This window comes from Gorilla gorilla, chromosome 4 (assembly GCF_029281585.2).
Source record: "Gorilla gorilla gorilla isolate KB3781 chromosome 4, NHGRI_mGorGor1-v2.1_pri, whole genome shotgun sequence".
Classification (NCBI taxonomy): domain Eukaryota; kingdom Metazoa; phylum Chordata; class Mammalia; order Primates; family Hominidae; genus Gorilla; species Gorilla gorilla.
The window spans coordinates 84,574,334-85,053,398 of NC_073228.2; the positions used below are offsets into that span (position 1 = coordinate 84,574,334).

The 479,065-nt window shown below is 40.3% G+C and overlaps 5 protein-coding genes, 2 long non-coding RNA genes and 3 pseudogenes across 17 annotated transcripts; 4 read left to right on the plus strand and 6 right to left on the minus strand.

Moving 5' to 3' along the window:
• Positions 1 to 683: 683 nt before the first annotated feature.
• On the minus strand, positions 684 to 13,005 carry LOC115934568 (envoplakin-like; annotated as a pseudogene).
• An 11,752-nt stretch (positions 13,006 to 24,757) lies between these two features.
• Positions 24,758 to 28,015, minus strand: LOC129533381 (signal recognition particle subunit SRP68-like; annotated as a pseudogene).
• Positions 28,016 to 39,037: 11,022 nt separating this feature from the next.
• LOC101126875 (putative coiled-coil domain-containing protein 144C) lies at positions 39,038 to 51,347 on the plus strand. Its single transcript, XM_031010932.3, has 5 exons — positions 39,038 to 39,337; positions 39,932 to 40,152; positions 41,587 to 41,797; positions 49,592 to 49,634; positions 51,118 to 51,347. Exons 1-5 carry the CDS (start codon positions 39,038 to 39,040, stop codon positions 51,282 to 51,284), a joined length of 942 nt encoding a protein of 313 aa, XP_030866792.3. The 3' UTR covers positions 51,285 to 51,347.
• Positions 51,348 to 60,322: 8,975 nt separating this feature from the next.
• On the plus strand, positions 60,323 to 69,678 carry LOC129533382 (uncharacterized). Of its 2 annotated transcripts, none has more exons than XR_010133873.1 (3): positions 60,323 to 61,321; positions 64,566 to 64,740; positions 69,456 to 69,678. It is a non-coding gene; the product is annotated as an uncharacterized lncRNA (long non-coding RNA). The 2 variants fall into 2 exon arrangements; XR_010133874.1 differs by lacking the exon at positions 60,323 to 61,321 and adding an exon at positions 62,057 to 62,098.
• On the plus strand, positions 66,512 to 67,021 carry LOC115934569 (protein FAM106C). The gene has a single exon (XM_031010748.2). It carries the CDS (start codon positions 66,512 to 66,514, stop codon positions 67,019 to 67,021), a length of 510 nt encoding a protein of 169 aa, XP_030866608.2.
• Positions 69,679 to 71,469: 1,791 nt separating the features above from the next.
• On the minus strand, positions 71,470 to 84,983 carry ANKRD34B (ankyrin repeat domain 34B). 4 transcript variants are annotated; one of them, XM_004058640.5, is made up of 5 exons: positions 84,870 to 84,983; positions 83,677 to 83,824; positions 81,411 to 81,496; positions 78,459 to 78,539; positions 71,470 to 74,757 (listed from the first exon to the last, which is right to left on the minus strand). In XM_004058640.5, the coding sequence occupies exon 5, from the start codon at positions 74,732 to 74,734 to the stop codon at positions 73,190 to 73,192; it is 1,545 nt and encodes a 514-aa protein (XP_004058688.4). In that variant the 5' UTR covers positions 74,735 to 74,757; positions 78,459 to 78,539; positions 81,411 to 81,496; positions 83,677 to 83,824; positions 84,870 to 84,983; the 3' UTR covers positions 71,470 to 73,189. The 4 variants fall into 4 exon arrangements, with proteins under 4 accessions (XP_004058688.4, XP_018868575.4, XP_063562714.1 ...); XM_019013030.4 differs by having other exon boundaries at positions 71,471 to 74,757; positions 81,411 to 81,493; positions 84,870 to 84,978; XM_063706644.1 differs by having other exon boundaries at positions 71,477 to 74,757; positions 78,459 to 80,548.
• A 55,039-nt stretch (positions 84,984 to 140,022) lies between these two features.
• On the minus strand, positions 140,023 to 166,079 carry DHFR (dihydrofolate reductase). Of its 2 annotated transcripts, XM_004058628.5 has the most exons (6): positions 165,769 to 166,079; positions 165,354 to 165,403; positions 163,111 to 163,216; positions 151,623 to 151,749; positions 147,651 to 147,766; positions 140,023 to 142,951 (listed from the first exon to the last, which is right to left on the minus strand). In XM_004058628.5, the coding sequence occupies exons 1-6, from the start codon at positions 166,077 to 166,079 to the stop codon at positions 142,873 to 142,875; spliced, it is 789 nt and encodes a 262-aa protein (XP_004058676.2). In that variant the 3' UTR covers positions 140,023 to 142,872. The 2 variants fall into 2 exon arrangements, with proteins under 2 accessions (XP_004058676.2, XP_055242140.2); XM_055386165.2 differs by lacking the exons at positions 165,354 to 165,403; positions 165,769 to 166,079 and adding an exon at positions 165,466 to 165,747.
• Positions 166,080 to 166,091: 12 nt separating this feature from the next.
• Positions 166,092 to 391,418, plus strand: MSH3 (mutS homolog 3). 6 transcript variants are annotated; one of them, XM_055386149.2, is made up of 25 exons: positions 166,092 to 166,301; positions 167,727 to 167,847; positions 176,468 to 176,688; positions 180,417 to 180,629; positions 182,579 to 182,695; positions 183,076 to 183,193; positions 185,315 to 185,460; positions 189,253 to 189,419; positions 234,997 to 235,109; positions 238,397 to 238,511; positions 250,979 to 251,063; positions 253,711 to 253,820; positions 270,769 to 270,901; positions 277,076 to 277,263; positions 277,978 to 278,146; positions 284,845 to 284,909; positions 287,890 to 288,006; positions 296,697 to 296,804; positions 301,894 to 302,005; positions 322,714 to 322,871; positions 368,758 to 368,944; positions 379,438 to 379,567; positions 386,776 to 386,838; positions 387,716 to 387,887; positions 390,353 to 391,418. In XM_055386149.2, exons 1-25 carry the CDS (start codon positions 166,092 to 166,094, stop codon positions 390,462 to 390,464), a joined length of 3,450 nt encoding a protein of 1,149 aa, XP_055242124.2. In that variant the 3' UTR covers positions 390,465 to 391,418. The 6 variants fall into 6 exon arrangements, with proteins under 6 accessions (XP_055242124.2, XP_055242125.2, XP_063562716.1 ...); XM_055386152.2 differs by having other exon boundaries at positions 166,170 to 166,305; XM_063706645.1 differs by lacking the exon at positions 166,092 to 166,301 and adding an exon at positions 166,444 to 166,565.
• Positions 255,540 to 256,022, minus strand: LOC101125199 (S-phase kinase-associated protein 1-like; annotated as a pseudogene).
• Positions 391,419 to 465,933: 74,515 nt separating the features above from the next.
• Positions 465,934 to 471,822, minus strand: LOC109026997 (uncharacterized). Its single transcript, XR_002006094.3, has 4 exons — positions 471,515 to 471,822; positions 469,829 to 470,016; positions 468,389 to 468,464; positions 465,934 to 468,054 (listed from the first exon to the last, which is right to left on the minus strand). It is a non-coding gene; the product is annotated as an uncharacterized lncRNA (long non-coding RNA).
• Between the last annotated feature and the right edge of the window lie 7,243 nt (positions 471,823 to 479,065).

A 479,065-nucleotide genomic window follows, 5' to 3' on the forward strand; every position in this document is an offset into this window, starting at 1 on the left:
GGATTGTGCATGTGTCTGTACCCACTGTCCTGCCTCTCTCACCCTGTGTTCGTCCTAATGTCCGGGACCCAGGGCCCAATCCGTGCTGACTTAGCCATCTGCAGCGCCCGAGTCTGTGGGGAGACAAACACCAGCACCTGCGCTGGAAGCAGCAGCAACACTGGGCAAGGGCGTGGTCCTGATACCAGAAGTTCCCAGTGGGGCCTCCAAACTCCTCATCTATGACAGCAGTCGTCAGCCCACAGCAGGTGAACACTGCCTTCCTGAGCATTTCTGGGCTCCTCATCCCAAGGATGAAGCTGATTATCCGTGCTCAGCTTGGGACAGGGACATCAAGCTCATGCAGTGCTGCAGGCACTGAGACTAAAACATGTGGCACACACAGTGAGATGTTCTCCCTGTGCAGCCCCCAGCCCTCGGCCAAGTCAGCGGCTTAGCCCCGGCGGGTTCTTTCTTTCTCTTTTTTGTGTTTTTGCTCAAAGTTTAGAGATTTAGACCCACCGCAGTGAATATGGTCTAGAAACTGTGTCTCCTTCCTCTCAATTCTACCCACACATCCAGCCCTGACAGGAACACATTGTCATATTGTCCCGTATTAAGAAATATTTCTCAATACCAGGGTCAGGCTGCCCTGAGAATCTGATGGCTCAGGACAGAACCAAAGACAGAGTCCACTGTCCACAGAGTGACACAGGATAGTTTATTCCCAGAGCTCTAAGCACCTACTGTGTGCCAGCTTCAAGTCAAGGGGCTCAGGACACAAGAAGAACAAAACAGGAAGGCTCACTCTTCTTCTTGGCCAAGGGTTAGCCAAGAAGCTTACATCATCTGGTAGAAGAGGTAAGACTAACAAGTACATATGTCAATGCAATTAGAGAAAATTACCTGTGAGGAGAGGAGCACTCGGTGGGCAGGGGGCGGGGGAGAGGAGCCATTAGAAGGTTAGACTGGGACGACACAAGATCTGAGTTCAGTTGGTGCAGAAAAGTTTAGATTTCTCAGAGAAGATGGACAAGGAAGTGGGAAGTGTGAAGGCTGTGGGACCAGCTTGGGTCACTGGAGAGAATGGTGGGATTCAGCATGTGTTTGGGGGAGGGAGGAGGGACTGAAGCCTGGGTGAGGAGAGAGGGCTCAAGGCTGGCTGCCTTAGGACCAGGACGGGGCATACTGAGCCTCCTGCTGGGAAGCCTTCATGGGCAAGGGGAGTTGGGGAGGCCCTGAGCTCATCGCCACAATGGAAACATTGAAAACTGCCTCCTAGCATCATTCAAAGGTGTCACAGGAACTTTTCCTTTTAGATGGCAAAAGCAGAATCTCCCTCTGAGACTTAATCTGAGATGTCCCTTCTCCATGTCCTTTCCTGTCCCCTGGCTGAATTCCCATGGGAACAAAATACCTCTGCCGTCCTGGGAATCACATTTGGATACAAACCCTCCAGAATGATTAAGACCTGGAGTCCCTGACCTACTGATCAGGAATCCTGGCCTTCAGGACAACTTGTCTAGATCACTCACATCGTCTCCCCTGACACCATCATAGTGACTGGGAGTGGACACTCAGATTGGTTGGATAATGTATGGCCTGTCCCTGGAGCTGCAGCTGGGGTTAGACATATGCTAACCACATGGCTGGGTGATTTGTGGTCCTGACAGGAGAGGAAAACAACAGAAGATTTGCCTAAGTGGCCCAGTATGTGTATCACTGTGGCCCACACCTGCCCCCTTAGCTCATGATGAGTGTTGTCCTGTGGATGCTGGGACGTGGGAAGGGACACAGGCCAGGCTGTTTCTGTCACAGAAAGTTACAGTTCTGGCTTCACGACCTTTCCAATATTCCTTCAACAGCAACCAGGTCAAGGCACAGCCACTCCCATGTACAAAACATCAATCTGAAATTCAGTCAGTCTTGGGAAACAAGGGAAAAAATACCCTTGTGATGGCCTTCTCATCCCAGAGGGGAAAGAAAGGAAAAGAAGTTCAAGGAGTTACAGGAGTGGCCACTGCCCACCATCATCTGGGTACCTGCCCTCCACTTGCCCCTCCCTCAGGTGAAGACCAGGTTCACAGGCCAGCACCTGCACCTCTTCCTGTGTCCACGTGCTCCACATGGGGGCTCTTCCTCCTCCCATTCTAAGACGACTGCTCCCCCAGGTCACCTCTGTGTCATTGCTGAGAGTCCTGGTCACAGGGATCTGGGTCAGTGTCAGCCTGACTCTGATTCAGCTGGGTGACTGCCCCTTCAGGACACAAAACCAATTACTGGAGCCCTGAGTGAACTCCCCTGGATTTCCCACACCCTGAACTCCCATTCTCAGTGTTCTCCTAGGATGTTCTGCCTCTACCCAGTAATGTCATGTTACGTTCTCAGACCTGCAGCCATTTATGTTCCCAATTTCTACACTGTCTCATGTTCTCATCCCATTTCATGGCTCATTTTCTAGTAATCATCCAATGACTCCAAACATTCATCTACAGCTCACTGTCACATGAGCTGGGCAACATGGCAAAACCCCATCTCTACCAAAAAAATTAGCTGGGCTCAGTGTTACACCTGTGGTCCCAACTACTTGGGAGGCCGAGGTGGGAGGATCACTCAAGCCTGGGAGGTGGAGGTTGCAGTGAGCTGAGATTATACCACTGCACACCACTGCACTCCAGCCTGGGTGACAAAGTGAGACCCCATCTCAAGAAACAGACCAGGCGCAGTGGCTCACGCCTGTAATCCCAGCACTCAGGGAGGCCAAGATGGGTGGATCACTTGAGGTCAGGAGTTCGACATCAGCCTGGCCAACATGGTGAAACCCCGTCTCTACTAAAAATACAAAAATTAGTTGGGCATGGTGGTGTGCACCTGTAATCCCAGCTACTCCGGAGATTGAGGCAGGAGAATTACTTGAACCTGGGAGGCAGAAGTTGCAGTGAGCCGAGATCGCGCCACTGCACTCCAGCCTGGGTGATGCAGAGAGACTTTGTCTCAAGAAAATAAAAGAAACTAGTTTGGAAGGATAACCCAGACTGTGGCCCAGTGTGGGTTTCACTTTGAGCACTTTTGGGAGTGTTGAGTCCACGTGGCAGAGAGCTTGCTGTTCTTGGGTAAGGAGTTTACACAATGCAGCAACCTCCCCAGGAAGGCTGCCCCTTGCAGCCAGGGGACATTTCTTCCTAAGGTTCTGCAGGCTTCCTTGCTATTTCAGGAGCTTCGCCAGAATACCTCCTGGAGTTGTTGACATTGGGCCCTACTGGAACCTTCCTGAATGATCAGGTGAGCTGGGCATTATTACATCTGCTTCAGGGATGAGGAAACCAAGGCCCAGAAAGTTATGTAGTCTAAGATCACAGAGCTGGTCAGTGGAGGAGCCAGGAGGGGAACCAGCTTGTCTGAGCCCGGGTCTGTCCACACCCTTCTCCGCCTCCGTCCCAGCCACTGCTCCTGCGCTTGCCTCACCTCCCTCAAGTGTGAGCACCAGGGCTGGGCCGCTTCTCATCGCAGCCGCCTCTTTCCGCCGCTCACCCACCTCGTGGCTGTGGATGTGGCCCTCCAGGTCCTCCAGGGGCGTGGTGCGGCTCAGCTGGGCCTGCGCCCAGGCCAGCACCTGCCTCTCTATCTGTCCCAGGTCTCCATCCAGCCAGGTCATCTGTGTCAGGAGCTTCTGGGCCTGTGGGTTGGCCAGGGCCAAGCCAGATGCAGCTGGGGGCAGAGGTGCTGGTGAGGGCCCAGGGCCCATCTCCAGACTGCCAGATGGGTACCCCCACCAGGTGCCCACAGAGGGTCCTGTCGGGGTAGGGTGGAGGGGATGGGCAGGGCCACCCCAGAGATGAAATCCCCAGAGTGATGGTCCCTAACCCAAGGCGACCCCTGCCCATCACAGACCAGTCGGAAGTCAGAATCTACTCCTTCCAGCCCCACAGCCACCCCTCCCCGGGCCACCCTGGGTACCCTGCTGGCTGGGCTTGAACAGACTCCACAGTGCTGGCCTTCAGGCGGCTCTGGACTGTGGCCCATTTCTGCTTCAGGGCCTGCAGCTCCGAGGCCAGCCTAGAACGAAGAGGCGATCGGAGAAAGAGGTCCTTACTCTGCCTCTCACCCTCCCCAGCCCCAGTAGACGCAGCTTCAGGTGAAGGCCGGCCTTTCAGCAGGGGTCTGCCGGGCCATGGGCTTGGACAGCACAGGGCCGGCCTGCTCTGCCCACAGCCTGCCCCTGAGTATCCCGACACAGACCTACCGGGAGGCACTGGCCACGGCATCAGGGTATGGTGCTGGGATGTAGAAGCCGGCGGCGGGAGCACACTTGTTCTCCCCACCAGGGCCCTGCACGACCCAGGTGTGCGGGTCAGTGTTATCTATCAGCTTATACAGCTCACCCCGCAGCAGCTGCACCTGCGGGCACAGAAAGGGAGCGGCTGCTGCGGGCTCAGGGGCAGGGGTCCAAGGCCAGGGCAGAGTAGGGGCTGGGGACAGAGACAGATGGGGACAGCAGCTGGAACAGGGACAAGAGTAGAGTGGGAGGTGCTGGGGTAGAAAAGAGGCAGGACGGGACTTGGAGAGAGGAGGGTCTGCGTCAAGGGAAGGAGTAGGGCAAAAGTGGGTGCAGGAGACAGCTGGGGATGGAGCAGGGATGGGCTTGGGCAGGGGCAGGGCATGGGCTAGGTGGGGCTGGATGGTGGCAGGGGTGAGGTGGGGGAGTTCGCACTTCTCCTGGGTCCCAGTCACAGATGCTGTCCACGTGCAGGGGCTGCTAAGGCAGGTTTCTTCGCTGTGGCAGGGGGACCACATCCCGGCTTCGCCGCTGCAGGTCCCCAGTGGCCCTCTCAATGACGGCCAGCTGTTTCTCCTCTGCCTGCTGGGGGCCCAGGCAGAGGGGACTCAGACCAGGCTGCACTGGAGGCTGGCCACACCATACCCGTCCTTCAAAAGGACTAGAGGCTGGCCTTCAAGAAGGCAGGGGTCTCTAAATCAGCAAAGTAAAAGGAGCCCCTCTCTGGGGGCCTAGGATCCTGGGATCTGCTAGTTGCAGGGAGGGGGATGGCACAGCATCACCCAGGCCTCCGAGCAGAAGCTAGACGGGCCACAGAGCTCTCCCAGGCTGCCCTTGTCCCACTGCAAATGAGGAAACTGATGTCCAGAGGTGGGAGGAGCTTGCTGGTACCTGGCCAGCCTCCTGCTAAAGCAGACCCCCCGCCAGCACCCAGGCCAGGGCTTGGGACAGGACTAGGTACCTAGGCAGAAGGGCTGAGGCCCAGAAAGATGGACAGGACCAATTCCCAGAGGTGGGGTGCAGATGGCCTGGTGGGGCTGTCTCACCTCCAGCTGTTGCAGCAGCTCTGTGGGGGTGCCAGGGGGGCCCCTAGGTGCAGGGCTGGACTTGGCATCCAAGTTGGAGTTGAGCTTATCCAGGGTCTGGCTGACTGAGTCGGCCTCTTCCTGGAACTAAGTTCACTGGGTGGTCAAGGGCAGAGCCTGGGGCAACCTGCTGCCCACTAACTCTACAAACCAGCTGAACTTAAGCCAGCTAAACCTAAACCACCTAAACACACAGCAGCTAAACCTAAACCAGAAAAACCTAAACCAGGTAAACCTAAACCAGCTAAACACACAACAGCTAAACCTAAACCAGAAAAACCTAAACCAGCTAAACCTAAACCAGCTAAACACAAACCAGATAAACCTAAACAAGATAAACCTAAACCAGTTAAACTTAAACCAGCTAAACCTAAACTGTCACTCTCCCCTACTCTGGTCGGTCTTTCTTTTCCCTACCCAGGCAGCAGGACCTTTTATCACTGGTGTGCTCTTGCAAATGGGGTCTTATTCATGCACTGAACTTAATTTTTTTAAGTGGGTCATAAAACACTTGGTCTTCATCCTTCCTGCACAAATGAAGGGCACCGTCACCTGCCTCCCTCCAGCACCTGAAGTCTTTCTTGCTGGGACAGAGGGTATTGGAGCTGCACTTGTCCCAGCCCCGGAGAAGAAGCTATGCTTTAAAGAAGCATTCCAAGTGTTTTTACGGAATTTTTGTCAGTGCGTGATCATAGTTTGTGGTTCTATAGGAAAATGTATGAAACATTATCTGCCCCCAAATCCCAGTTGTATATTATATCAGGGTTTCTCAACCGTTTTTTTCATTATTATTCTCCTAAACAGCCTTTTAAGAAATCTTTTCTTTATTTCCCCCCCACCTCATCCCCATAAAATTTTATTTACTTATTTATTTTGATAGAGATTTATCTGTTTGTATAGAGACAGGGTCTCACTATGTTGCCCAGGCTGGTCTGGAACTACTGGGGTCAAGCAATTATCCTGGCTCAGCCTCCCAAAGTGCTGGAATTACAGGTGTGAGCCACCACACCTGGCCCCCACGAAATTTTTATACCACAGATAATGCTGTATACAGCTTAGGTGCTGTATGTGGATGTGTACTTCATGCATAAGAAGAGTTATTTTTCTGCCATTAAGAACCAATTTTCACCCCCCTGGGAACCGCTTCACCCTGCTGAGAATGTGCCCATGCCTTTCCTTCCCTCTGGGACCAAGTGGCAACCACACACCTCTATTTTATTTTATTTTTGAGGTGGAGTCTCTCTTTGTCACCCAGGCTAGAATGCAGTGGACCAATCTCGGCCCACTGCAACCTCCACGTCCTGGGTTCAAGCGATTCTCCTGCCTCAGCTTCCTGAGCAGCTGGGATTACAGGCGCGCGCCACCACGTCTGGCTAATTTTGGTATTTTTAGTAGAGACAGGGTTTCACCATGTTGGCCAGGCTGATCTCGAACTCCTGACCTCAAGTGATCCGCCAGCCTCGGCCTCCCAAAGTGCTGGGATTACAGGTGTGAGCCACTGCGCCCTGCCAGCTCTGTCTAGTTGAGAGGTGCAGTGCCTCTCCTGTGGGCAGGAGTGCTGTGGGACCTCCCGCCCCTGCCGTCCCTGCCGTCCCTGCCGTCCCTGCCGTCCCTGCCGTCCGTGCCGTCCCTGCCGCCCCTGCCGCCTGCCCGAGGGCTCACCGGGCTGTAGTCCTCCACGTGCTGCAGCTGGGTCTCCTGGCAGATACACAGGTTCAGGAAGTTCTGCCACTCCATCTTCAGGGCCTCCTGGTGGGCCTGGGTACCGCAACACGGAGCCCTCGGACCACGCCCCGCCCCCCAACCCACGTCCACCCCACCTCCCCGCCTTCCCCGCCCACCACGTCCCTTCTCACTCTCGCCCTGCCCCCAGCGCTCCTGGATGGGCCCCACCGCGGGGTGCCGCAGCTCCACCACGCGCTCGCCGTCGTCCTCCAGCTGGTTTACGCTCTGCTCCTGGCTCAGCAGCTCGTGCTGCTTGAAGTGCTGGGGGCGAGTCGGGTGAGAAGCGGCGGTGAGGACCAGGATGGCCCTTGTCGCCCCCACCTGGCCCCAACCTCTGCCAGCCGACCTCGTACTCCCGCCGCACGCCCGCAGGGTCGGCCATGAGGTCGCTCCAGTCCTGCTGCAGGATGCGGCGCTGCTGCTCCGCCAGGGCGCTCAGCTGCCGCGTGCAGCCCTGCAGGTGCGTGTACCGGCTGCCCAGGCTCTGCCCGCGCCACGACGCCGCCCTCTGTGCTCAGGACCCGCCGCCAGCAGCAGGGTGGGGAGAGAGACAGTGGGGGGCAAAAGGCGCCATTGGGCCGCGCTCAGGAACACTGGCCCCGGGCAGGGTCCAGGCGGCCACCCAGGCCCACCCGCAGCCACCCTGCCCGACCCTCCCTCCTGCTCACCAGTAGGTCTCGGTATTGGCTCCGGATGGTGGCTGCATCCTGCCTCGACCAAGGGGAGAAACAAGCCCGTGAGAGGTGGGGCGCAGGGAGACGGCCCCCTAAGATCTGGACCAGCCATACCCCACCCACCCCTATCCCCAGGGCCCAGCCCATCTAGCTCCGGCTCTGACTGGAAAAACAGGGGCTGGGGCTGGCCCCGGATGTGACATCCTCCCGGCTCACCCACCGGCCCCACGAGGCTCCCCAGCTGCTCTGCTTGGTCGTCGATCTCGTTCTGCAGGATGTTGAGCTCCGCGATCTGTTCCTCCAGCTCCGCCATGCCCGGCCCGTACTGGCCTGCGCAGACCTGCTTCTGCAGGAGAGCCGGCGGCTCAGTCACCACAGGACCGCGGTGGAGAGCCAGAAAACCCCACACGTCTCCCACCCGGAGAAGTGGACTTGGTCATTTGGGCAGAGCGTGGACGAGCCTGGGAGCCGCCCGGGTGCACGCCCTGCAGCTCACCCAGGGTGAGCCATTCTGCTCTGCAGGGTGGCCACTGCAGAGGCCATTCTGCAGTGGCCCCTGAGTCCCACTGGTTCCCAGACGCTGGGCTCAGCCTCTGAGAAGTCTCCAGCTCCATCCTGCCTTGTCTGTGACCCAGCCTCAGTGCTTCCTGTCTGGACACCTCCAGCCAAGCTCTAGGGCCCTCAGAACGCCCTGCTCCACCCGGGCCCTTCCCCACTGTCCCCCTATTGTCATGATGACACCCCTTCTGTGTGGCATCAAAGCACAACTCCTCACCCAGGGATCAGAATGCCCCATGACCTGGCTCTGCCCATCTGCCCAGAAATCCCCAAGTCCCATCGAACCGTAGGCTTCCTCCTGGCAGGTGCCTTTGCTCCTTCTTTCTGGAATTGTCCTCTCCTCACTACTTCACCCTGATCCAACCGAGCCCTCTCACCCCTCTAAGGTCTCTTCATGTGCCTCCTCCTGCAGGAAGTCTTCCCTGACTGCACTGTCTCCTCTGCTGTCTCCCTGCCCAGACCCCTGAGCCACCCCTACACCCTGACTGTTCAAGCCTACAGTCAGGTCCTGGGTTAAATGCAGTTCCGTATCGCTCTCTGATCACACTGGGGTGTGACTTTGAGCTCCTGACCTGTTTCTGCTCCAGCACGTGTGCCCAGTTGACCCTGGGTCCCACGTCTGGGCGGCAGCACCATCTTCTCGTACAGGGCACGGTACTCGGCACACTCCTGGGTCACCTGCTCGTGCAGCTGCTCGATGCTGTCAAGAAGGTGGCCGGCAGGTCAGGGCTGGGCTTGGGTCTTCCCCAGGGACCCCCAGCCCTGCCGCAGCCCCACTTACTCCTCCTCAGTCTCCTCAGCCTGCGGGTGCTTGAGCCGCTGGGCCTTGTCCTCGTCCAGGAAGAGGTCCTTGAGCAGCACCTCGGCCTACTTCAGGCTGTGGCCCGTCTCCTGCTGGTGCTGCAGGGCCTGGCTCTGCTCACTGTTCAGCCGGTCCTGTGGGCAGGGGATAGGCAGACTCGCCAGGGCCCAGAGCCCCCACACCCCTGCTGCCCATCACTGTGGGCCTGAGCCCCACCTTTGGGACCCCAGCTATGCTGGCCAACCTCGAGGCCCACGCCAGGCACAGGGTCAGGCCCAGGGCGTCCGTGGGGCAGGTGACAAGGACACAGGGGAGCCCAGCAAAAAAGGAAGCTGAGCCCTCTCTCCCACCGTGTGTTAGGGGACAGGCGGTGCAGGACAAATGTCATCTGTCCCATCTTCACCATCACTAGGGGGCACTCAGGGAGTGCCAGGCCTGATGATGGGCCTCCCATGCCACCCAGCCTGCCCACGCCCTGCCAACTGCTGCCATGCCCGGGGCCTCACCTGCTGCAGCCTCTTCTGTGTCTCCAGGATGTCCCGCTCCACCTGGTCGGGGTTGGCTTGCATGCGGGAGATGAGCAGGGCCAGCTCCTGGGTGGCAGCCCTGGTGGGTGGAGGGGACAGTGGGCAGCTCGGTGGAAGAGGCCCCTCTGTGCCCCATCCAGGTGGCATCCCCTGCCCTCCCTCCACCCCATACTGCCCCCACAGCCTAGCTCACTGCCCTGACTTTGGGGTCTCTCTCTGCAGGAGGCTCTGTGAGGTAGACCTGGTTGGGGGTGTTAGCACTGCCCCGCCACATGAGGGGTCAAAAGGTGAGGGTCTCAGGTCTGTGTGGTGCTGGGGGGCAGGTGGCCTTGGTGTCCCAGCCTCAGCCAGCTGTGCTGGCAGTGAGTTCCCGACCCCACCCAGCTGCCTGCCACTTCCACCCCGCGAGCCGGTGAATCACCGGCTCAGCCACTAGTACCTGAGCCAGCCTGGCTGGGCCCTGGGAGGGGCAGTTGGGCTGGCTGGGGCAGGGAGGCAGCAGCATGTCCCCCACCCCCACCTCCTCCCACTCCAGCCCTGTGTTCCCCTATACCTCCTCCACCCCGGGGAGCTTTGCCAGAGTGCTGGCTTCAGTAGCCGTCTAGAGGAGCCTCACACTGTCGGAGCCGGGGAGCGGGGGCAGGCGCAAGAGACTGCTGGGCACCCTAACATTCTCCAGAGTTGAGGGTTCAAAGCCCAGATTGGGCCCTGACTTGCTCTGAGTTACGTGGTCAGGGACGGAGGGGAAACCTTGCTTCCACCCCAGGGCTTTTTCTGTGCAGTCGCCCTGCAGCCTCCATAGAGCACCTGCTGTGTGCATGCAGTCACTCTGTGGAGGTCACGAGGTCAAGCAGACCTAAAAGAGGGCAGATTGGTCCAAGCCTCATGAGCACAGTGCCTTATGGGGGATCATTATCCTGGGGCAGGGGAAGCCTTGAACTGGGTCAAAGGATGGCCCCCCCCCCCACCCCCCAGGCAAAGGGACAGTGCTGGTGAAGGCACAGCAGTCTGGAAGAACTCTGTGGCCAAGACAGCCTGGTTTCATCTTTCTCCATCATTAATGCTGTGTGACCTTGGAAAAGTTACTCAACCTCTCTGTGCCTGAGGTTCCTCACTTGTAAAGCAGGATTTTAATAAAAATATCTATGCCTTAGGGCTATTGTGAGCATTAATTGAATTTATCCATCTGAAACATCCAGTGCAGGCCTGGTGCAGGGTCGGCACCCAGCACGTGTTAGTTTTTATCCCACTAGAGGGCTAGTGCCTTGAAGGCAGGGGCCTGTTGGTTCTGTCTACAGCGACATCTCCAGTGCCTAGAACAGTCCTGGCATGCAGTAAGTGCTCAGTAAGTTCATGTCAAACGAGTGGATCGCACGTGAGGTGATCCAGCGCCAACAGGGCCCTGAGGACCGAGCTGCCCCAGGCCAGGAGCGCACTGCTGGGGAGCCTGCCTGGACAGTGGGAGCTGTAGGTGCTGGGCTCCGGGCGCTCCTGCTCAGGTCCCGCCTCCTGGGATGGCTGCTCCCACCAGGAGCTGCACACTCTATCCTGGGTGGGGCTCAGGTGCCCCAGGGAGGACAGGTCACTCAGCGAGAGTGTTAGCTGAGAGTCTTAACCACTGTCTTTCCCATCCGCCCAGACGCCCAGCCTCGGTGTCTCTTGGTGCCTTGATCCCTATCGGGGTAATGGTCACCCCCACTCCCACACCAGCCTTTCATCTCTGAGCTTATCTCGACACCCTGGACCCAGGCGGGCTGCCGCCTCCTCTGCAGACGAGCTGAAGCCAGTGAGTGGGAAGAGCACCACCCAATCCATCCACAGAGAGCTGGGGCTGGGCCCCAGAGAACCGGGTGGTCCAAGGGAGACCCAGTGCCCCCTGCACCACACCCACTGGAAAAGGAAGCCCCAGCTCTATTTTGTTTTGTTTTTAACAGACAAGGTCTTGCTCTGTCACCCAGGCTAGAGTGCAGTAGAGTGATCACAGCTCACTGCAGCCTCGACTTCCCGGGCTCAAGTGATCCTCTCACCTCAGCCTCCCAAGTAGCTCTGACTACAGGCATGCACCACTATATCCAGATAATTTTTGTATATTTTTTATAGAGATGGGATTTCGTCATATTGCCCAGGCTGGTCTCCAACTCCTGGGCTCAAGTCATCCACCCGCCTCGGCCTCCCAAAGTGGTAGGATTGCAGGCGTGAGGTATTGCACCAGGATTTTTTTTTTTTTAAAGACAGAGTCTCAGTCTGTCACCCAGGCGGGAGTGCAGTGGTGTGATCATGGCTCACTGCAGCCTCAAACTCCTGGGCTCAAGCAATAGGCACGAGCCACCATGCCTGGCTAATTTTTACTTTTATTTTTTTATAGAAACAAGATCTCCCTATGTTGCCCAGGCTGGTCTCGAACTCCTGGGCTCAAGGAATCCTCCCACATTGGCCTCCTGAAGTTCAGGGATTATAGGCATGAGCTACCACGCCCAGCCATGAACCCCTAACTCTTCAATACAACAAGTCCCTGGGTGAGAACTCTGGGGAGGGCTCTGGCTTAGGCAGAAGGCAGCACAGCCCCTGAGTCCCTACCCCAGGGATCCCACCCCGCCCGCTCAGTCCTCATGCCCTGCACCCAGGCTCCAGGGGTCATTCCAGCCAAGGAGAGCCTTGGGGCAGAGCTGCAGTCACACAGCCAGGCTCTCCTGTGTCCCAGCCTCTGGCAGAGGAGGGCATCGGTGCAGGCTCCTGTCCAGCACTTCTCCCGCTGAGCGGCCTCAATCCGTGGCCCGCAGGCCCCCTTAGAGGATGTAGGGAGCCCCAGGCCATCCCCTGCCTCCTGCCACGGCTGAAGTTCGGCCTGGGCCTGCGGCTCCCAAGGCAAGGAGAGAGTCCACCCCTGGGCCCTTTGGCCTCGGGACATCAAATGCCAGCACGGGGCTGGTCCTGGGCTCTGGGCCACCACCAGGTGGCTCAAGGACCTGGGCTTGGCACCACCCCCACCCCAGCTCCCCGGCTCCCCATCCCCCAGTCCCACTCACCGGCTGTGCTTGCTGGGGGAGCCTTTGGGGGACCCCTTGGCTGGGGAGCCCTTGGGGGACCCCTTCCCCTGGGAGCCTTTGCTCAGCCCCTTGAACGTGGTTGTTAAAGGCAGGTGCTGGCTCAGGTTGGGCTTGGCTGGCGATGGAGGGCAGGAGGGCAGGTGGGAGGCAGCGGGCATCCTTGCTGGCTGGTCACCTAAGTCTGGCAAGGTGGGGCGGCTGGGCACTGGGGAAGGGAGTTTCTGGGAGGCCCCTCCTTGCAGGTGAGGCAGCAGGCGGCCAGGCCCCAGGCCTGCCGCGCATGCACCCACAACGACCACACTCATGCCTGCTCTTGCATAACCAATCTGAGAGGAAAGGGCACAGCCTTGAGGGTGGGGCCGAGCCTGCCCGACTCCCACAGAAGGTTTGGACTTGTTACATCCACATGCCCAGGGGAGTGCGGCGGTGATCACACCCAGATAGGCAAGGAGCTGGGCCAGGACAGACGGGGCTGGAGACAGACGTGCACATGCAGGCGCAGGCTCAGCGGAGAGGCCCCAGCCCTGGAGCTCAGGATTAATAAACATCTCCAGCCAGCTCAGAGGCCCTGCTGCCAGGCTGGCCCCCACCCACAGCTCTCAATCCCCAAGGAGAGGAGGGGGTGTCCTCCCAGCCCAGGGCCTGGCTCTCTGCTCTCCACTGACATGATGGGGCAGCCAGGGGACGTTCACTCCAGACAACTGGCACAACGTCCATTTTTTTTTTCTTTAAGAGACAAAGTCTCGCTCAGTCACTGGAGTACAATGGCATGATCTCAGCTCACTGCAACCTCTGCCTCCTGGGTTCAAGCGATTCTCCTGCCTCAGCCTTCCGAGTAGCTGGGATTACAGGTGCCCGTCACCACGCCCAGAAAATTTTTGTATTTTTAGCAGAGAAGGGGTTTCATCTTGTTGGCCAGGCTGGTCTCGAACTCCTGACCTCAAGTGATCCACCCGCCTTGGCCTCCCAAAATGCTGGGATCACAGGCATGAGCCACTGTGCCCGGCCCCATTTTATAAAGTGTGCACAGTGCAGCAGCACCAGGGCTGGCTTCAGGTGCCACTAAGCCTAGGCTCTGGCTGAGGCCCGGGAGCCCGATGCACTTGGCTTTTCCTACCTGCCTCTTCCCCCACCCAGAAATGGCCCCTGGTGGCTTTTATGAAGTCAGATTGAGTGGCAGAGAGTGATGCCAGCTTATTGGTCTTTTCCTCACACTGGGGACCAGGGCTGCTGCCTTTTCCTTCTGTGGTGGCCCTGAGCATCTTCAAGAAAGGGGCAATGGCAACCCCCTTTCCAGGCGCTCATTTCACGGGCCCAGCGTGACGGGCCCCTCCTGCGGAGGTGGCGTCGCTTTCCAGGTCATTCCTGAAATCCCCGTGGTTTTAGTGGAAGGAGGGCTTGAGGGGGAGCCAGGGGATGGAACAGGCTGACTGGGTGACATCACCTGGTCATCCTGGCAGGCCTCACTAGGACAAAACACAGCCTGGCAGGAGAGAAAGGTCCCAGCAGACGGGGGAGACCAGGGACCGATGCCTGATACTGGCCTCAGGCCCCCATGGGATAGAAAAGGCCTGTGCCCTTTTTGGCTGAATCTCATGGGAAGCCCCTGAGCTTGGCCGTGGAGAGGGGATGCAGGAAACCCCCATTCCTAGAGGTGGAGGAGCTGACAGGGGCAGTGGGGGTGGGGAGGGCAGCAGAGGCCCCTGACAGCAATAAGGAAACAAAGTGGTCTCCAGTGTCCTCAGCTCCCGGCCCATGTCTTGAGTGAGATGCCACCAGAGATGACTGGCCACTCAGCCTCTGCCCCAGCCTGCTCCCACTTTATTCCTGGTGACACTTGTCTTCTAACCACTCATTGTACGCCTGCAATCAATTGCCTTCAGAAAGGAGCCGTTTGTGTGAATGACTACGGGGGCCAACGCCAGCCTCACCCCTGGCCTCCCTGACTCACCTTTTCTTTTCTTTTTTTTTTTTTTTTTTGAGATGGAGTCTCATTCTGTCTCCCAGGCTGGAGTGCAGTGGCACCATCTCAGCTCAGTGCAACCCCTGCCTCCCAGGTTCAAGCGATTCTCCTCTCTCAGCCTCCTGAGTAGCTGGGACTACAGGTGCACGCCACCACACCCAGTTAATTTTTGTATTTTTAGTATAGATGGGGTTTCACCATGTTGGCCAGGCTGGTCTCAAACTCCTGACCTCAGGTGATTCGCCCACCTCAGCCCCCCAAAGTGCTGGGATTACAGGCGGCAGCCACTGAGCCCGGCTGCTTCACCTTTGAGCTTGGCCTCTCCCTGGGAGGTGGCAGTCATTGGAAGTGGGGCCCTGGGGAGAGGCGTCCAGACTCCAGACAGAGAGCAGCCAGGCGAGGCCCCTGAGCTGTGCAGGGGGAGGTGCCCTGGGCGGAGGGCAGTGAGTCTGAGGTCTGGAACACTGGAGCTTCGACCTCTCTGCAGAAGCCCTCCAGGAAGGAAATGAGCACTGCAGGGGGCCCCCCACACGCCTGGGAGATTAAGGGCTAACTGATTTACTGCAAGAAAAACAAGAGCTGACTTCCTGGCGTGATCTTCTCATGCCAGATCAAATCAGGCCCAGCTCCTCCGACAAGGGCTGCCAGGCGGCAGGCAGGAATACCCCGAGCCCCGAGGCAGTCTGTCACGTGGGATGCTCCTGTCCAATGGCAGCAACCCTGGCCCCAGAAGAAAGCAGGAAAGGACAGGGACACAGAGTGGGGCATGGCTGTCTTTGGGCTTCACCTCTGGCCTCACACTTTGGAGAGAAAGGAGCCCTTTATCTAAAAGGTCAAGATGGGGCTGACTGCCTGGATCTAGACCCTCAGCATCTGTTTCTGCAACCACAAGTCCTGCTGTGTGTGGCTGTAGTGCATTTGAAGGTGCCCGGGCTGAAGTGAGATGTGTTATACGTGCAAAATTCGCACCAGATTTCAAAGACGTACTGTGGAAAAAGAATGTAAAATGGCCGGCTGCGGTGGCTCATGCCTGTAATCCCAGCACTTTGGGAGGCTGAGGTGGGCGGATCATGAGGTCAGGAGTTCAAGACCAGCCTGACCAACATGGTGAAACCTCGTCTCTACTAAAAATAAAAAAATTAGCTGGGCATGGTGGCACATGCCTGTAGTCCCAGCTACTCGGGAGGCTGAGGCAGAAGAATCACTTGAATCTGGGAGGCGGAGGTTGCAGTGAGCTGAGATTGTGTCACTGCACTCCAGTCTAGGAGACAGAGCGAAAGTCGGTCTCAAAAAAAAAAAAAAAAAAAAAAGAATGTAAAGCATCTCATTAATTTTTTCTATTGATTGCATATTGAAATATTTTGGACATGTTGAATTAAATGAAATGTATTTTTAGTTTTATTTATTTTTTTGAGACAGAGTCTTGCTCTGTTGCCCAGGCTGGAGTGCAGTGGCACAATCTCGGCTCACTGCAACCTCCACCTCCCGGGTTCAAGTGATTCTCCTACCTCAGCCTCCCGAGTAGCTGGGACTACAGTCTGGCGCCACCACGCCCGGCTAATTTTTGTGTTTTTAGTGGAGACGAGGTTTCACCATGTTGGTCAGGCTGATCTTGAACTCCTGACCTCATGATCCGGGACTACAGGCATATTTTAAATTTTGACCTGTTGCTTTTTACTCTTTAAAATGTGGCTACCAATAAATCTAAAGTGACAAATGAGGCTTGCATTTGGGGCTTATCAGGATTCCTTCAGACAGCTCTGGCCTGGAAGTTAGATAGGATGCCCCGACCTTCAACCCTCCTAAGCCCTGGCTTCTGCCATGTCTTTTCGCTTGCAGTTAAAAAAAAATTTTTTTGGCCAGATAGGCTGGCTCACGCCTGTAATCCCAGCACTTTGGGAGGCCAAGGCGGGCAAATCACCTGAGGTCAGGAGTTTGAGACCAGCCTGACCAACATGGAGAAACCCCGTCTCTACTAAAAATACAAAATAACAAAACCAGGCATGGGCGTGGTGGCGCATGCCTGTAATCCCAGCTACTTGGGAGGCTGAGGCAGGAAAATCACTTGAACCCAGTAGGTGGAGGTTGCAGTGAGTCAAAATTCTGCCACTACGCTCCAGCCTGGGTGACGTGGGTGACAGAGTGAGACTTCATCTCAAAAAAAAAAAAAAAAAGCAAAACCCTGTTTCTACTAAAAATACAAAAACAACAAAATTAGCCAGGCGTTGTGGTGGGTGCCTGTAGTCCCAGCTACTCGGGAGGCTGAGGCAGGAGGATCGCTTGAACCCAGGAGGTAGAGGGAGGTTGCAGTGAGCCGAGATTGAGTCACTGCACTCCAGCCTGGATGACAGAAGAGACTCCATCTCAAAAAAAAAAATTTGTTTTTGGCCAGGCACGGTGGCTCATGCTTATAATCCCAGCACTTTGGGAGGCCAAGGTGGGTGGATCATGAGGTCAAGAGTTCAAGACCAGCCTGACCAACATGGTGAAACCTCGTCTCTACTGAAAATACAAAAATTAGCTGGGCTTGGTGGCACGCACCTGAGGCAGGAGAATCACTTCAACCCGGGAGGTGGAAGTTGCAGTGAACCAAGATCTCATCACTGAACTCCAGCCTGGGTGACAGAGCGAGACTCTGGCTCAAAAAAAAAAAAAAAAAAAAAAACAAAAATTTTTTTAAAGGCATGCATACAAAGATAGCATCTGCCCACTTTGAAGGGCCTGGTGAGTCCTTCCCCTCGCCTGGCCCTGGCTTGTGCCTTGGTGGATTGAGAGGTTAGAGATGAAATGATCCCTGGGGCTGCTCAACCCTCTGCCAGCCATGACTTTGCGTGGCAGCTTACTCACTCCTTGTGCCTGGAGCTCCACGCTGATGTGGGCAGCTGGCAGCTCACCCGGCCTAGGACCTAAGCAAGAGGCCTGATCAGACCAAACACAGTGAGACTTTCAGCTCCGAGACTGCCAGACACAGCTGGACACATGTGCAGCCCAGCCACAGGGTGGCCGCTTGGCAAGTGTGCCAGCAGTTAAGCCCTCTGGTGCCCACTCTCTCCTCCAGCTCCGGGGCTCCTGTGGGGAGGCATTCTTCTCCCTGCTGAGGCTGATGGTAGTAATTGCCTCCTTTGCCCCAGGAGCCATAAGCTACCAGGCGCCCATGTGTTCCTGATGAGGTGAGGCTTTGCTGTCTCAGGAAATTGCCCTGTTTGTACAAAAGCTCTGCTGCCAGACCCTTTGACCGAAGTTGAGTGATGACCTCTTCCCTTCACTCCCTTGGCCCGCTGAGCAAAGCAGAGGCACCCTCCTCCAGCTGGGCCTAGAGGAGCAGAGTCAGGTGGACTAGGGGTCCAAGTGACCAGCCTCCTTCCATTGTCTGCAGGTATAGGGTTGAGGAGTAGAGGCTGTGGCCCAGGAATCTGCAGGGCCACCAGGAGGAGGCTCTTTTGGCTGTGAGTCTGCCTAGCAAGTCCGATAAAAAGAACTGAAACGCCAAGGTCAGCCTAGAGAGAAGCAAAAGGTGGCACAGCTTGCTTAACCAGACAAGAGTAGGGAGGAACAGGTGCTAGTGATTCCTTTTGGGACTTTTACGGGGAAGGTTTAGAGGAAGCAACTACAAAAACTCCAAAAAACAGAAAACAACCAAATCTTGTGTGTGTTAAGAGAGCAGGCAGGATTCCTCATACTAAATGGCAAGAAAGAGAACATAGAGGGAACCCCTGGAATCCTCAAAACCAAGGCTGCCTTAGGCTAACTGTCCCTCCCTCTGAACCATCCCCTTTCCCTGGAAGAAAGGGGACCCACAGCACCAGCCCCAGTTCAGCTGTAGGACTGGTGCTGGTGCAGCCCACTCCCCAGCCCCTGCAGCCACCTGGTGCATGAGCCATCCCTGCATTCCAGAAGTCTGCAGCCCAGCCAGTCTTACTCAGGAACTGATAGGCCCAAGAGCCCTGGGCCTCTCTGCCACCTTGAAGATAATAGCTGTCCTTACTAGCTAGGTCTGGGGACCTGCAGCCCTATTTTGGAGAGGTGCAGATGTGACGGAGGCAGCCAGCTAACTGTGCACGCCGGGATAACGACCCGTGTGTCCGCTTGAGAAAATGTTCCACCGGCTGCACCACAGCAGCAGGGGTCTGTGGCATCTGGCACTGTTCACTGGTCAGAGGGAGAAAAAGGTTTATAAAACAGACAAACATGAAAACGAAGGAACAAGCAGTTCTTATAGCTGCCTGATTTGTCTCTATTGTCAGGAAGCTGGAAAGGGGAGGTTAAACCACGCAGCACAGACAGCAGTTCGTCAGACCCAAACTATTGTCTGAATGGCATTGCATAGACTTAGGAGGACTTCCTGGGAAGGGGAAGACAAGGACGCAGGCTGGTTGAGTGGAAGGCCCTGTCAGCTATGCGTGCCCATCGACTCAGGGTACAGCAGCCCACACTGTCTTGGGGTCTAGGCTCAGAACATTTTGGGGGAACCTCCTCACTGTCTCCTCCCAGCAACTTTGAGATGCAGCCGCCCCTGTTGTACAGGAGCTGGAGCGTGCTCAGAGGCCATGGACTAGTAAGTGTGGGGCAGGGATCCACCAGCTCGGAGGACCCTGAGCACCTGCTCTCTCTCTGCCTCACACCTCTTCTTAGGCAGCATGAGAGGCACTGCCTGGCGAGGCCTTTGCACAGCCACACCCGTCTCCATTCCACAGATGAGCCACAGCTAACGTTACTCAGCTTTCACTGGCCCAGGTACCTGCCCATCACAGCTGGATTGCTAGGTCAGAAGATCCCTGGGGAAGCACTTTGGGAGGCCGAGGCTGCAGATCACCTGAGGTCAGGAGTTCGAGACCAGCCTATCCAACATGGTGAAACCTCATCTCTACTAAAAATACAAAAATTAGCTGGGCTTGGTGGCGCATGCCTGTAATCCCAGCTACTCAGGAGGCTAAGGCAGGAGAATCACTTGAACCCAGGAGGCGGAGGTTGTGGTGAGCCGAGATTGTGCCATTGCACTCCAGCCTGGGCAACAAGAGTGAAACCTCATCTCAGAATAATAATAATAATAATACCTCTAGTGGACGCTTGTAGAGCCCCTCACTCTGTGCCAGATGGTGCTTAGAGCAGAGGGTGGACCCAGAGGCCAAGGCCTATCTAATGTGTGCAACCTGCACAGCCTGCCACCACAGCTGGTCCTGGGCAGTGCCCCCAGCCACGGCCCCTCCCAGGTCCTGCTCCCAAGTGTCTCTAATATCTAACAGAATAACAGGTTGGATTCTTCCAGTTGGTGTTGTCAGGATGCAGATAATTTCCAATTTATTCTCTTTGCTTTGGAACATCGATAAATTTTACAGCTAAATCTGCTTTCCACCTCCTCTGTAGCAACAAGTGTCTTCAAACAAAAAATTAGAACCAACACGTATTTTTGCTATCTTCGGATACTTTCCCAGACCTCTAAATGTCCCAAGCTTTTCAAGGCTGCAGACAGAATTGTGCTGTTTAGAATTCTGTGATCAGTTAGCTGTTTTGTGTGTGACTACCGACACCTCGTATGTGAAAAATTAGCACTGCCACAGCGATGACAGTGAGCGGAGCACAGTCCCACCCTCAAAGCCCCTGGTGTCGGCCTTCCTCTCCTAGGGGGGTGAAGCCTCTGCCTCGGCTTTTGGGAGGAAAGTCCCGGCTCTGACCCAGGGCCGCTATGGGTTGAGGGTGCCCTGTCATCACAGGCTGTCACCTTGTGGTCGTGGTGACAGGCTCAGGTTGCCACCAGGGGAAGGGGTTGGCACAAAGCCCGGCACTGTTTCATTCCAAAGAGGGAATCTGAGAGTTCTCACTGATTTAATGTAAAACCAGAGAGGAGACAGCACATCCAAACAACATTTGGGAAGAGAGGAACAGGCCAGGAGACCCAGCAGCGAAGGCCAGTGCCATCCTCAGCCACCTCGAGCTCCTGACCCTCACCCAGAAGGCCTGGTGGGGCTTGCCTGGAACAGAGAATAGAAACCATGATCACATAAGCCAGGCGTGGTGGCTCACACCTGTAACCCCAGCACTTTGGGAGGCCGAGGCGGGTGGATCACGAAGTCAGGCATTTGAGACCAATCTGGCCAACATAGTAAAACCCCATCTCTACTAAAAATACAAAAAATCAGCTAGGCGTGGTGGCGCATGCCTGTAATCCCAGCTACTCAGAAGGCTGAGGCAGGAGAATCGCTTGAATGAGAGGCGGAGGTTGCAGTCAGCAGAGATCACGCCACTGCGCTCCAGCCTGGGCGACAGTGTCAGACTCCATCTCAAAAAAAAAAAAAAAAAAAAGGCCAGGTGCGGTGGCTCATACCTGTAATCCCAGCACTTTGGGAGGCTGAGGCGGGTAGATCATGAGGTCAGGAGTTTGAGACCAGCCTGGCCAAGATGGTGAAACCCCCTTCTCTACTAAAAACACAAAAATTAGCTGAGCGTGGTGGTGGCCACCTGTAATCCCAGCTACTCAGGAGGCTGAGGCAGGAGAATTGCTTGAACCTGGAAGGTGGAGTGAGCCAAGATTATGTCACTGCACTCCAACCTGGGTGACAGAGCGAGACTCCGCTCAAAAAAAAAAAAAAAAAAAAAAGGAAAGAAACCACGATCACAACCACAACAGACCAACAGACCTCGGGCAGGCTTTAAAAGTATGAGACTGGGCCAGGCGTGGTGACTCACCCCTGTAATCCCAGCACTTTGGAAGGTCGAGGCAGGTGGATCACTTGAGGCCAGGAGTTTGAGACCAGCCTGCCCAACACGGTGAAACTCCGCCACTACTAAAAATACAAATATTAGCTGGGCATGACAGCACGCACCTGTAGTCCCAGCTACTTGGGAGATTGAGGCAGGAGAATCGCTTGAACCTGGGAGGCAGAGGCTGCAGTGAGCTGAGATCATGCCATTGCACTCCAGCCTGGGTGACAGAGTGAGACTCTCTAAATAAATAAATAAATAAATAAATAAATAAATAAATAAAAGTATGAGGGACTGAATGGAGCTCTCTTCGTCCTCTCTTGATGTCGGAGACAGAAGCCTCCTCCAGGGTCAGAGCTTGCTGACAACACCAGAGTCCATTCTGGAGGAGGGACCAGAGCCAGCACAGCACGGGAACACCCACTTGGAACAGACCCATTCGCGGCCCCCGGGGCCTCATCTGCAGGTGCTGCTACGTGGGAAGGCAGGACTGTGTGGCCTCCGAAGTGTCTTTCTGTGAAAACCCCCAGCGAACAGCCTTCAGGGCCCAGGGGCAGTGAGGTCCTGACTTGAAACCTGCTCCCATCAGAGGCAGAGCCACTTCCCAGGAGGACAGGAGGGGGTCCTGCTTCTGGTGCTCTGTCCCCCACAACACAGCCTGCTTAATGTCCAGGAATCCCACGTGAAGGGATGTGAGAGCTCGCCAGAGACTTTGGCCCTGCCAGATCTGTCTTCTTATGTAAACACCTGCTTTTAATACTAAACAGCATCACTGGCCATTAACAGCCAATGCTGCTCAGAGCGCCTGGCAGGAGCACTGGGAGGAATGGAATTTGTAGTGTGGCTGCGAGACAAAGCATTAGGCAACCTGAGAAGGAAAAGGTGCAGCTGGGATTCACCTCCATCTGTAGTTTATAGGTCCTGGGTCCCCACTGAGGCCAGCACCCTAGAGTGGGAGGGGCTGGGAGGGCTGTGGGAAGGACAAAGGGACATCTTCCAGGAGGATGAGCAGTTCCCCATGCCCGTCCCCCTCACGATGCTGCAGGCAACGGCCTGAGGCAGGCCTGAGACTGCAGTACAGCAGGGCCTGCAATTGGATTCTTGGAGCTGGAGGACAGCGTGGCTGTCAGCACAGAGACGAGACAAGGGAGGTGCAGAATCTTGGCCCATGGCCCTGGGAGGAGGATGAGGACATGGATGAAGACCCCCTAACCCCCAAACCGTGGTTCCTCAGCCTGCAGGGACACTGACCTGATCAAAACCCAGGACCTCAACCTGAGACCAGTCATCTGTGCTATATATATTTTTCTTTTAAAAAAGTTTTTTTGGTAGAGACAAGGTCTTGCCACGTTGCCCAGGCTGGTCTCGAACTTCTGGCCTCCAGTGATCTGCCTGCCTCGGCCTCCCAAAGTGCTGAGATTACAGGCATGAGCCAGTGTGTCCAGCCTATCTGTGCTATATTTCCAGAAGGAGGGGTGAGGATAGTTCTAAATTTGTATGGCATAGATGATGAAACTTTCAATTAAAAAAAAAAAACCCAGCTTCCTGAGGCTCTCCAACCCAAAACAAACCCCAGGGGATCAGGGCCCCTCTGCGAGCATCTCAAGGTTCTAAGCCACCACACCATTCTAACAAGAAGTCTGATTTGTGTCTCACCATCTTTTCTAGCTCTTAGGCTTCCCTCCCTGCAACTTACTGGGAAAATGAAAGGCACAGCCAAGCCCACAGTGGCATTCTAAAACCACCTTTACAAAAATTCTAACGGTGAGATTATTAGAGTGAAAAAGGTCTAGCCTAACCCACTCCATCTTGCTTCTAACCTCCAAGCTGTCCTTGTTCATTCCTGGGAATAAGCCGAACTCACTTTGGGAGAAGCTTACAGTTTAACTGTTTAACTTTGAAACAAAGATGGTAACAGCACTTTCCGGAAATAAACCGCCTTCTTGCCTGGGGACCAGACTGCCTTTGTAGGACTAACAAATTAGCCGCAAGAATCGAAATTATGGTTTAGGAGTCATGCAGCCAGAGGCCCAAGATTCTGAACCTTCCCAGTTGCTCCTAGGGATGACACCGCTATTGTAAAACCTAAGAATGGTGCTCAAGATATTTTTCAGACCCTGCACTTTATGGATCGGCTGGCACCATCCATCCCAACTGGCTCATCTGGTCTTGTGGCCCCCACCCAGGAAACCGACTCAGCACAAGAGGCCAGCTTCAACTGCCTATGACTTCATCACCAACTCCCTATGACTTCATCTCCAACCTGACCAATCAGCACTCCCCACTTCCTGACCCCCTACCCACCAAATTATCCTTAAAATTCCCAGTCTCTGAATTTTCAGGGAGACCAATTTGAGTAATAAACTCCAGTCTCCTGTTTAGCCGGCTCTGTGTGAATTAAACTTTCTCTCTATTGCAATTATTCTGTTTTGATGAATCAGCTCTATCTGGGCAGCGGGCAAGAACCCTCAGGGGGTTACAATGCCATCCTGAAACAATGCTTTTGGATTTTTAACCAGTTGGCCTTTTCTTCAAGCCACCGGGTTTGCTCAAAAACTGAAAACATCTAAGCCAACATTTCTCGTGGCAAATTTTCTTTCCTATGTGACGGTGAGTTTTGATTTCCAAAGGGAATCATAAGTGTCAGGTACATGTTTAAATCACTTTTATTTCTTGCTTTCTTACATTGTTTCTGTGACTTCTATTATTGATGTTATAATAGAAGTGAAAAGGGAAGACTAAGAAAAAACGGGGGGTAACGAAGGGGATTAAAATGTAATAGCATCTAAAAATTACACATTGGGAAGTCCTGAAAAATAGTGCCTCTAACATGTGTATCCGGCATCAGTCTCACCTAGTTGCCAGTAAGTCAGGTTACACTTGACCTCACCAGCTTCACACAACCAGGCTCCCAAGGAGAGAACGGGGACTGGACATAAGGGAGGGCACATAAGAAATGGGCACATTCTCTGTCATCTTTGCCTTTTAATATAAGATTTGGTTTCATCATTTCTGAGTGTAACATATTTCTTCTAAAAATAGAGCTCTCTGCTTGTCTGAAACTTCTTAGCGTTCACTGGGAGGTGAAGGGGAATAAGGCTGACCATAATTCTGGGGTGACGTTGCCAGTTTCATAGTCATAAGTAAACTTTCCAAGGGATCCTGGATGCTCACAGCAAGGATGAGTTCATTTCAAATCATGACATGACATGACATGACATGACATGAAGCATGACAAAGCGTTTCAAGGCCCCATCTGTGCCTGGTGTGGACTCCTGAACACATTACTGACCAAAGGCAATCAATCACAGCTCACAGGGCACCAGAGAGCAGCGGCCCCTCTCCCAGGAGGTACAGGAGACAGGATTACCCCGCACACACTTACCAGAAGACAACAGGCTGCTCTCCTAACTCACTGCTTAAGAATGTGTACAGACACAGGCTGTAGGAATGCAGGGCTGAAGATGTTAAACTCTTGCCCCGGGCCAATGCAGACCTGGATTTAATATCATGGAACTTGCTGGGATTTTCTCACAATACAAATTAACAGTCAGAATCTCCCCTGCCCCCGAGGAAGAGCCTGGTTAGCTCCTGAATCCAAAGATGCCCTTGATGTATCCAGTGAGGCCACTCTTGGTCTTCTGTTCCAACTTGTCCTCAAGGGGTGGGAAAGCCACATGGTTGAGGGCCAGGTCAAAGAACAAAGGCTTGCAGGGGATGGGCTGGAAGCCTGGTGGGAAGTGCACAAGGTTGGCTTGCTTGGTGACAAGGGAAGGGTCCAGGCAGAATGTCTCAAACCGTTCAACCAGAGGCTGGAAGTCAAATCAAAGAGACGTATGTAGCATCGGTCACAGAACACCCTTGGTGAACATTCCTGAGTGCCGACTGCTTGGTTCAGAGCTTTACAGGGGCCATCTCCCTCAATCACTCAATCCCGGCAGCCTCCTATGAGGAGGGGCTACCACACCCCTGCCTTGTAGTCAGAGTCACTGAAACCCAGAGAGGCTAAGAGAGGGCCAGGGTAAGACTGGGGTGCAGGTCTATTGGCCATGTTATGAGTTAGAGCTCTTACCCACGGAAGCTACTCTGCGCAGCAACAGGTTCCTCAACCCTCTTCCCAGGGATGATCTGACATCCAGGAAGCTTTGTGCAGGAAGCTTTGAGGTTGGGTAAGAGAAGGGAGGGAGGTGGGGGGTTTCCTTAGAAATTTAGGGTCCACTGCTCTACAATGAGCATGCATTCCTACTTTGTTGCTAATCCTGCTTCGTATTCGTCAAAAACCATGGCCCAGACTTACCTTATTGTCCTTGACTTGGGAGGAGGAGGTCTCTGTTTGGTGAGCATCATTTGCATCTGAAAGTTTCACAGGGAATCAGTAAGAACAAGGATTTACAATAGCACACTAGTCACAAATGAGGCCTATCACACAGGTGGCCCCTACATCCCAAAAGCAAAAGGAGCCAGCATGTGGGGAAGCCAGTCCTGTCTCCTGCTGAAAAGTGGTGGAGATAAACAGATCAATCCCAGATCCAACGCCGTCGGCCCAGTGAAGCCAGCACAGTTGCATGAGGACAGTAACAGGGAGAAGGGCCAGTGTAACAGCGTATCTCGAAATGCTTCTATACGATCTGATGCCCAGCTGGCACAAGTAAAGGCCAGGAACATCTTACAGATGAACCGAGACAACCCTTTCAACCTTAAAACAGTAGTGTGGGGTGTGAGAGAGAAGGGGAGTGGCAGGAAGGGAAGTCTGGGGATACAAAGGCCAGGCAGGGGGCTCACCAAGGATGGCTGCGGCCTACAGGGAGCACTTCTCTGACCACACTTGAGTGATGAGCTCTTGCATGTCAGGCAGGTCCTGTAAGATTCAGAAAACATGTACTCCCGAGCCAGGGCCAGGTCAGAGAAGCACACCAAGCTAACCTGAGTTAAGCGAACCCACTGGTATTTTCACTGGACTTTAGACTTTCTAAATGGTTCTCCGTATTAGAAAAAAACAAAACAAAACAAAACAAAACAAAACAAAACACTAGCCTATTTCAAATTGGAAAAGCTATGCCACGGCTTAAGTAATAATGCCTGGAAATAAAGATGATGTTGATAATATTAATAAATTTATCATACACAAAACAGTGTGCCAGGCATTGCTCTAAGCAGGTTACATAATCACTAGCTTAACCTTCTCAATAATCCTGAGGCAGTTTGCACTCCCATTTTACAGATGAGAAAATGGAAGCATGGAGAGGTTAAGCAATGTGCGGGCCATGCCCCCAAGCGGCAGCGGGCTGGGGTAAAGGGCTGGGCCATCTGGCTCAAGGGCATAAGCCCTTGGTCATTACATCTCACTGCTTCATCGAGGGTGATGAATTTTCCTGGCCTCGGTCTCTTGCTTGGCATACTGGGAATGACCCGAGAAGGTCTGGATGCCACAGAATCCGTCATGCCTCCGTTCTCTGACACTTCCTCCACAAAACAATTCAGCACATAAAATCAGGTCCACAGTGATTTGCACCGCCTCCCAAGATGATATTCCACGGTGGTGATGCTGCCACGCCCGTCACCCCCACCTGCCCACATCCCTCTGCTCTTTCCTAGCTCTGCCTTTGCTTAGGGTCTCTTTTACTTCTTCTGCATCCATAGGTGGGCTCCTGCATGCCAGTCTGTGGCTACAACAAAACTACAAGCTCTCTGAAGGCAGAGAGCTTCTTCTCTACCCCTCTGAGCTTCCATTCTTACTTTCTTTGTGTTTTACACTTTTCCTTTCAAGTTCCTAGGAAACACCTAGACTCCATGGGACTAATCTTTGTGCTGTCATTCCATTCTCCAAGTGGAGTAGTTTTCTCTATTTTTTCCCTGGTGAGCTCCTCTTATATTTTGCCTCTTCTGTAATGCCTTCCTTGTGCTAAAATATAACTTTCCATATATCAACTCTTAAACTACACATTGTATCATAATTGCATATTACCTAGTTTTTGAGGCAGGAAATATATATTTCTTTATATGTTGATAATTCATAACTGTGTTTTTTGAATTAATGAATTGAGATGGGGAAGAGTTGGAATTTTACAAAATTTTTTTTATTTGTTATCAGTAGAATTATTATAAAACATTGGCTTTTTGTAGATTTTTTAAAGTTGTGGTTCTGCGTTACATATGAAGGAAGTAAAGAAAAATGAAAATAAAAAATGTACCTCAAAATAATCTCTGATTACGCCAGTGTTTGAGAAGGCTAATTTAGTAACTTGTGGTCTGCTACAAGGAGATGATGACAGCAGTTTAAGTGAAATAGATGAGGTTGAAAGAAGTTAAAATGTATAAGTTCTTTATTTCTCTGAGAAGGAATATTCCCAGTGGTTACTTTTTCTGGAAATAGAAAATAGTGTAGTCTGCCAAAGCTAGAGAATACTCAACTATATCAATGCTGAAAGACTGATTATGATGAGGGCTGGTAACTTTGACAAGGAGCAGTTTCAATAAATAATTGCTGTGGAATCCTGACTGTAGTGGATAAGCATAGATACCCCTTGAGGAAACCGTTACTGGGAAAGGCAACAGAGAAATGAGTGATAACTGAAGAAGAACGTGGGATTCAAGGGAATTTTCTTTCTTTTTTATTTCAAAATAGAAGCTTTTAGAGTGTGTTTGTATGCTGCTGGGAATGATAGGGACAAGGATAACATGTTTATGAGATTTAATTTTGTATGTCTAAGTGTTTGAAAGCTCGATTCATTATCTTTTGTAGGTTTTTAGCAAACTAATTGTCCTTAAAGTGTTTATTCATGTAGAGTTTTATGGTAAGAGTTTGTTCCTTCAGCATTGGTTCAGAAATGTAACATATTAGCATAACTGAACCTGTGAATGGTGACCTAAAATTTAAACTATCATATGCAGATTGTTTTTAATTGTGAAATAATAAACATGCAAACACTTAGGCCATACTGAATAGAATTTAAACATCCCTGATGAATAGGTATGATCTGCTGAGGTACTCTAAAATGTCAGGAGTATCAACTTTATAGTTGTTTAGATTATGGGGAGAAGGGGAGGGTTTTGTTTAAGTACTTTAGAAAAGCTAACTGTTGACAATCTATCAGATTATTACTTCTGGATTATAAAGTGTTTTGTTTTTTTTTGTTTTTGAGACAGAGTCTTGCTCTTTCACCCAGGCTAGAGTGCAGTGGCACAATCTTAGCTCACTGCAACCTCCACTTCCCAGGTTCAAGCGATTCTCCTGTCTCAGCCTCCTGAGTAGCTGGGATTACAGGCGCCCGCCACCGTGCCCAGCTAATTTTTGTATTTTTAGTAGAGACGGGGTTTCATCATCTTGGGAAAGCTGGTCTTGAACTCCTGACCTCGTGATCCATCCACCTCGGCCTCCCAAAGTGCTGAGATTACAGGCATGAGCCACTGCACCTGGCCTATAAAGTTTTTTTAAAAAATATTTAATCAAGTTGACCTACAATGGATTATAAAGTTCTGAAGTATCAAAACCATGTTTCCCTGGACCAACATTGCCATCAGCATGTATTGTGTGCTCAATGAGTATTTATTTGTTGAGTGCGTGAATGAATGGGTGAATACATGAATGAATACCTGTTGATGGATTTCATTAAAAATACCTTTTAGTTTTTTGAAAGTAGGTTTCTAAACTTGCCTCTGTATAAAGTTTTTTTATTAGAAAAAAATTGCAAGATTCTGACATTATTTATAGTTGTAGTCAGAATGGAATGACAATGTGGGTTCATCTGCTATCATCTGTCTTTAAAACACTTGAAAATAAATGTTACCTTCACAGCATATCATGAAGCACATGTTTTTGAGGCAGAATTCTTGGGTTCGAGTTCTGGGTCTGCTGCTGACCAGCTGTATGGGCTGAGGACAGTCACTTGGCCCTTCTGTGCCTATTTTCTTTCTTTATAAAATTCTTAATATGTTACTGACCTCACAGAATTGTTATGAGGATTATATGAGTTTGACACATGGACAGTGCTCAGAATGATGCACAGTACCTGCATAGTAAGTCCAGAAAAAGCTTACTAATATCATCATTAAAAAAGGGTTTCCCTTATATAAGAATGTGAGTAATATTTTCCAAATAGGTTTTAGTGCCCGTAAAAGCTTGTTTTTATTGAGAAGGACGACAATGAGAAGACCCTGGTATATTTATTTTTATCACATGATGCAGGTAACATGTTTTTTTCTTTTGGTTTTACTATGAGAAATCTTGACCTAAATTTAATTCTTTGTAATTATATTAGTAGTAGTAAATTTCTTTATCCCTTAATGTTGCTGTTTCTGTTTATAGTTTAATGTCCGTTGTAGAAAATTACTGCATTTTACATTACCTGTAAAAAAATTACCTATACACTTGATGAATAGAAGTAACACAAATGCAGACATTTTATATGATAAAACAGTGGTGTTGGATATTCTTTGTATTTTACATCTTTGCTAGTTTTCTAAAAGGAATTGTTTTTTTTTTTCAGGCCTGCAGATAAAACATCTAATGAAAAGAACGAGGTATGGTAAAAAAGGAAATGATCTTAAATATTGTTTTTAAAAAACAAGTTCTAAAAGGTAAAAATGAAAAAAACAAGATGTTTTGTTGTAAGGCTGTTTGCTTAGAAAAAGTGATGAAGAAACAGTAGCCGTTGATAATGGTACCTTTTAAGAACAATCTGTTGCTTTAAGAAGTACCTGTATTTTTGCTCATACAAAAAAAATGGAGAAATACCGCTTCTGTACCTTTAGTATATGCTATAAATCTTTCGAGGACATTTTGAAACAGTATTATTTATCTTATAGGTCAAAAACCAAATATATCCTGAGGCTGACTTTGCTGACTCAATGGAGCCATCTGAAATAGCCTCAGAGGATTGTGAATTGTCTCACTCTGTTTATGAGAATTTTATGTTGCTGATTGAACAACTTAGAATGGAGTATAAAGGTAGGACCACTGCATAAATGCAAGGCCTTTTGATGTATCCTGCAGTAATGTGTGTATACATTGCTGAGAACTGACGTGTAATAGTGAAGCTCATCTCAGAAATACGCTCAGTGTTAAAATAGAGAACTAACTTATACTCTACGCCAAAGAGCTATGATAACTCCACTGTACTTTTCTCAGTGTGAGTGGCATTCCCAGTCTTTTTGTTGACTCTTTCTCTCCTATTCCTTCCCCCAATGTCAGGTTACCATTTTTTTCTCCACCTGGAATGCTGCGAGAATCTTAGGAATCTTAGAACTGTTTTCCCAAATACCCCACCTCCTAAAACCATGGTCTACTCTGCAATCATAATGATAAATTTTTAAAAATTTGGATCTGATCATGTTACTCCTTTGCTTATAACTCAGCTACTACTTCTTATTGCTATAAGGTTAGAGATCTGAATCCTCTAGCTTTATCCTGCATCGTTTTTACTCTTCTCTTTCTCTGTGTCCCACTCTGTGTCTTATATGTTTATTCCAGCACTGATAGCTTCAGTGAGGTATAACTGATATATGATAGACTGCACGTATATAAAATATACAATCGTGTGCACATTTGAAACCACCATAATCAAGAGAGTTAACATGTTCATCATCCATAAAAGTCTCTTCTTGTCCCTTTGTCTTTCTTTATTAAGAAACTGCTAAATTGTTTTCCAAAGTATTTGTATTGATTTTGCATTCCAACCAGAGGTATACGACATTTCTTGTTGTTCTGTATCATCACAAGCTCTTATTATTGCTGTTTTTAAATTTTGAAATTTTAGCCATTCTGATGGGTGTGTATTATGCATATCATTATGGTTTTAATGTGCATTACCCTAAGGACTAATAATGTTGAGCATCTTGTATATGCTTATTTGCCACCTGTGAACTGTCTTTTCCAATCTGGGTAGCTTATGAACATTTAAAATTGAGATTCGATTCAATCAGCTTTTTTACATACACCAAAGATAGTCAAACCTTTTCATTTTCAAACTGTTATCTTACTAAACATAGTAAATATTTTAAACTTGTGACAAAATGGTCTCTGTCACAGCCAATCAACTCTGCCATTGTAGTATGAGACCAGCCATAGACAATACATATGTTAAAAAACACAGCTGCATTCCATTAAAACTTTATTTGCAAAAATAAGAAGCTGCCCCGCAGGTTGGATTTTACCCATCCCTATTATGTGATCATGACTGTGAATAAAGACAGTTTTACTTCTTCTTTTCAACTCAGGTAGCTTTTATTTCCTTTTCTTTCCTAACTGCACTGGCTTCAGTGCAATGCTGACTAAAATAGTGAAAGGAGACATTCCTGTATTGTTCCCGATCTTACAGGGAAAGCATTCAGTTTTTCATCATGACACATGTTAGTTGTAGGTTTATTAGAGATGCTCTTTATCATGCTGATGGCGTTCCCTTGTATTCTTTGGTTACTGAGAGGGATTTTTTTTTTTTTAAATCAGGAATGAATGTTGTATTTTATCAAATCCTTCTATCTACTGAGATGATCATATGGTTCTTCTCTTTTAGTTTTTTAATGTGGTGAATACTTATATTTTAATTTCAAACAAACCGTGTATTTAGGGATAAACCCCACTTGCTTATGATGTATTATCCTTCTAATGTATCATTGGATTTGATTTGCCAAAGCTTTATTTAGAGCGTTTTAAAAGACTATTTTTTAGAGTAGTTTTAGCTTCACAGCAAAATTGAAAGTAAGGCACAGAGATTATCCCTGTACTCCCTGCCCCCACACGTGCATAGCCTCCACAATTATCAATATCCTCACCGGAGTGCTACACTTGATCTCATTGATATTCCTGAATTGATAATCATAATCACCCAAAGTCCATAGTTTATATTAGGGTTCAGTCTCGGTGTCTTATATTCTGTGAATTTGGACAAAAGTATAAGGACATGTATTTATCATTGTAGTATTATCCAAAGTAATTTCAGAGCTTTAAAACTCCTTTGTGCTTCATCTGTTCATCTTTTCCCAACTTCCCTCCCCAACTCTTGGCAACCACTGACTTTTTTTACTGTGTCTATAGTGCAGGTTCATTTCGATGTTTCTTTGTTGATTTTCTGTTTAGATGATCCCTTCAATGCTGAAAGTCAGACTATGGAGTCCCCATCTATTATTGTACTGGAGGCTATCTGTCTCTTTAGTTTCAGTGATGTTTGCCTTATATATCTGTGTGCTCAGGTATTGAGTATATATACCTTTATGACTGTTGTATCCTCTTGCTGAATTGATCCTGTTATTATTATATAATGCCCTTCTCTTTCTCTTTTATGTTTTTTTTTTTTTTTTACTTAAGATCTATTTTGTCTGATATAAATATAGCTACTCCTGTGTGCTTTTGGTTTCCATTTGCATGGAATATCCTTCCATCCTTTCACTTGCAGTCTATGTGTCTTTACAGGTAAAGTGAGTTTCTTGTAGGCAGTGTATTATTTGGTCTTTTTTTGTAATCCATTCATTCTATCTATATCTTTAATTGGGGAATTTAAATCATGTATATTCAAAGTTTTTATGATAGGTGAGGACTTACTCCTTTCATTTATTAATTGTTTAGTGATTGTTTTGTCTATCATTTGTTCCTATCTTCCTCTTTTATTGTTTACCTCTACAATTTGCTGGTTTTCTGTAGTGATAATGTTTGATTCCTTTCTCTTTTTCAGTTCTGTACCTGCTCTACCAGTGAGTCTTACAGTTTTTTGATTTTCATGGTGGTAGACATTGTCTTTTTGCTTCCAGATTGAGGACTCCTATAAGCATTTCTTGTAGGATCAGTCTAGTGGTGATGCATTCCTTCAGGTTTTGCTTGTCTGAGACGTTATTTCTTTTTCAGTTTTATTTATTTATTTACTGGAGACAGAGTCTCACTCTGTTGCCCTGGCTGGAGTTCAGTGGCATGATCTCAGCTTACTGCAACCTCTGCCTCCCAGGTTCAAGCAATTCTTGTGCCTCAGCCTCCTGAGTAGCTGGGACTACAGGCATGAGCCACCATGCCTGGCTAATTTTGTATATTTTTAGTAGAGACAGGGTTTTGCCAAATTGCCCAGGCTGGTCTTGAACTCCTGAGCTCAAGCAATCCCCCCACCTTGGCCTCCCAAAGTGCTAGGATTACAGGGATGAACCACTGCACCTGGCCCCTCTTTTTCAGTTTTAAAGGATAGCTTTGCTAGGTATAATATTCTTGACAGGCAGTCTTTTTCTTCCCACATATTAAATATATCATGTCATTCTCTCCTATCCTCTAAGGTTTCTGCTGACAAATATGCTATTTGACATGGATTCCCTTGTATGTGACTTGGTGTTTTTCTCTTGCTCTTTGTCTTTGACTTTTGACATTTGACTCTGATGTGCCGCACAGAAGACATTTTTTATTGTATTTCTTTGGGGATCTTTGAGACATCTGTATCCAGATGTTTACATCTCTCACAAGACTTGGTAGTTTTTCAGCTATTATTTCATTAGATAGGTTTTCTGTGCCTTTTCCCATCTCTTCTATTTCTGCAACTCCCAATATCCGAAAAAATTTTGGCTCATGATGGCCCATATATCACATACACTGTCTTCATTCTTTTTATTTTCTTTTTTTTCTTTTTGCTTTTTGTTTGCCTGGCCTCATATAAAGACCTCTCTTCAAGTTCAGAAATTCATTCTTCTCCTTGATCTAGTCTATTGCCAACATTCTCAGTTGTTTTCATTTTATGTATTGAATTCTCAGTTCCAGGATTTCTGTTTGGTTCCTTTTAATGCTATCTTTTTCATTGTTGAATTTCTTATTTAGATCATAAATTGTTTTCCTGATTCATTTGTATTACCTATCTTTCCTATCAGAAATGTTTCCTGATTCCTTTGTATTATTGTGTATCTCACTATGTTTCCTTAAGATCATTATTTTGAATTTTATAGGTTTTGTTTTCTTTGGGATCTGTTACTGGAGAATTACTCTGTTCCTTTGGAGGTGTCATGTTTCTTTGATTTTTCATACTTCTTGTGTCCTTAATGTTGATAACTGTGCAGCTGGTGTAACAGTCACTTCATCTAGTTTTAGGGGTTGACTTTTTTCTGTAGATGTATCTATGTTGTTGGTTGAATATGGTGCTCTGGCATTGATGATGGGTGGGTGCATTGGTGTGGTCTCCATATACTTATGCTTTCTTCTGCTGTAATCAACATCAGCATCTGTAAGTTCCTCAGTGGCTTACGGTGTGGTTGTTAGTAGCAGGGGATGCTGTGGTGAGGCCTTGATGGTGATGGGGAGGACAGCAGGCCAGTCCTCAGGCACATTGATGGCATACACAAGGATGTATGTGTGATTGGCAGCACCAGGCCATGCTTCCCAGTTTTTGGTGGCAGTGGGTTACCTGAGTGGGCTGGCCCTTGGGCCTCCAGGTGGTGTGTGCTGGGATCAGAGGTGGCAATAGCAGGCCAGGCCAAAGGACCTTGGTGACACTTGTGGCACTGGAGATGATAGTAGCAGCTGGGGGCCGGACCTTGGATCCCTTGGTAGCATGCATGGGCACTGGTGGTGGTGAAAGCAGGCTGTGTGGGCATTTCTCTGGCCCCCTATGAGGAACATTTAGGTGGGTACCTAAGGCAGTGTGTGGAGCAGGCTTGTCCACAGGTTAACTGAAGACACGTGCAGGAGCCTTTGCCAGTGGCTGGTGAGGCAGCCCTGTCTTTATGCTCCTGGATGCCACGTGCAGGTGCCGGTGGGGCAGTAGGACTCTCCTTGGTATTAGTGGTAGACGGGGCCTGGGTAAAGGCACAGAGGCCTGGGTGGGGTGGGCTGCTCCTCAGGGTCCTGGACAGTGTATGTGAGCACTGATAGCAACAATAGCAGCAGCAAGCAAGTGGCCTTGTCTTCAGGCTCTCATATGGCTCACATGGGCGACACCCCTGGTGGGTTTGACAGGCTTGTTCTCAGGCTCCTGCATGGTACACTTGAGTGGGCCAGTCCTCCGGCCTCCTAAAGGTATGTACAGGTACGCACAGCACTGCCCCTGAAGGGGATAGGGCTGCTGGTGGTGGCAGTGGTGTCAGTCAGGTGGCTCCTAGGCTCTAGACAGCACACACTTAGGATCCCTTTGACCTAGAGTAGTTTCCCTGGTGGGCTATTAGGTGACCACCTATTTCCACAGGTATATGGTGCTGTGGGGCTAGGGATTTGGGGGAATCGGTCCTGGTTTTGAGATGATCCTGGCTGGGCTGGCTACCTCAGTTCCCTTTCCTTCTGTCATCAGAGGATCCCTATCAATTTCCTGCTGAATTCCAGTATACTCTCTTTGATGTTTTCCTCAAGGTGTGGTTACCTACTTGCTGTTTTGGTTTTTCTTTTTGAAAGAAGTGAGTGCTGGGTATTCCCAGTCAGCCATCTCGATGATGTCTCTGTCTATGCTGTGCATATTAAGGAATGTATAGACATGTTTTAAAACCTGCACAATTGACCCTATAACTATAATTTAAAAGATTTCTGCCACTTGAAAAACACACTAATTTCTAATTATTACCTCTCACCCCACACACAGGTTTTATTTAATATGGCAGCAGACTCAGGCTTAAAGTGCAAGATCCTAACCTCCCACCACACACACACAAGTTTCATTTAATATGGCAGCAAGCTCAGGCTTGAAGTGCAAGATCCTACCATCTTTATCACAGCCGGTAGGGATGCACCCTGGGTTGTGGTTTCTGCGGTATAACCCCTTGAGTGCATTTCTTGTCAACACAAAGACGTAAGAACTAAAGAGACAACTTGTCTACCACTCACCCACCCAGCATTCTCCTAAACTGCCAGAGACCCTCCTATTGAACAGAGAGAAAATGGGAGTCACAAAGGGAATATTAGACCATAGAAATTCTGAAATACAGCCTGATGTGTGCTTCCACTTACTTGATTTGGACTTCATGGGAACCATCCTCTGTGGCTTTTTGTGGTACCTTCTTGGCTCTTTGTTGTATCCTTTTCATAAGCAATGACCTGTGTTTTCAGCTAAGTAGTTTCTTCAGCCAGCTTCCTCCCTGTAGAAGCTCTTAGGTCCTAAGGCCTCTTTTCATTTTTACTGTCTTGTTGTCTTTTAAGCCAAGCTAGCAAACAGTGCTATTGTTACTATAATTCTCTTAGAGTCTCTTGTGAATTTTACTTGAGTTCTTGTCATTGGAAAAACCACTTGTCCCAATCTCTTTGAGATAAGCACTTCACCTTGTGCTTCCTGTGAAGGAAGCACACTGTTCTGTGTAGTAGGACAGTGCCTTAAGATGCTTATACCCTTAAGATCTTTAAGGGAATTTGAGGCACCACCTTAAATCTTTCTAAGGCCTTAAAATAGGGCCTTACACTGACAGTCTTGGCTTCACCTTCAGACTTTCTCCTGGCAGCACCCTGGATTTGATCTTATCTCAGAGGCCATTTATCTCAGCAATACAGATGCTCCTCAGATTAGGATGGGTTTATGTCTGGATGGCATTTGCATTTGTTATGTCTGATATTTGCAATTTATAGGCCATCATAAATTGCAAATATCAGAAGTTATGGGTGGGTTTTCCATTTACGCTAATTTCCATTTACAGTGACTTTATCCTGATGTAACCACCCCTGTAAGCCAAAAGGCTTACACATATCATTTCATTACTCAACACATATCATTTTCACAGTATTATAAAAAGTCAGAAAATGGTGAGTCGAACCATGCTAAGTCAAGGACTGTCTATATTTGGGAATCTGACATGTGGAGAGGCTATAAAAAGGATACTGAACCTAGAAAGTCCTGGTTCTTTTATATGTAGTAGTCTTTCTTTAGCTTATCTCTTGCATTGGTTTTACTTTCAGCGGCTGTGTAGTAACAGTGCCCTTTCCTTCAGGTTCCCATATCGTTTTCTTCACTATCCTTGAAGCCCTTCCTACCAGCTTCTTCGAGGCCCATCAGGCTTCCACTAACAGTCTCTTTAAAACTCTTCTTGTTTTTGTGCTTACTCTTCTGTAGGTCCTTTCAGCTTCTGATTAGCTCCTGGTCCAATGGTAATCGTACATGTTTTAGTAGTTTTTGTTGTGTTGTTGTTGTGCAATCTATATGTAGTGTCAATATCTGTATCAGTTATTTCTTGGTATATAACAAAATGCAGTGTCTCAAAACAACATCTATTTTGTTCACAATCTGCAGTTTTAGGCAAGGCTCAGTGGGGCCAACTCACTTTCTCTTTACTTGGCATCAGCTGAGGTGACTTAAAGCTGGGGACTAGAATCATCTAAAGGCTTGTTTATCTACCTGTGCGGCATTCAAAGCTGGCTTTTGGCTGGGACGTTAGGTAGGGAAGTCAGCTCGAACACCTACCTACATGAGGATTCACGGTGTGGTTTGGGCTTTCTCACGGCATGTTGGCTGCATTTTAAGGACAAGCGTCCCTAGAGAGAGAGAGTCAGGTAGAAGCTGTGTGACTTTTTGTAACCAACTTTAGAAGTCACACAGCAGTTCTGCCACATTGTGTTCCGGAGAAACCGGTTGTCAATGCCAGCTTGTATTCAGGAGAGGGAATGTCATGGGAGAAGTGGCAAGCGATTTGTAGATGTTTTAAAACCACCACTTCACTTACCTTTATAAAATAAAAAACAATCATAATTATTTCCTCTAAAGGAAAGCAGTTATTTCCAACTCAGCACCACTGAAATTTCAGTGCAATTTTTTGTTGTCATTCTTTAATGTGCTCCCTTATTTTGTGTAAAGTAACAATGAATTACAAGATTGTGCTACTGAATTAAGGCATTTTTCTTCAGAAAAATGGTATGGATCATGCCACTGAACTTTTATACTGGGAGATGTGATTGCTTCTTAACTCCAAGTATCATTACTCTTTGAAATGTAACTCAAATTAGCGTAAGACATTTGCAAATGGCAAAAGGCTTATGGTATTGGAATCCTTTTTTTCTTTTTTTCAAAATGTATTAATTAGAGTCTTATTTTCAGAGTCTTATTATGGGAGCCATTTATTGACTCAGGCCCAAATAATTCAATATGATGCCCCTAAAACTTCTCTGCAAATTATGGAGAATGATAGTGGGTTAAAGGAATAAGAGACTTTGTGCTAAAGGGGTAACTTAGAGCCATTTTAAGGAGGAAAGCCATGAAACAGTCATAGGAAAACAGAAGTCTAAGATCAAGTCCAAATGTTGTGTGGCAAAGATGATGAAAGTAAAGGATGTATTTTTGTGAATTCTGGTGGTTTTAACTTTGTTTTTAATTTTCTGAGTAATCCAAGGGTCTGTATTTTATGAATCTACAACAGTATAGGTAACATTTTATTGCAACTGAATTTAGTTAAAAAATTATTAGTTTTGGCTGGGCGCGGTGGTTCACGTCTGTAATCTCAGCACTTTGGGAGGCCGAGGCGAGTGGATCATGAGGTCAGGAGATCGAGACCATCCTGGCTAACACGGTGAAACCCCATCTACTAAAAATAAAAAATAAATCAAAAAAATTTAGCCAGGGGTGGTGGTGGTCGCCTGTAGTCCCAGCTACTCCAGCTACGCAGGAGAATGGCCTGAACCCGGGAGGCAGAGGTTGTAGTGAGCCGAGATCCCGTCACTGTACTCCAGCCTGGGCGACAGAGCGAGACTCCATCTCAAAAAAAAAAAAAAAAAAAAATTATTAGTTTTTTGTTAGACCGTTCTCAGTCTGCCTTCTTCATTACCAAACTATATTGTTTTACTCATGCAGATTGACCTTACAGAAGCACAGGAAACTGTACCTTCACGATATCTACATCTGGATGCAGAGAATGAAGTTCTTCAACTTCAACAGACATTATTCTCTATGAAAGCAATACAAAAGCAATGTGAAACACTACAGAAGAATAAGAAGCAGCTGAAACAAGAAGTAGTAAACCTCAAAAGTTATATGGAAAGAAATAGGTTAGAACGTGGTGAAGCTGAACGGCATAAACTGTTGATTGAAGAAAGAGCAAGGAAGGAGATAGAAGAAAAATTAAACGAAGCCATTCTCACCTTGCAGGTTGGTTTATTTATCTGTAATGTGCTTTCATTCATTTCGCTGCAAATTTTATTTTGGATGTATACATTGTACATGTTTTCTCTACTTTCCTTACAGCAATTTGTTTGGTAGACTTCTAGAAGGAAGGTGATATTTGTTTCTCCATTTAAATATTTTTGTTTCCATCATTCTTATAACTAAATTGATCTTCCATAAGAATAATTCTCACTAGAGAATCATTTAATTACTAAAGCCAGTTGGCATAAAACAAGACTAATAGAAAAAGTAAAAAAAAAATTGTGATTTAGAAATTATACCATACTCTTGAACTGCTTTTAAGTTACGTTGTTCCACTTTTAAAATTTTAACTTGGTTCTGTCATTCTTTGGAGAATTGTTCAACAATTCAGATTCAGTTATTAATTCAGTTGGTACTGGTGATAAATATGTTGAGCTTGAGCTTCTTTCTTTCTTCACATTTTTCTTAAAATTGTTCTCTGAATCACATACTTAAAATTGTTCTCTGAATCACTGACTCCAAACAAAAGGAAACAAATACACAGTAATTATTCAGGTTATAATTACTTTTAAAATGTTCCCTTTTAATTTATTTTAGAAACAAGCAGCAGTATCTCATGAACAGTTAGTACAGTTAAGGGAGGATAATACTACTTCAATAAAAACTCAGATGGAACTCAGAATCAAAGATCTGGAATCTGAAATCTCCAGAATAAAAACTTCGCAAGCCAACTTTAATAAAACCGAATTGGAAAGATATAAGGAACTCTACCTAGAAGAAGTAAAAGTTAGAGAATCCTTGTCAAATGAACTCAGTAGGTAAGTCAATATGCAGAATCATAGAAAATAAGTTAAGCTCATTAATTTGCCTTCAAAAGCATGACTTTTAGTGAGACAGGTTCATGAGATTTGTGGGAAGTGAAAGCTAACTAGATCATACAATTTTGGAAAATTGTAAATTATAAATAGTAAATGAACTTAACCTTTAAGTAAAATTGAAAATAGTAAATGAACGTAACCTTTAAAATCTTAGTCCAGGACAGTTCCTGTCTCTCCTGTTTTTGGTTTTATGTGGCTTCCCCCCACCCCTTAATATTCTTATATAGTTAACCTGATCTATTAGGGTTTCAGCTAAATATTTATGAAGCTTCATAATTTAGACAGTGATACCATTATAAAAATTGCTTGTCAGTATTCCCTTAATTCAAAATATTAATGAATTTAATTAATTTCTGGAAGACGACAGCTGAAAACCGAAAGGGTCAAGTACGACTACTCTGGACACATTCTGGCACTCAGTAAATTCACTTTGCTTGATTGTGATCATTAGAGGGTGCCTTGAGAAGAAGTGTCCTGTATAGTTTTTCCAATCCACATAAAGGCACACCTGTGAAGCAGAGAATGATCAACTAGGGTTGAAGGGAAGTATAACTTACTAAGTGATAAAAAATAACACCTTGGTCAGCCTGAGGGGGTATATGGAAGACAGAAAGGGCAGGTCCCACCTCTGATACATGGGCCGCAGTGTTAGGAGCTGATTGTCCTCGATGCTGCTTTAGTTCTCTTTGATTTCAGCAGTCTTACTCTCCCCAAGGAAAAGTCGCCGTGAATGATTCCTCAGTGCCAAATGCTCAATTTTTTCCAGATAATGGGTGAAATATACAAGGGTGGTGAAAACAATTGTTTGAAAATGTCTTTGAGGGAGAGTTTTTTAGACAATCTCTAACAACATGTATTGTTTACTAAATACAAGTATTTCTAGCTTTTATTTTTACTTTTAGTTTTTTCTTGTATATATTTAAGGAGTACAACTTGATGTTTTGATATATTTATACGCAGTGAAATGGTTATTTTGTCAAGCAAATTAATATCTTCATCATTTCACATAGTTACCCTTGGAATACAAGTAATTCTAATAGCATCCTTGAGAATCGTATAAGTAGAGTCATTCCAGATGGGCAACAAGTGTTAACTATGAAGCCATACGTCATTGATAGTCTTTTCTGTCCCCTCCCTCTCTTTGAACTACTTGTTTGTTAGAAATCCCTCTAGAAATAGATGTACTTCTTTAGAACAATGTTAAAACTATAATTGGATACAGTAGGCATGCTCTAACACATTTTCAGAGTTAAAACACAGCTTATGGTATATTCCATTTACTCTTAATGGCAACTTTTAGAACAATCGCAGTCATTTAGGAATCATTTAGGAAAAAATGAAATACTAAGCATTTGTCTTTTGCAATCTTCATAGAGCTAATGAGATGATAGCAGAGGTCAGTACGCAACTTACTGTGGAGAAAGAGCAGACCAGATCCAGATCTCTATTCACTGCTTATGCTACAAGGCCAGTCCTAGAGTCACCTTGCGTTGGAAATCTTAATGCTAGTGAAGGTCTCAACAGAAAACATATTCCAAGAAAAAAGAGGTCTGCTCTTAAGGACATGGAGAGCTACTTGTTGAAGGTTAGCTATCTTTTTTCCTTTGGCGTTCAGATTTCTGATATAATTCTTGTATGTTATTTGGTAAAATACTCAGTTACTTAATTGTCTTGTGTATGGTAAGTAAAAGTAATAATTACCTGTGTTAATAAAGAGAGGAGACAGAAATTTTACAGTTATTTTTAAGTCTCTGGAGCTCTCATTCATAAGAGATTACTCCTTTGTTAACTTTATTTAATAAATGTAACCAAACTGACACATTTTAAATTTTTTTAAAAACTGCATTTAAGTTAGATTTTAACCAAAGGTTTACTTTGATGTGCTTTGTCTTACTAATTGATTTTAGTTTGTCTGGGGTTCACTTTTAATGGGTTTAGTGTGCCTGGGGTCACTTTTAAAGTTTTTCTGCATCATCTCAGGTTTTCTACCCGTCGTCATATGTGAATGATTGGTGTCCAAACACTAACCACCCATGGATGTTTATTATTTAAAAGGACCCAAGGTGAATACTTTTATATGTTATATAAACCTGCAACACTTGATTAATCTGTTCTTTAAGTTAAAAGTTTTGTGATTTTCTTACATGAGTACATCTGTAATTGCTATTGCACTTAATAGTGTTTTAATCCCAATTTTAGTAAAATGTGTCTGTTGCTATGCAATAGCACAGTGGTTTTGAAATAGTTAAATCAAATAAATATTTGAATTTTTAAAGTAAAGCTCACATAAGTTTTGTCTCTCTACCTGGCCATAACTTTAGTAATTGATGACTAAGATGGCAATGGTATCTAGAGTCCTTCAATAGCAAATGTGACCAAACAGAATCAGTTCTATTCTTAATACCCCAAATTCCATGTAAAGCTGCACATGAACATCTCCCCTGGACATGTAACAGGAACCTTTTAGTTCAACCGTGTGGTTTCACTCAGAGTAAGAGTCTATTTCTGGGGATTTCAAAATGGATCCAAAAATGACGAGCTGTATCAACTATAGAGTTGGTAAGGAAAAAAAAAACAAAACGTAGTTCAACTATGCTTGACCCAGATTAAGGTATTTGTCTAACATTTGTCCATTTTTCAACTGAGGGAAAATTACAAAAACTGGGCACAGTGGCACACACCTGTAGTCCCAGCTGCTCCTGAGGCTGAGGCAGGAAGATCACTTGAACCCAGGAGTTCAAATCTGCAGTGCGCAATGATTATTCCTGTGAGTAGCTACGGCACTGCAGCATTCCAATCTGGGCAACATAGCAAGATTCTGTCTCTTAAAAAAATTACAAAATCCATAAAACATTTGTTTGAACAACAATAAATAAATAGTTTTCTTTGTGTATATTGTTGTTTTTAAAATTTTCAATCGATGCACATTGGCTTATAGTTTTGATGTTTTTATGATCTCCTTAGCGCACAGAAAAGTAGCGCAGGCCCACATGGAATGAACCTCAACCTTGTTGTGTTTACCTGGCTATTTCGTGTCCTAACAAATCATAGAAGAGCAAATCTAAGGTTTCTTAGATAGCATTGTGGCCAAATAGCTTAAAAGGGAATGCATTAAATGATTGTTTTAATACATAGATTACAAGAGCCCAGCTAGCTGATATTTTTAATCATATTGTTCGCTTAGGTTTTATTTTTCTGAAAAAAATGAGATTTCAGCGTCCAAATGCCTCAGTCACGAAATTGTACCACTGGGTACTAATGGGAAATGAATGTTAAATACGTCTGTAAATGGTTAAGCAAGATGCAAATATAATGTTCTTATTAGTACTATGAACCCCCAAAATTTGAGACAAGTCTCAATTAATTTAGAAAGTTTATTTTGCCGAGGTTGAGGACACACATCCGTGACACAGCCTCAGGAAGTCCTGATGACGTGTCCAAGGTGGTTGGGGCACAGCTTGGTTTTATACATTTTAGGGAGACATGAGACATCAATCAATATATTTAAGAAGTACATTGGTTCACTCTGGAAAGGCGGGACAATTTGAAGCAAAGGGAGGAAGACTGGTAGCGGGGAGGGGGCTTCCAGGTCACAGATAGGTGAGAGACAAACAGTTGCACTCTTTTGAGTTTCTCATTAGCCTTTCCAAAGGAGACAGTCAGATCTGCATTTATCTTAGTGAGCAGAGAGGTAACTTTGAATAGAATGGGAGGCAGGTTTGCCCTAAGCAGTTTCCAGCCTGAGCTTTCCTTTTAGCTTAGTGATTTTGGAGGCCCAAGATATTTTCCTTTCACAATACTTACCAGAAAAACAAGGTAATGTATCATTTTACAAGATGGTGCTGAGAGAGTATAAAAAGCAGATGTAGGCCGGGCACTGTAGCTCAAACCTATAATCCCAACACTTTGGGAGGCCAAGGTGGGTGGATCACCTGAGGTCAGGAGTTCGAGACCAACCTCCAACATGGTGAAACCCCGTCCCTAATAAAAATACAAAAATTAGCTGGGCATGGTGGTGTGCGCCTGCAGTCCCAGTTACTTGGGAGGCTGAGGCAGGAGAATCGCTTGAACCTGGGAGGCAAAGGTTGCAGTGAGCTGAGATTGCGCTGCTGCACTCCAACCTGGGCGACAGAGCAAGACTCCATCTCATGGGTGGGGGAAAAAAATAAATAAAATAAATAAAAGCAGATGTGATGCAAGGGAAGATTTTTGAGGAACTTTTTTTTCTTAATTTCTGTTTTGTGGGGAAGGGGGTGTTCATTTTTTAGTATTTCTAGATAAGTAGAAAATTTGTTTGTTTTAAAGTTAATGTTAATGTAGTAGTTCCAAGGCATACCTAGTTTCCTTGTGGGGCATTTTTTGCCCAATCATGTTAGATTTACTAAAAGAGATTTAAAAGCATGATTATATCAAGATGTGAGTGCTGGGTGCGGAGGCTCACACCTGTAATCCCAGCACTTTGGGAGGCCGAGGCGAGTGGGTCACTTGAGGTCAGGAATTCGAGACCAGCCTGGACAACATGGTGAAACCCTGTCTCTGCTAAAAATACAAAAATTAGCCTGGCGTGGTGGTGGGCGCCTATAATCCTAGCTACTCGGGAGGCTGAGGCAGGAGAATCGCTTGAACCCAGGAGGCAGAGGTTGCAGTGAGCCAAGATTGTGCCACTGCACTGCAGCCCAGGTGACAGAGCAAGACTCCATCTCAAAAAAAAAAAAGATGCAAAGGCATGTCTCCATAATCACACCTTGGAAGAGTTCTTATACAGCTGTTGTCTACAGAATTTTGAGAGTTACAGAAAGAAGGTGCCTTCTAGAGTTGCTAGGAACTTAAGTATTTCCTATAGGAAAACATCAGCTAATACAAGGAGGAGGAGGTAACATACCATCTAAACTGAGATTTACAAAAAAAGGTAGGGGGTGGGGCGGGTTTCTGGGTGGGGCGGGTTTCTGGGTGGGGCATTACAAAACAGGATATTTAGAAATTTTTAGCTACGATTTTCAAAAGCAAAATGTTAAAAATAGCACTAATATTGGATCTGTTTATACATCTCCTTTATTTGCAAGATTTTAACACTTTGGACTATTCCTACTGTGAAGTGCTATCGTACTCAGCATTTTCTCTAACCTCAAGAAAAATGGTTATAATTTTGTATGAAATCACACACCAGAGAAATAATATAACTGGTTGTTGAAACAAGTTTTCTCTACATTCATGACAGTTAGTATTTATTGCATCTCTCACCCCATTATATGAAGTCTAGAGTCTGACTGTTCCCAGACCAAACTGAGAGTCGGGCTGCTATTTATCATGGTCCAGTAATGAGATGCAGATGAATTGGGAAGAGAGGTTTTATTTTCTGCAACCGGTTACAGGGTTACAAGGAAGGCCTGGAAATTATTACCACACCAATTCAAAATTACAAAGTTTTCCAGAGCTTATATACCTTCTAAGCTATATATCTACATGTAAGTGTGCATTCGTCTGTAGACATAAGTGATTAACTTCTTTTAATCTATAACTAAGATCTAAGTCCCGCAGACCTTCCTCTGGAGCTTCAGTAAATTTATTTAATCTAAATGGGTCCAGGTGCTGGGGCGGTTACCCTTATCTTGTCTCCTGCTAAATCATGGAGGTTTGGGAGTTCCATTAGACCCCCAATAAACTTATTTGTGGAGGCCTGGGGGGTTTCTTCAGATCCCCAATAAAACTTGTTTAATACCAAACAGGTCCTATTAAGAATTCCTTCATTATTTTGTCATACTTTAAGGCCCAGGGAAGGCCTAGGCAAGATTCTTGGTGGGCTTTTGTTACATTCCAGCCTGTATAAAGGCACTGGCTCTTTCAGCTTTTAATGTTTAACTTAACTACTCAGTCAGTGCCAAAGCAGTTGTTATGGAGGCCTGCATTAGTGAGACCTGGCCTGCCACATAGCCTTGCCACTTAACACCATTGTAGTGATAATAGATTGCTATGCCTATGTTTTACTGATTTTTACTTATAGGTTTCACATTCTAGATTAACCCTGGGATCCTTTGTCCTGTATATCAGAAGTACTTTTTATAGTTTTATTGGCTCCTTATTTTCCAGCCTGTAATCTCAAGTATAATTTAGCAGTAGCCTGTCAATAAGTTATTGCTGAAGAGTGAACTTTGTATTTATTGGACTTTGCCATTGGTACTGATTTCACTATATTTCTTTAAAAAAATTTTCTAACTCCTCCCCTCTTTAAAGTGGAGGTAGTTGTGAAGAATGTATGGTAAGATTAGAAAAGTCAAGGAAGAAGAAACTATTTCTATAAGTGTTATACAGTCATCTTTCTTGTTCAGGCTGTGGTGGATAGGCAGCAAATGGTGCTCCTCCTTCCCTTCTGAGTTCAGAACACAGGAGTCAGATAGATGGACATCAACACACTAGCTCTATTGCAGACTCATGATAACTAATGGGAGGATGTGGCTCAGATGTGCAGCCACAGTATTTTATGCCAGATTAGGCACTAACCCACAGAGTTTTAAGTGGAGAAAACAAATGCTTGACACCCATCGCAGGTGCATGCTGCTTACTGCAGAGATGACAGCAGACCTGAACTCATGTCACTGTGGGCAGACACACCTTTTGAAAGAGACCCTGAGCCAAGCAAGCACACTGTGTGCTTTGCCCAAATTCACCCATTAGGTAGATCTGATATCCTCTCAAGAGGAAGCTATAGGTAGAGAGAGTCTAAGTCTTCATTTGAAACCTGAGGCCAGGAAAATGAAGGTTCTCCTATCATTTATGGCTGGATTTAAGTGATAATTGAAATTAATCCCATGTCTTTGTATGTACAAATTAATGATGAGAAGTTGGACAGACGTATGCTAGACGGTAAAGAGAAATCTGTTTTGTGTTTTCAGTTTTTCTATAAATAACTCACAACATGGATAATTGACTTGATTGATTTTCCTAAACCACGTCTTATTTGGAGGAGAATGAATAGTTCTTTTAAGGAACAGTTTTCTTAATTTCTGCTTGCTTGGTTCAACTAAAGATTTTCTCCTTCAAGTTTTCTGTTCTGCGGTTTGAAAAATGGGTTCTTTATAAATTGAGTGTCTTGCCTGGTACTAGCCAGAAGTTATGATATTAATTGTTCTTTAAATTTGATTCATAACTTACAAATTTGGAGAGCTACTATTTTTTGTCTCATGCTTAAACATTATAGAGCATCATGACAGTTTATAGATGCATTTTCTCTTTTTTGTTGTTGTTGTTGTTTTTGAGACAGAGACTCACTCTGTCTCCCAGGCTGGAGTGCAGTGGCGTGATCTCTGCTCACTGCAACCTCTGCCTGCCGGATTCAAGCGATTCTCCTGCCTCAGCCTCCTGAGTAGCTGGGACTACAGGTGCACACCACCACGCCTGGCTAATTTTTACATTTTTAGTAGAGACGGGGTTTCACCATATTGTCCAGGCTGGTCTTGAACTCCTAACCTTGTGATCCACCCAATTCGGCCTCCCAAAGTGCTGAGATTATAGGCGTGAGCCACCACACCTGGACTGTATGAGTTATTTTTTTATTTTTATTATTATTATTTTTTTTGATGTGGAGTCTCACTCTGTCACCCAGGCTGGAGTGCAGTGGCACGATCTCGGCTCACTGCAAGCTCCGCCTCCTGGGTTCATGCCATTCTCCTACCTCAGCCTCCTGAGTAGCTGGGACTACAGGCGCCCGCCACCATGCCTGGCTAATTTTGTGTATTTTTAGTAGAGACGGGGTTTCATTGTGTTAGCCAGGATGGTCTTGATCTTCTGACCTTGTGATCCTCCCGCCTCGGCCTCCCAAAGTGCTGGGATTACAGGTGTGAGCCACCGCGCCCAGCCTGAGTTATTTTTAAAAATCTGTATTTCTTTTCTGAATATGAAGGAAGGTGCTGGCATAGAATAACTCCAGGCTCAGTGAAAGATCTGAAGCCCACTCCTACCTTGTAACTAATTGGTTTTGTGACCTCAGGCAAGCTGCAGTCTCTCTGAGCCTGTTTTGTTTCTTATGTAAAATTAAGGACTTTGACTAAATCAGTGACATTCATACGTTTAAGTAAATCTCTTTTTTTTTAAGAATGGAACATTTTTACATTGCATAAAACCACATTATAGAAAACAAGTAGTGCTGTCTGACTAAAGGAAGGATCAGTGCTCTGAAGCTATGACTTTCTTATCCCTTAATCCTTCAGCATCCTCTGTGGAACCTTAGATTTCTGTGGGACATAGCTTGAAAAGGATCATTTCTTGAATTATTACTTTTATAAGGCCTGGATGGTAATGCTGTTGTCATGTTACCTACTCTATAAAGCCTATCTATAATGTTTTTGTCACAGAAATGTTATGGAAAGGAGTCTCAAAATATTGGTAAACCTGTTAGTAAAACAAAAAAATCGACTTGACACCTAAAATTTGTAAAGGCATTAGATATCATTACCTTTATCACCACAAACTATCTCAGACCCTGTTCTAGGCATTTAGTGAGAGAATACCTATTCTAAAAAAAAATTAAATAAGAGCACTCTAGATAGGGACACTGGCAATAAGTTTGAAATATTCCCACACCTTTCATAATTAAGTAGCTAACTGTAACTTGTCAGATGCTTAAAAAATGGGTACTAATTTCTGAAAAGAAATCAAAGTTGCAGTTAAATAACTCTAAATTGTTTTCGTAGTTTTTAATTCTAGACACTCATGAATCAAAGAAACTAAGATTGAAAACTGGCTCTAACCTGTATTTATCCTTGTTTTTATGTAAATTTTCTGAAATCTTTGTGTCCATATGAATGAAGAAATGTTAATCATAATAGCATAATATTTTTAATCTTTTGCCAGTGGAACTTTCACATGGCATCACAACAAGACTGCTTTCTTCAAGTATGTATTAAAGATTCTGTGCTGAATTAATAGCAAAGAACATACTTTGAAATTATTATTTTCTGAAAGTGGAGAATGGAGAGTTCATTGTAAGGAACTATTCATTAAAGTGAAAAACTGGTTAGACCTTGATAAAGGGCAGAGTTTTGATAAGAATGGGAAAGTAATGCATTCGTTGCAGAATATGACTTGAATTGTGTAACCTCTGTACTAATAAGGGAAAACATCACACTTTTGAAATGACATAGATCCAACAGACCAATATTAATTGTACTTTTGTGAGATTAATCTAAACAGCATAACACATATATGTTCTCCATTATCTAAACTTAAAATAGGTAGGAATTTATATGATATTTTTAATTTAAGCAATCTTCAAGTTAGGTCTAGTCTGTAAAAGTATTATTTAAAGGCCACATTTTGTAATTAATGCTCCTTACCATGATAATGTCTCTCTTAAACGTTATAAATAATATTTGACTTATTTCAGATGCAGCAGAAGTTGCAAAATGATCTAACTGCAGAAGTAGCAGGTATGTTACCAAAATTTAAGAATTAAATTTAGATTAAGTAATATATATCTGAAATAAACTGCAAACGACATCCCTTTCCGTTCTTGGGCTAGTAGATACTACGTTAAATATTCTTTCATATACATTTAATGAAAGATGTGAAAACTTGAACATGTATAATGAAGAGCATACTTATGCCTCATGAATTCATCACGTTCCATAGCTTGAAAAAAATAGCTCAAGAAGTCTGGCTCTACTCTTCACTTCTGCCATCCCTATGGAATTGTCAGCCAGCACACAGAAACGGTTCTCAGAAAACAGAGGCATCATCAACTTCTCAGGGTTATGGTAGTGATTTTTAAGGCCAAAACATCCCAGTCTCATCTAGTAACCTATTCAAGCAGTTACAGTTTATAAGCAGTCGCTTGAGAGGTAACACTTTAAATCTGCAGTCATTTACAGCGTCATTGGTTTACTTTTGCCCTCAGAAAAAGTTCCAAATTCCTTAACATGTAATATAAACACCCACATTCATTTGGTTCTTGTCAAGTTACTCAGGCTTATCTCTCACCACTTACTTTACTCTGCCCCTTTGCTCTAGGATCCAGCCAAACTGGACTGCACAGAATTCCACAGTGCTCGTCCTTCTCCTCCAGCTCTTTGCACTTGCTTCTTTGCTCTATCTGCCAACCTTTTTTTCTCATCCTTCAGCTATCCACTAACCATGCCTCCACCGAAAAGCCTACAATATCGAGACAAAACTGGGATAGGTGTCCCTCTTGCATTCCAATAGTGCCCTGTTTTATACCTGTCAGGGTATCTATGACTTGGTATGGAAATTGCCTATTTGTCTGCTTTTTCAGGTTATAGCATATGATTGCTGAGGGGTGGACTGTATCATCTTCATCTTGTAACTCCAGGGCATAGTCTAGTACCTTAGCATGTGGTTGTTGAATAAATGAATGAAGAATGAGAAAACCAGAAGCTGTGATACACAACCACAATGATCATTTAGTGTGCAACTATGGGCAGATTCTTATCTAATAATAAGTTAGCATTGTAGTCATACATACTTTTCATTCTTGTTAACACTGAAAAAGCTCTCAACTCTTTTTTACTGATTTGCACTTAGTTAACTATGAAATATATAGAATATAATTCTTTGGCCAGGCATGTTGGCTCAAGTTTGTAGTCCCAGCACTTTGGGAGCCTGAGGCAGGCAGATCACTGGAGCCCAGGAGTTTGAGAGCAGCCTGTGCCAACATGACGAAACCCTGCCCCTATAAAAAATACAAAAGCTTGCCAGGCACAGTGGCTCATGCCTGCAGTTCCAAGTACTTGGGGCTGAGGCAGGAGAATTGCTTAAGCCTGGGAGGACGAGACTGCAGTGACCTGTGATCACACCACGGCACTCCAGCATAGGTGAAAGAGTGAGACCCTATCTTAAAATAATAACAACATTAATAATAATAATAATAATAAAATTCTTGCTTTTTGTTTTCAGCTGCTACTAAATATGGATCCTATATAGCTTCTTCTCTAGGATTTACACACAAGGAAAATCTGAATCAAGATCCAGTTTTGGAAGTAACAAAAGAATATGCACAGATTTTTAAGAAGAAAATACATACTCTGAAAGATAAGGCAATTTTATTTGGGCTATTCACATGATATTTTGTTTCCCATTAAATATATGATGTGAACATTTTTACTAAAGGGAAATATTCTATATTATACATGTCTGATGAAAGTTTATATAGTATTTTAAATAATGTTTCTTGGCCTCTTCAGCTAACTTTTAAGTGGATTTTGCAAATGAAAACCAGTATTACTGAGTTTTACATACTCGAACTGCCCAAATGTTAGCTGTTTAAACAGCCAAATAATCAAGTTGCCATTAATAATTTAGTGGAGCCAATTGATGGCTTGTTTGTATTTTATAATTTTATCTTTATACATAGTGATGGATTTTAGTTTAGATAGACATCATTTTGGTATACTGGTACTGTGGTCATTGTCAATGTTTGGATGTATTACAATTGTTATAGTGCAATCAAACTTAGATAATTTTAATTTTAAGCACTGATTTATTTAGATCTTTCCTTGTGGAAAAATAAGGTTTGCCTAAGGCTTTTTGCTTTTTTATTTATTGTTTCATTTCTTTATTAGATTAACTTTTGGGAAACAGTCTTAAAATTGGAGAAAATTTCCACATTTTAGGAAAAACAACTTTCCCCCTGTGGGCCATTTGAGAGTAAATTGCTGACATTATGCCATCACATCTGGTATGTGGGTATTCCCACAAGTCAGGACATTTTATATAACTACTTCATAATCAGAAAGTTAACATCAATACATTTGATCATTTAATTCTCAGTTTCTTTTCAAGTTTTCTTAATTGTCTATAATGTTCTTTGTAGCAGAAGGATCCCATTCAGGTCCGTGAATTTCATTTAGTTGTCATGACTCTTTCAGTCTGGAACAGTTCCTCAGTTTTTCTTTGACCTTTGTGACCTTAAATCTTTTGAAGAGTAAAGTCCAATAATACAGAATGTCCCTCCATTGGATTTCTCTGAATTTTTTTTATGATAAGATTTAGATGATAATTTTTTTTTGGCAAGAGTATCACAGAAGTTATCCCATGATCTTCTCACTGCATTCTATCAGGTGACCTGCAATTATTATTATTTTTTATTTTCGTCTTTTAAGTTCAGGGGTACATGTGCAGGATGTGCAGGATGTCCAGGTTTGTTACATAGGTAAATATGTGCCATGGTGGTTTGCTGCACAGATCATCCCATCACCTAGGTATTAATAATAGCCCAGCATCCATTAGCTGTTCTTCACGATGCTCTCCCTTCTCTCACCCGCTACCATCCCACATGCCCCTGTGTGTGTTGTTCCCCGCCATGTGTCCATGTGTTCTCATTATTCAGCTCCCACTTGTAAGTGAGAGCATGCAGTATTTCATTTTCTATTTCTGCGTTGGTTTGCTGAGGATAATGTTCTGCAGCTCCACCCATGTCCCTGCAAAGGACATGTCTCATTCCTTTTCATGGCTGCATAGTATTCCATGGTGTATATGTACCACATTTTCTTTATCCAATTTATCATTGATGGGCTTTTAGGTTGATTCTTTGTCTTTGCTATTGTGAATAGTGCTGCAATGAACATACGTGTGCATGTATCTTTATACTAGAATTAGTTATATTCCTTTGGGTATATACCAAGTAATGGGATTGCTGGGTTAAATGGTATTTCAAGTTCTAGATCTTTGAGGAATCACCACACTGTCTTCCACACTGGTTGAACTAATTTACACTCCTATCAACAGTGTAAAAGCATTCCTGTTTCTCCATAATCTTGCCAGCATCTTTTCATTTTTTTGATTTATAGCCATTCTGACTGTTGTGAGATGGTGTCTCATTGTGGTTTTGATTTGCATTTCTCAGATGATCAGTGATGTTGAGGTTTTTTTGTTTGTTGGCTGCATGTATGCCTTCTTTTGAAAAGTGTCTGTTTGTGTCCTTTGACCACTTTCTAATGGGGTTGAGTTTTTTTTTCTTGTAAATTTGTTTAAGTTCCTTGTAGATGCTGGATATTAGACTTTTGTCAGATGGATAGAGTGCAAAAATTTTCTCCCATTCTGTAGGTTGTCGGTTTACTTTGTTGATAGGTTCTTAATGCTGTGCAGAATCTCTTTAGTTTAATTAGATCCCATTAGTCAATTTTGGCTTTTGTTGCAATTGCTTTTGGCATCTTCGTCATGAAATCTTTGCCCTTGCCTGTGTCCTGAATGGCATTGCCTAGGTTTTCTTCCAGGATTTTTATAGTTTTGGGTTGTAGATTTAAGTCTTTAATCCATCTTGAGTTAACTTTTGTATATGGGTTAAGGAAGGGGTCCAGTTTCAATTTGCTGCATATGGCTAGCCAGTTCTCCCAGCACCATTTATTAAATAGGGAATCTTTTCCCCATTGCTTCCTTTTGTCAGGTTTGTCAAAGATCCCATGGTTGTAGGTGTGTGGTCTTATTTCTGGGTTCTCTATTCTGTTCCATTGGTCTATGTGTCAGTTCTTGTACCAGCACCATGCTGTTTTGGTTACTGTAGTCTTGTAGTATATTTTGAAGCTGGGTAGCATGATGCCTCTAGCTTTGCTCTTCTTGCTTAGGATTGTCTTGGCTATTTGGGCTCTTTTTTGGTTCCATATGAATTTTAAAATAGCTTTTTCTAGGTCTGTAAAGAATGTCAATAGTAGTTTAATGGGCCTAGCATTTAATTTACAGATTGCCTTGGGCAGTGTGGTCATTTTCACGATATTGATCCTTCCTGTCTGTGAGCATATGTTTTTCCATTTGTTTGTGTCATCTCTGATTTCTTTGAATAATGGTTTATAGTTATCCTTGAAAAGGTCCTTCACTTTTCTTGTTAGCTGTATTCCTAGGTATTATACTCTTCTTGTGGCAATTGTGAATGGGAGTTAATTCATGATTTTTCTCTCGGCTTGCCTGTTGTTGGTGTATAGGAATGCTAGTGACTTTTGCACATTGATTTTGTATCCTGAGACTTTGCTGAAGTTGCTTATCAGCTAAGAAGTTTTTGAGCGGAGATGATGGAGTTTTCTAGATATAGGATCATATCATCTGCAAACAAAGATAGTTTGACTTCCTGTCTTCCTATTTGAATAGCTTTTCTTTCTTTCTCTTGCCTGATTGCCTTGGTGAGAATTTCTAATACTGTGTTGAATAGGAGCGGTGAGAGAAGGCATCTTTGTCTTGTGTCAGTTTTCAAGGGAATGCTTCCAGGTTTTCAGGTACTCAGGCAACAAATAGTGTTACGAATAGAATAGTACCTCACATCTCAAAGCTAATGTTGAACGTAAATGGCCTAAATGCTCCACTTAAAAGATATATAATGGCAGAATGGGTAAGAATTCACCAACCAAGTTGCTGCTGTCTTCAGGAGACTCACCTAACACATACGGACCCACATAAACTTAAGGCAAAGGGTTGGAAAAAGACACTTCATCTAAATGGACACATCAAAAGCGAGCAGGAGTAGCTGTTCTTATATCAGACAAAACGGACTTTAAGACAACAGCAGTTTTAAAAAGACAAAGAGGGACATTATATAATGATAAAAAGACTAGTTCAACAGGAAAATATCACAGTCCTAAATATATATGCACCTAATACTGGAGATCCCAAATTTATAAAACAATTACTACTAGACAGAAGAAATGAGGTAGTTGGCAACACAATAATAGTGGGGGATGTTAATACTCTGCTGGCAGCACTAGGCAGATCACCAAGACAGAAAGTCAACAAAGAAACAATGGACTTAAACTATACCCTAGAACAAATGGACTTAACAGATGCTTACAGAACATTCTACCCAACAAGCATAGAATATACATTGTATACATCAGAACACGGGACATTCTCCAAAATAGACCATATGATAGGGCACAAAACAAGTCTCAGTAAATTTAAGAAAATCAGAATTATATCAAGTACTCTCTCAGACCACAGTGGAATAAAATTGGAAATTAATTCCAAAAGGAACACTCAAAAGCATGCAAATACATGGTAATTAAATAACCTACTCCTGAATGATTGTTGGGTCAACAATGATATCAAGAGGGAAATTTAAAAATTCTTTGAACTGAACAATAATAGTGACACAACCTATCAAAAACTCTGGGATACAGCAAAAGTGGAGCTAAGAAGAAAATTCATAGCATTAAATGCCTATATCAAAAAGTCTGAAAGAGCACAAATAAACAATCTAAGGTCACACCTCACAGAATTGGAGAAACTAGAACAGTCCAAATCCAAACCCAGCAGAAGAAAAGAAATAAGAAAATCAGAACAAAACTAAATGAAATTGAAACAAAAAAAATACAACAGATAAATGAAACAAAAAGCTGGTTCTTTGAAAAGATAAATAAAATTGATAAGCATTAGCAAGATTAATCAAGAAAAGAAGAGAGAAGATCCAAATAAGCTCTATTAGAAATGAAATGGGAGATATTACCACTGATACCACAGAAATACAAAAGATTATTCAAGACTACTATGAACATCTTCACATCCATAAACTAGAAAACCTACAGGAGATCGATAAATTCCTGGAAATATACAACCCTCCTGGATTAAATTAGGAAGATATAGAAACTCTGAACAGACCAATCAGAAGCAGCAAGATTGAAAATGGTAATTTAAAAATTGCCAACAACAAAAAAGTCCAGGACCAGATGGATTCACACCTGAATTCTATCAGACATTCAAAGAATTGGTACCCATCCTATTAACACTATTTCACAGGATAGAGAAAGAGAAATCTTCCCTAAATCATTTGATGAAACAAAAATCACCATGATATGGTTTGGCTCTGTGTCCCCACCCAAATCTCATCTTTTAGCTCCCATAATTCCCACATGTTGTGAGAAGGACCCAGTAGGAGATGATTGAATCATGAGGGCGGGTCTTTTCCATGCTGTTCTCATGACAGTGAGTGAGTGTCACAAGGTCTGATGGTTTTAAAAACAGGACTTTCTCTACACAAGCTCTTTCTTTTTGCCTGCTGCCATCCACGTAGGATGTGACTTGCTCTTCCTTGACTCCACCATGACTTTGAGGCCTCCCCAAATATGTGGAACTGTAAGTCAAATAAACCTCTTTCTTTTGTAAATTGCCCAGTCTCAGGTATGTCTTTATCAGCAGTGTGAAAATGGACTAATACACACCCTAATACTGAAACAGACTAATGGACACCCTAATACCAAAAGCAAGGAAGGACATAATGAGAAAAGAAAGCTACAGACCAACATCCCTGATGAACAGAGATGCAGTAATCCTCAAAAAAATACTAGCTAGCTGAATCTAACAACATATCAAAAAGATAATCCATCATGATCAAGTGGGTTTCATACCAGGGATGCAGAGATGGTTTAACATCTACAAGTCAATAAATGCGACACACTACATAAACAGAATTAAAAAACAAAAGTCACATGATCATCTCAATAGATGCAGAAAAACCACTTGAGAAAATCCAGCATCCTTATTTTATTAAGACCCTCAGCAAAATCAGCATAGAAGGGATATACATTAAGGTAATAAAAGCCATCTATGACAACCCACAGCCAGCATTATACTGAACAGGGAAAAGTTGAAAGCATTCCTCCTGAAAACTGGAAGAAGACAAGATTGCCCACTTTCTCCATTTCTATTCAACATGGTACTGGAAGTTCTAGCCAGAGCAATCAGACAAGAGAAAGAAATCAAGGGCATCCAAAGTGGTAAAGAAGAAGTCTGCCTATTGCTGTTTCCCAATGATATGATTGTATACCTAGAAAACCCTAAAGACTCATCCAAAAAGCTTCTAGAACTGGTAAATGCATTCAGCAAAGTTTCAGGATACAAAGTTACACACAAGTGTGCACAAATCCGTAGCTGTGCTATACACCTTCAGTGACCAAGCCAAGAATCAAATCAATAACTCAACCCTTTTTACAATAGCTACAAATAATAATAATAACAATAAAATACTTAGGAATATTCCTAACCAAGGAGGTGAAAGATCTCTGCATGGAAAACTACAAAACACTACTGAAAGAAATCACAGATGACACAAACAAATGGCAGCACATCCCATGCTCATGGATGGGTAGAATCAATATTGTGAAAATGACCATACTGCCAAAAGCAATCTACAAATTTAATCCAATTCCCATCAAAATACCACCATCATTCTTTACAAAATGATGAAAAATAATCCCTAAATTCATATGGAACCAAAAAAGAGCCTACATAAACAAAGGAAGACTAACCAAAAAGAATAAATCTGGTGACATCACATTACCTAACTTCAAACTATTCTGTAACACCATAGTCACTAAAACAGCATGATACTGGTATAAAAATAGGCACATAGACCGATGGAACAGAATAGAGAACCCAGAATTAAAGCCAAATACTTACAGCCAGCTGATCTTCAACAAAGTGAGGAAAGGACACCCTATTCAACAAATAGTGCTGGGATAATTGGCTAGCCACATTTAGGAGAATGAAACTGGATCCTTATCTCTCACCTTATACAAAAATCAACTCAAGATGGATCAAGAACTTAAGACCTGAAACCTTAAAAATTCTAGAAGATAACATTGGAAAAACCCTTCTAGACATTGGCTTAGGCAAAGACTTCATTACCAAGAAGCTCAAAACAAATGCAACAAAAACAAAAGATAAATAGATGGGACTTAACTAAACTAAAAAGCTTTTGCACAGCAAAAGAAATAATTAGCAGAGTTAACAGACAACACACAGAGTGGGAGAAAATCTTCACAACCTACACATCCAACAAAGGACTAATATTCAGAATCTACAAAGAACTCAAATCAGTAAGAAAAAAACCAATCCCATAAAAAAGTGGGCTAAGGACACGAATAGACAATTCTCAAAAGAAAATATACAAATGGCCAACAAGCATATGGAAAAATGCTCAACATCACTAATGATCAGGGAAATGCAAATCAAAACCACAACGCGGTATCACCTCATTCCTGTAAGAATGGCAATATTAAAAAAATTAAAAAAATAATAGATGTCGGCATGGATGTGGTGGAAAGGGAACACTTTTATAGTGTTGATGCTAATGTAAACTAGTACAACCACTATGGAAAACGGTGTGGAGATTGCTTAAAGAACTAAAAGTAGATCTACCATTTGATCCAACAACCCCATTCCTCAGTATCTACCCAGAGGAAAAGAAGTCATTATACAAAAAAGATACTTGTACACACGTTTATAGCAGCAAAATTCATAATTGTGAAAATATGGAACCAGCCTGAATGCCCATCAATCAATGAGTGGATAAAGAAAATGTGATATGTACACACACACACCATGGAATACTACTCAGCCATAAAAAGGAGCAAACTGGATGGAATTGGAGACCATTCTTCTAATTGCAGCAACCTGGATGGAATTGGAGACCATTCTTCTAAGTGAAGTAGCTCAAGAATGGAAAACCAAACATCATATGTTCTCATATGTGGGAACTAAGCTATGAGAATGTAAAGGCATAAGAATGATACAGTGGACTTTGGGGACTCAGGGGAAATGGTGGGAAGGGAGTGAGAAATAAAAGACTACACATTGAGTACAGTGTACACTGCTCGGGTGAGGGATGCACCAAAATCTCAAAAATCACCACTAAAGAACTTATTTATATAACCAAACACCACCTGTTCCTTAAAAACCTATTGAAATAAAAAGTAAATTTAAAAAAACCTCCTGGATTCATTGATTTTTTTGAAGGTTTTTTTGTGTCTCTATTTCAGTTCAGCTCTGATCTTGGTTATTTCTTGTCTTCTGCTAGCTTGGGAGTTTGTTTCCTCTTGGTTCTCTAGTCCTTTTAGTTGTAATATTAGGTTGTTAACTTGAGATCTTTCTCTCTTTTTGATGTGGGCATTTAGTGCTATAAATTTTCCTCTTAACACTGCTTTAGCCGAGTCCTGGAGATTCTGTTATGTTGTATCTTTGTTCTAATTAGTTTTGAAACACTTCTTGATCTCTGCCATAATTTTATTATTTACCCCAAAGTCATTCAGGAGCAGATTGTTCAACTTCCATATAGTTGTGTGGTTTTAAATGAATTTCTTAATCTTGAGTTCTAATTTGATTGTGCTGTGGTCTGAGAGACTCTTTGTTATGATTTCAGTTATTTTTCATTTGCTGAGGAGTGTTTTTCTTCCTAATTTATGATTAGTTTTAGGGTAAGCGTCATGTGGCTATGAGAAGAATGTATATTCGCTTGTTTTTTGTTGGAGAGTTCTGTAGATATCTATCATGTCTACTTGATCCACAGCTGAGTTCAGGTCCTGAATATCTTTGTTAATTTTCTGTCTCCATGATGTGTCTAATATTGTCATTGCGGTGTTAAAGTCTCCCACTATTATTGTGTGGGAGTCTAAGTCTCTTTGAAGGTCTCCAATAACTTGCTTTATGAACCTGGGTGCTCTTGTGTAGGGTGCATATATATTTAGGATAGTTAACTCTTCTGGTTAAATTGAACCCTTTACCAACAGGTAGTGCTCTTCTTTGTCTTTTTTGATCTTTGTTAATTTAAAGTCTGTTTTGTTAGAAACTAGGATTGCAAGCTCTGTTTTTTTCTGCTTTCTGTTTGCTTGGTAAATTTTCCTCCATCCCTTTATTTTTAGCCTATGTGTTTCTTTGTGTATGAGATGGGTCTCTTGAATACAGCATGCTGATGGGTCTTGGTTCTTTATCTAGCTTGCCATTCTGTGTCTTTCATTGGAGAACACATTGAGATTTAAGGTTAGTAGTATTATATGTGGATTTGATCTCATCGTCATGATGCTAGCTGGCTATTTTGCTAGCTTGTTTATGTGGTTGCTTCACAGTGTCACTGTTCTTTGTACTTTAGTGTGTTTTTCTGGTGCCTGGTAATGGTTTTTCCTTTTCATATTTACTGCTTCCTTCAGGAGCTCTTGCAAGACAGGTCTGGTAGTAACAAGTTCCCTCAGCATTTGCTTGTCCGAAAAGCATCTTATTTATCCTTTGCTTATGAAGCTTGGTTTGGCCAGATGTGAAGTTCTGGGTTGGAAATTCTTTTCTTTAAGAATGTCGAATATTGGTTCCCAGTATCTACTGACTTGTAGGGTTTCCACTGAGAGGTCGGCTATTCATCTGATGGGGTTCCCTTTGTAGGTGACCTGGCCTTTCTGTCTGACTGCCCTTAACATTTTTTCTTTCATTTAGAGTTTGGAGAATCTGATGATTATGTGTCTCGGGGATGATCTCCTTGTGGAGTATCTCACTGGCGTTCTCTGGATTTCTTGAATTTGAGTGTTGGCCTGTCTTGCTAGAACTAACTTGGGGAAGTTAGTTCTCTTGGATCCTATGCTGAAGTATGTTTTCCAACTTGGTTCCATTCTCCTTGTCTTTTTCAGGTACCCCAATCCATCATAGATTCGTTCTCTTTATGTAATCCCATATTTTTTGATGGTATCGTTCATTCCTTTTCATTCTTTTATCTCTATTCTTGTCTGCCTGTCTTATTTCAGAAAGATAGTCTTCAAGCTCTGAGATTCTTTTCTTGGCCTATTCTGCTGTTAATAATTGTGATTTCATTGTGAAGTTCTTGTAGTGTGTTTTTCAGCTCTAAAAGGTGAGTTATGTTTTTCTCTAGACCGGCTATTTTGGCTGTCCGCTCCTGTATTGTTTTGTCATGATTCTTAGTTTCTTTGCATTGGGTTACAAGATGCTCCTTTAGGTCATTGAAGTTCACTGTTATTCACATTCTGAAGCCTACTCTGTCATTTCAGCCATCTCAGGCTCAACCCAGTTCTGAGCCCTTGCTGGAGAGGTGTTGCAGGGATACTCTGGCTTTTTGAGTCCTCAGGATTTTGGGGTTATTTCTCATCTCTGTGGGTCTATCTTAAACTTTGACCTTGAGGATGGGATTTTTGTGGCTTTTTAAATTGTTATTGTTGTTGTTTCCTGCTTGTTTTTCTTTTAACAGTCTGGCCACTCTTCTGCAGGGCTGCTGCAGTTTGCTGGGGGTTCGCACTATACCCTAGTTGCCTCGGTTTTTCCCATAGCTGGAGGTATCATCAGTGAAGTCTGTGAAACAGCAAAGATGGCTGCCTGCCACTTCCTCTGGAAGCTCCAGCCCAGCAGGGTACTGACCTATTGCTGGCTCGAAAGTGCCTGTAGGAGGTGGCTGGAGACCCCAGTTGGGAGGTCTCCTCCAGTCAGGAGAAATGGGATAAGGGACCTGCTTAAAGAATGATTCTGGCTACTTTTTGGTAGACCAGCTGTGCTGTGTTGGGGATCCCTTCAGTTCCCATTCAGTTTGGGCTGTCCAAAGGCCCACAGGCTGAACTGGCTGAGAAGCTTGAAAGGCCTAGGTGGCAGCCTGCCCCACCCCTCAGGCACTCCATCCCGGGAAGAAATTAGAGCTCTGTTAGCCCCATAGAACATGAGTGACCTACAATTTTGATTTGCCCTTTTACTGGTGATGTTGGCATTGATCACAAACAGTGGTGTCTGCTAGCTTTCTCCTCTGTAATGTTACTTTTTCACCTTGTAATTAATTAGTATTAATATTTTGTGGGGAGGTAATTTGAGACTATGTAGATATCTCTGTTCTTCATCAAACTCAATTTATTCATTTACTTGATTTGATATTTACTTGTGGTTTATTTCATTTAATAGGTTATAACTTGACAATTTTTTTAACAATTTTTTTCTTTTTAGAAATGTTTTATTTTGACAATTTTAGACTTATAGAAAAATAGTAAGAAAACTACAAAACATTCTTGGATACTATTCCCCAAATGTGAACATTTTACTGTATTTGCTTTATCCTTTCTCCCCCTTTTCCTCTTCTCTTTCTAGGTAAATATAAATGTGGGTGCATAATATAGACTTTTTCTGAATGGTTTATAAGTTGCAGGTATGATGCCTCTTTACTTCTAAATAATTTTATGTGTGTCTCCTAAAAACAAGGCATTATCTTGCATAATTATAGTATAACTATCAAAATCAGGAAATTAAAAATGGTTTACTGTTAATGTCTCATCCATAAACCTTATTTTACTTTTTTCAGTTGTCTCAATAATATTTTTTATAGCCAAATAATTTAAGATGGGTGATTTTACAGTCCATGATGTTGACTTTCATAATCCATGATGTTGAGAGGTTTCATCATTTTTACATTGATTCTTTCTCATCTCTGTGGGCCTATCTACCTTTGATGTTTGAGGTTGCTGACCTTTGGAGGAGGTCGATCTGTGTCAAATTATTCTGTCTTTTTAGTCTCTTTTAGTCCAGGATGATTCCTGAGTCTTTCCTTGATTTTCATGGCATTTATGTGTTTGAAGAGTATGGGTCAGTTTTTTGTGGATTTTCTCTCAGTTTGGGTTCATAGGATGTTTCTTCATGATTCAGTTCAGGTTATACCATTCAGGCAGGAAGGTCACACAAGTGAGGCTGAGTTCTTCCCAATGCAGCATATCTGGAGGCATATGCTGTTACTTGGCTCCATTACTGGCCAATGTTGACTTTGGTTGAGAATCTGCCAGGTCTGTCCATGATAAAGTGACTATCTACCCTTTGTTTTTCACCAATGTCTTATGTGAACATAGTTTGAGGCTGTGTAAGTATCTGGTTACTCTCAACATCTCACCCACTAGATTTAGCATCTCATTGATTATTTTTGTTGGGTCAATTATTATTATGGTGGTTGCCAAATCATGATTGTCTTCATCTTTCATTCCTTCTACGTGGATAAGTAAAACAAAACAAAACCAACCAACAAATAGGGGAGAAGGGAAAATTTATTGTTTTGCTGTTCAGGTTCCCTCCGCTTTGACCAGTGGTAGCCATTTCAAGCTGAGTTCATGTCTTTTTGAACTGTCCTTATTGTTCTTTGAATACTTCCTTACTTTCTGGCATAAGCTGTTTCAACCATACTTTGTATTTTCTCTGCCCCAGCCCTTGAATCAGCCATTTTCATTTTTTTCCAGAAGCCCTGACTCTCTTTAGGGGACAGTAATTAGAAACCAATATCTGGGCAGTAATTGTGGTAGATACGTATGGCTATTGGAGTTGTCATTGCTCATAGGCTTCCTCAGTGAACAGAGCAGAAAAATACAGCTAGATGGATAAATATACAAACATACATGCTTATATTCATCGATATTTCTATATTAGAATATACTGAAAACCATGAGTTCTTCCTGGTGATTCTAATTCCAGTTGAATCACACATGGCTCATTTTAGGTTTTTTTTCCCTTTCAGTACTCTTGACCTTTGAACAATGTGGAAGTTAGAGGGGCTGAACCCCACACAGCCGAAAATTTGCCTAAATTTTGACTTCCCTGTAATGTAACTGCTGACTGACCTGATTAACTACTGTTGACCAGAAACCTTACCCATAACAAAGTTGATTAATATATATGCTGTATATTCTATGTATTATACACTCTATTCTTATAAAAGTAAGCTAGAATTGCCTTAGCTGTTCCAGCTGTTTTGGGGTTCGATATAAATTTTAAAATAGTTTATCCTAATTCTGTGAAGAATGTCATTGGTAGTTTGGTAGCTGACTTCAAACTATACTACAAACCTGCAGTAACAGAAATAGCATGGTACTGTTACAACAGCAGACACATATACCAATGGAACAGAATAGAGAGCTAAGAAATAATGCAGCACACCCACAACCATCCAACCTTCAACAACTCCACTTAAAAAAAGCAATGGGGAAAGCAATGGGACTTCTGGGTCAAATGGCAATTCTAAGTTCTTTGAGAAATCGCCAAACTGCTTTCCGCAATGACTAAACAAGTTTAAATTCCCACCAGAAGTGCATAAACATCCCCTTTTCTCCACAACCTTGCCAGCTTCTGTTAGTTTTTGACCTTTTAATAATAGTCATTCTGACTGGTGTGAGATGGTGTCTCACTGTGGTTTTGATTTGCATTTCTCTAATGATTAGTGAGTTTGAGCATTTTTTTCATAGCCTTGTTGGCCACATGTTATGTCTTCTTTTGAAAAGTATCTGTTCATGTCCTTTGCCCACTTTTGATGGGGTTGTTTGTTTTTTTTCTTATAAATTTAAGTTCCTTGCAGATGCTGGATATTAGACCTTTGTCAGATGGCTAGGTTGCAAATATTTTCTCCCTTTCTGTGAGCTGTTTACTCTGTTGATAGTTTCTTTTGCCGTAAAGAAGCTCTTTAGTTTAATTAGGTCCCATTTGCCAATTTTTGTTTTTCTTGCAATTACTTTTGGCATCTTTGTCATGAAGATCATTTCCAGGTCCTATGTCCGCAATGGTATTTCCTAGGTTATCGTCCAAGGTTTTAATATGTTTTCATTTTAGATTTAAGTTTTTAATCCTGCCTTTGCCTCTCAAAGTGCTGGGATTACAAGCGTGAGCTACCACACCCAGCGAGGAAGCCAAGTTTAACGTGTGTGCTCCACTCCTCCAACCTGGCCAAAGGGCAGTCATCATCACTGGCCACTACTGACCACAGCCTTTAGAAACTCCCCTTGAACGTGCTGGGCTGACCTTCCTCTGATCACAGGCAAGGTAACCATACACTCAAGGCCAATGATCCCATCTGCTGTGGGCTGGGTCATGCTCCCAATGCTTACAGAACCTGGGAGGCAGAGGAAAACTCTGCCCATCCCATGGGACATTACCTGTAAGCTTTGAACACCAGAATCTTGAGGCCTATCTCTTTCTGGAAGGCTTTGTCTTCCTCTAAACCAGGAAGCTGGAGCAATTCCACCAGATTCTGTGCAACAGATGCAACAAGAAAATTCATGAAGAGTAGATCTTAGGTTGAATTTTTCACAGAAGACCTTGTAAGAACAGACAATGGTGAGAAAAAAAAAGCCCGAGGTCAATACAATGGGGAAAAGCCTGTGAAGTGACCTGGCAGCAGCCACACCTGCTGTCGCCTCCATTCCCCTCTCATCTTGGAAACAGATTTGCCCTTTACAACTCAACTCATAGCTCACCCGCCTTCAGAGACTTCTTGGCCCATCTTAGCTGGAAGGGATCTGTTCCAGCGCTGAGCTTTTATTTTGCTTAGCATCTACTCAGATGCCTTGACTGTGTGTGTCTCACAGTCCTACTGACTGACAAACTCCCTGGGGGCCGAGATGGCATGGATTCGGGTCTCAGATGCTCTATGGCACCTGGGAGCATCTTACACAGGTGAAGTGCTCAGTGATGATCTGGGGTCACTATTCTCTGCAGATCAGCATGTCTGAGAGGTAGGGGCTCACAGACTGTGGAACTGGTGTAAGACCTTTGTCTTTTCCCAGCTACTAACAGGTCCTGCTTGTCACAGCCCTTCCATGATACAAAGTTAAGTCATTTTGTATCTGACACAGGCAAAGGAAAACGACAGGCCCTTGCCTTCCCGGTCCTCAAGGGTCAGCTGTAAGATTATGTCATAAAGCCGGATCAGGTCCTGGGGCCGGGGGAAGCACTTGCTGTCATCCTCTGGCTGCTGCTGCAGCAGAGCCCTCTGCAGACCTTTGGCCATGCTCTCATTATGCTTGATTGCCATTGACAGCTTGATGTAAGTCAGGTAGGGGGAATGCACCACACGTCAGCTCAAGTTATACTCAGAGAAGCAGAGGAACTGGGAGGACTGGACTACGAGTTGGGGCTGACCCAGAGGAAGTGGGGGGGTGCGTTGGGGCAAGGCCACAGCAGGGCCATTTGGCCTGGGCTTCAAGGGACCCTGTAATCCCAACTACTTGGCAGGCTGAGGCAGGAGAATCACTTGAATCCGGGAGGTGGAGGTTTCAGTGAGCCGAGATAGTGCCACTTCACTGCAGCCTGGGCGACAAGAGTGAAACTCCGTCTCAAAGAAAACTAAAATAGGCTGGGTGCAGTGACTCACGGCTGTAATCCCAGCACTTTGGGAGGCCGAGATGGGTGGATCACCTGAGGCTGGGAGTTCAAGACCAGCCTGACCAACATGGAGAAACCCCATCTCTACTAAAAATACAAAATTAGCTGGGCGTGGTGGCTCATGCCTGTAATCCCAGCTACTCAGGAGGCTGAGGCAGGAGAATTGCTTGAACCTGAGAGGCGGAGGTTGTAGTGAGCTGGGATTGCTCCATTGCACTCCAGCCTGGGCAACAAGAGCGAACCTCCGTCTCAAAAAATAAATAAATAAATAAAATAAATACGTAAAATAAATAAATACATAAATAAAATAGATATGTATTTATGCAAACCATAGAAAAATGTTTGGCAACCATCGCAAGATACCTGACAATGTGAAATAGTTTTATTACAACTGGCCTGACCTTCAAAGGCCTTCACAGCTCCTGCCTTCATGTTACCGTCTACCATGTTCCTCGTGCACCTTCCACTCAGCACAAACAGGCTGCACTGCCTCCGAAACACATCACTGGAATCCTGCCTCTGTTCCTTTGTCCATCTGAATCACCCTCTCCACATTTCTGACCCTGTAATCCTGATCTCACTTCATGAGGCAGTTCGCTTCTCTTTTGCATTTAGCTTTCCCCGGGGTACACTGTCAATAGCCTACTGTCTGATGTCATCAGTCAGCACTTCATCAGAGGCAATTATGTCTACAGAGCTTTTGGCTAATTACTGTCACTCCTCCTTACATGTGTGCATATGCATATCATCTTTCCCTAATGAGACTGGAAATCATGATTCATTCCCTGGAGCAGTGGTTTCCATAAGTGACCAACCCACAGACCAGTGCAAACTGGCTGCAAAAGAGCTTCCTCTGAGGAACTTATTAGAATGCAGATTCTTTGACTGCATGGGAGAGGAGGATCTCATAAATCTGGGTGTGATAGGCACAGAACGTTAGGTGTAATATGGGCGGGACTCTGGACTCAGCATATCCAACAAGCTGCTGGCTGATTCCGACGATGCCGATGAATTGCCAGGTTGGGAACTGCTGCCCCCAGAGAACCTAGCAGAGAGCTCTGTACGTGGTAGGTGCTCACTCCCCTATTGTTTGGGTGTATGCCTCCTGATAATGAACTTGATCGTAACATTATTGTTGCGTTATGCCTGTATTGTTTCCTTAAGTGAAGGAAGAATGCTTTTGAATACCTAATAGGTGGCAAGCTCTGTGCCTACTTACATATATGAACTATTCCTTTTAATAACCTTTGGAAATAAAGTGGCATTTCCATTGGGCATTAGAAATCTGAAGACTTTAGTTTACAACTGTTGCAACAGCAGAACTAGAATTCGACCTCCGACATTTCTGCTCACCAGAGGGCATGAACTGCTGGTTTGTACCTGGCTTGCAGATACCTTCTTTGGGCAGCACAATGTTCAAAATTAAAGAAACTACCAACACTTCTAAACTGGATACTTTGTATCAATATCTGGGTTTCTGGCTTCTCTTCATGGGAAACAAAGAAACAAAAAAAAAGGTTTGGTGAACTCTGGGGCCCACATTCCTGCAGGGCAACAGTCACATGGAGGCTTTAGATGGGCACGTGCCCAGAACACACTAGAGTCCCCATCGCTCCCCATTCTCTTACATTCTATTCCCAACTAGGTTCTTATAGGCCTGAGTTTGTGCCTGTTGCACACTTATCTACTCTCTTGCTTCCCACTGGTCAGGAAGTCTGGCAAACTTAAAAGGCCTCTTTTTGTTGCTCTCTCCTGTATGGATCTCTCATCATAGAGGTGTGTGCATTTCTGACTTTGTGATTTCAATACTAAGGAAGCTGTCGGCACATTATCAAGGAAAACGGGGATCGCTGCTCCCCAACGTACACATTCTGGTGTGCCCCAGTAAAATTCTATATTCAGCCTCCAAACTAGCTGGGAAAAATGTGGCAAATCATCTACTTGCTCCAATTCAATGGTGTTTAGAAGTAGGAAGTCACTGTGAGCAATGCCACCAAGTGGTGGAGAGACTCCATGCAGAATCGCCACCTTCAGCCAGAGAGGCTGGGAGGCCGAAGACCTCTCTCAATGCACAGGGCCATTCAGAAACTAGAAACAAAATGCTTGCTCATCTCCCTAGGCCACTCCTTCTGAGGCTTTTTGAGACAAGGTCTCACTGTCACCCAGGCCGGAGTGCAGTGGCACAATCAAGGCTCACTGCAACCTCAACCTTCTGGGTTCAAGCGATCCTCCCACTTCAGCCTTTCGAGTAGCTGGGATGACTACAGGCATGGGCCACCACACCCAGCTGATTTTTTTTTTTTTTTTTTTTTTTTTTTAGTAGAAATGAGGTCTCGCCGTATTGCTCAGACTGGTCTTGAACCAACACATTTTTAGCTTTTTAAAAGACAGCCTTGGCCAGCCATGGCAGCTCACACTTGTAATCACTGCACTTTGGGAAGCTGAGGTGGGCAGATAGCTTGAGCCGAGGAGTTCAAGACCAGCCTGGGCAACATGGTGAAACCCCATCTCTACAAAAAATACAAAAATTAGCTGGGTGTGATGGTGCACATCTGTGGTCCCAGCTACTGGGGAGGCTGAGGTGGGAGGATTGCTTGAGCCTGGGAGGTCAAGGCTGCAGTGAGCCGTGATTACCTCACTGCATTCCAGCCTGGGCAACAGAGAACCTGTCTCTATTTAAAAAAAGAAAAGAAAAGAAAAGAAACCTAAAAACAGACTGGCACTTAAAAGAGTTGTGCTTCATTTTTTGACTTTCTGTATTAATTTTGTTTGTTCCTTTCCTTAAACAAGCTGCCACTGCTGCTGATTCAACATGTTTCATTTTATACTTTTTTTTTTTTTTTTTTGAGACAGAGTTTCACTCTTGTTGCCCAGGCTGGAGTGCAATGGCATGATCTCGGCTCACTGCAACCTCTGCCTCCCGGGTTCAAGCAATTCTCCTGCCTCAGTCTCCCAAGTAGCTGGGTTTACAGGCATGCACCACCACACCCGGCTAATTTTGTATTTTTAGTAGAGATGGGGTTTCTCCATGTTGGTCAGGCTGGTCTGGAACTCTCATCCTTAGGTGATCTGCCTGCCTTGGCCTTCCAAAGTGCTGGGATTACAGGCGTAAGCCACTGGGCCTGGCCCATTTTATACATTTTTAATGTGTATTCTTGCTTTTGGAAAATGTGAACAGAGGACTATTAAACTCTTTTAGCGTCAGTATAGCAAGGAGGTAAAAAAACAAACAACAAAACAAACAAAAAAAAACCCTTTTTGTAAAATAGGATTGAGTATCATTGGATTGAGCACTTACCAAGCAACTGTGCCAGGCATTTGTGTCCTTCATTTAATTCTTACAAGCCTGAGTGTTCAGTATTTTACTTTCATAGGTGAACAAATAGAAGCTGAGGGTGAAGGACCTACAGCTGTCACCTTCATCTCTTCTCAACACGGCCAACCGTCCCCTTGGATCTCCCAGACAGACAACAAGGGACATCTCTGGTTTCTCGGTGCCCCCTAGAAACCTCGGGTCATTTCAAGGCATTATGCAAATGAGAAGCTTTCCTTCTCTTCACCTCATCTCCTGATCTGCACAAAAGTGACTGTAGGACCCAGTGTAGGTACCGATGTAGGCACCAATCCTCAGTTTACCACCTGCTCTCTACTTGCTTCCCTGCCATAACTTTCTACAAGGGATGTGAGCCATGTTTAAAGTCACCTGGTCACTGGAGGGATCTTGTTCTACCCTCTGTAGTAGTACCTCTGTAGGGTAGTACCCACTGTAGGAATCTTGTTCTACATCAGTGGTTGCCAACCTTTTTGGCACCAGGGACTGGTGTTGTGGAAGACAATTTTTTGTGGCTTGGCTGGTGTGTTTCCAGCCAAGAATATGCCAGGCAGTTGTTTACCCCTTCCCTGGGCACCGCTTGGATGGGCACTGTCAACACCTTTCTCAGTAACTGGAGTTGCCCTTTGTCCTCGACAAAAGGACTCTGTACTCATTGGAAATCCTGGTCCCAAGTAACTAAGAATCGTACCTGTGAAACGAATAAATAAAATGTCATTATACCTGTAAGTTAAATCATACTCTTAAATGAAGTTAAAATATAACAAAAATGTATTTAAAAATATGTGCGTATATACATGCCTAACTGCTGTTGCAAACATCTATAGGACCCACCATTGGGATCACAATGGTGTATTTTACTTAATGGGGTGAAAAGTCTCACTAGATGGCTTTACTACCAGACTCAAACACCATAAGTGTTCTTAGGATTGCTAGTAGGTTTAAAATTCTTCCAAATATGGCCAAATTTTTTTTCTTTCTTTCTTTTTTTTTTGAGATGCAGTCTCACTCTGTCGCCCAGGCTGGAGTGCAGCGGTGCGATCTAGGCTTACTGCAAGCTCCGCCTCCTGGGTTCACGCCATTCTCCTGCCTTAGCCTCCCAAGTAGCTGGGACTACAGGCACCCACCACCAAGCCCGCTATTTTTTTTTTTTTTTTTTTTGTATTTTTAGTAGAGACGGGGTTTCACTGTGTTAGCCAGGATGGTTTCGATCTTCTGAACTCGTGATCCCTCCTCGGGCTCCCAAAGTCAAAAAAAATTATTAATTTTTTTTAAGACGGAACCTTGCTCTGTCGCCCAGGCTGGAGTGGAGTGTCACGATCTCGGCTCACTGCAACCTCCACCTCCTGGGTTCAAGTGATTCTTGTGCCTCAGCCTTCTGAGTATCTGGGATTACAGATTACAGGCGCGCACCACCATGCCTGGCTAATTTTTTTTTCTTTTTTTGTTTGTTTGTTTCCGAGACAGAGCCTTGCTCTGTCACCCGGGCTGGAGTACAGTGGCGCAATCTTGACTCACTGCAACCTCCGCCTCCCGGGTTCAAGCAATTCTCCTGCCTCAGCCTCCCAAGTAGCTTGGATTACGGGCACGTGCCACCACCTCCAGCTAATTTTTGTATTTTTACTAGAGATGGAGCTTTACCATGTTGGCCAGGCTGGTCTCGAACTCCTGACCTCATGAGGATCCACCAGCCTCAGCCTCCCAAAGTGCTGGGATTACAGGCGTGAGCCACCGTGCCCAGCATAATTTTTTGTATTTTTAGTAGACACAGGGTTTCACCGTGTTGCCCAGGCTGGTCTGGAACTCCTGACCTCAAGTGATCCGCCTGCCTCGGCCTCCCAAAGTGCCGGGATTATAGGCATGAACCACCGAGTCTGGCCAAAAAACATTTTTAAAATGCTGTTAAATATCTTTTTCATGTTGGTTTGAGAATAGCAACAAAAGTTATTCTTTCTTAGTTTTCTATTTATTCAAAGTAGCATGTGGCACAATTGCTCTTGAAATTATGTTGAAATATCATTAGTATTTGAAAGATAAATAAAAATCAGTAACCAAAATGATATTTAAAATCTTTATTGATACCATTTTGTTTATGAACTAATCTATTTACATACCCTTCCAAATTGTATCCTTACAACTTGAAGTCAAGTACTTTTCTCAATATTAAACTTGCAGAAAGCATTTAAATACCTATAAATATCAGGTACAATTCTAAGTTCTGAATCAAAAAATACTTCTAGTGTAATTAATATTAATGTTGTTCAAGACATGAAATGGAAAAACCTCTAATTACTTTTTAAAATAAAAGCCACAAGTAATTAAATAATTACTATGTACATTACAACTTGCTTATATCAAATTACCAAGAAAAGCATCATGCCAATTGTTAGGATCACCTCTACTAGGAAGGCAAAGAAAGTTGTACGTGACAATCATCAAATTAATACACTTAGGTTTTGTATAGTCTGATTTATCCTTTGTTGTTAAGCTGCTAGACTGAAATAAGGATTCTTTGTATAAACATCATACTTTGAAGTTATATAGATGATATAATTATTACTTTATAATATTTTATAATACTAATATGGTATTCATTAATTTTGTTGGAAGTTATTCACAGGTCCTAAAATACTAAATGATTGGAATGTCACACTAAGGAAGTTATCCTTAATATATAAATGTCTAATAACTACATATCAGAAATAAAAAGGCATTGTTTAACATTGCCAAATATTTAGTACATTTTGTGATTAAGTTTCTACTGCCTCTATTAATTTTAGCTAACCTAATTTAATCATCAGTTTTTCTTTTTAAAAGAAGGCAAGCGCTTAGTTTTTATCCATGATGAATTTTTTTTTGGTTCTTTTTGAAAGACAAGAATAATTTGATATAAGTAAAGAGGAATGCTTTTTAACTTTTATATCATCTTGTCTTTGGAAACTTATGGATAAGCTTCCAAAACTAATAACAGGAATTAAAAGATATGGAGAAAGAATAATTCCTTAAAAGATATGGAGAAAGAATAATTCCGTAAGATAACTTTACAGGTAAGTCTGTTTAAAAACCAAAACAAAGCAAAGCAAAACACAGTGCACAAACAACAAGACCCGGCATAGATTACTAGTAGGTTGTAAAACTCTGACTTGCCAGTTTGACACTAATTAAACTGACACCACGAATATTTTAGTTGCCCATTCTAATACAGTGTTTAACCTTTTAAATTTTTAATTAGAGTTTTATCTATCTTCAGTCAACATTTGTAAAGAATTAGTTCATTCTTTCTTTGTAGCTCGAGTTTTTTTATCTTAGAACATTTTATAGCTGTCAGTGTTTTCTTTTATGGTTTGGAGATCATAAAAAATTTCAATCTCATTTATTAACATGAAATGTTAAAAAAATTATTGACTTGAAAACTGTTTCCTAATAAAATATTTAGCCAATCTGAAAATTTTAAAAAATTACCCCAACATACGTGGCCTTCTTTCTTTGCTGATTTTTTTTTTTAATGACAAATTTGGACTACACGGAGATTGTTAAATATTAGAAGCATTGAGAAAAATAGCTTTCCTTTTGTTTGAGAGAATTCCCTTAACAGAAACTATGTATTATTTTTTATGCTCATGACGCCTAGTACAAATCACATTACATTTTAATCCATCTAGCCATTATGGACTAACCAATCACGAGATTTAAAAGAATGAACATTTAAGATTTCTTCTCCAGTTCTTTGTTTCTCTGATATAAACATTTGAAGAAAATGTGTTTTATACCCATCTCCTAGAAGTTTACTAATTGCTTAATTTGTTCAGTTTGCAATGATTGTCTCCTTAACAACATTTTCTTACTTTTGAATTCTTTAGGGAAAATTGGAACTGTTGGCATAAGCACTTTTTGACCACAAGAAAGAAGGCTGCAAATCTTGTTGCTGACATTGATATCTGAGATGGGAGGGTGAGAATTTACATTTAAGGGTGGGAGAAACCCTTGTCTGGTTTGGGTAGCACTGTGATCTAAAGGGAAAGCTCCTGAACCTCGCCTTTCTAAAACTGCATGATTTCTCCTGCTCAGGGGACCTGGGGGGATATTCTCCAACAATTCTTTGGACTCTGACAATTGGGAAGGAGATGGTGAGAGGATCTTTTTCTTTCCTATAAGTGCTTTGCCATCTTCTAAAGTTGGAGGGGTAAGGCCAGCTGAGAGCTGGGAATCAGAGCTGTAGTGATTTGCCCCCAAGTTTCTTTTTTGAACTATACTTCTTAAGGTGGAAGCAAATATCGTCTGGTTAGAATCTGGGTCCTGGTCAACAGGGACTTCAATGCATTGCTGATTTCCTTCTGAAAGATAAGATTGACAATTTATTTCATCATATGACATCTTCCTTGAGCTGGCCTGATCAAAGGCTCTTAGCAAATGTGCAGTGTCTTTTACATCAATGCTTTGGTGCCTAGTGATGAACCGCTTGGAAAGTGCCAGCCCATTGGTTTTATAGGATAATTCTTCCTCTGGTGTAATATCCTGGAGCTCCTCTTGCAATGAAGCCACTCTGTTCTGGTGCATTAATGATGGCGGACTCTTGACCCAGGGTGGAGCGTGGGGGAGCTTGGGCCCCTTAGGGGCCAATGCAGGTTTCCTCACAGGGGAACCTGGGTCCCAGGTATCATCATTGCTTCCAGCGAGCTCAAGATCTTTAAAGCCAAAAAGCGTCAGTTCCGTTTCAGAAGAATGTGAAAGTGGCGATGAGGCAGTTTTGATGTCTATTTCTGAAGGAGTGGTGCAGGTAGCTGGGGAATGACACCCATCTTTATCCACAGGAGGCATATTGAAGTACTGTTTAGTAGTATGCTTCCCACAGGGCGACTTTGCTGTTTTGATGATGATGACCTCTTTCCCTTTTGCCTTGCAAGCACTAAGAAGAACTTTCAGGGTCTCTGTATCTTCTGAATTTATAGCATAAACAAGAGCTGAGTAACTAGAATGGTCTTGCAAGCTGAGGTCAGCCCCACTCTTGAGGAGCAAGGAAACAACTTCAGGGCCAGCTTTTTCTAAGCAAGCATGCATCAGAGCCGTTTTCCCAGATTTGTCCTGTATGTTGGGATCGGCATTGTTCTCTAACAGGTATTTCACCATTTTGGCTTTACTGACACTCTGGTGATCGACATGTTTGGTCTTACAAGCGATCATTAAAGGGGTTTCCCCACGGTCGTTGCTCTCATTAATGTAAGCACCGCCTTCTAGCAAAAGTCTTGTGAGGCGAAGCCGGCTCTGATGGACTGCTTTGATCAAGGAATTTCCTTCACTTGAAATTTCCATACCTTCATCCATCTTCGGAGGTTAGAAATCAATACCTGGTTATCAAAGATGGCAAAGACCAAAAGATTAGCCAGAATCAGCATCTCAACTTATATTCATTTTGTCAGAATTAATTTTGAAAATATGTAGGGGACATAAATGGGATTATGCTATTAATAAATGCAGAACAAAATAGTGAATTGCAAAATAAAGTAAATTTTTGAATAATAATGACCTTTAGGAAATTACAAATTAAAATTTATTTTCAAAATCTTCATTGAATATTTATAGCACCAACATAGTACTTTCCTAAGTCCCACATTAATTAAAAAATAATTTACCTGTGAAAAATAATTTTTAAGTTAATAATATTAAAAAGCAAATTTAGGACAAGTACAGTGGCTCACATCTGTAATCCCAGGACTTTGGGAGGTTGAAGCAGGAGGATTACTTGAGGCCAGGAATTTGAGACCAGCCTGGGCAATGTGTAGTGAGACTCCATCTCTACCAAAAATAAGTTTTAAAATTAGCTGGGCATGGTGGTGTGACCTGTAGTTCCAGCTACTCAGGAGACTGAGGCAGGAGGATCACTTGAGCCCATGAGTTTGAGGTTACAGTGAGATATGATCATCCCACTGGCACTCAGCCTGGGTGATAGAGTGACAACCTGTCTCTAAAAAAAATTAATTAAAATGTAAATTTTAAAAAGTAAACTTAAGCCAAAAAGCCAAAATTCTGTTGTCATTGCAACTGAATCAATTAAAATATTGGTAGCTTAATGTAAAAACTTTAGTATTACATTACTTAAACATGCTCTTCAATTAAGTAATGCAAGTGATATCTAGATTTTCAATTTGAGGGACATTTTTATGTTTCTTTTGAAGGATGAAATATTGTTTGGGCTACAACATGTTAAAATAACTGACATAATATCTGAAATTCACACTGAGATTGGAATGGTGAGCATGTGATTACGCATTTCTCTTGATTCTATTATTTAAATAATATACTGACCACATAACGAGGTTAGCAAGAACTATAGGGTTAAATTTTGACAACAGTATATCTGCTCTGAAAAAGGAGTTTCATAGGCAAGAAACCTGAAAGGAGCCATACAGACTTTGTAAACATTTTAATTTTTGTTATTGAAACTAAAAAATATTTATGTTTAATTTATTTAAATATTTTAGATTCAGATTCCTTCAACAGATAATTCCATTAAGTGGTAAGAATTATGTCTTCATCGAGGACTAAGAAAATTTTTGTCTTTTAACAGTCCTTAGAGTTGGGAGGGGGGAGAATCAGATGAATGTATATATAATATTTACATCTGTTTCATTGATTCAGTAGTTTTTGGAAATTGAAAACTATTGTTTATTCTACCTATTTACTTTTAAAATTAAGATTATGGGAAATAGATTTCTATTTGATAATAGAATAGATAACAAATCTAATAACCAAAAGAAAGAAGAGATGAAGAGAGCAGAAAGAAAGTGAAGAAAAAAGAGAAAAGTAAGCATGCAGGCAGAAATTTCATTGTTAAACATCTACAAGCTCCTGACATGTGCTGGGCATTGAGCTACAAAGATACAAGCCCTATCTCTGAGGAGCTCACAGTCTTTTGGGAGAGATACTGTATAAGCAGCTGGTTACAGAGTCAGGAGAGCACAGAAGCTTTAACATCCTGGGGACCAAAAGGGGCTTCACAGAAGCCAACTATTTGAGTTGGGTCTTGAAGACTTTGTAAGAATCTGGAAGGCAGACAAAGGAGGAGGGAGAAATAGATAATACTCCTTTTGCAAAGACCTAGAGGCCTAAAATAGAGGTTATTTATAAGGAAACAGGCTTTATTTACTTGGTTACAACCAAACTTCAGGAAAATATTTTAGCAGATAGTTAGGGTTAATATGGCAGAACAAACACATCTAATTTTGCTTCTTCCTGAAAAATCCTTAAAACCAAAGAATTTTGTCAAAGACAAAATTAAAGACAGAGGGAAGAGGAGAAGATGGCAGCAACAAAATTTTGGAAGCCAGAAAGCAGATGAGCCAGTAGTAACTGACTCAGCGTATGTGTGTGTGTGTTTGTGTGTGTGTGTGTGTGTGTGTGTGTGTGTGTGTGTGTGAAGAATACAGCTAAAATAAGGAGGAGTAGGTGAAAAGCTGTCAGATAAGCAGTTAGATTCCTAGGTCCTTGCTACTTGAAGTGTGATCCTACTCTGGCATCACCACCACCAGAAAACTCTTTTATATGCAGAATGTCAGCTCCACCCCAGAGCTACTGAATCAGAGCCTATATTTTAACAAGATCCCCAGGTGATTTGTATGCACATTAAAGTTTGAGAAGTGCTGCCTTAGGTCACTCCTCCAACTCCACTAGGCAGTCACTAGGAGATAGAAGACTGCCCCTCCCGCTCTCTGGGATGTCCAGAGGTTTATTCTCAGGAAATGATGAAACAAAGCATCTCTGGACTGGGAGACACCAGGCATGTTTGAGAACAAGAAAACAGGGGAGTAAGTGATTGCTTGCTGACCACGGCTGAAGGGTCCCACAGCCTGCTTCTCCAGCTTGGCTTCGAGGAGGCCGGCAGCCACACCCTCAGCCCTCAGGGATAAATTGCTATAGTGTTCTCTCAAGAATCTGACATGCCACCCAGGTCGTACTTAAATTTGGTGCCACCGCGCCCAGCCTGTTCACTCACTTTTTAACATTTAGTAGAGAACTTTTGAAATTGTCTAAACATTAAACTTGTCAGGGAAAAAAGGTGTCAGATACTTTATTCTCCAAATGTACCACACATGTTTAGGTTCTTTCTGTAATCAGTACCTGAAATGAGGCTGAATACACAAGCCTCATTTGTGTGTTTAAGCCTTCTCATCAGCTTTTAATCCCAACCGTTTAATCATGAGCAGCCACAACAAAAATTTAAAAACAAACAAAAATGCCTCTTACGTTAAAGATAGAGACTAGAACAAATTGAAAAAAGCAACTTGGAGGAAACATATTAGTCAGAAAAACAAAAAGATGAAAAATTGAAAAAGATGAAAAATGAAAAGCTTTTGTCATACACTGGCAATATTGTCCTTTCTTTATTCATCTAATTTTGTACCTGCTACTAAGTTTTTTAAAAATAAATAATTACTTTACTTAGGAATCAAATATAAAGGGGAACCTGAAAAATTTTTTTTAAAGCAAAGGGAATGATTAATACAAACATCAAGAGACAGCTACTCCTTGGTAGAGATTAGGAGAACAATGCTGTTTGGGAGGGACAGAGAGAGGCCCGAAGGTTCAGGTGATGTTCTATTTCCCAGTCTGGGTGGTGCATAGGTGGGTGTCCATTCTATTCTTCTTCTTTAAACAGTACGCATTTCACATACTCTTCTATATATCACTTTTATTTACTTATTGTAAAATAGAATGTGTGTGCAGAAAAGAGCATAGCATATATGTGAGATATACTTCATTATTAAAATTTACAAAGAGTCCTATTAGGTCTTCCTTTTAAAAGAGTCGTTCAGTTCTCATGACATTATCTATGACATTTGTGCCTTGACTTTCACTGGAGTTTCAACAACTAAGCTCCTGAAAGGCAGTATTCAAAAGGACATAGTGTTCATCTCCACTGCAGTATCATTCATGATGCAAAGCAAAGAACTACTCAATATATACATACATAAATGCAATGAGAGTGAATGCTTTGATTTTATGTCCCCTGTGACATACTCTATAAAGGCTATCTTGGAGCCAGACATACCTGCAAGTCAGGAACTTAGGAATTTGGGATCAGTTGACAGCTTGGGTCCCAACTCAGAGGTCTATTCTGAATGCAAAGCATCTGAAAAGAGCTCACATGAGACAGTGATCACAAAAGGATCATTTTAAAAGCATTTTTCATATATAAATGGGCTTAATAGATCATAGAAATGTAGAAAAATGAGCTGGAATGTAATATCAAATATAGAAACTACTTAGTAATTGCAATTCAATTGCTATACAGTATCAGTCATTTAAAAAAATTATTTGACCAAAAGTAGCATTTGAGAAGCAGATATTCAAATGAGAACAAGTTGCCAGATACCAGATTTCAATATTATACTCTCTTATAGTTTCTAGTGTTTAGGTCAATCTTGTTTTTAGTTTTTAAAGTCTTAGCAGAATCTTTAGGGGAAGGTATTTTACTTAAAACATTTTTTAAAATATTTTATTTTATTTTTTGGCACAGGTTCTTGCTATATTGTCCAGGCTGGTCTTGATCTCCTGGCCTCAAACGATCCTCCCACCTCAGCCTCCCAAAATGTTGGGGTTACAGGTGTGAGCCGCCATGCCCAGCCAAGACTTTCTACTTTTCAGCCATCCTCAAGTAAAGGCCTTTCTCCACAACACTAAACCTGAGCACTTACTGTCACAGCTTTTCTTTCACCAAGGTTGGTGTCAGGAGGTTCTGGGAGAAGACGAGGAGCTGGTACTATGCTGGCGACGGCCATGCCTAAGGAGGACAGTGGCCCCATCACAGTCTTGTGGAAAAAGAGGGTGCTGTGGGCTCCAGGGTCTCAGAGAAGTTGAGCAGTGGAACCAGCTCGCTGCCTAATCCACCTGCAATGTGGACATAGGCAGACCCTCTCCTCTGAGGACTGGGGGAGTGTCCAGCAAAACCAACCCCATGAGGTTGACTCTTTCCTCATTATAAAGACTTTTAAAACCCTCTTTGTTTGCTCACTTCTTTTTTTTTTTTTTTTTTTTGAGATGGTGTTTCGCTGTTGTTGCTCAGGCTGGAGTGCAATGGCACAATCTCGGCTCACTGTAACCTGCGCCTCCTGGGTTCAAGTGATTCTCCTGCCTCAGCCTCCAGAGTAGCTGGGATTACAGGCGTGTGCCACCACACCCAGCTAATTTTGTATTTTTAGTAGAGATGGGGTTTCTTCATGTCGGTCAGGCTGATCCCGAATTCCCAACCTCAGGTGATCTGCCTGCCTCAGCCTCCCAAAGTGCTGGGATTACAGGCGTGCGCCACTGCGCCCAGCCTGTTTGCTCACTTTTTAACATTTAGTAGAGAACTTTTGAAATTGCCTAAACATTAAACTTGTCAGAGAAAAAAGGTGTCAGATACTTTATTCTCCAAATGTACAATACATGTTCAGGTTCTTTCTGTAATCAGTGCCTGAATGGAAGAATCCCCTTCTCTTTAGCCCTTCTTCCTTTTCCAGGGGTTCTTTTATCTTGCCTTCTCCATTTGTACATCAAAAACACTGATATTTATGTCTGACATATTTCCTTTTCATAGAATTGAACTTTACTTTTGACGAAGACCACTTCTCTTGCCTAGAACATTCTTTCCTCCTTGGAGCATCCTGATTGGACACTGAGTGCTGATAGCATACTAACATCCAGTCAATCCCTTTGTTATGTCTAGACTATAAGCAATCCCCAAATTCAGTTGTACCTTCGATACAGATAATAGTTCAACTGCAGAAAGTTCAGGCATCTGACAGGTGTCAATCGTGACTCTCACACTTATTGGCTATGTGCCCTGATCAAGTCTCTCAGCCTCTAGGAGTCTTGAGTTCCTCATGTGTGGAATGACAATCATAGAACATGCATTCCATGGGGATGTGGTAATGAAATCAGACACTGTCTAGAGAAAGACTTTCTTGTTTTGTCTTCACACTCACTGCATTCTTCTTTTTAAAATGTTTATCTCAGAATTAGCTTTTTGAAATGTTTATCATGTCTCCAATCCATAGCCTATTTAAAATAACAGATAAAATATTGGAAATGTTGTTTTTTTAAGGATCTCATATTTCTAAGATGCTATGCTTCTTCTCATTTTGTAAACATCAGTGGAATCTAATAAGCAAAACATGGAAAGAGCATATCCTTTAAGTATACTTTCCTTACAATTTCCAAATACTATCATTTCAACATTATTACAAGATATTAATTATTAAGCAGCTGGATAAACTGCTTTTCATTCAAAAATTGCAGTGTCTTTAATATCATTTGCACCTCATCATGGCATATTTACGATGCTCCTTTAGTTCCTCCCTCTATGCCCAAGATGCCACCAAAATTATAAGCATTGAGTTATTTTTAAAAAATATTTTAAATATGTATATTTTTAAGAACAAAGAAAATTGGAGGAGAGATACCATTAGATGAGCAATTTCAAACAAGCTCTGGAAACGGGGGGATGGTGGAGTGGCAAATGGCCTTAGCATAGCAGGGGAGGCTGCAGGACATAGACCCAGGGAGGCTGCTTACCCACAGGACCTGTGACATTTAGGACTTAGAGGTCCCAAGTGCCATAGAAAATGGCAATGAGTATCAGGGCTTAGAACAAGAAGATGATTGAAGGTCTGTGAACAGAACGACTGGACCCCTACATATTTTATCCCACCCCAAGTATCAGACAACCACTTTCCTAGGCAAGAAAACGAAGATTTATTTTCTAAATTGATCAGAAAGGCTCCAAACTTAGAGGCAGCTTGCTGAAAACAGGGATTCAGTGAGCATGTGCAGGCCAAACGTTGAAGTCCGCAGCTCCTTGCCCTGCTACGAGGGGACTGGAAGCCAGGAAAAGGAAGTAAGACACATTGCATCTTGGAAAGATGAGCCCTATTAAAAATATCTGTCGATACATGAAAGAAATTCAAACCATAACTGCATTCACCCTTCCAGACACCCACTCTAAATGGAAATAGAAAGTTACCTGAAAACATTATTCAAAATTTCACACTTCACTTTTGTCTCTTCTCTCCCTGGATAAGTTTTCTGTCAGCCAGCTGTCAGTTCCTACTGAAGGAAATCAAAGCTATTCAGAGTTACATAAACACCAATAATTTGTTACATGCATCTTTCCCATTTGGAGTCTAGTTTTTAAATTCCTTATTAAGAAATCCCCCAATGTTTGCTCAGTTAGTCATATCTCACTGATTATGAGTTTGTAAAGTGTCTGGAGATTCTATGCACAGCAACCCCGTGTGTGTCTGCCTGCAGGGCTGAGTCTGCCATGCGAGGACTGCTGGGGTTGGAAGGGCCTCGGCACTCACTTGGTGCAGATCAGGAGGCTGAGAAAGGAAAGGTGAGGGCACTCTCCCAAAGCCAATCATCTTACTCACCTGTTTGCCAGAGGTCAATTACATGTTTGTGTCCTTTATCTCAATATCACCTTGCTTCTTGGATGAGCTTCGCACGGAGTAGGACTCTGTTTTGAGGGCCTGATTTGTGTGTTATCTCACATGGCAGTGCTGCATGAGCTGAGGTGCTTGCAAAGCCGTCTTGGAGACTATAGGCCAGGCCTTTCCTGTGGCTTTTTGTCCCCATGCCACCCCCAGTTTTCCTTTCATTAAGGCAGAAAAGTGGCCGGGCATGGTGGCTCATGCCTGTAATCCCAACACTTTGGGAGGCCGAGGGGGAGCGGATCAACTGAGGTCAAGAGTTTGAGACCAGCCTGGCCAGCATGGTGAAACTCCATCTCTACTAAAAATACAAAAATTAGCCGGGCATTGTGGCGGGTGCCTGTAATCCCAGCTACTCAGGAGGCTGAGGCAGGAGAATCACTTGAACTCGGGAAGCGGAGGTTGCAGTGAGCCGAGATTGCGCCACTGCACTCCAGCCCGGGTGACAAAAGCAAGACTCCGTCTCAAAAAAAAAAAAAAGAAAAGAAAAGAAAGAAAAGTTATTTTCTTTTGAGCCTTTCACTCTACCTCCGAATAGGATCCACGCTTCCTCTCATAAAGTTCATCATCTGGCCGTGGGGAAGAACTTAACAAATGGGTTTGAACTCAAATTCAGCCCGTCGCCCTTGCCCCAGTCCCTGCCTATGTGCTGCCCCAAAGGGGATTAGAGACTGCTCAGATGAGGCAGCAGGGTGCATATCAGGGACCTGGGCTCCGGCTCTCTCCAAGTTATCAACCTCTGGGAGGTCATTCTTCTGAGCCTTAGTTTCCTTACCCCTGAAATGGGGATAATATCTACTTTACAGTAGATGATTGTGAGGATTTTAAAAGATCCGAACACACTTGCTACTTAGGAATTCAATAAATGTCCATTTACAAACATGCGTCACCAAATACAGGCACTGCATACAGGAATCCTCAGGACTGATGGGGTCTGACAATGGGATGCTAAGTTCCCTATACCAATGGGTTCTTCTTTTGTGGTCATAAGAAACACATGGAGTGCCTGTTAAAAAGAAAATTCTAGGCTCCACTCCCACATATTCCATGGGAGGTGCTTCTAATGCACACTTGGAGAAAATCTGAGGCAAACTCTTCATTCCTCATTCCAGGCCACTTCCTGTTTGCTATGGACCCCTGCCTCAGATTCACACAGAGCTGTCTCCGTCATTACTTCCAAGTGGTGTGATGCTCGGCTCCCCTGCAGGAGTGAAAGGCAGAGATAGATGGCTGCCACAGCCTAGAGACGGGTCCAGGGAGCTCACAGGTCCCAGAGAAGAGGACAGCCTTGAATTAGTAGAATGGGCCAGGAGCTGGAGGTTTGCTGCCCTGCCTTTCCTAGACCGGTTTGAAAAAACCCAGAGCCCTAGTGGGCAGCCGAAGGCCAGGAGGGAGGCCAGCTACACTGGAATAAGGCAAGCCTGCCTGCCACAAGCAAATGTGTACCTCCTCCCACCCAAGGAAAGGGGCAGAGACAGAATAAAAGATGCATCTGAGGTCGTCCTGGAAAATGGAATGACTGGCCAGAAAAAGATTCTTCCCTGGTATTGACTTGCAAGAAATATTTAGAAACTGTCCAAGGAGACGCGTAGCTGGTAAGGTTTGCTGTGTTTCCCACACATACCCGCAAAGGGCTGCCGTGTTCTCCTAGTTACTTCGGCTGTCCCCCAGGCCTTTGGGGCATGTATGCCCCAACCTCTGTTACTGATTCACCTCCCCCCAAAACACACACACACACACACACACACACACACACACACACGAGAGAGAGAGAGAGAGAGAGAGAGAGAGGCCAACCTAGTCCTCCAAGTCTCAGGGAACCAAGGTGATGGGATTTCCAAGCTGTTGAGGATGCTGGCAGCGTCTCCACGGTCCCCGCCGACCCCTGGAACCAGGCGCGTTTCCTCAGTTTTTCCTGAGAGCAGGAGGAAGCGAGCTCAAGGCGCTGTCGGAGAAGGGCAAAGGAAGGTGACTGGGGCGACAGCGCCAGGGCACCGATGGGGGTGGGGTGCGCGTTTCGTCGCCTCATCTCTGAGCCAGGGCAGGCAGCTGGCGGGCTAAGGCGATCACCATCCACGAAAACGGGTTCTGCCCACAGCCGCTGCGGAGCGGTCCCTGAGCCGCTCGCCCGCCGGCCGGACGCGGCCCTCCCTTGGGAAATGGTGTGTCTGAGGGGCGCAGCCACTGCCCCCATCCCGGAGCAGGCGCACCTCTGCACCCGGCTCTCTGCTAAGGGGGTCCGGTATCCTGGTGCCAAGGCTGTGCGCACCTGAGAAGGGCGGGAACCGGCTGCCCGCCCCTGTGTGGCTCCTGGAAGCAGGAGCTCCTGGAAGCTGCAAAGGGCTCCGCAGTCCCCAGCCCGCCCCCAGCGCCCAGCCGGCACCTCCTGCTGCCCAGCTGCCGAGGCACCTGCGGAGACGCGCCCAAGTCAGCCCCTCCGGAGACGCGCCCAGGTCAGCCCCTCCGACCCGCGCGCTCTTGCGGCCCAGCGCGCGCCGCTCCCGCTGCTGCGCCGACCTTCGCCCATCAGGCCCCCGCCCCTCATCCTCCTCGACACTCCGCGGCCGGGCAGCCCTCGCCGGTTCCCGCCGCTCGGCGAGGCTGAGAAGGAGGCGGAACCCGCATCCCCGCGGAGTCCAAGCCCCAGCGGCCGCAAAACTGGAACCGAGAACCAGCGGGAACGGCAGGAGGCGCGAGGGTGAGCTCGCGTGGAGCGCGCCCCGGGGTGGCGGGGCAGAGTCTCTCGGGAGGCCCCTGCAGCCCGGCGGCCCTCGGCTGGCCCTGGGTCTCTCATCCTGCTCGGGGCACTGCAATATCAGTGTGAGCGGGAGGTGCGGGCTTCAGGGGCTTGCGCGCACCGGGCAGGGAGCACCGAGGCCGTGCGGGCCGCTGGGTCCCACGCTGCGCCCTCGATGTCCTCCTCCTGGCAGCCGCCACTGCAAGCTAAAGTTTCCCAAGTGCAGCCGGCAGGGACGGCGCCTCACACTGACCTGGGACGCGCTGTCGAGTTGGCGGCGGCGCTTTCAAACCTCTCTCCGGCACTGCCCGACCCTCTGTGCGGCCCTAGGGCGCCGTCCGAGCTGAGCTGTGGTCTTCGGCTCCTCGGCGGCTCGAATCGCAGATCTCGGTAGATGCCGCCCAGTCCCCGCCCTGCTCGGCGGAAAGAGGCGGGCGACTGCCGCGAAGCGCTGGAGCTGGGTCCCGGAGCGCGCACCTCGCCAGACGCCCGGGCAGCGCGGCGCTTCCGCTGGGGGTGACGCGTCGGCTCCAGGTTCTGCGCAGGTGAGGGCGGCAAGGCCACTCTGGACCCAGGGGGGCCAGCAGCTGCTGGAAACTCCGCCTTCTGTCCCCGTAAGTCCCACCCCCGTCCCCCGCTTCGGCCACCGCGCTTCGGCCACGGCGACTTGGCCAACAACAGCGGCAGCAGGGTCTCCCCATTGAGGGAAGCACGCACCCCTACATCACGGGCTTTGGCTCCTCCAGTCCGTATCCCTCCCCTCAGCTCACATCCACCCGCTGGTCCATGAGTCCATCTGTCCCCACCGGTCCTTCCACCCCTCCGCATCCCTGTACCCACTTCAGGTAAAGCCAGAGCCACACTTCAGGTTGGGGTGTTAGTGGGAACAACCGTTCTTATTTATGTCTTTAGGAATTTATAAGGTTATTATGCTATTATTAAAACATGAATAAACATATTAACAAAATTTCGAAAAATACATTTCATATGTTAAACTCTACTGAGAGATGAAAAGGAAATGAAGCAGAAGCAACTTTTTTTGTCGTTTTTAGTTTTTGGTTTTTTTGAGACGGAGTCTCATTCTGTCACGCAGGCTGGAGTGCAGTGGTGTGATCTCGGCTCACTGCAACCTCTGCCTCCTGGGTTCAACCGATTCTCATGAGCCAGCCTCTGGAGTAGCAGGGATGACAGGTGTGCACCATCACGCCTGGCCAATTTTTGTATTTTTAGTAGAGATGGGGTTTCACCATGTTGCCCAGGCTGGTCTCGAACTCCTGACCTCAAGTGATCCGCCCACCTCGGCCTCCCAAAGTGCCGGGATTACAGGTGTGAGCCACAACGCCAGGCCAGAAGCAAAGTTTTTAACTCTTCATTTATCTTGGAGGGTCTGGTGGAGAAAGGCCATCACTATTTTTGTTATTCAGATAATGTCAATCAAAACTTGTTTATAGTTTTGAGTTCTCGGGAAAAGTAGATTTATCTCTGGTCAGGCTTCCTTTATTAAAGAAAAGATCCCTCTGAAATGAGGACCTAAAGCGTCCTCATTTAGTAAACATATGCAAAGCAAGTGCACAGGGCGCTTTACCCCAAAGTTAGGCTCTAGGGAGTTTGAATCCTATATCTGGGCTGCCCTTTGCCTACAGCTGTTTGTTTGGAGGTTACCAGGAAGACTGAGCCAATTTGCATGAAGGCACGGGGCTCCTCCCCCTTACCACCTCCGACTGTTCTCTTAAAAAAATTTCATCAATGTGCAGTGTACCTATTAAAAGGCAGATATTTTGGCTGAGTGCTGTGGCTCATGCCTGTAATCCCAGCACTTTGGGAGGCCAAGGAGGGTGAATCACTTCCAGGTCAGGAGTTCAAGACCAGCCTGGCCAACGTGATGAAACCCCATCTCTACAAAAATACAAAAATTAGCCAGGTGTTGTGGTTTATGCCTGTAATCCCAGCTACTGGGGAGGCTTGGGCAGGAGAATCACTTGAACCCAGGAGGCAGCAATTGCAGTGAGCCGAGATAGTGCCACTGCACTCCAGCCTGGGCCACAGGGCCAGACTTCTTCTCAAAAAAAAAGACGCACATTTCACAAGTCCGATGATTTTGCACAAAATGAGCATCATCCAGATCAAGAAGCAGAACATTACCAGTTCCCTCACAACACTCCCTCTTCAGATTTCTCATTGGAGGGAGTGGTGGCTTCAAACAGCATAGAGTAGTTTTGTTTGTTTTTGTACTTTATAGTGATTGAATCACTCTGTTGACTGGCCTCTTTCGCTAATAGTATGATTAACAGATGCGTACTGTGTGTGGCTGTAGTCTGTTTATTCTTTGTGCTGTATAGTATTCCGTTTTGTGATTGTGCCTCAATTGCTTATTCATTTTACTACTGATAGACATTTGGGTAATTCTCAGGTTTGGGACATTACAAATAATGCTCCTATGAACATTAAAATAGATGTCTTTTGGTGACCATATATACTTATTTCTGTTGGGTACATACCTAGGAGTGGAATTGTGAGTCATGATGTAGGCATATGTTCAGCTTCTGGAGATGCCACCAAACAGCTTTTCAAAGCAGGTGATCCAATTTTCACTTCTACTTTATTAGTTTTCTATTGCTGCTTGTTACCACAAACAAAATCACCGCAAACTTATTGTGGCTTAAAGAACACAGATTTATTCTCTTACAGTTTGGGAGGTCAGAAGTCCAAGTTGAGTTTTATGTGGCTAAAACCAGAGTCTCAGCAAGATTGCATTACTTTTGGGGGTTCCAGGGGACAATCTGTTTCCTTGCCCTTTCTAGCTTTTAGAGGCCATCTGCATTCCTTGGCTGGTGGCCCCTTCCTCCATCTTCAATATGTGTCTCTCCCTCTCTCTCCCTCCCTGCCCCCCTCTCCCCACTGCCACGCTTCTGTTGTTACATGTCTCTCTCTCCCTCTGCTTCCTTCTCTCCCTCTGACTCTCCTGCCTCACTCTGGAGGACCTTTGTGATGACACTGGACCCACCTGGATGATCTTCCATTTCAAAATCCTTCATTTAATCACAGCTGCAAGATTAATTTGGCCTGTAGGGTAACATATTCATAGATTCTAGAGATTAGGACATTAAACTCTACGGTGGTTCATTACTCAACCCACCACACTTATCAGCAGGATATTGGAACATGTTGCATGAATGGAGGATGGACTGAAAAAACAGAGGACAATGAATTTACAATTTACATTGTATCCCAGATACAATTTACCTGTAGGATTTTTACTGTTGACCTCGGTGCTGTGCCAGGACTGGTGGGCAGGAGAGGGAGGCTGATGCTGGAACACCACTTCTAGCCACCACCAACCTGCTGGCACTATGTGATTTGTGCCTGGGGGCACCCATGCTGAGTGACATGTTAGAGAAGGCAGGTCCTCCTTCATGGGAGTTGGTAACAGCAGTTAAACAGTGGTGAACACATCACATTTTATAGTGGGAAAGGCCCTGTGGTCAGTGGACAGTGTCCCATCACATGCCACAATGGTGGAATTATGAGGACTGACTTCCACAGCAGGAGAGTTAAGGGGAGGTCTGGATTAGACTACAAAGCTCATCTGCTAATCTGGGCAGGCCAGTCCGTGCCATCGTTGTAATTTGAATGTTAAAGGGAGATGATTTTAACATTCAAAGTCTGAGAATGAGAATTTCTAGATTATACCTACTTCTGATCTCAGTTTAGTCCAGCAACTACACCCCTGAAGGAGAGAGGACAGATGTTTTTATCCTCATTTTAGCAAAGGGACTGCCAGGGCTCCAGGAAGCTCCATGATTCACCTAAGAAGCCTCAGGAGAGGAAACAGGAACAGAAGGAGCCTCCCAGCTCTTCCCGCTGTCCTTTGTGTGGCTCCACCTCCCTGGAGTGTAGATTCACTACGACCTGAGGTCATGGAAGCTGAGGACCCAGAACCGACCCAAGCCATTCAAACCAAATTGGATACATCCTACTTTGTGAGTGATAGACTGGGATTCTCTGGAATGTGAGACTCCCTGTCCTCATGGTTTTATGCCATCAAAAAATATATTTTAGAAACAAGTAGAAGTAGATGCTTGGGCCAGGCGTGGTGGCTCATGCCTGTAATCCCAGCACTTTGGGAGGCCAAAGCGGGTGGATCATCTGAAGTCGGGAGTTCGAGACCAGCCTGGCCAACATGGTGAAACCCCATCTCTATTAAAAAAGAAAAATACAAAAAATTAGCTGGGCATGGTGGTATCCACCTGTAATCCCAACTGCTTGGGAGACTGAGGCAGGAGAATTGCTTGAACCCAGGAGGCAGAGGTTGCAGTGAGCTGAGACTGCACCACTGCACTCCAGCCTGGGCAACAGAATGAGACTCAATCTCAAAGAAAAAAAAAAGTAGATGCATGTGTTTGATAAACATTTTCATCAGAAACCCCTCCATCTACTTTCTGTCTTCTAGAAATCAGCTGAAAATTCTAGTCTACTGATGAAATCACCCCAGTTCTCTTCACAATTGTGGTTTATACTATTTTACAATTCAGTTACTGCCAATTTAATTTAATCCAGCCTTTAGTGTAACCATTACCCAAAAAATGTACATTGCACCTATTGAGTAATTTCTCATCCCTCACCTGGACAGATAAACGTGTGGTTAGTCTGACATCTTGAATTTAAAATCCCATGGTTGAGCTAAGTAATGTGTAGACATGGACATAGAGTATAGAATAATAGACTTTGAAGACTTAGAAGAGTGTGAGGGTATGGGAGAGGGGTGAGGAATGAGAAATTACTCAGTGGGTGCAATGTACATTTTTGGGGTAATAGTTACACTAGGGGCTTAGACTTCACCACTACCCAGCATTTCCATGTAACAGAACTGCACTTGCGCCCTTAAATTTATACAATTTTTTTTAAAGTTCCATGGTTATCAGTATCGTAGTTATCATTTCATTAATATTTTATTAAAGAAAACAGAATTCTAAGCTTGCAGCGGAGACAGCTTAAAACCATCCAGCCGACAATCCAGAAGCCCTAAAATGCTCAGAAATTGGTAGCATTATTATCTTAGAACTAGGGGTAAAAAGGCAACTAAAATAAGAACTGATTAAAATTCTGTTTTTCCCAAGGTGGGCATCATACTTAATGCTGAAAGACTGAAAGCTTTCTCCCTAAGATTAGGAACAAGACAGGGATTTCCACTCTCACTACTTCTATTCAACTTTGTAACCACCAGGGCAATTAGGTAAGAAGATGAAATAAAAGGGATTCAGATTGGAAAGAAAGAAATAAAACTATATCTACTTGCAGAAGACATGATCTTGTGTTCAGAAAATCCCAAGATTCTATGTACAATTAGAACTAATAAATGAGTTCAGCAAGGTTGCAAGACACAAGATCAATATACAAAAAAAAAACCAATTATACTCCTATATGGTAACAATAAATGATATGAAATGTAATTCTAAAAACAATTTTATTTACAATAGCATCCAAAAGAATACAACACTTTGAAAGAAATTTAACAAAAGAAGGGGAAAACATATTTTGGAAACCAAATAATTGCTCAAAGACATTAAAGAAGTTATGTCAAAGAAGTCAAAGACATTAAATAAATGGAAAGACATCCCATATACATGGATCAGAAGATTCAATGTTATTAAGATGGCAGTACTCCTCACATTGATCTACAGATACAGCACAATTCTTATCAAAATCCCAGCTGGCTTTTTGGGGGACTCGTATTTCCTGATACCAAAACTTACTTACAAAGCCATGTTAATCAAGACAGTGTGATACTGGCATGAGGACAAAAAGATAGATCAATGGAATAGAATGCAGGGTCCAGACATAAATCCTTATATTTATGGTCAACAGATTTTCAACATAGGTGCTAAGACAATTCAATGAGGGAAAGAACACTCTTCAAAAAAGTGGGGTTGGGACAACTGGATATCCATGTGCAAAAGAATTTTAAACCTCTACCTCATTCCATATACAAAAATTAACTCAAAAGGATTAAAGACCTTAATGTAAGAGATAAAACTATAAAACTCTTAGAAGATAACATAGGCATAAATCTTCTTGACCATGGATTAGCCAATGGTTTCCTAGATATAACACCCAAAGTAAAAGCAATAACATAAAAAATAGATACTTGGGCTAAATAAAAATGAAAAACTTTTGTGCTTCAAAGGACACCAAGAAGAAAATGGAAAGACAACAAAATGGGAGAAGATTTTTATAAATCATATATCTGATAAGGGGCTTGTGTTAAAATGGGCAAAGGATCTGAGCAGACATTTCTCCAGGGAAGGTATATAAATGGTCAATAAGCACAAGAAAAGATGCTCAGCCAGGCACAGTGGCTCACACCTGTAATCCCAGCACTTTGAGAGGCCGAGGTGGGCAGATCACTTGAGCTCAGAAGTTTGAGACAAGGCTGGGCAACACGGCAAAACCCCGTCTCCACAAAAAATACAAAAATTAGTCAGGTGTCGTGGTGTGCACCTGTAGTCCCAGCTAGTCAGAAGGCTGAGGTGGGAGGATTGCTTGAACCCAGGAGGTGGAGGTTGCAGTGACCGGAGATCGTGCCACTGCACTCTAGCCTGGGCGATAGAGCCAGACCTTGTCTCAAAAAAAAAAAAAAAATGCTCATGATTAGTCATTTAGGGAAAGGCAAGTCAAAACTACAAAGAGATATTACTTCACACCAACTAGGATGGCTATAATAAAAAAAAACAGACAATAACATATGTTGATGAGCATGTGGAGAAATTAAAACACTCATAAATTGCTGATGGGAAAGTAAAATGGTGCAGGTGCTTTGAAAAATATTTTGGTTTAAGCCTCAAAGGCTTAAACAGAGAGTTACCATATGACTCAGAGGTTCTGCTCCTAGCTATACCCCAAGTAAATGAAGCTATATGTACACACACAAAATTGCACATCAATGTTCATAGTCCAAAAAAGGAAACCTAAATGTCCATCAGCTGATGAATGAAGAAATGAAATGTGATATATTAAGACAATGACATATTATTTGGCAACAAAAGGAAATGAAGTCCTCATACATACTACAACAAGGATAAACTTCGAAAAACATTATGTTAAGGCCGTACATGGTGGCTCACGCCTGTAATCCCAGCACTTTGGGAGGCCGAGGTGGGTGGACCACCTGAGGTCAGGAGTTCAAGACCAGCCTGGCCAACATGGCAAAACCCTGTCTCTACAAAAAATACAAAAATTAGCCGGTTGTGGTGGTGGACGCCTGTAATCCCAGCTACTTGGGAGGCTGAGGCAGGAGAATCGCTTGAACCTGGGAGGCAGAGGTTGCAGTGAGCCGAGATCGCGCCATTGCACTCCACACTGGGTGACGAGCAAAACTCCGTCTCAAAAAAAAAGAAAGAAAAAGTGAAAACATTATGTTAAGTGAAAGAAACCAGTCACAAAAGAACACACACAATCACATTATCCAATATATATGAAATGTCCAGGATAGGCAAATCCATAAACTAAAAGCAGATTGGTGGTTGCCTAGGGCTGAGGGAGGAGAGGACATTTGGGAGGAGGGGAAAGTTGGGACTAGCTGCTAATTGGTATAGGGTTTCTTTTGGGCGTGAAGAAATGTTTGAAATTTATTGTGGTGATAGTTGTACGACTGTGAATAAGCTAAAGCCCCTGAATTGAACACTTTAAATGGATGATAACATGGTATGTGAGATGCATTTGAATAAAGTTGTCACACTTTTTTTAGTCTGTTTGAGAAGCAGTGATGTTCCCACTTCCTCTACCCTACTCCTCTCAGTAATGTGACTGCCGCGTGCCATCCCAGCAGAAAATGGCAGTTTTTTCCTCTGGAGAGGAAAACGGAAGGTCTCTGAGCACACCAGGTAGAGTCGAGGTGAAGGTACCATCCTGACTACATGGGAATGTCATGAATGCTGGGGATGGGATTTCCCCCGCCCTCGTGCTCCATTCCCAGATAGCTTGAAGCCAGACCTGTCAGGGACTGTCTCCAAATGCTCAGATTAGCTTCCAGTGAAGTTTCCTGTCCAAATGTCCCAGCCACATGCTCAGAGCTGCCAAACATCTTTTTAGTCCCTCACTCTCAAATATGAGCTGACCATCAAATAGGTGACATTTGAGGGAAGCTTTTAATGTGAAAGATTAAAACTAAACAAATAAACAGAAGTATCAAAATCTGAAGGAAACAGACAATGTAAGGAGAAAAAAATAAAAAACTATCATTCAATATAATAGGTGCAATATTTCAACCACATAATAAGAACAGGATTTTTTCTTCTTTTTTTGGGGGGGTGGGGGGGAGGATGGAGTCTCACTCTGTCACCCAGGCTAGAGTGCAGTGGCGCGATCTCAGCTCACTGCAACCTCCGCTTCCCGGGTTCAAGCAATTCTCCTGCCTCAGCCTCCTGAGTAGCTGGGATTACAGGTGCCCGCCACTATGCCCAGCCAATTTTTTGTATTTGTAGTAGAGACAGGGTTTCACCATGTTGGCCAGGCTGATCTCAAACTCCTGACCTCGTGATTGGCCCGCCTCGGCCTCCCAAAGTGCTGGGATTACAGGCATGAGCCACTGCACCCACCCTAAGAACAAGATATTATAAAAGAGATACCATCAGGCTGGGTGCAGTGGCTCATGCCTGTAATCCCAGCACTTTGGGAGGCAGATATGGGTGGATCACTTGAGGTCAGGAGTTTGAGACCAGCCCTAATACAAAAATTAGCCGGCCATGGTGATGCATGCCTGTAATCCCAGATACTCAGGAGGCTGAGGCAGGAGAATCACTTGAACTCAGGAGGCAGAGGTTGCAGTGAGCCGAAATCATGCCACGGCGCTCCAGCCTGGGCGATAGAGTGAGGGAGACTCAGTCTCTAAAAAGAAAAGAAACAATCAGAGAACAAGAAAAGGCCTTTGAAATTTTAAAATTTAGAGCAGATATGAGAAACTTGAAGTAGATAACCTCAAAAGAAGAGTTAGATAATAAAAATAAAGCTGTCTTTGAGTAAGTACAGCCCTCTCCACAAAAGAGGGAGAAAACAATGAGAAAAAATAAGAAACATAAAGGATGGATTTAAAATATCTAACAGGTATGGTGAGTCACATTGGTGAAGAAAGAAGGAAGGAAAGAAAGAAAGATGAAAAAGAGAAAGAAGAAAGAAAGAGAGAGGGAGAGAGAGAGCGGGAGGGAGGGAGGAAAGAAGGAAGGAAGGAAGGAAAGAAGGAAGGAAAGGAGAAGCAAAGAGAGAAAGAAGGGAGGGAAGGAAGGAAAGGAAGGAAGAAGAAAGAAGGAAGGAAGGGAGGGAGAGAAAGGAAAGGAAAGAAAGGAAGAAAGGAAGAAAGAGAGAAAGAAGGAAGGAATAAAGAAAAGAAAGAAAGAAAGAGAGAAAGAAAGAGGACGAGGTCTAACGTCAGACCGAGATAAGTTTCAGAAAGAGAGGACAGTGGGACTATAGGAGGAAATCATCCAGAAAACAATCCAAGAAAATTTCCCCAAACTGAACAACATGAGTTTCCATATGTAAAGAGCTAACTAAGTACCTAGAACATTACATAAAAATAGACTCAGAGCAAGGCAAATAATAGTGAAATTCTAGACTACCATAGAAAAAGAATAAATCCCATATGTTTCTAAAGAGAGGAGGTGGGAAATGTCACAAATAAAACCCAGGGATCAGGATGGCTTCAGATTTTCTCTCAATAACTCTGGGAACTAGAAAACAGGAGAAATGCCTTCAGATTTTTGAAGGATAGTTAGTTTCAATTTAGAATTCCATACCCAAAAAACTATCAAACAAGTGTTAGTTACAATAAAGCCATCGTCAGATATGTAAGAACTAGAAAATTTGCCTTCTGCATATGCTTTCTCCTTTCTTAAGCGATGCACACCAACAGATAGAGGAAGTGAAGAGTAAGATTTGGGATGTGACACGTACAGCTGAGTCCCTCAGGAGAATCACGGAATAAGGTCTCAGACTACAGGAGAGCAGCATTCCCAGCAAGTAGACAATCAGAATTAGAACAGAGGAGGTAAAAGGGGATTACAAAGATTTGATGCTATCCTTAGGAATTTAGAACAACTTAAGTAAGCAAAAAAGGCAGATAAACTTCACAGGGGTGAAAGGGAAGACGAAAATGCCCCGGTTGGGGAAAAGGCTGTTCAAAAAGGAAAACAGTTATTTATTTATTTTTTGTTATTATACTTTAAGTTCTAGGGTACGTGTGCACAACATGCAGGTTTGTTACATATGTATACATGTGCCATGTTGGTGTTCTGCACCCATTAACTCGTCATTTACATTAGGTATATCTCCTAATGCTATCCCTCCCCATTCCCCCCACCCCACGACAGGCCCCGGTGTGTGATGTTCCCCACCCTGTGTCCAAGTGATCTCATTGTTCAATTCCCACCTATGAGTGAGAACATGTGGTGTTTGGTTTTCTGTCCTTGCAACAGTTTGCTCACAATGATGGTTTCTAGCTTCATTCCTGTCCCTACAAAGGACATGAACTCATCCTTTTTTATGGCTGCATGGTATTCCATGGTGTATATGTGCCACATTTTCTTAATCCAGTCTATCATTGATGGACATTTGGGTTGGTTCCAAGTCTTTGCTATGTGAATAGTGCTGCAATAAACATAAGTGTGCATGTGTCTTTATAGCAGCATGATTTATAATCCTTTGGGTATATACCCAGTAATGGGATGGCTGGGTCAGATGGTATTTCTAGTTCTAGATCCTTGAGGAATCGCCACGCTGACTTCCACAATGGTTGAACTAGTTTACAGTCCCACCAACAGTGTAAAAATGTGTCTATTTCTCCACATCCTCTCCAGCACCTGTTGTTTCCTGACTTTTTAATGATCGTCATTCTAACTGATGTGAGATGGTATCTCATTGTGGTTTTGATTTGCATTTCTCTGATGGCCAGTGATGATGAGCATTTTTTCATGTGTCTGTTGGCTGCATAAAAATCTTATTTTGAGAAGTGTCTGTTCATATACTTTGCCCACTTTTTGATGGGGTTGTTTGATTTTTTTCTTGTAAATTTGTTTAAGTTCTTTGTAGATTCTGGGTATTAGCCCTTTGTCAGATGGGTAGATTGTAAAAATTTTCTCCCATTCTGTAGGTTGCCTGTTCACTCAGATGGTAGTTTCTTTTGCTGTGCAGAAGCTCTTTAGTTTAATTAGATCCCATTTGTCAATTTTGGCTTTTCTTGCCATTGCTTTTGGTGTTTTAGACATGAAGTCCTTGCCCATGCCTATGTCCTGAATGGTATTGCCTAGGTTTTCTTCTAGGGTTTTTATGGTTTTAGGTCTAACATTTAAGTCTTTAGTCCATCTTGAATTAATTTTTGTATAAGGTGTTTAAGGAAGGGATCCAGTTTCAGCTTTCTACATATGGCTAGCCAGTTTTCCCAGCACCATTTATTAAATAGGGAATCCTTTCCCCATTTCTTGTTTTTGTCAGGTTTGTCAAAGATCAGATGGTTGTAGATGTGTGGTATTATTTCTGAGGCCTCTGTTCTGTTCCATTGGTCTATATCTCTGTTTTGGTACCAGTACCATGTGTTTTGGTTACTGTAGCCTTATAGTATAGTTTGAAGTCAGGTAGCGTGATGCCTCCAGCTTTGTTCTTTTGGCTTAGGATTGACTTGGCAATGCAGGCTCTTTTTTGGTTCCATATGAACTTTAAAGTAGTTTTTTCCAATTCTGTGAAGAAAGTCATTGGGGCTGACTTTCTTCCCCATAGCTTGATGGGGATGGCACTGGATCTACAAATTACCTTGGGCAGTATGGCCATTGTCACAATATTGATTTTTCCTATCCATGAGCATGGAATGCTCTTCCATTTGTGTCCTCTTTTATTTTGTTGAGCAGTGGTTTGTAGTTCTACTTGAAGAGGTCCTTCACATCCTTTGTAAGTTGGATTCCTAGGTATTTTATTCTCCTTGAAGCAATTGTGAATGGGAGTTCACTCATGATTTGGGTCTCTGGGAAAACAGTTATTATACAGTGTAACAAACAATGTATACACAGTCACAGTGGTATAAATACTTGATTTTAACTGTAGAGACAAAGCGTAGAAGACTTAATCATGATTACAGAAGAGAATATCTTTTATCAATCTTAATGACATAAAAATAAAAGTACACATGACAGCAGGTGGTCTCTAGGGTCCTCTTCTTACAAAGAAGGGGGTGGTGATAAAGAGATGCTATCCACATTGTCACCAACACTTACACCAATTTTCTCTCTTTTTTTAAAAAATAGCCATCCTAGGTGGGTGTGAACCAAGCTTTTTTTTTTTTTTTTTTTTTTTTTTGAGACAGAGTCTCACTCTATCACCCAGGTTGAAGTGCCATGGGGCAATCTCAGCTCACTGCAACCTCCACCTCCCAGGTTCAGGTGATTCTCCTGCCTCAGCCTCCCTAGTAGCTGGGATTACAGGCACTTGCCACCATGCTCGGCTCATTTTTGTATTTTTACTAGAGACAGGGTTTCACCATGTTGGCCAGGCTGGTCTTGAACTCCTGACCGCAAGTGATCCACCCACCTTGGCCTCCCAAAGTGCTGGGATTCCAGGGGTAAGCCACCATGCCTGGCCTCTAATAATTTTTTTTGTTTTTTTTTTTGAGACGGAGTCTCGCTCTGTTGCCCAGGCTGGAGTGCAGTGGTGTAGTTTCAGCTCACTGCAACTTCCACCTCCGAGGTTCAAGCAATTATCCTGCCTCAGTCTCCCAAGTAGTTGGGATTACAGGCGCCTGCCACCACACCCAGCTAATTTTTTGTGTTTTTATTAGAGACAGGGTTTCACCATGTTGGCCAGCATGGTCTCGAACTCCTGACCTTGTAATCCACCCGCCTTGGCCTCCCAAAGTGCTGGGATTACAGGCGTGAGCCACCGCACCTAGCCAAGCGTCTAATAACTTTTAAGCATCGTTTTAATATTTGAGATACTGAGATAACAGTATCTTTCCATATAGCTGTTGAAAAGTGGCTATTTTGGAAGAATGTGCTGTTTTCTCTCCATCCTTACCTTGGGAGGCTTTCTGGATGGTACGAATGAGCTACGTCCTCATCTGTCATTGCAGGAAGTCATGGAATAAATGTCTAAAATCAGTAATTCATAAAATAACAGTATAAGCACATTGTTAGGAATATGGTGTCATGATAAGAAGAACTAAAAATAGACATAATTAAAAGAGTTTAAATGATTCCATCTGGGGAGTGGTGCTGGGGTGGAGAGGGGTAGTGCCAGGGCTAGATTCTTCAGTACAAGCCCTTCCGGAAGGCAATTATTTAATTTTTTAAAAAATGTATACACTTATTACTTTAATAAATTTAAATGCTAATTTTAAGATCAATGGTAGCTAATGCTCAACTATATACACACACGCGTGCACGTGCGTACACACACACACACACACACACCTGTCACCCCTTGATATTTGCAGGGGATGGGTTCCAGAACCCTGCGTATACCAAAATCCATTCAAAATACTCAAGTTCCTGGGTTGGTCCTGCAGAACCAGGCTATACAGGAAAAAAGTTGGCTCTCTGTATAGGTAAGTTTAGAATCCCACCAATGCTGTATTTTATCAGGCTTTGGTTGAAAAAATCTGCATGTAAATGGACTCAGGTAGCTTGAACCCTTGTTGTTTAAGAGTTAACATATATACGGGGGAGAGAAGGAAAGGGATAAAGAGTGGTAAAATGTTAACATTTGGGGAATCTGGGTAGAAGTACATGAGAATTCTTTCTACTTTTTTTTTTTTTTTTTTTTGAGACAGAGTCTCACTTTTTCGCCCAGGCTGGAGTGAAGTGGCACTATCTCATCTCACTGCAACCTCCGCCTCCCAGGTTCAAGCAATTCTCATGCCTCAGCCTCCCGAATAGATGGGATTACAGGCATGCACCAACATGCCTGGCTAATTTTTGTATTTTTAGTAGAGATGGGTTTCTCCATGTTGGCCAGGCTGGTCTCAAACTCCTGGCCTCATGTGATCAGCCTACCTCAGCCTCCCAAAATGCTAGGATTATAGGCATGAGCCACCACGCCTGGCCCCAAAATAAAAAGTTTAAGTAAAACTAATGGTGTTCAGTGCTTAAAACCACGTGTTTGGCACAAGTAAGCATGTTACATACATCACCTCATATAGTCCTCACAATTCTTGTTATCCCTACATTACTGGGGAAGAAACTGAGGCTCAGAAAATTCAGGTGATGTGCCTAAGGTCACACAACTGGTAAAAATGTGGTTGGATTTGACCTCCAGTCATCTGTTGAGTTGTCTCTCAGTCTCTGGATCCAATGCTGTTTTCCACTTTGCTTCCAAAAGTAAAGTGGGAAGAGGAGGAGGCTGGTTGGAAAGGATCACAGCCTCTCCTCTTCTCACTTCCAAGCAGGGGGATGTGATTGACTGTCCGAGCGCTACCTAACATACCCTTTGCCTTCACTAATGACCTTCAGTCTGTCCTGCCTCCTTCTCCAAGCCTCTGATGCATTGGTGATACGGTTTGGCTCTGTTCCTCACCCAAATCTCATGTCAAATTGCAATCCCCATATGTCAGGGGGGGCATCTGGTGGGAGGTGATTGGATCATGGGGGCAGATTTCCAATCCTCCATGCTGTTCTCATGATAGTGCGTGAGTTCTCACGAGATCTGATGGTTTAAAAATGTGGCACTTTCCCCCTCGTTCTCTCTCTCTCCTGCTCCACTGTGATGAGACTTGCTTGCTTCTCCTTTGCTTCTGCCATGACTGTAAGTTTCCTGAGGCCTCTCAGTCTGATTCCTGTACAACCTGTGGAACTGTGAGTCAATTAAACCTCTTGTCTTCATAAATTACCCAGTCTCAAGTAGTTCTAAATAGCAGTGTGGAAACAGACCAATACAACTGGGGAACCCACCCCAGAATGTCTGCTCTCTGCTTGACTGAGGCCTCATCACCTCTCTGGTCACTCCCAGAAGCCTGTGTGTACAGTGAGGGTTTGGAGGTGAGAGTGGTAAGGGGGAGGAGGCCTTGTGGGAAGGGGTTCAGCTGTCACCCCTCCCACCTGATTTGAAGAGGACCATAAAATGTCTTCATCTTGGAAGTGATAGAGGGAAAGTTTATATTTTGAGTAATTGTATTAGAAAGACTGAGATAGAAGTTACCCATTGTCCTGAATATCCCAGAGTTGATTTTTGCCTTAGCTCCTTAGCAGGCTTGATTTTTATTCTGATTTCATGTGATAGAGCATAAATATATAAAAGAAGTAGTTATTCGAATACATGGTAGGTTTTTTTTTTTTTTTTTTTTTTGAGGTGGAGTTTTGCTCTTGTTGCCCAGGCTGGAGTGCAATGGCATGATCTCGGCTCACCGCAACCTCCACCTCCTGGGTTCAAGCGATTCTCCTGCCTCAGCCTCCCGAGTAGCTGGGGTTACAGGCGTGCGCCACCACCCCTGGTTAATTTTGTCAAATATGTGTTTTTAATGTTAAGTATGTTTTCTTCTTATGAAAGTAATATATGATCACTATAGACTATTTGTAAAACTGGAAATATAAAAAAGAAAAAATGGTTTATTTCCTTCCAATCTTGTCTCTGTCCAGATATATTTTTAACAAAATGTGGATGACAATGAACAATTTGTATCTTGCTTTTTTCACTTTTTAGATTTCAAATATATTGTATTCTTTAAAATATTTTTTAAATGCATTAATGACTACATAATATTCCATCCCAGGGATAGAGAGTAATAGTGATAGTATCATGCCTATTACCCATATCATGCTAAATATTTATGATTAATGTTAATCACAAAAGGGGCTGTGAGTTTGATCTCTCTGTCTCTCTCTCTCTGTTTAACTGAAGTAGTGACTCGATTTGTCACCCAGGCTGGAGTGCAGTTGCGTGACCATGGCTCATTGCAGCCCAGATATCCCAGACTCAAGCAATCCTCCCACCTCAGCCTCCTGAGTAGCTGGAACTACAGGCATGCAAACCACCACACCCAGCTAATTTTTGTATTTTTTGTAGAGATGTGGTGTTACTATGTTGCCCAGGCTGATCTCAAACTCCTGGGCTCAAGCGATCCTCCTTCCTTGGCCTCCCAAAGTGCTGGGATTACAGGCATGAGCCACCCACTGCACCCGGCCTCATCTTTCAAATACAGGACAATATTTCGTCTCAGCTCTTGAGATGTAAATGCATTTTCAAGGTCTTTTTCATTTCAGAAAAGATTCAAATACAGTGAATATTATCTTTTCTGGAGGAGGTTCTCTTTAGGACAGGAAAGGCAGTGGCAACAGGTTAAACATAGCTTCTAGTCGCACTGAACAAAACAGAGGCTGTTTTGCTTCATATATTCATGATGTTTTTCCACCTGGTTTCTTTGCACTCGTTTCCTCATGTCTCCCCCTTTCTGTTCACTGTCTTGATGTTCTGGATGAACGTTTCCCCAACATTTTCTCAAACAGCTTAACACGGGGATGGGCTGCGGTTTCCAGGCTGCCAGCAGTTTTCTGATTCATCTTTGGGAGATAATTGCATCCCTTTTCTGGGAAAGAAAAAAAAATGCTCTGATGTCCTAGAAAGATCAAAAGTGAGGGTTAATGCCTCCATTTGAAAGTCCACACTTAAAATCCATGAGCCTCAGACCTGGATGTGCTCAGTCTTCCAAAAACCCCAACCGCCTATGCACCTTGGTCCCACATGCGTCCACCACACACTTACTGATGGGAGGAAAGAGAAGCTGACATGAAACAGGCGCTTCATAATAGCCTTTGGAAGCTTCCCAGAGGGCAATAAAATATAAATTGTATGTCCAATCCTTGGTCCTTAGGCCATAATCATTAAGCCAGGCCATCTTCCCTAGGGTAGGAGCTGGGCCTCTATATCTCAATATTACACAGCAGGTGAGTATTAATATGACTCTTTTGGATTGAAAACTAAGTCCTTCAGAGTTGAGAGGCCTATTTCTTGGTCCCCCAGTGACTGGCCTCTTGGACTTTATAAAAAGGCTGTGGGCTTGTTGCAGTGGCTGGCTCATTCCTGTAATCCCAATATTTTAGGAGGCTGAGGTGGGAGGATCACTTGAGGCAAGGAGTTCGAGACCAGCCTGGGCAACATATTGATACCTCGTCACTACAAATATTAAAAATAACGAGCTTGGTGTGGTGGTGCACACCTGTCGTCCCAACTATTCAGGGTGCTGTGGAGGAAGGATCGATTGCTTGAGCCCAGCCGTTCAAGAATGCAGTGAGCACCACTGCACTCCAATATGGGTGACAGAGACCCTGTTTCAAAAAAAAGAGGCTGCAATTTTCCAAAATTTAGATGTGTATAATTCTTTTCTTGGCCTTTGTAAATGGCTTTGTACATATAACCACAGGGGCAGCAGTGAAATTGGCTTACCCAGTTTCATGACTGCTTCCCTCAGCGTGTAAATGGCGAGATCCAAAATCCTACTCCGGAATGCGGAAGTTCAAGACCATGAGGAGCTGGATTGCTGTGCATCATGACAGGAAAAGATGGCATTGGGGCCTGATGCAGAGAGTGAGTCTTTGACACGGGACAGGTCCAGTGACAGAGAGGACAGTAGAGATACCCCTAAAGGGGGCCAATTGGCCTATGGACTTTGGGGTGATCAGGACCAGGATCTATATCTAAATACCAGTTACAACAGCTTTAGGCAAATTTTAGTGTTTAACTTAATGAGACTATATATATAATATTTTCACATAACAGAAAGTCCAGGGCTAATGTAGCTGGCTCCTTCTTTCCCATTCAGTCCTCTTTAGAATTGTAGCTTTGATCTTACGATCACAAAATGCTCTTATCCATATTACAGACCAGAAGGGCAAAGGTCAAAAGGCAAAAGATGCATGCCATTTGTATTTCTTCTAATGTATCAGAAGAACAATAGCTTTCTTTGGTGCCTGGCCCAGTGATTCCCACTTTTAGTCACTGGCCTGAAGTGAGTCACATGGCTATCTTTACCCGTAAAAAAGAATTTTTTACTGAGCTGACTGATATTACAGTGAAATCAGGCTTCTGTCAGTAAAAAAGGTGAATAGCATAGGTTTCTAGTTGTGACACTAGGCAACTACTTAACCTCTCTTTGTTCTTTCTGACTTTCTCATCTATAAAATGGACACTGGACAGTAATGGTGCGTGCATCAGAGGATTGCTGTGAATATTTTTTTTGAAACAGGGTTCTCGCTGTTGCCCAGGCTGAAGTGCAGTGGTGTACTCATAGCTCACTGCAGCCTTGACCTCCTGGTCTCAAGCAATCCTCCCACCTCAGCCTCCCATGTAGCTAGGACCACAGGTACACACTACCATGCCCAAGTAATTTTTAATTTAATTTAATTTAATTTTTTATAGAGACAGGTTCTCTCTATGTTGCCCAGGCTGGTCTCAAACTCCTGGGCTCAAGCGATCCTCCCACCTCAGCCCCCTAAAGTGCTGGGATTACAGGGCATGAGCCACTGTGCCTGGCCTGACTTCATTTTTATAAAGCACAAAGAACACAGCAGGATAAAAGTGTTTGTTAAATTAATAAAGGGAAGAGTATTCGCTAGGCAGGCCTAGATAGGGCCTTCCATTAAGCATGGCTATTCTGCATGGTAATTCTCTTACAGTAACAGTCGTTTAAACATTACAACCTGATATTAGCTGTACTTCAGGGGATTAAGAGAAGGGCTGCCTTTATTTGGCAGAGGCACGTGGCAGCAGCCTGGAAAAGTGTTGTAAGGTGACCTGTAGAGAGCGGGCCAGGCCTAAGGAACTCACCTCCTTAAAGTAACAGGGCACAACCACAAGAGCAGTGGCAGACTTGTAGCTGGGATATGGCTATATTTCCCAGATTGCCCTCAACTAGTGCGGCCATGCGACTAAGCTTTTGCCAATAGACAGTGAGTAGAAGTGGATTGTGCTTAGGAGAAAATCTCTGACTTTTTGCCTTCTACTCCTTCCCCCAACCAATGGCAAGAGCAACAATGACTGAAGATATTTTGTGACAATGGCAGAGCTGCCAGGAAGCCTGGATCCCTCAATGACTGCCTGGTACAGAGCCACCCACTGACCTGGAACACCTATGTGAAAAGAAAGAAATTTCTATTCTGTTTAAGCTTTTGCATTTTGTAACTCTTCACTGTAGCCTTTTACCTCAACTAATACAATTACTTCCATAATTTAAAATAGGATGTGTTAAAACATCTGCTGATACTATGCATAAAATATTTCTGAAAGGATATTTAGGAAGTGATAAGAACATAGGCTACCTGGAGAAGGGGGAACTGAGAGCCTGGGAGATAGTGGTGGGAAGGAGTCTCATTTGTTTTGTTTTCACTGTATAACTATGTATAATTGTTGAAATCTGAACCATATAGATGTAATGTTCATTCAAAAAATACAGGGGCTGGGTGCAGTGGCTCACACCTGTAATCCCAGCGCTTTGGGAGGCTGATGCCAAAAGATTGCTTGAGGTCAGGAGTTTGAGACCAACCTGGCCAACATGGTGAAACCCTGTCTCTATTAAAAATACTAAGAAAAAAAAAATAGCTGGGTGTGGTGGTGGACGCCTGTAACCCCAGCTACTCAGAAGGCTGAGGCAAGAGAAGCACTGGCAATGCGGAGGCAGAAGTTGCAGTGAGCTGAGATCATACCACTGCACTCCAGCCTGGGCAACAGAGCCAGATTCTGTCTCAAAAAAAAAAAAAAGAAAGAAAGAAAAAGAAAGAAAAGAAATATGAATAAGGGCAGGTGTAGTGGCTCATGCCTGTAATCCCAGCACCTTAGGAGGCCGAGACAGGAGGATCACTTAAGCCCAGGAGTTCGAGACCAACCTAGGCAACATAACAAGACCCTGTTTCTACAAAAAATTTTAAAAAATTGACCAGGCACCATGGCTTACGCCTGTAATCCCAGCACTTTGGGAGGCCAAGGTGGGCAGATCACGAGGTCAGGAGTTCGAGACCAGCCTGGCCAATATGGTGAAACCCCGTATCTACTAAAAATACAAAATTTAGCCAGGTGTGGTGGTGTGCGCCTATAGTCCCAGCTACTCAAGAGGCTGAGGCAGAAGAATTGCTTGAACCCGGGAGGCAGAAGTTGCAGTGAGCCGAGATCATACCACTGCACTCCAGGCTGGGCGACAGAGTGAGACTCTGTCTCAAAAAAAAAAAAAAAAAAAATTAGCCAGGCATGGTGGCACACACCTGAAGTCCCAGCTACTCAGGAGGCTGAGACACTGCACTCCAGCCTGGGTGACAGAGTGAGACCCCGTCTCAAAAACAAAAACAAAACACAAACAAATTAATGAAAGCGTTGATCTTGCACCACTGTAGTTTGTTCAAAGTCATTACTGATTGGCACTCAGCCTGCATGTGAGCATCTTGTCTGCTAATCTGTGATCAGGGCAAGGAGAAAGGTGATGGAAGAAGCTGGCACAGAGGAGTCCACTGGGTGAATGACCGGGTGGAGGGAGAGCTGCAGGGCTCCACCTGAGCATCCACCCAACACAGCTCAACTGGATGCCTGCGACCCGACTGCTCACCCCCATAGGAGAGCATGTGTCAGCGTGAGGGAGGTGATCACTGCATGCAGATTAGTGTCTCTCCATTTCCTAAGCATCCTGTCCCAGGACAATATCGTTTTACATGAGGCACTCAGAGATTTGTCCTGAATTTTTGGTTGAGTGAGCAACATGACATTTTGTAACTAACTGAAGGGAAATTCGGTGTTCATTCTTGTAACTCATTGATTTTTCCTGCCTCCTGTATTTTTTGTTGAGATGAGTGATTTGTTATTTTCCTATTCATGATTTTCAACAAGACTCCCATTCCAAAGCCAAAAGATAAGGGACAATATAATATTTAGTCATTTTCTCCTGAAGCACAAAATGGGGGTTTCTGATTCAATATGGATTGAGGGAGGGCATTGTGTGATTGATAGGAGTTCAGAGTTTGCCCAAAATCTAACGAATATTTGAAATTATTTTATTCTTGCTTTCATACAATGGAAAAATGATCGCCCCGATAAACCATTAACTGCCTTTTTCAGCAGTCACCGATGACTCCCCTCTTCCACTTTCTTGGACTCAATCCATTTTTTCTAGAAGACTTTTCCAGGTGGATAGTTTGGTATGTTAATAATAGAAAAAGATTCAAATGGCTTCAGAAACCACTTTTTATTGTTTTGAAAGTTAGAACATTAAACCACTGATACACTGTTGGGAGCGCCCAGTTCAATTATCCCCATTGGTTCTCAGTTGCCCACCAGACAATGATTCATGCTGGCCCCCGAGGGCCCTTCCATGGCTGGACAACTGCCTTTCCAGCCTTCTCATAGCTCCCTGTGGGATTCGCCTGCATGCGCAGGCACTTGACTCACTTCACAGCTCTCAGATGCCACCAAAAGGGAATAAAGAAAAGAACCAAAGGTAGAGAGTCTTCTCTGCCAAAAATGTGCTATCTAACAGGGGTTGGCTGTTAACTATAGCCTGTGGGCCAAGTTCACCCGCTGCCTGTTTTCACAAAGTCCATGAGCAAAGAATGTGTTTACATTTTTAAATGGTTAAAAAAAGAATGGTTAAAAGAAGAATAATACTTCATGATGTGTGAAAATCATATAAAATTCAAATTTCACTGTCCATAAGTAAAGTTTTATTGAAACACAGCCATACCCATTCCTTTACACATTGTCTGTTGTGGCTTTTGCACTGCCAGAGCAGAGTTTCATAGTTGGCAACAGTGATCGTATGGCCTAAAATATTAATTATCTGTCACTTTACAAGAAAAATTTGCTGACCCCTGTTCCTATAATACGCTAAGGTCCTTCTGATGGAAATATCTGTTCTTGTTCTCTTCCAAATCTTCAGTCATACTAGGGATATTAACAGTTACTATCTCACTTATTTTTTACACTATTTACTCTTTTGAAATCTTCTGGGCAACAGCCCTTTGTTTGATAAACCGGAAATATTCAATTCCTGTGATCCTCAAGAACATTCCACAAACTAAGTACCTGTGATAGGAATGTGAGAGGAAAGCTCTCTGGAGCTATGGTAAGGAGCAAGATAAACACAGCCTTCCCCTGTTGTTGCTAATTCTAATGGGAAAAATTAAGCAATCTGTAACCAAAAGTATGGTAATTTTTTTCATAGAGAAGATAGAAGGTGTCCAGAGACTAGAGAGTGGGAATACCTTAGCTTATGTAGGTGATATCAAGGGAGGGCTTCTCCGAGGAGGTGGATTTCCAGTGAGACCTGAAGGATAAGTAGGTATTATATCAGTGAAGAACAAGGTGACATTTACATGGAGAGAAACAAACTTCTGTGCTATTTAAGTTGTTATTTGGGGGTCTTTGTTACATTCATCCAAGCCTTTTTTTTTTTTTGTCACTCTGTTGCCCAATGTGGTGGTGTGATCCCAGCTCACTGAAGCCTCGACCTCCTGAGCTCCAGGATCCTCCACCACAGCCTTCTGAGTAGACAGGACTACAGGCATGCAGCACTATGCCTGCCTAATTTTTAAAATTTTAGTTTTTTGTAGAGACAGGATCTCACTATGTTGCTCCAGCTGGTCTCAAACTCCAGCCTTTAGTGATCCTTCCGTCTTGGCCTCTCAGAGTGCTGGAATTACAGGCATGGCCACTGCACTTGTCCCTAATGCGTTCTTTGTAGCAAAACTGCACGACCTGCTTCCTCCTGTGGAGCTGGGAGTCAGAGCCTCTGTGTGGACTGGTTTGAGGAGGAGCTTGAAGTTCCAAGGGGCAAGGACTCTGGGTTGCTGGCTGTTTTTTTCTCTTTGGGGGAGTTTTTTTGGTTGGCCCCTAAATGTCTTAAAAATGAAAACAAAGGCCTTTTATGCAATGATGCCCCTACCCTTCTTCAGCCAAGCTGCTCTCTGTGAGCTTAACTTTTACTCTGAAAGACTCTTTTAACTCGAGCTCCTTGACATAACAACACACGATTTGGTGGGAATCTTCTTGCCAGTTTTGTTTTTAGGGTAGAAGAATTGTTTCCGAGGTTTAGTGAATATACTCTGAGAAGAGACTGAGAGGATTTCGCTCTGATATCTCTTCTGACATCTGTCATCTAACTTCCAGGTAATTTAGACATCCCTGCTGACCTATATATAAAACTAGCACAATACATTGTCTTAGGAAAATAACATCAGCTTTGCAAAGAACTTTCTTCCATGACTAAATACTAGGCACTATTTTCACTTTAAAAGTCAATGGGCTGGGCACAGTGGCTCACGCCTGTAATCCCAGCACTTTGGGAGGGCAAAGCGGGTGGATCATCTGAGGTCAGGAGTTCGAGACCAGCCTGGCCAACATGGTGAAACCCCGTCTCTACTAAAAATACAAAATCAGCTGGGAGTAGTGGTGCATGCCTGTAATCCCAGCTACTCAGGAGGCTGAGGCACGAGAATCGCTTGAACCCGGGAGGCAGAGGTTACAGTGAGCCGAGATCACACCACTGCACTCCAGCCTGGGCAACATGAGTGAATCTCTGTCTCAAAAAAAAAAAAAAAAAAAAGTCAATGACAGGCTGGGCATAGTGGCTCATGCCTGTAATCCCAGCACTTTGGGAGGCTGAGGCCTGCGGATCACCTGAGGTCAGGAGTTTGAGACCACCCTGACCAGCATGGCGAAACCCTGTCTCTACTAAAAATAAAAAAATTAGCCTGGTGTGGTGGTGTGCACCTGTAACCCCAGCTACTCCGGAGGCTGAGGCAGGAGAATCGCCAACCTCCCGGGAGGCAGAGGTTGCAGTGAGCTGAGGTCGCACCATTGCACTACTGCCTGAGCAACAAGAGCAAAACTCCGTCTCAAAAAAAAAAAAAAAAAAAAGTCAATGATAGCCTGTGCTCAGAATGAAGATGTGGTTTTTTTTTTTTTCCCCAGTGATTCAATATTCACTCTTAAACACTCATTTTGTCATGCAGAGGAGTCATGCACATAAGAAAAGCCAGCCCAAGAAATTAGTCAGTATACTGATGAATATGTTTTCATTAGCTGGATACTGATTCATGTAAATCAATGAAGAGATAAAGTAATGTTGGAATAATTGACCAGATATAAACCTGCCCATAATATAATGAAACCTCTTACAGATGCCTTCAGGATGTGTTACGTTTATAATCATAAGTGAGAAAACTGTAGTGAACATTTGTCATTTTTGGTTGTCCAGCATCCAAACACCCTTTCTATTTTGGCAAGTATAAGGTCAGTGAAGGCCAGGATCTTACTTCCCAATCTGGAAGCTGGAGAGGAGCAAGAATCTCCCTCCAGATTCTAGAATAATTGCAACATCCCTCCACTTCACTCCAGCCTCGGTGACAGAGCGAGGCTCTGTGTGTGGACATTTGAGCGGGGCTCTGTGTGTGGACATTTGACCAATGCTCTGCCAATCACATGTTCTTCCCTGAGGCTTTGGATCTTCAGGGAGTGATACCAAGGCCAGAGAGAGCAGAGACTATTCAGAGTGGCTGCTGGATGGAATTGAGATGTCAGTGGATGTTGACAAGTGTCTGGAGCTGATGATGTTAGGGCTGGCACCCTTTGCAGACTAAATCTCTGGTGGGATCCTTATTGTGCCCTGTGTACCTGAGTTCCTGTTTCCAAGGTTAATTCTCCATTCTTCCTGACTCTTTTTTTTGTTTTTGAGACAGAGTCTCGCTCTGTCACCCAGGCTGGAGTAAAGTGGTGTGATCATGGCTCACTGCAGCCCTGACCTCCTAGGCTTAAGTGGTCCTCCTGCATTGGCCTCCCAAAGTGCTGGGATTACAGGTATGAACCACTGCACCCAGCCTGTTCATGACCTCTGTTTTTTTTTTTTTGAGACAGAGTCTCGCTCTGTCACCCAGGCTGGATGGAGTGCAGTGGCGTGATCTCGGCTCACTGCAAGCTCCACCTCCCAGGTTCACACCATTCTCCTGCTAATTTTTTGTATTTTTAGTGGAAACGGGGTTTCACCGTTTTAGCCAGGATGGTCTCAATCTCCTGACCTTGTGATTGCCCGCCTCGGCCTCCCAAAGTGCTAGGATTACAGGCGTGAGCCACCACGCCCGGCCCTTCATGACATTTTTAAGACACCCAGTATCCTTTAATAAATTTATTTTCTGCATATGTTAGCCAGTATTGGTTTCCTCATTTTCAAGAATACTGGTTGTTTCATAATCTATGTAAGAATAAGATATACAGTGTTATGTAAGAAGAAAATTTTATTCTATATATGGTCCAATTCTAGACTGGGAATGATTAATCTAAAAATTACAGTTACTTTAAGGATGAATTGACAGGAAAGCATATATTTTTACAAAGAATATGTTGTAACATGTTTGTTTGGTGCACTTAATTGCTACTCACCCTTTCTATGGACAAAAGACTAATCAGGGACAGCCACAGTCTCTAAGAGCCTGACAGAGAGGCAGTGGTATGCTAGAATTCAAAGAGACCTTTGAAACGATTTCATCCAAACACTTCATTTTACATGCAAGAAAACTGAGGTTCTGACTGGCTGAATTATTTACCCTAAATTGCACAGCCAATTAGTGAAAGAGCAGGAATTCTAATCAGACATCACTCCTGGGGAACTGTGTTATTTGACAGGAAAGACGAGCAGGGTAGGGAAGCGAGTGGCAGTGACTGGTATCTTGCTTGCAGAACTGAGATCACCAAGTGTCCGTTTGGTTAAGAGGCCTGGGCAGTGACAGAATCCGGTCTTGAGGTCAGAGCATGGCCACACAGCAAGGCAGGCAGGTGTGGCCGTGCTGCTGGACAATAGGGTCGGATAAGAAAAGGACAGTCTCAGAGCCAGGGCCAAACCTAAAGTTTTCCTCTTATCCCCAGAGTTGTGTGGATAAGAAGCCTAAGCATTTAAACACTCCTCAGCCCGCTCCCACCTTTTCGGTTGTTGTTGAGACAGGGTCTCACTCTGTCACCCAGGCTGGAGTACAGTGGCGCCATCATAGCTCACTGCAGCCTCGAACTCCGGGGCTCAAGGGATCCTCCTGCTTCAGCCTCCTGAGTAGCTGGGATTATGGGCAAACGCAACCATGCCCAGACAATTTTTTAATTTTCCGAGAGAGATTGGGATCTCATTTTGTTGCCGAGGTCAGTCTCAAACTCCTGGGCTCAAGCAATCCACTTGCCTCAGCCTCCCAAAATGCTGGGATTAGAGGTATGAGCCACTGCACCCGGCTTCCTTCCTTTTTTAAAAATTATTATTATTTTTTTCCCTCATGGGAACGTCTCACCTTTCTAAAACTCATGAATCTAGCTGTAATTTCTGGAACTTATGTTTCCTGTTCCTTTGGTCTGAATATTGACATGCCTCATAGAATTGGGTTGCAACTGGGCACATCACCAGTTGTGCCTCTATCTGTTTTTTAGAATTATTCCCTCAGTTGGAGCTGTTTACTTTATATGCTGGGCAGATATTAGTTATATGGACCCCTCAAGAGAACTAATACATCATTCAGAAGGAGGGAATTCGACTAGTTTAAACTGCTTTCTCAGGCATCATCATGACTTTCATGTGATGTTAGTGCCAGATGGATCTGTTGAAAGCACTGATATGCCTCAGGATACTCGTCTCTCCTGCAGGCTGTTGCCATTTAGAGTTGATTTTTATTTATCATTTGATTTATGCCCAGTAGAGATCTTCTTACTATTTTTTAAGGTTTCCTGGGTGAGCAGAGGAACTGCAGGGAGAAGGAAACTGTCTCCAAACCAGGCTGGGTACTATGTAGGGAACGGGGGTGTCACAGAATGGAGAAGACAAGAGGAAATTCAGGCCAAATGGAGACTGGCCTTAGTGGGGAAAGTCTAGTATCTTACTATAGGAAAAAGAGAAATTCAAATAGCAACTGTTCTATAAGGCTGAGCTTGTAGCTCCTACCTAGCAAACATGTAGAAGGAAGAAAGAAAACTAAGAAGTGATTACCTGGTGATATGGTTTGGCTGTGTCCCCACCCAAAATCTCATCCTGAATTGTCATCCCCATAATCACCACGTGTCAAGGGCGGGCCCAGGTAGAGGTAATTGAATCACAGGGCGGATTCTCCCGTGCTGTTCTCATGATAGTGAGTGAGTCTCACGAGATCTGATGGTTTTATAAGCGTCTGGCATTTCCCCTACTGGCACCCATTCCATCCTGCCGCCCTGTGAGGAAGGTGCCTGCTTCTCCTTTGCCTTCCACAATGATTGTAAGTTTCCTGAGGCCTCCCTAGCCACCTGGAACTGTGAGTCAATTAAATCTCTTTCCTTTATAAATTACCCAGTCTCAGGTATTTCTTCATAGCAGCGTGACCGTGGACTAATCCGCCTGGCTAAGGTACAAAAACAAAACTATATATTTTTAAAACTTTGAAAATATTTTGTGAGTGTTTTTACATCATAGTGTGATGAAAACAATAAATTGTTATAATCTGTATTGAATTATTATTTAGGCGATGATAACGATTCATTGTATAATAGGATAATTTGATGCTTTATGGGTTTAAGTTGGGGATGTCCTATTTCTTTGAGATTGTGGAGGTTAAGAACTAGAACATTAATAATGTAACTTTCAGGTTTGTTTCCAATTCAAAGAAAACCATTTTAAGAGTGAAGTGTTAAAATGTATTATGAGGCCTTCATATCAATGTAATATCCATAAGTTCTGAGGAAAAATATCTATGTGTTAAGGCTCCTTGGGGGAAAGCACCTTTCTTTGTTATTAGAGCCTCTTTCTGGTGACTAAATTTTACATTCTTTGATTCTAATGAAGATTGATTACACCTGTGACCATGCACGAGCATTCACTCAGGATATTAGCAAGGCCATATTCTGTGCGGTTTTCAAGATCTTATGCAAAGTACAGCAATGACTGAATTATAGTTTAAAAAGAACAGGAAGGCATTTTCTTCTTTTTTTTTTTTTTTTTTTTTTTTTTTTTTGAGACAGGGTCTCACTCTGTCACCCAGGCTGGAGTGCAGTCATGCGATCTCTGCTCACTGCAAACTCTGCCTGGCGGGTTCAGTGATTCTCCTGCCTCAGCTTCCCGAGTAGCTGCGATTACAGGTGCATGCCACCATGCCTGGCTAATTTTTGTATTTTCAATAGAGACGGGATTTCACCATGTTGACCAGGCTGGTCTCGAACTCCTGACCTCAAGCTTGACCACACACCTTGGCCTCCCAAAGTCGTGGGATCACAGGCATGAACCACCACTCAAGGCCAGGAAAATATTTTCAACATCCTGATAGACTCTGGCTTGCCATGCTGACCAACATTCAGCAGGGAGTGAATCAGTGTGGGCGGAGCCACTGTCTTCACAGGTCTAGTCATTTCCAATACTGGAAATGGACTGGACACATTCCTTCCTCTGATTTTTGGTTTGCTCTGATGAAGCCTTTCCTGCCGACTCCTCTCTCTGCTTTTCTAACTCTCACACCTCCTTAGAAGCCCACCTCAACTCTGTGGAGCCTCTGCTAAGCATCCCAACCATCACGGCATATCCCTTTTGTGAGCTTCTATAATACATGGTAGCAGTCACTGGGTTTTTAGTTTGAATTTAGACTTTTCTTTGTATCCTTTGCCTTCTTAGCAAAAGTCTCAGCTCTTTGAGGTCCAGGATCATGTCTTCTATCCTTGAATTGTTGAGAGTACCCATCTCAGTACAGGCAGAGAGCATTGGATGACTGGTTGTCAGCCTCCACTAAAGCTGGAGATGCAGGAGGGCCCTGAGGGTTGCAATGGGAGAGGGTGGTAGATGTGGTAGATGTGTTATGGGGATGAGGAACATGGCTATACCCTAAAAGAACCAAAACAGCCACTAGCCAATTTGCAGTGCAGCTTTTTTTTTTTTTTTTTTTTTTTTTTTTTTTTGAGACAGAGTCTCGCTCTGTTACTAGGCTGGAGTGCAGTGGTGCGATCCCGGCTCACTGCAACCTCTGCCTCCTGGGTTCAAGCAATTCTCCTGCCTCAGCCTCCTGAGTAGCTGGGACTACAGGCAAGTGCCACCCCCCCCCCCCCCCCCAGCTATTTTTGGTATTTTTAGTAGAGACAGGGTTTCACCATGTTGGCCAGGCTGATCACAAACTCCCAATGTCAAGTGATCTGCCCGCCTTGGCCTCCCAAAATGCTGGGATTACAGGCGTGAGCCACCACGCCCGACCACAGTGCAGCATTTATAATAACAACAATATGGCCGGGCACAGTGGCTCACACCTGTAATCTCAGCACTTTGGGAAGCCGAGGTGGGTGGATTACCTGAAGTCAGGAGTTCAAGACCAGCCTGGCCGATATGGTGAAACCCTGTCTCTACTAAAAATACAAAAATTAGCTGGATGTGGTGGCATGTGCCTGTAGTCCCAGCTACTCAGGAGGCTGAGGCAGGAGAATCCCTTCAACCCAGGAGGCAGAGGCTGCAGTGAGCCAAGATCATGCCACCACACTCCAGCCTGGGTGACAGAGTGCGACTCCCTCTCAAAAAAAAAATTAATCATATTAATAATATACAAATAATAAAAATATAATAAATATATATTTATATGTTATATATTAATATATATTATATTAATATATTATATTAATATATAATATATAATAAAAATAAATGTATTTATATAATATATAATATAATTAAATATAATTATATAATATAAATATATATTTAAATATATAAATATATAATATATATTTATATATAATATATAAGTATATATTAATATATACTTATATAATATAAATATATATTAATATATACTTATATAATATATATATTATAAATATATATAATAAATATATATACATATATACTTATATAATATATATAACTATTAGGTAATAGTTATATATAACTATATTATATATAACTATATATAATAGTTATATATAACTATATAATATATATAACATATATAGTTATATATAACTATATTATATATAACTATTATATAATAGTTATATGTATAACCATATAATATATAACTATATATATAACTATATAACTATATATAAGTTATATATACTATATAATATATATATTATATAATAGTTATATATAACTATTATATATAACTATATATAATAGTTATATATAACTAATATATATAACTATATATAATAGTTATATATATCATATAGATATATAAATATATATTTATATATACATATATATTTACATATATAATATATGTAATATAATATATAATATATATTATTACATATATATTATATATATATGTAAAATATCCCAATCACTGCTAGTAAGCAAAGGCAGTTATCTGGCCAGCTTTAAAATCTCTGAACTCCCTTAACCTGGGCAGTCATTGATTTTGTGTATTCTGTGTGTATTTTTCTGGGGACAGAGCCCAGTTCCCTTCTACCTACCTTTTCACCAAGTGGTTCTTCACTGTCATTCTCTGCACAGGCTCCTCTTCTGGGCTTTCCCATTTCCCACCTCCTTCTCCCCTTGGTTAACAAAAGCTATTGTCCTTTGAGACCCATCTGAACACCATAGTTTCTGCATACAGTGTTGGACAAGATGATTTTGGTTGCTAGTGACAGAATCTCAACTCAAACTAGCTCAGGCAGAAAAGAGGGGTTAGGCCAGGCATGGTGGCTTATGCCTGTAATCCCAGCACTTTGGGAGGCCAAGTTGGGCAGATCACCTGAGGTCAGGAGTTTGAGACCAGCCTGGCCAACATAGTGAAGCCCCATCTCTACTGAAAATACTAAAATTAGCTGGTGTGGTTGTTCATGCCTGTAATCCCAGCTACTCAGGAGGCTGGGGCAGGAGAATTGTTTGAACATGGGAGGTGGAGGTTACAGTGAGCCAAGATCATGCCACTGTACTCCAGCCTGGGTAACAGAGTGAGACTCCATTTCAAAAAAAAAAAAAAAAAAAAGGGTTATTGTGTCACAAAGTTTTGGAAGGACAGGATGCAACTGGCCTTCTGGGTTATCTACAAGCAGCAACTCAGCCTCCTCTCTCCATTTCTCATCCCCGAAACCCTGGCTTGATGGCTCATTTTAAACCTTGCAGAGGCCAGGCGCGGTGGCTCACACCTGTAATCCCAGCACTTTGGGAGGCCGAGGCGGGAAGATCACGAGGTCAGGAGTTTGAGACCAGTCTGGCCAACATAGTGAAACCCTGTCTCTACTAAAAATACACAAAAAATTAGCCTGGTGTGGTGGTGTGCACCTGTAATCCCAGCTACTCAGGAGGCTGAGGCAGGAGAATCACGTGAACCCGGGAGGCAGAGGTTGCAGTGAGCCAAGATTGTGCCACTGCACTCCAGTCTGGGTGACAGAATGAGACTCCATCTCAAAAAAAAAACAAAAAACCAAAAACCGAAAAACAAAACAAAAAAACCTTGCAGAGAAAAATGAAAGCGGCATGCAGAGAAGAGGGTCATCTTCAGATTTTGGAGTCCAGACTCAGCCTAAAGCTCATTTTGGGGTTCCTGAGAATCCACAGGCTCATAATAACCTATTAGATTAAGCTACCATGAGAAGGCTTCTGTTACACATGGACCTGACAAAATGAAATGAGGTCCTGGAATGTAATTGTAAAAGGAAAAGTACAATTCCTCCTCAGATGATCTTTGATGCTATCACTGATTGGAGCAGGAAGACTTGGGAAGCCACTGGGATGGATTAAACAATTCAGAAAACTCACTGAGAGTCTTCTGAGTGTAGAGCAGGATTCTAGGTCTGTGAGCCTCGCCGATGCTTTTGGTGCCTTACATCACATCCCCACCTCTGTTTTCACCCAGGCCCCTGTCACCTTTAATCGTGACCCTGAGAATGCATCCTTTAAAGGCCCTTTTCTCCTCTCCTGCTTTACTCTCTGTGTTCCTTAATTTCTGCTTCCTAGGATTGCATTCCAAATAAACTACATGTTCCCAGACCTTGTCTAAATTCTTCTTTAAGAGAAACTCAAACCAATATAGAGATATATATATAAAATATGGTATTTGCCCATAGGGGACTTATAAGTTTAGTTGGAGTATTTGAACAAATATTATTGGAAAGCAATAAAATGAAAAAGCAGGTTTCAATTAAATAACACATGAGTGGTACAGATTCCAGTCCATATAGTTGCTATAGATTTTATTAAATTTTAGTAATAATTCTTCCAGTTCTGATAACTCTAACCAGGAAGATCTAGTTCTTCCAGAATTATTATTTCATTTGATATTTCATTAATCTTGTATCTCATGGAAGCACTCTGTTCTCAGCTAAGTATGAAGAGGTGGGATTGGGTACACTTTGTACCATATCCTTAGTGATCTGTAATTATATCCTGTCATTCAAATGCTATTCTATTCAACTTTAAAGAACTTTTAAACATCCTTAACATTTTACTTTTTCTTTTTAAACAGAACACTTAGGTCTTCACAAAATCATCCTGGAACATGTCGTGAGAGTAAACAAAGTTATTTTGTACTTGGGACCAATTATTTTAAAGAAAAAATAAAGGAATTTAATTTTTGTTTTAAAGTAACAAATACATTTTTAATTGATCTAAGATAAAAACTATTTGGAGAAGATTAGTGATCATTTTAGCCCTTAATCTGTTAGAACTGTATCCTGAACAGCCTTGAGAAACTGGGTTTACTGTTTATATTCACTATTTCACATCATCCACAGTATAAGGGAAAAAAAGGCATTGTATCAGTTTAGGTTAAATGCATGGCTGGCAACCAAATCCAATCTCTTATATTCTGTATTTTTTTATTTAGCTCTTCTACTTTGTCGATATCAGCTTTCACAGCATCTTCCTTGGCAGTGTCTTTCAGCTCATTCCAGCATCCTGCTTTGCCTTGCCTTTGAGGTCTAACATCCTGGGCCATTCTGTATTTAAGTCAAGCACAGTCGCTTGTTTGCAGCGGCTGTACATGAACATCCTCTCATCATCTGCTGGCTTGGTCTCAAGGTGCTTAATATCCTTGGCAGCTTTCTCAAACAGCCTGAGACATACTGGCAGTTGTTGCAAGGATTCCTGGGAGCCCACTGAGAAGGTACGGAGCAGGAAGCTATTGGAACTTAATTTTTCAATTGCAAAACTAATATAGCAATATTAAGAACATTTTTGAGTAAACAGAAACATACTATTAAGACTTATTTTAACTTTGTGATTGTTATGGTTGGCCATTTTATAGATATATTTGTTATGCATTGTAGCATTGGTAAAATTTTGTATCCAGTCCTCTTTCAAGAAAATTTTGGAGTGTTAGGAAGTCATCCTGAAAGATTTGCTAGTCCCATGAAGTATTCCAGGATTATATACCAGCCAACTGGTGCTATGGTTAGAATATGTAAACCTCCAGAATTCAAGTGTCATTCATACTAAGAGATAGGGCCTTTAAGAGATGATTAGGAGATGTAGGCTCCTTCTTCATTAATGGGATTAAGGCCCCTATAAAAGAGGCTTCACGGCTGGGTGCGGTGGCTCACACCTGTAATCCTAGCTCCTAGCACTTTGGGAGGCTGAGGTGGGTGGATCGCCTGAGGTCAGGAGTTCGAGACCAGCCTGGCCAACATGGCAAAACCCCATCTCTACTAAAAATACAAAAAATTAGCTGGGCATGGTGGCAGCCGCCTGTAATCCCAGCAATTTGGGAGGCTGAGGCAGCAGAATCGCTTGAACCCAGTAGGCGGAGGTTGCAGTGAGCCAAGATCGCACCACTGTACTCCAGCCTGGGCAACAAGGGCAAAACTCCATCTCAAAGAAGAAGAAGAAAAAAAAAAGAGGCTTCACACAGCACGCAGCTTGTCCTTCAGCCTTCTGCCATGTCAGAATGCAGCAGGAAGGCTCTCACCAAACCAAATGCTGGTCCCTCGGTCTTGGACTTTCCAGCTTCCAGAATTGTGAGAAGTAAACTTCTGTTCCTTATAAATTACCTAGTCTCAAGTACTCTGTTATAGCAGCACAAAATAAACTAAGACAGTTGGCCTTCACCATCCACTATGCAGAAATATAAAGGAGGCTGTTTTCCCAATTCCTTTTCTCTACTAGGCCCATTTAAACCAGGAATTCTGGTTGCCATATTCATGAAAGAAGGCACTAGAGAATTCCTTAAAATATCAAGCTCTCTTAATGTATCTTATGGATTTTTCACCTCTAATTATTGAAGAGTAATATGTATTATGAAGGCAGAGCATTGTTTGTATTTGCATTTCAGAGTTGGGGCAAGACACTTCTTTACTTCTATATTTTGGTTTTTACTTTCTTCCAAGTCCTATGATAATAAGAATTTATCTTGAGAGACAATGATGATGTGTCTTTTATTTTGCTATGCTTTCAGTGGTAAAACCTTATAGTATAAATACTCCTATTTTTCAATTCTAGGAATTTTCCTTGTATTACTTCTTTGACAATTTATTTGCTTTCATTTTCTCTGTTCTTTCTTTCTGGGCCTCCTAGTTTTAGCATGTTAATCCTCCTGGATTAATCATATATTTATATTATAAATACACGTATGTGAATATAATAGATACACATATATGTGTATTATATGTGTATATATGATATGATCTATCTCTTTTTATTGATCTTTTTTTTGTTCTACTTTTGGTAAGATTTCCTCAAATTTGTCTTTCAACTTCATAACTTTTTATTGCTAACATCCTATTTTTAAATTTCTAACAACTCTTACTTGGTATCTGAATTTTTTCTACAGCATCATTCTCTTGTTTCATAGATGTATCTTTCATCTCTCTAAGGCTATTAATAAGATTATTTTGAAGCTTATTTTCTTTTCATTATTCCTAAGTTGATATTTTCTGCATCACATTTTCAGGACTTTATTTTTAAAATTCCTCCTTTTAAGTCGGAACATTCTCCCAACTTTAAATCTAGTAAGTCTTCAAAATTTTAAGGAAAAATCCCTAGAGTTTAATCTAATTAGCTCTGATTGGCTCAACTTGGGTCATTTGCTCATTCTTGAACCAGGCACTGTGTAGGGAGACCACAGTGTTCCAGTTGGTTGAGAGTGGATCAACATTCCTCCCCTAGAACTAGATAGAAAGTCAGCTCCATCAGAATTTCTGAGTGGGGGAAGAGTGGGCCTTCAGAGAAAAATAGGCGGCTGTTACTAGGAAAAGAGCAAAGGGATATTGGATGGCCAGAAAAGAACATACATGCTTAATATAGTACCTTGTCCAGGGGTTTTCTCTGCAGGAACCTGGCCTAGCAGTTGAAAAGGCAGTGTCTGAATTCCTGTAGTGACCAGTTACTCACAATTTTAAGGAAATTCAGTCTATCCCCAGATAGCACCACCTTATAGGAAAGTCTTGTATTATGCCAATGTCTAGCTTTCTTTGGCTGTCACCTGTGACCCTAGTTTTGCTCTTGGGTATACCCCTGAGATATGTGAAGGCCATTCTCAAGTTCTCAGGTCCTTTCTTTTCAGACTCAATACCTGTTGCTATGTCTTTTCCTAATCTGAAAACATTTTTAGTCCTTTCTCTATTTTTGACCCTATTTTTTCTAAGTTTAGGCATTTTTGTTTAGCATGAGAGATCCAGATCACAGAGTACCAAAATGCTTTATACTTTCAAAATTGATTCATACTAAGCTGTTTAAGTTTCTGTATATAATCTAAGAATATGTATAGAGTTCGTTTGTTTACTCAAGTAGTATGTATTGAGCCTCTACTACAATAATTCTTAAACCTTTGTTGCACATTAGAATAATCACAGAAACAAAAAACCAAACACCTCATGTTCTCACTCATAGGTGGGACTTGAACAATGAGAACACCTGGACACAGGAAGGGGAACATCACACTCTGGGGACCGTTGTGGGGTGGGGGGGAGAGGGGAGGGATAGCATTAGGAGATATACCTAATGCTAAATGACGAGTTAATGGGTGCAGCACACCAACATGGCACATGTATACATATGTAACAAACTGCACGTTGTGCACATGTATCCTAAAACTTAAAGTATTAATAATAATAATAATAATATTTTTTATAAAAGAAAAAAAAAGAATAATCACAAAAACTTAAAAATCCTGATGCCTGGCCTACACCCCAAACCAAAATTGGACTCTCTAGGATAGGGAGGGGATAGGAACTCAGACACCAGTATTTTTTTTTTTTTTTTTTTTTAAACAGAGTCTCGCTCTGTCGCCCAGGCTGGAGTGCAGTGGAGCGATCTCAGCTCACTGCAAGCTCCGCCTTCCGGGTTCATGCCGTTCTCCTGCCTCTGCCTCTCCGAGTAGCTGGGACTACAGGTGCCCGCCACCACGCCCGGCTAATTTTTTGTATTTTTAGTAGAGATGGGGTTTCACCGTGGTCTCAATATCCTGACCTCCTGATCCGCCCGCCTCGGTCTCCCAAAATGCTGGGATTACAGGCGTGAGCCACCGCGCCCAGCCAGGCACCAGTATTTTAAGCTCCCCAGGTGAGGCTAATGTATAGCTGAAGTGGAAAACCTCTGCTCTACTAAGCAGTAGGCCTCCTTCAAAATACAATGTCAATGGGTATAGGTTTCCTTAAGGTAGGTTTTTCAGAAAATGAATTTGAGGCATGTCTCCATCGTTTGCCTCTGTCTGACCTTGGGCAACTTCTGTGTAGGATTATTCATCAAGTCACATCAGAGAAAGCAACCTGGGGCAAGCCAGCTATTTAGCCATGGATAATTATCAAGGTTTCTGAGAAAAAGTACTTGTATTAATATTCAGTTAAAAACTTGCTTTTATATACTTTTCTCAGTTTGGTTGATAATTCCTGGAGGATGATGGTATCTGAATTTATTAAACTGACCTCATGCAGAATCAAAAGTAGCATTATGTTCTGGTGGGAACTTAAGAGCTTCTTGAAATTATTTTCAACCAAAAAAATGTAGTCCTGTCTTTTATGACTATGAATTAGAGGCCATCTGTGAAGCTGCTGAGTTTTATAGAAAAGCCTGCATTTAGACTGACATTTATCTTGTAATGTGGCAGTAAAAAATTCTGAAACATTTATAGAACAAAGGTTAAGGCCAAACTTTATCAGCATAATGTTTATAGAGACTAAATCTGCACAAAAAAGGGGTAGATTTATTATTTGTGTTTAACTACAGTGTCTATTGTGTGTTTAAAAGTCCATATTAAATGAAGTAGATTCACTGAAGTAGGAAGGGAGACAAGTTGAGAATCAGGAAAGGAGAAAGTCTAGTGAACTTCTTTAAGAGCCACTTTTGAACTGTCTTCTGGCACTTGCTGACTTTGAATCATTTTTCCCAATTTTTATTGTGAATATTTTCAAACATATAGAAAAGCTTAATAATATGATGACATCTGTATATTCTTGCATATTAGTCAGGGTTCTCCAGAGAAACAGAACCAATAGGATTGATTGATTTGAATTGGCTCATGCAATTATGGAGTCTGACAAGTCCTGAGTTCTTCAGGGTGAAATCAGCAAGCCAGACACCCAGGAGAGCCAATGGTTCAGTTCCAATCTGAGTCCAAAGACCTGAGAACCAGTAGAGTCAACAGTGTAGCTTCTGTCTAAAGGCCAACAGGCTCAAGAGCCAGGAAGTGCAGATGTTTCAGTTTGAGTCAAAAGGGAGAAAAATAAGCCAATGTCCCAGGTCAAAGGCAGTCAGGCAGGAAGAATTCTGTTACTTGGGTGAGGGTCAGCTTTTTAATTCTATTCAGGCTTTCAACTGATTTGATGAGGCCCATCCACATTAGGAAGGACAATTTTCTTTACTCAGGCTATTGATTTAAATGTTAATTTCATCAAAAAACATCATCACAAGGCTGGGAGCAGTGGCTCACACCTGTAATCCTTGTACTTTGGGAGGCTGTGGTGGGAAGATGGCTTGAGCCTAGAAGTTTGAGGCCATAGTGAGCTATGATCACACCATAGGATTCCAACCTGGGCAACAGAGCAAGACCGTGTCCCTGAAACAAAAATAAAAACAAAAACAATGAAACCCAAATGAAACAAACAAAAAACACCTTCACAGAAACACCCAGAATAATGTTTAAGTATCTGGGCACCCAGTCAAGTTGACTCATAAAATTAACCATCACATCTTGTATTAGCTTTCTATTGCTGTACAATAATATTACCACACATTTAGCAGCTTAAAACAACATATATTTATTATCTTACACTTTCTGTGGCTCAAGATGCTGGCTATGGTTTAGCTGGATCCTGTTCTTAAGGTTTCACAAGACTGTACAAGATGCCAGCCAGGGCTGTGGTCTCATCAGATGCTTGACTGGGGAAAAAGTAACTTCTAAGCTCACTCACATTATAGGCATAATTCAGGTCTTTGCATCTATAAGATTGAGGTCTTCCATTTCTTGCTGGCTGTCAGCTGGAAGCTACCCTCACCCCATAGAGGCCATGTTACTTCCTTGTTGGGATTGCCCAAGATGTTCACTTGCTTCCTCAAAGCTAATAAAGGAAAAAGAGAGAACTTAGATAATCATGTATATCCTGTCACCTTTGCCATATGTTATTGTCCAGAAGCAAGTCACAATTCTTGCTTACAAGAAGGGAGAGGGAGAGGTGTCACATAAGAGTATGAACACCAGGAGTCGGAATCATGGGAACCACTGTAAGCCTGTGTACCACAAGTCTCCATTTAGATTCAAGAATTGTTAACATTTTGCACATCTGCTTTGTCTCTCTCTCTTTCTACACACACACTTTTGATGAATATTTGTCGTGATTATTTCTCTAAATACATTCATCTCCTAAGAACAGTACACTTCTATATAATTACAACACAATAATCAAAGTATTTTAAAGAAAATTAACAATATTTTCATTCAATCATTTAATGTTCAGATCATGTTCAAATTTCTTTCATTGTAGGAGCAAACCTCTTATACATTTAAAAAAATCAAGATCCAATCAGGTTTCATGCATTACATTTGGTTATGTCATTTTAGTCTCTTTAGTTTAACTCAGTTTTGTCACTAAATTAAAACAACTTAAGTATATTATACATACAGAGAAGTATAAATATCATTGGAGATCGTAGCCAGCATTATAAGTAAACATCATCATGTACAAAGAAAATCCAAAAGAATCCATAAGCTATTAGAATAAATGAATTTAGCAAGGCCTCTTGATACAGTCATTATGCAAAAATCATTTCTATATGCTAGAGACAAAAAATAAAAGTAAAACTTAAACAATTCAATTATAACATCAAAAAGCACCAAATTCTCACAAATAAATCTAAGATGTCTAAGACCTTCCCTCTATACTGAAAATTATATAATATTGATGACAAATTAAAGAAGAGCTAAATTAATGGAGAGATATTAACTCCTGAAAATTAATCTCTAGCTTCAGCCCAGGGTGGAGGCTTACACGTGTAATCCTAGCACTTTGGGAGGCTGAAGTGGGAGGACTGCTTGAGGCCAGGAGTTTCAGACTAGCCTGGTCAACATAATAAGACCCTGCCTCTACAAAAAATAAAAAAGCTTAGCTAGGCAGGGTGATGCATGCCTATAGTCCTGATCCCAGGAGTTCAAGGCTACAGTGAGCTGTGATCATGCCACTGTACTCCAGCTTGGGTGACAGAGCAAGACCCTGTCTAAAAGAGCAAAAGAAACAAAATTAATCTCTGGATTCAATGTAATCCCAATCAAAACCCCAGCAAATCCTTGTGTGAAAATTGACAAGTTGATTCTAAAATTTATATGGCACTGCAAAGCACGTAGAATAGGCAAGGCAATGTGGAATAAGAACAAATATGGGGGACTTATACAATAAGATTTCAAGATTTGCCATAAAGTTAGAATAATTGAGATAGTGTGGTATTAGCTCCAGGGAAGACAAAAGATCAAGGGAACAAAACAGAGTCCAGAAATAGATCCAAACATATATAGTCACTTAACATATGACAAAAGCACCACTGTAATCCAAAGGAGGAAAATATACCCTTTTCAATAGATGGCCCTGGAGCAATGGGATATTGATATGAGTATTATAATTTGGATGTTTGTCCCCCAAGCCTCATGTTGAAATCTGATCCCCAGTGTTGGAGGTAGGGCCTAATGGGAGGTGTTTGGGTCATGGGAGAGGATCCCTTATGAATGGCTTCGTGCTGTCATTGAGGTAATGAGTGAGTTCTTGCTTTATTAGTACCCAACAGAGTTGGTCCTTAAAAAGGGCCTGGCACCTCCACCACCACCTCCTACTCTTTATTTTCTCTCTCTTGCCCTGAGATCTCCACACATGCAGGCTCTGTTTTACTTTCTGTCATGAATAGAAGCATCCTGAGACTCTCACCAGAAGCAGATGTTGGTGCCATGCTGCTTGTACAGCCTGCAGAACGGTGAGTCAAAGAAACCTCTCTTCTTTATAAACTAAAATATATTGTATTCAGAAAAATACAGCTTAGATTCAAGAATTGTTAACATTTTGCACATCTGCTTTCTCTGTCTCTTTTTACATCTGCCCCCACCCCCACCCTGGCCTCCCCTCCCATACACAGACACACACAGTGTGTTGCTATAAAGGAATACCCAGCCTCAGGTGTTCCTTTATAGCAACACCAATAGACTAAGACATTGGGGGAAAAAGCATGACTCCTATCTCAGATCATATACAAAAATTAAGGTGGATCATAGACTTAGATATGTGAAGTAAAATAACATTTCTGAAAGAAAATTTAGAAGAATATCTTCCTGACTTATGGAGGCAAATAATTCTAAAATGGGAAATAAGAAAACATTAACCTAAAAAAAAACTAATAAATTGAAGTTCATTAAAATAATGTCTGTTCATCAAAAGACAAAATAATGTCTGTTTAGCATAAGACACATTTAAGACAAAGCCACTGGCTGAGAAGATAGCTTCTGCATTTATATTTGTGAAAGTTCTCAGATATCCAGAATATGTATAGAACTCCTACAAATCCATAAAAAAAAGACAACCCAAGTGTTTAAAAAAGTGGTAAAAGACTTAACAGGTACTCCACAAGAAAAGCATATTAGGCCATTCTTGCATTGCTATAAAGAAACACCTGAGACTAGGCAATTTATAAAGAAAAGAGGTTTAATCGCCTCACAGTTCTGTAAGCATTCCAGGAAGCATGGTGCCAACATCTGCTAAACTTCTGGGGAAGCCTCAGGAAGCTTACAGTCATGGCATAAGGCAAAGGGGGCACAGGCATGTCACATAGCAAAAGTAGGAACGAGAGAGAGAGTATGTTTGTGTGTTGGGGGTGTCATATACTTTTAAATAACCAGATCTCACAAGAACTAACTATTGCAAAGACAGTACCAAGCCATGAGGGATCCATCCCCATGACCCAAAAATCTCCCACCAGGCCCCACCTACAGCACTGGGGATTGCAATTCAACATGAGATTTGGGTAGGGACAAATATACAAACTATGTTGAAAAGATATCCAAATGGCTAATAAGCATATGAAAATGTATTCAATATCATTAGTCATAAGAGAAATACAAATTAAAACCACAATGAAATATACACCTATCAAAATGGCTAAAATTAGAAATGAGAAATTCAAGTTGATGAGGTTACAAAAATATTGAAACTCTCATATATTACTGGTAGGAGTAAAGTTGGTTTAATCACTTTGGAAAACTGGTACTATCTACTGAAGCTAAATATATGCCTACCCAGAGGCTCAGCAAGTCCATTTTCAGGTTAATAACCAAAGAGAAATGAGTGGCTATATCTATCAAAACACATGTACAAGAATTATTCATAGTTCGAAACTGGAAAAAACCCAAATATCCATCAACAGAAGAATAAGCATAATGTGCTATATTTCATACAATGGACTAATACATGAAAATTTTTTTATTTATTTTTTTGAGACAGAGTCTTGTTCTATTGTCCAGGCTGGAGTGCAGTGGCATGGTAACTCAGCTCACTGCAACCTCTGCCTCCCAGGCTCAAGTGATCCTCCTGTCTCAGCCTCCTGAGTAGCTAGGACTACAGGCACTCACCACCACACCCGGCCAATTTTTGTATTTTTAGTAGAGACAGGGTTTCACTATGTTGGTCAGGCTGGTCTCGAACTCCTGACATCAGTTGATCTGCCCACCTCGGCCTCCCAAAGTGCTGGGATTACAGGTGTGAGCCACTGTGCCCGGCCGACAATTAAGAAAACACACAAATCATTGATACATGCAACATAAGAATGAATCTCATAGGCATTATGCTGAGCCAAAAAGGTCGGACATGAGCAAATCAGACATGGAAGTCTGATGAAGTTCAGCACAGAAAAAACTAATCAAATATGATAGAAGTCAGAAAAGTGGTGTGCATATATATACATATGGAGTGGGGGTTGATATAGACTGGGATGGAGTATCATGGAACGTTCTGGGGTGCTGAAGATGTTTTATATCTTGATCTGGGTAGTGGTTGCAGGGTGCATATAAATGTTCAATATCATCTAACTGTACTTTTAAAGATTATTATACTTTATGCATGTCACTGTATGTGTTACACCACACCAAAGTTTAAAAAGGAAGAAAAGTTTCACAAATCCCATTTACAACTCTACGAATTTTCACAAATTGAACAGCCCATTTCCTTCTTATCACTATCCCTCTAAGTGAAACCACTATCCTGGCTTCTAACACCATAGATTAATTTCTTCTGTTTATGAACTTTATGTAAATGCAACTCAAGAGTATTGTTTCTTTTACTCAACCTCATATTTGTAAAATTATTCTGTTATTTGTAATTTAAGCATTCCATTGTATGACTGTTATTATTCCACTGTTGGTAGGCATTTGGATCATTTCAAGTTTATGACCTTAACATTTGTAAGGGTCCGGGCTAGCTGTCTTTTTTTCTTTTTCTTTTTCTTTTCTTTTTTTTTTTTTGAGACAGAGTCTCTTGTTGCCCAGGCTGGAGTTGCAATGGTGCAATCTTGGCTCACCGCAACCTCTCCCTCATGGGTTCAAGTGATTCTCCTGCCTCAGCCTCCTGAGTAGCTGGATATTACAGGCACATGCTACCAAACCTGGTTAATTTTGTATTTTTAGTAGAGACGGGGTTTCTCCACATTGGTCAGGCTGGTCTCGAACTCCCGACCTCAGGTAATCAACCCGCCCTGGCCTGCCAAAGTGCTGGGATTATAGGTGTGAGCCACCGCACAGGCTAGCTTTCTTTAAAAAAAAAAAAAAAAAAAAAAAAAAGTCTTAACATTCTGGGTTTGTGATGGTACTATTTGACTTCCTCCTTTATGTCCGTGTCTTTCCTATAAATTGAAATTTGAGTTCAGAGGCTTAATTCAGATTAAACTTTTTGGCAAAAAGACTACATAAGTAGTGCTGTGTACTTCATTTTGCCAAATTTCCCTTCACAGTGGTTATACCTGAGAATGACGTCAAGCTTTGAGTTTTATGGTGCAGTTCTAATTGGCATTTATTTAATTTTAGTGATGTTAAGCAGCCTTTCATATGCTTAAGAGCCATTTCTGTTTAAGGGCTATTTTGTGACCTTCATATCATTTGCTCATTTGTTCTATCAGCTTTTGTTCTTTTTCTTCTCTGTTTTTCAACTTTTAATATATTATGGAGACTGAAACTTCTAAAAAAAAAATGTACTTGCTTGTGTAAACCTCAACAATTGTGTTTTCTCTTAGCATTCTCTATGAATTATTCTGGGTTTATAAGAAAAAATGATGACTTTCCCAGGTCCTTTTTTACTGAAAAGCAGGAATATGTGAGATGTTGTCCTTCACTTTCATCCCCAAATATAGATTACCTTGACAGGTATAATATATACGCTTTATGGTCTAAGCATGTGTTGCCCTGACCTTTACATATCTATAGTCCTTGGCCAGCTCCATCTCACATTGGCTGCCAGTTCTGGAGCTCACATTCTTCAAGCATGTGCTCCTCCTCCTCAGAGAGCCTTGTTCCATCTCTCCATATTCATGGATGTCCAAAGAAAACAGTCCATTTTCTGTTGCTTATAACAGAATACCTGAAAACTGTGTAGTTTACAAAGTAAAGGCATTTATTTCTTACAGTTATGGAGGCTGAGAGTCCAAGGTTGAGGAGCCTCATCTGGTGAGAGCCTTCTTGCTGGTGGGGACTCTCTGCGGAGTCCCTGAGGAGGCACAGAACATCACATGGCAAGGGGGCTGAGCATGCTAGCTCAGGTCTGTTTTCCTCTTCTTATGAAGCCATCCATTAGTTTATTAACCCACTAATCTATTAATTCATTAATTCATGAGTAGATTAATCCATTGGTATATATATGAATATATATACATGAAAGAGACCCCAACTGACTCCCAGCAGGGTCCCTGGGCCATGGGGCCTTCACATTCAGGTTTTGGTTTGTGTGTGTATCTTGACACTCAACACCCTGTCCCGCCCAATCACATGAGGTGATTCTAGTGTTTGTTCCTTGCAACTAGTGATTTTAATGAACATTCCAAGGGGGACCCAGAATTGAAACCCAAGCCTTCTCTCTCTGAGGCCAGTGCTCTTTCCACCATTTCAGGGCAAGGGATATGTCTTTGTGCAGATTTTGATGGCGGTCCATGTGGAAAAAAGGGCACATATTACATGTATTTTATGACAATGAAAAACATGTAATTGTAAATGTGAGTGGGCAGAGACAGCCAGCAAGGGAAACCAAATCCCCTCTCAATTCAATGGAGACCAGTAGGAGGGTCTCAAGAAACTGAAAAGAGGCCCTGATTACAATGCCTGTGTGTACAAGGCGTCCGCCTTCTCTGCTCTCTCTCTACCCAAATCCAGGGGAGTCTCGGCTGCCCCCTCCCACCACCTCCACCTGCCAGCGCTTGCCCGCGGGGCTACAGAGGAAGACAGCAGCCACGCCTGCATATGGGCTTCTGCACTGCTAGCCTCAAGGCTGCCAGAGTGCAAAGAATGCTAGGATAATGGCTTTATCCACGTGTGGCCTTTTGACACATAAGCTAATGACTATATTCCAGGTACAAATCGTTCTTTCCCACGAGCTGTTTCTGCAGGTCTCCAAACAGACAATTACCCGGTTCCACTAAACAGAGTGACTCAAGGACGGATCTGAGGGCTGGCTCATGTGAACGCGGGCTGTTGTCCTGCCCTCTCCCAGCTCTAACATTGTGCTGAAAAGTTAAAATACAAAACGCCAAAGCTCCCCAATCCCATCCCACGCCCCTGCCTGCGCAGCCTTTCATGCATTGAATGGGCAGCTTCATGATGCTGCTGCCACAATAGCGACAATAGCGGGGGCAGAGGAGTTTGCTCACCCTCTTGCTTCTCTGAAAAGATGCCTTCTGCCTGACAGTTACCTACCCTGGGGGTCACCTTTTGAAACCGACTGAAAAGAGCTTATCTTATAATCAACATTTCCCAGAAATCACTCACAAGCCACAGGCTATGAAAAGAAACAGATTTTGAGAAACTGCATTCAATGGACATCATTGTTCAAAGTTTGCAGAGCTGAAGGCCGGCTGTTGGAATATTTTCGGATTTGATGTTCCAGAAGGATGCTTTTTAAAGCTGCAAATACCTGCAAGCACTGATAAAAAAGCAAGAGTGGGATGTCCTATTTGAGCTGGAATTTCAGGAGCATAGGGGAGATAATCTTCAAAGTTCGAGTTCACTTTTCATTTTTGATCTAAGCTTGAAAAATCACCGAACTATGGGGAAGGAGGTGACAATTAAGACCCAACCACAAATCAACAACCTGTGGAATGTGGTTGTCATTTTGCTTAGACTGAACCACAAACTCTTAAGCATACTGATAGATCAACAAATGTGACTTCAGTACTTAAAGAGAATGTTGCCTTTTTCCCAAGACACTTTCTGATGTGAAAATGGAATAACTCCAAGGAGGCATATAGCACAATTGCATTTTGTCACTTTGATTGCTGTGATGGTTAGTTTTCTCTGCTGACTTGGCCAGGCTTTAGTACTCAGTGATGTAAACAATCATGAATCTAGGTGTTGCTATGAAAGTATTTTGTAGATATAGTTAACACCTATGTAGGTATGGAAAGGGATGATACCTTTTCCTAACCATTATAAGAGTCATGGTTGACATTTCTGTAATAAAAGCCAAGTTAACAAGAGAAAAGCATAACAAACATATTGAATCCTAGTTTTATGCAACACAGGAGCCTTCAGAATGAAGACTGAAAGACCCCAGAAAAACTGTCTATTTTTATGCTTAGATTCAATGAAGAATGGATGGCCATGTAGAACTGTGATTGAACAAAAGGGTGTGACTTAATGGCACCAGAGAGGGGGCAACCCAGCAAGATTCATCTGTGCAGATTCTTCTTGGCCCCTCTGCAGCACTCATTCCTCCAGGGTATAGGGCAGGACCTTTCCTAGAATGGGAGGCTTATGACCTACAATCAAACAAGGTAGGTCAGAGAATTTATGGCCCATTTTTATACAGAAATGGGGGAAGGTTAGAGTAATATGTTTAGTTTTTATGGCTAGCTTTGGGGAAAATAGGTTCTGGTTAAAATAAATCTTTATATATTCTATTGGTTCTATTCTCTCTATAATATATATATATATATATATATTCTATTGGTTCTGTTTCTGTGGAAAACTCTGAGCAATACGATTAAGTACCAGAGTAAAAGCGAATTTTTTTTTTTTTTTGAGACGGAATTTCGCTTTTGTTGCTCAGGCTAGAGTGCAATGGCGTGATCTCGGCTCACCGCAACCTTCGCCTCCCAGGTTCAAGCCATTCTCCTGCCTCAGCCTCCCGAGTAGTTGGGATTACAGGCATGAGCCACCACACCCAGCCAAAGCTAAAGTTTTTACGCTGGAAATGCAGAACTGTTCAATCTGAATAAGCATGTCTTCTGCTCCTCTCTGAGTTCATATTAAGCAAATTGATAACATTCTTAATTTCAACCAGAATGCCACAAAGTCCTGCAGAGCTGGGAAGTGAGAAAAATGTTTGAGTTGTCACACAGCCCGAGGGTGAGCATGGGAGAACACTGGGTGGTGAAGCCCAGCAGAGAACATTCACCAGTGAAGGCCACATGGTTCATATTTGCCTCTCCCTTACATCCGGGAACAAAGATCTTCCAGCGTTGAGTTTTGAGGACAGAATGTGGAGAAGTCTATGTTACTAATGGCCTGTTAGGCAAGGACAGGCTTCCTAGTCTAGATGGAAAGGATAAATGAGAATAGCATATCCCACAACAGAACACTTTTTACCAAATATAATGACATAGGCAATGAAAATATAGGTAATATAGAACTAAAACCCAAGCCCAATGTGTAATGTAGGAAAAGGCTCTATATGATAAAATTATCTCCACATGCCAGCCAAGCATGGTACTCATTCCTTTTTTTTGAGACAAGGTCTCACTCCATCACCCAGGCTGGAGTGCAGTGGCACAATCTCAGCTCACTGCAGCCTTGACTTCCTGGGCTCAAGTGATCCTCCCACCTCAGCCTCCAGAGTAGCTGGGACCACAGGCGTGGGTGCCATCATGCCTGGCTAAATTTTTTATTTTTTTTTAGAAATGGGGTCTTGCTATGTTGCCCAGGCTGTTCTTGAACTCCTGGGCTCAAGTGATCCTCCTGCCTTGGCCTCCTAAAGTGCTGGGTTTACAGGTGAAAGCCACTGCACCTGGCTTTCATTGCATTTTTACAAGGGAGATAATGCAACATCTGTCTCTGCTCATAAATGAGTGACTTTCCTAAAATATGGAATTCTTTTCTAAGGAGAGCTGAACTCTGCTTTTATTTCTCACAACCATTAAAGAATAATTAGCATTAACTCCTTTGAGTCTTCTGGTTTTAAACACCTCAAGGACCCTCACTACAAGCAAGATGCATTTCCAAACCATCCACCCAAATCTCTTAATTCCAAAACAAAGATCCAAAAAATTGAAAAATGTGGGGAAGTGGGAGTCAAGTTGTAAGCCTGGTATGTCTTTTTCCTTTTATAGGTATGGCAGAGCCTGGCTAGTTGTTCACCAAGCCTGTGTCGCCTTCCTCCTGGTTCAGAGCTAGACTACATTTCCCAGTCTCCTTGCAGTTGGTATGGTTACATGATGAAGTTTTGGCCAGAAGAATGTGGGTAAAAGTAGTATATGCAACTTCCCAGCCCGCCCTCCTTGCCAAACCTTCCACATGTGGTCCTCCATACACTTTCCTCTTTGGCAACAACCTTGGAAATCCCTTCTTGAAGATACAAGCCACAAGATGGAAGGAGCCTGGATCCCTAAGTCACTACCTGGAGGGCTGCCTGTTGATCAGAAACACCTGTGGTAAGCTGGGCATGGTGGCTGCTTGGGAGGCTGAGGTAAGAGGATTGCTTGAGGCCAGGAGTTTGAGACCAGCCTGGGCAACAAAGTAAGACAGAAAAAGCAAAACAAAAAGAAAAAAAACACCTATTTTGGACTTCAGGTGCATAAGAAATAAACTTCCCTTGTGCTAAGTCATTGCAATTTGGGGTTTTATCTGCCAAGGCAGCTAGCGAGTCCTTTACTGACACAGTGGGTGAACAGCATTGCTTTTCACTTTTAAGATAAGACAGGGAAAGTGAACAAATTTGTTTAATCAATTGGGAATGTAATTTATAGCAATGTGGCTAATATAATGAAATGCCAGATAAATTCCAAATGTGGATGTCACATAGAATTTATTATCATGAATTTGAATATATGGTAGCAGTTAAATATGACATTTCAATTCTAGATTGGTCACAGGATTTTTTCCCCCAGGCACTGTGCTAGCATGTCACGAGACTGTGTGTCTGTGTGTCACACGGTCTGAAATTTTTTATTACAGGAAGAGACTGGAATCTGTAGTAACCTGGGAGGAAAGCAGATAGTAGGATGGCTGGAGAGGAAGCTGAAGATTTCCTTTCTAGGTATTTTGCCCATACTTTGGGCACATTACACAGTAAGTAAGAGATAAGTTAGCATGGTTTTCTATTCAGTTATCATAGAATAAAACCAACATACAAACACATCATTAAAGGAACTAAGTATTGGCCAGGCATGGTGGCTCAAGCCTATAATCCCAACACTTTGGGAGGCTGAGGCAGGTGGATCACCTGAGGTCAGGAGTTCGAGACCAGCCTGGCCAACATAGCGAAACCCCATCTCTACCAAAAATACAAAAATTAGCTGGGCGTGGTGGCGCGGGCCTGCAGTCTCAGCTACTCGGGAGGCTGAGGCAGGAGAATCAGTTGAACCTGGGAGGCAGAGGTTGTAGTGAGCCGAGATCAAGCCACTGTACTCTAGACTGGGTGACAAGAATGAAACTTCGTCTCAACAAACAAACAAACAAAAAACTATGGATTTTTTTTAAAAAACAAATAGTTCATTTGTAAATTGGTTAAGACTTGAAGCCAATTCTCCTAATGAATCAATGTTATACAGGTTATGAGATTCCAAAGACAATATGCAAAATTACATTTAACCCATATTGCAATATATATATCAATATCTGTCTACCTAATCTCCAACATTTTTGAATTCTAGACATCTTGCAGGAAGACAAAAGTAAATAAGATGTGGTTTCTGCCCTGAAATAGCTGGCCATATGACAGGGTAGATAAAAGTAAACATGGTTAATTGTATTCTCTCCATTCTCCATTTTTTTTCTTGCCAAGAGACCCTCATTTTGTTTGTTGGGGAGCAATATGCCAGACCCAGATGATGAATCAAGGTTGGTTTTAAGCCAGTGCTCCTAAATTCTGATGTGCATAAATTAGAATTAGACTCTCTGGGGGTGAAGCCAGACGTTGAAGAATCCCTCAGTGGTTCTGTGTGCAGCCAGGGTTAAGAACCACTGATGTGAATGAGTCAGTGACTACAATCCTTGTTCCACATTCTTAGCCTGCCTTGCAGTGAGGAGTGGCCACGTGCCTCAGTTCTAGCCGCTGAAATATAAGGGGAGAGTTTGCTTGGGGAAGGAGGCAAGTTTTGCTTTCTAGACAAAAAGGAAATATGTGCCTGACACTATATTTCTTCTTCCTACTGTGAACATGGGCCTGCTCTCTGGAGCAGTAGCAGCCATCTTGCAATGCCAAGTTTGGTTTGATTTTTTGAGGGCAAATCAATCCATCAATCAATCAGAGTCAGCAAAATCCCAATTTGTTTTAGTTACTGTAAGTTAGATTTTCTAGCACTCGCAGCTGAAAACATTCCTCATTGATAAAGGAGAGGAGATGAGAATAACAAACAGCTGTAAGGAAAAAAACAGTATTTAAGGGCTGAAATAGGTAGTGCTGCATGGTTCAGAAGAGGGTGAGAAGGCAGGCTTCATGACAGGTTCAATTTGGGATTTGGGTTGGGCTTTGAGGAACAGGTAGGATTTGCATTGGAGGATGTGAGGAGGGAGGAATTATAGGCAGAGAGAGTGGCATAAAGAAGAGCATGGGAGTGGCAAAGCTGGGGTCTGTCTGGGGATTTGTGAAGAGCCGAGGTAGCTTGTGTACAACATGTAGGGAGTGAAAATGGTAGATGGTAAATCTGGAGAGTTTGGTTAATGCCACTGTAAAGGGCCTTAAAGACCAAAGTGGAGTTTCGCCTTAGCCGGGGGAGCATTAAGGAGGCAAGAAAGAAAGTGATATAATCAGAGATGCTGTTCAGAAGGATTGTCTTGGGCCAGGCACGGTGGCTTACGCCTATAATCCCAGCACTTTGGGAGCCCGAGGCAGGTGGATCACTTGAGGTCAGGTGTTCGAGACCAGTCTGGCCAACATCATGAAACCCCATCTCTACTAAAAATGCAAAAAATTACCCAGGCGTGGTGGCAGGCACCTGTAATCCCAGCTACTCGGAAGGCTGAGGCAGGAGAATTGCTTGAACCCAGGAGGTGGAGGTTGCAGTGAGCCAAGATCACGCCACTGCACTCCAGCCTTGGCGACAGAGTGAGACTCCATCTCAAAAAAAAAAAAAAAAAAAAAAAAAGATTGTCTTTGTGGCCATGTTTATGAGAGACTGTTGGAGACGGAGATCAGAGATTGAGAAACTACCAGTTTAGTTTTCTCCAGCCGTCTAAGTAAGAGACAAAAAGACGTGAACTAGATGCGGTTATGAAAGAGAACAGATTGAAAGGCACAGCAAAGGTGGAGTACTTGGTGGAGGTGGGGCCTGGATAAGGTTTGGCTATGTCTCCACCCAAATCTCATCTCAAATTGTAATTCGAATTGTAATCCCCACCTGTCAAGGGAAGGACCTGGTTGGTGGGAGGTGATTGGATTGTGGAGGTGGTTTCCTCCATGCTGTTCTCATGATAGGGAGCAAGTTCTCACGAGATCTGGTGGTTTTATAAGGGGCTCTTCCCCTTTTGCTCTCTTCTCTCTTGCCTGTGCCATGTAAGACATGCCTGCTTCCTCTTCTGCCATGATTATAAGTTTCCTGAAGCCTTCCAAACCATGCAGAACTGTAAGTCAGTTAAACCTCTTTTCTGGCCGGGCACGGTGGCTCATGCCTGCAATCCCAGCACTTTGGGAGGCCGAGACAGGTGGATCATGAGGTCAGGAGATCAAGACCATCCTGGCTAACATGGTGAAACCCTGTCTCTACTAAAAATACAAAAAAAATTAGCCTGGCATGGTGGCGGGCACCTGTAGTCCCAGCTACTTGGGAGGCTGAGGCAGGAGAATGGCGTGAACCTGGGAGGCAGAGCTTGCAGTGAGCTGAGATCGCGCCACTGCGCTCCAGCCTGGGTGACAGAGCAACACTCCAACTCAAAACAAACAAACAAACAAAAAAACAAACAAAAAAAAACCAACAAAAAAACCCTATTTTCTTTATAAGTTACCAAGTCTCAGGCAGTTGTTCATAGCAGTGTGAAAACGGACTAATATAGGCCTAACAACTCACCCACCCTTGCTAAGGGCTTGTCCTGGGTTTTAGAATCTGGAGATGAAGTTTCTTCATGGCTTTCCCTCTGCCTGGAATATGTATCTGTTCTTGTCCTGACCCTTAGTCATTGCTTTTCTAGCCTCTTCAAGGCCAGTCTTGAGTCCCACCTTAAAATCAAGAGAAGAATGGATAAACTGGTGCATCTGTACAATGGAATATTACCGTTAGAATAAGAGAAAATGGGGACCAGGACTGTAAATCTCTTGAGCAGACAAAGCCAGTTAAGCCTTGGACACAAACTTGACCTTGATAAGCTAAACTTAACTTGGGCTATTTTTTTTTTGTAAATACCTGCATTAAAGCAAAATGAAGTTTAAGTTCAATCAGTAGCCACCAACTGACTTATATAACAAGGGACTTGGGGGGGAAGACCAAATAAGGCAACTACACAGTCATAACCAAGCCATTATTTTCTTTGCCTTGCTTCCAAGTTACAAAAGCCTTTTCCTTGCATTCTCTTGGTAGAGCCCTGAACCACTTTTGGTTTGGAGCTGCCCAGTTTGTGAATTGCTGTTTGCTCAAACCCTTTAAAACATTTAATAGGACTTATCTTTTAACACTACGTAGTAATAAAAAGGAACAAACCACTGATACATGGAACAACTTGGGTGAAACTCAAATCATGCTGCAATAAGCCAGATCAAAAGAGTGCATCCTATATGATTCTATTCATATGAAGTTCAGAAACAGGAAAAACTAATCTATAATGAGAAAAAAAAATAGTGGTTACCTCTGGGGGTTGGGGTTGAGGACTGACTGGAAAGGGGTAAGAGGGAGTTTTCTAGGGTGATAAGAGATTGGGTTATAGAAAGGTATATGTCATTATCAAAACCTGTAGGATGTTATCCTTAAGATCTGCATTTCATTATGTAAATTTTAACAAAAAAGTGAACTACAGTTAATAGGCAAGCTGAAGAATGTAGGCATGAAGAATACTGATATCTGTAACTTTAAAATGCATCAAAATATAGGATGGATAGATGGATGGCTCCATATGTGATAAAGCAGAGATAGCGAAGTGTTAATGATAGGATCTAGGTGATAGGTAAATGGGTGCTTACTGTACAATTCTGTCAACCTTTCCGTGTGCTTGAATTAGTCATAAAATGTTGAGGGGTATGGCATGGTGGGGGAGGGGGAGGAATCCCTAGTCTAAGTTTTGCCAATTCACATATCAAAAGTAAAGACAACTGGCAGTGAGAAGTCAACCTGTGGACAGTGATGGTCAACTAGAAGCCTCCTAACTCCTTGTCTCTGGCCTTTTGAAGGGGACCATGACTAGGCACTGAAAAAGAGGCAGTCTAATTCAGGATCCCTTTCCCTAATTACTTTAGCTGGTAGGTGCTGAAAAAAATCTCTCTTCCCCCCAGGTTTTCCTAACTTCCAGCACCGTGAAGTCTTTTCCTCTTTGCAGACGAAACTCTGTCCCTTTAGGCTTTGTCTTGTGTTTGTCTTTGTTAGGGCTCCTAGGCAAAGTAGAGACCATCTAGTTTTTTCTTCTAATTAGATTTCACATTTGATTATCTACTACAAAGCTATTTGAAATATCACACACCAATGTGTTTTGTCTTTTTTTTTTTTTTTAAGAAAAACTTTCAACAGAAATGTCACTGTATTTACAGAGTAACTTCCTGGTACACATGAGGTCAGCTGGGGAACAGAAAGGACAGGAGCAGATGATTAGAAACGGTCATTAAAGTAATTCCCCCGGGTAACAGGAACAGCACTTCATGTGGCTTATAGGCCTCCTTTCTTCTGTTTGGCCAGGGGCTTTATTCCCCTTTATCCCTGTGACGGCGGGGGCCTGTAATAATATCTTGGGCCAGGTGCAGTAGCTCATGCCTGTAATTCCAACACTTTGGGAGGCGGAGGCAGGCAGATCACTTGAGGCCAGAAGTTGATCATTTGAGACCAGCAGTTGATCATTTGAGACCAGCCTGGCCAACATGGTGAAACCCTGTCTCTACTAAAAATACAAAAATTGGCCAAGCGTGGTGGCTCAGGCCTGTAACCCCAGCACTTTGGGAGGCCGAGGTGGGTGGATCACTTGAGGTCAGGAGTTTGAGACCAGCTTGGCCAACATGGCAAAAACCTGTCTCTACTAAAAATACAAAAATTAGCTGGGGGTGGTGGTACACACCTGTAATCCCAACTACTGGGGAGGCTGAAGGTGAATTGCTTGAACCCTGGAGTCGGAGGTTGCCGTGAGCCAAGATTGCGCCACTGCACGCCAGCCTGGGCGACAGAGGGACTGTCTCAAAAAAAAAAAAAAAAAAAAAAAAATTAGCTAGGCTTGATGGCACACACCTGTAATCCCAGCTACAGGGAGGCCGAGGCAGAATTGCTTGAACCTAGGAGGCAGAGGTTGCAGTGAGTCGAGACTGCCATCACTACATTCCAGGCTGGGCAACAGAGTGAGACTCTCAAAAACAAAAAGTATTCTCCTTAGAGTCTCTAATTCTATTCCCATTAGTCATTTAATCATGCACTTCTTTTCTTTCTCCCCGCTGGAACATTTTTAATTACAAGGTTCAATCTTTCATAGATAACTATTTGTCTGAATCCTTTCAACAGCTGGCCAGCCAATCTTTTCCTCACAGTCATGTTGCCTAATTAGGCCATTAACTTTACAGTTTTTAGTTTACTACCTGTGTAAGAAAAGCATCTTGCTAAGGGAAATCTAGTTTGTTTACTCGTTCTCTTGGAGTTACTGATATTAAATAGTTTTATATGTATTTGCATTACACATTTAAGAACGTCTTGTTCTTAAAATAGATCAGCAACAAGGAAATCTTTTTGAGACAGGGTTTTGGTCTGTCACCCAGGCTGCTGGAGTGATGACACGATTTTGGTTTACTGCAGCCTCCACCTCCTGGGCTCAAGGGATCCTCCTACTTCAGCCTCCCAAGTAGCTGGGCCTACAGGCACACACCACCATACTCAGCTAATTTTTTTGGTATTTTTTGTAGAGACGTGGTTTTGCCATGTTCCCAGGCTGAGGAAATCTAATCTTTACAACTTTGCCTTCTGAAATCTTACATATACTAACTTATAATTTGCTTTCCTGTTTTGCTTCACTGAGATGTTCTAGAGACGGGAATTAAAACTTGTTTTTTTCTTCCTTAGAGTGCAAAAGCAGTGCCTTACAAACTTAAGCAGGCTTCAGATTATCTGAGATGTTTAAAAGGCAGATTCTGGGACCCATCCCTGATTCAGGAATAGCAGGTACAACATTTTCAGAAACATTGCCTTTAAGGAAGCGGGTATGTCACACACAATTTTAATCTCACAGAAACATAAAATGTGCTAACCTGAATATTTAAAACATATGTTTTATTATTTACATGTTTGCCCCAAGTTATCACCTTACAGTGCTGTTCCATAAGCCAATCTGGAAAAAGTGAGACTTGATTTTGATTGTTTCCTAACAACTGATCTTTGTTTTGTGTGACTCTTGGCTAACTCTATGTTTTCCTTTCTCTATTTTTAAGCTGACCATGGAGATATATTGCCATCAAAGTTTCTTTGAAATTTTGTGTGGGGTGTACAAAGAACAACAGGAGGCCAGCACTTATGAACAAGTGTAACTCTTTATTAAGATGGAATTGTTCTTATTAAAGAAATAGATGAAAATGGTTAAGTACAATTAAATTGCTCCAGAAGTCTTACAATGAAAACAACAGTCCTGCCAGTTGTTCTTTCCAGAGGCAAATACTTTTCATTCTCTTAGTTTTTCCTTCCGTTAGTTACCTTCATGGGTTTTTCCAAATTATTGTTTTTTTTTTTAGTTTTTCAAGTGAATGCATATATTAATACATACAATTTTAAAAAGGCTTTTCAGTTTATAATGCATCCTAACAGTCCCCTGCCCCATCCCTCCTAATTCTCCAGAGCAATGACTCTTTTAGCAATGTCTTCTGTTTTTTTCCTCACATAACTTAGTCATTTCATTATTATATATTATATAGTGATTTCTGGATATGACAGATGAGGATTTAGCTCTTACACCATCACAATCTTCACTTTTCCTCCCATACTGTCCCAGAGTAGTTACCATATTTAGGGGCTAAGCAGTCACATCATTATGACTGTGTACATACTGCTCCTTGTTGAGAAAAACAGTGTATTATGCTCTTCCTATCCTGTACTTCTTTCTGCCCTAGAATGATTGCCTAACCAACCCTTTCCCCTTGTTTTTTTTTTTTTTTTTACTTTTGCTTTATCTTCAATGAACTTCTTTCCAAATGCCCCAAATCAGGCAATAAGTTATTATTTTTAAGAGAAGGGATCTCACTAAGGTGGCCAGGCTGGTCTGGAACTCTTGGGCTCAAGTCGTCCTGCTGCTGAGCCTCCTGAGTAGCTGGGACTACAGGCATGGGCCATTCCACCCAGCTAACCTATTAATATTTTTACTGTTCCTTTTTAAAGCTAGCTCCATAGCTGGAATATTGCCTGTGTTGGATCCTATTTGCTGGATCCATGTCATTCTCTGGTTTGCGTACTCCTTCATTTTGCTGGAGTATTTCTCCAACAGCTTCCCTAAAAAGGGTACATGGAGGTAACCCCTGAGTCTTTGCTTGTCTAAAAATGTGTTATTTTACCTTCACCCTTGATTATTTGGGTGAATATAGATTTATCAGTTGAAAATAACTTTCTAGAATTATGAAGGCATGGTTCCATTGTTTTCAGATTCCTTTTCGAGACAAGGTCTCTTCTGTCACCCCGGCTGGAGTGCAGTGGCACAATCACGACTCACTGCAGCCTTGAATTTGTGGGCTCAATTAATTCTTCCATCTCAGCTCCCTGAGTAGATGGGAATACAGGTGTGCGCCACAATGCCCAGCTAATTTTTGTGTTTTTTGTAAAGATGGGGCTTTGCCATGTTGCCCAAGCTGGTCTCAAGTGATCTGCCTGCCTTAGCCTCCCAAAGCGCTGGGATTACAGGTGTGAGCCACTGTGCCTGGCTAGTTTTTCTTTTATTTTCTCTCTACTTCATTCATTTCTCAAAGGCATCTGAAACTCCGTGGACCCAAAACCAAAGTCAAACTCCATCAGAATATCCTGCTACTTATAACTTTAAAATATATCTTAAATCACAATTTCTTACTACATACAACCCTTTGGTTCAAGCAACCATCATCCCTCACTTGAACTTAGAATTGGTTTTCCTGCTTCTGTATTTTTTTAAATTATAAAATACTTCAAATAAACCATGTGTGGCCTTATACTTTTTACTACATAAAAAGAATGAAGATGTGCCGAGTGTGGTGGCTCAAGCCGGTAATCCCAGCACTTTGGGAGGCTGAGGTGGGTGAATCGCTTGCGGTCACGAGTTCGAGACTAGCCTGACCAACATGGTGAAACCCCATCTCTACTAAAAATACAAAATACAAAAATTAGCCGGGCATGGTGGCGCACACCTGGTCCTAGCTACTTGGGAGCCTGAGGCAGGAGAATCGCTTGAATCTGGGAAGGTGGAGGTTGCAGTAAGTCGAGGTCACACCATTGCATGCTAGCCTGGGCAACAAGAGCGAAACGCTGTCTAAAAAAAAAAGAACTTACATACTTAAACATCGAATTGCTTTAAGTGTTTGGCATTCACTGTTCCCGTGCATACCAGCAGCTTCTTACTGCAAACACCTGAGACTTACTATAGAGCAGCTGGAGTATGTTCTGCCCACACACAGGACAGGGAGCTGACAACCAAGGAGGGGGGCGGGATCAATACTCCAGCTTTCTCCCCTCCATTTCCCTGTATCTCAGCAGTATGGAGCTTGTTACCAATGAGAACCTGCTCGCTGACTTTAAATTGCTTTTCTTACCTTCTCAGTTCAGTTTCTCCATACCTCAACTGATGATTTCTGGTATGACCTAGCAAATAAACTGCTTTCACTGAAATTTCAGTCTTGGAATCTGCTTTGGGTTCCCCAATCTAAGACAGAAACATACTCATTTTCCCATCACTGGACTTCCAGGTTGTTTTCAATTTTTCACTGTTACGAACAAGGCGGCAACATTTATCTACAAACCTCTGGATATGCACGTAGGAAGCTTTTGGTATTTCCACTAGTGAAACTGCTCAGTTGAAGGGTATGTGGATCTTCATCTTTAATAAATATTACCAACATGTGAAAAGCCCGACAATGTCTAGGACTGGCAAGAGTGCCACATGTGATGGGTGTGGAATGGCAGCTCACTGTAGCAGGTGCTGGGGACTCAGTTGGGGTCTTGGAGAAGCACTTAGTTATAGCAAGAATGTCTCATAAATGGTATCTGATAGAGACAAGAGTAGTGGGGAATAAAAACAAGTTGCTTAGAAATAATTATAGATCTAAAGTCAACAAAAGACCTTTTCTAATGTAAAAATACATACTTTTTTCAGAGGGAGGGGGAACAACTTAAACCAGAAAACACCTTTATATTAATCATTCTTCTCATATACTTCAAATTTGTACTTAATGCCTTTCTCCTCCTGGACATCAGAGAGAACACCTGGGTATCTGTAAGAAAAAAATATATAATTAAATTATGTGTCCATTAAAAACATAGCTTCCCCGATTCTCAGTTTAAATGCATCAATAGTGCATAAAGCAAATAAAAGGTTTCCCTTCTTTTTTCTTCACAATGGTAAGCCACTGTCAAGTTGGATAAATATCATGCCAATATACTACATATGCAAATGGTAAGAAAAAAACTGTAAACTATATAGAAAGTTAGAAAACAAAAAGTGTAATTTCTCCTTTTTTGTTTCCTTTGGATTCCTCATTCTCTCAAAAACCAGTCAGCAGTTTCCCTTGTATCTTTCCACTCTATCACCCAGCTAACAGGAAATTTCTTAAGAACTTTTTGCAAGACTTACATTTGGTATCACATTTCTTGTGTAAGCAAAAGACAAAAATACAATCTGAAGCTGTTTAGAACATAACTGAAATTATGTGCCCTGGACAGTGACAGGTTCTCTGCTTCTGTTTGATTGATGGAGACCACACTGCTCTAATTCCACAATGTGTGGCAGATTGTAATTCCTTTATTAGGATCTGCTATTCCTGTTCCCTAACTCTTACTTAAGCCTGTGTTCTCTCCAGCTTCCCATCCAAACCCAGCTTCTCCATTGAGGAATCTTCTGACCATTCCAGCCTCCAATGAACCCCAATCTTTGGTTATTTCTTCAGTACTATGCAGGCTGCACCCCAGTATGCTCCAGGTGGTCAGGAACGCCTGCTTGAATCAGACTGGGCTTCACTCTGGTTCTGCTGTGTGACATGCCTCTGAGCCTGGCTGTCAATAAAGTCTTCATCCTTATAAAAAAGGTAGCATTGTTGGCTAGGTGCAGTGGCTCACGCCTGTAATCCCAGCACTTTGGAAGGCCAAGGTGAGTGGATCACTTGAGGTCAGGAGTTCGAGACCAGCCTGGCCAACATGGGGAAACCTTGTCTCTAATAAAAATACAAAAATTACCCGGGCATGGTGGCGGGTGCCTGTAATCCCAGCTACTCAGGAGGCCGAGGCAGGATAATTGCTTGAACCTGGGAGGCAGGGGTTGCAGTGAGCCAAGATGGCGCCACTGCACTCCAGCTTCAGTGACAGAGCAGGACTCCACCCCCATCCCCCAAAACCAAAAAAGAATGTAGCATTGTGCCTAACATATCAAGTGTTCTATAAATGGTGCCTACTAGTATTATTGGTTTGTTTCATTTCTCTTTTTTTTTTCTTTGAGACGGAGTCTCGCTCTGTAGCCCAGGCTAGAGTTCAGTGGTGCAATCTCGGCTCACTGCAAGCTCCGCCTTCCGGGTTCATGCCATTCTCCTGCCTCAGCCTCCCGAGTAGCTGGGACTACAGGTACCCGCCACCATGCCCAGCTAATTTTTTGTATTTTTAGTAGAGATGGGGTTTCACCGTGTTAGCCAGGATGTTCTCGATCTCCTGACCTCGTGATCTGCCCGCCTCGTTTCTCTATTTTTTAAACTCATTGTAGGCAGGGACAACACAGTAAACTTTTAAGTCTCATGATATTCAATACATTGCTGAGTAATAATAGACATTAACCTTTGCTGACTAATTAGAGATTATGCATTTTTGGTAAAAAAAAAAAAAAACATACAATGTAACAAAATTATAGGGAAAATAAGATACTTTCTGGAATAATTTATATTTCAGGGGAAGAAGCAATGTTTCTATTAACCATTTTCTATTATAATTTTAGTCTCTCTGGAATGAGTCATGAAAAGTAACATCTACATACATTTTTTGTGCAAAATTCTCAAGTGTCAAGATTGTCAGTTCATAAGACAAAAGCAACATATCAAGAAGTTTCTGGGCCATGTGCGGTGGCTCACGCCTCCAATCCCAGCACTCTGGGAGGCTGAGGCCAAGGCGGGCGGATCATCTGAGGTCAGGAGTTCGAGACAAGCCTGGCCAACATGGTGAAACCCTGTCTCTACTAAAAATACAAAAATTAGCTGGGCATGGTGGCATGTTCCTGTAATCCCAGCTACTTGGGAGGCTGAGGCAGGAGAATCGCTGAACCTGGGAGGTGGAGGTTGCAACGAGCCAAGATCGTGCCACTGCACTCCAGCCTGGGCAACGGAGCAAGACTCCATCTCAAAAACAAAAAATAAACCAAAAAACCAAAACACAACTAAAATCAAGACTCTACAGGAAGCACAGGCTCAGGAGCAAAGGGATATCCGAGTCATGTGGACGAGTATGCCAGCATCCTGACAGGAAGTTTTAGGGTCAGAAGAAGAAACATCAGCCCATCCAAAACCTACTTCAAGGTGTCCACTGATAAGGGGTATCTGTCCCAGCTCTGGAGCCAACTACTGCCTCCACAGGCCTCTTTTAATCTGTCTTCTCTTTGACTACGTGGTCACACAGAAGATTGTTAACTAGAAATAAAAGCCTGTTTGGGGCTCATTAAGTAGAAAACTGCCAATATAAAATATCTGGGCCTGCTGGTTTGGTTGGGGTCTAGTGTGAAATAGTCTGAGAAGGATTTCTTCCAGGCAAGATGAATGAGAGCAGAGCCCTAGAGGATAGGCTGGCACAGTGCTGTTGAAAAATCGACTGCACAATGACCTACAGAGCTGACGGCAGACACAAAGTTAAACCACCTTACTTTATTAATATGACCGTCTGCTCTGGCTCCCATCACTTGTGGCTCCTTCCACATTCTAATTGTATTCTCTTCTTGCCTCACAAGTTCTCTCTTTCATCTGTATTTCACTATATTAGTCTGTTTATTTTTTAAATCGGGAAGAATGGTGTTAATAAAAGACTTTATGTTTGAACAGAAACCTATATAACCACAAGAGGTTAACTGATAGAGACAACGGGACTTAAACTAAGTGAGTAGCTGTGGGGAAAGGGATAGGGGAGGTGAAGAATGACCAAAGTTTATATTTGGACAGTAGAAAGCAAATCTAAGTTCCCCAGCGCACAGAGATCTGGAGAGAAAGCCGCTCCAGAACTGAGCAATGTTAGTTTTCCAGGGACAAAGTATATTCACTTTATCTTCACAGGTTTCCTTTTTCTCCATAGAATGAAGGACTGACTTACTCTAGGTCTCCCGTTAGAGAATTCCCTCCATTCCATTAAAGAGGCTGTTATGATGTTATGTTAGTACATGCCTGAAAGTACAAATGACCATCAAATGTTGCAATGGAAGAGTTTTTTGCTTTCTCCCATAGCCTTGTTTAGAATCTCCACTTTGGAGCAATTTCCGTATTCCTATCTCAATTGATTCACTATTAAAATTTTCTAAGACATTTAAGAAGTACTAACAATCTGTCACAAACTCTTTCAAAAAAACAGAAGGGAAGAGAACATCTCCTAACTCACTCTATGAGGTCACTTTTATCCTGATAACAAAACCAGGGGAAGGCATTAAAACAAAAAAAAACTATAAATCATCCCTTCTGAATATAAATGCAAAAATCTTCAACAAAATACTAGCAACCTAAGCCCAGTAACATATAAAAAGGATTATATACCATTACCAAGTAGAATTTATCCCAGAAACATTAGTTTAACCTGAAAATCAATGTGATATACCATATTAATAGTACATTAAAATATTAGTATAAAAGACAAAAACCACATGATCATCTCAATAGACTCAGAAAAAGCATGTCACAAAATGTATAATACTCTCATGATAAAAAATACTAAATAAACTGGAAACAGAAGGGATCTTCCTCAATGTGATAAAGGCACTCACAGCTTAAATCACACTTGATGAGAGAGAAAAGCTTCCCTTCTAAGATTAGGAACAAGATAAGTAAGTCTGCTCTTGCTATCTTTTAGTCAACACTGTACTGGCAGGTCTAGCCATGGCAATTAGGCAAAGAAAAAATCCAGATTAAAAAGGAAGAAGTAAACCTATATTTGCAGATGACATTATACTGTGTAGAGAAAATCCTAAGGAATCTATTGACAGAATTACTAAATGAGTTCAGCAAGGTTGCAAGATACAAGATCAATAAACAAAAATCATTTGCATTTCTGTAACTAGCAATAAACAGTCTGAAACTAAAGAAAATACCATTTACAACAGCATCAAAAGGAATAGAATACATAAGAATGAAATTAACACTGAAAGGTATAAAACATCGCTGAACGAAATAGGACCTAAACAAGGGGAAAGACATCACATGCTCAGGGGCTAAAATACTTAATATTTTTGTTTGTTTTTGAGACGGTCTTGCTCTGTTGCCCAGGCTGGAGTGCAATGGCGTGATCTTGGCTTACTACGACCTCTGCCTCCCAGGAACAAGCAGTTCTCCTGCCTGAGCCTCCCAAATAGCTGGGATTACAGGCATGCACCACCACGCCCAGCTAATTTGTTGTATTTTTAGTAGAGACAGGGTTTCACCATGTTGGCCAGGCTGGTCTTGAACTCCTGACCTCAGGTGATCTGCCCCTCCTCGACCTCCCAAAGTGCTGGGATTACAGGCATGAGTCACTGTGCCAAGCTTTTTTTTTTTTTTTTAATTTATTATTTCCATAGGTTTTTGGGGAACAGGTTGTATTTGGTTACATGAGTAAGTTCTTTAGTAGTGATCTGTGAGATTTTGGTGCACCCATCATCCAAACAGTACACAGTGAACCCAATTTGTAGTCTGAAAAGACATGTTATTTTCTATAGTCTTAAGCAGGAAATCCAAAGTGCTTCAGACTAATTAATAACCTTATACTTACTCTGGCAGAAGTTTATATTTCTCCAAATCAATTTCTGGAAAAAACGTGTCACTTTCAAAGTCTTGCATGATCCTTGTCACAAATAGTTTAAGATGGCCTGGGTGATTCATGGCTTCCTTTGAAATAAAACAACATCAGTTTTCTTAATGTGTGTCAAAAGACAAAGAAACTCTAAGATTTATGTTAAGTTTATACTAGGTATTAAAAATATGCTTGGTGCTGCCAAAGCATATTATTAAAATATACTATTCTTTCATCTGGGGTGCTGCAAAGTATGCCTTAGTCATATTGAGAATGACACTAACCATTATCAATAATTATGACAGACTGAGTTTAAATATAGTCTGGCCTCCAGTTTGCTTACAAGAACCTTTTAATTTAAGCATTCTCTTTTATTGTTTTCCCTTTGGCTGTTTAGAGTTAAGAGCCCCAAATTATCTAGTTGCTCTCCATAGAAAAATTTACATAAACATGTATGAATAAGATAGTACAATTTAATGAGACCTTGACTATGGAAAACCCCAAGAGCATACTTAATACATATACATAAAATTTAGTAATGCTTCCAATTCTCAGAAGATAATTACAATGCTAGTAGATAGGTAATTTTTCTGCTTCTTGGTGCTAACAATTGTATTAACATTTGGCTTTATATTGTACATGACTTTTCTAACTACTGCCTAAAATATGGTTGATAATTTCTAAAGAAAAAGTTGCCCTAGAATGAGTGTATTAAAATTCTCATTCATAAAAAGTATGTCTTAATTGCAATTCTAAGAAAGCAGTAATTCTTGATCTCAAATAGTTTATAGAAAAGAAAAATACACACACACACACACACACACACAACAAATCCAAGTGTTTATTTTTAAAATTCCAAATAAGGGTACAGAACAAATTTCACTTTTTATTTTCAATATATCATTTTATATTAAATCATTTATTATCTTTGCTACAACCAAATAGATGCTCTACTAATTCTTACTGTATCAAAAATTTAAAAAGTGGAATGCAGAGTCCCCCCTTATCTGCAGTTTCACTTTCCAGTTTGTTATCTGTGGTCAACTGTGGTCTGAAAATATTAACGGGAAAATTCCAGAAATAATTCATAAGATTTAAATGACATGCTGTTCTAAGTAGTGTGAAGAAATCTTGAGCCATTCTGCTCTGTCCTGCCTAGGGCGTGAATTATCCCTTTGTCCTGCACATGCTGTCTATGTTACCTGCCCCTTAGTCACTTAGGAGCTGTCTGGATTATTAGATTGACTGTGGTGGTGAAGTTCTGCATTGAAATTGATTATAAGCCGGGTGCAGTGGCTCATGCCTGTAATCCCAGCACTTTGGGAGGCCGAGGCAGGGGGATCACCTGAAGTCAGGAGTTTGAGACCAGCCCGACCAACGTGGAGAAACTCTGTCTCTACTAAAAATACAAAATTAGCTGGGCGTGTTGGCGCATGCCTGTAATCCCAGCTACTTGGGAGGCTGAGGCAGGAGAATCGCTTGAACCCGGGAGGCGGAGGTTGCGGTGAGCCAAGACTGCGCCATTGCACTCCAGCCTGGGCAAAAAGAGCGAAACTCTGTCTCAAAAAAAAAAAAAAAAAAAAGTTGATTATACAAGGCAAACCTTCTGTAAAGGGAGTGATGGTAAATATTTTAGGCTCTGAGGGCCATAGGGTTTCCTACCTTTGCAGGCCACAGACAGAACTGAATGAATGGGTGGGGCTGTGTTCCACTGAAACTTTCTTTACAAAAATAGGCTGGGAGGTCCGATTTGGCCCATAGGAAGATAAGCCTGAATGGTATCTACAAGCTGTTGTGATGTGAGGCAGGTGTAAAAATACCATTCGAAGGTTCTACTTCCTATTTATCTGTATGTAGATTTATCATATTATATAAATGCATTTACGTACTTATATTGCTTAAAGAATACATTTTCAAGTGACTATGGTAATGAATCATTCAAAGTGTGGTAGGCACTGAACAAAATAAATAACTTGTTTTCTTAGAAGAAATTCATACTTGGATAAAAATATCAAGGAAAAAATGTCCCTTTTCTTCTATTACAAATGGGGAAAATAAGAGGTTCTAGAAACAGGACCCCAAGAAACAGAGTTTTTTTTTTTTTTGAGACAGAGTCTCACTCTGTTACCCAGGCTGGAGTGCAGTGGCACGATCTCAGCTTACTGCAACCTCTGCCCCCCATGTTCAAGTGATTTTCCCACCTCAGCCTCCCAAGTAGCTGGGACTACAGGGGCCTGCGCCCACACACAACTAATTTTTGTATTTTTAGGAGAGATGGAGTTTCACCATCTTGGCCAAGCTGGTTTTTAGATCCTGACCTCAAGCAATCCACCCGCCTTGGCCTCCCAAAGTGCTGGGATTACAGGCATCGGCCTACCTCTTCTTTCTAAAATAATTTCACTGTATATATCTTACCACAAGACCACCCACATGGCAGAAACTAGATTTTTCTTCCTCCTCATAAATGTTAATTTTTCATTGGTGTTTTAAAAGGCAAATAATTCTATTTGTTATCCTCAAAAATTTTAAAGCTGGAAGTCATTTGGTATTAAAAAAGAGGTATATTGGCCGGGCGCAGTGGGTCACGCCTGTAATCCCAACACTTTGGGAGGCCAAGGTGCGTGGATCAGCAGGTCAGGAGATTGAGACCATCCTGGCTAACACAGTGAAACCCCGTCTCTACTAAAAATACAAAAAAATTAGCCAGGTGTGGTGGCATGCGCCTGTAGTCCCAGCTGCTACTCAGGAGGCTGAGGCAGGAGAATGGCGTCAATCCAGCAGGTGGAGCCTGCAGTGAGCCGAAGATCATGTCACTGCACTCCAGCCTGGGCGACCGAGTCTTGACAGAGTGAGACTCCGTCTCAAAAAAACAAAAACAAAACAAAACAAAATTGGTTGAAGAAGTTTTCTGCTTGTAATAAATTCATATACACCTAGTTAGTGTATATCAACTGAGAGCCCCAACCCTTTCTCAGTAAGAGATATATTTATCCTGAAAGACAAAGGGATAACTCAGTGTATCTAGGGTACCTTCAGGGAGTAGAAACCAGTGCAATGCAAGTACAATTCTCAGGAAAAGATTTAGAATGGATTTTAAACATCAATTATTCTTTGATTTGAAAGTAGACTGGGAGATGTTGGTCACAGGATACAAAATTTCAGTTACATAGGAGGAGTAAGTTCAAGAGATCTATTGTACAACATCTATTATTTTAGTTAATAACAAATGTATTCTTGAAAATTGCTAAGAGAGTAGACTTTAAGTGTTCTTACCACATAAAATAAGTGGGTAATACATGTTAATTAGCTCCATTTAGCCATTCTACAATGTATACACATTTCAAAACAACATGTTGTACATAATATATATATATATATATATATATATGCAATTATTTGCCAATTAAAAAGATAAATAGGCTGGGTGTGGTGGTTCACGCCTGTAATCCCAGCACATTGGGAGGTCAATTGCCTGAACCCAGGAGTTCGAGACCGGCCTGGGCAACATGGCAAAATCCTGACTCTACAAAATATACAAAAATTAGCCGGGCACGATGGTGTGTGCCTATAACCCCAGCTACCTGGGAGGAAAGGTGGGAGGATCGCTTGGGCCTTGGAGCTCGAGGCTACAGTGAGACAGTGCCACTGCACACTAGCCTGGGTGACAAAGCAAGACCCTGTCTCAAAAATAAATGAATAAAAAAGGCTGATACAGACTAAAATATTTTTGCATTTCTATTTAGTTTGTATAGTATCAAACAACAAATAATTTGAACTAATAACAAATAATTTACAGTACAGATAATATGCTGCTTCCTATACTCATGGCTTAATTTTTTAAAGGTTCAGACAATGAGTTATACCTGTTTCTTCCACTTCCTTTAAATGGCAAGGAAGCTGAAAGTAAGTAGAATAGAACATTTGTTTTTATTTACCAACAACTACACTTACCTTATAAACAGAACTGCCACCAACTATCCAGACCATGTCTACTTTATTTGCTAATTCTGGTTGTTCAGTAAGTTTTAAGGCATCATCTAGACTTCTGGAAAGAAAATGAGCTCCTTGTGGAGGTTCCCTAAGGTTAAAAAAAGAATTCCACAAAATGTTTGTAAAATCCATCCATACTAGTCAAATAATCTGACTAAGAAGCAGTGACTATAGAACTAAAATCATCATAAATATGAATCCTTTCAACAAAAAGCACTTAACATCAGTATGGCCTCTGACCAATAATTTAACCTACATTTGTACTTCTGTGGTTCACAATGAATCATAAAACCATGTGATATCTTGTGATATCTCTGGTGGAAAAACATCAGAATAGTAATTATTTCTGGAGGGGTGGGATAAAGATTAACTTGGACAGGGCAGGAGAGAACTTTCTGGGAGTGATAGGTAATATTCTATATCTTTGATAGGGCTGGGGTTACACAGGTGTATACATTTATCAAAACTTAGCAAATGTACATTTAAGACTTGTGTCTCATGTAATATTTACTTCAGAAAAAAACTGTAAAGAAAGACTGAATCATTTTATTTATTTATTTATGAATGAGACGGAGTCTTGCTCTGTAGCCCAGGCTGGAGTGCAGTGGCGCGATCTCAGCTCACTGCAAGCTCCGCCTCCCAGGTTCATGCCATTCTCCTGCCTTAGCTTCCCGAGTAGCTGGGACTACAGGTGCCTGCCACCACGCCCGGCTAATTTTTTGTATTTTTAGAAGAGACGGAGTTTCACCGTGTTAGCCATGATGGTCTCAATCTCCTAACCTGCTGATCTGCCCGCCTTGGCCTCCCAGAGTTCTGGGATTACAGGCGTGAGCCACGGCACCCGGCCAAGACTGAATCATTAATGGTATGAATGATGAAGTATTTAGGTGGAAATATACTAATGTCTTCAGTTTATTATGAAATGCAAAAATGAACAAGACCAATTGATGGATGAAATGTGATGAAACTAGTAGAGTAAAATGTTAATGGTAGACCTAGGTGGTGAGTTTACTGTAAAGTTCTTTCTGTATGTGTGAAGATTTTCCTATTATTAGAAAAAGAGTGATATGTTTGAATGACTGCAGAAAAGCTTGGAATGACATTCAGACTGTTAATATGTTGTTACCTTTGGGAATGGGGATTTATGTTTCAAACAATACAGGAATGGGTGAAGTATTAAAAAATGAGCTTATTATTACTCATGTAATTAAAATCCAAAAGGGAAGAAGTTAATTAATTTCAGTGTTTACTTAGGGGTGGTCCAATACTTTGGCTTTTCTTGACCACATTGGAAGAAGAATTGTTTTGGGCCACACATACAATACACAAACATTAACAATAGCTGATGAGCTTTAAAAAAAAAAAAAAAAAAAAAGATCTGTGCATAATGTTTTAAGAAAATTTACTAATTTGTGTTGGGCAGCATTCAAAGCCATCCTGGGCCACACTGAGGCCTGTGGGCCGCGGGCTGGACAAGCTTGGTTTACACTGACTAGCTTAGTCCCTCCCAATCTCTGAAACTACTTTGTTGGTCATGGTGGGGGTTGCAATTCCCTTTATAAATGATGAAACAGGTAGAACTAGGCTTTCATAGTAATTAGATACACAACAGAAATTACAATTCCATGTCAAGTTTTTAGCCTGGTGCTTTAACAAGATTATATAATTGCCCTTGAACTCATAGTTATAATAAGGATTAATCAAGAATAGGGACTATTCATTCTCTTGATTGCCTCCTCCCTCTCCCTCCTTATATAAATTTTACTTATTTTACTCTGTCATTCTTAAAAGAATTAGGTTACAGCAAAGAATATACTTTGACTCAGGCTGGAAAAAGATATGGTGGCCAGGGAGAAGTTAAATAAGCCCAGGTATCTCCTAAGGTATCAGGGCAGTTGCAGGGACCAGGTTGGATTAGGCTCTTCAGGGAGAGAACTGAATCTAGAAGAAACAAATATTTGGAGTTGGGAGAGAAGAGAGTTTAGTTAATAAACAGATGATGGCCAAAACAGAGCCGTGACGGCATTAGTAATTGCAGCTGTGAAGACTTCCTTGCCCTTTTTTGTAGTGAGTCCGGAAAAGAAAGTGAAGAACAGATTAGCCAGGCATGGTGGCTCACGCCTGTAATCCCAGCACTTTGGGAGGCTGAGATGGGCAGATCACGGGAGGTCAGGAGTTCCAGACCAGCCTGGCCAACAAAGTGAAACCCCGTCTCTATTAAAAATAGAAAAATTAGCTGGGCGTGGTGGCACGTGCCTGTAATCTCAGGTACTTGGGAGGCTCAGACAGGAGAATCGCTTGAATCCAGGAGACAGAGTTTGCAGTGAGTCGAGATTGTGCCACTGCACTCCAGCCTGGGCGAGACAGCGAGACTCTGTCTCAAAAAAAAACCAACTCCACTCCCCCCTTCCCCCAAAAAAACCCAAGTGAAACATAGCGCAAAGTTAGAGATTTAAGTTAGAGCAAAGGTATGAAGAATATGCTTCCGTAAAATGTGGCTATTTAGCAGTTTAGAGGTAAGTATCACAGGAAACACTGGACCTCCAGGTGGGTAAAAAAGAACATGCAAAAAGCTGAGCTACTGTTTGAGTTCATCAGCCCTTACATGGCACAAGCGCTAGAAATACAGTAAATGACAAATAGCAAGCATCCAATATAGTCACATATTTCACTGCTGAATTTCTTTCCTATAATTATTTTAAACCAATCTAGATTGGATTCCCTGACAAAGGAGAGTTGGTATGTAGTAGCATATGTATTCTTTGTTAAGAAATGTGTGGACATTTCTTTGTGATTGAGTCTTGAAGGTTTGCATGAAGACTAAATGAGATAATGTACACACTGCATTTAACTGGCAATTGTACGTGGTACTATCATTCCCTTTTTATAGATGAGGAAACTGAGGCTGAATGGTTAAGAAACTACTGGTCACACAGCCGGGAAATGATGGACCTCCGAGTTGAACTCCAGCAGATTGGACTTTGAAACTTGAGCTGCAATTTGTTACATGGACAAAAGACTTCAGTTGGTGCCTGTGGGCTACAGGGTCCTCCGATTCAGGGGCCCTTAAACATCAGGATGGTGGGGCTTAGATTAGGCAGAACCCTTTGACTCTTGTCTTCTGGCCTTATCTGATTATCCCGGGTGCCATATAAACATTATCCTTTTTCACTGTTCCTGATGTGAGGACTGCCGATGGAATTCTTGCTCAATTTCCCCGAGGAGTGTTGGGAAACCACTTAAAAACAAAAAACCCTGAAATGGAATAGTGTCTTAACCAGAAGGCAAAAATACATCCTCAATTTAAGACCCTTCATACTGAGCCTTTAAAAATGGGGTTCCCTACTAAGCCATACCTCATTTTACTGTGCTTCACAGATATGAAGGTGTTTTTCTTTTTTACAAATTGAAGGTTTGTGCCAACCCTGCACTGAGCAGGTCTATTGGTGAAGTTTTTCCAACAGCATGTGTTCACTTTGTATCTCTGTTACCTTTTGGTAATTTCCACAATATTTCAGGCTTTTTAATTATTAAAATACGTTTTGGGGATCTTGCTGTTACTGTTCCAAGTAACTGTTATGGGGTGCCATAAATCATACCCTTTTAAGATGGTGAATCGATACATGTTATGTGTTCTGACAGCTCCACTAACTGGCTATTCCTGTTTCTCTCCCCCTCTTCTGGCCTCCCAATTCCCTGAGACACAACAATATTGAAATGAGGCCAATTAATAACCCTACAATGACCTCTAAGCGTACGAGTGAAAGGAAGAGTCGCATATTTCTCATGTAAAATCAAAAGCTAGAAATGATTATACTTAGTGAAGGAGGCACATCAAAGCCAAGACAGGCCAAAAGCCATGCCTCTTGCATCTAACAGCCAAGTTGTAAATACAAAAGAAAAGCTCTTGAAGGAAATTGGAAGTGCTATTCCAGTGAAAATGTGAATGGTAAGAAAGCAAACAGCCTGGCCAGGCGCGGTGGGTCACGCCCATAATCCCAGCACTTTGGGAGGCCAAGGTGGGCGGATCACAAGGTCAGGAGATCGAGACCATCCTGCCTAACACAGTGAAACCCTGTCTCTACTAAAAATACGAAAAAGTGTATGCCTGGCTAGGCATGGTGGCAGGTACCTGTAGTCCCAGCTACTTGGGGGGCTGAGGCAGGCAAATGGCGTGAACCCAGGAGGCGGAGCTTGCAGTGAGCTGAGATCACGCCACTGCACTCTCCAGCCTGAGCGAAAGAGCGAGACTCCGTCTCAAACAAAAACAAAAACAAAAAAGCAAACAGCCTTATTGCTGATGTAGAGAAAGCTGAGTGGTCTGGATAGATCAAACCAGCCACAGTACCTTATGCCAAAGCCCAATCTAGAACAAGGCTTTAACCCTCTTTAATTCTGTAAAGGCTGAGAGAGGTGAGAAAGCTATAGAAGAAAAGTTTGAAACTAGCAAGGGTTTGGTTCATGACGTTTAAGGAAAAAGCTGTCTCCATAAGAAAAAAGTGCAAGGTGAAGCAGCAAGTGCTAATGTAGAAGCTGCATCAAGTTTATCCAGAAGATCTGGCTAAGATCATTGATGAAGGTGGCTACACTAAGAACAGATTTTCAATGGAGACAAAATAGCCTGCTATTCAAGGAAGATGCCATCTAGGACTTCATAGCTATAAAGGAGAAGTCAATGCCTAGTTTCAAAGAACAGGCTGATTCTCTTGTTAGGAGCTAATGCAAGCTGATGACTTTCAGTGGAAGCCAATGCTCATTTACCATTCTGAAAATCCCAGGGCCTTTAAGAATTACGCTAAATATACTCTGCCTGTGTATTAGAAATGGAACAACAAAGTTTGGATGACAGCACATCTGTTTATAGCATGGTTCACTAAATATTTAAAGCCTCCTGTTGAGACCTACTTCTCAGGAAGGAAGATTCCTTTCAAAATATTCCTGCTCATTCTGCAGCCCATGGATCAAGGAGTAATTTTGATTTTCAAGTCTTACTATTTAAGAAATACATTTTGTAAGGCCGTAGCTGCAATAGCCTCTGATGGATCTGGGCAAAGTAAATGGAAAACCTTCTAAAAAGGATTCACTATTCTAGATGGCATTAACAACATTCATGATTCATAGGAGATCAAAATATCAACATTAACAGGAGTTTGGAGTTAGTTGATTCCAACCCTCATGATGGCTTTGAGGGGTTTAAGACTTCAGGGGTGGAAATAACTGCAGATGTGGTGGAAATGGCAAGAGAACTAGAATTAGAAGTGGAGCCTGGGCTGGGCGTGGTGGCTAATGCCTGTAATCCCAGCACTTTGGGAGGCCAAGGTGGACGGATCACGAGGTCAGGAGATAGAGACCATCCTGGCTAACATGGTGAGACCCTGTCTCTACTAAAAAATACAGAAAACTAGCAGGCGTGGTGCCGGGCACCTGTAGTCCCAGCTACTAGGGAGGCTGAGGCAGGAGAACGGTGTGAACCTGGGAGGCGGAGCTTGCAGTGAGCTGAGATCGGGCCACTGCACTCCAGCCTGGGCCACAGGCAAGACTCCGTCTCAAAAAAAAAAAAAAAGTGGGGCCTGAAGATGGGATGGAATTGCTGGAATCTCATGATAAAATGTCAATGGATAAGGAATTACTTCTTATGGATGAGCAAAGAAACTGGCTTCTTGAGATGAAACCTACCCCCAGTGAAGATGCTGTGAACTTTGTTGACCACGAAAGATTTAGAATACTACGCAAACTAAGTTAATAAAGCAACAGCAAGGTTTGAGAGGATTCATTCCCATTTTGAAAGAAATTCTGTTGTGGGTAAAATCCTATAAAATAGCATCACATGCTCCAGAAAAATCTTTCATGAAAGGAAGAGTCTATCAATGTGGCAAACTTCATTCTTGTTTTAAGAAATTGCCACAGCCACCCCAGCCTTCAGCAATCATCACCTTTATCAGTCAGCAACCATCAATATCAAGGCAAGACACTCCATAGTGAGAAGATTATGACCCACTGAAGGCTCGGATGATTGTTAGCATTTTCCAGTCATATTTTAACTAAGGTACATACATTTTTTAAAGATATACTATTGCACATCTATTAGACTATCAGTATAGTGTAAATATAACTTTTATATGCACTGAGAAAAAATTTATGTGACTACCTATATTGTGATATGCTTTATTTATTGCAGTGGTCTGGAACTGAACCTGCAGTGTCTCCGAGGTATGCTTATATTAAAAATTGGGTATGATCCAGCCTCATAATGGAATACTATGCAGCCACTAAAAATATTTACAGGACTTTATTTTCTAATATATTGAGGGAAAAAGAGGTGGGTTACAAAGTGGTACTATGTGGGATGGTTCTATTTTTATACATCACCTACGTACTATTCATTCTGTGATTTTTGAATCCCTACTTTGCTAGGGGTTATGCTAGATTCTGGGGATAGAGATAAAATATGCAGTCCCTGAACTCAAAGAGCTTGTGATAGCAGTCAGAAATATCTCAGCAGTGACTATAATGTATGAAAGGACATACAACGAAGACATGCAGAGGACGCTATACAGGAACGCAGGGCCAGGGTGATGAGGGAGAATACTCCTCAGGGCATGATTCCTTAACTGAGTGTCAAAGGAGATAAAAACATGTGCAAAGGCACAGGCATGACAGACTACAATCGAAGTGTAGTATAGAATTTTATTTTAATCATACTAAAGTTATTTAATACAAGAAAGCTCTGAGAAAGTTGAGGGTAGAAGAAAAGTAAACTATGGTGAAGTTTAAAACAGGGTAGGCCGAACGCGGTGGCTCACGCCTGTAATCCCAGCACTTTGGGAGGCTGAGGTGGGCAGATCACCTGAGGTCAGGAGTTCAAGACCAGCCTGGCCAACATGGAGAAACCCCATTTCTACTAAAAAACACAAAAATTAGCTGGGCATGGTGGCACATGCCTGTTATCCCAGCTACTTAGGAGGCTGAGGCAGGAGAATTGCTTGAGCCAGGGAGGTGGAGGCTGCAGTGAGCCGCGATCACACCACTGCCCTCTGGCCTGGGTGACAGTGGGTCATTCTTGTCATACCCAACTAAATCAGAGTTGAGGGGCCAGGGGAAAAAAGCACTCAGGGTATAAAACATTGCTCCAAGAATGTAATTCTCTGTGAGCCTGACTGCTGGAACTGCTTGTTGTAACCTGAAACCAGTTTTATCTATAGCTTCTGAGATAACTTGCTGCAACTCTAGAACTGATTTTGCCCACCACTCACTGCTCGCCAGTTGGAGCTTGCTAGCTCCCCCAAACCTTAGTAGTGCCAATGAACTTTCTCAAAGAGCAGTAACATTTCTCCTTTTAAATAAAACCTCTAACCTTCCCTTTGTTCTTCAGACATATGGAAGGTCACTTGTCTGCATGTATGCCCTAAACTGCAATTTTTTCTTCCCAAACAAAATGTTAAATTTAGAGATTCATCGCAACATTTTTATTTTGCCTTTGATAATACTAAAAGGTTGGGACAGCAGAGCAAGGTGAAGATAGAAAAAAAAGGAATCCAGAATCAAGTCAGGGGAGATGAGAGAGTTGATTTAGGTGGCAGTGGATTTTTGTCTCAAGATGGAGGGAAACAAGAACAAAGTAATATGTTAAGGTGAAAATGAGATCATGAGTCTGTTCACCGTGATTTCATTAATATTAATGTGTATGTTCTATAAGATATAAAGTAGCAAGTTTATGGGGGTGGGGGTAGGAACTGATATCTATACCCTTCTGTGTGCCAGAAACTTTACATACAAATTTCAGTGAGTCTTCAAAATCACCCAAAAAAGTTGTCATTATTCATCTCATTTAATAGGTAAGGAAAGAGGTTCAACAAGGCTTACTTGTAACCTGCCTAAAGTCACAAAGTTATTAGGTGCCATAGTAGATATCAGAAACCAGGTCAGTGTTTGCTACTCCAAGTGTGTGAGTGGTAGGGGGAGAGAGAACTGCACCTTCAAGAAGTTTTAATCACTGTGGAGACTCTGATAGTGAGATCGTAAAAAATTATAACATGAAATTAAGTTAACTTTCGTGGATGGGAGACTATTTAAATCTTACATAATGGAGACAATTTTGGATTTTCTAAAGATGGTGTCCAGGCTACTATAGCATTACAGTAAAACTTGTTTATTTAATTTTTGGTTCCAAAGAGGTTTTTTTTTTTTTTTTGAGACGGAGTCTTGCTCTGTTGCCCAGGCTGGAGTGCAGTGGTATAGTCTTGGCTCACAGCAACTTCTGCCTCCTGGTTCAAGAGCTTCTCCTGCCTCAGCTTCCTGAGTAGCTGGGATTACAGGTGCTTGCCACCACGCCTGGCTAATTTTTGTATTTTCAGTAGAGACGGGGTTTCGCTATGTTGGCCAGGCTGGTCTCGAACACCTGACCTCGTGATCTGGCCACCTCGGCCTCCCAAAGTGCTGGGATTACAGGTGTGAGCCATCGTGCCCGGCTGGTTCCAAAGACTTTTAAAAGCCACTTTATTGATATAAATCACACACCATAACATTCACCCTTTTAAAGTGTATAGTTCAGTGACGTTTAGTAGATTCACAGAGTTGAGCAAGCATCACTCCTATCTACTTTTAGAACATTTCCATCACACCAAAAAAAAAAAAATTCTGTACTCATCAGTGGCCATTCCCACCCTTCTCACCTCAAGTTCTTTTAAAGCCACAACTTGATTGTCTAGACAACTTTGGAAAAGCATTTTCCCTCAATACCTTACTTAGGAAATATTTACCCTAAATTACTATAGTGTTTGGTAGAAAATTTTGTGATCACTTTGAGGATTCAGTTTCTTCTTACATTGGGGGAGAGGGGTGAAAAATGAAGTATCTTTAGAGTTGGCATAAGCAAGTGATTTCCATGTATAAATCTCTGCCCTCTTATTCAGGACCCTGCAGTGCCTGGCACTCAGCAAGTGTTCACTATATGTGTGGGACTGACCAACAAGTAAGGAAGTGGAAGGAAGAACAACAACAAAAAAGAGCTCTAACATTTTTTACTAACTGGTATCACTATTTCCCTGGCATGCTTGATAACAAAGACTTTAAATTTTCTCAGCCTTAAAAAAAAAAGCACAAGACACCAACATATGTTATATATAAATACACAAGAAGCAACCAAACCCAATTACATGCATCACAGGAAGGTCGTAAAAAAAAATTACACTCATCATATTCGAGGAGAAATGCTGGCTCAAGTGAACATCTCCCCCACTGAGATTTCTTTCTGTTTGAGCTTAAGCTAGCCATAAACAAACTTTAGTAGTATTCAAAAATATCATTAAAGAGTTTCTTGGAATGGCGATATAGTCTGTGAATTTGAAATCTACCAAGGAAAGAGATAATCAGAGCATCCTAGCAACCAGAAGAACAGCATGAAGATGGAAGCAGGCGGCAAGATGCACATCAACAAATCTGCCCCGTCGCCCAGAGGCAATCAATGCAAATATTCTATACACTTTCTTCTCGGTTTTTACCTATGCCATTCTAGGAAGAACTTGGGAGAAAATCTATGTAAGCCTGAATCCCCTTAGCCTATATAGCTGTGTAGTTCTTTCCTTCCCATAGTGTTAAACTTGGCTAGGATATAGACCTTGGTTATTCAGATACTGTATCTAGGTGTTGCTTTGAAGGCATTTTGTAGATGTGATTACAATTGGTTTTTTTTTTAAATTTTTTTGAGACAGGATATCACTCTGTTGCCTAGGCTGGAGCGCAGTGGTACTATCTTGGCTCACTGCAACCTCTGCCTCCTGGGAACTACAGGTACATGCCACCACACCTGGCTAATTTGTTTGTAGAGACGGGGTTTCATTATGTTGCACGGTTGGTCTCAAACTTCTGAGCTCAAGTGATCCACCTGCCTTGGCCTTCCAAAGTGCTGGGATTACAGGGGTTAGCCACTGTGCCCGGTCAGACTTTAATCTGAGTGGGCTGATTCAATCAGTTCAAAGGCTTTAAGAGTAGAGTTGAGGCTTTCCTGAAGAAATTTCACCTGTACCACTTCAGCCCCTGCTGGAGAATTCCAGCTTGTCCTTTCTGATGGCCCGTTTTACAGATTTTTGGACTCACGTACCCAGCCCCCATAATTGTGTAAGCCAATTCCTCACAATAAAACTCTTTAATATACCTGTATCTATGTACTACTGGTTCTGCTTCTTTGGTTGAATCTTCACCAATACACATGGGAAAAGAATACTATGACCACTGTTCCCAAGAAAGTAGTGCCCTAGGATACTGCATTCTTTTTGGTGATTATATTATTAGACTAAGAATGATTAACATGCCAGATCCCAGACCTTCCCCTTAGATCCTGATATGGTTTGGCTGTGTCTCCGCCAAAATCTCACCTTGAATTGTAATAATCCCCACATGTCAAGGGTGATACCAGGTGGAGATAAATGAATTATGGGGGGTGGTTCCCCCCATGATGTTCTCGTGATAGTTAAGTTCTCATGAGATCTGATGGTTTTACAAGGGGCCCTTCCCCCTTTGCTCAGCACTTCTCCTTCCTGCCACCATGTGAAGGATGCGTTTGCTTCCCCTTCCACCATGATTTTACATTTCCTGTGGCCTCCCCAGCCATGAGGAACTGTGAGTCAATTAAACCTCTTTCCTGTATAAATTGCCCAGTCTTGGGCAGTTCTTTATAGCAACATGAGAATGGATTAATACAGGTCCAATTCTGGCTACCCCTCAACCTCCCAAGCCATTGGAGTTGACTTCCTGGGCAGTCTTAATATGATTACCCCTCCCATTCTCCAGTCACCAGGGCATATCCAGGCTTCATGAACTACTGACTCCAACCCTGGGTTGGAGGACAGGAAAATTCTTAGCAGAGGCTAACTGGAGATACCCGCTTCTCTCCAGGATCTCTAGAACCATTTCAATACTTTGAAATGTTTTACCTTCAGACACTGGGTAATGAATGTTAAGTACAAAATATTGGGTATTGTGGTTAACTAGGAATAATAGAGTAGAAGATTATGACCCATTTCAGCCCATCCTAAAATTCACATTTTATTGCATTTAGGGTTGGGTCCAGAAAGGGGATCATCACTTAATTTTAGCAAGTCCCAAAAAATAGTTATTTTGACTTTATGTGAAACTACAGGTTATTGATTACACTGTATAATTTATATTTGGGCCTACTGAATGATGGTTCAAGATAACTTGCAAATCTGATACCACAGTGAGCTATTTAATGTTTAATGTAACTTTTCAAGGTGATGAAATCAATTACTCAGGTAGTAGAATAACTTATTGTCATGTAGTATAAATAACTGCTTATTAATTTTCTATAATCACCTTTGTGATATTAAGCAGCTTCATCAATAGCTCCTTTTATACAATTTCATTTTATCATATACTGATCTCCACTATGAGACATGATTTTCTTGTGGTGAATTTATGTTAAGGTACTTACTTGAGTTCTCTGCTGAGAACTAAATTAATTCTACCCTTTAAAGGTCGATTCTTCTCAGGAATGGAGAACCAGGTCTTCTTACCCATAATCACCAGATTCTGTTTACCTATAAAATCACAAAGAAAGCCTAAGTATATTTTGGGAATATACATATATTTTCATGTATTTCTATACATGTCCTTGAATAACATCGTTTTCTTTTAATGTTGATGAGAAAAATAATCAATTCCTGGCCAGGGCCACCATCTGTGTGGAGTCTGCATGCTTTTCCCATGTCTGCATGGGGTTTCTCCAGGTATTCCAGTTTCCTTCCACATCCCAAAGACATGCACATTATTCTTCTTAAATGTATGTATAGCTCATATTTACTTCAGTGTTTTATATTAGAAGTGTTTTTGGCCTTCATTTAGAAGTTTGGTGATGTTTTTGTGACCAGCAATATGCCCTAGGAACTTAACTCTTGTGTACATCCAGTAGCCTATGGTAAAATTGGTTTTGCTATACATTGTTTCACTTAAAGTCAGTTTCCAAGAACTCACAGATGACATTAAGTGAGGACTTATCTATGTGCATAGATATGATGGACATCCTGACATTTAGTGGATCTCCTTTAAAAAACTGAACTTAAAAGTCTTACCAAAATTCATGCTTATCACTCATTACCTAAATCTAACTATTTTTCCCTTTGGCATTATCCAATTTATATCCAATATTTAGTTTTGATCATTTGCAATTGTGTATGACATAGTAAAGATTCTGGGGAGGCCGAGATGGGCAGATCACGAGGTCAGGAGATCGAGACCATCCTGGCTAACACGGTGAAACCCCGTCTCTACTAAAAATACAAAAAATTAGCCAGGTGTGGTGGCAGGCGTCTGTAGTCCCAGCTACTCAGAAGGCTGAGGCAGAAGAATGGTGTGAATCCGGGAGGCGGAGCTTGCAGTGAGCGGAGATCGCGCCACTGCACTCTAGCCTGGGCGACAGAGCAAGACTCCCTCTTGAAAAAAAAAAAAGATTCTGAGTCAAAGTGCTCAAATTGAATGCATTTTGTCATCCACAAGACAAATCGTGTTAACCCCTTGTGGTTTACTTTCTTTATCTATAAAATAGAGATAACAATAGTTCCTGCTTCTAGGGTTGTTGTGGGAATTAAAGACTTAGAATAATGTTCAGCCTCTAATCAGTACTGTCACAACTGTTTGATACAATTGTATTATGTTTGTGTACTTTGTAGATTGATATTAAATCATACTTTTAAAAATAGGTGCTTAATGTTCCACTCAATTACCTTAAAACATGTTTAATTATGTCTCTATCCTACTCTTATAACACTTGTATAAAAACTTTTTACATATAGCGTCCACTTTTGGTTCCATTTCTTAGGAAAATAACTTTGAGAGTCAGCTATCTGAACCAAACAAACATTAACATTACCAGACTATATTGGGATTTTTGAGACTGGCTTTTATCAATTCTTTAGCTATGGGCTCTTGTCATCATCTCTACCAGTGACCTAAGTGTCAAACCCAAATGCCTTGTATCTGTCCCATTAAAGAGATGCAGCATCTGCTCCTTTCTTACTGTTTCCATTTCCTCTGCCATGCCTCCTCTTACAACCATAAATATCCAGGTCTCTTAGGTTTTAAACGGGGCATCTCTCAACCCCCACATTCTTCTTCTTGGTTATTCCCTTCCCTCCAACAGTTCAATTCTCCTAGATCCCCATGCCTGAAATTATCCTAGATGTCCTAGAGGCGCCTCATCATTACAATGGTACATTATTCTCCACTCCTTTACATGTCACGCCAGCTTTCAAACTGAAAATCTGAGCGTTCATCCCTGGTGCATCACCTTTAAATTCCAGATCTCCAAAATCCAGGGTCATGTAACCTTAAAAAATTTTTACCCTCTCTTCTCCACTGCCCTTGTTCAGGCCTTATCTCTTCCAGCAGCTGTTCCAAAGGCCTACTCTGTTTTCCTTTCGGAGTGCTAACCTCCACCGAAGCCTCCACCCAGCTGCCAATTCTGCCCCATGCCTGATAATTTGCTCGTGCGTTAACATACATAAAATTTCTAAGACAAAAATTTTTTAATAATGGTAAATGAACCTTGGGAACTGCATACAGATCATACAGATCCATAATAAGAGAAAAGGTCCCAGATTAACACGGAAAACTTTCCATTTAACTAACATTTGCACTGGTAAACTTCATCAAGCAAGACCCTACTTAATCCCACATTACCTTCTACTGAAGAGGTTGTGGTCATTCTCTGGAAATATCTGAATTCATTCCTACAGGTTAGAGAAACAGCGTTACTCGAAACATTATCCCTTGGGCTCGAGCTCTAACGCACCTGACAAACGGAGCGCTGTGGGCAGGGGTGAGGTGTTTTCTCCAGGGCTGGGACTTTGCCCTGGGCGAGGGCGCCGCAGGGCAAAGACCTCACCGGGCAGCAGAATCCGGGCAGAAATCAGCAACTGGGCCTCCCTCGCAGCAGAAAAGGGGAATCCAGTCGGGCCCACCCTTCCTGCCAGCGCAGACCGCAAGTCTGGCCCTATCCTCTCGCCGGGAGTCGGCCCGGCGCGTCCCGCCCAGGTACCCCGACCGTGGGCAGCCTGCGCCCGTCTGGGTCCCATCGCCCCGGCCCGGCAGATACCTGAGCGGTGGCCAGGGCAGGACCCCGTTCTTGCCGATGCCCATGTTCTGGGACACAGCGACGATGCAGTTTAGCGAACCAACCATGACAGCAGCGGGAGGACCTCCGAGCCCCCTGGTTACAGCAGAACGCGCGGTCAAGTTTGGCGCGAAATTGTGGCCGCCCCGCCCCCTCGTCCCTATTTGTGCAGACGAGGCCCCGCCCCCCCGCCCCGGCGCACGCAGGGTCGCAGCGCGCTCGCGCCCGCAGACGCCTGGGAACTGTGGCCGCGGGCTCGCGCTCCCCGCCGGGCCCTGCCGCCGGGCTGCCATCCTTGCCCTGCCATGTCTCGCCGGAAGCCTGCGTCGGGCGGCCTCGCTGCCTCCAGCTCAGCCCCTGCGAGGCAAGCGGTTTTGAGCCGATTCTTCCAGTCTACGGGAAGCCTGAAATCCACTTCCTCCTCCACAGGTGCAGCGGACCAGGTTGACCCTGGCGCTGCAGCGGCCGCAGCGCCCCCAGCGCCCGCCTTCCCGCCCCAGCTGCCGCCACACGTAGTAGGTTCTGTCTGGGACGGGGCAGGGCCATCGGGGCTGGGGGGCGGGGCTTGTGGGTAAGGCGGGCGGAGGGTCCCATGATAGGGCTGGAGGAGGAAGGGGCGGGCTGAAGAAGGGGAAGGTGGGAAGAGCCCAGCCGGGGCTACAAACTGGGTGAAGCGCTGAGGTTTTAGTACTTCCGTTTGAGGAGATAGGCAAAGGTTACGCAGGCCTGAGACAGGAACTCAGGTCTCCTGACTCGCATTCTGATGAGGGGGCTTGTGGGTAAGGGGTGCGTCTTTTAACCTCCATCCTTTTTTTTTTTTTTCCTTGGTGGTCGAAGAGTTTTACTGATTTTTTAAAAAAATGCTGGATTGGGTGACTAGAAGAAAGCTGCCCTTAGGTCTCCAGTTTTTAAGACTACAACAGCGTGGCTCAATATTTGAAATCACTACGGTTAAAAGCAGTCATATTGTGCAGTTCCCCAGTGAACACTTTTTGTAGTTTAGATTATAAAGTCTGAAATACAATTTGGGTGGATAAAGTTTCTTAGGATGGTATAGATGTGACTAATCATGGAGTCCTTCCTGTTGCCATCCTTCAACGCAATAAGTACGTTTGTTTGTTTTTAAACCAGAGATACTGCCACAGGAAAAGCCCAAGGGTGACCCCTCACTTGGGTCACCTGCACAGTATTTTTCAGACTGAGGCTGTGGAAGGGCATTGAAGACTGGTTTTTAGCCACCTACCGTGTTTTAATGTAGGTGACAGCTTGGGTGCTTCAAAATCTTGTTCCCTTCGTATATATTTCTCCCTTAAAATGATTACTCCTCTTCTGTTTTTTTTTGAGGACGACCTACATTTTCATGAATTCACCAAAATTTTGCACCCACCATTTAAAGAGTAGTTGGTGAAGGACTTATGTATGCTTTTGGCAAGTTTTCTGCCAAGAAAAAGTTCATAATCTTGTCACATCTTTAGTGATGAACATAAACCGTTTAAACAGGAAACACTTAAATTGCAATGAACATGTCAAAAATGATACTGTTCTTTTATTACCTATCTTTTCCCCTCTGTGCCTTTGCTACATAACTGTTTATTTCTTAGAGGTATTTTATTTAGCATATGTAAGTAGGGTGATTCAAGTTTTATAATTAGAGAAAGCTGAAGGCTGATTGAGTCAAGACAGGTAGCAGCCTTGGTTTCAATTAATTCTAAACACGGCTTGAGTTGCTGAGGCTCCTGACTATCAGACTCTACCTTGTCTTTTATGGTGTTAAAAACAGTTCACCCATAGGGTTTTCCAGAGCTAAAAGTGTAGAGGATTCTTTGAAGAGTGGATGGCAAGGAACCTTGTCATTCAGTTGTAAGGTTTAAATTGCTTCACATACGTCAGGCCTTCTCAGAATAGAGATAACACATCATTTTCTAACCTTCCCGATATAGACTACAGAAATTGACAGAAGAAAGAAGAGACCATTGGAAAATGATGGGCCTGTTAAAAAGAAAGTAAAGAAAGTCCAACAAAAGGAAGGAGGAAGTGATCTGGGAATGTCTGGCAACTCTGGTGAGTTGTGGGGGATTCTTTTTTCTCCTCAGTCATGGCTCTGGTATTCTGGAATTCTCCAGAGAGCAGAAGAGCCTATTAGAATTGTGTCTTTTTTGTTTGTGGAGAAAGGTCCCTTTTGTTCCTGAGCAGAGTGGCCTCCTATAGGTGATGGTGATGTGTATAGGAGGTTAAGGGGATGGTAGAGCTAGAATTCTGCAATTTAGCTGTAGTTCTCCCAACTTTCTCCTTTATTCCTTCTAGCTATTTTTGTCCTGGTTATAAAATTAAAACATTCTTGCTACAGAAATTTCAAACAGTACAGAAATGTGGAAGGTAGGCAGTGATAGACCCCATAATCCCTCCCTTTGAGTGAGGCCCACTGCTATTGGTGTTCTGTGTATACTTCCAGATTTTAAAAATTTATACATGTGTATATGTGCACAGTCATAAGCTCAAAAATTAGTTTAAATATATTTTACAGATTATATGATATTCTATACTAATTTGCTACTATCTTTTTCTACTTAATAGAAAATTTTGAACAATTTTCAGTATCAGGACCTGCAGATCTACTCTCCCCCCTTTTTTTTGCTTAGAGCTGCTCTTTGTGTATGTAAAAGGCATTGAATAAAAACAGTATGCCTAGGCTGGGCGCGGGGGCTCACACCTGTAATCTCAGCACTTTGGGAGGCCAAGGCAGGTGGATCACCTGAGGTCAGGAGTTTAAGACCAGCCTGGCCAACATGGTGAAATCCCATCTCCACTAAAAATACAAAAATTAGTTGGGCGTGCTGGTGGTTGCCTGTAATCCCAGCTACTTGGGAGGTTGAGGCAGGAGAATCACTTGAGCCCAGGAGGCGGAGGTTGCAGTGAGCCAAGATTGTGCCACTGCACTCCACGCTGGGCAACAAAGCGAGACTCTGTCTCAAAACAAAAAACAAACAAACAACAGCAAAAAAAATAAATAAAAACCCAGCCTGCCTGAGTGCCTGAGTTCCTGGATTTCTAGAGGTGGTGTTGCATATAGACAGTTGAGCAGATTTTTCTCTAGTTTTATGGTGTCAGAGAATTTGTGATAAGGGAAGACAGGAAATCCATCTTTATTCATTATCCTCAGGAAATTAGGTAAAGACAATGAGAAAAAAAAAAGTCCCAATTCAGATAGAGGTATCTGTCCAGTGGAGATATATGTAAAATATTAATCCTTCCATAAAAGGTAAAATTTGAATTTTAGGGTCAACATGAAAGTGTTAGTATGAAATAACTACAGGAATGGAGATGTGTGGCTAAGGAGAAAAGTAAATCTAAAACTTCACCTTTCTGGAGGGGGCATGCAAGGAGGCGTGACTTGAGAGAATTTGCCACATGTTAATGTTACAGTTCTGGGGCAGCCTACCTTTCATTGCTTGATTATTCTGCATAGACCCATTTTTTAGGTCTACAAGCACTGAATGAGCACCTATGATTTTTATTCTAGAGGCTTTTTGTAGCTCATTTATTTTTCCTAAGAATGCTTTTTGCCCTCTTTTTTTTTTTTTTGAGATAGGGTCTCTCGCTCTGTCACCCAGGCTGGAGTGCACTTGTGCAATCTCAGCTCACTGTAACCTCCTGGGTTCAATCTCAGCTCACTGTAACCTCCTGGGTTCAAGCAATTCTCCTGCCTCAGCCTCCCGAATAGCTGGGATTACAGGTGCGTGCCACCACACCTGGCTAATTTTTGTATTTTTAGTAGAGTCAGAGTTTTGCCATGTTGGCTAGGCTGGTCTCGAACTCCTGGCCTCAAGTGATCTGCCCGCCTTGGCCTCCCAAAGTGCTGGGATTACAGGCATGAGCCACTGTACCCAGCCTGTTGTTCTCTTTTTATAGAGGAAGAAGTGGGTGATAGATGAAGAGAATTGATGATTATCACAGTTAAGTAACTTAACTAAGACCACATGGGGACAGTTGAGATGGAATGTTGTTGAAATAAGACAACACACTTGGCATATTTTAAAATAGGACCTTTGCCACTTGTTAAAAATGGCACTAAGGAAGAAGGGGGAGGATCACTCACTAGTCAGAAGCTGGGTGACTGTTCCACTTCAGTTTATTTTATTTTTTAGAGACAGGTCTTACTCTGTCATCCAGGCTGGAGTGTAGTGGCAGGATCATTGCTCATGTAGCCTCAAACTCCTGGGCTCAAGCCATCCTCCTGCCTTAGCTTCCTAAGTAGCAAGGACCACAGGTGCATGCCACCATGCCTGGCTAATTAAAAATATATATATATTTTTTAGAGACAGGGTTTTGCTGTGTTGACCAGATTGGTCTTGAATTCCTGGTCCCAAGCCATCCTCCTGCCTCAGCCCTTCAGTAGCTGGGACTGTGCTCCTGAGCCATCATACCTGGCAAGTTTTTTGTTTTTGTTTTTTTCTAATAACAGAATTATTAAGATATAGTTCTTGGGGCCAGGCACGGTGGCTCACGCCTGTAATCCCAGCACTTTGGGAGGCCAAGGCAGGTGTATCACCTGAGGTCAGGAGTTCGAGACCAGCCTGGCCAACATGGTGAAACCCTGTCTCTACTAAAAATACAAAAATTAGCCGGATGTGGTGGCGGGCGCCAGTGGTCCCAGCTACTCAGGAGGCTGAGGGGGGAGAATCGCTTGAATCTGGAAGGTGGAGGTTGTAGTGAGCCGAGATCGTGCCACTGCACTCCAAGCTGGGTGACAGAGTGAGATTCTGTCTCAAAAAAAAAAAAAAGATACAGTTATACAGTATGATTCACCCATTTAGCATGCACAATTCGGTGGCTTTTAGGATATTCCCAGAGTTGTGCAACCATCATCAAAGTCAGTTTTAGAACATTTTCATCACCCCAAAAGAAACCCTGTGCCCATTAACAGCCACCTCCTGTTCTGCCCCAGCACTCCCCAGCCCTAGGTAACCACTAATCTACTTTCTGTGTATAGATTTGCCTATTCTGAACATTTCATATAAATGGAATCATACAATATGTGGCCTTTGGTGTCTGGTTTCTTGCACTTACTGTAATGTTTCTGAGGCTCATCCGTGTTGTAGCATGTATCAGTACTTCATTCCCTTTTCTAAAAATATTCATTTTCTTTATTGTGGTAAAATATACATAACATAAAATTTATCACCCTAGACATTTTTAAGTATACAGCCCAGGGGTATTTAGTACATTTATATTGTTATGCACCCACCACCACCATCCATCTCCAGAACTCATTTTATCTTGCAATCCTGTAACTCTGTACCCATCAAACACTGACTCACTGTAACCGCCTTCCCCCAGCCCCTGGCGCCTACCATTCAGCTTTCTGTCTCTATCATTTTGGCTACTCTATAATGCATTCATTCCTTTTTATTTCCAGGTAGTATTCCATTGTATATATCCACCTCAGTTCTTAACTCTTCAATTAACAAGTTATTTTTTATACCTGGGATCCACGGGGGAAGGAAACTTTTATACTCACAAGCAAACTTAGATACATTGGAAAAGCCAGTTAAGTATGTATTTTGAAAACCGAGGGAATAATAATAAAGTAACAGATGCATAGTCCATTTTCACACTGCTGATAAAGACATACCAGAGACTGGGAAGAAAAAGAGGTTTAATTGGACTTACAGTTCCACATGGCTGGGGAGGCCTCAGAAACATGGTGGGAGGTGAAAGGCACTTCTTTTTTTTTTTTTTTCTTAATTTAAGTTCTGGGATACATGTGTAGAACGTGCAGGTTTGTTGAAAGGCACTTCTTACATGGCGGTGGCAAGAGAAAATGAGGAAGAAGGAAAGGTGGAAACCCCTGATAAACCCATCAGATTTCATGAGACTTATTCACTATCATGGGAATAGCACGGGAAAGACTGGCTCCCATGATTCCTCCCACTGGGTCCTCCCACTGGGTTACCTCTCACTGGGTCCCTCCCACAACACCTGGGAATTCTGGGAGATAAAATTCAAGTTGATATTTGGGTCGGGGCACAGTCAAACTATATCACATTGGAAAAGATTCAAAAATATATTTTTAGCATAAAGGAAGTCATGGTAAACAAGGTAACTGTATACTGGAAAAGTCATATTTAGAAGAAAAGAGTCACTATTTCTTCGGAGATTCTTAGCGTTTAGCATATAAGACATCAAAGGTTTTTTATTTTTAATTATAGAGGGTTGTCTTTTTCTCTGGTTGCTTTTAAGATTTTCTCTTAATCACTGATTTTCTTGTTTGGTTTTCTTTCTGCCCGATATAATCTGCAGGAACACATATTTGATTTTGGTGGACCTTGTCTCTTTCCCCCACACCCGAAACAGCCTGTGCTCTCTAGCACAGGCTGGAGTGCAGTGGCACAATCTCAGCTGACTGCAACCTCTGCCCCGCCAAGTTTAAGCAATTCTCCTGCCTCAGCCTCTGGAGTAGCTGGGATTACAGGCACTCGCCACCACGCCTGGTTAATTTTTTATTTTTAGTAGAGATGGGGTTTCACCATGTTGGCCAGGTTGGTCTCGAACTCCTGACCTCGTGCTCTACCCGCCTCGGCCTCCCAAAGTGCTGGGATTACAGGCATGAGCCACCGTGCCCAGCTGCCTTTGTCTGGTTTTTAATTTTTATTTCCTCGTTTATTTTTATCCTGTTTAGAGCTCATTTAAAGCTTCTCAAGTCTGTGGGTTTATAGGTCTTATTAAATGTGGGAAACTTTTTTGGTTGTTATTGTTTCACATTTTTTCTGTCTTCCTGTCTCTTGTGTCTTCTTCTGAGAGTTTATTGCAGGGATGTTAACTACTTGATGTTATCTGTTAAGTCATTGAGGCTCTTTTCATTTGTTTTCCAGGCTTATTTCTCTTTGTACTTCATTTTGGATAGATTCTACTGCTCTGTTTTCAAGTTCAGTGGTCTTTTTTTCTGCTATGTCTAATCTGCTGTAAATCTCACTTAATAAAATGTTCGTTTCCCATATTGTATGTTTCATTTCCAGAAGTTCCATTTTGTTCTTTTAAAATATTTTCCAGTTCTCTATATGAATTATATCTCAGTAAAGCTAAAAAAAAATCCTTTTGCTCCTCTTTTTGCTCATGTTTTCCTTTACATTCTTAATTATATGGAGCATATTTATAAATGGTGTTTTCTTGTTCTTATATGCTAATTGCATCATCTCTGTCATTTCTGGGGCTGCATCCCTTGACAAATTTTTCCTGTTTTTTGCATGTCTAGTAACTAATTATTTGGATCATGGATATGTTGAATCTGTGTTGTCTCCTGCTGGAGTGTGTATTTCTTTAGAGTGTTGGACTCTGTTCTGGCAAGCAATTAAATTCCTTTGGATCACTTTGGTCTTTTTAAGGATTGTTTTTAAACTTCGGTAGAGAATAATAGCCCTTACTGTAGAGCAACTTTAGTCACATTCTACGGCTTGACCTTTTCAGAGTTAGAAAGGGATGCATAGTAGCAGTAGCACACCATTATATATCGTATTTCCACAATACAGAGACAGTAGACATTAGTAACATTAAGAATGTAAACACAGTCATATGCTACCTAATGACAGTCAGTGAGGGACCACCTATACAACATTAATCTCATAAGATTATAATAGGTATTTTTACTGTACCATTTCTATGTTTAAATATGTTTAGATACACAGATACTTACCATTGTGTTACAGTTGTCTCTAGTATTCAGTACAGTAACATGCTATACAGGTTTATAACCCGGGAGCAATAAACTATACCATATAGCCTAGGTGTGTAGGAGGCTATACCATCATCTAGGTTTGTGTAAGTACACTCTCTGATGTGCACACAATGATGAAATCACCTAATGACACATTCTTCGTAACATATCCCCATCATTAAATGATGCAAGACTGTCAACACCTGTAGTAAGTTTTAGGCAGTGACTAAGTATTTATTATTCATCCAGTAGCATCTGCCAGCCATAAGAGTCCCTGATTATTTCATCTCTGTTTTTAACACTTCGGTTTTAAATACTGTCAAAGTCAAATAAAATATAGAGACAAATCTCTAAAACATTTTATTTGGGGCGGGGCACAGTGGCTCACGCCTTTAATCACAGCACTTTGGGAGGCGGAGGCAGGCGGATCACCTGAGTTCAGGAGTTCGAGACCAGCCTGGCCAACATGATGAAACCCCGTCTCTACTAAAAATACAAAAATTAGCCAGCTATGGTGGCACACACCTGTAATCCCAGCTATTCAGGAGGCTGAAGTAGGAGAATTACTTGAATCCAGGAGGCAGAGGTTGCAGTGAGCCGAGATCACGCCATTGCACTCCAGCCTGGGTGACAGAGTGAGACTCTGTCTCAAAAAAAAAAAAAAAAAATTTTATTTGGGAAGCAAGAATTGCAATTTGGGACATACACACAGACCAGGTGGTCTTTGGTATGTTTGAAGGACAAAGAGAAAATTGGAGGTTTTATTAAAAAGGAGAAATAAGCCAGGAGCAGTGGCTCACATCTGTATTCCTAACGCTTTGAGAGGCCAAAGCAGGAAGATTATTTGAGCTCAGGAGTCAGAGACCAGCCTAGGCAACATAGGGAGACCCTGTCTATACAAAAAATTAAAAAAAAATTAGTTGGCCATGGTGGCACTTGCCTGTAGTTCCAGCTACTCAGGAGGCTGAGGTGGGAGGATCTCTTGAGCCTGGGAGGTCAAGGTTGGAAAAAGAAAATGTATTGTTTTGAACGAAGGTTCATTGGTACTCGGAAAATTTGGGGTAACTGGCAAGCTCTGATTAGTGAATGACTGCAATGGGTAAAACTAGCCTTAGCGTCACAGCAGGTTGTTTTAGCAGCTATCAGGTAAAATTGGTTTCAGGTTACAGTAGGCAGTTTTAGCAGCTAGGCTTGCAGAGAATTACATTTTTGGAGCAATGATACGTGCTCTCAGTGCTTTTTCCCCTGGCCTCTCTACTCCGTTTCAATTGAGTATGACAAGAATGACCCGATTTATATAATCAACTTTCACAATACTTTTTTTTTTTCCAACAAATACAACTCCAAGATCTTCATCCCACTTTCATTCCAGGCAGAGTTTTTTTTTATGTCTATAGGAGGGAAAATCTTTGTATAACATACACACTTATTGTATATTTTTGAAGAGCGATACAAATATACATTTCAAAAAAGAGAGTAATAGTAAACAAGGTGAATATACATTTGAGAAAAGAGTCAAATTTAAATTTTTGTGGCTAGAAAATTCACAGGAGATCTAATGAAAGCCTGTGAAGAGGTTTAAATATAAATAGGGAAAATTTTAAACTATTTTTTTTTGAAGCAACAAAAGCAGAGATTTATTGGAAACAAAAAGTACACTCCACAGGGTGGGAGTGGGCCCTAGCAAGCAGCTTGGGAGCAATTTTAAACTTTTAGAAATGAACAAAACACAACTCTTGCCTTCAGAGTGTTTTTGCTTTAATAGGGAAGGTAAGAGGTGATAAATGTGTGCAGTCCCAGTTCCTTTACATTTAATAGCACCAACCTAATAGTAGTGCTCTAAACGGTGAAATACTGTGTTCTAGTACGTGGTAGGGATACAGAAAATGATAGTTTCCCTTCTTTTATGGATTGCTTGTTTACGAAAAACTGCCAATTGGCAGACTGTGATGAGTGCCACAGGGAGATGTGATCTTGTTAGAGGAACACAGAGAAAGAAAAGATGATTTTAAGCTGTGAAAATTAGCAGAAGGTTTTATGGGAAAGGTAGATTTGAGATGGGTCTTGAAGAATGAATACAATTTTGACATGCAGAAAGCATATCATGGGCAAAGTGATGGTGTTTCTGAGTATGGTGATTTGGTTTTCTTGGTAAACCCCTGATGTCAATATCAAGTCTTTCCGCTTGAGCTAGTAAGATTTCCCAGTCAAGAGTCCTCCCAGCTTCTGCCTGGAGGGGAGTAGGAGTGCTCTGGCTTCCTGGGTTCTGGAGAGGCCGTGGATCTCAGCATACATTGTGTCTGTGTTCCTATCATCCTTCTGGGTTAGGTACAGTACTCCATCAACTGTGCTTGTTTTGCCTTTCCAGGGAAGAAATCTCCAGTTGGCTGCTGATGTGGAGGAAGGACAGTTGTCTTTGAGTTTGGAGTATGGTAGGGGTTTAGGGAACAAATTGCTTTGAACCAATCCTCTTTATTTTAGAACCTCCCTTTATTCCTTTCCAGAGCTACTGGTACTCTAATTCCTGAGTCTTTTGAGCATTTTGTGTTGTAATTAGAGTTGGCTCTTGGTTTTCCTAATTACTTAGTATTTAGCTCTCAGGTGTGCTGAATTGGTTACTGTTCATTTGTTTTCCTTTCTAGCTTTAGATATCTCATTTGCAGTTGTTACCTCTCCTCTCTGTCCTTATGGGCTTATGTCTTCAAAAAAAAAAAAACAAAAACAAAAAAGAAAAAAAACCTCTACTATAGTAATGAGGTTTCAGGAATGAGTGAAATTGCATCTGTGTTTAATATGCCATCTTTACCCTGAACCCAGTGTTTCTTTCTTTTTTTTAAAAAAATCACATTATTGTTAGGTTCATTGCTTTATTGGGAATCTACCTCTTTAAAAAATTCTATGCTGGTTATGAATTGACATAATGAGACCAAAATTACTACTGTTCTGTTTTCTTCTTATTTGCTACCTAAGAGCCAAAGAAATGTCTGAGGACCAGGAATGTTTCAAAGTCTCTGGAAAAATTGAAAGAATTCTGCTGCGATTCTACCCTTCCTCAAAATAGAGTCCAGACAGAATCTCTGCAGGAGAGATTTGCAGTTCTACCAAAATGTACTGATTTTGATGATATCAGTCTTCTACATGCAAAGAATGCAGTTTCTTCTGAAGATTCGAAATGTCAAATTAATCAAAAGGTATGTAACTGCTATAGATGAGTATCCAGTTACCTAGAATAGTGGGTTCTGAAGTACTATCAGGTTCTCTGAGGTCATTCATGGCAATAGTTCCTAAACTTGGATGATCTTCTGAATCATCTGAGGGAGGTTTTGTGTTTTAGTTTAGTTTTTTTACATCCCTGGAGATTCGATTTACTATGTTTTGGGAGGGATTAATTGGTTTGTATGGGAACAAAACAAAAGCCTTCCAGGTAATTCTGAGGTATTGCCTGGATCAGGAGCCCTTGACTTGGAGGGATTCTTTATTGAGAATTAATACAAGCACAGTTTCTTACAGTCCTCCTTAGAGTTTCCATGATTACCGTGGAAAATCATGATGGGCAACTTAGATATTTTGAGGTTTCAGTTGAAAGCTTGATCGATAGAAAGTAAATTCAAATGTAAGCCAAATGAACATGGGCTTTTTACTTTATCCACTATTTGTTTTGAGACTTTTAATGGTTTTCATCATTGCAGAATCAGGGAATTTAACTCATGCTCCATCATTGAAATCTGTAATTCAGAATAGTGATTGGTTCACAACCTTAGCTTTACATTGGAATCACCTGGAGAACTTAAAACAAAAATTGCCATTAAGAACCTTCCCTCAGAATCTTATCTAATTGGTTTTCACTGAGAAATGGGCATGGATATTTTTTAAAAGTTTACATTTTATTTTGTATTTTATTTTTATTGATGGAGTCTTGCTCTGTTGTCCAGGCTAGAGTACAGTTGTGCGATTATAGTTCGCTGTAGTCTCAAACTTCTGGGCTCAAGCAATCCTCCCACCTTAGCCTGCAGATGAGGTGAGACTAAAGGAAAAGCAGTCATTTTAATCTGTAGCTGTGATTGACAACCATTGAATTAGAGAAATGGTTCTATGTATGTATATGTATGTGTGTATGTATATATATGAGTCATTGAAATTCTAATGAAAGCTGTTGGCCTTTTTCTTCAGAAAAATTCTCAAGCCAACAAAATTTTGCCTATGATTTTTGAGATTTCACACCTTTCCCACAAAGTCCAGATCCATGAACTCCTCCCTCAGCCAGGCTAATATTGATTGACTTATCTTAGATCATCAAGAAAAAAAAAGGTGTTTTTGTTTTTAGTCTCTTTTAATACTTAGAAGCAGTTCACCTAAGTATAGTGGTTATTAAGCATAGAAGTCATAAAGTTTATCCATTAAAGCTCACTTTATTGATAGGAGCATTTACTCCAAGGTCTCAGAAGAGCATATACATTATTGCTTTATACATAGAATGACCAACTTGGCATGTCCACATCACAGGAAATTAGAAGTAAGTAGATATAGGGGGCACGTAGAAGCAGTGCCATTATTACAAGTGATAAGCTGTTTGATGGCATGGATAGACGTGGATGAATGGCAAAAAGCTACTGAGTGAACATAAATGCCCCATGGTCCAGGACCATTAGGGTGGGGTCAGCAATGCCATAACTCTCAATAGGTTTTGAAATATATTCTGATCACTCTGAATTGTCCAGACAAGGTTAAATTGAGTTCAGCATACTGTCTCTGGGAATATGAAATAGAATGTAATGTATCTGATGAGTATTTCTATCCAAATCATTTTTTTTAAAGTTGCTTATTTTGTTACCCAGGTATTAATATGTACAACAAACCCTCATGACACAAGTTTACCTATATAACAGACCTGCACATGTACCCCTGAACTTAAAATGAAAGTTAAAAAAAAGTTGCTTAATATTCAGGTATTTAGATTGATTTAATTGTTAGCATCCCATAAGGATAAAACTTTTTTTTCCTGGAAGCTTATCTCATTTCCTAAAAGAATAAAGTATGAAGTAAGAATAAGTTTTTACAATTTAAGAAATATATTTTCTGTGTTGATTAACTTTTATACTACATAGTATATACCTGCATTTAATATAGAATACATACTATATTCCATGACATAAAAGTCATGGAAACAAAATAGGAAACTCATCAAAATTAAAAGCAAATGCATTCTCAGGTACAGGAAAATTGTTATGCAATCCTTGGGGTGTTGCTTCGCCAGCTGTAAACCTCTGTGGCTGGTGGTGCCTTTGCCCGAGTTTTTACTTGGGCCTGCTGGGCTCATTCCTCCCACTCGGCCTGGCAGGCTGTGCTTGGCTTTTGCTTTTGGCCTGAATCTCGCAGCTGCCAAGGGTGAGCCAGGAGTGGAGTGGTGAGGGTGAGGGGTGTGTGAGCAGGTGACCATGGGGTCTGGCCCCTGTGCACTGCCAGGCATGCTGGCTTCGGCAGGTGGGCAGCTCCAGGTGCCAGCGTGAGTGAGGGCTGGACCAGGAGTACCACAAACAGCTTCCACGGCTGGCACCAGGGAACACAGTGGCGCCCAGAAGCTTGGAGATTCCAGGAGGGCGGGGCTCCTGCCTGCTCCCAGCCCCCAAGAGCACAGGGATGCCCAGGTTTGCAGCCACAACTGGGCAGCCACAGCTGTGCCCGGGGAATGTGAGGCTCTCACCCTGCCAACTCAGAAGGGGGCGAGGCTTCTTCCACCCGTTTCTGGCTCCTATCGGTTCTGTGGAGCATGCAGCCCTGGCTGCGCCTCTCCTACTGCAGCTGGCGTTACGGCAGTGGCTGCTCCAGATGGGCTGCCATTGCCATCATAATGACCTGGATTTCTCTTGCCAACCTCTCCATGCCTCACCGTCTTCTTATTGCTGATCTTTGGAGGTTTGCTGGACTGCACTGTTCAAATAAATTGAGTTTTTTTTGAAAAGTTAGTATCTTTACCTGATGTCCCGGTGAAGCTGAACTGTTTTAAACATTTGGGAACTACAAAGTGTACATGTTTCTGGGTTTTCTTTTGGAGTGGGGTTCCCGTTCCTGGGCCATTTTGCTTCTCTCTCACTCTCCCCTCTTCTTTTTGGTCACTAGATTTTTAGGCCATATTTTTGATTGTAGGGGGAGCTGGGTAAATTTTTAGAAGTTGGCAGTGACAGAGTGGCAATTAATTAGAAGTTGGATTTAGCCAACTATAAATTTGTCTCATTTACATTTTTCTAAATTAAGTCTAATAAGCGAGGAATTTTCCCTAAGCTGTGAATTGGAATTAATTATGGTTCCTCACAGAAAGGTAAGAATAGTAGGAGTACTAATGTTGAAAATGTGGCCTTGTGCTGTATATTTTTTAACAGCTCTTTCTCATGTTTCTTTACCAAGAGAATCATGGTTCTTTCTTTCTATAAGAATTTATAGAATGTGCTGTCTTTTACAGTGTGCTTGGAAGTATAAAACATTAAGTGCAGCTTTATCTGTTGGCATGCTTTGCTCAAAGTGGTTTTGCCCTACTCCTGAGAGAGAGCCAGATTTGTCCCCATTGGCCTTTTGTGCATTACACACCTGAGAATAAATAATAAAAAGAAAATAAATGTTAATAATAATAGATTTAATGAAATCAAATTTAAAACAAGTATGTAAAACATTAAGATATTTAGACTTTCAAAATTTGCATAAAAATTCTATGATAGCTTACTTGGTTCATAATTTTTTTTAACCTTCTACTTTGAAAATATTTGTAACCTATGGATAGTTTGCCTGAATGCTACAATGTGCTTCTATAAACTTTTCATCTAGATTCACTAAGTGTTAGCTTTTTGCCAGATTTGCATTTTCCGTCTCTGGGAACTTATTATTGTGGTTAATATTTTTAAAACTTTATACGTCTTTTGGTTGCCAGGACACAACACTTTTTGATCTCAGTCAGTTTGGATCATCAAATACAAGTCATGAAAATTTACAGAAAACTTCTTCCAAATCAGCTAACAAACGGTCCAAAAGCATCTATACGCCGCTAGAATTACAATACATAGAAATGAAGCAGCAGCACAAAGATGCAGTTTTGTGTGTGGAATGTGGATATAAGTATAGATTCTTTGGGGAAGATGCAGAGGTAAGTCGTCTTTTCAGGCACTATTTTATGTTTTTCTTGTCTAGCCTTAGATATTTTTCAGTATTTTTGTTTCATTTTCTGACCTTATATAAAAGCTGATTTGATCAATCACCTTTTAAAAAATACTGTTATGTAAAGTAAAAACTAAAAACACAAGAAACTTGGTGGGAACCAGACTTGGTGGGAAAAAGTGAGGGGTCTCTATTGGAATGTTAGCGCTTATTCTCCGTGGTACTAGGCCAGTACTTTTTATCCATCCAAAGTTTATTGGATGAGTCAATTAGTGAATAAACCATAATCATGTAAATATGTTTTCTAGTGAAGACTCAAGCAAGAAAACATTTTTGAGATGTATAGAAGTTCCTCTGTTTACCCTTAATTTATGAATTTTCATAGCCAGGAACAAAGTTAAGTCTCAATGGAAGAACATGTGAACTTTACCAGCTACCACCAGAAGTTGTTTGAAGTTTTACAGATCTCTTTGGGTGTCAGTCAACTTGGTGTCTTAGTCTAAATTGGGATTGTGCCAGGTGTGGTGGCTCATGCCTATAATCCCAGCACTTCGGGAAGCTGAGGTGGGTGGATCACTTGAGGTCAGGAGTTTGAGACCAGCCTGGCCAACATGGTGAAACCCCATCTCTACTAAAAATATAAAAAAAATTAGCCCGGTGTGGTGGTGCATGCCTTTAGTCCCAGCTCCTCAGGAGGCTGAGGCAGGAGAGTCGCTTGAACCCGGGAGATGGAGGTTGCAGTGAGCCGAGATCCTGCCATTGCACTCTAGCCTGGGCGGCACAGCAAGACTCTGTCTCAAAAAAAAAAAAAAATTGGGATTGTATTTAATGTTGAAATATTTATTATAGGCCCTAGTCAAGAAGGTTGAAAGTGAAATTTGAACATTTCATGGGCAAACTTAGGGAAAGTATTGCAGATGACACCTTTGTTGGAAGTCATGAATGCTTGTGATGATTCTATCACAAGCATTCTATCACAAGCATTGAGACCTGGTTGGATTGTACACCAGAGAGTGATGAGGTAGCATGTCTGTGCTTCCTGGATGGGAAGTAAAGACTTGGCCAACTTTTTTTCTTCAAGTTTCCTAAATCCTCTGTGGCAGGCAAGCAGCGTTCTCAAAGTCAGACGCATTATGCTGTGTTCTGTGTTATTAAATTAGGCTCTGAGATAATGTCACCATGTTTTCTGAGGGCAGGAACAAATATGTAGTTGTCATCCCCTAGGCGAAGGAGAGAAACTGTCTAGGTTAAACGGTAAATTCAGACCTGACCACGGTAAAGGCTGATGTTTTTCTGCCCTTCTGTGAGGAACTAATAGAGTTCAGAGAAGGGGTGAGGTTGGGGAGTGAGAGTGTTGGAATTAGAGTTCCATGGCTTCAGTGGGCAATATCTAAGCCATGGTGCTTTCTAGAGGAAATCAGGGAATCACATGGTGCTTCATGGTTCTATATTTCTATCAGTCGTGCATCATTAATTAGTTAGCCAGCCTGGGGCTTCTCTTTTTACTTTTTCAATGATTCCTCTGTCCGGATGGGTTCATCATTTCTGCATACTCTGTAGTGTCTTCTAAATGTCAGTCATTTGCACACGCCATGTAGCAAATTCTTACTCTTTTACAGTCTCATGATCTCTGTATTGGATAGTCTTTGTGTAGGGAAAGCTCTAAGGATGTAGAAGACCTGTCATATTTTTCTGAGTCTTTTATAGATACAGATGTTGATACTGAAGTTAGGTCACTGGAACTGCCCAAAATACATTAAACCATAGGCTTCTATACAGGGAACATTTTTTTAAACTTTTTATTGACATAGTACACATTTAGATTAAGTGTACAAATCCTAAATGTATACCTTGATTAATTTTTAATAAAGTGAACCAACATCACATAGGGAATCTTAAAATATAAATTTATTGATATTTTCTTTTTTCATTTTTTAGATTGCAGCCCGAGAGCTCAATATTTATTGCCATTTAGATCACAACTTTATGACAGCAAGTATACCTACTCACAGACTGTTTGTTCATGTACGCCGCCTGGTGGCAAAAGGATATAAGGTCAGCTTTGGCTTTAACTTGTGGGAAAAGGAAATTGGGATTCTCCTCCAGAGAGTGCAAACGTGTTTTGTAAGGTGGTAGGTAGGCTTCAATTGGTTTAGAATTTTGCGTTTTAGAGAACTGAAAGTGTTTCATAATTATTAGTATTATATATTTATGAGTTTTTAACATATTGTTAGATATTTAGGGTAAATTTTTAAACTCTGTGATAGTGTTTCTTAGCAATTTATCCACCCTTGTCAACTCCTTTAAACCCTACATCTGAACGTTGTGGACTGATTATTTTAACCGTTTCAGAATTGACGTTTAAACATTTTGAAATGAGTTTTTACAAGTCATTTTTTATCCTTTGATATCAATATTTCTTATTTTTGTTGAAGGTGGGAGTTGTGAAGCAAACTGAAACTGCAGCACTAAAGGCCATTGGAGACAACAGAAGTTCACTCTTTTCCCGGAAATTGACTGCCCTTTATACAAAATCTACACTTATTGGAGAAGATATCCTTTTTGGACGGGAGTTTTTCTCTTAAATGATACAAGGGCTTTGTTTGAAGATGGCAGGTTTTGTTTGTTTGTTTGTTTTTTAGTTGCTCTTTGGGAACTTTTTAGATGAGCTGAGAGGCATTAAGGTGAACCCTTGATTAGGTGTGCTATTCAAGAGGGAAGTAGTGGCTGGAAACAAGCATCTTTTCACATGTCATAGTAGAAGGCAAGTTCATCATACTTCAAGAGCAAGAAAAAAAGCAACCCTAATAAAAGACGATGTCAGGTTAGTATCTGATTTGAAATTATATCTTCCTTAGCCCATTTGTGGGAAGTAGTTAGGTGCTTAGGGCCTACAAGCTCCTCAGGGTCTTTCCAAAGTGAGACCTAAAAAGCAACTTATTGAAGCCAGGCGCTGTGGCTCATGCCTTTAATCCCAGCACTTTGGGAGACTGAAGTGGGCAGATTGCTTGAGCCCAGGAGTTTGAGACCAGCCGGGGCAACCTGGCAAAACCCCATCTCCACAAAAAATACAAAAAATTAGCTGGGCATGTTGGCACTTGCCCGTAGTCCCAGCTACTTGGGTGGCTGAGGTGGGACAATCATGTCAGCCTAGGAAGTAAAGGCTGCAGTGAGCCGTGATCATGCCACTGCATTCCAGCCTGGGTGACAGGAGTGAGACCCTGTCTCAAAAAAACAAAGAAACCAACCAAAAATTCAAAATGTGAAAAGAGAACTGCTGAAGTCAGAATTAAGATAGAGTTAAATGCCTATAAAATATAGTGGTAGCCCGTCTTCATTAATTTTTAACTTTATAAAACTTTTATTACTTTTGAAAATGGGCTGTGGGTGAAGTTTTCTCACTTGGTAAGAATTTTCAATGTGCATAATGATTGCCCCTAAATTTACGGTCATTCATAAATGCAGTGTGTTATTGGATGCCAAATAATTTCAAAAGCAAAATTGTCAGTTTCAAAAGCCAAATAATTATATGTAAAATCAGACCAGGGTGCATTTAAAAAAAATTACTGTGGGGTGGAATCAGTTCTCTGATAATGGAAGAATGGAGGGATAAGAAGGCCTTAAATGATACTGTGTGAAAGTATTATTTCTGTTATGGTTTATTACAGATCTGCTTATTTCTCAGCTCATCTAATTCTAAGGACTGTTTTGTTCCATGAATACTATAAATAGGGAACAGCTATCACTCAAAATGGGCTCCAAACTATTAACGGCCTTGTGTTGTTCTAAGCTGATGAGGCTGTAAGAACCTGATATTTTTATTTTTTCTTTTGCTAAAGCTTGAGTCTGTTATTTGAAGCCCATTTCTAGTACAGTCCCCCTCCCTGCTTTTCCTTTGCTGCTTTTATGGGTCCTATGTCCTGATGTCCAAAGATACGTCCAGACTTTGCCCCAAATCAGCTTTCATCCCTGAGATTTAGTTAATGGACTCATTTTATACACACATACACAGACATACACGTACATATAATGTATATATGTTTCTGTTTTCTCATGTCTTTAAAAAATTCTCTTGCTATATTTGAGAGCTTTTAGGTACATTAAAAAAGGAAAATAATTTACGCCATTTTAGTGTATTTATACTTTGAATTGTGGAGTTAAACATTATGGGATTGTTAAGGATTCAAGTCTCAGCATCATCCAAGTGATGAAGTGGGTTGATATTTGGGCCTCCATGGGGTCTGATATACTCCACTAAGCCCTTTGGAAGTAAGATACTGGTTATCTGTCTTTATGATCTTTATATCTTAGGAAAGATAAGGCATGCAACTATGGTCCAAATAAATCAGAAGAATGAATACTGGGCAGAAGATTTTTGCAAAGGGCAGAAGTACTGGGTGAAATGAACCATCATTTTATTATTTTTTTCTTTATTTTATTTTTTTATTTTGTAGAGACAGCATCTTGCTCTGTTGCCCAGGGTGGTCTCTCAAACTCCTAGCCTTAAGTAATCCTACCACCTTGGCCTCCTAAAGTGCTGGGATTACAGGTGTGAGCCACTGCGCCTGGTTGTGAACCATTATTTTAAAGGAGAAAATAGTTAATATTATTGGAAATTTAGCATATTAGGATTTAGAATTTAGCATATAATTATTTTTCTTTAATTATTATTAAATGTGAATCCCCTAATCAAGCTGGATGATGCTGTAAATGTTGATGAGATAATGACTGATACTTCTACCAGCTATCTTCTGTGCATCTCTGAAAATAAGGAAAATATTAGGGACAAAAAAAAGGGCAACATTTTTATTGGCATTGTGGTAAGTACTTTGCAGGTGAGGAACAAATGTTAGATGTTCATGGTATCTCTAAATATGACCTATCATGTATGGTTTATAATAAGGATATCTGATGAAGTGTACCTTCAGATAATTATACAAGAAAAACATTTTTCTCACAATATTATATGTTAAATCGCTAGTTACAATTTTCTCATGGCTACTTGGTACTTGTAGCAGTCCATTCTCACGTTGCTATAAAGAACCACTTGAGACTGGGTAATTTATAAAGAAAAGAGGTTTAATTGGCTCATGGTTCCACAGGCTGTACAGGAAGCATGGCTGAGGAGGCCTCAGGAAAGTTACAATCATGGCGAAAGGCGAAGGGGAAGCAGTGACATCTTCACAAGCACAAGGCTAGCAGGAGAGAGAGTGAAGGGGGAAGTGCTACACACTTTTAAACAACCAGATATTGTGAGAACTGTCATGAGAACAGCAAGGAGGAAATCTGGCCTCACAATCTAATCACCTCCCACCAGGTCTCCCCCTCAGCATTGGGGATTACAATTCAACATGAGGTTTGGGTGGGGACACAGCCAAACCATATCAATACTCTATGCTATGGAGAGAGCCAGATGGTCTTGGTCCATGTGCCCTGAGATTTTAAGGTTGAAGACAGACACAATGGCAGACATATGTGTGGACAATGTACAGATAGCAGAATAAAACACTAAGCCAACACAAGCATGGGTGGCAAAGTGTTCTATAAATTTCCTCTAGGGATTTGAAATTAAACATGAATGACTATGGTATTATATCTAGATTTGGAGGAGGGGATAGTTAAAGAGAAATGATAATTGGCTGATATAAAATACCATACTAAATTAATATTAGGATTATTTACAGTCAGTTTTCTAGATAAATGTAATTTGTGAATTATAGTTTTATTTATTTATTTATTTGAGACGGAGTTTCACTCTTGTCACCCAGGCTGGAGTGCAATGGCGTGATCTTGGCTCACTGCAACCTCTGCCTCCCGGGTTCAAGCAATTCTCCTGCCTCAGCCTCCCGAGTAGGTGGGACTACAGTCACCCACCATCACACCAGGCTAATTTTTGTATTTTTAGTAGAAATGGGGTTTCACCACGTTGGACAGGCTGGTCTTGAACTCCTGACCTCAGGTGATCGGCCCACCTCGGCCTCCCAAAATGTTAGGATTACAGGTGTGAGCCACCACGCCTGGCCAAGTCATAGTTTTATTGATTTTCTGGCAGTTTATGAATAAATTTGCTCATTTACAGACTTACCTGGACTCTGCTAAAGGTCTTAGACTTTTTAAGGCCCTTCAGAACAATCAGACACCCCTTTTCTGTTGTAAGTTAAGCACAAGTGGAACTCTGTCCAAGTGAAAACTAATTCTCTTTGCTTTTTCTAATTTCTACGGTCAGTGGCAATATCAGCAAAAATTCTTACCATCTGAATGTCTCCAATGTGCCTTTTAATACCTTATTTTGACTGCATAACTCTGTGTTAACTTGACATTTGCTTAACCAATAAGCCCTTCTTTCAGAGAGTTAGCATTCCTGTTGGTGTTAGACAGCTCTAAATGATATTTTTATCCTTGAGAAGCACGTTTTATCTAGCTACAGGCAGTTGGACCTATATACAAATAGTAAAGTTATTTACTTTTAAGCTTTAACATATGTAATGTGCTATTTTATATTTACCTAAAACTCCTTCTAAAGAACAGAGTTGATAGTATATAATTCCTACTTAGTGCATTTAGAAATACCATCTGGCTTACCGCCAGAGTTAACCATGTGTGCGAACTGGGACTCGGAAAAATGAAAACAGCTGTTTGCCCTTCAAGCATTTTCTTTGGGGCTGTCCTTTACTTCAGCAACCACTTTTGGGCTGATGACATCCTGAGCTCTGGGTCCAGCCTGCACCTCTCTCGAGCTCCAGGCTCCTGCATCCAAATTTTTATTGAACAGAGATACTTAGAATTTACTCTGGCTCCTCAAACTCAGTGTGGCCAAAATTGATCTGATCTTCTTTTACCCTCGACACTGTTTTCCCTGTCACAGTGGGTGTCACTCATTGCCTGGTCAGTACCTGGGAGTCGCCTTTTGAGTATTGGTAATTAGTCTGAAATTCAAAGGGCTTTGCTGTTGTGGTATCACTGCAGTCAGGCTCTGTGCCTTCAGTCTGGGCAGTGCAGTTTTATACACACTGATTTTAGGTTTCTCAGTGTGATACATATCACACAGGGTGATAGATGTTGTGGGTATTACAGTGTAGACCATTTCTCTGATTAAAGAAAAAGGGAATTTGGCTGACTGAAAAATTTGTTACTTTAACATCTGTACCTGGTTTTTGTAAATGCTTGGTTTGTAGATTGGTATATAAATTTACATGTGTATCCTTATGTACTGGTAGTCCATCTCTCTAGGCTCTAGAGAAAGCCTCTGGGCTAGAATTAAGGATGTTCCTTAATTACAGTTAGAGGAGCTATAACACTGCCTCCAACCCATAAGATCCCTGGGTGTCCATTCCCTCCAGAGGTGTCTGTAATCCAGACTTTGAAGATGATAATTTCCTTGCTTTTAGTTGGAGCTTCTAGTTCCAGCCTTGCCACCTTAAACGTTATATACAAATGTAAATATAGTGTGTGTATTCTTTTGGGTTTTGCTCGTTTTGTTTACCATTTTGTATGTGAGATTTATTTACATGTGTCGCTGTAGTTTTCTCATTGCCTTTTCCTATTTCATTTTATGATCTACAGTTTATTCATTCCTGTTGATGGACATGTGCATTCCTTCTAGTTTACAGTTGTACAGAGAATGCTGCTGTAAATATTTTTGTATGTCTTGTATCGTATACAAATGCCTGAGTTTCTCCAGAGTATATCCTTGGGGGAGGAATTGCTGAATTATAGGGTGTGGATACTTCAACATTCCTAGATAATGCCTTGCTGTTGTCAGAAGTGGCTTTCCATCAGTAGTATATGAACATAGGGATTGGTGATTTTTCCTCTTTTTAGCTAATGCAGCCTGTAACTAGCCCCCATGGCTTTCATAAGCATCCGTAACAGTGTGGATTGGGGAGTAGTCAGATTTCCTGGTTTTGAATCTTGACTCTACTCCATTGTCACTCTGGGACCTTGGCTAGAAACTTCCTATCACTTCTCCAAACCATGATCTTTTCCAGTTTATCTTTGCTATTATTGGCTTAGGATGTTAGGGAGCAGGTTCAAGTTGGCATGATTATTCCACTGGATAGACTGTCTACTTGGGCTTCATTCAGAGTTTGATAAAGTATACTTTTTATGTGTTACTTTGATGTATGAAGTAGTAATTTACTACGGTACTGGTGGTCTGGTTACTAGGACCATGCCACTTGTTACTTTGAGTGATAACTACTATTTGTACAGTGCTTTATAGTTCACAAATAATTCCTGTTTATTTTATAATTTGATCCTTACAATAACCTTATGAGAGAAGTAGGCTGGTTTGGTTCCATTTACAGAGGAAGAAACTGAGGCCTGGCAGTGTTTGGTAACTTGCCATAGTCACTCCATTAGGTATATTAACTCCAGGCCTTGTATTCAGGGCGGCTCTCGGAAATCTGATTTATAGTATCATTTAGATATCTGTGAGTCTGACTCTTCGTGTAAGAGTCTTGAAAAGCAGACAGGTTTCTAACACTTTAGAAATAGAGTACATACATACTCCCAAGTGTATCATCTTTACTTTTTCCATGTTTATGCTGTGTTATAGCCATAACTGGGGAAATACATTTTTTCTGTAACATTATATTTGTATTTGTTTTTAGGGAGTGCAGCCTGCCACAGGCGAGGTTGTGTTTGATAGTTTCCAGGACTCTGCTTCTCGTTCAGAGCTAGAAACCCGGATGTCAAGCCTGCAGCCAGTAGAGCTGCTGCTTCCTTCGGCCTTGTCCGAGCAAACAGAGGCGCTCATCCACAGAGCCACATCTGTTAGGTAAGTTGGCACATCACTGGAATATAATACCGATTCTGAAACTTAGGTTTAGTTCCAAAACTGATACTTACTAAAGTTGCTAAAAATTGTTTTTACTTACAAAAATTATATTTCCACTGTAGTAGTGGAAATTTAAAAAAAAAGTAAAACAACAAAGTTGGGCATGGTGGCACATGCATGTAATCCCAGCCACTTGGGAGGCTGAGGAGGAAGGATTGCTTGAGCCCCGGAATCTGAGACCAGCCTGGGCAACTAAGGTGAGATCTCATATCTAAAAAACAAATAGAAGAAACACCACCTACCCCTACTATCACCTTAATGTAGAACTTTGGAAGGCAGTCTTTTTGAAGAGGTTTCTGATATTATTTAATGCTATTATTTGATAATTATGGGGTTTATGATATTTAATTATTGGTAATCTTCAGTTTCTGGAGATAATTTAGAGTTCACTTCTTACAAAGTTTATGTAACTTTGAAGATGCTTTGTCTGTGCTGCAAGTTTCAATTCATGGCTGTGTCCAGTGGTTTTGTTTACTGGATCTAAGATCAGACCACTTACGTATGAAGCAGTGTGCTAGGCACTGTGCGTACAGAGGAAGAAGATGTGGTTATGATATATGTCTGGCAGAGTTTACAACCTCACAGGAGAGGCAGATGTATGCATACCTAACTGGACTTAAAGGCATGATGTATTAAGTGCTAAACGTGAAGGTGCCTTGTTGGAAAGACTCCGTACTGCCACCTGGAGTGTGGTGGGAAAGAGACCAGAAGGGTGTGCTGGGGCTTCAGCGAAGTAGACTGTATACTGACGAATTTGGACTTTGGACTAGGCAGAGAAGCCCATGAGGATTTTCATGTAGTAGGTAGACAAATCATTTAGAAAATCGAGGCCAGGCACGGTGGCTCACGCCTGTAATCCTAGCACTTTGGGAGGCTGAGGCGGGTGGATCACCTGAGGTCAGCAGTTCAAGACAGCTTGGCCAAAACCCTGTTTCTACTAAAAAAAAAAATACAAAAATTAGCTGGGCGTGGTGGCAGACACCTGTATTCCCAGCTACCCCGGAGGCTGAGGCAGGATAATCGCTTGAACTTGGGAGGCAGAGGTTGCAATGAGCCAAGATCACACCACTTCACTCCAGCCTGGGCGAAAGAGCAAGACTCTATCTCAAAAAAAAAAAAGAAAATCAAACTGATTGATTAAGTGAAGTTCCATATGTTTCTTTGTCCTTAGTGTTGTGTTCATTTTCATTTGAATTTAATTTCTTTCGAAGTAGCTTTCATAATTTGTTTTTCTGATTATAAAACTAATATATGTTCATTCAGAAGACAAAAAAAAAGGATAAATTCATAAGTTGAATTCTGTAACCCAGAGAAAATGACTGTTAAACATTTTGGCACATTATTTCCGTGTGTGTATATCACTTTTTTCCATTTGTGAACTTGCATTCCTGCTGCAAAATCACTTTTGTATTCTGTGTTTTTTTTTTAACTTTAAAATTCCCCATTTTTAAAAACTTTATTGCAGAAAATTTCAAACATACACAAAATTATACAGAATAGTGTCATGAACTCCTATCACTCTATTAGCCAGCTTCAGCATTTCTCAGGACCATTCTCATTTTTCTACACTCCCTCCCCTTTTCTCTCTCCCTGGATTATTGGCTTTGAAGCAAATCCTAGGGAGCATCAGTTTATCATCTAATATTTCAGTAGGTACCCTTAAAAACAAAATAGGTACACGACATTGTCATATAAGTGTATCATAATTTATCCATTCCATTTTTATTATATTCATTTTTCCAGTATTATAAATACTGTTATGATGATTATCCATATACAGAAATACTCATGTGCATTTCTGATGATTTCCTTAAGATAAATTCCTGAAAATGGAATTAACTGGATCAGAAGGTATGAATGTTTATAAAGCTCTTGATTGCTTGCTAGAAATGGTAATATCAATTTATACTTCTACCAGTATAGTCTAGGAGGGTTCTTTGAACCTTTGCTCACATTGAGGGTGATCATTTAAATAATCTTTGCCAGTCACATAGATGAAAAATTTTGCATCAGATCTCTTCATTTTGATCTTAATCCTTTTCTGACCATGTGTTCAAACTTGAATAATTAAAAGTCAAACAGTAAACTTGTAAGGAGAGCTGCTTTTACAGAACTAAAAAAATTAATAAAATCTGGAAAAAAATTTTTAAAGGTAGGCTTCTATATTGTATTTTCAATATTTCATATCATTTCCTTGCTAGAAATGGTAATATGAGAAATGGTGATCAAGAGCTTTATAAACATTCATACCCTCTGATCCAGTTAATTCCATTTTCAGGAATTTATCTTAAGGAAATCATCAGAAATGCACATGAATATTTCTATATATGGATATTAATCATAACAGTATTTGTAATACTGAAAAAATGAATATAGAAATGGAATGGATAAATTATGATAAATGGATAAATTATGATTTCCTGTCTTTGATTTAGTTAATTTTTCTTTATATTTTATTAACTTAGTATATATTTTATTAACTTAGTATATATTTTATTAATGTAGATTGAGTAAAGTCAATCAATTTTATCAACACATTCATTTTTTTGTTTTCTGCTTAATTTTATAAAATAACAATGGCGAAATTCAATAAAATATCAAAATATTTCATAATGACAGACATTGTCAAAAGTGAATTTTTGTTTGGCAAGCAGCATTCATTGACTGGTGATATTCCTAAATGTTTGTTCATCACATGAGATTTAAAAGCTTGAATTTGGCATATCAGAGATAATTTAGGTGTCTTATGTGGGTTTTACCAAATTTAATGCCTGCTTTTGTCTTATTTTAATTTGAATTTCTCTAGTTAGCATTGTAAATAATTTTCCCTATGTTTACTGACCGTGTGTAATTTTTCGATCTTTGCACTTTTTTTTGTATCCTTTGATCATTTTCACTTTATTTGCATATTGGACTAAGCAAAGTCAAAAGTTAAATCTGCATTTCTGTGGAGTTCCTACAGCTAATTTATATCTATGGACAGAATGAAGTAGAGGAAATTCAAAAGTTAGCAGGGGTCAAACAGTGTGGACTCTTGTGACGCAGGGTTTGAGTTGGAAAACTAGCTCTTCCCCTTAGTGACTTTGAGTAAGTTATCTACTGTATTGTCCTTCAGTGTCCTTTATATTGGGGGTATTAAGAGTGCTTACCTCATGGGGTTGTTGTGAGGATTAAATAAGTTAATATAGGTAAAGCGCCTGAAATAGTACCTGCTGTAGAAGGCTCTCTGTAAGAGGAAGTTGTTTTTTTTTTATTTTAATTAAATTTTCTGTGGCTGGGCGCAGTGGCTCATGCTTGTAATCCCAGCAGTTTGGGAGGCCAAGTCAGGCGGATCACAAGATCAGGAGTTCGAGACCAGCCTGACCAACATGGTGAAACCCCATCTCTACTAAAAATACAAAAATTAGCCAGGCATGGCTACAGTTTTTTGTAGGTACATAATAGATGTATATATTTATGGGTTACATGAGATATTTTCATACAGGCATACAATGCATAATAATCACATCAGGGTAAATGGGGTATCCATCTCCTCAAGCATTTATCCTTTGTGTTACAAACAACCCAATTATACTCTTTTAGTTATTTTAAAATGTACAATTAAATGATTTTTGACTGTAGTCATTCTGTTGCACTATCAAATGCTAGGTCTTATTCTTTCTATTTTTTTGTACCCATTAACCATCCCCAGTTCCCTTCTCAGCCTCTGGTAGCCATCTTTCTACTCTCTATCTCCATGAGTTCAGTTGTTTTAATTTTTAGCTCCCACAAGTAGGTGAGAACATGCAAAGTTTATCTTTCTGTGCCTGGCTTATTTCATGTAAAATAATGACCTCCAGTTCCATCCATGTTGTTGCAAATGACAGGATCTCATTCCTTTTCATGGCAGAATGCTACTCCATTGTATATAAGTACCACATTTTCTTTACCCATTTGTCTGCTGACAGACACCTGGGTGCTCGCAAATCTTAGCTCTTGTGAATAGTGCTGTAGTAAACATGGGAGTGCACATATCTCTTCTATATACTGATTTCCCTTCTTTTGAGTATATATCTAGCAGTGGGATTGCTGGATCATGTGGTCGTTCTATTTTTAGTTTTTTAGTAGTTTTTTTTCAAAGTACTCTCCATAGTGGTTGTACTAATTTACATTCCCACCAACAGTCTATGAGGGTTCCCTTTTCTCCACATCCTCACCAGCGTTTATTATTGCATGTCTTTGGATAAAAGCCATTTTAACTGAGGTGAGATGGTATCTCATTTTAGTTTTGATTTGCATTTCTGTAATGAACGATGGTGTTGAGAGCTTTTCATATACCAGGCTGCCATTGTATGTCTTCTTTTGAGAAATGTCTATTCAATTTGTCTATTTTTAAATTGAATAATTAGATTCTTCCTGTAGAGTTGTTTGAGCTCCTTATATATTGTGGTTATTAATCACTTGTCACATGGGTGGTCTACATACATTTTCTTCCATTCAATGGGTTGTCTCTTCACTTTGTTGATTGTTTCTGTTGCTGTGCAGAAGCTTTTTAACTTCATGTGATCCCATTTGTCCATCTTTGCTTTGGTTGCCCTGTTACTCAAGAAATCTTTGCCCAGTTCAGTGTTCTGGGGAGTTTCCCCAATGTTTTCTTTTAGTCATTTCATAGTGTGACATTTTAGATTTAAGTCTTTAATCCATTTTTGATTTGATTTTTGTATATGGTGAGAGATAGGGTCTAGTTTCATTGTTCTGCATATGGATGTCCAGTTTTCCCAGTACCATTTGTTGAAAAGATCCTTTCCTCAGTGTATGTTCTTGGCACCATTGTCAAAAATGAGTTCACTGTAGATGTATGGATTTATTTCTGGGTTTTCTGTTCTGTTCCAGTGGTCTGTGTGTCTGTTTTTATGCCAGTACCATGCCGTTTTGGTTACTATAGCTCTGTAGTATAATTTGAAGTCAGGTAATGTGATTCCTCCAATTTTGTCCTTTTTGCTTAGGATATATTTGGCTATTCTGAGTCTTTCGTTGTTCATATACATTTTAGGCTAATTTTTTCTATTTCTGTGAAAAATGTCACTGATATTTTGATAGGGATTGCATTGAATCTGTAGATTGCTTTGGGTAGTATGGATGTTTTAACTATTCTTCCAATTCATGAACATGTAATATCTTTCCCTTTTTTGTGTGTTCTCTTCAATGTTTTACATCAGTGTTTTATAGTTTTCATTGTAGAGATCTTTCACTTCTTTGGTTAACTCCTAGATATTTTATTTTATTTGTAGCTATTGTAAATGGGATTACTTTTTTGATTTCTTTTTCATATTGTTCACTGTTAGCATATAGAAATGCTGCTGGTTTTTTGTATGTTGATTTTGTGTCCTGCAACTTTACTGAATTTGTTTGATCAGTTCTGACAGTTTTTTGGTAGTCTTTAGGTTTTTCCAAATGTAAGTTCATCTCATCTGCAAACAAGAATAATTAGACGTCCTCCTTTCCAATTTGGATGCCCTTTATTTCTTTGTCTTGTCTGATTGCCCTAGTTAAGACTATTATGTTGAATAGCAGTGGTGGTAGTGGGCATCATTATCGTACTTAGAGGAAAGGCTTTCAATACTTCTCAATTCAGTATGATAATAGCTGTGGGTCTGTTTTATATGTTGCTTTTATTATGTTGAGGTATGTTCCTTCTATACCCAGTTGTTTGAGAGTTTTTATTATGAAGCGTTGTTGAATTTTATCAAATCCTTTTTCAGCATCAATTGAAATTATTATGTGTTTTTTTCTTCATTCTGTTAATATGATGTATCATAGTGACTGATTTGCATATGTTGAACCGTCTTTGCATCTCTGTGATAAATTCTACTTGGTCATGATAAATGATATTTTTAATGTGTTGTTGAATTCAGTTTGCTAGTATTTTGCTGAGGATTTTCGCATCAATATTCATCAGAGATATTGGCCTCTAATTTTCTTTATTTGATATGAATTTGTCTCATTCTGGTATCAGGGTAATACTGGCCTCGTAGAATGAGTTTGGAAGTATTCTCCTTTTTTTTTTTTTTCCTGGAATAGTTTGAGGAAAATGGGTCTAGTTCTTTAAATGTTTGGTAGGATTCAGCAGTGAAGCTATTGGGTCCTGGGCTTTTCTTTGCTGGGAGACTTTATTATGGCTTCAATCTCGTTACTTGTTATTGGTCTGTTAAGGTTTTGGATTTCTTCGTGGTTCAATCTTGGTGGATTGCATGTGTTTAGGAATTTATCCATTTCTTCTAGATTTTCGAATTTATTGGCATATGGTTGCTCATAGTAACCACTAATGATCCTTTGAATTCCTGTAGTATCAGTAGTAATGTCTTCTTTCTCATCTCTAATTTTGTTTATTTGGGGTTTCTCTCTTTTTTCACAGTCTGGGAAAGTCTTACCAATTTTATCTTTTCAAAAAACTAACTTTTGGTTTATTGATCTTTTGTATTTTCTTTGTTTCAATTTCATTTATGTCTGCTCTGATTTTTATTTTTATTTTATATTAATTTTGGGTTTGGTTTGCTCTTGCTTTTCTAGTTCTTCAAGGTTTATCATTTGGTTATTTATTTGAAATTTTTCCTCTTTTTTGATGTAGGTGCTTTTAGCTATAAACTTCCCTCTTAGTACAGCAGTCACTGTATCCCATAGGTTTTGGTATGTGTTTTCATTATCATTTGTTTCAAGAAATTTTTAAATTTCCTTGTGATCTCTTCATTGACCCACTGGCCTTTCAGGAGCATATTGTTTAATTTCCATGTGTTTGTATAGTTTCCAAAATTATTCTTGTTTTTGATTTCTAGTTTTATTTCATTGTGGTCAGAGAAGATTCTTGATATTATTTCAGTTTTTTGAATGTTTTAAGACTTGTTTTATGACCTAACATATGATCTAATCTCGAGAATGTTTAGATCATTCATGCTATAATGATTAGATCCTCTACATGCTGAGGAAAAGAAAGTGTATTCTGCAACCATTGAATGAAATGTTCTCTAAATATCTATTAGGATCATTTGGTCTGTAGTAAAGATTAAGTCTGACGTTTCTTTATTGATTTTCTGTCTGGAAGATCTGCAATGATGAAAGTGGGGTGTTGAAGTATCCAGCTGCTATTTTTTTTTTCTCTCTTTTTTTTGAGACAGAGTCTTGCTTTTTTTGAGACAGAGTCTTGCTCTGTCACCCAGGGAGGAGTGCAGTGGCGTGATCTCAGTACACTGCAACCTCTGCCTCCCGGGTTTAAGCGATTCTCCTGCCTCAGCCTCCCGAGTAGCTGGGATTACAGACGTGTGCCACCACGCCTGGCTAATTTTTTTTGTATTTTAGTAGAGACAGGATACGGGGTTTCACCATGTTGTCCAGGCTGGTCTCGAACTCCTGACCTCAAGTGATCCGCCTGCCTCAGGCATGTATATTTACAATTATCGTATCCTTTTGCTGAATTGACCCCTTTGTCATTATATAATGACCTTCTTTGTTTCCATATTTACAACCAGTAAACAATACAGTATTAAATTTGCAAGTACAAAATTTGTTGTGTTTTTGGTGATATCTTCTTGTCTGTTTTAAACACTGGTAAGTAGTTTCTTGTATCTCAGACTAAGTACCCCATTTTTTTCTTATGCTATATACCTAAAGGTAAAAACAGCAGTTTTTGTCAGTTACTGGTTAATAATATTTTATTAATTTTAAAGACATAATATGTTAAAGCTGTGTGAGGAAAGGCAAAAGAATGGCTTGGAATTGTGGAGTGTCTATCTTAAAATATTAGGGTTTTTGGTATTCTTAACTTTAACCACAAGAGGTCTCCAAATGATTTGATATTTTGTGAATTACTGTTTAATGGTTACTAAAATCTTCACATTTCTTTTTATATCTGAAAGTACAGGCTTATTTACTTTGTATCATATTGTGACTTAGAACAAATATTAGAGATGATAGTAATATAAAATTATTACTCCTAAATAATGATATACTATCAATTTTTCTTAGGTTATTTATTTTTATTTATGTAAAGTATGTTTGTAAGATTTCAGCCTGTGTCTTAGGGAATCAGTCTTACTATCTTGTTACACTTTCTTTTGTTGTAAAAATGTAGAGAAAGAAACAAATGGAAAGCAATAGTCTTGAGCCCTTTATCAATTGCAGTTAAGGTTGCTTTAGCTTAGAAATGTTGTATGTTTATAGAAATGGTTGAGAGGAAAGCTTTAGAAAGTGATAAACAAATAATATTTACTAGTTCTCAAGGAAACTGACTTTTAAGGTGAATCAGATGAACATCACAAATGACACTCAATTTTGCGTTCAAAGAAATGGGAGCTTCCTGAGCACTGGCATAGCCAAGGAAGGCTGTATGAAGGAGGTGGGGTAGGCTGATACATTTGCAGAATAGAAGGCTTTGAGTTGGTAATGGGGAGGGGGGAAGGGTATGTTGTGTGTGTATGGAAATGATATGAGGTCTGAGGCACACAGGCTGGAAATATTAGAGAAGTGTGAAGACAGAAGGGAGATTTCTCTGATTAGAGGGAACTTTTCATGTTGAGAATTGAGAAAGAAAGGGTGAAGGCCTATGAAATCCAGCAAACTGGTATGGATTCCTATAGAAGGCAGTAAGGTTTCTGGGAAAAGGAATGGCATGGTAGAAGGGAAGAGATGAGTGTACTGCCTAGATGGGACAGTTGAATTTTAAAAATAAATATTTCCCTAAAGGAAAAAGCGGATACAGAGAAAAGAATCAGATCAAGGAGCTTAGAGAGTGCCAATAGTTGGGAATAGGAGCAAGAATACAAACAGAAGGGGAGGAATTAAAGAGCTAGGTGGAGAACCAGGACAAGGTAGGGATGTGTAGTTATAATTTATCACACGTGGTATAACCAATGATGTGAGCTAATTTTTTACATTATTGACTCTGTTATAATTTACTGAAACTGTATGACATTCAGAAAGATACTTGGTTAAAAACTAGCCTTAGCTCATTGATATCATTTGAAAAAGACATGTGGAAGAATGTCCTGTGGTACCACAGTGACTTTAGCTATCTGACCTTTGAAATAAATGCTTGAACACATAAGTGCTTCCTCAAAGATAGATGTGTATGCTGCAGATTTAAAGAAAACATTGAAATCTTAATGTTGGGGAATAAGAATAACTTCTACTATGTTTACTTTCAGTGTTAGAAATACCTTATTATTATGTCTTTTTGGCCACAGAGAGCCTTACATCATCTGAGGTTTAACCAAAAGTATTATCTAACATGATTCTTTATGCGGAGGCATAGTACCACCTGAATGTCACTTATGGTGACACATATTTGAAATTACCTTAGTAGCATTTTCATTTTGTGTTCATCTCTTATTAAATTAATTTATATAGTAGAAATCACTTATTACTTTATGTTATTGTACTTTGACTTTCAAGTTTTTAATGGAAAATATTTAGCAGAGTTTTGGTGCCAAAATGAAGTGATAACTGTGAGACTATATAATTATCAGAGGAATTGTTATGCAAATTAGGTATCTGTGTTATGACTGAAGTCCAACTTCTTTCTAATGTCATTTGAATTAAACATTAGTATAAAGGTTTCAATTTTTTTTTTTTTGAAGAATGAGAGTAAAAGAAACAACAACAGGTCTTACTCATTAATTTTGTTAAGAGGAAGTGTTTCACACATACGAAATGTTATTAAGCGGTCAGTACTTGATGGTACCAATTTCGTGATTGCAGTGTTACAGTTTGTTCTATCAAAGTTTAATAAGCTCAATTCTGTGGGTTCATATGAAGTCATTTCAATATAATTCTTAGATATTTAGAGCCAAGTAAATGTGGAATGGCATACCGAACAGTGGGTAGCATATAGATATGAATAACATGGCGCCTAAATTAGGTGGGAAGGTGGGACTGGGTAGAAAGAGGGCATTCCAGGAAGTGTGGTCACAGGATGAGAAAAGGGAATTGGGAACATCGAGTTGACTGGAGTGTTAGGAATATATGGGTCAAGAGTAGCCTGCAACAGAATGTAGTGCAGAAGAGCTGTTCAGTGAGTATTTGCTGAATGATTATGTTTAAGGCCAGAGAGGAAGACTGGAGCTGTTTCATTGAGGATGCTGGGCACTAGTAGGAGGAGCTTATACTTTATTTAGATGTTTCTCAAATTTGGCCTACCAACCTTTTAATTTACTACTTTGTGTTAGAGTTTTCTTATTTAAATTTGTTAAATTGTAATTTTAAAATTTACAAAGTTAATATATGTTTGTTGTAAAAGTGAAAAAAGTCTATTTTAAAGAAAAAAATAATTCTTGCTAACCTCCTCACCCATTTCACTTAAATTAGTTTTATTATAATGTGACTTAAATATTTATAAACTGAAAACTTAGTGCTCTAGGTTTTATACCTATTTTAACAGGAATAAAGTCCAAGCAAAATTTGAGATTAAAGTAAATGTATGAAACTAATAAAATATAAATGAATGATTGTTTGGTATGAAGGGTGATGTTCTGCTGCTAAAAATAAACTGTTCCTACCAGTTCAAGGGGATATATCCCCAACTGAAGACCAAGTTCTTTTTTTTTTTTTTTTTTTGATGAGCTTTATTTTATTTATTTATTTTTTGAGCGGTTTGAGGCTCACAGCAAAGTTGAGAGTAAGGTACAGAATAAAGGTGTCATATCATCAGTATTCTCCACCAGATCCTGTGCTATGATATTGCTGTAATATGCTGTGTAAAGGCTCAAACCTTTCCTGCATGCTTTTTTTAAAGAGTAGGGGTCTCGCTCTGCTGCCCAAGCTGGATTGCAGTGGTGTGGTCATAGCTCATTGCAGCCTTGAACTCCTGGGCTCAGGAGATCCTCTCACTTCAGCCTCCTGAGCAGCATACTAATTAGGCACATACCTGTAGTCCTGGCTACTCAGGCATGCACCACCCCTTACAGCTAATTTTTTAAAAAAAATTTTGTAGAGATGGGTTCTGGCTATTTTGCCCAGGCTGGTCTCGAACTTCTGGCCTGAAGTGATGCTCTCACCTCAGCCTTGCGAGTTCTTGGAATTATAGGCCTGAGTGACTGCATTTAGCATCTTCCAGTCTTTTTCTCTCTTCAAACTACAGTATGACTTAAGTGGTTTGCCCTCCATTGGGTACCAGTGTACCAGTTCCATTTTTGTTGTTGTTGTTGTTGTTTTTGAGAGGAAGTCTTGCTCTGTCACCCAGGCTGGAGTGCAGTGGCACAATCTTGGCTCACTGCAACCTCTGCCTCCTGGGTTCAAGCGATTCTTCTGCCTCAGACTCCCCAGTAGCTGGGATTACAGGCGCCCGCCACCACACCCGGCTAATTTTTGTATTTTTGTAGAGACGTATTTTCGGGGTTTCGCTGTGTAGGTCAAACTGGTCTCGAACTCCTGACCTCAAATGATCCGCCCGCCTTGGCCTCCAAATTGCTGGGACTACAGACGTGAGCCACTGCACCTAGCCATCCAGTTCAATTTTAAAACTACTGTTTTATTTTTCTCATTAAACTTTAACCGTTAAGTGCTCCTTATTACTAATGTGATCTTAAACATAAACAGAAATGCAGAAACTGAAGCACGTAGCAATATTCATTTTAAAAGCTGATAATCCAGTTGATCTAAGACCTTAACCTAAGATCATGAAATCAGTTCGGTAGGTTGTGACTAACATTTTAAAAAAATACAGTAGAAGTTACCAGAGTATATCACGTGTAGTAAGGGTAAGTATTTCATGAAATTCCTTTTTTTCAGTTTTATCTGTTTATAGATAATCTGTCTGTATATGCCTTCTAATCCTCTCTCCAATTCCTATCATGTTTGTAATTGTCCATGAAAATAATTAAACTCATAATTTAATATATTAATATGATTAATAAATGTTATTCATAGATTATTTTATATATACATTCTTATTACCTGAAACTGATCAGATACTGCCCAGAAATATATTTTTGAATAGCACAACTGAAAAGTAGTTAATATTTAGACTACATATTTAAAATCCTAAAGCTGACATGATTCACAGACCAGATATTGCCTACATAGAAAATCTAGAAGTGACAAATTATCAGAAGTAATAAGAATTCAGCAATGCCATTAAATATAAGATCAGTTTATAAAAATGAATAGTGTTTCAGTACAGCAGCAACAAATAGAAAATGAAAAAAATTTTAAAAGATACTATTTAAAATAGCAACCACAATAATATTATCTAAGACTCTATTTACCAAAAAAAATAAGGTCTTACGAAAATTTGGAAACTTTACTGAAAGATATTAAAGAACTAAATAAATACTGGAAAGATGCAACACGTTCATGAATGGAAAGATTCAGCATAAAGATATCAGTTCTCCTTAATATAAATTCAATGCAATTCTTTTTTTTTTTTTTAAATAACAATTTTGTGAGTACATAGTAGGGTACAAGAGATGTTTTTCAGTGCAATTCTAATCAAAAGGACAATGAGGTTTTTCACAGAAACTGACAAGCTGCTTTTAAAAAGATAGATCAAAGGGCCAATAATAAGTAAGACAGCACTGAAAGACTTAGAGCTATTTGCCCTATCAAAATTCAAAACTTACATATATAGTGTGTGTATATATATATTTATATATGTACATATATATGTTTATATATTTATCTATATAAATATATCTATATAAATATGTATGTTTATATAGATAAATATATAAACATGTATATGTTTATATAGATATACATACACATGTATATGTTTATATAGATATACATACACATGCATATGTTTATATAGATATACATACACATGCATATGTTTATATAGATAAATATACATACACATGCATATGTTTATATAGATAAATATACATACACATGCATATGTTTATATAGATAAGTATACATACACATGCATATGTTTATATAGATAAATATACATACACATGCATATGTTTATATAGATAAATATACATACACATGCATATGTTTATGTAAATATACACACACATGCATATGTTTATGTAAATATACACACACATGCATATGTTTATATAAATATACACACACATGCATATGTTTATATAAATATACACACACATGCATATGTTTATATAAATATACACACACATGCATATGTTTATATAAATATACACACACATGCATATGTTTATATAAATATACACACACATGCATATGTTTATATAAATATACACATGCATATGTTTATATAAATATACACATGCATATGTTTATATAAATATACATACACATGCATATGTATAAATATACATACACATGTATGTTTAAATATACATACACATGTATGTTTAAATATACATACACATGTATATGTTTATATAAATATACATACATATGTATATGTTTATATAAATCTATATACACATGTATATAGATAAATATATATAAACATATACATATATACACACACACACATATATATATACACACAGACACACACACACACATATATATGTTTTTTGGAGATGGGAGTCTCACTCTGTCACCCAGGCTGGAGTGCAGTAGCACAATCTTGGCCCACTGCAACCTCCATCTCCTGGGTTCAAGCAATTCTCCTGCCTCAGCCTCCCGAGTAGCTGGGACTACAGGCATGTGTCACCACGCCTGGCTAATTTTTGCATATTTTTAGTAGAGATGGGGTTTCACCATAGTGTCCAGGCTGATCTCGAACTCCTGACCTCAAATGATCCTCCTGCCTTGGCCTCCCAAAGTGCTGGGATTGCAGGCATGAGCCACCATGCCCGGCCAAAACTTGAAACTTGCAAAGCAATGGTAAGTTAGTATGGAATTGGCATATGGAGAGAGTAGCAAATGAAGCAATGGAGCAGAAGAAAGATGGAGAAAACAAATTCATGCATACATAGGAAGTTCATATGGCAGAGATGGCATTAGACATCCTGGAAGGGAGGGATTATTCAACTGATGGCTGCAGGGACAAACAGCTTTCCATACTATAAAATTAAACCCTACTTCAGACCATACAGAAAATTTCAGTTGGAAAATATATATGTATTCATTACCTCAGGATCTGAAAAGATATCCTATAAATGACATACACAAAAAGCACAAATCAAAGGAAGCAATTAGTAAATCATGTAGCTTTTTTACAGGTTGCTCTAGGTATTACATTATATATACATAACTTATCACAGTGTACTTGTGTCATTGTTTTACCAGTTTGAGTGAAATATAAAAACTTTACCTCTGTCTATGCTTCTTTGTCCTCCCCCATTTATAATATAATTACCTTAAATATTATAATTGTCTTAAATATTTAGAAAGCGTTATAATTTTTCCTTCAACCATCACACATAATTTAGGAAACTCAGGAGGGGTTCCTGTTGCTTACCTTGCTGTTTCTTTCCTGATGTTCTAAGGTTTCTTTTTTTTTATTTTTTCCTTTTTGTTTAGAGAACTTCCTTTAACCATTCTTTTAGAGTAGCTCTGCTTGTGACAGAGTCTGTTAGTTTTTCATCATCTGAGAATGCCTTGATTTGCCTTTCATTTTTGGAAGATATTTTTTGCCAGGCATGGGATTCTGGGTTGACAATTATTTTTTCAGCACTTGAAAAATATTTTGCCACTTCCTTCTAACCTTTATGGTTTCAGATGAGAAATCTACTATGATTCAAATTGTTTTACCCTATAGCTAAGGTATGATTTCTTTCTTGCTGCTGTCAAGATTTTTTTTTTTTTTTTTTTTAGTTTTTAGAAGTTTAATTATGTGTCATGGAACATATATCTTTGGCTTTATCCTTTTTGGGGTTCACTCAGCTTCTTGAATCTGAAAGTTTATGTCTCTTGCCAAATTTGTGAATATTTCATCTATTATTTCTTCAAGGTTTTTGTTGTTGGTGGTGGTGTTTTTTTTTTGTTTTTTTTTTTGTTTTTTTTTTTTTGCCTTTCTTTTCTCCTCTTGGGACTTTGATCACAAGAATGTTAGATCTTTTGTTATAGTCCCTGGGGCTCTATTCATTTTATTTTTATTACAGTCTGTATCCTCTCTGCTTTCCAGATTTGGTAATTTCTATTGTTCTGTTTTTCATTTCACTGATTGTTTCATCTGTTTCCTCTATTGTGCTGTTGAGTGCATCCACTGTTATTATATTTTTCACTTCTAAAATTTTTGTTCATTTTTTCTTTTTTTTTTGAGACGGAGTTTTGCTTTTGTGCCCAGGCTGGAGTGCAGTGGCATGATCTCAGCTCACTGCAACCTCCGCCCCCCGGGTTCAAGCAGTTTTCCTGCCTTAGCCTCCCTAGTAGCTGGTATTATAGGCGCCTGCCACCACGCCCAGCTAATTTTTTAATTTTAGTAGAGATGGGGTTTCGCCATGTTGGCCACGCTGGTCTCAAGCTCCTGACCTCAGGAGATCCACCCATCCTAGCCTCCCAAAGTGCTGGGATTACAGGTGTGAGCCACTGTGTCCGGCCCATTTTTTTGTTTATGCCTTCTATTACGTTGCAGAGAATTTTTCCTTGCCTTGACTTTCTATTTTTCCATTTGTTTCAAGCATGTGTGTAATTGCTGTTAAAACATTTAGCATGGCTGCTTTGAAAGCTTTGCCAGATAATTCTGACATCTCTGTTATATTGGTGTTGGCATCTATCGATTGTCTTTTTTCATTCAGTTGGAGGTTTGGAGGTTTTCCTGTTATTTGGTATGATGAGTGATTTTTGGTTGGAACCAGTGCTTTTTTGTATTATGTTATGAGATTCTGGGTCTCATTTAAGCCTCCTGTTCTAGCTGGCTTTCCCTGACACTGCTTCAGCAGGGTAGGGGTGTGCTGCCTCCTTATTGCCAGGTGGAGGTAGAAACCCAGGTTGCTTGGTTTCCGTTGAAACCCGAGGGAGATGGGTGCTTCTTGTTATGCTGGGTCCCTGGAGGAGTTCCAACTTCCCATGTGGCCTCCACTGGGCCTTCTCTGACACCATCCCCGTAAGGAGTGAGAAGGGAGTCTCAGTACTGCCTAGTGGGTGTGGAAGTCCAGTCTCTGTCTGGTGTTTCCTCTGATACCAGGGGGGTTAAAGCCTCAGTACTGGCCAGCAAGGATGAACCTCTTGTTTGCTACTGTATGGCTGACACTGACACAATCCCAACTGGAGTTTGGAGTGCCTTCTTTCACCAGTGAGAATGGAAATCTGGGGTCCCAGCCTTTGCTAGCATGGGTGGGGCCACAGGTTTTTCTCTGGTGCTTGGCTAGAGTAGAGCGGTTATTGGCTAAAAGTTTTCTGTCTTGCTAGGCTTCCTCTTCTCTGGGGGTTTGTTGAGGCTTTTTTGTCTGTGCCTGTTGGTCTTTCCAGGTTGTCAGCTTTTTCAGCTCCAAGTCTGGGTTTTATGCTACAAAAAGTAAACCTGGGGAACTCACCGTCATACTGTTCCTCACATCCCAAGTTCCCTAGCTGGTCTGCTTTCTGCTCACCTTTCAGAGTCGTCTTATGTTTGCTTGACATGTAATATGCAGGGAGTGGTACTTAGAGTAGGAGTGGGGAAACATATCTCCATTCCTTCTTCCCAGAAGCAGAAGTTCTTCAATCAAGATGTTATTTTAGAGATTGCTCTATGTATAAATGAACTTTTGCTTCCTTGGTGTTATTTTGATCTAATTATAATAAAATTTGGACTTAGGTTATATTGATAATGCCAGTGTGCAAATTTTAACTGCAATAGAATTGAATTTTGCACATGGGTGAATCTGACTGAGAAAAAGAAAACTCCTATTTTTTATAATTAAAAAACTGCTTTTAATATTTTTAGTGCTGTTTACAGTTTAAGAATGTTAGTATATTTTTAAAAGCACAACCAGTGGGGAAAATTCTGTCCCTTTTCTTGGCAAATTAACAATCTAAGCATACAAAAATTTATAGGAAAATTTTGCCAGCTCTCCATCAGAGTGCTGTCATGATGATTAGTTCATATTTCCTTCTTACGAAGCTTGCCCTTTCTTGTTTATCACCCACAGAAAAGCATCAAAGTTAAAAATTAAAAGTATTTGAAGGAACCTCCATACCAAGTGGATTCAGAGAGCCCAGAGGTCAGAAATCGTGCAGTCTTATGTTGACAGAGGAATGGCCCTGCCATAAGAAAGGTGCCTGAGTTATACAAGGTGTTGGCAGCTAGAGCCAAGTTACACCTGGTTTACTTACCTGATATAATTTTAAGTGCTTCACAAATAACGTTTTTTACCTTCATAGTTAAATATTTACTTAAGGTATATTAAAAACATATAATCAGTGAATCAAACCTGTGATTTCATAAATGTGTTGCAAAGAAAGATTCTTAAGTTGGTATTTGAGTTAAAAATGTGAGTTAACTTAACAAGAACTATCAGGTTATAGTAGTGATGTCCTTACAAATATGTCAGTATTATTGAAGGTAAAGGGGGAATGACTGAAGTTAAGGAAACATGTTGGAGCAATTGTAAAGGCAATATGTGTCACATTGTCTGCCACTTGTCGTTTAGATTGTGTAAGCTAAATCTAGTATAAATGGGACCATTGTTTGAATGAAAAAAAATCCAAACTTGAGATGTAGAGAAATATAGATGAATTTGAAGCCCAGAAAGGACATTTAAGCTCTCTTAAGATGAGTTACTCCATTTTTTTATAGTAGCTCACCTTTTTAAAGGTATTTTATCCTGCTGTCAAGTTTGTTTTATTAAATTGGATACCAGGAAATTCTAATTGATTTTTTTATATCAAACAAATCGATGTTATTTATTTATTTTTGAGACAGGGTCTCACTCTTCATCAGGCTGGAGTATGGTGGCACCATCGTGGTTCACTGTAGCCTTGATCCCCCAGGCTCAAGCAATCCTCCCACCTCAACCTCCTGAGTAGCTGGGACTGCAGGTGTGCGCAACCACACCCAGCTAATTTTTTTTGTAGAGATGAGGCCTCTCTGTGTCTTCTATACTGGTTTTAAACTCCTGGGCTCAAGCAATCCACCCACCTTGGCCTCCCCAAAATGTTGGAATTACAAGCGTGGACCATTGCGCCTGGCCAAAATCTGCATTTTGATGGATGTTTCCAGTAGATTCTCAAGTTGTTGATACATCTTCTGAGTTGAACATTATGATACAGTCATTCATTTATTCATCCTTAAACACAGTTATTGAGTGGCTGCTGTGCGCCAGCTTTGTTACTAGGTGGCAAGGATACAGAAATGAGAAAGATCCCTCCTTTCCAAGTTCTTATAGTCTAGAGGGGAGGTAGTCATGGAAATAAACAATTGTAATGAAAGCGCTGGTTGAAAATATCTTAGAGTTACTGGCAGCCCTTGAGCATCATGCTAGTTTGCTAGAGGGGTATGTTAGAATTGAGACTGGAAGAATGAATGCCAGTCAGGTGGAGGTGTGAGAGAGCGTGCTTTTCTTAGGAAGCAGAAACTAGTTTGGCTGGGTTACTCTGCCAGCATGAGCAGGCAGCCTGAGGCAGGACAGACATGTATTTTGGAGAGAAAGGGTGTGTAAAGCTGGAAACCATCATTCTCAGCAAACTGTCGCAAGGACAAAAAACCAAACACCGCATGTTCTCACTCATAGGTGGGAATTGAACAATGAGAACACTTGGACACAGGAAGGGGAACCTCACACACCGGGGGGCCTGTTGTGGGGTGGTGGGGGGGAGGGATAGCATTAGGAGATATACCTAATGTAAATGACGAGTTAATGGGTGCAGCACACCAACATGGCACATGTATACATATGTAACAAACCTGCACGTTGTGCACATGTACCCTAGAACTTAAAGTATAATAAAAATATACAAATAAATAAAAAATAAAAAGAGAATCAAGAGTGAAACGGTGGAGTGAGAAAGCGGCATTACACAGGGCCTGGATAAAGAGTTTCCTGTGACAGAGACTGAGCTGAGATGGCTGGTGATTGGGACTGTAGCCTAGTGATCCTTTGTGTACCCAGCACCTATCAAAGTAGCTCACACATAATAGGTGCTTAATAAATGCTTGGTAAATGAATGATTAAATAAGTGATGTTTAGAATAAAGAGAATAATGGGTATCTCCTATTTGTTTTTCTTAACAAAACTGATTTGGGTTTTGTAAACATAGAAGGGTTGTTGTAAGGCTGGGCGTGGTGGCTCATGCCTGTAATCCCAGCACTATGGGAGGACAAGATGGGTGGATCACCTGAGGTCAGGAGTTCCAGACCAGCCTGGCCAACATGGTGAAACCCCACCTCTACTAAAGGTACAAAAATTAGTTGGGTGTGGTGTCAGCACCTGTAATCCCAGCTACTTGGGAGGCTGAGGCAGGAGAATGGCTTGAACCCGGGAGGTGGAGGTTGCAGTGATTCAAGATTGCACCACTGCACTCCAGCCTGGGCAACAGAGTACAACACTGTCTCCAAAAAAAAAAAAAAAAAAAAGGAGGTTGTTGCAGTAGCTGGAAATCTATACATTAACATATATGGTAATCAATGTCTATTTACATTATATAGATTTACATTATACAGATGTAGCCAATTCATTTACTCTTTTGGAAAGATCATATTGATTTCTTATCGTTTTTTCCCCATTATGTTTATTTCTTCAAAAAAATTTTTAATATCACTTTAAATTGATTGAAGCATCCTGACATTTCCATAGATATTCCTTTACAACAAATATTAATGGGATCTACATGGCTAAGTTACTGTTTAAAGATTGATATTGATGATAACTAGGCACTAGCCTCCCCTCTGGCACTTGAAACCTTTTCTGTTGTGGTGTTCATAGGAAATCTCTTTTTTTCTTTATATTTTGTCTTCCTCATTTTCCTCATTCCTCTTTTCGAGAGTAGAAGATAAATATAAAGTTGACTACTTTGTCATTCTGTTTCATTATGGTTATTAGACAGTAGTTTCACTTAACTATTTAGATAATCTAGAATTAGAAAATAAATTGTGGGCCTGGCAGGGTGGCTCATGCCTAAAATCGCAGCACTTTGGGAGGCTGAGGTGGGTGGATCACTTGAGGTCCGGAGTTCAAGGTCAGCCTGGCCAACATGGTGAAACCTCATCTCTACTAAAAATACAAAAAATTAGCTGGGCATGGTGGCACGTGCCTGTAATCCCAGCTTCTCAGGAGGCTGAGGCAGGAGAATTGTTCGAACCTGGGAGGCAGAGGTTGCAGTGAGTCGAGATCTCCCCACTGCACTCCAGTCTGGGCGACAGAACAAATCAATTCTGGTAGTAGAGATGGTAGTGACTAAATAGAAGAAATAAATCTCATATGTTGTAGGAAAATGTTTGCCTCTGGGAAACCATTTAAACAGGAAGTGTTATTAGTATTAAAAAATCTGTCATTTTGAAATTTCTTTTTAAAAATTACATTAATTTCTTCCCTGGTGGTAATGCCATTGTATTTTCAGTAGGTTTTTTTTTTAGTCCTGATACTTTTTGTATATCTAGCTAGCAAAAAGGATGTGTTTAACTCATGAAAATCCAGATTTTAAAACATGATAAGTTAATAGGTGATAGTTATTTTATAAGAACATTTGCCATGAGTTTATTTAAAGAATGAGAGTTTCTTTGTGCATTTTCATCGAGTGCATTCTCCTCAGGAATATATCTCCTTGAAAAGAAAAAATGGGGTGTATTTGCAGTAGGTTTATTGATAGTTCAATAGGAAGAAACAGCATTTGAGAAGTGTGGAGGAAAGATCTTCCTGATTACTACAGAGACCTCCTAAAGTGGGGCCAGACTGCTTGAACAGAAAGTTTGGAAGCAATTGTGTGAGGTGTGCTGCATTTGTTTTACTAATTCAACTTGATTTTTGTAAATACACCTGTTCATTTGGGTTTGAGGATTTAATTGCATAAAGACTCTTTATTTAGCTAAAGCGTCTTGTCCTCATGGCTTTTCCCAGAAGTTTGTGTTATAAATGTTAATATATTAAAAGTGCTTTAAAATGATTTATTATTAGCATCTTAAAAAAATCCTACACTAAATATTAAAGTAGTCTTTATTATTTCAGGTGAAGGCAAAGGGAAACAGTACGAGTTGCGAGGTAGGGGGTAAATGGAAAGGAAGAGAAAGGGAAGACAGGAGATGAAGGGAAAGATTGAGTCCCATCATGTTCCAGACACATTGTTCATGGCTTCAATAACCCTGGCACAGCCCTTTGAAGAAAGTGTAGTTATCCTCTTCTTTCTGCAAGGAGGCAGAGATGCTGTGAACCTCTCTTGAAGTTACAGGATCACTTAGGTAGTAAGTGGCAAAGCCCACTAGAGCCCTAACCCTATTTGATACTGGTGAGTTCACCTGCTATCATTAAGGTGTAACCTGACAGCAATGTAAAAGACAAAAATCCCCCTTCATTGAACTCCAAATACAGTTACTGTCTGTCCTCAGGATCTCTTTATTTTTTTCTTCTCCTTTTCATGGTTCAAGAAGAGATCCCTTTTAATCTCTTCCCTTCCAGCAAAGTTTCCTTTCACTTTCTACCTGAAGTCAAAAACTTGAGGCCAGCTTAGTTCAGAGCTCCTCTGGGCTTGCTTATCTCCCAGCCTTTGTGGACTCCTTCTTGTCCATTTGTCTTTGTGATGACTTCTTCCTGTCAAACCTCCCTGCTGAAGGGAGACTTCTTACTAATTTCTCTTATTTTCCCTGCTTGCTTGCTTTGAGATTATTCTCTTATCTCTTGTTTTCAGGCCAGGAATTTCTTCCTCCTCCCAGCTTTTTTGTGAATCCTTTTTAACCTCTGGCCCAAGTCTTGATCCCTAAAGCAGTAAAAGCCTATGGAGGCCTGGTATGGTTTTTCTGTACAGTTTTTCCTCCCTCCCTTCTTTTTCTACCCCTCTTTCTGAAAAAACAACAGAAACAAAAAAAAAAACCCCAAAACCCTCTGATACTTGATTTTGTATCAATAATCAATATACATTAATATAAAATTTATTAATATAAATTGACTTAATATACACAATACTCAGTTTTTTCCAGGCTTTTGTGGAAGCTCCCCACTGCAGTCCAGAATGCTCCGTGACAAGGTCCTAGGATTCTTTCCCTTGGTGCCATTGTGACTGCTCCCTTATTTTATACCTTCAGCTCTGTCCAGTTCTCTTCTTGGCCTGGCTGAGCTGGGCTCTGCACCTCATGGGAGTGGACATGAATCCTGAACACACCATGTGGGTGTACTGGGTTGTCCCCAACCTTAATGTGAAGGCAAGTTTAGAGAAGAATGCATGATGAGTGGGCTTGCATGCCTCCCTGATGGCCATATGGGAGCATGACCACACCACAGGGTTAGTCCTTACCTGGTGGGAGCCACTGGGAGCAGAGGAGTGCTAGGTATCGCATGGCATATTTAAGATAGTTTGTGTCCAGCCGTGACATTTCAAGTGCTCATTAACTGCATGTGGTTAGTAGCTGCTGTATAAGGCAATGTAGTTTTATAGACAGTAGCACAGCTGTATGCAAGAGATGGGCCTAGAAAGACAGGTAACACTTAACTAGACAGATTTGGGGGAAAATACATTCCTCAATGAAAGCGAAGTTTAAACAAGGTTGAAATAATTTATTTAAAAAAAAAATAGCTGGCTGGGTGCAGTGGCTCACGCCTGTAATCCCAGCACTTTGGGAGGCTGAGGAAGGTGGATCGCTTGAGCTCAGGAGTTTGAGACCAGCCTGGGCATCATGGTAAATCCCTGTCTTTACTAAACATACAAAAATTAGCTGCGCATGATGGCAAGCAGCTGTAGTCCCAGCTAATTGGGAGGCTGAGGCAGGAGAATCACTTGAACCCGGGTGGCTGAGGTGGCAGTGAGCCGAGATCATGCCACTGCACTCCTCCCTGGGCGACAGAGCGAGACAAGCAACAGCAACAAAACAAAAATAAAAACAGCTAATGAAGTTCTTATTATGTACCTGGTACATTCTGCCATTACTGAAATTAACTGATGTCATCTTCACAACAATCCTTTGAGGTGATTACAATTATTATTTAATATGTCCATAATAAATGACAGGTTTAGGAATGTACATTTGAATTGTGGTTCTGACTGAAACATTGGGCAGTTGAGGAAGTACTTGATAAAGTGATTAGTGCCCTTTTTAAGTGTGAGCAATTTCTAGTTGCTAAGTCAGGGTATCATTTATGTATGAATTACTTTATAGGTAAGTGTACTTTACATTCTTTTATATAACTCCTAACTATCAACCCCCAGATATCACAAAGTTTACTTGTGGGTGATTAAATTGCTTAAGACAAGAGATTGCCCACCCATACAGAATTTCTATTGCTTCTGCCTTCCAGAGAACAGTGGGAGCAGCCTGGCCTGCAGGTTGATTGTCAGATTCTGCCTCCCTCCCACCTACTTATTCCTGCAGAGAGACACATAGCTTAGCCTCCTGTCACACTCTGTCATTTTCTTGGGGCTGCAGAGCGAAGGGCTTCCTCAGGTTAATTCTGAAGTCCTGTGTATGCTGAAGTCTGCTTGAAGGAGAGAAGCTTCCATCTTGCATATTTCCTAATACTTTATCTTTCCTTCTGTAACAACAGTGCACAGATTTTACTTCAGGGATGTGTGTTTTATTCACTCCTGCTGTTATCCTGTATACTAAAGTAGTCCTTTGTCAATGTGCTGATGTGCTCTAGAAACATATAAAGAGTTTTTTTTTTAATTGGTTTGTTGACTGGACATAAACACTAGTATAACACTAAATCTAAGTGCAGAGAGTGGGCAACCTGATTTTGTTCATAATCTCAGGGGAATCTTTTATAATGGACCAGGAAGCACGTGTCTGTGGTTTCTGCACAGGGCGTGTTCTGTGGTGCCCAGCCAGCTATAGTATGTCCTGCGAGATTTGGCCTGCAGGCCACAATGGTGGGCTTCTGGGAGGAAGAATCCTCCTTAGAAGTCCTGCCCTTTGACACTCCTTCTGCTGAAGTGTCCTGATCTCAGTGGGGCTCCCTGATTTTCTGTTCTGGGGTCTATCATTACTGGGTCTATCAGTGCTACCCACGCCGCCGTGACTGTGGGTCACTGAGGGTGACCTGCGTGGGTCCCATGGGCTCAGCCTGGCCTTCCCAGGTCCTACAAGGTCCTCCTTACTGTCCTTCCCTGCTCGGTCACCAAAGAATGACTTTTTTGAAAGTACAATTCCAGAGTTAAATACTGGCTAAGTGTAGAAAACAATGCTGGAATTCAGTCGTGACGACTGAATTACTTTAGGTATAAATTACATATGGCAAATATAAAAAGTTTTATTTGTAATCAATTTTAATCAGGTGTAATTTATATGCAATAAAATTTATACATTTTAAGTGTGTGAGTGAATCAATTTTGACAGATACACACATCAATATAACTACCACCCAAATTAAGATCTAGTCATGAGGACTCCACCAGTCCTCATGGTGAGATGAAGTGTTTATGGGTTTCTTTGTTGTAACCTCAAAAGTGGAATGCTTTTCCTGGTTGGTGCTGCTTGCCCTCCAGGTGCTTAGTGAGTGAAGCTTCATCTTCCAGATTTCTCTTTGTGGCTTAGGGTATCTGTATGATTTTCCTGCTTTTGTTTTCAGAGGCGCTAGGCCGTGCTGATCTCTCTGGAGTGATTATGGTGCTTTTTGCCTGGTAAGCCCATCCTTATGTGTAAAAATCAGGATTTAGATGTGAGGCAAATAAGGTGGTGGTGATTTTGTTTTACAGAGAGATTTTCACTTGCACACTTTTAGACCTTTTCAAATTCTAATTTGATTTGATGCATTTAAATAACAAGTTATGTAAAAACATTGAAATGACCCATTTCACAGAAGTTTGGTTTACAAACCCATTGTTTGTGTAAGGTAACGTACCTGAGGCCAGGAGCATGATACCTTTCCTCTAGTCTTGTCCCTTGTCCCTCGCTTTGGGCTCCAGCTACATCAGAGTAATTGTCATGCTCTCAACACTGTACAGGGAGAGCACAGAATAATGGTCTGGGTACAGTCTGGGGCCAGACAGCCTGTGTTTGGACTCTATTTTTCTTACTACCTGTGAATCTTAACCTCTCCATGGCTCAGTTTCCCCATTCAAAAACAAGTATATGTTGATAGAACGTTTTATAGAGTAGCAAGCATTAAATGAGTTAATACAGTGCCTGAAACATAGTGCTCATTAAATATTAGCTCCTGTTATTCATTCAGCATTTATTTCTCTACCATTCTTAAGCTATTCTCACATTGTGCAATGCATTTTTGTCACATCTGTCTTTTTAAATATTCTGTATACTAACAGTCTTATTGCTTTCATGAAGCTGCCCTACAATTCCCAGTTGAGGTTCTAATCTTAGCTGTACATTGGGATTACATGTGGATTTTAAAAAATGCCGATGCCTGAGTTTTTGGCCTGTGCTAGAGCCGCTTGTAGCTGCTTGTAAGAATTGACTGTTATAGTTCCAAGACTTTGTACCAGTTGGTGAAAGCATTGGTAACTTGAAATCAGCTATGTTGGGAATATTTGCACTCGTAATTGGCAGATACTACCACAGCTCTCTCTTCAATCTGTTTGATGTTCTAGTGATTTGTTTATAAGCCTGTCTCTCTCAATAGGTGTTGACCATTTTGGTGGAATGTATTAATTTGCCAGGGCTGCTGTAACAAAGTGCCACCAACTGAGGGCTTAAGCAACAGAAATTCATTATTTCGTAGTTCTGGAGAATAGAAGTAAAAATATGAAAGTATGAACAGTATTGGCTCCTTCTTGAGGACTGTGAAGGAAGGATCTGTTCCAGGCCTCTCCTTGACTTGTAGACGGCCACCTCCTTCTTACGTCTCTTCATATCGTCTTTCCTCCATGCATGTCTCTGTGTCCATGTTTTCCCTTTTTACGTGGACACCAGTCATATTGGATTAGGGCCCACCCTGATGGCCTCACTTTAACTCTCTGCAAAGACCCTATCTTCAAATAAAGTCACATTATATACTGAGGGTGTGGACTTCCACATTTGAATGTTATAGGGACATAATTCAACTCATAACATAGGGCGAGGACCTTCTTTTCCACCTCCCTCCTCAGTCCGTTTGTGCCTGTGGTAGTTGCATAGTAAAGATTTGTAGATTTGAAAAGGAAATACCTTTTGGCTGATGTTATTTGTATATAATTTTTTATTCATTGAGCTATGAACTCCAGAGTTAGTATGGTTTAAAAAAACTTTTTTTGTTGTTTTGTTTTGGAAACAGCTCCTTCTTGGGAAAATAAGAGTTAGTATTTCTAGAGAAAAATGTTAGTTTAGAAAGAGTAGTTATTTTAGGCTAAGGCAGACCTGAGCTTGTTAATGAACTTGTGGACTCAAAAGGCGTATGATTGAGTGAAGTGGTCTTGATTTTGTGTCAGTGGCTGACAAAAAGCTTTTAATCATGCATGAAAAAAATGTTTGTGATGAATTTCCACTGATTTGAAAATGTCTTAATGTTGCTAGTCCTCTTCAGGATTATGTAAGACTGTAGAGTTCTTAGAAGAGTATGGCCTTTCTTGCTTTTTCTCAAAGGCAAATATAATGTCAGGTAATTTTGCTGTTATGCTATTGAAAAAATACCTCCTGAGTCACAGGAAGCATAAATTATTTTTTAAAGATTTACCATGTGTTAGGATGATTATGTCATATATTAAATATATAATGGATGACATTTAGACTATTATCATCTCGAAGCATGTAAATACAGAATATACTTTCTGAAGTTAGTTTTCTTCAAAACGAGAGATATTTCTCACCATTGCTTTTTGCTGAGTAAATACCAGAATTAGAATCTTATGCCAAAAATATATTTGGAGTACACATTTGCACAGGAATTTGTTTTTTTTTCCAGACTTTTTAATAGAAAATCTTTAGGTATAAATTACATACGGCAAATATAAAAAGTTTTATTTTTAATCAGTTTTAATCAGGTGTAATTTATATGCAATAAAATTTATACATTTTAAGTGTATGAGTCAATCAATTTTGACAGATACACACATCAATATAACTACCACCCAAATTAAGATCTAGAACATTTCATCTTCCCAAAACGTTCTCTGTGCCTTTTTGCAGTCATTTTCTCCCCACCTCCACCTCCCACTCCAAGCAACTACTGTTCTGATTTCTGTCACTATAGGATAGTTTAGACTGTTTTAGAATTTCACATAAGTGGAGTCAGTACAGTGCATACTTTTTTGTGTCCAGCTCGTTTTACTCAGCATAATGCCTATGCAATTCACCCATATTGTTGAGTGTATCAGTAGTTCATTCCTTTTTCTCACTCAGTTGTATTGCATCATATGCGTATACCAACATTTGTTTATTTACTTGCTGAACATTTGGGTTTCCAGCTTTTGGCTATTTTCATTAAAGTTACTAACATTTGTGTACTAGTCTTCTCACAGATCTATATTTTCATTTTCTTCAAATAATTAGGAGTGGAATTGCTGGATTATGTGGGTGAGTATATGTTCACTGTATAAGAAACAGCCAGGCCAGGCACAGTGGCTCCCACCTATAATCCCAGCACTTTGGGAGGCCAAGGTGGGAGGACTGCTTGAGCCCAGAAGCTTGAGACCAGCCTGGGCAACATAGTGAGACCCTGACTCTAAAAAAAAAAAAAAACAAAAAAAACCCAAAAAGCCAGATGTGGTGGCACAAGCCTGTAGGCCTAGCTACTCAGAAGGCTGAGGTGAAAGGATGGCTTGAGCCCCCGAGGTTGAGGCTTCAGTGAGCCATAATTGTGCCCCTGCACTCCAGCCTGGGTGACAGAACAAGACCCTGTCTCAAAAAAACAAAACAAAAAAGTAACAGCTGAAGTGGGTTTTGGAGTAGTAGTTAATTTACCCTCCTCTCAGCAGTGTGTGAGAGCTGTAGTTGCTCCACATCCTTGCTGACTCTTGTCAGTGTTTTAAACTTTAGCTATTATATATAGTTAGTGTATAGTGTCATGTTTTATTTTTAACTTGCTTTTTCTTGATGACTAGTGATGTTTTCATGTGCCTATTGGTTATTCATTTATGTATCTCTTTTGCCCATTTTGAGACTTGGATTACTTGTATTTTTTAGTTATAAGAATTCTTTACACATTCTGAATAAAAATCCTTTGTCAGTTATAGGTATTGTGAATATTTACTCCCAGTGTATGGCCTGCCTTTTAATTTTCCTGATTATGACCTTGGAACAACAGAAGGTTTTAATTTGGTGAAGTCAGATGCATCAGTGTCTTCTTTTATGGTTACTAGTGCTTTTTGTATCTTAAGAAATCTTTGCCTACTCCAACATCATGAACATTTTCTCATATTTTATTTTAGTTCTATAGTTTTAGCTTTTAATTTTAATATATTAAATAGTTGGATTTAACTTTGGGGCATCATGATATGAGGCAGGGATTGAGGTTCCTTTTTCTTTGTACGTTTACCAGTTGTTTCCACACTGTTTATAGAAAAGACTTTTATATGCATTGAATTATGTTGATGCCAAAGGCTTCATTTTGTCTTTGTTTTTAATTAATATTTATTTATTTATTTTTTTTTAGAGATAGGGTCTCGCTTTTTCGCCCAGGCTGGAGTGCATTGGCACGATCATAGCTCTCTGCATCCTTGAACTCCTGGGCCCAAGTGATCCTCTCAGCCCTGCAAGTAGTTGGGGTACAGATTTTCTTGTGGAGATGGAGTCTCACTTATGTTGCCCAAGCTGGTCTCAAACTCCTGGACTTGATCAAAGGTTTTGTTTTGAATTTGACTTTGAAAAATGACCTAGATTTTTATGTTCTTATATTAGATATTTTAGACTTTGACTTTCTAGGATGTCATTTAAAAAATGTTTTTAGGTCTGTCTTTTTCTTTTTTCTTTTTTTGAGACACAGTCTCTGTCACCCAGGCTGGAGTGTGGTGGCAGGATCTTGATTCACTTCAACCTCCACCTCCTGGGTTCAAGCGATTTTCCTGCCTCACCCTCTCGAATAGCTGGGATTACAGGTGCCCACTACCATGTCTGGCTAATTTTTGTATTTTCAGTAGAGACAGGGTTTCACCATGTTGGCCAGGCTGGTCTCAAACTCCTGACTTCAACTGATCTACCCTCCTTGGCCTCCCAAAGTGCTGGGATTACAGGTGTGAGCCATGGCACTGGACCCTCTTTTTCTTTTTTTTCAGAAGTTATTGTATTTATCACATAATAGAAATAAAGGGTGGGATGGGAGCTCTAGAAATCTACCATTTCAGCTTCTTCCTTAGTAGACCCACATTAGCGATGAATATAAAATAGATGTGTGTGTGTGTATGTGTGTGTGTGTGTGTGTACCCTGAGCTAATGGAATTTGTGGAACATTTGGTAAAGCTCATAAATATTGCACAACTGGTACAATCTTAAGTAATCAATTCTAAGAGTTTTTAGGGCCGGGTGCGGTGGTGGCTTACGCCTGTAATCCCAGCACTTTGGGAGGCCGAGGTGGGCAGATCACGAGGTCAGGAGATCGAGACCATCCTGGCTAACATGGTGAAACTCCGTCTCTACTAAAAATACAAAAAATTAGCCTAGCGCAGTGGCGGGTGCCTGTAGTCCCAGCTACTCCGGAGGCTGAGGCAGGAGAATGGCGTGGACCCGGGAGGCGGAGCTTGCAGTGAGCTGAGATCACGTGAGATCGCGCCACTGCACTCCAGCCTGGGCGACAGAGTGAAACTCCGTCTCAAAAAAAGAAAAAAAGAGTTTTTAACAAGTTTTGTTAATTTTTCTTATGTTTAATAATAATTATAGATAAGCTTTTCTTTACCTTTGGTTTTCTCATGTTTGAGGACTGCAATTTAAATGATCTTCAGGAACTTCTTTTCTTCTTGTATTTTGTGAAATGAAATGCTTTTAAAGGCATTTCAGGCATCAGAGGTAGATGAGGTGGTATTTTGGGCAGTGGCAGTTGTTTCTGAAATCACACATTAGTAGCTTTTCCTATCCTTTATCTTCTGTTCCCCTGGAGTGAAAAAGGTGCTATTGGAGGCAAAATTTGTGGCTACTGAAAATATTCCTTAATGCTGGTAGCTTCTTGACTTCGTGCCTTTCTTACCCAATTACATCTATTCTAAAGCTGTCCCACTTCTTTTCCTTTGAGCACATGACTACTGCTATGTATCTCCTATTCTTAACCAGCGTTAATAATATAACACTGTGTATTAGATACTGTTTTAAAGGCTTTATGTTTGTTGACCGACTTAATCCTCATAAACACCCTTGTGAGGTTGCTGCTGTTATTTTATTACGGGTTTTATAGATGAGGAGACTGAGGCTCAGAGATGTTAAGTAGCTTGTCTAGGTTATACAATTACTAAGTGGCAAAGCTGGAAGTTGATACAGACTTCCTGGCTCTAAAGCACACTATGTCATACAGCCTCTCAGGAAAAACACAGAAGGGAGCAGCTATTCCCTTCCTTCACCTTTACTTTTGACTGCAAAAGGGGTAATATTTTATAGCACAATTAAAATTATTTTGGTTAATATTTTATGAAATTTCTTTCCCTTATAATGCATATTACAGTCTGAATTTCTCTCTGGTGGTAAAGTTTCTGACAAAGCATCTGTGCTTAAAACAAAGCAGCTTTATTTATGAAGGTATTTCTTTACAAACCACAGCCCTGGTATCCAGCAGAAAGCATGGGTTGTCTTCACATGTGGTTATTCTTCTGGGAAAGTGTCTTAGAGGAGGTGAGCCTTGACCTGCTTGTTAACTGAGAATATGTGCACAGGTCTGGGGTATAGTATGTGTAGATTCGTGGTGAAAAGACTTGGGATTGTGAGGGGCTGAAAGATTAAGAAAGTATGGGGGTTTTAAAATATTGTTACTAAGGAATTCTGTCCTTAGAAAAGATTTCTAGGATCAAGAACCAAGAGCTGGACGATGATGACAACAGGCAGAAATGAGTGGCTTCTCTCAGCCCTTGACTTCTCTGCCATTCCCTCCCCCTTCGAGTGTTCCCCTTTCCTTTGGTTTCCCAGTTGCACACTGATCCTCTTAGTGTTTTTAACCTCATTGCAGACAGAAGTACTTTCCCGTCAGGTTTGCCAAGACAGACTAAAATTTTTTTGATAGAATTTTACCTTTAAAAACAAAACCAAAACCAACCATTACAAAAGAAGCAAAGGTATAATCAAAAGTGTAGAAAAAACTAGAAAAAAAGTTTTAGAACAACACGAGTTTACCTAGTATAGACTTCCTGCCTTATGATAATACCTCCTGACTCTCTTAGCCTTTTGAACAGCCCAGCTCCCATTGTGCTAGCCTTGAGTCTGAGGCCCCATGGAGTTCCCATAGTGGGGAAATTCTCAATCCTCCCTTGCTCCCAAACAGGCCTCTCCTTTGCGGATAGGTCCTGGTGTGTTTCTTCACCTCAGGCCTCTTTAAGCCTGAAGAAGCGTGGGCCCTACATCTGCTTTTAGTTTTCAATCCCTTGTGGTAAGTTGGCTAAGGCCCTTTCGCCTCTGTTGGTAAGGAGGGGTTTTTTGGGCCTCCAGAACCTCCCACAGGTGCTGTGTCTTCCTGTTGGCTCATTCTGAGGAGGACTCACCAGCTGACTGTCAAACTGGGTCTTCCTCACCTTGGTTCACTGTTGGCCATGTGGACTTCAGTAGGGGCTGCCATCCTTCTAAGAAGCTATGCGATTGTTGTCTATTTCCTTCTCTGGACAGCAGGAGACCCCTTTTTGAAGACAGCACATTTTCTTTTTTTCTTCTTTTTTTTTTTTTTTGACATGGTGTCTCATTCTGTTGCCCAGGCTGGAGTACAATGGTGTCATCTCGGCTCACTGCAACCTCCACCTCCTGGGTTCAAGCGATTCTCCTGCCTTAGCCTCCTGAGTGGCTGGGACTACAGGCCTGCACCACCATACCCAGCTATTTTTGTATTTTTAGTAGAGACAGGGTTTCACCATGTTGGCCAGGCTGGTGTTGAACTCCTGACCTCAAGTGATCCACCTGTCTCGGCCTCCCACAGTGCTGGGATTACAGGTGTGAGCCACCATGCCCGGCCAGCACTACACTTTCTAATGAGTTTTTATTGAAAAAAATTTTAGTTGAAAATGAAGCTGTTGGCTCGTAAGTGAAAAGCTTGAAGGCAGGCTGGAATCGGGCATGGCTGGAATTGGGCATGGCTGGTTGTAGGGGCTCTGCTCTTTCCTCTCCTCCTGTGATGGCTGCCTCCTGGTGTTCCACAAGGTGGCAGGAGGCTCCAGTGCTCTGTCCTGACGCCCAGCCTCCCGGGTTCTAGTCCAGGGAAGAGGACCAGCATCTCCTTCTGGGAGCTCCTGTATAAATCCTGTAATCCATTTTTTTCTCTTCTTTCTCTTTTCTAATATGCCATTTTATTTTTTAATAAGTTGTGTATTTTAGTTCAAAAAATGGAAAGTATTTTAAAAAGATTATGGGGTAAAGAGTTTCTTCCATCCTGTCCCTTTTACTATTATAAAAACACCCTTCATTGTCCTGTTTTAATGGTTTTTATTCTGAATTTTATTTTTCCTGGTAATAAGATTTGATCTCATACTTTCTTTTTATTTGTATTCACCTAATATATACTTCTAGGCAGTTGCTGTTTTTCAGCCATCTTTTTAATTTGTAACCTTTCTGAATTACTTTGTTTTGGATTGCACTCCTGTTTGTAGCATAGAATTTTGGGGTTTTTTTACCCTCTGTGACCCAATCTGAATTTAATTTTCTTTTAATAGGTGAATTTAGCCCTTTAATATGTCAGATATATTTGATATTAGTTTATACTATTTTGTGTTATATTTTCTATTTTTATATCTTTTAAATAATCTTTCACGATGTGATCTGTTTTCTTTGCATCTTTTTTTTTTTGTTGTTGGCTTTGTTCTGGTGGTTGGTTTTAGAATTATAATTTCAAATAATGCCCTTAGTCTTCTAAGAAAGTGGTGGTTGTTCCCTACTGTGAGCACTGATAAAATTAATGAGTTTCATAGTAATTCTAATATGGAGATATTAAAGCCAGGTTACCTTGTCTGTCCTACTCAGTCAAGAACCCTGTTTCATTCTGTCTTCAGAGGAGAGAATGAATTACTCAGCTTGGAACTCATCAGTGTTATTATTACCAATGAGTTCACTGTCAGAGGAGGCCTTGTAAGTTTTCCCAGAGGATACCGTCCACCTTTAACAAGGCTCTTTTTGTCTATGAGTTTCTAAAGTCGGTATAGATCATACAATTGGTAAGCTGACATTTGTTTGTTCACAGTTGAACGTCAGTTCAGAATCTCTGTTGGTGGTCTGTTATTTGATGCCAGAGAGTCACCAGTTTTATTTCCAAGCAGACATTAAAAGATATTATTGGTTCTGAAGTTCCCTTGTTTTAATGTGGGCTCAACACTTGCTGAGAGAGCATTTAATTTTTCAAAAGCAATATGGTAGGCAACAGAGAGGCATGTTACATGTGAAAAGGATTTTCTTTTTTTTTAAATTAGAAGCTTTAATTTAACAGTCTAGCTTGGCATGCCCTGTGTAATGACTGAGAGACCGAGATGACTGTCTTGTTGTGAGTCCCACCAACAAGGACAGAAGGGAGGTTGCCACCTTGGGAGGAGCACATCTTCTGTTCATGCTCCTCTCCATTCAAGAGGCTTCAGCCCCACAGCACAAATAGCCTCTGTAGCGAGTGGTCAAAGGAATGTGGTTTTATAATTTTTTAGATCTGGGTCAATTATATAATCATAGATAACTTAATTTTTTTGATGCAGTGGTATTTACTGTCCACTTCTAATAAAGCAGCTGAATCATAGACTACCATTGGATACATGTCTTTGGAGCAGATTTCCATCCATTTTTACTCCAGTCCTATGGTGGCTGCCGGTATTGTTCTTGTCGCCTGCTGTTCTTAGTCTGCAGTTTGCCTGTGACTCACCCCGGGAAACCTGTTGAAAATGCTTGCTCTCCTCTAACTTCCTGCTGAATTCAGATTTAGCACCTTTGGGGTGGGAATCTGTACTTCCAGTGTGCTTTGCAGGTGACTCTGATGCCGGTGTCCCGCAGACTACAGTTTGAGGAAATCAAGACTGACAGTTCTGCAAGGTTTATTACCCTTTAATTTTTCAAAAAAATACCTTCAGCAACAGAGAGGCATGTTACATATGAAAAGGTTAAAGTAGAAATTTCCCTAAAATCTATGTGACAGAATTCTGGTAGGATGCTAGGCATGTGTGCAGAATTTCAAATAGACTTTTTTTTTTTTTTTTTTTTTGAGATGGAGTCTCACTCTGTCACCCAGGCTAGAGTGTGGTGGTGCAATCTTGGCTCACTGTAACCTCCGCCTCCCGGGTTCAAGCGATTCTCCTGCCTCAGCCTCCCGAGTAGCTAGGATTATAGGTGCCCACCATCATACTCGGCTCATTTTTGTATTTTTAGTAGAGACAGGGTTTCACCATGTTGGCCAGGTAGGTCTGGAACTCCTGACCTCAGGTGATCCGCCCTCCTGAGCCTCCCAAAGTGCTGAGATTACAGGCATGAGCCACCACGTCTGGCCCAAATAGACTTTTGTTTCAGAGATACAGTGATTTGAATTTATCATAACGTTCTTTAATTAAGAAATCCAGGAAAATAGAGATAGGAGATTTTATAACTTTAACCAGTTTGAAAAAATATTTGTGTGAAGATGGCTTAATATACAGATTGCAGAACGATGAATTTAACATTCTTGTAAAGCTTCCAGGAAAGCCTCAGGGATAAGTGACAAGTCCATTTTTATCAAACTTAATGGGTTTCTAAATCCTTATCTGCTTATCAAACAAAATTTTAATTAGAACTGTAATTGAGTAACCAGCTGCCTCTTGTGTTCAGTCTAGGAACTTGTCTAAAAACATTGTGGAGCTCATGTAAGGTCATTCGTTTTTGAGTTGCTAAATAAACTTTATTGTAGACTTCTAAAAATCCAGGTATTGAGGAAGTCTACGGGAAGATAAAAATTGATAAGAACTTTGCAGTAGTTAGTCCGATACTCTCTCTCTCTAGTGGATTAAGGTAGAAAAATCCTTCTTCAGCACCACAGATGGGAGAATATCCTCCCTCTTAGGTTTCTTCCTGAATCAGCTTATGCCTGCCTAGGCTTGTAGTAGAACAGGTAAAGCCTTTGGACCTAGCTACTCTTGGTTTGAATATCTGTTAATCTGTTATCTCTTCATTACTTTGGACATTGTACTTAATGTCTCAAGTTCAATTTACTCATTTTTAAAATGGGAATAATGCCGCCCACAGCAAGGAGAGCTGTAGTTCTGGAACTTGTACTCATTCATTCCTTTATTCAGCACTACTCTATAGGTTGAGTACCTGTTTTATACTAGGCACTGTTCCAGGCATTGAATACAGCAGAAATAACACTGACAAAAGTTCCCATCCTCATGGATCGTAGTGAGCAGAGCCATTTCACACAAGGTGATCGGGGAAGGTTTCACTGAGATGATGACTTGAATGGAGACCTGAGGAAGGTGAGGGAGTCAGATCACCATAAAAAATTACTTTTTAACATTATTATTATTTTTCTTTACTATTTTCTGCTTAATCCTACTAGAAAGTAAGCTCTATGACAGTGGTGGGTGGGGGGTGGTATTTGTTTTGTTAGAGAATTTTAGATGTGCTCTGTTGTATTAGTTTGTTCTTGCACTGCTATAAAGAACTACCTGAGACTGGGTAATTTATAAAGAAAAGAGGTTTAATTGGTTCAGGGTTCCATAGGCTGCACAGGAAGCATGGCTGGGGAGGCCTCAGGAAACTTACAATCGTGGCAGAAGGTGAAGGGGAAGCAGGCAAGTCCTACATGGCTGGAGCAGGAGGAAGAGAGAGGGGGAGGTGCCACACACTTTCAAACAACCAGATCTCATGAGAACTCACTCACTATCACAAGAACAGCAAGGGGGAAGTCCACTCCCATGATCCAGTCACCTCCCACCAGGTCCCTGCTCCAGCACTGGGGATTACAATTTGATACGAGATTTGGGCAGGGACACAAATTCCAACCATATCATATATGGAAGCACTTTTCCTGATCACAGAAATGGGGAGCTATTGAAGGAGTCAGAGGGCAAGTGCAATGTCTTCATCTTTAGTGCTCTCTCTGACAGCAGTGTGGTACAAGGGCTTGAGGGGTAACGTGCAGTAGGCACTCCATAAATGTCTGCTAAGCATTTTTAAAAGTGATCATTCTGCCATTCACTATGAGCCATAAGAGTAGCTGGTAGAAATGCCTGTGAATGTTTAAAAGCATTATATAGGCTCTATTTCAGAATTGTGTTGACTAATGAAAAATGCTAGTTTTCCCTACCCCACACCTATCTTTCAACTGCTTTATATTTATTTCTTTATTAGATAGAAAATTCCTCAGTAAACTTTTATTTAGAGTAATTCCTCTTTATGATTTTTTTGTTCTAAAGGTCGATTCTTAACTTAAAAGAAAACTTGTTGAAGTGCTCTAAATGGAAGTCTTTTTTTTTATTTCTCTCCTGGGTCTTTTATGATAGTATCTGACAACTATCTTTTTTTTGTTTTTGCAGAGATTGGGTTTTGCTCTGTTGCCAGGCTTGTCTCAAACTCCTGGCCTCAAGCGATCCTCCTGCCACAGCCTCCTGAGTAGCTGTGATTACGGGTGTGAGCCACTATGCCTAACACCTTTTTTGAGAAACTTATATTTTTTTACATATTTATTCTTGATTCATAATATTTATACATATTTATGGGGTACATGTGATATTTTCATATGTGTATACAATGTATAATTATAAAATCAGGTATTTAGGATACCTGTCACCTCAGACACAACATTTCTTTATGTCAGACATTTAATATCTTCTAGCTATTTTGAAATATATGATAAACTATTGATAACTATAGTCCTACCCTACTGTGCTATCAAACACTAGAACTTATTCCTTCTATCTAACTGTATGCTTGTACCCATTAACCAGCTTCTCATTACCTCCCTCCCCAAAGCTCTGGTAACCATTATTCTACCTCTATGAGATCAACTTTTTTAGCTCCCACATTTGAGTGAGAACATGTGATATTCGTCTTTTGGTACCTGGCTTATTTTACCTAACATAATGACCTCAGTTCCATCCATGTTACTGCAAAGGACAGGGTTTCATTTTTTGGGGGGGCTGAATAGTATTCCATTGTGTGTATATTCCACATTTTCATTATCTATTCATCCATTGATGGACACTTAGGCTGAGTCCATAACTTGGCTGTTGAGAATAGTGCTGCAGTAAATGTAAGAATGCAGATATCTTTTTGACATACTGAGTTTGTTTCCTTTGAATGTATACGCAGTAGTGAGATTGCTGGATCATGTAATAGTTCTATTTTTATTATAAAAAATTCTTTTAAGAGAGGGTGTCTTGCCCTGTCACCCAGGCTGGAATGCGATGGCATAATCGTAGCTCACTGCAGCCTGGAACTGCTTGGTTCAAGAGATCCTTCCCACCTCAGCCTCCTGAGTAGCTGGGACTACAAGTGCACTCCACCATGCCCAGCTAATTTATATTATTTTTTTTAGAGACAGGCTATGTTGCCTAGGCTGGTCTCAAACTCCTGGCCTCAAGCTTTAGCTTCCTAAGTAGTTGGGTCTATAGGTGTGAGCCATCCTGCCCAGCTAGTAGGTCTATTTAAAGTTTTTAAGGAACCTCCATACTATTTTCTATAAGGGCTGTCTCAGTTTACATTCCCACCAACAGTATGTAAGAGTTCGCGCCTCTCTGTGTCCTGACCAACACTTTTTGTCTTTGTGACAATAGCCATTCTAACAGGAATGAGGTAAATATGTCATTGTGGTTTTGATTTGTATTTTCCTGATGATTAATGAGAGCATTTTTTTTTTCATATATTGGCCATTCATTCAGGGCCTTTGCCCATTTTTAAATTTGGTTATTTGTGTTTTTGGTATTGGGTTGTTTGAGTTTCCTATATCAAAATACTTCTAAATTCAGTGTGATGATGGAACATTGGTAGTTGCTTATGAGATAAAACAGACTCTTGGATTAAAGTAAAAAGTAAAAGTTTCAGAAGTAATTTAATTTTCGGAGAAGCCAGTAAAATTGGAATCATTTGTGTTTTATTTGAAAAAATTAAAATATGGTACAAATATAAGAATATAATACAGATATAGAAGAAGGCTGCTGAAACCACCATCTAGTCCAGGATATAGAGTTTTGGCAGTCACTCTAGAAGCTCTCTCTGCCTCCTCACTGTCATAGCCCTCAGAGGAATCATGATCCTGACTTTGTCATTGTTATCACCTTCTTAATTTCCTTTGCAGTTTTGTCACCCAAGTATGTATCCTTATGGTTTAATTTTGCCAGTTTATTTTTTAAATGTCTTCAAAATTTTTAAAATTTATATTTTTAGAGACAAAGGTCTTGCTATTGTTGCACAGGTGAGTTGGGAACTCCTGGGCTCAAGTGATCCCCCTCCTCAGCTCCCTGAGTAGCTGGGACTACAGGTGCATACCACTGTGCCTGACTTTTTATAAAAATACGTTTTAAACCTCTTTATCTACAGGTTTATCTACCTCTTTATCCACTCCATCTCTTTTTATTCCTATCCTCACCTTTGGTTTTTTTTTTTTTTTTTTTTTTTTAAGAAACTCAGTTGTTTTTCTTGTGGAGTTTTCCAAAGTCTGGATTTTGCTGATTACATAGCCATAGAGTTTAAGATATTCCTCTGTATTTTCTGTAAATTGGTAGTTGAATTGAGAGGCTTAATAAAATTCAGGTTTTTTTTTTTTTTCCATGGAAGAGGAAGAGAACTTCGTAGATTCTATTTTTTCATTGGGAGGCATATAATTACCTCTCTTTTTGTGAATTGAGTAGCCATTGATACTCAGTAGTGATGAACAAGTCTTGCTTTTTAAAGTATCATTATGAACCCAAGGGTCTAATGTGTTTTGGTTTCATTGCAGTTGTTATTCTTCCCAGTGCTCAAAATGGCCCATTATTGGGCAGAGAGAGTCTCTCCAAGTTGACTTCTGTGCCATTTTGCCATGATGCTAGTAATCTTTAGTAGCTTTTTTGTGTAACAAGATAGTCTAGGATCATCTTAAACATTTTCAGTCCCAGACCTGGAATTAGTCATTTCTCCAGTAATCCTTTCCTAGTTTCTTTTAGTAGGAAATGGTATTTCTTTTTCTTTTTCTTTTTTTTTTTTTTTGAGATGGAGTCTTACTCTGTCGCCAGGCTGGAGTACAGTGGCGCGATCTCGGCTCAGTGCAACCCCCGCCTCCCAGGTTCAGGCGATTCTCCTGCCTCAGCCCCCCGAATAGCTGGGACTACAGGCGCGTGCCACCACACCCAGCTAATTTTTATATTTTTAGTAGAGATGGGGTTTCATCGTGTTGGCCAGGAAGGTCTCGATCTCTTGACATCGTGATCCACCCACCTCGGCCTCCCAGGGTGCTGGGATTACAGGCATGAGCCACTGTACCCGGCCAGGAAATGGTATTTCTAAACCACAATCTGTGCAACTAGGGAGGCTATTTATTGGATAGGTCAAACTATATTAAGAACTCATTAAAAAATACTTCTGATTCAAATTCAGAGCTAAAGAGTTTTTATTTAACTTTTTCAGTCTGACATCTATATCTCCTTTTCCCCACCATATCGACAATCCTGGTTCTTATGTAAGTACTCTGATTTTATCATTCAAATATCAGGTATTTAATTTGCTTTATCCCACATTACTGAATCTATATTATTAAAATTATATATTATAAAATGCCATTGCATTTAAAGGTCTTACATTTCTTCCCCATTTATTTCACAGTTGTAATATATCTGCATCATCAGAGCATATAGCCATTAGGTACTATACCTTCTTTCTTATAGCCTCCATTGAGAGTCTTAGTTCTCCAAACAAATATGTATTACATGCTCACCACCAATTCTTATATCCATGTCTTTCTAGTCATTTTGGTTGTCTGAAATTTATTCTGTAGTATGGTTGTTCTTACACGTAGTGTGCATCAGAATTACCTGGCAGGCTTGTTAAAGCACCGAGTACTGGGCCTCACCGGCAGGTTCTCTGGCTCAGTACATGTGGGATGGGGCCTGAGAATCTGTGTTTCTAACAAGTCCCCAGGTGGTGGTGATGCTACTGGTCTGGTGACCATACTTTGGGTATAGCTCTCTGTGGCCTTTATACATGGAAGATTGGCTAAGCTTAAAATTCCTGGCTTACAGTTTATTTCTTTGAGTATCTTAAATACGTTACTCTATTGTCTATAGGGTAAAACATTGCTGTTAAAGTTTGGCAACTCTGTTTTTCTTTCTTTTATAAACAACTTGTCATTTTGGCTGGAAATAATTTTACTAGATTACTTACTGTGATGGTCATTATGGGTTGATTTCCCCAGGTATGTGATGTGTTTTTTAAATATACAGTGTCAAGTGATTTTTCTGTTTCTTTGCTTTGCCAACTTTGTACCTTGGGAGCACCTTTTATACACGTTTTAGATCTTCTTTGCCAACCTTTTGTATTTGTTACTTTCTTCCAATCTTTCAAATCTCCTCTTTCATTTCTTTTTGACTTTGAAAAAAATTTCCCCCTTTCATTTCCTGCTTCTTATCTTTATTATCTGTAGTATTTATTCATTTGTGTGCCTTCTAGACTATCGTTCATTCTGAGAAGTTTTCCTTTTGTCTCTAATTCCTGAGTTCTGCCTGTTGATTTCTGAGTTTTTCTAAATCCAATTTGTTTTCTTAATAATTTTTTTAACTTGTTAGGGTTTTCATGTTTTATGGGGATATCTAACATGATTCTGTTGTCTGTAGAGATGTTATTATGTTTTTTCTTTTTTTTTCTTATCGTAACTTTGGACAGGATTTGAGTTGGGTCCTTTTCTATTACTCATTTTTATGCAAATTCATTTTCCCAAACTTTTAGAAGAGGCATGGGTTCAAAATAGCTTTTCTGACTTCAAAGTTCTGGTAGTGTTTTTTAACTCCAAGTATTATTTATAAACAGTTCATTCATTTTTAAGTGTACAGTTTACACAACTGTAAGTGTAAGTGGTAGTTTTACACAATTTTGTAACCACTATCACAGTCGAGATGTGGAAGAATACTTTTACCCTAAAACTTTCCATGTGCTTTTGCAGTTGGTCCCCTCCCTTCACATCTGGCCCTAGGCAATTATTAATTTTCCACCAGTATATTTTACCTTTTACAGAATTTCAAATACAGGATATCTTACAATATATATTAAAATTTTTTGGCTTGATTTCACAAAATATGATTTTTTGAGATTCATTTTGCTGCATATTGTCAAAGTATTTGAAAATGTGACAGCTCATTTTCTCCTGGCTCTGTTCTGTAGTGCTTTTGTCTTTTACCCTGTTAAGGTTACCCTGTTACCCTTTTCTCCCCATTTTAGATTCTGTTCATAGGAGTTTTTCCTCAGGGTAAGATTTGTCCTAAAAAAGTGCTTTGCATCACTGGTTTTGTGAATTCATAGGGCCTAGAGTTCTCAAGCCCCTTCAGGCTTTACTGTGGACTCCTTGTAGTCACTATTATCAAATGTACAACCTACACTCCCAATTTCAGCTCCTCAAAATATCCTACTATGCTTTCCAGTGAGTACCTGGTTGCTGTTTTGTGTTGTTTCTGTTTTCCGATTGTTAGAGTTCTGTTGCTTTTCTCTGCTTCTTCTCACATGGTTGCTGATAGCATTTGTGTCTTATTGTTCATCCCACCTGCTTGCATTTTGGGGTTCTTAATATCTTGAGATGCAGTTATAGTGTAGTACATGTTATCTGTGGGTTTTAGTTTGGTTATTAAAGTCTCTGTTTTTATGGCAGGATTTAGGGAGACTGAAAAACTATGCTTGAATCTAACAAAAAACAACAATTATTTCAATAAAATATTATATCAAGGAAAATAGCAAAAAATTACAAATGTGTGTTACATTGATAAAATGATACATTTATTTCTACTTTTCATAATATTGAGGGAGGGAGTGTTCTGCTTTTGTGACGAGGTATAGCCATTTTGTGTTTCTGTGTTTTCTGTATCTTTTACATATGTCTACCACATTACTGTCTGTTGTCTTAGATTGTAACCTAAGAAAGAGTGATTGTTGTGTGGCATATGCTCATGAGAATTTGTTTAACTGTTTTTGTGAAGAAAAAATATATAAACTATAGATTTTCTGTCATAAATCCTTCTTTCTGAATTTTAACCTAGTTGTAAAGCAAAATAGGTAATAAAGTTTCACTATTGTTTATTTATTACAAGGCATTGTAATTGAACTTTTAAATCAACTCATACGATCTCCTTGCTCAGGAAGGAAAATCATAAAAATAGAAAAAAGCTTGCTTTATTTTGGTGCTGGGGATGGTTTCAAGTCTTTTTTCAGTTTTATGTAGAGACCAAGAAAGTGTTCTGCATAGGGAGCCAAAGAAAAAAATATTGAGAAACTTTCTAAATTATCTTAACTCAGTTGTTTATAGTATAGCTTTACTTTACAGATAACTTTTGATGTTCTTAGATCATTAGATATACCTACATCAAAATACATAAGATAAGCTTCCAAAGGAAATACTCTTTGCTTTGGGAATACTCTTTCCTATCATCTACTAATTTTCATTATAGCAGCAGTCTTTTATTTGTATAGGTCAGTGGTTCTTTAACTGTAATGTGCAGTAGAGTCCCCTGATGCTGGGCCGGGCCCCGCCCAACACCTGTTTCTGTTTCAGATAAAGACAAGAGAGAGGTATGTGTACGTATCTAAGAGTGAGCACAACCAAAGCTGTATAAAACCTTCATGGAGGAAATTATAGAACATTACTGTTGGATATAATAGACATGAATAGAAGAATATACCAGCTTTGATAATGTGATATCTCTATTTAAGATGTTATTTCTTTCTAAATTAATTCATTACATATCAAATTAAAATACCAATAAGGGCTGGGCGCAATGGCTCACGCCCATAATCCCAGCACTTTGGGAGGCCGAGGTGGGCAGATTGCTTGAGTCCAGGAGTTTGACACCAGCCTGGGCAACATGGCAAAACCCTGTATCTACTAAAAATACAAAAAAATTAGCTGGGCGTGGTAATGCCTATCTGTAGTCCTAGCTACTTGGGGCTGATGAGGGAGGATTGCTTCAGCTTGGGAGGTCGATGATGCTGCAATGAGCCCTGGTCCAGCCTAGGCGACAGAGTGAAACTCTGTCTAAAAATAAATAAATAAATAAAGTAATCCCAGTAAGTTTCTTGTGAAGACCGAAGGTAAGTGAACCTAAAATTCACAAAGAAAATCAAAGGGCCAGGAGTAGCCAAGACAGTCTTGAAGAGCAAGGTAGGGACCTTGCCACTTTAGATATAGATGCCAAGCCCTAGAAATTAAGAGACTGTGGTCGTGATACAGAGATAGACAAAAAGACCAGTGGAACAGCATGGAGAATCCAAAAACATATATAGAAATGCAATATGCAGTGAAAGTAACATTATAAATCATCAGGGACATATGGAATGCTAATTGCTGCTTTGATCATTAATTATATGGAAAATTAAATTGTATTTATAACTTCACACTATCCACAAAGATAAATTCTGGTGAATAAATTCAGAAAGCAGATCTTAAATTTATTAGAAAATATAAGAAATAATAAAATACTTAGCTGCTGTTAAAATGTAAAAAGCACATGTATCTTCATGTATAAATCTTAGAAATAGTGTAACATTGAGGATAAAGTCAATTTGTATGGTTATGATAAAGTACCACTCATACAAAATGAAAAGCATGAAATGATACAGTTTTTTATAAAACATGAAAACATGCATGGTAATATACATCACATTCAAGATAATGTTTGCTTCTTTTATTAATTTTTTTTTAATTTGAGATGGTGTTTCACTCTTGCTCAGGCTGGAGTGCAGTGGTGTGATCACAGCTCGTTGCAGCCTTGACTCCCTGGGCTCAAGTGATCCTCCCACCTCAGCCTTCCAAGTAGCTGGGACTACAGGCATGTGCTACCGTGCCTGGCTAATTTTTGTATTTTTTGTAGAGAGAGCCATGTTGCCCAGGCTGGTCTTAAACTCCTGAGCTCAGGCAGTCCTTCTGCCTCGGCCTCCCAAAGTGCTGGGATTACAGGCGTTGAGCCACCGTGCCCGGCCGGCGTTTCCTTCTGGAAATCGTAGAGGGATGTGATTAGTGAGGGATATGTGCAGGCTACAACTGTAACTAAAGTTTTATATTTTTAAATAAAAATGTTTTAAAGCAACATGTGACAAAACATTAACACCAAATGAATATCAAACAACAAAGAAATAGTTGAAGAGATTGTGGATTGTGGCATCTATATACTATGAAATATTTTTCAGCCATTAAAAAGAAGGAGTTGTAGCTAGGTCATTTTTATGGAGGGACTTTCAAGAATTATTAAGTGAAGAGAACAAGACACAGAAATATGTTTATAAAATCATCTCAGTTTTATAATGTAGTAATATAATATATAATGAGCATATATTATATATGCTTGTTTATGACCAAAATATGAACATGAAAAAATATGGAAAGATTCATTCTAGGCTGTTAACATGAGAGATAACAGTCATGGGAGTGAGATGATAAAGAAAGAAGAGAAGGAGGACAGAATAGGGAGTCAAAAAACATAGAAAAAGAAAATGCACTACCCAGCATGCATGCTATGATTTTGTTTATGTACTTAGGCAAATTTTTATACATATTTTTAGGAGGACTGTAGAATCACTTTAAAAAGTGAGAGTTAACCTAATTTACTATATTTGACTGGAGACTGTGATAGAAACAGATTTAGCAGAAAGTCCCTCAAAGAAAGAGTTACTCAGTGCTGTATTCTGTTGCTAGATTATTTAAACAAATAACGTAATCAAATCAAAATGATGCTTTTCAGTTTTTCTCTCTTCATATTTAGTAACATAATGGACCCTAATTTCAATGAGTTTTTCTTTTTAAATAATGATAGATATAAAGTACTCACAATGTGCTAGGTGATATAAAATGCAGTTAATAAAAAGTACTTGGCCAGGCGCAGTGGCTCACGCCTGTAATCCCAGCACTTTGGGAGGCCGAGGTGGGCGGATCACAATGTCAGGAGATCGAGACCATCCTGGCTAACACGGTGAAACCCCCTCTCTACTAAAAATACAAAAAATTAGCTGGGCGTGGTGGCGGGCACCTGTAGTTTCAGCTACTCGGGAGGCTGAGGCAGGAGAATGATGTGAACCCAGGAGGCGGAGCTTGCAGTGAGCTGAGATTGCTGCCACTGCACTCCAGCCTGGGCAACAGAGCGAGACTCTGTCTCAAAAAAAAAAAAAAGATAAAAATAAAAATAAAAAAATAAAAAGTACTCATTTTAATATTTTATGAAATAGAGCATTTTGGCAGAGAAACTTTAGCTCTTTCTTTCTCTCTTTTTCTTCAACTTGGGAAAGAATAAGAAATAAATCTTTATCTTTTTTTTTTCTTCTTCTGGCCAAGACCTAAATACCAGCATTTCATGATAATGGATAAGTTATCTTTGAAATTTTCCTTTTTTCTTTCAGTGTGCAGGATGACAGAATTCGAGTTGAAAGGATGGATAACATTTATTTTGAATACAGCCATGCTTTCCAGGCAGTTACAGAGTTTTATGCAAAAGATACAGTTGACATCAAAGGTAAATATTTTCCCTGTATGTCCTCAAGTTGAACTGATTTGAAATTTGGATGAAGGTATTAGTATGATTCTCAATTTAATGATGACTAGGTAGTTATTATAAATATGTGGGAGAAGGAGAGCTCACTGTTGTTGTGCTCATCAGAAACACTATTGTACTGTAGTCCCAGCTACTGGTTAGACTGAGGCAGGGGAGGATCGCCTGAGCCCAGGAGTTCGAGGCAGCAATGAGCTATTATCATGCCATTGCAGTCCAGCCCAGGCAACAAAGCGAGATCCTGTCTCTTAAAAAACAAAAAGAACCATTGCAGCCTCTTTTGAAATTATGACCAGCTAGTAAGTTGATGGTTTTGACATATTCATCAGAGTGGAAGGAGTTTTGACCATCTTTCCTTTTTGCTTATCTTTAAAGATGGCTCATTAGTATCTTTGTATTTTATAGACTGTTTGGATGATAAATATTCTGATGAAGACTAGCATTTTGAAAGGTTGGTTGCCAAAATTAAAACACCAGAATGTTAGTGACAGGTCGAAATATTTTAGGTAATCATTATTTGTCTAATTCACATGTCCACAATCAGGCATTAATGTTTACTTTCATTTGTACCTCACATTCCTGCCAGTCCAGCTTATGTTAGGGTCCATTTTGTGGATGGTGAGGTGAATTAGACATTTTCCCTCTTGGCATAAACTTGGCTTCACTCTAATCTTCATCCTACTCCATATGGAGGAAATTTATCTCTGTCACGTGCTAGAGAGTGTTCATCATCAGCTCCCCATCACTGCTCCATTTAAGCATCAGTGTCTAGTTAGCATTTCCTTGCATCTAGGCATCAGTGTCTTGTTAGCATGTCTCTTTTAATTTCATGATGCCTTGGTCAAATAAAGTGTCTGAGCGTGTATCCCACTTCTTTTTATTTTTTTCTATAAGGTCTCACTCTGTCACCCAGGCCAGAGTACAGTGGTGCAGTCTTAGCCCACTGCAACCTCTGCCTCTTGGACTCAAGCAGTCCTCCCACCTCAGCCTCCCAAGTAGCTGAGACTACAGGCGTGCGCCACCACACCCAGCTAATTTTTGTATTTTTTTTGTAGAGGTGGGGTTTTGCCACGTTGCCTAGGCTGGTCTTGAACTCCTGGGCTCAAACGATCTTCCCACCTCAGCCTGCCAAAGTTGCTGGGATTACAGGCATGAGCCACCCCGCCCAGCCTAGTGTATCCCACTTCTAACACCAGTGTTCAGTATTACCGAGAGGTCATCTTATGTTCAACTAAAGACCTGATAAATCCCAAGACTACCATGGCCTATCCGTGGTACCAGATTTACTTAAAAGATATGGGCCAGAAAACACACCTTGCAAGCAGAGCATGTGTTGCTCTTAGTGGGATAGTCCTCACAGCAGACTTTGTGGCAGTGCCCGGGAGAGTGTATGAAGGAAGGAGACTCACATCAAGTGAGCATAAGCGCCACCCTGTCTTAGAAGCTCCAGGCCCTTGAGGAGCCTGTATTTCTTGCTGCAGTCTCTACAAAAGACACGCCAGTTTACAAAAGTCAACGCACTAAGGGAAGGCCAAAACTCTGTAGTCAGGTATTTATAATTCTTCTCAGTCCAGATGTAATTTACTGATATTTGGTCATTTTTACCACAGGCAGTGCTACTTCTAACACATTGATACACCATCTTTGTCATGTTTTCTGGGGAAGAAAGCTAGAAAGTTAAAAGAAAATCGAATTCTCAGTGGAACGGAAAGGTGTTGTTAGCACTTCATTTACACTCTGGTTTTATAAACACCTATAGTTAAAATTAATAAGATATTTTACTGATTTGTAGAGAACATCTTGTAATATATTTTTTTTACTTCTAAAAGTAATTAATGCTTATTGCAAGAAAGTCAAACAGTGTAGTCATATATAAAGAAAAAAGTAAAGTGCCTGCCCTCAAACTTATCCTCTGCCCTTGCAGCTTATATGTCGGAGGGGTTATCATTAACAATTTGGCATATATCCTTGTGTAAAACTCCACACATACACACATAAACATACACATATAGTTCTCTGTATTTGTTTAACATAACTGGGATTTATTCGTTCAGCTAATTTTTTGAATGCCTATTATATGCCAGGCATTGGGCATACAATAAGGAATAAAACAGACAAAAATTCCTGCTCTTTTGGAGTTTACATTCTAATGGTGAGAGATGTACAATAAAGTAAACTAGTGTGTTAGAAGGTGGTAAGTGCTATGAAAAAAATAAGGCAGGGGAGTGGGTTGAACTTTTAAACAGGATGGTAAAGGAAGGCCTCACTGAGAAACAGCACTTGAACGAAGATTTGAATAGAGACTGAAGGAGTTAAGGAAAAGAGCCACATAGACATATGAAGGAACAGTATTTCAAGCAGAGACAACAGTAAGTACAAAATATCTTAAGTGGGAGAGTGCTTGGCATGTTTAAGGAATAGCAAGTAGTCTGTGTGCTGGAACAGAGTAACTGATGGGGAGAACATTAGGTGAGCTCAGAAATAAAGAGGAGATGGCAGGCAGTATAGGGTCACTGTAAGGACTTTGGCCTCTACTCTTAATAAGTTGGGGGATGTTGGAGGACTTTTGAGCAAAATAGTCTAATGATCTGATATACATTTTAAAAAGAATTCCTCTGGCTGCTCTGTTAAGAATACCCTGTAGGGTGCAAGGATGAAGCAGTGAGACCAGATGGAAAGCTGTTGCAGTGTTTGTGGTGAGACATGAAATTGATCAGACAACTTTTTTCCCTCACTTAACAACATGTTATAGATGGCCTTCCATATCAGTGCAGATAATTGGAAGTCATTCCATTTAGTTGGTACATAATAACCAGGATTTACCAAACTTTATTTAAGTACTAAGCTGTTAATGTTTATTTAGGTGGTCTCTAGTTTTTTTTTAATACTCCAAAAGATGTTTCAAGTCACCTTCTGGTACACACATCCTTGACATGCAGTTTGGAGTATTTCTAGACAAAGGGGATGGGCATTTTACATTTTGAAAAAACACCCTGTTCTTCAAAAAAGGTTCATTCCACCATCAGAAAAGTGCCCTTTATTTACATGCCCTGGGTATTAGTAATGATTTACATTTTTCCAAAGGTCAATTTTAGGAGATATTGTCCAAATTATTATTTTGGTAACCATTAAGTTTTACTTAAAATTTGTGTTTAATAATGCTAACAAGTTAATGATTCTGTTTATTACATTTTTTAATTTGATTAATTTAAAAGAATTTTTATAACAAGTTAATATATTCTGTTTTCTAGGTTCTCAAATTATTTCTGGCATTGTTAACTTAGAGAAGCCTGTGATTTGCTCTTTGGCTGCCATCATAAAATACCTCAAAGAATTCAACTTGGAAAAGATGCTCTCCAAACCTGAGTAAGTGATTCCTCCAAAATTAAAAAAAGGGGGAGCTTATATTATGAACATTTCTTAAATTGAATTTGGTAGTACTATACTTAGAGAAGCTTGCCTGCTATTGATAGAATACTAGGGTGCAAGGATGAGCTGTTTGGTATTGTTGCTGAAGAATATTAAAAATATATTGGCTGGGCACGGTGGCTCATGCCTGTAATCCCAGCACTTTGGGAGGCCAAGGTGGGCGGATCATGAGGTCAGGAGATCGAGACCATCCTGGCTAACATGGTGAAACCCCGTCTCTACTAAAAATACAAAAAATTAGCCGGGCGTGGTGGTGGGCGCCTGTAGTCCCAGCTACTAGGGAGGCTGAGGCAGGAGAATGGTGTGAACCCAGGGAGGTGGAGCTTGCAGTGAGCCCAGATCCCACCACTGCACTCCAGACTGGGTGACAGCGAGACTCCGTCTCAAAAAAAAAAAAAAAAAAAAAGTGTGTGTGTGTGTGTGTGTGTGTGTGTGTGTGTATATATATATATAAAGAATTCTGTCTAATAAATTGTATTCATGATAGCTATTTGATATATTATAGTTTTGACTACAAAACTGTGCTTTATACTAACTGGACCCAGAAATAGTATTAAAAAGCATTCATAAAAATTTACCACCTTTCTTATTCTTGGTTTCAGTTCTTATTTCATAGACCATGAAGTTAGAGATAAAAGGGCCAGCTGCTAACACAGCTTTTTACAAGAGTGATTAACTGTGGATTTTGGAAATTTAAAAGCTCACAATTAACATTCTAGGAAAATACTAGTTTGATAACCATTGGAATAGAAAAAAGTAGTAGGGTACTTTCCTTGTCTTTTTATATTCCACCTTCACCAGCCCCTTGTCTTTGGGTCTGTCAAGAATCACCCTCCATTATATTGATCCAGGATGCATCAGCTCTGTCCCATTCTGCACAAGTGGGAGGGGAGATAGGTGCTATCTCAGCAAAATGACAGAATAGAAATTAACTAGGAAACGAGGTGGTGCTGGTTCAAGGTTGCTGGAGAGAGTCAAAGAAAGGCAGGTTCCTTGGGGTTCTTTTTGTAATGTCTTTGATGTGCGTTCTCCCGTGTGGTACTAGAACAGAGTATCATTTCTTTGGAAGCAACTTTATCCTGTTTAAAAGCAATCTAAATGCCCATCAGGGATCCTTGTGCTATATTCGTGCAATGTAATGTTATATAGCAGTGAAAATGAATGAACTAGAGCTATTAATATATGACCAATGCTTAAAATTTCATGAACAGTATATTAAGCCAAAAATAAAGTTGCTGAAGGCCACGTAGTACATACCATTATATGAAGTTAGAAGCATGTGAAATCGTACTCTGTACTGCTTAAGAATATATATGTAGTTAGAGAATAAGTGAAGACATGCAGGGGAGTGATAGAAAATTCAGAAGCATGGTTTCTTCCAGGGGGAAGAAGGGAAAGTAGTAAAGGTTGGGGATGGACGTGGCATAGTGGAGTTCTAACTGATGTTTCATTTCTGAACGTGGGTATTGTATTAATCTATACATTTTTTAGTGTGGCCAAAATGTTTTATTTTAAAAAGTGTCAGCCTGGCATTATACCCTCATTGGATTCTACTTTAAGCTCCAAAAATAAACTTAAAAAAGAGATCAATCTATATGGTTGGTTGTGTTGGGGCTTTGTAAAAAAAAGGGGTGACAAGATACCTACCAGTTTGACTTGTTCATGATAGGGACCCTGTAAGTGAGGTACAATTAGTGATAAATAGCTTGCCCATTAAGACTTGTGTTTGTGTTCCTGTATCACCAAGCAAAGAAGTATTAATGTTGGGATAAGGAAACTAACTTAGAAATCAGGCCCTGATGTATTTAGAAGCAAATGAATTTGGACCTGGAAAGATGTGTCCTCCTCATACATATATATATATATTTTTTTTCTTTTTTTTTTTTTTAGATGGAGTCTTGTTCTGTTGCCCAGGCTGGAGTATAGTGGTGCGATCTCAGCTCACTGCAACTTCCGCCTCCTGGGTTCAAGCAATTCTCCTGCCTCCACCTCCCAAGTAGCTGGGATTACAGGTGCACGCCACCGCGCCCAGCTAATTTTTTGTATTTTTAGTAGAGACAGGGTTTCACCATGTTGGCCAGGCTGGTCTTAAACTCCTGGCCTCAAGTGATCTGCCTGCCTTGGCCTCCCAAAGTGCTGGGATTACAGGTGTGAGCCACCGTGTCCGGCCTGTCTTCCTCATATTTAATTCGAAATAAGAATAATATCAAACAATAAAACAAGATGTCTGTATATACTGAAATTAAAATAGCTTCTTTTCAAATTACCTGAAGTAACCTCTTGATAAACTGAGTGAAGCTGAACTTTTTGCATCTCATAATTGATGGTGGAGGATGGTCAGGAAACTGGCTCTGCTAGTGACTTAGTGTATCGTCTAATCTACCTGTTGGGTACTTCCATGGAGCCAAAGCCAAAAGACATAAAGTGCTCCGCTTTGTATATATTCCCAGCATCCAGCATAAGCCCAGCACCTAGTAGGCTTTTATTATATATTATTATATATAGTATTAATATAGGATTAATGAAAGAAGGAAGGAATTCTTCATTCTGTGAGGGTATATTTCATTGGAAATTGCCAAAAAGTCATTGGAAACCAAGATTAATAAAGATAGTGATCAAACTGGTACTCTAGTTTTGCTTAAAAACAAAATGTGGTGTTCATGAGTGGCATGTAATTTGAAGATCATTCTAAAAGAGTAATTCTGTAGTGCTTATATTTTGCAAAAATAATGTTGCTTCTTAAGGTGATTACTTTGGAAAAATGAATATTCTTGTAGATGAAAAATTTAGTTGCAGTATTTTATAAACATACTTTATACTGCTGAAGTTTTGGACTTTTATTTACAAAGCTGTGTTATCAAGGGGAAAATAAATTTCACTTGAGTTGACTTGTTTAGTAAATGCTTTCACAAACATTGCTGCATATTTCATAAAAATCATTATATACGTTTATTTAAAGGTCCTTGTGCCATTAGAATAGAATTTTAGATAGTTTGAGAAAATATACCATTTCAGAAATTGTTCTTAAGGATGATTTAAGTGAAGTTTTGTTAAGACACACTTGAGGTTCTGAAGTTATTTTGAGAGTTTAAGTTTGTTTCAAAGAAAAATAGTGTAACAAAATAAATAGAATGTGAGGGATATTATTTATTATAACAGAATTAACCTGATGCCTAAATTTATGAAATTCAGAGGAATCCACTTTTTGTTGTTAGAAATGAATGCTTTTGTCATTTTGGATGGTTTTTATTAAGATTGGAGTGGTCACAACTTCAAAAAGATATTGGAAATTTTAGGAAAGAGTGAGAAAATCCACCCAAGATAAACTGTAAAACCTTTTTTTAAAAGAAAACTTCTTATGATAACAGAATGATTACCTTTACTTACTAGTGAAAGAAATAGCTTAATATATAAGCTACTCTAGTGACATCTAATGGCTAGCAGCCAGGGATGCTGCTAAACATCCTAAAATGCACAGGATATTTCCCTAAAAAACACATTATTTGGCTCCAAATTTCAACACTCCAAAACCAAACAAATATATTACAGGAAAAGAAACTACAGACCAGTATCTTTTGATTATAGCCACAAAAATCCTCAATGAAATATAAGTACATGGAATCAGGAATATAAAAACGATTGTACTCCATGACTATTGGATTTATTTCAGGTATACTGGCTTGGTTTAAAAATCTGGAAACCAATCAATATAATCTACCTTATCAAAAACTACATGATAGTCTCAATAGACAGGAAAAACTCTGCATAAGATTCAACACCCCTTCATGATAAAAACGCTAAAAAAACTACAACTAACGTGGAACTTTCTTGACCTGACAAAGGACATTTATGAAAACCTCACAGACATTAAACCTGTCTGTTGTTGTTAAGATGCAGTATTGCTCAGATCAGTCTCTAAGTTCAATGCAATTTGTATCAAATCCCAGCTGGCTTCCTTGGAGAAATTGACAAGCTGATCCTAAAATTCATAGGATTCATATCTCTGTTTCAAAACTTACTACAAAGTGAGTAATCAAGACAGTGTGGAGGGTGGGATTAAAAAAAGACAGTGTGGAATTGGCATAAGCACAGACATGTGATCAATGTGATAGAATTGAGAGTCTGGAAATAAACTTATGGTCATTTGATTACTGACAGGGGTGTGAAGACAGTTCAGTGGAGAAAGAATAGATTTTTTTCAAACAAACGGTGCCAAGATAACTGTCTGTGCAAGAGAATGAAGTTGGACCCTTACTTCGTGTCATATTTGAGTTTGGAAGATACAATGGACCAAAGACCTGATATGAGTTAACACTGTTATACTCTTAGAAGAAAACATAGGTGTAAATCTTTGTAACCTTGAATGAGGCAATGATTTCTTAACTATGACATCAAAAGCACAAGTGAGAAAAGCAAAAATAGATACATTGGACTTCATCAAAATAAAAGCTTTTATTCTTCAAAGAACACCATCAAGAAAGTGAAAAGACAATCCACTGAATAGAAGAATTTTTGTAAATCATATATCCAGTAAGGGACTTGTATCTAGAATATATATATATATAAACTCTTACAAGTCAATGGTAAAAAGATAACTCAGAAAATGGACAAATGATCCATATAGGTTTTTCTCCAAAGAATATATGCAAACAACCAAGAAGCACATGAAAATATGCTCAACATCATTAAGCATCAGGTAAATTCAAATCAATACCACAGTCAGATAACACTTCATACTCACTAGGATGGCTATAACTAGGGGAAAAAAAGGTGTTGGCTGGGATGCAGACAAGTTGAAATCCTCATACATTGCCAATAGGACTATAAAATGGTACAGCCATTTTGGAAAACAGTCTGGTAGTACCTCATGACATTCACTGTGTGATCCAGCAATTCCACTAGATGTTACTTAAGACAAGGAAAATATGATGTCCACATAAAAACTTATACAAATGTTCATAAGAGCATTAGTCATAATAGCCAAAAAGTAGAAACAACTCTAATGTCCATCAACTGAAGAATGGATACCTAAAATGTGTTATATGCATACAATAGAAGATTTTTCAACTATAAAAAGGAATGAAGTACAGATACATGTTGCAACATGATGAACCTTGAAAATATTATGGTAGTTGAAAGACATCAGTCACAAAAAGTCTCGTTTTGTCTGATTCCATTTATATGAAATGTCCAGAATAGGCAAATCCATAGAGAGAAAGTAGATTAGTGGTTGCCTAGGGCTCTTGGGTTGTTGGGGGGAATGGAGAGTGATTGCTAATGAGTATAGAGTTTCTTTTTGGAGTGATAATATCTAGAATTACATGGTGGTGATGGTTGGCCAATTTTAATATACTAAATACCACTTAATTGCACACTCCAAGTGGGTGAATTGCATAGTGTGTGAATTATATCAATAAAGTTGATAGACACATACACACTTACCTTTTAAATGTCAGTAGTGCTGAGATTGAAAAATCTTTGTCTCTATTTTAATTCTGTTCTTAAGGCAATATCCTTCTGAGGCTTATACCCAATGCCTCATGTATTTTGAGGTATTTCTACTCTGGTTGGAGACTGTTCCAAGCCCTTTGTGAACTCTGGTCACTGTTCACTACTAATTTCTGGTAGTTATTTCCCTGGTCCCACAGAGGTCCCTAAACGCCTTTGAGGACTGGTACTTGGCCAAGAGTTGAGGTGACCCTTCAGCAGATCTCTGGAGCTCTATGTGCAGCTCTGTTATCTGGCATTCTGTCTCACAAATTCTAGTTTCCCTGCCCCCGCCAAAGAGGCAGTCATGTTGTTTACCTCATTTGTTTTTCCTCTCTCAGGGTCACAGTTCTGCGCCAAGTGTTGTCCAATACCTGAGAAGTTTTCCCCCTCATGTGTTTTGTCCAGTTTTCTTATTGTTTATGATTGGAGGACATTTCTCATGCAGTTACTTTTTTATGAATGAAAGCAGAGGTCAGGTGGCACAACTGAACACTGCACAGAAAGAAGAGAAGAGGGAGGCTGGAGAAAAACATTCTATGAAGTTTAAAACATGATTGCCGGCCAGATGTGGTGGCTTATGCCTGTAATCTCAGCACTTTGGGAGGGTGAGGTGGGCTGATCACCTGAGGTCAGGAATTCGAGACCAGCCTTGCCAACATGGCAAAACCCCGTCTCTACTAAAAATACAAAAATTAGCCGGGCATGGTGGCAGGTGCCTGTAATCCTAGCTACTTGGGAGGCTGAGGCAGGAGAATGGCATGAGCCTAGGAGGCGGAGGTTCCAGTGAGCCAAGATCATGCCACTGCACTCCAGCCTCGGTGACAGAGTGAGACTTCATCTCAAAAAAAAAAAAAAAAAAGTTGAGCACAGTGGCTCAACGCCTGTAATCCCAGCGCTTTGGGAGGTCAAGGCCTTTGGATTGCCTGAGATCAGGAGTCCGAGACCAGCCTGGGCAACACGATGAAACCCCATCTCTACTAAAATACAAAAAAAGCAGCCACACTGGTGGCGGGCACCTGTAGTCCCAGCCACTCACTCTGGAGGCTGAGGCAGGAGAATTGCTTGAACCCAGGAGGTGGAGGTTGCGGTGAGCCGACATCGTACCACTGCACTCAAGCCTGGGCGACAGAGCGAGACTCCATCTCCAAAACACAAAACCAAAAAAGAACAGAAGAGCGAGATGTATGAAGTTAGAAAAACTATCCTAAACATTGCCCATGTTCTAAAACTTCAGGAAAATTAATCTTCACTTAAAAATTAGCAATGGGAAAAGAACCAAATTCAAATTTCTTACAAAATTATTATGAGAAAAAAGAGAATAAGGAGTAGGATGACATTACAGATAATGTATACATGCCAGAAAATCATGGTCACAGATTAAATAAAAAGGACGATCTGGCTGGGCGCAGTGGCTCACGCCTCTAATCCCAGCACTTTTGGGAGGCTGAGGCGGGCAGATCACCTGAGGTCAGGAGTTCAAGACCAGCCTGGCCAACATGGTGAAATTCCATCTCTCCAAAAATACAAAAAATTAGCTGGGCATGATGGCGGGTGCCTGTAATCCTAGCTACTCAGGAGGCTGAGGCGGGAGAATTGCTTGAAACCGGGAGGCGGAGGTTGCAGTGAGCCGAGATCGCGCCATTGCACTCCAGCCTGGGTGACTGAGCGAGACTCCGTCCCTCACCCACCCACCCCCCTAAAAAAGAAAAACTACTGTTTTAAAATGAGCTAAAAGACACTAAGAAAATGATACTAGATGTGAAAGAACGTAACTAAGAAGTATGAAAGATTGGAAATGAGTTGATAGGATTTAAGAAAGAAGTATAAAGAAAAAGATCAATTTAGGACTGAAGCGTAAACTTGAAAGAATGTAATAGTGAATAAATGTAATACATATAGTTTTAGAGTAGAATTTAAAAAGAGGGATGTGCAAAAAATTAACATAGCAGGCCTAATCACAAAGCTTTCCTTAGAACGGCCTTCCTTCAAGCTTGGCCCTTGACTGGAGTCTGGGACCTTGAATTTCGGGAGAGTTTTCACCATTTCCTGATGAGAGTGGCTCACTGTGCCTTAACTGTTTGTGCACACAGTGTGGTTTATGCTGATCACCTACTTTGTTGGAGCTGGAATTTTGGTACATGGTAGGGAGATGGTGCTTATGGGACCAGTCCGGCATAGAAACCATGGGTGCTGAGTCTCTAATGAGTTCCCTGGTGGACAGCATTTCACACGTGTTGTTACAATTCATTGCTGGGGAAATTTAAGTGCATCCTGTGTGACTCCACCTGGAGAGGATTCTTGGATGCCTGGTTCCCCCTGGACTTTGCCTCAGGCACCTTTTCCTTTGCCTGATTTTGCTTTGCATTCTTTCACTGTAGTAAGTCATAGCTGTTAGTATTATTCTATGTCGAGTCCTGTGTATATACCATGAGTCATTGAACCTGGCAGTGGTCTTGTGGACTCAACATACACCTTTCTCATTATTTGCCTTTCTAATGGGCTTATTGGCAGGATTTAGGAATGCAAAGTTAGTCATGTTGTTTAATTACAGATCAATTATAAGTGAATCTACAACCCTGAAGTTTTGTAATATAGTACAATTTATATTTTATAAATCAAATTAACTGCCAAAAAGTTAGACAAGTGATGAATTTATGAACTCTGAAAGCTGTACACACAGAAATGTTTTCAGCAATAGATTTCATGTGTTATATGGTAGTTTTTGTCATTGTTTCCATTTTAAAATGATATTTAAATAAGTTCTGTACCCTTGTTGCCTTTGTCTAAGTCTTTTTTTTTAAGCAGGGTTAGAGTAATATGGAGTTGATTTCTCTGTCCAGCTTTTGGCAAAGATGTTTCTCTCCCACTATTGAGGGAAAAAAAGCATCTATTGTATTTTTGGTGTCTGAAATATTGATAAAACTATTTTCCCATGTTATATATAAGATTTCTATGCAGGTTCACAAAGCCTGAATTCTAGCCAGATGTTGTTGGTGAGTTTCATTTCAAAGCACATAGAATTTGTCTTCTTCTACAAGGGTAAATAATTTAGAATTGCTTGAGTGTTTCAGGTCAGTGATCAGATACTATTGGATACCTTAGGATGCTGGTAGATATAACCCTTAGTTCAAAAATATATATAATTCTAATGGAAATAGGTGCTAACAGAAGGAAATTTCATTTCTATTGGGAAGGAAGACTCCAACTCCAGAATACGTATAAATTTATACTTACAAATACTTAACGAAATATATGGGGACTCCGGAAGCATGGTTAGTCCTTGTAGTTGCTTGATAATTATTCTAGATGGGAATCAATATGATTTAAGATTGCCCAGTGGTTGATCTTTTATTAAAATCAATGTAGATATCAGTTTAAAACAACTCTTAGTGCATCTGATTTGAACTTTAGATTACTTGTTTAGTAAGGACAAAAAGAAAAAACAAAAACACACACAGCAAAAAGAAAAGGCAAAAACACCCATAACCAACCAAATAAAAAACCACACACACAACACATTAATACTTACGTTAATACCGTTGATTAAAATAACCTATACCTTTGCTCTCTAAAGGTCTGGGGTTGTGAGCTAACTTAAAAACCAGCTTGGTTGTTCATAGTTACTGGTTTCTTTTTGATATTGCAGATATTTGGTAATTATATGTAGATGAAGGCTGTAAGCCTTCTACCCCACCCCCTGTATACCAGGTAGTGGGTTAATTCAAACTGAATTCTGCCACTCATTTAGATACTTTTTAGCAAGCAGGCACAAAAACAGTCATGTAAACTCTTCTCTAGCTCTATGAAATTCCAATTCTGTCTTTTTGGTATTTCGACAGTACCTTGTTTCAGTGGTTCACTTTAGGCATGTGCAGCATTATAATAGGGACAGTTCACTTTTAGTCGGAGTCAGGGAACAAACCCTGAGATAATTGGTAGAACAGGGGATGCTTTCAGAATCCTAAGCCTAAAACACCATCCCTTAGGGTATGGACTGTTGGATTTATAGGATTATTATACCCTGTTCATATGAGGGAGGAGGCAACTGGGCAGTATTTCTGGACAGCCCACAAACTTCCATACCACCGTGAAAAATTATGTCTTACACATCTGTTGTTGACAGAAGATAAAGGCAGTGAGCTGAGATGCTTTTAGGAAAGGCTGCTAGATTGTGGTTTCTTGATTAGTCTCATGCCAACTGTTATGGCCTGGATGTTTGTGCCCTTCAAAATTCACATGTTGAAACCTAATCACTACTGTGGATATATTAAGAAGGGGCCTTTTACTAAGTGATTAGGTTATGAGGGCAGATCGTTTGTAAATGGGATTAATGCCCTTATATTAACAGAAAAGACTTAAAGGAACTGTTTGTCCTTCCTCCATGTGAAGACACACAGAAGGTGCCATCTATGGGGACTGAGCCCTCACTAGACACCAAATCTGCTGGCACCTTGATTTTGGACTTGACAGCCTCCAGAACTCTGAGCAATAAACTTCTGTTTACAAACTGCCCATTCTGAGGTATTCTGTTATAACCCAAATAAACAAAGATGCCAGCTAAGCACCGTTCTAGAGTCGATGTCTGATTAGGGCACTAACATGTTAACTAGTCACCCCTAGGATGGACTTAGTTAAACCTAATTGTCAGAACAGCGGAAGTAAGGACTCATATCTAAACACATGGGTAACTGGTTAGATACCAACTCAGAGCCCAGGCTATCAGCCAAACTTCCAACTTAGATCTTTGACCATGAATTCGTGTGAGCTCTTGTCAGCTACATAGCCAATCACTGCCTAATTGTGTCTTCCTGTAAATAATGTTTTACATTTTATAACTGTCTGGCTATTTCACAGACATTTCTGGAGCTTTGTGATTCAAAGGGAAAAATATAAACCCAACCTGGTTTTCCCATAGGAAGATGGCAGATATTTGTAGAGCCTCTGCTGTCTGCTAAGCTCTACAGGTGGTACAAAATGATTGCCTTCAGGGAGCTTAGATCTATTAAGGAGGGTAGAGGCACAACATAAATTGCTGTAATTCAAGACAAATTAAGTTAACTGCTACCGGAGGGAGAGAAAGGGCTGAACACTTGCTATCCTTCAGTTTTGGAGTTGCTTCCCTCTGAAAATCATTAACAGATTATCGTTGTTTGGAAGCTAGATCAAACCTGTCACAGATACGTTACACTACCAAAGGACAGCATTGAGTTACTAGGCAATGTTCCTAATTTGAGGTAAAGTATTTCTCTTTTCCAGGGCTTTGGGGCCTTAGTCAAAGGAGTCATCTAGAAGTGAAGGAATCTCTTTTTGGGTACTGGTTTTTCGGGCTCTGATATTAGGTTCTCTAAAGTTCTGGGAACTTAACTCGGGAAACTGGATGTTACCTAAATTTCATTACAGCTATAAGAAGGGCGGTTAGGTTTATAGCACAAACACTTATGCCTTTCTTTTGTTAAATAATTTAGTGACCTGCTGTTATTTTCCTTGCCTTTAAAAATAAGCTGTCAAGCCTGTAAGGGCTGTTGACAGAAACATCTAAGGACTGGCTGATAAAGGATATTGAATTACTGCATTAGTACTGCATTGATTAGTACTTCTTAACACGAATTGGAATTGTACATACATTTATTAGTCATGCTGTAGCTCATTCTCAAATCTTTTTGAAATTTATTGAACTTCTAATTTTGTTTTGGATAGATACTGAGACAATAAGGAGAGTGTGAATGCTTTAACTCAGTTTAAGGAAATAACAGTGTTTTATACCCACTAAATGTGGCCATGGTAATGTGTGTTTTTTTTCTTTTCTCTTTTTTTTTTTTTTGGAGACGGAGTCACACTCTGTCACCTGGGCTGGAGTGCAGTGGCACAATCTCGGCTCACTGCAATCTCCGCCTCCCGGGTTCAAGCAATTCTCCTGCCTCAGCCTCCTGAGTTGCTGGGACTACAGGCGTGCGCCACTACGCCCATCTAATTTTTGTGTTTTTAGTAGAGACGGGGTTTCATAATGTTGGTTGGCCAGGATGGTCTCCATGTCTTGACCTCGTGATCCACCCACCTTGGCCTCCCAACGTGGTGGGATTACAGGCGTGAGCCACTGTGCCTGGCCGCATGTGTGTTGTTAATTACAGAGTAAATAACACTTGTTGCATATGTTAGAATCTTTTTTTTTTTTTTTTTTTTTGCCGAGGTGTAGTCTCACTCTGTTATCCAGGTTGGAGTGCAGTGGCGTGATCTCAGCTCACTGCAATCTCCACTTCCCCAGTTTAAGTGATTCTTGTGCCTCAGCCTCCCGAGTAGCTGGGACTACAGGTTCGTGCCACCATGCCTGGCTAATTTTTATGTTTTTTAGTAGAGACGAGGTTTTGCCGTGTTGGCCAGGCTGGTTTTGAACTCCTTACCTCAGGTGATCCGCCTGCCTCAGCCTCCCAAAGTGCTGGGATTACAGGTGTAAGCCACTGCGCCTGGCCTAGAATCTTGATTAAAAGTATTTATCAAGATGATCTCATGCTAAAGAATAAGGAGGACAGTTTTAAGTATCTTGACATATTTTTCTAGCTGATTACACAGCTTTTCATGAAGATGTGGCCACTGTGCTTGGCTAATGATAAAAGACCATGTTTGGTTCTATTCCTAGAGCAAAACCAAAACAAAATGTTGTTACCATTACTTCCCTTTCCTGTTCTTGTTTTTTTTTGTTAGAGTAACTATCCTTGTCTTGCATCAATCTACTTAACAGCACCAGCGTTAATGGAATACAACAGCCTGATGAATTTTCATTTTGCTCCTTTTGTTTGATTTTCTATCAGAATGCTAATTTTTGCCATAATGTAGCTGGAATGTTTCTAGTTCCTGAATTAGTTTTTTATTTCTTTATGCACTTACATCTAGGCTAATTATATTTGATTCTTTTACAGGAATTTTAAACAGCTATCAAGTAAAATGGAATTTATGACTATTAATGGAACAACATTAAGGAATCTGGAAATCCTACAGAATCAGGTCAGGCAAATATAAGGGCTAGTTGATTATAAATGGTTTTGGGAAAAACTTCTGAGTAAGGCAGCAGTCTGTTTTTAGAGGTACAGGTGAAAATATAGTGTCTTTAGCTGACTGCAGTATTAATTGATAACTGTAGCTCTTTTTGGAGAATGAACTGTACATAATACTTCTCTCGGTTTTGTGGGGGGAATGATGGAGCTGCCCTTTTTAATGACTGAGGGGCATGCTTATCCTGCCAATTTCTGTAACATCATTTCTATATCATGTAGTTTTTTGGAAAGGCATCATCACTGAAAATATGAAGCGGATTTTTTTTGTCTATTTGGTTATATTTTTCTATACACCTTTAACTTTTTGTTGAAATGTTTGCAGTCTTATTTAATTATTCAGGTTATAAAACAGGTTTCTGGGATATTCAGTTTGACTGTAAGATGCATAACATTTCAGTTTGCAAACTTTCTTTTTTTTTTTTTCTTCTTTGAGACAGAGTCTCGCTGTGTTGCCCAGGCTGGGTTGAGTGAAGTGACGCGATATTGGCTCACTGCAACCTCTGCCTCCCAGGTTCAAGCAATTCTCCTGCCTCAGCCTCCCAAGTAGCTGGGATTACAGGCACCCGCCACCACGCCTGGCTAATTTTTGTATTTTTAGTAGAGACAGGGTTTCGCCATGTTGGCCAGGCTGGTCTCGAACTGTTGACCTCAGGTGATTCACCTGCCTTGGCCTCCCAAAATCCTAGGATTACAGGCATGAGCCAACGTACCTGGCCTCAGTTCACAAACTTTCATTGTTTATTTGTCCTTTGTTGATGAATTAGGAAGATAACGGGGAGATTAAACTTACTGCTTTCATTTATTAAATTATCACTTGGGAAGATGAGACATTATATTGTAAAATTAATGTTATCCTAACAAAGTAATAGAGATAAAAAGCAACCCCACGCCATTTGATTAAGTAGTGGAGAATCATCTGAGCCATCTGAGTCAAAGGAGTTAAAACTCTTCAGAAATATTTATTACTATTGCAAATTAAACACTGAATTTATTCTCCTGACTCCTGAATCTGCATATTATTAACTAGTTTCTCTCAGTTTTTTCCTGTTCCAGTCTGTTCTAGTATGCTGAATTCAGATGTATTTTTATTCAGTAACATTTTTATCTTGTCGTCATCCAAAAGCTGAGAATCTGTCCTGCCGGTCTCTCTCGTCAACTCTGTAGCCATCTCCATGATAGGAAATAAGTAGTAGGAATAAAGAGACATTTCTCGGCTGAAGGAGTGCTGATAGCCTGCAGCCAGCCCTGGCATTGTAAGCGTTCCCTGCTTCTGCTGCATCTTCCCTGTTCAAATCCTACTACAACAGAGTCAGTTCTGAAATCGAATTCCTAAGGCAGAAATCATCTAGAATCAAAATACCCTTCAAAATTCCTTCCTTTATTGGACCTTGCACCATTTTAGAAGCCGAAGCTGAGATTAACATCTTCTGCTTGTCTTTGTACTTCAACTTCACCCCCACCGCCCCCCGCCCACCTTTCCAAGGAGCAATGGAAAGAGGTGCAGGGTAGGAGTTGGGTGTCAGCAAGAACAAGGATATAATAGGACACGTACCTGTCCCTCCTCTCTTGTCTGAGCCTGCCTCTCCAGGGGTGTCAGGGAATTGGCCTCCTCACGGGACCCTTTACCCCAGTCAGGCCAGTCAAGCTCTGGTCTCAGGAACAGTGCTGCTGCTGATCTGAACTGCCTTCCTTAGCCTGTCCAGCCATCCTCAGAGGAACCTTTGTGACCTTGTACCTTCTCTGTGCTCTCTCCATTGAACTCCTGAGGCCTGAGAGCTTATGTCACACCTTTTCTAGTTGATTCCTGGCAGGTGGCATTGTATCCTAATTATGAGTCTTTTTCCAACTTGGCTATAAGCACCCTGAGGGTGGGACCATGTCCTTGCTATGTTCAGCACATAGGAGGTACTCTGGAAGTAGCTACTTACAGAGGAGAAGGAAAAAAGAAAGAATTAAAAAAACCCAACTCAAGTGGAAACAGCCGTTTTAGGTCTCAAGATTTAAATATCTCAGTGGGCTTTGTAATACTACTGTGAAACCTTGGTTAAAATTAATTATGTCTAGTTAATTGTGATTTTTTTTTTAAGGACCCAAATTTTAAGTGGCAAAAGCAAACTTTTCTAAGGATTTAGTAAAACAAACTAAAATAAAATCCTTCCTGGGTAAATACCTAGAGTGCAGTGCAGGTTCATGTCTATCTCCAGCACCTTGTTCATTGTTGTCATGAGAGCATTGGTTTATAAAATGGTAACTGTGAAATACCAAAGGAAAATTAAGTCATCTTCACTATGTTGTATTTCCCAAGGCAGGAAAGTATGCAATTATATTTTAAAGATGCTTAGATAAGCGTACATTTCAAAAGAATTTCTGAATAATTTATTCTTAGGTAACCAAAAACTATAAATGATCCCTTTTCTGTGTAAAATGTCAGTACTTCATTCTGTATGTATGTATTCATCTGTCAAACATTAAATGAACACCTGTTATGAGCCACATTGTGCTAGGTATATATGACATTTAGAATCGGGGCATATGAAATAACAATTTGGCACAAATAATTGTCTAGTTAATAAAACTTGTTTTCTGGTCTTTCTTAGACTGATATGAAAACCAAAGGAAGTTTGCTGTGGGTTTTAGACCACACTAAAACTTCATTTGGCAGACGGAAGTTAAAGAAGTGGGTGACCCAGCCACTCCTTAAATTAAGGTAAAAGGAATTCTTTTTGGGGTGTTTAATCTGAAATTATAAAATTGTGAAATTAAAGGCATTTTAAAACCAAGGTTACCATTGTTTTTAAGAACACAGTTTTAAATTGGAGAACATTTTATTTTAGAACTGAGCAATAGACTGGCTCTCTAGTATTACAAGGATTTTTTTCCTCATTCTCGTGAATGAGCCTGCCTGCAGATTGGCAGACATAGGGCGTTGTCCCAGGGTAGTGAGGAGAGATGCCTTTTGTGGAGGGCTTTGAAGGCTAGACTGAGGAGTTGATAGCCAGAGGGAGTTCATTCAGTGATTCTGAGCATGGGGCTGATATCATCAGAGCTGGGCTTGTGTGTAGGAGGGGACTAAGTGGTAGTAGTGGTGGGGTCAAGTTAGCAAGTTCACGGAGAGGTGCCGAGGACCTGAGCTACAGCAGTAATAGCAGGGAGTCCAAAAGAGGGCTTAGGTGTGAAATGCTTATAAGAGTAGAGTGAGTAAAGTTGGAGCTCCCTAAGGGAAGATACTTGAATCCAGTGCCTAACATACAGTGATTTCCAAGGTTGTCTGTACATCGGAATCACCTGGGATGCTTCACAAAATACTCATGCCTGTGTCCAGCCCCCATAGATTGTGATTTAATTGGTCTCCAGCATGACCAGGGAGTTGAGATTTAAATTTTACCCAGATGATTCTGATATGCAGATAAATTTGGAGATTCTGACCTAAAACAGTGCCTGGCACTTAGTAGAAGCCCAGTTAATGTTTATTGAATGAAAACTGTTATTTATTGCACACTTTCTATTTACTGGTGTTTAATACTCAAAATCACCTTCTGAGATAGGTTCTTGAAATGAGGAAACAGATTCAGAGAGCTTCACTAACTTGCTCAGTGTTTCATAGCTGGTAGAGATAAATATAAGATTTAAAACCAGCATTGACTCTAGAGACCTTAGCAGGAACAAGCCATTATCCTGAATAGTATACCTCTGGCTAGACCAGAGTGAATATGGTGTGATGGTGAAGAGAACCGCTATGTGTTGGCTCTGTCAGCTGAGTGAGTCACTCCCACTAATCCTCAGTGTTCTCACCTTTGACATGGTGGAACACCTCATCACAGCGTTGCTGTAAGGAATAAAATTTTGAGCTCTTTATCTCACACCACACAGTATGCTAGGAGCTTTGTGAGCATTGTCTCTTTTAAACTGCACAGCAGCCTCACTAAGCAGATGTGTTATTAGCTCTATGTTACTCTGTGATTAATAAATAGTCACTATATTCAATAATGGATTGCAGATGTTAATGTTGGTCATAGGCTTGAAGACACTGTTACGGGTTTTGCTGTTGTTTTCTTTTTCTTTTGCAAGTTTTTTTTTTTTTTACAATGCCAACTTTAAAAGGTCACTAAAGATAACTGGACAATAATCTAGGCAGACATCACTTTACAAAAAAGAGGGAAAGCCCAAAATGCCACCTTCTATAGAGAACCCACAGTACAGTTTTATTCCGAACAAAGAAAAAAGAAACTTGATCATACTATGAGAAACTCAGCCATAGGTTTGGAATCTGTATTCACACCGCACATTCACTGAGGACAATATTCTGCTCATACGATTGATTTGCTGCTGCATTTCTCTGCTGTTTGTCTGATATTAACAATTATAGTCAGAGCAGGGCAGCTAGTATTTGGAACAATCCTTACAGTGTGACGGCATCAAGGACGTTTCACTTCTGTTCACACCGCTGGTTCTCTTGGCATACCTGGGTTTCCTCTTCTTCAGTAAAGTCATTTTTGATATTGGAAGTCTTGCGAAGCTTCTCAGGACTTTTCTCCTTGATCGTATTGGCAACAGTCTTGTGTGTAACATCAAGCAAACCTTTGATGTCTAAGTAGTTTGCAGGCAGAAGGTAGTACAAGAAGTATTCCTTGATCGACTTTCAGGAATTGTTGGTCCTAAGGAGGGATCTCCTCTGTTCGTTTTCTTTGTTCGCATCATCCTCGGGAGGAGGACGGCCATTTTTGTGGTGGGTACACCACCAAATGACCTTTTAAAAATATTGCTGCATTAACTTTGGTAGAGGAGCTGGGTCATTATCTCCATCATCCATTCTCATATCTTCCAACATGGTCTTGATAGTCACAGATTGTTTGGCAATTTCCACATCAAATATCTCCGCATCAGAACTCAGCACCTTAATTGACGGCATGGTGTTTGAGCTTAAGGAGACCGCTGGCCAGAGGCTCATGAGAGCAGGGCAACGTCAGCAAAGAAGAGGAAGGCAGAGAACAAGGACACTCAAGACATGGTTTGGATGATGATAATTACCAAATCTTTTCAGATTTAGTGGGTCACTCCGATTTCTTTTCTTAGCCATAAAGACCGTAAGACATGGGAAACTGATGAGGTAAAGAAGAAATCCTGAAAATGGAAATATCTCCTTTAGTTCAGCATTCTAATGAAATAAGCAGACCTTGTAGAGCAGACGCAGACAAGATGGCTTTCTGTGGACAACAGTGTAAGGGATGCAGCACTGTGGCTGCTGGAAAGGCTGCCTAAACATCTACTACAATTCTTTACTGTGTTTTTGCTTACTTGTTACAGCAGAAACAGACTCACTAGCAGACTTTTCCATGTAAATTAAAATTTTTTATTTCCAGTGTTAAATTTCCTTTTTTTTGTGTACCCAGGATTAATTTGAGATAAATCTAGTAGACCATGTTGTCTGTTGTTAGGCGCCGAATCATGTATCTCTGGGGATCCTACCTTCCCAGAAAGGCAGAGAGAAAATATGCCAGGCATTCAACACTGATGTTTTCAAGTATGAACTTTTCACTGACCTAACACTGATGTTAGCCAAAAACAAACACACGAACCTTTTCTTTGCCCTTTTATTTTAGGTCATGGTTTTTAAACTTTTATACTCCTAATCTATTAAAATCTATTTCAAAAGAATTCCAGTTTAATTTTAATGGCACTTGCAACGTATTCCAAACAAATACCTGGAGAGAATCTGCTGATTAGTCAGTGGCTCAGCTATATAATTAGTCATGTACCACATGACAACATTTTGGTTCTTGGGGATTGCATATACAGAGGTGTTTTCTATGTTTAGAAATGTTTAGACACACAAATACTTACCATTGTGTTACAGTAGCCTACAGTATTTAGTAGAGTAACATGCTGTCCGGGTTTTAGCCTAGGAGCAGTACACTGTACCATATAGCCTAGGTGTGCAGTGGGCTGTACTATCTAATTTTATGTAACTATATGCTCTGTAATGTCCATAGAATGACAAAATTGCCTAACGATGCATTTTCCAGAATGTATCCCCATCATTAAGTGAGGCATGATGGTGTTGTTGTTTATACTGACATAAGTGCCTTACTGATCACATCAGTGGCTCATCCAGACAAATATTCTGTCTCTGACATTGACTGCCAAAGGTTAGTTTAGGGTCTGGTTTTCTTCTACAGTGAGATCGTAGAACAAATAATGGATGATGAGGGGATTTAGCAAAATAATGCAGATCTCCCCAGGTTCTGTAAGATCCCATTGTTTGTCAGTCATCCATGAATTCTCCTAAATCCCTTAAGCCCCTCTTTGTATTTTTATCTTGTTCTAGCTCTTAGGGGCAAACACACAGTTCATAAGTCTAGGACCAGGCATTCAAGTTTCAGAAGACTTTCCACTCCCGTCACCTTTTATTCTATAAAATGGTCTCTTTGGTGCAAAATTTTAATAGTGACTTTTAGAAAGTAAAAATGATTTTTACTTTACTTATTGATTGATTCAAAGAGTTCACTTAGATTATTGAGGCTGGATTTTACTGTACTGATATCACATTAGCTTTTATAAATAGGTTATTTTTTCTTATGTGTTCTCACCTATAGTTTTTATCAGTTCTGCTAATTTCAGGCAAGAAGATTGTTCAGTGTAGTTGTTTTTTTAAATAAATGAATGTCACATTGGCATGCCATTATTCTTAAGGCCTTTTAAAATTAGATTATATCGAATTAATTTTTTTTGAGGTTCTGTCTTTGGACTTCTTTCAGTTGATATAGTCTTGTCAATTTTTTATTTACACACACACACACCCATATGTATGTCATTGGTTTTGTCAAAAAGCCTGAAAATGCAAATTCTGCTTGTAAATATTGGTAGAGGAGAAAAAAAGAAAACCGTGAGATGAGTCTGTGTTCCAGAGTCATCGGTGGGTTATATGGGATGAGTCTCTAAAATGGTGAGTTAAGCAAAATAATTAGTTTCCAAGGCAGATTTGTTTATCTTAGAGGTATTCCACTTTCAGTAGCATACTATATACTTTAAAAATTAAAAGAAATTTAGTTTCTTTCATGAGTACCTCTTTCTTCTACCTGTACTTTACATTTTTTAATTAAAAAAATTAGTAAAGTTTTATCTTTAATTGACAAATAATTGTATATATTTGTATTAGTCAGGGTTCTGTAGAGGGAGAGAACTAATAGGATAGATGTATATAAGGAGTATTGACTTACATGATCACAAGGTGAAGTCCCACCGTAGGCTGTCTGCAAGATGAGGGGCAAGGAAGCCAGTCTGAATCCCAAAACTTCAAAAGTGGGGAAGCCAACCGTGCAGCCTTCAGTTTGTCGCCAAAGGGCAGAGAGCCCATGGCAAACCACTGGTGAAGGTCCAAGAGTTCAAAAGTTGAAGAACTGAGAGTCTGATGTTCAAGGGCAGGAAGCATCCAGCACAGGAGAAAGATGGAGGCCTCAAGACTCAGCCAGTCTAGTCCTTCCATGTTTCTCTGCCTGCTTTTATCCTAGCCACACTGGCAGCTGATTAGATGGTGCCCACCAGATTGAGTGTGAGTCTGCCTCTCCTAGCCCACTGACTGAATGTTAATATCCTTTGGCAATACCCTCACAGATAAACCCAGGAACAATACTTTGCATCCTTCCACCCAATCAGGTTGACATTCAGTATTAACCATCACAATATTTATGGGGTACAATGTGATATTTCATTACATATATACATTATAGAATGATCAAATCAAGCTAATGAATATATCTATCACCTCAAACATTTATCATTTTTTTTGTTGAGAACATTTAAAATCCTCTTTTAGCTATTTTGACACATATACAATGCATTAACTATAGTCACCATACTATGCAATAGATCACCAGAACTTGTTCTTGTCTAACCAAAACTTTGCACCAGTTGACCAGCATCTCTCTTTTCCCCATCTACCCTCTCCCCTAGCCTCTGATGACCACCAATCTGATCTCTACTTTTATGAGTTTGACTTTATTTGATTTTACATATAAGTGAGATCATGTGGTATTTCTCTGTCTGTGCCTGGCTTATTTCACTTTGCATTATGTCCTCTAGGTTCATCCATATTGTCAAATGATAGAATTTACTGCCTTTTTTTTTTTAAGGCTGAATAGTATTCCAGAGTGTGTATATGTGTGTGTGTGTGTGTGTGTGTGTGTGTGTGTGTGTGTATCACATTTAAAAAATCTATTCATCTATTGGTGGACACTTTGGTTGTTTCCGTATCTTGACAATTGTGAATAATGTGGCAGTGAACATAGGGAGTACAGATATTTCTTCAACATACTGATTTCAATTCCTTTGGATATATACCCAGAAATGGAATTGCTGGATCATATGGTAATTCTATTTTTAGTTTTTTGAGGAACTTCCATACTGTTTTACAAAGTGACTGTACTGATTTATAATACCACCAACAGTGGACAAGGGTTCCCTTTTCTCCACATCTTTACTTGTTATCTTTCATCTTTTTTAATAATAACTAATCTGAAAGGAGTGAGGTGACCTATTGTGGTTTTAATTTGCATTTCTCTGATTAGAGATGTTGAGCATTGTTTCATTTATCTATTGGCCATTTGTATATCTTTTGGAAATTGTCTATTCAGATCTTTTGCCCATTTTTAAATAGGGTTATTTGTTTTCTTGTTATTGAGTAGTTTGAGTTCCCTGTATATTTGGTATTTTAGCCCCTTATCCAGTGTTTGATTTGCAGATATTTTCTCCTAATCCCTGGGTTGTCTGTTTACTCTGTTCATTGTTTCCTTTGCTGTGCAGGAGATTTTTAGTTTGATGCAATCCCATTCGTCTATTTTTGCTTTTGTTGTCTATAGTTTGGTTCCTGAGCATCCCAAGGCTTTTTCTCAAGTCTTTGCACTTGTTAGTCTTTGTACTTCGTGGTCTCTCTACGTAGAATATTCTTCTGTTTCTCTTTAATCTTTACAGGGTTAACTGCTTGTACTTGAGGTCTCAACTTAAAATGTTGTGTTAATATCTTCGGAGAGGTTTTATTTGACCTCCTAATCTAGATTATGTTCCTTGTATCACTCATTGATAGCATATAGGGTTTATCATGATTGTTACCTATGTTTACTTAATATGCATGGGGGGGTCTTACATTATCTGTACAAGGGGTCTTCAGAAAGTTCATGGAAAATGCATATTATGAAAAAACTTTGCATAGATTTCAAAAAATTTTGGCACCAAAATAAACTCATACTAACTTGTTAGAGCATGTCTCAATAGGATGTAGTTTGAGGCATTAACAGGGATAAGATATCAGTTTGGAAAGAGCTTCTATCAGAACAACATGAATTCTGCTACAAATTAAAGCGAGAACAAACATCATATTTATGGTGAAGCTTGGGTGGAAGAGTGGTGACATCATTAATGCTTTATGAAAAGTTTCATGAGACCTCGGAATAAACACCACACATCTACAACTATCTGATTTTCGACAAACCCGATACAAACAAGCAATGGGGAAAGGATTCTCTATGTGATAAATTTTGCTGGGAAAACTAGCTAGCTGGAGACTAAAAGTCCAAGATCAAGGGATCCTTCTGAGGCCTATCAGGGAGAATCTGTTCTGGTCCTCTCTCCTACCTGCTGGTGGTGTGCTGGCACCCTTTGGCATTCCTTGGCTTGTAGATGTAGCTCCTTGATTTCTGCCTACATGGTTACATGGTATGCTTGCTGTACGTATGTCCCTTCACACAGTGTTTTTTAATAAGGACATGGTCATATTGGATTAGGGGTCTACCCTTACTGCAGAATGACCTCATCTTAATAATTCCATCTACAATAACCTTATTTCCAAATAAGATAACATTTTGAGGTAGAGGGATAAGGACTTCAGCATATCTTTTTGGGGGTACACAATTCAACCCAAAACAAATAGGCCCATTATTTCCAGATTTTCTTCCTTTTGGCACGTGTAGACTGATTATACCCATCTCTTTACTAGAAACAAGTGTTTTGATTACTATTTAAATGTTTGGCGCATTTATTCAACGTCTGATATGAGGTTGTAAATAACCATTGAATTTTGTAAAATTGCCAATCTTGTGCAATTTTGTGTTTGTAGTACAGTTCTCTGCAAAGTTATTCTCTTATCTTTGACAAATATCCTGGACAGTATCTGTCCAGGTGAAGGTATGTATGCAAAGTGTTACATTAATTTTAGAGATGAAAAAGAAACATTTATATATATATTTAAAAATAAAGGAAAATGCCTAGGAAGAAAGGAGCAGAGGTCTGAATCTGAGATTCGAAGAAAGAAAAGTAGCCAAGGTGGAATGGGAGAAGAGCTGAGGTCTAAGAGGTAAGGTGTGTTACTCTGGGAACATGTCTTTGTATAGGACAAGCAGAGGACTTAAAGCTCTGAGAAATCAAGGGAGTAGAAAGAAAATGTCAGGCTAGTGAACTAATCTCTAACTGTGCTTTATTTTTTATCTGTATTTTTTTTCAGCTATCTTCAGAGATAATTATTCTGTTTTAGAGATAAGAATAACTAAGTCTCAGTTTTTCCAAGGTCATCCAGCCAAGCACATAGGGGACCTTTTGAAAGCATAGCTTTGGAGTTAATAATACTTCAGCTTGAGTTCTGATTCCCTTTTGTCACTTTGGAGAAGTTATGAATTTGTATATACCTCAGTTTCTTCACCTGTAAAATGGGAATTAACTACCTACTTCATTGTGGTGTTGTGAGGACCAAATGAGACAGTATATGTAAAAGGATTAGTGTGGTTCCTCATAGCAATTTTTTGGTCAAGAAGGTAGCCATGGTCTTTAGAATACCAAAAAATTGGAAGCAGTGTAATTATTAGTAGGGAAAGGGAAAATAAATTGTCGGTTATATATTGGAATATTATACAGCAGTTAAAATGAATATTATCCATGAGTGTATCAACATGGATAAATCTCAGAAAAGCAATGTTATAAAAGAACACATAAATGATATCACTTATTTGAATTTTGTCACACACAATATCCTGTTTAGGGGTTCAAACAGAAGTGGTGTTTTCTTGTCACATAGGCAGTCACAACAATAATAACTTCTGGGAAATGAGAAAAGAGTTAGAGATACAGGTAGGCTGGTGTTTTACATGTATTTGCAATATTTAATTTTTAAAAAATTATACAGAAAATACACACACATGAATTTTTTATAATGTACTGCTATTTGACCTTCACTACCATCATAATCAGGTGAAAATGAGACCCATGCACATCTGTCTAGAAAGCCCATGTTGAACTTGAGAGCATCTGTTTTCCAGCACATCTTGCATTAGAAAGACAGAAGACAGCCATCAGATGACCAAGGCTTCCAGGGATGGCAGGGGGAAGGCTGGGTGCTTGCACTGTCAGTTTCTAGGATCTGCCCAGGTCATTTCTTTTCCTGAATCTGGTACTTGCCTGTGTTTTCTTTTGCCTGTAGCTACCGTCAGGAATGTAGGGAGACTTTAGGAGGATTACTGGTGAGTAGGTAGAGTCTTTTATGGGGGCCTACTCTCAAAATAATATAACCATGAACACTTGAGGAATGTTTTTTTGTGGTCCCTTTTATTTATGCACTAAACTTGACTAGTTCTGGGAATTGAGGAATCTCAACCTCACGTTCTGATTGACTAAGTAAATGCTAATGTGTTCGTTAACACAAAAGGCAATGCATTGGTTAGGGAAGCTAGCTGTTAACACAAAGACCCCAAAAAGTCTAATGGCTCTAATGGTGTGAAAGTTAATTTCTTCTTTTTTTTTCTTTGCATAAACAATCCATGGCCTTTCCACATTGGGGGGTGGGGTGAGACTCTCATCACATAAGCAGTTAGGAACCCCAGAGGCTCTTCAGTTTTAAACGTGTAGCTTCCAATGTCATCTTGAGAACTGATATTCAGCCAGTGGAAGGAGAAAGAACAGGGAGGATATATGTTTATGGCTTTTATGTGAGGCAGGCCTTGCATTGGCACATACCCTTCTGCCTAAATCTGATTATAAGCAGAAGAACGCATTCCAATGGTCACAGCTTACTGCACGGGGGCTAGCAAATGTTTGCTTGTTTTTCAAGGAATAGGAAGAAATGTTTAGTGAATACCTAGCAGTCTGTTGCCAGAGATGGTTTTTGTTGTTTCAATTCCATTGTACATTCTTCTTAGCATTTAAAAAATTATTTGAACTTTTGAACAGGCAATATCTTCACATACTTTAAAAGTTTAAAAATGTGAAAAGTTACACAGTAAAATGTTTGCTTATCATTCCTGCCCCACATCTGCTCAGATCCCACTAGGTAATCATGGTTATTACTTTGTCATGTATACTTCCAGAAACCTTTTGTTTAAAAAAGCAAATATGAATTTTATATAATATATATATATATATATATATATATATATGAAATCTCTTCCTCCCTTATTACATAGATGGAGCCATAATATACCCAGTTCTTTGTACTTGGCTGTTTTCCCTTAGTAGTATAAGATAGTTATTTTAAATTTTGTATTATTCAGTCTCAGTGACAAGGTGGCGTTCCCAGCGTCAGGGAATTTCTAATCTAATCTGGTCAAGGTATAATCTACTAGTAAGGAGGAAGAGATACAAGTAGTGGAAGCTTTTGTACTAAAATCAAATACCTGTTACTCACTCTATAACTCAATACCACATTTAGAGCAAATGAGTAATACCTTTATAAGTCAAATTAGATTTTTAGAAAACTGCTTTAGGAAATTAGGCATGCTAAGATAATTCTTGGCATTTAAATCACATAATTAAGGGAATAGAAAATGGTTTGTGTTAGGAAATAGATCGTTGACTACATTTTTGCATGACTTTCTGATGTACTAAGTACATTTTAGTGGTCAATGTTCTCTACATTAAATGGCTTTTGTTTTGGTAAACCCATATGTTTGGAGTATTAATGGTTGTATTTCTAATTTGTTACCCTGGCCCAAATGATGAAGTAATAGAATGTTGCATATTTCCTTCCACTTAACATTTAATTTGTGTTAATGAAACCAAATGTCACTTTTAACTCTGGAACTTCTAAAATGAACTACACCGGGAAGCCCTCTGTATTCCTTGTGGTTTCCCATGTTCCATGAGCCACCAACCGAGTGTTCACTTGCAGTGACTCTGGTTTACTCAGCCCCTGGGGATGCATTACTGCTCGGAAATGGGAAGGGAGAGTAGCAGGTGGTGCGTAATTGAGAGCTGTGTTTGATTGGGACTGACCTGGTGCCCCTTTCCTCTGCCGGGTTGAATGAGAGTTTAAAGGAGGAACTGCTGCTGCTAAGAACAAAATGAACCCGAGTGCCTCTTACTGTTTGTCCCGACTGTCAGTGCATAGGGATTAACTAACATCCAGGAACTTTTAGCTGGTCTCTGCTTTATTCTTCAACATTCGGACCTTCAGTGAGCTCTAGACCTGCACAAACGACCTGCAGCGAATGGCAGCTTTCATTTGGGCTGAGGAAGAGGAATATTGGAGAGAATGAGGAGAAGGAGATAAATATCTCTTTCCTTTTTGGCCCTTCCTGCTTTATCTTTCTCCATCTTTATGCCTTTATTAATGAGGATTTTCCAAATATCGCTCTTCAAAAATGCCATAAGAAGACTTCATTTTCTGTGGTTTTAATGTCATAAAATATCTCCTTATGTGAAATAACTAGATATGCTGGATCAAGCATAACAAACATCCCTTTAGGACATTGCTGAATCTGTATTTAAAACATAAGGGAAAAACTGAGGGAACAGATGGAAAAAGGAACTGGAAATGGAAGTGAATTGACTGCTGCAGCTGCCCTCTGGGCTCCTGCAGATCTTGGTAATCAAAAGGATTGGGGTTCAATTGCCTTGTGGGAGACAGGAGACAGGGTCTTGGGTCCATTTAAGTTAGAGATAACCATAGTAACGTGAGACACTCAAAGGACTGTGGTCTCAGTAGAGAGGTGACAAATACGTCTTGACCTATTCTTGCCTGAGGAAAACGTTTCTAAGAATTCTTAACCACAGGCCCTCCCTCATAGATTTTCAGTTTCAATTTATACTCTGTGTGGTCTGGCAATTTCCAAGCTGTGAAACTTATTTAAAACAGTCTGAGGGTACTCACATAAATCACCAAGTTAAAAAAATACAAAATAGAATAAAAAATATGAGCATGGAAAATAAATACTATCAAGAGGGCTCAGATTGATTTAAAAAGGAACCACAGACAATTCTTTAAGACTGAATGGACTAAAGAACTCATTCATGTAACCAAAAACCATTTCTGCCACAAAAACTATTGAAATTAAAAAAAGAATGACTTAAATAAGAATGGATCTTATACTCCAAAAAGAAAGAAAGAAAAGAAAACAACAACAACAAAGCAGGATATGGGTTAAACAAGAATAGAGGAAATAACTGAAATGCAAGATAATACCTGAAGAAATTACCTAGAATGCAGCACAGGGTGGCAATGTCAGGCCTTCAGTTTTTCTTCTCTGGATTTTTGAAACAGCTTGCTAACTGGTATTCCTGACACTGTTCTTATGTGCATCCAAGCTATTAGCCTTGGATCCCAGCTCCTGTGATCACATTTTCAAACCTTCACCCTCCATTTTCCACTAATCTTTTATAGACAATAGCTAATCTTTTACTCAATAGCTACCCCCAGGAAATCCTCCCTGATCCTAAAACTGCATTTGTTTGTTAGATGCTCCTGGCCTGTGTTCCCATTGTACCTAGATCATAACCCAGTTGTAATCTTATTACATTGTTATCATTAATGCTTTTTAAAAAGTTTTACTGTTCATCACTAGAGTGTAAATTGTTTGTAGACTAGCAAAGCTCTGTTAACAATTATAGCCCTAATGTCTACCACTTTGTACAATTAGTACTTTGTAAGCACTCAGTAATTGTTCATTGAATGTAAGAATGAATGGTGTATGTGAAAGGTGAAGCTATATAGGTCTAATGATGCTTAGATCCTAGGAAAGGGCCTATGGTTCATGTTTCTGACAGGAGATTGTTTAGGTAGTTCATTTAGCCATTTCACATGACCAATGTGTTAATGTCTGAATTTAATCTACTTGTTCTGTGTTGTCTTTAAAGCCAAATTTTTCAGTAAAATGAAACCAAACAAAAAATACACCCCCAGCAGTTTGTATTTCAGCTCCCCACCCCCACCAGATAACTTTTTTTAAACATTTTATGTTGGTAGGTACATAATAGGTCTATATATTAAGGGTATATGAGATATTTGTTGCAGGCATACAATGTATAATAATCATATCAGGGTAAATGGGGTATCCATCACCCCAAGCATTTATCATTTCTTTGTGTTACAGATATTCCCATTATACTCTTCTAGTTATTTTTAAATGTACAATAAATTGTTGGCTGTAGTCACCCTGTTGCACTCTCAAATACTAGATCTTATTCAATATATCTAACTGTACAAAATTATCTTAAGTTTGAATTATAGAGGCATTTTCACAGTAGCAACCAGTAGGTACTGACTCCATCACTGACAATAGCTATAGGTCACACTCTGTGTTTCTGAGTGACAGCCACACACGGTAGATACTCATGTCACCACCTAGTTTATCTTCAAATGTGAAGGACTCCAGTGACACTCACATTTAGTCCTTTCATCTTTGGTAGTAAAGATGAATCTTTGTCATCCCCAGGACCTCTTCTTTTTGTTTGTTTGGTATATGGAATGAAATGACTCAGGTGCCTTCTTTCAGTTAATTTAAGTTGTATAGTAAGATCAACCGTAGAATACTATCAGGCATCTTGGAATAATATCTTTATCATCATCCAATTGATGATGCTTCTTCCAGTTTTGTTTCCTGTTGCTGTCACTCCATCTGTCATTAATTGCACTAAGATAATAATTCTGTATTGTGTGGCCTGACATACTGTTTTATTACAATTATTTGGAAGGTCTTGTTACTACGGCACATTAAAGAACAATTCTAAGGTATGTGAATTGTTTAATATTTAAAAATGTAGTCATTCTTGCTTATTTCCATTCTGATCTTATAGGAGTTGAAGATGGAATTATAGCTAACCGCAGTGATGAGAAATTTGTGGTGAACAGTGTCACATACCCTTTCACTCTCTCTCTGCCCATTTAGACCTCCATAATTATTAATAGTTATAGTGTGCTTTCTCAATGCAACCTACTGTCCAGTCTCAGCACAGCGAGTACTTCAGATCATTACTACTTGTCAGGTTTAGCACTCAAGATCCCAGGACTAGCTTTTCTTGTATAATTCCCACTTGTTGTTCACTTTGCACAAAATACCTGTTTACATATCTATGCCCTAAGGTTTGTCCACACATAGTTATTTCTGAGCTCATATTTTGGGTGCTATTTATCCCTCTTCTATGCTGTTCTTTGTGGTGTCTACTACACAAAATTTGTAACCATGTAGTAACAGTAAACATTTATGAGTGGTTGTCATGATGTAGCAGGTACTGTGTTAAGTACCTGACATGTATTATTTCATTGAATTCTTGTACTAACACCAAGAGTTAGGGCTCATTGCTCTTCTCTTTTTATAGGTGGAGAAACTAGGACAAGGCTAAATAATTGGTAAATGGCAGAGCCTGGGTTTGAATCAAGGCCACCTGACTTCTGAGCCCAAGTTGGTAACCTCTGAGGTAGTCCTTAAAGAAGGTTGGGTTAAAACCAAACTGATTGATAGTGAACGTACTGCTTTTGCCTGTGTTGGCACTAGGCTAGAATAAAAACCTTTTCTTTTATGTTTTCCCAGATTCCAAACCAACTTGGCCTAACCTTTCAAGTCTCTAAGAAATTTATAGTTTTATATCTATTAAAAAAATCTTCTGGTAGACTTCCTAAATATGACTTAGATTTTTATTAAACTTTTTTGCTCGTATCTTTCTGTATCTCAGAAAACCTTTAATTTTTGAGACAGTAGCTATTTGTGTAGGCTGTCTTATACGTTCACAGATGGCATTATTTTATCAGTCCTCAAACCATCTGTAGCATCAACTTAGTCTATTCCAATTGGTGTCATCTTTCATTTATGCAGGAGTGAGTTATTAAAGTAAAACTTTATATTTGTATAACATTTTGGGTAAATGTTAGAGTAAAACATTGGTTTATTTTATCACAACAATCCTTTGCAAAGAAAATTTATTTTTTCCAGCTCATCTTGATTTACTTTATATGTAGCCTTCAGAATGAAATGGAATCGAATAACTGTTTATTGAGCACAAATTGTTATCCTGAAATGCAGGGATAAGAAATGACCCCTGTGTTCACTGAATTTATAGTCTTGTAGGAAAGACAGTGAAGTAGTAAATTCCCATTGAAGAAGAAATACAATTATGATTACCATTATGAGAAGAGAAAAGACGGTAGTATGGGAAATGATAGTAAAGGGATTAAGTCTGGTCTAGTGAATCTAGAAAGGCCTTTCAGAGGAAGAGAGGGTAGGAGTTCGCCAGACGAAGTGTAGCTGATGGGTGGTAGGGAAGAGGAAAATGACCTTCTAGGCAAAGTAAGCAGCAAATGAGAAAGGCTCCATGTCAGAGAGCTTGGAGTAACTAAGTCATTGAAAGATATGCAGTCTGACTGGAACTTAGAGTAGGAGGAAGAGAGTGACACATGATCTCAGGGGAGACCCAAGAGCTAAACAGGCATCAGTTGTTTTTTAGGACAATTAAAGATTCTGGATTTGAACCTAAGATTAATAGCAAGTCACAGATGAGTTTAAAGCAGAGGTGTGACATGAACAGATTTGGGCTTTAGGAAAACCACTCAGGCTGCAGTGTGGAGAACGAGTTGGAAAAAGGGATGGAAGTGGGGAGGAAAGTTAGGAGGCTGTTTCAATATAATTTTGACTTAGACTATAGTAGTGGCTGTAGAGGTGGAGAGTGGTGGATGGATTACAGAGTCCACCCTGCTGAGAATGGAAGAGCCAGCCCTTGTGTGTACAAAGCTCTGTCTTGCTCTCCTGCATCGTACTAACAAATGGTCCTTCTGCATGCAAGAGTATGAGCCAGAGAAAAATGGAACAAAAATGAGGCCTGAAGTTAGTATAGAAGCTCTGTATTATGAAAAGGCATGATTTCACAGGTAGTTAAGGATAATAAAGACAAAAGCACTCACTAAATCGAAAGTCCTCAGTCTGATTGTAATCTAGCCAGGATCCTGATCTAATATTTGCTTTTCATATCAGTGTGTATGACGTCAACAGAACTTTGAGGGACACCAAATTTATTCAGTGGCTGATGCCTCCTTTCCCCCAAAACATCAGTTCATTCTTTCATCTACTTGTTTATTTATTCATTCATTCATTTACAAACACTTTAAATCCTTACTGAGGACTTACTACTCACCAGACATGTTTACTTATCTTAGTTTTTAATACTACAGATGGTCATTATACCTAGTGTTGGCCTTTGATGTTTATAGGTACTTCATGGACCACATCTCATTGATGATACATTTAGTCCATAAGATTTCCGTTTTAAGTTGAGTCATCACTTAAGGTGTAGCCGTTGGTAAAATCCCGCAACACTGATCTCCTATGTATCTGAATGTCATATCCTCTGCACTTTCTATTGCTACTCCCCAATCTTTGGTCAGGGTCAATATGTTTAATTTAATTCATTCAAACAGTTGGTCAGTTCAGCCATCACCACCACCACTAGGTCGTCTTGTTGGTCATTGTTTAACTATTATATTAGCCAAGGTAATGCAAGCTATCAGCAAACAAATTCTCCGTCTAAGTGGCTTAAATACATTAGAATTTTATTTCTTGCTAATATAAGTTCAATTGATAACAGATCCGGGAATGGTGGATTTTCTGCTCCACTGTGGGCTCAGGCTGATGGAGTTACCATGAGGCTCACAAGCTTGCCTAGCTGGCAAAGGGGATTAGGAGAATGTGAAAGCTTATTCAGGAGGTTTTTATGGGCCAGGGCTATAAGTGGCTTACATCATTCCCACCCATGCTTCAGAACTGAGGTACATGGCCATACCTAACTACAGGGGAGACTGGGAAATGTAGTCTTTGTGTTTGCTTGGTGAGCCTGTCTTTGTCAAACCCAGCTGGTGAATTTCCTTGTATGATACCTGCTCTTTGATTCAGATAATAATAAGAGGCATGGAAGGACCAGATATATTGTTGTAGGACTTTTTCCTTAGTTCAGCTAAAGACAACGAGGTTGGGGGAGGGTGGTCCTCATCACACAGCCATGTAAAATTAGGCCTGCAGACAATTCGAAGGAGGAGAAAAATGGAATTTACTGGGCAAAGAGCAATAAAAAGGGAAACAAGGACTCTCCACCGAGACAGAGCGAGAATCTTGCTAGTATGCTTCCTGCCTCACAGACTGTAATCCCAGGTTCCACCCAGGAGGAGGAGGGGCCAGGCTCCTCCCTGCTGCCAAAGGCATGAACTTCTGTGTCTCCACCCCAGTGCACCCTCCTCTCAATGCATACGCCCATTGGAGTTTTGTCAGGGAGTCCTTCCCACCTGACTGTCTCAGTATGAAGGAGGAGTTTCCTTTGTGCCTAATAGGTGGCTGTGTCACATTCCTGGGCATTAGAGTGGGAAATGTCTACATTCTGAATTCCTAACATATCTGATTATTGCTATTACTCTTTTCTCACAGGGAAATAAATGCCCGGCTTGATGCTGTATCTGAAGTTCTCCATTCAGAATCTAGTGTGTTTGGTCAGATAGAAAATCATCTACGTAAATTGCCCGACATAGAGAGAGGACTCTGTAGCATTTATCACAAAAAAGTAAGTGTGATAGAAATCTATTAAAGCTGACAGTGTTCTTCAGCTTGAGGACACTATATATTAAAAGAAAACTTTTGAGAGCTCTATTATTATTTTATTTTGTAAAATCTTACAAATAGCATGCGAGAGTAGCTGAATCCTCAGAAATTTTAATAGTACAAATTAGAGTTATTCCAATTTTTCCATTGTAGAAAATAAAGTTTTCTCATGTGCCTTAACTACAGCAACATAGAGGCCCTTCTGTTATAATATAGGGTATTCTCCTGTTTCTTCCTGAAAGTACAGACTATTATCAAAATAGGAAATTTATGTAGACTTGTTATTTTAGAAAAAAAAACCTTATTTCTTTTGATCTTAGAACAACTTATTATTTCTTAAACTAAGGAAAAATCTGCTAGTATAACATCTGTGGTGGTAGTTAGTATGCAAACAAGCTTGGATATTGAAGGTGAGTAAAGGATTATTTTGATTTTTGTCACTTAAGCTTTACAGTTTGAGTCATAGCAAAAATGAGTCATTTTCCACAGTTAGGGAAATAATTTAGGTTATCTTCAAAATATGCCTAAAATTAAAAAAATTATTAATATTTTTAAATGATAAAAACACTATAAACTATGGTGTTTTACTTTTTGCAGAAGTCATTCACATACCTTATACTCTTTGTTCCTTATCAAAACTTTATGACATTGAGAAGTTACTATTTTTATTACCTTCTTACTAATAAGAAATTATATCTAATGCTATATATGTGTGTGTGTATATGTATATATATAAAATGCTGCAACCACTTGAATTACCTTGGCTAATATGATGATGCTCAGAGGTTTAGTAACTTGCTAGTAACAGAATCTGTATTTAGACCCAGGATTCTTGACTGTGTTTTCATTGGCTGTGTCTTTTGGATGCTATCATATTTGATGTAGTTATCTTGACTGCCATTTTTTTTTTCTGGTTGCCACTTTTCATAAGCAAATTTTATTTTTCCTCCAAATGTAACTCCTTGCCAATTTAATAATTTTACTGTAAAACCATTTTTATGTGCCTAAATTTTTATTTTATTTTATTTTGTTTTGTTTTATTTTATTTTATTTTATTTTTGAGACAGAGTTTTACTCTCGTCACCCAGGCTGGAGTGCAATGGCATGATCTCGGCTCACTGCAACCTCTACCTCCCAGGTTTAATCGATTCTTCTGTCTCAGCCTCCTGAGTAGCTGGGGTTACAGGCACCCGCCACTATGCCCGGCTAATTTTTGTATTTTTAGCAGAGATGGGGATTCACCACATTGGCCAGGCTGGTATCGAACTCCTGGCCTCAGGTGATCCACCCGCCTCGGCCTCCCAAAGTGCTGGGATTACAGGCATGAGCCACCGCGCCCAGCCAATATGCCTAAATTTTAGTTGTGACCAATTTTTCATTAGTGTTTCTATATTTTTCATCCCCTTTTACCCCCACAGAGTTTTACTAGAATGATAAGTACTGCTTCTAAGAATACTTGAGGTGCCCAAGAGGACTTACGTAACTGTTTTACATGCTTCAGCTAAATTTGAAAACAATGCACAAGCCAGAACTGGAAATACTGATCCTGGGGAGAAAGATATATGTGTTGGTTATGGGGCCAGGGGAGCCTATTGCATCATTATTGGGTACACCATGTTATTGTTTTGCTTTCAATAGCAGAAGCTGTGCTGATAGTCGCAAGTTTTATGGTAGACCTTTTTGAAGTTGCAATGTGGATGCCAAACCGTTTGTTGTTTTTATCCTTGGCTCAGAGCCTGAAAATTGATGCATATTAACCTTCTTTAAACAACAGATCTCCAGGCACCTTGCCTTAACTACTTCAAAGGATTCACTGACAGATGTCAGAGATTTGAAAACAGAAGCAAAGCTGAAAATCTTTCAGTGGCTACTCAAATGCACAAAGTCAAAGTGTCCATGGCATCAAGATGGCAGCATCAGTTCATGGGGCTGTGATTTCTATTCCACCTTGCTGCCTTTTTGTAAACTTTACTTTGATGTTTGTATTGCACAGGGTTTGTGTATTTATAAAAGTTTCAAAACTCTAGTAAAGTCAGAATCTAATTCATTTAAAAAGTGGCCAGTATACAGTGCAAGAATGACTTATTTTGGAATTTCAAAATATAGTTTACTAACGGAACTTATAACTCACTTGGAAGCCATTCCTTGTTGCTGTTTTAGTGTTTGTTTACACAAGAATATACCTAAAGATTAGTTTGAAGGGTGAAGAGTAGAAATGATCTGGTAACAAACCAACTTCAGGAAAGCTGAATGCTTTAAACCAATGTTTTACAGATTAGTTGGCTGGCTCTGTGAACACACCATCAAACATATGTCTGTTCTTTATTATTAGATTACTCTAAATAAGCTTCTACTGTGTACACCACATAGTGGGTGATGTCCTGGGTACAGATTGTGCCAATTATGTGAAATTCATAAAATGAGAAGGAACACTGGATGTTGTGGGAAGTGGTTATCATAGGCTGTATGGTTTTGTGGAACGTGCCCTGGAATATGTACCAATAGGTGTTTTTATGGTGATAATGATAGAGGATCTCAAGTGAGCTGATTCTGGTATAAAATAGACATTTCTTCTTCTTCTTTTTTTTTTTTTGAAACAAGATCTCACTGTGTCACCCATGCTGGAATGCAGTGGTGCGACCACAGCTCACTGCAGCTTCAGCCTCCAGCCTTCTGAGTAGTTGGGACAACAGGCACGTGCCACCATGCCCAGCTTTTTTTTTTTTTTTTTTTCGCATTTTTTGTAGAGACAAGGTGTTGCCATGTTGCCCAGGCTGGTCTCCAGCTCCTGGGTTCAAGAGATCCTCCCACCTTGGACTCCCAGTGTGCTGGGATTACGGGTGTGAGCCACTGTGCTTAGCCTAAAATAAACATTTCTTTTGATGGCAAAATGTTAAATTCAAATCCTGTAAATAGTGCTAGTCACAGGAACCCATACTAACTTTGCTCAAGAACTGTTTTGTAAGAAATTCTTAAGTAACTGCCGAGGTTGGTGAATACATTTAAAAGATAATCGCACTTAGCAAATGTTGAGGAGAGTGTTTTCAGAATTTCCTAGGTGAAAATCTTTTTTTAGCTAAGCAGGAATAAGCCCAAAGCCGCATGTTCAGTGTGGCACTTAAGCTGGGGTCCTTCCCATCCTGTGTCCAGTGAGGCCCTGCCACCATACTTGTGGGTCTGTGCTCAAGCTCTCCCAGTGAGACAGCTGCTGCCAGAAGTAGGGCTGAACTCCTGGAGAGTGACTTCAGGAGCAGCCACTTAACCATCCTCAGCTTTCTTGCAGCTTCTTTTGAGTTCTTTTGCTTGAGAAACTTGAGAACAACCTGCTGCCTCTGGCTTTCAACATGATTGTAAAGCACTACTGGTTTTCACCTTGCTTCTGTTGCTGACTTAACTTTACATCGTGTCTCAGCTTGGAAAATTAATCATTTTCTTGGGATTACAATAATCATAAGAGGTTAATATTCAAAATTATATTGAAAATGTTTATGTTTGTTTCTTTACTTTTGTTAAAAGGTATCATTAATTGACTAGTGGCCAAAAAGCTTCCAGGTTTCACATTTATGTAAACAGTCCAGCTTCCTGTATGGGGTGGGGAGGGGGTCTTTCTGGAGAAAAGTTGCCTCATGATACACTTAGAATTCAACATTTGCTCAGTTGGACCTAACTTCTTATTTTTTTTTGCATAATTTACTTCACCCTTTGTGGTTAGTAATTACCTTTTTGAATACGTTCTTAGCCTTAATCTATTTCATATATACTATCTATTATGTGCCTTATTACTTTACCCCTAAATTGTTTTCTCATCTCAAGACAGTTCTTTTCAGCCAACATTCTGTCAGTTTTATTTTCCTGAGCTGTCTTCTAGAGCCTTCTAACTTGATCCAGTCTGGACTGGTTGTCCCCGTATCTGTCGTATAGTACTATCTTAGATTCCCTTTACTTCCCTTGAGTTGAATCTTTTATTTTCTATATTCCGTGTCTTCCTCTTGGTTTATTTCTTCATTTTGGTGGAGTGTATCCTCTAGAACCTTCCTGAGAAAGCATGTTGGAAGTAAATCTTTTGAAACATTCATGTCTGAAAGTGGTTTTTTTGTTGTTGTTGTTGTTACTACCTTCACATTTGATTGGTAGTTTGGATTGGTATAAAATTCTAGGTTTTAGATGACTTCATTATCTTTACTTCCTCTTCTGTTGAATTTTTCATTTCTACTATTATGCTTTAATTTCCAAGAATTTTTGTTTTCTTGTTCTCCAAATGTTTTTTCTTTTTAAAAGTAGCATCTTGTTTCATGGTTGTAGTATCTTCTGCTTCATGGAAGATATTATTAATATTTTTAGAAGTTCCCTAACAGGGCAGAATCCATATTGGTACACAAGTCTTTTTGGATTCTTGATGTAAATTGTGTCTCAGTTTTCCTTAAGGACAGTTTAAAATTCAGGTACCTTGAGTCTTTTAAGTCAATTACTGTTTATCTGTTTACTTTATAGCTTCTAACATATTGTTGCTGTTGTCTTCTTTTGTAGTGTGTTTTTTTCCTTTTTTTTTTTTTTTTTTTTTTTGAGACGGAGTCTTGCTCTGTTGCCCAGGCAGGAGTGCAGTGGCATGATCTCGGCTCACTGCAGTCTCCGCCTTCCAGGCTCAAGCGATTCTCCTGCCTCGCCACCTGAGTCACTGGGATCACAGGCGAGCGCCACCACACCCAGCTAATTTTTGTATTTTTAGTAGAGATGGGGTTTCACCATGTTGGTAGGGCTAGTCTCGAACTCCTGACCTTGTGATCCGCCTGCCTCAGCCTCCCAAAGTGCTGGGATTACAGGCGTGAGTCACTGCATCTGGCTGGTTTTATGCCTTTTTAAACAATCTCTTAACTGTCGTTTCAAGATGGAGAGAAATTAGATGCATGTGTTTAACCCACTCTGTTTACCAGAAGCTATGATATAAAAATTATTCATGTTCGTGTTAAAAAAAAAAAAAAACTACAGTAGTATGCAGGGGTATGCAGTAAAGGGTAAAAAGTCTCCCTCTGCCACCCCTCCATACCTACTACCCAGAGGTAACCAGAGTAAGTCACATGTGTTACCTCCTAAAATTTTTATTGATATTTAGATTTTTTATTTATATAGAATAATGTATATCATTTAAAGAATACAAAGAAAGTGTTACCATGTAAATACATAAACATATATACATATATGGTATATGATATAAACATACTATATATATTCAATGTATGTTGAAATTATGGAGTTCTATAGTGATACAAACAGATCTTAATTTTCTTTTAGCTGTTTCGTAGTACTACACTGCATGAGTTTTTCCCAATAAGATCCCAATTGATGGACATTTATTTCTTATTCATCTTTTTAAATTATAAGCAGCGCTACTATGAATATTCAGACACACATTTTTCACTATTTGTTAGTCTATTTTTAGATAAATTTTTTAAAGTGGTGCTTATTCAAAGGGTTATGTGCACTTTTTTATTACGAAGACATGCCAAGTTGTTTTTCAAAAAGGTTAGTCCTCTGCTAAGAGTATATAAAAATGTCTTTTTTTCTTTTACATCCTGTTACATGGTTATTGTGAAGCTTTTAAATCTTTGACGTTCTGATAAGTGAAAAATGCTATCCTATATTTCTAATTTGCTTGTCTTTAATTATATATGAAGATAATCGTATACATACTTGCTGTTCTCTTTCTATGAGCTGCATATTCGGTTTGTTTAGCCATTGTTCTTTGGATTATTCATCTTTTTCTTGTCACTTTGTAAGAGCCTATTATGTTTGGGAGAATTTTGCCTTGTGTCTGTTATGCCTTACAGATATTATCCTTCACATTTTTTAACTTGTTTAACCTATTTTTGCTATATGGTTTATGTTATTTTAAAAATGAAAAAATACTAAACAAGTATTGGCTTTGTTTTCCTTGACTAAAATTATTTCCTTTATACCTTTAAAATATTACATAGTATTTAACCTCATTTAGAAAATATCAGTGATATTTTATTTCAACTAACTAGTTAATAGAAAATTTAAACTTTCCTCAATTCTGATTCTAACTTTTAAAAGTCACTAATTAAACTTCATTTTCATGTATCTTATGCCATTTCATAAAAAATATTTCTATTTTCAGTGTTCTACCCAAGAGTTCTTCTTGATTGTCAAAACTTTATATCACCTAAAGTCAGAATTTCAAGCAATAATACCTGCTGTTAATTCCCACATTCAGTCAGACTTGCTCCGGACCGTTATTTTAGAAATTCCTGAACTCCTCAGTCCAGTGGAGCATTACTTAAAGATACTCAATGAACAAGCTGCCAAGTAAGTACCAGACCCTGAATTCTTCCTTTTCACCAGTGAGTATAATTCAGTGCATTTGCCATTTATTTGTGGATTCTTAATCTTTACTAGAATAATAATAGAAGTTGCACGAGTACATATATAATTAGAAATGTGATTGGACCCTAAAAGTGTTACATTACAGCTGGAATACTTGCTATCTAAAATTTAGGCAGTTTACCATCTAGGACAGATATAGTACTCCCCCACATATCAGATGATGGAAAGGTAAAACACAGGCAAAGCCAAGCATTAGTAGTTTATTAACCGCAAAATGAGTGTCAGATATCTTGTACTCATTTCCTGTATTTCCAGAGATGTCTTTATATTTAGAATCTGTAAAAGCAAAGTTATCCTTTAAAAGGTAGTTATAACATATTGCACAAAACATTCTATATAAATGAAATAGGATTTGACATTTGCATTTGTCTTTGTTTTCTGCATAGGCAAACAACAGATAATTTATCTCTTGGTTTTACCATGGGAATCATGAACTTAAATAGCAGAAATGATTTTAGGGTAATTTTGACCATCCTCGGAGAAGTTAAAAAACAAACCCATAAGTGCTTAGTGACAATTGGAACCACATTTTTCTGACTTCCAGTGCTTTCCTCTTTTATCACACTATGAAAAATAAGCGATAACTGCTGTAATTAATAAACTTCGAATATGTATTTGCATTTTTTGATTTTTTAGAGTTGGGGATAAAACTGAATTATTTAAAGACCTTTCTGACTTCCCTTTAATAAAAAAGAGGAAGGATGAAATTCAAGGTGTTATTGACGAGATCCGAATGCATTTGCAAGAAATACGAAAAATACTAAAAAATCCTTCTGCACAATATGTGACAGTATCAGGACAGGAGGTAATGTCAAACTTACTTTTATTTTCTATTAGTTTTACTCTAGTAGAAAAGCTATTTTAAAATGTAAATAGAAATCTGAGGATAGGATATGTATTATCTTTTCAAATTTTCTGTTTCATTCCTTGGAAATATGTTGTAATAACTTGTTTTGATAAGAGTTATTTTAATGATGGTGTTTTATTAGTCTCTTGTGAAAGTAGTGCAACTTAATGTTATATGTATATTAGCATTATCTGTTGAAATTATATCATAGAAAATCTCAATTACTATGAATAACAACTTATAGAATTCATTTGTTCTAAATCCAGGAGAGAGAAGTTAGTCTTTGATCCCTACCTTGCAGATGATGAAATGATACAAAGCCTGTGTTGATTGGCTCATACAGTGATTAAACGGCGGGGCTTCCTCCTAAAGTTAAGAGTATAGCTGCTAAAAAAAAAAACAAGTCTAGAGTGAAAAACTACAGTTAGTGAGTCTTCCATAAAATTATGGTACTGTTTAGAATATGTTTCTTGGGGGTGTCTACTTCTGTTTAAAGTTTGATAGTAATGTCTGAATGAGAACCAGAAAAGGAAGAAGTATGCCTTTTAAATATGGTTGTGCTTTTCAGTCCTATTCTGGGTCTTGAGGCATGCTACTCCTATATCTTATGTTTAATAAAATATGAAGATTCAAACTGAGGGAGTTTGAGAAATTCTGTTTTATTAAAATACCAAATTAGGAAACTTATGGTTAACTTCTATAGAATGAGCATTTTATTCAGGATTTCCAAAAAATAGATATTTTTCCGGTGGGAAAGAACTTAATTTCAAGTGAAATTTTTTAACATTTACATTGTTTTGTGTGTTTTGCCAAAAGATTGTTGAATGTATAGTTATTTGAAATAAGAAGCTCTACATTAATTGAGAACATTCATTATAATGTTTATTAGTCTTGTGTTATTTCATAGATTTACCTGTTAAGTCAACCTGTCTTCTGAACTAAAATTATTAAGATATTATACTCAGCAGACATTCACAATGCCACATGGAGCTCTATATAACAGAAAAATGATTTGACAATATTTATACTTATGTTTATTGTCTGAACAGACAAATACCAAATATTTAATTGTAACTTTTGTTTTTGCTATGCAGTCATGACCTTGCAAAGTGAAAACTGGCCTAAAGGCCACTATTCTGGCTGTTGGTTTAAAATCAGATGATCAACACTGCTTTAGTTACTTTAATAAAAGATATGTAGTAGAAAAGTGGCTGCCTTTTCTACTACATTTTTTTTTTTTTTTTTACAGTGGAGAAAGCTAAGTGTAAGTGCCAATTCTACCATTTACATGCTATACGACCATGGAAGAGTTACCTCTGTTGTAAGACTATTATGGAGACCAATTAAGTTAAAATACATGAAAGTGCTTTTTAATCATAAAGTGCTATGCTTATACTACTCATATAATAACAATAATAGTAATACAGTTACCATTTATCAAGTACTTGTTAAAGTCTAGAACGGTGGTAGGTGCCTACATATATTATTTAATTCTTATAACAATGCCCAAAAGGGTCATTCCAGTTTTGTTGGAAAGAAAACCAAGGTTTGGAGTAGTTAGATAAGTTACCCAAGGTCCGAAGCACAAATCCAGCCCACTTCTGCCAGACTCTAGTCTTTCTATTATATTAATATCAGTATTTCATTCCATTTATTAATTCCAAATATTAACACAAAGATTCTCAACACCATGGATTTTATCTGACAAAATCTAGATATTTCAGAGCTCATAGTATTCAAAATAAAATAAAGTTTAAGTCTTGGAAAGATGGTCCTGGATTCATTTGGCAGTTTTTGAGTAAAAATGAGAGAAAATTATCAGGAATTCATAAGAGATAGTAGACTGGTTATTCATTATGAGTGTGGCATTGAGGTTTAAAAAGTACAGCATGGAGGTCAACTAATTGTATTAAAAATTATTAGGAAGATCAGTTATCTTTTATCTTTACTAGGTTAAGTTGATGAATTTGAGGAACAAAGTTTCTTCGTTATTGATAGTAGGATGGATTCTTGTTGGTTTTTAATAATCTTCTCTAGGATTTTGGTAGAATGTTAATACAAAATTGCTTTCATAAAACCTTTTGAAAAAATTAATAATTCTATTCATTGGAACACCAAAGGAATTCTAAATATTCAAAATTGTTTTAATCAAATTCTGTTTTAAAAAAGACTACAGTGGCTCACACCTGCAATCCCAACACTTTGGGAAGCCAAGGCAGGAGGATCGCTTGAGCTCCAGAGTTCAAGACCTGCTTGGGCAACATAGCGAGACACTATCCCTAAAATATAAAATTAGCCAGGCATAGTGGAATGTGTCTATGCTCCCTGCTACTCAGGAGACTAAGGTAGAGAATCACTTGAGCCTGACAGGCTGAAGTTGCTGTGACCTGTGATCATGCCACTGTACTCCAGCCTGGGCAACAGAGAGAAACCCTGTCTCAAAAAAAAAAAAAAGGACTAATGCTATTCTCAAATTATTTAGAGGTACTTAAAGGACTAGGAACAGACTCCATCAAATATGATTATCTCTGAGAAGTGAGGGAGGCAGGGTGGAAAACCCTTATTTTACATTTATTGGTGCTTTTTTATGCCTTTCTGTTCTGACATTTTATTTCTATACATATGGCTTTTGTAATAACCTTAAAAGACCCATTATAGCAGCCCCATGTGATCCATCTGATGGTATGTGGATCTTGTTATTTTTACTAAAATTAGATAAATGTGGCAGTCTGTAAATCCAGTGTTATTTTGACAACATTCATTTTTCACCTCTGTTCCCAGCTTTTATATACTCATTAGAATACTAAAGCCTTATTGTATGATGCCTTATTGTCTCTGACTATGTAAATATTGGCTTAGAAGAAATTAATGAAAGCAGAAAGTTCATATTTTTATGTAATAATGTACATACATTATTATGTATTATGTAATGAATGTATGTATGAATGTATGTATGTATGAAAGTATGTATGTATGTAATGAAAGCAGAAGTTTACATAGTTTACTGCTTCTGTTACAGTCTCTATCATATTTTATGAATATAGACCAATTATCTCTTAACCTTGAATGAAATATGGAATGGAAATGGGGCAATGTTTACATTGGGGGCAGTACTGATAAGTATTATTATTATTACTAAGGGAAAAAGAAAAATATTGGAAAAAAATCTTTAGAAAGGGTTTTATTAATTGACAGCATGCAGCATATCCAAATACCTGTTTACTGTGTTTAAAATGTGGAAAATAATCTCTTAAATCTGAGTACTTTTTACTTAGATTTAAAATATAGTAAAACATCCTTAAATTATTAAGAGAATGAAATTGGGGGAGTGGAGGAATGGGTTAAGTGTGGTGCTGGAGAAAACAGCAGTTTCTGGAGTGAGTAAGAGTTTTGGCAAGCCTAGCAACGTTGCCAGCCCAGTGATACCACAGGCTATATAGATTGAATAACAATATCTGGCATTTAACTAAGACAGAATTGGGTCCCAGGAGAAGAATATGAGAGATTGCTTATAATGAATCAAGGCAGACTACTCACATCAACACCTAATAAACAAAGTCAGGAACTGTAGACCAGGAAAAGTTGCTATGAGAGCTTTCTAAGATTACTGGAATGTATGCTATTTTTCTATGTTAGTTTTCTTTTCTTTAGTAATAAAATTCTTAAACCAAAGGCCTACCTGTTCATTCTTAGAATGTTTGAAAAAAAGAATAGCTAGAGAAAAAATGTTGTATCTCATCGTCAGTATAGAAGAGAAGAAAAGCTAGCAGAAGACAACTCTGAGGAGGAACCCAGGCTGAAACTCTGAGGATTGCTGAGTGAGGAAAAGGGACCCTCAGGATCAGTCCAAGGACCAGACCCTGTCTGAGGATGTGACCAGAGGGGTTTAACTTGTGCCTTCCTGACTCTCGCTGTTTCCCCCCCTGCAGTGGCACTGTATTGGCTCTGTGTATGGGGACCCGCTGTAGTGATTGTGCTCCTAGAGTAGAACTTTTGATACTTACAGATTGAATAGTTGTGGTCCAAACTGTTCCCAAGGTGCTCCTTGTTCAAAACGTCCACCATCCCTTAGCCAGTAACTCCTGTGATGTGGAGCTCTGTGTTAGTCATTATGCATCTGGATGTGTCCTTCTCAAATATCAGTGATCCAATCAGTCTGTTCTTGAATTTTGCTGTTTGCCTTTAGCATAGCTCTTTCCAGAATTATTTTATAAAAAGGCCAACATTTCTTTTGGTAGAACACTTTAAAACAGCAGAATTATTTAGCACAGTTTAAAAGTGATTTTATCTTTCCCATTAGTGATATTTTTTGTGGTTTTTCAAAAGTTACTTTTTGTAGCCAAAGGAGGCTTGTTAGACTCTTCACTCTTAACTATTTAAGTGGGTGTGGCAGATTTGAAACTGTAGTAATTCTCTATAAATGAGGGCATCACTAGTTCAAAACAGTTTTCTAAGGATGAAATTTTTTAGATTAGCCACTAATTCTTAATATAGTTAATGTAAAAGCTACAGTGTTTCTATTAATGGGAAAAATAAACTCAAGAACCATGTTGATACTGTTATTAATATGAACATTATAAATACCTGAAGTTATGTGCATATAATAAAACTGATAAATGTGAAAAAGTTCTCATAGCTCTCTCAAGATTACAACCACACAGCTTCTGGGTTCCATTCTGCTCAAAATGGGTTTTTATAAATTTATTTAAATGAATCATTGAATTCTTTTGTTTTTGTTTTTGTTTTTTATTAAGACAGAGTCTTGCTCTGTCATCCAGGCTGGAGTGCAGTGGCACAATCTCAGCTCACTGCAACCTCCACCTCGTGGGTTCAAGTGATTCTCCTGCCTCAGCTTCCCGAGTAGCTGGGATTACAAGGGCCTGCCACCACGCCTGGCTAATTTTTGTATTATTAGTAGAGATGGGGTTTCACCACATTGGCCAGGCTGGTCTTAAACTCCTGACCTCAGGTAATCTGTCCACCTCAGCCTCCCAAAGTGCTGGGATTACAGGTGTGAGCCATCGCGCCCGGCCTGAATTTGGTTGTAATAATACAGGAATGCAAGCACACTGAGAAGAGATAATATATAACTAAGGCTAAAAATGAATGGTGTGATAGAACTTCACTTGCTTCCTGGCTGATTTCAGAGAACCTTATTTGCAGAGCCCAGTTGGATCTATAAATATATTATGAATGTAAATTAAAATGACAGGAGATATTATCTCACCCCAGTTAAAATGGCTTTTATCCAAAAGACAGGCAATAACAAATGTTGATGAGGATGTGGAGAAAAGGGAACTCTCGTACACTGTTGGTGGGAATGTAAATTAATACTACCACTACCACTGTGGAGAACAGTTTGGAGGTCCCTCAAAAAAAAAAAAAAAAAATAGAGCTACCATATGATCCAGCAATCCCACTGCTAGGTATATATCCCAAAGAAAGGTAATTAGTATATTAAGGAGATATCTGCACTGCAGTGTTTATTGCAGCACTATTCACAACAGCTAAGATTTGGAAACAAACTAAGTGTCCATCAACAGACAAATGGGTAAAGAAGCTGTAGTAAGTATTCACAATGGAGTACTATTCAGCCATAAAAAAGAATGAGATCCTGTCATTTGCAACAACATGGGTGGATTATGGAGGTCATTATGTTAAGGGAAATAAGCCAGGTGCAGAAAGACAAACTTTGCATGTTGTCACTTACTTGTGGGAGCTAAAAATTAAAACAATCGAACTCATGGAGATACAGAATAGAATGATGGTTACCAGAAACTGGTAGTGGTAGTGGGGGTGGAGGGGATGAGGGGATGGTTAATGGATACAAAAAAACCAGAAAGAATGAATAAAACATAGTATTGATAACACGGTAATTATAATCAATAATAATTTAATTGTACATTTTTAAATAAAAGAGTATAACTGGATTATTTGTAGCACAAAAGATAAACGCTTGAGGTGATGGATACCCCATTTACCCTGATGTGATTATTATGCATTGTATGTCTGTATCAAACTATCTCATGTAACCAATAAATATATACAACTACCATGTACCCACAAAAATAAAAAAAAGATACTGTGGTTCATATAAGTGAAAACTTGAAGAAAACTCTCATATGGGAAGAAATACTTTCTTCTCTTTATAGTTAGGGAAGTCAGTGCTTTCCTGTGAAGATACTTTTAGAGGATTTCAGTTCCTTGGATAAAAACTATCTAAAAATCCTCTCTGTTCAGAATAGGGGAGGATCATATCTCAGACCGGTGTAACATCTAGTAATTGAATATTTTAAAATTTTATATACTTAGAAATTCAATCTTTTATGAGTAGTAGAATTCTTAAGATAAGTGAGTATTAATAAATGAAAGAGGTGGTTAATGAAAAAGCCATCAGAGTATACATATAACAATATTAGAAACATGAAAGCCCAAGTATTACAAATGTTTTATGCAATACAAATTGTACTTTGTCCCAAGTAGTGAACCCTTAATTAATAATATTTGTCTGTATTGACATATATACAGTCTGAAAAACAATACTGGACTTGAGTGTTTAACAATATATAATAAATTGTTATACCACAATTTGGGGAAAGCTTTAAAATATATAATGGTTACTTATCTAAATCTCTGTTTATTTGTATTTGTTTTAGTTTATGATAGAAATAAAGAACTCTGCTGTATCTTGTATACCAACTGATTGGGTAAAGGTTGGAAGGTAGGTTTAAAATAAATTTTTTTCTTATAATGCGTCATGATGACATGTGTATATCTATGTGCTACTGGGCTCATAGTAGCCACATTCTTGAAATTAAAAGCAATTCTTTTTACTTATTGTTTCTTATGGAACTTTTTTTTTTTGGAGGGGATGCAGTCTTGCTCTGTCACCCAGGCTGGAGTGTAGTGGTATGATCTCAGCTCACTGCAACCTCCGCCTCCCTGATTCAAGGGATTCTTGTGCCTCAGCCTCCCGAGTAGCTGGGACCACAGGAGTGCACTACAACCCCCGGCTAATTTTTGTATTTTTAGTAGAGACGGGGTTTCACCCTGTTGGCCAGGCTGGTCTCAAACTCCTGACCTCAGGTGATTCACCCACTTCAGCCTCCCAAAGTGCTGGGATTACAGGCATGAGCCACTGTGCCCTGCCCTTTCTTATGGAACTTTTAACCAAGGAGATCATTACTTTTAACTCTTTATCATTGATTTTAAAACACTTTTCAAAAAGGTATCTTATTTTTACACATTTGTTTTCTTGTTTTGTAAATTATTGCTTTATTTTTATAGTACAGGGTACACATGGAAGAAAAGTTGAGGAACCTTCAATTGTAAGATTAATTTAGTTGCTTTTACTTCATGATGAATGCTATGCCTGACATTTCTTTTAAGAAGCTGCAATTTCATTTTCTACCTCACTGAGCTCCACATTTCTTTATTCTTAATGCCTTCCTTGGCACATAATTATTATAATTCTTTACATCTTTTTTTTTTGTAACCCAGATCATGAATTGATGAAAATAAATTAATCAAAAACAAATTTAGAGAACCACATTGGGACTCTGCCTTTTCTCCTTGGTTAGATACTAATCTCCAAGAGAGGACTCATTTAAAGACAAGGTATTAGGGAAGTATATACAGCTGTGAATAGTATCCTTTGTGGAATATTTATTAGTACTGTTATCAATAAGTTGCACAAACATGAGATGAAAATGGTACATTTGCCTCAGATGGTAGAAGAGGGACCGTAGCTGGTAATAGTGTACAGACATTCTGTTTTAAGGATGAAGGGAAATTTTGACATAATGTGTGAATGATTGTTAATTTATTACATATATAATATATATAATACATATATACAAAAAATAAATAATAATACATATATATATATATTTTTTTCTTTTTTTTAAGACAGAGTCTTTTTTTGTCAGCCAGGCTGGAGTGTAGTGGTGCAATCCCGGCCTACTGCAACCTCCGCCTCCCAGGTTCAAATGATTCTCCTGCCTCAGCCTCCCAAGTAGCTGGGATTACAGGCACCTGCCACCACAGACGGCTAACTTTTTTTGTATTTCAGTAGAGATGGCGTTTCACCATTTGGCCAGGCTGATCTCAAACTCAAGTGATCCACCTGCCTTGGCCTCCCAGTAATTTATTATTTTAACTTAAAAAGAAAATGTTTATTATCCATTGCCACATCATCAGATGTTGAAGGCACAGGCATGGATTTCTTTCATTCTAATACCATCTTTTTTTTTTTTAATGCTACCAGAAGCTGTACTTTAGATTTGAGTATTGTTGATTCTAGGGGATGTTTTCTCTTTTTGCAGGCATTCTTTCCTTTATCTGTTTTTGTCCTGTACCACAGCTAATGAATGAAATATGCGTTATGAAGAGAAATTACCAAAAACCATGTTAGTCTATCTACAACAATAACTGAAATATATCCCTAAATGAGTTTTTCCAGAAGATAAAGCTTTGATAAATATGTTGGCATAGAAGTCTAGATGATATAATTTTAAAGCAACAAGCAAGGCATAAATCAGTGACACCATCTTTCACATGTTCAGTAATGTAAATTGAATCAACAGATAAGATAGTTAGGGAAAGGTTCATTGCAGTTTATCTGTTTGGCCATAGGGTTTTGACAGAGATGAGTTAGAACATCAGGAGTCAGATTTTGAATGCAAAAGGCCCACCCCTAATCCAGCAACTTGGCAAATTAAAGTGCAACAGTGTATTACAAGAGTTGGGGAGCAAAAAAAGACCAGACACCTTGACCTTTTCTTCTTGAAGATTTATCATCATAATGACAGCATTAACAGCAGTGGCAACCACCACCACCACCACCACCACCACCACCACCACCACCACCACCACAACCACAATACTTACAAGCACTCTCCTAAGTTTTATTTGTTTGATCCTGTCAACAGTACCTATGAGGTAGATATTATTATCCCCGTTTCATAGATGAGAAAAGTGATATTTAGAGAAGGTCTGTTTCATTTGCCCCAAATCACATAGCTAGTAAGTAAGTGGCAGGACTGGAGCCTCGACCTGGCTTCTCTAACTGGGGACCCATGGCATCCCTTGTTGTGCTCTAGCTACTGAATGGAGAGCAGAGATGATACTCAAGCCCAGATGGGGAGCATGTGGTATTTCTTCCTATCCAGAGCCACTGTGAATCTGCACAGATCACAGTATCCTGAAGATCTTTCTTAATTGCCTCCTGACTTAATGCATTGCTTTTCTTTGTAATGCTTTATTTTTCTTTTTTCACTGAAATACTTCAATCATACAGAAAAGCCCATAAAACAAAGAATAATACAAACTTTACCAATGTATCTACCTCCCAGCTTTGTCTTATTTTCTTTTGCCATACATGCTTCTGATCTTTTTTAAAGAGCATTTTCACTTAGTATAATTTAAAGAAAAAAGCTTTCTGCCTATGAAATAAAAGTTCTAAACTCTGACTTTGCTATATGGGTATAATTTGAAATGCATTTTAAAAGGCTTCCTGAGCAAAGTCATATTCTTTGGAATCAGTAGAGTTCAGGACCATAATTAAAGAATGTTCTTCTGTTTACAGCTGTTTACTTTCAAGGTTCATCAGAGAATAATAAATAACTAATTTTCTAAAGTGATGGCATTTCGGATTTTTTACTAACCTTGATTTCCTATTTGTGTTCTTTCCCCTCTTCTAGCACAAAAGCTGTGAGCCGCTTTCACTCTCCTTTTATTGTAGAAAATTACAGACATCTGAATCAGCTCCGGGAGCAGCTAGTCCTTGACTGCAGTGCTGAATGGCTTGATTTTCTAGAGTGAGTTTACAATGAAAAAATATAATCTGACTTTTTGCTATCAGAAACAGACTGGAAAAATCTTTCCATCAAAAAGAAAATAGAGATTACAGCTCATGACCCACCATAAAATAGTTGAGTACATGTGTTCTCTGATTTTCTTTCTTTTTTTTTTTTTCCTTTTTTTTTTTTGATACTGAGTCTTGCTTTGTCACCGAGGCTGGAGTGCAATGGCACGATCTCAGCTCACTGCATCCTCCACCTCTCAGGTTCAAGCAATTCTTTGTGCCTCAGCCTCCTGAGTAGCTGGGATTACAGGCACCCACACTACACCCAGCTAATTTCTGTATTTTTAGTAGAGACGGGATTTCGCCATGTTGGCCAGGCTGATGTTGTACTCCTGACCTCAAGTGATCCGCCTGCCTCAGCCTCCCAAAGTGCTGGGATTACAGGCTTGAACCACTGCACCCAGCCCGAAAGAAATTCTTAAAATCTACTGAAAGTTAAGATGACCCTCTATACACCCTTCACCTAGGTTCATCACATGTTAGCATTTGCCACATGTGCTTTTTATCTCTCATGTATTTTTTTTTCTGAAACATTTGGAAGTAAGTTTTAGGCATTGTAACACTTTACCCCTAAATACTTAAGCCTACGTCTTTAAAAATAAGGACATTCTACTATATAATCTTAACACCATTTATTATTACATCTAAAAAAATCAACATTAATTTTTTTTTTTTTTTTTTGAGATGGAGTCTCACTCTGTCACCCAGGCTGGAGTGCAGTGGCGCAATCTTGGCTCACTGCAAGCTCCGCCTCCCGAGTTCTCCCACCTCAGCCATTCTCCCACCTCAGCCTCCTGAGTAGCTGGGACTACAGGCGCACACCGCCACGCTCTGCTAATTTTTTTTTTGTATTTTTAATAGAGACGGGGTTTCACCGTGTTAGCCAGGATTATCTCAATCTCCTGACCTTGTGATCCGCCCTCCTTAGCCTCCCAAAGTGCTGGGATTACAGGCATGAGCCACTGCGCCGGCCAAAAAATTAACATTAATTTATGAATATATTTGAATTTCTTGAATTTTCCCAATGTCCCCCCCGCTCCACCGGCTTTAGATTTTAAAATGAAAGACCTAATCAACTTTTACATGTTGCATTTGGTAATTATGCTTCTTTAGTCTATTTGAACCTAGAATTGTCTGCCACGTTTTTTTGTTATTTTACCATGGTATTTTTTGAAGAGTCCTTGCCATTGTCTCAAAGAATGCCTTATATTCTGGATTTATTGATAGTCATGTGTTCACATTGGCAGTTTTAAGTCATGGCGTGCTGGCCAGTGTTTAACAGCCAGCTCTTTGGAAGGACACTCTTTGGAAGGACAGTCATGTTTGTAGAGTTTGCTGATTTCTGTAGTGTAAACACTCCCACCAGGGCTGATGTCAAGCTACCACTGGACTGGAGTTGGGAAGAGATGTACACAGTTGATTTTCATGAGTCCATAGGAACCAGCTCTAGACCACCACTGGTCTGAGTACTTTATATATAAACTCAGTATTTTTCACGTGACCCCTGTAAGGCTAAGTATCATACCCAACTTACAAATGAGTAAAGTGAGATGCAGAAATAAGAAGTTAATCTTCCAAGTGTAAGGGTTGGAGCCCAGATTCAGCCCCAGCCATGAAGCAGCCAGATGTCTGGCCTTTGCAAGCCTGCCCATGGTGAGCCTGCAGGCATCAGTCTAAATACATCTGTTAGTTTCTCACTTTAAAACCATAAACAGGCCAGGCGCAGTGGCTCACACCTGTAATCCCAGCAGTTTGGGAGGCCAAGGTGGGCAGATCGCTTGAGGCCAAGAATTCAAGACCAGCCTGGCCAAGATGGTGAAACCCTGTTTCTACTAAAAATACAAAAATTAGCCGGGTGTGGTGGCATGTACCTGTAATCCCACGTAACTCAGTAAGCTAATGCACGAGAATCACTTGAACCGGGGAGGCGGAGGTTGCAGTGAGCCGAGATTGCGCCTCTGTACTCCAGCCTGGGCAACAGAGTGTGACTGTCTCAAATAAATAAATAAAACCTTAAACAGTAAAAATTCAGTGACGTCCTTCACGGAGCTTTATTGTATTTCAAGTAATCAACCCGACAAATGAAAAAAACTAAAAACAAAAAAGATATGTGAGAATTTTTACAAGGTAGTAAGTTGGTATCAGTCTTTTTGCCCTGAGGAGTCTTGAGTTGTAAGACCAGGAAGAGATTCCAATTTACTTAAATCTTTTGAGATTATCTTCACTCAGAGTCTTGAATGCAGGGATGGAAATTTTGTCTATTCAGTTTCTTTTCTATTTCACTTTCAATTTTCTATTTTAAGGGTTTTCAGGGCCTTTGAGTGTTTCAGTTATCCTGGCTTTTTCCTTAGTATTACCACTGAGAATGTGAAAACTGAACTAAAATTACACCTTTCAGTCTTCAAGGACTGACATTCTAGAAGGGTCCTGGGATTTGGTGAGGTAATTTCATGTTCATTCTATTCAGACCATACATAATTTCATAGATCTGGCTTCTATTCTCTTGTCATTATTCCAGACTAAAGAAAGTTGAGGTCTCCCAGGCTAATCATCCTGGTGTTATTCTTGATTCTTTCTTCCTTTTGGTCCCTTTATCTGTTACCAAGTTCTTTTTTTTTTTTTTTTCCTCGCTCTGCCACCCAGGCTGGAGTGCAGTGATACAATCATGACTCATTGCAATCTCTACCTCCCCAGCTCAAGCAATCCTTCCACCTCAGCCCCCTAGTAGCTGGGACCACAGGCATGCACCACCACACCTGGCTAATTTTTGAGTGTTTTTGTAGAGACAGAGTTTCTCTATGTTCCCCAGCATAATCTTGAACTCCTGGGCTATGTCCAACCTGTTATCAAATTTCTGATTGTCTTTTTCCCCTTTTGAGGTGTTTCTTTGATTTGTCCCTTCTTCTGTTGTCTTCTAACAGCCCATTATTACCTCAAACCGTTCTTACTGTATTGACCTTCTGACTGGGCCTTCTACTAGGTTGACCCAGGAGTTTTTATTTTATTATCCCTAGGCTGTAATTGAGAGTTGCGAAGAGTGAGCTAACAGTAAATATAACATCACAGAAGCATATGATACTCTAATTACTAAGTGAAGAAAATGATGTAAAGTAAAAGTATGATACAGTTTTATATGTGTATATTTACATAATGCACAGCATACAGACTTTTATATTTTTAAAGATTATATATGCTTATTATTGTATTACTAATATGCTTATTGGCCATGTGTATATCTTTGGAGAAATATCTATTCCTATATACATATGAACATACATACATACATACATATATATATATATGTAGACTCAAAATGTTAACTGATTATTTCTGGATGGTGAGGTTACTGGTGATTTTAATTTCTTTACTTTGCAAATGCAGTTGGCTCTTGATATCTGTGGGTTCTGCATCCATGGATTTAACCAACTGCAGATTGAAAATATTCAAGGAATGAAAAGGATGGTAGCATCTATACTGAACAGATACAGGCTTTTTTTTCCCCTTGTTATTATTTCTGAAACAGTACAGTATAACTGCTATTTATTTATAGCATTTACATTGTAGTATGTATTATAAGTAATCTAGAGATATTTAAAGTCTATGGGAGGATGTACATAGTATATACAAGTACTTTACCATTTTATATAAGGGATTTGAGCATATTGGATTTTAGCATCTGCAGGGGGTCCTAGAACCAATCCCCTATGGATACCGAGGGATGACTGAGCATGATTTCAGAAGTTCCTATAATGTACATATATTACTTTCAGAATAAGAAAAGTGTATTACAGTTTTTATCCAAAAAAAGAATATTGGCTGAAATTTAGCTAGAGCATTTTGCAGCTAGAGCCCCCACTTGAGAGCAGCATTGATTGTTATGTACACTATTTATTGAGGTACCAGATGGTGTGACTATGATATCATTAAAAAAATGATTAACCTCAATGAACCTGACATCAGAGGATTGAATACCAGCATTACAAATGTATTTGTCACTTACTGAGATACTAACTGTTGTGCATTAGTCACATTACTTTTGATCAAAATGTTGTCAGAAATTAAGACTGTAGATACTGCTGTGGATTAAATCCTCCCTTGAAACATGTCTCTCTTTTTTTTGTTCTAGAAGATGGACTGTGTATATTCAGTAATCTTCTCAATTGCAAATTATTTAAAAATTGAATTATAATATATAATAAAAAATTATAGAAGTTCATTTGCAAATATTTTCAATTTTTATTAACTTCAGATATCATTGAGCAACACTTCATGGTAAACTTCTCTAGTCATCATAACACTATAACAGCTTTAGAACCAAAGTGTCTTCATCTGCTTCCTATGGACCCAGCAATATCTTTTGGCCAGAGGTTAAATCATAGTGCCTTGACTTCATCCTTAAGTTGGTTGGTAGCATAGTGATAAAATTGCTTGTTGTTATGCGATAAACCCAGTCTACCAGATTGTTATCTGCATTGACCATTTTTCAGCTTACCATTTTTCTAAGTATGGATAATCTCTTTGAGGTTTGGCAAAGTGTATCAAATGGACAAAGACCAAGACATCAAACAAGGCTTCTTTAAGAGTTATGATGTTATAGGTTTATGATAGTTTTTCATTTTATTCATGTCTTGTTTATACCATTGACATCAGAAAGAGCATTGTTGTTCATATCAAAATAATTACTTTATCCCTTCTTGCTTTTTTGTTGTTTTAACTGAAATGGAACCCACTAAGAGCTGTGTTAACTCATTTCCATCTTAAGAATTAGATCATCAGAGACAGTTACCCTCAAGTCAAGCTGCTGAGTAGTAGCAAATTAGTCTTGAGGACCTGGGCAGGACCTGAGAAGGAAGGAAAGAGTGAGAAAAAAATTGACCATTTGTTACTGCTAAAGCTTTGATACTTATGTCCAGAGAGGCAAGGGCAGAAATACTAAATATGGCTGCTTTCTGGCAAAAGAGAGGGTACCTAGATAGGAGGACCGGATGGGTCAGTAATTAGAACAAAGACAGCATACGCCACAGTGCAAGAGGGCAACGAGTGGTCAGATCTAAAGTCAGAGCCATGGCTGACGCAGTGGCTCATGCCTGTAATCCCAGCACTTTCGGAGACTGAGACAGGTGGACTGCTTGAGGCCAGGAATTCGAGACTAGCCTGGCCAACATGGGGAAACCCCGTCTCTACTAAAAGTACAAAAATTTGCTGGGTGTGGTGGTGCATGCCTATAATCCCAGCTACTCTGGAGGCTGAGGCAGGAGAATCGCTGGAATCTGGGAGGCGGAGGTTGCAGTGAGCTGAGATCATGCCATTACACTCCAGCCTCGGCGAAAGAGCGAGACTACTACATCTCAAAAAAAAAAAAAAAAAAAGGAAAAAAAAAAAAATAAATAAAGTCAAAGCCAGAGCAGGAATAACAAGGCAAAGTCAGTGGGCACCCACTCGGGTTTAGGGTGACTCTTAACTCTAAACACCCAGGGCAGTTAGGTCAATGCAACATGTGGCATCTTCAAAACTAGAGAGCATTTTATTTTGTTTTATTTTATTAAATGTTTGTGGGTATATAGTAGGTGTATATATTTATGGGGTACGTGAGATATTTTGATACAGGCATGCAATGTGAAATAAGCATATCACGGAGAATGGGGTATCCATGCCCTCAAGCAATTATCCTTAGAGTTACAAACAATCCAATTACACTCTTTAAGCCACTCCAAAATACACAATTAAGTTATTGGCTATAGTAATCCTATTGTGCTATCAAATAGTAGGTCTTATTCATTCTTTCTATTTTTTTGGACCCATTAGCCATCCCCACTTCCCTCCACATTTTAAAGTGGTGACAGAGGGCTGCCTGTCTGATGCTAGGGGCCTGTCCGTTTTGTGTTTGTGGTTTTGCACAGATTCTAACACTGTTGGTGGGAATCATATTATTTGTTTTGATGAACTTTAATTCAGTGAGAAATAGATAAGTTATATTCATTATGTTCTGTCTACTCAGTAAATAAGTATACAGTATACCGTGAATATATTTTTCGGTTCACAAAAAACAGAAATAAAGCTGGATAGTTAAAATGTTGTTTCTAGTATCTGGAAAAAGTCATTTATGTGCAATACCTTATTCTAATAATACTAGAAATATCAGAAGTTACAGTTTTAAAAAGTTGTAATGATTATATAGGAATAGTCCATCATTCTAGTAGTGTAATCTGGATATCTTTTTCAAGCTAGGAAGCACTGTAGAAATCTTTGGATTTCAGTAGTAAACAGACTGTCTCAACATTTCTGAAACCCACACTACAACAGAGAAATGTTTTTTAAGAGAGGCATTTATTGTCCGTTTGTTGTCTTTTTCACGTTTTTGGATCATCTTTAAAAGGTCGTACAGAATATCTGAGCTACACTATTTTTTAAATGTAGAAAGTAGGCACCTTCTGATCCATAGTCAGACGCGTTATCCATTGCGCCACTGGCCACATGAAAAAATGCTCACCATCACTGGCCATCAGAGAAATGCAAATCAAAACCACAATGAGATACCATCTCACACCAGTTAGAATGGCAATCATTAAAAAGTCAGGAAACAACAGGTGCTGGAGAGGATGTGGAGAAATAGGAACACTTTTACACTGTTGGTGGGACTGTAACCTAGTTCAACCATTGTGGAAGTCAGTGTGGCGATTCCTCAGGGATCTAGAACTAGAAATACCCTTTGACCCAGCCATCCCATCACTGGGTATATACCCAAAGGACTATAAATCATGCTGCTATAAAGACACATGCACACGTATGTTTATTGCGGCATTATTCACAATAGCAAAGACTTGGAACCAACCCAAATGTCCAAGAATGATAGACTGGATTAAGAAAATGTGGCACATATACACCACGGAATACTATGCAGCCATAAACAATGATGAGTTCATGTCCTTTGTAGGGACATGGATGAAACTGGAAATCATCATTCTCAGTAAACTATCACAAGAACAAAAAACCAAACACTGCATGTTCTTACTCATAGGTGGGAATTGAACAATGAGAACACATGGACACAGGAAGGGGAACATCACACTCTGGGGACTGTTGTGGGGTGGGGAAAAGGGGGGAGGGATAACATTGGGAGATATACCTAACGCTAGATGACGAGTTAGTGGGTGCAGCACACCAGCATGGCACATGTATACATATGTAACTAACCTGCACATTGTGCACATGTACACTAAAACTTAAAGTATAATAATAATTAATTAATTAAAAAAATAAATTTAAAAAAGTAGGCACCTTATTTCTATTTTATTTCTATGTATGCACAAAAATAAGGAAAGATGCTAGTAGGAGTCTGTAAAATTGCACTGTGAGGTAGGGTGATAGGAAGAGCACAGTTTGAGTCTAGGCTCAGTTGCTTTAGGCTAACTGCTTTTTCTCTCTGAACTTCATTTGTAAAACTTAGGTAATGAAGACCTACCTTTATGGTTGTTGTAAAGAAAAAATATATAGTGGCTTCTTCGTAGTCTTTGATTAGTAAATGTTTGTTTTCCTTTCAGCTTTCCTTTTGGACCTATTTATAGTTTATTACATTTTCTCATTTTCCAGTCTTTGAAGAATTTGTGACTTATCACCACCTACTTAAACATTTTTTGTGCCTCTTAATCTCTCTTGGAGGCAGAGTAGTTACTATAAAGATTTAAGCTCAGCTGTATATTTCCTGTTACTTAAAAAGATACTTTATACTTGGCCATTCTTAAAAATTAAGTTTTGGGTCCTTTTTGTAGTTTAATTATGTACACTTCACACATCCACAATTGATCACTACATACAGATGTCCACAATTTATATGACACTACACACATTGACATAAAATACTATGATATGAGATAATGGGATAATTTAAGAAAAAAGAAAAAAGTATTCATGTATGTTTTCCGAATAAGTTTTTCATTAAAAGCCATTTAGGCTTTTAGATAAATAAATATTATAGTTTTAAGTAGCCAGAGACTTGAGGCAATGACCATTATCTTTTAAAAAACAAATCTGAAATTTAGTTTTTATATGCATTATTAATAACTGAAGATAAGTGAAAAAAGTACCTTTTCCCCTTGTCTTCAATAAATATTTATTACAGTGTTTATTTTATGCCAACATTATAAACTAGATGTTAGGTCTACAATGGGGTTAATGAGATAGACAACCTGCTCTCAAGAAGCTTCCAGTTTAGTGTGAGAGAAAGGTGTTGAAACTGTTATTCCGGGTTTGGAGGATGCTATGAAGGAAAAGCACAAGGGAAGCTGATCCACATGAATATTTCATGATGTTATTGAAGCAAAATGAAAATGACTGCTATATTTATGTTATATCTTAAGTTCAAATGTCAGGGTCAGATGAAATCTGTGATATATTCTTAATGGTTGATATCTTTACATAGAAGTTGTTTTAAATTTATATACAAAACAGAAGCCTCAATAATTTAGTTATTACATTAAAAAGTAAAGCTGTTTGGTGTAATCTCCATCTCTCTTAACTGTTAGGAATGCCTGCTGATCATCTGTATGCTTACACTAGCTGATAAAGTGATTGCTTGTTGTAGAGCTATTATAGGTTTAAGAAATCAGTTTGCTCACCTTTTTGTTGTTGCTGCTGCTTCCGTAGGAAATTCAGTGAACATTATCACTCCTTGTGTAAAGCAGTGCATCACCTAGCAACTGTTGACTGCATTTTCTCCCTGGCCAAGGTCGCTAAGCAAGGAGATTACTGCAGGTAATATATTTTTTATTTTCCTCTTTATCAGTGCTTTAGATAAGATGACATTATTCAATTAATTATAGTGTCTTTATTATAAAATATTACAGTTACTCAAATGTGTTAGACTCTTGGGAAAGCTGAATGTCATACATATATAGCTTGATTTGAAAATTAAATTCATTTCTTGCTTGCTCTGTCACTGAGTACAATGAAAGCAGATGTTAAAGTTTATGTGGGTGACATTTTTATAAAGTTTCAGCACTCTTTTCATTTGTTAGCTTTTACTTGAACACTTTTATAATTATAAAAGTTTGATTAGGCAAGAAAAGACTGAGAAGATAGGGACTGAGGGACATTTTAGTGATCTGTTCCTTTTGTTAAGAGCCCATATTCATCCCACTATTCTTTATTGACCTCTAAACATCCCAACATGGAATATTTATTCTCTTTTTCATAAAGGATGTTAGCACAAACAAATCTAACTTTAAAATTCAGATGACTGGGCGTGGTGGCTCACGCCTCTAATCCCAGCACTTTGGGAGGCTGAGGCAGGCAGATCACAAGGTTAAGGCATCGAGACCATCCTGGCTAACACAGTGAAATCCCATCTCTACTAAAAATACAAAAAAATTAGCCGGGTGTGGTATCACGTGCCTGTAATCCCAGCTACTCAGAAAGCTGAGGCGGGAGAATTGCTTGAACCCAGGAGGTGGAGGTTGCAGTGAGCCAAGATCGTGCTACTGCACTCCAGCCTGGGCAAGAGAGTGAGACTCTGTCTCAAAAAAAAAAAATTTTTTTTCGGACAAAACTTTCATACAAGTTGTATGTCTTCCAAAGCTTGATTTTATATATACTTAAGAAAAAGTAAGACTAGGCTTGGTGGCTCATGCCTGTAATCCCAGCATTTTGGGAGGCTGAGGCAGGAACATCTCTTGAAACCAGGATTTTGAGACCAGCCTGGGCAACATATTGAGACCCTATCTCTACAAAAATTAAAAAATTAGCTGGGCGTGGTGGTGCACACCTGTAGTTCCAGCTGCTTGGGACGCTGAGGATTGCTTGAGCTCAGAAGTTTGAGGCTGCAGTGAGCCATGATAGTGCCCATGCACTCCAGCCTGGGTGACAAGAGCAAGAGCCTGTCTCAAAAAAAAAAAAAAAAAAAAAAAAAAGAGATAGAATTTAAAAAATACAAAATTAAATAAAGCTGTTCAAGTTCAAATGTTTTATTCTTTCCAGGAGGCATCTAGATTATTCCCTTCACTGCCATAGGTGTCATCAGTATGCTTTCTTGCTATGCGTGTTCTATCCTAGTGTATCCTCCCAGCTCTGTGAGTTATCCTTTGCATCCTATTCTGCCAGGAAGCGTTTTGTCATTATATAATTTTGATAGCAACAGAATAAGTCGATGTAAATTTTAGTGCAGAAAAAATCACTTAAAATTTTGTTCCAAAGTGAAAATCTTCCTGGTAAATCATATCAGTGTCATGAATATTATATAAAGATTTCACTTGGCAGAGCACCTAGGATTTTATTTTAAAATTAATGTCACAAATACTTTCATTTTTTTCTTTTACAATGAATTTGTAACCCACCTAGATAAAAAATCTTGTCTTCAGAATTACACTCTAAAATCCAAAAACTATCCTTTTTTCATAATTTTAAGTGTCTCTCCAACAGATGATTTCAAAGTATTTACTCAGAAGACACTGTAGTCACTTTGTTTTTTGTTTTTTTTTTTCCTGAGACAGAGTCTCACTCTGTGGCCCAGGCTGGAGCGCAATGGTGTGATCTTGGCTCACTGCAACCTCTGCCTCCCAGGTTCAAGGGATTCTCCTGCCTCAGCCCCCCTGAGTAGCTGAGATTACAGGCGTGTGCCACCACGCCTGGCTAATTTTCGTATTTCTGGTAGAGACGGGGTTTCACCATGTTGGCCAGGCTGGTCTCGAACTCCTGGCTTCAAGCAATCCACCTGCCTTGGCCTTCCAAAGTGCTGGAAGTATAGACGTGAGCCATAGCGCCTGTCCTGTAGTCACTTTCTTTGCAAAATGTGAGAGCATCTGGGATTTTATTAGCCAGATATATTTAAGAAGAATAATTTAGGAAAGTAGTATTTATTGGTGTTATGAGTAAGTTCAGAAATGTGGTTACACATGAAAGTTCTGAGTCAAAGAACTATAGGAGGTCATTGGTAGGATATTACGCTTTTGAAAAAAGACCAATGAATCACCAAGAAACTGATGAAAAGATGTTCAATCTTAGTAATCAGTGAGTGCAAATTAAAACAATGGGATAACGCTGTTTACCTGTTATGTTGACAAACATTAGAAAGTTTAATAATACCAACTTTAAGTGAGGGTATGAGAAAACAAGTTAACTTTCATATCCTGCTTGTAGGAAGGTAGATTGGTATATCTACTCTTGTCTATTAAAATAAAAAATATGCATACTCTGTGACTTAGGAATCCCACTTTAAAAATTTACTCTAGCTTTGGGAAACACTTGGACTTGTACACGTGGAGATGTGTATGGGATTGTTCATTGCATCATCGTTTATAAGTAAGAATTTGGATGCAATCTAAATGTTTAACAGTGGAAAATGTGTAGCAGCTTTGAAAAAATGCTGAAAATCTGACAAGAAGTGATCTTCAGTATACTCTACTGTAAGGGCCTATTGAATCTAATTTCAGTTTCTTAAAGGCCATCTAAAGAACAAAGACAAAGTTTACTTTTTTTCCTTTAAAAAGGAGAGTAAAACCTACTCTGTCTTACACTTACCATGTGGGTTTATTGAATTGTTTTATAAATGTAAGATGCATTTTGGGATCTTTAGTGATCTTATTTTTTCTGTATCTTGGAACATTTTGTTACTTCATCATCCTGAGTATTGTTTTAACATTGTTTATCATTTGTTTCAACTATAATATAAAAATCTAAAATGAAAAGAAAATGAGAGAATGATGATGCAGAAGTGAGGGGAGAAATCACTATCACATCATCCTTCTGTTTTCTTATTGTATTGCCCGTGTTACATCATCTTCAAGAAGGTATAAAAGAAGAATGCAGATGCCACAGTTGGAGTCTGCTTCTAATTTTCATTGAACACAGTTGAAAATTCAGACTTTTTCATTGTTCACCTGTAAAGGCAAAGAGAACAAAATTGACAGAAGGCCTTTCATAATTATTAGCTTAATCAGATGATGAATGTGAAGAGAAAAAAACCAGTGCCCTGCATATTCGTGGTGATGGTGAAATTTCATGCATCAGCAAAATCTGAGATTCTGAGTGCTCAGAAAATATCCTAGGTGAATTTTCTCAAACTCAAAAGTTGGTATGTGAATAATATATTTGTAAGGGCAAAATGAACTCTGTTATTCTTGTCCAGTTAGTCATTCAATAGGAAACATTCATCATGTAATATTTGGTGACAAGAACCTGGACTGTCCTGTTTTGCTGAAAGATGTGATAGTATTCTTCTATCTTTTATAATATTTATTCATTAAAATTTACTTGATACAATTTATAGGTTACAATTTATAGACAGACAGGAGATTGAAAGGATATAGATGATGTAGAAATAAAAGTACTCATTTGATTATTCTAATTGGTGTTGATAAGTCAAAAAATGAAAATATTTTGCAATTATGGAGCAAAGATGACCATCTCTTTAAGAAAATTATGAGCTTTAAAAGATTTCAAAAACTTCTTCAAGTATTTGCATTTTTGTTGATACAAATGTGAAAAGAATCAGAAATAATCAGCTCTAGAACCTATTAGAAATGTATTGAAATTTGGAATTTAGTATTTATGAATGAATATGTTCCAGATGCATGCTTGACGGCTGATGAGCAATGACATTCAGAATGTCTTACCCATTTCAGATATATATGCCTTGAAAACCAGGAGAATATGGAATAAAACTTTTGAGATTTGCTGTGTTTAAATTCTTATTAAAATTTGTCATGAGGTTGATTTTTTTTACTATCCCATTATTCTCATTTCTGTAAAATTATTTGTGAAATGACTTTAAAGGAATATATTAAATCCAGATAGTAAATGGTGAAATCTGTTTTTTGTGTGTGTACTGAGAGTTAAAATAAACTATTGAATTTTTAAAGTTACAGAATGATAGATTACAGTATGACTTTTCTAAAGAAATCACAACCAGTGTGATGCATACATAAACATAAATGCACAGAAGAAGGTTGGAAAGGGTAGACACCAAGCTGGTCTCAGTAGTAACATCTGGGAAGGAGAGCTGAGAGTAGGGCAGGGCTCAGAGGTGCTTGAATACACAGCTAAAGCTGTAGATAAAACAGATATAGAGGTCTTTAAAAAACATAAAGAACAACAAGGTCAAAAAATGATTCTTGTATCAAAGTAAAAGATACAAAAGACCGTGGAAAGATGTTTTAATTGAACAGCGTATAAAAATTTTAGGTCATTTCATTTCCAAGTCCAACACATAGTTTATATTAATAATTACATCTAGAAATAATTTTATTTGATTTACTTTATTATATTCATTAATGAAAATAAGTAGCAATAATCTAAACTGTTATCTTTACTAATGAAAATATTGGTTTGATCTCAGACAACAATAGAAAAATGAAGAATAAAGCCCAGCATGGTGACATGCACCTATAGTCCCAGCCTCCTCAAGAAGCTGAGGCAAGAGGATCACTTGAGCCTAGGAGCTTGAGGCTGTAGTGTGCTATGATTGTGTCTGTGAATAGTCACTGCACTGTAGCCTGGGCAGCACACTGAGACCCTATCTCCTAAAAAAAAAAAAAAAAAGAAAGGAAAAAAAAAAAGATCTTGTAAAGGTAAACTACAAGGGTGAAGCCATTTATAAGACTCTTCTAAAGTATGTGCTTCAGTGCACTATTATAATAATAAATGTTCTCCCAATTTTGATTTTATAGTTCAAATTTAAGTTTTATACTCAAGGTTTTATTCTTGACATATGTTCTTAAAATCTATGTTTAAAGTTTTGTTTTCTGTCGTACAAACAGAGTACTGAAATTTTTCATGCTATCTTAGAGTTTTGTTTTTTTTTAAGGCTATTTCCATGCCTAGTAAATTGAAACGTATTTCTTTTTTGCAGACCAACTGTACAAGAAGAAAGAAAAATCGTAATAAAAAATGGAAGGCACCCTGTGATTGATGTGTTGCTGGGAGAACAGGATCAATATGTCCCAAATAATACAGATTTATCGGTAAGTACCTTATGCCAAAAAATAAGTCGATGAAAACATCCCAAACTTTTAAATACCAAAGAAACATTTTTATAATTAAAAGTTACCCAAATTTCAACTTTGGCTTTAAATGGGCTAAGCCTGGACATAGTTTTATATTTACCACGAAATGTGGAATTGGTGCTATTTCCAATGCAAGATTATCAATAGGTTTAGTAACTAAAAGTTTAGTTCTAATTAGTTATCCTAGGTAACCCAATAAAAATATTTTACATTTGTAAATACCCAATATGCAAATAGAGTTGGAATTATACCATAGTTTTGCAAATTCATATTAGCGTGTAGTGTTCCATCCTTTGTACTGTGACTATTTTCAGATGTTCTATGCAAGAATCAGAGATGCCTTTGCAGATTCCAGGGATGAGAATTTTCATTATAGGGGCTGGATTTCTCTTACATAACACAAATGATCCTGAATACTTAATTTACTTAACACATACTTACTGAGTGCCTGTGTCTCAGGTATTGAAGTATTAGGAACAGAGACTAGTAAGCAAGACAGAACTCTTCCCTGCCCTCACAGAGCTTGTTGTATAGCAGAGAAGATAGGCTAGTGCAATACAGCTTAGTGCATGGCATGATAGAGGAGACCAGGATGGCCTGGGGATAGGTAGCAGGTTGGCCTAACCCAAGGGCAGGGAAGCATTGAGGAATGTTCCCCAGGGAGGAGATACCAACTGAAGAATGAGTCAGTGCAAGCCAAGGTATTGAAGGGGAGTATTCCAGGTAGAAGAACCAGCATGGCAGATATTGGAAGTGAAGCATAGCAGGAGGAATTCGAGGAACTGAAAGATGATGAGTAAGGTCGGAGTGCAGAGTGTGAACAAAGAAGTGTTCAGAGATAAGAGGCCAGTTCACTCATATCAAGAAATTTGCATTTTTTCCCCCTAAAAGATTAAGAATACTAGCAAGAGAGTGATAGAAGCTGGGTAAAAATAGTGAAGTCATGGCAGGGTGTTTGAGTTCCATTGTCAAAGCTAAATGGAGCTGGGCACTGAAGTGGTAAGGATTGATCTTATTCAGTAATACTCCTGCATAGGGAAGAGTCCGGTGTGAACTGAACTTGACTTCATTTTGGCATAGATGACTGGGTGTTTTAAAGGGAATATGAGGGAACAGGGAAGGGGAATGAGCTGGGGGAGGAGAGCGAGTGAGGTGTGGTTATTTGAAACCCATCTGGGTTTACTAATTGTTTGCTTATACCACATTTCAAAGAGTCAGCTCTCTGGTCCTTAAGAAGACAATTCTGGGTGATAGATTTACATCACAAAGGGGCAGAAAAAGTGTTTATAATTGCAAGCTTTCTAAGGTAACTGTTCTAAGAAGGGCTTCAGCATCTGGCTGCCTGTCACCAAATTTTGGCTGGAATGGCGAATCCTGGCAGCACTGAGCTTTCTCAGGCAGGTACTTTTAGTGGGGCTGGGGTCATCCTAAGGAGGCAGCCTTGAGCTGTTAGAAACTATGCTAGTGGGGTAACTTCTAAGTAGGGAGGGTGGACAAAATCATTTTTACTCAAAGTCTCTAGGTTTTTATAGGTCAAAGTTGAGAACTAGTCCAGAAGAGGGCTCAGAGAAACCTGATGAGAATTTGGTCAAGGACATGGGGTAAAACGGTATGGTGATGGGTCAAAAAATTAATATGTAGGGAGTAGTTATGTGAGAGAGAAGGTATCAGAGAATAAAATGCCTGACTTTCAGATATCAAATATGCTGTTTTTCTGGTTGATGGCAAGATCCTATGTATGGCTATGGAAGGTGGGTAGCAGAAGGGAGAAGGTCTTTGGAGATGAAGAGATCAAGAAACAGAGTTTGGGAAAAAGTTGTCCATGTGAATGTTGAAATCTAAGATAACAGCAAGATATGCCATAGAGGAAAACAGGGATCCAGGTGTCTGAGATTGCGAGGAATGGCGATTGGGAATCCTGAAGTTTATAGATAGCGTAGATTGAGGACAGACAGTGGTAAAGCCCTAAAGAAGAGCTTCTGAACCCTGAACCCTGAGGTACATGGTCCATGGTTGGATGTGGCAGACAGGTCAGTGCCCAAATGAGAGAGCTGCAGGGGAATAACAAACAGCCAGCCAGTTTTCATTTTAGTGTATGAAGGAAATGTTAAGCAAGGTGGTTAGAAACAGAAGTACTAAGGAACTCTTCTGAGGACAGTGAAAGAATTGAGATGTAGGGGAGAATTTGGAATGTAGGTCAGAGAAAGCTCAGAGTAGTAGCGAGCTGGGACTGTAGCAGAGTATTCTACCTCAGGCTGTGAGCAAAGGTGGCAGAGATGTGTGGCATGGTGCATTTGGCTGGCCATGAGAGGGGGATGTGAAGGGAAATACTTTGAATGACATCTAGTTTAATTTATAATATGGATTTTCATATCATAACAAGACTTGTTGGTAGTATATAATGCATGTCTTAGTCTGTTCAGGCTGCCGTAACAAAATATCATAGACTGAGTAGCTCATAAACAACAGAAATTTATTCCTCAGAGTTGTAGAGGCTGGAAAGTCCAAGATCAAGGTACCAGCAGATTCAGTTTCTGGTGAGGGCCTGTTTCCTGGTTCCTAGATGACACCTCACATGGTGGTGGAATGGGTAAAGGGTCTCTTACCCATGTATTCACACAATGGAAGGGATAAGGGGTCTCTCTCAGGCCCTCATGAACTTGTCATCTCCTGAAGGCCCCATCTTCTAATACCATTGCCTTGAGGGTTAGGATTTCAACATACGAATTTGGGAGAGAGACAAATATTCGTACCATAGCAACCTAAGACCCAATGTCTATAAACTTGTTCATTCTTTTTAGGAAATTTTTATATGTGGTAGTCAAACAAGTTAATAAGTACCAATCTTTTTATTGTCTTTAAAAAGAAGACTATGTCTTTGAGAGGCTGAGGCAGGAGGATTAGTTGAAGTCAGGAGGTCGAGACCAACCTGGCCAACATGGCAAAACCGTGTCTCTACTAAACACAAAAATTAGCTGGGCATGGTGGCGCCTCCCTATGATTCCAGTTACTCAGGAGGCCGAGGCAGGAGAATTGCTTGAACCCAGGAGGCCGCTGCACTCCAGCCTGAGCAACAGAGCGAGACTGTCTCAAAAAAAAAAAAAAAAAAAAAAAAAGACTATGTCAACATAAGACTTTTTTTTTCCAGTTCTCATAATACCAGTAGGATATAGCTTTTCTTGAGAAAGTAATATAAGTTAAATATAAACTAAGCAACTAAATATTAGAACTATAAGTTTCTTAAAATAATTTCCTGTTACTGTTTCCATGCCCATCTACTTGACCTCAAGAATATTACCCTTGGGATTGACTTATTTCTTTTTTTCTTTCCTTTTTCATTCTTTTTCTTTCAAAACGTATGTTACACTTTAATAACATTTTAGTTGAAGAACTAAAATAGCCTTCTGTCTAATTACAATAATGTTTTAAAGAAACATTGAACTCTTACATTTAAGTCTTTACAAAATAAATGGAGTAATTTTTTTTTCAAGCAGGCACCTCAGAATATTCCAGAATATTCGTTTCTATTACATATGCTTTTTCTAACTTGAGTAGGAGTTGATATAGAACTGTTGCTATGGTGAAGTGCATTCTATTTTTCAGGGTAAAAATTTATATATAGGGATAGTGTTGAGAAAGAACTTACGTAAAATTCAATTTAAAATATTTTATGGATGTTAATTATAAAATATACCCTGAAAATAATTTCAAAGTTAAATGACATTGTTGTTTTTGATAATCATGTGGTTTTAAGAACTGGTGCTTTGTACATGTAACTATAAGTATACTTTTCTGTATTCTGTATTACATGAACTTATTATAGTGCTTCTGAATAAGCCAACTTTCTGCCCGCTTTTCCTCTCCCAGTTTTAAGAATACTTTTTAAAACCCTCTTTCTTTTTGTCCCCTTCCTTGATTCACTATATAATCCAAGCATTTATACATGTGGTCACCGCTGGAGCTCCCTCCTCCACCCTGCCCACCTCCATGGATTCTCTACTCTGCAGCCACAGGGCTTCTGGAACATGCCATGCCACTCTCCCTTTTGAATTCATACTTCACACTCCAGCCAGATTGGACTTCATGCCGTTCCCAAGTCACTGTGCCTCTGGGACTTGGCAGATGGTGTTTCCTCTGCCTAGAATGTCATCTTTCCCCACCCCACCCACTCCCGCCTCACACACTCCAACATCCACCCACCCAGCGCCCACCCGACTCCCCAGCTCTGGCTTGTTCAAGTCTTGCCTTGGATGTCAGCTCTTGCACTCAGCCTTCCTTTGCCCAGCTGGGATGGATAGCCCTCTCACATACCCTCGCCACTCTATTTCTCCACATCTCAGTACTTATTCCACCAAATCATAATCATTCTTTTTTTGTCTGCCTTTCCCAGTGGACTGTAAGCATGAAGAGAACAGGGACTACCTCTCTGTCACCTATGTGTAATCCCGGGATCAGTCACAGTTCTCTGGCACATAGCTGGCACCTAATCAGATTTAATAAATCAATAAGGATTAGCTAGAAGCCTTCAGCAGTCTCCCAAGTCTCACTTGAAATTTTTGCCTTTTATTTTCTACACAAAATGTTTTTTTTCAGGATATTATATGGGGATTGCCCCAATTTACAGAATAATTTTACTGTCAAACTAAAAGGGAAATTTGGGATCTTTTAGTGTAACCATGTCTTCATACTTCTGAGTAAACTATGGTTCAGAAAGGGGAAATGATCTGCCAGTGGTTACTCAGGTTGGGTCGTCTTGAACTGTTTCCCAAAACATAAACATATTTTAAGGCAAGCCAGTGCTTTCCAACCTTTTTCACTGTGCATCACACAGAAAATGATAGTATTTTAATGGAACACTGGATTAAAAGGAGAAGGAAGAGGTTGCTCAGAGGCCAAGGAGGCTGGCCCAGGGACTGTGGCTGCCCCAGCCCCACCCACCACCAGCTGTGGGTTAAGGGGTCAGTATCTTGGCACCCCTGCCACCTTGTAAGGCAGCCCAGGACTGCTGCTTAGGGAAACCCCAGCGAACCCACTGCAATCTCAACTCTCCCAGGATTGTTTGTTAAACCAAATGACTCTTTTTTTTTAGTGGATGGATTTTCAACAGCAGTTAAAGTTGGGGTTTTCAGTTCATTTGTAGGGTTTTTGTTTTTAATATAAATAATATAAATTTCAACTAATGGAGGGGAGGGGAAAGAGTGGTTGACAGCTTCTCAGTTTGTTGAGTGGGAAGAAAATGATTCAAACGTGCACAACAGGAAGATTCCCAGGAAGCGCTCAAACCCTGTAGCTCTCTAGCCCAAGCAGAATTCACAGCCCAGGTGTTTTATTGCTGGGGCAGGGTAGACATTGAGATGCTAGTCACAGTCCCTTCTTGTGAGATCAAGATGGGCCTAGGGTGCTTCAGTCATTAGGTCCACATGTGGTATGGAATGGGTGCTCACACGTTTGTTACATGAACAAGTGCTTGAAGCTGGTAAAGATGAGGACAGATGTCCCAATTCCTTCCCTTATCTCAGTACAAATAATGTCTAGCTGGCCCAGAAATACTTGCTTTGGCTGTATAAAAGTTTAAAAGACTAGTTACAGTAATATTCATAAGCTGTTGACAATTTGTGCCTAATTACCAAGCGGAACAGTAATAATACATACCATAAAATATGTCTGAGCTTTAAGCTTAATTTAATTCCATGGCTAAATTATATTCTCACAGATTCTGCTGTAAAGGTGTTTTTCACATAGCATAATCTTTGAATCATGGGCCCATGGATTAAAATTCTAGGAAACATTAATGGCAATTGAATATTGTTTTCTTGTCAGTCCTTTCCTCTGGTTCTCCTCTCTCCTGCTTCTGAAACAATGGATAGAGAAGGACATTTGTCTGATAAAGTGTTCTGACCTGCATTGCTCTCTCTGCCCAGAATGGCCCTCCCCTCTCTTCTTATCTCTTACCTGTCTGCATTGATTGGACTCACACTGTTCCTGCAGGACCCAACAAAACACTGCCTCTTCCTGAGAGCCTTCACCATCCTCTGGCCAGAAAAAATCCCTTTCTATTCGAGCACTTTCTTTGCTCTGTTTTTAAAGTTCTCACATACTACTTTTGTTACACAAGTGTAGTGGGAAAGCGGCTCACAATGGTAGGAGATTTAAATTAAAATCGTGCTCTGCTGTCATTTCACTGTCATTTTGGATAGGCCACGATTACTTGCTGGGCCTTAGTTTCCTCATCTGTAAAAGGAGGTGGTTGAGCTGGGTCACAGCCAGCCCTCACACCCAGGGGAATGTAAATTGGGCAGGATCCAGGTGTTGGAGGGATTTAAGTCCTGACTTTGGCATCTCAACATGCAGCTGGTGCCGCTCTCCAGCTTCATTTTCCCTCTTTCTGTTTCTAGTTCACCTTGGGTTAAAAGTGCAAAGATTTGGCTGAGAGCTTGTCTGGAGGAGGCTTTGACTCAAGAGTCTCTTACCATAACCTGCTGTTGATTGACATTTTCGAGGAATAAAACACTTTGAAACTACCAAACTTTTTCAGCAGTCTGCAGCTGTTATAAAAATAGTTCTCCCATAATTCTTCTTTAAAGACAGTTGTCAATATTTATACCTGTCAAGGAAGATAGCACTTTTTTTTTTTTTTAACAGAAAATTAGCTTTTCAGGTCTTAGAAATTAACATGTGACAGTTTTATTTTATTTTTTTTCTGCTGTACATCTGCTGACTTCAGGGATATTATGACTGTCCATTATTCTAGTGTACTCAATGATGAACACATGGAGTGAAAGCATGTCTTCTCCTATTTAGTAGTGACTATGATTCCCTGTCATTGAGCAAGCGTCCCCATTGAGACATGTCAGAGGATGAACTTCACTTAACATTCCAGTTCTGCGACTTAGTTGCTGGGAAAGATATTTAGCTTTAGGCCTCTGTTTCCTCACCTGTATAATGGGAATCCAGTAATATTAGTATTACCCTGTGACGTTGTAAGAACGAAATGAAGTGATACATAGAAAATCATTAGCACAGTGCCTGGCACTTGTTATCTGTGATTTTCTTAAGATATCTTGAAGTTTGTCTTTTATTTTTAGATCTTCTCTTCCCCCACAGAAGTTGACATTGTATGTGGAAGTTGCTTAGTTATCACAAGTTTTGACTCACTGTTTAGATACTGGATAAACAATACTAAGATCTTATTGATTGATGCTATTCAGACAGATATCGCCAATACTAAAGGGAACACTTAATAGAATGTACTTTTAGTCTCTTCATAGGTTTGCCAAGGCAGTCCTCTCTAGTTGTTATCCAGCAACATAGTCCCTTCAGCGCAATACTTCCAGCTTTTGTTTGCTGTCATTAATTAATTCATTCATCCCCCTTTAGTTTCTTGAGAACTTGCTCTGTGTGTGGCCTCCTTAGGCTTGGTGCTAGCCCAGCTTTGGGCACTGTTTAGGCCAGTCTGGTATTCCCAGTAGGCTCCAGAGTGTGTGGAGAGGTGGTTATTGCCAACTTTCAGATTCTGGCTATTTGATTAGAACATTCACTCATGCTAACTGGTCCTGCCGATAGATTTTATGTGTCTTTTATATCTGGGAACCCTTGATTTGTGCTGCCTCAAATACGCACGATCTTTCTAAAAGAGATTAGCACATTAGATGAGTGAAATTTCTTGACCACTTCCTTACTTATTGTGTCATCTTGGGAACCGTGGAAACAAGGGGGTCATATATTCTTGACAGATTTTTATAGAGAAAGCAAATGATTGTTTTTGAAATGTAAACATGGTGGAAATCTCTGCTGTAATGCCTTTTGTGTATTACATTCATCTCTTTGATCTATTTATTGGGTGCCTTCTTTGTGCCAAGCCTTGTTCTAGGCAACGGGGATGAACTAGAAGACACAATTCCTGCTCTCATGAGCACTTACTTTCTAGAAGTGAGATTGGTAATAAATAAGCAAGAAAATTCAGGTAATTTCAGAGAAGGTTGAAAACAAAATAAAATGGGCTGATGTGATAGAGAATGACAGAGCAGAGGGGCTTCTGTAGATTGGGTGGTCAAGGAAGGTGTGTCCTGGGAGTTGATGTTTGAGTGTAGACCTGTAGAAAGGCCTTAAGGCAGGAATGAGCATGTTGTATTCTGGCAGGTGGAAGCAGAGCAGAAATCAAGTCTGGCTAGCACCAAGTGAACATGGTGGAGGGCGGTAGAAGAATGGATCGGAGGCAGACATGGCTTTTAGACTGTGACCTTTAGACACTTAGAAGTGCTCTGAGGATCTGGATGAGGGCTTTTAGCAAAAAACAGTTCTGTTTTACTTTTTATGACAGTCACTCTGGCTGCCCTATGGAGAGTGGATTGTGGGCAGAGGAGAAGCAGGAAGACCCAGCAGGAGCCACTGCAGTCACCTGCCTGGGCAGTGGCACTGGGCATGGAGACAGGAGGTTTTATTTACCTAGAGGACCTCCTGATTCTTCAGTCTTGTGTCTTTTTTCCCGCTGGCGTTTACTAGAGTGCCTGGTGTACAACTTATCTCCTGCTGGCAGTCTCTTAGGGCTTACTAAGAAAGCCACCATGTTGTCACCTACAAATATTTGAGTTTAGTGGGTTGAACACATTTAGCTTCTAAAGCCTTGAAGTTAGTTCTTCTTTGACATCCTCAAATCCTGGGGCAGGGGTGGTGAGGGCTGGAAAAAATCTGTCTCTACAACAGTATCCCCAAGTCTGACCAGGTTCACCATGTACCACTTTTCCCAGGTACTTCATGCAAACGAATTCCACAACTTCTCATCTTCCAAACAAATCTGGCACAGAGCTCTGGTGCCAATTTAATTCCTGCTCTTTCATTCCACCCAGGGCCACATATTCAAGCAATGTACCTGAATTTAGGGTGAGAGATCTTATTTAATTCAACTCCCTGATTTTAGAGGGGAGGAAACTGAAGCCTAGAGAGGTGTATTGGCTTGTCCAAAGTCCACACTAGAAACCACCTTTCTTTTGTGGGCCAATTCTTTATTCATGTTTATACTTTTATTTTCACACTCTGTTATTTTCTTGCTTATCAAGGCTCTCATAGAAATTGACGCCACAGTGAAAATTTTTGTATAATTCTTGACATAGTATGCATTCAATGAACAAATGGTTGTTAGTGCTCTCATTGCTGTAGAATCCATTTACAAATAAGTGTTAGATTAAGATTTGAAATATAAAGAAAGGGAGGAAATTGCTCCTTAATTCCAAAGATAGTCACTGTTAACATTTTGGAATGTTTCCTTTGTCTTTGTAATTTTTTTTAAGAAATAGCCATTGTTTTATATAAAAATTTTTATATCCTGCTTTTTTAGTTAATATTATAACATGAATATTTTCCTATATTCTTAAAAAGTCTTAAGATAATTTTTAATGGCTTCATGGTTTTCAACAATATGGATGTACCATAATTGCCTTAAAATTTTCTCTGTTGTATCTACTCTTTGCTGTCATGAATAATCCTGCCATGGTACCTCACAGAATTGATTCTTTAAAAAAAAAAAACAAACAAAAATTGGGGGCACATAGTAGGTGTGTATATTTATGGATTACATGAGATATTTTGATACAGACACCGAATGTGTAATAATGTTACCCTCACATGAGGGTAACTGGGGTATCCATCACCTCAGGCATTTATCCTTTCTTTATGTTACAAACAATCCAATTATACTCTTTTAGTTATTTTTAAATGTACAATAAATTTTGTTGACTATAGTGACCGTGTTGTCCTATCAAATACTAGATCTTATTCATTGTATGTAACTATATGTTTGTACCCAAGGACCATTCACCTTCTTCACCCCTACTACCCTTCCCAGCCTCTGGTAACCATCCTTCTGCTCTTTATCTCCATGGGTTTAATTGTTTTAATTTTTAGTTCCCACAAAGAAGTGAGAACATGCAAAGTTTATCACTTTGTGGCTGCCTTATTTCACTTAACATAATATCCTCCAGTTCCATCCATGTTGTTGCAAATGACAGGATATTATTCTTTTTTATGGCCGAATAGTACTCCATTGTGTACTTGTGTACGTGTACCACATTTTCTTTATCCATTCATCTGTTGATGGACACTTAGTTTGCTTCCAAATCTTGGCTATTGTGAATAGTGCTGCAATAAACATGGGAGTGCAGCTGGCTCTTCAATATACTGATTTCCTTTCTTTTGGGCATATATATATACCTAGCAGTGGGATTGCTAGATCATATGGTAGTTCTATTTTTAGTTTTCTGAGGACCTTTAACTCTTATCCATAACGGTTGTACTAACTTACGTTCCTACCAATAGTGTACAAGAGTTACCTTTTCTCCACATCCTCACCAGCATTTGTTATCGCATGTCTTTTGAATATGTCATTTTGACTGGGGTGAGATGATATCTCATTGTAGTTTCGATTTGCATTTCTCTGATGATCAATCATGTTGCACCTGTTCATATGCCTGTTGTTTGTATGCCTTCGTTTGAGAAATGTCTATTAAGATCTTTTGCCCATTTTTAAATTTTTTTTCAGTTTTTTTCCTGTTGAGTTCTTTGAGCTCCTTGTATAGTCTGGTTAGCGTTCCTTTATCAGATGGATGGTTTGCAAATATTTTCTCCCATTCTGTGGGTTGTCTCTTCACTTTGTTGATTGTTTCTTTTGCTCTGCAGATTTTTATTTAATAACTTGATGTGATCCCATTTGTCCATTTTTGCTTTGGTTGCCTGTGTTTTGGGGTATTTCTCAAGAAGTTATTGCCCAGACCAGTGTTCTGGAGATTTTCCCCAATGTTTTCTTCTAGTAGTTTCATAGTTTGAGGTTTTAGATTTAAGTCTCTAATCCATTTTGATTTGATTTTTTTACATGGTGAGAGGTAGGAGTCCAGTTTCATTCTTCTGCATATGGGGGTATTGAAGAGACTGTCTTTTCCCCAGCATATGTTCTTGGCATCTTTGTCAAAAATGAGTGCACTGTAGGTGTGTGAATTTGTTTCTGGGTTCTCTATTCTGTTCCATTGGTCTCTGTGTCTGTTTTTATGCCAGTACCATGCTGTTTTGGTTATATAGCTCTGTAGTATAACTTGAAGTCAGATAATGTGATTCCACCAGTTTTGTTCTTTTTGCTTAAGATGGCTTTGGCTATTCAGATCCTTTTGTGTTTCCATATAAATTTTAGGATTATTTTTTCTATTTCTGTGAAGAACGTCATTGGTCTTTTAATAGGGATTGCATTGAATCTACAGATTGCTTTAGTTAGTATGGACACTTAAACAATATTTATTCTTCCAGTCCATGCATGTGGAATATCTTTCCCTTTTTGTGTGTCCTCTTCAATTTTTTGCATTAGTTTATGTAGAGCCCTGGGACCTTGAATGAACATAGGTGGTAGTCAGACAGTGGTCACCATGGGCCTTGGGTGAGACCCAGTGTTGCGATGGCTTCAGGTCTGACCCAGTGAGCATTGAAGAATTAGGTATTTATTGTAGCCTTCACAGTCTAGCTTGTTTGTACTTGTTCTTGGGAAGGCTTTCCAAGTATTCAAAGGGACTTGAGTGTTCTGATCTAAATCTGTGGTCACTGCAGCTATGTCTGCATTAGGGGGCACCCCAAGCCCAGTAATACTGTAGCTCTTGTAGACTCTTAGAGTTACCACCTTGGTGGTCTTGCATAATATTCTGGAGAATTCCCTGGATTTCTAGGCAGAGACTCTTGTTCTCCTCCTTTACTTTCCCCCAAACAAACGGAGCCTGTCTCTGCTGAGCCACCTAGAGCTGAGGGAGGGGTGACTCCAGCACCTCTGTGACCACCACCACTGGGACTGCACTGGGTCTGACCTGAAGCCAGCAGAACACTGGGTCTTACCCAAGGCCTGTCGTAACCACTGTCTGACTACCATCTATGTTCACTCAAGGTCCTAGGGTCTACAGTCAGCAGGTGGCAAATCCAGCCTGAAGGGCTATCATTGTTTATACCACCATGCCTGGCAATAGTGAATGAAACTCTGGGAGGGAAGTAATTAATTTGACCTTAATGATATGTATGTGATTAGGCAGCCTTGTTCTTTGTTAGCCTTCAACAATAGGGATCTTTTTGGTCACTGTCACAGGAGTGAAGACAGAATGACTTACCTTGTAACGTTTGTTTTCTGATACATTGGTCCAAAAGACCCACAGGAATCCACCCGTCATCTCCAGAAAGTGAAGTTTTTATTTGAAGTTTGTTCTAGTCTAACAACTTTCATCACATTTCATGTTTCAGTAGATGCCAAAGCAAAGCACTGAGTGTGTTGGTATTTCTGTTGCCTGCTTCAGCAGTGTCTGGCTCTCAAAGTTGTAGCCTTGCTACCTAACCTCAGACCAAAACAGCCAAGAGCGTTAAAACTGGTATGTGGGTTGGGAAACAAACATAGTGATCAGGCAAGCCATTTTAGAAGGGGTGGTGGAAAAAACTTCGCCATACACTTAAGTCGTCTTAATTTTATTTTTTACTTTTCAAGCATCTAAATTTCCCCTAATGCACACAATTAAATACTGAAATATACGTTGGAATTTATTCATTAGAAAATTTGAGATACTCTACACTTTAAATTGAACTTGTATCGTAGAACTTTTAAATGATGAGGAATGTATGTTTTATAGTTAAAGGAGATTACTTAGAGTAATTTTTTTGTCTTCACTTTCAATATGATGCCCCCCACCCACCTTTTTTTTTGAGATGGAGTCTTACTCTATAGCCCAGGCTGGAGTGCAGTGTCTCAATCTTGGCTCAATGCAACCTCTGCCTCCAGGGTTCAGGCGATTCTCCTGCCTCAGCCTCCTGAGTAGCTGGAACTACAGGCATGCGCCACCACGAGCTCATTATTGTATTTTTAATAGAGATGGGGTTTCACCATGTTGCCCTGGCTGGTCTCAAACTCCTGACCTCAAGTAATCTGCCCACCTTGGCCTCCGAAACTGCTGGGATTACAGGCGTGGGACACCGCACCCGGCCCCAATATGATGCCTTTTGATGACAAAAGAAGCCTTAACTTTAGTGAAGTTGAAGGTATCAGTCCTTCCTTTTATGGGTGAATGCTTTTGTGCCTTAAATAGGAAATTATTTCAATCCCTGAGGTCTTAAACATATTCTCCTATAATTTTTTATAAACATTTTAAAGTTTAATTTTCAAATTTCAGTCATTAATCAGTCTACTCAAAATTTATTTATTTACTTATCTTTTGAGACGGAGTTTCACTCTTGTTGCCCAGGCTGGAGTGCAATGGCGCGATCTCGGCTCACAGCAACCTCCGCCTCCCAGATTCAAGTGATTCTCCTGCCTCAGCCTCCCGAGTAGCTGGGATTACTGGCATGTGCCACCACACCTGGCTAATTTTGTATTTTTGGTACAGACAGGGTTTCTACATGTTGATAGGCTGCTCTCGAACTCCTGACCTCAGATGATCTGCCCGCCTCGGCCTCCCAAAGTGCTGGGATTACAGGCGTGAGCCACCGTGCCTGGCCCAGAATTTATTTTTATACATGATATGAGTTAGGAATCTAATTTCATATCTTTCTATATGGATAATCAATTGTTTTGTACCAGTTTTCAAATCATCCTTTTCCCATCAGTTTATGGAATTATTTATCATATATTAAGTTTCCACATTTTTATGGGGCTGTTCTGAACTCTTATTTTTCACTGGTCAGTGTTTGTCTGCAAGCCAGAATCACACAAGCTTATTTGCTATAGCATCATAATAACTTTTTACATCTGTAGGGAAAGTTCTCCCCTCCTATTCTCCTAATAGAATTCCTAATTTCTATTTAGCTTTTGCTCCTCTCTTTATTTTAGAGTCAACTTACTCAGTTAATTGGGGGAAAAAAATTGAGATTTGTATTGGAATTGCATTGACCCTATAGATCAATTTGGGGAGGAGTTGACATCTTTATGATACATATGTGAACATATGAATATGTCCCTCCATGAAAACAGTAGATACAGTCAGTCCTCACTTGACATTACCAGTAGGTTCTTGGAAACTGCTGGCTGGGTATGGAGGCTTACATCTGTAATCCCAGGACATTGGGAGGCTTAAGTGAGAGGATCACTTGAGCCCAGGAGTTCAAGACCAGCCTGGGATGGGGAGACCTCATCTCTACAAAAAAATTACCTGGATGTGATGGCACCCACCCATGGTCCCAACTACTCTGGAGACTGCGGCAGGAAGATCTCTTGAGCCCAGAAGGTTGAGGCACAGTGAGTCATGTTTGCACCACTGCACTCTAGCCCAGGTGACAGAGCAATACCCTGTCTCAAAAAAAAAAAAAAAAAAAAAAAAAAAAAAAAAGAAAAGGAAATAACTGCAACTTTAAGTGAAATGACATATAATGAAACCAATTTTACCATAGGCTAATGGATATAAACAAAGTTAAATTCCTATGTCATATTTCTGGCCACAGAAAACATCATCAAACTTCTAAATAAAGACCCAACACACTTCTAATATTAAACATTGAAAAAAGTATGAACTATGTGTTTAAGAAAGATTAATAAAAGCAAATAAGATTATTGGATACACAATTTTTGGTAAATCAGGGAGTGACAGAGGTCATAGTGATGGTGGGTTAAATCAAGGAATAAATGTTTCCATAGTGAAAATTGTGAGAAGCAGCTCCTACTACCATGCAGCTCAAAAACAAGTAATACGTATGGCAGACTTGCTTATCACTTTTGTGTTACATCAGTTTATTGTCATGCATTTGTATGATTATCACCTGCCTTATGAATTTTTACTTGACAATCATTTGTATTCATTCATTTTCCAACCCACTTATTCCATTTCAGAGTCATGGGTAGCCAGAGCCTATCCTGGCAGTGCAGGGCACCAGGCAGGAACCAGCCCTGGACAGGATGCCATCCCATCACAGGGCACACTAACAGATACCCACCTCAGACCGGGGCTGTTACACCAATGAACCTAACTTGTACATCTTTGGCATGTGGGAGAAAACTGGAATACCCAGAGAAAATCCACACAGGCATAGGGAGAATGTGCAAACACAGTGGCCAGGCTGGGAATTTTTTTTCCCTTATCAATTTTGTAATGAAATGACGTTATTTGAGGACCTGCTGTATTTTTATTTTGGTTTTAAGTCCTTTCAATAAAGTTTAAAAGTGTTCTCTATAAAGGATTTTTACATGTTTTTTTAGATTAATTACTAAGTACTTTTTGTTAGTATATAGGTCATATCTTTTTTACAATAGTCTTCTAATTATTTGTTGCTCTTATAGAAAAATGCAACTGAGTTTGCATCTTGATCTTAAATCTAGCCATTTTGCTAGAGATCCTCTCATTAATTATAATACTTTGTATAGAGATTCCTTTTGGTTTTCCTTGTGGACAGCTATGTGATCTGCCAATGACAGTTTTGTTTTGTCCTTTCTCATCCTAATGCCTTTTTATTGTTATGTTTTTCTATCTGGGACCTCCAGGAAAATGTGGATATCGTGTCTTGATTGACCTAAGGAAAGGCTTCTACCATTTCACCATTAAGCCTGTGTTTGCTGCAGGATTTTGGTAGCTAGCCTTGACCTGGTTGAAGAAGTTGTCTAAGGGTCATTTTGTTCTCTCACTCACTCACCACTTAGTGGTGGATGGTGTCGGGAAGAAACCTGTTTCCCAGCTAAATAAACATGGTTTAAATATTAGAGCTGTGAAGTCTAAATTTTTATATGATATTTTTTCTATATATTACAAAGAATTGATTTTTGTATATCAATTACCTCTGAAATCCTGAAGTTCAAATAAACTGAAAACTTCATCATTCCCTATTAAATTCAGGAGAAATGAAATGCTCAAAAAACATATACATGATTGTATAGTTTTAAAAGCCAGCAGTTTCTGTGTAGTTCAATATAAAAAATGTTATTCCTTTTGAAAATATTGGAAAGTGTCAGACTTACTTATTTTGGGTAATACATCTTTTTCACCTGTATATATATATATATATACAATCTAAATTCGAAGAGAGTAATATTTCTATTCATGTAAATGCCATACACATTTTACTCATCAAGGCCTTCAAATAAGTTTCACATCTGACTTTTACATTAGGCCTAAGCCAAATGTATTTTCATTTGTTTTAGTTCGTTTCTTCTGTTTCAGTTAATTAGTTTATAGGGCATTGGGACTTCATGTGGCTGCTTTGGGCATCTTTTATTTTTAAGAATTTATGATTTATAAAAATTATAGCATTTATAGTTTCAAAGGAATTTCATATATATTTTCTTAATTGTTTTAAACTTTACAAAATGCACGTAAGGCTAGGATTTCTGTTATTACTAAATTTTACAGATGAGAAAATGAAATGTATTTAGCCAATGGCTAAGCCAGAAATGGAACCTCAGTCTTCTAACTCTAAATGGTATTATAATATGCTTTACCACTACAAATCTTATTAAATTATTTTAGTTTACCAAGTTAATACTTTTAAAGAATACACTGTCAAATTATTGATTCTCATTGCGTGAAAAAGCCAAATTGAACAATAAGTATAAATACTCTTATCTTTCAAGGTATTGGAAGGCATAGGTTTCTACAAAATAAAAAGTGTATATTTTTTCTTTTTTTCTCATATCTTTCTAAACTACCGATTTAAAAACATTTCTATTTCTGCATTTCCATTGGTCCCTCTCATGTGCTTGTTGAATTTGGTAATCCCATTTGAGACAGCTCCTTTAACAATGCTGTCACAGTTCAGGGAGCCTTGGCATGACACACGTAACCCTTCTGTGTGGTATTCTCTCTGGCATTACATTGTTACATTACATTCTCTCTGGCATTACATTCTTTCACTTTCCATTTTGTACTTTTCTCTGTTGCTTTATTTGTATGTAATGTTCTGAAGTCCAAATAACAAAATGTCATTTGGAAGTTATGTGAATTATTCCTAAATTACATAAATGTGTTTGTAAGGAGTTATTGAATTGTTTGTGATGGTGATCCATGAAATAACTAAGAAAATTTATTTGATTTTTTATGATTTCAGCCAATGAAAAAGTATAGAAAACAGTATAACAGACACTTATTTACCCATCACACAAATGTCATAGAGATTGATGTTTTGTAATATTTAGGAGTTTTTTAAGTAAATAAAAAATTGCAGATACAGCTAAGGTCATACGTAATTAACTGCTATTCCTTTTTCTCCATCTTCACCTCTTAACCTACATGGTAACCATTATCCTGATGTTATTTATTATCCTTATGCATGGTTTTTATTCTTTTGTTTAACATACATATATATATATAAACGAGCAGCATATAATCATGTTTTGTGTATTTTAAAAAACGTACATTAATGTCTCACTGAGCTTATCTTAGTATTCTGCGTTGTAAATAATTGTTTTAACAATTGTACAAGTAGATCTATTTATTTTCCTCACATTAGACAATTAGATTATCTCTATTTTTGTCAGTTATGAATACATACAAACAATATTACAGTGAACAGTTTTATACATGCCTTTTTGAGCACTTGTATGTTTCTTGGATAGATGCTTAAAAGAGGAATTGCTGGGTCATCTAGACCAATATACACAATCTTTAACTTTGCTAGGCATTTCCATATTGCTCTCCATATCTTGCCAGCATACTATGTTGAAAAGACTGTCCTTTGTCTACTGTACTGCAGTGTCACCTTTGTCATAAATCAAGGAACTGTATACATGTCAATCTGTTTCTGTGCTTTCCATTCCACTGGTTAGATATGTATGTCATTGTGCCAAATCACACTACTGTAATTACTGTAGCATTGTAATATTGAGTCATCCAGTTCATGAACATGGTATATTCCTTCATTTAATTAGGTCTTCTTTAATTTCTTTCAGTAATGTTGTGTAGTTTTCTGTGTAGAGACTTGCTCATTTTGTTAGATTTATTCCTAGGTATTTGATTTCTTTTGACACTATGGTAAATTGTATCATTAACAATGTTTTATTTTGAATTACAGGTTGGGCATTCCTAATCTGAAAATCTAAAATCTGAAATGCTCCAATGAGCATTTCTCTTGAGCGTCATATTGTTGCTCAAAAAGCTTTGGATTTCAGAGCATTTTAGATTTTACTTGTAATGCAAATATTTCAAGATCAAAAAAAATTGGAATTGGAAACACTTCTGTCCCCAAGCGTTTTGGATAAGTGATACTCAACCTGTATTTGTTGCTAAAATATAGGGGAAAAGTTGATTTTTGAATACTGAACTTGTATCCAAAATTCAATTTTTATAGATTTCCTTGGATTTTCTGGGAGCACAATCATGACATATAGGAATAATGAGTTTTATTATTTACTTTCTAGCCCTTATACCTTTTATTTTTATTTCCCTCTCCTGCCCATTTGTTTCACAAGTGAATGTTGAATTTTATCAAATACTTTCTCTGTGTTATTGGAGATAATTGTATGGTTTCTTTATTCTGTTAATGTGGTGAATTACATTGATTGGCCTTTGATTATTAAACCAACTTTGTATTCCTCAAAAGCTCTAAATGGTTTATATAACCTTGGATTGACTTATTAATAGTTTATTAAGAAGTTTTGCATGTATATTTATGGGTGAAATTGGTCTGTAATTTTTCTTGTAATGTTCTTATCAGGTTTGATAAGATATCCAAATCTGAAATTATTTGGGAAAAATTCTTGTTTTGTTCTCTGGAAGAATTTTTATAATATTGGTGCTATTTCTTTCTTAAATGTTTGCAAGAATTCAGTAGGGATGTTCTCTGCATTTAGAGTTTTTCTTGTGGAAGGGCTTTTACAAATGTAATAAATATAGGATTGTTAGATTTTCTATTTCTTGTGTCGTTTTGTGATTTTTAAAAAAGGAGATAGACATATTAAAAAAGATTAAAAAGAGATTAAAGAGATTAAAAAGAGATATAAAATATTTGATCATGCCAATATTTGTTTTATGACAGGCTTATTTTTTAATCTCTGTAGAATTCATTTTATTTTTATCATTATTTTTATCATTGTTTTATGACATGCTTATTTTTTACTCTCTGTAAAATTCATTTTATTTTTATCATTAGTTTTATCATTCTGCTTAATACCAAACTACTTTCCAGGTTCTTATTGTGTTAAGCTCTTTCTGTCACAAGAAACACAGGTATACTCAAGTTCCTTCAAGTAATGGAGATATTAGGTGCAATATAAAGCCATATGGAGCCTTAAGAGAAAAGAATTTCACAGGAAGAGCAGGATCTCTAGCACAGTTTGGCATTAGGGAGACTGGAAATGTGTGGCTAATTAGAATATGATACAGCTTTAGGGATGGAACAGGTTTTCTTTTTATCCCCATTAGTAACATGTTATAAGGCTTTACCTTGATACCCAGTTATTTGTGTGAAGTTTCTCACTTCCTTTTGGCTTTTGTCTATCTTTTCTTCCTTTCATTACTAATTACCCTCTTTACCCCTGGTCTAAATAATTTTTCATCATACCTTTTATTTTCTCATAACTACTTACTTATGATCCCCAGTGCCTTGTGGCCTGGTTCTGTGATTCTTTTTAGCTTCTCTTCAAGTTACCAAGTAATTGAACCTCACTGGTTCTCAGTTAACTCCCAAAAGATTATTTGATTGGCCTAGTTTGAGAAGCTTTTATGCTAGGCCCATTGGCTGGTTCTGGCTTTTTTTTTTTTTTTTTTGAGATGGAGTCTCACTCTCACCCATGCTGGAATGCAGTGGTGCTGTCTTGGCTCACTGCAACCTCCACCTGCTGGATTCAAGTGATTCTCATGTCTCAGCCTCCCGAGAACTGGCATCATCACACCCAGCTAATTTTTGTATAGTTGGGGTTTTACCATGTTGGCCAGCCTGGTCTCGAACTCCTGGCCTCAAGCGATCCACCTCCTTGGCCTCCCAAAGTGCTGAGATTACAGGTGTGAGCCACCGCACCTGGCCAGCTTGGCTACTCTTGACCAGGGAGCTATTGCCAAGTGTGGGATTCACATAGCACAGAGCATGGATGCCCTGGGCTAACTCCTCTGCCAAGGGCTATAGTTGGACAGTTTCCCTTAGCAGGGGTGTGTACCTGGAAAATACTGTAATTTATCAGTACAGAGAAGTTCTAGAAAATTAAGTTGTTGCAAGAGTTACAATTCTGCCTCGTTCACGTGCTCTGGTGAATGCTAGTAAATAATTAAATGCTGATAAACCAATATCTAGAATTTGATGTTATATCTTTTAGTAGTCATCTACCTATAACTGAAAAATTGCTGCCAAAAATTACATGTGCTGCCAACCCCAAATAGGGCCATGGGCAATTAGATATGTAATACCTGTTGTTTTAAGATGGACAAATGGAAATTGATAGTCTTTAAACATAAGCAATAGGGAGAACATGCACATAGGCAGATTAAAAAATGCTTAATGAGAAAGCCATAGCAGTTATCCACTTCTGGTCTTATTTCCTTTTTAATACCCAGGAATAGCTGTGTGTACTGCTAAGAATTCACTTTTCTGCAGTATCACACAGTTCAGGTTGAAGACAGAGGACCGCTTTCCTTTTGTGATATTTATGCTACAAAGTAATGTTTTGCCTAATGCATTTCCACTTATGAGATAAATTGTGGATATTATCAAAAACTTTTCTGGTACAATAAGTGAAATTCCTTTCTAATTTTCAGGAGGACTCAGAGAGAGTAATGATAATTACCGGACCAAACATGGGTGGAAAGAGCTCCTACATAAAACAAGTTGCATTGATTACCATCATGGCTCAGATTGGCTCCTATGTTCCTGCAGAAGAAGCGACAATTGGGATTGTGGATGGCATTTTCACAAGGTAAGTACATTAATTCAAGACTTATTCTTGAAAATAAGTCAAGCCCACATTATCGCATGAATTTTCGTTTTGTGTACATATTTAGATGCTCTTAAAGCACTCAACATTTAGGAGCTTAAATAAATTATTTCAAGGCCGGGCACGGTGGCTCACACCTGTGATCCCAGCACTTTGGGAGACCAAGGCAGGAGGATCACTTGAGTCTAGGAGTTTGAGAGCAGCCTGGGCAACATGGCAAAACCCCATCTTGACAAAAAATGAAAAAATTAGCCAGGAGCCTGAGGTGGGAGGATCACCTGAGCCTGGGGAGGTTAAGGCAACAGTGAGCCGAGGTCACACCATTGCACTCCAGCCTGGGCAACAAAGTGAGACCCTGTCTCAAAGAAAAAAACAAAAACAAAAACAGAAAAAAACCCCACGTTATTTTTATTATGACTGTTAATACTAGAAAAGACTTAAGAGTTAATTTTGTCCAATAGCTTCCAAATTATTTTTAGTTATTGAGTTATTTTATTTTATTTATTATTATTATTATTTGAGATGGAGTTTTGCTCTCGTTTCCTAGGCCAGAGTGCAATGGCACTATCTCAGCTCACTGCAACCTTTGCCTCCCCAGTTCAAGCTATTCTCCTGCCTCAGCCTCCTGAATAGCTGGGATTACAGGTGCCTACCACCACGCCCAGCTAATTTTTGTATTTTTAGTAGAGACAGGGTTTTGCCATGTTGGCCAGGCTAGTCTTGAACTCCTGACCCCAAGTGAGCCGCCCGCCTTGGCCTCTCCAAGTGCTGGGATTATAGGTGTGAGCCACCACACCCAGCTGAGTTCTTATTTTGAAGAAAATCTTTTGTAGAAAATCAATATTTAAGCAGATAAAAACAGATCTGCTCTGTCTTCTGGGGTAGAAGGCTTGGAGACTTGGCTGTTAGGCTCTGTAGAGCACAGTCTGAAAACTAGTCCATCCTCCCCATTTTAGGTGCAGACCTGAGACAAACTGCAAAAGGCATTGGACCAAGATCATTTTGTTGATATCCCTTTCTACTCTATGAACATTACATGCAACTGACTAAGTCTTACCCTCAATGTGTAAACCTAAATTTTATGCCATGTTAGGAATATGAGCGAAATATCCTGGTTTCACTAAGGAGAATTCGTAGTTTAATCTGTTTAACACCTTCTGATTTATCAGTTCTTAAAGCATTGTGTATATTTCTTACATGTACATTTCTAAAAAGTAAATACAGTCTCTGTGCATAGTCAAGCTCTGTGTATAGAGTGTCTTGAGTTGTTGTCCAGCTACATATTTATATAATATTTGACTGTGGAATCACATCAGAATATATCACATGCTAATATTGATATTCTTGAGTAGACACTAAAATGCTTTAAAGCTTCATTTTTCATCTGAGAATGAACAAAGTACCCTGAATTCTGTTTGATGCCATGTCACCAAATAGGTGTTATTCTGATCCCCATATATGTTTAAATTAACTCAAAATAAGAAATTTAAAGAGTCTTTCTTTAGTTCTTAAGACTGTAATTCATTTTCTATTTTATAAGAAAAACAAACCAGGTATTTTATTTTGGTTACAGTATTAAGGAAAGTAGCAGAGATATTTAGTAAAGAAAAAAAAAAGAGAAAAAAGAAAAAAATTATTGGTCAATATAAGGGGATTTGCCTGGAAGGGAATCTTGTTACTGAGCCGAATAGCAAGAATGTTTGTAGATACAAGTAAAATAAAAGAAGGGTTTATTTTTGTCATATAAGGAGAAGGCTGGAGGTGGTGTTTCAGTGGCTTCTCGTGTTTCAGTGGCTCTGCCATTTCACTGGCCTTTCCCTCAGAGTTGTAAGATTGCTGCTGCAGCTCCAGGCATCACATTCCTATTCACATGAGGTAAAAAGGAGAAGGGACTGCCATAGCTCCCCCACACCCTTTTTTTAAAAATTTTTTTAGGACATAGTAGGTTTTTAGGATCCTTCCAGAAAACTTACCTTTCACTGACCAGAACTGTGTCTCATGGCCATAGTTGCAAAGAAAACAGAAAATAAGAAGGTGGTTTTTGTCCAGCTTTTAAATAGAGTTAAGCACAGTAATTGGGAATACAATCTGTGGTAATCAGAAAATAGTTTCTGTCACAGGGTGTGGAATCAGTAATAATAGTAACAGCCAACCTTTATGATATATTTACAATATTAGTGTAATATTCTTATCAAGGTACAGGCACTGTTATGTGCACCTTATATAGAGTACTTTATGTAAGTACATTCAATGAGTACATGTCTAAGCCTTCTAAACCATGCTGATTTCAAGAAATTGGAGTATTTATCCATTTATTTTCATTTATTCATTCATCCAACATGTACTAAGTGAATACCTAACATATGGTAGGCACTGAGAATACAAAGGAACCACAGTTTTTGATTTCATGAAAGGTACGTAGTGGAGAAAATCAGCATTGACCAAATAATCACATAGAGAAATGTAAAACTGCAGCTATGACAAGTCTATGAAGGCTATATGCAAGATGCTAGGACAGGCTGTGATCCTGGGATATGATCTGGTCAGGGAGGTCAGGGGAAGGCTTCCCTTAGCAAGTAACTTTTGAGTGCCTATCTGAAGGATGAATGTAAGAAGGAAGGAAGAATATTTCAGAGAGAGCACGTACAAAAGTCCTTTAGCAATAAAAAACATAGACAATGAGTGAAGGGTGGTCCTCCAGGAGAGCAAGATTCTAGGTGAAGCTTAGCCATGTTAGGAGTTTATCCTAAGAGCCATGGTAAACTACTGAAGAATTTTAACCAGGGTTTGGCATGATTATGTCTGCATTGGTTACACTGTAAAGAATGTCTGGAGAAAAAACCAAGTAGATCAGAGGAACCCAAAGAGCAGGCTCTTTTGGTGGTCTTGGTGAGAGGATCAGTAGCTTGGATTAAGTTTGTAGTGCTAGTTTAAGTGGAAAGGAGTCATATTTGAAATATATTTGGGAAATAAATCACCAGGACTTGGTGATAGATAGGGGTATGGCAACTGAGATAAATGGAGTTGTCAGAGATGACATTGAGTTTGTGCATCTGAATGGTGAATGGTGACATTTACTAGAAGAGGATGATGTTTTTTCATAGATTCCGACGTTATCTTTGTATATAATAAGTAGAATTATTCTGAGCCATTCAAAGGGAGCTATCATATAGTAGGCAGTGGATATAAAGTTTAGATTTCAGAGAGAGAGATCAAAGGTAAAGATGTAAATTTGTTGTGAGACATTTTTGTGTACGTGATTGGGTGTGGATGAGATCATCTTGACAGACACTATGGTGGAGAAGATTAATGTTCTGAGATTGAACCTTAAAACTGCCGAGATTTCATAGTTGAGTAAGAAGTTAAGGTTGAAAACCAACAAAGGAGGTGTAGCCAGAGAGGCAGGAGAGAAAAACAGGACATTACAGTGTCATGGGAGCAAGGGGAAAGAGTGCTTCAAGAAGAAAAGAAGTGGTCAACAGTGCTGAAAGGTCAGGTGAGTTGAAGCCTGAAAAGTCACCTTTGGTCTTAGCAAAATAGCTGTCACTAATGACCTTAGCAGGAGCTGCTTTCCACTACTGTGGAGTAGTGGGGCCACACTGCAGTTAAAAGAGGGCTAAAGAGTGAGTTAGAGGTCAGGAAGTAGAGGGGGTTAGTACAGGTGATACTGCAAAGGTTGGCCAGGAAGAAGACAGGAGAGATCCAGTGAGGGACTTGTTTTTTGTTTTTAAATGGTAGACTTGAACGTACTTCAATGGGATATCCAGTGGGATATGTTATTTCCAAGAATTTATGATTCTAAAAAAAAAAACAAAAAATAAATTAATCACCTTTGGAGGATCCTAGAATGAATCCTAATGATACTTAAAATATCATTAGTCACTTGGAGGTTGAAAACTGAAAAATAAAGAGAAAGATCCAAGCAGGTATCCTATCTTTTCAAATAGGTAATGGGGAAGTTTCTCTTTATAGAAATGTTCCAGCTAATAAACCAAGCAGGAATGACAAGAATTAGAGTATCACCCTTTTTGCAACCCCTGATGTAATAACAGATTTAAGTAATAATCAGAAATGGCTGCTAATGTCACCAAAGCAGAGACAACCAGACATTAGGTAAAAGTTTGTGACAACTTATGATGTCTACTGGCCAAAAAAAATCAAACTGAATAGTCAGACATGGTGGCTCATGCTTGTAATCCCAGCACTTTGGGAGGCCAAGGTGGGTGGATCACCTGAGGTCAGGAGTTCAAGACCAGCCTGGCCAACAATGGCCAACATGGTGAAACCCATCTCTACTAAAAATATAAAAAATAGCCAGGTGTAGTGGCGAGCACCTGTAATCCCAGCTACTCCAGAGGCTGAGGCAGGAGAATTGCTTGAACTGGGGAGGTGGAGGTTGTAGTGAGACAAGAGCACGCCAATGCACTCCAGCCTGGGCAACAGAGGGAGATTCCATCTAAAAAGAAAATCAAACTGAAACTGTTCAGACCTCTAGATCTAGATACCAATTTGCAAGAGAAAAAGAGAATAGAGGAACATGTTAAACACCACCATGGGGGTACTGTCAACAAAATCTAGACTGTGGGAAACTATAGGACAAATGACTGGTGTTTTCTTTTAACAAATAAATAGCAATGACAAAAAAAAAAAAAAAAAGGTGGGGGAGAGAGGGAAGAGAACCTGCATATTAAAACAGAGTTAAAGGAGGGAGGAGCCAAGATGGCCGAATAGGAACAGCTCCGCTCTACAGCTCCCAGCGTGAGCGACGCAGAAGACGGGTGATTTCTGCATTTCCATCTGAGGTACCGGGTTCATCTCACTAGGAAGTGCCAGACAGTGGGTGCAGGTCAGTGGGTGCGCACACCATGCACGAGCCGAAGCAGGGCGAGGCATTGCCTCACTTGGGAAGCCCAAGGGGTCAGGGAGTTCCCTTTCCGAGTCAAAGAAAGGGGTGACGGACGCACCTGGAAAATCGGGTCACTCCCACCTGAATACTGCACTTTTCCGACCGGCTTAAAAAACGGCGCACCAGAAGATTATATCCTGCACGTGGCTTGGAGGGTCCTACGCCCACGGAGTCTCGCTGATTGCTAGCACAGCAGTCTGAGATCAAACTGCAAGGCGGCAGCGAGGCCGGGGGAGGGGCGCCCGCCATTGCCCAGGCTTGCTTAGGTAAACAAAGCAGCCAGGAAGCCACAGCTCAAGGAGGCCTGCCTGCCTCTATAGGCTCCACCTCTGGGGGCAGGGCACAGACAAACAAAAAGACAGCAGTAACTTCTGCAGACTTAAATGTCCCTGTCTGACAGCTTTGAAGAGAGCAGTGGTTCTCCCAGCACACAGCTGGAGATCTGAGAACCGGCAGACTGCCTCCTCAAGTGGGTCCCTGACCCCTGACCCCCGAACAGCCTAACTGGGAGGCACCCCCCAGCAGGGGACACTGACATCTCACACGGCAGGGTATTCCAACAGACCTGCAGCTGAGGGTCCTGTCTGTTAGAAGGAAAACTAACAAACAGAAAGGACATCCACACCAAAAACCCATCTGTACATCACCATCATCAAAGACCAAAAGTAGATAAAACCACAAAGATGGGGAAAAAACAGAGCAGAAAAACTGGAAACTCTAAAAATCAGAGTGCCTCTCCTCCTCCAAAGGAACACAGTTCCTCACCAGCAGCGGAACAAAGCTGGATGGAGAATGACTTTGACGAGCTGAGAGAAGAAGGCTTCAGATGATCAAATTACTCTGAGCTACGGGAGGACATTCAAACCAAAGGCAAAGAAGTTGAAAACTTTGAAAAAAATTTAGAAGAATGTATAACTAGAATAACCAATACAGAGAAGTGCTTAAAGGAGCTGATGGAGCTGAAAACCAAGGCTCGAGAACTACGTGAAGAATGCAGAAGCCTCAGGAGCCGATGCGATCAACTGGAAGAAAGGGTATCAGCAATGGAAGATGAAATGAATGAAATGAAGCGAGAAGGGAAGTTTAGAGAAAAAAGAATAGAAAGAAATGAGCAAAGCCTCCAAGAAATATGGGACTATGTGAAAAGACCAAATCTACATCTGATTGGTGTACCTGAAAGTGATGGGGAGAATGGAACCAAGTTGGAAAACACTCTGCAGGATATTATCCAGGAGAACTTCCCCAATCTAGCAAGGCAGGCCAACATTCAGATTCAGGAAATACAGAGAACGCCACAAAGATACTCCTCGAGAAGAGCAACTCCAAGACACATAATTGTCAGATTCACCAAAGTTGAAATGAAGGAAAAAATGTTAAGGGCAGCCAGAGAGAAAGGTCGGGTTACCCTCAAAGGGAAGCCCATCAGACTAACAGCGGATTTCTCGGCAGAAACCCTACAAGCCAGAAGAGAGTGGGGGCCAATATTCAACATTCTTAAAGAAAAGAATTTTCAACCCAGAATTTCATATCCAGCCAAACTAAGCTTCATAAGTGAAGGAGGAATAAAATACTTTACAGACAAGCAAATGCTGAGAGATTTTGTCACCACCAGGCCTGCCTTACAAGAACTCCTGAAGGAAGTGCTAAACATGGAAAGGAACAACCGGTACCAGCCGCTGCAAAATCATGCCAAAATGTAAAGACCATCGAGACTAGGAAGAAACTGCATCAACTAATGAGCAAAATCACCAGCTAACATCATAATGACAGGATCAAATTCACACATAACAATATTAACTTTAAATGTAAATGGACTAAATTCTCCAATTAAAAGACACAGACTGGCAAGTTGGATAAAGAGTCAAGACCCATCAGTGTGCTGTATTCAGGAAACCCATCTCACGTGCAGAGACACACATAGGCTCAAAATAAAAGGATGGAGGAAGATCTACCAAGCAAATGGAAAACAAAAAAAGGCAGGGGTTGCAATCCTAGTCTCTGATAAAACAGACTTTAAACCAACAAAGATCAAAAGAGACAAAGAAGGCCATTACATAATGGTAAAGGGATCAATTCAACAAGAGGAGCTAACTATCCTAAATATATATGCACCCAATACAGGAGCACCAAGATTCATAAAGCAAGTCCTGAGTGACCTACAAAGAGACTTAGACTCCCACACATTAATAATGGGAGACTTTAATACCCCACTGTCAACATTAGACAGATCAACGAGACAGAAAGTCAACAAGGATACCCAGGAATTGAACTCAGCTCTGCACCAAGCGGACCTAATAGACATCTACAGAACTCTCCACCCCAAATCAACAGAATATACATTTTTTTCAGCACCACACCACACCTATTCCAAAATTGACCACATAGTTGGAAGTAAAGCTCTCCTCAGCAAATGTGAAAGAACAGAGATTATAACAAACTATCTCTCAGACCACAGTGCAATCAAACTAGAACTCAGGATTAAGAATCTCACTCAAAACCGCTCAACTACATGGAAAGTGAACAACCTGCTCCTGAATGACTACTGGGTACATAACGAAATGAAGGCAGAAATAAAGATGTTCTTTGAAACCAATGAGAACAAAGACACAACATACCAGAATCTCTGGGATGCATTCAAAGCAGTGTGTAGAGGGAAATTTACAGCACTAAATGCCCACAAGAGAAAGCAGGAAAGATCCAAACTTGACACCCTAACATCACAATTAAAAGAATTAGAAAAGCAAGAGCAAACACATTCAAAAGCTAGCAGAAGGCAAGAAATAACTAAAATCAGAGCAGAACTGAAGGAAATAGAGACACAAAAAACCCTTCAAAAATTAATGAATCCAGGAGCTGGTTTTTTGAAAGGATCAACAAAATTGATAGACCGCTAGCAAGACTAATAAAGAAAAAAAGAGAGAAGAATCAAATAGATGCGATAAAAAATGATAAAGGGGATATCACCACCAATCCCACAGAAATAAAAACTACCATCAGAGAATACTACAAACACCTCTACGCAAATAAACTAGAAAATCTAGAAGAAATGGATAAATTCCTTGACACATACACTCTCCCAAGACTAAACCAGGAAGAAATTGAATCTCTGAATAGACCAATAACAGGATCTGAAATTGTGGCAACAATCAATAGCTTACCAACCAAAAAGAGTCCAGGACCAGATGGATTCACAGCCGAATTCTACCAGAGGTACAAGGAGGAACTGGTATCATTCCTTCTGAAACTATTCCAATCAATGGAAAAAGAGGGAATCCTCCCTAACTCATTTTATGAGGCCAGCATCATTCTGATACCAAAGCCGGGCAGAGACACAACCAAAAAAGAGAATTTTAGACCAATATCCTTGATGAACATTGATGCAAAAATCCTCAATAAAATACTGGCAAACCGAATCCAGCAGCACATCAAAAAGCTTATCCACCATGATCAAGTGGGCTTCATCCCCGGGATGCAAGGCTGGTTCAATATACGCAAATCAATAAATGTAATCCAGCATATAAACAGAGCCAAAGACAAAAACCACATGATTATCTCAATAGATGCAGAAAAAGCCTTTGACAAAATTCAACAACCCTTCAGGCTAAAAACTCTCAATAAATTAGGTATTGATGGGACGTATTTCAAAATAATAAGAGCTATCTATGACAAACCCACAGCCAATATCATACTGAATGGGCAAAAACTGGAAGCATTCCCTTTGAAAACTGGCACAAGACAAGGATGCCCTCTCTCACCACTCCTATTCAACATAGTGTTGGAAGTTCTGGTCAGGGCAATCAGGCAGGAGAAGGAAATAAAGGGTATTCAATTAGGAAAAGAGGAAATCAAATTGTCCCTGTTTGCAGATGACATGATTGTATATCTAGAAAACCCCATTGTCTCAGCCCAAAATCTCCTTAAGCTGATAAGCAACTTCAGCAAAGTCTCAGGATACAAAATCAGTGTACAAAAATCACAAGCATTCTTATACACCAACAACAGTCAAACAGAGAGCCAAATCATGAGTAAACTCCCATTCACAATTGCTTCAAAGAGAATAAAATACCTAGGAATCCAACTTACAAGGGATGTGAAGGACCTCTTCAAGGAGAACTACAAACCACTGCTCAAGGAAATAAAAGAGGATACAAACAAGTGGAAGAACATTCCATGCTCATGGGTAAGAAGAATCAATATCATGAAAATGGCCATACTGCCCAAGGTAATTTATACATTCAATGCCATCCCCATCAAGCTACCAATGCCTTTCTTCACAGAATTGGAAAAAACTAAAGTTCATATGGAACCAAAAAAGAGCCCGCATCGCCAAGTCAATCCTAAGCCAAAAGAACGAAGCTGGAGGCATCACACTACCTGACTTCAAACTATACTACAAGGCTACAGTAACCAAAACAGCATGGTACTGGTACCAAAACAGAGATATAGATCAATGGAACAGAACAGAGCCCTCAGAAATAATGCCACATATCTACAACTATCTGATCTTTGACAAACCTGAGAAAAACAAGCAATGGGGAAAGGATTCCCTATTTAATAAATGGTGCTGGGAAAACTGGCTAGCCATATGTAGAAAGCTGAAACTGGATCCCTTCCTTACACCTTATACAAAAATCAATTCAAGATGGATTAAAGACTTAAACGTTAGACCTAAAACCATAAAAACCCTAGAAGAAAACCTAGGCATTACCATTCAGGACACAGGCATGGGCAAGGACTTCATGTCTAAAACACCAAAAGCAATGGCAACAAAAGACAAAATTGACAAATGGGATCTAATTAAACTAAAGAACTTCTGCACAGCAAAAGAAACTACCATCAGAGTGAACAGGCAATCTACAGAATGGGAGAAAATTTTTGCAACCTACTTATCTGACAAAGGGCTAATATCCAGAATCTACAATGAACTCAAACAAATTTACAAGAAAAAAACAAACAACCCCATCAAAAAGTGGGCGAAGGACATGAACAGACACTTCTCAAAAGAAGACATTTATGCAGCCAAAAAACACATGCAAAAATGCTCATCATCACTGGCCATCAGAGAAATGCAAATCAAAACCACAATGAGATACCATCTCACACCAGTTAGAATGGCAATTATTAAAAAGTCAGGAAACAACAGGTGCTGGAGAGGATGTGGAGAAATAGGAACACTTTTACACTGTTGGTGGGACTGTAAACTAGTTCAACCATTGTGGAAGTCAGTGTGGCGATTCCTCAGGGATCTAGAACTAGAAATACCATTTGACCCAGCCATCCCATCACTGGGTATATACCCAAAGGACTATAAATCATGCTGCTATAAAGACACATGCACACGTATGTTTATTGCGGCATTATTCACAATAGCAAAGACTTGGAACCAACCCAAATGTCCAACAATGATAGACTGGATTAAGAAAATGTGGCACATATATACACCACGGAATACTATGCAGCCATAAAAAATGATGAGTTCATGTCGTTTGTAGGGACATGGATGAAACTGGAAATCATCATTCTCAGTAAACTATCGCAAGAACAAAAAACCAAACACCGCATATTCTCACTCATAGGTGAGAATTGAACAATGAGATCACATGGACACAGGAAGGGGAATATCACACTCTGGGGACTGTTGTGGGGTTGGGGGAGGGGGGCGGGATAGCATTGGGAGATATACCTAATGCTGGATGACGAGTTAGTGGGTGCAGCGCACCAGCATGGCACATGTATACATATGTAACTAACCTGCACAATGTGCACATGTACCCTAAAACTTAAAGTATAATAAAAAAAAAGAAAAGAAAAAAAATAATAAATAAAAAGTTAAAGACCAGTTACCCAGTTCCAACATACAGATCTTAATTCAATCCTGACTCAAACACGTAAACCTTTTTTTTAAAGCACTAGTGAAACGTTTAAAAATTTTTGAGCACTGACTGGGTATCTAATGATACTGAAGAATTACTTTAAAAAATGTTTAAGTGAGATAAACAGTGCAATGCAATGGTTATGATTTAATAGAAAAATCCTTACTTTAGTGATACATGCTAAAATGTTTACATATTGAATGATTTGCTACCCAAGATATATATCACAATAATCAAGGATGGATAGGGAAATTTGGTAGGATAGAGATGAAATGAGATTGTCCATGAATTGATCATTGTTTGAGCTTGATAATGGCTACATTGGAGTTGCATTATGCATTTTTCTTTATTGTACATCTTTGGATTTTTTTACAAGTTTTTTTTTGTTCTGGGATTTAGCCATTTGAGAAAGAGATAAGATCCCTCGTGTGGGATAGACATTGTTTCAAACTGTGCGTATGAAATCAGTGTATTGAATTGCAATTAGCATTTTGGGGTAATACTTCCTAGATAGTAGTTTGTGTTCCACATCATGGCATATCAGGGTGCAACCAATGTCCAGTTGACCCAAATAAGCTTTTTTTTTTTTAATGCAGTAGAATGGAGTAGAAGAAAAAGTATCAAAATCATTAATTTATAGCATGTGGCACAGAGGTCGAGTTATGCAATAAGAAGGCCATTACATTTCCGTGTCATCAGTAATGACATGGAAATTATAATGGTATTAGGAGATGTTAACATTGGCCCAATAATGAGATTTAAACTCTGTTGTGCTAAAAACATATATATATATAGGACAAGTCACCCAGTTCCCCATATATATGTGTGTGTGTGTATATATGTGTATATATGTGTATATATATGTATATATGTGTGTATATATGTATATATGTGTATATATGTATATGTGTGTATATATTTATATATGTGTATATATATGTATATATGTATATATATGTGTTATATATATGTGTGTATATATATGTATATGTGTGTGTGTGTATATATATATATATATTTTTTTTTTTTTTGAGACGGAGTTTCGCTCCTGTCGCCCAAGCTGGAGTGCAATGACATGATCCCGGCTCACTGCAACCTCCGCCTCCTGGATTCAAGCTGTTCTCCTGCCTCAGCCTCCTCAGTAGCTGGGATTACAGGTGCCCACCACCACACCCAGCTAATTTTTGTATTTTTAGTAGAGAGGGGGTTTCGCCATGTTGGCCAGGCTGGTTTCAAACTCCTGACCTGAGGTGATCCGCCCACCTTGACCTCCCAAAGCACTGGGATTACAGGTGTGAGCCACTGCACCCGGCCAAAAACATATTTTTATTAAAACCTTAGTGCACTATAGTTTTATGCTAGACGTTAGGGATACAAACCTGAATAAGATAGTTTACCTGTCTTTAAGGCCATAGGGACTGTGTCCCTGCATATTCTTACTGAGTAAGCCAAGAAAGCCCCTGTCTTTAAGGAGCTCAAGTGCAGTAAGGGAGATGGAGAAGCAAATCTTTACAATTCGGTAAGACCATGCAGTGCTAGACAAGTGTATGTGTATATGTGTTTATTTGCTTGCTCATTCGTTCATTCATGTTTTTCCTGTCATCTTCCAGAAAGGAATGAGGCAGCTTGCAGAAAATTCAAAATAGCCTAAGTGAATAAATAAGGATGAGGACTTAAAATGGAGCCATGACTGAGGCTTAAAACATCAATGCCCAGTACTGCTGTGTATAAGCCATAAATCTGGTTCAAAGGTTTCCACAAAGCTAAATTTGTTCAGTTAAATAGTTCACAGTGCCCAGAAAACCAAATGAATTAATTAGTTAAGAAGGCAATTTAAAACAAATTTTTATTGTGTTTGACAGCAATCTTTTAGTAATAAAATCAGCTAGAAGAATATATTGGATAGTATCACACAGACTAGGTTTTATTGGGTCCCATTGGTTACAGTTTAGGAAACAAATGTTTGATTATATTATTCTTGGATCACAGGCTCCACTGAGACAGAAATTGTGCTTGTTCTGCACACCTTTTATCCCCTATTCCTAGTACTAAGTAGATGTGCAGTAAATATTTGTTTAAAAACTGACAATAAAAACTGTAATATAAATAAGATGTGTTGACATAACTCTGTTTCTTAGTCCAAATTTCTGGAATCTGAAGGAAACATCCCCTTGTGATTCAAACACCATCTAAAATAGTATATTGGAGCTTAACTAAGTTTTGCCACAGGACTCAAAAAGTCATCAAATTTCTATGTAAGTTTCGGTCTTATAAAGAAAACACTTACGTTTAGGTATGTGGCAGGATAAATTATTAATACACAGGAAAGAGCAAAAGTTCCAGTGTCATGGAGATTAGTCTGTCCTGACAACACTCTGTGTACCAGTGCACCTTTGTGATGCTGAGTAAGAGGAGATTTGCACTTCACGAAGGTCCAGGTTAAGCTTAGTTGCTCAATCTGGACTCTGGTCCCTAAAGTGGGAAGTCTCAGGCAAATCTGAGTATCAGACCATGCCGGCAATTCAACTCTCTTCACCTGCTTCTTTCTCTGCAAGATGGGATAATCATGATACTTATATTTCAAGGTGTTGTCATGTAGTTTAAATAATGCATATAAAACAATCTAGTACCTGACATATGATAGTTCCTCGGTAATATTAGTTACAATTTTAAGTCCCATCTCTATGACACTTTGACCATTTCATTCCACAATGATCTGTTTACGGTAAACTCCTAATGCCCTATTTATTTGGACTCAGTTATTTCAGTGTCTTATTTCAGTATCTATCTTAGTTCATAACTGGTTATCCTATGCCATCATGCTATTTGTTCACTATTTGAGGGAAAGAACTCTACTCCATTGTGTATCCCCTGCCCCATTGAGGATGGCAGTAAGTATAGCTACTAATATAAATTAAAGTCATTCAGAAATGAAATTATTTTCACATTTATATTACATTGTTTTCACTTCATCCTGGAAGTTATCATTAGTCTGGAACATACCCAGAGATACTGATCCCATATTTCAAAATTGACCACAACTTTAAAGCATTAATTAATTAATAAAGAATTACACGTGCCAGTTTAAAAAGAAATATGCAGATTATAGAGATTTAAATACTGAAATATGGGACATTTTCCTGTGCTCTGCCATTTGAGTAGCTGTTAGTTTATCAACCTTCAGGTCATGTTTATAGAAGCAGTCTGCCACAGGGCCTGTGTCCCTGCATCTTCTTACTGAGTATGCCAAGAAAGCCCCTGATTGCTTTTTACATGGGCCACTTATTTGTCAAAGTTGTGCTTGCAGCAAACAACCTGGAGGGATAAGTTAATTCTCCCCTTAAAGAGGAAGCTTGCTTCCCTTGTTGTATGCACAGCATCCATGGTACATCACCCTCACAGGACTTGGGGGCTAATGTAAACCAACATGAGTAATAAAGTCCTTTGTCTCTGACCCAGTGGCCTTGTGTCTTCTGCCGGCATCTGTGAAACCAGTGGTATTATGGTAACTTGTTAGCTTTTAAGCAGAGTAAAATCCTAGACTTCACACAGTTTTTGATAGGTCAATAGGATTCTCAGATCTCTTGCTAATATTAATTACCTGCAAAATGTGAGTAAACCGGCTGCGTATGGGAAAGAATGGGGGCTTTAGATCTAGAAAACTCAAGATTCTGTACAAGTTCTCCAGCATCCTGGCCATGTGCAAGTTACTTCATCCTTCTAGAACCCTGAGAGAAGTACTGTGCCATAGTCAAGAGAATCAGACATGTTATACTTGAGCACAAATCTTGCTTTTCCCTTTTAACAACTATGTGACCTTTTTCGAATTACTACTTCTTAGTGTCTCAGTTCTTTTCCTGTAAAATGGAGATGATACTGCTAACCCTCATGTATTATTGTGGGAATTAAATAAAGTACATGAAAATGCCAGACACATTGTAGGTACCTAGTAAATTTTAGTTTTTTTTTCTTCCAGATTCTATGCCATTAGTATTTTAGATTTAAAAGTCTGTCTTCATATATGTGTGAGTATAGTGCTCACTTTTCTAAACTTAGCATCAGTTTTTGCACCTATAAAACAAAAAGTTCGATAATACCGACTTCACAAGGTTGATTTGAGAATAAGTTTTGAAAGGATGTGAAATCACTATGAAGTGCTTCTCTTAGTTGTTCTCATTGAAAGAAGTTGACCAAATCTAATCTCCCTGACACTTTCCCTCTTGGAGCACTGTGGCCATAGTAGAATTGAGAATCCAGGAACCTAGAGGCACCACACACACAGAATGGGATAATGGCAGTGCCTTTCCTCCTGTTCCTCAGGAAGTGGCTGGCATGGAAGGTGGTCTCATGGAAGATGCACATCCTCCTCCATGCTGAGACATGCCTTTATCTCATGACCCAGGAACAGCCTTAAGGAACTGGCCCAGTTGCCAATCACTGTGTGAAAGAACAACCAAGCTTTAAACCTTGCCGGCACCAAATTTGTTGTTTCAGCATAGTAGGATTCATTCTCAATTTATTCCATCAAACATACTAGTTTTTTAGCTACTTCAGGATATATTTTGCAGTGACTTGGTCCTGGTGGGTAGTGTTATGTGGAAAGATATGCTTGTTACAATATATCAAAAAGAGCCAGTTACAAAGCCTGGCATTCATTTCACTTTTGTATGAGTAATTGTATGTATAAATATATGCGGAGAAAACCATCTAGATAGAAGGCTTATTCCAAAATACCATGGGGGATATGGCTTTATGGTGATTTTTCTTTTCTTTTACTTATGTAAATTTTTAAATTTCTAAAATAAATGTGTGAAAAAAGTAAAACCTCCTCACCCTCACAAACTACCAGTATTGGTCAAAATGAGATGTTTTATAGGAATCTGGCGAAATGCTTACATGGTCACTGTCTGGCAACTCTTTTTTTCTGGGGCAAATATCTCTTTCCTACCCAGGGACATGGAATTTGGGGTTTTAAGCTTTAGACCATCCTGGGCACTTCAATATATCAGACCTTACTTGTCCACAAAGTTTTTCCCAGGCTATAAGTAACCCTAGTTCTTCTTCATTTAGGAGTTGATGGCATTCTGTCTGGGAGAGAATACAAGATTCATGTATTTAATTTTCATAATAAAAACACTGCTCATATAGCACTCTTAATCTTCAGTGCACATTAAATTTTTTTTTTCCTTGGAGCTTTAAAAAAAATACTGATGCCTGAACCCTACCTCCAGAAATCTTAAGTTGGACTGGGGCATGGTCTGGAAGTCACATTTTAAAAGTGTCCCAGATGATTTTAAACTGAAGCCAAGATGTGGAAGCACTTCCTGAAGCCCTCGCTGGAGAAATCATGTGTTGAATTATAAAAATAATGGGTGCTTATTATGAAATATAACAGGTGTACTAGGGTATGAAGTGAAACAAAAACACCCCATTCTCCCCAGGTCTACCATGTTTCTTTAGGTAACATTTCACAAGTCTACAAGTATACATCTTTTCTTTTCCAAAATGGTATCATACTAAGCATTACTATTGTATAACTTGCTTTTGTTTCCTAATATGTGGGAGACATATTTCTCTATCAGTTTATACAGATTAGTCTTGCTCTTTTTAATGACTGCAGTGTATCTGGAGTACAGATACTCCTTGATTTCTTTAACCTCTGAGAGCTCCATCTGGGACAGACTGCCCTTTAGTATATGGGACATGTTCCCTATCCACTCCACTGCGCTCCCACATCTTTCTGTTGTTACCACTGGAAAGGAATCTACATGGACTACATTAAATTTTATCCCTAGGATATAACTATATCCCATTAAATTATATCCCTAGGATATAGTTTAATATTATGCCCTTGTAGCTTTCATTTATTTTTTATGAAATAATTCAGATGTATAATAATCCTCCATGCACCTTCTACCCTACTAAAGAAATAAAACACTACAATACAATCGAACCTCCAATCCTCCCTAATCCCATTGCCCTCTACACTATCCATAGTAACTAACTGGTTGTCCTTGACTTTGGTATCTATCCCATGCATTTCTCTACATTTTTACTCACTGATGCTTTTTGAAACAATGCATGGAAGTATTTGGTATGCTTTTAAACTTTACACACAGTGTATCACACTATATTCCTCTGTAAGTGGTTCCCCCCCCCCCCAGTGTTATATATTTATAAAATTCATATGGGTACATATACTTTGAGTTCATTAATTTTTCCCTAATTATGATAGTCTATTTTATGAATATATTACTATTCTCTCATTTTTCTTGATATGATGCCAATTTTTTGCAAATATAAAGTCATATTTGTGACTTGTCTCATACTCAACTCCTAGTGCACACAAGGGAGTTTTTCTCAATCTAGGAGTGGAGTTGTTGGATTGTAAGGAACATGTGTCTTTCATGTTCTCCAAGGAGGCTGTACCAGCTTAGAATCCCACCACCGGTGTTTAAAAGTTTGTTCTCATGCTTAAAATAGATTAGAATAAGAAATGTTCATTTGATGATATTTCTATATATTCTCCAAAATTGCTCATAAGAACATTTTCATCTTTATTGCTTAATGTCCTTCACATGAAGTGCCATCTGGTAAATTATTTTTTTGTTAATGCTAGGGACATTTTTTCTCTCCATGTGCATACTGTGCCTGTTTACAAAAAGATTTGAAGCAATTTATTGGCCTTTTCTGACAAACTGCCAGGCTTCCTGCTATCAGCCAGTGGCTGCTTCCTCTTTAATTCCTTTTTGTCTTGGCTGCCAAGACAGCAAGAGCTAAACTCAAGGCTCAGGTGTGGAAACAAATTTGGCTTAGTTTTCCCCTTCGCTTCTTTTATGGGAGTATTTCTCTAGTGTAATTCTTAGGACAGCTGCATCAGAATCTTGGGGGTGCTAGTTAAAAATGCTACTTACTAAGCCCTTTCACACGTCTTTTTAATTGGAATCTCCAAGATGGTACACAAGAATTAGCATTTTAAAAGCTCACGCTAAGCTTAAATGTAAGAATCTACTGTATGGCTTATAATCTTAGTTTCGTGTAATTGTTTCATTAGAATATGTTATTGTAAATCACTTCAAATGCTTTTTGTACTCAATGGAAAAAATATTAAAATCTAGCAGAATGAGATATTTGCATAAGATTTAGCTCCAAGCTGTATCTGTAAATTGATTCTATTATCAATTGGCCGTTTAGAACACTAGGTTTAAATCTGTGGATTCCATAAATATTCATTGAGTGCCTACTATGTGCTATACAGTGTGCAAGAAGAAGAAGAAGTAAATAGATGAAAAGCTGTAAACAGACAGGAGGTTAGGAATTTTTTTTTTTTTTTTTTTTGAGATGGAGTTTTACTCTTGTTGCCCAGGCTGGAGTGCAGTGGCATAATCTTGGCTCACTGCAACCTCTACCTCCTGGGTTCAAGCGAGTCTCCTGCCTCAGCCTCCCAAGTAGTTGGGATTACAGGCATGTGCCACCACGCCCAGCTAATTTTTGTATTTTTAGTAGAGACGGAGTTTCACCACGTTGGTCAAGCTGGTCTCGAACTCCTAACCTCAGGTAATCCACCTGCCTTGGCCTCCAAAAGTGCTAGGATTACAGGTGTGAGCCACCGTGCCCAGCCTCCAGAATCTTTTATCTGAATACTATAACCTCACATGAATCTTTTCCTGAATAAGAAGCAGATTTTTTTAAAAAGTAGAGTTTTGGCAAACACATACATTTGTTTCTAATGGATATATCTGTGCATTATGATATGTGTACTCATCGATGAAATATTTCTAGACCCATATTTCCAAGGATCATTAACATCCTTGAATGCATCACTGAGATAAGATCTGTTTATTATCTTAATGAATATAAACTTAAATCTAATCTAGCCTTTTAGACTCCGTAATTAAGTTTTAGAAAAGCAATGAATTATTAAGTCTCATTAGAAAACAGTTTGAAAAAAGCAAAACAATTGGCCTCTTCTCTCAGCATAATTTATTTCTATTAAACGTTGGTGATTAAGTGTTGATGAAAAGAGATATTTACTCGAAGTGGCCCATAGCTAACAATTTTCATGCCATGCTACTTACACAAACTCCCTCTTCTGACACCCAGCTTCAGGGAATTCTGTGTACTTAGAGTGGCACGAGTGTGTTTTTCTTGAAAGAGAATTGGAAGATAATAGACATTCAAGTACTTAGTAACTTATTTGTTTGCCCAACTTAGTGTAATTCAGAAAATATTGAGCACCGACTGTGGAGTATTTGTACTCTATACAAAATATATTCTTTATGGACAGAAAGAAAACATCTTGAATCAGTCCACACCTTCTAATTAGTTGTAAATACCAGTACTAAAATCCACATGATAAGTGAGCACTAAATGAGTAAGTTGTTATGATTTTATTGGCATTAAAAATGTTGTCTTATGAATATCTCTGTGCTTTCTTTAACTGTGTCTAGCAAACACTAGTTATCTTATTTCATCTTTTTCATGGGAAATTATTTTATGAATTTAAGGCTTTTTCCTTTAATTAGCTTCCTCAAAGTCACCTGAAGGTTTGGTTTGATTTGGTTTTAAATGCAAATCCCAGGCAAATCTTCTGATTGAAGATCCCCTGGAGATAGATACTGTTGTAGTAGGTATGATGAAGGAGGCCTTTAGACACTATTTTTTTAAAAAAGACTTTAATTTTTTAGAGCAGTTTTAGGCTTACACCAAAACTGAGAGGAAGGTATAGAGAGTGTCCATCTACACTTACCACTGCCCCTGCGCAGCCTCCCCCATTTTCAGCATCCCCCACCAGAGTACTCCCTTTCTTACAATTGATGAACCTACATTGGCACATCATTACCACCCAAAATCCATAGTTTACATGAGGGCTCATTGGGTAATTTATAAACAAAGTAAATTTATTACAGTTCTGTAGACCGGGAAGTCCAAGGTCGAGGGGCTACATCTGGTATGGGCCTTCTTACTGCCTCATAAAATGGCTGAAGGCATCACATGGCAAGGGGGCTTACTAGAGAAAACCAAACTGGCTTTTACAACAGACCAACTCTAGTGAAAGTAACCCACTCCTGTGATAACCCATTGATTCATTACCCTTTAATCCATTAATCCCCAAATGGATTAATCCATTCATAAGGGCAGAGCCCTGATGACCCTGTTACCTCTTAAAGGCCCCACTTAATAATGTTACATTGGGAATTCAATTTCAATGTGAGTTTTAGAGGGGACAAACATTCAAACCACAGCATTCTGCCCCTGGCCCCCACAAATTCTATGTCCTTCTCATATACAAATACATTCATTCCATGTTTATAGCCCCAAAGTCTGGAGTCTCATCGAATCAGATGTGAGTAATGCTCAAGGGACAATTATCTTGAGGTAAATTTCTAACAGCTGTGAGCCTGTGAAATGAACGTGTTACCTACTTCCAAAATAAATGGTGGGACAGATGTAAGACATTCTCATTTCATAAGGGAGAGATAGGCAAGAAGAAAGGGGTAACAGGTCCCAAATAAGTCCAACACCCAAAGGAAAAACTAAGCCTTGAGGCTCCAGAGTAATCTTCCTTGGTTCCATGTCTTGCTTCCTAGATACACCAGTGTGGGGATTGGATCCCAGGGCCTCAGGCAGCCCCACCACCTAGGCTTTCCTGGGCTCTCCCAGGCTTCAGTTCTCACAAGTAACAGTCAAGTGCCTGCAGCTTTCCCAGGCTGGAGCTGAATGCTGGCGGTTCCACAGTTCTGAGATCTCAGCTGGGTTCTGTTCTCTCTGCTCCACTAGACATTACCCCACTTGGGGTTGTCTGTCCTGGCTCTGGCTCTGACCCCACATTTTTGCTTGGCATTAATCCATGAATGGATTAATTCATTTATGAGGGCAGAGCTCTCATCACCCAATCACCTCTTAAATGCCCCACTTCTTAATACTGTTACATTGGAGATTAAGTTTCAACTTGAATTTCAGAAGGGTCAAAATTTGAACGAAAGTACTGTTTATTTCCTTTTCATGTCTTATTGCATTAACTAGTACTTCCACTGCAGTGTTGAAAAGGAGTGGTAAGAGGTGACAGCTTCCTATTTTGGCTGATCCTAGTTGGAAAAGCTTCAAGTTTCTCACCATTAAGTATGATGTTAGCTATAGGTTTTTTGTGAATATTCCTTATCAAGTTGAGGAAGTTCTCCTCTATTCTTAATTTACTGAGAGTTTTTATCATGAATGGGTGTCAGATTTTATCAAATGCTTTCTATGCGTCTGTTGATATGATCATGTGATTTTTCTTCTTTAGCCAGTTGATGTGATGGATTATGTTAACTGGTGATCAAATGTTGACCCAGTCTTGCACACTTAGGATGAGTCCTACTTAGTTATAGTCTGTTTTTCTTTTTATACATTGTTGGATTCATTTTGCTAATATTTTGTTGAGGATTTTTGCATCTATGTTCATGAGAGATATTGGCCTGTAGTTTTCTTATAATGCCTTTGTCCGGTTTTGGTATTAAGGTAATGCTGGCCTTATAGAATGTGTCAGGAAGTATTCCCTCTGCTTCTATTCTCTGAAACAGATTGTAGAGAATTGGTTTAATTTCTTCCTTAAATGTTTGATAGAATTCACCAGTGAAGCCATTTGTGCCTGGTGTTTTCTATTTTAGAAGGTTAATACTTATTGATTCAATTTCTTTAATAGATACAGGCCTATTCAGATTGTCCCTGTCTTTTTGTGTGAGTTTTGACAGATTGTATCTTTCAAGGAATCAGTCTATTTTATCTAGGATATGAAATTTATGACCATAACACTTTACAGTATTTCTTTATTATCTTTTTAATGCCCATGAGATCTGTGGTGATGTCTCCTCTTTTATTTTTAATATTAGTAATTTGTATCCTCTCTCTTTTTTTCTTAGCCAAGCTAGAAATTATTAATTTTCTTGATCTTTTCAAAGAATTAGCTTTTGGTGTTGTTGATTTTTCTCTATTGATTTTCTGTTTCCAATTTCATTGATTTCTGCTGTAATCTCATCATTATTGTCTTCTGCCTACTTCAGATTTAATTTACTTTCCTGTTTCTGGTTTGCCCTTGAACTCTTATTTTTAAGAATCTCTACAAGTGACTCTGATGCACAAATTTAGGAGCCATTGTTTGCATTTTAATTTCTAAAATTTTATAGGAAGAAAAACAGGATCAGAGAGAGATTTTGTTTTGCATGAGGTTATAATGTGTGCAGTTTATAAGGATGCAGCCTCTGGTTATATTGGGTTCCCCTGTATTCATCTTATTGATTTATCTGATTAATTTTATCCATGATGACAGATTAATCTTATCTTCCTTTGACAACCTTAATTATGTGTAGTTTTCCTAGCTATAGTTAACATTGAGTGAAAGCATTTGCTCTGTTAATTATTTTTCTTTGCAGTTCTTGGGACTTTCCCACAAAGTGGACTACTAGCTATGTTAGAGGATGAGTTGCCCAGTCAGCACAGTGTGGATTTTCTTTGAAGGAAAATACCTATATCCTTCGTAAGTGTCCTACACATGCTTTATAGACAGGTCCAGTGAACACTGTCATGTGAGCCTGTAGAAATTTAGAATTTTTCTGGATTGTTCTCTTGATTCTTATCAGTGTTTCCATGGAAATTGAAAGATTGCTACAGTGGTTTTTGCTTGATTATATGTGCAGTTTAGTATTATAACTTTTATAAATAAACTTTAAATACTGTAGTGTGATCTTATTGCAATCATTAGAAGGAAGGATTATATGAGAGAAACTTTTTTTTCTGTTATAATACACATACTTCTCAAGTTAAAATGGGACTATGCCCTGATAAACCCATCATAAGTCAGAAACATCGTAAATCAAAAATGCACTTAATACTCCAGTAAGCTCGTTATAAAATTTTAAAATAATAAGTCAGGGATTGTCTGTAATATTACCTATGCTAATAAATGTTTTTCATATTGCTAGAAGAAGGCTAGTTATTTCTGCCTTGTCTTAACAGAATGATACGATATAATTCTTAAATGTATCATTTGTGATTTTTAAAAATAACATTTGTTTTTCTAATTACACAAGTAATGCATGTTCATTATGCAAAATTTTAAACTCAAAATTTTTTAATCACTTGTAATTCCAGCACCTGGAGATCATTGTTGTTTAGGTAGATGGCTTTCCAGGCTTTTTTAAAGTGCACATATGTAGTGGTAAATCATTTGTAATTTCATTCCATTTCTGAGTTATTGTTTATGTTTAATTAAATACAAGACAGATTTACTAATTCACGCTTTTTATGCCTTTTAAATACCATATGGTGCCTACATATCTTTTAGTAATTGGTATTCTCTTACAGTCTTTCTTCTACTTGGACTTTAGTTTTTTAGGGTGTTTTTCTTCCTTATACCATCCTTCTTAAAAGTTAGAGTACTTTGTTAGTTAGGAGATTAGCTATCTTTTGTAAAATGTATGTAATATCCAAAAAAAAAAAAAAAACAAGCTTTGACTTAGACATCCATTTTGGACAGAGTTCAAAGTTTTTAGCAACCTGAAGTGAATGGGAACATCTTCAGTTTCAGAAAGCACACAAAATAAACTAACTCTCAAAAACTCTCCAGGTTGGGCGCGGTGGCTGACGCCTGTAATCCCAGCACTTTGGGAGGCCGAGGCGGGTGGATCACGAGGTCAGGAGATCGAGACCATCCTGGCTAACACGGTGAAACCCTATCTCTACTAAAAATACAAAAAAATTAGCCGGGTGTGGTGGTGGGGCGCCTATAGTCCCAGCTACTTGGGAGGCTGAGGCAGGAGAATGGCATGAACCCGGGAGGTGGAGCTTGCAGTGAGCTGAGATCGCGCCACTGCACTCCAGCCTGGGCGACAAGGCAAGACTCCTTCTCAAAAAAAAAAAAAACAAAAAACAAAAAAACAAAACAAAAAAAACTCTCCCATACAAAGCACTTAGAGGATAAATCTATATTCCACTTATATGAGATGCCTAGAATAAGCACATTCATAGAGACAGAAAATAGAATAAAGGTTTTCCAGGATGGGGAAAGGGGAGAGTAAAGAGTTACTTATAATCGATACAGAGTTTCTGTTTCTGTTTCTGATGAAAAAGTTCTGCAAGTGGAGGCCTGGCATGGTGGCTCATGCCATAATCCCAGCACTTTGGGAGGCTGAGGTGGGCAGATAACCTGAGGTCAGGAGTTAAAGACCAGGCTGGCCAACATGGTGAAACTCTGTCTCTAGTAAAAATACAAAACTTATACAGGGTGGTGGTGCAAGCCTGCAATCCTAGCTACTCAGGAGGCTGTGGAAGGACAATCTCTTGAACCTGGGAGGCAGAGGTTGTAGTGAGCTGAGATTGTCCCACTGCACTCCAGCCTGGGTGACAGAGTAAGACTTCATTAAAAAAAAAAAAAAAAATTCTGCAAATGGAAAGTAGTGATGGCTACACAACATTGTGGATGTTAATACCACTGAGCTGTGTACCTAAGAAATGCTAAAATGGTAAATTTTATGTTTTATATATATATATATATATATCATAATTTTTAAAAGCACTTGAAGTATGTCCAATAATACTATTGTAATAGGAATAATCATTGCCTCTACTTAACAATTTTAATATTTAAGTTCTAGTTATCATTCAATATGAAAAGTCCTCTTTTCCTAATTGCAGTATTTCTCCCTTATACTAGCATTTTCCTTGCAAAAGGCCCAGAGATTGTGATTTGAAGGGACAGAAGCCCACTCCATTTGCCTGAGAGACATCTAGAATATTATCTCAAAATATTAAGATCTCATAAAAACAAACTGTTTTTCAAATTTCCATGAAAGTGTTTTTTATTTTAGAAACTGACTCAAAAAAGTACTAATTTCTTTTCTCCACAATGCTTTATTAAGCTTTGTTGACCTATATAAGGGTTATAGGCGAGGAGGGGAGTAGGGGGATTAGAAAGATTAGTCAGCTGCCACTCCTAAAAATATCAGAGTGATTTTTTTTTTCCTTAATCACATAACTGTAACCTTCTGTCTACTCAGGGCAAACTAACTTTAAGATGAAACCTAAAGAATGGATTTTTCATTTTTTACTACATTTGACTGTAAATACAGACAGCTTGATAATAATAACATATGCTGTGGAATTCCCTAAATCTCTAACGTATTTTAACATCATTGTCTAGTATAGTAAGTCTTATAAATGATTGTTGATTTAATAAAAAGCTATAAACTTTATTTATTTTTTTGTTTTTTTGTTTTGAGATGGAGTCTCGCTCTGTCGCCAGGCTGGAGTGCAGTGGCACCATCTCGGCTCACTGCAACCTCCACCTCCTGGGTTCAAGTGAGTCTCCTGCCTCAGCCTCCTGAGTAGCTGGGACTACAGGAGCGTGCCACCACGCCCAGCTAATTTTTGTATTTTTAGTAGAGATGGGGTTTCACCATGTTGGCCAGGATGGTCTCGATCACTTGACCTCGTGATCCGCCCACGTCAGCCTCCCAAAGTGCTGGGATTACAGGCGTGAGCCACCTCGCACAGCCAAACTTTCTTGTTAATGTATATCTTGTCTTGCTTCTAAAACTTATTTTAGGTGTGAGCCACTGTGCCTGGCCAAACTTTATTGTTAATGTATATCTTGTCTTGCTTCTAAAACTGATTTTAGGCGTGAGCCACCACGCCCAGCCATCTTAGGCACTTTACTGAGATATTTACAACATAGCAGAATAATAAGAGAAGAGAATGGTATCCAAAGACTCTGGATCAGAGAGAAAATAAGAATTGAATTATGATATAAAGCCAGGTATAAGGTGTTATTCAGTTGTTTTCTAGTAATCAAGCTAGAATAAATAAACTATACGTTTCTTAAAGGAAATTAACAGGAAATACGTTTATCAATAAACAGTTCCCACAATTATAAATGCATACTTCCCCAGCAGCCTTGATGACTGGTTCATGAGCCAGTATTTCTTCAGTGTGTATAGGGCAGCATTGCTACTTCCATTGGTACTACATCCATACCATCAGGTGCTATGGAAGAATAGAATTGTAATAGAAAATGTGTTGGCTCCTAATGCAGTGGCCTTCAAACTACCCTCCAGGGTGTGAGTCCCACAGAGCCGCCTCAGAATAACAGGCCTAATAGTGCTGGGTTCTTAACCAGAGCAAACATCATTCATTGTATCTAATCTGCAGAGTGAATTTTCTTATAAAATATTAAATATTTTATATTAAAAATATATTTTAAATATTTAAAAAGTTCTACAAACGGAAAGCAGTGATGGCTACACAACCTTGTGGATGTTAATACCACTGAACTGTGTACCTAAGAAATGCTAAAATGGTAAATTTTTTGTTATATATATTTATCATAATTTTTAAAAGCACTTGAAGTAAGTCAAAGAATCCTACTGTAATAGAAATAATCCTTGCCTCTACTTAACAATTTTAATATTTAAACTCTAGTTATTACATTTTAAATATAATTAAAATATATTTTTATTTTAAATACTTAATAAAAATAAATACTTAAAATATATATAAATATAAAATAATAATACTTAAAAATAATAAAGTAAAAATATTATTTGAACAAAGGATTTAACAGCTAAAAAGATATTTTAAAACCTCTGACCTAGTACTGGAGTCAAGACCATTGCCTAATAAAAGTATGTCCAAGATCTCCTGAACACTGGCCTGCCCTCCTTAAGAAAGAAACCTTATAATACCATGAGGCATGTAGGGGTGACTCAAAAAACTCCAGGCCAGAAACCAGAAGACCTAATAAGTATTTGTCTCTTGTCTGCCACAGATTAGCCCTGTCACCTTGAGGAAGTGGCTTGACCTCTGAAATGTCTTATCTCATCTATAAAATAGGAGTATAAAATGATTACTAAGAACTTGTCCAGCACCAAGACTTTTTCAAAATTCTTTCTCTTGCCTCAAAGATGGCAAAGAATGTGCCATCAGACAAGCTCTTCCCTTCTGTCAAAAGAGAAGAACCATTAGAGAAAGAAATGACCAAATTCTATGTAGAGAGCTTGAGCAAGAAGAAAAAATTTAGGGGAAGGGTAAATAGCTCTGTCTATTTTGTTGTTTACAGCTTGTCTATGTCAGACCATCCCGTAGGAAAGATTTGGTAAGAACAAAGACCTTTGATAAAAGATGACTGAGAGACTGTCTGGGGTTTGATGCAAAGATCATCAGAGGCATCTACAAGTGAGTAGTCACCAGTGACAAAATCTCAAAGCGAGGCAGGCTGGAGAATGGGCGATCTGTTAGTCTTACCAGAGAGGAAGGTATTAGCAAAGGCAGATTGAATAAGCGGAAGGTAAAAAAATAAAAAACAGCAATAGCATTTTTTTTTTACATATACTTCATTAGCACAGGTTTGGCTTTACCAATATAGGAAAGGCATTTTTACACTAATTAGGTCATTGTGAAAAAGAAAAATTGGAGTTATTTTTTAAATGCAGTGTTTTTAACTAAGAAGAAAATATGAGACCGGGTATGGTGGCTCATGCCTGTAATCCTAGCACTTTGGGAGCCTGAGGCGGGTGGATCACTTGAGGTCAGGAGTTCGAGACCAGCCTAGCCAACAGGGTGAAACCCTGTCTCTACTAAAAATACAAAAATTAGCTGGGCATGGTGGCACATTCCTATAGTCCCAGCTACTCGGGAGGCTGAGGCACGAGAATTACTTGAACCCTGGAGGTAGAGGTTACAGTGAGCTGAGATTGCACCACTGTACTCCAGCCTGGGCAACAGAGAGACTGTCTCAAAAAAAAAAAAAAGAAAATATTAATACTGTGGAGGTTATGTGACAGTCTTTAATAACAACAACCAGTTATATTACTATAATAAGCTTTCCATGAAAACACCAAAAAGTACTTTTTGATATCTTATTAAAAATTAAGATTCTGTCATATTTCTTAGAATTATATGCATTATAATTTTATGTTTTTTAGAATAAACTCAGCAATACTGTACAAGGATATCGTAATCTATATGGAAGCACAAAGGAACATATAAATTTAAATCCTTTTGCTCCGTGATCAGTCACTTCTTTTCATTTTAAACTTTAATTTTGGACATTCACAAAATTGTTAACTCTTGAGTGATGTGGATTGAGTAAGTTGTATTACAATTATAAAAACAAATGATTCATTTCAACATGTATTGAACATCTTATGTGCAAGACACTCTGCTTAACACTTGAGGGGACTACAGAGATAAATCAGTGAGGCCTGTTCTCAAAGAACATTGACTTCTAGAAACATGACAAGAGAAAGCTCTTCTGGTCAGTTCTATGGGAGGGGAATCAGGGACAGCTACACAGAAGCAGCTTAAGGATGATAAGGCTTCCAGTCCACAGAAAGAGAGGGGTGAAGATGATTCCAGTATAATGGAACCATGAGAACACACAGAGGAATAAAGGTGTGTCACATCAGCTCTTTGAATATGCCACAAAAAAAAAAAAGAAACTTCTGAATTAGTTTTCCCTCAGTATCTGCTGGGGACTGGTTTCAGGACCCCCCAGTATGAAAATCTGCAGATGATCACATCCCTGATATAAAGTGGGATATTTGCATATAACCTGTGCACATCCTCCTCGATACTTTAAATCATCTCCAGGTTACTTAGAATACCTAGTATAATGTAAATGCTATGTAAACAGTTGCTATACTGTATTATTTTAACATTTATATTATTTTGTATTGTTTTTTATTTTTATTGAATATTTTCGATCCATAGTTGATTGAATCTGCGGTTGCAGATACGGAGAGCTGATTGTATACCCTCTAAAAGGATGAATTTTATGCTATGTCACTTATATCTTAATAAAGCTGTTATTTTTCAAAAGTACATGCCATGTGTTAGGGATGGCAAGGATAAATTGTTGTCATGGTGACATGGGATCCTGTGTTGTGCAGAAGGAGAGGAGACTGGAGAGAGGTGTAGGATCAGACCACACAGAGGGTCTTGAAAACCATGCTAGGAATTTTGAATTTTATTTTCCAGGCATTAGCAAAACATTGTAAGTTTTTAAGCATAGGAATCAGCATGACTCCATTGATTTTAAAATACGGAGGTAAAAGATAAATTAGCCGTTAGTAAAAGTGAAGGTGGAGAGGAAAAACTAGGCTATTGGAACAGCTTCGACCAAAGAGTGTAAATTAGTGAAACTAGTTTGCAAGAATACTAGGGACAGGGGTCAGGCACGGTGGCTCACGCCTGTTATCTCAGCACTTTGGGAGGCTGAGGCAGGAGGATCACTTGAGCTCACAAGTTAGAGACCAGCCTAGGCAATGTGGCAAAACCCCATCTCTACCAAAAATACAAAAATTAGCCAGGCATGGTGGTGCACGCCTGTGGTCCCAGCTACTCAGGAGGCTGAGGTGGGAGTTCGCTTGAACCCGGGAGGTTGAGGCTGCAGTGAGCCAAGATCGTACCATCGCACTCCAGCCTGCGTAACAGAGCCAGACCTTGTCTAAAAAAATAAAATAAAATAAAAATGTTGGGGACTGGATATTGCATCTTAAAAGAGCAAGGAAAATGAAAGAAAATGCTGAATTATCATTTTCATATTTATAGAACAAAGATACTGTATTATTTTTCTGAGCTGTGTAACCAACTATCACAAATTTAGCAGCTTGAGCAGCACACATTTATTATATCAACATTTCTGTGGTTCATGACCCCAGACACAGCTTAGCTAGGGCTGTGTGAGGCTGTGGTTAAGGTATTGGCCAGGGTGGGATTCTCACCTTGAGTCAGGACTAGAGATGTACCCACTTTCAGAATTACCCAGGTTGTTGGCAGAATTCATTTCCTTGAGGTTGTGAGTCTGAGGTCCTCAGCTTCTTGCCAGCTGTAGGCTGGGGACTGCTCTCAGCTCCTAGAGGATGCTTGCAGATCACATGGCCCTCTCACAACATGACAGTGAACTTCTTCAAAGCCAGCTGGGGAGAAAGTCTCTAGCACTAGTTGACTGGCAAAACATACAACATCATATAATCGTGAAATTAATATCTCATCACCTTTGCCACAGTCTGATGGTTCAAAGCAAGTTACAGGTCCCACTCACAATAAGAGGAGGAAATTATCCAAGGGGGTGAACACCAGAAAGTGGAGATGGTTGGGGTCACTATAGAGCATGTTCACCACAGGTACTTTTCAGCCTCTTAAAGTACAGTAGAGCGTCCTCTAAAGCTGAGTGAGCAGAGTGTAGACTCTGGCGTCAGACCGAGCCAGGTTTGAATCCTGACTCCATGACTGACTATCCTTTTGAGCACTAAACCTCAGTCTCCTCATTTGTACATAGGGATAAAGATCTACGTCTCATGATGTGGTGTCAGGACAAAATGAGATAATGCAGGTAAAACACTTCAGTGAGTGCCCAAGACAGGAAAATTGCTCACATATGTTATCACATTTGAGTCTCAGCTACCATGAGAAGTAATTGAAAAGTTTTCCATTAAATGATTTACCTATATTAAATCAGTTTTTGCTCTTGAGTAAACTTAATCTAATGGACTTTTTGCTATATCATTGTGAACATGGATTAATACATTCATGAAAAATCACTAGACTTGAGTAGAGGATTTTTTTTTAAATCAACCTCTTCTTTTTACAGACAAGGAAGCTACAACCACATAGAAAAGTTATCCGACTTGCCTAAGATCTTACAGTACTTAGTGGCTAAGCCAGGACTAGAGTGATGGCCTATTTATGCAACTTACTGCTGTTTCTACCATGTTTAGCTATGTGACATAATTTTTAGTTACGACATTTATAAATTTTTTCACTCAGTCTTGTAGACTAGAAGCTCCTTTTTCAATGAGACAGCTAATTTTTTAATGCCAAGAAATAGATACATAGAAAAGTTCAAGGCCTTAGCCCTAAAATAAGAATTTGCAAACTTCTAGTGACAGTACTCAATCTCTCTGAATGTCTCTATTGTTTAAGACGTGATCTGATGTTTTAACTTTAAATTAAAGTAAATTGGCTGGGTGCGGTGGCTCACACTTGTAATCCCAACACTTTGAGAGGCTGAGGCAGGCGGATCACTTGAGGCGAGGAGTTTGAGACCAGCATGGCCAACATACCGAAACCCCATCTCTACTAAAAATACAAAATATTAGCCAGGTGTGGTGGCGTGCACCTATAGTCCCAGCTGCTTGGGAGGCTGAGGCGTGAGAATCACTTGAACCCTGGAGGTGAAGGTTACAGTGAGCTGAAATTGTGCCACTGCAATGCAACCTGGACAACAGAGCGAGACTCTGTCTCAATAAAATAAAATAAATTTGCTACTTACATGTGTATGTGTCTTCACACTATATATCTGGGCATGCTTTATATTTTTTGAACCGATTCTTAAGGGTATCCCAATGATAGTAATGAAAATAAGCAGCATAAAATTTTATAGCCATCCTAGAACAATATTTCCTGTGTATTTTAATCCACTGGAATTGGGAAAGAGGGATTGATAATGTTGTTTTCATTTAATGTCCATTTATCAATCTCCATCTTTGTGTCAGATGTTTGCTAGGTGCTTGGGGGATGAGAAAGGGTCACCACATGACCATAATCCTCCTACCCAGAGATAACTAAACATGTTGATAGCCTTCTATATATATTTTTTGCACATGTAGTTTTTAATATAAAAAGTGACACAATAAAATACTTTCAAAAATTATAATTACAGAAGCAGTGGCTGTCATGGTAGGAGGAAACTAAAGCAAATCAGAGGGCACAAAACTGAAAACTAGGAGGATTCCCATTTCCTCCCAACCCCCTGCTACCCTCCCCAGCCCTACTCACTAGAGGCAACCACTGAGTGGTCCCTGATTTTCTTCTGGTAGTTAACATTATATTCATATAAAATATTTTAACTCTGGTTTTAGATTTATTAGCTTTAGACAGTATCTGTTAACCTTTTGCTATAAAATATGAAGAAATTTTTTATCAATTCAAGCTTGAGCCGTTCTTCTTCTCAGCTTCCAGTTTCTAAAACTGTTTTTACCTTGAAAAGGTCTCTGACATTTATTATTACTGGTGTATTATCTATTGTGCTTTTTCATAGGCTAGTTTAAAAATGGAATGCATTATTGTGGTCACATGTTACATGTGTATTCTCTTTAGAGCTAAATATATATGTATATCATTCTAAGGTACTAAACTTTGTTGTTTGACAAACCTGACAAAACAAGCAATGGGGAAAGGAAAGGGGAATCTTCTAGGCATCCCAGTCTAAAACTCTTCATTTCTATCCAGCTTTTCTCACTTCTTCCATTTCGACTGCTACTCTTCCTTGTATCTCATGTTATTATCTTCCTTGAATATTCTTTTTTTTTTCTTTGCTCTGTTGCCCAGGCTGGAGGGCAGTGGCATAATCTCAGCTCACTGCAAACTCCACCTCCCAGGTTCAAGCAATTCTCGTGCCTCAACCTCCCAAGTAGCTGGGATTATAGGCACTTGCCACCACACCCGGCTAATTTTTGGGTTTTTGTTGTTGTTGTTGTTGTTGTTTTTATTATACTTTAAGTTCTAGGGTACATGTGCACAACGTGCAGGTTTGTTACATAGGTATACATATGCCATGTTGGTTTGCTGCACCCATCAACTCGTCATTTACGTTAGGTATTTCACCTAATACTATCCCTCCCCCAGCCCCCTACCCCTAACAGGCCCCAGTGTGTGATGTTCCCCGCCCTGTGCCAATGTGTTCTCATTGTTCAACACCCACCTATGAGTGAGAACATGCAGTATTTGGTTTTCTGTTGTGATAGTTTGCTTAGAATGATGGTTTCCAGCTTCATCCATGTCCCTGCAAAGGACATGAACTCATCCTTTTTTATGGCTGCATAGTATTCCATGGTGTATGTGTGCCACATTTTTTTTTTAATTTTAAGAAATGCTTTTTTTTTAATATACTTTAAGTTCTAGGGTACATGTGCACAACGTGCAGGTTTGTTACATATGTATACATGTGCCATGTTGGTGTGCTGCACCCATTATCTTGTCACTTACATTAGGTATATATCCTAATGCTATCCTTCCCCGCTCCCCCCACCCCATGACAGACCCCGGTGTGTGATGTTCCCCTTCCTGTGTCCAAGTGTTCTCGTTGTTCAGTTCCCACCTATGAGTGAGAACATGCAGTGTTTGATTTTCTGTCCTTGCAATAGTTTGTGAGAATGATGGTTTCCAGCTTCATCCATGTCCCTACAAAGTACATGAACTCATCCTTTTTTATGGCTGCATAGTATTCCATGGTGTATATGTGCCATGTTTTCTTAATCCAGTCTATCATTGATGGGCATATGGGTTGGTTCCAAGCCTTTGCTATTGTGAATAGTGCCACAATGAACGTACGTGTGCATGTGTCTTTATAGCAGCATGATTTATAATCCTTTGGGTATATACCCAGTAATGGGATGGCTGGGTCAAATGGTATTTCTAGTTCTAGATCCTTGAGGAATCGCCACACTGTCTTCCACAATGGTTGAACTAGTTTACACTCCCACCAACAGTGTAAAAGCGTTTCTGTTTCTTCACATCCTCTCCAGCATCTGTTGTTTCCTGTCTTTTTAATGATCATTGTTCTAACTGGAATGAAATGGTATGTCATTGTGGTTTTGATTTGCATTTCTCTGGTGACCAGTGATGATGAGCATTTTTTCATATATCTGTTGGCTGCATAAATGTTTTCTTTTGAGAAGTGTCTGTTCATATCCTTTGCCCACTTTTTGATGGGGTTGTTTGTTTTTTTCTTGTAAACTTGTTTAAGTTCTTTGTAGATTCTGGATATTAGCCCTTTGTCAGATGGGTAGATTGCAAAAATTTTCTCCCATTCTGTAGGTTGCCTGTTCACTCTGATGACAGTTTCTTTTGCTATGCAGATACTTTTTAGTTTAATTAGATCCCATTTGTCAATTTTGGCTTTTGTTGCCATTGCTTTTGGTGTTTTAGTCATAAAGTCCTTGCCCATGCCTATGTCCTGAATGGTATTGCCTAGGTTTTCTTCCAGGGTTTTTATGGTTTTAGGTCTTACATTTAAGTCTTTAATCCATCTTGAGTTAATTTTTATATAAAGTGTAAGGAAGGGATCCAGTTTCAGCTTTCTACATATGGCTAGCCAGTTTTCCCAGCACCATTTATTAAATAGGGAATCCTTTCCCCATTGCTTGTTTTGTCAGGTTTGTCAAAGATCAGATGGTTGTAGATGTGTGATGTTATTTCTGAGGCCTCTGTTCTATTCCATTGGTCTATATATCTGTTTTGGAACCAGTACCATGCTGTTTTGGTTACCGTAGCCTTGTAATATAGTTTGAAGTCAGGTAGCATGATGCCTCCAGCTTTGTTCTTTTTGCTTAGGATTGTCTTGGCAATGTGGGCTCTTTTTTGGTTCCATATGAAGTTTAAAGTACTTTTTTCCAATTCTGTGAAGAAGATCAGTGGTAGCTTGATGTGGGAGATAACACTGAATCTATAAATTACCTTGGGCAGTATAGCCATTTTCACAATATTGATTCTTTCTATCCATGAGCGTGGAATGTTCTTCTGTTTGTTTATGTCCTCTATTTTGTTGAGCAGCGGTTTGTAGTTCTCCTTGAAGAGGTCTTTCCACATCCCTTGTAAGTTGTATTCCTAGGTATTTTATTCTCTTTGTAGTAATTGTGAATGGGAGTACACTCATGATTTGGCTATTTGTCTATTGTGTATAGGAATGCTTGTGATTTTTGCACATTGATTTTGTATCCTGAGACTTTGCTGAAGTTGCTTATCAGCTTAAGGAGATTTTGGGCTGAGACAATGGGGTTTTCTAAATATGCATTCATGTCATCTGCAAACAGGGACAATTTGACTTCCTCTTTTCCTAACTGAATACGCTTTATTTCTTTCTCTTGCCTGATTGCCCTAGCCAGAACTTCCCATACTATGTTGAGTAGGAGGGGTGAGAGAGAGCATCCTTGTCATGTGCCGGTTTTCAAAAGGAATGCTTCCAGTTTTTCCCATTCAGTATGATATTGGCTGTGGGTTTGTCATAAATAGCTCTTATTATTTTGAGATACATTCCATCAATATCTAGTTTATTGAGAGTTTTTAGCATGAGGGGCTGTTGAATTTTGTTGAAGGCCTTTTCTACATCTATTGAGATAATCATTGGTTCTGTTTATGTTACGGATTACACTTACTGATTTGCGTATGTTGAAGCAGCCTTGCATCCCGTAGATGAAGCTGACTTGATCGTGGTGGATAAGCTTTTTGATGTGCTGCTGGATTTGGTTTGCCAGTATTTTATTGAGGATTTTTGCATTGATGTTCATCAGGGATATTGATCTAAAATTCTCTTTTTTTGTTGTGTCTCTGCCAGGTTTTGGTATCAGGATGAGGCTGGCCTCATAAAATGAGTTAGGGAGGATTCCCTCTTTCTCTGTTGATTGGAATAGTTTCAGAAGGAATGGTACCAGCTCCTCTTTGTACCTCTGGTAGAATTCAGCTGTGAATCCGTCTGGTCCTGGACATTTTTTGGTTGGTAGGCCATTAAGTATTGCCTCAATTTCAGAACCTGTTATTGGTTTATTCAGAGATTCAATTTCTTCCTGGTTTAGTCTTGGCATGGAGTATATGTCTTGGAATTTATCCATTTCTTCTAGATTTTCTAGTGTATTTGCATAGAGGTGTTTATAATATTCTCTGATGGTAGTTTGTATTTCTGTGGGATTGGTGGTAATGTCCCCTTTATCATTTTTTATTGCGTCTATTTGATTCTTCTCTCTTTTGTTCGTTATTAGTCTTGCTAGCAGTCTATCAATTTTGTTGATCTTTTCAAAAATCTAGCTCCTGGATTCATTGACTTTTTGAAGGATTTTTTCTATCTCCTTCAGTTCTGCTCTGATCTTAGTTATTTCTTGCCTTCTGCTAGCTTTTGAATTTGTTTGCTCTTGCTTCTCTAGTTCTTTTAATTGTGATGTTAAGGTGTCTATTTTAGATCTTTCCTGCTTTCTCTTGTGGGCATTTAGTGCTATAAATTTCCCTCTACACACTGCTTTAAATGTGTCCCAGAGATTCTGGTATGTTGTGTCTTTGTTCTCATAGGTTTCAAAGAACACTTTTATTTCTGCCTTCATTTCATTATGTACCCAGTAGTCATTCAGGAGCAGGTTGTTCAGTTTCCATGTAGTTGTGCAGTTTTGAGTGAGTTTCTTAATCCTGAGTTCTAATTCGATTGTAGTATGGTCTGAGAGACAGTTTGTTGTGATTTCTGTTCTTTTACATTTGCTGTGGAGTGTTTTACTTCCAGTTATGTGGTCAATTTTAGAATAATTGTGATGTGGTGCTGAGAAGAATGTATTTTCTGTTGATTTGGGGTGTGGAGTTCCGTAGATGTCTTTTAGGTCCGTTTGGTCCAGAGCTGAGTTCAGGTCCTGGATATCCTTGTTAACCTTCTGTCTCATTGATCTGTCTAATATTGATAGTGGGATGTTAAAATCTCCCATTATTATTGTGTGGGAGTCTTAGTCTCTTTGTAGGTGTCTAAGGACTTGCTTTATGAATCTGGATGCTCCTGTATTGGATGCATATATATTTAGGATAGTTAGGTCTTCTTGTTGAATTGATCCCTTTACCACTGTGTAATAGCCTTCTTTGTCTCTTTTGATCTTTGTTGCTGTAAAGTCTGTTTTATCAGAGACTAGGATTGCAACCCCTGCTTTTTTTTTGCTTTCTATTTGTTTGGTAGATCTGCCTCCTTCCCTTTATTTTGAGCCTATGTGTGTTTTTGCACGTGAGATGGGTCTCCTGAATACAGCACACTGATGGGTGTTGACTCTTTCTCCAATTTGTCAGTCTGTGTCTTTTAATTGTGGCATTTAGCCCATTTACATTTAAGGTTAATATTGTTATGTGTGAATTTGATCCTGTCATTTTGCTGTTAGCTGGTTATTTTGCCTGTTAACTGATGCAGTTTCTTCATAGCGTCAATGGCCTTTACAATTTGGCATGTTTTTGCAGGGGCTGGTACTGATTGTTCCTTTCCATGTTTAGTGCTTCCTTTAGGAGCTCTTGTAAGGCAGACCTGGTGGTGACAAAATCTCTCAGCATTTGGTTGTCTGTGAAGGATTTTACTTCTCCCCCACATATGAAGCTTAGTTTGGCTGGATATGAGATTCTGGGTTGAAAATTCTTTTCTTTAAGAGTGTTGAATATTGGCCCCCACTCTCTTCTGGCTTGTGTGGTTTCTGCCAAGAGATCCACTGTTAGTCTGATGGGCTTCCCTTTGTGGGTAACCAGACCTTTCTCTCTGACTGCCCTTAACATTTTTTGTTTCATTTCAACCTTGGTGAATCTGACAATTATGTGTCTTGGAGTTGCTCTTCTCGAGGAGTATCTTTGTGGTGTTCTCTGTATTTCCTGAATTTGAATGTTGGCCTGCCTTGCTAGGTTAGGGAACTTCTCCTGGATAATATCCTGAAGAGTGTTTTCTAACTTAGTTCCATTCTCCCCGTCACTTTCCAGTACACCAATCAAATGTATATTTGGTCTTTTCACATAGTCCCATATTTCATGGAGTCTTTGTTGATTTCTTTTCAGTCTTTTTTCTCTAATCTTGTCTTCTCACTTTATTTCATTAATTTGATCTTCGGTCGCTGATATCCTTTCTTCCACTTGGTCAAATCAGCTATTGAAGATTGTGCATGCATCATGAAGTTCTCATGCCGTGGTTTTCAGCTCCATCAGGTCATTTAAGATCTTCTCGACACTGTTTATTCTAGTTAGCCATTCATCTAACCTTTTTTCAAGGTTTTCAGCTTCCATGTGATGGGTTAGAACATGCTCCTTTTGCTTGGAGAAGTTTGTTATTACCGACCTTCTGAAGCCTACTTGTGTCAACTCATCAAACTCATTCTCTGCCCAGTTTTGTTCCATTGCTGCTGAGGAGCTGCAGTCCTTTGGGGGAGAAGAGGCGCTCTGGTTTTTGGAATTTTCTGCTTTTCTGCTGTGGTTTCTCCCTATCTTTGTGGTTTTATCTACCTTTGTTCTTTGATGTTGGTGACCTACAGGTGGCATTTTGGTGTGGATGTCCTTTTTGTTGATGTTGATGCTATTTCTTTCTGTTTGTTAATTTTCCTTCTAACAGGCCCCTTAACTGCAGGTCTGTTGGGGTTTGCTGGAGGTCCACTCCAGACCCTCTTTGCCTGGGTATCACCAGCAGAGGCTGCAGAACAGTAAATATTGCTGCCTGATCCTTCATCTGGAAGTTTCATCCCAGAGGGGCACCCGCCTGTTTGAGGTGTCTATAGGTCCCTACTGGGAGGTGTCTCCCAGTCAGGCTACACGGGGTTTTGGGACCCGCTTGAGGAGGTAGTCTGTCCCTTCTCAGAGGTCGAATGCCATGCTGAGAGAACCACTGCTGTCTTCATAGTTGTCAGACAGGGACGTTTAAGTCTGCAGATGCTGTCTGCTGCCTTTCGTTCTGCTATGCCCTGCCCCCAGAGGTGGAATCTAGAGAGGCAGTAGGCCTTGCTGAACTGCGGTGGGCTCTGCCCAGTTTGAGCTTCCAGGCCACTTTGTTTACACTGTGAGCTACTCAAGCCTCAGCAATGGCAGATGCCCCTCCCCCTGTCAAGCCACAGCGTCGCAGGTTGATCTCAGACTGCTGCGCTAGCAGTGAGCAAGGCTCCGTGGGCGTGAGACCTGGTGAGCCAGGCATGGGAGGGTATCTCCTGGTCTGCCGGTTGCAAAGACCATGGGAAAAGTGCAGTATTTGGTCAGGAGTGTACTGTTTCTTCAGGTACAGTCTCTCATGGCTTCCCTTGGCTAGGAAAAGGAAATCCCCCGTCCCCTTGCACTTCCCAGGTGAGGCAACGCCCTGCCCTGTTTCAGCTCACCGTCCATAGGCTGCACCCACTGTCCAACCAGTCCAATGAGATGAAGCAGGTACCTCAGTTGGAAATGCAGAAATCACATATCTTCTGCATTCATCTCGGTGGGAGCTACAGAGTGGAGCTGTTCCTATTTAGCCATCTTGGAAGCGACCCTTAATTTTTGGATTTTTTTCTGAGACAGATTCTCGCTCTCTTGCCCAGTCTGGAGTGCAGTGGTGCAATCTCAGCTCACTGTAACCTCTGCCTCCTGGGCTCAAGCGATTTTCCTGCCTTAGCCTCCTGAGTAGCTGGGATTACAGGCATGCACCACTACCCTTGCATAATTTCTGTATTTTTAGTAGATATGTGGTTTTGCCATGTTGGCCAGGCTGGTCTCAAACTCCTGACCTCAAGTGATCTGCCTGCCTCAGCCTCCCAGAGTGCTGAGATTATAGGCCACTGCACCTGGCTGAATATTTTTTTTTTTTTTTGAGCCTGTCTCTGAGTACTTTTTTCATGTAGGGCTCTTGGTGGCAAATTTTTTTAGTTTTAGAAAGCCTCAAATAGCTTTATCTTCATATTTGCTTTGAAAGTTTAGATGAATATAAATATCCAGATTTTAAATTTAAAGAAATTGCTACCATTATCTTCCAGTATTACATTCAATGTAGATAAAGTCAGTAAGAGTCTGATTCTCATCCCTTGCTTGATGAATTTTTTCTTTCTCTGAGGCATTTAGAATTTTTTAATCCTTATTATAAAATTTTCAGCAGAATGTTTAGATGTAAATCTTTTCTTACTAATCTTACTCAGCATTTCATGAAACCTTCCCATATGAAGTTGCATGTCTTATTTCAGCGTAGGGGCATTTTCTTAAGTTATTTTATGTCATTACCTTTGTTGTTTGTATCTTTTGCACTTCCTATATGAGCAGCTTTCAACTGTTAGGACATGGCCTCCATGTTTTAAATCTATTTGTTTGTACTTTACATTTCTTGGTCTTTCTCATTACTGTTCTCAGAGATTTCTTTGAATTTATCTTCCAGGTTTAAAAACTTGGTCTAGGGCAGGGCACAGTGGCTCACGCCTGTAATCCAAGTGCTTTGGGAGGCTGAGGCTGGTGGATCACTTGAGCCCAGGTGTTGTGACCAGCCTGGGCAACATGGTGGAACCCCATCTCTACTAAAGATACAAAAAATAAAAAATTAGCCAGGCATGCCTGTAGTCCCAGCTTCCCAGGAGGCTGAGGTGGGAGGATCATCTGAGCACAGGAAGGTTGAGGCTGCAGTGAGCTGTGTTCATGCCACTGTACTGCAGCCTGGGCGACAGAGTTAGAACCTTTCTCAAATAAACAATAATAAAATAAAAGCTTGGTCCTATACAGCATCGAATTTTAATTTCACCCATACAGTAAATTTTTCAGTGATCATATTTTTAATTTTCAAGATTTCTTGTTCTCCAGTTGTTTATTTCTTCATAGACTTTTCTTGTTTTAAGTCTGTCATATTCTTAATCTCCCTGAGGATACCAAATCGAGATTTTGCTTGTTTTAATTCTTTCCAGTTCTATTAGTCCATTTTCACACTGCTGATAAAGACATACCCGAGACTGGGCAATTTACAAAAGAAAGAAGTTTATTATTCTGCCTCACAATCATGGCAGAAGGCAAGGGAGAGCAAGTCACATCTTATGTGGATGGCAGCAGGTAAAGATATTGTGCAGGGAAATGCGCTTTTTTAAAACTATCAGATCTCATGAGACCCATTCACTGTCATGAGAACAGCACAGGAAAGACCTGCCCCCATAATCCAGTCATTTCCCACTGGGTCCCTCCCACAACACGTGGGAATTATGGGAGCTAGAAGATGAGATTTGTGTGGGGACACAGAGTCAAACCATGTTCTTCCACCCCTGGCCCCTCCCAAATCTCGTATCTTCACATTCAGAACCAATCATGCCTTCCCAACAGTCCCCCGGGGTGTTAATTTATTTCAGCATTAACTTAAAAGTCCACAGTCCAAAGTCTCATCCAGGACAAGGCAAGTCCCTTCTGCCTATGAGCCTGTAAAATCAAAAGCTAGTTAGTTACTTCCTAAATACAATGGGGGTACAGGCATTGGGCAAATACAGCCATTCCAAATGGGAGAAATTGGCCAAAACAAAGGGGCTACAGGCCCTATGCAAGTCTGAAATTCAGCGGGGAAGTCAAATCTTAAAGCTCCAAAATGGTATCTTTTGACTCCATGCCTCACATCCAGGTCACACTGATGCAAGAGGTGGGTTCCCATGGTCTTGGGCACCTCCTCCCCTGTGCTTTGCAGGGTACAGCCTCCCTCCCAGCTGCTTTCACAGGCTGACATTGAGTGTCTGTGGCATTTCCAGGCATATGGTGCAAGCTCTAGGTGGGTCTACCATTCTGGGGTCTGGAGGACTGTGGCCCTCTTCTCACAGTTCCACTAGATGGTGCCCCAGTAGGGACTCTGTGTGGGGGCTGTGACCCCACATTTCCCTTCTGTACTGCCCTAGCAGAGGTTCTCCATGAGAGCTCTGCCCTGTAGCAAATTTCTGCCTGGACATCCAGTTATTTCCATACATCTCTGCAATCTAAGCGGAGGTTCCCAAACCTCAGTTCTTGACTTTTGTGTACCTGCAGGCTCAATACCACATGGAAGCTGCCAAGGCTTGGGGCTTGCATCCTCTGAAGCCACAACCTGAGCTGTACCTTGGCCTCTTTTAGTCATGGCTAGAGCTGCTGGGACATAGGGCACCAAATCCCTATGCTACACACAGCGGGGGTCTACAGGCCTGGCCCATGAAACCACTTTTTTCCTCCTTGGCCTCCCGGGGTGTGTTGGGAGGGGCTGCCATGAAGACCTCTGACATGCCTGGAGACATTTTCCCCATTGTCTTGGGGATTAACATTCAGCTCCTCGTTTTTAATGCAAATTTCTGCACCTGGCTTGAATTTCTCCTCAGAAAATGGGATTTTCTTTTCTATCACACTGTCAGGCTGCAAATTTTCCAAACTTTTATACTCTGTTTCCCTTATAAAACTGAGTGCCTTTAACAGCACCCAAGTCACCTCTTGAATTCTTTTCTGCTTAGAAATTTCTTCTGCCAGATCATCCTCTGCCTAAATCACCTCTCTCTAGTTCAAAGTTCCACAAATCTCTAGGGTGGGGCAAAATGCTGCCAGTTTATTTGCTAAAACAAAGCAAGAGTCACCTTTTCTCCAGTTTCCAACAAGTTCCTCATTTCCATCTGAGACCACCTCAGCCTGGACCTTATTGTTCATATCACTATCAGCATTTTTGTCAAAGCCATTCAACATGTCTGTAGGAAGTTCCAGACTTTCTCACATTTTCCTGTCTTCTGAGCCCTCCAAACTGTTGCAACCTCTGTCTGTTTCCCAGTTCCAAAGTTGCTTCCACTTTTTCAAGTATCTTTCCAGCAACACCCCACTCCTGGTACCAATTTACTGTATTAGTCCATTTTCACATTGCTGATAATGACATACCTGAGGCTGGGCAGTTTACAAAAGAAAGAGGTTTACTGGACTTACAGCTCCACATGGCTGGGGAGGCCTCACAATCATGGCAAGAAGGCAAGGAGGAGCAAGTCACATCTTATGGGGATGGCAGCAGGCAAAGACAGAGATTGTGCTGGGAAACTCCCGTTTTTAAAACCATCAGATTTCATGAGACTCATTCACTATCACGAGAACAGCACAGGAAAGACCTGCCCCCATAATTCAGTCATCTCCCACCAGGTCCCTCCCACAACATGTGGGAATTACGGGAGCTACAAGAAAAGATGTGGCTGGGGACACAGAGCCAAATCATATCACCTGTGAATTGTATTTTTATCCACTTCCTCTATGGTACTTGTTTTGTTGGTTTTCTCAGTCTTCTCTTTCATACTGTCATTTTTCCTTATGTGTCCTCAAATTTTTCTTTAATGTGTTTGCTGCTCATATATCTGACTGGAACATTATTCGAGTTATTATAATAGCAAGGATGAATTTCCAGTAGCTCCATAGGTCCTTTTTCTAGCAGACTCCTCCACTGAAGTTAAAAAATTTCTGGTGACCTCATTTTTTAACATTCACTATGTTATTAATATAACCATTTTCCGATGCCAAAAATTCTAACATACTAATTTTATTGGTTGCATAGTTTTTCATCATAGTACTGTTTACTCTTTCTCTTATTATTGGATATTTGATTTTTTCCAGCTTTTCATTAAATAACATCAAGAACACATTTGTACATGTATTTCTTCATGTATCTCTGATAGTTTTCATAGTGTTAATTCCTAGAGTGAAATTTATAGGTCATGAAAGATTTCTAATAGACATTGCTAAATTGTCTTTTGGAAGATTGTAACAAGTCTCTGTCTCACATAAAAATACCCTTTCCCCCCAGCACTCTTGATAATGGCAGATCATGTTCTTTTTAATCTCTGCTAACTTAGCAATATACATATTACAATATATATATAGAATGTGAATATTTTCCTGTTTGAATTTACATATTTGGGTGTTTTCATGAGTTTCTTTTGTGAATTGACTCTTTATGTTCTTTGCCTGTTTTTCTGTTCACCATTTTGTTTCGCTTTGTCAGACTTTATTTTGGGAATGTTAAGTGCTCGTTATAATTACTGTAAGTTTTTTCTCAGTTTGTGGTTTGCCTTTAACTTTTTTATTATGTGTCTTTTGCTAAATATATGTTTTGATGACATATATGTAAAGCCACCCACTCACCTGTCCAGAGATTAAATTTCATCTATATAGCTTGGTATGTTTATGATTTCTAGTTTTACATTAAACTTTTAAATCCATGTACATTTATGTTGGAATATGGCTTATATAGGGACACATCTTTGTTTTTTCTGAAATAACTAATTAGCTAGCATCTTTTTCATTGACTGGTAGTTCATCGTTTCCCTATTAATTTGAAATCTCACCTCTGTCATATACAAAATGTTTTTTATAAATATGTGTGTTTATCTGCCTAGAAATAACTTGTCCAGGCACATCTTACAATTCTTGACATTTCTAACAAGACCACTCTGTTACTTTACTGTTTTAGAAAGCACTTAAGTATAATGCTTAATGTACTGTATTAAAACTGTATACAACAGCCAGGCATGGTGGCTCATGCCTGTAATCTCAGCATTTTGGGAGGCTAAGGCGGGAGGATCATTTGAACCCAGGAGTTCAACAACAGCCCAGGCAACATAGTGAGACGTTGACTCTACAAAAAATTTAAAAATTAGCTGGGTGTGGTGGCATGCGCCAGTGGTCCCAGATATTCAGGAGTCTGAGGTGGGCACTCGCTTGAGCCTGGGAGGTTGAGGCTGCAGTGAGCTGTTATCACTGCCACTGCACTCCAGCCTGGGTGACAGATCAAGAGCCTGTCTCAAAAACAAAAAACAAAACAAAAAACTGTATCCAGTGCTTGTGTATTATCCTAATTTCTAAAAATCAATGACCCCCCAAAATATTTCCCTCATCAGAATGTTCTGTTATCAGCCAAAGATTTCTTTCTGTCAGCTCACATCCTGCCACAATAAAGGCAAACAGTGGTAGATAGGGTGAACCATTGTGATTCTGAAGCATTCTAAGTGGTTTCAGGGATATGAAAGTATCATCATCCTGTTTTGTGGTAGGGGAAAAGGAAATATTGTTAAAGTAAACATTGAAATTTGAGGTAAATACCAGTATTTGAACTTTGAAAAAGTAGCCAGAATGTTCCTAAGGTGGCAGCATTTCAGAAATTATACAATTTCTCAATGCCGCTGGTTACTGGAACAGTTCTAAGGCTCTGCCCATGTGTTGACATCACATTCCATCTCCCTTGTTCTTATAGGGCTTCAGCCACACAGCTGGTTAAGGTGCAATTTGACCATGAATTTCTTAAGAAATGAAAGGTACATTATGGTGCTGTAGGTCAAATGTGAAGTATGTGTCCTATTTTGTGAACTATTGTAGCAAAACTAAATCAATGAAGGGATTTTGCTCAGAAAGTAGTTACCAGCATTCACAAAGCTGGCTACTGGGTGAAAAACCTGAATTCTGAGTTTTGCAATTAACTGCATAACACTGAGTATTACCTAATAATGATTCCTTTGTTTTTTTCAGTTCCTTTTGCATTATATAGGTGTTTTCCCAAATGTGTTCTGGAAGACATTATTGCTGCAAGGTGCTCTGGAAGACATTTCAGGGACCATGGTTAAATCAGTTAAAGAAAAGCTGTGTACTAGATCCTTCTCTAAGAAATGCACTGGCTGGGCACGGTGGCTCACGCCTGTAATCCCAGCACTTAGGGAGGCCAAGGCAGGCAGATCACTTGAGGTTGGGAGTTCAAGATCAGCCTAGCCAAAATGGTGAAACCCTGCCTCTACTAAAAATACAAAAAATGTTAGCCAGGTGTGGTGGCATGCACCTGTAGTCCCAGTTACTTGGGAGGCTGAGGCTATAGAATCACTTGAGCCCAGGAGGCAGAGGTTGTAGTGAGCTGAGAGCATGCCACTGCACTCCAGCCTGGGCAATGGGAATGAAACCCTGTCCAAAAAAAAAAAAAAGCGCAATATGTAGTCTCATACTAAAGGCTTTTAAGAAGTCTTACAGAAAAGAAATTTAAATCTTTTGGATCTATTTCTTGACATCTGTAGGAACTGTTTCATAAAATCTACTTTAGGAACCTGTATTAGCTGCTGTCCAAGGTATCAAACATCTATAATTCTAGTTCCAGTAAAAAGTTGTATATAAATAACTTACTTTATATGTAGTACTTTAATTTGTAATATCAGTATGGAATCTTCTTAAGGAAACACTGAAAAAAACCTTTAATTGTACAAGATCTTTGTACAGTATCATGGACTTTTAAACACAGAAACACAGAGAAGTATTGTTTTGTCCTGTGAATACCAAAACTTTGATTTGGATTTATTAGTGAGAAAAAAGCAGGATCAAACGTTTCCCTACTTTTTAGGAGTTCTGTGCAATACCTCAAATTCTATCCAGAATGTTCCTACAAAGTACAGTATGATGTTAGACACTCTTTACATCCAACATGTTTTCTTTTGTTTAATTTAATTTGAGCTATTATTGGCTCAAAATATATAGATTCTTAGTGATCTTTTATATTTATTGTTCATAAAATAATGTTTGGCTTCCTAATAAGAAAGTGAAGAGGAAAATCAAGGTGTTTTCATCTTGCTTGTAGGATGGGTGCTGCAGACAATATATATAAAGGACGGAGTACATTTATGGAAGAACTGACTGACACAGCAGAAATAATCAGAAAAGCAACGTCACAGTCCTTGGTTATCTTGGATGAACTAGGAAGAGGGACGAGCACCCATGATGGAATTGCCATTGCCTATGCTACACTTGAGTATTTCATCAGAGATGTAAGTATCCGGTAAACTGTATTTAAAAAGAAATTAATTTGTAAATTATTATTTTTAAATGACAGTCATAATTGTGCTATATTTATGGGGTACAATGTGATGTTTTGAAACATATAAACAATATGGAGTGATTAAATTAACCTAATTAACACATTCCTCACCTCATTTAGATATCATTTTTAGTGGTGAGACATTTGAAATTTCTCTTAGTTATTTTGAAATATATATTATTACTGCTGTAGTCATAATACCGTTATGCAATCCCTGCATACCCTTTTGTACATGGATGATACATGTTATACACATTATTTTCCTGATCTCAGTCTCCAAATACTCAAAATTATCTTTTTTATAATTGACTGCAGTCCTGCAAGTGATGATTAGAATGCTACACACTGAATTCAGACAGATTGACCCTAAATAATGTTTGTAGTTTTTTGATATATGTTCCTTTTTTTTGCTGACTCAACATAAATCTGGTTGTATGAAAAAGGCCTTCCTGGCAATATTTTCACTCAGAATTATATCTTATTATCCTTGGTGAACCTTAAATCAAGAACAGGTACCATCCATCTACAGCCAAATTCCTCGAGGAAAAAACAAGGAAATAGTGCCATTTCCACTTTGTGAAATCCTTTTTTTCACCAACATCCTGAAGGATCTCACTGTGAGATCTTTGATCTCATCTCTTTGTGTTTCTGTCTGATTCAGTAACATCATTTCTTCAAAACATGTCTCCTTTTTTTCAGGGTGCATTTCTAAGCTTCAATGTAAAATTTTGTTTGTGTCAAACTTTCCATCCCTGTCATTTCCATCTAACTCTCCCCTTTAGTTTACTTTCTCTATCTTGTTCATTTTGGTCTCTGCTTTTCAAATCTCCCCCTCATGGCACCTCTCCTTAGGTCTTTCCCTTCTCTGGTCTTTCTTTCTGTTTCCCCCGCCCCCCCCATTTTCTTGCTCCTTTGTCATTGTGTCTTCCCTCATTTTCATTTCTTTCTCTCTTCCTTAAATAGCCAATAACATCATATTTTTAATATTTCTTTTCAAAAAGCAACACAAAAATAAAATGTATTTTTCTTTAAGCTTTTGTTGCCATTGGTGTTTTGGGGTTTAGTTTTGTTTTTAAAGCTTAATTTCCGTTTAATTTTTTTCCAGAAGATAGTTTTTCTTCAGTCTTTAGAGACTCAGCTCCATGAACAGGCTTTGATGGAGATCATGGGGCAGCATCCTCAGATCTAAATTGGAGTGGAGTTGTTTGGTCCTCTAGGCTTCATGAGAATGATTCCTGACTACCTTGCTGTGAGTGGCAGAACTTGTGCAGTAATACAGTTTCATACACTGTTTGGGAAGCACAGAGACATCAACGACACTCAATTTGGAAATGTCCCTGACAGCTGTACCTTCTACTATATTTCAAATGACAAACTTCTAAATAGCCTTGTCCTTAGGTGTGCATCCAACACAGTTTGTGCAGCAAATAGGTTGTACCTAGCTATGGCCCTTTTTGGCACAACCGTTGTTGTTGTTCCTCCTCCTCCTCTTCTTTCTCTTCCTCCTCCTCCTCTTTTTTTTTTTTTTTTTTTTCTTTTTTGAAATGGGTTCACTCTGTCACTCAGGCTGCAGTGCAGTGGCATGATCATGGCTCACTGCAGCCTCAACCTCCTGGGCCCAGGTGATCCTTCCACTTCGGCCTCCCGAGTAGCTGGGACTCACAGGCACACACCAACCATACCCAGCTAATTTTTGTATTCTTTTAGGAATGGAGTTTCACCGTGTTGCCCAGGCTAGTCTTGAACTTTCAGGCTCCAGTGATCCACCTGCCTTGGCTTCCCAAAGTTCTGGGATTATAGGCATGAATTACCATGCCCAGCCTCCCTTCTTTTCTTTGTTATTTTGGCAGTGAAGACCCAAGAGTGACTCAGGTTTTGTTTAAACATTTATTTAGATTACATAGGTAATTATAACATTTTGTTTTTTTAAAGGAATTTTTTGTTTTGCTTTAAAAAATTTATTTGCAAAAAGATGTAACTCAGAAACTTTAATCATTATAGAAACTACATAGGAAATGATGAGTTCATGTCCTTTGTAGGGACATGAATGAAGCTGGAAACCATCATTCTCAGCAAACTATCGCAAGGACAAAAAACCAAACACCGCTTGTTCTCACTCATAGGTGGGAGATGAACAATGAGAACACATGGGCACAGGAAGGGGAACATCACACACCGGGGCCTGTTTTGGGGTGGGGGGAGGAGGGGAAGGATAGCATTAGGAGATATACCTAATGTTAAATGACGAGTTAATGGGTGCAGCACACCAACATGGCACATGTATACAAATGTAACTGACCTGCACATTGTGCACATGTACCCTAAAACTTAAAGTATAATAATAATAAAAAAAAGAAACTACATAGGAAAGCAGTTGACTTTTGTACATTAACCTTGTATCCTGCAACCTTGCTGTAATCACTTACTAATTCCAGTCTGTGTGTATGTTTGCCAATTCTTTTGAATTTCCTACATAGGCAGTCATGTCAGATACAAACAGACAGTTTCACTTCTTTCTTCCCCATCTATTTTTTTTTCTTGTCTTATTGCAGTAACTAGGACTTTCAGTACAGTGTTGAAAAAGCAGTAAGAAAGGATATCGTTGGCCTTGTTTCTGATCTTAGTGGGAAAGCTTTGAGTTTCTCACCGTTAAGTATGACGTTAGCTAGAGGTTGTTTGTGGATATTCCTTACCAAATTGAGGAAGTTCTCCTCTATTCCTAGTTTACTGAGAGTTTTTATTGAATGGGTGTTAGATTTTGTCAGATGCTTTCTGTGCATCTATTGATATGGTCATGTGATTTTTCTTCTTTAGCCTGTTGATGTGATGGATTACGTTAACTGGTGTTCAAATGTTGAATGAGTCTTGCACACTTGGGATGAGTCCTACTTGGTTATGGTCTGTTTTTCTTTTTATACATTGTTGGATTCATTTTGCTAATATTTTATTGAGGATTTTTGCATCTATGTTTATGAGAGATACTGGTTTATAGTTTTCTTATAATGTCTTTGGTTTTGGTATTAAGGTAATGCTGGCCTCATAGAATGAGTTAGAAAGTATTTACTCCACTCCTGTCCTCTGAAAAAGACTATAGAGAATTGGTAAAATATCTTCCTTAAACATTTGGTGGAGTTCACCAGTGAAGCCATCTGGGCCTATGATTTTTGTTTTAGAAGGCCATTGACTCAAGTTCTTCAATAGATATAGACCTATTCAGACTTTCTGTTTTTTTCTTGTGTGAGTTTTGGCTCATTGTGTCTTTTAAGGAATTGTTTTTCAAGAAATTTTCACCAAGGTTACCAAATTTGTGGACATAGAGTTGGTCATAGTATTCCTTTATTATCCTTTTATTTGTCCACGGCATCCGTAGTGTTGTCCTTTTCATTTCTGATATTAGCCATTTGTGTCTTTTCTCTTTTGTTCTTAGTTAGCTTGACTAGAAGCTTATCAGTTTTCTTTTCAAAGAACCAGCTTTTGGTTCTATTGATTATTTTCCCCATTGCTTTCTTGTTTTAATTTCATTGATTTCTGCTCTAATTTTTATTATTTCTTTTCTTTTGCTTATTTTTGCTCTTCTCTTTCTGGTGTCCTAAGATAGAAGCTTAGATTGTTTATTTTAAATCGTTCGTTTTTTCTAATGTGTTCAGTGCTATAAATTTTCTTTTTTTGTTCTTTCTTTTCTTTCCATTTTTTCTTTTTTGAGACAGGGTCTTGCTCTGTTACCCAGGCTGGACTGCAGTGGCATGAACATAGCCCACTGCAACCTCGACTCCCTGGGCTCAAGTGATCCTTCTGCCTCAGCCTCCGACGTAGCTGGGACTACAGGCACATGCCACAACACCCAGCTAATTTCATTTTTATTTTTTATAGAGATTGGGGTCTCACTATGTTGCCCAGGCTGGTCTTGTATTCTTGGACTCCAGTGATCCTCTTGCCTTGGCCTCCCAAAGCGCTGGGATTACAGGTGTGAGCCACTGCTCCTGGCCTATAAATTTTCTTCTATGCACTGCTTTTGGTGCGTTCCACAAATTTTGATAAGGTGTGCTTCCTGTTTTTATTTAGTTCCAAATATTTTAAATTTCTCTTTATTTCTTTTTTGACCCATATGTTTTTTAAGAATGTGTTGTTTAGTCTCCATGTATTTGGGGATTTTCCAGTTACCTTTTTGTTATGATTCCTAGTTTAATTCCATTGTGGTGTGAGATCAAATATTGTATGATTTTTATTATATTAAATTTGTCAACATGTGTTTTATGGCCCAAAATGTGGTCTTTCTTGGTGAATGTTCCATGTTAGCTTGAGATGAATGTGTATTCAGCTGTTGGTTGAAGTATCTATAGATATAAATGATGTCTAGTTGATTGATGGTGTTGTTGAGTTCAGCTGTGTCCTTACTGATTTTCTGCCTGCTGGATCTGTCTGTTTCAGATGGAGGAATTTTGATATCTCTAACTATAGTAGTATGTTCATCTGTTTCTCTTTGTAGTTCTATCAGCTTTTGCCTCATGTAGTTTGACATTCTCTTGTTAGATGCATACATGTTAAGGATATTATGTCTTCTTGGACATAAGACATAATATCCTTTATCATTTTATCATTATCCCTTTATCATTATATAATATCCTTCTTTATCCCTGACAAATTTACTTGATCTGAAGTCTGCTCTGTCTCAAATTAACATAGCTACTCTAACTTCCTTTAGAAATTAATATAGCTGATTCAGCTTTCTTTAATGTTAACATGATGTATCTTCCTCCATATATCTATATATTTTAGACAGAGTCTCGCTCTGTCACCCAGGCTGGAGTGCAGTGGTACAATCTCAGCTCACTGCAACCTCTGCCTCCCAGATTCAAGTGATTCTTGTGCCTCAGCCTCCCGAGTAGCTGGGATTACAAGTGTGTGCCACCACGCCAGGCTAATTTTTGTATTCTTTTTAAATTAAAGATGGGGTTTCACCATGTTGGCCAGGCTGGTCTTGAACTCCTGGCCTCAAGTGATCCATCTGCCTCGGCCTCCCAAAGCGCTGGGATTGCAAGTGTGAGCCACCTCACCTAGCCTCTCCGTATATTTTTAATATGTAGTTATTTTTATATTTAAGGTGAGTTTCTTGTAGACAACATACAGTTAGGTCTTATTTTTTGATCCACTCTGATAATCTGTCTTTTAACTGGTGCATTTAGATCATCAGCATTCAAAGTGATTATTGATAGAGTTGGATTAATATTTACCATTTTTTACTTTTTTCTATTTGTTGTTCTTGTTCATTGTTCCTACATGTGTCTTCCACTGTTTTTCTGTCTTATGTGGTTTTAACTGAGTATTTTATATTATTTCATTTTCTCTCTTTTTTTTTTTTTGTTTTTTGGTTTTTGGTTTCTTGGGGTGTTTTTTGAGGTGGGATCTTACTGTGTTGCCTAGGCTGGCCTCAAACTCCTGGGCTGAAGTGACCTTCCCACCTCAGCCTCCCAGGTAGCTGGGAGTACAGGTGCATGGCACTGTGCCCAGCTATTTTCTCTCCTTTCTTAGCGTATCAGTTATATTTCTTGTTTACTTTTTCTAGTGGTTGTCCTGGAGTTTGCAATATACATTTGCAACTAATCCAAGTCTACTTTCAAATAACACTATATTGCTTTATGAGTAATGCACGTATTTTTTAATAACAAAATAATCCTGATTACTTTCTTCCATCTTTTGCACCATCACTGTCATTTATTTCACTTATACTTAAGTGTACATAAGCATATATATATATAAACATACATAATCACATACACTGTTGCTATTATTATTGTGAACAAAATGTTATGCTAGATCCACTAAAAATAAGAAAAATAAAAGTTTTTTCGCCTTCACTGGTTCCTTCTTCAATACTGCACTTTTCTTTATGTAGATACAAGTTTCTGAACCCAGTCATTTTCCTTCCTTCTAAAGAACTTTTCTTAAACATTTCAGGATAGATCTGCTGGCTACAAATCCTCAATTTTTGTTTGTCTGAGAATGTCTTTATTTCTCCTTCAGTTTTGAAGGATTATTTTGCAAGGTACAGAATTCTAGGTTGGAGAGGTTTGTTGTTTTTTTTTTTTTTTTTCCTCTCAAAACTTTAGATATTTTACTCCACTCTTTTCTTGCTTTTGTGGTTTCTGAGAAGTCAGATGTAATTTTTATCTTTGAGCTTGTGTGGATAAGGTGTTTCTTCCCTCTGGCTTACTTCAGTATTTTTTTTTTTCTTTATCTTTGGTTTTCTGTAGTTTGAATATGATTTATCTAGGTGTGGTTTTGGGGACATTTATCCTGTTTGGTGTTCCCTGAGCTTCCCAGATCTGTGGTTTTGTGTCTGACATTACTTTGGGGAAATTCTCAGTCATTATTGTTTTAAGTATTTCTTCTGTTTCTTTCTCTCTTTATTTTCTCTCTGGTATTCTCATTAGCTGCATGTTATATCTTTTGTAGTTGTCTCAAACTTTTTGGATATTCTGAGGTTTTTTTCTAGTCTTTTTCTGTTTGCATTTCCATTTTGGAGATTTCTATTAAGATGTCCTCAAGCTCAGAGATTCTTCCCTCAGCTGTGTCCAGTCTACCAGTAAGCTCATCAAACACATTCTTCATTTCCATCACAGTGTTTTTGATCTCTCGTTTCCTTTTGGTTTTTTCTTAGAATATGCATCTCTGTGCTTACATTGCCCATCTGTTATTGCATGCTGTCTGTGTTAACCATAGAGCCCTTAGCATACTAATCAGTTGCTTCCAATTCCCAGTCTGATAATTCCAACATTCCTGCCATAGCTATGTCTGGTTCTGATGCTTGCTCTGTCTCTTCATATTTGTGGGTTTTTACTTTTAGTATGTCTTGCGACTTTTTCTTGACAGCTGGCTATGATGTATTGGGTAAAAGGAACTGCTGTAAGTTAGGTTTTAGTAATGTGCTGGTAAGGGTCTAGGGGAGGAGTCCTATGATTAAGTCTCAGTCTTACCTCCCTCCCACCCCTCAGGTGGGATAGGAAGGCTAGAGTGGGCTGGAGTTGGGTATTTGCTTTCTCTCATATGGAAGGCTAGAGGAGACTGGAGTTGAGTCTTTCCCTTCCCCCAGGTAGGTGAGGCTCTGATAAAACCCCAGCAGGTTAGGCTCCACTTAAGTAGTTTCTTCTGAGGGCAGACCTTGTTAAGAACAGAGTGCCCTGGTGCATTTCAAAATAGTTCTTTCTTTCTTCCCCTTGCCTGAAGCATAAGGGGAATTTACTCCAGTGTTTATTGTGAGAACCAAGTGGAACTCCTGGGAGTAAAACTCACAAAAGTGTGCCCCCTTCCCCCATGACTCGGTTCCCCTGCACTTTTTGACTCTCAGACTTGTTGACACTGAGCCTCCAGCAATTGATCAGTTCCAGTTCCAGTTTTCCTACCCTGATACTGGTTCCTTCAGAGGTTTCTGCCTGCATTTCAGCTCAGGAAAGTTGTGATTCTTTGTATCTGCTTGTCTGTCTCTAACTTGGGGGACAGTGGTTTGCCTGTGACTTCATTTTTCTTACAGATCTAAAGAGTTGATTTTTCAGTTGGTTCTACTTTTTCCTTGTGATGGAGAGGCAACCTCCAACCTTCTTATATGCTAAACTGGAAACCAGAAACTTCCCTGACCTTTTTATGGATGAAAATCTTTATTTTCATGGTTCCTTCTGATCTTTGGATAGGGAAGAGAGATCAGAAAGGAGCAATAAGGGAGGTCATGTGTTGCTGCTGCAGGCCGAGAACAGCCTTGAGCACAGTGTCGGATCCCAGACCCTTAGGTCTTCCGGCTAAAAGTGCCTATCAGCTTGGAGAAGGAGCACCATGGAGATAGGTGGTCCTAAGATCCCTCGGGGCAGATTTTAAGCACAGCTTTTTAAAGAAATCCTGCCTTAATACGTTTATTTGTTATTGTTATCAGAAAGAAGGCACACATTCAGACTTTTAATAAGGTGAATGGCAGGTGAATCAAAACTGGAGTTCTTTGATTTAATTACCTCCTTCTGCCAATATTTAGGCTAAGATTGGTGTTAACTTTCCTCCAGATAGAGGTTTCCAGAATATATAAAATACGCCTTAAAATAATGCTTATTAAAGAATCCATGAGACTGGGTGCAGTGGCTGACGCCTGTAATCCCAGCACTTTGGGAGGCCAAAGCAGGAGGACCCCTTGAGCCCAGGTTCAAGACCAGCCTGGGTAACATAGTGAGACCCCTCTCTACAAAAAATAAAAACAAAAAATTAGCCAGGCATAGTGGCGCACACCTGTAGTCCTAGCTACTTGGGAAGTTGAGGTGGGAGGATCCCTTGAGCCCAGGAGTTTGAGGTTATAGTAAACTATGATTGTGCCATTGCAATCTAGCCTGGATGATAGATTGAGACCCTGTCTCTAAAAAAAAAAATTTGTTAATTCATACTGACACTAACAAAAATAAACTTTAAAATGGTGGAGGTGAGTGGGGAAAAGTGAAACCTCTGCTTTACAGAATACCAACGAATAAATGTAGGAAGAATTTTTTAATCAACATTTACTAACGACTATAATAATAACTGATTCAGACAGCAGTGATCAATAGATTATAAAACCTTTGGATGAAAGATTGTTGGAGAAAAGGATATTCATTATATCTCAAAGTGTCATGCCACAGGTTATTTATTAATTACAAAGGGAAAAGGTATAGTGAAGAAATCTAGTGGGTACCCTCTTCAACCAGATAATCAAATTTGGCATCCCCAGTTATGTAAAACTGATATCGTGTCCCACCTGATGTGATGCACTGGGAAGGACCCATCACCTACATATACATGGAATATTCCTGGTATCGACGAAAAGAGTCATACTCTGTAAAATATTTGAAGAGATTTATTCTGAGTCAAATATGAGTGACCATGGCCCGTGACACAGCCCTCAGGAGGTCCTGAGAACATGCGCCCAAGGTGGTCAGGGTACAGTTTGGTTTTATATATTTTAGGGAGGCATGAGACATAAATCAAATACATTTAAGAAATACATTGGTTTGGCTGGGTGCAGTGGCTCACACCTGTAATCCCAGCACTCTGGGAGGCCAAGGTGAGCGGATCACGAGGTCAGGAGATTGCAACCATCCTGGCTAACACGGTGAAACCCCGTCTCTACTAAAAAATAGAAAAAATTAGCCAGGCGTGGTGGCAGGCACCTGTAGTCCCAGCTACTCAGGAGGCTAAGGTAGGAGAATGGCGTAAACCCGGGAGGCAGAGCTTGCAGTGAGCCAAGATCGTGCCACTGGGCAACAGAGTGACACTCTGTCTCAAGAAAAAAAAAAAAAGAAAAGAAATACATTTGTTTGGTTCAGAAAGGTGGGACAACTCCAAGCAGGGGCTTCCAGGCTACAGGTAAATTTAAACATTTTCTGGTTGACAATTGGTTGAGTTTATCTGAAGACCTGGGATTAATGGAAAGGAATGTTCAGGTTAAGATAAAGGATTGTGGGACCAAGTTTTATTGTGCAGAGGAACCTCTCAGCAGACTTCACAGAGAGAGAAGAGGTTGTAAAATGTTTCTTATCAGACCTAAAAGGGTGCCTGGCTCTTAGTTGATTATCTCGTGGATCTGGAAAGGAAGGAAAACAAAGGGGGAAAGGGATTCTCTATAGAATGTGGATTTTTCTCACAAGAGATTTTGCAGGGCAATTTAAGGCGTGGCAAGGAAATATATTTTGGGGTTAAATATTTTTTCCTTGTCTCATAATGTTGTGCCGGAGTCATATTGAAAAGCAAGTCACAATATACAGGGTCAAATAAAACCCATCTGATGAGAATCCATGATATGTAGGGCATGACTCCCTGGACCCCTTAGGTAGGAATTTGGGTAAGATAAAAAAATCAGAGTTTAGTCCTCACTGGCAATGATGTTTGGAGGAAATAGCAAAGTCCAAATTGAAAGATATTATGCAAAACAGCATAAGTGCCCCCTCCACCCACACTCTATTCCTGTACGAAAGGATACTTGATACTTCAAAAATGTCTATGTCATAAAAGACAAAAAAGGAAAGAGACAAAAAGAAACATTGTTGGGAGAATTAGGGAGATTTAGGAACTGTATATGTTATATAATAGTAATATATTTATTGAGTGTAATAATTGTATTCTAGTTATATAGGAGGATGTTTTGTTCTTAGAAGATAGAATCTTAAATCTTTAGTGATGAAGTGTCATGATGTCTGCAACTAATTCTCAGATGGTTCAGGAAAAAATGTCTGTGTCTGTGGAGGAGGAGGAAGAAGGGAAATATGGTAAAATATTAACAATTGATTATCTAGGTAAACAGTATATAATAGTTGGTCGTTGTACTTTTCTTGTGACTTTTAGGAAGATTTAAAATTTTTCAAAAGAAAGTGGAAGACAGATTTTAATTACAATAAAATTTAAAAATGAAATAACATTTATTCTGTCTTATTGCTTTAGGTGAAATCCTTAACCCTGTTTGTCACCCATTATCCGCCAGTTTGTGAACTAGAAAAAAATTACTCACACCAGGTGGGGAATTACCACATGGGATTCTTGGTCAGTGAGGATGAAAGCAAACTGGATCCAGGTATGAAATATTCCTGCAGTTGGTACAAATATTGGTTTTCATGTTTGATAACTCAAAGTTTGTTGGAACATGAACTTACTGCTTATTAATAATGAAAGCTGTGAATGTGAGCTATAAATAACATTTGTCAGGATTCATTTTTGCTAAGCTTTAGGTCAAGTAGAATTTAGATTTATCCTTGCTATCTCTGAGTCCTTCTCTGGTCTTCCTTGTCTCATTTGTCGTGGCAACCCTTTTCTCTTATTTTACAGGAATAGGGTGTGGGTGGAGGGGGCACTTAGGTTTTCCTCTTAGTGCCTTGTACTCTTACATGATTCATCTCAGTACAGATGACAGTCAACTGCAGAGTATAATTAGTCATCTTTTAAAAATGCCCAATATTTTCCCCAAAATATCATTTAACTTACTAAGGGCCATATACTGTACTGGACATAGGTTTTTATTTTAATATTATAAGGAAACTGAATCTCAGACAGGTAAAGTGGTTTGACCATGTCAACCACTTAGATGGGGGCTAAAATGAGCCTAGAATTCACTTCTTCTGCTTCTGGGTTCTCTTCTGTTCCCCTCTGCTAGAGCTGCTATGGAGGAAATCTACAATATTTTTCCTAGTCTTTCCAGTTACTGGTGTCACAGAAATGAGACATTTTATGAAAAAGAACACCGTTAGCCAATAGCAATACATTTAAGTGCCATAAGTAATATAGTAGACTTTAGCATTTTTTTTTTCTGTTCAGTAGTAATTGTTTTAAGCCACCAGCCTGTAGGCATGTGGTGGTTTGCGCAATTGGTATGCTGCAATGGAAAATCCATCATGCAAGATACCCCAGAGTCCAGATTTTATTTTGGAAAAGTAATAGGGATGGACCTGAAAAAGAAATCAGGCAGCTGGCCCAAATAAAACAAAGCACTGGGCCTAAGATAAATGTAATGTTAGGCAGTTCCTGCTTTTCACCACCATGCAATCTTGAAAAACACATCATAAATTCTCTTATGGAAGTAGTTTTGTATCTATTAATCTGCATCCAGGTTGACAAGAGGAGACTTAAGCTAAAACCCTTGGGACAAAGAGAATAGAGTTCACCAACAGGGAAGAAGAGGAGTCAGTGCTGCTAATACGCATTTGATGTGAACTGAAAACTAACCCAGAGCATTGTACCTTTCCCTTAAATGTTCTGGGCATTTTATTTTATTGATTTTTATTTTTGTGTTTTGTTGAGATGGGGTGTCACTGTCATCCAGGCTGGAGTGCAGTGGCACGATCACAGCTCACTGCAGACACAACCTCCCAGGCCCAGGTGATCCTCCCATGTCAGCCTCCCCGGTAGCTGGGACTACAGGTGCACACCACCATGCCTGGCTGATTTTTGTATGTTCTGTAGAGACAGGCTCTCACTATGTTGCCCAGGCTGGTCTCAAACTCTTGAACTCAAGTGATCCTCCTGCCTTGGCCTCCCAAAGTGCTGGGATTACAGGGATGAGCTACCTTGCCTGGCTGATTTTAATTTTTATCAATGAACATAATTTTTAAAATTCAATGGTGCTAAAAGGCTCCTGCTGACAAGCTTCCATCCCTTCAGTTCATGTCCTTCCCCATCCTAGTCCCAAGGCAACTACTTTTAACACTTTTCCCCTTTCTGTTGTATTTCTAAGTAATATCCATATTTTCCTGTCTCTTGATTCATCAAGTTGACACATTATTGATGGACCTCTCATTGTGTTAATTGAGAATCTTCAATTTTCCCTTCCTCTGTCCTTCCAGTATAGTCATTTCACATGTATTGTATGTCATTCATACTTGTTGTTTTCATTATTATTGCCATGCTAAGTATTGCTTACTGATGAGCCAAGTTTGGAGACAAGTACATTTCTTTCTTTTACAACGTTTTCTATTTTCTCAAAAATAAGAATTGACTGTCCTCATTTTTTCCATTTTGTTTTGTTTTGTTTTTGAGTCTATAGCTGAATCTTCCTGTACCCTCAGATAGCTTCGTAAAATGCCTCTCTAGATGTTTTTCCACACAACTGAACCTACTGGTTCCCATTTGTCCACTGGGGCCCTTCCTCCTGGAGCCCTTTGTCCTCCTGCTCATCTGAACTGGCTGCTGTCTGGGCCTGCGGCACAGCTGTCATCCTAAGCCTGCCTTGCCGGCATCCTAGGAGTTCCCTTACCCCTCTTCTAAGCATGTGATTGCAAGGAACAAAACACTCGGTCTCACACTGGCTCAGACAATAGGATGCAGTATATATAATCCCATGTTCCATGACTTCCAGAGGAAGAGTGGGCTTCAGCTCCTCCTTTTTGTAATTCCCAGGCTCTGTCTTCCTGCCTGGCCAGCTTTATTATCAGGCTATTGACAATGACTGCAGCTCTTCCTGGCATCATGTCCAGAATGTCCAAAGGAAGAAGAACAAGCATTTCCTGTTCACTCTTTCTTAGAACAAGGGAACTTTTTCTCAGATGCCTTCCAGTATCTCATGATTGCCTCATCGCATTTTCAGAATTGAGTAACAGGCTCCTTCTTAAACCACTCCTTAGCAGAGGATGGCAGGGGTGACTTTGATGGGCCTAGATGAATCAGGATCAACTTCTGGAGCTGGCTTTGAAGACCCAGTCCCCTGAGTTAAATGATTAGGGAGTTAATTCCTTATAAAATCAAGGTTTTCTTAGGGGTGGAATAAATGTTGAATTAGGCTACTACTAATATCAACTAAAGGAGGTAAAAGTTTTGAGATTTTTCATGAATGAAAATGTTTCACATGCTTGTTGGCCATGTGTATGTTGTCTTTTGAAAAGTATCTGTTCATGTCCTTTGCCTATTTTTTAATGGGTTTGGTTTCTTCTTATAAATGTAAGTTCCTTATAGATGGTGGATATTAGGCCTTTGTCAGATGCATAGTTTGCAAACATTTTCTCCCATTCTGTACGTTGCCTGTTTACCCTGTTCATAGTTTCTTTTGCTGTGCAAAAGCTTTATAGTTTAATTAGGTCCCATGTGTCAGTTTTTGCTTCTGTTGCAATTGCTTTTGGCCTCTTAGTCATGAAATCTTTGCCCGTTCCTATGTACAGAATGATAAAAGCAAAACATCACTGACCATTAGAGAAATGCAAATCAAAACCACAGTGAGATACCTTCTCACACCAGTCAGAATAGGTATTATTAAAAAGTCAAAAAATAACAGGTGCTGGTGAGGTTGTGGAGAAAAAGGAATGCTTGTATGCTGGGTGAGAGTGTAAATTAGTTCAACTGTTGTGTAAGGCAGTGTGGTGATTCCTCAAAGACCTAAAGACAGAATTACCATTCAACCCAGCAATCCTATTACTGGGTATATACCCAGAGAAATATAAATTGTTGTGTCATAAAGACGCATGCACACGTATGTTCATTGCAGCACTATTCACAGTAGCAAGACATGGAATCTACCTAAATGCCTATCAACGGTAGACTGGTTAAAGAAAATGTGGTACAAATACACCGTGGAATACTATCCAGCCATAAAAAACAGTAAGATCATGTCCTTTGCCGGAATATGGATGAAGCTGGAGGCCATTTTCCTTAGCAAACTAATGCAGGAACAGAAAACCAAGTGTTGCACGTTTCACTTATAAGTGGGAGTTAAATGATGAGAACACATGGAGACATAGCAGGGAACAACATACACTGGGGCCTACTAGATGGGGGAGGGTGGGGGGAGGGAGAGGATCAGGAAAAATCACTAATGGATACAAGGCTTAATACCTGGGCGATTAAATAATCAGTACAGCAAACCTCCGTGACACAAGTTTACCTCTATAGCAAACCTGCACATGTACCCCTGAACTTAAAAGTTTAAAAAAAAAACAACTCTATAGCTTCCATGTTCGAATTTATAGTTCAGCCAGGATTAGAATTTTAGATTGAAAACCATTTCACTCAGAATTTTGAAGCAGTGCTCCACTGCCTGCTGCCTTCCAATATTGTTCCTGGCTATATCTGTGCTTCATCCATTACCTCTTCCCCAACTTCTCCTCTTCTGTATGAGGTAGAGGCCATTGCGTAGGTCATCAGTAAAATGCCCCACAGGTCTTTTGGATGGCTTCTATAATACTCTATTTCCCATGATGTGATAGGTAAAACAATGGACACACAGTTAAGAAACCTGTGTTTTAGTCTATTCCAATCTGTATGATCTTGAACAAGTCACCTAACTTCACTCACCCCTAAATTTTTATGAATCTGTTCTAAAAGCAACTTCAGAAATTATTTGTCAGTACACATCTCTTTAATAACTGCTTAGAGAAGTTTGGCTTAAATATAAATCTTGCTATGTTTCCCCATAATAAGCAGAAACATGAATTATTACTTCCACTGACTCAAAGCAGCGCCAGGTAAACATTTTAATAATGTCCATTTAAGAAATGGCCATAGCTTGTAAGTAGTTACATCCTCATCAAGAACTTTTACTGTGAGCCTGTAAAGAAACAGAGTTTTACTCATAAAACAAGTTTTATTCTCTCCCATGTGGCTTTTTCTGACTCCATATTTCCATCCTACCAGCACCCCCAACCCCTCTCCCACACAGAGGTTAAAGGAGTACATAATTACAGAAAGAGATCCTCCAGGCGATTATAGAAGAGTGGTTGCGTTCTTTACCTTGAAGATATGAGAACTACCATAATTTAAAGTGGAGACCAGCATATAATGATACACTCAGCAACTGTTTGTATGTTAACAAGGTATTCAGAGCAGTGAAATATTTTATGTAAGTTAGCTATATTTTGTAGCTATATTATACATTATATATATAATTATATATATAAGAACATTGTTACAACTATCTCTTGTGCACTCTTTATATATGTATACATATATACATATATATATACATATATACATATATATATACACACACACACTATATAAAAAAAATTAAAAGTCATTAATAGGCTGGGCATGGTGGCTCACGCCTGTAATCTCAGCACTTTGGGAGGCCAAAGTGGGCAGATCACCTGAGGTCGGGAGTTCGAGACCAGCCTGACCAACATGGAGAAACCCTGTCTCTACTAAAAATACAAAAAGTAGCCAGGCATAGTGGTGCATACCTGTAATCCCAGCTACTCAGGAGGCTGAGGCAGGAGAATCACTTAAACCCGGGAGGTGGAGGTTGTGGTAAATCGAGATCATGCCATTGTACTCCAGCTTGGGCAACAAGAGCGAAACTCCGTCTCAAAAAAAAAAAAAAAAAATTCATTAACAAATATTTGGGTAGGGGGATTTTGTGGCATTTATCAGGCTCCCAGAAAATACTGATGGCTGGATGGATGGATAGATGGACAGACAGACAGATGAATGAATCTTGTTTAGAAAGGTCAGCATGGGATCTAGATTATATTGGAGAGCTGGAGACAGGGAGATCAGTTAGGACTAACACAGTTGAAGTGATAAACTATTTTTCTGTCTTAAAGATAAGAAATGGCTTTTTTTGACTGCCTATTGCCTTTCACTTCACTCTTAGTCTTGTGAACTTTAAAGAGTTACAAAAAATTATCCAGGTTTGCAGGCACTGGCTTCTAGCTGCGTCTTCCCTATTCTGTTCCCACCTACTTCTGCACCTGTGTTTCTCAACTTTCATTTGGGGGCAAAAGGTACTGTCAGTGCCTTGTAACGGAAGTTTAGGTCTGTGTTTCTGAGTGAGTTGGCATTCTTTCCACCTCCCACTTCAGCACCCACCCTTGGAAAGCTCTTATCTGTCTGCTGCCGAATTCTTAGAGGAGGGCCAGGAAAAATCCATTGTCCCTTTTCTCTGTCATGTTCAGTCTTTGGCTTTTTAAATTTTCACTGATAAAAGAAGAAAAGCATACACATCTATCAAATGAAATAATGATTGAGAAAAAGCTTTTAATAAACTCATAAGTATACTGGGATTGTAGAAATCTTTGTAACTCTTGTCCACCTTGGACATTTCTGCAGCACAGTGCACATTTTGCAGCACAATTATATTGAATTTCATAATAAAAGTTACATAATATCGTGAGCTGCTTTAGCTTAAACTACATGCAGTGGTTTATTATAATTATTGTACTTCATTATATCCCAGTTCTTTTAAAGTTTTAAGTTCATGTGTATGTATATATATGACAGGCTGGGTCCTCTAGGAAGCAGATTCTGAGATTTGCATTCAGGAGGTTCATTGGGAGTGCTGGGCTGTGTTATAGTCAAAAGGCTTCAGCCAGCCCTGCAGAGAACTCTGAGGCTAGAATGGTCCTTCAGAGTTACCTCAACTTGGGGTGAGGGGGATAGACCTCTATACCTTTATTAGTTATCTCTATTAGTTTGGGGTAATTTGCAAACAGTGTGCAACAGATTACCCCCCAAAACATAGCGGCCTAGAACAACAAACATTTATTACCTCATAATTTCTGTGAGTCAGGAGTCCAGGTGCAACTTAGCTGAACACCTCTAAGGCTGAAAACTGTAGCCCTGTAAGATACCCTCTAGTTCGGTTCCTCACAGGGCTACAGTCAGTCACTAATCAGGGCAGCAGCCATGTCAAGGCTTCCCAGCCCACACATGGCTCTTGCCAAGCCTCCCAATATCTGCTTCCAAGCCCACTCATGTGGCTGTTGGCATGCCTTAGGCTCTCACCAACTGTTGGTGGGAGACATCAGTTTCTTTCCATGTGAGCATCTCCACAGACAGCCCACAACATGGCGGCTGGCTTCCCTCAGAGCAGGCAGGCAACAAAATGAGAGTACCCAAGTCAGAAGCCACAATCTTTCTGTAACCTAATATCTGAAGTGACATCTCATCACTTTTGCCGTATTCTGTTTGTTAGAAGTGAGTCACTGGTTAGGAATGATACAGAGAGGGAATGACACAAGCACGTGAACACCAGCAGGCAGAGGTCTTTGGTGGCCATCTTAGAGGCTACCTACAACAACCAGTCACTGGCTGTAGGCTGCCCCAAAGTGGGATGTGGTCTTGGGTGAAGCCCCTCCCTTCAGCTGCAACAATTTCCAAAGAAGGCAAACAGTCGAGGGTTGCAGGCCAGCAATCTTTCTGACAGCTGAGGGAATAAACTCTTTAGTCCTAAGTGGGATCTGGGTGGTACTGAACGGAATCCGGTATGTATAGCTCTTAGTTAACCTGAATATTTAATAAACCAGAACATCTTAATCCTGTTATTTAAACTGGCCAACATGTAATATTTTCTTTTCTGTTTTTAAGGGAGAAATTATAGGCCTGGTATGGTGGTTCATGCCTGTAATCCCAGCACTTTGGGAGGCCAAGGTAGGTGGACCACTTGTGCCCAGAAGTTCGAGAGCAGCCTGGGCAACATGGCCAAAACCCCATCTCTACAAAAAAAAAATTAGCTAGGCGTGGTAGTATGCACCTGTAGTTTCAGCTACTCGGGAGGCTGAGATGGGATAATCACCTTGAACCTGGAAGATTGAGACTGCCAGTGAGCTGAGATTGCGCCACTGCACTCCAGCATGGATGACAGAGTCAGACCCTGTCTCAGAAACATAAAAAGGAGAAATTATATTGTATCAACCACGTGCTAAGATCATTCTCATCCTGGCGCAGTGGCTCACGCCTGTAATCCCAACACTTTGAGAGGCCAAGGAGGGAGGATTGTTTAAAGCCAGGAGTTCGAGACCAGCCTGAGCAACATAGCAAGACCTGATCTCTACAAAAAATATTAAAAAATTAGCTGAGTGTGGTGGCATGAACCTGTAGTCCTAGCTACTTAGGAGGCTAGGCAGGAGGATTGCTTGAGCCCAGGAGTTTGATGTTACAGTAAGGTATGATCGTGCCACTGCACTCCAGCCTAGGTAATAGAGCAAGACCCTATCTCTAAAAAAGTAAATAAATAAAAACATTCTCTTTTTAATATAGACGTTCAGTTCAAATTTGCAATGAATCATTGTTAAAAACTATTTTAAGTGAGCTAAAAGATAGATCCTATATGCACACAGCAGTTTCAAAACAGTATTTACCCTTTTCTAGACATATCAAATTGATAAATGGATCTAACAGGCAAGTAGGAACAGTGATTTCAGATTGTACGATTTAATAAAGTTATGAGAACTTACATGTCCTTTTTAGTCCTCTAATTTATTTCAGCTTTCAGGCACAGTTTTGATCTCCTTTCTTTATTTCACAGGCGCAGCAGAACAAGTCCCTGATTTTGTCACCTTCCTTTACCAAATAACTAGAGGAATTGCAGCAAGGAGTTATGGATTAAATGTGGCTAAACTAGCAGATGTTCCTGGAGAAATTTTGAAGAAAGCAGCTCACAAGTCAAAAGAGCTGGAAGGATTAATAAATACGAAAAGGTCAGAGTGATTATGCTGCATTTTTTCTTTTGTAATGAAACCTTCTAAGTTGTCCAAGAAAGAGAGGAGCGTCCTAAAAATGAACATCAGGTCTACTTTTAAGCACCTCTTCAAATATTCTGAACCATTTAATTATGATGAAGTGAAAACAGCTCTTGCAAAGCTCAGGTGAATTCAGTCCATCTTCATTAGATCATTATTAAGTTGCTAAATTGGTTTTTCGGTCATTTTTATAAAGAATTAAGTTAACTCCTTAATATGTGCCACATTCATTACTTTAAAGATTCAGTATGCCAAAGGTTACTGAAGATATTGAGAACCTACAGAAGATTTCTTTTATTCATAGATTTTATTCAGATATGCAACGATTACATCCAGAAATTCTATCAGAGCATTAATGAAAATAATAGTATTACATAACAGGCAATCACAGTTAATATCCACATGTCACTTATTTTGTAGATTGTGACAAATTTTTCATTCTAAACAGGCTGCTGTCACTTTAAATGCTTATGGGAATACTTTCCACCTTTACGCTTGCTATCCAGCTAGTGTGTAGTCAGTACATAAATTAATCTTAATGTAAACCTGAGATACACTTTGAAAGAAAGATATTCCTAGAAAAATGTCATATTAGTAAATTATACCCTTTTGTTTTCCAAATATAAAATTCTAAAACAACATAAGCTCCCCATCCACCTACTGCCCCACCTCTGCCGTACTTGGGGAGCCTGATGTGCTGGGTACATTAGTACCCTGGTTGATAATCATATGACCATGATGAACAGATTGTTGATCTAATAGAAAATCTTGGCTGGCTACTGGTGGTCCCTGTGTTATACTCCAATAATATTCTTTAATATTTGGTTATAATTCTAGGAATTATTACCAAATTTCAATATTGAAATAGTAATGCCTATCATACTAGCTAAAGAAACAGTTGCTAACTTGTTTACCAAAGTACAGTAGTGCAATTAACTTCTCTTTCTCTACCTCCTCCTCCTGTGCTTCCGCCTTGCACTCCTCCACTTTGGTATACTGTAGTTCACCAAGTCCAGAGTGCTGGACTCTACAAATGGCACACAGCCTCCTCTAGTGACACTCTTTTCTGGCTCATTTCCAAATTGCAATGCCAAAACAGAAGCAAAGTGGCATAATCAGTTTCAGCCTATTTCTGTTACAAGCCAGATTAATATAAAATTTTTCCTGAGGGAAAAGTATCTATGAGAATTTAAAAATAAACTTAGCCCTCTTCCTCTGCAAAGTCCAGAGACAAATTAAACTCTTTAGTTGCCATATTATTATTGTTCTTTTTCTCTGAAAAAAACCTAGAATAAAACTTTACTACAAAGGATATATATACAAGATAGTAATAAAATATGTCAATTTCTAAATTTGCTATAGAAATATATGCAAGATAGCAATAAAATATGGCAATTTCTGTATTTTCATATATTCTTGTTTCTGCTATATAGCCTATAAAGCAAGAGCAAAAAAACTCACAGATTACTCATAAATATTTTAACTCTTCCAACTAGTAAGTGATATTTTGAACTCTATGAAGTTATCTTGACAAGATGAGAGAATTATTAGAAGACATTGCATTGGGATGGAATCTGATCATTTATCAAGATACTGTATTTGTTATTTTACCTTTTTTCTAAAAGTGCTTATCACATCAATTCCTTTGGCCAGATCAAAGAAATCAAACTGCATGTTGGGCCTTACTGTGGATTTGTTATAATAGTTGCTATTTGTTGGTGGTTACTGTGTGTAGAAACCATTCTGAGCAGTCATTTGCAGCAGCCTACACACTGTGCCAGCTACTCTTCTCATCACTTTACATACATTATCTCATTTCATCCTTATGGCAGCCTTATCCTCATGGTATAGTTGGGGAAAGTGAGACCAGCAAGGACAGGACACTGACCCAGAGTCACACAGCTACTTGATGGTGGAGCAGTAATTGGAACTCAGGTACTCTAGCTCCATACCCTAAATAGTCAATTGGGTTGCTATTCTGCAGAAAAAAAAAAAAAAAAAAAAGTCTGTGTTATGCTGGCGTTTTACTCTTTAATTAGCTTCATTGTTTTCGGTTGGTGTTACTTTTCATCCTGGGAACACTTCATAGGAGTTTCTTGTCTCCAGGTACAAATAAGCACACACCACTAGCCTCTAGCAGAGTTTGAAGGAGGAGGAGGTCAGGTTCTCCCCTCTGGGGCTGGCAGGGGTAAGGATTTTAGGAGAAGGCACAAAGGCAATAGTGGCAATTGGTAACCTGGGTCCCTTGATTATAGTAGCCGCTCTGAAAGCTCCTTTCACCAGAAAGGTGACACTGACACAGCTTCCTAACTATAGAGCCTGCCCGGTATTCAAATGTTATAGACTTTTCATAGCTTCTGATGAGACGTATTGTCTCCCAGCAATTTCATTTATTAAATAAGTAGTATTTGATTTTTCCCCAGGAAGAGACTCAAGTATTTTGCAAAGTTATGGACGATGCATAATGCACAAGACCTGCAGAAGTGGACAGAGGAGTTCAAAATGGAAGAAACACAGACTTCTCTTCTTCATTAAAATGAAGACTACATTTGTGAACAAAAAATGGAGAATTAAAAATACCAACTGTACAAAATAACTCTCCAGTAACAGCCTATCTTTGTGTGACATGTGAGCATAAAATTATGACCATGGTATATTCCTATTGGAAACAGAGAGGTTTTTCTGAAGACAGTCTTTTTCAGGTTTCTGTCTTCCTAACTTTTCTACGTATAAACACTCTTGAATAGACTTCCACTTTGTAATTAGAAAATTTCATGGACAGTAAGTCCAGTAAAGCCTTAAGTGGCAGAATATAATTCCCAAGCTTTTGGAGGGTGATATAAAAATTTACTTGATATTTTTATTTGTTTCAGTTCAGATAATTGGCAACTGGGTGAATCTGGCAGGAATCTATCCATTGAACTAAAATAATTTTATTAGGCAACCAGTTTATCCACCAAGAACATAAGAATTTTTTATAAGTAGAAAGAATTGGCCAGGCATGGTGGCTCATGCCTGTAATCCCAGCACTTTGGGAGGCCAAGGTGGGCAGATCACCTGAGGTCAGGAGTTCAAGACCAGCCTGGCCAACATGGCAAAAACCCCATCTTTACTAAAAATATAAAGTACATCTCTACTAAAGATACAAAAAAATTAGCTGGGCATGGTGGCGCACACCTGTAGTCCCAGCTACTCCGGAGGCTGAGGCAGGAGAATCTCTTGAACCTGGGAGGCAGAGGTTGCAATGAGCCGAGATCACGTCACTGCACTCCAGCTTGAGCAACAGAGCAAGACTCCATCTCAAAAAAAAACAGAAAAAAGAAAAGAAATAGAATTATCAAGCTTTTAAAAACTAGAGCACAGAAGGAATAAGGTCATGAAATTTAAAAGGTTAAATATTGTCATAGGATTAAGCAGTTTAAAGATTGTTGGATGAAATTATTTGTCATTCATTCAAGTAATAAATATTTAATGAATACTTGCTATAGATGATGGTATGTCCCATTGAATTTTGATGTTTTCAAGTGTTTGGAAATTGTCATTTTTTAAGGTGTAATTATGAAATTAAGGTTACTGCTTTGACCAGCGCAATACACAGAAGTGAACTTGTTCATTTGGGACCTTTCTGTTCATTAACATATCAGGTGTATGATCTTCCCAGTAATGAGCCTTATAGCTTAATTGATTCATAACAGTGCTCCCTTCCTGCAAATTTAGGGTAACACGTGCTCAACTGTGTCCCTGGGTTTTTTACAGCACTTACAATCTGGCTTCCCAGATCCATGTGTTCTTTTTGTTTCTAAATATATGATCTTGCACAAAAGCTCTCCATCCTATTTTCCTCTCTTTTATTATTTCTGCTCAGTTAAATGTCTTCCCCACATTTGATGAACATATTTTTAATTCCTTCTTCTGGATTATTATCTTCAGTGATCCCAGCAATGACCCCAGCCAGACACAGGAGTCAATACAGTGTCCCCAAGTTGTGGCTTCACTTTTGAGTCAGTCACTCTTTAGCTGTCTGACTCTCAACCTTATTGGAGTTAGAGTGTGATGTAATTTGATTGATTCTACCACCCCTCCAGAAATATGAACGTATAGTCAGATTCTCAAAACTGTCAAAATAGAGTTAGTTGGAATGTACACTTTAAATTTTAAAAAGAACAAAATTGTTCCAATACTCTATATAACTGTAAATGTCTTATATTTTTTCTAACAAGATTTCAAAGATAGTGCTGTAACCTCACCTCACAGGGAGAAAAGGAGATAACTCCAGGAATTTCATGCCCATGCCAGAGGGAGCTGCAGGGACCAGCAATCACTGGTAATGTCCAGGTGGACATCTGGAGCCACCTCTCCCTCTTGCTTGGTCCAGGCCAGCATCAACACTGAAGCAGGTAGGGGTTCCAGGAGCACTGTGTCCTGGCAGTGGCAGCACACAGTGTCTGGCAGCTGACAACGTGGAACTTTACAGGGTAGATTGTCCAGCATGATCAGGAAGCCAGCCAGGCAGCCAGCTTGAGGGAAGGCAGGCCTCCTCCAAGCTGGGGAAGAGATCAGCACAGCTGAACTGCATTTCCAAGTGAGACTCATCCCCAGCTGGGTTACGGAGATATTGGAGGAAACGTTGAGGCCAAATCCCAGTCATAAAGACTGCACAAATGCCATGGGGAGGTAGGCAGAAAGTTGCAAACAAGTGGGTTTGTATTTCAGATAACCATCTTGGGGCTGCAATTCTAAAGTTAGATATAATCACACAGGTGAGAATAGGGCTGCTGGTGCATGGCAAGCACCCTCCACATTCCCTCTGGTACTGCATAGGCATGTGCCTGCAGGCTAAATGTCTTCCATACTTCAGACGGAGGCTGGAGGAGACAGGGCTGACTGGTGGCCAAATGTCAAGGAAAGTAACTTTTTAATATGATATATTCCTTTAAGTGACTTGTCCGTTTTTAGCCATCAAATTACAAATTAAGAGCTAGTGATTCTGCAGTAACACACACCAATTCCTCGAAAACCTTCTAAAGTCACACCAGTTTAATAATTCCAACCTTAGGAAAACAAAGCCAAACATATTTTAACAAGTTTGAACTTTGACCTTTCTATTGCTTCATCTCTCCTCAGTGCTGTTTATTCTATATAGTTTTTAAAATAGTCTTTTTATATAATATAACTAGTATAAAATATTTGAAAATCCATGGGACTATAATTTATAATTTAAAAAGAGAAAAAAGGAAAAATGAATTTTTAAAATTAAATTTTGTAAGGTAAAAATAAATTTAAAGGCTGGGCGTGGTTGCTCACACCTGTAATCCTAGCACTTTGGGAGGCCGAGGTGGGCAGATTGCCTGAGCTCAGGAGTTCAAGACCAGCCTGGGCAACTCGGTGAAACCCGGTCTCTACTAAAATACAAAAAATTAGCCAGGTGTGGTGGCATGCGCCTGTAGTCCCAGCTACTCGGGAGGCTGAGGCAGAAGAATTTCTTGAACCCTGGAGGTGGAGGTTGCAGTGAGCCAAGATCACACCACTGCACTCCATCCTGGGGGAGAGAGCAAGACTGTGTCTCAAAAAAACATTTAAAGGAAAAAAAAATGTAAAAACCTCAGCATTTGAGTTACTTAGTTTATCTCAATGTTTCTCAGTGCTGAATATGAAAATCAAATGATTCCCATTTGAATCATAGACCTTTGGACTGAGATCCAAGCTTAGTATTCTTTTATCAGCTTTATTGACATAGTTTACATACTGCACAATTTATTTAGAGTGAATAATTCAGTGGGTTTTTGTGTATTCACAAGCTTGTACAACTGTCACTACAATCAATTTTGGAACATTCTTAATCACCCTAAAAAGAAATGCTGTACCTATTAACTGCCAGTCTGCATTCCTCCCCAAGATCCTCAGCCCTAGACAACCCCTAATCTTCATTCTGTCTCTATAGATTTGCCTATTTTGGACATTTCATATGAATGGAACCATAGAATATGTGGTCTTTTGTGTCTGGTTTCTTTCACTTAGATGCAAGATTCATCTGTATGTCAGAACTTCATTCTCTTTAACTGGTAAAAAGTATTCCATTTTATGTATACCTTACATTTTAATTTATCCATTCATTAATTGATGCACATTTGGATTGTTTCTATTTCTAGCTATTATGAGTAATTCTACCATGAATATTTGTGTATAGGTTTTTATGTGACGAGGCATAATATTTTTTAAAAAGCTCCCCTAGTAATTCTGATGTGCAGTCAGGTTTGTGAACCATTAGTCTCAAAGATGACAGATGACTAAACAGTATTTTTAATTGAGTTGACAGTCATTTGGTCTGTTTGTCCACTGCTTTATCTGTCACTTAGGGCAGAGTGTAGCATACTGTAGACCCTAATTAATATTTGTTAAAGTGGAAAAGGAAAACCAAGCTCCTTCAGCTTAGAAACCCAATGAAAAGATGTTTCTTTTCATAATGAAGGCACCATTTCACTAGGGATTCAAGATTCATACAGAAGTGTGCTATATCTTTAGAAAAAAAAACTTTTTCAGACAATTTTTCCAAGTTTGTGCCTGTCGTCATCATGGTGATGGTGTTGGGGCTGGTGAAACACTGCCCACTGCATCAATTCCAGAGTAAAAACTAGATTGAATCCAAAATGTTCTATAAATTAGTGTTGACCTTTACTGAGTTCTGAGATCAATATTAATTACTGCTGTGCTTTGTAATTATAAAAGGGCTATTTGATGTTTCACACCAAGGATATGGGTGGAGAGAGAAAAGAACTTGTATTAACACCATCTGTGGTTTCTAACTTTGTAATTAAGGCCAATTCCTCTGTGGAACATTTTAGTTATTATATGTCATGATTATTCGGTTTATTAATATCCAGGAAAGTACCACAGTTTGAGAGCCATTCATTCTGGTTTACTTGGGGAGTCCTATTCTATACCTGTTTTGCTGGCATAATTATTAAAAGCCTCTTTAACTCAAAAGTGTCCTGTTTTGGATAATAACTCATACAGTTACCCCAATTATAGGTGCTATTCCATGAGCACAGTTACTGACTTGCTACATTTTGAATGTCATCTAAAAAAAATTTCATTTTTTTCTTACCCATTGGATGAACCAGTTTTTCCCCTAAAGACCTGCCAGTTGTTTTTGCCTGTTCTTGATAAGTGCTTTGTATTGTGACATTTAGAAGCTACAGCTCTGCTAATTGGTGTGTTAGAGCTTTACTACTTAATCTGTTGTTGAGGCTAAATCCCCAAAGATAACATGTCATCTGCCTCTTCTCCATGAAATCATGGTGAGGAATGTGCACCTACATGACTTTGTGAGACACGCAGCAAGACTGTCTTCTTGCAGAAATAATTATTCCTCAGGAGGAGGAATTGCCTCTGGTTCTTTTGTCCTTTTCTCAGATCCTCTCTTCATTGCCTTTGGCTATCTTTTTTTTTATTTTTTTGACAAAACTATTTTATTTTCACATCAGAAAAGAAATATTGTCTGCCATTTTCACCTCTTTTTCTTTTTTTTTTTTTTTTTTTTTTACTTTTTTTTTATTATACTTTAAGTTTTAGGGTACATGTGCACATTGTGCAGGTTAGTTACATATGTATACATGTGCCATTCTGGTGCACTGCACCCACTAACTCGTCATCTAGCATTAGGTATACTCCCAATGCTATCCCTCCTCCCTCCCCCAACCCCACAACAGTCCCCAGAGTGTGATATTCCCGTTCCTGTGTCCATGTGATCTCATTGTTCAATTCCCACCTATGAGTGAGAATATGCAGTGTTTGGTTTTTTGTTCTTGCGATAGTTTACTGAGAATGATGGTTTCCAATTTCATCCATGTCCCTACAAAGGACATGAACTCATCATTTTTTATGGCTGCATAGTATTCCATGGTGTATATGTGCCACATTTTCTTAATCCAGTCTATTATTGTTGGACATTTGGGTTAGTTCCAAGTCTTTGCTATTGTGAATAATGCCGCAGTAAACATACGTGTGCATGTGTCTTTATAGCAGCATGATTTATAGTCCTTTGGGTATATACCCAGTGATGGGATGGCTGGGTCAAATGGTATTTCTAGTTCTAGATCCCTGAGGAATCGCCACACTGACTTCCACAATGGTTGAACTAGTTTACAGTCCCACCAACAGTGTAAAAGTGTTCCTATTTCTCCACATCCTCTCCAGCACCTGTTGTTTCCTGACTTTTTAATGATTGCCATTCTAACTGGTGTGAGATGATATCTCATAGTGGTTTTGATTTGCATTTCTCTGATGGCCAGTGATGATGAGCATTTTTTCATGTGTTTTTTGGCTGCATAAATGTCTTCTTTTGAGAAGTGTCTGTTCATGTCCTTCGCCCACTTTTTGATGGGGTTGTTTGTTTTTTTCTTGTAAATTTGTTTGAGTTCATTGTAGATTCTGGATATTAGCCCTTTGTCAGATGAGTAGGTTGGGAAAATTTTCTCCCATGTTGTAGGTTGCCTGTTCACTCTGATGGTAATTTCTTTTGCTGTGCAGAAGCTCTTTAGTTTAATTAGATCCCATTTGTCAATTTTGTCTTTTGTTGCCATTGCTTTTGGTGTTTTGGACATGAAGTCCTTGCCCATGCCTATGTCCTGAATGGTAATGCCTAGGTTTTCTTCTAGGGTTTTTATGGTTTTAGGTCTAACGTTTAAGTCTTTAATCCATCTTGAATTGATTTTTGTATAAGGTGTAAGGAAGGGATCCAGTTTCAGCTTTCTACATATGGCTAGCCAGTTTTCCCAGCACCATTTATTAAATAGGGAATCCTTTCCCCATTGCTTGTTTTTCTCAGGTTTGTCAAAGATCAGATAGTTGTAGGTATGCGGCGTTATTTCTGAGGGCTCTGTTCTGTTCCATTAATCTATATCTCTGTTTTGGTACCAGTACCATGCTGTTTTGGTTACTGTAGCCTTGTAGTATAGTTTGAAGTCAGGTAGTGTGATGCCTCCAGCTTTGTTCTTTTGGCTTAGGATTGACTTGGCGATGCGGGCTCTTTTTTGGTTCCATATGAACTTTAAAGTAGTTTTTTCCAATTCTGTGAAGAAAGTCATTGGTAGCTTGATGGGGACGGCATTGAATCTGTAAATGACCTTGGGCAGTATGGCCATTTTCACGATATTGATTCTTCCTACCCATGAGCATGGAATGTTCTTCCATTTGTTTGTATCCTCTTTTATTTCCTTGAGCAGTGGTTTGTAGTTCTCCTTGAAGAGGTCCTTCACATCCCTTGTAAGTTGGATTCCTAGGTATTTTATTCTCTTTGAAGCAATTGTGAATGGGAGTTCACTCATGATTTGGCTCTCTGTTTGTCTGTTGTTGGTGTATAAGAATGCTTGTGATTTTTGTACATTGATTTTGTATCCTGAGACTTTGCTGAAGTTGCTTATCAGCTTAAGGAGATTTTGGGCTGAGATGATGGGGTTTTCTAGATAAACAATCATGTCGTCTGCAAACAGGGGCAATTTGACTTCCTCTTTTCCTAATTGAATACCCTTTATTTCCTTCTCCTGCCTGATTGCCCTGGCCAGAACTTCCAACACTATGTTGAATAGGAGCGGTGAGAGACGGCATCCCTGTCTTGTGCCAGTTTTCAAAGGGAATGCTTCCAGTTTTTGCCCATTCAGTATGATATTGGCTGTGGGTTTGTCATAGATAGCTCTTATTATTTTGAAATACGTCCCATCAATACCTAATTTATTGAGAGTTTTTAGCCTGAAGGGTTGTTGAATTTTGTCAAAGGCTTTTTCCGCATCTGTTGAGATAATCATGTGGTTTTTGTCTTTGGCTCTGTTTATATGCTGGATTACATTTATTGATTTGTGTATATTGAACCAGCCTTGCATCCCAGGGATGAAGCCCACTTGATCATGGTGGATAAGCTTTTTGATGTGCTGCTGGATTCGGTTTGCCAGTATTTTATTGAGGATTTTTGCATCAATGTTCATCAAGGATATTGGTCTAAAATTCTCTTTTTTGGTTGTGTCTCTGCCCGGCTTTGGTATCAGAATGATGCTGGCCTCATAAAATGAGTTAGGGAGGATTCCCTCTTTTTCTATTGATTGGAATAGTTTCAGAAGGAATGGTACCAGTTCCTCCTTGTACCTCTGGTAGAATTCGGCTGTGAATCCATCTGGTCCTGGACTCTTTTTGGTTGGTAAACTATTGATTATTGCCACAATTTCAGCTCCTGTTATTGGTCTATTCAGAGATTCAACTTCTTCCTGGTTTAGTCTTGGGAGAGTGTATGTGTCCAGGAATTTATCCATTTCTTCTAGATTTTCTAGTTTATTTGCGTAGAGGTGTTTGTAGTATTCTCTGATGGTAGTTTGTATTTCTGTGGGATCGGTGGTGATATCCCCTTTATCATTTTTTATTGTGTCTATTTGATTCTTCTCTCTTTTTTTCTTTATTAGTCTTGCTAGCAGTCTATCAATTTTGTTGATCCTTTCAAAAAACCAGCTCCTGGATTCATTAATTTTTTGAAGGGTTTTTTGTGTCTCTATTTCCTTCAGTTCTGCTCTGATTTTAGTTATTTCTTGCCTTCTGCTAGCTTTTGAATGTGTTTGCTCTTGCTTTTCTAGTTCTTTTAATTGTGATGTTAGGGTGTCAATTTTGGATCTTTCCTGCTTTCTCTTGTGGGCATTTAGTGCTATAAATTTCCCTCTACACACTGCTTTGAATGCATCCCAGAGATTCTGGTATGTTGTGTCTTTGTTCTCGTTGGTTTCAAAGAACATCTTTATTTCTGCCTTCATTTCATTATGTACCCAGTAGTCATTCAGGAGCAGGTTGTTCACTTTCCATGTAGTTGAGCGGTTTTGAGTGAGATTTTTAATCCTGAGTTCTAATTTGATTGCACTGTGGTCTGAGAGATAGTTTGTTATAATCTCTGTTCTTTTACATTTGCTGAGGAGAGCTTTACTTCCAACTATGTGGTCAATTTTGGAATAGGTGTGGTGTGGTGCTGAAAAAAATGTATATTCTGTTGATTTGGGGTGGAGAGTTCTGTAGATGTCTATTAGGTCCGCTTGGTGCAGAGCTGAGTTCAATTCCTGGGTATCCTTGTTGACTTTCTGTCTCGTTGATCTGTCTAATGTTGACAGTGGGGTATTAAAGTCTCCCATTATTAATGTGTGGGAGTCTAAGTCTCTTTGTAGGTCACTCAGGACTTGCTTTATGAATCTTGGTGCTCCTGTATTGGGTGCATATATATTTAGGATAGTTAGCTCCTCTTGTAGAATTGATCCCTTTACCATTATGTAATGGCCTTCTTTGTCTCTTTTGATCTTTGTTGGTTTAAAGTCTGTTTTATCAGAGACTAGGATTGCAACCCCTGCCTTTTTTTGTTTTCCATTTGCTTGGTAGATCTTCCTCCATCCTTTTATTTTGAGCCTATGTGTGTCTCTGCACGTGAGATGGGTTTCCTGAATACAGCACACTGATGGGTCTTGACTCTTTATCCAACTTGCCAGTCTGTGTCTTTTAATTGGAGCATTTAGTCCATTTACATTTAAAGTTAATATTGTTATGTGTGAATTTGATCCTGTCATTATGATGTTAGCTGGTGATTTTGCTCATTAGTTGATGCAGTTTCTTCCTAGTCTCGATGGTCTTTACATTTTGGCATGATTTTGCAGCGGCTGGTACCCATTGTTCCTTTCCATGTTTAGCGCTTCCTTCAGGAGTTCTTGTAAGGCAGGCCTGGTGGTGACAAAATCTCTCAGCATTTGCTTGTCTGTAAAGTATTTTATTCCTCCTTCACTTATGAAGCTTAGTTTGGCTGGATATGAAATTCTGGGTTGAAAATTCTTTTCTTTAAGAATGTTGAATATTGGCCCCCACTCTCTTCTGGCTTGTAGGGTTTCTGCCGAGAAATCCGCTGTTAGTCTGATGGGCTTCCCTTTGAGGGTAACCCGACCTTTCTCTCTGGCTGCCCTTAACATTTTTTCCTTCATTTCAACTTTGGTGAATCTGACAATTATGTGTCTTGGAGTTGCTCTTCTCGAGGAGTATCTTTGTGGCGTTCTCTGTATTTCCTGAATCTGAATGTTGGCCTGCCTTGCTAGATTGGGGAAGTTCTCCTGGATAATATCCTGCAGAGTGTTTTCCAACTTGGTTCCATTCTCCGCATCACTTTCAGGTACACCAATCAGACGTAGATTTGGTCTTTTCACATAGTCCCATATTTCTTGGAGGCTTTGCTCATTTCTTTTTATTCTTTTTTCTCTAGACTTCCCTTCTCGCTTCATTTCATTCATTTCATCTTCCATTGCTGATACCCTTTCTTCCAGTTGATCACATCGGCTCCTGAGGCTTCTGCATTCTTCACGTAGTTCTCGAGCCTTGGTTTTCAGCTCCATCAGCTCCTTTAAGCACTTCTCTGTATTGGTTATTCTAGTTATACATTCTTCTAAATTTTTTTCAAAGTTTTCAACTTCTTTGCCTTTGGTTTGAATGTCCTCCCGTAGCTCAGAGTAATTTGATCATCTGAAGCCTTCTTCTCTCAGCTCGTCAAAATCATTCTCCATCCAGCTTTGTTCCGTTGCTGGTGAGGAACTGCGTTCCTTTGGAGGAGGAGAGGTGCTCTGCGTTTTAGAGTTTCCAGTTTTTCTGTTCTGTTTTTTCCCCATCTTTGTGGTTTTATCTACTTTTGGTCTTTGATGATGGTGATGTACAGATGGGTTTTTGGTGTGGATGTCCTTTCTGTTTGTTAGTTTTCCTTCTAACAGACAGGACCCTCAGCTGTAGGTCTGTTGGAATACCCTGCGGTGTGAGGTGTCAGTGTGCCCCTGCTGGGGGGTGCCTCCCAGTTAGGCTGCTCAGGGGTCAGGGGTCAGGGACCCACTCGAGGAGGCAGTCTGCCCGTTCTCAGATCTCCAGCTGCGTGCTGGGAGAACCACTGCTCTCTTCAAAGCTGTCAGACAGGGACATTTAAGTCTGCAGAGGTTACTGCTGTCTTTTTGTTTGTCTGTGCCCTGCCCCCAGAGGTGGAGCCTACAGAGGCAGGCAAGCCTCCTTGAGCTGTGGTGGACTCCACCCAGTTCGAGCTTCCTGGCTGCTTTGTTTACCTAAGCAAGCCTGGGCAATGGCGGGCGCCCCTCCCCCAGCCTCGCTGCCGCCTTACAGTTTGATCTCAGACTGCTGTGCTAGCAATCAGCGAGATTCCGTGGGCGTAGGACCCTCCGAGCCAGGTGTGGGATATAGTCTCGTGGTGCGCCGTTTTTTAAGCCGGTCTGAAAAGCGCAATATTCGGGTGGGAGTGACCCGATTTTCCAGGTGCGTCCGTCACCCCTTTCTTTGACTCGGAAAGGGAACTCCCTGACCCCTTGCGCTTCCCAGGTGAGGCAATGCCTCGCCCTGCTTCGGCTCGCGCATGGTGCGCGCACCCACTGGCCTGCGCCCACTGTCTGGCACTCCCTAGTGAGATGAACCCGGTACCTCAGATGGAAATGCAGAAATCACCCGTCTTCTGCGTCGCTCACGCTGGGAGCTGTAGACCGGAGCTGTTCCTATTCGGCCATCTTGGCTCCTCCCCCTTTCACCTCTTTTTCAACCTCAAGCCCCTTTTTCTTAATCCTACTTCCAGAAAGCTCCCATTTGGAGGTAGGAATGTCTTGCCCTCTATCAGAAGCACCAAAGGAGTTTCTTAAATGTGGATTTCTAGGCCCTGCCTTAAAGCCACTTAACCTGAATCTCTGAAGTTGGGACACAGAAATACCAGTGTTAGTTTCTGTCATCTCTTCATCACGTTCTCTCACCTTTTCCTTCCTCATATGGCCAATGATCTGGCCTCCAAAGAAATTTGTTAAAAATCATATTCCTTGGTTCATGATTACTCTTTACGATTCTGTCTGATTTACTGCATCTGGTGTGGGGTCTAGGGAACTTCATTATTATTTTTAAAATAGACTATTTCTTAGAGCACTTTTAGATTCAACACAAAATTGAATGGAAAGCTCAGAGAGGTCCCACATACCCTCTGCTCAAACACACCACCTCCCTCACTATTGACATCCTGCGCCATGGTGGCATGTTTGTTACGGTTGATGAACCTACATTGTCACAACACTATCACCCAGAGTTCGTAATTTACATTGGGGCTCACTCTTGATGTTGTACCTTCTATGGGTTTGGACAGATTTCTAATGACATGTAATCACCATTATAGTATCACACAGAATAGTTTTACTGCCCTAAAAGTCCTCTGTGCTCTGCCTATGCATCCCACTCACCCCAAACCACTGGCAACCACTGATCCTTTCACTGTCTCCATAGTTTTGCCTTTTCCAGAATCATACAGTAGGTAGTCTTTTCAGACTAGCTTATTATTCACTTAATAACATGTACTCAAGCTTACTCCACGTCTGTTCATAGCTTGACAGCTCATTTCTTCTTAGCACTGAATAATATTCCATCGTCTGGATGTACCACAGTTTATCCATTCACCTACTGAAGGACATCTTGGTTGCCTCCAAGTTTGACAGTTATGAATAAAGCTCTGTAAACATCTGTGTGTAGCTTTTTACGTGGACATACGTTTTCAGCTCATTTGGATAAGTACCAAGGAGTGTGATTGCTGGTAAATGTTGTTTTGTAAGAAACCGCCATACTGTCTTCCATAGTGACACTACCATTTCACATTCCCATCAGCAATGAATCAGAGTTCCTGTGGCTCCACATCCTTGCTAGCATTTGGTGGTATCAGTGTTATGGATTTTGCCATTCTAATAGTATGTTGTGGTATTCCATTATTTTAACTTGCATTTCTTGGATGACACGTGATGTGGAACATCTTTTTATATGCTTATTGGTCATCTATATCTTATTCAGTGAGGTGTCAAGATCTTTGGCTCATTTTTTGATCTGGTTATTCATTTTCTTATTGTTGAACTTCGAGTGTTCTTTGCATATTTTGGATAACAGTCCTTTATCAGCTATGTTTTTTGTCATCTGTGGCTTGTCTTCTCATTCTCTTGACAGTGCCTTTCATGGAGCAGAAGTTTTTTATTTTAATGAGGTCCAGCTTATCAGTTCTTTCTTTCATGGATCATGCCTTTGGAGTTGTATCTAAAAAGTCATTGCTATGGCCAGGATCATCTAGATTTTCTCCTCTTCTATCTGCTAGGAATTTTGTAGTTTGCATTTTACAATGGTCTATTTGATTTTTTTGTGAAGGGTGTAAGGTCTATATCTAGTTCTTTTTTAAAGACTTTATTTTTTACAACAATTTTAGGCTCACAGCAAAATTGAATGGAAATATAAAGAGGACACTTGATTTTTAAACTGAGTATCCTAAGTGATTCCTTTGCAAATAAAGACTCAAGTTTTAAAAAGCACAGCCATATTGCCTTCAAAATGTTATTCATCAGAAGAGGTCACTTCTGCAAATAACAGTGGGCCTTTAATTTCTCCAAGCTTTTTAGATTACTTTTTAATGGAATATCAGGCAAAAGCAAACATTTAAATTGCATTTTTGTGTTATGAGATTTAAAGGAGTGTCTATGAAGAGGAGGCATAATACTTCAATCTTTTGATAAACTCTACAAGAATAGTATTTTGTATTTTCAATGATATTTGAATCATTTTACGGCATTATCAGGAAAGGAGGTAACGAAAATATTCCCAAGCACTAACTCTGCTTCATGACCTTGAGCATTAAGTTTTCCAGCAATCAGTAGCTTTGGTATTAGCACACAAGCTAGGTTTCTAAACTATTATTTCACTGTGGGTACAAAAGCATGATAGAAAAGAGTGGTTGGCCAGGTGTAGTGGCTCACAGCTCTAAACTGCTGGGAGGCTCAGACAGGAGAATTGCTTTAAGCCAGGAGTTTGAAACCAGCCTGGGCAACATAACAAGACACGCTGTTTTAAACACAGGAAAAAGAGTTGTTAATAAATCCAGGAATTAACTCATACTTTGTAAGCAATAGGCATATAAGTCCCTGTGTAAATGGATGCTGATCAGCAGTGGTTTAACTTATACTGCAATATTAAATGCTCCTAAAACAATCACTCCTATATTAGAAGACTTGGAGTAAGGTTTGAATTTAAAAAAAAAAAAGAAGAAAGAAAAAGTCCTTCAGTTTTCTTGCAGTGGGAAAATGCAGTTTCTTTTTTGTGGGAAGGAATAAATTGAATAAGTTGAAATAGTAACTTTTTCTTTTTTCTTTTTTAAGGTTTTTCCTTTTTTAGGTTCAGGGGTACATGTGTCGGTTGTTATATAAGTAAACTCTTGTCATAGGGGTTTGTTTACAGATTATTTCATCACCCTGGTACTAAGCCTAGTACTAAGCCTAGTACCTTACTAGTACCTAGTAAGCTCTCCCTCCTCCCACCCTCCACCCTCAAGGAGGCCCCAGTGTCAGTTGTTCCGCTCTGGGTCCATGAGTTCTTATCATTTAGCTCCCACTTATAAGCAAGAACATGCAGTATTTGGTTTTCTGTTCGTGCCTTAGTTTGCTAAGGATAACGGCCTCCAGCTCCATCCATGTTCCTGCAAAGGACATGATCTTGTTCTTTCTATGGCTGTATAGTATTCCATGGTGTATATATACCACATTGTCTTTATCCAGTCTGTCATTGATGGGCTTTTGGGTTGATTAGTAGCTTTTTGAATGGTAACTTTTCTACAGAAGTACCAGAGACTTCAAACTATCTGATTTAAATGTAAAAAAGACATTTGTTAGTGGCAGGTGAGTGTAGGTCATTAATTGCAAGACACCTAATTATATTCAGGCAGTTTGTGACTGGCCCTAAACCAGAAGAGAAAAATGTTATATAAATGCTCAACCATAGCTAAGACATTGTTAAACTAAAATGACTCCTTCAGAGTGGCAATTTATCATAAATCTGGTCTAAATGAATAATTGCAAACAGTTAATAGTGATAGATTCTCTTAAGTTGCAAGAATAGAAACAGTGGCCTAACCTGGGCTTATGGAAGAAGAGAAATTGGAGTCATTTTCAGAATACAGCATAGTTTGATTTCTGTTAGTCACTCTATCCACAACAAGCTTCCTTTCTCACTGCCTCTGTTTCTCCAGGCTTGGCGGCTGTTCCACCATTATAGAGAATCAGTTTCTCTCTGTCTTCAGTTTTGCTGCATCTGCCATTACTGACTTTCTGCTCTGTTTTCTCTTTGTTTTCTGGCCTTTTGCTTTCCTCTGGCTTAACTGCCTTCTTTCCAAGTGTCTCTGTTCCTGCCCCCTCTACCAATTTACCAATTTCTTACTTCCTTTGTCCTTCAGCTGTTTAGGAAGGCAGACCTGATTGGTTATGTTAATGATGGTAGTTCCTGTTGTACAGGTTTTTTCTGGAGCCTCCACATGGACAGCCAGCTAGCCTGGAGAGTAGCAACCCCTGGCACGGAATTCCCTGCCTATGGCCTTGTAAATTGATGATTCAAAGGTCCTAGCAGCCCAGTGTGTCCTTCACTTCTTTCTGTATTTGCTGATGCTGTTTCTCCCTTCTCTCTTAGTGAACAATTTATAACTTCGTACGTGGTGTCTTTTGCACTTGCCTGTACCCATCACCCTCTCACATGCTACTTCCCACTCCTCTATCTTTTCTTATTGTCCCAAACGTATGATGTTTGTTTCTCTGAAATGCCTTTCCTCTGGCTTCCCAATGACTCTGAACTTGCTGAGCAACTTATAGCTTTGGGGTAGAAAGGATTAACTTGAATTCAGTGGGTTGTCTTGGTGTGTGTGTGTGTGTGTGTGTGTGTGTGTGTGTGTTAGTCACTGAGTTTCACTTTACTAGGAAGAGGATCTAAAGGGGAACCAGAAGGGCCATCATTTTTTATGACATCTATCTTTCACTGTAGTTGGAGGAAAGAAAAATTCTTCCCCTTAGCTCATGATTTCCACCCAAAGTGAGGATATGCAAAGAGAGCACTAACCAGCCTTTCTTTAGGCTCCAAAGATACTCATTGGACTGTGACTCATCTGATCATTGGTTGAAATATGAGTGACACAGCATATGATATACATTCAACTGAGGCTTCATGGCTCAGTACAAACAGCACTTCTAGTGCTGGCCCTGCCACTTAGTACCTTTAAAAGAGTTACAAAGATTTAGACAGTTGTAAAACCTTCAAGTGGTTGGGGTTGTTTTGAACAAGTTTTTAGTTACAGACAACAGAACATACTCCCCAGTTTATGAAGACAGGAATTTATTATGGGGTCTATTTAGGTTTCAGAGTTTCTGAATGAGCTAGAGGATCAAGCCTAGATATTTTATGAGAAGCGGTATGGTCAGGATCAATGACCCACTGTACTGTGCCAGTAAAAAGTTCATTGCTACCACCTCTCCTTTGCTGCTCACAAAGATAATGACTAGACACCAAAACACTCCACTGCAACTGTTGCAGAAAAACCAAACTCCCAGATGATACCTGCCTGAGCAGCCATGGTCTTCCCTTACAAAATTCAATTCTGCTTCCAAGTCTCTCATAGATAAGTGTCTTTGGTGAAAGGCAGGCCCTTGCAGAACCTTAGTCTCAAGGGAATGGGAAAAATGCAGACTTTGGCCTTCTGGCTCTTGTCCACAGGAAGGAATCTGACAAATGAGTTAGGGTCCTATTGATTGAGCTGCTCTGTTATATCTGCCAAAGAAGTTATTTTGTTTCCTCTTTTGTTATTGAGTTTTGTTTCATTGTGGTCAGAAAATATCATCTATACCATTTTGACTATCTTAGAAATTCTCCTGTTATATTTCTTTAAGTGTTCCCTGAGTGCTTGAGTAAAAGGTGCATTTCCTGTCCTCAGGATATAAAGTTGTATGCATGTATATGTAAAATTTTATACCGTTAGATCAGAGGTGGGAAAACTATAGCCTATGGACCAAATCTGGCCCACTGCCCATTTTAGTAAATAATGTTTAGTTTGATTACAGCTATGACCATTTGTTTCTATAGTGTCTGTGGCTGCTTTTACACTACAGTTGAGTCGTACAGCAGAGACCATATGGTCTGCAAAGCCTAAAATATTTATTATTTGATTGACCCTTATATCAGATCCTGTGTCAATTGATTATATTAATCACATTTTCTATGTCCTATTTTATTTTATTTTATTTTATTTTGAGATAGAGTCTCACTGTCACCCAGTATGACTGCAGTGGTGTAATCAGGCTCACTGCAGCCTTGACTGCCAGGCTGAAGTGATCCTCTTACTTCAGCCTCCTGAGTAGGAGTAGCTGAGACTACAGGCACATGCCACCATGAGCAGCTAGTTTTTGGTGTTTTGTAGAGATGAGTGTCTCGCCATGTTGCCCAGGCTGGTCTCAAACTCCTGGATAGAAATGATCCTCCCACCTCAGCTTCCCAAAGTGCTGGGATTATAGGCGGGAGCCACCACGCCCAGACCCTATTTTATATGATTTTAATCGTATGAATTATACTCTGCAGATTATCTATATAATTTTCCCTCAAATTTGTTCAATTTTTCTAGAACTAAGAAGCATATTAAACCTGATACTTCCTTATTTATGAGGTTTTTGTTTTATGTACTTTGATGCTTTATTTGCCACATAAAGGTTTATGCCAGTTATATATCTTCATTATAGATTACACTCTTCATCATTCTATTGTAACCCACATTGTTCCATTTAATGCCTCTTGCGTTGCATTCAACTTTGCCTGAATGCAAACCCTACTTTATTTGGGTTTGCATTTGCCCAGTATATCTGTAACAATACTGTTTGGGTTTTTTTGTTTGTTTCTTTGTGTGTGTGTTTGTATTTTAGTTCTAGTGACTTCACTATGTCTCTTGAAGACAGCAGATAGTTAGAAACTCTGACCCTTTTTTTTTTTTTTTTTTGAATAGGTGAACTTGTCCTTTATACATTAACTGATACAACTGATATACTTCTGGGATCCTATTATTTTTCTTTCTTTCTTTCTTTTTTTTTTTTTTTTGAGACAGAGTCTCACTGTGTTGCCCATCCTGGAATATAGTAGCACAGTCTTGGCTCACTGCAACCTCCACCTCCCAGGCTCAAACAGTTCTCAGCCTCAGCCTCCCAAGTAGCTGGGATTACAGGTTTGCGCCACCACGCCCGGCTAATTTTTTGTATTTTTAGAAGAGACAGGATTTCACCATATTGGCTAGGCTATTCTCAAACTCCTGACCTCAAGTGATCCGCCTGCCTCAGCCTCCCAAAGTGCTGGGATTGTAGGTGTGAGCCACCAAGCCTGGCCCTATTAGTTTTCTTCTTACATGTCTTTGTGAAGGTTTTTATTCTTCTGTTTTTCTATATGGCCCCTTTTTGTTTTGCCCATCATCCCATTAGTTCTGTTGGGATTGTCTTTATAACCGAAAACAATCATATGTTTAAGTTTTTATTCTTTAATACTACAGGCCGGGTACAGTGGCTCATGCCTGTAATCCCAGCACTTTTATGTTTGTTGTTGTTGTTGTTGTTCGGGATGGAGTCTTGCCATGTCACCCAGGCTGGAGTACAGTGGCACAATCTTGGCTCACTGCAACCTCTGCCTCTCAGGCTCAAGTGATTCTCCTGCCTCAGCCTCCCAAGTAGCTGGAACTACAGGCACACGCCATCACGCCTGGCTAACTTTTGTATTTTTAGTAGAAGTAGAGTTTCACCATATTGGCCAGCTGGTCTCAAACTCCTGACTTCAAGTGATCCGCCCACCTCAGCCTCCCAAAGTGCTGGGATTACAGGCGTGAGCCATCATGCTCGGCCTAATTCAGAGCTTTGGGAGGCCCAGAGAGGCAGATCCCTTGAGCCCAGGAGTTCAAGACCAGCCTGGGCAACATGCTAAAAACTTGCCTCTACTAAAAATACCAAAAAAAAAAAAAACAAATTAGCTGGGTGTGGTGGTGCATGCCTGAGTCCCAGCTACTGGGGAGGCTAAGGTGGGAGGATCACTTGAGGCCAGGAGGTCAAGGCTACAGTGAGCCATGATCACACCACTGCACTATAGCCTGGGCAACAGAGTGAGACCCCAGGTGTGTGTGTCTATGTGTGTGTGTGTATGTGTGTATGTGTGTATAAAACTACAGAAAAATACGTGCTGCCAATTCTCTTACACTGATTTCCTCCTATCTCTTTTGGCTCCTGTTTTGTTGATGTATTCTGGATTTTTTTCTAAGTTCATTATGATTGAATTATTCTTTCTCATTTTAACATTAGCTTTTCTTCAAAACTTTATTACAGTTATAGTCTCTTTGGTATCTATACTTACACGTATTTTTGTGTTTATGTTTAACTGGAAGTGATGCTTATTTCTAGCTTTTCCATATCAAAACTTTCCTGCTAGTTCTTTATTGTGATGCATCAACTTAACTGGATTATATCTTCAATATTTTTTAGAAAGGATTCATGGTTGCTATATTTCCTGAATTCCCACATATGTGAGCCTGGCTTTCTTTGGTTTGTATGTGTGAATGGAAGCTTGGCTTTTTAGGGTCTCATTGTTTCATTCAAGCCTTGTGAACTTTGCATCATTGCTTTTTGGCACCTAATGTTGCTAAGGAGAAATGTAAGGTCAGTCTGATTTATTTTTCTTGGGGATTACATTTCCTTATGGTGCATAGATATTCTCTATCCTTGAAGTTCAACACTATAACCAGAATTTGTTTTATTAATGAGTAAGTTCTATTAATTTTTCCTAAAACATAGCCGTTTTATTCTACTTAGTCTAGCTTTCCTTTTATACAGAAAAATTTTCTTCTACTGTGTATTTGAGCATTATTTTTTTTTCTGTTCTCCTCTTTAGAAAACTATAGGCCAGGTAAGGTGGCTCATGCTTATAATAACAGCACTTTAGGAAGCTGAAGTGGTGGATTCCTTGCGCACACAAGTTCGAGACCAGCCTGGGCAACATTACAAAACTCCGTTTCTACAAAAAATACAAAAAGTTAGCTGGGTTTGGTGGTGTGTGCCTGTAGTCCCAGCTACTGCAGAGGTTGAGGTGGGAGCATCACCTGAGCCCAGGAGGTCAAGACTGCAGTCAGCCGTGGTCATGCCACTGCACTCCAGCCTGGGCTACAGAGCGAGACCCTGTCTCAGAAAAGAAAAGAAAAACCGTTACCACATGTTGACGCTATTGAATTCTATATGGGACCTTTTTAGTAATAACTTTTATCTCTGTAACCCCAGCTATTCTTATCCTCCATTGCTCTCCCTTTCTCTTTCCATTTGTTTTCTTCAGATCCTAAGATACCACAGGGCATGTTTTTTCTCTAAAACTTTAAAAGTTTTTAAAACTTTAAAAGTTTTCAGGAGGAATCTTCAAATGTATTTTCTTTTTTTTTTTTTTTTCCAAAATAGGGTCTCCCTCTGTTGCCGTGGTTGGAGTACAGTGGAGCAATCATGGCTTGACCTCCTGGGCTCAGGCAGTCCTCCCACCTCAGTTTCCCGAGAAGCTGAGACTACAGGTGTGTACCACCGTGCCCAGCTAGTTTTTGTATTTTTCGTAAAGTCAAGGTTTCACCTTGTTGCCCAGGCTGGTCTCAAACTCCTGGGCTCAAACAGTCCTCCTGCCTCAGCCTCCCAAAATGCGGGGATTATAGGTGTATGCCATCACGCCGAGCTTCAAGTGTATATTCTGCATTTATCTTTTTCATGTTATAGCCCTTAATTATAAAAATTATTTTTGCATAGGTTGCATACCATCATTTTCCTTATCTTTGAGTGGGGACAGTTCTGCATAGACTGATATTTGCCCAGTGTAGTAAAAGTAAGTATTAATGCACCTGCCTTTTCCTAATGCTTTTACCTTGTAATCTGTATGGTTATTCAGTTACTTTCAGCGGAGATAGGCAGGGAGCAGCAGAGAGTAGTGATGCTGAGCAGCAAATCAGCCAGCCCACTTTAGGTATGCTATCTCCAAGCATGCAATCACTGTTATCTGTTTCATTTTTTTTTTTTTTTTTTTTTTGAGACGGAGTCTCACTCTGTCGCCCAGGCTGGAGTGCAGTGGTGCGATCTTGGCCCACTGCAAACTCCGCCTCCTGGGTTCACGCCATTCTCCTGCCTCAGCCTCCCGAGTAGCTGGGACTACAGGCAGCCGCCACGACACCTGGCTAATTTTTTGTATTTTTTAGTAGAGACGGGGTTTCACTGTGTTAGCCAGGATGGTCTTGATCTCCTGACCTTGTGGTCTGCCCACCTCAGCCTCCCAAAGTGCTGGGATTACAGGCATGAGCCACTGCGCCCGGCCTGTTTCATCTTTCATCACTAGTGTATGTCTAGTCTGGTGTAAGGGGAGAGTAGTGGACAGTCCCAGGTTTCTCATGCTCTTCAAATTGGAGGACAGTGTGAGGTTCTGTGGCTCCCTGGCCATTTATTTAAAAGGTCCAGTCTTACTTATTTATATTTAGTCATCTTTGCTCTATAGCAAGCTGGTTCCCTCTGCTGCTCATCTCTTGACCTCTCTCCCTGGTTAGGAAACTACACAGGAGGAAATAAAAATGGCATGACCAATGGACATAACCATACATACTGTATGGCTATGTATGTATGACTCCATGTATACCCAGAGTAAAAAGAAGCAAAACCAACTTACCCCATTAGAAAACCTCCTTTGGTGAAGGACAAGGCAGCCTTCTGTGGTGATGGTAATATCCTGTATCTTGAGATTGTTACCGCTTGGAAAGTCTTAACTATAAGTTGTCCTGGTTCTTGATAAATTGAACAAAACACAAAGCAACAAAAGAATGAAGCAACAAAAGCACAGATTTACTGCAGCGAAAGTACACTCCGCAGAGTGGGAGCAAGCTGGAGCAAGTGGCTCAAGAGCCCCAACTGCAATGCTCTTTAGGGTTTTTATTAACTAAAAGAATTTGGTTATACCCCCAAGTACCCTTTAGAGGCCTCTGATAGGTTATACACTATGCAAATGAAGGATTGGACCAATCAGAGGCTGAAGTGGAGGCTTGTCCTGTGACCATTCAGAGGCATTTCCCATTTGTGACATAGGGGAGAGGAGGTTATGTAGAGGGAGGGACCTCTGGCCCCTTGTCCCATGGGCATGGAGAGGTGGGGTTTTCCTTTTGGTCCAATTTCAAGAAGTCAGCCACAGATTGGCCTTAGGCTCCCTCTTTCCAGACCTTATTCTTCTGCTTCATTTCCTCCTAAGAGACATGATCCCCATGAATCTTTATGGGAGACAAAGGAATCGACAGCCTTTCTTCTGTAACTGCTTCATGATGATTGGGGCGCAGTCCCTACCTATTGGGGACCATGGAACTCTCGCCCCGTTCTGTCTAGTGGAGTCAGGATGACTTCTTGATGACCGGGGCTGGCATTGTCACCTGGAACTGGCAGGAAGTCCTGCTACATGATCATTTGAAGCTTAATGGCCTCTAGGCAAGAAGAAGTAAATCTGGTTAAAAGATTTAACAAACATTGTCCAAAAATCAGTACAAGTATAATTATTAATAATGGGCCAGCCAGGGGAAGGAGCCATGAAGCCCAACTTAGTGCCCTTGACCAGGAGCCCCATGACTTGGACAGCTGTTGTATTTCAGAGGCCTGGTCGGCTAATTGTAAGCCAACATCCCTTACTAATCCTGATTTGGTTGATATAAAATCAGCATTCTTCCTCTACGGAAAGACATAAGCCACCTTTTTCAGCAGTTAGGGTATCCAGTCCTCTTCTGTTTTGTAAAGCATCCACTGCCAAGGAGTCTATCTGATTTTCTATGGTGACAATGCTCTGGACAATGTTTTCCAGGCTGTCTGAAAGATCCTTGGACAGCATTGGTAATAGGATAGGGAAGTTGCAAGCCTGGTAACTCCTGTTTCTACTCCTGCAGTTATTCCTAACCTCATACTAAAAGGGGCATGAGTTGAATGGTTCATTTGTGTCTGGCGGTTGCAGTTATAGATATAATGAAAGACTGGTTATTGGGAGGTATATTGATCTCGGGGCTAAATAAACCAGTGTACAGATTCGAGTCCAATTGGCTGGTAAACATAAGTAGGAACTAGTCCCACATGGGAAAAAGGCTTCTTGTTTTTCAAGACAAAAATTGTTCTCTATGGTGAACATATGAGTTAGCTTGTTGTTTTCACTTTCCCAAGTGGTTAAGGTCCTTGCTAAAGTGGCCCTGATTAAAGGCTGGAAGGAGCCTTGGGAAGTATCCTGAGTTGCTCCAGTGGTTTTGTTCTTCCCTCAGTGTAGGTAGTTATGCTTAGTATCCACCAACAACCACCTAGAGGTATTTTCGTAATGGGGAACTAAAAGGCAGCTAGATGTCTCAGGGTTAGTACAGTCTTCCCAAGGGAAAATGTGAACTCAGCTGGTGGGCCTACCCTGACAATACTTAGACAGTACTTAGTACTTAGACTGTGAATCCTTTAAAGTACCCTTAACTAGGGGTGGTTTCCCTGAAAACTGTACAGGTTTCCTAAATGATGCAGTCTGGGTAACTGCATAGCTTACATGATCATGTGAGGGGTTAATATCTAGGGTATAGCTGCATTGATGACTTTTCAAAATTTTTGCTTCTTTTAATACAAAGGGCCTGACCAAAATTTTTGCTTCTTTTAATACAAAGAGGCACATGGAATCTTAGTTCTGTGTGCATTGATATTGAGCCCCAAATGGGTTTTTGAGGGGATGTGACCCCAGAAAGGTTGCTTTGGTAGGACTGGAGAAGGTTTACTGTTTATCCTGTCATTGTAACCTTTGTCAATTTTGTAACTTTGGAGTCATATGAGTCATCCAGGTTCATTAATTTGAAGGAGATTCTTCCCTTATGGTTCAGGTGAGATAGGTCATTTTTTCAGAGGCCCAAGATTGGGTTGGGATTGGGATGGCAGCATATTTGGATGATGATGGAGGTAGACGAAGCCAACAGTGCTCTTTGCCAAAGGTGGACTGGTGGTATTTAACAGTCTTTGTGTTTAATTAAAGTTGTTAATAAATACCCAGAATTCACTAATTGCCGGAGGGGTAGGGTGAGCCCCACTGAAAAATTAAGCTAATTCCCTGTATATACGGTCCAGTATACACAGGCCATGGCGAATCATTATGGGAGCCAAAAGCACTTAAGTGTTATTTTGTCCTTTTGAATAGGAACTTCAGGTCTTCGGGTAGTGGTGATGGGAGCTTCAGGTTCCAGGTCCAGGACTTCAGGTATGGCAGACTTGATCCTGGAACGAGGTATCCAACTATCTAATCCTAGTACTTTGACTGCAGAAGGCATAGCCAACACCACTGAAAAAGGTCCCTTCCATTTGGGTTGTAGTTGTTGAGTGGGGGACCCCTCTTTCCATGTTTTAACAAGTACCTTATCTCCTGGCCTGACCTTGAATTGCTGGTTAGTTCCTGATGTGGGAAGCCTTTGAGTTCCAAACTTTTGTAGTGCCTGCTGAAATTGTCCTAGGTTAACTAGGTACTGTATTAAACCAGCCATTTCTGGATCAGTAATTAGATCATTAGTTAAAAATGGCCTCCTATATAGCATCTCATATGAGCTCATATTTATTTTTGCTCTCTAAAAGTTGTGGATTCTTAAGAGGGCTATGGGCAGTAAGCTGACCCAAGTTTCTGATGTTTCCTGGCATAGCTTAGCTAACACCCATTTCAGAGCTTGAGTAGCCCTTCTTTCCCAGAGGATTGAGGCCTCCGTGCTGAATATAAATAGTATTTGATTCCGAGAGCCTTAGCAACCCCTTGAGTAAAGATGGGCCGTTATCACTTTGGAGGCTTTGGGGTTACACAAACCAGGGATTATTTCCTTTAAGAGAACCTTTATAACTTCATTAGCCTTCTCTGTTCTGGTAAAGTAACCTTCAACCCAGCCAGGAAAGGTGTCTATTAGTACTAACGATAGAGACAGGAGACAGCCAAATGCCACCCAGATCATTGTGCACAGGGAGCTTGCCTAAACATGGCCACGTTGAAAAATTCTGTCCTTTAATACATGCACAGTAAGGGAAATAAGTCAGTGTGGAGTGGCTCAGACTAAGGGCCCCCCTGCACACTGTAAGAATGGCGTGGAGCAGCAGGAATTCACACCTTCTCTCAGGAGGAGCCTGGCCTCTTCAGCCCCTGTGTGGTGGCCTGGTATTCAGTCTGTGAGGTGGGAGCCTGTTGGCAGGACCCCCTCTTTCTTTGCTGAGAGCTTTCTTTTCACCTAATAAATCTGCCCTCCTCACCCTTCAATGTGTCTGTGTGCCTAATTTTTCCCAGATGTGAGACTAGAACCTGGATTTTAGCTGAACTAAGGAGCAGAAAATCCTGTATCACTAGCAAGAACTTGCATCCTCTGCAGGCTGGCATATGGGGAAAGTCCAATTGCCTGGATGAGTTCACCTTCTCTGGACTGGTTCCATTAGAGGAGGCATTTTGTTTCCTGAGTTGTTGAATGCACACAGTGAGCAGGCTTGACAGACCTGCTTAATCACCAAAGCTAAGTTAGGCCCAATAAAGAGCCTGTTTATGATGGCCAGAGTAGCATCTCCCCCCATACAGAAAGATTCATGCAGGGTGTTTAGGCTGGGCACTGTGGCTTATGCCTGTAATCTTGCCACTTTGGGAGGCCTAGGTGGGTGCATCACTTGAGGCCAGGAGTTCAAGACCAGCCTGGCCAACATGGCAAAATCTCATCTCTACTAGAAATAAAAAAAAAAAATTAGCCGGGCATGTGGTCTGCACCTGTAATCCCAGCTACTCTGGAGGCTGAGGCAGGAGAATCGCTTGAACCCAGGAGGCAGGTTGCAGTGAGCCAAGATCATGCCACTGCACTCCAGCCTGGGTCACAAAGCGAGACACTGTCTCAAAAAAAAAAAAAAAAAAAAAAAAAAAGTCATGCAGGGTTTTTATAACTTTCATTGGGCTGTTTGAGGGAGATATATACTTTTGATCCTGTATGCCACCAGGATCCTTGTTTTTGTCCCCCTCGTTCTTTTATTAACTACTCTTCTGTGATGTGTATTCAGATTCTACTGGGAATCATAAAAATGGAGGCAGTGCTAAGATTTGTTGAGACTGCACCCCATGGGCTGCTGCGTTGGCTTTCTTAGTCTTTTTGTTCCTATGTGCTATACGGGTTAAGTCCTTTTGATGCCCTTTACAATGGATTATGGATATGACTTTTGGCAAGTGTATTGCTTCCAATAGTTGAACAATTTCAGACCCATGCTTTATGGGGGAATGTTTACTAGTTAGTAGTCCTCTTTCTTTCCAAATTGCAGCATGAACATGACCACAAGAAATGCATATTTAAAATCTGTATAGATGTTAACCTTTTCCCCTTTTCCTAATATCAGGGTTTGGGTAAGAGCAATTCTATCAGCTTTTTGTGCTGACATGCCTGGGGGCAGCAGCTGGAAATCAGTAATGGTATTGTAATTTAATACTGCATATCCAGCCTGGCATTCCCCACTCCCACCCCACCCCGCATATGACATGAAGCTACTGCAATCTATGAATCTGTTATCCTCTGAATCTGGGAGGGGCTGATCTTTTAAATCATGTCGGATGACATACGTGTATGTGATGACCTGCTCGCAGGAATGATTAATTATTGGGCCTCTGGGAAGCAATGAAGCTGTATTTCAGGGTGTTATAGGTTTAAGGGTAACCTCTGGATTGTCCAGGACCATAGCCAGGTATTTAGTTAACCTTTCTCCCGTCATCCAGATACATCCTTTTATTCCCAGGACTGACTTTACCTGATGTGGGCTTAACACTTCCAGTGGTTGACTCAGGGTGATTTTAGTGGCTTCCTCCACTAAAATAGCAGTGGCTGCTACTATTGCCCACAGGCAGGTTGGCCACCCTGAAACCACTCCATTCAGTTTCTCTGAAAAGCAAGTGGTTGGTCTGGGTTCTGATCCCAATTTCTGGGTTAGCACTCCCACAGCTATACCCCAAATACTGGACCTGTTGGAGGGTGAATTGAACCTTCTTTTTGGACACTTTGTATTCAAGTAAATTCAAGTTTCTTAAATGTCTGCCAGTAAATTCAAGGTTCTTACAGTGTTTTGGTCAGATGCGTCCCAGGTTGGACTACACACAAGAAGGTCATCAGCATACTGGGGTACACTCCCGTTTCCCAATTGCAGATCCCTCAGATCCCTTTTTCTTTTTTTTTTTTTTTGAGATTGAGTTTTACTCTTGTTTCCCAGGCTGGAGTACAGTGGCACGATCTCGGCTCACCACAACTTCCGCCTCCTGGGTTCAAGCGATTCTCCTGCCTCAGCCTCCCGAATAGCTGGGATTACAGACAGGAGCTACCATATCTGACTAATTTTTTGTATTTTTAGTAGAGATGGGATTTCTCCATCTTGGTCAGGCTGGTCTCGAATTCTCGAATTCAGGTGATCCGCCCTCCTTGGCCTCCCAAAGTACTGGGATTACAGGCATAAGCCACCGCGCCCAGCCCCCTTAGATCCCTTTCTAAGGCTCAGGCAAAAAATAAAATAAAATAGGGGCTATCCCAAAAGCCCTGAGGGAGTACTGTCCAACTAGTCGTATTGTCATTGTTCTCTGCCATTAGGATCTTCCCATTCAAAATAAAAAGGTATTGAGATTCTAGGGCCAGAGGAATGGAAAAGAAAGCATCTTTTAAGTCTAGGACTGAGAACCATTCCCCGGCCCTTGAGTTAAAAGAACGTATGGGGCTGGGTGCAGTGGCTCACGCCTATAATCCCAGCACTTTGGGAGGCCAAGGCGGGTGGATCATGAAGTCAGGAGATTGAGACCATCCTGGCTAACATGGTGAAACCCTGTCTCTACTAAAAATACAAAAAAAAAAAAAATTAGCCAGATGTGGTGGCAGGTGCCTGTAGTCCCAGCTACTCGGGAGGCTGAGGGAGGAGAATGTCGTGAACCCAGCAAGCAGAGCTTGCAGTGAGCCGAGTTCGTGCCACTGCACTCCAGCCTGGGCTACAGAGCAAGACCCTGTCTCAAAAAAAAAAACAAAAAACAAAAAAAAAAAGGAAAAGAATATATGGATCTGCCACTAATGGGTGGACAGGTATCATGGCTTCATTAATTGCACCGAGATCGTATACCATACTGTATTCTCCTGAAGGCTTTAAAACAGGTAAAATGGGGATATTGTAGGGAGAATTTCAGGGTTTTAGAGTCCTTGGCCAAGCAACTCCTTAACTACATATGCTAAGCCCTTTCATGCTTCCAGCTTAATTGGGTATTGTTTTTGGTTGGGAAAACGACTGGATTCTTTAAGCTATATTTTGGAGCACTGCCATTCTAGCTCTTCCAGGCCTCCCAGTGTACCATGCTAGTGGTTGACATGTTTGTTGACATGGCCTGGAACATTGTCTGCATCACTTACCGTTAGCAATCTTGATGGGTGGTACTTAAATTGTAGCAGTGCCACTATTTTAACCATAATATCCCTTCTCAAGGGGACTGGGCAGCTTGGTACTATTAGAAACTCCTGCGGGAAAATGTGTTTTTCAGATTGGCAGGTTAAAGGAGAGATAAAATGCCTGACTTTATTTTTCCCTTCCATTCCTATAATAGTCATGGTCCTAGTTGAGGGTTTTCCTGAATAAGCAGTAAGGGCAAACTAGCTTGCCCGTGTATTAAAAAGAAACTGAATTTGGGCCGGGAGTGGTGGCTCACACCTGTAATCTCAACACTTTGGGAGGCCAAGGCGGGCAGATCACGAGGTCAGGAGATCGAGACTATCCTGACCAACATGGTGAAACCCCGTCTCTACTAAAAATACAAAAATTAGCCAGGCATGGTGGTGTATGCCTGTAATCCCAGCTATTTGGGAGGCTGAGGCAGGAGAATCACTTGAACCTGGGAGGTGGAGGTTACAGTGAGCTGAGATCATGCCACTGTACTCCAGCCTGGGTGACAGAGTTAGACTCTGTCTCAAAAAGAAAAAAAGAAAAAAAAACAAAGAAACTGAATTTGTTTGCCCATCACATCCACAGTTACCCAGGGCTCCTCAGTAGTAATAATGATGTGCCTGGACAGGGGCAGTGAGGAAGTCCCAGGCCCCATTCAGTCTTCATCTAGCTCCTTCTTTTGCACTGCTAGAGTCTTGACTGACTGAGCCCCTTGGTGGGAGCCAGGGCAGTCAGTTCTCCAGTGCCAGGGATCATGACTGGTGCTTTCACACTGATGGCAGCGGCTTAATGCAGTCCTTTGCCCAATGTCCATTTTTCTTGCACTTGAAGCAAGAGCCTTGTTGGCATCATCCTTGTGGCCCTTTGGGTTTCCCTTTAATGCTCTTTGGGCACTTAGCGCGTTGCCTGTGATGGCTACCATAATTTTGGTGTGTCATTTTTTCTCTACTCTGTTCTTTTTTCCCCTCCTCCAGGTCACGATTGTTATATACCATAAAGGCAGTATCAGGAAACTGATTTTGGTTAGTTAGTGGTCCCATATGCAATTTTTGGAGCTTGCACCTGATGTCCAGAGTGGACTAGCTAATAAAATGCTGTGCCATTAGCACAATACCCTTGAGAGAGGAAGGGTCTAAATTTGTATATTTTCTGAAGGCCTCTTCCAACCTGCCATAAAACATAGCTGGGTTTTCCTCCTTCCCTTGTGTGACTTCCCTGACCTTATAATTTATGGTCTTGGTTATCCCCTTTTTCATCCCTCCAAGGAGTGCCTCAAGAAACTTTGCTTGCCTGTTTATTTCCACAGGGGTATTATAATCCCATTTAGGGTCAGTGGTGGGCACTGTGTCTGGGCCCAGGTGATTGCCCTGGGGATTTCAGGCAAACGTATTGTCTTCCTCACAGTGGGCAGCTTCAAAAATGCTTTCCTTTTCCATAGGGGTGTAGCAGCATGCTAAAATAAATTGGATACCTCTCCCTGATAAATTGAAGGCCAGAACCAAGGTTTGGAACCCATCTGCAAACTTGCCAGGGTCATCAGAGTATCTTTTCAGTTTTTCTTTACATTGTTGAATATCAGTTATGGCAAATGAGACTTGCACTCAAACTGGCCCTTCTGCTCCTGCTACTTTCCCTGAGAGGCAGTAGTGCCAGGGGAGCTGCTGAGTAGGGTGTTCCACTTCGGTTATGTTGGGGGCTGAATATAATTTTTTTCCTTCTCTGGGTGGCCTTGCATGGTTGGAGCATTTGGCAAGGGGTTTTATAGGGGTGGCTGTGGTTCCCCCTGAGAGACAAGTGACCCTTGTGAGAGAGGATCATCCACAATGTCTGGCTCAGTCTTGGGGCTCTCCATTTGAGGGCAAGTCTTGGGAGACTTACAGATGGAAGTATTCTGATACAAAGCTGTAAAAGCTTGAATGTGTATGGTATTTCTGACTATTTACCCTGTCTTTTGCAAAATAAGTCTAATTGCAGAATAGTGTGTCATAGTTAAGGCACCCATTGACTGGCTGTTATTCCTGACTGTCCAGCTGATACTGGGGCCATGCAATATTACAATGAAAAATCAAGCGTTTCCTTTTCAGATTGTCAGGGTCAAATTGACTCCAGTGGTTTAGGATGCAGCCAAGAGGGGAATCAGGTGGAATAGATGGAGTGCTTCCCATAGCAGTCTGGAAGAGAAAAGAGATCCTCAGGAGGACTTATTTGTTCATCCACAATTTCTACCTGGGGCATCCTCGAGGGGAAGTCTTGGGTTTGGCATTGGATCCCCAGGGGGATCCCTTTAGGTCAAGTCTTAGAGTGTCAGACATCTCTGACCTTAGGTGGGCACTGGCACCACTTTCTGTGTTTTCCCTTGGTAGGCAATGGCCTACCATGAGCTTCTCTTTTGTTCCTGGGTATACTGTCTGGCGTTTAGCATCCCACCAATTTAGATAGACCATATCTTCTTGCATTCCTTGTAGGGTTATGGTAGTAGCCAAAAATCTTAATATCAATAACATTAAGGTTGGTGGAGTATTTCTTGTAGCCAGGAAGGATGGAGGGTGGTATATGAATCCCTGCGGCTGGTAATTTACTTTGGGGTCTGGACAGGAAAAATAATGTTTAAGAAGCACCAAGATGTGGGGGTCTTCTCTAAGCGTATTCTTTTTTGCACTTTCCATGTATAAACAAACAGGGCATGCAGATAAGTAATGGGGGGCTCAAATGCAACAACAGTTTTGCAATCCCTGTTTCCCACAAAGCATCTGCAAGGCAAGGGTAGAAATTAGAAGGTGAAGGATTAAATTATCTCGAAGACATTATTGCTGCACATACGCAAACCTGACCGTTGCATGGATTTGTCTTGTGCTTGGCAGGATCTAGATGTTCGGTTCCATGACTAAGTTATCATGTCATGGGAGACTTCAAGCGGTGGGTGCCCTAGTGGCTTTTAACTGTCCCACCCATGCCTGCAAATGGCAGCCTTGATAAAAAGAAGGAGAAAAAGAAATCTAAACTCCTGGCAACTGGGCTTACTTCCTGGCTGGCTCGTCAATATATGTTACCAGATGGAAAGTCTTGACTGCAGGTTTTCCATGTGTTTGGCATGTCGAACAAAGAATTGAACAAAAGGCACAAACAAAGCAGTAAAAGAATGAAGCAATGGAAGCACAGGCTTTTTTTGTTATTTTTGTTTGTTTGTTTGTTTGAGATGGAGTCTTGCTCTGTCACCAGGCTGGAGTACAGTGGCATGATCTTGGCTCACTGCAACCTCCGCCTCCCAGGTTCAAGTAATTCTCCTGCCTCAGCCTCCCAAGTAGCTGGGACTACAGGTGCGTGCCACCGTGCCCAGCTAATTTTTGTATTTTTAGTAGAGATGGGGTTTCACCATGTTGGCCAGGATGGTCTCGATCTCCTGACCTTGTGATCTGCCCACCTTGGCCTCCCAAAGTGCTGGGATTACAGGCATGAGCCACCGCACCCTGCCAAAAACACAGATTTTTTGAAGCAAAAGTATACTCCACAGAGTGGGAGCAAGCTCGAGCAAGTGGCTCAGGATCCCCAGTTGCAATGTTCTTTAGGGTTTTTATGAACTAAAAGAATTTGGTAACACCCTCAAGTACCTTTTAAAAGCCTCTGATAGGTTGCACACTATGCAAATGAAGGATTGACCCACGATCCGTCAGAGGCTGAAGTGGAAGCTTGGCCCATGACCAATCAGAGGCTGAAGTGGAAGCCTGTCCTGTGATCAAAGGCATTTCCCATTTATGACGTATGGGAGAGGGGGATTTGTAGAGGGAGGGACCTCTGGCCCCTTGTCACTGGGGCATGGAGAAGTGGGGTTTTCCTTTCTGTCCAATTCCAAGAAGTCAGCCGCAGGTTGCTGTTAGGCTCCCTGTCTCCAGACCCTATTCTCCTGCCTCAGGATAATGCTAGTTACATGGGTATGTCCACTTAGTGCATTTTTGTATGTATATTAAACTTCAATAAGATTTGTTTTCAAAGCATGCTGAAAGGTTATTCTTCAAACTTTCTTCACCTGCAAGCTGGATATGCAATGAGTGCTCACCACCCATGCTGAGTTCATGCATATCCCACTCTAACCATATCCAATGTAAGCATTGTTGAGAGGGCTCACTGCACACTCCCTGTATCTTGCATAAGATGAGTGTCAAATCTCAGCACGCTCCTTCAGTTTTTTGGTCCCCATTTCATTGTATTTGACAGATGTTCTTCAGAGTCTATTCAGTGGAATTGTGGCTGTCCTGATTTCATTATAGATATTTCCTTCTCAGTGTTTGCTTGGCCTTGTTTGTTATTTCTCAGGGGAAGAAGTGGAGGAATACATTTTATGTCCCATCCATGTTTCCTGGAAGACTCGTCTTTCCTTTTTTAGAAATGATGAATAAAATTGGGCATAATTGGGTTTAGGGCATAATTTTGACCCTAAACCTAATCTTAGCCATACTTTTTGGGACTGGCTCATTTTTAAAAACAAAAAGTTAGCCTATATTCCTGCTAGTGAATTATTTAAATAAGTACCCAATTCATATAATTTCTGAAGGCTATAAGATGTGTTCAGAAGAAGCCTTTAAGAATTCTTCTTTGTCTTCTGCTGTCTCTTTGTAGCTGCACCTTGCCTGGTGGAAGAGCACACAGAGTTATTTCCTTGTGTAAAACATGTAAATAATGCATATTTAGTCATGCATTTTTTTATTGTTTTTGTTTTGTTCAGGCTCTGAGGTATATTTGTGAAGGTTATGAATCAAAAATAAAGTAGGGGTATAGCAGTTTCTGATGTATCAGGGGAACCAGCCTCCAGTATCTCAACGTAGGTTCTTTTCTATTTTCCCTAAGTGTTGGCCGGTCTGAGAAATAAAGAGAAAGAGTACAAAAGAAAGAAATTTTACAGCTGGGTCTCTGGGGGTGACATCACATGTTGGCAGGTTCCTTGATGCCCCTTGAGCCACAAAACCAGCAAGTTTTTATTAGGGGTTTCAAAAGGGAAGGAGTGTACGAATAGGTAGTGGGTCACATGCTTCAAAGGCAATAAAATATCACAACAGCAGAGAGGCAGAGTGAGATCACAAGGCCAGGGTGAAACTAGAATTACTGATGAAGGTCCATGTCCTGCTGGGCACACATTGTCATTGATAAACATCTTAAGAGGAAACAGGGTTCGTGAGCAGACAACCAGGCTGGAATTTCCTAATCCTAGCAAGCCTGGGGGCGCTGCAGGAGGCCAGGGCATATTTCATCCCATGTCTACAACTGCATAAGACAGACACTCCTAGAGCAGCCGTTTTAGAGACCTACCCCTGGGAATGCATTCGTTTTCCCAGCGTTATTCCTTGCTGAGAAAAGAATTCAGCGATATTTCTCCTATTCGCTTTCTGGAAGAAGAGAAATATGACTCTGTTCTGCCAGGCCCCACAGGCAGTCAGACTTTATGGTTATCTCCCTTATTCCGTGAAAATCGCTGTTATCCTGTTCTTTTCAAGGTGCTCAGATTTCATATTGTTCAAACACACATGTTTTACAAACAATTTGTGCAGATAACGCAATCATCACAGGGTCCTGAGGCGATATACATCCTCAGCTTACGGAGATGATGGAGTTAAAAGATTAAAGTAAAGACAAGCATAGGAAATTATAAGAGTATTGATTGGGGAAGTGATAAATGTTCATGAAATCTTCACAATTTATGTTCAGAGATTGCAGTAAAGACAGGCATAAGAAATTATAAAAGTATTAATTTGGGGAACTAACAAATGTCCATGAAATCTTCACAATTTATGTTCTTCTGCTGTGGTTTCAGCAGGTCCCTCTGTTCGGGGTCCCTGACTTCCCGCAACACTGATGACCAGAAAAAAAGAAGAAAAGTCAATGATGAGGAAATCTTAGCTCTGTCTTAGGAGCTCACAACCTGTATGGGTCATAATGGATTTGTCTGTGCTCTGTTGTATTGATAATTATTTTAACAATATCTAATATCACTTATAATATTACTATCAATAGTAGTAAGAAATGATAAAGTATCTTATTACTTTCATGCTTACTTCCCAACAACTTTGTTTCTCTGATTGAGGAATAGTATCAAGTAGCTTAAAAAATAAAATAAGCTGGGTGTGGTGGCTCATGCCTGTGATCACACCACTTTGGAAGGCTGAGGCAAGAGGATCACTTGACCCCCAGAGTCTGTCTGAGACGATCCTGGGCAACATAGTGAGACTCTGTCTCTACAAAAAATAAATTAGCCAGGTATGAGGGTGTGTACTTGTAGGTCCCAGCTACTCTGAGATGGAAGGATCGCTTGACCCCAGGAGGTCAAGGCTGCAGTGATCCTTGATCATGCCACTGCACTCCAGCCTGGATCACAGAGCAAGACCCTGTCTCAAAAATAAAATTAATTAATTAATTAAAAAGACAGTTGAGACTTTAATTTCCAGTTCAAATGGAGTAAGCAGCACATACCACTTTACCTTTCCCAATGATTACAACCAAAAACCCTTGAAAGAAAACATAAAACAATTAGGAGTCTGAAAAGTAAATAACAGGCAGACTGGGGAGGGAAGTAAAGACTGAGGGATAATCCATACAGAGGTGAGGTCCTGGGTTTTTGTGTGTTTCTCCTTCCTCCTGTATCTCCTGGCCTATAGACTGAAAGGTCTAGTGCACAGTGGGTGTGGACAGAAAAAGCTCTAAGAGAAACCTTCTTGTTACAGGACTAGGAGGGGAGACTTCCTGTGAGGTGGATATAGTTGGGGAAATCCTCTGGGATTTTTCCTCTCCCAGCCCTTCCCCAAGTCAAACCACAGTCCTGCAACTTCCCTCCTGCAGTGGCAGAGATAGTGGTGGCAACAGCAGCAGCAGGAGATACACGGGCACCTCAAACTCTGAAGGAGAAATTGAACTTATAAATGGGGCCCTGTTATTTCCGTTATTGTTGTTGCTCTCTGTTCTTTCAACACTTTACACTAGACGTGGACTCAGTCATGAAAAGTGGACTACAGTGCAAGGGGGATAAAACTTTGAATTTCTACTTTTCTAGCCACACAAGCAGAAAAAGAGGCTCTTGGCAGCAGGAGATATGGGGGAAATCACAGAAAAGAGGAAGCTCAAGGAAAAGTTCCTAAAAAGCTGTGTATAAAGTCCTTGGCTCCACCCCTAGCTGCTCATGCATGGAGCTGACCCAAAGCAATATACCAAAGGCTCTGAGAACTGGCTGTGGTGTAGATTACCACCAGAATGACCACCTGGGTGATGCACATGTGAGGCAGATCCAAGTAGCACTGCAAAACCTTTGCAAACTGAAGTGACACTAAAGCCACAGTTACGAAAGGTATGTCCAAACTTATGATCTGAACCAACCAGGTTAATTGGCAGCTAAAACAACAAAGTAAACATTCACCAAAGGACTTTAACAAGACTCAGAGACTTGTAAAATATATATAACATTCAGAAATAATCTAAAATTGCTCAACATATAAGGAACCAGGAAAATCTCACCAACTTGCAAGAAAGAAGCCAGTCCCAAAATGATTCAGATGTTAAACCTGTCAGGCAGTGACTTCAAAGCAGCTATTACAGCCAAGTTCCAGGTATAGCTACTCACGGGTCTGAGGTGGAAGGATCACTTGAGCCCAGGGTGTCAAGGCTGCAGTGATCTTTGATCATGCCACTGCACTCCAGCCTGGGCAACAGAGCGAGACCCTGTCTCAAAAAAATTAATTAATTGATTGATTAATTAAAAAAGGAGTTCAGACTTTAATTTCCAGTTCAGATGGAGTAAGCAGCACATATCACTTTATCTTTCCCAAAGATTACAACCAAAAACCCTTGAAAGAAAACACAACTAGGAGTCTGAAAAGTACATAATAGCAATAAGAGAGCAGTAAAAAGAGAGAACACTCTTGAAAGAAAAATTATCTGCAGAAAAATAGAAGCTGCAAGAAAGTGCCATGGGGAGTGGGGAATGGAGAGTTGTTGAATGGATATGGAGTATCAGTTTTGCAAGGCGAGAAGAGCTCTGGAGACTGCTTGTGCAACAATGTGAATGTACTTAGCACTACTGAACTGTATACCAAAAATGGTTAAGATGGTAAATTTTATGTTACATGTATTTTACCAGAATAAAACTAAATTGGTATGTACTTACCTAGAAAGATGTTCATAATATAGTTCTAAGTAAAACTAAATTATGTTTCACAGTGAAGGAAGGGAAAGAAGGCAGGAAGGAAGGACAAAGTGGTTATGTACAAACTGAAAACTACATAATTGAAATTAAAACCTTTGCTGGATGGACTCATTTGCCGAATGGAAATGACAAAATAGTGATCTTAAAAGGTCACTTTCAATATTTAATATTTCAAATATTATCCCATTTGAAACAGAGAGGAAAAAAGATTGAAAAAAATAACAGACTTGCATACCTGTGGGACAATATCAGAAAGATTAACATTTATGTCTTTGGTGTCCCAGATCAGGAGGAAGATACTGCTGCAGATGAATATTGAAAAAAATAAAGGATAGAAACTTTAAAATTTGGCAAAAGACATGAATGTAAAGATTCAGGAAGTTCAGGAAACCCCCCAAACAAGATACACTAAAATCAACAACAACAACAAAAAAACTACATTGAGATGCATCCAAATTTACTTGCTGAAAATTAAAGATTTTTAATTGCTGAAAAATTTTAAAATGTGGGCAGGTGTGATGACTCATGCCTGTAATTCCAGTACTTTGGGAGGCCAAGGCGGGCAAATTGCTTGAGCCCATGAGTTCAAGACCAGCCTATGGCAAAGCCCCCATCTCTAAAAAAAAAAAAAAATACAAAAATTAGCCAGGCATGGTGGTGCACACCTGTAGTCCTAGCTACCTAGGAGGCTGAGGTGGGAGAATTGCTTGAGCCTGGGAGGTGGAGGTTGCAGTGAGTCGAGATTGTGCCACTGCACTCCAGCCTGGGTGACAGAGCGAGACACTGCCTTAAAAAAAAATTGAAAAAGAAAAATGACACATTACATATATAAAGGCGAAATGACTAAAATGACTGGATTTCTCATCAGAAATCATGGCGGTCAGAAAGCAGTAGAACATTTTTTTGATGCTGAAAGTAAAGAAGTGTCAACCCAGAATTCTATATTCTGTAAAATTTTCCTCAGGAATGCAGGCAAAATAATTCCTTCCCAGAAGAAGGGAAAATAATGCAGCTGCACTAAAAGAAATACTAAAGGGAATTCTTCAGGTGGAAAGGAAGTAATACCAGAAGGAAACTCAAAACTTCAGGAATGAAAGAAGAGCAACAGAAACAGTAAATATATGGATAAATATACTTCTTACTCTTCATAATTTCTTTAAAATATGTATAATGGGTGCAAGCAAACACTGTAACATTGATGGTGGGATTTTTGGTGTATGTAGATAATAATACACATGACAACTGCAACATAAAGGGTGGAATGTAAAAGGACCTGTATTGTTGAAAGTTCCCCACATTTTATTTGAAATGATAAAATATTCTTAGCTGGTTGTAAAAGTTAAATACATATATTGGAATCCTTAATCATTAAAAATATTATTAAAAGTATATAGTTATTTTTGGCCAGGCGCAGTGGCTCACACCTGTAATCCTAGCACTTTGGGAGGCCAAGGCAGGTGGATCATGAGTCAAGAGATCGAGACCATCCTGGCCAACGTGGTGAAACCCCATCTCTACTAAAAATACAAAAATTAGCTGGGGGTGGTGGTGCGTGCCTGTAGTCCCAGCTACTCAGGAGGCTGAGGCAAGAAAACTGCTTGAACCCAGGAGGCAGAGGTTTCAATGAGCCAAGATCATGCCGTTGCACTCCAGCCTGGTGACGGAGCGAGACTCCGTCTCAAATACAAAAACAAAACAAAAAATATATACAGTTATTTTTAAAGCCAAGAGATAAAATAGAAAACCAAAAGATATTCAAATAATTCAAAAGAATCCAGGAAAGAGCCAGGCACAGTGGTTCATGTCTGTAATCCCAACAGTTTGAGAGGCCAAGGCAGGCAGATTCTTTGAGCCCAGGAGTTAGCAGCCTGGGCAACATGGAAAGACCCCATCTCTCCAAAACAAAATATTAAAAAATTAGCCAGACATGGTGATGTGTGCATGTAGTCCTAGCCACCCAGGAGGCTGAGGCAGGAGGATTGCTTGAGCCTGGGAATCAGAGGTTGCAGTGAACAGAGATCATACCACTGCACTCCAGCATGAGCAACAGAGCAATTCCCTCTCTCAAGAAAAAAAAAAAAAAAAAATTCAGAAAAGGAGAAACAGGAATAAAGAAAAAAAGGAGACAAACAGAAAACAAATAATAGAATGATAGATCCAACTATATTAACAGTTAACATTAAAGGTCAATGTTCTAGAAACACCATTTAAAAGACAGTTTGTCATTTTGGTTAAGAATACAAGACCCAACTATATGCTATATATTAGAAGTCCACTTTAAATGACGTAAGTATGTAAAAAGTAAAAGGATGGAGAAAGATATACCATGTAAAGATTGGCTGAGCACAGTGGCTCATGCCTGTAATCCCAGCACTTTGAGAGGCTGAGGCAGGCAGATCACCTGAGGTCAGGAGTTCGAGACTAGCCTGGCCAACATGGTGAAACCCTGTCTCTACTAAAAAAAAAAAAAAAAAAAAAAAAAAAAAAAGCCAGGTGTGGTGGAGGGTGCCCCATGGGAGGCTGAGGCAGGAAAATTGCTTGAACCCAGGAGGCGGAGGTTGCAGTGAGCCAAGATCCTGCAACTGCACTCCAGCCTGGGTCACAGAGTGAGACTCCATCTCAAAAAAGAAAAGATACACCATGTAATGACTAATCAAAAGGAAGCTGGAATGGGTATATTAATCAGATAAAATAGACTTCAGAACAAGGAAAATTAACAAGTTTGTAGAGGTAAATTGCATACTAGTAAAGTGGTCACTCAAGACATAATAAGTCTGTATGTATGCAGCTAACAACAGAGTGTCAAAATACTGTACATAAAACAAAAACTAATAAAATAGGAGAAATAGATAATTCTGCAATTATAGATGGGAATTTCAGTTTTCCTCTCAGTAATCAATAAAGCAAGTAGACAGAAAATCAGCAAGAATGTAGAAGGCTGGAAAACCATTAGCCAAAAAAGAAAATTCCAGGCTCAGATTTAAGGAATAAATAAGACCAATTCTATACAATCTCTTACAGAAAATAGAGGAGAAATAAATAATTTCCAACTCATTTTAAGAGCCAGCATTACCCTAACATTACTAGAGAAAGATATTTCAAAAATAAGATCAATATCTTGAACACAGACACAAAAATCCCCAACAAGATATTGACAAATTGAATACAGCAATATATAAATAAAATTTTCTTTCAGGAATGCAAGGTTGTTCCCACATTTGAAAATCAATGTAGTCCACCATATTAACAGATTGAAGCATAGAAACATGATTTTATGAATAGATGCAGAAAACCCATTTGACACAATTCAACATCCATTCTTTTTATTTATTTTTTTAAGACAGGGTCTCACTGTAGCTCAGTCTGGAGTGCAGTGGTGGCAATCACGGCTTACTGCAGCCTGGACCTCCTGGGCTCAAGCAGCCCTGCCTCAGCCTCCTAAGTAGCTAGGACTACAAGTGCCCACCACCATGTTTGGCCAATTTTATAACAGTTTATAGAGACAGGGTCTCACTGTGTTGCCCAGGTTGATCTTGAACTCCTGGGCTCAAGCAATCCTCCCGCTTCAGCCTCCCAAAGTTCTGGGATCACAGGCATGAGCCATCGTGCCCAACCTCTACATTCTTTATTGATAAAACTCAACGGAATGTGAATACAAGAGAACTTCCTTAATTTAATAAATTGAACTATAAAAAAAACTTGGCAGCTAACATAATTCTTTTTTTTTTTTTTTTTTTTGAGATGGAGTTTCACTCTTATTGCCCAGGCTGGAATGCAATGGTGCGATCTCAGCTCACCGCAACCTCCGCCTTCCGGCTTCAAGCGATTTTCCTGCCTCAGCCTCCTGAGTAGCTGGGATTACAGACATGTGCCACCACGCCTGGTTAATTTTGTATTTTTAGTAGAGACAGGGTTTCTCCATGTTGGTCAGGCTAGTCTTGAACTCCTGACCTCAGGTGATCCGCCCATCTTGGCCTCCCAAAGTGCTGGGATTACAGGCATGAGCCACCGTGCCTAGCCGCTAACATCATTCTTAATGGTGAAGGGCTGATTAATTTGCCTAAGATTGGGAAAAAGGCAAAAATGTTCTTAGCATTTCTGTTTAACATCGTGCTAAAAGTCCTGGCCACTGTGATGAGGCAAGAAACAGAAGTAAGAGGCATACAGATTGGAGAAAATAAAACAGAACTTTCTCTATTCACAAACAGTGTGAGTGTTTATGTAGAAGATTTGAAGGAATCTGCAAAAAAACTGCTAGAACAAATTAGTTTAGCACAGTTAAAATGCAGAATGCATGATTAACATAAAAATCACATTGCTATATGTTAGCAATGAGCAATTCAACGTCATTTTTTTATTTTAATATCACAGTTTTTATTTAAACTGTACTTACAGTAACAAATACAAGCAGAGTTAAGACCAAACACAGTTGGTCCTTGGCAAATATATAAAACATATAACTCAACTGATGTAGCTCTCAGCTCTGCTAGAGAGCAGTCTACAGCAGCAAGCAGTTAGCATATGGGGGACTTCAGTCATTGTGGCAGTTGGGGGTAATTGGGTAGTTGACTGCTTAACTCAGGGAATTGGAATATATATCTGTTAATCGGGGTAGTTGGTTAAATGGGTTGCTTAAGAGTTTCTAGTCTATCTTGTTCTGCCCACTTCTTGGTCTTTCCAGCCCCTGGAATTGTATAGCAAAGCACTCCCTCACTCTCTGGATCATATAGATCTCATGTTTAACTTCTTCAGAGTGTACATTCTTTGTCCCTTATTCAGCTTTGTATTTTCAATGTAATATTGCTTACACAGTTTTCTAACATTCTGAGACTTAGTGAAGATTTGCAAGTATAGTACAAAGAACTACCCCTGCCCAGCTGTTTGAGAGTAATTTACTGACCCGAGCATCTTCAGTGTGGAGTGCTTGAGTGTGTGTTTCCCACAAACAAGGACATTCTATGTTAACTATAATTGAGCTCTCAGAATCAGGAAGCTAAATGGGATACATAACTACCATATAATCCTCATACCCCATTCAAGTTTTTTTAAATGTCAACATCAACATTTTAAAAGAAGTACTATTTATAATAGTTGCCCCAAAATAAAATACTTCGGTTTAAGTCTAATAAGATATCTGTGGAATCTATATGCTAAAAACTAGAAACACTGATTTAAAAAATCAAAGAAGATCTGAATAAATGAAGAAATACTGTTCATGGATTAGAAGACTCATCCCTAGTTATGATTTCAAATCTCCCTAGTATATCTATAGTATTAGTGAATTCTAAGTCAACTCCCAAGCAAGACCTTTTGTAGATATAGACAAGATTGTTGTAAAATTTAGATGAAAAGGCAAAGTAGTTTTGAAACAAAAAATTGGAAGACTCATCTTACTTGATTTTAAGATTTACTGTAAAGGTACAAGAATTGAGATACTGTGACACAAGATGGTGTGACACTCACAAGACGGTAACCACGTAGATTGGTGAAAAAGAGTCCGGAATTAAACCCTCACAAATACAGTCAATTGTTTTGTTGTTGTTGTTGTTGTTTGTTTAGAGACAGGATCTTCTCACTGTGTCACCTAGACTGGAGTGCACTGTTGTGATCATGGTTCACTGCAGCCTCGAACTCCTGGGCTCAAGCCATCTTCCTTGCCTCAGCCTCCTGAGTAGTTGGGACTACAGGCATGTGCCACTGCCCTGGGCTAATTTATTTTTATTTTGAGACAAGGTCTCACTTTGTTGCCCAGGCTGAAGTGCAGTGATGCAGTCTTGGCTCACTGCAACCTCTGCCTCCTGGGCTCAAGCGATTGTCATGCCTCAGCCTCCTAAGTAGCTGGGATTACAGGAGTGCACCACCACACCTGGCTAATTTTTTGTATTTTTAGTAGAGACGGGATTTCACCATGTTGTACAGGCTGGTCTCGAACTCCTAGCCTCAAGTGATTTGCCTGCCCTGGCCTCCCAGAGTGTTTGAATTACAGGTGTGTGCCACTGTGCCCAGCCCTAATTTGTTTTATTTCTTGTGGAGATGGGGATCTTGCTTTGTTGCCCAAGGTGGTCTCGAACTCTAGGCCTCAAACAATCCTCCTGCCTCAACCTCCCAAAGTGCTAGGATTGTAGGCATGAGCCACCACGCCCAGCCCGTGGTCAACTGACTTTTAACAAAGGATAAAAGGTAATTTTTAGGAGAAAGGATAGTCTCTTCAACAAAAGATTAGTTAGAACAACCCGGCAACCACATGTAAAAACCACAGGTATACCTCACTTCTTGTACAAAAATTCACTCAAAATGAACTGTAGACCTACATGTACAATGTAAAACTATAAAATTACTAGGAGAAATTATGACCTTGGGTTAGGCAAATAATTTTTAGGTATGACACTAAATATAATCAAATTTTTAAATGGATAAGTGGGTCTTCATAAAAATAAATAAACTTGTCATCTGCAAAATACACTGTTAAGGGAATGAAAAGATGACTTGGAAAAAAATACTTGCAAATCACATATCTAACAAAGGGTTTATAGCCACAATATATAAAGAACTCTTAAAACTTAGCAATAAGGAAAAACTGAATAAAGAATGGGCAGCAGATGTGTACAGACACTTCATGAAGGAAGATATATGAATGACAAAATCACATGAAAAGATGAAGAGATGTACACCATCATTTGTTAGAGGAGTGCAAAAGAAAACCATGAGATACATCTGCACACTTATTAGAATGGCTCAACACACACAGCTGACAGTACTGGAGTCCTGGAGATGATATGGAGCAACTGGAACTCATAATCACTGGTGGAAGTGCAAAATGGTACAGCCACTTTGGAAAACCATTTGGTGGCTGCTATTAAATGTACAGTTTCCATATGATTTAGCAGTCCCACTCCTAGCTATTTACCCTAGAGATATTCACACAGAAACCTGTACATGAATGTTTATAGAAGCTTTATTCATAATGATCCATAACTGGAAACAACCCAAATGCCTTTCAATTGTTGACTGGATAAACAAACTCTGGTACCTCCATACAGTGGTATACTTTTCAGCAACGAAAAGGAACAAACTTTTTTGTTTGTTTGTTTTTTGAGATGGAGTCTCATTGTGTCGCCCAGGCTGGAGTGCAGTGACACTATCTCGGCTCACTGCAACCTCAACCTCTACCTCTCGAGTTCAAGTGATTCTCTCACCTCTGGCTTTCTAGTAGCTGGGATTACAGGTGTGTGCCACCACACCTGGCTAATTTTTGTATTTTTGTAGAGATGGGGTTTCATTCATCATGTTGGCCAGGCTGGTCTCAACCTCCTGACCTCAGGTGACCCACCTGCCTCAGCCTCCCAAAGTGCTGGGATTACAGACATGAACCACCACACCTGGCCAAAAAGGAACAAACTATGGATACACATAATGACATAGGTACATATTTACATGTATTGATTCCATTTATGTGACATTCTGGAAAAGGCAAAAGGGAGGAAGAACTGATTAGTGGTTAGCCCAGGGTTAGAGTTGGGGAGAGGATATAATGAGGGAACTTTTGTGGATTCTGTACCATGATTATGATTACACAAACCTATGCATACATTGAAACACATAGAACTATACGTTGAAAAAAGTGAATCTGCCTGTATGTAAATTTAAAAGAAATATATATTTTTAAAAAGACAGATGCTGCTTAACACATTATCATCTATGTCAGTTTAACAGTTAGTAGACTTAGGCCAGGTGTCATGGCTCACTCCTGTAATCCCAGTGCTTTGGGAGGCTGAGGTGGGACGATCTCTTGAGGCTAGGAGGGAGTTTGAGACAAACCTAGGCAACGTAATGAGACTCTTTCTCTACAAAAAATTTTAAAATTATCTGGACATGGTGGTGCCTGCCTGTAGTCCCAGCTGCTTGGGAGGCTGAGGTGGGAGGATTCCTTGAGCCCAGAAGTTCAAGGCTACGGTGTGCTATGATAGAGCCACTGCACTCCAGCCTGGGCAACCAGGTGAGACCTTGTCTGTAAAATAAATAAATAAATAAACAAATAAATAAATAAATAAAACAAAAACAGTTAATAGAGTTAAAAAGTAAGGAAATTCTGACAATGCTACAACATGGATGAACCTTAAAGACATTATGTTAAGTGAAACAAGTCAGTCACTAAAGACAAATGCCGTATGATTCCTTATCTGAGATACCTACAGTAGTCAAATTCATAGAGATAGAAAGTAGGACGGTGGTTGGGGGAGTGGGGAAAATGGGCAGTTAGTGTTTAATGGGCACAGAACTTCTGTTTCAGATGATGAAAAGTTCTGAAGGTGGATAGTGCTGATAGTTGCACAACAATGTGAACTTACTGAATGCCACGGACCTAACATTTAAAAATAGTTAAATGGTAAATTTAATATTATGTATATTTTATCACAATTTTAGAAAGTTAATAGATTACATAATATTGCTTATTCACAGGTCTTGATTTAGAAATGCAGGAAAAATATCTTTATGTACTCCTCATTTTGCTCATTTTGAGTTCTTTAAACATCAAAAAAGTTAATCCATTAACTATTTCAAATAAGTCATATATGATTTCTGTATAATATGTTGCCATGGAATTTTGTTAATCACAGAGTAAGTTAAACTATGCTATAAGAGCAAAAAGCTTGCTTTGAATGCTTCTGCAAAGCCCTAGGCAACAGGAAAAGCAATATTTCCTCCCTTAATTATTACAGGGAGGTCACGGATCGTTACATAATTACCCTGATTCTCATCCTGAGGATACAAGAAAGAATGCTCTGGAAGAGGGCTGCTTTGCAAGGACATGATCAGGCTGTGTCCTGGGAGGACTACAATAGAGCTTTAGAAGGTATAGGGTTTGCCCACAGTTTAAACTAGCTTCTCAACAATAGAACTCTATGCTTTTTCCAACTAGGACACATCTGAACTGTGCAGGTTAGGCTATTGTAGTTGTGTGAGAGCTCTCCCTTGAGCCAGCCTAACTCTAGATGAAAAACAGAGTATGAGATGTTGAGAGGATAAAGTCCTTCCTGCATTCAGAAGGGCTTAAAGCCGAGGAAAGAAAAGAGAGATGGATCCCAGGAAATGGTATTTTTTAATGGCCATTTAAAATCATTTTAATATTGTTATATTGTTTATTCTATCAAAAATATTTAACAAAGAGGAAAATAATAAATGTACGTTGACTTTGTTCTTCAGGCAGCATATCATCATAGGATAAATGGCAAGGTCTGCCTGCTGTGCTTTTAATGGCAACAGAAAAACTGAAGCAAGACTGCTGTCATAAAGCTTAATGCTAATTTTTGTATTTTTAGTAGAGACAGAGTTTTGCCTGTAATCCCAGCCACTTGGGAGGCTGAGGCAGGAGAATCGCTTGAACCCAGGAGGTAGAGGTTGCAGTGATTCATGATCGTGCTGCTGCACTCCAGCCTAGGCAACAGAGCAAGACTCCGTCTCAAAAAAAAAAAAGCTTAATACTGAGTCACAAATGTTCATGACCATATTTAAGACAATGATGGCTAAATGATACATCCATCTTTTTGGTAGGTTGCATTATCATTTGAAATATTTGTTGCCCCTCCCTGAGTTCACCTTCCTGCAGAAAGATGATAACTTCCCTGGCTGTTAAGGTCTAGCACAGTCAATTTGCTTGCTCTAGGCAATACATTGTGAGGAAAAGTGACATATGTCACTTTGGAGGAGAAACATTAAGAACAAGCACCTGGTTTGCTGCATCTTTTGTTCCTCTACTATAAGACCAGCTACAGCCAAAATAAGACCTGCTCTATGAGTCTGGGTCTATGTGTGGAGCAGATTTGCAGCTGACCCATAATAGGCGTATGACGTGAGCCGGAAATAAACGTCTGTTTATTTGGGGTTGTTTGTTCCTGCATCATTACTTTAGCTTATCCTGACTGTTGCATTTTACATCCAAATAACAGCAGCATCATAAACATTTATATAATTTGTATAACAGTTTGCTTAGGCTTCTTATGTACCTATTTACCCTTTCCCAAAATCCAAATTTACTCAATTTCATCTTCTTGACAACAGAATCCCAACTTCATTCCAGCTGCAATATGCCCAACCCCAGCATGTGTCCAACTACAGTTCAATTATTCTAAGCCAATCACAGCAACTCCGTTCTCCCTTGAAAGTCATCGGCCTAGGGGTTAGCATATGAGTCAGTTCTGAACAATGAGCCTTAAGGGGAATCTGCCTAAGATTTCAGGAGTATCTTTCTTTTCTGATAAGAGCAGCATGCAAAGTCAGAAAGCCTTTTTTGTCCTCTTCCCATCACTTTCAGCTTTAAGAGCCATAATAGAAGAATGTGGTGCTCGAGCTCTGACCATGAAGATAAACACCAGTGTGCCCTGAGAGCAGTGGAGTCAAGGATAGAAAGAGCTGGATCCTTGACATAACTGAACCATCAACTCACCCACAGGACTGCCTACCTGGACTTCATAGTGAACTGTTAATGTCTTTATGGTTTAAGCCATATGTCTGATTTTTCTGTTTCTTGCTGCCAAAATCATCCTAACTGACAAAACCTTCATGGACACAGCATTGTTCACATGGCTCATTTCACAAGGAGTTCATCTTTATGACTGCCCCAGATAGGCCTTGAATTTACCAGTTACTTAAAAAAACCACAATGAGAGTCAAAGGAATTTTGGGCCTTTGCTTAATTTGACTGCTCTAAACCCAGCTCAGACCTTGATGAAGTCCTCTTTAATATGCATTGAACAAAACCCTCAGCTCCCTGTGGTCATTTGTTGTAGGTCCTTTGTCTCTATAAGGTCCTAGGAGCTACCTAGTCCTGTTTCTTCCCCCTGCCCCACCCCCTCCCCATCTCTACCACCAAACCCCAATGTACAATTTCAACAACAAAACAAAGTTAAGCCAGAAGAGCTGCCAGTGTCCCTGTCTTGAGCTCTCCCTATTGTATCCTAATGCTGCAATAAGATGAGTGCAGAGGGACCTCATGGCTTAAGCCCCAAAGAGTACTATGTGCATCGATCCTCAATCCTCGCTCCCAGTCACCGAGATGAGCAGCAAATGCCTCAGGGTAGATCATGGATTTGGGCAAATAGGAATGCATCTAAATGCTCAACAGAAGTTTGGTTTTTTCAGTTTCTTGGAATAGTCTCCATGTTGGCCTTCTGTTATCATCTATTATTTCCAGATGTTCCTTGTTTTGTTTCTAGTTTTCTACTTCCCAAACCATGTTTTGCTACTCAACCTTTTTCTTATGTCTGTGTTTGTGGACCCTAGAAAAGGTCTCACAAATGTGATCTTCTTTTAATTTTTCTTGGTATCTTTTTTCTTTGTGTCCTCGCAGTGTGGTTTCTGGACACCATGTAGGAGTGTTACTTTGATTTCAGGTTTTTGGAAACACATAACAAATATCTCAATTTTTCTGGCACTACTTTCTTTTCATCTTTGTTTTACATCGTATATTTCACTTCTGCCAAAAATGTTATTTTGATACTTCGTGTCCCTTTTTATTGTCTTTGCTACCATATTCTTGTTAATAAGAAAGAAATATACAAAACTTGTACAGTTACTTAATCCTGGTGGCTGCTTTGAAAAATTCCACTCAGAACAGTTAAGCTGCTGTTAATACAGTTTTTTTGTAAATGATCCAAATTGATCTTCATTAAATAACTTCCTGTTTTTAATTTGTACTATCCTATTTTAATTTGCTTAGTATAAATTAGGTAGTAATTGGCTATGAGATATTTGCAGTCTTTCTCTACTTTCTATTTCCTGCATTTTATAGTTAGACTGCCCCTAGGTCAAGTTTCGTTGTTACTCAGCACCTGTGAGTTCTTAGCATTCTTTCTTAGATTTATGCTTTGAATTAGAAAAGCTTTACCAAAAAAAAAAAAAAAAATCTGTTTTCTGCATGTTGTCCCATAAAATTTTCTTTGGATGCACGAATGCACGAAGCTCTTACAGAGTTTAATGGTTACTTCACCTTGTTGATTTATTGTGGTTTTTTTGCTGGAGCATTTTCATTCTTCTATCAGCTTGCAGAAACCTTGAAACATCTGTGTGGCAACATGGAAGTGAAAAGCACGTTTAACTGCTTTGCTGCTGCGTATCATGTGGCAAATAAAAGTCATAGGTCTTCAATGTCCCAGGCAGCCAGTGTTGTACAAATGGCTTGTATTCTAACAGTCTATGCTAGCTGGTTATTTGAAGTGCATTTCCCCATGGAAACAAGGATAAGAGGGGCACTTAAGTTTCTAGGTTAGTTCATAAAAGCCTGTTCTACCCAGTATAACTAAAATTATGTGCATTGCAATGAATAAGAGCAGAATATTGTAATATTGGTAACCTAAGTAGCCAGAAAAGTCACAAAACTCAATAAGAAAGAAGCTTTTAAAAACATTTACTGAATGGTGATTGTCAAGGAAAAACAAATTTAGCTAGATAGGGATGTAGAGAAATACTCATCATTCCAACAGGGATGATTGAAGGACGTGACACTAGTTTTATTTATTATATATGTTTCTCTTTAAAATAAAAGTAAACAACTTGGCATAGTTTCAAAATATTCTTCAATATACTTTTTTTAATAATCAGGTAAAAGATGATAAATGTAAATTTAATAAGAACTTTTTTTGATTTGTTTTGTTTTTTAGACAGAGTTGTGCTCTCTCACCCAGGCTGGAGTGTAGTGATGTGATCATGGCTCACTGTAGCCACGATCTCCTGGGTACAAGCAATCCTGCCACCTCAGCCTCCCGAGTAACTGGGACTACAGGTGTGCACCACCATGCCCTACTGAATTTTTTTAATGCTTATTTTTTAGTAGAGATGAGGTCTCCCTATGTTGCCCAGGCTGCTCTCAAGCTCCTGGGTTCAAGTGATTTACCCACCTTGGCCTCCCCAAGTGCTGGGATTACAGGCATGAGCCACTGTGCCCGGCCAAGAAAGTTTTAAGAAGTGAAAAACATCGTGGTTTCCTTCTTGTTTGAGAAAGTTATATCAAAGACACTTTTTATTTCATTTAGCAGCCATGACTTCACCCTCCTTTGGTCCTTTCATTAAAGGAACAGATGAGGGTTCATTGTCTGCTAAGTGACAGGTGCCGGGTGGGATATGGCAGCAACAAGAGAGACCAAAGAGTGGCACATTGGTTTATTGAGAGAGTGAACAATATCAGTGGCAGAGATTTTCCAGTGCAAATGGGGGCAAGGAAGAAAAAAGTGAAGGAGGAAGGGAATTCCTAAAGACGTAGATGGGAGAAGATTTCCTGAGAAGGAATGAATTGAGCTGGGAATGCAAAAGGACAAGATGGAGAAGGTAACTGGAATATTGGACTCACTGGAGAGGAGACAAGAAAGTAGGGAGGGAGACAACTTAGATCAGACAGTGATCGCCCAAGCTGAGGGGTGACGTTGTCCACCCCAAAACAACTTCTTGTGACCTAAGGTGAGAAGAGTGAGAAGAGATGGGGAATCAATTTCAGCACAATTAAAGGGAAGGAGCTGTTTTGCAAGATGGATGTTAGAAGCTATAGGAAGTAAAGCACAGGAAAAAGGCTGATTTGGCAGAGATTTTGCTCAGATAAATTCCATGGTTTCCAAGAGTCAATCATAAGAGATCCTTTGAGAAATGTCCAGAAGTTGCCATTTTTATCTATTTCTTCACAACAAAATGCTGTTTCACATTTATTATAAGGTGATAATGTGTGATTATAAATTGACTAGTTTATTGAGGGGACAGAGTTGGAAAGAGCTAAGTAACTGGGGCCCCTGGAAACACTGAATCAAGAAGTGTCACTCCCTGCAGGGAGGGCAGGAGCTGAGCTCATGAACTAATACCTTGCTCACCCCATTCCTAGCCTCCTTGAATTGCAGATGCTTTTGGTGATATATCCTCACTTTCACTTTAAAGAGTTCTTAACATTTGTTGTAAACGTATTTAAAAGATTCACCTAGTTAGACCTGTACCCAGTCCCTGCACCCCTAGAAAGATAGCCCATCACCCGTAATTCCCTTAAAGGGCCAGACGAGCTCAGAGACTAAGAGCCGAGAGTGGAGCCAGAACACCTGGGTTTGAATCCGGACTCAAATGACACAGTCATTTCCCAGCAGTGCTGTGTGACTTTGGGCAAGTTACTTAACTTCTCTGGGCCCAATCTTCATATGTAAAGTTGTATAATAATAGTACTTAGATCATAGGGTTACTTTGGACATTAAATGGGTTAACAGATGTGAAACTCTTAGAAAAATGCATGGCTCCAACTAGTGTTAACTTTAAAAAGCAAAACAAAAACAAAACTTAAAATTCCTTTGCCGGTTACTCATATTAACAAAAACAATTACATATGTTGCTGTATGTATATTCATTTACCTTCAGAAGCATTCTAGTAAATGCGTGCCATCATGTGAATGGTAAGAGGCTGGCTTAGCCCCTCTGGCTTCGCCCCTCTGGCTTAGCCCACCTCCAGCACCAACTGTCAGAAGAGCTCTAAGACTAACGGATCTAAACCTAGTTCACTTTAAGTCATTGACCAGCTTTGTTGATTGCATTTTGCTGTAGCAATGTTAGAAACCACATACATTAAATGCTCCTGATCTTCCTCCTCAGAGATGGCCCTACTCAAAGATGCTGATAATATTTATCTGTGTGTGGATGTAGCTAAATTTCTTTTAAGTAAGTCCATGGAGGAAATAAAAAATACCTCATAACTTTCCCTTTCATCTTTGGATGCCTTCCTTCCAGCAGAGTTTATGTGGAACAAAAACCTGTCTTTCTAGCCAGTTCTGGCCCCACACAAGCCAGTGATGTAATCAAAGTTCATCCTTGGGGCACTTCCTACCTGGGCTTTAACCCCTAGTCTGATCTCTGTCACTATACCTACTCTGTACCCTCATCCTCACCTCTGTCTTAATGAAAATCTATTGAACATATTTTAAAAAGGTAAATAAATGTTAGAGGCCCAATGTATAGCTCCCATCCTGGGAAAAGCCTGCCTGTCTCTTATTCTTCTCCCATGGAAGGCCTTCTCTACATCCTATCTTTCTGCATTTAGATAAAATATGCCTAATTCCAAGGGATTTTGTGAGGGGGGGCAGGAGGAGTTATCAATAATATAGTGGACATAAAATGGGATATTTTAAGGGAGAAGGAAAAGAGGAAAAGGTATGGAAAAAAAAAACCCAAGAGCAACAAAGTAGTGGGGGAAACCACAGCAGAAAAGGCATTAGAGAAGGAAAGAGAGGCGAAGTAGAGAAGAGAGTTAGCTCCTTTTGTGGTCAGCGTCATGAGAAGCAAGTTGAACAGGGCAAGGTTTAGGAAAGGGTCCTCTGGCAGATTTAGGAGGTCAGGTAGGGAGGATTACTTAGTCGTGAGCTACACTGAGGCAACAATATGGTCCATCCAACTGGGGGCATGGCAGAGGTGTGAAGTCAGATTGGCAAGTGGCCCAAATTGTTGGTCAGGCTCTGGCCAGGTAAGCCAATTGGCCAGAGGTCGGCACCATGGATAGTCCCAAAGGATGTGTGGACTCTGGAGAGAAGTGAAGAGAACCCTACATATTTGGTGACAGACTAAAGTTTAGTGTTTTTTTTAGCTCAGCCCCTAAGGCTGTTTTGGTTCTACCTATATTCAAAAACAACATTTATTGAGCACCTATTGTGTGCCAGACACCCTTACTAGTGCTGGAGAATGACAAAGAAATGAGATGATACTGTCTGCCCTTAAGAAGCTTACTACTCCCTGGATAAACTAGAAATTTTTAAAAATGAAAATAATGATATGGCCCTCTTGAGGGAGGAGGGTGGGAAGAGGGAGAGGATCAGAAAAAAATAATTGTTGAGTACTATGCTTAGTACCCAGGTGACAAAATGGTCTGTACTTCAGACTCCTGTGACACGAGTTTGCCTGTATTAACAAACCTGCACATGTACCCAAGCCTAAAATAAAAATTAAAAAGTAAAATAAAGAAAATAATAATAGCTAATATTTATTGAGCAATTACTATATACAAAGTACATAATTCTAACTGCTATACATAAATTATTTTATTGAATTCTCTCAACAACCTTATGAAGGAGGTATTAGTATCCTTATAGATGATGAAGCTGAGGCACACAGAATTTAAGAAACTTTCTTTGTTACATACCTTGTTAGAAATAAAGCCAGGATTTAAACCCACACACTCTGACTCCGTGTCCATGTTTTTAATTACCACACTATCTTGTCTGCAGTTCGTAACAATAGTAATAGATATCATCTATTACCTGCACCGTGCAGCGATACATGCAAAGCATAGGGGAACATGGGAGGTGCACTTAAATCAAAACTGGGGCTGGGAACAGGGGACAAATTCAGGGAAGTTATTTACCAAAGGTGGTGCCTGGCCCGAGCCTTGAGAAAAGATGCATGTGTCATGGAGAAGGTGTAGCAGAAAGCACAGCATGCTTAATCTGACAGTGCCAGGCCTGTTGGAGGCCTGAGGTGCCAATTAACTGCCCCCTCCATGCCTCAGATTCTGACTGGTGGATAAGGGATTGAAAAAGCTAAACAAGGACCAAAGTGTGAGATGTACCTGATTCCTTCCAAAACACAGAACTCCCCTGCAGAGGTTTGGAAAACAGTGATGGAATGAGAGATGTGTCATTTTGCCTTTGCATTCCTGTACCTCAATCAAAGAGGAATTGAGATTTTAGTACAGTTTTTGGATACAAGGTCAATATTCAACAAGCAGTACCCTTTAGACATGGAAATCCTCAACAAAATATTAGCAAAAGTAAATCCAGTAATATGTAAAAAGGATAATACATCATAACTAACAGGAGTTTATTCTGGAAATAAAAGGTGGATTTAACATTTGAAAACTAAGCAGTGTGCTTGGCCATATTAACAGACTGAAGAAGAAATACCATATGATCATCTCAGTAGATACTGAGAAAGCATTTGTCAAAATTTAACACTCATTCATGATAAAAACTTTCAGCAAGCTAGGATTAGAAAGGAACTTCCTAAAACTGAAAAAGAGCATCTTCTTAAAAATTTACAGCTAATAGTCTTTTTTTTTTTTTTTTTTGAGACAGGGTCTTGATCTGTTGCCCAAGCTGGGCAGTGCAGTGGTGTGATTGCAGCTCACTGCAACCTCTGCCTCCTGGACTGAAGCAACCCTCCCACCTCAGCCTCCTGAGTAGCTAGGACTACAGATGTGCCACCATGCCCAGCTAATTTTTGTATTTCTTGTAGAGATGGAGTTTTGCTATGTTGTCCATGACAGTCTCCAACTCCTGGGCTAAAGCAATCTGCTATCTCAGCCTTCCAAAGTTCTGGGATTACAGGTGTGAGCCACCATGCCTGGCCAATATTCTTAATTATAAAAAACTGAATACTTTCCCCCTAAGATGAAGTGCAAGGCAAGGAAATCTTTTCTCACCACTTCTATACAATATCATACTGGAAATCTTAACCAATGCAAGAAGGCAAGAAAAAGAAAAGGGGTACAGATTGGAAAGGAAGAAATTAAATAGTTTCTGTTCACAGATGACATTGTTGTCTATAGAAAACCCAAAGGAATCTACCAAAAAAAAAAAAAGCCCTAGAACTAATTGACGTCAGTTTTGCAAGTTGTGGGATACAAGGTCAATATACAAAAATCAATTGTATAAAATTTTATAGTTTTTTTTTGATACAGGGTCTCACTCTCTTGGTCAGGCTGGAATGCAGTGGCACTATCATAGTCCACTGGAGACTCAGACTCCCAGGCTCAAGTGATCCTCCCATCTCAGCCTCCTGAGTAGCTAGGACTACAGGCATGCACCACCACATCTGGCTAATTTTTAAATATTTTGTAGACACGGAGTCTTATTATGTTGCCAGGGCTGGTCTTGAACTTCTGGCCTCAAGCGATCCTCCCAAAGTGTTGGGATTATAGGGTCAGCCACAGTTTTTGTATTAAAAAATAGAAATCCGAATCAGAGGACAGCACCATTTACCACTAAAAATAAAATACTTAGGTAAAAATCTAACCAAATAGGTGTTGAATATTTTATACTGAAACTATTAAACATTGATGAAAGAAGTCAAGAGACCTGCATAAATGGAAAGATATTGTGCTCATGTATTGAAAGACTCAATCTTATTAAGATATCATTTCTTCCCCAAATTAATCTATAGATTCAATACAACCCTAACTAAAATCGTACCAGGTATTTTTGTAGAAATGAAAGGCTGATTCTAAAATTTACATGAAAAGACAAAGGAACTAGAATAGCCAAAACGAATTTGAAAACAGAAGAACAAAACTGAAAAACTCTGATTTGAAGACTTTCTATAAAACCATAGTAGTCAAGACAGCATGTTACTGGCAAAAGAGTAGACATATAGATGAGTGGAACAGAAAAGAAAGCCCAAAAACAGATGCAACACAACTGTAGTCAATTCATTTTAGACTAAGGTGCAAAGGCAATTTAATAGGGAAAAGATAGTATTTTCAACAATTAGTTCTGTAAAAATTGGATATCCACTTGCCAAAAAAAAAAAAGTACTTCCACACATACTTCATTCACACTTCATATAAGAACTGACCCAAAGTGGATCGTAGGCCTAAATATAAAACATTATACAATTATTAGAAGAAAATACAGGAGAAAGTTCTCTTGGGTTGAGCCAAGAGACTTTAGATATGGCATCAAACCATGATCCATAAAAGAAAATTTAGGTAAAAACCAGAACAGACACTTCACTAAAGAAGTGACTGCATCATTTTATATTTCTACCAGCATTGCTTGAGGGTTCCAATCCACATCCTTGCGTACACTTATTTTCTGTTTTTTTTTTAAATTATTATAATCATCATAATGGTGTGAAGTAGTATCTCATTGTAGGTTTGATTTGAATTTCCTAATAACAAACGATGCTGAGTATCTTTTCTTGTGCTTATTGGCCATTTGTATAACTTCTTTTGAAAAATGTCTATTCAAATCCCTTGCTCACTTTTTAATTGGATGGTCTTTTTTTGTTCGGTTTAAGTGTTCTTTATACATTCTGGACACTAGACCCTTATCTGATATATAATTTTGTGTGATAAAGAATTTGGCTGGCTTTTGTCTCTAGCTCCTGGGAGGTAGCATTGAAACCCTTGGAATTTCCCAGGGGACAAGAATGTTTTTGTTATTTATGGTGGGCACCTCAGACCATACCTGATAGTTTATGCTATGGAGGTGATTCATGGTAGACTCCTTAAGCTAAAATACACTAAATCTTTTTGATATGAACCATTGGACCAAATACATCTATTATGGACTTAATGGGGTTATATTCCTTTTTCAGTTACACATTCAAGTTTAGAGACATTATAAATTGCATTTAAATAACAATGGTTTGCAATTGGTAAATAAGTAGGTTCACCACAATTCCTCATAATAACCTTTTATATCTCAAAGGCAGTTTTTGTCACCTCTTAGCCTTCTTAATCCAGGCAAAATAACTGTGAGGCCTCTTTCCATTTCTTTAACAATTCTGATGTATGTCTTTTTTCAAAAATTGTAAAGCCTCTTTCAATTTCTGTAATAATTCTGGTGTATGTCTTTTTTTCAGTGCTTAGTAGATTATATTCTTTTAAATTGTAAACATTGGCTCTAAATTCATGTTTTGTCGCAATTCCTTAGAATAGTATGTTATGAGAGGTAAAAACTGCCTTTGAAAATATGTAAGTAATACAGTCATCCCCTCTTATCTGCTGTTTCACTTTCCATGGTTTTAGTTACTGGCAGTACAGTACAATAAGCTATTTTGAGAGAGAGAGAGAGAGAGAGACTACATCGATATAACCTTTATTACAGGATATTGTTATAATTGCTCTATTTTATTATTGTTGTTGTTAATTTCTTACTGTGCCTAATTTACAAATTAAAATTTATCATAAGTATGCATGAATAGGAAAAAACAGTATATATAGGATTTAGTACTATCTGCAGTTTCAAGCATCCACTGGGAGTCTTCAAATGCATCCCCCCTATTGTACATTGGTTTGGATTATAGATGCAGTCAGCCAGTAGCATAAATAGAAAGCACGTATGCTTGACCTTTTATTTGCTTCTCAGACCCTCAACATTCAGCAGGAATCTGCTCTCTGTATAAGAAATAAAACCTGTCTTTATCTGGAGACTAGGACAGTTTCACTGGGTTTAGAAAGACAGCATTTTCCACCCTGCACTAACATTTACAGTCATCCTCCATGCCCTGAAGTGTCCCATTTCTTTTGATTATCTGATCAACACAATGATATTATTCTGAACACTGAGTTTCCTGGGTACAAAAGGAGAAGCTGTCAGTTTAGTTGCACATAGCAGTTTAGACTGATGATTGCAATAGATTCATGTGAATTTGCCAATACTTTGACCTTAATCCCTCTTCCTCAAAAATCAATGAAACTAAAATAAAACGATATTGGCAAACTGGCCTGTCATTCACAGTTACCATTTCTGAAAGATCACTGTAGAACTACCACAGTGCAGAGGAATTTAAATTTTTATAAACCCTTCATAATTAACCTATTATTCCTAGATAGATTACTTGTGATTTTCATTCTATTTTATTTATGGTACTATTTTTGTGTTTTTTTTTTTTTTTACAATGAACATCTCCTTTTTGGTGTTTTTTTATTGTGGGAAAATATACTGAAAATCTACTTTTATAATTAGTCCTTTTATAATTAGATATTTCCATTTTAGAATGGGGTCTCTTGGCTTTTTATGATGAAAGAATCTTTGCTGAGATTTGCATTAAGACAAGTTCATATAAGGCACAACAGAGTAAACATCCACATACTCCTGATGATCTGATCTAGTTTCCATTATTTTAAAAATTGGGTGTGAGATAGTGTTTTCAGTCTCTGCTAAATGTGCTTATGACCTCTTTCTCTCCCCATTTGTATTATCCTGCATTGGTCACCCAGCCTCAATGGGTGTCAGTTTCCTACTCTGTAAAACAGAACAATCGTTACTTTGTTATGAGGTTCAAAGCACTCAATAGAGCACCTAACAAGTAGATGAAAAAAAAAAAGGAGCTTTTTTTTTTTCTGACTGAGAAAGACCAAATATTTTGTTCAGTTACTTATATGGCTTGATACTGAATTTCATTTGACATTTTGGATTCTGGTCACTACCTTTTCCTATGTTTAATGCTTCCAAATGGTCAGAGCCTTCAGTTTTCCTCTACATCTTTCTCATGATATTCATGACAACTGTGTTATAAAGAAAAGAAGTAAAGATGTGACTTTGATGATATTGGAGCTGTTTATTCAACAGAGATTTACAGTGACATATCTAGGTTGTGCATTGGTCCAGTTTGCATAGAGGGAATATCAAGTTCCCAAACGGCAGCTTATCTGTTATGGGTTGTCCAGTGCCTGGGTTTTTTTCCACTCCTGACTGAGGCTTGAGTATCACCAGACACAGGGTTGGATCAGGCTTGGGAAAGGTGCTTGAGCTACTCTGCCAGAAGGTGAATAAGGGAAGGAGACTATTGACTTACTTAGACCAAGCTGATAGGCAGTACATGTGAGAGAAAGATGAATAACAACAGAGTAAGGGTCAACTCCCACCCCCACCCCACACATACACACACACACACACACACACACACATTAATTGTATGTAAGGGGCTGGTGCTAGCTGCTTTGAGAATCATAAAAGGAAGTGAAACAGAATGTCCCACCCTTAAGGAACTTACTCAAGATAGGCATCAAGGATGAGGTACATGAGTTAAACAGTTCACAGTTAAATATCAACATTAAAGATTCCAGTAGGCAGCCTGCGAATAGAGTTGACTGGTATAGAACCTGCTATGGTGACCCAGAGGAAAGAGAGAAAGCTGTGGGCTGATGGAATGAGCAAAGGCTTCACGGAAGACATGGGATTGGACACGTGGCACAATTCAAATGGAAGTGAGCAATGGCATGAGAGCAGGAATGGCCAGGTGTGTTAGGTAAGGATGTGCAGAAGCATTGTGGGAGGCAGAAGTGGGGCTGAGGCTGCAGAGATGGCAGGAACACATGCCTTTGCATAAGTCAGGGTCCTGTTTCCTCATCCTCCTGAGAAGATGGAGCACAGATTCCCCACCCTCCTTACCGTTCTGACCTTCTGTAATCCTGAGAGCTGACCTGTGGATAACAACTTGCTTTCAAAAGTGTGGGTCTATTGGCTTGTGTGACTGAGAAGGACGAGAGCAGATCCAGGGAGGCTGTGTTACAGCTTGTCTACCTCCTGTTCCTCCACCTGGAAAGGCAGTTACGATGGGGTGGCTGAGACTGTGGGCTCCTCCCAGGCTGCCAGGGTTCACATTTGGCTCCTCCTCTTTCTGGCTATGCTTCAGTTTTATCCTCTGATATAAAGAGTGACAATCATGGCACCTACCTCCAGGGTTCTTGTGTGAGAGTGCTTGGAAGAATGTCTGGTGCATAGGGAGGGCTTAATACATGCTAGCTATTAGTCTAATCTATGCTTGGCTGACTCTCTCAAGCTCCGACTACATTCAGGCTTCTGCTGCAGAGGAGAAAGTGGAAGCTGACCCCAGGTACCATCTTTATGACTCAGCCTTACAGCCAGGAGGCAGCCCCAGAATCCTATCCTGGGACATATGATGAGGAGCCTGGGGTGGAAAAAAATGGAGTGTTAGGTATACAAAGAGTGCTCCTCTGCACACACATCTGATCCTCACAACTGAGTCTATGGAGAAGCAAAGTATGTACTCTACATTTTAAGGGTGAAGAAACCAAGGTATTGAAAACTTAAGAGATTCTTGGGAAAATGACAAAACCAGGAATCCACCCAGGCCTGCCGCTCTGTTTCACTGTTATCACCAAATCTCAAAATGATTTGTTCCCATGAAATATAGAGTGCCTTTGATGTCCCCTGGATATTTTCATTATGAATGACAGCTGCTTCAGAGTCAATGAACAAGTGTTTATTGAGCACCTACTGCATTCAAAGTGCCAAACCCTGTCAGGAAATCAAAGCACAGTCAAGGATGAGTGACATATGGCTCCTGCGTGTGCAGGATTCGTAAATGCAGTGCAGAAGACAGCACACCCAGGCTTACTTGGATACAGTGTAGCTTGGATCAATGGATCGAAGTTGCTTTTTAATGGGGTTTGGGGAGTAGAGGAGAACTTGGATTAGATAGATTGTTGATTCTTTATTTTGCTAAGAATATTTTTTAAAGCACCACTATCTACAATCACTATCATTTCATAGAAAAAGAATATTTTAATTCCTAAAATAGGAAAGGCCAAAATTTTAGCATAAAGGGGGCCCTCTTAATTTTAATACTGAAATTGTATTACAAAATTACATTGTCCTTTTCTCATTTCACAGGGGACTAGTGAAGCTTTTTATAATGTTTTGAGAACCAGCGTCTAAATGACTTCCTAAATGTCATTCCTGCAAGATGACATATGGCCACATTTTGATATTTTTGAAATTAAAGCTTACTAAAAACACAGGGAAGTGTTATTGTATTATTCCCTTTTCCAAGCATGGCCCCATCAGTTACTCTAACAGGCATATTCCAATGGTCCAGGCCTCAGTGGTCAATGGCTCTTTAGGATGGGCTTAGAATGTGCCACAGATGGAGCTAGGTGTAACCCAGGAGAAGTCTAGCTGTTTCCCTTGGGGTCAGGTCAAAGGTGACCAGAGAAGTGCCTTTGATAAAAAACTTTTTTTTTTTGAGGCGGAATCTTGCTCTGTTGCCCAGGCTGGAGTGCAGTGGTGGGATCTCAGCTCATTGCAACCTGCGCCTCTCTGGTTCAAGCAATTCTCCTGCCTCAGCCCCCCTGAGTAGCTGGGATAACAGGTGCGTACCATCAGACCGGCTAATTTTTGTATGTTTAGTAAAGATGGGGTTTTGCTGTGTTGACCAGGCTGGTCTCAAACTCCTGACCTTAGGTGATCCACCCGCCTCAGCCTCCCAAAGTGCTGGGATTACAGGTGTGAGCCACTGTGCCTGCCAAAAAAACTTTTAAAAATAGTTTTTGTTTTTTATTTTTTCAGAGCCAGGCGCAGTGGCTCACACTGTAATCCCAGCACTTTGGGAGGTTGAGGCAGGTGGATTGCTTGAGCCCAGGAGTTTGAGACAAACCTGGGCAACATGGTGGAACCCCGTCTCTGCAAAAAGTACAAAAATTAGCCAGGTGTGGTGGAGGGTGCTTGAGCCCTGGAGGTTGAGGTTGCAGTGAGTCATGATGGCACTAATACACTCTAGCCTAGGTGACAGAGCAAGACCCTAAACAAAAACAAACAGACAAAAATTTCTTTTCTTGACTATCATAACAATTTAGAATGAAAAATGCTCAAGGGATAGTGTTACTATGTTATAAGCAAAATTATTAATATAGTCTATTCAATGACTGGAAATCCAAAATTTCCCAGTGTCTCAACTGTGCCAATCCTAATGACAAAAACCTCCCCTTTCTAAACACACTGAAGGCCCCTGCTGTGCAACCCTGCACAAGTATAGTTTTTTCTGAATCTTGATTACAAAGCGATTTCAATAATAATTTTTATTCTTTAAAAAAAGAGCATATTCCTCACCAGTAACACAAGTGAATATATTTTAAACGTTCCTGTGATCTTTCAGTTTATTCCTGTAATAACCTGAATAACTACAGTAATGACACTGAAATAAAAGCAGAAGATCAAGAGTAAAATTCAACTCTTTAACCCCCAAATACGATATTATCAGAGTCAAGAGTGGAGCCCTGGGGCTTGTCTTGGGTGGAGAGGTGGGGCATGTCTTAGTCCATTCCTCCTCTGATATAACAAAATACCTGAGACTGGGTAATTTATAAACAATAGAAATTTATTTCTCACACTTCTGGAGGCAGGTAAGTCCAATATCAAGGTGCTGGCAGATTTGGTGTCTGGTGAGGGCTACTCTCTGCTTTCAAGATGGTGCCTTGTTGCATCCTCTGGAAAGGAGGAATGCTGTGTCCTCATCTGGTGGAAGGGATTGAAGGACAAAAAAGGCTAGCATGAATTCCATTCGTGAGGGCAGGGCCCCCATGACCTAATCCTCTCCCCAAGGCCCTACCTTCTAATACCATCACCTTGGGGTTTAAGTTCTAACATATGAATTTTAAAGGGACATTTACATTCAAACCAAACAGGTGATTTCCCATTTTTCCTCAGATGCTATTAAAATATAAGGTTTAAAGTATCCCCAGGATATTTTGTTTTCCATGAAGGCAATCTATAATCCAGCTTCCTCGTTCTCTTCCACAATTAAAGTGCTTGCCAGTTTGTATTTGAGATTAAAATAACACAAACATAGATATAGTCTGTGAGTGAAAACCTGCTAGGTTTACCCACGGGAGCTAATTGTGTCATAAATAACAATCACAGTGGTAGATATCAGCATCTACAACATGAGAGTCACATAAATAAACTCATTGACAGTTAACTTCACACAACTCATGCAAACAAAGGCAAATAAAAGTAAATGAAAATGTATATGCAATATGATATAAAAGCTCTCCGGCTTGACTCTTCTGAAGTTATTTCTTGTAACAGCCTGCAGCATACTGATTTCTGAGGCTTCCTTTCTAATTTCTGTGGTCCTCATTCCCTTCTTAATAAAACATCACAGAATTTCTAGACTAGGTCAAGACCTAGGGATTGATGCTACATACAGACCACATTCTATAAAATGAGTATGCATTTTTATTCCAGCACTAAAGGAGAGCAGAACTGTAATTTGAACTAAATATGATTATTGAATTCTACAAGAGAAAATGAAACTTACTCCAGGTGCCAACTGCCAGGCGATGTTTCTGGCTCCAAAGGACAGCCTGAGGCAATGCCAGATGGTCCTTTTCAGGAAATTGAGCTTGTCCCCAGTATAGGAAATCTGAATGACTCTATCTCACAGGAAATGCTTTATTGTACATTACCATTAACTTGGTGACAAATAAAAGAATGAGGGTGGCAATAGCTGAACATTGATCAAAAAAATGAGCTTGTTAATAAATGATTGAGACAGGCTGGGCTCGGTGGCTCACGCCTGTAATCCTAGCACTTTGGGAGGCCAAGGCAGGCGGATCATGAGGTCAGGAGTTCGCGACCAGCCTGGCCAACATGGTGAAACCCCATCTTTACTAAAGATACAAAAAATTAGCCAAGCGTGGTGGCGCATGCCTGTAATTCCCGCTACTGGGGAGGCTGAGGCAGGAGAATCACTTGAACCCAGGAGGTGGAGGTTGCCGTGAGCCGAGATCGCACCATTGCACTCCAGCCTGGGCCATGAGGCGAGACTCTGTCTCAAAAAAAAAAAAAAAAAAAAAAATTGAGATTCCTGCTGAATTTCTTGGCATTTTGGCTAAGCTCAGGGACTGTGAGTAGAATAATCACAATCAGGGATTGTGAGTAGATAGCTCACTAATGAAAAAATACTATGTATCTAGCAATGTATGAAAAATCTATATGCGTTAATCCTTTCAACAACTTCGTAAGGTCAGTGTCATTATTACTATCATCATCATTGTCGTCGTCATCATCATCATCATCCCTACATACAGACATGGAAATCAATAGACACATTTCCATTGGATTTTGAGGGGCTAGCTTATAGTGTTGCCTAAGGTTTTTTGATGAATGGCAGAGCCAGGATATGAATCCTGTCTGTTTGATTTTAGTGTCTGAGATTGATATTAAGCATACTAGTACCATGACTACCCCTAGCATTTATATAAAACAATACTGCTTCAAATATGCTATCTTTTGAGTGTTAGGCAGCTCCACTGTGGCTTGGCTTTGCTCAGATAACATTTGCTGGGGAGCTTCTCTATTTTGCTTTTTGCTTTCCAAGCCCTTACTGAAGTGTCTTATACAGGCTTGCCTTCCAAAGGTACATCTCTGCATCGATTCTGCCCCCACATCACTGTCAAAGTTCTATGCATTACTTTCCTGAATAACATATCAGGAATGCTATCTTTAGGGCCCCATTCAAATGAACAAAGATGAGGTTAGCAATTTTAATTATCTAGTTGGCTGTGTTAATTTGGGGCCTAATTTACTATATGACAAACTTTGTAAAATTGGTATTTATCTTTATTCTCTTAAAACCTTTTTTTTTTTCCCCACCAGATGGGATCTCACCGTATTGCCCAGGCTGGAGTGCAGTGACTATCCATAGGCATGATCATTACATGCTATAGGCCTGAACTCCTGGGCTCAAGAGATCCTCCCGCCTCACCCTCCTGAGGATAGGACTACAGGTGCACATGACAGTGTTTGGCTAAGACCTATTTTAATAAGCCCAGAGACCCTAGAGATGAGCTCAAATATCCATAGAGTGTTGAGTTGAGAGAAAGTGCTGTGGTCAGGGCCAGGGGAGGTTCTGCTCAGATCCTCTATCCTCAGAACATTCCTTTGCCTAGTTATTGGCACATTCCCTTGGATACTGAGAATGCACTTCATCCGCCCTACACTGGCTGTGACACTTAAGCTTAGGCATGGAAACTGACGCATCTAGAAGACAGGCACATTCAGGCTTTGGGAAAAGTGAAGTACAGCCACACTGTAGCTAACTCTGTGGATTGTTACTGCAACAACTAGGCACCATTACGGATCATACAGCAGACCGTGAGTTTCCTAAAATCTTTACAACCTCTTTATCACAAATAGTACCCCAACCCAAAATGGGAAAATGACATGCAATTCAATATCATTATATAAGAACTTTTTACAAAGGCCAAAAAGTCATAAATTGCTACTTGAATAAAAAGACATATCTCAAAGATTTTGTGTCTCCTGTCCTCTGGCCCTCCATCTGCCGGCTAACCTGACATTCCAGAACTCACTCTAGTTTGGGATCTTCAGTTCAAATGATATACTCTATTCTCTGCTAACAATAGAATTATATCCATCAATCAATCATTTTTTCAAAAATGGCTTAAATGGTGGCATTTCTCCTCTGCTAAAATAAAAATTTTAAAAAAGCCTTTCAATTTTTATGCTGCTATAGATGGGCCACGGCTAAGCTTAGTGAAAATTAAAAACGTAAATTAGGCCAGGCGCGGTGGCTCACGCCTGTAATCCCAGCACTTTGGGAGGCCAAGGTGGGTGGATCACCTGAGGTCAGGAGTTGGAGACAAGCCTGGCCAACACAGCAAAAACCTGTCTCTAGTAAAAAATAGAAAAATTAGCCAGGCATGGTGGCAGGTGCTTGTAATCCCAGCTACTCGGGAGGCTGGGGCAGGAGTATCACTTGAACCCAGGAGGTGGCAGTTGCAGTGAGCCAAGATCGTGCCACTGCACTCCAGCCTGGGCGACGAGGGAAACTCCATCTCGAACAAACAAACAAAAAAACACACCTAAAGTAAGCCGAATCCTGCAAATTATAATATTGTTTGAGCAGTTGGGTTACCACATAAATTCTGAGAGGTGATAGGCAGGGTCAGATTTATAATATTGCTTAATACAGGGCCTGGAAATGTAAGAACATGGACTCATTCAAGCCATATTTCCTCTCCCATCAACCTTCCTTTAGCAAAGTTCCTTTGCTCCCATGTCCAAAGTCAGGCTCCTCATCTTCGTTAGGGTCTGAGACCCACAGTTCCTGGTAAATTTTAAAAAGCACTCTAGAGTTAAAAACAAGAACAAAAATACTAACTATTGCTAACATGCATGGTGTGCTTAGTATGCTGGGCTAAGCATATGTAAGTGATCATTAACTATCCTTTCAGAAAAGTGCAATATTCTTGAACAGTTGAGTAACTCCCTTAAATCACAACTTGCAAGTGGCAGAAGTGGGATTTGAACTCGAAGCTTGGAACAAACATGAGACTCCTGCCCGAATCCATGTGTCTAAGAGATACCAGACTGTCTCCCTGGACCAGACCCTGTGCAGCACCCTGCAGGGAAAATAGATGAGTAGGCTATGATCACTCTTCCAAAAGCCCACAGTCTGGTTGGTGAGATAAAACATAAATACACAAAAGTTAATAATCCAAAAAAGTTAAGTTGTATTTCAAGAACTGTCACTTGCAATACAAAGGGGGTTGTCAAGTACATCTGACCTCTCCTATTCTAACTGCAGTAGGAGTTGGAGGTGGGGAATTTTCTCAGGTTCAGGGGCTTTTCAGGTGAGAGCAGAGCCTACACCAGGGGTCAGGGCAGGCAAATGCTAGAGAGGCTGGCACACAGGGATTGAGGCTGGACTGTAAACTCTTGCATAGCAGTTTAAAGTTTACTGTCCTTCGGGCCAGGCGCAGTGGCTCACACCTGTAATCGCAGCACTTTGGGAAGCTGAAGCGAGTGGATCACCTGAAGTCAGGAGTTCAAGACCAGACTGACCAACATGGTGATACCCCGTCTCTACTAAAAGTACAAAAATTAGCCGGGTGTGGTGGCAGGCACCTGTAATTGCAGCTACTCAGGAGGCTGAGGCAGGAGAAGCTTGAAGCCAGGATGTGGAGGTTGCGGTGAGCTGAGATCACACCACTGCACTCCTGGGTAACAAGAGTGAGACTCCGTCTCAAAAAAAAAAAAAAAGTTTATTGTCCTTCAGAACAACTGAAGGTTTTGACCAGGGGATGGATGTGAACAAAATGATCCATTTGCTCAGTTACTTACCAGAGAGGATGACAACATGACAGTTGGTTATATTTATCATTTATGTAGCTTCCCAGAACATATTTTTCAGTAAACTCTTTAATTGAAATATAACACGCCTACAGAAAAGTACACACATCATAAGCACATAGCTCATTGAATTTATATACAGTGAAAACAACTGTGAACCAGGACCCAGATCACTATCTAGAAAACTGCCAACACCCTAGAAGGCTCTCTAGTACACCCTTGCAGATAGTAATTCCACAAGGCTAACTGCTATTCTGAATTCTGTCACCATATATTAGTTTTGCCTACTCTTTAGTCTTATTTAAATGGAATCATATACTGCAGACACTTTGGTGTTGGGCTTTTACTCTCAGCATAATGTTTGTGAGATCCATCCATCCTGTTTCCTGTAGTTGGACTTCATTCATTTCATTGGTGAATGTTATTCCATTATGTTAAAATATGCCAGAATTGATTGATATATCTGTTCTAATGTTGACGGGCATTTGGGTAGTTTCCAATTTGCAGATAGCACGAATAATGCTGGTATGAACACTCCTGTGCCCAGTAGGTTTTGTAAATCCTTCCACATTGAGTCCCAGGTTATGAGTACTTCCTTCCTAAAGTAAAAACCAGAACTCAGTAGCCTGCTTCCTGAGTAACGTTGGCATCTGACCTAGATTCTGCTTTTAAACATAACTGCTCATGACTTCAATTTGTGGAGAAAACCATGAGGAAGCAGCTGGAAAGAGCAGCGGAGAGTGGCCAAGACACACTGAGCTTCCAGGAGCAGAGAACTGCAGTGGTGTCCCGTGGACACCAGTGCCAGACGCAAGAGCACCTCTAGGAGGCAGTCCTGGGAAGTTGCAGAGTATTGTCAAAGACAGGCATGTAAACAGGTAATTCCTAAATAGTGAGATGAATGCTAACCTAGAGATAATGCAATTGTAGCACTGGAGAGGACACTAAATTCAGCCAGGGAGCTCAGGAAAGCCTCTATGGAGGAGAAGATGACCAAGCTGAGTCTAGCAGGGTAAGCATACATTTGCCAAGTGAAGGCAGCAGGCTATTCTTACTGAAATAGCTGAGTGGGTGGCTCAAACCTGTAATCTCAGCACTTTGGGAGGCTGAGGCAGGCGGATCACCTGAGGTTGGAAGTTCAAGACCAGCCTGGCCAACATGGTGAAACACTGTCTCTATTAAAAATACAAAAATTAGCCAGTCATGGTGGTGTGTGCCTGTAATCCCAGCTACTTGGGAGGCTGAGGCAGGAGAATTGCTTGAACCCGGGAGGCAGAGGTTGCAAGGAGCTGAGATCGTGCCATTGCACTCCAGCCTGGCTGACAGAGTGAGACTCCATCTCAAAAATAAATAAATAAATAAATAAAAATAAAATAAATTGGGGAACTCTCAGAGGCTCTTGAATCTTAGCCACCTTTGTTTCTACCGTCACCACCATAACTGGTGGGAATTCAATGAATTGACCTCTTAATGGTCTGGATCACAGAGACCATAAACTTATTTCTAGTTTGGGAAAACAGAGTTGGGAGTGTAAGATTGTATTTTGAAGTCTAGGGCTGGAACACTCCAGCGCTCAGAGCATGCTGCTGGCAAGGCAGTCAGCCCTTGAATAAGTCGTGAAGCAGTGAAATAGCTGTGTGTGGTGTCTGCCAGTCTTGGGCTTGCTTGCTCTCAGATCCACTTTTTGCCAACCCCCTATTCTGCATCTGTCTTCCCGACTCTGCCTGGGTCCAGCCAATGAGAGGCATGGTTGAGTTTGCAAGGCAGGAGAGTGAGGCCAGTTCTTTCCCTCTCTTCCCCCATCTCAGCTTTGGCTGATGTCTGTAGCTGTGACTCAGTCTCCTATGCGGCTTTAGCTCCTGCCAGACAAGCCCACCACAATTCCAGCTTCTGTCAGGGGCTCCAGGTGCCCAGGTGTTCACCCTTTGTCTCTCCAGCCTAGAAGGTCTATGGCTTCCTGCAGTTCCTAATTTCTGAGTTTCCACCTCAAATTCTGTTTGGCTCCTTTGATCTTCCATTCCTGAATTAAGTTCTCTCTGTTTAAAATTCTTAATTTTTCCAGACTGGACCCTGAATGATATAATATATCCCAATCAATATCTTCTCTCCCAAGTCTTTCAACTATACATTTTGCCCTTAATTTACTATCACAGTGTACCTCTTTCCCCTCCCTCCCTATAATTTTCCCTCTTTTAGATCCAGAGCTTTCACGCTGCTTATTTCTCTAGTTAAGAGGCACATGAGCTGATAATCCCATTCATACAAAGATGCATATCCCTATGGGGAGTATATGCATTTGTAAAAAAATGTCCAGGGACACAGTAATAAAAAAAGTGATGACTCACAGATGGTGGAATTTCTCTTTCCTAGTGTCCTTCAGAGGCCTACGCTGCCTGCATGCTGCCACTTCTAGACTTGTGTGAATCCGTGAGCATCCCTCTGCGCCCCCACCCCAGCATTCTCTGCTCCAGATTCCTGTCCTTGGCCCCATGTGGGACTTGATGGGGGAATGTGGATGGGGCATCAAGTCTGTTGCCAGCACTGCAAAATCAGCTCAGAGTGTGTGCTTTGCTAGTTGTGGGTGAATAACGTTTTTCAAATGTAAAGTGTACACACATAGTTATTCTTTATATATTTCTTTATGATTTGTACCAAATCCTGCACAAAAAAGAATAGTCCTCATTTTAAAAGTATGCTTCCCATACTAAGACTAACAGTTAAAAAATCTCATTTTATTTGCCTCAGGCAAACATATGCTACTCTATGTGTGTATTTGATTCTGACACGTTTACTGCCTCAGAACATGAACATTTTACCATTTAAAATAAACCATGGAAATTTAGATTTGGAATGGAATAAAGATTTGATAATGAGCATGGCAAATCTTAGGTCATCTGGGAAACTGCCACTTCCATGCTCAAGTACTCAGATGGGCTTACACCTTGAATGTGCTCAAAGACAGCTATTGGAACAAAAGAAGTTATACATTGACAGCCAGGGTGATATCATTTGGCTCCGTGTCCCCACCCAAATCTCATCTTGAACTGTAATCCCCATATGTCAGGGGAGTGACCTGGTGGGAGGTGATTGGATCATGACGATGGCTTCCCCCATGCTCTCATGATAGTGACAGAGATCTCATGAGAGTTGATGGTTTTAAGTGTGGCACTTCCTCGCTCTTTTGCTCTCTCTTTCCTGGTGCATTATGAAGAAGGTTCCTGCTTCCCCTTTGTGTTCCGCCATAAATGGAAGTTTCCTGAGGCCTCCCCAGCCATGCAGAACTGTGAGTCAATTAAACCTCTTTTGTTTATAAATTACCTAGTCTCAGGTAGTGTCTTTATAGCAGTGTGAAAATGGACTAATACACAGGGTTAGGGAGACCAAACGTCCCATTTGCTGGGAAATGGGGGATGGGGGAGTGGGGTGTGAGGGAGTTTGCAGGATACAGGACTTTTAATACTGAACCAGGAAAGTCCTGGGCAACCTGGAATAAGGTGGTTGCCTTCTGAAGACCAGCTGGTAGGGGTAAGGCTCTGAATTTCACAGCCAATGTGTTGTGGTTGGCCAGGCTACCAACTAGAAGGAAAGCAGCTCTCTGATTGGCCGTCCTTGGCTATGTAGGGTTAGTCTTTTAGCCCATAGAGCTAAAAGGTGAAATAGTCCAATAGAAGAGATAAATGAGAACAAATAGGAAAGGGGAGGAGAGAGGGTTTGCGTGAGAGGAGCAGTGGTCACCAGACAGCCTGCAATGGACCCTGGAAGAGGAAGAGAGGAAATGAAGAGGAAGGAGACCAGCAGTTCCACTATCCACAGCCAGATGACACGGATGGCTTTGCACAGCTCAGCAGCACATGCCTCAAAGGCCTAGAGCAGTGGTTCTTCATCCTACTTGGCCATTAGAATTACTTGAAAACTTCTGAAAATGCAGATATCTGAGCTATCCACCAGGCCAATTTGAAGTAGAGTTTCTGGGGGTGGGCACAGTCATTGGTCTTTAAAAAAAAACCCAAAAAAACAAAAAAACTCCCAGGCTGGGAACGGTGGCTCACACCTGTAATCCCAACACTTTGGGAGGCCAAGGTGGGTGGATCACCTGAGGTCAGGAGTTCAAGACCAGCCTGGGCAACATGGTGAAACCCCGTCTCTACAAAAATACAAAAAATTAGCTGGGCATTGTGGCCGGTGCCTGTAACCCCAGCTACTTGGGAGGCTGAGGAGAATTACTTGAAACCGGGAGGCGGAGGTTGCAGTGAGCCGAGATCCAAGATCACACCATTGCACTCCAGCCTGGGTGACACAGCGAGACTCAGTCAAACGAACACACACACACACTTCCCAGGTGTTCCTAATATGCAGCTAAGGTTGAAAAGCATTGTCTTTGCACATCTCTGTGTGTGTTGGGAATTGAGAGAAGCATTTTAGGTGTTTTTGTTTTTTATTTTATTATTTTTAAAATAGAGATAGGGTCTCGCTATGCTGCCCAGGCTGGTCTAGAACTCCTGGCCTGAAGTGATCCTCCTGCCTTGGCCTCCCATTATGCTAGGATTACAGGAATGAGCCACTGCACTTGGCCCCGGCGGGGAGGTATTCTGATCTTAACCTAAAGGATATCAGTGTGTACTCCCAGTAGTATCTGGACCAGGATACTTAATTGTGTGTATGTGTATAACAATATGTCTAGGAACCATTATCCAGGGATGATAAATAAGGAAACACATCTATTAATAGCTAGACTAATTACCACACTTCCATATCCCATCCAGTTGAGTCTAGGAACTTCGCCATCTCAAAGTGTTTCCATGTTGCTGCTAAATGGCCCCTGGGGTGCTTCCTTATGAGGGCTCATAAAAATGTCTGCACAAGGTCTCCGGCTTCAGCCTCTTCATTGAGTTTCCAGACCCAGGGGCCTTCCTCTGTTGTCCCCTTGCAGCTGGAATTACCTGAATGCAATCCTCCTTCAGGGCCAGTGGGAATGGAGACTGGCAAGGAAAGCACCGCTGACTTTACCAGGGAATGAGTTCTTTCTTTAATTTTCCTCAGAACCATAGAGAACTGAGAGTTCAGGTAGAACAGAGAATGCAGGTGTTAAACATGGAGACTAACTCAGCAGTTTCCTGCTATTGTAAAATGCTTCTGTCTCCCTTCAATCCAAGACTTTTTTCTCTAGTTCTTTTTTATTTTTTCTTTTCTTTTTTTTGAGATGGAATCTTGCTCTGTCGCCCAGGCTGGAGTGCAGTGGCATGATCTCGGCTCACTGTAACCTCTGCCTCCCGGGTTCAAGCAATTCTCCTGCCTCTGCCTCTTGAGTAGCTGGGATTACAGGTGCCTGCCACCACACCTGGCTAATTTTTGTATTTTGTGTAGAGATGGGGTTTCACCATGTTGACCAGGCTGGTCTCAAACTCCTGACCTCAGGTGATCCACCCACCTCGGCCTCCCAAACTGCTGGAATTACAGGCATGAGTTACCACGCCGTCCTCTCTCTAGTTCTTCTTTTTTTTTTTTTTTTGAGACGGAGTCTTGCTCTGTGCCCAGGCTGGAGTGCAATGGTGCGATCTCGGCTCACTGCAACCTCTGCCTCCCAGGTTCAAGTGATTCTCCTGCCTCAGTCTCCTGAGTAGCTGGGATTACAGGTGCGTGCCACCACGCCCAGCTAATTTTGTATTTTTTTTTTTTTTTGATGGAGTCTCACCCTGTCGCCTAGGCTGGAGTGCAATGGCATGATCTTGGCTCACTGTAACCTCCACTTCCCAGGTTCAAGCGATTCTCCTGCCCCAGCCTCCCGAGGATCTGTGGTTACAGGCACCTGCCACCATGCCCGGCTAATTTTTTTGTATCTTTTAGTAGAGACGGGGTTTCACCATGTTGGTCAGGCTGGTCTCAAACTCCTGACCTCATGATCTGCCCGCCTCAGCCTCCCAAAGTGCTGGGATTACAGGCATGGGCCTCCACGCCTGACCTCTAGTTCTTATTTCTTGCTTTGGAATCAACTTCCTTCAGGATGACTTTATGAAAGGAAGATTCACTTTCATTAGAAGAAAACACACGCCCTAGCCCTGGGGCTTGTTTTAAGGCTCCAATGGGATTTAATAGTCCAACATGAGCCCTCTGTGCTTTTCAGTGTTTAGAAGACGTCTCTGGTAGGTAAGACATCAATAGTGCAGTTCATGGTGAATGCCTGCCAAGCTTAGTGCAGCTCCTTTCCAGTCTTCCCTACATGTGGGTTAAGGTAAATGTTGTTTACTCTGTAGATATCCTAGCAACACTAACTCTTCATCTTCTGTGAGTAATTGTCAAATACCTTCTCAAGAATAAAGACAGGCTGGGCATAGTGGTTCATGCCTGTAATCCTAACACTTTGGGAGGCTGAGGTGGGAGGATCGCTTGAGGCAGGAGTTTAAGACCAGCCTGGGCAGCATAGCGAGATTCTATCTCTCCAAAAAAAAAAAAAAAAAAAAAAAGCCAGGTGTGGTGGCACACCTGTAGTCCAAGCTACAGATGTGAGATAGAGGCTGAGATGAAAGGATTCCTTGAGCCCAGGAGAGTGAGACTGTAATGAGCCATGATTGCACCACTGCATTCCAGTTTAGGTGATAGAGTGAAACCCTGTCTCTAAAAGCAAAACAAAACAAAACGGAAAAACAAGGACAGAACTTCCACTTCTTGCCTCAACCAAATAGAAACCAGGACAAAATATGCAAAGCAAGAGTTTCCAAACATGGGACCATAGGCAATAAAGGACCATGATCCTTGAGTGAAGGGCTGCAGCACTGGGCAGGAGAATCAAAGAGGTGCTGATGGCCTCTCTGGGTTGAAGAGACAAAGTGTAGAGTTCGGGGAGGCCAGTGGCTAGAACACACAGGACAGATTGCTGGGAAGGAGACGGCTGAATAAAGTGAATGCTCTGAATCTGCAAGAGGTTCTCCCACAGTCTAGCTGAGTCTAAATCAGCTAATGCAAGTGAGAAAATTGCTATGGCCAGAAAAAGAGCCTCCAGAAAGAAGCAGAGGGAACGATCTTCAGAGCTTACACCAGCTCTTAGTAGTCAGAATGGAAAGGTCTCCTAGCACATGGACTACAAAGTAGAGCCTTGAGATGGATGGGCCAAACCAAACTAGACTGTTCTGGACTCATCTGGGAAAGCTGAAAAACAAGCCTCAAATGGACAAAACCATTTCCAACTTGCTTAGCTGAGTCTCAGAACAAAGTTGAAAATATTTAAAGGACTGTATTATGACAAACAAACAAACAACAACAGAACCCAAAAGGTAAAGTTCACAATGTCTGTCACCTAACCAAAAATGGCAAAGAAGCAGAAAATGTGGCTTATGGCCGGGAGGAAATGCAACCAATAAGAGCAGACCCAGGAATGACAAAAATGACTAAATTAGTAGACAAAGACATTAATGGCCTTTATAAGTATCCCCTATATGCTATAGAAGGGAGAGAAAAGCATGAGCATGATGAAGAGGGAAATGGAAGACAAAAGACCCAAATCAAAATTTTGGTGATGAAAGAATAATGTTTCAGATGAAAAATACACTGAATGGGGATTAGCAGCAGATAAGACATCATAATGAAATAGAGTTTATCCCCAAGAATGCAAGGTTTAACACTGAAAAGTCAATTATTACTTTACCACACTAAAATATTAAAAAAGGAAAACCATATGAACATCAAAAAACCTTCTGTCAAAATTAAACATCCAATCATGATCAACCCCCACCCCCAAAACCAGGAATAGTAGGGACTTTTTCAGTGTGATTAAGGGCATCTATGAAAAACATCCAGCTAACATGATAATCATGAAAAGACTGAATTTTCTACTAAGATTAGAAACGAGCAGGATATGCACACTCACTACTTCTACTTAACTTTTTTTTTTTCTGGAGGTCCTAGCAAAAGGGAAGAAATAGAAATAAAAGGTATACTGATATAAAAGGAAGAAACAAAACTATCTTTATTGGCAAACAACATGATTGCCTGTGAGAAAATCTTAATCTACAAAAAAGTTATAAGAATTTATAAAAGTGAATTTAGCAAGGTTGTATAGTACAAGATCAATATATCAAAATCAATGTCATTTCTAAATACTGTCAATGAACAACCATGAAATGGCTTAAAACATACCATTTACTGTTGCATCAAAAAATATGAATTATGTAGAGATAAGTCTAGTGAAAGTCGTGCAAGATATGTACACTGAAAACTACAAAATACAGCTGAGAGAACTTAAAAGAAAACCTAAACAAATGAAGAGATAAGCCATGCTTATGGATCAGAGGATTCAATATCATTAAAATGTCAGTTCTTCTAAAATTGACCGATGGTTCAACCCAATCCTAATTTAAACCCCAGCAAAATTTTTAATTCTTATTTTATTTATTCATTTATAATTTATTTATTTATTTAGAGACTAGGTCTATGCTAGCCAGGCCAGTCTTGAACTGCTAGCCTCAAGCGTTCCTTCCGCCTTAGCCTCTTGAGTAGCTGGGACTACAGGTGCTCACCACTGTGTCTAGCTAAGATTTTTTGTTGTTGTTGTTAGAAATTTACAAACTGAAACTAAAATGTATATGAAAATACAAAAGACTTAGTACAGCCAAAATAATTTTGAAAATGAACTAAGCTGAAAGTCTTAAGCTACTTGATTTTAAGGCTTTTCAGAAAGTTAATATGATCAAAACAGTGTGATGTTGGTGTAAAGATATATTATCAATGTGGATTGGTACATATGTAAAGCTATATACATCAGCTGGGCGTGGTGGGAGGCCGAGGTGGGTGGATCATTAGAGGCCAGGAGTTTGAGGCCAGCCTAGCCAACATGCTGAAACCTCATCTCTACTAAAAATACAAAAATTAGCTGGGCATTTTTTTGGCACATGCCTGTAGTCCCAGTTACTCAGGTGGCTGAGGCATGAGAATCGCTTGACCCTGGAGGCAGAGGTTGCAGTGAGCTGAGATCAAGCCACTGCACTTCAGCCTGGGTGATAGAGCAAGATTCTGTCTCAAAAAAAAAAAAAAAATATATATATATATATACACACACACACATATATATAAATATATATACACATATATACATATATATAAATATATATACACATATATACATATATATAAATATATATACACATATATACATATATATAAATATATATACACATATATACATATATATAAATATATATACACATATATACATATATAAATATATATACACATATATACATATATAAATATATACACATATATATAAATATATATACACATATATACATATATATATATAAATCAAAGGAATAGAATAGAGTCCAAAAATACACCCATACATATACAGCCAATTGATTTTTTGACAAAGATGCCAAGGCAATTAGGGAAAAAATATTATTTTCAAAAAATGGTGCTGAAATGGTTGGATAGCCTTATGCAAAAACGTGAACTTCAGCTCATACCTTACACCACTGAATCATAGGCCTGAAATGTAAGAGCTAACATCAGAAAACTTCTACAAAAAATAAGGAAAATCTTAGCATCCTTGGGATAACCCAAAGGACAACCCAAACATCCATCAGCAGGTGAATGGATACACAAATGTGGTGTGCCCACCCAATAGAATACAATACAATAGAATATGATTCAGCAATGAAAATGAACAAACGAATGCTACACTCATCAAAATGGATGAATCTCAAAATCATTATGCTGAATGAAAGAAGCCAGTCAAAAAGAGTGCATACTGTATGAGTCCATTTATATAAAATTTTAGAAAATGCAAACTAACTCACAGTGACAAAGTAGACCAATGGTTGCATGGGGTGATGGGGGGAAAAGGTGGGAAGGAGAGATTTCTTTATTTTATTTTAAGTTCTGGGGTACATGTGCAGGATGTGCAGGTTTGTTACATAGATAAACGTGTGCCATGGTGGTTTGCTGCACCTATCAACCCATCACCTAGGTATTAAGCCCTGCATGCATTAGCTATTTATCCTGATGCTCTCTCTCCCTCTGCCTCCCCGACAGGCCCCAATGTGTGTTGTTCTCCTCCCTCCATCCATGTGTTCTCATTGTTCAGTTCACACTTATAATGAGAACATGTGGTGTTTGATTTTCTGTTCCTGTGTTAGTTTGCTGAGGATAATGGCTTCTAGCTCCACCTATATCCCTGCTAAGGCCATGATCTCATTCCTTTTTATGGTTGCATAGTATTCTATGGTGTATATGTACCACATTTCCTTTATCCAGTCTATCATTGATGGGCATTTGGGTTGATTCCATGTCTTTGCTAGTGTGAATAGTGCTGCAATGAACATACGCGTGCATGTACCTTTATAACACAATGACTGATATTTTGGGGGGTGTATACCCAGTAATGGGACCGCTGGGTCAAATGGTATTTCTGGTTCTAGATCTTTGAGGAGTCGCCACACTGTCTTCCACAATGGTTGAACTAATTTACATTCCCACAAACAGTGTAAAAGTGTCCCTATTTCTCCACAGCCTTGCCAGCATCTGTTTCTTGACTTTTTAATAATTGCCATTCTGACTTGTATGAGGTGGTATCTCGTTGTGGTTTTGATTTGCATTTCTCTAATGATCAGTGATGTTGAGCCTTTTTTCCATGTTTGTTGGCCACATACATGTCTTCTTTTGAGATGTGTCTGTTCATATCCTTTACCCACGTTTTAATGGGGTTGTGTGTTTTTTCTTGTAAATTTCTTTAAGTTTCTTGTAGATTCTGGATATTAGACCTTTGACAGATGGATAGATGGCAAAAATTTCCTCCCATTCTGTAGGGTTGTCTGTTCACTCTGATGATAGTTTCTTTCAGAAGCTCTATAGTTTAATTAGATCCCATTTGTCAATTTTTGCTTTTGTTGCAATTGCTTTTGATGTTGTAGTCATGAAATCTTTGCCCATGCCTATGTCCTGAATGGCATTGCCTAGATTTTCTTCTAGGATTTTTATAGTTTGGAGTTTTACGTTTAGGTGTTTAATCCATCTTGAGTTAATTTTTGTATAAGATGTAAGAAAGGGGTCCAGTTTCAATTTTCTGCCTGTGGCTAGCCAGTTTTACCAGCACCATTTATTAAATAGGAAATCCTTTCCCCATTGCTTGTTTTTATCAGGTTTGTTGAAGATCAGATGGTTGTAGATGTGTGGTCTTATTTCTGAGATCTCTATTCTGTTCCATTGGTCTATGTGTCTGTTTTTGTACCAGTACCATGTTTTTTTGGTTACTGTAGCCTTGTAGTATAGTTTGAAGTTGGGTAGTGTGATGCTGCCAGCTTTGCTCTTTTTGCTTAGGATTGTCTTGGCTATATGGGCTCTTTTTTGATTCTATATGAATTTTACAGTAGTTTTTTTCTAATTCTGTGAAGAACATGTATGGTAGTTTGATGGGAATAGCATTGAATCTATAATGCCCCAAGCATTGAATCTTGGGGCAGCATGACCATTTTCATGACATTGATTCTTCCTATCCATGAGTATGGAATGTTTTTCCATTTGTGTCCTCTCTTATTTCCTTGAGCAGTGGTTTGTAGTTGTGGAAGAAGAGATTTCAAAGGAGAATGAGGAGACTTTTTCAGTTGATGGAAATGTGTCTTATTTTGATTGTGGTGATGGTTTCATGGATATATGAATATGTTGAACTTATTAAATAGTACTCTTTAAATATATGAAGTTTATTGTAAGTCAGTTATACCACAATTTTGAAAATACAACAAACAGTTGTAGTACAGTGCACTCTAAATCCATAATGTATCAGTCAGGGCAATTTATACTAGTTGCTATAACAAGAAGCCCAATATCTCATTGATTTAATAAAACAATAGTTACTTTGTTTCTTATGTCATAATGCCATGTGGGTTAGGCTGCCCCTGGCAGCTTGAAGCAGGGAGCGATGACGCAGGGACCCTGGTTCTTCCATCTTGTGACCCTGCTGCCTTCAACATGTGGCCTCCTGTCTTTTCAAGAAAAAGAAGAGACGGCAGAGATGATTATGACCGGACCTTTAATAAGGAGTTGCCCACCATGTCTGCCTACATCCCTTAGGCCAAATGGCAGGGAGGTTGGCAAATATAGTCCTCTCCATGCCAAGAAACAAGAGTAGTGTTTTCATTTATATATTTCATCAGTCCCTGCCAGGAGAAAAATAAATTGCTCTCCATCAAGGAGCTATGCACATAATAACATGTATTACAAAACAGAAACATGTTTCTGAGCCAAAATACCTATATTTGGATTCCTTCACAGTTTTTTCCTACAGGGCATTTGCTTTATATCTCTTATATCTCTTACCTAAAGAGCCTATTTAAGGACTTCTTCTCATGAAGGAATAGTTTCTGCACCAAAGGGGATTCCAAGTCTCCAACTCCTACGAGAGAGAAAATTGGTGATAGTTTTCAAATCATTGCCACTGCCTCCCCAACTCCTTTCCACCTCTCTCCCTAAGGTTTCAAATCTTTCAGAGTCCAGTCTGAGCAAAGGTCTGCAGCTATGTGCCCTATGCCATCTGCAGTTTCACCTGCTTGAGGGGAAACTGAGTTCAGCATAATGACACAGAGCCACCAAGAAAATTATAGCAGGATAAAGGGACTTCTTACCAGCCAGATAGCCTCAATTTGTGACCATTTGGACAGGCAGTGACAGTGACAAGATGTGAATTCAAGAGCTTTCACTCCCAGTTGTGTGACCTTGGGCAAGATAAATCCTTCTGAAAGCCTCAGTTTCTTCATTGATCACAAATATGGGGGCAATTATAATACTATCAAAGTCAATTAAACAAAGGGTTACTGAGCACTGTGATGAAACAGTGAAAAATATATCGAAAAGCTATAATCCTTGTGGAACTTGCAGGCTAGAGTTAGATGCAGAGAAGCAAAGACAGTTAATATTATGCATTAAAGTCTATGATAGGAACAATATCCATCTTACCTCATAAAGTTACTGTGAGGATCAAATGAGGTCTAATAAATGTATTTAAGCTCTACATAAACTGTGAAATGCCCTACAAATGCTCATTACCGCCATAAAGCAAACAGGCCCTGATGTCATCTGAGTGCCATTACATCCCTGCCACTACTCCAAATGCGTGAAATGCAGAGAATTCAGAGAATTACCCAAGTGTATAACACATTTGTACAAAAATGGAATTAAATGAGATAGTAACACATGTGGAAGCATTCTATAAAATCACATGCTACACACATGTAATTTATTCAAATGGTTATTTCTGATGTTTATTACCAAGGACATAGCCTTTGTGGTTCAAAATGCCCTTTCTATGATGGGATAGAGAAGGCTGCTGTTTTTCAGCCTTAAGTACATGATCCATGATGATGATGATCAGCCTGTTGACTGCAACACAAAAATACATCTCCCTGAGCTCATCTTGGAAGGGCATGGGGGTACACTGGTAGGATTTTAATGCCCCAAAGAGCACATTTCCACACACACAAGAGAGAAAAGATACTTTGTACTTCGTTGCAATATTTATTCCCACCTCCCCTGCCCACTTTCCCCACTACAAACCCCATAAGGTCTTCTACAATATCGTCTGTCTTCATGCTGACATAACATATCACATCTTCATGGTTACCCAGGGGGCTTTCCCTGTAGCAAATTCTCTTGAGGCAGCGGGTCTCTCCCAGACCAAACCCAGCAGAGCTTCTAACCAGGTGGATGTGGTCCTGGGGCACCTGTTGACCTTTCCTGTGTCAGAATGTCACTGACACTCACCTATGGGGGCCAACAGCTGGCTCTGCTCAGAGAGAGATGATCTAAGTGTTGGGCTTCCAAGTCTAGAGCATGGGTTGATTTTTCTAATATTTTGATTTGCGACTTGGATTTTTAGCATCAGTTTCCTCAGGCGACTCCTGAGGTCGAGACTAGGCTCATGGCTCTCACACTTTCGTGGATCGGACTACCTGTTCCATGTAAACACAGACACGTAATTAGATAATCCATTCTCCGAGGAACTGAATACACAGTTTTCTAAACCGAGTGGTATTATTTATGGTGAACTTCAAAATACCCAGGGAACAAATATTGTTGGTTTCTTCAGGTAGCCAAAAATAGGAAAAATAAGAATGAACAGATTTAGGTCCAATTCTAGAACTCTGTTTCTCCCTGTGACTCCAAGGATTTTAATGGGAGGTCATTGTTTCAACTCCCGAAGCTTAAGGCCTCACTCCAAGAGCTGGGTCTCCTTTAATGTTCTCTCCTCAATGTAGCATTGTTCACTCCTGCTCAGGCCAGAGCTCCATGCTCACGTCCTTTTTCTGTTTAAAGTCCCACCCTGGGCCAGATGTGGTGGCTCACTCCTGTAATCCCAACACTTTGGGAGGCCGAGGTGGGCAGATTGCTTGAGCCCAGGAGCTTGAGACCAGCCTGGACAACATGGCAAAACCCTGTCTTTACAAAAAGTACAAAAATTAGCCAGGCATGGTGGTGCTTGCCTGTAGTCCCAGCTACTCAGGAGGCTGAGGTGGGAGGATCACTTGAGCCTGGGGAAGGTCGAGGCTGCAGTGAGCCAAGACTGTGCCACTGTACTCCAGCGTGGGCAACAGAGTGAGACCTTGTCTCACAAATTAAATAAATAAATAAATAAGGCCCCATCCTGTCCCATTTAATGATGTCATTAGTATGTGACAGACCATGTTCTATGCACTCTGGACATATTAACTATTAAATTTTCATGAACTCCTAGGAAGAAAGTCCTATTATTACCTCCACTTCTAACATCAAAACTGAGGCATAAATAAGTAATTTGTCCAATATAATAAATGACAAGAGTTAGGGCTGGAGCACGTGGCACATGCTCTCAGCTTTAACTCACACTTCCAGGCAACACAGGAGAAACACTCTATAATAAAGAGGATGGATCTCTGGTCAGACAGGCCCGGGTTCAAATCCTGCCTCTGAGACTCACAAGCTCTACCATTTGGGAATGTTACTTACCTTCTCTGAACCTGTTTTTCTTCTATAAAATGGGCATGATAATAATACCTACTTCGTGAGGTGGATGTGACAATCAAATGTACATAAATCACCAAGTAAAGGATTTGTCTCCATTTCCAGGCAGGTGACTTTTAAAAGATATTACATATGTATTTTATTTTAGAAATTCCAAGATGCCACTGTACCTCTCTCCATCTAGATAGCCCACAGTTGCCTTAAAGTCAAACCCAAATACCAACTGTTATCAGTTCTCTTGCTCAGGCCAGATACCTAGAGCCATCTTGGCTTCACCTCCATCCTCCATCTTCCGACCTCTATATCTAATCAGTAGACAAGACTCGTTGATTCCTCCAGTTTGGCTGGAAACATCCAAATGTTTCCTCCATCACCATTGTTAAAACTTACCATGTGTCAGGTACTGTGGAAGTATTTAAAAATACCTCCAGGGGTAGATATTACTATTACCTGTATCTCCAGTTCAGTGATGAGAAAGCTGAGCCTGTAAGAGATTAAGTGGTTTGTTCAGTGTTTCATAATGAATATGTAATAGCGCAGGGATTGGAATTCACACTGTCTGATTCCAGAGCCCATGATCTCATACAATCTCGGCAGTTCCTATGGTTACACTGGACAACATGCAGCTCTGAGACGAACTGAGACTAGATCTTGCAGGTCTTTAGTTCAAATGTCCCAGGAAACAGCTCATTTTGATCGAGCCAAATCAGGCACCCACTCCCAGGCCAATCACTGTGACCAGGAAGGTGGGGCCTGTAAAAAGGTGGCAGCTCCATTTTGAACCAGACAGTCTGAAGGGCAGGACTGTGGCCAGAAGGGGAAAAAGGAAGGGGTGCAAGACGATACAAGGCCACTGTGCTTCCCTACTCAAAAACCTGTCGTGTCCTTTTGACTACTTGTATATAGGACCTTGCAGGCCACCGTGATCTGACCTCTACCTCCATTTACGCCTCCATCTCTCATCATACCCCATCATACTTTCTTCTCTCAAACCACGATAAACTCCCACATTTCCTCTACCCTGTACTTTTCTGTTATTGGTCTTTCATTCTCATAGCTTCCTTAGTTAAAAATCCTTCATTCCCCAAATAGGAACGCTTTTACACTGTTGGTGGGAGTGTAAATTAGTTCAACCATTGTGGAAGACAGTGTGGCGATTCCTCAAGGATCTAGAACTAGAATTACCATTTGACCCAGCCATCCCATTACTGGGTGTATACCCAAAGGATTATAAATCATGCTACTACAAAGACACATGCACGCGTATGTTCATTGCAGCACTGTTCACAATAGCAAAGACTTGGAACCAACACAAATGTCCATCAATGACAGACCGGATTAAGAAAATATGGCACATATACACCATAGAATACTATGCAGCCATAAAAAAGGATGAGTTCATGTCCTTTGCAGGGACATGGATGAAGCTGGAAACCATCATTCTCAGCAAAATATCACAAGGACAGAAAACCAAACACTGCATGTTCTCAGTCATAGGTGGGAATTGAACAATGAGATCACTTGGACACAAGGCAGGGAACATCATACACTGGGGCCTGTTAGGGGGTGGGGGCCTGGGGGAGGGATAGCATTAGGAGAAATACCTAATGTAAATGATGAGTTGATGGGTGCAGCAAACCAACATGGTACATGTATACTTATGTAACAAACCTGCACATTGTGCGCACGTATCCTAGAACTTAAAGTATTAAAAAAAAAATCCTTCATTCTCCAGCTCTGCGTATTTGCCACTTAACCAACCACCCTTCAGGACTCAGACCAAATGCTCCCTTGATTGGGAAGTGGGTCTTCCCAGCAGAAAGTAATGTCCCACTCTGTGCTGCACTGGACCCCATAGTCCTTCAGAGATGCCCGAGTCGGAGTTCCCCTGAGGGGGTTGTGCGTTTTATATCCATATGGCCAGTCATCAGCTCTGGGCTTCCTCAGAAAGGGGAGACACGATCTTGGCGAGGTGGCTGTCTTCTGCGGAGAACAATCACAGAGAGGGCTGACTGCCAGTAGAACTTCTAGTAGTAGAGCGTGGAATAATGAGGTGAGGAGGGTGAATAAGTCTCTCATTCTGAAGGAGGAGACTGTAGCAGCACTTCACAGTCTCCATCACACTCTAGAATCACAAGGAGCTCTGAGGGAAGCTCTAAATTCCTCCAGAAGCTGAACTTGGGGAGGGGGCGGATTGTAAAATTCCATGAGAAAAAGGGATAAAAGAAAGTCAAGGAGCAGGTTAGAAAGTATAAGGGCTGGTCTGGGAAAGTATTTAAGGTTCAAATGTTTGATGTGGAAAAGAAGTTTCTTGAATTGGCCAGGCACAGTGGCTCACGCCTGTAATCCCAGCACTTTGAGAGGCAGAGGCAGGCGGATCACGAGGTCAGGAGTTTGATACCAGCCTGACCAATGTGGTGAAGCCCTGTCTCTACTAAAAACACAAAAATTATGGCACACACCTGTAATCCCAGCTACTCAGGAGGCTGAGGCAGGAGAATCACTTGAACCCAGGAGGTAGAGGTTGTGGTGAGCCAAGGTCGTGCCAGTGCACTCCAGCCTGGGTGACAGGACAAGACTCTCTCAAAAAAAAAGGAAGTTTCTTGAATTGACAGGGTGTCATTCTTTTCTAGCATTTATTCAACAGATGATGTTCATGGAGTCTTACTATGAGTAATATTCAGGAATGTTCTAGGTGCTGAGGATATAACAGTGAGGGAGACAGAAGCTATCAAGCAATTAAGCGTACATACTAGAATGTCAGGGAGCAATAGGTGCTACAGAGGAAAAGGAGGATAGGGTCACACAGAAAAAGGGATAGGGTTTTACTCTAGTACAATGGGAAGATGTCGGAAGGTGTTGAGCAGAGAAGAGGCACGATAGTGATTTATGTTTTCAAGGTACTCATTGGCTGCTCAATGGGGAACAGGCAGTAGGAGAGTAAGAGTGAATGCAGGGAGACGGCTGGGAGACTACTCCAGTAGTCCAGGTGAGAAGTGGCGATGGGCTGGATGGGGGTAGCAATGGGGCTTGTCAGAATTTGTTTAATTTAGTATATGCTTTGAAGGTAGAGCTGACTGGGGTGAGAGAAGATTAAAAGATTCATAGATGACTTTGAATTTTTGACTTAAGAAAAGGAAGGATGGGGTTGCCATATACTGAGATGAGGAAGACTATGGGATGAACGGTTGTTTTTTTGCAGGGAAATTCAGTCTTGAACACGTTGAGTTTGAGATGCCTACTAGATAGTCAAGAGGAGATGTTGAGCAGGCAGCACACAGGTCTGCATTTCAGAAAAGGAGAGGGGTGGAGAGACTTATTTAAAGCCATGGAGTGGATAAAATTATGTAGATAAAGAAGAGGAGACATCCCAGGAGAGGGCCCCGGGGTGAAATACTATTCAGAGGCTGCGAAGAGGAGGGGGACAGCCACGAGAAAATGAAGACACAGCAGGAGAATCAGGAAGGGGCTGGAGAGTGTGGTGTCCCAGAAGCTAAGTGAGAAGACTGTTTCAAGAAAGAGGGAGTGTTCAGCTGTATCAAACGCTGCTGCGATGTCAATGTGCAGACTGGAAACTGACCACCGAGCTTGGCATTGTGGGGACTGCAGGTGGCCGTGACTGTGGGGATTGTTTCAGTGGGGTGGTGGGGATGAAAAGACTGAAAGAAGTAGTTCAGGAGAAAATGGGGAGAAAGAAGTAGACCCAGTGTGTAGAGAGATGTTATAAAGGGCAAGTTTTGCTATAAAGGGAAGCAGGGGAATAGAAAGGGGTTTTTGCTACCACTAAATCATGAGTATTTTCTTGGGTCTCTAAAATTCCTTGTATATCATAACCTATACTTTTTGTGGTGACACTACAGTATAAAAGTAATGCATGCATAATTTATACTACTGTATATAATGTGAATAATTACATTCATGTAGTCAGACCTTACATGTTCAGAGCATAGCTGAGAAGCCAAAAGGAAATCATCTCTAGCGGTCAAAACAATTCCCGTGTATTCCTAGCTAGATTACACACTTCACTCTCTAGAGGACTCTCCAAGATCTTCTCATTTTTGTTTAATAAAGTTATATTTTGTTTCACAAAGTTCTTAAAAGCTTCATAGCCTAAGTCTTCAAGAAACCAGAAGATGACAATTAGAAGGTTAGGATGGAGAAAGGGTGAAGGATGCAGTTGGGTTTGTGGAACAGCTATAGAAACTCTAAAGGCACAGCTGTTCGTGGCCACCCATGGAGAGGCACACAGCACAAGCTGTTGTGTTCAGTTGCACAGGTTGGTCACTGCACAGGGCTCCCTGCACAGAGCTGTAGCCATCCAGGGGGAGGGGCACCTTTTAGTCACATGAAGGTGTCATGTCTTCCACTCATCAGGATCATGTTCTCAAGGCTGTGTGCACCTCAAGGCTCTCTCTAATTCATCCTCCCAGAGGGTGCGCCTTTTTCTAATTTGCATAAAAGAGTAGAGGCTAGCAATAGCTGTCGTCTAGCTCCTAGACATATTGTATTTAGAATAGTGACCTTAAATCAAGAAGATGCTAACTTTTCTTCACTTTTTAGACTGTAGAGATGTAGAGCTCATTTATCTTTGGTGTTTGAAGGATAAGCTTTAGGTATCTAGAGCATTAAGTTAGTTGAAATATCATAAGGACACCAGATAAACTGTTTTATTAGCTCTAAGTAGTTCATTCTAGTATTTTGTAAATAAGGAATTCTTTTTGGTCAAAATAATACTGGAAACAAGGAAGGAATAATCCTTTTGGGTTTTACCTACTTGGGGAAGAACCTGGCTTTACTAATTAAGTATCAAGAGATGATACAGAATCACATATGTGCCAGAACTGGTAACACTGTATCCTGTAGAAACAGTCTGGGATTCTTGGTGAGTCTGCATTATTAAATGTTTTATTCTCCACATCTACAAGCCATCAAAATGACAATTCCCCAAGTGATCTTCCGTCAGGCCAAGAAAAGGATCTTGGTAATACTGTGGCTTTGTTACAGGAAAGCGGTCCCAATCCAGACCCCAAGAAAGGATTCTTGGATCTCTCACAAGAAAGAATTCAGGGCGAGTCTGAAGTGCAAAGTGAAAGCAAGTTTAAGAAAATAAAGGAATAAAAGAATGGCTACTCCATAGACGGAGCAGTCCCGAGGGCTGCTAGTTGCCCATTTTTATGGTTATTTTTTGATGACATGCTAAACAAGGGGTGGATTATTTATGCCTCCCCTTTTTAGACCACATTGGGTAACTGCCTGACATTGCCATGGCATTTGTAAGCTGTCATGGTGCTGGTGGGAGCGTAGCAGTGAGGACGACCAAAGTCACTCTCGTTGCCATTTTGGTTTTGGTGGCTCCTTTACTGCAAGCTGTTTTACCAGCAAGGTCTTTGTGACCTGTATTTTGTGCTGACCTCCTATCTCATCCCATGACTTAGAATGCCTTAACTGTCTGGGAATGCAGCCCAGTAGGTTTCAGCCTCATTTTACCCGGCTCCTATTTAAGATGGAGTTGCTTTGGTTCAAATGCCTCTGACAGCTTTGCTTGACATAATCTTCCTCCAAGAACCCAGTGCGGATGCATTTCTGAATTATAGAAACCACAGGGAAAAGTCCTTGCAGAAACTCATGCAGCCCATTTACATTTTACTAACAAAACAGAGTTTAGGAGAAAGAAAAAAAATTAAAACCTACCTTGTGCATCTGAATAATAAGGCATGAGTTAGGGATTTTGAAAAGCTGTAGGTTAGGTTGTGCACTCCCCACTCCCCTAAACTTCAAAGCTTTAGACAATTCAGATAAAATTTCCCCTCCCACCTTTCCTTCCTCCCTCCTTCCGTCCTTTCTTTCCTCTTTCCCTCCTTCCCTCCCTTCCTTCCTTTTCTCATCAAATTATCTGAATAATGTCTCCCTCTCTATTTGGTAGAGTTTCCAGATATGGCAGCTCATTGCTATTTTTCCCCTCTTAACTTATCTAGAAAAGGGGAAAGAGGCCACTTGCACTGTGATCATATGCTTTGTTGTCCATAAAAATTTTTTTTAAACTGGCCCGCTCAAGAAAGAATCCATGCAATGCAAGAAGGAAAAACAATGAATTCAGAGAAGCTTGTTCCCATCCACTTGGAACCCAGTCTCTTTTTGGCAATCTATTTGATCAGCTGGGGGAAAGCATTCTTATTTACATAACCTCCTGATCCTTTGTGTTTCAGGATGGCACCATTCCAGGGATGCGGTTTCCATATGAATGGAGACTAAAGGCCCCCAGGTGCCCATCAGACACCTAATAGAGATAGCTTCTCTAGACTGTCCAGGAATGTCTGGTTGTTTTCATCTCTTACAATCTTGCTGAATGATCTAATATTTGCAAATGCTTATGCCCTCTTTAACAATTCAATGACCAAATAAGAAATTAATTTAGAAAATAATTGTCTGAAAAACTTGTATGCCTACTGCATATAAACTCTCCTACTGGGTGCTACAGGGATTACGGAGATAGCCCTGCACTTGAGAAACAGACAGGTGAGAAGAATCACCTAAACATTAATCTTCTTCCTGGCTGGGTGGTGTCGTACTTACAATCCCAGGACTTTGGGAGGCCAAGGCAGGAGGGTTACTTGAGACCAGGAGTTTGAGACCAGCCTGGGTAACATGGTGAGACCTCTGTCTCTACAAAAAGTAAACAAAACCTAACCAGGTGTGGTGGTGCACACCCATAGTCTTAGCTACGCTGGAGGCTGAGGCAGGAGGATTGCTGGAGCCCAGGAGTTTGAGGCTGCAGTGAGCTATGACTTCAGCCTGGGCAACAGAGGAAGAACCTCTCTCTAAAGAAAAAAAGAAAGAGAGAGAGAGAGAAAGAGACAGAGAGAGAGAGAGAGAGGGAGGAAGGGAAAGAAAAGAAGAAAGAAAGAAATTCTCTTCCTCTTACACTGAGCACACCAGGAACACAGGCAATGCTTTTTCTCTATATGCTCTACATCACCTAAATATAGTGTTGAGGACATAAACTAGTGATCAATAAATGGTTCTTGCAGTGAATTTCCATAATCAAAACCCACGGTAATCACCAGCCAAATTTTGCAGGAAACAAGCACTCCTTTCTCTCATTGTCCAGGGGCAGAGCAGGGTGGGGTGGCATATAAGGGCCACATAACCTTCCGTGGTAGGAAGTGATGTCAGACAAGAGGTTGTGAATATTTCATGTGGTTCAAATGAAAAGCACATTTAAGGAGACAGAGATGGTAAGTGAGACATTGCTTATTGAAGAAGAGAATCTTTCACATCTGAAAAATCTCAAGTGCGTTAGAAGGTTTGACTACTCATGGCAAAATAGTTTTTGTGCTGATTTCACACTCTTACTGGTTTCTACTAAAAAAATGGAGCTTATCAACCACACAGGTGTCTACTCACTTATGGTTCTCACAGCTGGGATTGGACCACAGAGAAAGAAATAAAAGGCCTCCTGAGGCAATCACCAGCTCCTCTGCATCTAGAATCTGGCTCCAAAATGTTGCCTACATTTACTTACTGTCTCTATACTTGTGTCTTCTCTGAAGAACAATGCAAGCTTCCAGCTGGGTTAAACCCAATTTAGCACAGCACTGTCCTTTAGATATTTTTAAAAACGTAAAGAGAAATGACCACTGTTCTCACGCTGTAATTTCAAAATGGCAATTTCCCTACTATATACTTGTTAAAAGTGAAAATTTTTTAAAAGGTAAAAGGAAAAAAAAAACCCACTCAGCTGCTCAGTGAGGCAGAGTTAAAATATTCTGCAGAAACAGCACTTATGAAACAGGCAGAACCCCTGGGGCTACCAATTCATGAACACACAACTGGCAGTACAAGACAGGTGTATTGTCGTAGACTCATCACCCAGAAAAGCATTATTACTTACTTTTAACAATAAACATTTTATGATGGCACTCCGTTTTAGTGATAAATGACTGGGGAGAATAAAAAATGTGTATAGCAGAATCAAATATAGGCCCTCCCCAGGGGTTTCAC

Coding starts and splice junctions, on each gene's coding strand:
- ANKRD34B (XM_004058640.5), bottom strand. CDS start 74,734: ATGGATGAAGGTATGGAAATTTCAAGTGAAGGAAATTCCTTGATCAAA.
- LOC115934569 (XM_031010748.2), top strand. CDS start 66,512: ATGTTACCGTCTACCATGTTCCTCGTGCACCTTCCACTCAGCACAAAC.
- DHFR (XM_004058628.5), bottom strand. CDS start 166,079: ATGGCAGCCCGGCGGCAGGGCCCGGCGGGGAGCGCGAGCCCGCGGCCA. Junction 151,750..163,110: donor GTTCTCAGCAGAGAACTCAA/GTAAGTACCTTA, acceptor TTTTAACCTTAG/GGAACCTCCACAAGGAGCTC. Junction 147,767..151,622: donor GTGGCAGTTCTGTTTATAAG/GTAAGTGTAGTT, acceptor TTTATTTCAAAG/GAAGCCATGAATCACCCAGG.
- LOC101126875 (XM_031010932.3), top strand. CDS start 39,038: ATGCAGATTGACCTTACAGAAGCACAGGAAACTGTACCTTCACGATAT. Junction 40,153..41,586: donor TTGTCAAATGAACTCAGTAG/GTAAGTCAATAT, acceptor CAATCTTCATAG/AGCTAATGAGATGATAGCAG. Junction 49,635..51,117: donor TCTAACTGCAGAAGTAGCAG/GTATGTTACCAA, acceptor TTTTGTTTTCAG/CTGCTACTAAATATGGATCC.
- MSH3 (XM_055386149.2), top strand. CDS start 166,092: ATGTCTCGCCGGAAGCCTGCGTCGGGCGGCCTCGCTGCCTCCAGCTCA. Junction 238,512..250,978: donor AAGATGCTCTCCAAACCTGA/GTAAGTGATTCC, acceptor ATTCTTTTACAG/GAATTTTAAACAGCTATCAA. Junction 368,945..379,437: donor TTGAGTATTTCATCAGAGAT/GTAAGTATCCGG, acceptor TTATTGCTTTAG/GTGAAATCCTTAACCCTGTT.